Source organism: Puma concolor, chromosome E1, assembly GCF_028749965.1.
Source record: "Puma concolor isolate L17-30 chromosome E1, mPumCon1.1.hap2, whole genome shotgun sequence".
NCBI lineage: Eukaryota > Metazoa > Chordata > Mammalia > Carnivora > Felidae > Puma > Puma concolor.
This window is the reverse complement of record NC_141680.1, coordinates 61737112-62297540: the sequence shown is the minus strand read 5'-3', so window position 1 is coordinate 62297540 and position 560429 is coordinate 61737112. Positions and strand designations below refer to the sequence as shown.

At 58.3% G+C, this 560429-nt stretch overlaps 9 protein-coding genes and 2 long non-coding RNA genes across 41 annotated transcripts in view; 5 read left to right on the top strand and 6 right to left on the bottom strand.

Moving 5' to 3' along the window:
• The window catches only part of SLC38A10 (solute carrier family 38 member 10), a 45402-nt gene extending 43423 nt beyond the window's left edge, over positions 1-1979 (top strand). For all 5 annotated transcript variants that reach the window (XM_086685575.1, XM_086685578.1, XM_086685577.1 and 2 more), the window contains 2 exons: positions 135-296; positions 518-1979. In XM_086685575.1, coding sequence (XP_086541701.1) covers positions 135-296; positions 518-1572 — 1217 coding nt within the window. In that variant the 3' untranslated portion in view covers positions 1573-1979. The remainder of the gene's footprint in view (positions 1-134; positions 297-517) is intronic.
• A 2324-nt stretch (positions 1980-4303) lies between these two features.
• Positions 4304-7055, bottom strand: NDUFAF8 (NADH:ubiquinone oxidoreductase complex assembly factor 8). Of its 4 annotated transcripts, none has more exons than XM_086685597.1 (4): positions 6849-7055; positions 6620-6730; positions 5076-5132; positions 4304-4545 (listed from the first exon to the last, which is right to left on the bottom strand). In XM_086685597.1, exons 1-4 carry the CDS (start codon positions 6930-6932, stop codon positions 4516-4518), a joined length of 282 nt encoding a protein of 93 aa, XP_086541723.1. In that variant the 5' UTR covers positions 6933-7055; the 3' UTR covers positions 4304-4515. The 4 variants fall into 4 exon arrangements, with proteins under 4 accessions (XP_086541723.1, XP_086541722.1, XP_025783504.1 ...); XM_086685596.1 differs by having other exon boundaries at positions 6616-6730; positions 6849-7054; XM_025927719.2 differs by lacking the exon at positions 5076-5132 and having other exon boundaries at positions 6616-6730; positions 6849-7048.
• Positions 7056-7200: 145 nt separating this feature from the next.
• On the top strand, positions 7201-20104 carry TEPSIN (TEPSIN adaptor related protein complex 4 accessory protein). 2 transcript variants are annotated; one of them, XR_015243679.1, is made up of 14 exons: positions 7201-7339; positions 8394-8466; positions 8754-8845; positions 8983-9076; positions 10816-10883; positions 11046-11124; positions 11262-11333; positions 12067-12276; positions 13057-13234; positions 13321-13434; positions 13515-13593; positions 13842-13976; positions 14937-15721; positions 17402-20104. XR_015243679.1 is itself a non-coding variant. In XM_025927737.2 (13 exons), exons 1-13 carry the CDS (start codon positions 7292-7294, stop codon positions 15447-15449), a joined length of 1755 nt encoding a protein of 584 aa, XP_025783522.1. In that variant the 5' UTR covers positions 7201-7291; the 3' UTR covers positions 15450-16644. The 2 variants fall into 2 exon arrangements, 1 of the variants encoding a protein (XP_025783522.1); XM_025927737.2 differs by lacking the exon at positions 17402-20104 and having other exon boundaries at positions 14937-16644.
• Positions 20105-24660: 4556 nt separating this feature from the next.
• On the top strand, positions 24661-44274 carry CEP131 (centrosomal protein 131). Of its 9 annotated transcripts, XM_086685564.1 has the most exons (27): positions 24661-24871; positions 25013-25218; positions 27040-27241; positions 27855-27964; positions 28461-28575; positions 28774-28913; positions 32744-32857; positions 33707-33862; positions 35101-35218; positions 35550-35666; positions 35914-36079; positions 36556-36650; positions 37102-37398; positions 37539-37715; positions 37790-37909; positions 38068-38193; positions 38577-38693; positions 39500-39602; positions 40338-40539; positions 40724-40831; positions 40913-41030; positions 41424-41498; positions 42378-42520; positions 42598-42775; positions 42855-43018; positions 43888-43948; positions 44026-44274. In XM_086685564.1, the coding sequence occupies exons 3-27, from the start codon at positions 27056-27058 to the stop codon at positions 44098-44100; spliced, it is 3381 nt and encodes a 1126-aa protein (XP_086541690.1). In that variant the 5' UTR covers positions 24661-24871; positions 25013-25218; positions 27040-27055; the 3' UTR covers positions 44101-44274. The 9 variants fall into 9 exon arrangements, with proteins under 9 accessions (XP_086541690.1, XP_086541691.1, XP_086541693.1 ...); XM_086685565.1 differs by lacking the exon at positions 25013-25218; XM_086685567.1 differs by lacking the exons at positions 24661-24871; positions 25013-25218 and having other exon boundaries at positions 26548-27241; positions 27858-27964.
• Positions 44275-49153: 4879 nt separating this feature from the next.
• Positions 49154-51210, bottom strand: PVALEF (parvalbumin like EF-hand containing). Its single transcript, XM_025927757.2, has 4 exons — positions 51102-51210; positions 50736-50871; positions 50322-50437; positions 49154-49342 (listed from the first exon to the last, which is right to left on the bottom strand). Exons 1-4 carry the CDS (start codon positions 51205-51207, stop codon positions 49296-49298), a joined length of 405 nt encoding a protein of 134 aa, XP_025783542.1. The 5' UTR covers positions 51208-51210; the 3' UTR covers positions 49154-49295.
• Positions 51211-61664: 10454 nt separating this feature from the next.
• LMTK1 (lemur tail kinase 1) lies at positions 61665-94992 on the top strand. Of its 6 annotated transcripts, none has more exons than XM_086685556.1 (14): positions 61665-61881; positions 78409-78542; positions 81400-81547; positions 83853-83932; positions 84408-84526; positions 84650-84815; positions 85648-85781; positions 87515-87599; positions 87692-87813; positions 89087-89236; positions 89688-92295; positions 92437-92584; positions 92715-92900; positions 93897-94992. In XM_086685556.1, exons 1-14 carry the CDS (start codon positions 61800-61802, stop codon positions 93935-93937), a joined length of 4203 nt encoding a protein of 1400 aa, XP_086541682.1. In that variant the 5' UTR covers positions 61665-61799; the 3' UTR covers positions 93938-94992. The 6 variants fall into 6 exon arrangements, with proteins under 6 accessions (XP_086541682.1, XP_086541684.1, XP_086541681.1 ...); XM_086685555.1 differs by lacking the exon at positions 61665-61881 and adding an exon at positions 67217-67370 and having other exon boundaries at positions 84728-84815; XM_086685554.1 differs by lacking the exon at positions 61665-61881 and adding an exon at positions 67217-67370.
• Positions 63450-82948, bottom strand: LOC147574590 (uncharacterized). Of its 3 annotated transcripts, none has more exons than XR_015243686.1 (6): positions 82809-82948; positions 78156-78514; positions 76985-77081; positions 72195-75226; positions 64967-71748; positions 63450-64095 (listed from the first exon to the last, which is right to left on the bottom strand). It is a non-coding gene; the product is annotated as an uncharacterized LOC147574590 (long non-coding RNA). The 3 variants fall into 3 exon arrangements; XR_015243685.1 differs by lacking the exon at positions 82809-82948 and adding an exon at positions 80389-81415; XR_015243684.1 differs by lacking the exon at positions 82809-82948 and adding an exon at positions 79064-80380.
• A 1022-nt stretch (positions 94993-96014) lies between the features above and the next one.
• On the bottom strand, positions 96015-159066 carry BAIAP2 (BAR/IMD domain containing adaptor protein 2). 5 transcript variants are annotated; one of them, XR_015243680.1, is made up of 16 exons: positions 158904-159066; positions 144419-144494; positions 141707-141793; positions 120427-120488; positions 119578-119649; positions 118882-119019; positions 109560-109712; positions 106957-107172; positions 106613-106814; positions 105821-106022; positions 104773-104841; positions 104209-104371; positions 102524-102558; positions 99984-100031; positions 97169-98939; positions 96015-96362 (listed from the first exon to the last, which is right to left on the bottom strand). XR_015243680.1 is itself a non-coding variant. In XM_086685585.1 (15 exons), exons 1-14 carry the CDS (start codon positions 158955-158957, stop codon positions 100004-100006), a joined length of 1557 nt encoding a protein of 518 aa, XP_086541711.1. In that variant the 5' UTR covers positions 158958-159066; the 3' UTR covers positions 96015-96362; positions 99984-100003. The 5 variants fall into 5 exon arrangements, 4 of the variants coding, with proteins under 4 accessions (XP_086541711.1, XP_086541712.1, XP_086541709.1 ...); XM_086685585.1 differs by lacking the exon at positions 97169-98939; XM_086685586.1 differs by lacking the exon at positions 97169-98939 and having other exon boundaries at positions 99988-100031.
• Positions 159067-159270: 204 nt separating this feature from the next.
• LOC147574588 (uncharacterized) lies at positions 159271-162276 on the top strand. Its single transcript, XR_015243683.1, has 2 exons — positions 159271-159632; positions 160297-162276. It is a non-coding gene; the product is annotated as an uncharacterized LOC147574588 (long non-coding RNA).
• A 13722-nt stretch (positions 162277-175998) lies between these two features.
• Positions 175999-182946, bottom strand: CHMP6 (charged multivesicular body protein 6). Its single transcript, XM_086685593.1, has 8 exons — positions 182843-182946; positions 180351-180460; positions 180148-180235; positions 179973-180059; positions 179141-179206; positions 178838-178918; positions 177492-177546; positions 175999-176956 (listed from the first exon to the last, which is right to left on the bottom strand). The coding sequence occupies exons 1-8, from the start codon at positions 182903-182905 to the stop codon at positions 176901-176903; spliced, it is 606 nt and encodes a 201-aa protein (XP_086541719.1). The 5' UTR covers positions 182906-182946; the 3' UTR covers positions 175999-176900.
• Positions 182947-197075: 14129 nt separating this feature from the next.
• Positions 197076-532835, bottom strand: RPTOR (regulatory associated protein of MTOR complex 1). Of its 4 annotated transcripts, XM_086685560.1 has the most exons (34): positions 531810-532835; positions 459627-459729; positions 448055-448137; positions 393419-393577; positions 381406-381552; positions 366291-366466; positions 333112-333171; positions 305967-306067; positions 305272-305416; positions 297180-297255; positions 289829-289930; positions 283798-283881; positions 282412-282522; positions 259295-259369; positions 256380-256445; positions 255905-256096; positions 255619-255759; positions 250462-250579; positions 249524-249664; positions 249043-249201; positions 240221-240339; positions 234041-234144; positions 233418-233601; positions 231842-231952; positions 220605-220710; positions 218157-218271; positions 216261-216385; positions 213085-213189; positions 203813-203919; positions 202379-202506; positions 200966-201052; positions 200024-200140; positions 199555-199684; positions 197076-198873 (listed from the first exon to the last, which is right to left on the bottom strand). In XM_086685560.1, exons 1-34 carry the CDS (start codon positions 531969-531971, stop codon positions 198805-198807), a joined length of 4008 nt encoding a protein of 1335 aa, XP_086541686.1. In that variant the 5' UTR covers positions 531972-532835; the 3' UTR covers positions 197076-198804. The 4 variants fall into 4 exon arrangements, with proteins under 4 accessions (XP_086541686.1, XP_086541687.1, XP_086541689.1 ...); XM_086685561.1 differs by lacking the exon at positions 459627-459729 and having other exon boundaries at positions 531810-531904; XM_086685563.1 differs by lacking the exons at positions 448055-448137; positions 459627-459729; positions 531810-532835 and adding an exon at positions 444796-445111.
• Between the last annotated feature and the right edge of the window lie 27594 nt (positions 532836-560429).

Sequence of the window (560429 nt, the reverse complement as noted above, 5' to 3'; positions counted from 1 at the left end):
GGCACCGGTGCAGGGTGTGCTGGGGTGTGTCCCCGCAGGCGACCCGGTGGTGTGGCCGCACGTCTCGCACTCCCCTCCGGCCGGCACAGCCCCCGTGCAGCGGGGCCGGCTCTCACCGCGCCTTGTCCCAACAGAAGCTGGCCGGGCGGAGATGCTGGACCACGCCGTCCTGCTGCAGGTGATCAAGGAGCAGCAGGTGCAGCAGAAGCGGCTGCTGGACCAGCAGGAGAAGCTGCTGGCGGTGATCGAGGAGCAGCACAAGGAGATCCACCAGCAGAGGCAGGACGGCGAGGAGGGCAAGTCGGGGCCGGATCGGGAAGGGGGTGGTCCCTGGACGCAGGATGCCGGCAGTGTCTCCCGGCGTCCCCGTGTGGCTGGGTGCGTGGCTCCGGGGCCTAGAGTCCCCCTGGGGGCTTGTGTTTCTTAACACGGCTCCGCTGGCCAGTTCTCCTTTCCAGTCCCTTCGTCAGCAGCTTCTCACTTCTGTAGCCAAACCGGTGGCCTCCTTCATTTGCAGCTGAAGTGCCGCCCGAGCCTGGAGTGGCCGCGCCCAGGGGGAAGGAGCTGGAGGCCCCCGGCGAGGAGACCGTGGAGCACCCCCCCCAACAGCCTTGGGAAGCCGCGCTCGGGGCTCCGGGGCGCCCCCCCGCTCCGCCCCAGGGGCACGGCCGGCGCTCCGCGGAGGAGCCTGTGGGGGCCGCGGGCAGAGCTCCGGCCGGTCCTCCCGGCGCGGCCGACGCGGAGCCCCGGGCTGCCCCGGCTGAGCCGAGGGAGGGCCGGCCAGGCGTCGTGCCTGAGGCAGCGGGCGCCGGCATGCGGGAGCGGGTGCCTGTGCCGGGCCCTGCTGAGGCGCCCAGGAGCCCAGAGAAGCTCGTCGCCGGCGAGTTCCCGGAGCAGGGTCCGGACGTTTTTGGCGGAGGCTCCCGCGAAAGGAGGAAACCCAGAAAAGGGGTGGCAGCCACTGGTGCCGGGGTTCGGAAGGAGGCAGATGCGCTGGAGGCGAGGGAGATAAGGGACCCGCGTGTGAAGTCGCAGCCAGTCATCCGAGACCAGGGGCCTGCAGACCTGGCCAGCAAGCCTGGAGGAGCGGCCCCCCGGGCCCAGGCCGAGACCCGGCAGCTGGGGCACCGGGCTGTTTCCGCACTGGGTCAGGCTGGGCAGCAGGGCGGTCACCTGGAGGCCAGAAAGGAGGCCCCTGGCGGGGACCGTGTGCCTGCTCAGGGGGAGGACGCTGCCGTCCAAGAACCTGAGCAGAGGCCAGACCCAGATCTTGGGCCCAAACCAGCCATCCCCGGGGCCCAGAAGCCAGACTACGCCAAACCCAACCGAGACCTGAAAGTCCAGGCCGGTTCTGACCTTCGGAGGAGACGGCGGGATGTGGCTCCTGGGGCAGGGGGAGCCCCAGCCCCGAAGGACAGGGTCATCATCAGCTTTAACCCTCTCCCGGATGTGCAGGTCAACGATCTCCGGAGTGCCCTAGAGACCCAGCTCCGCCAGGCTGCAGGGGGTGCTTTGCGGGTGGTCCATGGTCGCCAGATTAAGCAGCTGGCTGAGGCCCTGGAGGATCCCTGAGCACCCCTGATGGCCACCGTCCTCCTGGCTGGTGTCACCCGGCCACACCGGGACCACGTGGGCGCGGAGTTCCAGAGTTCACACCCTGGGTGGGAGTCTGAAAGACCTCTCACTGTGGCCTCGTTTCCAGACAGCTTGTGCCTGTGCTATCCCGCCTGTTGTCCAAGTGACTGAGCTCGCTGCGGCCTCGAGGAGAAACAGCCACTCACCAAGACTCCGACGATGCAGCGTCCGGTTGGGGCCTCGAGAGAGGCCGGCCGGGGACCACAGCCCCGACAGGGGCTCGGGGAGAGCGAGAGTCCCCTGTCTTCCCGACTCCCAGTTGCTCTAACTGTTCATTGTTCACGCGATGTTCTGAGTGTTGTGGAAAACCCTAATACACACTGCCACCACCCGGCTGCTCAGTGGATGCTGCTTCGTGTCTGTGGGGCACCGGGCACGGGGCTGGGCTGCCCACGGGGTCAGAGAGCTGCCCAGGTGCACATCTGCCCCTGCCCCTTCGAGCTCTGCTCTGCGTGCTCCAGTCCCTGCGGTTTCCCAAACCAGAAAGTGGTTTTAAACATAACCAACGGCGCGATGTCTGGTTAGCGGGGCTGGCGTCGAGGAGCCCCTGTGGCCAGCGTAGAGCTGCAACAGGCGGCCGGAGAACCCCTGTTGACCAAACCTCACGGGTGACACGGAAACTGGACCCCACGCAGCCCCGGAAAGACCCTGTGAGCAGGCGGGGTGGTGTTTGGGGGAGACTTTCAGGGAACAGAAGCCCAAGGCTGCCCCCGGCTTTTCGGAGGCTGGTCAGGGGGCAGGTGTGACTGGCACGTGCGGTGGGCTGCCCACCTTCAAGCTCAGGCCTGTGCCAGCTCCGTCCCACGTGTATGCCCCACACCCCTTCCAAGGGCAGGGGCCCTGGGTGCGGCTGCTCCCTGACAGCTGGCCAGGGGTGCCTGGGCGGTGGAAGGACCACAGCTGCCCAGGCAGCTCCAGCCGTCGCTTCTGGCCTCCCCCGCACCTTTGAAATCGTGTAGTTTTTTCTGTCCTTGCACGGCCTGAGGACCAGAAATTAGTAATAAAAGGAGGGGAGGGAGAGGAGCACTGCTTCTTCAGAGGAAAGCCCCTGGTGAGGCCTGGGTGAGGAGGGGTCTTGGGTATTTCCTATCCTTTTTTAAGTAAAAATTCCAAACAAACCACGCTCAGTGGGAAGACACCTTTTGGATGTTTCCCTAGGATCCGAACTCTGTTTTTAGAGTGGGATTTTATTTCCAAACATATTTACCCACGTACTTTCTAGACCCGAGTTTTCGCGTCTTCCTGGAGGTCCTGCCATCCTGCAACTTCCTTCCAGGGCAGGGGCAGGGTCGTGCTGCCCTTGGATACTCTGGTCCTGGTCCCACCCACACTCTCCCTGCCTCCTGGCTCTCACCTCCACCTCCCCCCCTGTCCACAGCCCTCGGGGAAGAACCTGGGACCTCTGGGTGGGGCCACCTTGCCAGAACCGCAGAGAGCTGGGGTGGGGACTGACCGCTGGTGCCAAGCAGGTGCGACGGGTAGTCTGGCTGAAGCAGCAAAGCACGGCCGGCCGCGGGCGCCCCTCCTCGTGGGTAGCTGCCCTGAGCGAGTGGGGAAGGACCCTGCCTTCAAGGTTCCCATCTGAGCGCAGGGCCACCCGAGGGCTACCACCAGTGACCAGTACAGAGGCATACGAGGAATTGGGTGTGATGACAGCCGTATCCAGATGCCAGTTTCGTTGAATTTCCCTTCATAAACACAGTCTTAAAGATGGGGCGAATTTAGTGAAGCCAGAAAGCAAACACAAAGGCCAAGGAACTTGGAAGGGATCTTGGTGTGTGGCCCAAAGGGGAGGGACACATGGGAAGCACGAGACAGAACTGGGAGGCATGGGGGCAGGAGGGCACCTGGCAGGACAGTTCTGGAAGGGCCTGAGCCAGTGGCCAGCGGACACCCACACACTCCCCACGAGAGGCTGTCAGGACCTGGGACAGCGTGCAAGGGTCTAGAGCACACCCTCAAGGCTCCATGAGGAGCACTGTGATGGTGGTGGGGGTTGTGGTAAGGATCACTCGGGTCCCAGGCCCACCCCTTCCCCCTCAGGCCCCTGGGGTGTGTGTGGGGTCAGCAGAGGGTAGTCACCTGCCCTGCCCCCCCCATCAGCATGTGGATGCTGGGGACTCTTGAGATGCCAGGGGCTGTGTGGAGCCCAGGGGTAGCACAGCCGCCACACCCCTGGGAGGGGCTCTTGGAGCACAATCCCCAAGCGTCCAGCAGGTGGCACTCAGGACCCGTGGGATCCTCAGCCACAGGCACTGGGGGTCCTACTGGCTGTGTGTGCTGCACATAAGCACTGCAGGGTGGGGTCAAGAGAGCTTGGGCTCTGACCCCAGAGGAGGCCGCAGAAGGACAGACGCCCCACATGCTGTCACTGCTGCTGGGTTCCTAGGCCAGACCCTCTCTGGGCTGGCTGGTGCCTCACCCTCCCAGCCTCTAGAAGGGCAGCCCCTCCTTTTTTGCCTCTAAGTCCAGAAAAAGCACCTGAGTTTTCTTCCCTATGCCTGAATCTTTTCCTCATGGCGTTGACGTCCTTTGGTACGTCCTGTAAACTGGTAACTACATTTGGTGGCTGTTAGATTCCAATAACGCGTTTGGGGTGAAAATTCTTTGACAAGTGTACTCCCAGGGCCCATGCACACTCTGGATACAACAGAACAGAGACCCGGCGTGGTCTGCCACAGTCTGTATTGTTGCTTTGTCGCTTCTTACTCTAACCAGAAACCTTACATACACGAGGCAAGAAAACCAGATCCCCTGTCTGCCCACGTCTTGCCCTGATGAGCGTGCAGTCCTTTTAACTCTAAAAGCTCTAGATGTCTCAGGCGTCTGTCCCTCAAGGCTGTGGGCAGCAAACACAAATGTAATGCAGGCTTGTCCATCCTAAAGGCCTCCCCTTGGGGTCGTCTTGGCCTGGAAGAGAAAAGATTTGGTTTGAATGGGTTTGTTAGATGTGACCGCAAAGGGCAGAAGCCACCCCCCCCCCCCCCCAAATGCCATCTCCTAGCAAACACTTTGTGGGAGAGCCTGGTTGTGGATGCGTGGCAGAGGGCCCAGCTGCTCGGAGCTGCCACGGGCCAAGGGGCTCAATCTGCTGGTGACAGCGTGCTCCCAAAGCCAAGCCCACCCTGGACCAGGTGCTGTGCAGACCTTCCCCCCCCTCCAGCACACCACTTGGTCCTTGAAAGGCAGCGGGAACTTCTTACAGGAAACGCTGAGGCAGAGCTGCTGAAACACTGGCCCAGGGACAGGGCTCCCTGGGACGAAGCTGGTCTGGAGCCCAACGCCCCTTCGGCCTCCTGCAGCTCCACACAAGTGCCGGGGACGAGAGCAGGATGGGCGGAAACACACTCAGCAGTGCGCTGCCTCGTGGTGAGAGACACTCGAGCACCCTAGTCCCAAACTCCCAAGTGCCTGGGGCCCAGGGTCTGCAGGTAAGTCACCTTCTGTGAAGAATGGCACATTAAAATAGCAGAGGGTTCCTGAGGGCAGCACACGCACTGTGGGGACATCTCAAGTGACCAGGGTAGAAAAGCAAAAAAAAAAAAAAACAGTCACAGGTGATCAGATGCCTACAACAGACAACTCCTAACCACAAAAGGTGGGACAGAAAATCTGTGCATAACTAACACGTTTGATCTTCATCTTACACTTAAATTCTTCCCACCAGTAATCACACAGCGAAGCTTCATCCGGTCCCCTGGGGAGGCCTGTCAAACAAGGAAGCTGCTGAGAAGCAGGAAGCAAGTCCAAGGAACAGGTGCAACCTTGGATGAACAGCCCACATCAGATCTGAGGCTGCTGACAAGGGCAGGATGAGGCCAAAGGCTCTCGGCCATGATAATCACAAAGAGGTCCAAGGAGACCTGAGCCCTCTGGGAACACACGTGAACTCTCTCCTTGGAGAAGTGGCTAACCCACAGCTAGTCACTCTGCTCAAGACGGTCCCAGAACATCAGGAAACAGCCACGGGTCCCCTGAATCCTGCCGAGCTCACCCAACTGCACCAGCAGCTCCAGAGGACAGAGCTGATGGCTGGCATCATGGCCCAACCCAGCCCCACCCAATGGAGGCACCTTGGGTGGTGATGCCTTGGGCACCAGCCCAGGACCCTCATCACAAGCAGCCCTCTCCTCATGCTCTCTGGAACTCCCCATGGAGGTTCTCTGGGCACGGCTACGTCCTCTAACCCCACTTGTTCCATGTTTTTTACAGAAATGTGTAAATACAACACTAGTTTTTCGTTTTCGTGAAGCACTGGTGATATTCACGAGACTCCTGCTGCCTCAACACTTGATCTAACAGGGATCAGAAAAAAATGCCTCAGAAAGAGATGGGACTCGCTGTTGAGTGGTTACAGTCCAGAACCAAAAACACCCCGCAAACTGTTCCCAGCGGGGCCCACTTCCCAGCCAGTGAAAACCAGCCAGTGCAGCTAGGCTAGGGACTCACCAGCCTCTGGAAGCCTGTTCTGACAAACCCAGGACAGTGGCCTATAGATTCTCCTTCCACCCTCTGCAAAATGGGGTTGCTGTCTGGGGGAAGTCGGGGGTGCCTCTCAGTGTGTGCTGGGTGGCCCTATGGTTATAAATGCACGCGCGGTACACACGCGGGGTCCTAAACACCAAGGAAGCTAAGACAGCAGGTGCCCATTGGACTACTAGGCTGCGGTTCGTTTGGGCATTAGGCTCCAGCGACAGCACCAGTCACAGACAGTTTTCGCATACATGCCACCACCGCCACCAGCATCTTCACGACGAGGTTGGTGTTCCCCTCGCTCGACAGACGAGGGCACACAAGCTCCGCGGCGGCGGGATCCGGCGGGCAGGAGGTACGGCCTGGCACCGAACACGCGGGGCGGGGCGGGGAGGGGGGGCGGCCGACCAGCGGTCCGGCGCTGGGACGCCGGGGTCCCCGCCGCCCGGTGCCCCTCCCCAAGGCGGGGCTGGGGTTGGCAAGGGAAGAGGCCGGGGCGGCGCCCACCTACCGCGGCGGCGAAGCAGCTCCGCAGGGCCTCGAACTCCTGCACACAGAGGTCCTTCGTCAGGCGGCCGCCCGGGGCCGTGGACGCCTGCACACACCTGCCATAAGCCGCGGCCTGGGGGCGGACGGGGACGGGCGAGGGTCGCGGAGGGCGCCCCCCTCCCCCCCACGCCGGTCACCCAGGGCAGATCCCGCCCCCGCCCCCTCCCCCTCCCCGCCCGACACCTTCTCACCTCGGCCCTACAGGCCGCAAGGCGCTCGGGGAAGGCGCGGAGGCGGCCTCGCACGCGTCCCCACACCGCTCCGTTCCCCGACATGAGCGGCCCCTCCTGGCACCCATGGGCGCCGCCATCTTAGGCCCGTCCTTTTCCGGCGCCCAGCTTCTCGATAGGCGCGCCTTCCGCCCGTCGCCTTTCCTGCGCTTTCTGTTTGGCTAGGCTTCGGTTCCAGCCCCTGCTTCGCTTCCGGAACGGCGCCGGGCCTCTCCGAGCCCTGCAAGTGGCTCGTGAATTTGTCTGTCTTTGATCTGGGACTTCGGATTGGTTCAGGCTCAGGTTGTTTGCCGGCATAGACTGCAGGCCCCGCCCCGCGCGAGCGATTGGCCAGCTAGTCCAGGCCCGCGCGGTGATTGGAGGGGGTCCACGGCCGCGGGCGGGGCCGGAAGGTGGCCGGCATCATGGCGTCCACGCCGCCGCTGCGGGACCGCCTGAGCTTCCTGCACCGGGTGAGTGCGGGCGGCCGCGGCCCCCACCCCGGGCCAGAGCTGTTCCCCTTCCCGGCCCTGCTCGGCGCCCGCTGGGGCCTCCTCCCAGGCTCACAGACGCCTCCATCTCCCTCCGGCCCTCTCCGTGCCCGTCCTCCTCCTCGAGCCCCTCCGGCCGTTCTTGGGCCCCTGGTGTCCCCTCTGCCCCAGCATCTCGTTCCTGGGTCCCCTTCTCCGCTGTGGCCTCAGGGTCGGGGCCCGATCCCCGACGCCGTGTGGGCGGGGCACGCCACCTCTGCTTCACATCCCCTCCCGGACAGAACCCGAATTGGAAGAGACAGCTGGGGTCTCAGACGGCACAGCCGGACGCCCGCGCGGGCAGCCCCGGCCCCTTCCCATTTGTGGCAGGAGCACTGCAGTGTCCGTGCAACTCGGCAGCTGGCCGGCCCTTTCGGGACTTGGGGTCCTGCCCCCGTACAGGGCGTGCGAGACAGGCCCGGGCCTTCCTAGTGGTTGCGTTTCAAACCGGGGCCCTCAGGTCCTAGGGAAGGACGCCCCCGAGTTGTGGGAGACCCACGTCCACCATCGTCAGTTCATCGTGGCGAATGCTCCGAGAAGCGGAGGTCGGGGCCTGTTGTTGGTGTTGGCCAGAGCCAAAGCAGATGCAGCGGGCGGCCTTGAGCCTCGTCAGGCAGGTGTTCAGGGGCTGGGCCGACGGTGAAGCAGCCGGTCGGTTCGGTTGTGTTAGTGCAGAGACTCCCCTCTGGGCCCAGGCCTCCATGGCTCTGTAAGTCTGTCCAGCTCCCCTTTGGGCCTTGCTGGACAAATAAGGTGACTTTCAGGCCCGTGTTCTCGTGCTGTCAGGCCGCTGCCCTTCAAACTGTAGTCTGTGGTGAGCACCCAGCAGAGTCCACGCACTTGTCCCCGTGAGTGTCCCTGAGGTTCCCCGTCCTGTCTTTGCTCTGAGGCTCACGCTCCCCAGATGCCCAGACGCTGGGCCAAGTGGGAATGGGTGTTTGGGTTTATTTCCCTGTGATGCCCACTCATCATGCCAGGGGCTCGCGCTCCCTTTCAGCTCCCGGTTCTCCTGAAGGGAACGTCGGACGATGATGTCCCGTGTCCGGGCTACTTGTTTGAGGAGATCGCCAGTATCCTTCCTCGTCACCCACGTCCAGGGGCCTGTCCTTCGGAGGCCCCCCAACTCCTTTACTGTAGGGACCAAGTGTGGGTGGGTCCAAAAGCCACACGACTGATGACGCGGGGCCCAGGAGGCCGTAAGAGGCCCAACCTCCTGAAACCAGGGCCTCGGGTGGGTGTTTGCGGGGAAGACACGGGAGAAGTCTGGTGGCAGGAAGGCCTGGTTCTCTCCCCCGCCGGCGTGGCCTCGTGTGGCCTGGGGTCAGCTCGCTCCTTCCCTAACCTGAGCGCCTGCCAGAAATCTCACACGAGTCCCTGGGCAGCAGCCAGTGCCTCCTGGAGTACCTTCTGAACCGTCTGCACAGCGGCTCTGGCCGAGTGAAGCTGAAGGTGAGTCCCCGAGCGGCCCCCGCAGACCCTCCGCTGGGGGACGGGCCAGCGGGTGGCGAAGCACGAGGAGAGGGTCGCCGCGGGATGCGTGCGGGCTGCCCTCTGGGCCTGTGCTGCCCCCTGCGACTGTCCCCCAGGTGCTGAAGATCCTGCTCCACCTGTGTGGTCACGGCTCCTCCTCGTCCTTACTCATCCTCAAACGCAACCCTGCCTTCATCCAGGAAGCCGCAGGTATCCGGGCGCTGGGGCGGGGCGGCCAGGGCAGGCTGCACAGAGCCCCTCTGCTGGCCACCGCCCCCTCACAGAGACGCGCCTCCCACCAGCGGGACTCACCTCCCGTCTTCTCCCCAGCACCCCGCACCCCAGCCACCGCCTTCACTCTGTCACGGGCTTTCCCTTCCATCCGTCGCCGGGCCCGCCGCCGCACGGTGGCTCACTTCTGCCTGTGTGCCCTGCCTGGCCTGGGCAGCCCAGGCCCGTCCTGCCTGTTCCAGTGCCCGGCACACCAGAGGGGCTCTGTCTCCCCCCGCAGGACTGCTCCCCAGGGCCGAGACAGGGAGGTCTGTGGGAGGCCCCCGAGAGAGGCGGGGTTCTGGCCTGTCGAGGACTAGGTCTAGCACAGCTGGGTCTGGGGTGGGGTTCCATCTCTCACTCCCCAGGCGGGCCTGGGGCTGTCCCGTGTCTTTTTCCCTAACTGGGATTTGGGGGGACGGGGCCTGAGACCTTCCCCTCAGGTAAGGCAGGAGTCCTGGCCGCGGTGGGTCTCAGGGGCACAGCGTCAACAGACCCCGCCCTGAATGACACCGGAAGGGCTGGCCAGAGGCAAGAACCACGCCCACGGAGCCATCCCTGAGAGGGTCCCTGGGAGGGCAGCGCCGGGGAGGGGGACCCAGTTAGTTGCTCTTGGCCACCGCGTGCTCCTCGGGGATCCTGAGAATTTCCAGCATCCTGCCTGCCAGGTGCTGGCCTACCCCCACACCCCAAAACCGCGGCTGTCTCTTCACTGGAGGCCTCCGTCCTCCACCCCAGGGGCGCAGCTGAGGCAGCACGGGATGCGGCAGACAGCGGGTCCTTGTTGGCACCAGAGTCTCTGCTGGGCCGGTCCCAGTCCGTTGTACTCTGAGTGCCAACCCCGGGGGACCCTGCCACAGGCTGTCGGGGAGGTGGGGTAGCGAGAGGAGGTGGCTCTGGGGTGGGACGGCCCGCAGACGGCGGCCTCAGCTCAGGCACAAGGGGCCCGGGCGGGGGGCGGGGGGGCGGTTCCTGTGCGGCAGGAAGAGCAGGGAGGCTCACGCCCCACCCCCACCCCCACCCCGGTGGTTCCATTCCCAACTGGCCGATGGGCGTGCACCCTGGGCCACCTGCCAGGGCAGAAAGTGAGATGCATTTGTGACAAGAGACTGGGAACGGGGGTGTCACTCAATTCCTTCTAGGAAAAACTCATTTGTCACACCTGAAGCTGTTACGTAGAGGGAGGTGGTATCGTCAGGGCCGCGGGAGCCTCCGTGGGGCTTTGATTGCTCGCTTCGCTCCCGAGTGGAGAGTGGGTTGAGGGGGGTATAGCGAGGCAGCCAGTGCAGGGACCCCGGCAAGAGATGGCATGGGGCTCCGCTCTGTGGGCATGAGCAAGGGGGCAGCCGGGGTGCGGCCTCCATAGGCCCAGTGGGTGGTATATCTCTGAAAAGCAGTGTGGGGGCATTGGGTCCCAGATGAGGGGGATCTGGGGGCTCCCGGGCTTGGGGGTGCGGAAGGGTGGCTGCCACTATAGGGACTTTGACCTGGAAGGGGTGTCGCGTGGGGACTGGAGGTCAGACCCATGTTTCAGGAGGCCGCCCCTGACCCTCGGGGTGCCGGGGTCATCTGCCAGGGGTCCGGGGGGGTGCCCACCACGAGGGCCGGGGGGGCATTAAAGCCACACCTCTGAGTGTCAGTAGCTGCATCTCACCTGCGCATCTGCCTCCGTCCTGCAGTTTTCTCGGGGCCCCCAGATCCTCTCCACGGCAACAGCTTGTACCAGAAGGTGCGGGCGGCCGCCCAGGTGAGTCCGGCACTCGGGGCAGCCCGGGACAGACTGCCAGATGTTTGTTCCACCACCCGGGGCCCTGGCTCCGCCCTTGCTGTGGGACCCCCAAGAGAGCAGGGGGGCGGGGGGACAGAGCCGGACCACAGCGAGCCGAGTGCCCTCTGCGTCCTCGTCTAGGACTTGGGGAGCGCCTTGTTCTCGGACAACTTGTCGCCCCCGCCTCCCTCCCAGCCACCCAGGGCCCTGCCTCCGGCAGGTAGGCGACCGCCCATCCCCTTCGCTGGGTGTTCACCCTGGGGAGGGTTTGAGGTTCCCCCCCCCGCCCCGCTGTCCCAGGTACACAGGGTTGAGCATGAGCGGCCACACTGGCACTGACGTGGGTCCTGCTCACAGGCATGGGCTCCGAGTCCAGGCCCCAGGGCGCCCTCCAGGGCTTCGGCTACAGCAAGGAACGGGGCCCCACAGGTGAGTGCTGCGGGGGTGCGGGGCGCGGGCATAAGGGTCTGGCGGATCTGGCCTGGGAGGCGTGGCGGGTGGCACGGCTGGGGCCGGTGTTCTGCCACCGCGCTCTCCTCTGCTCGGGCCCGTGGGAGAACGAGGCAGGGCCAGTCTGCGAAACCAACAGGTGAGAAGCCGGGCGAAGGCTAGGTCTGTACGCGTGCACCCAGGCCCTGGTCCCTCAGAGGGGCGGAGGGCGGTGGCGTGGGGACGGTGCCCGTCGTGAGTGGACGCAGCCGGCCTGGGTGCTGCCGGTTCTGGTCTCGGCTCTCAGACCCCCGGTACCTCGGGAGCACTGATTCCTAAAGCAGGCCTGGCTCGCAGGCCTTGCCTGTTCCTGACTCAGGAGTGACGGTGGTTGGTCCCGTCAGGGCACTCACGCACCCCTGCACCCGTACTGGACGTGAGCTGCCGTGGGGACCAAGCTCTCTGACGATCCCCTTAGCTGTCCTGCTCCCACGTGGGGCCGGGGGACTTGGGGGCACGGCCATGCCGTAAGCTGGAGCGCCAGGCTCTGTCGGGCCTGGGAACGCACTGAAGCAGCATTCACTGGGGAAGCTTCCGGAAGGGCCTGGGTGCCCCACGTGGGCTCCACTGTGTCACTACGGCTCACGTGCTGGCCTCTTGAACTCCTCCGGGGGGGGGGTGGGGTGGCAGAACTGAAGAGGGCTGGCACCCTGTCCCTCTCCCTCCGGCGCAGGCTCTGCGGGAGAAGCCTTCCTCTCCACCATCCAGAAGGCCGCAGAGGTGGTGGCCAATGCTGTGCGCCCCGGGCCCGAGAGCCCCGGCACCCGGAGGCCCCTCCCGCGGGGTGACGCCTACCAGCCCGCCATGACGCCCACAGCCAGCCGTGGTTGCCCCAGTGCCGGGAAGCCGCTCCCCGGAGCTCTCCCAGGCGCCCGAGGAAGCGGTGAGACTCTCCTGGGGGTCCGGGTGAGCAGGCCCCTCCCCGTGGTGTGTTGGAGCGAGAGGGGGCCGCGGAGCCGCCGACAGGACCTTCCCGGCAAGGGGCACAGGCTCCTGGCTCAGAGGCCGGGGAAGGAGGCGGTGTGTCCTGGGGGGGCCGGGGGCCCACACAGCCTTTCGCCGGCTCCGTGGCTCTGTGCGCGCTCGCTGTGGCCTCCGTGCCGTACAAAGATCGCGCGGCGTCTGGATGCTGTTTTGCCAGGTTCTTGCCAGTTGCTTCGAGTAGGAGCTGGGGTGTATGGCGTTAAGGGGGGCGGGGGCTCCCGGAGGGCCCCACCGCCTCGGGTACAGGCCTGGGTCGTGAGCTGGGCCACAGCCCGGCTTTTGCCGGTCTAGCCGGGACGGCCGCGAGGCCAGGGCCCGGGGCCAGCCTCCACGCGCGTGCGTTCTAGTCGGGGGGATGTCGACACAGGGCCGTCCCCGAGCGAGGTGTGTGGTGAGAAGGGACCGCAGCGTCGCAGTGCTCTGACCCAAGCTCCTGGGAGTTGGCCTGGCCTGAAGGAGGACTGTCGGGACTCCCTGAGAGTTCTGTGCCTCGGGGTCCGGCACTGCCCCTGCTGCCATAGGCCGGCAGTCCCCGCCCTGACCATTCTGAGGGGTTCCCTGCTCTGTCCCGTGTCACCTCTTCCCTGGTGTTTCTTGGTCGAGGTGCCCCGGGGAGGGGTGTATGAGGCAAGTCAGAGCCCCCCGCCCCCGATCTCACCCACGGTCCTGTTTGTCACAGTCACGAGACCCCAGCCCGGGCAGGCAGGAGGGGGTTGGGACGAGCCAGACAGCGGCTCCAGCTCCCAGAATTCATCCCGGGGGAGCGGTGACCCAGGCAAGGTCTCAGACTCAGGCAGTCGGTCGGGCAGCGACAGCCCCTCAGCGGCTAGCCAGGCACCCAGCGACCTGGCAGAGCGGTGAGGTCCTTTTCTGGGGTCCCACCCTGGGTTGGGGCCTGACCCGGAGGAGTCTCTCTCTACCCTGACCGCTGTGCCCCTGGTAGGGTGGAGGCTGTGACCCTGAGCGACTGCCAGCAGGAGCAGAGCCTGGTCCAGACTGTGACACGGGGGCCGCGTGCCTTTCTGAGCCGAGAGGAGGCTCAGTGCTTCATCAAAGAGTGAGTCCCCCCACCGGCTCCCCGCTCCCGGCCCCAGCCCCGGACCCCCGCCCCCACCTCCTGCTTGTGCCTTCCTGCAGGTGTGGGCTGCTTAACTGTGAGGCGGTCCTGGAACTGCTGACCCGCCGTCTGGACGGGACCAGCGAGTGTGTACAGATGGTGAGGGCTGGCCGGAGGCTGGGGGCGCCTGGGGGCGCCTGGGGGCATGGGTGTGGGCAGGTGAGGGTTGCGGGCGGGGTTGGCCGGGGACCGCCTCACCCGGGGCCTGCCCTGGGGGTGGGGGGGCAGTGGGCCCACCCCCGGGGCTCCCCCACCTTGGGGCTGTAGTCGGGCCGAGAGGAGGACAGAGCTGTGAGAGGGGCCTCCCTCCGGGGGTGGACTGCGCTGACCTTCTGTCCGCCCGGCAGAGGGCCCTGGGCGCCATCGCGTCCCTGGGCTGCACCGACCTGCTCTCCCAGGAGCACATCCTGCTCCTCGCCCGGCCGCGGCTGCAGGAGCTCAGCGCGGGCAGCCCTGGACCCGTGACCAACAAGGCCACCAAGGTGGGCAGCAGCCGGGACCCGGAGGAGAAGTTGCACGCTGTTCCTCCAGCCGTTCCCAGATCGGCTTCCACATTCCTGCCCCTCGCCACCGGGCTGGTTCGGGCCGGGCCTTAGAACAGCCAGGGTCCTTGGCTTGTGGATCTTTCCAGCTCCTGGGACCTCTCCCCTGCCCTGCTGCTCAACAGCTCTGCTCTGCAGACAGCTCCCCATCCCGCCTGGCTCAGCCCACGGGTGGCCTCCTGCGGGAAGCCCTCCTTGCCTGCTCAGGTCCATTTATCCTTCTGCTGGCCACCTGGGGTCACAGTTCAGGAGTCCGTGCTCGACCCCTGGAGAGCAGAAGTGTTTTCTTTCACGCGAGTCCGTTTCCCAGTTATGCTCAAATTGTGTGCGGGCCGCCCGGCTCCCTCACTGGGGAGCCTCTGGGCAGCTCCCACAGGCTGCTGGCCTCTCCCCTCAGCCAGGCCCCAGCACGTCTTCCACCTGCCCACTGGCATCCCCGGCTTCTGCACTCCTCTGTGGCTGCTGAGAATTCGGACCCTCAGTGGCGTGTCTTTAAATTGTCCTTTGTCAAAGAATCGGTGACCCCGCCACAGCGAGGCCATCACGGTGTCTCTGAGGACGTGAAGGCTGGAGGAGGCCGTGTGTGCAGAGTTGGGAAGGACCGGAGGGTTTGAGGCATGTTCATTTCCTCAGCATCTGTGTCAGGCGCTGCTTGGCACCCGGCAAGGGACCCCCCCACCCCCACCCTGAGCTGGCTCGTCACGGGGCCGGGTTCGGGGACGGAGAACGCGTGCATTTGTAGAGCAGCGGGTTCACCGTGTCTGGGCGCACAGTGTGGCCGGTGGGGGGTGGCCGGAGGAGGAGGAGGTGGGACGAGCCACGTGCTCCTGGGGGGCTGTGTCTTCTGTGCTCCCGGGTGCACAGGGACCTTCAGCCGGTCCCCTCCGTTTCCTCCTCCAGATCCTGAGGCACTTTGAAGCCTCCTGCCGACAGCGGCCCCCCGCCCAGAGGCCCCCGGTCGAGCTGGGCCCTGTTGCCGGCCGCGGGGGCCCAGCCGACCTGCTGACCGACGCCGTGCCCTTCTCCGGGAGCCACGCCTTCCTGCAGCCGCTGAGTTCCGCCCTCTTCCCGCCCCAGGGCCCTGCGCACCCCCTTCCCCCCGATGGCTCCCCGCTCTCAGTCCCCAGGGAGGCCGAGGCCGGCCTGGTGGGTTCCAGAGAGGAGGGGGCCGGACCCGAGTGGAGCCCGCCGGGCACGGGCTCCCCAAAGGGAGCGCCGGAACTTTGCCCAGGGCCCGGGGGCTGCAGCTCCTTGTTTGCTGGCATGGAGCTGGTGGCCTGTCCCCGCCTGCTGGGGGCCGGGCCCGCCACAGAAGAGGCCCCCCAGGCCCCCTGGACGCCACCACAGAGGGCAGCAGCAGCAGGAGCCCCTCCCGGCCCGGAACCTTCTGCTTTCCCTTTCCTAAACTCGTGACCTTGCCAGCCTGGGCCACACGTGGAGTCACCGTGGCCCCGGCCTGTAAATCCCAGGATTCCGTGACTCTGTGCTGTCCCGTTTGCCCGCAGCCCCCACGTCCCACCGAGGAGTGGTTCCCCTCGGGTGTGTGTGGCCGGTCCGCCCTCCCTCCGGCGTTCCCCCCCCTCACTCACCGAGGACACGGTGCGGGCAGCTGACCAGAGCGAATACAACGGCCACTGATCAAGGCCCGGGTGATGTGCCACGGGTCCACGAGCCAGCAGAGCCAGGTGGCACCGTGCACGGGGGTCGGCTCCCAACCCGAAAGCGGGTTCCCCCGTTTCCTGTGGATGAGGCAGGACCTCCCTCGTGCACGGGCCCTTCCTGTGGGTGTGGTGGCCGGAGGGGCAGCCTGAGGCCTTGGGGGAGAAACCGGACCAGCGCCGAGCCGGGCCGGTTTCTGGGCAGGGTTAGGAACTGAGCTGCTTGTTCAGGGTGGTGGCTGGGGGCCCCGGACCCACTGCTGGGTCTCCTGCCCTGCAGCCGTCCGGGGGGCCCCATCCGCAGACACTGTCAGGCCGCTCTCCCCGCGGCCAGAAGGACTGCGAGGGGGACGGGGCAGAGGGTGTGGCACGGCCTGCCTGGAGGGGACAGGAGCAGAGGCCCGGCTCCTCACTTGGATCTGTCTGGGGCTCCCAGGGTCCTCACAGACACCATGGAGAAGGGCACACGGCCCCCTCTGTGGGGACGAGTCAGGAGGAGACAGTCCGGGCCGTGGCCCTTGCCACCCTGGGAGGAGGGCTCGGGGCTACCTCAGTTTCCCCTCCATGTCTCCCTTACCAGAGGCTAGCTGTCTGGACTTGGATTCCTGCAGCAGCGGGTCTGGGAAACGCTCACCTCAGGGGCCCCCTGGAGACCCGTGCCTGCCTCTCAGAAACAAGGGCTTTTTGTGTGGATTTGGAAGCACGGCTTGAGTATTTTGGGGCTCAGAGCGCTCCCTTCGCAGGGAGTCCCACATCGGCCAAGCGGCTTATCCACCTGGGGCGGGGGGCGGGCTGTTTCTGCTGCCAGATCCCGGTACGACCTGTGTCTGGTCCCTGCAGACTGTGCAGGGCTGGCCTCGGGGCAAGGGTTCTGGCGCCTCAGAGGGTCGCGGCTGCTCCAGGGGTCACAGCACCAGAGCTTCCAAAATAAACACGGTTGTTCCCGCAAAGCTGCACCGTTACTGTTTTTCTTTCCTGTGTATGTGTGTGTGTGCGTGCGTATGTGTGTGCGCGTGTGTGCTAATGAAGATAGCATTAATGAGGACACGCTTAGAAAACTTCTTTTCTAAAAGCAGGACAGGTGTTATTTCTTCCTTAAATGTTCGAAAGAACTCCCCAGTGGAAGTATCTGGTCCTTCAATATTCTTAATTGTAGGCTTTGAACTACAAAGTTTCTGAAGTAGGTATGGGGCTATTTGGGTTATCTCTTTCTTCCCAGGTGAGTTTCAGGAAGGTATTTTTCAAGAAATCGGTCCATTTCACAGAAGTTGAATATGACCATAGAATATTTTATGACATAATTTCATTATCCAATTTCTGTAGGGTCTATAATGATATTCCATCTTTCATTTCTGATGTTGATAACTTTCTCCCCTCTTTTTCTTGGTTAGTCTGATTAGAAGTTTGTTAATACTGGTTTTTTCAAAGAACTAAACCTCGGGGTTTCCTTTTTTCCTACCATTCTATGTTTTGTATTTCATTGCTGTCTGCTTTTTATTAGTTTCTTCCTACTGCTTTGGGTTTACTTTTCTTCTTTTTCTAGTTTCTTGAAGGTAGAAGCTTAGATTATTGACATGAGAGCTTTATTTTTCTAACAAAAATGTTAATGCTATCAGTTTTCCTCTAGACACTGCTTTGACTGCATCCCATGAACTTTGACAGTTTTGTTTTTATTCGGTTCAGAATGTTTTCTTCTTTTGGTCACAGGAGCAGAGCATGGGAACACATGTATATCTCAGGATGTCAGACCCAGGGGACCTTCCTAAAGGAAGGCACTAGCAGCATTCACAAAGGAAGCGAACAATGTTCACGGAGAAGCCACGAGCAGATTTGGAATTCTTGTCCAGTCAGAACCCACACCCTTCCCAGCCTGCAGAACCAAGAAGTGGCCGTGACCCTGGAGGTTTGGTTCCAGAATCAGAGAGCGAAACTCAGGAAAGCTGAATACAAGCATCCGCAGCAAAAACAAGAACCCAGACAACAGCAGTTAGCTGGGGGGAGTCAAGACCGGCTCTTCCTGGAGAAATACGCTCCTACCCTGCTTCCTCGGTTTACGCAGATCGCCCAATACCTTCCTTCCAACCCTGCACGTGCCCCAGTTTGAAGGCTCCCCCAGACCATTCTGTTGGCCACCAAACAGTCCACCTTGGCTGCCGCCAAGATCCTAACATCTCCCTTTGTCCCGTTTAGGGATCTCAGATTCTTCCCACCAGCTTCACTGCTAATTCCTTTGCTTCTGCATTGCCACCAAGAACCTTAGGAGAGAAGCTAGACACAAAAAGCCACATACCGTGATTTGCCATGATGCCAAACGGGGCTGATAGAAGATCTACACAACACGGATGCATTTCAAAGCATTCTGCTCTGCGAAAGAATAAAGACACGGAAGTGCCCATGTGGTGGAATTGAGCAGAAGGAGGCAGTAACGCTTCTTGGGATGGTGACGTTTCATGTCTTAATTAGGTTGGTGGTTACCCGGATGTACAAACTCATCGAAAGACACAGAACTCTAATACTATGTACACCACAAAGAAACAGCCATGTGATAGGATGGAGGCGTCAGCTAACGCCACGGCGGTAACCCTTTTGCATTCTATAAATATCAAATCAGCACCTTTGTGTACCCCTTAAACTCGCACAGGGTTATGTGGCAATTCACTCTATGCATCAAGTCAATCTCAGTAAACCTGGAGGGAATAAATGTTTTAATTATGTCTCAATAAAATATATATACATAGGTCATGAATTGGAAGAATAGATATTGTTAAAATGTCGATACTCCCCAAAGCAATCTACATAATCAATGCAATCCCTATCAAAATAACACCAGCATTCTTCACAGAGCTAGAACAATCCTAAAATTTGTATGGAACTAGAAAAGACCCCAAATAGCCAAAGCAATCCTGAAAAAGAAAACCAAAGCCGGAGGCGTCACAATTCTGGACTTCAAGATGTATTACAAAGCTGTAATAATCAAGATAGTATGGTACTGGCACAAAAACAGACACTCAGATCAATGGAACAGAACAGAGAACCCACAAACATGGCCAACTAATCTTTGACAAAGCAGGAAAGAATATCCAATGGAATAAAGACAGTCTCTTCAGCAAGTGGTACTGGGAAAACTGAACAGCGACGTGCAGAAAAATGAACCTGGACCACTTTCTTACACCAGACACAAAAAGAAACTCAAAATGGATGAAAGACCTAAACGTAAGAGAGGAAGCCATCAAAATCCTAGAGGAGAAAGCAGGCAAAAACCTCTTTGACTTTGGCCCCTGCAGCTTCTTACTCAACACGTCTCCGGAGGCAAGGGAAACAAAAGCAAAAATGAACTACTGGGACCTCATCAAAATAAAACCTTCTGCACAGAGAAGGAAACAATCAGCAAAACGAAAAGGCAACTGACAGAATGGGAGAAGATGTTTGCAAATGACGTATCAGATAAAGGGTTAGTATCCAAAATCTATAAAGAACTTATCAAACTCAACACCCAAAAAGCAAATAATCCAGTGAAGAAATGGGCAAAACACATGAACAGACACTTCTCCAGAGAAGACGTCCAGATGGCCAACAGACACATGAAAAAATGCTCAACATCACTCATCATCAGGGAAATACAAAAAACCACAATGAGATACCACCTCACACCTGTCAGAATGGCTAACCTTAACAACTCCGGCAGCAACAGATGTTGGCGAGGATGCGGAGAGAGAGGATCTCTTTTGCACTGCTGGTGGGAATGCAAACTGGTGCAGTTGGGAGGTTCCTCAAAAAATTAAAAATAGGACTACCCCACGACCCAGCAATTGCACTACTAGGCATTTATCCATGGGATACAGGTGTGCTGTTTGAAAGGGGCACATGCACCCCAATGTTTATAGCAGCACTATCGACAATAGCCAAAGTATGGAAAGAGCCCAAATGTCCATCGATGGATGAATGGATAGAGAAGATATGGTACATACATACAATGGGGTATTACTTGGCAATCAAAAAGAATGAAATCTTGCCATTCGCAACTACATGTATGGAACTAAAGGGTATTCTGCTAAGCAAAATTAGTCAGAGAAAGACCAATATCACATGACTTCACTCATGAGGAATTTAAGAGAAAACAGATGAACATAAGGGAAGGGAAGCAAAAATAATATAAAAACAGGGAGGAGGACAAAACATAAGAGACTCCTAAATACAGAGAACAAACTGAGGGTTGCTGGAGGGGTTGTGGGTGGGGGGGGATGGGCTAAATGGGCAAGGGGCATTAAGGAGGACACTTGTTGGGATGAGCACTGGATGTTCTACATAGGGGATGAATCACTGGAATCTACTCCTGAAATCATGATTGCACTCTCTGCTAACTAACTTGGATGTAAATTAAAAAATAAATTTTAAAAATTGTATATATAATGCGGGAAAAACAGTATTTTCTTCTTCTTTTTAAAAAATTTATCTTATTTTTAAGTAGGCTGCACACCCAACATGGGGCTAACTCATGACCTGGAGATCAAGAGTCACATGCTGTACTGGCTGAGCCAGCCAGGAGCCCCCAGAATATTTTCTAATATTTTCTAATTTCCCTTGCTACCACTGCCTTTTTGTCTAGTGGGTTAACATCTGAAAATCAATCATGTAATTCACCAAATTAACATATTTATGAAGAAAATCCTATTTTATGCAGAAAATGCAAGGGATCAAATTCAACATTTCATTCATGGAAACTTCCCAAGTGAGGAATATAAAAATTTCTTTCACCTGGTAGAAAGTAGCTGCAAAATCCCACAGCCAACATCATATTTAATGGTGTAGGACTGAATGCTTCCCCCACCCCCCCCCCCCAGACTGGGAACAGGGCAATGATATACATTCCAACCACTTCTCTTCAGTATTGTACAGAAAGCCCTGGCCAGTTCAATAAAACAGGAGGAGAAGGAGGCAAATACCTTGGAAAAGAAATTGTTATTATCCACAGACATTATTGTCTATGTGAAAACTCCCATAGAATCCACAAAAATCCCCAAGACTAATAAGTGAATTTAGCAAGGACACAGGATACAGGGTAAATTATACTACCAAATGTATTTTTGTATGCTAAAAATAATACTGTATGCTGAAAAATACAAAAGACTAGTGAAAGATATCAATGATTAGGCCTAAATGAGAGGTATACCATGGTTATGGATTGGAAAACAATATTGTTAAGACGTCATTCTTGCCAGACTGATCTGCAGATTTAACATACCCTCATCAAAATTCCAGCTGGATTTTTTTTTTTTTTTGTACATGGTGACAAGCTGATTCTAGATAGTATAGGAAGAGCCAAATAAATTGAATAGGTAATTTTGAAAAAGGGCAAAGAGGACTCCCACCACCCGATTCAAAGATTTACTGTGGAATAGCACTAATCAACACAGTGTGGTATTGGGGAAAGTTCAGACACAGATGAATAGGCCAGTGTAGACAGCTCAGAAATAGACCCACACAAATATGGTCACTTAAATTACACAAAAGTGTCAAGGTAATTCAATGAAGACAGGATAGCTTTTCAACGGGTGGTACCGGGATAATTCAACATCCATGTACAAAAAAGAAAAAGAATTTAAAAATGTCACCCTATACCTCACACCTTACACAAAATCTCAGCTGAACCACAGACCTAGATAGGAAACCTAACACTCTAAGTCTTCTAGAAGAAATAGGAGAAAATGTTCTGTCCTCGGGTCAGGCCGTGGCTTCTACAACATACAAAAAGCACCAACCACAAAGTTTAAGAACCTCTCTGAATGACACAGAGAACAGAAGGACAAGCCACAGACGGAGAAAATATTCGCAACCTACGTATCTTATGAAGGACTTATTATCAAGAACGTGTTGGGGCGCCTGGGTGGCGCAGTCGGCTGGGCGTCCGACTTCAGCCAGGTCACGATCTCGCGGTCCGTGAGTTCGAGCCCCGCGTCGGACTCTGGGCTGACTGCTCAGAGCCTGGAGCCTGTTTCCGATTCTGTGTCTCCCTCTCTCTCTGCCCCTCCCCCGTTCATGCTCTGTCTCTCTCTGTCCCAAAAATAAATAAACGTTGAAAAAAAAAATTAAAAAAAAAAAAAAAACGTGTAAAGAACGCTCAAAACTCCTAAGGCAAACAACTCAATTTACAAAGTGGGCAAAAGATTTGAACAAACATTTCACCAAAGAAGGTATATAAATATATGGCAAATAAGCCTAGGAATAGATTCTCGACATCAGTATAGGGACACGGGACACCCCTGCACACCTAAGGGATCAGTATTTAAATAATTAGAATCACTTTTTATTTTTTTTAATTTTTTTTTTTTTTTTTTTTTAGCATTTATTCATTCTTGAGAGTGAGAGAGACAGAGCATGAGCAGGGGAGGGGCAGAGAGAGAGGGAGGCACAGAATCTGAAACAGGATCCAGGCTCTGAGCTGTCAGCCCAGAGCGCGGCATGGGGCTTGAACTCACGGACTGTGACATTATGACCTGACCCGAAGTCGGACACTCAACCGACTGAGCCACCCAGGCACCCCTAGAATCACTTTTTTAAAATGAGAACACCAGGGGTGCCTGAGTGGCTGTTGGTTGAGCATCAGACTTCGGCTCAGGTCATGATCTCACAGTTCATTGGTTCAAGCCCCACGTCGGGCTCTGTGCTGACAGCTCAGAGCCTGCAGCTTGCTTCGGATTCTGTGTCTCCCTCTCTCTCTGCCCCTCCTCTGCTCGAGCTATGTCTGTCTGTCTCTCTCTCAAAAAATAAAATTTTAAATTAAAAAAAAAAAAGCCAAAATAAAAACATTTGAACAACCAAATGCTGAGGGTGATGGGGGGGCAGGGGGGCAAACTGAGCTCTCATAAACTGCTGGTATGAGCATAAAATGGTACAGCTTCTGTGGAAAATAGTCTAGAAGTTTCTTTCTTTTTTTTTTTTTTTTAATTTTTTTTTCAACATTTACTTATTTTTGGGACAGAGAGAGACAGAGCATGAACGGGGGAGGGGCAGAGAGAGAGGGAGACACAGAATCGGAAACAGGCTCCAGGCTCTGAGCCATCAGCCCAGAGCCCGACGCGGGGCTCGAACTCACGGACCGCAAGATCGTGACCTGGCTGAAGTCGGACGCTTAACCGACTGCGCCACCCAGGCGCCCCTAGAAGTTTCTTATAAAGTTGAACACATACCTACTCTCCCTCTCTCTCTCCCTCCCTCCCTCTCTCTCTCTCTATATATATGTATACACACACACACTCTCTACATATATATATATATATATATATATATATATATACACACACAATTATAAATACATACCTAAGTTTTTACCCAAGTGACACGAAAACTTATGTTCATATAAAAGCTTGAAAGTAAATGTTTACAGTAGTTTCATTCATAATTACCCCAAACTGGACACAATCCCCACGTCCCTCAATCGATGACCGATAAAGCGTGGTTCACCACCCGGTGGAATACTAGTCGCCAATGGATCGATCTCACAGTGCTGAGTAGAAGAAGCCAGACCCAAGGCTACATTCTGTAGGATTCCATCTCTGTGACATTCCGGGAAAGACAAAACAGTAGCGACAGAACACAGATTAGTGGTGGCCTAGGTAAGGGGGTGGCTGGCTTCAAAGAGGCAGCCCCTGGGTGTTTTGTCGAGAGATGTTCTGTACCTTGATGGTGGTGGTGACACAGCTACGTGCATCTGTCAAAACTCACAGAACTGCAGCCCCCAAAGTGTGAATTTCATCGTATGTAAATGTGTGTTTTTAAAAATAAAAAAGGACTTACTTTATAATAAGTGGCGTAAAGACCAGCCAACGTGCAGTGTTATAGTTTAAGGGGTAACTTTTATTGTAGAGGCCAGAGGCTTCATGGAGAGGGCGTCTGTGTTGGATGTTAGGGGATGCAGGATTGGGGCTTCCCGGGCGAAGGGAGCACAGACAGGTGAAGGGGCACGAGGTGCCTGTGGCTTCCACCTGCAGGGCAGGGAAGTCAGTGCAGTGCCCGCTTTGGGACACAGGACACTGAGGGAAGGGCCTGTGGTCTGGACTTGGGGTTACAGGTGGAAACAACTCCCAGGCAAAGACTAGTGGCGTTAGGGGTGGGGGTGACTAAAACTTTGGAGAAGGAGGCCAAAAACAAAAACAAAAACAAAAACCAAACAAAAAACCCTGAGTAAAAGAATGGAGTGGACAGTCAGAACAAAACATGTGCCACCCAGGAGTCTTGAGAGATGAAGGGAGGTGGGCCTTGGGTGCCAGGTTCAGTGACCAGGTCCTGGGGCAGGGCTGCAGGAGGAAGGGAGCCAGCGGGCCTCTGGGAGGTCTGGGCCCTAAGTGGAGTTTTTCAGGGAAGGGGCGCAGGGGGACCCACGTGTCCAGAGCAGCAGTGGGGAGAGAGCCAGGACCGCGTGGGAGCCCAGCAACGGAGTGGGAGCCCGGCCACGGCATGGAAGACCGGACTGCGTGGGAGCCCGAGGAGGACGTGAGAGCCTGGGGACAGCGTGGGAACTCGGGGACCGCGTGGGAACCGAGGAGGGCGGGGAGGACGTGAGAGCCCGGGGAGGACGTGGGAACCGGGACCGCGTGGGAGCCCAGGGCCGCTAGGATGCCAGCGCAGGCCGACCGGGTCGCTCAGAAAGAGGGGCCCGCAGCGCCACGCTGCCCGCCCCGCCTCGCCCTCGGTCCTCTCTCTTTCACTGCCTCTTCTCCCTGAGGCTCCGCCCAGGTCCCGCCCCATACCAGCAGAGATCCCGCCTCCTCTGACTGAGTCCAATCGGCGGCCCACTGCCACAAGCGGGGGGCGGGGAGATGCGCCGCTCCTCGAGGCTCCTCCCACGCCCGAACGTCCCGAAGGACAGCCAGGCGCCCAATGGGCTCTCGGGACGGCCGGAGCGGGCAGCCGGTCGGCCAATCCGGAGGCGGCGCGGGCAGGAAAGGCGGGCCTCGGTGACGGACAGGGGAGGAGGTGCCAGGCTGGTTGCTGGTTGCTAGCTGCCGCCGCTCACGCTACGGCCCGGTCGCTTCATTGTCACCTGGGCCTCGGAGCCAGGGCCAGGGTGCGAGGTCGTCAGCCTGAAGCCGGGGCCCCGGGCGTCCCACGCCGGAGGGCCTCGCACATCCCCCGCGGGCCGGCCTCGCAGGCTCCGCGCCCCAGGCCCGGCTCGTGCAGGTGAGGGGGTCCCCGCGCAGGTGACGGGCCCCAGCCCCTGTAGGTGAGGGCTGCCGCGCAGATGAGAGGGGCTCGCGCGGATGAGGGAGTCCGGGGCCCGCGCAGGTGAAGTCTTTCCCCCTTCTCCCCTACCCCGTGCAGGTGTGTCGGGGTGGGGGGCCTGCACCGGTGAGCGGAGTCCAATCAAAGGTCTCGGGTCCCACCACCTTGAGCCAGATCCTTGGGAGACTGGGAGCTGCCCGGTGGAGAAGCTGCCAGGGGTCCTGGGTCAGCCCATCTTGAGGAGTCTGGGCAGAGGCCCTGGACACCCACCGTGGGCTGCTGGGAGAGACATCTTTGTCTGCAAGGTGAGGTCTGGCCTGGAGGTTTCCACGGAGAGGCTGTGTTTACCATCCCGCGTGCTGCCGCTCCCGTGGCTGGGAAAGCTGGCCAGCCTGGGTCCAGCTGGGTGTGGCCAGTGCCCTGGGGAGAGGAGGGTGTTAAATTTCACCCACACGACCGGAAATGCATAACTGAGGACACCGACCTGGTGAATGGCAGGACAGCTCTGTGCTCCAGGCCGGAGAGGCAGGGGCACCTGGCCACGGGGCGCCCCACATGTGTGTGAGGGGGCTGGGGGGCTGAAGGAGGCCGCAGCACTGACCGTGGGTGGTAATGGCGTGTGCCTGTCGGCCCACCAGAGTCCTCGGTGGCAGGGAGGGCTGCCTCTTCTCTGTGGTACCGGCTCGTGCACTCGTCCACTCCTGTTGCTTGAGAGCTTGCCACGTGCCAGGGCCGTGTGGTCCCTGTCCTCACGGAGATAATGTTCTCCGTGAAGGGGAGGGGGTCAGACGTTGCAGACCGCCCATGAGGCAGGGTGAAAGAAAATAAAGCAGGACGAGGGAGCTAAGTGATGGCCCGGTGGCCCTCTGAATAAAGGGGGTGCCTCGTGACATCCCAGGGGAAGAGGCTCCCGGCAGAGGGACCCGCAGGATGGAAACAGTCCGGCCCAGTTTGAGGAGCTGCAGGAAGGCTGGTTTGGCTGAAGCAGAGCGAGGGGTGGCAGTGAGGAGGTCACAGAGAGAGCAGGGTCAGATCTGAGGGGTGTTGGGCATTTAGACTTTATTCTCTGTGCCAAGCGGACCCTCAGAAGGTTTTCAGCAGGGACACAGTGTGATCTGAGACCTGGTGGAGAAACATCAGCCCCGGCCGCCGTGCGGGGAGGGGTCGGGAAGGCGCGGTGCGCTTGTCCGGGTTCAGGGAGAGGGGGCTCAATCCGGGTTGTGGAGGGGAAGGATGTGTGGGGAGAGGGCACAGCTGGCTGGGTTGCTGAGGGAGCAGGTGTGGCGCTGAAGGGGAAGATGTCAGGATGAGGTCGAGGTCCTTGGCCTGAGCCAGTTACAAAGCATGACCCCTGGGGAGGGGGCAGCCAGAGGTGGGAGTCAGGGTTCTGTTTTGGTCTCTCTGGGGCTGAAGCGCCAAATGCACGGCTGGTCATGAGCCAGGAGTTAGGGAACCGAGGGGGCAGGAGCTGGCAGCCGCTGATTGGAGCCGGGAGGCCAGACGAGGTCCCCCAGGGGAGAGGGTGGGTGGAGGAGAGGCTGGGGTTGAGCCCCGGGGGCCCTCCGACTTCAGGGGTGGGAGTGGGGGGGGGGCAGCAAGGAAGGCTGTGAAGGGTGCCTGGTGCCGGGGGGGGGGGGGGGGGAACCTGGACACGAGAGGGCAGATGCCACATCGCAGAAGCTCATGGGTTTCTGGAGGTTCCGAGGAAACGGAAGGGGTTCCGTGGCCAGACAAGCTATGGCCCCTGGGTTGGGCAGCGTCAATCAGACCAAGTCCTGGTTTGAACGTGTTGAGTGTTCACGTAGCCGCCTTGTCCACACCTCAGGACGACCCCAGGAAGAGGCACTTTGTCAATATCCATTTTACAGATGAAGGAGGTGAGGCTCAGACAGATGGAGTGGCTGTCTTGGGGTGGGGGATGGGGTAAATGCTGCCTCAGGCCACCCTCAGGCAGGGTCCCTACGGAGAGGTGTCCCTGTGGCCCGGAGCCCTGCTCTGCCACGTGGCTTCTTTTCCCGACAAAGGAGCCCCACCGCCCAGTGAGGAGGGTGGCGGTGGTGTGGTGGTGTGCCGGGAGGCCTGGTTCCTCAGAAGGCATCCCCCTGCACCTCTTCTTGCCTGCTCAGGGCCCTTGCAGCCTCCATGAAGGGCTCCCGGGCCGCCAGCGCTCCCTCCGGCCCCCCCGAGGGCAGCCCAGAAGGTGTGAACCTGAGCCTGACGGGCCTCCCTCCGCCTGTGTCCTGGCGCCCCAACAGCGCCTCCGCCGCCAAGCCTATCGCCCGCTCCTTCTCCGCGGTCTCGGGCAGTGAGCCAAGGAGGAAGGCACTGGTGAGTGCTGGGGCCGGAGGTGTCCAGGGCCGGCGGGGGCTCCAGCTCACAGGTCGGAGCGATCTCCCCAAGAGGTCAAGGCCAGGGTCGGTCGCCGGTCTGAGGCAGAACCGAAATCACCAGCCTCTCGGCCCCTCTCGCTCCGCCAGCTTTAGGATTTGGGTCCTCAAGAAGCAGGGTGACCTTGGGAGGGTGGGGGAGATAAGCCCCCGGCGGCCTTGAGGAAAGCCCGGTGGGCAGGCGGGCGGCAGGCGCTGCGGCGGAAGCGAGCCCACCACGTTCCCTGGGTAGCCGGTGGTGGGGAGGACGAGGCCGGAGGACGAGGCCAGGCAGCCTCTGCCGAAGCCCCCATGCCAAGCCTCACGTACTTCCTCCCGGACCCTCACCAGCCAGGGGTGAAGGGTGCCCACTTCATCCAGGAAGACAGGGCTTCTAGAGGCTTCCCGCGGCCATGCCCGGGACCCTGCACTGCTCTCGTCCACGAGAGCCGGGAGACCCTTCTTGCCACGTCCACCCGCTCGCCCTGAATCTGTTCTTCCAGGCCTGGTGCGGCTCGGGGTGAACTGGTGAGTGTCTGAAACCCACGGGGACGGCTGTTTCTTCCTTTCTACAGGAGGCCACAGGGCCCGGAGGTTCCCGAACCATCAACAACCTTCGCAGATCTAACAGCACCACGCAGGTCCACCAGCCACCAGCCGGCCAGGCGTGGACCGGCCCCCTCAGGTGACCCCTGCCCCCTCTCAGGTGACCCCTCCCCCTCCCCCTCAGGTGACTCCCAGCACACTCCTCTCCTGCCTCTGTCAGCCCTTCTTCCAGCCCCACAGCTTGGCCACAGGCTGGGCAGCGGGGCCTGACGTGACCTGCACCCAGGCCAATGCTGCAATGGGCAGGCGGGCCGAGTCTTGACCCGTCTTATCTGCGAGTAGAGATGCGGACCCCAGGCCAGCACCCCCCATACCTGCTTCTTTCCCTTTGTCCCTGCTGCACTCTTCCCGTGGGTGTCGGGGTGGCCGCGGCCTAGGGTGTGAGCATCTCTCTCAGGCACGGTTGTCACATTATGGCTAAGAATCGACAGTTAAGCTGTTGGCTTGGGAACAGAATTCCCTTCCGGTGACCCGGCCCCTCCCGGCCCCTCGGAAGACGTGCCCGTCTGTGCTCCTGGAGCCGACCCGCCCAGACGGAGTGACTGTCCCTGCTTGGCATCCTGTCTCCGACACAGGCCAGCCGAGGACCCCCACTTCCTGACACTCTTTGAGGGCAGCCCTGGTGGGAAAAAGAGGCTGACCGGTCTAAGCAAGGCCCCCAGCGAGAGGGGAGCCACGTGGAATGTCCTGGTAAGGGCCAGGGGCTGAGTCTAAGTGTCCCTTCAAGACTGACACCCGGTTCTTTGCTGTGGCCGCACCTGTGGGAGGGGCCGGCAGCAGGGAGGGGGTCCGTGTTAGCTCCCCATCCGTGTGTGAGGCAGTGGGGGACCTGCCCGGGGCCTGGGGTCCGCGGCCTGTGCAGCACATCACGGTCTGAGGTGGCGTCAGTGTCCTCGACAGGATGACCACCCCAGGGCCTTCGACTCGCCACCCGACTCCGGGAGTCCTGGCACCCTCAGCGCGCCGGTGGGCCCACGGAGGAGAGAGTGCACCGTCCCCCTGGCCCCCAACTTCACTGCCAACAACAGGTGGGACCTGAGGCGGGTGCCACACAGGGACCCCAACCGCTGAAGCGCCTGGGGACTGAGTGTCTTATTTGTGGCCCTGTGCTTTGGAATGAATGACTGAGGGCACAAGTGACTGGTTTTCTCCACCCAGGGGCCCGGGGGGGCGGGGGGGAGGCCACGGGGTGGCACCTTGCACCCGGGGAAGGAAGCCATGGGGTGGCACCTTGCACCCGGGGGCTCTGCTGGCCCAGGGTTGCTCGCCCAGGGCTCCTGCAGGCCTCCATCCGCCCTCTCCTCTGTGGGGCGGCCTGTCTCCCCAGGACCCGAGACGCCCGGCTTAGCTCTTGAAGAGGTCGGAGTAAGGCTCAGGGGAGGTTCTTGGGCCTCCGGGAGGGGTGGAGCAGGCGGACTCGGGCGGGCCCTGCTCACTGGGTGCCGAGAGCTGGTTGGTGTGCAGGCCGCACCGCCCACGGCAGGACGGAAGCAAACACGTGCAGAGGGATGGCCACGACGCTGGGGTCTGCAGAGGGCTAGGCAAGCTGGCCTTGGTGGTGGGGCTGGTGGCCGGTGGTTGTCAGGGTGGGCAGGGGGCCTGGAGAAGCCGCCAAGGAATTCAGGGTCGGCACAGCCGCCCTCGGCTGCAGAGCCGGTCCCCCTCGCTCTTGGCCTCAGGGGGACCAGTGGGCAGAGGGACAAGGACATACATGTGCCTCAGCGCAAGAAAGAACTTCTTAACGCCCAGAACCATGCATCAGAGGAAGAGTCTTGGACCGTCTACCAGAGTCAGCACGGGAAGATTCTTCCTTTTGATGCAAGAATTTAAATTAACATTAATTTTGGAGGCACCTGGGTGGAATCAGCCGATTCTTGATTTGTGCTCAGATCACGATCTCATGGTCGTGGGATGGAGCCTGCTTGAAGTTGTCTCTCCCGCTGCCTCTCCCCCTGCCCCCCTCCCCTGCTCACACGCAGGCGCACTCCCTCTCTCTAAAAAAAACTTTTTAAATTTTAATTTCTGTCAGTGATGCATGCGCACAGCTAAATAGCAGAGCAGTGGGAGTGCCTGGAGGGCTCAGTCGGATAAGTGGCCGACTTCGGCTCAGGTCATGATCTCACGGTTCGTGGGTTCGAGCCCCACGTCGGCTTCTGTGCTGACAGCTCAGAGCCTGGAGCCCACTTTGGATTCTGTGTCTCCTTCTCTCTCTGATCCTCCCTGCTTGCTCTCTCTCTCTCAAAAATAAATAAAGATGAAAAAAAATGCTTTTAAAGCAGAGCAGCACCACACACTTAAAATAAAAGCAACAAACCCACTACCCCTTCCCCCAGAACTGAGTCCTGCTTCCCGGAACCAGCTTTCTTTCTTTCCTTTTTTTTTTTAACGTTTATTTATTTTTGAGAGACACAGAGAGACAGAGAATGAGCAGGGGAGGAACAGAGAGAGAGGGAGACACAGAATCCGAAGCAGGTTCCAGGCTCTGAGCTGTCAGCACAGAGCCTGATGCGGGCCTCGAACTCACGAACCGTGAGGTCATGACCTGAGTTGAAGTCAGTTGCTTAACTGACTGAGCCACCCAGGCGCCCCTCTTTCTTTTTTTTTTTAAAAAAAATGTTCATTTACTTTGAGAGAGAGAGTGAGCACACGTGCAGGGAGGGGCAGAGAGAGAGAATCCCAAGCAGTCTCCATGCCTTGGGGGCCGATCCCACGACCTTGGGATCATGACCTGAGCCGAAATCAAGAGTCAGACGCTTGACCGCCTGAACCTTCCAGGCGCTTCTGGAAGCAGCTACTTTCAAGCAGTTTCTTCTAGTATTTTCTAGAAAACAGTTATGAAAATGTGCTCGTGGTGTTCGTTGTTGACTGTTTTCGACCTTGGATGCATGCAATCCACGTGGCAGGCGGGCCTTTGCTCCCCTGTGGCCGCCTTGTGAGTCTTCCCCTGTCCTTCCACACTGGCAGAGCTGAGTCCGTCAGATCTGGGCCACGGGGCCACGCTGTCACGCAGGGGCTCTTCCCGGTCCGAGTTCTGAGTTCACAACTTTTTTTTTTTTTTTTTTTTGCTGTGGGACTTGGGAGCGCTGCTTAACCTCCCTGGGCCCCAGGATGCTCATTTATACTAAGGGGCCGCCGTTGTGTCTGCCCCACAGGGTCAGGAGGGTTTGAAGGGTGAGCCGGGAGCCTCTTAGAGCAGCGCAGTGCACCTGTCTTTCCCAGAGCTAGAAACGATCGCTCCTTTTTCCCTAGCTGCTTGTCTGTGTCTCGGCCGCCTGTCCCAGACTTGACAAGAGAAGGCTGAAACTGGCCTCTGCACCGGGAGCCCAGCAGGGTCCCCTCCTGTCCCAGGAGCCTGGCTTCTCCCGAGGTCCCAGCGGTCTGCCCCCCGTGCGACCTCCGCTTCCTCTGTCTTCTGTGAGCACATCCTCCGCCAGACTCCGGAGCCAGGGTGCTGGGCAGGGAGAGGTTTCAGGACTGTGCGCAGTCGTTCCCTTTCTTTGCGCCGCTGTTCCCGGGATTGGGGTTGCTGAGCGGATCCGACTACGGGCACCGCTCCCGTCTCCTCTGCCTTCCGCTCCGTCCCCGCGCAGCCCTCCGTTCCACGAGCGCCTCCTGCTCCCGAGGGCGTCTGCCTGCCTTCCGGCTCGGGGCGCGTGGTTTTCCTTCTCGCGTCTCTGACGACAGCGGGGAACAGTGGCTGGCAACCTGCACCAGCTGCGGCGGGGGGCGGGGGAGGGTGCTGGCTGGCTGTCCGTCCCTCCTCTGCGCGCAGGGACGTCTGAGGTCACCGTGCTGGGAATGTTGAAGGTGACAAACGTTGCAAGTCCGAGCTTTTCCTGCCGAACGGGCTGCTAACGCTTGTCTTTGCGGCCCGGCCCGGCCCGGCCATCAGCATGGATTCTTTGGGACACCCTCCCTCTGCTTACTGTTGTCTCCACCACATCCTGTTTGTTGGCCTCTAGCGTGCGGGTTGTTCCTCAAACGTCTGGAATACTGGCTCTGCCAGCATCTAAGAGGGGGCCCTAAAAGTTGCCTGGTGGCTCACTTGGGGGTGCCCGGGCAGGAACCCGGCTGGTGTCCTGGGGGTCCGCACGTATTAGTGTCTGGGCGGCTCAGCCTCTCTGGGTGCGGGGAGCGGGGGGGGGCGGTTCTCTGGTCGCCTGCCTCGGGGTTAGGTACCTGCCCGCCGCTGCTGTGGGCCCAGTGGGAGAGGGCATGGCGGTGTCCTGCTCAGTGCACAGACCTTGCTTCTCCTGCAAGGCCAGCCTGTTGTCTGGAGCGCAGGGTGGGCTTGGTGCCTGGGTGCGAGGGTGCAGGAGGGATCTGGGGTGCAGCGTTCCTTTGGAAGAGCCAGGCGCCCCCACTTCCGGCTCATGCCTGGGGCTCCAGGGGGGCAGACCAGCCGCTTCGGGGCCTCTCCCCCGTCCCTCCATGTGTCACTTACCACTGGCCCTTCCTCATCCTGCTAAAACTTAGCAGTCGTGTCTTGGCGGCAGCCTCCTCCCGCATTCCCTTGGTCCCTGTGTGTTTATACCGTGCGTGTTCCTTCCGGTGGGTGAGAGAGGGGCGGGGAGAGAGCGGTGTCTGCCTCCCCTCGTGTTTCCCGGGCACAGAGACGCCCATTCCCTGTTGACGGATGGCCTGACCTTCTCCCTGCAGCAGGTCTCTGCTGTTTGCAGACACCTCGGGGCCTGCTCCTTGGGAGTCCCTGGGTGGAGCTGTCCCGGGTCCCGAGAAGGCCCCTACTGTCGGTGTGGTGGCCGCGGTGGGGCCCCAGGGACGCCTGGACGGTGCCACGGTGAGACGACTCGGGCTGTGCCGCCTCCTGGAGCCTGACGCCACCCGTGTCTTCCGGCAGGAGCAACAAGGCTGCTGTGGGCAACCGCGTCACCACCATGCTGCACAACCGCTACAGCCCCTCGGAGAAGGCGCCGCCGCCCAAGAGCTCCAACCACACGGCTCCCTCCCTCAAGTAAGGCGGGCTCTGGCCTGGGGCAGGTCTGGGAGCTGATGCGCGGCGGGACCCTGGGCGCCCCTGGAGCTGCGGCCCTTGCCAGCCGGGAGCACCAGGGCAGAGAGACACCAGACCTGGGTGGGAGATCACCCCCGGCGAGGGGGTCCCTGCCGAGGAAGCCGTAGCCTCTCCCCGAGTCTCCGGCCCCCTGGCTGAGGCCAGAGCAGCCCGGACCCGTCACCCCCACCCCCCTGACCGGCACACCCGGAGTCAGGGATTGCCCGTCGGCTGTCGTGGGTCACCGTCTGGCTCTGGGATCTTGTGACTTTGAGACTTTTTCATTTTTTAATTATTTTTTTTTTGTTTATTTATTTTGAGAGAGAGCGACACACGTGGGCATGTGCTTGTGGGCATGTGCACATATGCACAGGGTTGGGGGAAGGAGCAGACAGAGAGAGAGAGAGAGAGAGAGAGAGAGGATCCCAAGCAGACTCCACACTATCAACAGAACCCGACACGAGGCTCAACCTCATGAACCATGAGATCGTGACCTGAGCCCAAGTCGAGAGTGGGATGCTTAACTGCCTGAGCTACCCAGATGCCCCAGACCTCTTTGCTTTTTGTAACGGAAAGAGCCCAGTAACCCACGACGTGGGCCCTGTGTGGGGGGCAGGTGGTCCTGGGGATCGACTAGCGTGTGGGAACCGGGGGCCGTGCCCACTCCCGATGTCCTGTGGGTGTGTCCTTCCAGGCCCAAGGCCCTGGGATGGGGCTGAGGCAGCCCCGCTTCTCGAAGGCAGAGCTGCCCACCGGGGCCGTGAGTGGGCCTGGGCCAGCGCAGCGAGCCCCTTTTTCTCTTCCCGTTAGCAATATCCTCAAGGCGGCCACCGGTGAGGGGGAGAGCGGCGGTTCCGGGAAGCCACACAAGAACTTTTCCAGCAGCAACCACGTGGCCCAGAACAACGCCGGGGCCACCCCGGGTCTGCTCAGACGGAAGGAGGTGACAGAGGAGGAGGCTGAGAGGTGACCGCGGGCGGGGGGCCGGGAGGGAGCCTGAAGCTCCCCTGATAGAAATTCCCACTTAAGAAAATGTCAGGAAGAGGCAAATCGGGAGAAGGCGGAAATAGAGCCACAGCTGCCTGGGGCCCGTGGCTGCAGAAGGGGGTCCTTCCGGGGGTGACAGAAATGCTCTAAATCTGGGTCACACTGCCAGTCGTACGACCCTGTAAATTTATGAAAAATCGCTGAACCGTATACTTGAAATGGATAGATTTTATGGTATCTAAATTGTACGTCACTAAAACTGTTAGTTAAGAAAGCATTACGTGGAAGGAAGACATAAAACTAAAAACACCCCAAATGGCCTTATGGCCCCGTCCCCTGAATCTCGCTCCAGGGGGGCAATGAGGGTGGGCTGCAGCCGGACCTTCCGCCGGGGCCCCCGGTCCAGGGTGTCGCTCCCGGTCAGGAACCTTGTGCTGGTCAGAGTGTGGGAGCCAACACCTGGTGGGTGGCCACCGCTGCTGTCCCGTGGGAGCCTGGGGACGGGGCGCTGGGGGTGGGCGCGTGGGAGGAGCTGGCAGCCAGGTGCTTCCCGCCTGGCTGTGCATCAGCGTACAGGCCCCTCTGTGCGCCTGTCCCGAAGCCGGCGACCATCCATGTCCTGGATGCTCCGTTAGGGCTTTTGCTGAGTAAATCGGCAGGGGGTCCTTAGAGCCGGGGTTAAGGCTTTTTAGAGTTTACTCAGCTTTACTGAGTCAAAGTGATTGATGTACGATAAAATGCACCCGTTTTAGATGTATTGCTGGCTGAGTTTGGGCGCGTGTATGCAGCTCTGTGGTCTGCAGGTACAGCCACCAAGACACAGGACGTCCGTCACCCCCAGAACCCCCGGAGGGCTTTTATCCAGCTCCAGACCCCACCCTGGCCACACCCATCTGTTCCCTTAGGGCTTTGCCTTTTCTAGAATAGTCTATGGCCCGAGTACTCAGCCTGTGGCCTATCATGCCCGGCCAGGTCTCTGGTTTGTTGCTTTTTGTCGGTGAATAGCATCCACCATCAGGACTGCAGCGCCCACCCACAGACCCACAGCCGGGTGTGCCGGGCACGGCGCTGGGCCTTTGGGTTATTTCTGGTGACTGCGCACAGAGCCTGCGAATGGGCGTTTTCACCTCCCCTGGGGAGTGCGGCCGTCACTCGCTCACCCGGGTCGGCGGCTGCCTGGGGCCCTGCCTCAGTCCTGCGCCCTCCTGCCCCCGCAGGTTTATCCACCAGGTGAACCGGGCTGCCGTCACCATCCAGCGCTGGTACCGCCAGCAGGTGCAGAGGCGCCAGGCCAGAGCCGCCCGTCGGGAGCACCTGCTCGCGTCGAAGCAAGAGGTCAGCGGGGGGTGTGTGAGCTGTGCCCCGAGGAAGCAGGCGGGAATCCCAGGGGACCCGGCTGCATACAGTGGGGTTTCTGGGACCAGCGGGATTGAAACGTGGAATTGCCCCATGGGCCCACACCCCATGTGGGGGCTCCCTTCCTCCCTGCCCTGAGTCAGGGCCCCTGCTCCGAGATGCAGAGCTGTCTCCCCACTCGAAGGAGCCGCTGGCCACCCGCAGGGAGGCAGGCTGGGGGACCGGGGGCGGATGGGGGGGTGGTCCCGTGGAAACCCAGGTCTGGACGAGCACCCCCACCTTCGCCATCAAACCAGCTGTGGTTCCACAGGAACAGCGGCAGCAGCTGGGAGACAGGAACGTGCCGGACCTGCAGCAACAGAAGGAGGCGGCCAGGAGGAAGGTCCGGGAGGAGAAGGCGCGCCAGGCCAGGCGATTGGCCGTTCAGGTGCCTGGGGTGCCCTGAGCAGGAAGCCCAGGGCGGAGTCAGCAGACAACTGCTGGGTACACCCCCTGTGCCTGAGAGCGAGACTGTGCTCCTGGGGGACCCCTGCCTGCTGCCTTCCCTGAGCCCTCCTGCCCCCAGCCCCTGGACGCTGGGCCTCGGGGCAGCTTGGTGGGGGGAGGGGGGACGGGAAGGGCAGGGCAGCCGGCTTGTGCTGGGCGAGGCTGCTCAGAGGGGCCCCTCACGGCAGGAGCTCCAGCAGCAGAAGCGAGCCCAGAAGTCAGGCGATCCTGAGCCTGGGCTGCAGAAGGAAGCGCGAGAGACCGAGAAGCCCCAGCCCGCTCAAGAGTCCGCCCTGAGGCCGGGCAGCACCGCTCGGGCCCACCGGACCCACAAGGCCAATAACACCAGCGCGGGTGAGCCCGACAGAGGCCTGCTCCACCTCTGCCTCCCAGCTCTAGGCACTCTCAAGGTCATGGCCCTGCCCCATGCCCCGCCCCTTCCCTCTGGGAGGGCAGTGGCCAGGAAGGAGGCGTGGCCTCTGCTGCCGTCCCTTGGCTCCGCCTGCTTCCGCCCTGGAGGAGGGGCCTCGGCTGTGCAGACCCCTCCCGCTTCTCCACCGTCGCCCCTCTTGTTCTGAAGCTGGACACGATGACCCTAACGACCAGTGAGGCCGAGGGTTCTGGGGTGGTTGCACCAGTTTCCCTGACCTTTCACCCCAGAAGGTCAGGGTTCCGGAATGTTCCCTCTGCTCCGCATGCAGTCTGCCGTGGTCCCCGCTGCCACGTGCTCCCCCTCCCGTGCGTGTGGTCTCTTCTCAAGGGCCCCTCCAGATTTGCTGCCCCCAGGTGGGGCGATGCCCCCGTGACCAACGCTCTGCTCTGTCGTGCAGGAGCTGGCTTCCGTTCCGCAGGCACAGAGGACCCCTGCCAGCCGGCCTCCAACTCCTACCCAGAGCCCCGGCAGTTTCCAGAGAACAAGCCTCAGGTGTCCATACAGCCCTTTCTGTCCACCCTCCCCCTCAGCCTGGGTGGCCCGAGCCCGCCCCTGCGTGGCTGTGGGGTCACTCAGACTGGGAAAGGCTGCCGGGAATGGGTCTTGTTGCCCTAAGGTGGGGCGGGGGGCAGTGTCTCACGATTGCCCTGGAATCCGTCTGGGCTCTCACAGATGCCCTGGGGTGGGGCCCGAAGTCCGTGCCCACAGAAGAGCGCAGGAAGCTCAGAGGTAGGGTGTGGGCCGAAGCCGCCGGGCCGAGGGGCGAGGAGGCCCGGCCACCCTTCTCCTTTTCCTGGAGGTGGGTCGGGGTGCACCTGATCCATGTGGCTGAGTGGCCGTGGGCCGGTGCAGAGGAGGCCTTCCTCTCCCTGCCTGCACAGATCTCTGGGGGTCTTGGCCTCTAATGGCCTCAGCGGTTGTCCCTCCTGCCTGTCCGCTGCAGGATGCCGGCTCCCAGGACGTGGCCAGTGAGGATCTGGCGGTGGTGGGCCCCGCCAAGGGCAAGGCCCAGTCCAGGGCGACCCTGGATGAGCTGCTGGCTACGCTAAGGCTGCTGGAGGAGGAGCCCGAGCCGCTGCCCAACCCCAGGGCCTATCACAAGGACAAATACTCCTGGACCGACGAGGTGACCGCGGGCTGCCCAGGAGTGGGGAACGGGTGCCGCCTCTCCGCCAGCGTGCCCCTGGGCGATGCCCTGCAAGCATCCGGGCAGGCTGAGAGGCCCTTCCTTCCAGACCAGGTCCGGCCGCCTTCCCCAGCCGTCCCTGCACTCGCTCCACCCCTGCCTCCCACCCGGGGGTCCCTGAGGAGCTCCCGGAGGGCCAGCCCAGTGTCCTCGGCCTCCCCTCAGCCCCTGATGCCGTGCCCCCTCCCCTGTAGGAGGACGATGCCAGCTCCCTGACGGCAGACAACCTGGAGAGGTTTGGGAGGCTGGGCACGTGTGCCAGTCCCCCCGAAGACGGGGCTCTGCTCTCAGAGGCCAAGCTGCAGAGTATCATGAGCTTTCTGCACGAGATGGAGAAGTCGGGCCAGGACCGGCCGGCCTCAGCCCCTCAGGTGCGGAGGGTCCCCGGGGAGGGCGCCAGGTCATCACCTGCCTGGCCGTCACCTGACTCACACCGCCTTCCCAGGGGCTGGTGCCGGACGAGGGGCACCTGGAGCCCACGTCCACGGTGAGCTCGTCTGTGATGCGGCTGAAGCTGGAGGTGGAAGAGAAGAAGCAGGCAGTGGGGCTGCTGCAGAAAGCGCTGGTAATGTCCCGCCGGTTCCCCGTCCCGTCCCCATCCCTGTCCCCGTCCTGGGCCGTCGCCGCGTCACCACCCTGGCAAATCCTCACACACGCTGCAGGGCCATTACTGCTTTGCCCCTGGTCCCCAGTGTCCCACCTCTCCTCCCCCCACCCCCACAGGTGCAGCAGCGGGACCTCACCGTCAGGCGGGTCAAGGAGACTGAGAAGGAGCTGGGCCGGCAGCTGCGGCAGCAGAGGGACCACTACGAGGCCACCATCCAGCGGCATCTGTCCTTCATTGACCAGGTGCCACCGCCTAGGCAGCCGGGCACCGGGGAAGAGGGGCCGGGACCTGCTGGGCCCAGGGGGTCGTTGGGTTCCAGACTGGCTTGGGCTGCACGGACACTTCTAGACCCACGGGGCTTCCTGGCAGGCCTGCTGCTCCCTTGTGTAGAAACCGCAGCATCTTCCGTGTGGGAGCTGCTTGACGGGCCAGCCCAGGGCGTCAGTGGGTGGGTGCTCTCCCTGAGGCCACGTCCCCCGGCCACGCCCCTTGTCCACAAGCGCTCGCTCCTGCAGTCTCGGCCCCAGGGGAGCCCGGGACGGGAGGGGAGGGGAGGTCAGTGGTCACAGGGGCAGGGCCCCATCTCAGGGCAGCCACCTGAGCCCCGGCCCTTGACCCGCCACAGCTGATTGAAGACAAGAAGGCCCTGGCAGAGAGGTGCGAGGCTGTGGTGGCGGAGCTGAAGCAGGGGGACCAGAGGCGCAGGGACAGGGAGGCCCAGGTGCAGGAACAGCATGAGCTGGTGAGCCCCTCGGGTGGGTGGCCGCGGCTGGAGTGGCGGCTCTGCAGCTCCAGCGCTCTCGGGCCCTGTGGGCGGTGGGGGTTGGGGGGACAGCCTCAGAGCAGGGGAGTCATGGGGGGTTTGAGAGCAAGATCACTGGGCCCACCGTGGAGGCTCGGGCCCGTGCCCCACACCCGGGACGAGGTGCCGCCCCAGCCCAGTCTCGTCCCTCTCTGGGCTGGAGCTGCGCTGGGTGCTAGACCCTGGGGCGGAGCCGGTTACCCCTCCCGTGTCACATACAAGGAGGCGGGGCTGGGAGGAGCCACCACCTGCCCTCAGTGCTGGCTGAGTGGGAGCCTGAACTGCCCCAGCTCTGGGCCCCTGGGCGGAGGGACCTCCCCTAGCTTTCCTGGCTTTGCCGCCGAGGCCAGGGCCCTGCCTCATCGGGCTTTACTGGCAGCACCAGCCTTCTCCCCTGCCCAGCTTCACTTCCCACGGTGTGGGCGACGATGGCCCCCAGGCCGAGAGCTGGCTCTGGGGGGGGGGGGGGGGCACCAGCATTGTTAAGCCCCCTCCCCCACAGCGACCGCAGGGGACAGCCAGGGTTGGGGGGCCTTCCGTCACGCAGAAGTGGGGACTCGGGGTACCCCAGTAGGGCCTCTGCAGGCCGATTACTTTCCCCCATCTCAAGCCTCCAGACTGGATCCTGCCTCCACCTCCAGGGAGGGCAGAATAGGACCACTGGCGAGTGCAGGGCCCCCGGGGCGGGGGTGGGGGGTGGCTGAGGGGCCGGGGTCTCTGTCGACTTCCTGTCTCCTTGCTGGCAGGAGATTAAGAAACTCAAAGAACTAATGAGTGCCACTGAGAAAGTCCGCAGAGAGAAGTGGATCAATGAGAAAACCCGAAAAATCAAGGAAATTACAGTCCGAGGTGGGGACGGGCCACACCTCGCTGGTCAGATGCTGACAGGCCACACGGCCCAGGGGGAGGCATGGGGGCCTTTGAGCAGGAACAGCAGTTTCGGCTATGCCTGCAGTAGAGACGGCCTTCCAGGGCAGCTACGGGGCCTCAGGTGCTGCCGTCCAGCCAGCTTCAGGCCCGGAGGAGGCAGGGAGGGGGCTGGCCACACGGGCCAAGGACCTGGGACGGAGGGTGGGTCCAAGAGGAAGGGCGTGGCCTTCCCTCTGCGGCCTGAACTCTTTCACCTTCCGGGGGTGCCAGCCAGGTGGGAGCATGGGGGACACACGGGGTTCCCTGCCACCTGGTCAGAGAGTAGGTCTGAGGGCTGACAAGGCTGCACCCACCACGCCTGGCCTGCGCCCGGCCCTCCTGCTCTAGGACGCTCTCTTCCCCAGTGACGGTCGCCTCCAAGGGGAGACCCCTTGGGCCAGAGCTCCACGGAGGCTGCAGGGCCGCCCAGAGGGAGAGGGATGGTCGTGGGCCCAGGTGGACTCAGCCTCGCCTCCACTGGAGCCTGGGGGGGGAGGGGGGAAGGGGATCCCCTGGGGGGGAAATCTCCTGGCTGGATTGCAGTTCTGGTGTCACGGTGGGCGAGAATGGGGGGTCCCCTACAGCACTGGGGGCAAGGGTCAGGGCTGTAGGCAGCAGAGTGGGCAGAGGTCAGGGGTCCTCTGCGGCCCCTGCACAGCGGCGCCCTCCCTCCAGGCCTGGAGCCCGAGATCCAGAAGCTGATCGCCAAGCATAAGCAGGAGCTGAAGAAGCTCAAGGGCCTGCACGAGGCGGAGCTGCTGCAGGCGGACACGCGCGCGGCGCAGCGCTACGGCCGCCAGGTGGAGGAGCTGCGGGAGCACCTCGAGCGCGAGAAGGAGGCGCTGGGCCAGCAGGAGCGGGAGCGCGCCCAGCAGCGGTGCGTGGGCCCCGGGGACGGGAGGATGCGGAGCGGAGCAGGGGAGGGCGGGGGACGCGGAGGCTGGCGCCGGGGGCGTGGCCTCCCTGCAAACCCCTTGAAGACGGCGGCGGCGTCCCCGGGCCTCCGGGGCGGGCCGGCCACAGTGGCAGTCGCCCCCAGCTGAGGCTCTCTCGTCCCTCAGCTTCGAGCAGCACGTGGAGCAGGAGCAGCGGGCCCTGCAGCAGCAGCGACGGCGGCTCTACGGCGAGGTGGCCGAGGAAAAGGAGCGGCTGGGCCAGCAGGCAGCCAGGTGCCACCGGGAGGGGCCCGGGCGCCGAAGGCCGCCACCACTCCCCCACCCAGCTGACCTCTCACCTCCCCCTCCCCCCAGGCAGCGGGCAGAGCTGGAGGAGCTGAGGCAGCAGCTGGAGGAGAGCAGCGCTGCCGAGGGCCGGGCCCTCAGGGCCGAATTTGAGAAGGGGAGAGAGGAACAGGAGCGCAGGCACCAGGTGGGCAAGCCCGCGACCCACCGCGCCCCGCCTCGCACCTTTGCCCTGGCGCTCCCCCTCCCCCGTCCCCCTGCGTCTCCTGCGTCCCCGTGCACCCTTCCACGTTCCCCCGTCGCCCCCTCGTCCCTCCCCTCTTCCCTGCGTTCCGCAGCCCCCGCCCCCGCGCTCCGGCGCCGCATCGCCACCCCGTCAGCCGCTGCAGGGCCGTGGGGGCACCGTGTCAGGGTCACTATCCGTGACTGATCCCACCTGCCAGAATGGCGGCCACTTGGAGAGCTGGGCAGATCCTGCAGACCGTCTCCCCTGCTCCCCTGCACACCCTCAGCCCAGCTGGCCCTGGGGGGGCGGGGCTTCAATGCCTGTTCTCACGGTGTCGCCCACCCCCCCCCCCAGATGGAGATGAAGGCCCTGAAGGACCAGCTGGAGGTGGAGCGACAGATGTGGGAGGCCAGTTGTGCCAAGAAGGAGGTGGGGAGCGGGAAGCCGCGGTGTTTCTTCCTGCCCCGCACCCCGGACACCAGAGCAGGCGGCATGGGGTTCCATGCTTCCGTGGCCTCGCCGAGGGCAGGGTTGTCACGGTGTCACAGTCGGTCAGCTCAGGGGTCGGTGGCATTGTGCTAGTGTGTGTGTGCAACACCTGAGTGCGTCGCCAGGAGGCGGGAGAGGTGGGGGGGGGGGCAGACCCGGCTGACGTCAGAGGAGGCTGTTCCTCGCCCCTGCCCTCCAGCTGGCTGCTCTCAGGGTTAACACTCAGCCAGCGAGCAAAAGGGGAACACTTAGGAGGCGGTCTCCCCCCTTATCTTCCAGTGCCTTCCACAGGCACGGACTGTGCCACCAGGCTCACTCGTCCCGGAAGGAGGCTGTGGTGGACAGGTGCACAGGGCCACACATGAGGCGATGGCCCGTCGGCCTAGTGACAAGGCCTCAGCAGTGGCCAAGCAGCCTCCCTGCGTGCCCCGTAGCTGTGCACAGCGGCCACTGTATTTGTGGGATGTGTTTGCAGATGTGGGCAGCTGGGTCAGAGGCCGCGTGGTGTGAAACCTGACCTGAGTTTCCAAATTGCCTTCCAAAGGCCTGCCCCGTCTGGGCCTTCGCTCGCCAGGCCTGGAGGTGTCCCTTCCTGTTCTCAGAACCAGGATCTGGTCCCTCCTTTGACCCTGGCGGGTCTGGGTCTGGCAGCAGACTCTGGCTGCACCGCTAATGTTCCCACGTGTGCCCCTGCTCTGTCCCGTCCTGGGTCGCCCTGGGTCCGAAGATCCACCGTGTGAGCTGCCGAGTGGGGGGGGGGGGGGGGGGCTGGACCTGGGGGGACGTGGCCAGCCCCACCAAGCCCCATGCGCCCCCCAGGAGGCGTGGCTGCTGACCCGGGAACGGGAGCTGAGGGAAGAAATCCGGAGAGGCCGGGATGAGGAGATCGAGCTGGTCATCCGCCGGCTGGAGGCAGACATGACGCGCGCCAGGGAGGAGAGCGAGCGGGCCGCCGAGAGCCGGTGAGGCCTTCTCCCGGCGGCCCCGGCGCGGCCCCGCGGCCCCGGAGCCCCCTGACCCTGCCCTGCCGGCCCCCCAGCGTCAGGCGCATCCGGGACAAGTACGAGACGGAGCTCTCGGAGCTGGAGCAGTCGGAGCGGAAGCTGCAGGAACGGTGTGCGGAGCTGAAGGGGCGCCTTGGGGAGGCCGAGGGGGAGAACTTGCGTCTGCAGGGCCTGGTGCGGCAGAAGGAGAGGGAGCTGGCCGACGCGGCGGCGGTGAGCGGGGCGGGCAGGGGCGGGCGGGCGGCCCCAGCGCATCCGGGTCCCCGCTCACACCCGCCCTGTGCCGGCCCAGGTGAACGAGCAGCTGGTCAGCGAGCGGAGCGGACTGGCCGAGGTGCTCCGCCAGGAGTTCGCCGACCGCCTGGCAGCCTCCGAGGAGGAGACCCGGCAGGCCAGGGCCCAGCTGGAGCAGCTGACCCGGGAGAAGCAGGCGGAGCTGGAGGAGGTGCACGGGAGGTGGGCCGTGGGCTGGAGCGGGGGGGGGGGGGGGGGGGGGGGGGGGGAGGTCCCTGAAGGGCACGGGGGAGGGGGAAGGGGGGGACACAGTCTGGAGCCGGGATCCTTGGGGAGCAGAGGGGGGAGAGGTGGGCCGTGGGCTGGAGCCGGGGTCCCTGGGGGGCACGGGGAAGGGGAAGGGGGGAACACAGGCTGGAGCCGGGGTCCCTGGGGAGCACGGGGGAGGGGGAAGGGGGGAACACAGGCTGGAGCTGGGGTCCCTGGGGGGCACGGGGGAGGGGAGAGGGGGGCAGGGTCCCGCAGCTGCAAATGACAGGACCCTCGGCCTGAGAAAGGGGAGCCTCCTTGCGGCTGAGGCAGAATGGGGCCCGTCAGCAGCTGCTGTGGTCTCCCTGTGAGGCGCGGCCCCAGGGCCCGGCCGTCCCAGCGGGACTAGGGTCTCCCCTCCTGCCCCAGGAGCGCGGCCTCCAGAGAGGCCTGGGCGAAGCAGCAGCAGCTCACCTGTGGGAGGAGTCCCAAGGTGGGGGCGGGGGTAGCAGCGGGCAGCGCCCCCAGCCCCGCAGGCCCCTCAGTCCTTCCAGAGAGGCGGGGCTGGGGGCGGGGCCTTTTGTCCTCAGGGCCGCAGGGAGCGGTCCTGGTGCCAGGGTTTCCTCTCTGGGCTCTGGCCCGCCGAGGCCTGTTCTGCGGGCAGCGGCCCGAGGCCAGCCATGGGGGTCACAGCGCCAGGCGTCAACCCCTCCAGGCGGCCCGGTGCCCTCGGGCGGCAGGGCTGGGGTGGGGTGGGCAGCAGAACTGCCCCTCCTGCTCTTCGGGGGACGGAGGCTCCGCCCTGCCACCCTCAGCTGCCCGGGTCCGTGTTCGCCCCGCAGGGTGAAGGTGGCCCTGGCAAAGAAGGAGGAGGCGGTGCGCGGCCTCCGGAAGCAGCACGAGGTGGGTCCCCGAGGCCGGGGCCGGGGGCGGGGGCGGGGGCGACTGGGGCCTGACTGCAGGTGGCCCGCGTGTTGCAGGCCGCCGTGAAGCGGGCCGACCAGCTGGAGGAGCTGTTGGAGCAGCGCAGGCGGCCGTTTCCGAGCGCCAAGTGACCGAGAGCAGCCCAGACGGCGGGGACTGCAGGGCTGAAGGCGCTCGGTGGGGCGTGGCCCCCGTCAGGCCCTGGCCTTCCCTCCCCCTTCCCTCCCTCCGCCCCGGGCTCAGGTTATCCTGAGGCTAGAGCGCCGGGGCTGCATTTTAACAGTAAAGAGGTGTTTTTAGTACTGGTGTGATTCTGCCTGATCTCTCTCTCTGCTGGGCAGGGTCCCCAGCTCTGTTCTCAGTCCTACTGCCTGTGCTCCCGGCCTGGCCCGGTCCCCCCCCCCACCCCCCCAGCCCCTGGGGTTGAGTCCCAGCCCCCGAGCACAGGGAATGTCTGTCTGTTCCAGCCCGGGCTCTCCCGGGCTCCCTAGCTGGCTGGCCCTGCCCTCCGAAGGAGCTTGGAGGCTCTTCCCCTGCCCTCTTCGGATGCCCCAGCTGTGGTTGTGCTCCCCCTGTGGCAGAGACCCTCTTATTCCTCCCCCCCCCCCGCTTGGGGACACCCCCTGGAAGTGTGCAGCCTGGAGCCCTTGAGAGGTGGGCACTGGGCAGGCTGTGCCCAAGAGGAGGGTGAGGCCGCCCCGAAGTCAGGGTGGGGGTGGTGAGAGGCCCACGGACAGGGTGCTCCTTCTCCAGGACACGCCTCGCCTCCCTCTGCCAGGCGCACTGGGGAGCGTGTGCTGGCCAGGAAGTCCCTCCAGCTCGCACAGGGTGACCTCCTGCACGTGGGTTGTGGCAGGGCCGCCCCGGGGGAGGGCTGAGGCAGCTCGCAGGGCGCTCACTTGCAGGACGGACGGTCCCCTGTCGCTGCTGTTCTCTTCCTTGGGGTGTGTCCAGCCTCAGTTCCCTCGTCTGCACAGGAGAGTCTTTCTCCTCTTTGGCGCCAGAGCGGGACGCAGCACGGAGACTCACAGGCCCACTCTGGCCCGACCCCTGCCCGGGGCGGGGGCATCTGCTCGGGGCCGTCCACGTCCCCTCCTCATGGGGCCGTCTCGTCCTGTGAGATGCTGGATGGGAAGAAGTGGCCGTCTGGCGTGTGTGACTGGGGCGCCCTGTCTGGGGCTTGAGGGGCAGAGGGGCTGCAGGCCCACTTCCTCCCCGCGGGGCCAGTGTTGCCCCGGAGCCCAGCCCCTCTACGTGCAGTTCTAAGAGTCAGGCTGACCTTCTGACGCGTCCTCTCGAGTCCCGAGAAGGAGGGATGGCTGGGCCCCAGGGGTGGGGGCTCCTTGAGGGGAGGGGCGGCAGGCACCAGCTCAGACCCCTCCCTGGGCTACAGCTGCAGCCAGAAGGAGCCGGCCACTCGCTGCCCTCGGGCCGGCTCCCAGGGGCAGGGTGGGGGCCACACGGGGGAAGAATGGTCGGATCTCCCCCTGTCTCCTGTAAAAGGTATTTTTGTCTGAAGCTGTCATTGGGAGTTGCCAGGGGGAAGCCGCTGTAAATTACTAAGCTATGTATTTTTGCAAGTAAGGTGTTCAGCAGGTGGGAAGACAGACAGGGTGGGGGCCAGAGACGGGGGTAGGCAGGAAACCTGTGCAGACGGGCAGAGGTGCTGCTCCAACCTGGGGCAGCCTGACTTCCCAGCCCAGGCAGGACTGGGCACCACCCGGCCGGAGCTCCTCGAAGCCCCCTGTGGGCAGGATGGCGGGGACACCCTGAGTTTCTGACACAGTCCCTTCCCCGACTGGCTGTGGCTTATAGGGACAGCTTGGAGGGGGAGATCTCTGGCCCCACCCCACTCAGACCCTGTCCCAAGGCCCACGGCACTTGTGGCCCTCTGACCGTGTGCCTTTTTGGAGACAAGTGACAGCACAAACGAATCCTCGAAGTTCCTGTTGGATCAGTGCCAGGCAGAACCATGAGCAAAACAAACCAACAGCCTGCCCTGTGGGGTGTGCGCTGGGGGCAGGGGCCTTGGCCTTTCAGAATTCCTCTACTTCCCTTCCTCTCCTTTAAATTTGATCTTCTTTTCTTTCTCTGACTTCTCAAGAAGTGTTCTTAGATTGCCGATGGTCAGCCTTTCCCTTCCGAGCCCACGCAGCAAACACTCTATTTTCCTCCAAGCAACACGAGACTTGGGTTTATTGTAGTTTCATTATTCTTAGGTTCAAAATATTTTTTCTGTGAATTGTGGGTTGTTTAGCGCCGCATTACTTTTCATTTTGGGTTTGCTTTCTCACTTGACTTACCCATGGTCAGAAAACGTGTTCTATGTTATTTCAATTCTCTGACTCCATTGAGACTTGCTTTATGGCCAGCGTTTGGTCAATTTTGGTAAACGCTCTATCGGTTGACGTAAAGAGAATGCAGTTGTTGGATGCAGAGTTGATCTTTATCGTTTGGGTTGAGTTCACTCTTTGTGTTTCTAGTCTTCCATATCCTTACTGCTTTCTTTGCTCCTCACTCTATCAGTCCCCAAGAGGAACGGTAAAATCTGCCCCTGTGGTCATGCATCACCTCTTTATCATCTTAGTTGGCTCATTTTTGCTTTAGGAATTCCAAGGCTGTGTTAGTGGGCGCATACACATTTAGAGCTGTGTGTTCTCCTAGCAGACTGACCCTTCACTTTTATGAAATGGCCTCTTTGTCTAGCAGTGCTCTTGCCTACGGTCTCTGTCATCGGACAGTGGTGACTGTACCAGCTTTCTCACCATACTGTCTGCGTGGTGTCTCTCTGCGATTCTTCGTACTTCCAGGCTTTCCGTGCCCTTCCAGTTAAAAACAGCTTGAAACCAGCCACAAATAATATGCAAATTAACGGGCATGGCCAGGGCTGGCCTGTACGGAGCTGCATTTTGCCCCTGGTCCAGAGGGATTTCTTCTGCTCTGAGGGGGACTGAGGGGAGGGACTGGGCTAGCTGAGGCTGGTCTCCAGTCTCTGTGAGGACTGGCTTGGTTCTCCTGTCCTCACTCCTCACTTCCAGCCCCTTAGGGCCCTAAGCAAAACTCCTCCTCCTCCCTGGAAGATACCAAACACTCAGGAGGCCACCAGATGCCCTCCTCAGCTGCCCAGCCTCTTGGCCACCGTTATTAACTGGCAGATGCCTGGCAGGGAACCTGTGCCAACATGAAGCTCAAAGCCGTCCTTCCCTGGGATCTCAGACCCCACGTCCTTGGTGCTTTTTTTCCTCACAATGAACATAGTAAGTGAATGTTGTAGTGTATTAGGGGATGGTGAGTGCTACGGGGAAAGATAACAGGGCAAGGAGACGAGGAAGGCATGGGGAGGGCATGTGTGATGTACAACAGGGGAGTAAGGATTGGCTTCTTTGGGATGTGACATTTGAGGAAACACTGAAGGAGGCAACAGAGTTAGTCACACAGATCTAAATCTAGGGAAGAGCATGCCAGGCCCAAGAGCGGCTGTGCAGAGGGAGCAGTGAGGAGGCCAGTGTGGCTGAAGTGGGGGCTGGCGTCTGACGTCAGAGAGAGCGTGGGGAGCCAGACACGTGGGCATTCCAAGGACTTGGCTTGACAGGGGAGCTTCTAGAGGGTTCTGAGTGGGGCAATGGATCTAACTTCCTTTTTTTTTTTTTTTTTTTTTAAGTAAGCTCTATGCCCAATGCAGGGCTTGAACTCACAACCCCGAGATCAAGAGTCTCCTGCTCTATCGACTGAGCCAGCTGGGAGCCCCAGATCTGACTTGTATTTTTTTTTTATTAAAAAAAAAATTTTTTTTTAACGTTTATTTATTTTTGAGACAGAGAGAGACAGAGCATGAACGGGGGAGGGTCAGAGAGAGGGAGACACAGAATCTGAAACAGGCTCCAGACTCTGAGCTGTCAGCGCAGAGCCCGACGCGGGGCTCGAACTCACGGACCGCGAAATCATGACCTGAGCCGTAGTCGGCCGATTAACCAACTGAGCCATCCAGGCGCCCCTGACTTGTATTTTTAAAGGCTCTCCCCACTGCTGTGCTGAGAACCGATTGTCAGGCGGCAGGTGGGAATCTTATTTGGGGGCTGTGGTAATTGTCTGGGCTTTCTGAGGGCAGAGCCAGTGGGACCCCCACAAGGGTGGGTAAGGGGAGGAGTGCAAGATGATATGTGAGTCAGGCCCTCCCTCGCTCCTGCCACAGCCCAGTGAGGGTGCTCCGGAGGGGCGCCTTCACTTCCAGGGTGGTCCACCCACCTTTGGCCCCTCCTTCCCGGAGGGTGGGGAGTCCCATGGAGACTGGCAGAGAGAACCCACTTCCTGTAAACCTCACCATAAGCCACACATGCCCCTGTGTTCACCCTCCACACGTGGCCAGGGGAGGCTGGGAAGGGGGCCCAGTGCTCTCCCCGGGACCAGCCCCAGGATGGAGGGGGAGGGCAGCCGTTACCCTCTGTGTGCACATCTCAAAACTCCTGAACTGAGCAGCCCCGGGAATGAGGCAGCACAAACAGGAAGGTGCAGGTGGAGAGTCTTTGGGAAAGGCGAATCGGAGCTCAGCCCCGGGCTCTAAGCTTGAGATGCCCTGTTCCCATGAAACGGGGCGTTGGGAAGCCAAAATGGACACAGGAGTCAGGGCACAGGAAGAGGTGGGATATGGGAGTCCTGGCCACCAGGTGGTACTTAAACTGCAGGACAGGGGCACCCGCCCTTCCCAGAGGACAAGCATGGGGGGGGGGACGGGGTGGCAAGGCCCCAAGGGGGAGGGGCTTCTCTTCTGCAGGAAGAGGCTGGGGAGAAGGGTCATCGAGAAGAGGAAGGAGAGAGCCAGGAGACAACGCAGGACGCAGGCCAGGGCCCCCTTGGGACCCTGGGGTCTCAGGTGTCCCCGCTCTGTGTTCACGTGGCTGCTGCGTGAACCCAGGGCAGCCTAGCAGAGTGCAGCTGGGGCTGGGGAAGGGGGTCCTACAGGGGTCTGGGCCCAGCGAAAGCTGGCCATGGAACCCCTCTGCAGGTGTCCCCAGGGTTGTGGGGACAAGGAGGAGGCAGAAGGGGCAGGGGCTGGATGCACCCACCAGCCCAGCCTCCTGTCTTCCCCCCTACACCCCATACGCCTGTCCCACCCCCCCCCCCAGCTCTCCCCTAGACCCATGATCCTCTCCCAGCTCACTCACTGCCCCCCAAGAAACACTCGGGCTGCATTGTTCATTTAATGACATTTTTCTTCCATTTCCCTGGCGCGTGCTGTGTCCACCCCCATGGCCTCCTTGATCGGGCACACAAACACCCCGCGATGCCCCATGGGGTAGCTTCCTCTGGCCCAGGGCTGGGTGTGGCACTACTTCTTCTTTGGAACTTTCTCCTTTTTGATCAAGTCAGAAAATTCTAGAATAGGAGACAGATTTCTGGTGAACAATCCCTTGCCTTGTGCCCCTCAAGTCCTGCAGACCCAACGGGAAGACACGCCCCCTTTTGGGGAGGAGGGTCTCACAAGGGAGGGGACCCTGCATCCAGCCCTCCTGAGCCCTGGGGAGCAGGATTGACCCCCACAGTTGCTGTGTGCCTTGCGTCCCCACCCAGGGCCTGCTTGGTGGAGGTGAGCCAGCCCCCTTTGGGGGTTTAGGATGGACTGGGGACCCTCGGTCCCCTTTGTGGTGACCCTCAGGAATTCCCCTTAGAGTTCCTGAGATCATCCTGCCTTTCTCAGGCAGGGAGGCTGGGGCACTGAGTCCGAAGCGAACCCTTTGGCCAGGCTGCCCCTCTGTTAATTCTAGGGGCTACCCCGTCAGTCAGGGTTTGCAAGCCCAGAGAGGTGAGACGGGCTCACAGCTGGCAGTGGGGTCTGGAGGTCCGTCTGTCTGAGGCTCTGAGCTTTGCTCGACTCTTCTCAGGGTCACCTTGCCGCCCTCTGCCCTCGGGCCCCGGGGCCAGCAACTTGGGGGTGGGGGGGTGGGCGGGGCTGCAAGATAACCAGACCCCAGGGTAGCCATGGAGAGCCCGAGGCCCCCGTCCCTATCTTCGAACCTCCCTGCCCATCTCAGACCACCGCGCTCCGTCCCCTGCACCACGGACCGCTGCTGCGCCCTGGCTGACCTTGCCCACAGCCACCTCAGCCCACCTCTCCCCCACCGGCTCCCCTCCGTCCAGTGAGCGCCCCACCCGCTCAGCCTCCCTGACGCTCAGCTTCCCATCTGTGGTGGGTGACGGTGCCCCCTAAGGAGGAGGCTGTATGCTTGGTGCCTGGGGGTGGGCGGCCCTACTCAGCGTCGCCCCGAGCTGGGTGCCTCGCGACGTGGGGTCCGGGAGCGGCCGGCCAGGAAGGTCCCGAGAGACACCTCTGCCCCCTCTGTCTGTGCCGACCCACCTTCGAAGTCGATCCTGCCGTCCCCGTCCGTGTCTGCCACCTGGATCATGGCTTCTGCCTCCTCGTCCGTCAGCGGGGCGGTGGGCGTGCTGCTGGGGGCGATGGACAGGATGTACCTGGAGCCAGGGGTGGGCTCGGGTCAGAGCCGAGGGGGTGTCTGGCCGGTGCCCGATGGTTTGCAAGGTGCTCACTCCCCACTTTACAGGTGGGGAAACTGAGGCCCGGCTGGAGAGTCGTCTCTGGGCCTGGCCCCAGTGCTGTGGACCTGGGCTGTTTCCGGCCGCCCCACCTCCCACGAGGCCAGCTGGGGCCCGACGGGGGGTGCCAGGTCTCGTGCCGGGGTGGATGCGGTGGCCGTGGACTGGGCACGGGGCCCGAGGCTCGGTACCCCTCTCCCCAGCCACTGGCCATTACTTGATCTCGTTCCACTCGATGAAGCCACTCTTGTCCTTGTCCAGAGTCTGGAAGGCCTGGCGGATGGCGCTCTCCAGCTGCCCCGAGGCCTGGAACTTCTGCATGTACTCCAAGAACTTGAGGTAGTTGAAGGAGCCTGGGACAGCCAGGCGCAGGTCACGGGGAGCCCAGAGGGAGGCTTCTGCCCTGGGGGTGGGGACTGCCGTGTCCTGCACTTCCCCTCCCCCCACCCCTGTGTGCGCGAGGCTGCCCAGCCCGGGGAAGGGGGAGCTCCCAGATGAACTCCTGTGTCCACCGCTTCCTTGGCCGTGGCCGGGCCAGGCCCGGGGTCGGGACACAGTGCTGGGGACGAGGGGTGTGCTGTACCATGATGCCTCATGTCCGTGGGCAGCAACTCTATGTCCTTGTCTGACAGGGACGTGCCCATGGCCAAGGCCATCTTCTTCATCTGAGAGGAGAAGTCCTCGTCCATCCTGGCCCTGTGGTGGACAGGGAGCCGGCTCGGTGGGTGCACACGGGTTGGGTGCGGGGCGCTCTGCTCAGACCAGAGCAGACCCCTCCCCTGCCTGGTGCCAGCGCCCGCCTCCCGAGCAGGGTCCCCAGGGGCCTGGACCAGGCCCCCGGCTGCCCTTGACCACAGAGACTCCCGGGTCCGGGGCCCTGGGGGAAGGTGTGCCTGAGACCTGCCTCACGCCAGCTGGCCCCCTTGAGGTACCGCACCCATTTCGCAGAAGAGGCTGAGGCCTGCGTCCGGTAAGTAACGATCACAAGGTCCTTCACTCCGCTCAGAAGGTGGGGTGGCTGCCATCCGACCCCTCAGCGCCGTCAGGGAACTTCCCTCGCTCCTTCCCATCTCAAAGCCGCCTCCTCTAGGAAGCCTTCGTGGTTACCTAAAGCCCCACCTCTTTCCATCAGGACTCAGGACTCGGGGCCCACAGCCCCGGCCTCGCTCCCCAGACCCCAGACGGGCAGGGATTGGTCTTTCTGGCCGGCACCTGACCACCCGCAGTGAGGTGTGCCGAGCGCAGGCCGGTCTCAGGCTGGTTGTGGATTGAGCCTAGGTGTTCTGAGCAGGGAGGACCACGGCCCGTGGCGGAACGCATGTCACTGTCCTCCGTTCGCAGAGAGCCCGTGTCAAGCAGGAGCCACCGAGGCAGGCCAGGACTCCAGCCAGGCGGGTGGGGGTCTGGTCACAGGCCGAGGGGCCAGCAGGTGGGGACCAGGCTGTCCTTTGGTCAGGGCGGTGCCTTGTGACCCGCCGGGCTCTCGGGTTGCCGTCCCTGGGGGGGGTTGGGTTCTGGAGCTTGTGGCAAAACAGCTATTTCAGAGGCTCCTTGGCCCTCTTGAAAGTTCATGGGGTGACAGAACTTTCTGGAACATACTCCCATGGCCAGGAAGGGCAGCCAGTGGCCCGTGTGTCCTGAGTGGGGCTGGGCAGTGACTGGAGGAGTCTCTACCTTCTTCCCCAATAGAGAAGCCACAGGTCAAAGGTTGCACCTCGACCCTGGCAGCCCCGGGGGGGCAGGGAGTGCTGGACACAGCCCCCTAGCCACATCTTCCTTCCTGATCCTGGGCATGCCTCACAGCTGATCCGGGCCTCGGGCTCCTCATCTGTGAAACGGGGTGACCCCTGCCCGCCCTGCCCCTTCTCACGGTCGTGTGAGGAACCAGGAGGGAAGGGAGACACCGGGGAAAGGGCTTTGGGCCCTGGAGCAGGCCTGGAGCTGAGCCCCCAAGCGTCAACCCTAACAGCCAACTTCTGCGGCTGGCCCGGGGGGGGGGGGGGGGCGGTGGTCAGCTGCGGTCAGGGGCAGGCCTGGGCCACAGAGTCGCACAAGACAGGCCCCACCACCCCACATCCTGGGCTGAGACTCCGATTCCCCCTCCGCCACCCTGGAGTCTCAGAACTCCATTCTGGAGGGAGGGGGTGCCCTGCCTTCCACTTGGGGCCCCGCCGGAGCCAGGGTCACCCGCTTTACAGAGGACGGCCTCAGCCAAATTCCAGGCCAGGTCTGGCTGAGCCCGGGGTGGCGTCCCATCTCCGGAGCCTGGTGGGCGCCCTGGGCTGTGTCCGTTCACCCGCTCCACCCCACTGCTCTGAGGGTACCCCCCACAGGAAGGCAGGGAAGCCCGAGATCAGAGCCGGAGGGGGGACAGGGCCTGGGGCCTCAGGCTGCTGGTGGTGTATTTATAGCCCTGACCCAAGGCCTGGGATGGAGTCTCACTCACCCCCGGAAGGAGGCTGATGTGTCCCGCTAGAGCTGGGGGGTGGGAGCTGTGGGGCACCACACAGAGCCAGCCCTTTGGTGCCGTGGGCCCCCTGCCCAGCCTCCCGGGCTGCTCCCAGTGCCTGGAAAGGCACCCGCTTCGTCCTTGTCCTCCAACAGGACCCTCCCTCCCTCCCACCTCACTGACTTCCCCCGCCAAAGCAGGATTGGAGCTTTAAAGCCTGGCTAAGACCCCCGCATGTCCCCAGCATTGCTATGTCCTGAACGTCCTCTCAAGGCTGGCAGGGACCTCCCCCCATACCCCAGACCTCTGTGGACCACCCGCGGAGCCCCCCCCCCCCCCCCCCCCCCGGGGGCTGTCCTGCCTCTGGCACTTGCCAGTGAGTCACCAGGTTCAGATGCTGACATGAAAAAAAATGCTGCATGGGCTGGGGGGAGGGGGAGGGTAATTGAGGCAGGGGGTCGCCTCAGACAGGGACTGGGTCCCAGGGAGGGCTGGGGGTGGGGGTGATGGAAGTAGGGGCCCCACTGGATGGGGACTGGGTCCCAGGGGATCCAGAGCTGGCTTAGCGTGCCTGCCAGAGTCAGTGGGTCTGTTGGCCTTGGACCCTCCCCGCCCCCAGGCTCCCTGACCCCCCCCTCAGCACCTGGGGCCCTGAGGTGAGTGAGTGGGTCTCAGCCTCCCCACACTGCTCCCCAACAATAGCACTTTCTCGGAGGCCACACCAGCGTGAGTGTGCACACGTGCCCGCCCAGGCACACGCAGCTGCCTTTGGACTGGGGCTCCCTTGGGGCTGCCCCTCCCCTTCCTCCTCCTTTTCCTCCCTCCCCCCGGACCTCCCTGCAGTCTCCTCAGCCCCCTGGGCCTCCCCCTGTCCTACGGATGAAGATGAGGCCCCCAGCTTCTGCCAGACGCTCTGGCTGGGCCCAGAGCCCATGCCCCCCTCCCCGGGCAAGGCTCACCTCCGCCTGGCTTCCTTTGAGGGTTCTGGGTGGCAGGTCAGGCTGGGGGTGCTGAGAGTCTGCTTTTATACCTGCAACCCCTGGGCCTGTTTACGGCTTGGGTTGCACCTGTCCCCCGTCCCTGCCCCTCCCGGGCACTCCAGCCTGGCGCTGGCCTCCCCCAGGGGCTCGCTGGCACCTGGCACGTCCATACTGGGCTGGGCAGACTGGACTTGTCGGCGGCGCCTGGTCTCCCCAAGCCGCGGTGGGGGCGGGGAGAGTGGACAGCAAGTGTCTGTTGTATTAGGTCCCACCCTGCCTGCTGGCTTCATAGGGCTGAGGGGAGTGGAGAGGTCCAGGAGATGGCTGGTCGGGCCTGCCAGGGTCACCCAGGGCGTGCAGGCTGGCCAGCATGTCGGAGAAGCCACCAGAAGCCACTGGACAACGATGGGACCTCCTCTAGTGAGCATCCAGGCCGGGCGGCTGTCCTGTGTGCATGGGTCACTGTAGGGGGCCAGGGAGCCATGTCAGGGCTGGCCGTAAAGGTGAGGCAGGGTCAGGGAAGTAGTCTCTGTCAGGCCACGCGGCCTCCCACCAGGGCTGTGGGACCCCAGGCAGGGCTGGCCTCTCTCTCTGGGTAGGGCCCTCCTCGCAGGACAGTCACCAGGTTGAGAGCAGGGAGACCAGAGACAGCTGCACCCCGGGAACCCTTCCCGGCTGTGGTCTGCCTGGAGACACCTTATGTCCGTTGGCTTTCTGGGCCCGTGTGCTTCACCAACAGAGCCGGACCCCAATAACGCCCGTGCGGAACAGCCCCTTCCCAGCCCCAAATCCAGCTTTCCTCTGCGTGGGTTTCCCTGGTGATCGTGCACAGCGCGGACACAGCTCTGAGACCCGTCGTCTCTGTGTGAGTCGCTCACACATGTTACTTTGTGTAACCACTTCATGTGAGGCCTGCAAGCTAAGGATGTTCCAGAAACTTCTCTCCCTGGCCACTGCTGCTGGACCCTGGACAGATCCCAGCATTTTTGTCACAGAGATGCTATTTCAATGCGTGTCTCTGTCCAGGGGAGTGTCTCCTCCTTGGCTATGGTCACAAGAGCAGGATGATTGGGACAAACTGTGGACGGTTCCACGTTCTTGCCCTAAACATTCCCGGCACGCCCGTCTGCTCCGTCTGCACGTGCACGCGGACCCCGAGGTCTCGTCCCCAGCAGGCAGTGCTGACACTCCCTCAATGTACACTGTTCAGCACAAAAGGAATGAAACGCTGGACGAACCCTCACACTCATGAGGGACAGGAGCCGGTCACAGAGGACCACGGAGCGTGTGATTCCATTTATCTAGAATATCCAGAATTGGCAAATCCGTAGAGACAGACAGCAGGCTGGGGGTTGCTGAGGGATGGAAGGGTGGGAAGTGAGGAATTAAAATAGAACAGGCTTTTATTTTGGAGTGGGGAGAACGTTCTAGAACTGGTTGCACAACATTATGAATGGGCTAGATGCCACTGACTGGTTCATGTTAAAATGGTTTGTTTTATGTTACACAAATTTTACCTCGATAAGAAAAAGGAAATATTTGGGGCGCCTGGGTGGCTCAGTTGGATAAGTGTCCGACTTCGGCTCAGGTCATGATCTCGCGGTTTGTGAATTCGAGACCCCCGTCGGGCTCTGTGCTGACAGCTCAGGGCCTGGAGCCTGCTTGGGATTCTGTGTCTCCCTCTCTCTCTGCCCCTCCCCTTCTCATGCTCTGTCTCTTTGTCTCTGTGAAAAATAAACATAAAAAAAAATTTTTTTAATGTAGAATGGGAAACAATGCTTTTTTACAAAAAGATTGATTTATTTATTTTGAGGGAGTGAGACCGTGAGATCACAAGCTAAGCCGAAATCAAGAGTCGGATGCTTAACCGACTGAGCCACCCAGGCGCCCCGAAACAATGCTTTTATTTTTTATTTTTATTTTTTTTCAACATTTTTAATTTTATTTTTGGGACAGAGAGAGACAGAGCATGAATAGGGGAGGGGCAGAGAGAGAGGGAGACACAGAATCGGAAATAGGCTCCAGGCTCCGAGCCATCAGCCCAGAGCCTGACGCGGGGCTCGAACTCATGGACCGCGAGATCGTGACCTGGCTGAAGTCGGATGCTTAACCGACTGCGCCACCCAGGAGCCCCAAAACAATGCTTTTAATGAAGCATAAATCAAAGAGAAAACCTAAAAAATAAGCACCAGTGAAGGGTCTCGCAGTGTGACTGGCCCAGTGCTGAGTCCCGCTCCGTCTGCCCCTGCATATTCCAGAAGGCCGAGTCTGTGTCCACTTCTGCCTAGGTTGCAGGTGAGGGGTGGGAAGCCTGGGGTGAGTTCCCGGGATGGAGAGCGGATGGACGGGCCCCTGGAACCAGCACCTGCCCTGAGCGGACAGATAGCTGGCTTCTGGAAGGCCCCTCTGCTTTCATTTCTGTCCAGAGTCAGGCCGCACCCCCTCACCTGCGGCCCTGGGCCCGCTCTCTGGGCTGAGCTGGCCTGGATGGGTCATGGGGGCCACCTCACAGCTCTGGGCACAGTGTTGTCCCCATGCACGGGCACGCAGGCACTGCCCTCTCCTGCCTGGAACCACTGCTGGGGGAGAGGGGCGGGCCTGGTCTCCACACCCCCTCTCCTGCCCCCTGCAGAGCCCTCAGCAGCCCAGCCCTGCCCCAAGGCCCAGCAAATATGAGGGGAATTAGCCCTTCTTTCCCAGGAAGCCGTTTTTACATAAGGACAAGGCTGGTGCAAGCCTCAGACTCCTCCCAGGTCAGGGCCTGTCCCCCTGGGGGTGCTGTGGGGGCCAGGCTGGCTTGGAACTCTGGCACTCTCGGTGACTGCGTCCTGCCTCTTTGGCAAATGCCAGAACCCCTTCTGTCATCCCCCTGCCAAGCACAACAGTGGGAGGCAGGCTCCTGTAGGAGAGTTCTTCTGGGTCTGGGGCAAGTTCAGGGGGAGGGAGACAGGCCTTTCCCTTTGCAGCTGCCCCTGCCCACCACACACACAGGCAGGGACAGGCACCTGTCCCCCTCCTCCCACCCCCAGGCTGTGGCCACATTCCTGGTGCAGCAGGAAGGGGTGGGCCAGGGGAGCGGGTCGGGGGCTGTGGGTGCCGTGAGTCTCCTGGGGGTGAAACCCCTGCAGGCAGGGTGTCCCTGGGGCCCTGCAATGCCCACTGTGGTGCCTGTCCCCACACGGGCAACCTAGTGTGCAGAAATGCCAATGTGTCTCATTATTACAGGAGAGACTCTACAGATGCTGTCCCTGTGCCCTTGGCCCTGCCCCGTCTCCACTTCTGTAGTGGGATGAGGGGGCCTCCCAAGAGGTGTGTCCACACCCGGATCCTGGTACCCGTCAATGGGATCTTGTTTGGAAACAGAGTCTTTGCCAATGTGCCCAGTTACGATGGCATCATTCTAGATTGGGATGGGCCCTAAAGCCACTGACGGGTTCCTTATGAGAACAAGAGACACCCAGAGGAGGGGAGAAGGCCACAGGATGATGGAGGCAGAGATTGGAGTGACATGGCCACGGGTCGAGGGACCCCTGGGGCCACCAGGAGCTGGACGAGGACAGAGACGCTTCTCCTAGACCTTCAGGGGATGTGCCTTCCGACCGTCAGTTTCCCTCCTCGCCCCGGAGTTGTACGAGAGCACACTTCTGCTGTTTTGAGCCCCCCGGCTCGTGGTCATTTGTCAGGGCAGCCCCAGGACACTTAACAAGCCCCCTCCCCTTGACCCCCTCCTGCTCTCTCTCCCACCCCAGGCCTGTCCCCCACTGTGACACTGTCCCCAAGCCTCAGGTGCGGACCCAGCTAGAATGGAGAGCAGGCCCCCTCCCTTTATTAGGGGCCTAAAAGGGGGCCTGCGTGTTCCCAAGGGGCACAAAGGAGGCTGCTACCCCCCAGGCTGGCCAGACCAGGGGCTCATCTGGGGTGTGGACTGAAGGGGTGCCAGGCTGACGGGCAGACATCCCTTTGTCTCAGGCCCCCGACGGCTCTGTTCCTGCTCCTGTGAATCAAGATCGGGGTATGTTGCTCATTGTGGATTTCCTCATTGATTTTGACCCTTTAAGGTATTGCATTAAAATATCAGTTACCCACGGGGCGCCCGGGGGGGCTCAGTCGGTTGAGCGTCCAACTTCAGCTCAGGTCATGATATCACGGCTTGTGAGTTCAAGCCCCGCGTCGGGCCCTGTGCTGACGGCTCAGAGCCTGGAGCCTGCTTCAGATTCTGTGCCTCCTTCTCTCTTTCTGCCCCTTCCGCCACTTGTGCTCTGTCTCTCAAAAAAATAAGTAAGTGTAAAAAAATTTTCAAAATATCAGTTACCTGATTACTAAGTGCGACAGCTTTACTGAGAAATAATTCACACACCACAGAGGTCACTGTTTAGAACGCACAATTCTGGGTTTTGCAGGTGTACGAGCATCACGGGACACTTCAGTCACCCCAAAAGAGGCCACGCACCCCTTCAGCGGTCACTTCACTGGGCACCTGGCCCACCGGCTGCGTCCTATCTCTGTGGCTGGGAGCGGCATGGGCCCCTCACACGGGGGGCGGGGGGGCGCCCACAGCCTCTGTCCTGGTGCATTGGGGCTTCCCTCGCTGAGCATGCCTCCGGGGCCGGCCTGTGTCCCCACAGGTGTCACGCCTCATCCCTTTCCTGCACGGGACGTGGGCCTGCTCACCTGCTGAGGGACAGAGCGGCCTCACTCCGTCACCCCGCCCGGCCCCACACTGCTCCTGCACATGCTGCCGAAGCCTCGGGCTTTCCCGCGTCTCCTCTAGGCCCAAACTCCCTCTGTAGACACCATTCCTGGCGAGGCCCGGCCCCCTTGGATCCTTCCGGGGACAGGTGCCCTCCCCTCACCACCCCAAGCACCGGGGAGGCAGGAACAGTGTTTCACACCATCTGCCCGAGATGCCTCTGTGACCCCATGCTGTAGGCCCAGAGGCTCCTGCCCGTGACCTCGATCCCTGTGGCCTAGGACTTCCTGTGGGTCCTGTGGCGAAGCCAGGGAAACAGCACCTGCCGGCCTGGCCTTTACGGGTGACAAGCCAGCCCCTTGGGCAGCAGTCGCCCAGGTGTGTGGCACCCTAACCCCCACCTTTATTAGGCCCAGCTCTGGCTGTGGAGGGCTCTGGGGCTCCGGCCTCCCCCCAGGTCAGGGGAAGTGGGGGCATGTCTTCAGGGACCTCCCCCCACCCCGGGATTGGTATAAGCCAGACCTGCGGGAGCCCTGGGCCATCCCTGCCTGCCCTCTATGCTGGGACCTGTCTCTTTGTCTTGCTGCCCCCACCCCTGACACTGGGCAAGCAAGTGCCCCAGGGCACAAGGTGTTGTATTTGCTGCTGGTGCTCGGATCCTTTGTCTTCCCTGTGTTTTCTCAGAGGTCAGGGGGCTGGACCTCAGCCCAGAGGCCAGGGAAAGAGTCCCAGGCAGCCTGGCCAGCCCGAGCAGCTCAGCTCTGCCCTCCACAGGGCTGCGGCACCCTGTTCTGCCCAGTGGGCCTCATCATGCCGGCAGAGGGTCAGGCTTGTGCCGACCGGGGGGCCTTGGGCTCAGAAGACCCCGGCAGGATAGCGGTTCTGGCTCTGACTCCGGGGAGCATCCAGACAGACCCTCCCCTAAATTCCGATGCCAGGCTTCCTACCCCACACTGTGGTGACGGTGATGCTTGCCGGCTGGCCCCACGTGGGAAGTACCAGCCCAAGGGACGGAAGAACGCTGGGGGCAGGGGATCTAGAATGCCTCGAGTTCGATGGTTACCATGCCTGGGACACAGCAGGGCTCCAGGAAAACCTCGGAAGACCCTGCTGCCTGGGGTGGGCGGGGGAGGGGCATCACTGTGGTCAAGTGCGGTGGGAGTGTTGCAGCTGGAGCCCTGGGGCTTTCCCTGCCCTGCCTGGACCCCAGAGGAAGGTCCGTAACCCCAAAGCTCCAAGATCTACCCACCCTCTGCATGAGGCTTCTGCTATGGGTGACCCCTGCGTTTGAGTGTGTGCCCACATGTGTGTTCACAGGCAAACTGTGTCACAGGGAACTGTCTTCTGACCCTGGTCACTGAGGCCAGCCACAGTGGTGCAGAGGGTCTGGACAGAGATGGCCACCGCTCATCTCCCCTGCCTGTCCCCCAAGGAGCTTCCCCGGGGTCCAGGTATCCGGGGCACCTTCCTGGGTGGGCAGAGGCAGGACCCTCCATATGGGGGCCGGGCAGTGCTGGGCCTACCTCCTGGGTGGGGAGGGGAGGTCCTGGACTGTGGATCCAGCCCCTTTTCCTGGGTACACTCTGAGATCACAGCCCTCAGTCACCTTCACCACTGGTGGCCTCTGACCCTGCTCACCCCCGGGATCTGAGCACCTGTCCCCACCAGGCCCCTTACTGGCTGTTCCACCTGTGGCTCCTTTATCTCAACAGCGGCCTGCGGGGCAAAGCTGCTTAGAGCAGCCTCCACACAATCAGGGTGGGTCAGAAGGTTCTGGATACCCTGTTCACTCCCACAGGCCTGTGGTGGGTCGGGACTGTTCATAGCAGGGGACCCTTAAGGTCTGAAGGGAAAGGAGGGGACCATTCCTTCACCCATTCCTTCACCCCTTGGTGGGGCACTTTCTACACAAGGGGACCCCTTAGAAGAAGAAGGCCACCTTCTGGCACCCTCTTCCTAAGGGGCTGACTCCTCAGCGGGAGCCTGCGTCCTTGCTCTCCCCAAAGCCTTCGCAGGCCCTGAGGGCAGTAGGTGCCCCCTCCTGCCTCCCACAACACCCCTGCCCTCCAGCGGGGCCCTGCCAAGGGGTTTTGCTCATCGGCCGGGGAATGAATGGATGGATGAACCAGCGTGACCCAGGTTACATAAAACCCAGATCCCGACTACACCGTAACTCCCCCGGCTCCCACAGGGGGAGGGGCGTTGATCTCAGCACCCGCCCCCCGCCCTCCCCCAACCCCGGCCGCCCGCGCCCCACGGGCCCCCTGCAGCGGGCGCCGCAGCGGTGCAAGATGGCGCGGCGTGGGGGGTGGGGGTGGAGGGGACCGTCCCTCGGTGCCCGGCGCCGCCGCCGCGCCCGCCCCAAACGCCCGGCGCTGTGCACTCCCGGGCGGGGGCGGCCGCCTCCTCCTCCACGGTCGTCGCGGCGTGGCACAGGCGAGGGTGGCCAGTGCAAAAATAACCCCCCGCCATAGCGGGCGCCGCCCCAAGGGCGCGGGGCCGGACCCGAGCCGCCTCCGAAACCTGCGTGTGCGGGCCGCGTGCCAGGCCCCGAGCCCCGCGCGCGTGGCCCCCCGCGCGCCTCCGGGCCCCCCTGCGCGCGCTTTCGTGTTCCTCCTGCGCGCCACGGTGCCCACCCCCGCGTGTGCCGCCGTGCCCTCTCCCGCGTCTCCGTGCCCCCTCCTGCCTCCGTGCCCACCCCCCCCCCCCCCCCCCGCCTCCGTGCCTCCCCCGCGTCTCCGGGTCTCCCACCCTGCGTCTCTCCGTCCCCTCTGCCAGCGCCTCCTCCCCACGCCCCGTCCCGGTGCCCCCCCCCAGCCTCCGGGTCCCCCCTCCGCGCGGCTCCGTGCCCCCCCCCGCCCCGCCGGGGAGGGAGCCCCCCCCCCCCCCCCCCCCCCCCCCGCTCCCGCGCGCGCGCCCGCCAGTGTTTTCGGACTGCACCAGCCCCGGAGCCCCGCGGCGCCGCGGCCGGCCGGGCGGAGGCTCCTCGTCTGCCGCCGCCGCCCCGCGCCCGCACCGCACCCGCCCCGGCCCCGCGGCTGCGGCGGTGGGCGCTCGGCGGGCCGGCGGGCAGGGCGCGCTCCGCACCTGCGGCGGCCGCTCGGGCGATGGCGCGGCGCGGCCCGGGGCCCCGGGCGTCCTGAGCGCAGCGTCAGCCCGGGGATGCCCGCCGCGCTGCTAGCCCTGGCCATGTCGTCGTCCTTCTTCAACCCCAGCTTCGCCTTCAGCTCGCACTTCGACCCCGGTGAGTCCGCTGGCCGCGCCCCTGGGCCAGCCCTCTGCCCGCTGCGGCTGCCCCCAACCTGCCGGTCCAGCCCGCCAACCCCCCCACCCCCCACCTCCAGTCCCCCCCCTCCCCCCCACTGCGGACATGATGCTTCCTGAGCCGCGGTTTCCTCTCTTGCATGGAAATTAACCCTTTCCCCACCCTGAGTAGAGCCCGCGGGAGGAACTGCTCTGGGAAGGACCCCCTAGGGGCCTGATGGTGGAGGTGGGCAGGCCGTGGTGCCGGCACTGGCACAGCTGAAGCCTCTGGCAGGGGGGTAGGCCGCGGAGGCTCAGGTAACTGGGGCAGGAGGCCTGCATTGGCCCCAGGTGTCCAGGGGAGGAAGTGGCCAGGACCAGGGCCCCCTGGGAGCTGTGGGAGTGTTGCTTTGGGTCCCAGGCCACCATGGCCCCTTGCCCGCCCATGGTCTTGGTGTGGGAGGCCCCTGTCGGTGCTGGGGGCAGGTTCTAGGGAGCCCTGCCTGGCTGACCAGAAGCCTGCATAGGGAGTTGGGAGCAGCGGCCACCCACAGGACGGCCCACTGGGCAGAGGCTCAGGAGAGATGGGCTTCGGTGGGTGTCCGGGCCCCCTGGACAGTGTGGGGGAAGCCAAGGCAGCACCATCTAGCTGGCTGCAGGGGCCCTGGGGCCCAGCCTCTTCTGCCAGCCTGGTGGCACCACATTTACCCGTGGCTGCCTGGCCTCCTGGCGGCGGTGGGCAGGTTCAGTGGGCCCAGCAGCGGGGGGGGGGGGGGGGGGGGGGGGGGGGGGCAGCTGGAGGCCCGCATCCGTCACCAGGAGGTGGTAGGCTTTCTTCCCTCCATCCCTCCCAGCTTCGGGCCTCCTCCACCAGCCTGAGAGATAAATCCCTGCCCTGGAGCCATGGCCCAGGGGCCCGAGTCCCACCCACATGTCACTGGAGCTTTGGCACAGGCTAATCCAGCCAAAACAAAGCCAGGCGCACATGTGACAGGCTCTCCTGGGTCTCCCTCCCTGGAGCAGGGCCCGGTGTGTGCAGCCACGCGCGGGGTCCCCTGGGCACGGCCCCATCCGAAGGCATTTTGCTCCTGGGAGAAGGGAGCTGACGTGAAGTCTGTCTGTTGGGTTTAGGGTGTGGGTGTCAGTCCCTCAGAAAAGACTTCCCAGGCAACCAACTCCCAGGGCTTGGAGAAGGCGCAGTCATCAGCAGATGGCCCGGAGGGCGGACAGCAGCAGCCCTGTGCCCGGGCAGCCTTTAGGGACAGGCATCCGGGCCCCTCCAGGCCAGTGCTCCAGGCAGCGTGCCCTCTGGGAGGCGGGGGTCCAGCTTCAGGAAGTGCCGGCCTTGGAACTGGTAGCAGGGTCGTTTGTGCTTGTGTGTGTGTGTGCACACGCCAGGACTGACCCTGGGATGGAAGCCCTCCCCCCACCCGCCCTCTTGCACAATTTGTGGAGCCCAGACTTGCCCTGTGTGGGGTTCGCTTACCCCCTCCCTACACTCGGGTGTGGGCACAGACCCTTCCCCCACTTTAGAGAAACAACAGTGCAAACAGCTGTGATCAGTGTAATTACAATGTGTCAGTTTAATGACTTACAGGGAAAAAAGTTGTCGGGAGGCTGAGGGGAGGTCTCCTCTGCAAGGTCAGTGAAGGGCAGAGCTGTGTCCTCGGGTAGAGGGGCTGCCCTGAACGGCGGCGGTGGGTAAACGGGCAGGGGTGCAGGGTGTTGGCCCCACGGGAGCGTTGGGGAGGAGGAAAGGTGGGGTCCCCTGGCCTCCCGCTAAGCGCCCGGCGTTCAGAGCCCAGTTCTCACCCGCTGGGGTCTCTCTGCCCAAACCCGCCTCTCTGGGGCTGGTTTCTCATCTGTAAAATGGGATAACAGTGCTTACCCCCAGGCCCTCGTGGAGGTTAAGTGCCTGGGGAAAACTTGGGGCTTAGTGAACAGAGATGCTATTTTAGAGGTGGCTCCATGGCGCCACCCAAGAGTGGAGAGAGGTGCCTCTTTTTGAGGGCTGCATGTGTTGGGGGGTGCGGGGGACCATGCTGGGGGCATGGTCCGGAGGGCAGGGAAGACCCGAGTTCTTGGCCGTCTTGAAGTTTGTGTCTGTGGTTGCCCAGCAGTCAGGGGTGGACAGAGAGGCCAGGCCCGTGCAGGGAGTCCCTCATAAAGTCACCAGGCCAGGCCATGTGGCTTTCTTGGGATTCCGTGGTGGTCCCTATGGGCGGGAGGCAGTGACGGTGGCAGTTATATTGAAGAGGGGACTGGGGCATTAAGGAATCTGCTCCTGAAATCGTTGTTGCACTACATGCTAACTAATTTGGATGTAAGTTTAAAAAATAAAATTAAAAAAAAAATACTAACCAAAAAAAGAAAAAAACAAAGAAAAGGGGACTGAGTTTGAGGCTGAGGCTGTATCTGCTCAAGTGTGACCTGGGGACCCCACCTAAACCAGTGCCTGCCTGGGCCACCACCAGCTCTCAGGTATGGGCAGGGCCAGGTGCCATGGGGGGGGGGGGCAGGTGTGCATGTGTGGTCTTGGGGCACCTTGGGCCTGTGCAGGCTGCCACTTCTGGGGTCCTCTTTCCCAGGATACGGGTGAGGGTGCGGGATTTCTTGGTAGACGTAGCCGTGTGACTTCAGTGCCGTGTGGCCTTGGGCCGAACGAACACTCGACCTCTCTTGAGGTTCAGTCCCAAGTACGTGAAATCTCACCCTGGAGAGACCAGGTGGGAGGCGCGAACTGAGGGATGATGGGTGTGTCACAGGGAGGGTCAGGAGCAGTTGGGCGGGGCCGGGAGGGACAGGATGGTGTGGCCATGAGAGAGTGAGGGTCCCCTCTCCTGTAGGAGTGTCCCGAGGCAGGACCCGGCCGGATGAGGCCTGAGGGACCTCAGTAGGTGTCTGGCAGGTGCCGGCCTTGGTCACCGTGCTGCGTTTCTGGGCAGGGCTATGAGTCCCTGATCCCGGGGGGCCTGGGGCTGTCTGAGGGGCCGACTCCAGGTTCTGGCTTCTCCCCGAGAGCTCCCCTCCCTGACCACGTGGCCCTCTCTGTGCCACCTCAGTTTCCTAAGCTGTAAGGTGCCCACCTCTGGGGGTCACGTGAGGGTTCACGGGGTCGGTGGCGTGAAAGCAGGTGTTGGCCACGCCGGTCGAGGCTGACCCGGGGCAGGGGTCCTGTGCACTGGCTGGTGGGACTGGGGGTGTGGGAAAGCTCCTGGAAGACAAGGCAGCCCCGGCCCGTTCCCCCCGCCTCTCAGCTCATGTCGTGCCCCTGGTGGATCCTCACCCCGAGCCTGGCCCACGGGGAGCTCACTCCCAGCACAGGGTTGGGTGCAGCCGGGGCCTTAGGGTGACGCCTCAGTGGGGGGGGGGGGGGTCTGAGGGGACGAAAGGAGGGGTGTACCTAGGGGAGCTGAGGACCCCGGGGGCGCCCGGGGAACTGGCAGCGGTTTGCAAGCCCGGCTGCCCTGAGGCCTGGCCGGAGCCGGAGGCAGGAGCTCCCAGGCCCCTCTGGGACCACACAGGCAAGCGCCCTTCTTGTGCTCTCCGGGGTGAGTCCGCGGGGTGTGGGCCAGCAGGAGGAGCCACGTCCCTCCGGGCACAGGGGGAGGGGAGCCGGTTTCTTTGCTTCCCGCACGTTCTCCGGGAAGCCAGGCTCTGCCCTTCCCTCAGTGGGGCTGTTTCTCCCCCACAGGGCCCCGCACCCACGCAAAGAGGCTCACACACACTCGTACACGCGTGAACGCTCACGGATGCACACATGCCCTCCCGTGAGTGAAAGTGATACACACACCCACGCACGTGCTCACGCAGACTCCTGTGCGCACACATATAACCTCACACACACCCCCCCTCATGTGCACTCGCACACATACGTGCTCATACACACTTGTACGCACACATATAAACCTCGCACACACCTGCACTCGTGTGCACACACACGCACGTGCGTTCTCACCCACCTGTGCACACACCCGCACTCCTGTGCGCACACACACACGTGCTCACACGCATGTGGTCACACACTGTGCACACATATAAGCCGTCGCACACGCCTACACTCCTCGTGTGCACACGCACGTACAGGTGCACGCCTGCACACGTGCCCCTTCACACCGATGAACACACACGTGCACCTCGTGCGGACATGCCAGGGCAGAGCCTGCCCGTTAATAACATGTGTGGTCACCTGCTGGGGCTGGAGAGTGTCCCTTGGGCGCAGTTAGCCCTGAGTGTGGCCTTCTGACCCGCCGGCTGCCCGTCCGTGCTGCCCCGGCCTGCCCCTGACCTGAACTTGGGGCTGGCCTGGACCTGATCCCTCCGAGGCCAGACCATCTCCCCGGCCTTGGGTGACCTTGGGCCGGGCATATTACTGCCTCTGGCTTCTGTGCACGGACTTTGCCACCACCTTGTCCTTGGGGGTCCCGGCCAATGAGGCCCCCGCCAGGGCCGTGACCTCCTGGTTGTCGCACCCACAGCCCCGTTCTGCTGTTGATTTCCACTGGCCTGGGTGGGTACTAGGGCATCCTGGGTGGGGTCATGGCTGAGGGGAGAACCAGATCCCGCCTCCCCCTCGGCCCCCAGCTCCATCACTGCTCTCCTTGAAGTCATGGGGGCAGGGATGTCTGTGCCCGAAGCAGGTGGCCTGGGGCTCCGGGGTCCAGAGCTCTCTGTCCCGGTGGCTGGCCCTCAAAGGCTGCCTCTGCTGTCCCCCGGCCACGGAGCCTTTCCCAAGGGTGGGCCCATCGACCCACAGTCCTTCCTGGGGGCGCGTGCCTCTCCTTTATCTGGGAAACTCCCCCACGTACCCCATCTTCCCTGCCACAGTGGGCTCCTGGGGGGAATAGTGTCCCCCGCCGAAGTTCCTGTCCATCTGGAGCCTCAGGATGGGAGTCTTCGTAGGTGTTCAGGGTGGGCCTAAGTCCCGTGGCTGAGGTCCTTGCGGTAAAGTGGGAGGCCTCCTGGCACCCCCAGAAACTGGGAAAGGCCGGCAGGACCCGGAGGGAGCATGGCCCTGACCGAGGACTTCTGGCTCCCAGCGCTGTTGTGCCCCGTCCCCGCTGGTGATGTGCCGTCCGGCAGCCCCTGGTGGCTCCGAGCCTGCCTCCGCCACCTGTGCAGACGGGGCGGCCGTCCCCACCTGGTGGAGCCTTGGGAAGAAAGTGAGGCGACCACGCGCAGGCATCCTCAGGACCTGCCTGTCGCACGGGAAGGGGCGCCAGCGGGACGGCGGCCCGAGGCCTCCCCGCCCCCCGCAGAGGAAGCAGCAGAGGAAGCGAGGGCAGGGGACGCAGGGCCGGAGGCCAGTTCCCAGGCGGCCTGTCTGGGCCGTGTCCATGCCAAGCCCCCCCCACCCCCGGGCTTCCTCGGGCAGTGGCAGGGCCGAGGCGGGGCGCCTGGGGGCCCCGAGTAGGGTCAGGGGTCTCCGGAGAGTCACTCTGGGGTTAGACCAGCGGTCGGAGCCACGTGGGAGCGGCCGCCCGGAGCCGGGTAAGTGGGGGTTTCTGGGAGGACAGGGGCCGCTCTCCACCGTCGGGCCCCGGGGGACGGGGGCTTGTGGTCGCGAGGCCCCAGCCCCTGCTCTGGGGAGGAGGAAGTGGCAGTACAGGAGTGGGCAGGGCCAGTGCGGTGGCTGGGCGGCCTAGGGGTCGGCGCGTGTGCGTGAGGCAGTGGGATCCTGGCGACGGGGTCACCTCCCACGGTGGGGTGTGGCCGGACCTGGCCTTGCTCAGCCCCGGCGAGGGTGCGGTGGTGCCCCTCCCCATGAGGGGTGTGCCCACCTGCCGGTCAGGGTGCCCTGGCCGCTGGCCTTGGGCTGGCCGGGGAGACAAGCTGTCCGTCCGTGGGATCCAGGCCGGGAGCAGGGGAGCCCGGGTCCCACCTCTGGACTCCGCCGAGGCCTCCCCTGTGCTGAGGCCGGCGTGGGAGCCCGGCAGCAGGATGGTTCTGAGGACGCCGTCTTGGGGACTTGGGGAGTCCTCGTCGGGGTCTGGCTCCGGGGAGGGTCCCACAGGCTTCGTGCCGTGTTAAAATTCTTAATGATTTTGAACAAGGGGCTGCGGGGCCGCCTGTGGTCCCCAGCAGGTGTGGGGGCTCCGACCCCCCGAGTAGGAGGACCCAGGGCCTCCAGTGGCTGTTGCTTGGCCTCAGGCCAGGCGGGTGGGTTGTTTGTCGGGTGTCCGTCCCACTCACGCCGATGGCACTGTTCCTCCAGTGACCTGGTGTGGACAGCCATTGCCTTCTGTCCCCGACTTCCCTATGACAGCTTTGTTGAGATATAATTCACATTCCAAGGGACTCACCCCGCCCCTGGCTTTTTCTTTAATTTCTGAGAGGGGGAGGGGCGGGGGGGGGGGGGACAGAGGCTCTAAGCAGGCTCCATGTGGACAGCAGCGAACCCGATGGATGCGGGGCTCGAACTCAGGAACTGCGTGATCATGACCTGAGCTGGTCACATGCTCAACCGACTGAGCCGCCCAGGCGCCCCGCACTCACCTCCTTGGAAGCGCGTACTCTGGTGGTGTTTACTGCATTCACGGAGTCGTGCAACCATCCGAGCGGCGGGGTTAGGAACGCTGGTGTCCCCGTGCTGACCGCCAGGCCCTCCCCACTCCCTGCCCCCCACTGGCACTGCGTGTGCCTCCAGGGGCTGGCCTCACGTGCACATTTCGTGTCCACAAGTCGCGCAGTGCGGGGTCTCCCTTGTCCCCCCCCCCCGCCCCCCCGTCGGGGCCCTGCTGGGAGAGGGGCTGGAGCCGCTCGGGGTGGGGGCAGCCGCAGTGGACGCCGTGGGCTGCCCAGCGCGTGGTGGCCGCCAACCCGGGGTGCCCCGTGGCAGCCTCACCTGCCTTTTTCCGCCACCTGGCGCCTTCGAGGCCTTTCCGGGGCCTTGTTGCCCGTTTGCACGTCTCTTCTGTGAACGCCCGTTACAGCCTTTCCCTCATTGGTCGGGCATGGTGTGGACGCGTCCTGGGCCAAGCTCCTGGCCAGACACAGGTGTCATGGCGCTCGCGCTTCTGAGCGGGCTGTGCACCCCCCCAAGAGGCAGCTTCCAGCGCCCGTGGATGATCCACCCAAAGGAACGGTCTTGCTCAGATCAAAGCCGCGTAGCCTTGGAAGAGGCTGTCCTGGTCCTCGGTGGGGCCTGGGCTCCTTCTGCTAGGCCCATGGGCGCATTCCTGCTCGTGGCCGAGGCTGCCCCTGGCCTGGGCGACGTCCCTGCCTTCCCCCTTCCCTAGCCGGCCTCACCCCAACTCTGCCCTGCATGGGGTCCAGGCAGAAACTTGGAGGCAAGGATGTCAGGAGATCTGGGCTGGGGCGAGCCTGAGCCTGGTGGCCCCTTGGCCTCTACCAAGCTGCTGTCCCCCAGCAGCCCCCGCCCCGCCGGGCTCAAGAGAAAGCACTCATCTATCCAGCTCCGGCCCCTCGGGGCGGCCTCGTGCCGGGCGTGTGTCAGAACGGGGTCCCCAGGTGAACAGAACAGTCGGCCTGCTTTCCCGGGGTGTCACCCACAGGCCCCCAGGGGGAGTGCGGGCCTTGGACGTGCTGCATGTCTCAGAAGGACAGGAGGACGAGGCCGGGGACCAAGTGGGAGGAGCATTTGTGCAGAGGGGACCGTGTGTCAGCCAGAGGGGAGCATAGAGGCAGGCCGCGGCACCCATGTTAGCGGTCCTCACCCAGACCCCCAGGCCCCCTCCTCAGGACCAGCTGTGAGAGTGCACCCATGGTGCAGGAGGGGGCTCTGATGTGGATGGTGGCCAGGCCTGGGCTTTCTCATGTGTCACTGGACAGCGTGCAGATTGCAGAACTTCCTTCCGTCCCTGTGTTTGTGACAAGCTGGCCTGATGTGGGGCGGAGCCGGCCGGCTGCTCATCTGGCCCTGGGGTTCGGTCCCGGGGCGGAACCTGGAGGGAGCCCCCAGGGGTGTGCCCCCCCCAAACCGCCAGTGTGCGCTCCAGAGCACGCGCGTGATGGCAGGGAGTGCGTGTGTGTGCAGGTGTGAGCGTGCAAGTGTGTGTGCACGTATCTGGGAGCAGACACGTGCGTGTGCATGTGAGGGCCTGGAGGTGTGCGTGGGTGTGCGTGGGTGGGAGACTGAACACATGAAAGCGTGTGAGCGTAGGACCAAGTGTGTATGTACTTGAGTGTGTGTGTGTGTGCACACGTGCGTGTGAGTGCCCGTGTGTGAGGACGTGGGGACCTGTGTGCTGTCCCTCCCCCCTTCTCCGGAAGGAAGGCCCCGGGCCCCCCGCGGAGGTATCCTGCCCCTGGGGAGCTGGAACCCAGGCTTCCCCCTCTTAGGCTCTGGGTGAGGTTCTAGGTCCCGACCCACAGCGACAGCAGGAAGGGGCTGATACTGGCCACGCCAGCTGCCGGGCCGCCCTCCGTGGATCTGTGGTCGGGGGCTCCGGAAAGAGCCCTCTCGGGTAAGCGGTTGCCGTGACCCCACTTGGCCCCTGGCCACAGCCGCCCGGGCAGGCCGTCTGCACCTGCAGGGCTTTGAGACGTGACCGCCGGCTCCAGGCCTGTCGCTCTAGGTGGACACTTGTCTCTCTTGGAGGGGGCGTGCCTTCACCTCACGGCCCCACCTCTGTCTTTGGGGTGCACGACTGTTCAGATCACCTGCTCACCGTCCAGCCGTGTGTGCACGTCCCCCGCCCCCTGTCCTGCACAGAGCAGGAGACCGGGACTCGGGGGTGAGAGGTTTGGAAGGTTCTGGGGTGGGGGCAGTGGGCCACAGCCTCCCCACCCAGACGCACCTGCGGGGGGCGGAGGCTGGGCAGCTGCGACCCTGCCCAGAGTCGGGTTCTGAGGTGGGGAGGACGTGGTCAGGTGAGCCTCGGGGCCGTGCGTGACGGTTCTGGATGCAGTCCCGACTCTTGTGGGGTGTCTCCTGCAGGTGTGGCTTTCGTCCCGGGGGGCCCGCGTGTGTCTCTGGTTGCCACTCCCACCCCGGCAGCCTGCAGCCCCCCTTACAGACAAGTGGGGGCTCTGGTTTCAGTCCCCGGTCCGTCCTGTCATCGTTCCCGCTGATCTCTGAGATCTGGGGGAAGAAGGGAGGAAACACACGAGCCTGGGTCCCCCTGGGAGGCGCCCGGCCACACGAGGGCCCAGACCTGGTGGAGGGCGCCCGTGTCCCCGCTCCAGAATTCCGCTCCTCTAGGGAAAACTTCCACGTCTGGGCCCACAGACCAACCTTCGTGGAGAACCTCTGCCCCCTCCGCCCCCAGCACTGGCTCTGCTCCCAGGACGGCTGGTGGGGGTGGGGACCTCTCCTGCCGGCCACCCCCCCGCCCCGGGAACCCCAGAATCCTGCTGACTCCTGCTTGCTTCGGCAGGGGGCTGGGAGATGGGGGTGTCAGGGGCAGACGATGGGGTCAGTGGGGCCTCCCTGGGACGTTGGCCCCTGACACCCTGGGCACGCAAACTGCCACCCTTAACACTGTTCACTTGCCTCATCCTGTTAACTCAGCAGAACGCCCTCCTGGCTGTGGTTCCTTCCTGTGCAGGACCCCGTTTGCGTCACCGGGCATGGGGGCAGGGGGACTGGTGCCAGGATGTCCTCAGACGCCCGGCCGAGGCCCCGCCCCGGGCCTGCGGCTGATCCCCGCGCTGGAGTCCCCGTGGGCTGGGCAGCCTGGGCAGGCCACGTGAGGAGCCCGGGGCGCACTGGGCTGGGCTGGGGACCCCTCGGCTGCTCTTGCTGGGGAGTGAGCTCTCCGTGGTGCGAGCAGCAGAGGGCATCAGGCCTCGATGGACAGTACTCTCTGTTGTGGACGTGACCCTTGACCTGGCCTCCACGGGCGTCTGAGTGCTCTCTGGACACTTTGAAATCGAGGTGAAGCTCACGTAACGTAAAGGGGACCGTCTGGAAGTGAGCGATGCAGGGTATTTAGTGCCCAGTGTCGTGCACCCACCCCTCCGGTTCCAGAACATTCTCCTCACCCCATAACGACACAACGAGCCACCAGCAGCCACTCCCCGTCGCACGGCCCCTGGCAAACACCCCGTTTTCTGCTGCTCTGGAGACTCCACACCTGTGGGGCCTCACGACGCTTACTTCCCGTTAAAAAATCATGGCATCGGGGAACCTGGGGGGCTCAGCTGGCTGAGCATCTGCCCCTGGGTCAGGTTACGATCTCATGGGTTGAGAGTTCGAGACCCATGTCGGGCTCTGCGCTGTCCCCCTTGCTCTGCCCCTCCCCCACGAGTTCTCTCTCTCTCTCTCTCTCTCTCTCTCTCCCCCCCTCAGAATAAAATATATAAAAATTAAACAAAAATCATGGCATCTTAGTGGTCAGACTGCTCACTTACCCTTCAGAGCAGATGCCAGGTGGACAGCAGGGGGTGGCCTCTCCAGAGGAGACTGGGGAAACCGAGGCACGTGGCTTCGAGGTTGGAGGGTTGACGGGCCCCGCCCTCGCTCCTTCAGCATGGCGCCCGAGTACTGCCTGTGTCTCAGGCCCCCAGGGACGTCCCCTCACGCCAAGCCCGCGGGCAAGTGGGGCTCAGCGTGGCTGGCTCAGAGGGGCCATCGGTGGGTGGTGCTTTTGAAGATGGCGCCCGCCTGGGTGAGGAATGGCCTGGAAGCTTCAGACCCCAGAAGGTTGGACAGGGTGTGGGGGGCCGAGCCCAGGACTCGGTGACGCCGGGGCCCTGTTCTGCGTGCTCTGCGGCCGTGGGGGTCTTTCCAGACGGAACGATGGGTTGTGAGTGAGAATTACAGGAGATGACACACACTAGATTCTAGAGACCGCGTGCTCGGCAGCGGCCATATGGAATGTGCCAGCACCGAGCAGGCGGTAAGCGGCTTCTGCCGCCCCAGACGGGCACCGCTCACGGTTTGAGAGATTTTCTTCCAGGTGAATTTTTTTTTTTTTCTAACACAACGGTGACCTGGATTTAGGAGCAGTCCTGCCTCTTGCTTTCCACCTTATCGACGTGTGACTGACATAGACTCAACCACGCCCGTTGACGGTTGGCCCTCGGGAGACCTCGCGCGTGGTTTGGGGGGCCCCCCGACCCCTTGGCCGCACAGTCACGTGACGGACACTTGCCCGGCGCCCAAACGTGTCCTCGTGTGTCTTCCTTCTCCTGAGTAGCGTCACATTGAGATTTCCACTTTGAAAACTTCTTCAGCTCACTTTCTCTGGCTCCTTTGCAGATACACCGTTTCGTTCAATCCTTCCTTACGGGTGGACTCTTCCTTACTGGTCCTTCTTAGAACCGTCACCGTAGCGAATGCGTGGGACGTGTGTCTGTCTTCGGAGTTAGCGCTCTCATTCCTCCGTTCATTTATTCAGGACTTGTGCACCCTCCGGGTTAGTCTCTTGGTTGAAATTCCCAGACAAGGTGGGGGCGCCTGGGTGGCTCAGTCGGTTGAGCGTCTGACTTCAGCTCAGGTCCTGATCTCTCGGTTCGTGAGCTCGAGCCCCGCACGGGGCTCTGTGCTGACAGTGCGGAGCCTGCTTGGGATCTTCTGTCCCCCTCTCTCTGTCTGCCCCTCCCACCCAAATAAATCAACGTTAAAAAATAAATAAATTCCCAGACAAGGAATCACTTGGCCAACGAGAAGCTCGGTCCCCAAGGAGCTGCACCCACATCTCTGAACCGCTTTCCAGTTGATTCTCCGATTCTCGCACGGGGAGCCTGGCGGCTGCTTCTGGTGCCCTGGCTTCAGCCACGACGGGGGGGGGGTTCTGGGAACTCGCTCAGGCCGGAAGCGGACTTCGTGTTTCGAGTTGCGCCTCTTTGATTACGGCCGAGGCTGATCGTTTCCTTGCGGGCTTTGCTTAGTCTGTTTGTTTGTGTTATGGGGTCTTAACGTATTTTTTTTTTTTTTTAATTTTCGCTGATGGTGGGCCCTGTAGAGTAATGCTACCAGTCTTGTGATAGGTGTTCTGTAAATCGTTTTTCCGGGTTTGCCATGCGCCTTCAATTGGGGGCTTTTATGGAACATACGTTTTTATGGAGCGAAACCCATCGATATTTTGTGATTCCCTCTGTTGCTTTTAGCTTAAAAATTCTTTTCCACGAAGAAGCCTGGTGTCTCCGTCTTTTCTTCTCCGGTGCTGTGACTTGACTTCCAGACGTCAGTTTGAAGTTACTGCGGTGTGTGGGGACGTGGCTCTTCCCCTGCACGGTCCCTCCATCCCGCCACCGCCTGTGTTCTGTGTGGGGTCTTCTGGCCGGCCGGCCTGGCTCCGGGCTGTCCCTTCAGGCCCTGGCTCCCCACATGTCCCGCAGCAGCACGTGCGTGCTGGTAACAATCACCACTTTTCCATGTGTGATCAGCCACAGACACACGGCCACCCCCCTCTGCTTGTTGTAGCTTCTGTCACCAGGTTAGAGTTTCATCCCCCTTAGGGTCACAGGACTCGCTGACAGACGACTGGTGGTGGGGGCGGTGATCTAGGTCATGTGACAGTCCCGCCCAGACACCTGTCCCCACCTGATGGCAGAAACAAGTCACATTTTCCTTTTACGGGAAGCCCAGCCCGGCACCTGGTTCTGTTCTGACCTGTGCCTTGTCCTTCTCCCGCCCAGGTCCCCAGAAATGCTCTGTCCCCTCCGCAACCTGGAAGGGAGACCTCGGTACACAGCAGGTGCCCCATAAATGTGAGGCACTGCTCCTAAACGTGGCCGTACAGTTTTCCAGAACGCGGTGCCTCCTGTGGGAAAGACCCGGCCGCGTTGGACCGTGGTGCCCGGGCCACCAGGCCATCGAGGAGGCGTCCCGTTCGGGGCAGGGTGGAGGCTGACCTGTGGACGGTGACAGGACCTGGGGTCTCTGCCTCACTTTCTGTGTTGCTTCTGCAGTGGATGGAAGTGTTTTCTTAAATGTAACTGGCGGGGTGCCTGAGTGGCTCATTTGGTTGAGCGTCTGACTCCGGCTCAGGTCATGGTCTCGCGGTTCGTGGGTTCGAGCCCCGCGTCGGGCTCTGGGCTGACAGCTCGGGGCCTGGAGCCCGCTTCGGATTCTGTGTCTCCCTCTGTCTGCCCCTCCGCTGCTTGCACTCTGTCTCTCGCGTTATCTCAAAAATAAACAAACATTAAAAAAAAATGTAACTGGCAAAAGACGGTCCAGTGCCATAAACGGCCCCTGCAGGAGGGCATGTGCAGAGGCGGGACCGGGGACAGGGTGGCTGGGATGCTGGCTGGTTCTGGTCGGCAGAGCCAGCGCCCGCGATGACACGGTGCCTGCTGTGTGCGCGGTAGCTTTTGTTGTCCCTTCTCACGGGCGTTTCCATTTCCTGAACGTGTTGGCTTTGGCGTCTCGTGTCTTCACGTGAAGGAGCCGTACTCTGTGGTCCCTTCTGTGTGGGTTCACGTGCTTACAGCAGAACCTTAATGACAACAGAAAAGCCCCTTTTATGCCCCAACTGTGACCCGCCCAGCCCGCGGGGCACTGAAGGTGGCAGGGAGGGCCCTAGCTGCTGCTTTTAGGAGGCCCCCCTGGGGTTTTCCTCTAGAACCACCCCCGCCCCCACCCACCCCCACCTCCTACAGCTGCCCCCAGGCTGTAGCCGCCCCTCAAGGGGTTTGGTTCGACCTGTGCTTCCGGCCACCCACAGGCCCTGCAGTGTTCCAACCCTGTTTTCAGTGAACTTGCTCCCTGCCCCCAGTTCTGCACACGGAGAGGAGGCTGAGGATGGAGGCTGGGGGTGGAGGCTAAAGGTGGAGGCTGAAGGTGGAGGCTGAGGGTGGAGGCTGAGGGTGGAGGCTGAGGGTGGAGGCTAAAGGTGGAGGCTGAAGGTGGAGGCTGAGCGTGGAGGCTGAGGGTGGAGGCTGAGCGTGGAGGCTAAAGGTGGAGGCTGAGCGTGGAGGCTGAGGGTGGAGGCTGAAGGTGGAGGCTGAGGGTGGAGGCTAAGGGTGGAGGCTGAAGGTGGAGGCTGAGCGTGGAGGCTGAGGGTGGAGGCTGAGCGTGGAGGCTAAAGGTGGAGACTGAGCGTGGAGGCTGAGGGTGGAGGCTAAAGGTGGAGGCTGAGGGTGGAGGCTAAGGGTGGAGGCTGAAGGTGGAGGCTGAGGGTGGAGGCTAAGGGTGGAGGCTGAGGGTGGAGGCTGAGCGTGGAGGCTAAAGGTGGAGGCTGAGCGTGGAGGCTGAGGGTGGAGGCTGAAGGTGGAGGCTGAGGGTGGAGGCTGAGGGTGGAGGCTAAAGGTGGAGGCTGAGCGTGGAGGCTGAGGGTGGAGGCTGAGCGTGGAGGCTGAGGGTGGAGGCTAAAGGTGGAGGCTGAGGGTGGAGGCTGAGCGTGGAGGCTGAGGGTGGAGGCTAAAGGTGGAGGCTGAGGGTGGAGGCTGAAGGTGGAGGCTGAAGGTGGAGGCTGAGGGTGGAGGCTGAGCGTGGAGGCTGAGGGTGGAGGCTAAAGGTGGAGGCTGAGGGTGGAGGCTGAAGGTGGAGGCTGAGCGTGGAGGCTGAGGGTGGAGGCTGAGCGTGGAGGCTAAAGGTGGAGGCTGAGCGTGGAGGCTGAGGGTGGAGGCTGAAGGTGGAGGCTGAGGGTGGAGGCTGAGGGTGGAGGCTGAAGCTGGGCCTCCTGAGGTAGTTGTGCCCCGCAGCAGCCTGTGCAGCCCTGCCGGGTGGGTGGCTGTTGGACCACGGTGCCTGCTGTCTTCCTCAAGGACCCAGCGGGCCGGAAGCCCTGCCCCAAGCTGCAGGAGCAGCCAGGAGAGGGAGGTGCAGGATTGCGTGTGCAGGTGGGGGCATCTGGAGAGGAGCGTGCTGGGTGCCCAGTGGGTCCCCATGGCAGTGGAGCGGCCTTGAGGGCTCTGGCTGCTCCCTGGGGGTGCGGGGATCTCCAGCCCTGGGAGGAAACGCCACGGGCCAGCGCCTGTGGGCGTGTGCTATCAGGTGTTGGAGCCCAGGGCACGACTTTCAACACACACACTCGAGTTGGCCTGCAGAGGCCCTGGGAGGGTGTCCGCTTTGGACCCCTGGGGCACCGGGACGCGGCCTGTGGCTGCCCTCCACGCAGGTTTCCTCCTGGTGCAGGCCCGGCCGGTTTCCCCTGCCCCGGTGGCCCCGTCCTCCTGGCTCTCTGGCCCTGCCCGGCCCTTGCTACCTGGGCCCTTCCATCTTCCGTGTGGGTGTGGGGAATGAGCTTGGAGACCTGAGCGGGAGTCCAGGCTGTGTTCGCCATCTTTCCAGGCTCTCGGGCTCACACTGCCTCCAGGCGGCCCTCCCAGATGCCACGTTAGCTTGGGTTCCTATGTCGGCACAGAAGGCATGGGGACAGGGGCACGTCAGTCGGAGGTCAGCTCTGCCACCCTAGGCAGGCTCCTCACTTTCATGGAGCCTTCATTTCTTCCTGTCCATCGGGGTCAGGCCTGAGGGCCACCTCAGTGACCATTTGGGACCCCCGAGGCCCTGCTGAGACTGGGTCTGTCCTGAACTGATGGGCTCGGGATGCCAGGTGTGCTGGGCTGGGTGGCGGGTTGGGGGATCGGCCACTGGGGGCTGAGGGGTGGGGATGCTTGGTGTGTGCAGAGGAATTGGGGGCAGAAAGCCTCCAGGGGCCAAATCGGGGATGGACAGACAGAGGTCTTTGGGGGAAGGGGGTGCAGTGTGACAGGACAGGAGGGGCAGGCCTGCCGTGCCCGCCTCTGTCTGGGGGACGCCCGGGCTGGCCCTGCGTGCTGGCCCGTGGACACCAGATGAGCAGAGCTGGGGGGGGGGGGGATGGGGGCAGCTCAGAGCCCTGGCTTGGGGGCCACCTGTATGTGTTGGGGGGGTGCCACGTGATGCTATCCTGGCACGTCAGGTTCCCCATCTGGTGAGGGCTAGCCATGAGGGGGCCCTTGTGGACCAGTGCTGCAGAACGAGCGGTCGCTGCTGTTCCCAGGACAGAAACCGGGCGCTTCAGCAAGTGGGTGACTTGGAAAGGCCAAGCCACACGGGGGGACTCTGCTGCCCTGTGGCTGTAGCGCCACCTTCTCGGGGCAGTGGGGTCCCTGTGCCTCAGAGGCCAGACGGGCCTGGCTCATGGCTCTGGCCCCCAGCGGCACAGAGCCTGGCACGCGGCTGCCCCCACACCTCTCCCGCACAGCGCGCCCTGAGGGTCCCTCCCCGCCCTTGGGGTCCCGCAGTGTTGGCGGGTGCTGTCCTCGTAGCTTTGGGGGCATGACAGCCCCTGGCGCAGGCTCCGGAGAGGGGAGGTGGGGTGACCAAAGTCTGGAAGAGACGTGGAGGGCAGTTTCCCACAGCCCCGAGACCCTGGCCTCATGGAGGGGCGTCCGTGAACCCCCACAGCTGGGACCTGGGAAAGGCTCCAGCCGCTTTACCGGCTCCGTGTTCTCTGAGTGAGGCCGCAGCGGCACCCAGTGGCCGTCCGGGGAACTGCAGGCTCCGGGCCACGGCGGCCGCTCTGCCCTGAGCCCCGCAGCTGTGCCTGTGGGTGGCAGGTCTCAGAGCGAGGGTCAGGGCGGGCTGGGGAGGCAGGGGCTTGGCTGGGCCCTGGGTGCACCTGGAGGGAGAGGGTGAGCCTGGGGGGCCGGAGCCTTGGAGGCTGCCCCGTGACCCCCTCTTCCTCGGCAGACGGCGCCCCCCTCAGTGAGCTCTCCTGGTCGTCCTCCCTGGCTGTGGTGGCCGTGTCCTTCTCCGGGCTCTTCACTGTCATTGCCCTCATGCTGGCCTGTCTGTGCTGTAAGAAGGGTGGCATCGGGTTCAAGGTGAGGGCCGGGGGCCCAAGGGGATGCGGACGGGATCCCAAGGGTTGGGCTCTCTTGTGCCCACTCGGCACTGAGCCTCCCTCCCCTGGGGGGCTGCCTACAGGAGGGCCGTGGAGGCCAGCCCACTGTCTCCCCCATTTTGGACCCCCTCTGTGTGGGCATGTCCCAGCTCAGGGCCAGGCCACTCAGTGCCGCGCATGGGTTGGGCACTCTGGGACAGTGAGGATGGGCCTTGCAAGGGCTCACGGGGGGGCTCCTGAGCCGGTGTGGGAGGGGGCTCGCTTCCCCAGACGCCCCTGACTCCCCCGTGGAGGAGGAGGGCTCTTGGCCCAGCGGTCCTCAAGTTCCTGCTCATTCGAACCGACAACAGGAAACCAAAGCCACCCAGACACGCTTTCCCTGCACCAAAACCACCTTGCCAGCCGGACCTGGGGCATCTTCTGCCCCACAAGGTGGGGATCGTGTGCCGGAGCCAGAAATCAGGGTGACTGTGCGCAGCGGTAGTGGTCATTGCTACTCACGGAGCATCAGCTAAATGCACAGCCCCGTCTTCACTACGGCCGCTCCCCAGAGTTACATTCCCAAGGGTCCTGGGCTGAATTCTGGGGGCCCCTCCTGAGGATGATGACCGAGGGGTACCCCCTGGAGAGCTGTCCCCCCCACCCTGCCATGTCTGGTTGCAGCTCTGAGCGGGGAGGACCAGGGGGAGAAGCTGGCAGTTGAGAACCCCAAGCAGAGGCTCCCTGCTGCCCCCGCCCCCCCTCCCACATGGGTCGAGTTCCTGCCAACTTAGCAAATAGCGGGCTGGGCTGTGGTCATTCACCCCCTGCCCTGGGCTGGAGGTCGGATTCCTGGGCCTGGCGAGTTGGGGAGGGGAGGGGCCGTCCTGTGGCACCCATCAGTGTCCACACCAAGTGGCCCACACCCCGTTTTAGAAAAATAGCGCCCCCCCCCGGTATGGCATGTCACGGAGTGGGGGCCCGCAGGAGCTGCCCACCTGCCTGGTGAGGACGAGGAACTTGCCTGTTACAGAGGCCACCCTACCAGGCCCCTCAGTGCCTCCGTGGCAGGGCTGTGGCTCCTTGCACCCTGCCCTGGCTGGACTGTCTCCCTGACCTGCGGGCACCCAGCATCTGGGCCAGGCAGGATGCTGGGGCCAGAGCCGTGAGGTCATGGTGGGTGGGGGGCGGGGGAGCCTTGTATAGGTCAGCCCCTCCTCAGGGTACTGTGAGAACAAGGCCCCAAACAAGGACGAGCCTCGGCCCCTCCTACCCTTGCCCTCCTCACCTCCTGGAGAACATGGTGCCCAGAACATTCCAGCCCCAGTACGTGTTGGTGGGAGGGCCTGCCTACACCGGGGGCTCCTGCCTGGTCTCTGGGGGCCCAGGGCTGGGCACCCCCGGGAGCTTGCTGGGAGAAGGGGCTGGGCAGCGATGCTCACACTGTCCTACTTGATTGCCCGCTGTGCCGGAATCATCCAGCGGGCTGTCGGGCAGCACCATCAGGTATGGGCTGGGCCAGGCCCCGGTGGGGTGTGTGGGCCTACAGCTGCAGCATCCCAGGGCCCCGAGGGTGGTCTTGAGGGCCCTGGGCAGGGGGGTCGTCGCAGGCACCAGCCCCTTCCCCCTGCCCCCAATGTTCTGTCCTCTCTGGGCCAGGACAGGGACTGGCCCACAGGGACACCAGCAGGGGGTCCCCAGTCACCCCTGGAAGCTGAGAACACAGAGACCAGGGGAAAAGAGGGTCCTGGTGTCACGCAGCACTGAGAGAGAAACCTAGGCCCCCTGGCTCCCAGTCCAGCTGCCTGTCCATATGGGTGGGGCCCTCCAGGCCTCAGTTTCCCCACCTGGGCAGTCCGGTTGTGGGCTCCAGGGAGGAGAGCTGCTATTGTTTGAGTAGGAGTTGTTTTGCATCAGGCTCTGGATTTCTGAGACTTTGGCTCTCCTCTGGAATGTGCTCTGGACCTGGGGGAAGGGGTCTTCCCCACAGAGAGGTGCAGCAGCGGCCAGGTGGGGCCCAGCCCCGGGCTGCCCAGGCCAGGCTCTTAAGGAGCCCTGGGAGCGGGTAAAGGCCCACCTGGGTCAAGGTCCAGGGGGACGGCTGTGGAAGGTGGCAGGGTGCCTGGCCTGGGGGTGGAGGTGGGGGTGGGCTCCCTGCTCTGGGCACTCAGGAAGGCTCTTTGTCTGGAAGGGGTAGGGGCACTTAGATGCCCCTCCACTGGGGCGGGGGGGGGGTGGTGAGGTCCCCACCATCCCCATCCTGTCCCCACTCTCCAGCCCTAACCTTGAGGTTGAGTTCACAGGCTGGGCGGGGCTCGGGCGGCAGCGGGGAGGGGTGGCAGACGGAGGAGTCGGGGGCTGACTGGACGGGCAGGGGCAGCTGGCCTCGGCCTCTCGGTCTCCTGTCTCTGGCCCCACCGCCGCCCCCGCTGGCCGCTGGCCGCTGGTCGGGGTGGACCGGGCTGGGCCAGGCGCTGCTGCCCTGGGGCTCATGGCCCCCCAGGCTTGAGACTCTGGCCTTGGGAGGCTGGTTTTCCTCACAGCCAACCAACCGACACAAACAGCAGCCCTCTGGCTCTCTGGGCAGCTGGTGTCCCTGGTCCCCTGGAGGGGGAGGGGCTCGGAGGGCCGCGTGTCCTCTGCCCCGAGGAGCGAGAGGAGGGTTCAAGGAGCAGCCGGCGGGTGCCCCAACTCTAGGTCAGGCCCCCCAGCCCGCTCCACCCCCAGGTCCAGAAGAGGTGATAGCTCGGTCCTTTCTGAGCCTGTCCTGGACCCTGTGACCGTCCCCTCCCCTGCCCTGCCCTCGTCCCCGGAGTCCTGGCGCTCCCCGTGAGCCTGGCACCCACCTACCGCTGCAGGAGTTTGAGAATGCCGAGGGGGAAGAGTACGCAGCAGGCTTCTCGGCACAGGGCTCCCCTGCCTCAGGGGCTCCGAACGGGCCAGACGTGTATGTCCTGCCACTCACCGAGGTCTCCCTGCCCATGGCCAAGCAGCCGGGGCGCTCAGGTGAGTGAGCCCCCCCCAGTAGGCCCAGCTGGTGTGCAGAAGGTGCGACTCGGGCCTCAGTAGCCGGTTGCCCCCCCGGGCGGGGGTGGCAAAGGGCTGGCGTGTGCCCCCTTCTGCTGGGACCGGGGGCGCCGCGGGCAGGCCTGGGTCAGCCTGCCCGCCAGCTCCCCCACCTGGGGGCTGCTGTGCGAAGGGGTGGCCACGGGGGCGAGGGACCTGTTGCCCTGGTCCTGGGATGGGCTGCCCGTGTGCGGGGAGGAGGGGCTCCTCTGCTGTCCCTGGACGCTTGACCCCAGACCACCCCCTCAGCTCCGGCTGGCCACGCCGGCACATGGGCCCCATTGTGCCCAGTGGGTGGGGCCCACCCACTCGGGGAGGAGGGGCTCTTTGGGGCTCCCTCTGTGGGCGGGGCTGTGAATGGGCCTTTTACTCAGGCCTTGGGGGTGGGGCAGGTGCAGGCAGGGGCCTCCTCCCATAGTAGCTTCCTTGCCTGGCCTCCTGTTTGTTCCCCACCCTGGGGTCTCCCCACCAGGGTGACCACCCACAGGGCCGATGTGGGCCCGAGCTTGCGAGGTTATAGGTCAGCATCCAAGCTGGGCTTTGAACCTGCCTGCTGGAGGCCGTCCCTGTGGAAGCCCCTAGGTGTGTCTGGAGCCTGGGGTGGGAGACGGTCCCTGGCTTCATTCGGTTCCATGGCAGCCTGATCTCAAGTCGTCTCCCTGGAGCCTCCTAGGCAAGGCCGGTGCCCACTCCAGCTCCTCCAGGAGCACCTTGGGAAGGCTGTCAGGCCCCGGGGTGGGGGTGGGGGGGGAAGGGGACAGCCTGTTGCTGTGGTCATGAGCTGGCCCACCCCACCCGCTCTGTTCCACACCTTCCCAGGCCCGTGACCCTGAAGCCCAGACTTCATCAAGGGCTGCGGGCCCCCAAGGCACTGGTCTGGGTCCTCAGCCCGAGGGCCCAGGGTTCCATGGGTATCACCATCCCCACCCCCCGAGCCAGCGTCAGGCAGGAGCCAGGGCCTGGGGCTCAAAGGCATGTGCACGTCTGTTGACTGGCCCGAATCAACACCCCATAAAACCCTGAAGGTAGACACCCTGCTGTAGGAGGCCCCCCTGACCTTCCTGGGTGACCGTGGGGCTCTCTGAGCCTGTGCTGACCCTGGACACTGTAACTGGTGGGGGAGCCAAGGGTCATCCCAGGGGACACTCCCTTCCCCCCCCCCCCCATGCCCCCCCCCCCCCCGCCAGCCTGGGCCTGTCACCTGCCAGCAGTGTCGGGGACCTTGAAGAATCTTTGAGACTTGGCTTCTCCCACCCCTCAGGGGACTGTCCCTGAGGGTGGGGGGTCGGGGCGTAGGAGCGAGCGGCCGCCGCCGGCTTTCTCCATTTCTGTAGCTCACGTGTAGTTCTGTAGGGTTCCCCATCTCTGGGGACGGGAGAGACTTTAGGTGATGCCGGGGTCAAGGGCTAAAACCCTGAGTAACAAGTATCACCTGGACCTGGAGAATGTGGAGGAGTCCGCAGCCTGGGGCCCAGGGACGGGAGCCCCGAGACTCAGGGCCTGTGCAACCCCCATCCTAAGTTCTGCTCAGCATCAAGGTCAATGTTCTCTGGGAGCAGCCCCCCACCCCCGAGGCTCTCCTGGCATCCCAGGCCCAGCCCTGTCCCCTGGGCCCTCAGGACAGTTGGCGTGGGAGCAGAATTCGGGGAATCCCTTGGGGCACAGGGCACGAGTGGGTTCAGCAGCCCTGGCCCTTCCCCTGGGGCCCCCACTGACCCTTCCTCCCTACTGACCTCACCCAGCACAGCCTGTAGGAGAATGCGCCCTGTGTGCTCCGTACAGGGCTGTGCCAAGCAGACCCCAACAAAGGAGCCTTTGCTGTGCCTGGTGCTGGAATGCCAGCCTGTGGCAGGGGTGAGGGGACGGGCTGCTCCGGGGCCCTCCTCCCCACGGGCTGGGCCCCGGCCACACTGCCTGCCTGGCATTGCCTGTGCGCCCGTCCTGGCTCCAGGCCCTGCTGTCTTCAGCCTGGCTCGTCCTGGTGGCCTGGGGCACAGCCTTTGCAGACCCAGGAGAAAGATGCCCGGACGTGACTTGGAGGTCTGCAGCTCCCCTGGGAGGCAGGCACCCTGTTCTTGGTGGTGGCCCCCAGCTGCAGCCCCGGCTCTGGGGGTCTCAGGGCAGCTCCCCAGAAAAGGCCAAGTGGACAACCCCTGAAGGGGCCGCCGGGTGAGGGAAGATCGGGGCAGTGACAGCCTGAGCTGGGCTCCCTGAGCCCCCCACCCCCACCCCCACCTTGTTATAGTGCAGCTGCTCAAGTCCACAGACCTGGGCCGTCACAGCCTCTTGTACCTGGAGGAGGTTGGCCACGGCTGGTTCGGGAAGGTGAGTTGCTGACCCTGGGGTGGGGTGGGGGAGAGGGGTTGACCCCGTGGGCCCCTCTCTCCCCTGGCAGGAAGAGGGGCAGGGTGGAGGCCTGCTTCTCCTGGGAGCCACCCCAGCCCTGGGGTCCCCTCCTGGGGGGGGAGCCCTGCTGTCAGATGCCGGGAGGTACTTCTGAGAGGCGGGGGTGGGGGGGCAGCGTCTCAGTCCTGGCTTCTCCCTGATCCCCAGCCCGGGTGGGGCAGCAACAGGTCCCTCTTCCTCCCTGCAGACCCCCAGAGAGCTGAGGACAGCTGGGGGGCTTGGGGTGACCACCGAAGAGCAAATGTTTCAGCTGGGAGGGTCCACCCAGGAGGGGCCCAGAAGCCCTTTTGCAGATGAGCGTAACGAGGCTTCCGGGCTCGGGTTCAAGGGGAGAGAGGAAGAGCAGGGACTGGAGGCGGAGCCCGGGGGGCTGTGGTGACGCCCGCCCCCACAGGTGTTCCTGGGGGAGGTGAACTCGGGCATCAGCAGCACCCAGGTGGTGGTGAAGGAGTTGAAGGCCAGTGCCAGCGTGCAGGAGCAGACGCAGTTCCTGGAGGAGGCTCAGCCCTACAGGTGGGCGGCCCCCGGGGCCGGCTGGGGCGGGGGGGGGGGAGGGGGGGCTGGGGGCGCGGGGCGCCGGGCCCCGTGGACAAAGCCGAGCTCTGTGCTGTCCCTGCTCCTCCCCCACCCCTGCAGAGCCAGCCCCCTTCCCCGCCCGCCCGCCCCCTCCTGCCCTGAGTTCGAGTCAGGGGGGCAGCCTGTTGGCTCCCGCAGGGCCCTGCAGCACAGCAATCTGCTTCAGTGCCTGGCGCAGTGCGCGGAGGTGACCCCCTACCTGCTGGTGATGGAGTTCTGCCCCATGGTGAGTCCCCGCTGCCTGGCCCTCCAGCCCCTCTGCCCCGAGCTTCTGTCCAGGATGTTTAGAAGGAGGGCTCAGCCTCCCCACAGAGGAGCCTTTGCTGAGCTGGGGACCCCTCCTCACCCTCCCATGGGCCGTATGTTCCCCCGGAGGTGGGCTCTCCGGGGCAGAGGCACCTGCAGGGGGGAGGGGGGCTCCAGGTCACTAGGAGGGTGGCTGCTGGGTCTGGGGCGGGTCCGGCCGCCTGTCCTGCTGAGTTGAGCCAGTTTCCTGAGACCCGCTTACCTCATCGGCGTGTTCTCCCGCCCGTGACTGCCTGCACGATGCCCCCAGGGCCCCTTCCCCCCCAGACAGCTCTGCACCTGCTCTGAGCGGCCCTCGGCAGACATGGGTCCCTGCAGCGTGCAGGCCCCCACTGTCTGGTTTCTGGACCCCTGGCGGTAGCTGTGACCCCCTGGGGCTCCCCCAGCACGGCTGGGCCCTCCTCAGGGATCTGCCAGCTGACCCTCCGGTCGCCTGCCCTGTGTTCCCACGCGGCTGGGCGTCAGTGCTCAGATGGCCTGTCTGCCGCTTGCCAGCAGTGAGGTGGCGAGCCTATGGGCCCTGATAGTCTGCACAAGGGACGTGGTCCTCCCGGCCCCGCAGGGTTGCCTGGGTCTGCAGGGACAGTGAGGAAAGCGCCCTCTGACTGTGGAGTTGTCCTACTGAGAGCCGGCCACTAGGGGGCGGATTTGGTGGCTCCTCTGGGTAGCTGCACCCCCACGTTGCCCGCAGGCCCTGGGCGGGAGGGGCTGGGCGGAGGGCTGGGCGGTAACAGTGCTGCCCCTCTTGGCAGGGGGACCTCAAGGGCTACCTGCGAAGCTGCCGGCTGGCGGAGTCCATGGCGCCCGATCCCCTGACCCTGCAGCGCATGGCCTGTGAGGTGGCCTGTGGCGTCCTGCACCTGCATCGCAACAACTATGTGCACAGGTGAGGGGGTGCGGGGCTGGCGGCTCTCCGGGGGGTCCCCGTGAGCTCTCTGTGCGGCCTCTGCCCCTGCCTCGGGGCTTGTGTGGGGGTTAGCTGGCTTTATTTATTCAGCCTCTAGGGACCATTGTGCCAAGGAATCTGGTTAAAGAAAAACCACCAGAGAGGGTGGATGCTTGCTTCTGCAGGGGGGCCGGCTGGCCTGGGCAGCACCCGGGGGGGCCCAAGGCCCATCCTCTGTCTCCAGGGGGTCAGAGCCACCACACTGGCCCTGCTGGCCTCTGTCTCCCTTAGACCCCGGGGGGGAACGGGGGAGGGATGGCTCTGTCCTGCTTCCCTCCCTGGCCCTGGAAGTCGGAGGGGTGGACCAGGGTGCCCAGTGTAGGAGGATGTGCCCAGAAGAAGTGGTAACAGTCAAGCGGCAACCCCCAGCCCCGGAATCTGCCCAGGCCGCCCTCCCCAACAATGTCTCGGTGCTCCCGGACTCCGCACGGGCCGCCCTCCCCAACAATATGGTGGTGCTCCCGGACTCTGCCCAGGCCGTCCTCCCCAACAATATCCTGGTGCTCCCGGACTCTGCCCAGGCCGTCCTCCCCAACAATGTGCTGGTGCTCCCGGACTCTGCCCGGGCCATCCTCCCCAACAATGTGCTGGTGCTCCCAGACTCTGCCCAGGCCGTCCTCCCCAACAATATCCCGGTGCTCCCGGACTCTGCCCAGGCCGCCCTCCCCAACAATGTCCCGGTGCTCCCGGACTCCGCACGGGCCACCCTCCCCTACAATGTCCCGATGCTCCCGGACTCTGCACGGGCCACCCTCCCCTACAATGTGCTGGTGCTCCCGGACTCTGCCCGGGCCGTCCTCCCCAACAATATCCTGGTGCTCCCGGACTCTTCCCAGGCCGTCCTCCCCAACAATATCCTGGTGCTGAGTGATGACACATACAACTCCAGCATCAGTGATTTTGTTGAAGAGGGCAGCTGCCAGCCTCCTGACCTGCCCGCCGGGCCCGCCCAGCCCCAGGCCCCCGCACACCTGACGGGCGCAGGCCCGTCTGTGGCCCTGGTGGACGTGCGCTGGCCCCATGCTTGCCCCGGTGCCTTGTGCCCCCAGACCCCCTGTGGCCACCCAGCGGGCAGGGCAGAAGCCCGCAGCCCAAGGCCACCCGGTGGGGGTACCGACGGTGCCGCAGGCGGTCACTCCCTGCACCCACCTTGCCCTGGGCCGGAAACGGTGCCCAGCCCTGTGCGAGCAGGGCAGGGGCAGGATCCCCTGGGACACTCGGGACCTCAGTTTCCCTGCCGCTGCCCGCCTCCTGGGGAGCTGAGGGTGAGGGCGTAGTGGGCGGGAAGGAAGCCTGCAGTGGCCCTGGCTGGCTCGTGCCCGGGACGGGTCAGCAGACGTTGAACCGCTGGGGTCAGGAGAGGGGTCCGGTAATGGCGGGGCAGTGCCTTCACGAGGGCCCTGTGGCCTGCCCTGGCCCCTTTCTGGGCCTCGCTTTCCTTGTCTGCATTGTGAGATTCGAGGCCCTGTCCACGTGGACGCCCCGGGGAGCCCCGTGCTGGGTGAGGGACCCGGGGCTCGGGGCAGCGGGTGGATGGGCCGCCTCTCAGACGCCCCTTCCCACCGGCTCGCGGCGATGCCCTTGGCCACAAGCGGGCTGGCCCCTCAGCGCCCCGAGTGCCCCCAGCCCGGCACCGCCGCTGACCCCCGCCCTCCTGCCCTCCCGCCCTCCAGTGACTTGGCCCTCAGGAACTGCCTGCTCGCGGCCGACCTGACGGTGAAAATTGGCGACTACGGCCTGTCCCACGGCAAATACAGAGTAAGCGGGCGGGGCCGCGTGGGGGGTGGGGGTGGGGGGGTCAGGGCCAGCCGCCCAGCACCCTGGGGTGACCCTGGGTCCCACGCCTGCAGGAAGACTACTTTGTGACTGCCGACCAGCTGTGGGTACCGCTGCGCTGGATCGCGCCTGAGCTGGTGGACGAGGTGCACTGTAACCTGCTGGTGGTGGACCAGACCAAGGCCAGCAACGTGTGGTGAGCGGGGGTCCAGGGGGCGCGGCCAGGGTGTGCCCCCCCGCACTCAGTGCCTGCCCTTGTTCTGTCCCCCGCCATCACAGCTCACGGCTGCCAGGCCAGGGCCCAGGGCCCGCAGGCTCGAGCGGGTCGAGTCCTCTCCCGCCCCATGCTGGAGGGGGTGAGGGCCAGGAGAGCCACACGTGCGGTGACATGCTTCTCTGTCCCATTTCGTCACCCTGTAGGAGGTGGGGCTGCTGGGCCACCTGTCGCTTCCCAGTGCCAGTGGCCCATGGCCCCGCCCCACCCCAGGACCTGCTGACACCCACAGACATCAGGGTTAGAGCGAGTGTGCAGGTTGGAAGGCCCGCTGGGAGCGGCAGCAGGTGCCGAGTGCCCTCCGTGGAGGGGCCGGTGATCTCCCATGACCGCCGTGTGGAGGCACCGCCCATCCTCAGCACCTGCACCAAGTGGGGCACAGACTCAGTCCTGCAGCCTCCAGAGGCTCCGCTGCGGGGGTCCCTGTGCCTGACCAGCCCCTCCCCCAACCCCCACTCCCCGGGCCTGCCTGTCCTCCCTCTGCTCCTAGCGAGCCCTCAGAGCCTGGATCCACGGACCCACCCTCCCTCCTGAGCACCCCTGAGTCGCTTAACTGCAGCCCATCAGCCACTCCGTTCCGTCACCGATCTCCCCAACCTGCCTACCCTGCTGCGTGCTGACTGGGGTCTCTTAGATGGTTCTGGGCCGGTCCCCCTGACTCCTCTGTTGCCAGATTTGTTCTGTTCCTCACGTTCCCAGTCTCCCGGGACGGCCTGGGGCCCCAAAGAGCTGGGGGAAGTATACCAGAAGGAACCCAGTCGCCTTCTCGCAGCCCTGCCTGTTCCCCGGGCCCACTCCTGCCGGGCTGGGGCTCACCTAGACTCGCCCCTCCCTCGTTCTAGCCCCCAGTGGGACCCAAGGGCTGGGAGCTTCTCCAGGCCCCCACCCCCACCCCCAGAACAGTGTCTGGCCTTCACCGCAGCAAGGGAACGCGCACACAAAGGAACAGACCTGAGTTTGTGGAAAAGCCAGTGTGGTTTTTATTTGCCCAGGTGCCCTGGACACAGGCTTGGGCCTGGCCGGGTGGCACATCCTGCCAGTTTACTGAAGGAAAGTGCTGTCCTTTGGGAGGGGCGTCCCTAGGACACTGGTGTGGTGACAGGAGCTGCCCTGTGGTGCCCACGGCTCTGAGATCCCACGCAGCCATGCCGTGGCCAGCCACGCCGGCCCCCTCTGATGGCCCTTGCCTCTGTAGGTCCCTGGGCGTGACCATCTGGGAGCTCTTTGAGCTGGGCGCACAGCCCTACCCCCACCACTCCGACCGGCAGGTGCTGGCCTACGCAGTCCGGGAGCAGCAGCTGAAGCTCCCCAAGCCCCAGCTGCAGCTGACGCTGTCTGACCGCTGGTGAGGACCCTGTGACGCCAGGCTCGGCAGAGTGTCCCCAGTAGGAAGGTCAAGACCACGGAGGGTGCTCTGAGTGTGAGCGCCTGGGTTTCTAGCCCCCGCTGGCTCTCCCCTCCAGGCCCCATCCTGAACCCACAAAGAAAGGAGCCTTTTCAACCAAAACTCAAACTCACCTGCAGCCGGGGCGGGGGGGGGGGGGTGCACTCACAGAAAAGTGCTTCGGCCCCCAAACCTCTGGGCCCACCTTGGGAGAGCTGGGGCTCCTGTAATGAACTTGGAAGTTCTCTTCAATGTCCTTGGAGAACTCTGAGTATGAGGAGAGGCCCCCAGACCGTGCGGAGGGCCGGTCTGCTCTTCTGCAGGAAGTGGGGTCCTGGCAGGGCGGTGCCCCGGGTGCGGGGTGGGCAGGGACCCCTGGGCAGGGGCTGAGCCCAGGCCTCCCTGCCCGCAGGTACGAGGTGATGCAGTTCTGCTGGCTGCAGCCTGAACAGCGGCCCACGGCCGAGGAGGTGCACCTGCTGCTGTCCTACCTCTGTGCCAAGGGCGCCACTGAGGCGGAGGAAGAATTTGAGCGGCGCTGGCGCTCGCTGCGGCCGGGCGGGGGTGGCGCAGGCCCTGGGCTGGCAGGCCTGGCTCTGGGGGGCGCGGGCGAGCTGGCCTCCGCCTCGTCCTTCCCGCTGCTGGAGCAGTTCGCAGGCGACGGCTTCCACGCGGACGGGGACGACGTGCTGACGGTGACCGAGACGAGTCGCGGCCTCAACTTCGAGTACAAGTGGGAAGCGGGCCGCGGCGCCGAGGCCTTCCCACCCCCCGGGGCTGCAGCGAGCCCTAGCCGCACCGCTTGCCTGCAGGAGCTGTGTGCCGCTGACGGTGCGCCCCCGGGCGTGGTGCCTGTGCTCAGCGCGCACAGCCCCTCGGTGGGCAGCGAGTACTTCATCCGGCTGGAGGAGCCGACGCCCGCCGCCGGCCACGACCCTGACTGCGCCGGCTGCACCCTCAGCCCCCATGCCGTGGACCTGCTCCCCGATGGTGGTGACCAGGACGATGACTCGGAGGGCAGCGCGGCCACCTCGCTGGCCATGGAGCCCCTGCTGGGCCATGTGCCACCCCCCGAGGGGTCCTGGGGCCGCTGTGACTACCTGCATGGGAGCTGTGCCCGAGAACCGTCCTGTCCTCTGAGCTCGCCTTCACCCGGGACCCTCGTGCTGGCGGAGCCCAGGGAGGAGGACGCCGACTGGGGCACGGCTGCCTTCTGCCCACCCTTCTTGGAGGACCCAGTGGGCACGTCCCCCTCGGGCGGGGAGGAGATGGGGGCCACCGAGGCCTGCAGGGCCGCCCAGCCCAGACACTGGAGCTCCAACGTGTCCGCCAACAACAACAGTGGCAGCCGAGCACCAGGCTCCTGGGACCTGGGACACATGGCTGGCTGCATGGACTGCTGCCCTGGCCCAGAGCACACTTTACGGGCTGCCCCGGAGCTAGGCGGTCCCCTGGCCCTAGAGGACCCCACAGAGCCTCTCCTTGGGTCAAAGGGGGCCTCCTCTGGCCAGGAGCTAGGCCGCTGCTTTGGCCTTCCTCATCTGTGTCCTGCTGAGGGCCTGGCACCGGCCATCTGCCTGGTGACATCCTCCCGGACAGAGGCAGCCATTAGCCAGGCTAACAGCCCCCAGACAGAGCCCAGGCTTGCTGAGGAAGCTGAGGGCTCTGCCAGACCTCAGCTACCCCTTCCCTCTGTCCCAGCCCCATCCCAAGAGGGAGCCCTGCTTCCTGCCGAGGCGGCCAGTGCCCTTGACACCCTGCCCGCCTTGCCCACGCCTGCTGGCAGCTGGGAGACTGCCACTGAGGCAGCCCAGACCCCAGACAGCTACAGGGTTTCCCCTGAGCCGGGGGCGCCCGTCAGTGAGGATGAGGACATGACAGAGGCCACTTCTGGTGTCTTCGCTGATTTGTCCAGCGATGGCCCACTGGCCGAGAAGCCAGACGTGACTCTGGCCTTCCGCTCTTTGCAGAAGCAGGCGGGGACCCCCGACTCTGGGGACTCCCTGGATATCCCACCTTCAGCCGGTGACGGTGGTGGCTGCGAGGTCTTCAGCCCATCAGGTATCGGCACTCCCGGCGGGCAGCCCCGAGCCCTGGACAGTGGCTATGACACAGAGAACTACGAGTCCCCTGAGTTTGTGCTCAAGGAGGCACACGAGCCATGTGAGCCTGAGGCCTGTGGGGAGCTGGTCTCCGAGGAGGACAGCCCTGGGCCCGAGACTCAGCTCTCCACCTCTCTTGGTGGCCTTGGCCAGAAGAACCCCTACCGTGACTCAGCCTACTTTTCGGACCTGGATACAGAGCCTGACTGCACTTCGGGCCCCCAGGAGAAGGGAGGAGGTGACTTGACTTCCAGGCTAGAGCTGGACCTGGAGAGCTCTGGGCTGCAGGCCGCACAGCCCTCCCCTGAGTCTGGTGTGGCTGGGGGGACGCGAGGCACTGGTCCCAGAGAGGTGCTGCCCCTGCTGCCTGAGGACTTTTCTCCAGGGCCAAGTACATGCCCAGAGGGCCCCAGACCGGACCCTCCCTGGCCCCAGGGCCCTGCCCAAGGGCCTCCAGTGCCCAGCCCCGGGGGTTCCAAGATTTTCCTGCTGACCCCAGTCCCGCTGAGCTCAGAGAGCCACCTCCCTGAGCTCCAGGAGGCCCCAGTACTGCCGTCCGGACCTGCCCAGCGGGAACGGACAGGTAGCCCGGGTGCCCCCAGGACCCCACTCTGCCTGGCCCTGCCGGGACTGCCCGCAGCCCCGGAGGGCCGGTCGGAGGAGGAAGAGGAGGACAGCGAGGAGAGCGATGAGTCGGATGAAGAGCTCCGCTGCTACAGCATCCAGGAGCCCAGCGAGGAGAGCGAGGAGGAGGCGCCTCCCGTGCCCGTGGTGGTGGCCGAGAGCCAGAGCGCGCGCAACCTGCGCAGTCTGCTCAAGATACCCAGCCTGTTGTCGGAGGCCTTCTGCGAGGACCTGGAGCGTAAGAAGAAAGCCGTGTCCTTCTTCGACGACGTCACCGTCTACCTCTTCGACCAGGTGCGCGGCCGGCCCCGGGCTCTGCGCTGGGGTGAAGGGTTCCCCCCCCCCCCCCCCCCCCCCCCCCCGCGCGGGACGGGAGGCCGTGGGCATGGCCGCTGCTGGCGCCGGAGCCACGTGCTGCTCTGCTCCTCCATCCAGGAAAGCCCCACCCGGGAGCTCGGGGAACCCTTCCCTGGAGCCAAGGAGTCGCCCCCCGCGTTCCTGGCGGGCGGCCCCCGCTCCCCCAGCGCCCCCGGCCGGCCGCGGCAGGCAGACCGCTCCCCCGACGGCTCCGCGGCGGAAGAGGGTGAGCGGGGCGTTGGGAGCGGCGGGGGCGGGGCCGCCGGGTGGGCCGTGACGTCAGGGTGGGTGGGTCTGCGTGACGTAGCGGGTGGGCGGGACCACGCCACGCGAGTGACCGGGCGGCCGGCCTGCAGGTGGAGGGCTCGCGTGGGACGATGGCTTCCCGCCGACGCCGGCCCCGGAGGCCGCCCGGCCCGCTCCCGCCGCGCCTCCCAAGCAGACCACACCCGGCCCCTTCTCGCGCTTCACCGTGTCGCCTGCGCCCGCGTCCCGCTTCTCCATTACGCACGTCTCCGACTCGGACGCCGGGTCTGTGGGAGGTGAGGCTGCGGCGGGGCTGGTGGGAGGGGGGACACGGAGTCGGGACAGTGGAGAGGGCGTCCGGGAGGTTACCTGCTAGGGGCCGAGGCTCTGGACAAGCTCAGTTTTCAGACGGGGAAACTGAGGCTGGGAGAGGCGGGGTCACGCCCAGGCCTGTCTGTCCTGGCCACCTTGGCCTCGGCCTCGCCTCTCTGCCTTCTGGGGAGATGCAGTGCCCCGCACCCGGCTGGCCCAGCACCTTTCTGGGTGCCTAGATGGGATGCCACCTGGCCCTTGGGCCTCGCCCTCTTCTCCCTTCTCTGGAGGCACCAGGCTGGACACTGAGCGCCCCCCACTTCGCCCTCTGCCTGATCCTAGCCCTCCAAACCGGCAGCAGCCTCTCCCATCACGACCTTCCCAGCCCCTTCCGCCCCCACCCCCCATGATGTGCTTCATCCACTGCCTGCCCCTCTCCCCCTGACCTGGCACATATCAGACCCGATGGCTCTTGTCTGGAGACACAAATGACTGTGGCTAATGTGCCCAGATCACCCCTCCCTCCAGCCTCCATTCCTCGGTCAGCCTCCGACCAGGAGGGCTCGTCCCTGCCAGGTTGACCCCCGCCATGTGCCTGACAAGTTCTTTTGCATTCCTGCCAGCTTTCCCTGAAAGCCCACCCAGGAAATGAGATCTCTCTGTCCCCAGGCAGGCTCCGTCCGTCTGGGGAAGAGCCGGGGCATTTCCTTTGTTGGATGAGCTTTGTTGGGCCTGAGCCCTGGTGAGGTGGTGGAAAGAGAAAGGGTCCGGCCCCCACCTAGACGGATAGGCAGACCCATTGCGGTGAAGGGGCCCGAGGGGGGCAGCCCCAGTGGTCATTGATCCCTAGGCCAAGGGTGGAGGTCAGGGGGGAGTGCTGGGGCAGGGGACTCTGTCGGCTGTCCCCAGAGAGCAGGGCCCTCTCAGGCATCTCTGTCCCCGCTGTCTCTCCAAACACTCATGTGACACCTGTTTGCCAGGCCCTGTAGCAGGTGCCGGGGGCAACTGTAAAGAGGCTTGAGGCCCAGGCGGGCACCCTTGGAGCTCCTGCCAGTCCTGCTCCAGGCAGCAGCGAAGATGGTGACCGAGAGTGGAGACCTCGGTGTTGGTGGTCGTCAGCAGCTTCCAGAGCCTCGGTGCCCCATGCAGCGCCCCGGAGCAGGGCGGGACAAGAGGCCTCCTTCGGCCGTGTGCGCCAGTCCTGGGCTGCCGGAGGGGCAGGACTTCTCCTGGACACGGTTTTGTTGCTAGCTGCTGAGGATGCCCTCTAGCCTCAGGCCTGAGCAGGTCCCCTCCGTACAGCTGCCCCTCCGCCGTGACTCTGCTAGCGGGCTGCTTGGCTTCTGAGGCCAGGGGACCGGCTCTTGGCTGGCAGCGGGGGGGGGGGGGGGGGGGGGGGGGGGGGGAGGGGACTTTGCACGCCCTGCCCACTAGTTCCTGTGGTGAATGACACAGGCCCGCTGGGACGGCCTCTCTCTGCCCCCTTCTCCCCTTCTGCCTGGTTCTGGGTTTGCAAGAAGAGGACCCTGGGCTTGTGTGTCCCCAGCCACCCTTACCTCAGAGTCTGTGGCTGTATTTCCCTTCGGTGACTCAGCTGGACCCGCAAACCCTCCCTCCCCGTCTGGGCCAGCTCCCATCTGAGTCCACGGCTGGAGCCTGGGCAGGTGGGGCAAGGCGGGCGGCCCAAAAGATAGGGGCTTCCGGCCACACCTGTTCTAGAGGTGCCCGCGGCTGGCCAGCCTGGCCCGGTGGCAGCCCCCACAATCCGCGTCAGGGGCCCTGCCTGCAGGGGTGGGGGTGCGGGTGGGAGGGGAGTGGGGGGCTGGGCAGCACAGGGAGTATTTTTGTAACTGCTGTTGTCTGAGCAAATGGAAGCGGGGTGATTTTAAGTTATTGTTGCCAAAGAGATGTCAGATTTACTGTTGCTTTGGGGGTGGGGGTGGGGGAATTGTTTTGGGTTTGTGGTTTTTGTTTTCATTAGTCTGAGGCTTCGGATGCTGGTGCCATGATTTCCTTGTTCCTTTTTTGTTTGTTTTTTAAAAGAAATCAAGCTAAGAAAACAAGCCTTCGTGCTAAGCGTGTGTTTTCTTTTGGGGTTTGCGCATAAATCCCTGGGCGGGGGTGGGGAGGCGGGGTGGTGCTGGGGTGGTGCCTGGCTGCCAGCTCTGCCTGGGAGGGCACAGTAGTCCCTTCTGCCCAATGCCAGTGGGGTGCGGGAGGGTGCTACCTACCCACCTGCCCCCCCCCGCCCCCCCCCCCACCCCCGCCCCACACCTGCCCCGGGCCGTCCTGGCTGCACCCTGGTGGAGGGGGACAGTGACTTGGGCCCCACCTCTCCTCCGGTGGAGGTCTGCACAGAGCAGGGGAGGGGACTGACCCCAACAGCCCTCCCTTCTTGTTCTGTAGTTGATGCTGACTAGGTAAGAACGAGGTGGGGGGCCTGCAGGCCCCTTCCCCCACGGGAAGCTCCTTCGAAGGCCTTTCCAGAGCACGGGGTGGGGGCAGGGTAAGGGTGAGGTAAGAGGGTTTCTGAGGAGCCAGGGCTTCTGTGCTTCTCCACCCCAAACATGGGCCCTACGACCCCACTGGGCCCGTCTCCAGCTTCTGCGGGGCCAGAGGCCTGTGTCCCACCCATGACCCGTTTTGTTTCTGGTACAGGGGTAGGGACAGGCTTTGGGCAGAGCAGGGCTCCAGGGCCCTCCCTCCTTCAAGGGCCGGGGAGGGGTGACTGCTGCCTGGAACTTGTCAGCTGGGGGTGCCTGGCCCCAAGGCCAGTCACTGCGCTGTAGTTCAGCCACAGATATAAACGACGTGGATCTCTGCACAAAGCAGCTGGGGCGCAGACGGCGTCCCCGGCCATGCGGCCTGCTGTTCACTCCAGGGACAGGGAAGAGAGCTGGGGGCCAGCAGCCAGCTCTGGACGGGAGTGCAGGGGGCATGGAGGGGTCCCCCAGCACTGCCAGTGGGAGCGGGGCCCAGGAGAGCCACAGTCGAGGGCTCAGAATAAATCTGTGCCGCGAAGATGGTGGTGGCCTCTCCCACGTCCTCTGTCCCAGGCCTCCCACCCCCTGGGGCTGACAGAGCATGAGCGGGCACACGTGGGGCAGCCTGTTTATTGACCAGACACGTGGGGCTGGTGGAGCGTCCCTCCCTGCACGAGCGGGGGCCACTGTCGGCCCCACTCTCCTCAGCCATGGCCCAGGGGCCACCTCCGAAGACAGCCGGGGTCCAGCCCAGGCCAGACTCCAGTGGGGGCAGAGCCAGGCAGGTGAAGGAGAAAATTCTCTAAATGGGGACCACGCAGATTGTTACAAAAGAGGTTCTGTGCGTGGGCAGGGCAGGAGGGTCCTGGCGGGCAGCGGTGGGGACTTGGCCATCAGCTGAGGAGGGGGGCGGACCTGTCGTTGGTCACTGTCGGCTTCAGCTGGACGTTAGCGAAGGGATTCCTGAAAAAGAGAAGAGGGGTTTTAGTGTGGGAGGGGCACTGTGAGGGCGCAGTGCCGTCCTGGGCTGCCCTACGCCCGGGGGGCCCCCAGCCCTGCGGATGGCACCGGCCTGGACCCCGATGGCCCAGCCTCTGAGCTCAGAGCAGGTGGACAATGGAGGCCGCTCGGGGGAGCCCGGGAAGGGTGCTCGCTGGCCGCCAGTGCGCCCCATCTGCGGCCGTCAACCCTCATGGGGCGGGTGGGGGCCGTGGGGCCACCGAGCCACAGGATGGTTCCTTCTCTGCAACCTGAGACAGCCCTGAATGGGCCTGCATCCAGGTTTCATGAGCCGCCCCACAAGGCCAAGGAGACGCCTCCCATTGGCCCGAGGGCAGTGGCGGACCCATTTTTAAAGACACGCCATCGACAGACACAGACAGTTCAGCGCACACAAACCCGGCCCATGCGTCCCGGGCTCCCAGAAGGTGGCCGGGTGCAGACCCGCCCCACGCCAAGACGACACACGGGGGTGCACGCACACTGGCAGCAAGGAGGCCAGCAGGGGCTGACGAGGGCTCGGCCACCTGTCACCCGGGGGGTGACCCCCGAGGCCACAGCTGACGGACAGATGGACGTGCCAGACAAGAGGTGGAGATGGGACGAGATGAGCACAGCGGACGCCGGCACCCGGCCCGGAGGACCCGCCTGGGCAGGGACAGCACGGGACAGCGGGCTGGGAGTGACGGCACAGATGGCACGTGGGACACGGAGGGCCGGCACGGACAGGACCGCACTCCCGGCGAAGCGCTCGGCTCTGCAGCCGTTACCTGGGGCCGGAGTCGCCTCTGGCGCAGCTGGGCTGGTGTCCACGGGGCGGGCGGGCGCTCTGTTCAGTGCCCAGGGAGAGCGCGTGGGGCGGGGGCACCTCCCTGTGTTTTCTAAAAAACTGAGACACTTGGAACTGAACTTTTAAGAGGAGCAGCCGCAGACACTAGCTAACTTCTTGGCGAATGAGGTCCCCGTCTCCGTCTCCGGATGATGGCTGAGAGTCCTGTGTGGGCACACTGCTTACGACTGTCCTCTGAGTCATCGACCCCTGGCTTCGAGGCCGCTTGCAGCCCCACGTGGGGCCTCAGGCTCCTCCACGCGCTCTGGCGCTCTGTTCCGCTGATGCGTACAGACGAGTTTCAGCTTTTTGGCCGCCTGGAAGCTCCCAAGGCCAAGTCTCCTGTGACCAGTGACATCAGCCCCCAGGACAGGGCGGTGGCCCGTGCCCTGACTGCCACCTTGCCTAGACTCTGGTTCTGAAGGAAGGCTCTGGGCCTTGGCTGTTCCCAGCCCGGGTCAAGGCAGATGCCCTGGGGGGCTGGAACTCGGCCCATCTTGTTCATCTGGAGTTGGGGACAGAGCCGAGGACGGAGCTCAGGCCCTAAGCCCGGGGAGGGAGGCCAGCTCCTGTGCTGGCTGGAGCCAGTACAGAGGGCTCAGGCCAGGTGGGTCAGGGCAGCAGCACAGCCAGACAGGCCTCCCCGCAAGACGGTGTCTGGCCTCTGAGCCCCACTTTCTTCATCTTCCCCCAAACAGGGTGAGCGGGGAGCACGCACCATCAACACTGTGGGCTGAAGACGCCCCCGGCCTCCCCCTGCAGCCGCGCCCAGCCCAGCCCCGACCAGAGGCCCCTGGGTGGGGCCGTCTAGGGTGCCTCCCACCTTCTGTGAAGAACGGGAGGGTGTCGGTGCGACCCTGGGCGGGTCAACACCAAGACAGCAAAACCGGACTAAGTTCAGAGCCTGGCCCCGGGGACATTTGTCCCCGCTTGGGGTGCTTGCCAGGGGTGGACGCCCGGCGGCAAACCACCAAGACGGACGGAACCGAGCAGAGGCCACAGGAGCCGTCCAGGCTCCTCCCGCAGGCAGGGCAGGCTGAAGCCCCCGGCGGGTCCGGCGCTGCATTCAAGGGGCAGCCTTTGGGGGCATCGTGGGGTCCTGAGCCCACAGCCCCCGCCTACAAACCCTGCAGCCCAAGGAGGGCCGAGCGCCTTTCCGTTCCAATCTCGAGGGAAGCACTATGCCGAGGGTTTAGGGAGTCGCCTGTAATTGTTCCGAATCCACCAACTGAGTGAGAACCGGGTCAGCTGGGAACAGCCGCGTCTCCTTACAGGGTACGGTTTCCGTCCTTCGGTGATCCTGGAGCAGAGTGAGGGAGCGGCCGGGGTGCATTTCCACTTCCTCCTGAACTTCCTCCTCTGAGACCAGAGTGGTTGCCATGCCTTCAGGACTTCAGCCCTTCTGGGATTGGATCCTTGTTGTTCGGTTCCCCCAAGGCCACACCTCAGGCAGGCTTGGTCAGGGTGCTTTGACCGACCCAGGGGGCTTTTGGGACCCCGCCCCCAGTCGAATCTTGGAGCCAGGCTGATTCTGCGGCTGGAAAGCTGGCTGGTGGCGCTGTGCTGATGCCCACCGTGCCCCCAGGGCCCCGTCCTACACCAGGGGACGTGGTCCCAGGCAGAGGCCAGGCCTGCAGCTCAGAGCGATGGGGGCGGCAGGGGCAGAGGTGGGGCGTCGGGCGGGGTGGTGGAAATGGAAGCCTCTCTGCATCCTGGAAGAAGGGGAGCCTAGAGGCAGCGAAGGCATTTTCACCCTGCCCGTCCTCAAATTCCAGGAGCACTGGTCTCCAGAATCTTCCAGAAACTCCTCACACTGTAGCTCAGACACAGTGAAAGGAGAGGGAATCCAGGACCCGTTGGGAGCAGCCACTGCCCTTGGAGGGGCCACGTCACTGGTGCCCAGTGGGGTCCAGTGAGCACCATCTGCTACAAAGGACGCAGGTGAGTGTCCCGGGGTGGCGGGGGCAGAGACAGATGGGCGGCACCGCCACCCTGACCGAGGCCCGGGGCCCAGGGTGCTGGCTGTCCCAGGGCGGAGAGGAAGGGGCCGTCACAGGATTGGCTGTAGCAGGCCCACAAGGGCACCCACACGCGGTGGTGCAGGCCCGATCTAGAAAGCCTGGCGCAGCCTCCTGGCGCCCCTTGGGGCACATGTGAGTCCGGGCAGAGCGGGCACCAGGGCCACCGTATATCCACCTGCCCCAGCGGCCCAGGCACGTGCTCCTGCTCCGGCGTGCCTGAGGCCCTCATGCGGGCACGAGCCATGGCACCGTCCCCGAGGCCCACCCAGATCTCCCCAGCCCCCGAGGGGCTGCAGGGCTCACCAACCAGGGAGCCGGCCAGGCCGGGCTCACACCCACACCCACAGGCGCGGCCTGAGGGGACGCTCAGCCAAAGGAGCCCAGAGCTGGCCTCACAGCCGATCACCGGGCTTCACCCTGATTGTGGCCGAAGCGCCCCGTAGAGAGAAACCGAGGCAGAGGGCTGGGGCCGGACCAGGCCAGCGGTGCAGGGAGGTGCCGTGGGCGCTGGGGTGCAGCGGGGGCAGCCAGTCAGGCCCACAAGCTTCCAGACAGAGGCAGCAAGTCCCAGAGCCCGAGGAGCGATCCAAGGGGAAGCGAAAGCCCAGAGCCCAGAGCAGAGGCAGGCTCGGCAGACCTCCGCGCCCCGTCCCCGCCCGCCAGGGCCGAGGCCGCGGGGTCTGCAGAGCCGCTGGGAAGGCAGACCGGCCAGCGTGAGAAAGCCGGGCAACTTACTAACTCTAGTCAGGGGCGGCTCAGAACCTGGCCACTTCCACATCGGCGCTGCAAGGAAACACAAGGGCTCAGTTGGGGCAGGTGGGTGCGGAAAAGGGGTCTGCGTCCCCCGAGGGGGACGTGGGGAGACACCTGGGGCCAGAGGACCCGCCAGGAGTGCGAGACCCGGCCGCGGGGGACAGCGCTGTCCCGTGGCTGCCGGGAAGAGAGGGGCGAGCCGGCGGGCAGGTGCGCCCCCCCCCCCACCCCCGACCCGACCACGCGGCCCAGGACCCGAGAGGGGCGCGCCTCGGTCGCTCTGTGGAGGCCGGCCGGCCGAGGCGGCCGGGCCCCGCGCGCGGCCCCGATCCCACGCGGTGGACCCGGAAGGAGGTGCCACACCAAGCTCAATGCAATAAATAAAACTTTTATTCAAACGACTGCGGTACAGGGCACAATTCAGAGTTTAAAAAAAAAAAAAGAGGAAAGAAAACAGGAAAAATATTTTCAGCACTTTACATGTTCATACAAGTTTTGCAGTGTTGTGTCTACATTCATCCATTGAGCATGGAATCCCCTGGATTTGAGAGCTGTGAGCAAGACGAGAACACCAACACGGAAGGCTGTTCACACGGGTCCATGTTCTGGCTTTGTTTTTTTCCTCAAATAGAAAACGGGTCCGTCTGTGTCTCGAGCGGCTTCTCTCACAAACACTAGTCCACACGAGAGCGGCCGGAGGGTTTTGTTAAATCACATCAGAAAAAGGAGCGTCCACAGCTTCACAGGGGCTCCCTCGGCGGAAGGGCCAAGCGGGGCCGTGCCCTCGCTCACTTCCCAGACTCGGGGTGTGAAGAGGCCACTGAGCCCAGCGTGTCTGTTTCTGGTCAGCAAGACACACAAAAAGACGAGAGTGTTCGGGGAGGTGGGGGGGGGGGGGCGGGGACCGCCCGCTTCCCCCAGGCGGCGGGTGCGGGTGGGCGGGGGGGGGGGGGGGGGGGGGGGGGGGGGCCCAAAGCCGCCCTCCCCGGGGCCAGCCCCGCACCCTGCCCGGTGCAGCCTGGGGGCCGAGACTCCCTCACGAGGCTGTGAAGCGGTTTCCAGGACACGTGGGGGTGGGGGTGGTCTCTGGAGGTCTTTGGAATGTCCGAGTGTGGCCGGGCGGCACCTGCTCCCGACCCCCCCGCCCCGCCAGTGCGCCGGGGGAGGCCACACGCCCTCGCTCTGGACTCTGTACACCCTCCGACGGTGGCCGAGGAGAAGGAAGCGCTCAGGGGCCCGGCCTGCTGGGCCGGGTGGGGGCCGGGGGCCGTGGCCTCCCTCACAGGAGCGGCCAGCTTCCTCAGGAGGCCCCCCGAGCCGGGCACGAGCCCCTCCGTGGGTGCGCGCGGCCCTCGGGAGGGCGCCCGCGGGGCCGCGACCTCCGGGAGCTCCCGGCACCTTCCCTTTCCTGGCAGATGCCAGCGTCCGCTGGGGGAGTCAGATACAGAATAACAGTACGTACAGCGGAGTCCATGCATATGTTTTTGTGGTTCAGGAAAGAAGAGTCCTTTTCCGGTTTTTCTTTGCTTTTTTTCTTTTTTTTCTTTTTTTTCTTGTCTTTTCTTTTTTTTTTTTTTTTTTTTTTAGATTTTTCTTTTTCTTCAAACTTTAGACTTGGCTCGTGGTGAGCCTTCAAAAGGGGACAGTGCATCGTGAACACGGCAGACGCGGAGCAGAGGCAAGGACGCCCTGCCCCCGCTGCCCCGCCGGCAGCTCCTGCCCGGCGGGCACACGGGGGCGGGGGCGTGTAAACACGGGGAGCAGAGGTGGGGCAGCACCATGGACCCTGGGGGATCTCAGAGTCTGGGGTCACCAACCAAAAGGCGGGGAGAGGGCAGGTGGGAAAGAAAAACAACCCGAGAACAAACCAACGAGAGCAGAGGAGGGAACCGATGGAGACCACACAGATGGGGGGGACTCTTCCGAGCGGCGGCCGCCCGTGGTCAGCGTCCTCACACTGTGGACACCAGCGTGCCGCTGCCGCTGTGGGACAAAGCACAGGACACTGCCAGGCCGCACACCTCTCTTGCCGCGGCTCTGCCCACGGTTTGGGGTCGGCCGGCTGCCCGGCCCTGGAGGAAAGGCGGGACGCGGGCCGAGCCCAGGCCGGCGGGGGGGGGGGGGACAGGACAGCCTGGGCTGGTTCTGGGGAGATGAGCCCAGGGGCGGGCTGCACCCCGCTGGCCGACACAGGCCTGGCCACCAGGAAGGAAGAGGGGGGCGCGACAGAACCCGGCTGAGGGGCTTCCTGGAAGGCCGGGAGCTCAGGGGCCGTGGTGGGCACAGAAGCAGGTAGGCTCCCGCGGTGGAGGGCCCGCTCCTACCGACCCAGGGGTGAGAGCATGAAGGCGACCTCCCAGGACCGTGCGCGACTGCCCCGCGACCCCCGTGGCTCAGAGAGGCCCCGGAGAGGGGCCTCCACAGTCTGCAGCCCGATCTCGCGGAGCTGGCCCCGGAGGGCCTGTGAGAGGGGCCAGTTCCCCCCACGCCAGCGCCCCAGGACACACGTGAAAGCCCCTTACCTGCTCACAGCCCGCGCTCCGTAGTCGTCTAGACCCTGGGGAGAAACAGCAACACAGGTCAGCCTGGGGGTTCTGGGGGTGAAGTGGGGTCTGCAGGGCAAGGCGCTGCCCGTAGCCGAGGGCACGGAGGGCCCCTCCTACGTGCACAGCGGGGACCTCCCAAGTGCGTTGGGGGCATCTCCTCATCTGGCCAGCGGCAGATCACGGGATCACATGAGCTCACGCTCACGGGCACACACAGACAGTCCGGGTGCTGGCCCCTCCCACACGCGACTCCCGAGGTCGAGGTGGGTGGGCTGGGGCCCCAGGACACCTGCAGGTTACCTAATAGGAGCACCAAGGCAGGTGAGGCTGGGGCTGCGTGGAAGCCTCTGGGCAGGTAGCGGGGCCGCGCCAGGGACGGAACCGGTGCCACTTGCGGGGAGGGGTGATGGCTGGGCAGGAAGGCGAGCCTGGCAAGGCCGAGCAGGCTCCTGCAGCCCCAGACACCGGCTGTGGCTTCTGGCCTCGGGGGTGTGGGGCTGAGGGACGGGGGGCTGATCAGCCACCACATCTCTGCGGCCTGGCCTAGGGCCGTCGAGGGGTGTTAGCGGTCTCAGGGCCAAAACCACACCCAGAGAGCAGGAGGTGGGAGGAGCAGGGCCACACCCCCCTGGGCCCAGCTGTGGGGGGGGGGGGGGGGGCGCCCAGGTGGGGCCGCATGGGGCAGGCTGGCCTGGTGACTCCGGGGTGCCGCGCCTCTCCCAGGCCGGATCGGCCTCTCCCGGAGCGCCAGCCCCAGTCTCACCTTCTCTGGAAGGTTCCATCCAAGGGCCTTAGCCACACCTCCCCAGTCTGGCACTTCCCACCACCTAATCTCAAACTACACGTTCTCGTTCTCGCTGTGCGACAGTGAGCTTCTCGAGGGCAACAACCCCCCTCACAGGGGCGAGGCTGCTCTGGACGGGGCTGCGCGTGGCCCTTCTTGGGCCCCGCCCACCCGTGACACCGCTCACCACAGCCTCCGTCAACCCAGATCCTTGGTTTTCACTCATGCTGCCCAGATCTTAGAAAAACTTTTCTTCTCCTCCCTGCTGCTGCCCGGGGCGAGGGGGGTGGGAGCGCGCCGACCCTTAAGCTGGGGCTCAATCCTGGACATCGGGACCCAGGACGCATTGCTGGCCCCTGTTCCCACCACAGCCACAGCAAATGTTCTAGAAGCCTTGGGCTCCTCCAACCCCGTGAGCCTCCCCAGACAGAGCGGTGGGGGTCCCAGCAGTACCCTCCACAGCCACACCCCAGTCCCACCTGGGCTTTGAGACCAACATCACGCCCTCCACGTGAGACCAACATGCCCTCCTGCCTCTGGCCTGGGTGGCCTGGGCATGAGTGCCTGGTCCTGTCTCCAGAGACCCAGACGCACACGGAAAGGTTCCGGCCACAGCACAGGTCTCAAGTGCAGGTGCTCACATCCACACGGACCCACGACCGCCGAAGCCCGACAGCCTCGAAGAGGGGGCTCCTCGCCGACACCCAGGCTCCTCCCGAGAGTTGGGGTCCGGGGCAGCGTCATGGCCGCCACCACCGCCCCGGCGGAGGGAAGGGCAGGCAGAGGGGCCGCCGTGCCTTCATCAGAGCCCCGCGTCTGTAGAGGGTGCCTGCCGGTCGCCCCTTCGGGCCCCCCTCCACCCTGCTGTGGCGCTCACCTGGGAGAAGGCAGGCACAGCCACGCTGTAGGGCCTCTGCTTGAAGGTGCCGGCCGTCTGGGCAGGGAAGGCACGCGAGGACGTGCCGTAGTCGGGCGGTGGCAGTGCCAGCTCCTCCTTGTCCAGGAGGTTGCCCGTGCTGCTGCTCTTTCCCTGCTGCAGGCTGTGGGGGGAGGGGGGGTGGTGCTTAGGGGCCCGGCCGCCCCGGCCCCCCTCTGGCCCTCCACCTCCCCCGCCTCCCTTGGGCCCCCTACGGAGGCCTCGGCCTCCCTGAGCCGGTGGACGGGGCCCGGAGGGGCGGCGGGAGGGACGTCCCGCAGCCCGTGAGCCCCTCGGCGACCCCCGCCCCACCCAGCGCCGGGTGACCCCCGGGGCCCGCAGACCCTCCTCACAGAGCACCCTGCACCCACACACCCCAGGAGCCTCAAACGCTTCCGTGCGGGCCGTGGGGGCAGCACCGCGAGCAGAGAGCGGGGGCCGCCCGCAGAGGTGCCCCCGCAGTGCCCTGCTCTCACGGCAGCCTCTGTGGAGCGAGGGGCCAGCGGCCGGGGCCGGCACACTCACCTCATGTGCAACCTGTCGCTGCCGTCGCTGTCCAGAACCCGGGTGTAGGAGAACGGAAACCAGCCCCGCCTGGAAGACAAGGCCGGGTGAGAGGGCTCCAGGGCCGGGCTGCCAGCATGGGGGCGGGGGGGGGGGGGGGGGGCTGGGGGGGGCGAGGGGTTCCGGCCCCCAGGATCCCTGCCGGGCTGCGACCGTCTGCAGAGGGAGCTCATACGAGCCACTGGACGGGAGGCTGGGGACCCCTGGGCAGGGCTGGTCTCTGGCCGCACAGCCACAGGCAGCCACGCTGAGTGGGGGCGCCGACACCCGAGAAGCTGTCTGGCGGGGGGAGACGGGTACCGTGTCCGGGACTGAGGCTCCCTACCGATTTCCCTGTTCCTCATTGCCCCCTCCCAAGATGGCGTGGCTGCCTGGGGGCCGACGAAACGTCAGGGCTGCCTCTGCTCCGGGATGGGAGCCTCCCACGCCACCAACAGCCGCATCCAGAAACATCTGGATGACAGTGGGGGTGGGGGGGTGGGGAAGGGGCAGCACCCGGCCAGGCGGTCCTGAGGCGCAGTGAATGCGAGATGCTGGTGCAGCCTCTGCACGATGTGCTCAGTGAGGCCGTGAGGACGCAGCTCCCAAAACGTGACCGTGTGGCTTCTAGAACCCCAGCACAAAGGCTGATCGAAACGGACTTGGGGACAGCAGAAGGCTTTGGGGCTGACGGCCAACTGGGAAGCCGTACACCCAACAGCAGGGAAGGCGCCAGACGGGCCGCGGTGTGCGTGTACGGGGCCCCGGGCCAAGTGGGTGACGTGGGCAGTGAGGGTGACGGGCTGGCAAGAGACAGGAGGCTGTGGTTCTGAGGTGCGGTCACGTCTGTGCCACAAAGATTTTCCGAATGAAGGCCCATGGCGGGATAATCAGGCTGGGAAGGAGCCAGAGCCACCAGGACCTCTGGAGGCTGCAGGGTCAGGAGGGGGTGTCCCTGAGCTCATCGGAGTCCCGGCGGCCCGAGAGGCCCCGACGGCTGGCGGGGAGGGCCCGGCCTATGGACACTTACATTTTTGTCTTCTCGCTCTCCCCGTAGTGCCAGCCGTCACGGGCCTCGGGCACTAGCAGGGTGATGAGGTCGCCCTCCTTGAAGCTCAGCAGGGTGCTGTTGTCCCCGGCCGCGTGGGAGAAGATGGCTTTCACTCGCATGCGGCCGTTGCGCTCCAGGCCGGCTGCCATGGAGCTGGAGCGGGGCAGGGTCTTGGTCTCAGCTGCGGGACGACAGGGCAGGAGTGAGGGGACTGACCGCACGCCTGTCGGCTCGGCCGCCTGGTGGCGAGATGCTAGAAGGCCCCAGGTGGGCCTGGAGGGGACGCTCGCCAGCCTCCAGGGCCATTTGGACAGAGACTCAGGAAGGATCCAGCCACGGACCGCCGCCCATCAGCTGCAGGGATTCCGGGCCGGAGCCTGGCCTCAGCTCTCCCATCCGTCATCGGGAGGCGCTCACGGGCTGGGGGAAGGGGCGGGCTGCTGGCCACAGGATGGGGAGGCACAGTCCAGGGACCCGGGCAGTAGCAGGGGTGGGGGCATCCCACTGTCCGTCACAGCCCGGTCGGACATCACCCGCATGCTGCCATCACAGGCTGAGCCGATGGCGTCCTGGCACGGCCCCACCTATCGCGGTCACGGCCTGCGGCTTGCCAGAGACAACGAGGAGGGCCGGGCGAAGCCCGAGGGCCCAGGACGGTATCTCCAAGCGGGCCCAGGGGTGCTGCACAGGAGCACATGTGCCCGGGGTTCTGGAGACCTTCCCCACCTCCCCGCGGGTGCGGTACAACCAGGGACACGTCCGAGCCCTTACTGGCAGCGTAGCTGTTTTTCGGAGTCACGCTCTTGCGCACGGGGAGCGTGTTGGAGTAGGAGTCGCTCAGCTTGCTCTGTGACTGTGGTGGGGACGAGGCCTTAGGCTGGGCGGCCTTGCGGTCGGCCCAGGGGCTGTAGTCCTCGCCATCAGGGCCTGAGACGCCATTCATGACGGGCGCGCTCTCCTGGGCGGACAGCCGCTGTTGAGAAGGGGGGGGGGGGCGGCGTCACGGGAGGGCCCGGTCAGGTGAGGCCGGCGTGGAGACCCCTCACCCTGGTGAGGGCGCCCCAGGTGCAAGGGGTGGGGGCCGTCTTCTCACACCCAGGAAGCTGTGGACTCACCCCCACAAACGGGGCCAGCTCAGGGGGCACCGGCAGAGGCTTGGCCCCCGGAATGGGGTCTGAGATGACCAGGCTGGACTTGGAGGCCGACAAGGCGCTGGGGAGGACAGAGCCGTTGCTGCTGGCCATCAGCTGCACCGCACGCTCCGGGATCTTGTTGGGGTCGGCGCAGGCCTGTTGCCACAGCGGCAGCTTCTGTGCCAGCAGCTCCTTGCCCTGGAGCAGAGGAAGCAGGGAGGGACGGTCAGGGCCGGCCGCAGGCTTGTGGCTGGGCACACGCGGGGGCAGGGCGGGGGGGGGGGGGGGCGCCCCGCCGGGCCGCGCTCACCTTGGACGCGGCCCCCTGGAGACGCGTCCCACCCCAGGTGGGGTCACCTGTCTAAGGCTAAGGGCTGCTCTTCACCAGGTGGTGACTCACAGCCAGATGGGCCACCTGTGAGTCCCTGACCCCGACCCGGGAGAGAGGCTGGTACGCTGCAGTGAGCCGTGCACTGAAGGGGCCACTGGGGCTGAGATGAAACCGAGGTCCAACCGGGGCAGGGACCCCCAAAGAAAGAAAGAGGGACAGTGGCTCACACTCAGGCACGAAATGGGCAGAGCCTCCACGGGCAGCCGTGAAGTCCCGGGAAGAGCGTCACCCCGGGGCACCCCAGGGCCAGAAACCAGATGGCAAAGGGACAGAGCACCCAGGGCCTAGCTGCAGTCACGCCAGGCCACGGGGAGGATGCGGAAGGCAGGGTCCCGTCCGGCGGCACTTGGGAGACGCAGGGTGCTAGGTGTTCCTGCCCCCGCACCCAGGGGCCCAAGAGCCCAGATGTCCCTTTGGTGTGCACCGGGGTGCGCCCGGGGCCCAGCCAGCCCCACAAATGCAGGGCCCTAACAAAGGATGGAGTAGTGAGGAGTAGTGAGGACGGTGTAGTGAGGAGTCCCAGCATGGGAGGGACAGCCAGCAGCCTGTGGCTCCCTGTAGCCCATCTGGGGCCTTGTGCCTAATACACGGGCAGGTCCAGGGCCGGGGGGCCACCGTGGCCGCTATGGGCCACCTGACCCGCAGCCGACGCCATAACCTGAGTCCCATACAGAGCCCGGAGCTCCTGGGGGCAGTGCTCCTCAGCTCAGGGCAACGGCTGTCTCGGAGACCTACGAAGCAGCTGTCGTCACTGCCTCTCCCCACTCGCCCTCCCACTTCTGACCTGTGTCTGGGAGGGAGGGGGCGTCTGTGGGGTGAGCTGGAGGAAGCTGGAAAATGGCCCCTGTGAGCAGATCCTGCCCTCCACCGCCTGTTGGTTTGAACCAGGGACCCGCGGGCCAAGGCCTGAGGGCTGGCCGGGTGTTTCACAAATAAAGTTTGACTGAACATGGCTGTCTGTTGGCTCACACATCTGGGGCTGCTGCTGTGTGGGACCACCACAAGCCCAAAGTGCTTCTGGGCCCCGGCTGACATAAACGGGTGACAGCTCTGGGTGGCGGTGACAAGGCGGGCCAACAGGGGCCTGGCACCAATGGGGGCAACCCCAGGCTCAGCGTGTGACCCTCAGAAGGGCTCCACAGCTAAGGTGGCTGGCCAGCTGGGGCTCCCAACCGGTGACCACAGCTCTGTCTGTAGGAGGCGCCCGGTGGCCTGCTACTGGGAAGCGCCTGGGAGGTCCTGCCCTGGTACCCCAACCTCTGTGCCTCTCTAAACCCGCTAGGGAGGGCTGGGTCCAGCTCCCCGGGGACCATGGCTTTCCTGCCCTCCGTCCCCGTGCTCTCCCTGACCTGCCATACTGCCAGACCGCCACCAGAGGGCGCACACGTCCGCCACAACGCAGCCTGGAGTGAGGCCGGGGTGCCCCCCCCTGCTCTGGAAAGCCTGCTGGCGAGGCTGCCCCGGGGAGCCTTCCCAGCTCCCACAGGGGACGCGGCTCTCTTCGCCAGCTCTCTTCGCCATACTTGCCTTGCACCTGCGCACAGGCCCTCGCGTAGGCCCGGGCAGGCAGAGGGGGGCGTCTACCTCCTCCCTGCCCAGGCTGCGGGGACCAGAGGGCAGGTCTTAGATGTGGCACACGTGTGTGAATGTGCATTTACCCTGCTGCCCCACAGGCACCTTTGTGGGAAAAGGATGTGAACTGGGGTTTCTCACCACACCGGTTGAGCTCTTGGAATGCTCTGGAATGTTCCAGTGGACAGATATGTTCCCACCCCGGCTCTGAATTAAGGACTATGAACGGGGGCTCCTCTGAATCTGCCTGTTCCTGGGGGGGGGGGGGGGCAGGGGGCGGGGGGGGGGGCTGTGGCCTCTGGGGCTCGCCAGCCTCCAGCGCAATGCTGGCCTGCAAGTTCCCCACACCGTAGCCCTCCCCGAGGACCTAGCCCTCCTCAGAGGAGACCCTTTGGTGCCACCGTCCCTAAAAGAGCAGCTGGCAGTTTCTGAGAAAGGCCTCAAAACGTCTGCAGCGTTTACCCTGGGGATTTTCTGACCAGAACGCTGTCCCTGGGGACAGCCTCAATGCACAGAATTACTGTCATCACAGCTCTCGGGCGGACAGGCCCCCGATGTCTGCCAGGGAGCCGGTCCACTTGAGCCCACGAGGACCCTGCCCCTGCGCCGCGAGCAGCCCCACCTTGGAGTGGTAGGCGGCGGAGTTCTTGGCCACGGCACACTGCTTCTCCACCAGGAAGCAGAACCTCCTTCTCTCCTCGGTGAGCGCGGTCTTGTAGCCGTCCGACACGTAGTTCTCCAGCTCGCCCTGCTTGTTGCTGATGGCGTCAATGTACTGGGGGGCAGGAGAGAGCGTGGGGGGACGGCACAGGGTCAGGCTCAGCTAGGGGTGGAGGCACCTCCCACCGGCCCACTGCTGGGGTTTGGCCACAGCTCACTCGAGCCAAGAGGGTGAGGACAGAAGTGACACCAGGGCCGCCCCCCAGCCCACTGCACCTCTGTCCCCCAGGAGCTTGCGTCTCGCCGACCCGTCCCCTCAGTGCCCCAGCGGCCATACACGTGGGGACCGTGCTGGCGGGTCACACGGTGGGACCCGGTGGCAGCGTGGCACCTCCTGTGGGTGCTGACTCCGAGCATCTAAAGCCACCCCGACAGTGGAGCGGGAAAGCGCACCGGGCACTGTGTGCACAAGAATGACTAATCCACACCCAACCCCGCAGAGGTGGGCAGTGAGCGCAGGAGACACCCAGGCCCTGCGGGGGTAGGCAGGGGACGCAGGAGACACTGCTTGATGCTGGGGCGCACGGGAACATTCCGATTTTGCTGGAAACTTCCAGAAACAAAGCACCCTCAGGACTGCAGGCAGCCGTCACAGGGAGGCAGGAGCACCCAGACGCACACCGCCAGGGTTCGCAGCGCCCTCTCCAGGGCGTCCGTGCGTTGGGGTCTCTGGGGTCTGGGCTCTTTCCGAAGGGAGCCCCTTCTCGGCTGCAGAAGTCCCTTCCAGCTCCCTTCCTCTGCTCCCAGGGGGCGGGGGAGGGGGGGCACGGCCACGCTGCTGCCCTGCAGGGGTCTCTGTAGCCCCCGGGGGTCTTTCCTGGAGCAGCCCCACCTCTGGCAGGGGCCAGCCCGGCCTCCAGGGGCGCCTCCCCCGCCCGGCTCTGACTCAGAGAGGGTAGGCGGTGCTGAGCTGACGTGGGCGACCGGAGGAGGTGAGCAGAACAGGCTGTTCCCGCCGCCGCCTCCCTTCCCAGCCTCGCTCAGCTGGAGGGGTGGGGGGTGTGGGGGGGGGCAAGGACCGGCCTGTGGGCGTGGCTCGGCCAGCGTGAGGGAGCCACGACGCCCCACGACAAGGCCTGCCCGTCCGGGCCACCAAAACCCAGGGGCCTGTTCCCTCTGCCCCGCAGACCGCCTACCTCCCCACGCCGAGGGCAGCTTAAATGGGCCTCAAAATGGGCAGCCCGTCGCCCCCAGCCCCACGGAGGCCACAGCCCTGAGGAGTAGGCCTCAGCCCTCCAAATGGCCACGGGGCCCTGCAGCCCATGGGACTGAGGGAACCCGGGATGGCTCTTGCCAGAGGTGGGGCTGCTCCAGAAAGACCCCCGGGCTACAGAGACCCCTGCAGGGTGGCAGCGTGGCCGCCCCCCCCCCCTGCCCCCCCGGGAGCACAGAAGCAGAGGAAGGGAGCTGGGAGGGACTTCTGCAGCCGAGAAGGGGCTCCCTTCGGAAAGGGGAGGGGACCGGGATGGCAAACCCCTGCCAGCCTGGGAAAAAAGTCTCAACACAGGTAAGAGGCCCCCCTGGCGGGCTTGCTGCTCTGCTCCCGGAGCCCTGCTGCCTCCTCCCCCTTCTCCCCTCCTCCACCCTGTTCCTCAGGGCTGCCCCAGGACGACTCCTCCGGTTCTGGAACGTGCTCCCCGCGGGACCTCCCCTGCATGGCGGCTCTTCCGGGAGGCTTCCAGGTGTGCGGCGCCCCTGGGGGTGGGGGACACGGCGGCCGAGGCTCCCCTGCACCATTCCTCAGATGCCACCCGGCTACTGCGGGAAGAGGGTGCCTGCCAAGGGGACTGCTCACACCCGCACCCACTTCTAGGGGCCCCGGGAGGTGCCTGTGAGGGAGGGGCGGCGGGGGGTGGGGGCAGAGGCCCAGGAGACAACACCCGATGGATGGAAGGGGCTGGAAGGGCGTGTGCACCAGGAGGGGAGGGGAGGGGAGGCGCCCGTCCCCCTGCACCCAGTGCTCATGTCGCCTGGAAGGTCCCATGCACACTCCCCCAGGGCCTGTCAGGGACGCTGCCGTGACCCTACCGGCTTCCACTAGCCCACAACCCCTTCCTCGACTCCACACACAGGGACTCAGTCCAGTGCCCGAGAGCTGCATCAGGGGGCAGCCTCAGGAGAAGTTTCTGCAAGGTTCCAGGAGGAGATCAGGGTTTAACCCCCAGGAAAACCCCCAATCCACCTCCCTCGTGCCCCCAGCTCCTGCTCTCCCTGGGGCCGCTGTAGCGTCCCCACCGACTCAGCAGCGGCCAGGCCTTCAAGGCCGGCGGGCTGGGGGTGAGCCAGGCACGTGGAGGCCCACGCCTGGTGACAGCTAGTGCACGGAGTTCGGCACGCAGCCTCGTGAAGGGAGGCCCAAGGGGAGGCTGCCCAGAGCGCCGGCCTCCATGCCAGCTGTCATCTAGCGGGGACTCTGAAGAAAAAGAGGGGCCACCGTGAACGGTTAGCACAGGACAGCGCGGAAACCGGGACGCGGGGCCCCCTGGGTCTGCTCGCCCTGAGCACGCAGCTGAGGACAGCTCCTTCCGACCGCGGCCCCTTGAGCCAGCTGTCCCACCTGCAGATGGTTTCTGGGTTTTTAGGCTGTGGTACCTCTTTCACAGCAGTGTTCTCCACGAGCGCCGGGCCTGTGCGGTGCAGGGCGCTGGCCCCATTATCGGGGTCTGGTGGCCTCCCATGGGGGGAGGGAGTGGGGGGTTATTTTTAAGATTTCCATTTATTCCATCAAGCCCCGTGAACAGCCAGGGGCAGCGTAGGCCTCAGGGGGAGTGGGACTGAGGTGGAGAGCACTGCCCCAGGAGGCGCCATCACCCCCAGGGACCAAGCGTCCTGGGGAGCAGGCGGGACAGCCTCCTGAGCTACACCACCGAGGGGCCCCTGGGCTGTCCGGCTGCCCCAGGGCAGATCCCTCGTCAGTGGGGACGCGGGACTGCGTCTCCATTCCCAGGATGCTGCCCCTTGCGGAGAGAGACCACAACTCCCCGGGGGGCAGACCCTGGAAATCTGGGCAAGTAAGGGCCTTCCCCTCCCCCTCCCCGCCACCCCAGGGGTGGGGGAAGAGCAGAGGGCGCCCCACCCACAGGGTCCAGGCCGCTCTGGCTCTGCCGGTGGAGGACAGAACTCGGCCTGGCCCCACACTTCTGACGACTTAGCAACGGGCTGCTGGAAATGGCCCTGAGCCTGTCCCTGCCGTGGGCAGGCGGGCAGGTGGGTGCTGTGGCCGGCTCTCTACTGCCGCCTCTCCTGCTCCCGGCTTGGCGGTGCTATGGTGACAGTGCTATAGAAACACCCAGCTGAAAGCATTTAAGACCGCAGAATGCTCCCACTTAGTCACCCTGGGCTGAACAGCCCTGTAATCCGAGAAGACAGAAGTGATCAGAACATATGTCTCCTCTCCAAAGCGGGCAGTGACTCAGAGGTGGGGGAGGGGCACTCAAGAACAGACGGCTCCCTTTACCTCCTCCGACATGGCCGCGCTGTGGCTTTCCCACGTTTCTCAAACACCTGACTCTGCCCCTGTCGGTCCCCACGGCTCATGAATGAGAGTGGAATTCTTGGCCCTCAGCTGTCACTGCCGGCAACTACTACTCGCAGGAGACCAGAAGGAACCCGATCGGCCGTGATATTCAGGGAAGGGACAGCAAAAATCGGAAGCCCGCGTTGCGTTCAGTGATGGGGAACCCGCTGGCCACAGCCAGCGGTGCCCTGGGGCTCGCCGAGCTGGCCCGCGCCCCTTCTCCAGGCTGATGGACGTGGCGCCACAGGCCAGCGGACAAAGCCTCAACCAGCCTCAATCTGCTGGGCCACGGCTGGACCCTTAACGTTTCATTTCGACAAGAGAGCTCAGAGCGAGACTCAGGGCTGAGGCCACCACAGGCCTGTGGGGGGAAGGACTCCCTGAGCCCCAGGGGTTCCCGTTTTCTGGCAAAAGGGCTCACTGCTGTCATCAGACCCCAGCTGCTCGTGCCTGCCCCAGCACATGGCATAGCCCACGGCACCCCCATGCCCAGCGTCCCGTGTGCCCAGAGGCCCAGGAAGGAGCGTGGGGCCACTTATGTCCACACCAGTAGGCCAGATGCTCTGACAAAGGCTTAGGGGCCCACAGATCAGCCTGTCCCGGAGACCCAAGGGGACGGGTCTCGGCAAACCCGAGCCATGGCCTTGTGTGGCCAGCCCTCAGGGACCCACACCCTCCAGGTCTGGGGGGAGCTCTGCCCGCGGGCCTGCAGGTTGGACTGGGCTACGGCACCGGCTCCACTGGGTCACCCTATTCGGCTGCAAAGCCCTCTGGGTCCTGGCTTCCCCACGTGGGAAGCAAAGGGGCCGAACCCCGTCACTCCTGTTGGCACTTCCCAACAGGGGAGCCCTTGCCTCCTGCAGCCACCTAGGCTCTACAGCTCAAAGTCCACACCCGAGTTCACGGACTCAACAGGAAAAGGACGTGACGTACCTCACCAACGTTTCCCGCAGCGATGACACGTCGAAGTGACGTGCTATGTACGTTCAAACAGAGCGTGTTGTTTGAAGATTATTAAGAATTTATTACAATGCACGTCATTAAGACCAAAGCTCCCTGCTGTTCACGTTCTGAACACAGACATTCCGGGGTGTGAAATGGCAGGGGCATGTGCCCAACACTATTCTCCAAGGTGCCCTCCAGCTCTGACGGCTGCAGGTGCTCCAAATCACTCCCGGTGCCATCGAGGCCATAGCCCCTGCGCGGCTCCATCGGGAGAACTGGGGGTGAGTGGGCAGCCAAGGGAGAGGTGTGGGGCCTGAAGTGGCCCAACAAGTTCAAAGGAACAGACTGTCCTTCCCCAGCTGGCCTGTCCCGGGGACCCTGAGCCCCTGCACCTCTGGACATGTAAGCCCTGACAGGGGAACACGGTCTCTGTTTCCCACACTGGTTTTTCCCCCGGCGAGGGCCCCCGATTTACCTCCAAGGAAGGAAAACGCCTGCACCGCGGCGGCCAGCGGTTTCGTCCACAGGCTGCCTTTGGTGTCGAAGAGCTTTTTAAAAGTGAGAGCAAGAGACCCATAAAGGCCCTGAACCACCAGCAGGGCGTCAAACGCCACATCTTAACGGACCAGTCTCTGCCATTATCTTTTTTGAAGATCTAAATTATGGTTATTTTGTTTTCGCTTTGTTAATTACGGATCCCTTTAAATAGAACCAATCTCCCCCTTCCCAGACTGAGATCTAGACGTGTGTGCCTCCCAGAACACGCGAACCCAGCGAGCGGGGGAGCAAAGTGACCGGGGGCCCCAAGGAAAGCCTGCCCCACGGGCTCCCGAGGTAGGCCTGCTCTCCTCCAGCACAACCGGCCAGCCGGGCCTCAGCCACTGCTCCTCCCACAGCCACATCGCACAGGAGGGGGATCCGGCCGGCGCTCCCTGCAGCCCCCAGCCCCTTCTGCCCTCCTCAAAAGCCGGACGCTGCCCAATCAGGGGGTCCAAGGACGAGGCTGCCCATGGCCCCCTGTGCTCCGGCCGCAGCTCTGGCCCACACGCGGGTGACCCTGCGCAGGGGTCCGCCACTCTGTCTCCAGTTCTCTCTTCCCGGCCGCTCACCTCTGCTTTGGGGGCCATGACACTGCCTGGGGTCTTGGCAGCCCGTCCCTCCGAGCGCGGAGCCCGCATACAGGTTGGGAAGGACACACTGCTTGTCTGTGGCCCCCAGCCCACCACACACGCGTCCCCGGATTTTCTACCAGTCACGACACCCCTTGGAGGGTGTTCAGTCACGTTCTAGTCAGAGCAGGGCTGCGGCTAGAGACAAATGGTAGAAACAGGAGAGATCTTGACCCTGGCCCTACGGGGTTTGCAGGGACGGAAGTACGACATTTCATACTAGCCTCCCAGACCCTCACTCAGAAGCCCTTGGGACCACCAGACGGCCAGCGGGACTGGCTGTCCTTCAGAATCACCCAGAAGCTCTGAGGGCCCCGACACAGGCCATGGTGTAGCCACTCACACCTGCCTGCCTGGGAGGGGACACAGCAGCTGAGGCCCGAAGGCCAGAGGCTCAGGGTGGCTGCATGAGGCCTGCCGCCACAGCGCGCCCTTCGCCAGCCACGTGCCCTCCGGCCCCCTTCACACAGACGGGCACTTCCGCGGGTGCCAGGAGGTCTGGGCAGTGGCCTCGGCCGTGAGCACAGCACCAGCACACCTTCCCCGCTTCCAGATGGAGCCCTCGTCCTACTTAGTGCCCCAAATGTCTGCGAGCGCCTGTGGCCTGACCTATAATTAAATCAGTTCTCTTCGTGGAAATCCCAAAACACAGTCTCAATTACCAGCAGTTCCTGAAAAGTGCCGGCTCTGACCCAGTCCCACTCACAGGGAACCTGCCCCTGACAGACAGACGGACGCTCTCGGTCTTCCGCAACCCTACCTTCCCCCGCTCCACAGGCAGTGACCACCGCTCCTGCACGGCCTGTCATTGGTGCAGCTCGGGCCACCAGCCTGGCCACTGGCCCAGAAGCCTCGGGGTAGGACAGAGCGTGTGGGGGCCCTTCCTGGGCCAGTCGGCCTCCCTGGAGGGCACAGAACTGCCTGCCAAGGGCTCCGAGGGTCGGGCCCCTGCCTGGCGAGCAGCCTCACTGCTCTCCCTGGCCGAGGGTTCTGCAAACACGAAGCTCAAGTCGGGGAGGGAGGACGTGGGGGCTGGGGGTTCAGCGGCAGCCAGGGGATCCCAGCAATCAGGGCTCAGGACAGACCACCCCTCTCTCCACAGCACTGAGCAGACCCACACCTGCAATCACTCGCTGGAGCCCCCTGCTCTGCCGAGAGGAGCCTGTCAGGACAGGGGCTTTGGTGCAGCTTGAGGACCCCCAGGAGGGCCCCCCGTGTGAGTCCCGGGGTGCAGAACCTGCCTGCACCTGCACATGCTGTCCATCGGGCTGCATAGGGCCGGGCCTCCCGGTGCGGGGCCCTGCGGACAGGAGAGCCTCCTGGGAGCAAAACAGTCTCCAAAGGAGCGGGGAAAGAAAGGCCTCATCTGTGTTTGGAACCCAGGTCACCCCCCTTGCCTGGGGTCATTGCCCATCTCCTGTCAGCTCAAGGACGAAGGCCCAAGGGCCCAACAGGTCAGACTCCCACCCCCACACCTGCCTCTCCCAGCTCTTCCTTAGGGTTGGGGGTTGGGGACAATCTCTAAAGCCCCCCCCCCCCCCGCGAACTGTGAACACAAGAATTAAGCGCTTGTAAGTGAGTCTGTGGCCGTGACATCCCCCCAGGCAGAACTCCTGGTGTCCTGGTTGGGGGTGCTGTGAACGGCAGCTTGGCCTGACCATAGCACCCAGCCCCTTGAGCTGGTCCTCGGAACACAGGGTGCGTGGGGCAGGCACCCTGGAAAACGGAGGCAGAGACAGCAGAAGTGGGGAGGGGGTCTCACTCTTCCTGGTGGGAAAAGTCATGGGCCCTTTCCCTGTGTGGGCCAGGACCTCAGCCCCCAGGCAAAAACCAACCCAAACAGGCTCAGCGCACAGCCGGGTTCCTCCCCAGGGAGGGGAGGGAGGGGGTGGTCGGTGCCCCCAGGCTCCCTGTGGAGGAGGCGTAACCCACCCCCCTCCCCCCCTTCCCCCCCACCACCCAGGCGCTGACACACCCTCCCTCTACCCTCGTGCTGCAGACCCTTGGAGGATCTCCGGGGCTCAGAGCCTCCATGAGGGCCGGACAGGGGAGTGCAGCACAGGCCACAGCACGGACGGGCTCCGACAGCCTTGCGTCGACCGCAAGAGGCCACGTGCAGAAAGCCACCCCCGGGTGACCCCGTTCCCGCGAGACGCCCAGACCTGACTGCTGGCTGTCTGGGGGAGGGGACAACTGCTGACGGGCAGGGCTTCGTTTCTGGGGTGCCGGAAATGCTCTAAAACGGGGGGTGGGGACGGCTGTACGGATACGCTCAACACCGCCTCACCGTCCACGTGCGGCGGTGGCTCCGCGCGTGAATCACTTCTCAACTAACTCAAAAGGAAAAAGGGCCGCGAGGAGAGGGGCGCGCAGGCTCCCGGTCCCCCCGCCCCCGCCCCCGGCCAGATGGCCTCAGGCTTTCTCTACCCCTCAGCCTCATACTGGCCCCCGACAGGGCTGGGCTGCGAGGGACCCAGCCAGACGGTCTCCGGTGGCAGCCCTACAGGTCAGTGACGGGCTATGGGCAAGCCTGAGACGGGAAAGGCGGGAAAGGCGTGCCGAGAGCAGCAGGAGGGCTGTCCCCGCCGCTGCCCTGCGACAGGGGCCTCCCCTCCCTCACGGGGCTGAGCCGCTTTGCACACAGGGCGACGGCTCTGCCCCGCTGTTGCCCGGTCCGTGCTCCCCGCCAGGCGGGACTGCATCGGGGAGCAGGTGGGCCTCTCATCGGCACCATGCGCAGGGAGGGTGCGTGCTCCGCGTGCCCCACGGCCCACCAGTCAGTTCCCGCCTGTGGCCAAGGCCCCGTGGGCAGTGGGACCCGGACACGCGCGCGTGCACACACGGCCCGGCACCCCAGCACGCGCGTGCGCACACAGGAGCCCCAGAGCAGGGGCGCGCGGCGCACCTCAGGGGTGCCGATTTGACGGCTGACACGAAGGGTGGGGCCCCGGGAGGTGAGGGGTTCACGCCCGTCCCCGCGGTGCTTCCCCTGAAGCAGCTGGGACAGGTTCTCCTGAGGCTTCCTTTGGACACGACGGCGTCCTGTTTTGTCTCCTCCTTATCCGAGTCGTGTGACCTCGGGGGTTGGGTATTCTGGGCCTGATCTGTGTCAACCGGCCGGGGGGTTCCGGCCAATCAGGTGTATTGGGCCCGTGCCCGTCACGGGCCGCGCTGTCCTAAATCCTAGCCCTGCTCAGGACATCATGCCTGCCGGGCCGCGCACGACAGTGAGGGAAGCCGCACCAGCGCCGGCCCCTCCCGTGCCATCTGCCTCTCGCGGCGGGGCTGCTGAGACGCTTGACTGGCCAGCGTCTGCCCGTGAGGGCTCTGGGCCCAGTCCTGGGGCCGGGCGGCCACAGGCCGATTAGACTGTCAGTCTGGGGTCTGCCTCCGAGGCGGAGTCCAGAGGAACAGGGCAGGAAGCTGTCCCCGGGGTCTCTGCTCCTTTGGTGGCAAGCCTTCCGGTGCCCCACGGAGGAGGCGGGAGCAGGGCGGGGGCCGCAGGGCCACACCGGCCGCGCGCCAGCTCCAGGACAGGCGGTGCTCGCTGCCCCGAACCCACAGAGGCCACCGCGGCACCGGCAGGGCCCTACCTGCAGCTCCTTGTCCGAGTACTTCTGCGGGTTCTTGCTGCCTTGGCTCTTCTTGCGAAGCTTCTTCAGCTCGGCCTGGCACTTGTCCAGCGCATCGCCCCTGCTCCTTTGCTCCGTCTGGTATTTCTTCAACGCGGCCTGCGGTTCAAGCACACGACACAGAGCAGGGACCCATGAGTGGCCGGCCCTTCCCGCTCTCCACAGGGCGGCCGCCACCCCAGCACCGAGGGACGGCGGGCCGAGAGGGGAGGGCGAGGCCAGGGCCTCGGGGGCCCTCTGCTCCCAGAGATGAAAACCGGGTCTCGCCTCCTCCCCTCCTGTGCCACCGAGAGCCAGAGCGTGAAGTCCTGTCACACACCCACCAGAGCCCGGCACATAATGCCCCGCAGCCGCGGCGGAGGGTGACGGCAGCACAGGCACCCTCGGGGGGGACGACGGTGAAATTACGGCAGGTCAGGGAGTCTGTGCAGGCTCTGCGGGTGGCAACACCGTGCCACTGTTGTTCCCCAAAGCAGTGAGCTGCGGGGGGCCAGCAGGACAGGCAGGTGTCCGCCCCCCACCCACCCCCTGCCCACCGGGCCACGGAGGCCCGCGGGGACCCTGCCAGAAGGCCGGCCCCCAGCAAGCCGACAGCCCGTGCACGGGGGCGGGGGGACCAGCACGGGTGACCCGACAGGTGTGGGCAGAGCTACTTACACTCAGGTACCTGGAGTCCAGCTCTACCTTCTGCTCCAGCTGTGTGAGCAGCTCGTTGTGGAAAGACTTCAGCTGCGGACGGACAGAACACACGGCCATCAGCACCACGCGAGGCGCGGGCCGGGGCAGGAGGCAGGCAGGGAAGGGGGCAGGGAGCCCGGGAGAGGCGGACGGCCACCACAGCACCCGGGACACTGGCCACCCCGAGGGGAAAGGGGCCTGTCTCATCCCTCAGCCGGTGACCCTGCACAGACAGGTGGGCCCAGAGGAGCCGGGAGGCTCCAGGACTGACAGCCAAACAGCGGTCAGGATGTCAGACCATTCTGGTCTTTGATGGCCTCGGGACTCTGCTCCCAGTGGGGGGGTGGGGGGGACAGAAACAGCTCCCTGTTGTCCCTGCCCGCCCTGGGGACTTACTCGCGCTGACGTGAGCCACGGGCTTGAATGCAAACTGGGAAAGGCCTGAGTGACCCCTCGCTTTAGACCCGCTGGATCCTGGCTGGGCCTGTACGACCTGGGAGCATGTTGCTCCCCAGGCCCATCATGCATTGTGTCCCCACCTGGCCCCTGTGGGATCCTGTCTGACTTGGGCCCTGTGCCCCCGTGTCCTTCCGTATGTTCTTGGTCCCCACAGTGAGCGCCTCCTCCCCAGCATGTGACTTCCTGTCCTGGGCCTAAAGCACGTCCACACCTTTCTGAGCGCGGCCACTATGCAATGTCCCCAGGTGGACGTGTGGCCATGGTGCACAGCCGGCTCTCCCCTTCACCTGTGACCAGCCTGCGTGCCTGCCCTTGCCCGTCTGCCCACCTGCCCGCCTGCCCTTGACCCTCCCACCCTGGGGGTCTCACCATTTCTTCCAACTGATTTTGAATCTGCCTGTGGACTTCAGCCATCTGAAAGAGAACGTCTCCTGGAAAGGCAGGAGGGCAGAGAAGAGAGCAAAGTTAAGCACTCTGCGTGACAGGCCCTCCGCCCTGCACCCCTCTTGTGGCAGGGGACCAGGGTGCTGGAGGCGGGCGCAGGCGCCTGGGCCCACAGGCAGAAGCGTGCCAGGGGCAGGAGAGAGGGCACCGTGTCTCCTGATGGCGCCAGCGAAGTGAGACAGAAGATTCTAGAATGACAAGGGAGGCCAGGCCTCGAGCACACAATCACCAGGTGACTTTGAGGGGTCCCAGTCCCCAAGCGTCGGCACTGAGCCCAGGTTCACGACAGAGAAACAGGCCGCCTCAAGCCCACGAGCGAGCCCGAGCACACGCGCCTCTCTTCCCGCATCTCGCTCTCACGCACAGCCCCCAACAACTGCCCCCCCCGCCCACTCTGGGCCCAGCTGCCACCAGGGCCAACAAACGTCTGCGTTACTTGGGGCAAACACGAGACCTGGCTGCGGGCCCCAGAGGTGAGGGTGCCCGAGGAGGCATGCGAGGTGCACAGGCCTGGCTGACCTCACGAGGGCCTCTGGGGAAAATCGGAGCGTGTGACACAGCTCTCCAAACACCTTTTCTGGAGCAGCGACGCTTCAGGGACACTGACGTGTCCTGGGCCCGTCTCCAGAGACACACGAGGAAACCGAACGTGGCAGCACAAAGGCGCAGGCCGTCACCCAGAGGCTGTTTCCAGCCTGCATGTCAAGGACACGGCTCACTTCACCTGCAGGCAGGGCACATGCCGGGGCTCTGCAGGTTTCTGGGTGACCTGATATTAGCCCATACCCCAAACTCTCTCTCTCTCTCGGTAGCAGACAATCGGCCGCGAGGCGCCTCCAACACCCCACTCGGCCCACACAGCTCCACGAAGGGGAAGGAGATAGGCCTCTGGGGACAGGGAGCTCAGCCGAGCACTTCCTTCTCCCAAAGCTCCTGCAGGTTCCACACAGCTCCATCCTGAGGCGTGGTCACTGTGACCGACAGGTGCACAACCCTGAGCGTTCCAGGCTGTGGCCATGGAGGGAGGGACGCCGTGCAGCTCAAGACACAACCAGGGTCAACAGAGCCCCCAAACCCGCCCCCAAGTCAGTGCCCACAGGACACAAGCTCTAGGCCGGAGACCACTCACTGGCACCTCCCTCCCAAGACCCTCAGGGCTGCCCAGCTGCCCCCCAGCACCGGCACGAAGGACCCCCACCCAGGGCGGAGGGGAGAGCTGGAACGGGCAGCCAGGCTGCATTCACCTGAGCGGCCGGTTCTCCCCTGGAGGCCACTCGTGGAGCAAATACCGTCCCCGTGCTGTGGACACGATGGAGCAGGGGGCCCGCTCTGCCCTCGAGGGTGGGCACTTCCGACAAACCCCGTCCCTGAGGTGCCTGCCGCCCACACCAGCGAGCCCTCTGTACTTGTGCCTGAGACCCTTGGGGTCACGTGACCCAGAGGATCCTTTCGGGGGGCAGTCACGAGGGGAACCCTGGCCCCCAGCAAGGCCGGCCAGAAGAGGAAAGCAGTTCCCGTGGCCTCAGTGAGAAGCCTCAAAGGGGTCGTGCCGCCCACTGGATGCACGGATGGCCTCACCGGGGTTGCCTTCCCTCCCAGAAGCACAGCGGGGTTCCAGGGAGACCCGCTTCTCCTGCTCACTGGCTGCTCCATGGGCTGCTGACACCATCCTGGCCCGAGGGCCACAGGGCACGCTGAGCACTGGCTGGGAGGAGGAGCCGTACAGACAGACCCGCTGTTCAGCACAGACTGCCAGGCTCGGCTTGAGCAAGTGGGACCCCACCCTGCGGGGCCCTGAGCCTCGGCCGGAGCTCATTCACCCCGATGCTCAGGGCCACTGGATGCGTCCCCAGATGCCTGCTTGGCCCCAGACACGCAGACTTCTGCTGACTGACTCATCCGGCAGCCGGGACCCCGCTGTCCCACCACAGGCCCTGCAAGGCTGACCCAGCCCTCTTCCTCACCCAACCCTGAGCCCAACGGGTGCAGAGACCCCCTCATGCCTGCCAGCCTGGGGCCTGGCCTGTGGGAGGCCTGGGACGGAGGAGGGGCACCCTTGCCCCCGGAAGGGCCACTGCCACGGCCCTGGCGTGTGTGTGCCAGTGAGAGAGGGTGTGTGTGAGCCTGGGCCTCAGACCTGCATGCTGCCACGGCCCCACGGACAAAGGAATCTCAGTGGCTGGGCTGTGAGCACATGGTCCCCATACCAGAGCTGTGTCCCACTGGGTCGTCTCTAGGACCCACAAGCTGGGAGGCAATGGAGGCAGACCCCAGAAGCTCCCAGCGCGCAAACCACCTAATTCGACGCGACAAGTGCCACGGCGTGCCGGCACCACCACAGACGCCAGCACCAGAGCCACGGCATGGGCCATGCCCGGCAGGACCCAGAGGTCCTCAAATTACTCCCATTCCTGGTCTGACCTTGGGCCTGAATGTGCTGTGGGACGTGGCAGGACAGGGAGGGGCGGCCCTGGGGAGAAGGCCCTGCCTCCACCGAGGCTTCCTGTGGTCAGGTCGGAGCTGTGACCCCACGCGGCCAGTGGCTGACCACGTGCCAAGGGGCTGAGCTGACTCACCCCTGCAGGAGAGGTCGAGACGCTACTCCTACCCAATCCTGACCCTGGGAGTCTGACGTGCTAGGGAACAGGCCAAGAGCCACAGGAGACGGAAGGTGACGTGAAGGCCCGGGTCCCCAGCGCTGGCTGGAGGGAAGCCACTGGGATGAACAGGAGCGCACGGCACGGGCCGCAGCCAGGGCAGCCCCGCGGAGGTGGCCAGGCTGCCGCCACCTGTCTAGTGCAGACCCGCGGCCCCACTGGCACCTGGGCATCGCCCTCCGTCCGTGCACAGCCGATCTGCTGTGTGTGGCGGGGACGTGTCCCAAACCCAGATCCACGGGCCCGGCCCCTGGGTGCTCAGAAGCAGTCCAGGGCCCCAGAGGGGCAGCCCCACATTCGTTCCGCTTCTTTGTGCCTTACATCCTTCTGGAAGTTTCCCAGAACGCCCCTCCCCCAAAGATCAGGAAGACATCTAGGATTTTCTTTGTGACGCAGGGGTCTTCCCGCGTTGGGGGCCTCGGACACACCTTTGGGCTCTCTGGCTGCGGGCATCTGGGACTTGGTTAAACGGAGGCCAAGGGCCGCAGCACCCACACAGCACGAGGTCTGGGGGGCATGGGGAGAGCCCCAGACCCAGCCTGCGGGCACCGCCCTCACCCACACCCCTCTGCCCCCACAGCCCCCCGGAGGGGCATCAAGTCCGGAAGGAAGACACGTGGCAAGCAGCCTGTCCACGTTCTCACGTGGTCCAGCAAAGTCTCCTGCCTAGGGCGGCGCCCACGGCATCGGCCAAGCTCTAGACCCCGGAATCAGAAGTCAACGTCAAGGTCACGTTGAAAGCACGTATTTCCCGGAGAGCCTGCGCACCAGCTCACGAACAACTGACAGCAGTAAGCACCACGGTGAACGCCCGAGGCCGAGAACACCTGCAGCCCTTGGGGGGCTCCTGCTGTGCGCCCTGCTGCAGACACGCTCAGAGGCGCCCCAGGGCCCGTGGCCGAGCTGCCAGTGCACACGCTGGGGAACACGCAGCCAGTGCACACACGGCTCTGAGCTGCAGGCCCGTGGCTGCACAAACCAGCCCACACAGTCAATTTTTAAACTGCATTGTACACACAGCTGCAGGAACGGGGCGGGGGCGGGGGGGGGGTTGGTGAACAGCCCCACCAGCCACTGGGCCCCTGGGGCGCTGCCGGCCCTGAGGTGGCTGCAGGGCAGCCTCACCCCTGCCAGGAGGAGCCCAAACCTGAGGTGTCAGCACTAATGCTCACCTGTCCCCTTACCAGGTCCCAGAAGGCAAGCTGGTGCAGGTCCCTAGAGCCCCCCTCGCAGGAGCTGGGTCTGATTTTGGGGTTCCGCGACTCCCTCCACGCCATCTCTCACGCGCGAAGGACAGCATGGAGTGGGGACACCCTTCCGGGACCCGCTGCCCAGGAAAGAGGCGGCTGCAGACCTTCCCCGTGGAGTCCTCTGAGTGTAGGTGCATGGGGCCCTGGGAATCCATGTCCTGGGTTCACGGCACAGGTGAGTCCCAAACTCGAAAAACCGGGTTTAAAATAGCAGCTCCGACCCAACCTTGCCAGAGCAAACAATGGAAGAGTGGGACAGCTCAGCACCGAGCACCACTGCCTGATGAACCGCCAGGGCTCCAAAGCGTCAACAGAAGGGGTGGCAGGCGGCAGGTGCCCACGCCCGAGGCGCAACGGGAGGGGGGAGGGCGGCCGGGCCGCACCCGGGGCCAGTGAGTCAGCAAAGCCTGGAGCCTGGTGGCCGGCTTGGAGCGGAGGGGCCACATTGGCTCAAGGAGTCCCAGGTGGGGAGGAGGGTCTGGAGCGAGGAAGGGGCGAGGGCCTTTAGGAGCAAGGACAAGAGAAGGGGCGAGCCACACACGGGGGCCACGCTTCATGCGGGACCAAAGGTGTCTAAAGCGCAGGCGTCTGAGGGGAAGCCACGCCCTCTGCAGCCCTCACACCAAGGGTTTGCCTTGCTGGTCACACAGCCAGCTGAGCAGTGAGTCGCCTGTGGCTGAACCCCCTCGGCTCAGAGTTCGAACACGTCAAGTCTTTTCAGGGACCTCAAACGTCTTCAGGTGAAGAGTGGAGCTCGGTACCCACAGCAACGCCCCTCCCCCAGGGGGACAGCCAGCACATGCACACATGTGCGTGCGTGCACAGGAAAACATGCGTGCACAGGCACGTGCACACGCAAGGCACACACAAACACACAGGTGCACGCACACGGGCCAGCAGAGCCCACCGTGGGGGGGGGTGGGACGTGCAGGGGATGTTTGGCTGGACTCAAGCTGGTTTTGTCTCCTGTCGCTAACTCTCGTGTGGATGGCGGCGGGACAGGCGTGACCGACCGTGACCCGGGAGCCTGGGCATCTTGTAGGCAGGTCCATGTGCCACCGAAGACGGGCTGGGGGCCCTGGAACCGCAGGGTGCTGGCCCAGCCCTGGGGTGACAGGGACACAAGAGACTCTCCAGCCCTGCAGTGGGGACCCGGCCCCCAATAAGGACACTGGGCCAGGGCCCCGAGCCCCCGGGACCCGGCCCCCAACGAGGACACGGTGCAGGAGCCCGGGCCTGTGAGCCCCCGAGAGGCAGCCGCGTTAAGTATATTCGCTGCGTTGAGTGACCATCACCCCGAACTCCAGAACAGACCATCACCGGCACGTAAGAGGAGTCGGACGCGTGGACGCCGCCCCTGTGGCTTCTTCGCTGAGCTTCATCCAGCTGCGGCCTGTCAACCCCTCAGGCCTCTCGCGGAGGAACCCTGCCCCAGCGCGGGGATCGAAGGCTTGTTGTTCCTCAGGCCGGGCACGTGGAGGCCACCGCCCGGGGCAGGTGCCGCCCTCGCCCCGACAGCCCCGAACTCCGCCGACACACCACTGGCGTTCACGACACACGCTGAGGTTTTCCCATCTGCGGTAGCACGACAGCGTCCCGACCGGCGGAGACAAGCAGAGCCGGGTTCCAGCAGCCAGAGCCACCACTTGTGGGGGCCGGGGGGCTCGGGACCCCAGAGGGAGCCCGCGTCGGCGGCCCTGCTCCGGACTGGCGCCAGCCGCTGGGAACGTGAAGCAGGGACGCTACCGACGAAGCCGCGCATCCTAACAGGAGCTGAGCCTCCAGCACGTCAGAGCCGCGCGGGAGGGCAGGGGAGGGCGGAGGCTGTCCTTGGGGAAGGCCCTGCCACCGCCGGCCGCCCAGCAGGATGGCGAGCGCAGGGAACGCCAGAACCCAGTCGCTGCTGTTACCACGCGTTTCCCCCCGCGCTCCAGAACTTCTGCCGGACCTCCACGACTCTGCACGGGCCCCGGCAAGAACCTCGGCGCCGGGGGCCTGGGCGGCCCCACACAGTGTCAGGTGCCAGCCACCAAGGAGAGAAAAAGGCAGGAGCGACAGGCTGCAGCAGCCCAGGGGGAGCCCAGAGGGACCCAGCAGCGCGCGGCTGAACACGCGGGAGGTCCAGCTGACGGGCCCTCACCAGGGAGGACAGCCAGGCGGGGCAGATGTGCAGCACGAGAGCAGGACTACAGCTCCCGAGAGGGCCCTGGCACTCGAGGTGAGGACAGGACACGGGAAGGAGTGCCCTGCTGGTGCGCGGCCGTGTCCCGCGAGCAGATGACAGAAGAATCAGCCTCCCAGGACGCTCTCGGAACCTCCAGAGCGACAGCATGGAGGGGTGGGCCGCCCAAACCACACCGAGCGGGACTCGGCCAGCGGCTTCATACACATCCGGGGACACAGGACCACACCGGTGACATCGCGGAACCCGGGAAACCTTCAAAGGTTTCCCCAAGCGGGGCTCTTTGGGAAAAGAGAAAAGATTCCAAAAAAGTAAGAAAATTACATGTACCCGAGTTTTTAAAAGTACGAACTCTACAAGTTGCAGGCTGGTATGCTGACATGAGAACCATCACCCGGTGGAGGAGGCCGCTCCCAGCCTGGGGCCGCTGCTCACACCTTCATCCTCTGCGGCCAGGGCCCCATGACTGCAGTGAGCACCTGCTCCAGGTGAGACAACTAACAGAGGCCCTCGGTGTGGCACCTGTGCCCCCTCCCGGAGGCCGCCAGGACGGCGGGGCTGCTTGGCACGCTCACAGAAGGCCAAGAAAGTCAGCGGGGCTGGCAGCAGACAGGGACCCGGCCTCGGGGTTCCAAGGATCCTGGTGGCCACCACGTGGCACAGAGGCCACAGCCAGGGCTGGCAGCCGGCAGCAGGGACACCTGTCCCACAGCTTCTCGGACCCCAGGACCAGCACAGGCGCAGAGCCGCCTCCTGTGGGAAGCGGCGGCACCGGCCAGGCCCCTACAGCAGCGATGGCCGGCACCCAGGACTCCTCTGTGGGCCGGGAGGAGGCCCGGGGGCACGTCAGAGGCCGGTTCTACAGCCGCACCCAGAAGTTTCCCCTGACGGCCCTGGGTAAACACAGTGGGAGCCGCTGGTAGATCAAAAGAGCCGCGAGCCACGGCTTCGGAGTCCCTTCTTCCGTGGCTTAGAGCACAACACACGCTCCCTCAGCCGGATCTCCCAGACCTTCAGAAGACTGCAAGAGTAACAATGCAAATACCAGTTCGCCCCCTCCTAGGTCCCCGCGTCCTCGACGTTTGGCCGTGGTTGCTTTAACTCTCTGCTCCTGACGCATACGCACACGCATGCACGCACGCACCTACCCCTTCTGCAGAACCGCTTGGGAGTCAGCAGCAAGCGTCGGGACGTGGCCCCAGCCTGCATGCTGAGAACAGAGCCCGGTGCCACGGCGGCACGCCCCTGCCCCCACGAGGAAAGCCACCACCGACACAGACTCTCCACAGGACAGCGCGCAGAGTGCATCCAGAACTTCTCCCCACCTGCGACCGCACGCTAAGCTCTGGCTGGCTCTGGTTTCTCTCGGGGACTCAGCGCTCTGTGTATCCAAAGGCTGCTTCAAGCACTCGGAACCCAGTGTCCTAACCGGGCTTGGAGACAGGTTCCAGGAAGGAGCGTGGAGCGGTGCCCAGACTTGCGCCTTCCTCCTTGGGCACTGGGGTCTTTGGATCCACGGGGAGCCCCCCACGCGTTCACGACACGGACGTTTGTAAAGATTCAGGCTGGGTTTTTGTTTCTTTTGTTTTTTGCGGAAGATACGAAGTGTTCTTATAATCCTCAAATGACAAGGAGCTGAGCGGCAGCGTGAATCTGGCAGATTGCAACAAACACAGGCCGGGGAGGGGGCCCGGGGCTCGCTCATGCATGCAAGGCTGGGGCGGGCGCCAGAGTCCGCTGAGAGCCCCTCCGGGGCCCTCCCACCGGTTCCTAATCCCCAAGGAGTGAGGACGCCATTTCACAAGGATGAGTTAACACCCCATTGAGGCTTAAAAAAGAACAATTTCTGCCAGCGCTCCACAGGCCCGAGGAGGCGGCTGGGGGACGGCTCCCGCAAGGCCAGACAGTGGCCCGTGCCGACCCCACGGTGAAAGGGAGCAAGCCTGCCACCAGGGGACAGGGCTGGGTGCCCCGTGGAGGGCCAGGTGAGCATCACCTCCAAACTGACAGGTCTGGAGGTGGGGACGCTCGTAAAACCTGACCCAAGAAACGGGGAGGAAGCTGGGGACCTCCGGTGGAGATGGCCCAGGAGGGCAGTTTCTGTCTTTATCTTAATCCTACTCGGTTATCACCCAGCGTGACAGCTTCAGGCGTACCATACGGTGACGCAATTCCCTCCGCTGCTCGCCATGACAGGTGCGCCCCTCACCACCCATCACCGGTCCCCCCCCCCCCCCCCCCCCCCCCCGGTCTGCCACCTCCCTGGTAACCATCAGTGTGCTCTCTGCAGTTAAGAGTCTGGCTCCTGATTTGTCTCTTTTTTCCCCTTTGTTCATCTGTTTTTTGTTAAATTCCACGTATCAGTGAAACCACATGGTATCTGTCTTTCTCCGACTGGCTTATTTCACTCAGTATCATGCTCTCTAGCTCCATCCACGCCGTTGCAAATGGCAGGATCTCATTCTTCTTTATGGCTGAGTAATATCCCATTGTATATACACGTTTTCTTCATCTGTTCGTCTATCGACGGACACTGGGGCTTCTCCCATAGCCTGGCTATCGCTGATAATGCATTTAACACCGAGTACATGAATCCCTTTGAATTAGTGTTTCTTGTATTCTTTGGGTAGATATCCAGCGGTGTGATTACTGGATCGTTAAGACAGTTCCATTTTTAACTTTCTGAGGAAACTCAAGGAAGGCAGCTTCAATCTCTGAGGCACAGGCTGGCTGCGGCCTGACTTGGGGGAGGGGGAGAGGATCAGACACCCACCGGGCCTCTAAAACCCACTGCCACACACAGTGGGACTGAGCCCCAGGGGCAGAGACCAGCTTCTGCTGTGTGGCCTGTCTACAGAGCAGGGGGTGCTCACCAGGGAGGGCCACCTACGGGGTGACCGACCCTCACAGAGAAGGAGTCTGTGGGGGAAGGGCTCCAGGACAGCCTTTCCCGGGCTGAACTAATTTTCTCACGGTTAACAAGCACGGATGTGTGTACCTGGTGTTGTGATTAAATCAGTAGGGCTGTGCATCTCACGATCAGGGGGACCGGGCTGGGCAATTGATGGACTCTGTCAGCAACAGCGACAATGACCATGAGGAACGTGGGCACAGCACTGCCTCGATACCAGCAGCCCCTCCACACACACCCCTCCCTGCTTAGGCAGGATGGTGGTGGTTGAAACAGTTAAGGAAATAGGGGCAGAGACGGGGAAAAGCCCCAGCAGGGGGACAACACTCAGTCTCCCTGTGGAACCACGCCTTCGCCTGCGGGAAGCCGCCACCCCCTCAGGGTCAAGGGGTGGGCACCACAGGCGCCCCCTAACCTCCCACCCCTGCCACCCTTCCCCCTCAGTGACGCAGTCAGGCCTGGCTGGGGGTCCCGAGCACCAGACAGCTTCCTTGCCGGCCTGCCTGCGCCTTTCCCACAGTGGGGACTGGCCGCCGGTCTGGTCTCCGGTCTCTGATCCCGGCTGCTACAAACTTCACAGGGCCCTGTGGACGCGAGGAGCTGTGCGAGGGGCAGCCACCCACAAAGGAGTGGTGTCGGCAGGAGCCAGGGGAGCTGACGCCAAAAGACAGGGGTTGTCTTCAGCAGTGCTGTGACTGGGTGGGGACGATGACGAGACCAGGTGCCTGGCCCACTGGCCCTTAGGGAAGATCAGCACTCAGACCAGGCTGGGTGCTCACAGGAAGCACGCAGCTTCTAGGAGGGGGGCATCCCGTGGTGAAGGGTCCTCACATATGAGCCCTGGGTCACCGGGGGCCCGAGTCGGGCCCCATCTCCTCTGAGAGTCTCCTGTGGCTGTCCCAAGCCCTCTATTCAAATCCCATACCTGCTAACCTGCACCAGGGAACAGTCAAGCCCGTGACACCAGCCCCAGCTAGACGAAGCCCAGACAGAGCCCCAGGAGCAGCCAGGACTGGTGCTGGGGAGGGTCCTGCACACACTCACCACCCCCTCCCAGGGTACAGGAGGCTGGTCAGACAAGGTCTGGGAGCAGACGTGTGCCACCCACCCGGCCCTTCCCCCACCCCAAGCTCAAGTGGTTGATGTTCCTCCCTCCCAGCAGTTAAGTCCTGTTGGGGGGGTAGGGGAGGTGGGGGGGGGGCACCACGCCCTGGCAGAGCTGGATGTGACCATGTTGCAAAGGCAGGAAGGCCCCAGGGCTATAGGCTGTGCCCTCAGAGCCAAGGCCCTTCCAGGACCCTAGGGACACAGCCACCAGGACTCTTCAAGGCAGGGGTCGGGGTGGCCCAGGTAGGATCTGGAGCAGAATGTGGTGCCATCCGAGGCCATGCAGATGAGCACAGGTGTCATGTGAAGCCAGAGGGACCCCGAGACATGACTGTAGGAGCACACGCTCTGATCAGGAGAGGTCTGGTCAGGCCAGAGCCACCAGGGTCTCACTGGAGGGGCCTGAGGGAGCCTGAGGCCAGGGAGGGGTGAGGGCAAGGGCTGTGGTGCGCCCTCAGGGTGGGAGCCCTCGGGAGAAGGGAGTGTTTGTTATTCGACCGGCACGCCAGTGGAACCCTGTGGAACCTGTGATTCAGCCAGTCTCTCTTGGGGGTCTGGGACCCAGAGCCCAGGGGAAGACCACGGCAGCCACAGGCCTGCCAGGAGCCCCAACCCTGCTGGGGCTCTGCTACTCGGCATCCAGCCCTGGAGGAGCAGAGCAGAGACCCACCCGGCGAGGACTCCGCAGCCTGGGGCGCTGTGCGCACCGTGGTGGAGCGGGATTCGGGATTCACCAATGCTCTCTGCCTCCTCCCGGCAGAGCCCCGCACCAGGAGAGTCCTCAGAGCCCCAGACAGTGCCAGAGGATACACAGGAGGGACGTGAGCTCCTTCTGGTTTTTCTGGAGCTGGACGGACCTGGTGGGAGGGCTGCTCCGGTGCTGCTCGGAGATCACGGCATCCCCTGTGGTCACTAGTGGCCACCAAGGACACCGAGAGCTCATGTCTCTGGTGTCTGTCATTTCAGGAGGGGCCCAGAGCCAAAGGGTCAGCTGCTCAAACTTGGCTGTGAACGCACACCACCTTCTGGAACCTTCTGAAGCAAATATCCATAATGCTCAATTATTCTGGTGGCTTCCAGAGCGGAAGGCGCCTCCAAGAGCTAATTAGCATATGCCTGAACAAGGCACAAATATAGAGCTCTCTTAAGGGGAAGACAGCACAGGGGCTGAGGGGGCGTTGCACCGTCAGGGCCACCGGACGCGGCGCTCAGACGTCGCCAAGGGGACCCTGCCCCCGGGAGGAGCTGCCAACACCACCCTCTCCACTGACCTCGAAGCCACCAGCTCCTCCCTGGGAGAAGCGGGTTCTTCTCCCGCCCACAAAAAAGGCAGAAATGGAAAGCGGCTGATTTGAGGGGTGGGGGGGAACCAGGAGAAAAATCGATGGCTGTGTTGCCATGGCGATGCCAGCAGCCGGTGATCCTCACCGATGCGCTCTTCTGAGGCACAGTGAGAGCGCGGGGCCCTGTCGTGTTGATGCCGCGTCAACCGTCCACGCCTGGGCACCGGCCCTTCACGGCAGAGGCAGAGGTGAGGCCAACCACACTCGGCCCCTGCCCTACGCGCCCCCAACCGGACCAGTTCCGGGTCAGATCCTGGGCTGGCATCAGCCGCACCTGGGAGTCTGTTGGGATCTTAGAGTCTCACGCCCGCCCCCGGCCTCCTGCTGCCAAATAAATCTGTGCTCGGACACGGTCCTCAGGTGTGTCCCACGGGCACACGGTGGGCACCGGGGTCCCTAGGACATCTGTCCAGGATGGCAGGGGTGCTGCCTCAAGGTGCCTGCCGAGACCGGAGCACACGAGCGTGTGAACCCTGGGTGGCACGGAGCTGGGCACAGGGCTTGGCAGGGGCACCGACTCCATCTGACCCCTTCTCGAGACCCGGGGACCCCATGGTGTGAGCACAGGGAGACGCAGCCCCTGCGGGGAGGCAGAGGGGACAGTATCCCCGCACACTCCCCTCCCCCCACCTCACGCGTCCACCAGGGCGCATCTCCGGCAGGCTCACCGCCCGCCAGCCTCGTCTTTCACTCTGCCTGGTATGACTTTGCCAGGAGACACTCGGTGTGAACACAGCGGGGGTTTCTGCCTACGTTTCTACCCAAAGGAGACGCCAGTGACCAAAGTCACGGAGGGAGCAAACCCCGACACTGGGCGACAGGGGGCCACCTGGACCTCGTCAGGAGTAGGCAGAGCGGGGCCCAGCAGCCACCCAGGCCCCGGCCCGGAGCAACGTGAGTCTGTGCCCCCAGCTGCGGGGAGGCGCTGCTGCTCGGCTCCTTCCCAAGCGCCACCGAGGACCCTCCACCGGGCGCGACTTTCCAGGAACCTGCCCATCGCGCTCCCTGGCTAACTGTCCAAGTGGACATCGGCTCTGCCGGGACAGGCTCCTCAGCACCAACTTGCTCGAACTCTCGCAAGACAGAAGCAGGGACAGAGGTCACTTGGAGAGGACCGGTCACTGGAGTACCATGTCGCCACGGTCAGAGCGTCACACTGCCCGTGACATGCCTACCCTCCCCCTGCGCCAGCCCTGGGCCGCCACGTGGACACCGGCCGCCGCTCGAGGGAAAGGGAGGGGCTGCTGTCCTCGGACGCTCTCAGCGGGGCACTGCCACCATACCAGGCACAGTGCAGTCTGCCTGCCGCGCCTCGATTCGGGGGTGACAAGGGTGGGGTCACGGGCCGGGGACCTTGCAGCCACGCTGGCCATAGTGGGGAAGCTCTGGGCCCCAGGGCCGGCCTGGGCGTGCCACCGCAGGGGAGGGTGGGGTGTACCGGGCCCTGGCAAGCCTCCTGCCAAATGCCGGGATGCGGGACAGGTCAGACGCTCCCTCTCAGAGCAGGAACAAGCTGCCAGCAGAGGCCCCGGGCCAGGTCCCGACAGGCTGTGCCCAGCCCCACGTCAGCGCAGAAGTCCGGCCGCAGGCTCCACTTCCCGCCTTCCAAGCAGGGACCCTGGAAACCAGGCGACAGGCCCGGCGGTCCCCAGCCCGTCCTCAGGACGAGATCCAGCTGAGACTGCCGTCCCCTGTTGGCCTTCCTGCCCCAGGGGACACGGCAGGTCCAGCTAACATTTACCGACGTCTCCTGATGAGGGCTGATCTGGCCCACACCGCTCCCGTGAGGGCGGGCTAAGCTGCTACTCTAGAGGCCCTGGCAGGAGAGCTGCTTAGTTGGCCCAGGGGCCCTGAGGGGGGCCCCACACCTGCTGTGTTCAGTCCCGAGGCCCCGGCTGCCACACTGGGCCGAGCGGACGCAACCCACGACAGCTCCCGGGCTGGCTTCAAGTCTTAGTGACCACGGGCAGGACAGGGAGTCCACAGAGATCTGTGTGTCAAGCCCTGGCAGGTCCACTCGGCCAAGGAAGAGCGGGAAAGAGAGGCCTTATCTTTGGGGTCCAGCGACTGCCTCTGTCTAGGGGCGCCCCCACCTCCACGTGCTGTTGGGGGAGCCTTAGTGTCACCGGCTGGGAAGGGGTCCTATTCCAGGCTGGGACGGGTGGCGTGGGGGCTTGGAGTCAGGCCCCTTGGGTGTGAGATGGGTCTGGCTGAGGCCTGCAAGTGGTGGGAGGGTTTAGCAAGGGCACTTTCTATTGTCGGGGTCTGACAGCAGGTGGCACGTCAGACTGAGCGCAGTCATGTGCCCGAGAGAGGCCCTCCTTGGACAGGTGCAGGGGCTGCGGGGGGGGCGGCGATGCTCACCGAGAGAACAGGAGCCCGCGCAGGTGGGCGGCCCAGGGCAGCGTCTCAGAATGACCTCTGCCAGCAGAAGCCCTCCAGCCATAGTCTCCAAGTCCCCGGGGTCACAGAGTCAAGGGCATTCCCCTCTGCTGGGCCCTGCATTCCAGCCACACCGCACTCCACCCGTGTCTCTGGGCCCTCTGAGCCTGAGGCCAAGCCAGACAAAAGCCGGCTGTGCGGGCGGGGCCGAGAAGCAGCACCAAAGCCCACAGCGGGGTCTCCAGAGGCGGGCATGGGGAAGCTGGCCCAAGCGGTTCACTCTGCGGCCACGCGTGGAGCGCAGCCAAACGGCAGGGGAGTGCTCAGGTCGCACCTCCCTTAATCCAGTGACTCAGGGGCCAAAGCAGGCCGGGTTTCAGGCCGCCACCCAGCAGCAAGCATCCCGCCGCCAGGCCGCGCCCAGCACAGAGCTCCCGCTGCCCTTGGGCGGGTTCGGTGTGGGCAGACGGGCCCTGCAAGAACACACACGCCCGGATCACAAACAAGCGGCCTCTTCAAAGGCAGAGAACAGAGAGAGAACGGCCGTTCACACGGATGAGGCCCCAGAGGAGGCCGTGGACGGGGCGGGGCGGGCTCGGCACGAAGCCTGGCCTCGCGCTGGGGAAACGGAGGCTCAGCAGAGGCTGTGCCCCGCGCCCCATGACTGCTGCCTCCCTTTAAGTAGTGCCACCTTCCAGAAAAGTCTAGAACCCTCCAGAAAACCAGGGAAGGCCGAGGGCAGGCGACGTGACCATCTTCTGCCTGAGTGATTGCAGCACAAAAGGCCTGAGTCACCGCACACATGTACCAGGAGCCCGGGCACACTGGGACTCCGTCCCCCATGTCCCACTCCCTACCTGGGCTCAGCCCGGCCCCTGCCACACCGTGGCCCTGGAGAGAAGAGCCAGGGGTGTGCCTGCGGCCTCGTCCAAGTACACAGCACCCAGGCACTGCTGTCAGTGAGCCGACTGGACAGCACCCTCCCCTGCACAGAAACCCAGGGCAGCGGCTGGCACCCCAGGAGCCAACGCTGCAGAGGACAGCACGCACAACTGCACACTGTGACCCAGGGCCGAAGCCCACTCTCTAGTGGCCATGACAGCGGCACAGAAGGCCCAGGAGCCAGCCGCTCCACGCCTGGGCAGGGGACACGTGTGCTATGAGCCCCATGCATGTGCCTGTGGCATACAGGGAGGCGGGCAGACAGGAGAAACGAGGTAAAGTCAGAGACGACCGGGCAGAGTGGCCTCAGGGCAGACGAGACGGCCCCCGGGGTTCCTTCCACTGACCTTCCCGCTTTTCTGCGAACGGAAACGTCCAGTCACTTAAAGCTTAAAACAGTGGAGAGTGTGGAAGGGCCCCGGCCACTGCCTGAGTCCCCTGGGCTCAGTCCTGCTCAGGGCTGGCACTTGAGTGGAGCCAGCACCCGCTCAGCCGTGAAACCACTGTCCTCACTTAGAGCAAGGCGAACCTGACCCACCACAGAGCCCACATGGGAGTTCTGGAAATGCCCACAGCTCGGTGCCATGCTCCCACGCCAAGCTGATGTCACTTCTGACGGCTCGAGGTCAGGAGGGGTCAGGGAGGCTGTTCCAAGGGGCTTAGACGGACAGGGACACAGGCGGAAGGGCGGCAGTCATGCTGGGTTCCAGCAGGTTCCCGGGACAAGCACGCGGTCGGGTTGCCCTTCCGTGGGCCACACACTGGGACGGGCTTGCAGCCTCGGGCCCAGGCTGGACACGCCGTCGCCCTGAGCAAGCACAGCAGCCGTGAGGGCGGAGGCGCAGAGCCGGGTGTGGGAAGAGCCGCCCCTCCCCCAGGCACACGCAGACCAAAGGCGCCCCCGTGAGCGCCCTGTGGTGGGGCGGGACGTGGCACTGGGGCCTGCCTCAGCAGAGACGTGGGGGCCCTGCACACGGCCAGGCGCAGGCGGCTGCTGGCGAGCAGCTTAGAAGGGCAGTCCCCGTGCTCCCCAGCCGCTTGCTGTATCAAAGCGAAGCCCTGCAAGTCTCTTCCCTGCAGGGCAGGGGAAAGGTCAGTGCAGAACAGAGAGGGTCCCCTCCGTGAGGCCTGGACCTCGCGGCACAGGGACCGGCAGGACCAAAGCAGAGAGGCCGCCCGCCTCCTGCACACGGAGAGAGGAGGGCCCAGGGGCAGCCTGGCCGCGGGCAGTGCCTCCAGAGAGCACAGGGGACCGCCACGGGGCCGCGGCTCCCGCTCAGGAGGGGAAAACCACACACGGGAAGCCTCTCGGCCCTCACGACTTCTGGTTCAGCCCGGAACAGCACCGTGGGGCTAACGTGTAGGCGTGTGCTGCTCAAGACCCTCACGCCGGGCGGGAAGCAGGTGCAGGGCTCTGCGGGGGACGGCAGGGCCATCAGGACGCAAAAGGGAGCGGCCGGGGTCTCTGCCTCTGTGCACCTGGCCATGCCTGACCCTACAGCTCCCAGGGGCCACGGCAGCAGACCCGGGCAGGGAGGCAGCAGCCAGAGGACAGGCGACGCCCCACTGTGCTGGGGCGTCTGGACGATGTGTCTGCAAACCACCTCTGGTCAAAAGGCGGTGGCAGCCTTCCCAGCACCTGGGCTGGAGCGCCACGGGGCACTTGCCCCCCGAGGCCGGTTCCTTCCCAGGACAGAGGCTCACACCTCTTCCCTCCCATCCTGGGGGGGGGGGGAAAGGTCTGCTGGGAGGAAATGATCGCAAAACAGCAAGCCCCCAGGGGCTACAGACGGAAGAGGAGCAGGAAATCAATCTCCACACCAAACAAAGGGACAGAGAAGGCCACCACGTGGTGACAAGGTTCGGCTCCTCAGGAAGACGTGACAGCACAGCGTGCAGCTTAGACACTCACGGACACACTGCGCGACCACAGAAAGCCAGAACCAGGTGGAGACACCCACAGCCCATTGTCCTTGGGCCACGGTGCACGGCTCCTCTGTTTACTGATCAGTCGAGGGAACCATCAAGACCAGGAGCCCCGCGCCTGGAATGGGACAAGGAACCCCATGTCTGGAATCAGGGAACAGGTGTTCTCCTCAAACGCGCACGCACACGCGCACATACACTCACACACGGCCACATGCACCACAGAACAGCTTGGACTCGGGACCAGCCGGGAATACATGTGGGCCCCTCACATGGGGGTCCTGACCAGCCTGCAGGGAGGGGTGCGGAGCCCATACAGATGACCCCCCCCCCGAGGGGCTGGCAGGCTTATGGGACCGAGGAACTGAGGCACCGTTGCCTCGGCCAGTGACCTCAACACCTAAAACCCCAATGACAGGGTTCCACAGGAGCAGTGGCCAAAATAAGCCACCGAACTCTTGTCCCTGCACACTTGGCCACGAGCAAAGGACTCCAACTGTGACATTTCTGCCACGCAGAACAGACGCAAGGTGCTCAGAAGGGCCCAGAAGACCTCCCCTTTTTCAGCAAGTCGCTGCGTGGGACAGGTCCAGGCCGGGCATCCCCCTGGGCTGCATCACCTGCCCCTGGCACGCAGGCCCCTTGGACACCACAAGTCATACCAAGATGGAAATGGTCGCCTGTTGGCCTCCTTGGGGCTGTGACTTGCCCCTCCCCCACCCAAGAGCCAGGTTGGCCAAGCTGGCCAGTGGCTGCGGCTTCTGGCCCAGGGGTTGGGGCGGCCTTGCAGGGCTCCTGCCCACATGGAAGGTGGCCTGGGAGCCTCACTCACATGGGATCCCCACCAAAACTCTCAGAAGCCTCACAAGCCAGGCGTGAGCCACCTACTTACTCCTGTCCCCAAGGAAGACCACAGGTTGGCAGGGAGACCCCGCGGCCACCTGCAGAGCAGCCCTGGCACCACGTCAGAGGCGCCACCGTGGAGGTCACCATGCGGCAGGGCTCAGCATCACGGTCCTGTGGACGTTACACGTCCAGAGCAGCAAAACCCACGGGGAATAACCCTACTGCCGATGGGGAGAATGGAGAAATCCATGGAATGTTCTCCAGTAGTGACAGCAAACGCACCAGCTGTGGGGACGGCAGGGATAGATGCTCACAAGGCACAAGCCCGTCCCGCAGCACCAGGCCCCGCCCCCAGCAGCCTCGCCACCTCCCCCCCAGCACACCGTAGCCCCTCGCGTCTGTCCTCGGGCCCTGCCAGGGCCCCCTCCGTTCCTCCACATCTGGTCACGGCCTCAACACTGGCCCGTGGCCACCCCGCTCGTGGCCCCGGAGGCCGACACCTAGCCCGTGATGGGGGATGCTCAGCTCTCCAGCCCTGCCTGGGCCCTCCACGTGCACACAGACGTTGGTATGAGATCTGCCACCACACGCAAACATCTTAAAAGCTTCCGGGAGGAGAAAAACAAAAAAATTCACGCACAGCTAAAAATCAGCATCCGAGCAGCATGGAAGAAGGCAACACTGGGGTCAGAGGACGGTGGGCGGGGCCTCCTGACCCTGAGGGAAAGTCGGGAAGACCGAATCCCACCCAGAACTCCAGGTCAGCCAGGCCTTCTGCCAAGTGGAGGGACAGCTGCAGACAGACAAAGCGTCAGGTATTTTCCCACTTAACGTGCTAAGGAAGCATTTTTATAAAAGGACAACGTGCTGACCCAGGGAGAAACAGGACCCAGTCCCGGGGATGGAAAGGGGACGCCTTGGGGTGCCTGGGTGGCTTAGTCAGTTGGGCGTCTGACTATGGCTCAGGTCATGATCTCGCGGTTTGTGGGCTCGAGCCCCACGTCGGGCTCTGTGCTGACAGCTCAGAGCCTGGACCTGCCTCAGATTCTGTGTCTCCCTCTCTCTCTACCCCTCCTCTGCTCACGCTCTGTCTCTCTCTGTCTCAAAAATAAACATTAAAAAAAATTTTCGTAATTAAAAAAATAAAATTTTTTTTTAAGTGTACTCATTTATTTTTGGAAGAAAGATGAAGTGAAGGAGGGGGCAGAGAGATGACAAAGGAGAGAGAGAATTCCAAGCAGACTCTGCACCATCAGCACAGAGCCTGACACAGGGCTCGAGCTCATGTACTGTGAGATCACGACCTGCTGAAACCAAGAGTCAGACGCTCAAAGCACTGAGCCCCCCAGGCGCCCCAGAAGTGGCTGAGGAGTCTGGAGCAGCGTCTGGGGGACTGGGAACAAACCAGCACGAGCACCCTGAGAATAGAGCAAATGGAAAAACAAAGCCGTCAAAATAAAAATCACCACCAGAGTCACAATAACGGTAAGAAAAATCCATAAGCCGTCTGGTTCAAGGAAAACAAGCAACCGGTTGGACTTCATTAAAATGAAACGCTGCTGGGGTGCGTGGGGGGCTCAGTCGGTTAAACGTCCGACTCTTGATTTCGGCTCAGGTCACGATCTCACGGTCTGTGGGATCGAGCCCCACGTTGGGCTCTGCGATGACAGCGTGGAGGTTCGCAGCCCCTCTCTGTCCCTCCCCGGCTTGTTCTCTCTCTTTCTCAAAGGAAACAAACTTGAAAACGAGCTCCCGTTCTTCGACAAACAGTATCACAGAACCGACAGGTGAACGAGATGGCGAGAAAACACGTGCAAGACGGTGCCCAACACGGCTCGTCCAGAGTACGCGGAGAATTTGTACGACACGATTACAGGACAGAAACTTGACGAAGAGACAGGAAGCCGTGAACGCACACTTGGCCAAGGAAGAGAAGCGAGCACGTGAGAAGGTGCTCGAGACGCTGGCTGGTCAGGAAGATGCCCGAATGTGGGTCACCAGGAGGCTGCAGGGCCGTCCTCCCCTGACCTGCTCCTGCCTCGGGGCCCAGCTCCGCCGCACAAGGCCGCCCAGCTGCTCAGCGGGCCTGTGGTAGGGCAGCGCCCAGGACCTGGCCAGCAGGGAGTTCTGGACCGTCGCTGCAGTTTCGCGCAAGCCCACCCCTCGCCCTGGGGCCACACACGTGGTTTCCCGCGGGCAGACATCTGCCCTTCTGTGAGTGTGACCACAGACAGTAAACACACCGGGGCCCCCAGCACACGTGTCCCCAGGGCCGCCGCGTGACTACCTATAACAATAAAATGTCCCCGTCGCAGGCAGGAGCCTGCGCACAAACACACGTGGCTCACGCACGACACAGACGTCCCAGGGGGTCGGGGGCCCAGATGGTGGCTGTAGGAGCTGCAGCCTGGAGACCCGGCAGCGCCAGGCAGGCCCACGTGTGGCCTCTGGGCCCACGAGCACAGAGGCGTCATCGCAGGGGCGTCCGGGCCTCCCCTGCCGGGTGTCCTGCACACTGAGCAGCAAGGCCCCACCTGCAGGCCTGACCCCCTGAGCACCTCTCAGTCCCTGCACGCTCCCCCAGGCCTGCAGGGGCAGGTCGGCCCTATGCCCACGGAGGCCAGACAGCTTCCCTCCGGGGCTGGGAGCAGCTCAGCTTCTCAGATGCGGACGAAGGCCCGCCAGCGTGAGGGGTCTGGCCCCGGTCAGCACGCATTCCACCCGGCATGTCGCCCCCTGCCCCTGCTCCCCCCACCCCCAGCCCTGGAAAGTGCCATAGCTCTGAGCTGTGTCTGTCGACACACAGCTGCGCTTTCACACTGGCTTCGTGGAAAATCTGGGCACCGGGCGCTCCTGGCAGGCCTACGGGGGACCCGGCCAGCTGGGCACAGGCCTCCGTTTCCTCCAACACAGGAGTGCCAGAGGCCCCTGCAAAGCACCACAGCGGACAGGCCCGGCGTGTGGCACGAGACAGTGTGAGAGTGGGAGCGAGATGGCTCCGCGACCCGTGACCGCAGACGCGGACGGCCAGCGCCCCGCACCTGCCAGCGAACCAGGGTCTCCCGGCCTGTGAGGGACACCGGCACTCTCCACCCTTCATTGTGTGTTGCCTGGATTACGAGGCCGGAACGGGCTCCCGCTAGAGAACTTGCAAAACGCGAAACCACAAACAAAAGAACCCGTCCCCGGAGCTCCGTCTGCTACGCATCTGGGGTCTTTCCCTGTTTACCGTGTGATAGGCATGCCCGTGCGCACTTTTACAAAACCGGGTCACCCTGCGCGATGGGCTGGCGTCCCTTCCCACTGTCACACCGGGAAGGCTTGCTGTCACCTCAGTCCAGTCTCCGCATGGCTCCCCACGTCAGCCACGCGCTTCTGCACCTGTCCTCACCACCAGCTGCACTTGTTCGGCGGGGACCGGCCCACCTGCGTGCACTCTGAGGGGCACCCCAAAGCCGCCCAGCACACCCTGCTTGTGGCTGGACGTGTAAGTCACAGCCCTCGCCAGCTCTGAGGGTCACGGTCATCTCAGAAAAGTTCCTTGTTTGACAAGGAAAACCTGATCCGAGTGCAAGAAGGACCAGTCACAGGACAGGACCCCAGACCCACCGGGGCACATGCGAGGAATCTGGGGGTCTCCACTGAGCCGGGGGTCTTACCGAGTTCTTTGGAGCCCTGGCTCTCGCTGGCCAGCTCGCCCATCTTCACGAGGGCATCAAAATAGCCCTTAGCAGCGTAGGTCACACCTGAGAGAGGAGAGAAGGGCGTGGTTACTGCCCTCGCGGGGGACGGACCGGACCCTCAGCACCAATGCGGTGACCGCGGTGCACGCCAGCCTCCCGCGCTCCAAGGCGCTCCTCCCGCACTGATCTCACCCCATTTCTGGCTGAAATTCTCTCGTTGCGACCGTTAGGGTTCCTCTTCTTTGCGAGAACACGGCGCCCCAGTCAGGCCCAGAGCTACCCCAGTCACTCTGCTGGGTGCCGTCCCCACCACCCCGTATCTGGCAAGGGGCGGCAGGGGGTGCCGAGCGCAGACCCCGCCAGGCAGGAGGCCACGTGCTCAGAGATCCCCAGCAAGGTGTGCAGACGGCGCTCCTCAGCTCTCCCGGCAGGCCGAAGCCACACCGTGGGGCTCATGCTGCGCCCTGCGGCTCCGGCCACCGTCGGAAGCGGACCCGGCGTCCCAGGGAAGGCCTCAGGGCCCCCCGCCCACAGGTGGGCCCGCAAACCCCTCGTCTGAGAAGGGGCCCTGCCAGCAGGAGGGCGGACAGGGCGCGGGGGCAGCGGCAGCAGCGTGAGGACATCTACTCCTCCGTTCTCTAGGGGACCCGTTTAGGGGCGCCGAACGGGCACCTGGTCACCTTCCATTTAGGTGGCCTTCAATGAAGGGCCGTTTGTCCCGCGGCCCCGCCGGCTGACATGCGCCTGCTTCCAGGAGAGGTGGGCAGCTCCATACTGATGAAAGAAAGGCCAAAGGTGCCACAAGTCTAGGGCAGGGGAGGCTGAGAGCATGGAGGAGACGGAGGTGACGTGCCCGCAGAGCTCTGTCCTATGGGACAGTCCAGGAAGGAGCCCTCAGAAGCTCCACACGCGGTCCCCTGGAGAGCCTCATGGGGACCCCCAGTGGGGGCGGAAAGACCCAAAAGGACACCTGGCCTCATCACAGAGGAGACCGCGGCGTGGCTTTGATCAGGACTGGAGTGGAATGGTGTCGCCCCACGAGGAGGCTGGGTGAGGGTGACAAGTGTCCCACAGACGGTGGCTCCACTGAAGTGAACCGTCAGCCGCATCCACAGAGCACAGGGAAGATCGTCCACAGCCAGGAAGAGATGAAAGTCTGGGCCTCTCCCACGGGCACGGCAGGGCCCCTGCTCGGAGCCCCTGCGGTAATGGAACACACCAGGCCTGTGCCCTGTAAGCTCGCCTGTGCCCTGCCCTCCTGCCTCCTCTGTCCTCCGGCTTTGCAGACAGGACACAGACTCAGCTCCCACACGACCCGCCACAGCCTGTCTTGCGTGCAGAGCCCTACGGGGGGCAGCAGACCCGATGTGGGAGGTCTGCACAGAGGCCAAGCCAGCCCCTAACCCCTGGCAGGCACAGAGGTACCCGCCATAGCCTGGGACCTGCCATCGTCACGGAGATCCTACAGCCCGGGTTCCAGCTCAAGGAAGGGACGGAACCTGTGTTCAATGAGCAGGTGCACCTCCTTTCTTGCTGGGGCAGTGGCCCTGTGCTCAGGGCCGGGCAGCTCAGGAGAGCCCGGCAGGGTGCAGAACACTAGTGTGCCCCCCAAACAGAGGGCGGTGCAAGGCCCACACGGAAACAGGGAGATGGCCAGCGGCTGCTGGTCAACGCCGCCGGTCCATGCACAGCAGCCACACGAGAACCTGCGTTCTTGGCTCCGTTGGTGTGTGACATCAAGGCCCCGGTCCCCCAAAAATGTCTGCAGCAGCGTCCGCTAGAGGGAAGGACCAGGGCCGAGGTGGAGGGCCAGGGTGCAGGCCACCTGCCGGGCTGCTGCATGACGAGAGGTCCTCTGCCCCCTGGACACAGCGAGGGCAGGACCGTGGCCAGACACCTTCCCCTGGAGACCACCCAGGCCACTGTCCGGGAGCAAGCCAGTTCTGCTGGGTGCTCTGCTCCCAGGTGACCACAGGAACAGAAAGAAACAGGAGCTGCTGCCACCAGAGGTCCCCCCACCAGGCCCCCATGGGGCCGCGGACACCCCAGGGCAGCCGGCTGGGGCTAGTGCACGCTCTGCAGACACAAGGTCCCTGTTAGGGGTGGGGGCTCTGCTCACAAGGACACCACAGTTAGAGCGACACTGACACCGAGCCCAGAGAGACACAGTCGAGGGTCGGGAGACGGGCAGTCGGTCCCCCCAGGCGTCCCGGACCACGGCGTGAGTCAGCCGGCCCCCACTGGGACTGAAGAGCCCAGACCCTGGCACCAACGTCCCCTCCCTGGTGGAGACTGAGTGCCCTGCCCCCAGCGCCCCCGCCCCAGGTCTCTGGGAGGTACAGGGTGCTCACCAGCCAGGGAGACGGTGTGGCCCCAAGCCCAGACCCCAGTCCTACAGCTTCGAGACGACTGCGCAGGACAGACACCCGCACCTGCGTCTTTACGTGCTGTGGACTAAAACAGAAGCCAGACCCCGTGCTTTCGCCACAGCCTAGGACAGGGCTGGGGACATGGCTGTCCCTACAACAGTGGGCGTAGATTCCAGGGCTCACAGGCCTCCAGGGTGCGGCCCCACACCCTCCCTCTGGCGAGTTTGTTTCTGGAACAAAGCATCTCCTTCCGCCTCTCATCTGGCTCCACGAGCCGTCCACCTGCTGGGAGGCCGTGGCCCCCACCCCGCGGCCTCACCTGCCAGGGCTTTCTCGTAGTTCTTCCCCATGGCGATGAAGTTCCGAAGGCTGGGGTTGAACTGCTCCATGATGGTCTGAGGAAAGCAACGAGAAAAAAGGCATGAGTGGCCCAGGTGACGTGGTGGCTCTAGGAGGGTCCCAACGGGAGGAGAAAACCCAGAGGGTCGAGACCATGAAGCCACATTCAGGCTTCTGGAGTCAAAACCCCAGCCCTGCCCTTGAGTGGACCGGACCCTCTGAGCCTCAGTTTTCACGTCTGTACGATGGGGGTAAGGACAGACCTTGGTGCATTGAGGCTTTGTGGGTCAAACGGACAGGTAAACACAGAGCGCGCGTGGCGGTGCCTGGCATACAATCGGTGCTCAGAAGTGTTGCGGCCAAGGTGCCATTACCCCGTCTGGCGGGGCTGAGTCAGCCGAGGAAAGCCCTCCTGCCGGCCACGCACAAACGGCTCAGCGCCGCCCAGCGCCCCCTCCCACTAAAATCTTCACTCAACACATCAATTACCAAACATCAGCTCTGATTAGAGGGACCCACAGCCTGATCTGCAAATACCACGCTATGAATAATCCAACAGACTCTGGCTCCGTTTGCCCAACGGACTGCTGTTCTTAGACGGAAGAAATTAGATTTTCACCGTGAAGGCCAAATAAATGTTTTAATTACGAGGCGTAAAAACAGGCACACGCGAACCACGGCCAAATGTGAGCTCCACCGGGTAACAGGCACTGGGAGCCGGCCCAGCCAGCGAGCACGCGGCACAGGACTTCCAAAGAAAACCCGTCTCGGCCACATCCGATGTCTTCAGATCCGTTATCACAATGGGCGTCTGTCTGAGGACAGTCTGACGAGGATGAGAGAACGGACGCCCCGGGGGGAGAAACCGCCTGATCCTACCACAGAGCACGCAGGCCCCAGAGGCTTCTGTGTGAGCAGAGGCCGGGCGCCCCCGCCCTCCCCTGACATCTGTGCTGCAGCCCCAGCCCCAGGTGACAGCCTTCCTCGGCCGGCGTCGAGGGCCGTGGGGTCTGGTGCCGGAAAAGTGGGTACTGGTGCCATGCTGCCATCCGCCCGCCCTGGGGCGCGGTGCACAGGAACAGAGACCCGTGTCCACAGGACAAGGCCCTGCATCCAGGCTACTGCCTAGGCACACACGGGGCCGGGCCCGAGGTGTGACGAGGGAGAGCCCGGCAGGCAGCCTGGTCCACAGGCAGGCAGGGGACCTGCTACAGCTGCACTAGAACTAAGGTGTGCAGGGGATGCCGCAGGGACCCTGCCCAACTCCCACCCCCATGGGGCCGGCACCCCACGAGGGAAGGCGCGCCCACACCACACCGGACCGTGAGGACCCTGTGCGGGCCGAGAACACGACAGCAGGACCCAGCTCACACAGGTAGGAGAGCCGGGGAGTGGGGTCGACAGGGAGGCGGCCCAGGGACCAGCCACGGCATGCTCGGGGACGGCAGGGCGGCACCCAGGCTGAAACGTCGGCGGGGAGGTAAGAAGTAGCCAGCCCGCCGCCTCACAGCCCGCATGGGAAGGCCCTGCTCTGCCTGGCCGGAGAGGAAGCCCAGGGGGTTCTGAGCAGAGCCATGCAATCCGACTACCATTCCAAAGGGACCCCTCGCTGCTCAGGGGAGACCAGGATGCAGCCAAGGGCGCCAGCCCACGCGAGGACCCTGTTGGAGCTGCTCCGGGATCCAAGAAGGGGAGGCCCTCAGGAGGAGAGAGGGCCGGCCCCACCCGTCCATACACACGACACCGCGACGTGGGGACAGCAGGTGGCATGCAGCCTGCTGGTCTGGGGACCCAGGAATCTGGACACCTCAAATCCAGGGAGCGCCTGGGAGTCGGAAGAGTGATGCCAGAGCAGACGGGTGGGCACCGGGGAGGGTTCTGAGCAGGAAGCCGGGTCTGGGGTTCACCAGCGAGGGGTGACTGCAGGGCCCGTGGGAGCTCTGAGGCTCCCGCTGCCTGGGCCTCAGGGCAGAAGAGCGCCACATGGTCCCTGTGCGTCTGTTCTGCAAAGGACAGAAGGGTGTTAACCCACTCAGGGCGGCTTGGGTCCCTGAGCCTGGTGTCCCGGGGTCCCAGGGTGCCCGCAGATCGTGTGAGACCGTGTGCTCGTGCGCATGCTCCCACGTGTGCGTGTGAACGTGATGGTAAAACACATCTCACATCCCCAGGACCACTGCCACCTGGCTCCCGGGTGACACCCCCAGGCTCCTGGTCATAAGAGGACACTCCGTCCAAGCTCATCGTTTGATCCCCATTAACATTCTGAGTGACAGCAGAAAACAGGCCAGGAGCCGCCCAGGCCAAGCGAGGGGATCACCGTGGCAGCCTGCCCACACTCTCCCAATGACACACGGGGACAGCCGCCAGGTTTCACTTCCTCGGCACCGCGGCTGAGCTCACGCATGAGGAATGCAAGAGTGAGGGGGCAGGGCACGGCCTCTGCTCCACTCTGCCGCGAAGGGGCAGGTGGCCAGGACACCAGGCCTGGTCACACAGGTGCCGGGGTTTCAACTGGAGGCGATGGCAAAGGCAGAAGTGTCCTCGTGGCTCCGCACAGATGCCCGCTCCCCGGCCTGAAGGCAGGCCTCTTGGCCAACAGTCACCCACCTGCCTTCACGTCACTGGATCTCTGCAAAGCCTGGCAGCCATAGGCCAGCCAGGACCACCTTGCAGGCCTGGCATGGGGTTCCTCCACCCCACCCCTCGGCACCCTCTACACCGGCCCCACCACCGGCTCCCCTAACCAGGCCCTGGGTGGGGGTGGGGCAGAGCCGATGGAGGCGGGGGCAGCAGGGCCTTCTATCAGTTATCACAAGGAGGCGACTCAGGGGACTGACGCTGGACACCTTTTCTAGCAAGTGACGGAGTAACTGTCTTCACAGCTCTTCTGCAGGGAGTGCAGATCCCGGCACCCAACCCCTCCAGCAGGGGCCCGCCTCCTTTGAGAGGAGAGGGAATTAACCCACCTGTGGTGCTGAAAACAGGAGCGAGGCCGGGGACACCCTGCCCACCGTCTTTGGGCCACGGGCAGCCAGGGCCATGCGCTGCTGGCCTCACATTTGCCCCATGACCCCACACTCCAGGACCGCCCCCCCCCCCCCCCCCCCCGGCCAGGACACCATGCCACAACGTGAGCAACATCCAGTGTTTTCTTCCAGCTCTGACATGTGCACTATGCAAATGCATCCCAAATGGGCTCAGACTCGATGTCGTATGTGGAGGCTGTGCGTTTACTCCTCGGGCAGATTTGGGGGCTAAGAACCACTCCCCTGACCCTTAAACAACACAGAACTCTGCGGGCCCACGTCTGTGGGGGTTTTATCAGCAGACTCATGCAGCACCGTAAATGTACTTTCCAATGGTCTCCTTGATGGCAATTCCCCTCCTGTGCCTTACTTTGTCCTGATAACACAGCACGTGACACACGTCCCATACAAAGCGTAACCGACCGCTCACATGACCGGGAAGGCTTCCAGCCAACAGTAGTCTATTGGGGGGGGGGGGGGGTGTCAAAAGTCACACATAGATTTTCACCTGGATGGGAGGTCGGCGCCCCTAAGCCCCCCGACATTCAAGCATCGACTGTAGTTAGCACTAGTATTCTTCCACTTATCCGTTGGTTCAGCCAATATTTATCTCCAAACGGCCTCCAGTTACCAGGTGGCCTGCCAGGGTCTCTGCAAGGGGGTCCTGGACACCCCACAAGATACACACGATGAAAGGGTGAGAGAGAGGAGGGGTCTCTGCCAGACACACTCACAAGTGAGGGGTGAACCCAGGGCATGATGGGAAGTCACCCCCTTGCCAGGACAGCCCAAAGCTGGCCGCTCCTGCCGGCCCTGGGGTCGCAGCCATCCGGGCCTAACCGAACCCCTACCTCAGGGCTGCCCTACCCTGACCCCAGGGACACGGCCGCGCGTTTCCGTGAGAGCAGTGAGGAGGGGAGCCGCGGTGCACAGGCGGCTGTCGCAGGACCCCACCAAGCCGAGCGCGCTGGGAGCCTTCCTGCCCGGATGCCCCGGGACACTCCCAGCCTCCGGCACACTGGTGGGCACTTAGATTTACTCTGCGGTCACAGTCTGCCCGGCCAGTGAGGAGAATGGGCAGCGGGACACCCTTGGGAACGAGGAGAGGGGTCGACACGTTTCTAGAAGGGAGTTCTGCCCAAGGACTTTGCCCCAGCCTGCTCCCGTGCCCGTGCCCGGGTCTGCTGCTCAGCGGCTCAGGAATCCTGTTTATTCCCTAGTTCTGGCTCCAGCGATGGCCCCCCTCCAGCACCTTCCTGGCAGGGCAGTCACAGAGAGCAAAGTCCCTCTGCTGACAGAGGGAAGTGACAAGCCTCTGCTTCCCCTCCAGCCCCTCGTGTGCGGCAAAGGAAGGACAGGGTGGGCACACAGGCACGTGCTGAGTGGCCAAGCCAGGCCACCTTTCCCTCTACGCAGCCGACACCTGCGAGGACGAGACGGCACAGGGACCCCCCGGCCTTCCACCCCCACATCCTGCACCCTCACCTGACCGACCCGTGCGTGCCTGTGCCCATTTTACAGACGCACTGGGAGAGGCTGAGGGAGTCAAGAGCCTGCCCACCGGCTCCGGCCACACAGCCGAGCTCACCCCTCGCTGCACACGGGCCTCGGTGCTGTCCCGAGGCCCGTCAAGGCTGGACCAGCTGCTCCCTCGAGCCCGTCCAGCAACACCAGAACTAGGGGGGTGCTGAGGTGACACACACCTGCGGGAGGGCTGATGCCAGGGGGCCTGCCCCCCCTGCCAACCCGGGATACACGACGTCCAGCCACCGAGGGGCCCGGTGCCTGCTGCCCTGCCACTTGCACTGCCCTCCCCCTCGGGGGGAGGCGGGCGCAAGGCCTACCCGCTGCAGACCCAAAGAGAGCACTGATACACTGGCGCCCTGGACGGAGGGCCCGGCTCACGCGCGAGGGGCAGGGGATGGGGGGTGGGAAGGACCATCAGGCCAAACCAGGAAGCTTGGCTTCGCAGGGCAGCTCTGCTTGACTCCCGCCTGGGGGTGGGGGCAGGTGGAAGGTTTCCCCTCTAAAGATGGGGACACCTATCCTGGGGACCCTTTTTTTAAATTTTTTTTTTTTTTAATTTTTTTTTTTTTCAACATTTATTTATTTTTGGGACAGAGAGAGACAGAGCATGAACGGGGGAGGGGCAGAGAGAGAGGGAGACACAGAATTGGAAACAGGCTCCAGGCTCTGAGCCATCAGCCCAGAGCCCGACGCGGGGCTCGAACTCACGGAGCGCGAGATCGTGACCTGGCTGAAGTCGGACGCTTAACCGACTGCGCCACCCAGGCGCCCCCCTGGGGACCCTTTTTGAAGGAATAAACCAACTTGGGGAGTTCAGTGAGTGCTGGGGGGCTTCCTGGAGGAGGCAAATCTTGAGCTGGATCTCACTAGGTTACAACCAGAGAGAAAATAAGAACGTGTTCATGCGTGTTCAGAAAATGACTGCATACAAGGAAGCTTCCAGAACAAAACAGCTCATGGGGGGATGGTGGGAGAGTGAAGGCCAGCAGGGGAAGCAGAAAAAGCCCCCTTGGAAACAGGGACAAGCCACGCAGCACTCCACACAGACCAATTACACTTTAACAGCACCGGGTTCCCCTTCCCACACCCCCATGGGCCACGACACCCCCCCCCCCACCACCGACAGCCCACCAGCTCCCCTCAGGCCACACTCCACCACCATGGCACTCATGGCCTCTGCCCCACAGCCGCCAGCAGAAACGAGGGCCACACGGGGCCACGGAGAGGCCGACCTGGCCACAGCCCCCCAAGGATAGAGCGCCAAAAAGCAACGTGACCTGGCAGCAGCAAACAAGGCACCAGACTGTTCTAGAATAGACAGAGCCGGAGTTCCTGACCCCCAAGGGAGGGCGGCCACAGTGGGCCTCGCCCAGGGGTCAGAGAGGCTGAGAAGCAGCTCCGTGGTGAGGCAGTCGTTCCTGCCTCCGGCAGCTCTCGGACAGCCGCCAACTTACAATAAAGTAACAACTCGGTCTCTGCCACAGCCCCCAGAGGGGTCAGGGGCCCCGAGGCCCCAGGAACCACTGGCAGAGCAACGCAGGGACGGAAGACAATGCTCTGGCCCACTTGGTGGTCCTGGCTCGAGCCCACACGAGAACAGGGAGCCACAGGCCCCCCGCTCCCCACTCGGGGGGCACCACAATTTCCCTACGCCTTGACACCCTTCCCCGACCCCAGGAACCAGGCAATCCCTGCAGCAGGGTCCAAACACGGGCCCCACAGCCCGCCCTCTCCTCCCCTGTCTGAGACACACTCTCTACCCATCTTGACTTCAGCGGGCACGGCCCGAAGGGCCCCCGCCACACACACCTTCCAGTGCCCACGCCCCTGCCCCCGCCCCCTGCTCGGCCCTGTGCCAACGGGACCCTGCACCCACACTGCTTTCTGTCTGTGCTTAGCACTAAGCTGCAGCCCACACTCCTGCCGACCACTTCCGTGACGAAATCACAGCGTGCTCCCGTGGAAATCTTAGTGTCGTAATCACCACTGCCGTTTGATTGAGGTTGGACAGAAAACCATCGCGAGCCCACAATACGACCCGCCTGGAAACCCGTCACCCCGATTCAGAGAGACGGCACGCAGGCCCCCTGCCACCTGTATGAGCCCACTGCACCCTGGGGAGAGGGCCCAATGGCACGTTGGTGTCCCCTAAATCCATACATTGAAATTCCAGCCCCCAGCCCCTCAGAACGTGGCTGTCCTTGGAGACGGTCCTGACAGAAGACATCAGGTTGCACGAGGTCATCAGGGTGGGCCCTAACCCGATGGCGCCAGTGTCCTTCTCAGAAGAGATCGGACATAGACACACACAGAGGACAACTATGTGACGACACGGGCAGAAGGTGGCTGTCTGGGAGCCCAGGGGAGAGGCCTCAGGAGAACCCAGCCCTGCCCATGCCGGATCTCGGGCTCCCAGCCCCTGAGCTGTCAGGAGTAAGCCTCCCATCGAGGCTGCCCTGTGTTAGCAGGGCCAGAGCGCTCGGAGACACTGGGACAACCCCCACTCGCAGCGAGAAGGCCCAACACTGACAGCAAAACTAAGTCTGGTTCCTGCTTGCCCAGTTAGAACATTCCAAGGCCACTGACCCGTCCTTGTCCCCGGGAAGACTCTGACCGGAGTTTCACAGGGCTGGGCTCCAGTGAGAAACTACCTATGAGCAAGCAGGGATGCAGCCTTGGAATGTTCTGGAACCGCCCCCTCCCGCTGCCCTCATATAAGGTAGGATGTGCCTGCCAGGAGGCGGTCACGCTGATGGGAACACAGGCCACGCAGCACTCAGGAAGTCAGCCTCTGCCTGGGCCTGCCCACTCTGCCGCTGACCTCCTGCTACCTCAAGAACTCTCACAGCCACCACCCGCCCAGCACCTTCCATACGCTAGGAAGTACTCCACGGGCCCGTTTACTCGTCAAGGAGAAAAAACTTGCCTGAGATCTGCGGGACCCTTGAATGGAAAAACAGCCGGCTCCAGGCCTCAACAGGCCCGGGTCCAGCCCCGGCTCAGCCCCTGACCAGCTGACGGCTAGACCACACTGCTTCACCTCACAGAGGCCACTCTGCCCGCCGGGGCCAGCCAGGGTCCCCTTGAGCAGCGGGCTGAGGGATAAGCAAGGTCAGGTGCACGGCTCTCAGCACACAGTGCCTGGCCCATGGCTGTCAAAGTTACTCACGACTAACAGCAGGCTGGAAAGCCCAGGTGACCCACGGCCTGCCCCCCGCTGCCGAGGCAGAGCCAGAGACAGAGTGTGAGACACCTAACTTCACAGCCCTCTCCCCAGGTGGGGCCTGAAATCATGACTCCGGCTGCTGGCTTGACCCCAGCCCCCAGCACACGGGTGCATCCAAGCCACTCCAGCCTGGGGCCAGCAAGGCCCTGGATTCCCAAGGGCAAGACAGGCCACGGCCTGAGCTCCGCTCTGGACTGCAAAAGACTTCCGTAGGAGTGGCAGAGAGAATGGAAGGAGGGACAGACAACAGGCCTCTTTCACCAGAGAGTCTCCCAGGGCAGAGAGGGCTTGACCAGACCCATGGGAGGCTCACACGGGTGCAGAGAGGCCCTCTGCACCTTGGGCAGCGGCCCTTCTGCCCCAAGCTCTTCTTTTAAAAGTCCCACCAGAAATGGCAAGTCCACTCTGCCTCCGTGTGTGGCCCCGGGTGATGGCTGTGCCCTGCTGGACAGTATTCTAGCTCTAGGATGGGGGGCCCCCACCCCGTTCTCACCGCCAACTCCAACATCAAGACATCAATTTGTTTCCCAGCACAAACACCTATGACATCTTGGTTACAGGTGCCATGGCTTTGTGATCTATTACACGCGTCGTCACCTGGCACACGCCGACCCATGACTGTCCCTGGTATGGCTGGCCACAGGCAAACGTGGACGTCACATCCACAAACCATTACCAACTCTGAAGGAACAGGGGTCCTGGCTGTTGTCTGGAAACCTTCAATCAGAGAAACAAGGCAACAAAGAAGGCAGGATGGGTCTCAAGGCTTGGAACAAAACACCAAAGCCTCGCTCAGGAAACACCGACACCCGATGGCCCCGGGGGAGGGGGTGGCGGAGGGGGACACCGTGACACTGGGCTGTGAGCCAGAACAAAACTCAGGAGGGCCTGACTCTGAACATGAAGCAGTTTCACACAAACCCTACCGATTTATTTCACGCGTGTTTAACACAGGACTTTCTAAAAATCGTCCAATGGTTCTAAAAAACTACTTCCGTAAGTAAATCGTTAAAATCCCAACCACAAAGAAAGCACTGTGTTCTGATCGGCGGCCTTGTTTCCTCCTGGTGGCCCTCACCGGCCCCCGGCATCTCAGTTCGGGGTGTGAGTCCAGGGACGCGCGTCCAGACATCTCCTGTGCTCCGCCCCCCACGGCAGTGCCCTCGGACGCCCATCTCGTAGCCGAAGACCTCAAGACAGGCTCCACCAGACCCCAGACGGGCCCTGAAGTGGGAAGGGGTGCCTGCAGGGACCTGGGACCATCCTGGACACCGGGTGCCTGCAGAAGGACTGATCCCACTGGGTCGCAGAGCCAGGGCAGGGACAGGCCAGGTGAGCCTCCACCCTGCTGGCCTGCAGGAACCCAGGGGCCAGACGGGGGCTCCTGCGGTGCACGTCGGCAGGAGGAGCTGGAGACAGGAGAAGGCTCCTGTGGACAGTGTGGGCACGGATCCCCTGGCCCGTCCCCAAGGTCACCTCTTAGAGACGGGCCCAGTGTGGTTCCGGGCCCCCCCTCCCCACCCAGTCCCTCTCTTCACAGGCCCGTGGGCCCCTGCTGTGGGGACCAATGCCAAGGCCCGGGATGCTGCAGGACCGACCGCTTCCCAGGCAGCACCCGGCATGCCTCGGGCCCTGAGAGAGACGGACACGTTGTGCTTGGGGCCACAGACCTGCCACAGCCTCTAGGACCCATGAGACACCGAGCTGCTGCTCTGGGAGCAGCCGGAAGGGCAGACCTGGAGGGGCGCCCCAGAACCTGGCCTGTTCCTCCAAGCACTGTGCTCACGTGCAGGCCCCAGTCAGGGCTCCACGCTGGTCCTGAGTCAGCACACCTGGGTCTCAGGGGAAGGCTGGCCTTACTGGGGAGCATGTTACTTGGAGACAAAAGGTTCTCCTCTTTAGGAGAAGCCTAGGCACCCACCTCCCCTCAGGCCACTGTCTGGAGCCACCTGTGCCCACTGGGGCGGGGCCCCTCGAGCCCCCACCCCCATCCCGGCAACGCAGCACAGTCAGGGCCGGGAGTGGATCAGAGCCAGGGAGGCGGGTGCTGGCTCAGTCCGTGCCGTCCGTCACCACTACAGCTGCCATCGGACAGCAGCCTGGCACCGACCGCCCCCCCAAAGGCGCCCCAGTGTTGTGTGTCCGGGGGACACAGTCTGCTCTATAATGGGGACACCTGCCCCACCCCGAGGCCCAAGTAGAGGGGCCAAGAAGGCAACGCGGGGCAGGCCCTGGCTCAGTACACACAGGAGGGAGGAAAGAGGCCAGGAGCCAGCCAGGCCAGCGGCCCAGGGCGCCCCATGCTGGACCGACGGCTCAGGTGCCCTGACTGGAGGGTGACAGCACACAGCCCATGTCCAGGGTGCCATGCCAGGCTGAACGGGGACGAGTGGGCAGCAAGGCCAGCCGGGTCCGTGGCCCCCCAGTCCCACGGTAACATCGCAGGGATCTCCTGAGCAGGACTCAGACCTGCAAACTCAGGAGGAGTGCGGCCCTCCTCCCCGAGCCCGGGAGCAGGGGACAAGGCCCTCTCTCTCAGCACCCAATCCTCCCACGAAAGGCAGCCTGTCCCAGGCAGCCCAGCCAGCACATCCATGCCAGGGGGGATGGCCCCGAGGGAGCGGCATCCAGAACCGCACGGCACCTGCGAGCGCCTCTCCCTGCTGATGGCACCCGAAAGCCCAGGGCCAGCGCCAGCCACCATTCCGACCTGAAGCCCCCGGCGCACAGCGGTCAGTCCCATGAGCCAAGCCAACCTCCCGGACACAGGACATGTGCTGGACGCCAGACCTACAGGGACAGCCCAGACAAGACACACTCCTGAGCCAGCTCGGGACTCCACAGAACCCCAGCGCTGGGCCCCAGTGCCTCCAGGCCACCCCATTGTGTTCAGCGGCCGTGCACCAGGCATCCAGCCAACGAGGAGCCTGTGCAGAGCCGACAGTCTCTGGGACGTGACTTAGGCACAAGAAGCTGCCACAGCCAGGCAGCTCCGAGGTCAGCACAACAGAGAACCTGCCCCTCAGCACCCGGCTACTCCAGACAGGGCGCGGGACGGTGGCAGGCCAGGACGTGCACCCCGCAGCACACCGGAGAGCAGTGATGGCCGGCGCTGCCACCCCCCAGAAGACACCCCCCGACGGGGCACCCCCGGGAGTGCCTCTAAAGCAAACACACGCCATACGCATACACACGCGTCCTCACGTTCACACACGCGCGCAGGCAAGCACACACAAGCACACGCAAGCACATACAGCAGGCACTTCCATTGCCAGGGAAGCTGCCTATCAGAGCCCAGCGGGCCTTCTCTGGCCGAGGGTCCACTGAGCTCTGTCCACGCCAGACCCCAGGCTTCTGATGGCAGCAATCACTCCAGCGTGATTGTCCAGCTGTGCGTGAGGGAAAGCGGGCCCGGGGTCAGCGGCACAAGGCTTCCCGGGGCTCCCCCGGGCACCCACCTGGAGGAGAACGTGGGACACAGCAGAGGGTAATGGGCAGGGCCCGGGCAGCCAGGCCTCAATGGGAAAAGCCAGCCGCGGGCTCTCACCTGCCCAGGTCAGCTCCCTCCCACGAGCACCCAACGCCCACCACCTTGCACCAGCCTTACCAACGGCACCAGCAGCAGCCAACCTGCCTGACTCCGGCTCCGGGAGCCCCGGGCTCACCCACCACCTTCATGAGGCAACTGCGGCCGGGCCGGCTTCCCCACAACAGCTACAGGGTGGGGACGACCAGACAGCCTCTAGTGACCGGCCTGGTCGTGTGGACCAAAGCCCAGAAGCCTCAACACCATAAACAATCACATCCACGGCTTTCCTGGGAACTCGTGCTTCTCAGGCTGTCTCCCACCTTCCCACGTCCTCAGGACAAGCCACGGATGCCCCTATTCCTGGAGATGCTGCACAGCCGCTCCCCTCCAGGGTCACAGGGTCACCTGAGAGCCACGGCTGCTCCCGGTCTACTGGACCACGAGAACACCAACCTGCCAGTCGCTCCCCAGAATCCCCAGGAACAGAGGCCAGCTGCTACAGAAGCCCCTTTCCCTACATCGAGTCATCAGAGGTCTCTCCCGAGAGGGCTGTAGTTGGGGCTTCGTTCTGAGCACTTCGTGCTGGCCCCTGCCCCACTCCGTCCCTCACTCCAGGCAACCCCCCAGGACTGCCCCCTTGGCCAGGTCTTGGACTCTGGGGTCTGCTGCCTGCACCCCCATCCCCTGAAGGACCCGGCCCAGTGCCTGTCGCCCTGCCCAGCCCCGAGGGTGAGTTCTCAGGGGACATCAGGAAGGCATTCTGCTGCTCTCCCCTTCAGCTTCCGTGAAATTCCCCGAGGACGTGGCTCCCGCAGAAGCCGGGCCACAGAGAAAAAGCTGAAAGTCTATGTTGCTGGTTCTTCCAGGGAGGAGTGCGGTCTATTCTCACATTTTTAATCAGCGAGGCCAAGGACGAGTGTCCCCGCCGCTCCTGCCTCTGCCAAGGCAAACAGCACTCAGAGCTGGAGCTGAAAGGATGCAGGGCCAAAGCAAACAGCCGCGCTGCAGCGCAGGGGACACAGAGAGGGGCCACATCCCGGCCACCCTTCCGCAAGCCACCGACCCAGGAACGGAGGCAGCGCGGCCCCCGGCCGAAACAGAGGGCCAGCCGGGTCCACACGGGTGGCTCCAGCTGTGTCTCCGTGTGGGCTGCTGTCTGCCTGGCCGCCGTGCTCCCGCCGCCCCACCTGTACCGGCTCTGCTGCGGAGCCCCGAGCTCCCCAGCGACAGAACACAAAAGGGTAGCACAGCACCGGCACTCGAGACTTGGCAGTCGGGCCACAGAGCGTCGGGAAGAGCACCGCCTACAACCCAACCCGCCCGGCCTGCGTTGCAGCGCGGGCCTGCTGTGAGGCCGGGAGCGGTCGCGGTGGGGGCACAGCCCTGCTCTCACCAAAGCCGGCTGCGTCCAGCCCTGCAGATCCTGGGTCTCTCTCTGCCGCGCTTGCCCACGGGAGCTCATTAGTGAACTGAGCGACAGCACACGCCACAGACTTGCCTGTTGAATGTGCACCCCAACCCTCCAGGCTGCTTCCAGGGGTTCACAGCCCTTGCCGTCATGCTGCCTGCAGATCTCCAGGTAAATCACAGCTCCGCCTAGAAGCCGCTCGGTGGTGACTGCACGCCTCACCGCCCAGGCTGTGAGAGTTTTAGTGCGGATGATCGTGGGTTCCCCAGAGCGAAGCCAGGCCGTGCAACCCCTCCCGATCCTCGCCATGGAAGTTCCTGTTTAATGGTTTCGTTGCAGAAGCAAGGAAAATAGGAAAGAGACCCTCTGCCCAGCACTTCCCTCCCCCCCTTCGAGAACGAGCACATGGTTACGGAACTAATGACTAATGACTTAATGAAGCTCCCTTCCCCGACAGCGTTTGCAGAGCAACACGACCAGAAACGTATGCCACACACTCTGTGACACCAAACACAAAACCCCAGAGGCTGTTCCTTTTCCGTGCCGGGTCCTCAGCCGTCTTTGACTCATGTTTACCAGCAGCTCCAACATGGCTCCAGAGCCGACTTACTCAATCCCAACCCGGCTTCAGAATTCCTGCCATGGCCCAGCTCTAACTTGAAACCCTACGTGAGAAGCCGCGTTACCGGACAGTCTGCCACCCGAAACCCAGCTGAAAGAAAAGGGGGCCACCTGGGAGGTCTCCCTCTGGCTGGCCACAGCCTGAGCCAGCCTAAGGGGGAGGGCCTCACAGGCCACTGGCTAAGGAGGCACAGCCACAATCGTTAACACAATTGGGGGCCCTGCAATCCCATTTAGTGGCCGTGAACCAGCAGCCACGGCGTAAACACCTGAATCTCCCAGCCCACCACTTAACCTTCAGATACAGTTCTGAAATAAGCAGCCTTTGTAAGAGGATTGCTGTGGACGCCCGGGGCCGATTCTCCCTCTGGAGAAAATGCCCGCCTGGGACTGCACTGGGCCCTGAGCCCCTGGGAGCCTGGGTCTGTTTTACTGGGGGTGAGGGTCTAAACCGAGAAAACAGACGCTGGAGAAACAGAAACCCAAGGGCCTGTAAACCTCGACAAGGCACAAAATGACCAGGAAGGGGGCCTCCGAGGGATCTTCCCGCGGGGCTCCGCGGGCTCAGACGTGACAGCGACAGTGTGCAGAGGAGGACGCGAACCCCACTCTCCACACACATCAGAGGCAGGCGCGCCAGCCTCCTACACAATTAGTCTTCTCCTCCGCGGTTACATAAGATGATGGATTATCTGTCCACCCCTCCAACCTGCCCGCGCGCGACCTCCCACCTGGGGCCCCGTCCATCACTGCCCGAGAAGGAGTTGCGGAAGGGGAGAGCCTGTTGAGGAGAAAGTGCCCAAAGGCTTGCGTAACCTGGCTGGAGGGGCCGCCACGGGGCCATCACGCCGTCCGGGGTGCAGGGCGACGCGCGGCGCGGCCCCTGGACCCCCGGCGGCCCCCGCCCCGCTCCACTCCGGTCCGAGAGCCCCGTCCCCCGGGCGCCGGCGCGGACGCGCGCGGAAGGGGCGCGCGGGGGCGACGCAGGGCTGCCGGGGCGGGGGGCTCCTGAGCCCACCTGCGAACGAGCGGCTGGCGCCGGGTCCCCGCTGCCGCTCCGAGAAGACCCCCCAAGGGCCCAGGGGCCGCCCCGGTCGGGCCCGGGCGCGCGGACGGCGCGGGGCTCACCTTGTAGACATTTTCCGTGAGCCGGTGCATCTCCTCCGTGCGCGACAGCGACATGGTGCTGGTCCGGCGGCACCGCGGAGCGGAGCGGGGGCACGGGCGACGGCGGCGACGGAGGCGGGCGCGGCAGGAACGGGCGGGCAGCGCGCGAAGCCGGACCAGAAACGCGGCACCCCGCCGGCGGCCGCCTTTATAACCACCCAGGCCCCGCCCCCCGCAGGCTCCGCCCCCCGAACCCGGATCACCGCCCCCGGCCGCCCGCCCCCGCCCTGCCGCGCCGCTGCCAGGCAACCGGCAGGCCCCGCCCCCGCACCGCCCTTCCCATTGGTAGGTTCCGGAGATGGAAGAGGAGGCGGGGCCCGCGGGCCGGCTGAGGGCAGCAATTGGCCGGTAGCGCTGTCGATCGCGGGGGAGGAGGCGGAGGCGCGGCGCGGGCTTCGGCCCTGGGAACAGCCTGGGGGCCGGGCGACAGCCGGGCTGGGGGCGGGGCGGCGTGGGCCGGTGGCGCTGGAGGCGGAGAGCGGAAGGTGGGCGAGAGCGCGTGGGGGCGGCTCTTCGCTGAGTCGCGAGTCGGGGCGGCCCCTGGGCGCCGCTCCCTGCTAGTGGCGGGGGGCGCGGGCTCGCGCAGGGCTGGGGAGAGTCCCTGGGCAGCCGGCCGCGCGGGCGGAGTGAATGATGGGGAGAGGCCGGCACGCAGCCGCCCGGTCCGGCCCGGACCCGGAGTTTTGGGAGGTAAGTCTGCGAGACGGCGGAGACTCGGGCCACGGGGAGGATGGGCCCTGGGGAGGATCCTGAGACGGAAGGATACTGGGGGGGGGGGGGTGGTGGTACCTAACGGGGGTGGACTCTGGGCAGGACGCTGGGAAGGCTGGACCTTGGGAGGGGGTGGTGCTCTGCGGGAAGACCCTGGGAGGGGAGGACCCTGGAAGGGGTGAGCATGGGGGTGGGGTAGGCCCTGAGGAAAACCCTGGGGAGGAGAACTTGCCAGGAAGATGGTCGAGGGGGCGGATGGGGGGTGGGGAGAGGACCCTGTGGAGAGGACGGCGGGGGACCCCCAGGGAAGGAGAGGACCCTGTGATGGCAGACGACCCTTGCTGGGGGCAGTTTCTTTGGGGAGGGAGGACCCTGTGGGTGGAGGAGAGCCTTCCTTGAAGGATCAAGGGGCCAGAGCTGCCTGGTTTTCCAGGGAGGTTCCAACCGGGGAAGCTGACCAAGCTGGCACACAGGGATCCCAGTACAATTCCTTTGAAAAAATATTTACATAAATGAGAGTTGCATTTGGAGGAATTATTTGCCTTACGTTGTGAAACACCAGATCTGAGTGTTTCCCTATAACAGAGCCCTGACGTTGTGCCAGCGTCCCATCCAGGATGGTCACTTGTACTTTCCCTTCAAGCCCAGGTGCCCAGGGAGACATAGCCCCACAAGACATCAGTCCGACAGACCGGGACTAAGGCAAGTCCCGAAGTCACAGCCAGTCTACCAGGACCCAGGTGGACCGCATTCTGCTTCGTAGGATCATCCCGAAGAAGGGACAGCAACGTGCAGGACGAGGTCGCCTGCCCTCCTGTCTGCAAGCCTTCCGTCACAGGCAGATTCTTTTTGGTTGAATTTCCTTCCTGAAACCAGCTTCCTCTTCTTTATTTGTTGTTTGCAGTTTTAAAGTAGACTCCTGCGTTTATAGGTTTTGGGATTCTTTTGGTTGTAAGTGACAGAAAGCAGTTCAAACCGGCTCTGACGACTCGGATATTTATCTGCTTGTGTGGCTGTGAAGTTACGGTTGTCCCTTTCCCCTTCGTTCTCTTTCCTTCCCGGCCACCATGGTGTGGTGCACGCTTGCATCCCGCCGACCCTAGGACCAGCGTCTGTTGAACTGACCGGGGACAGGGGCTGAGGTGGAGCTGGGTGGGGGCGGGGTAGAGCTGGCTGCTGCTTGCCCAAAGGGAAGTGAGGTGGTTGGGGTCAGAAGAATGACAGGTGGAAGCCAGCAGGAAAACCGGGGAGGGGGTGGGGAGGGGTATAGTCTGGAGAGTCCTGGGCTGGCTGCTCCCCTCGGTCTCAAGACAGTGGAGGGAGGAGAGAGTCCTCTCCTGAGAAGCATCTGTAGTCCTAAGCACCGCTCCACTCTCTGGAAGGTTCTGCCCTTGACTACCGTTCTCCTGCCCAAGGGCATGCTCCCCTTTGGTAGCAGCTGAGGTAGGGGAGCCACTCCGAGCCTGGCCTGCCTTCCAGCAGCCATCCTGGGCCTCTCCCTCTCCCTGGCAGCTGGGCAGGAGGTGAGCGGTGGGGGAGGGGCGCTGTCAGCACCCTGCCTCAAGTGGAACTGAGCGAGCCTCTCGTGGAGTGTCACCCAGAAAGCGAGCGGGGCTGATGGCAGGCACAGAGTGAGACGCGGGCGAGGCTGTCCTATCAAGATCTGGAGACCTGGACCCGGCCTGGCGGCCTCTCCGAGCCACCAGACTCCAGAAAGGTCTCCAGCATAGGCGTGCTCAGTCCTTCAGCTGTGAGGAGGGGTCTTAGCCCCCCTCCCCCACCCCGCCAGGAGACCACCAGTGTTCTCTGGGGGTTTTCTTACTTGTGTGGAAGCTCTTTCACGTGGTGATGGTGTCTGGGGCCGGGGCTGAGGACCAAGGGTAAGGTCTTAGGGCCTGAGTGGTGGACGAGACGAGATGGTGGGCGGGGTACTGACAGGTCAGCAGCAGCACCAGCTCCCAGGACTTAGGGGGCCACCCTTGTCTTGGCACCTCTTTCTTTTGGAAGTGTTCAGGGCCCTTTATAAGCCCCACCTTGTTCCTTCTCCTTAACTCAGAGTGTGTTGGGGGCCGTGGGATCCAGCCCCTGGCCCGGGGGTTGGCACTCGGGGCAGCTGGGAAATCATCACCCCGACTTGGGGTCTGGCCCACCCCCTCCAACACCGGCCAGAGCAAGGCATTGTCACGATGGAGAAGTCCGAGAGGACCAGCGCCAGCCAAGATGGGCGGTCCCAGCACCCCCGGAACAGGGTGGTGGTCTTCCTGCACTTGGGGCAGGGCTGAGGGGCAGCTGGTGTCCCCGAGGAAGCAGGTGCACTGGCACTCTGTTTCCCTGTCACTTCTGATCATTGGTCCTCACCTCTGCGGTCTGCGCCACCAGGGAGGCGTGTAGCCATGGGGATCTTCAGCACGTAGCTCTGAACCAGAGGGCCCTCCCCCCGCCCCAGCCCCGCACACCGGCACCGGGCCCCCGTGCATGCAGGGTGCCGGGCTGCAGTCAGAGGCGAGAACCTGACCGTGTGGTGCTGTGGACGCCGACTCCGGCTCAGCAGACCCCAGCCTGGGCGGCCCAGGAGACAAGGCTGCAGGCAGGGAGAATAAAAGTGCGTCTCTTCATCAGCTTATTTTTAGGCGTGTTATATAAGTGGTTCCATCTCAGCGTCGCGTAGGGAGGGGGGTCTCAGATTTAATTACAGGATGACAGCCTTTGCTTTTCAAGCAAGCTGTCCTCCTGGCAGGGAGGCACAAGGATTTGTGAATTTTTGCTAAACAGAAGGCGCCCTTTCTGAGGTGGCCGCCCAGCAAAACTTTGAAGGGTTTTCGCCACATCTCTCCGTCCAGCCTAACCTGGTTTTGGCTGGGCTTGGCCTACGGGGTGGCCATTTGTCTCGGATCACAGGGACATCTGTGCTTGGCAAGGGGGCTGTTTCTCTCTCCCTCCGCCTCCCCCTTCCACCCCGCTCTCAGAGAAGGAGCCACCCAATCCAGACTTCTCTTCCTTTTTTTCCTTCCTGGATTCAAGCACTTGTAATCAGTAACCAGAAAGTTCCAGAGCAGGAAGGACGGGCATCCCTAGCAGGACCTCATCTTTCCTGTCTGCCCTGGCCTACACCACTGACATCCCCCCCACGCCCCTCCAGCCTCCCGTCCGTGCCAGGTGCCCCTGGTGATTGGCCTGGGCCATGTCACCGGCACAACTGTCCGAATTGTGTCCAGAGGACTGTTTTCTGGTTCCTGGCCAGGCCCACACGCTTTGTGACTGTCAGCAGTATCAGCAAGAAAGCCGGAGCCGCCCGGGGCGGGAAGCTCACAGGCTCGGGGGAGTCCTGCCTGCCGCCAGCAGGAAGGTCACCTCAGCGGCCTCCGGCACACCGTGGCTTTGTCCGGCACAAAAGGAGAGCCGTGTTTCCTGCCACTGGGTGAGGCCTGACCTCTCCCAGCTGGGTGTGCTGTTGAGGGAGGGAGTGGACGCAGAGGACAGGAAGAGTCGGTACCGGGAGCCAATCACTGAGACAGCCCGGCGGGGCTTGGGCACTGCCATAGCCTCTTCCGGCCCCACCTGGGTGGAGGTGGGCCGTGGCAGCTGCCGCAGAACATGGGGATGATTCAGGGTGCAGACAGCAGGAAAGCACCAAGGGGCGCCTGGGTGGCTCAGTCGGTTAAGCGCCCGACTTCGGCTCAGGTCGTGATCTCATGGCTCATGAGTTCGAGCCCCAAGTGGGCTCTGTGCTGACAGCTTAGAGTCTGGAGCCTGCTTCGGATTCTGTGTGTCCTTCTTGATCTGCCCCTCCCCTGCTCATGTTCTGTCTCTGTCTGTCTCTCTCAAAACTAAATAAAAACATTAAAAAAAAAAAAAGAGGAAGAGGAAGAAGGAAAGCACTGAGAACTGTGTCTGGCATGTGGCAAGCCCTTAAACGGTCTAGAGATTATCGTTGTTAGCCCTTAGACGGACATTTCTAGAAAGCACCAGATGCCATGTAGAAAGGCACATGAGAAGCTGTCTCAAGAAGTCTCCCCGGCCCTTGAGTGTGTGCTGTGCAGGGCCACCTCCCTCTCGAGAGCACAGGAGGAGGGAGAAAGAAGGAGCTTTACCGGGAGACAGACAGGCGGGCCAGGTCGCAGCTGCAGTTGGGCATCGCGGTGATCACGCGTGGCCCTTCAGCTCTGTGGTCTACCTCCCGGAACCCTGTCACCCCCGTGTAACCTCCAGACACATCCCAACGGAGGGATGGCCCCAGCAGCCTCAGAACTGCCCGGCCACGGGAAACCAGGGACATGAGACACGGCTCAGCCCAGAGGCCCCAGGGGAGACGTGACGATGGGGCAACAGGAAAACCAAGGACACCTGAGCAGAGTATGGACTTTGGTTGACAGCAGCGAACCCATAGGAGTTTGTGATTATTGACACACTCCGTGTGCCGACGGGAGGTGTTGGCGGGAAACAGGCGAACGGGGAGGGGGGGGGGGGGACAGGATCTTTGCAGTAATTATATAAATTGAAAACTGTCCGGAAATTAAAAGTTTCTTAAAAGGGGGGGTGCACCAGCCCCTACCTGGCCTGTATCTCACCTGAGACCCCTGCCTCTGTGGGAACAGCAGGTGGAGCCGTCGTCCCTCCCCTCCCCTCCCCTCCCCTCCCTGGAGCCCGGTCTGTGGACAGCAGCTCGTGCAGGAGGCCGGCGCAGGGCCCCAGTGTGCGGCCCTGCATGGCCAGGACAGGCCAGGGCCAAGGCCAGGAAGGGGTGAGCCTGGGCTGACCTGCCACTCCAGGTGAGGGCTCTCCCCTCCTCCCCCCCAGGTGGTTACCTAGATTTGTTCTTGCCCCCAAACCTGCTCATCTTGGCCTGCACACAGTTTAAAGGCTTTCTTCTCTGTAACTAAAATATTGCCCCTGGACAGGACAGATTCCTCGTGGGCCTGCAGGGATCTGTGCCGTTACCTTGTCTGTCCCGGGAGGGAGCACGGGGTACGTGCCCTTGAGGGAGGTGTGAGTGAGCTGGGCTCTCTCCAGGCTGCCCGGCACAGACGGAGCACAGACGGAGCACAGACGGAGACGGAGGAGGGCAGGACAGGCTCAGGTGTGGCTTCAGGCCCCTCCTGGCCCCCTAGAAAGGCAGCCTAGAATGTTCTCCGTTCTCCGCTTCCCCCAGCTTCCCTCCTGGCCAGACCTGGAGGGGCTGGAGGGGGCTCCCTGCGTGTGGGGGAGCCAGGAGGTGCCGGCCCTGAGGCAGGGCTGGGTGGGAGAGGTTCCCCAGCAACCGGCGGCCCCTTTACATAATCACTGCGCCTCGGCGTGACTCCAGGGGCCGTGGGAGGCAGCGCGGGGGTGAGTGCCGGGGCGCGAAGAGGCTCAGAGTTTCTCTGGGGGCTCCTCCCCCCTGCAGCTTAGCGTCATTTCGCGTCTGCCAGCTCAGTCACCCACCTGCCGATTAGAATACGTTAACTGACAATGCAGATTTAAATAGCCCAGGCAGGTGATGCGGGCGCCCCCATACCTGGGCCTCCCCAGGCCAGGTGAGGCCGGAGGGCGGGGGGGGGGGGGGGGGGGGGGGGGTGTCCTGAGCTGACGAAGGGACGGGGGCAGGGAGACCCACGCCCATCGGGCACACCCAGCTTTGGTGCGGCCCTCCAGCCGGTGAGCGGGACCCTGAGGTTCCCGCGCCTCGGTCACAAGGAGATTAGCGGTGAGGAGGCCCCGGGCACACACGGCCATGGCTGGTCACTCCGCTGCCCCGGGGGCACAGGGAAGACGCTGGCGTCACACGCGCTTGCTGCCTCTCTGTCCGGAGACACAATCTTGGTGTTCCTCTCTCTGCTTCTCAACGGACTTACGCCGGCCGGACAGTGATCTGGAAGGTGTTTTGGAGCAGAGAGGAGGGGACGTGTTCTCTGGAGTCTGGACTTGGAGGACGGCCTGGAAAGCGGGGCCTTGCCTGTCCCCAGCCCCCCGGCGCCGCCAGGAGACTGCAGACGGCGCTGCCTGGCGCACAGATGGCCCCCCGCCCAGGGCGGCCGCTTCTAATTTCGGCTGCCGGAGGCTCCGAGCACTCTTTTTTTATTCCGTGTTTATTTAAAGCCGGATTTTAAAATGCTGCCTTCAGCCCTGAAATCTGACTTTTTCTTCTCACTGCAGATCCTAAACCCACCCGGGGGCGGGGGGTGCGTTAAAGCCCACTCGGGCTGGGCCTGCAGGTCTCCCTGACGGCGTGCGCACAGGCGTCTGCTCCACTGGCCGGGGTCGAGTCCCTGATGCCCGACTCCAGCCGCCCTCCAGACTCCCTGCCTGGGGTGGCTCCTCCCCTGGGCCAGGCGTGTCCCCCTGGAGGTGGCACAGGGACCAGGTGGGTGGCTTCGACGCTGCTCTTCCTGGCGGTCAGGCCAGCCCCCTTCTCACATGGTTGGGAACCCAGGACGTCCAGGGGGCGAACCCGCTGTGTCCCCACACTGCTGGGCCGTGTGCATGTGCTGGACAGCGGGACAGCTTTGTGGCACCGGCAGGGTGACCCACAGGCCCAACCGGAGGGGGGTGACGGGCACGCAAGAGATATGAAATCCTGTCCTCCTGGGTAGCACATAAGAACCGTTACCTCTTCCTGTAGCTTGCCCTAGAATGTGCTAGAATAAGTGTGATAGAACCAGACAGGCAGAAGGTAGAGCTGGCCGAGGGGTGTGCGGGTGGACACCTGTGTGGGACATGGTGTTCGGAAGCCGCAGAAGCACCTGGCCCCTGGCCAGGGCTCGGTGGGCAGCCGGCTGGGGACGCTGGACCAGTCCCTTCAGCAGTTCGGCCAGGACACAGGCTGGAGTTGGTGCGGGGGCAGCTGGGGCCCCCGAGGGGCTCCTCTTGCAGCCAGAGTTGGGCACTTGTGGGAACAGCTGAAAACCGCTGCCAGCTTTCATATCCCAAGGAAGTGTGGAGGGTTTCAGAATTGCTTCCCTGGCAGGTCTGGCCAGAAAGTAATGTGATTTTGAGAAAAATTATTTTAGTGTCAAGCTTGAGAATATTATCTATCCCATCAGGCTTTTTTCTGTTTTTCTCTCCCAAGTTGGAAGAAACATATTATCTCTACAGAGGGTCCTGGAAAACTTGGCTCCGCGTGACATTTAACCCCCGGTCCAGCCTTGTGACTTTTGCCGGGTGTCACTGTCAGTTCACACCCGGGTTTGGGGGTTTTCTCTGCGCCCCGGGATCCAGCAGCCCTTTGCACAGCCTCGGGCCCCGGTTCTCCGAGCCCCTGGGGCCGGCGGTGGTGCATTTAGTTGCAATTTTCCTTCATGGTTCGCTTCTGCATGAGGAGAGTGAGGGCCGAGACTTGCAGACGGGACACAGGCTCCATCAGAGGCACGTCGCTGGGACGCGGAGCTGGTAACGTGCAGGCGGCCCGGACGGGAGCGTCAGCCTCAGGGCAGCCCCGCGGTATTCTCTGGACAGGCACCCGCGTGTCCGCTGAGGTAGGCGCAGAGGGCTGAGGGTGCAGGCGCGGGGCAGCCTGTGTTGAGCTCTGGCTGCGGGAGCTGGGCCCCTGGGCTGCGGCGGGGCGTCGGGGCCGGGACTCCACATCGAGGAGCCTTCGCTGCCACCTGGTGGTCAGTCCAGAAAGTGATGCTGACGCTGGGCCGGGCCCGGCAGGGTGTGGCCGGGTGGGTGGGGCGGGGCCGGGTAGGACCGTGCAGGGCGGGCCGAGTGGATGGGGCGTGGCCGGGTAGGGCGTGGCAGGGCGGGGCCGGGTGGGTGGGGCGCAGCCGGGCGGGGCGGGGCCAGACCGTGCAGAGGGTCCTCGGGGACAGCCGGGGCGGGGGGCGGGTACGGGCTGCAGGGCGTGGACAGGACGGGGTCAGGGACGGGGCGGTCGCCGCAGGCTCAGGCGGTGGCTGCAGGGCTCCGGTCTGAGGCCCGGCCAAGCCACAAACCTCCCTGGAGTGCCCCCCCGCCCCGTGGCCCAGCGAGGAAGGAGAGGTCACGCGTTTGAGAGAGGCCGCTCAGTGTGGCGCAGACGCTGCCTGGAGCCTGCGGAGGGGACGCGTGGTGGGTGGTGTGGTCTCCCTGGCAAGTTAGGCTGTGCCACGAAAATTGCTCGCTGTAACCTGTGCTGTCCAAGAGCCCTGTGACATCTCGTTTCAAGATTGAGGTAGAAGTCACATGACAAAATAAATTCGCTTAAGGTACACAATGCAGTCCACGTTAGAGGCACGTAGGGCATTCACAGTGCTGTGCAAACCACCACCTCGATCCAGTTCCGAGCATCTCGTCAGCCCAGTGGGAGCCCCATCCCCACCCGCGGTCCGTCCCTGCTCCTCTGGCCAGCGTCCGGCATCTGCGTCTGTGTTTGCCTGTCCTGGACACCTCCTATCCCTGGAATCCCGTGGCGTGCGTGTGGCTTATGGCTCGGAGGTCCATCCGTGTCGCGGCAGGTGTCCGCTCTCACCCCTTTCCACAAACGGCTGAGCCCTCTTCCACCGCGTTTTGCTTCTCCCTGGGCCAGGGGTGCGTCGTTGATGGTTTCCACCTTCGGGGGGCTGTGACCATGCATGCGTGTGCAGGTTTTCAGTTCCGTGGTGTGTGAATCTAGGGCTGGAACTGCTGGTGATTTTTTGTTTAGCTTTTTGAGGAACCACCGGGCTGTTTTTCCCAGTGACTCGCGATCTCGCAGCCCCGATCTCTCCGATCTCTCCGATCTCTCAGCGTCCTCGTCCTCGGCAACTCTCGTTATTTGTTCTTTGATGCTGGCCCCTGTGGTGGACGTGAAGCGGCGTCCCGCTGTGGCTTTGATTTGCATTTGCCTGATGCCTCATGACATTGAGCATCTTTTCATGTGTCTAGCACCTTTCTTAAAGGAACCAGACTTCTCCAGAGTTCCGTGGCTTCACTTCAGAACCCCATCAGGGAGGCGACCATCGGAGGCCAGCCAGCTCCTCTCAGGGGCTTTTGACCAAATCTCGGTTCCCCCAGCTCACTAGGGCCCGGTCAGGTGAGCTCCCAGCCCAGGCTGGGTCCCAGAAGCAGCAGGGACCACGGGCCCCTCTATGAGCTGAGCACTTCCTGTGTGCCATCAAGATGAAGCCCCTCGGCCTGATGAGGGTGGTGTGTGTGAGCTGACGGTCCCGGGCCGTCCTGGTACCTGAGATGTTTGTGAGGCCCTGCGGACCTTCTGCCCAGCACTCTGAGTGCGGAAATAGGGCAGCTGCTCTCAGACATGCAGAGTGAATGGAGTCCTGACCTGTTGCCTGCAGACGCCTTGGGTGGGAGCCCAGACCATCTGCGGCCCTGGCAGGACCGTGCTGCCAGGTGGTGGCCGGGAGCCAGGGAGCCGGGCTCGAGCCACGCACCCGAGGCATCTGACCACCAGCCCACAGGACAGGTGGGGTGGGACCAGCCTTCAGCCCTGTCACACTGAGGCCCGCACCCCGGAGTGGCTTTCCCGGGGCCATGAGACCTTCCCCACCAGGGCACTGGGATGCCGCACCTGTCAGTCCTGGCGGTCAAGAGCCTCAGACTTGGGGAGAAATGGGCCTTGTCCAAAGGTCAGGTGGGTGACGGGGTCCCCGGGAGACCCGGAGAGAGAACGCTGGCAGTGGCCACCCGGTCCATCAAACAGTGGCCCAGTGCTGGGAATGCGCCCCTGACCCAAGGTCACTGCTGAGCTGTGCCGCGGCCCCCCCCTGCCTCCCAGACTGCTCCCGTCCGAGGCTCAGCCTCCCCGTCCTCTGGCACGCCATCTGGCCCGGCTCCCCACGGTGACGGACCCAACCCGGGAAGGGGACCTGACGCCCGTGGTGCCAGCTGCCGACGCCTGGACCCCTCTCCCGTCCGCTCTCTGGGCACCACACACGGGCCAAAAGATCACACTTGGGGACGTGTGTGTGCACTTGTTGTTAAACTGTGGAAACCATCAGAAGCCCTTTTCTTCCTCAGTGCGGCCAGCCCTTCGAAGTCTGTGTGTCAGAGGGGGGCCCGCCTGAAGGTCCCTCACCTGCCCCCATAAAGAGCTGCCAATACCAGAAGGCCTGTGCATCGGGTTAATTTCGCAAAGCGGGCACAGGCAAGGTCTCCAGACGGGTGCCCGGAGAGGCCCCCTCTGACAGGATGAGAGCGGGGTTTTGTCGTTCGTCCTGTTCTCAGCGCGGGAGTGGCCTGCCACATCCCCCTGGGCAGTGGAAGTCTCTTTCCCACGTTTAAAGTTTCAATCTCGGCCGCCAGGTGTTCATGGCTCGTGAATGGAAATAGACATGTCGCCACAACTAGAAAGTTTCCTTTCTTCCCTCCTAGCACGTGTGCGTTTTGTTTCTCTCTTGATGATACTGATTAGGACCCTCAACGTGATGTCGAACAGAAGCGGTCAGAGAAGTCCCCTTGCCTGGCTCCTGATCTTATGGGGGAATAGCATTCAGCCCTTTGCCATTAAGCCTGCTGTTAGCTGCAGGATGTCGCAGATGCCTGTTGCAGAGAGAGAGGGAGACACAGAACCTGAAGGAGGTTCCAGGCTCCGAGCTGTCGGCACAGAGCCCGACGCGGGGCTCGAACTCATGAGCCGTGAGATTGTGACCTGAGCCGAAGTAGGACGCTCAACCGACTGAGCCACCCGGGCACCCCTAATGTTTATTTATTTTTGAGAGAGAGACAGAGACAGAGACAGAGACAGAGACAGAGTATGAGTGGGGGAGGGGCTGAGAGAGAGGGAGACACAGAATCCGAAGCAGGCTCCACGCTCCGAGCTGTCGGCACAGAACCTGACCCAGGGCTCGAACTCACGAGCCGTGAGATCGTGACCTGAGCCGAAGTTGGACACTCAACTGACTGAGCCACCCAGGCACCCCTAATGTTTATTTATTTTTGAGAGAGAAAGAGAGACAGAGCATGAACGGGGGAGGGGCAGAGAGAGAGGGAGACACAGGATCCGAAGCAGCCTCCAGGCTCTGAGCTGTCAGCACAGAGCCTGACTCAGGGCTCAAATTCACGAACCGCCAGACCATGACCTGAGCCGAAGTCGGACGCTTAACCAACTGAGCCACCCAGGCGCCCCTGCAGATGCCTTTTATAAAGAAATTCCCTTTTTTCCTAGTTGGCTGGTTTTTAAAAAAATCATAGGTGTTGAATTTTGTCAAATGCTTTTCCTGCATCTACCGAGATGTCGTCAGATTTTCTTCTTTAGTCTGTTGACATTGTGAATTACAGTGATTGATATTTATGTGCTGCACCTACCGTACATTTCCAGGATAAACCACATTGGATCTGTCCCAGAATAAACAGGTTACTCCAGGATAAAGACCCCTTCTTACACATTCCTGGATTCAGTTTGCTAATATTCTGCTGAGCACATTGGGAAGCCCCCGTCGCCTGCTTTCCCCAAGTCTGTGCAGAATTGCTATGATGTCTTCCTTTCGTATCTGGCAGGACCTAATTTCCTCAGTAGATAGGACTGTGTGGTCCCTCAGTGTGGCCTTGAGTGCACCGGGCAGCGTGTGGCTTTCCAGGGATTGGCCCGTTTCTTCTAGATTGATAAATTTACAGGCACAAAATCGTAATATTTCTTTAATGTCCTTCTAATGTTTCTAGGGTCTAAAGTGATGTTCCCTTTCATTCCTGATGTTGTCACTTGGGTCTCCTTTGTCCTGGTCAGTCTGGCTCAGGGTTTATCAAACTGACTGAGCTTTCATAATAACCGCTTTTTGCTGTCAGTGATTCTTCTTTAATGTTTTTGTTTTCCTTGATGTCTGCTATCATTTCCTTTGTTCTGATTACTTTGGATTTAATTTGCTTTTTTCCTAATTAATTTAAGTAAAAGTTTAGCTCATTGATTAGAAACCTTTCCTTAAAGGAATTTTTTTTTTACGTTTACTTATTTTTGAGAGAGACAGAGCGTGAGAGGGGGAGGGGCAGAGAGAGGAAGACACAGAATCGGAAGCAACTCCAGGTTCTGAGCTGTCAGCACAGAGCCCGACGCGGGGCTCGAACCCACAAACTGTGAGAGCATGACTAGCGCCAACGTCAGATGCTTAGTCAACTGAGACATGCAGGTGCCTTAGAAACTTTCCTTTTTGTTTTAATTTATTTATTGTGTGAGAGAGAGAGGGAGAGAGAGAGAGAGAGAGAGAGAGCGAGCACATGCACACACAGAGCCCAATGAAGGGCTTGATCTCAGGGACCGTGAGATCATGCCCTGAGCTGATATCAAGAGTCGGACGCTTAGCTGACTGAGCCACCCAGGCGCCCCAAAACTTTTCTCTTCTTAAAAAAGATATAAGCGTTTAGTATTGTGAATTTCCCTTAGAGGAAAGCACTGCTTTAGCTACAACCCATAAACGTTAATGTCTTCACTTTCGTTCGATTCAAAATACTTTCTCATTCCCCTTGTGAATTCCTCTCTAACCCATTCGTTATTTAATATCTGTGGGTCTTCCCGAGATGTGTCACTGGTTTCCAGTCATTACGTCGTGGTCTGGGAGCATGCTGTGTAGGATTTCAATTTTTTTTTAAGTTTATTTGGGTTTTACTGCCGGGCACAGAGCGTGGCGGTGCTGGCGGGCGTCCGCGTGCACTTGACCAGTGCGCTCTGCTGCTGGCGGCTCCAGCCCGGCCGGGGTCTGGCCTGGAGGACCGTGTCTCCTCACAGGATGGGCGCCTACCCTCCAAGGGACTGTCGGCGCTTCAGTTCTGCCAGGCTTTGCTTCTCATGCGCTGAGGCTGCCGTTCCCTGGGTACTCATTTGGGATCCTTAGGCCTTCTTTGATCACGTAACCTTCCCCCTCCCCCGCCCCGTCTCCTTCTGAAATACACACTGTCGGTGACCTAACCATTCTACCTTCCCTTGGATTGGCGCTTCCCAGGTGCACTTCCCTTTTCTCACCCGCCTTTATATGTAAAGTGGGCTTCTCACAGCAGAGCCAGGCACTTTGTTGTTGCTCTTAATTCCAGTTTGTCAGTCTGTCTGCAATCGGTGTGTTTGCACTGATGTTTAATGGAGTTAAGAACTGAATTTAGATTCCCCGCTTTATTGTTGTGTTGGCCCCTAGGTCCTCCCCTCTCCTGCCTCCTGTCGGATTATTTGAAAACCTTAGTATCCCACTTTACCTCCTGACTCTGGGGCTGGATCTCTGCACTTTGGCTGCACTAGAGATTTCCACATACCTGCCACCCCTCCCACAGCCGATTTGGGCTGCACTGTGGAGGCCTCACCCCCACCCTCGTGGCACGGTTGTCCTGCATTCACGGGGGCTGAAAAATCCCACCTGCGTTATAAGTTTTGCTTTCAACGGTCACATGTATCTTCGAAAACGTCAAAGGGAAAATTATCTTTTATGTTAGCTATCGACCATTTCTGTTGTTTTTCCTCCATCCCTGAAGACACACGTCTCCAGCTGGCATCCCTGCCCGGCAGCCTGGACACGGTCTCCAGGATTTCCTTTAGGTCAGGTCTGCACGACCGGCTCTTACTTTCCCTTCGCCTAAGAGTGTCTTCATATTCCCTTCCCTCCCACAGCACGAACTCTAGGCCGACTGTTCTTGTTTTCTGGCACTTTCAAGATCCCGTTTCCCCATCTCCCGGCCTCCGTGGTTTCTGATCAGAAGCCCGTGGTCATTCAGATTGTCACTCCTCCATTCAGGCTTCATTACTACCCATCAACTTCCAGATTTCTTTCTTTGCCTTTAGCAATTTAATTATGACCTGTCCAGACATGGGTTTCTTTGGATTTTCCCTGTTTGGGGGTCGCTGCATTTCCTGAATCTGGACATTAGTCTTTCCCTAAACGTGAGAAATTTTCAGCCCGTCTTTCTTCAAAACGTTGTCTTCCCTGCCCTGTTTCTTCTCTCTCTCTTGGGGTCTAACACAATGTTGGACTTTCTGATCTTGTCACACATGTCCCCGAGGGGCAGGCTTGCCCCCAAACTTGTGTCTCTTCTCCAGACTGGATGGTTTCTGTTGGCCCATCTTCTGGCCCCATCTTCCCTCGGATGCCTCCTATCTGCTCTAGGGGCTGTTGAGTAATTGTTTAGATTTCTCGGTTCTGAAATTTGCATTTTGTTCTTTTGTATACTCCCTGCTCCTCAGCTGAGATCTTTCCATCTGTTTCCAGCGTGTTCAACTTTACCTTCTGTGACATAGTTATGATAATTGCTTTCACACGTTCTTCTGATAATTCCACCACCTGGATTTCAGAGCTGGCATCTGTTGATTGTCCTTCCCTTGGAAAGTGCTCACGTTCCCATAATTCTTTGTACATAGAGTGACTTGGGGTTGTAAACGCTGCACCTTGGCTGCCATGTTGTGTAGACTCCAGGTCAGTCCTCTGGGGAATGTGGAGCTTTGTTTTAGCAGCCTGTTAACCTGGCTGGTTCAGACCACAGGTCCTGCCGGCCTCCAGCGGCCAGTGCTCCCAGGGTTCTTGCGCATGCAAACATGGGGCGGCAAGGTCTCCGTCCTGAGTTTGGGGCGCAGCTGATGAGTGACGACAGACAGGAGCTGGCACCACCAGAAGCCCGTGTTGTCGCGATGCCTGACCCTCTGCCCAATGTCCCCAAACTCTCCCTGTGGGATGGGCAGGGTTGCAGGGAGACCCTACGGGGTGGCCATAGGTGGGGATGAGGCGAATGCCTCCCCAGGGCAGGGCACACAGCCGGGCCAGGGTGCCCTCATCCATCCCAGGCACCCCCCATCCCACACTGGAGGCCCCCACCCCAGCCCCCCATTCTCTGCTTTTATCTACTCCCCCTGCTGCCTGTACTGGGGACAAACGCGCATCCAATTGAGGTGGTCCCAGTGCCTGGTCCTTTCCTCCCTGCCCACCCATTCTTATCCCAGGCACATGCCAGCTGCCCAGGCAGTCTTCTCTGGCCAGATGGCACCCTGTCCTGTCCCCCATAAGCCTCTCCCACCTGTTTTCCCAGCGCCCACTGATCTTGGGTAGGAAACCAGCTCGGCCACCAGGGCTGGAACTCAACATTGTAACATTCGGGGGTCCTATGTCCTTAGATTAGAACGGAGTTGGGTCAGGCTCACGGGGCTGGTGTTTTAGGACCAGGGCAGGATCAATGTGGGTCTCATCCTATCAAGGGGGGGCCACCCTCGACCCTTATATGCACACACACAGGGGGCTGGCAACCTCCGAGGCCAGAGCCCAGGAGGCAGCTCAAGGTCAGTGGGGTTTGGGGGCAAAACCTCCCTTGGTGAACAAGATAAACGTGTAAAAAGAAAGGGTGATTGAGTGGTAGGCAGGATGGAACTTCTCAGACAGTGAGAGAGGACAAGGTCCCTCCTCTCCGATTTCTAGCTTGTTGTTTCAGGAGAGGAAGGTGCCCCTTGCCCGCGCTGCTGTGGGACGGTGGCTGTGTTCCATCCCAGGGAGCAGGGGGTGCCCGGGCAGGGGGGCCAGCAGACCTGGGCAGGCTGTCCAGGCGTTCGCCAGGAGGGCAGTCAGAGCCCTGACATCCCACTAGGCAGCTCCAGTGGTGAGACCATCAGGGAGGCCAGTCCGTGCACTGGAAAGGTCAGGCTTCACAGACAAGCCCGAGCTCTGGGGTCCTGGAGAGCAGAGGGAAAGGAAAGGGGTCCACCCCGCTGGTGGGAGTCTGTGTCTCCCCCCAACCAGGCCATCCGTTCCCTCCACGCCCTCAGACTGGCAGCTGCAGTGGGACAGGCTCGCCGGATGGAAAGGCAGCCTGCTCCTCCTTGTCTATCAGAACTGCCCTCAGGACCCTTGTGCAGTCTTGGGGACAGGTGGCCGTGTCACCAAAAACAAATGGGTGGGGCCCTGCAGCCAGACTGGGAATGGCAATGCCAGTTTCCTGCCAAATCCCCCCAATTGGCAGAGAGCCCCCTCCTGGCTGAGGCGTGCATTACACCTGAAACTCCTGCCAACCCCCTGGCGACTTGCCTGCATCCCATCACTGAGCCCTCTGTGAAGGGCAGGGAAGCCCCTTACGTGGGACACCCCCATCTATTCCTTGCCGTTGCCTGCTGGCTCCCTGGGGCCTGTGGCTTCCCACCTGGGTACCGGGACTCTAAACCAGCCCCCTCCTGGAGCTGCCCAACCGACCGCCCTCCCTCACTTTGAGGGGCCTGAGCTTGGCCCTGGGGAATGAGGCCGCCAGTGTCCCTTCTACAGGCAGCTGCCCGGAGGTGGTGGCCGGAGCACAGGGCACCCCCAGTGCTGGAGCCCCGGCCTGCCTTCTGCCCACAGCCTGGCACAGTGAAGGCCTCCACCTGTCCCTGTGTCCCCAGCCCCCAGGCAGGTGCTCTCGAGTGAATCCCTGTGAGGGTCAGGGGGCCGTGTTCCAGGGACCCTAGAGGAGAGGAGCCACACTTTAACCCACCCAGGTACCCCCACAGACCCCACTCCATGAGGCCAGAGACCATGCAGGCATCAATTTTAATATGGGGCTGACCCGTTTGGGGCTCCCTCCTTGTTCGGAGTGAAACGTCGTCAGGATTGTCCGATACCAAAACGAACCGTTAACTAGGGAAGCTGTTTCCAGCTTCCAAGTGCGTGCCCGGCGGCTGACGGCTCAGGGGTGGCGGGTTGCAGAGCCCCGGGTCTCTGGCAGGTTCCTGAGCCCAAGCTGCGAGGAGTCCCAGACAATGGGGGCCACACCCACCAGAGCAGGCCCGTCAGCACCTCCGGGAACATCCCTTTGCAGCGGGCCGAGCCTCTGCACACAGGCCCCCAGGTGAAGAAGCTCGGTCGGGGCTCCTGCAGCCGTCAGTCCAGCAGGGATGCGCCCCTTCCGGTCCAACACCCCCAAACGCCGACACAGAAGAGGGGAGCTTTCCGCCCCCGAACCGACACGGAAACTGGGCAGGTCAGGAAGCTGCCCGCCAGCTGGCAGGAGCAGCAGGAAGTGAAAAAGGGAAGGGAAAGAAGCTAGGTTTGACGCGCCTTCCAAAGAGAGGGAGCTGGGGAGAATGTGGCCGGTGGAGCCTCGAGGGGCCGGGGACGGGAGTGTGGCCAGCACCAGGAGCGACGGGCCTGCCTGTGGCCGCGTGGGAACCACAGCCTCAGAAGCTGTTTGGCCGGAGGGTGTGAATGTTGCCACTGAATCCAGAGAGGAGAGCAAGCCTGTGGCGCCGGGGAAATGCTCTGCGGAGTCAGCCTGGCGTCTGGCCCTGTGCGCGCCACACTCTGCTTCGTCAGCACCCGACCGGCCTGGCCTGGCGCCGGCCTCCTGGGAGCCCGTCAGGTCGGGCCGCGCACCAAACTCTGTGGGCCCCAGTCTCTGGGGAGTCCCCGCCAGTCCCAGGCCAAGGAGGCCACGTTATGAGGCTGCAACCATGTCCACCTGCTGGGGCCTGGCCTTGGTGGGGGCTTTTTCTGTAGAGGAAAGAAAGAAGTGTTTGTCGGGTGCAGAAGACCCCACGGGCAGAAACTCCCAGAGGAGAAGGAAGGCGGCAAGCAGCCAGGTCTCAGGGCTGTGTGCGGGGCTGAGGGTGGGGACCTCGACCGCAGCAGCCCGTCGAAAGCACTCAGGAGCCCTGCGAGGAGGAGGGACGGGGAGGGGCAGAAAGAAACGCGGAGGGCCCACCAGCCACCGGGGCCCCGGCGGGGCGCAGGGGCGCAGGGCCACAGGGCTGTGCTACGTAGAGGGTGGCTGGTTCTGGGGTGGACCCGGCCTTTCCCCAGCTCTGCCTGCGGGACATGCCTCTCTGAAGGGGTTCGCCCTTTTCAAGGCTCCCCCCCTCCCCGCCAGAAACCGGGCCCGACCCCCAAGCAGGCCTGTGCCCCTCACCCACCCAGCTGGGGAGGCAGGAACCAACTTCCACCAAGCGGAAGGGCGGGACCCTGCGGCCGGGGCATTTCACTTCGTTCTAGAACACAGGTCCTCCACGGGACAGAACAAGAAGCGTACCTGGTTTCTTCTCGGGGAGAGGCTCTGAAGGAACCTCGGGGAGGTCCAGCTGCTCCTGCAAGAGGCAGAGGGAGAGGCGGTGAGACCATCCAAACAAGAGCCCGGCTGTGGAAAGCTCCAGAGCGCCTCCTCCTCGGTCTCCGGCATCTGAGACTTGACTCACTTGGGGCTTCCCTAGAGATCCCGGGTCACACTCTGGCCATGCGGGGCCGGGGGCTTTGAACCCTGTGCCCACCCGGGTGGAAGGGGCGGCTCTGTGGCAGCGTGGCCGGCCCAGGGGCGCTGGGCTGCCTCTCGGACAACACATGGCAGTTCACCTCCCAGCTGGCTTCCCTGGCTGCTTAGGGGGCACCTGGGTCCTCGGAAGGACGTCAGGAGGCAGGTGCACGTGGGACACCAGAGGGCAGAGAGCAGGGACACTAACTCATCCCGCAGGTGCAGGGAGTGGCAGGCTGGTGGGCACAGGCTGGGGGCATCCCGAAGCCATGGCCCAGCGACGGAGGCGTCCCCATCGGGGAGCAGACACACACCACGGGGCCTGCGCGTGGCAAGGCCGCCTGGTAGAGGGAGGCGGGCCCGGGGCTCCGCAGGGAGGGACCTGGCCACGGCGGGTGAGAGGTGCCATACAGGCACTGCCTGCTCAGCCGCCTGCAACACTCTCGGGGGGGACAACCCGGGGAATGTTCTCTCCAGGCCGGGCTCTCCCTGCTGTCACCGGGCAGATAAGAACCACCTCAGTTTAGGGGCGCCTGGGTGGCGCAGTCGGTTAAGCGTCCGACTTCAGCCAGGTCACGATCTCACGGTCCGTGAGTTCGAGCCCCGCGTCGGGCTCTGGGCTGATGGCTCAGAGCCTGGAGCCTGTTTCCGATTCTGTGTCTCCCTCTCTCTCTGCCCCTCCCCTGTTCATGCTCTGTCTCTCTCTGTCCCAAAAATAAATAAACGTTGAAAAAAAAAATTAAAAAAAAAAAAAAAAAAAAAGAACCACCTCAGTTTAACACAAATTTGACTTATTTTAGGAGGGAACACCACTTGCAAAGCCAGGATTGTGTGCTCCTGTAAAGCCCAATAAAGGTGCCTGTCCAAGGCCAACGATCACACGGGGCAGAGGCCTTCTGCGAGTCCTGTCACCAGAGAGATCGTGCTCAGTCCTGGGGGTCCTGTCACCTGAGTGATCATGCTCGGTCCTGGGGGTCCTGTCACCTGAGTGATCATGCTCGGTCCTGGGGGTCCTGTCACCTGAGTGACTGCGCTCAGTCCCGGGACTCCTCTCACCTGGGTGATTATGCTCAGTCCTGGGGTGTTCTATCACCTGGGAGACCGTGCTCAGTGCGGGGGGGTCCTCTCACCTGGGTGATTGCGTTCAGCTCCTCCAGGATGGTGTCTTCATCCTCCTGAGTGAAGCTTCCTGACAGCAGCTCATCTATTTGCTGTAAAGGGAGGAGGGGAGGTGAGGACCGTGGCCAGGCTGGGGCAGAGGGTGCAGCGGCCCCTTGTGGAGGAAGGAGACAGCCCGTCGCTCCAGGCCCCCCTCACTTGAGAGGAGGTGAGCACCAGAAGCACAGAAGTCATGGCTCTGGAGGGTGGCTGGGGGTTCATGCAGGTGGTGGGTGCAGGAGGAAGGTGGTCCCCGCTGGCCCAGCAACACCTACCCGCTGGTACTCCACAGCCTCCTGGGTCTCCTCCAGTATCCGCTCCACTTCTTCTAAGGACATCACCTAGTCGGTCGGGACTCTGGTCAGCAAGGCGTGTAACAGCCCCTTGCGTCACGGCCACCTGGAGCGGCAGGGCGCAAGCCCGGCCGAGCCGACGCCACGTGGCTGTGGTCATTTCTGCCGTAGGCTGGGCCCGCCCACGGGGGCTCCGGGGCCATTGGACCTGTCTTTTCAGAAGCCCTGACTGCACCGCCCAGACTTCCGCCGGCCCGTTGCCCCAGACCCTCGGGCTCCCCAACCAACCCGCGCAGGTTCAGGTAAAAATAAGTAAAACTTGACTCGATTCCTTCTGGGTTCGAAGCAGCACGCTGACTTGTGGGGCAGGGACACGCCATGGACAGCCGGGCAGCTGCAGAGCCATCCGCCGGTCACCTCTCCGGTGGCCCAGGGTCTCTCCGGGCCTCACCTCTTCTTTGGCCACCCACCCCTGGGCCGCTTCCTGTGGTGAGGCTGTGTTAACCTCCTCCGGGAAGCCCTCCAGTTAGTTCACACACCCCTCACGCACCCTCACCGGACCCTCACCTGAGCGCGTGGACCCACTTTGTTGTCGGTGCCCGTCACCCCGTTCTCGGGTCAACACCCCGAGCTGGTCTTGCCACCGGCACAGGCGCCCTCTCCCGAGAGCCACGGGCTCGCCCACGCTCCCGGCCAGCACAGACGCCTCTTCGCCAATGGCCCGGGCACAGGCGTGGCCTCAGGACCGAGCCCCGCCTCCCTCGTCCCGCGCACGCGCGCGGAGCTCTGTTCTCTCTGCCGCCCAGGACCTTACCTGGTGCATCTTCTTCAGACACTCGTTTCCAATCTGCAGCCCTTCGACCACCTTCATCTCAATCTGGGCGAACTCAATGTTCTGGACCTGGGGCGGACGCCGAACGGACCGGGCGGTCAGGGGGCCTGCCTTCCCCACCCCTTCCCCCCAGCTCCCTGCCACCCGCGCGGCCTACCATGGTTTCCAGGCTGGTGATTTGGTTTTCGGTCTTGTCCAGAAGCTGCTCCTGGTACCGCTTCTTCTTGAGCAGCAGCTTGGCACGTCTGCAGAGGGCACCCGGGCGGTGACCCGGCCGCCGGGCCCCGACCGCCCCCCCCCCCCCAGGCCAACGGGGGGCGGCCGCCCCCTGTCGCGCGGCCTGCCCTGGGCCCCACTCACTCCTTCCTCCCGTCCCGCAGGAGCTGCCTGGCGACCTCCCGCTCCCTCTCCAGCTGTTGGGTGATCCTCTTCTGGTACTGCTTCAGCTTATCCCGCTGCTGCTTCAGTTGCTGCGGAAGAGCAGGCCTGGGTCCACACGGTGCCCGTGCTGGCACCTGGCTGGGCCGGCCTGGAAGCCGCCCCCCCCCCCCCCACCCCCCGAAACACAGTCCTCTGTGGGGACAAGTCTGCCCCCTTGGCACATCTGGAGACACCTGCGGCTGTCGCAACTGGGGGGTGCTGCTGCTGGCGTCAGTGGGTAGAGGCCAGGGACACCGCTTACATCCTGCCGTGCCCAGGGTGGCCCCGGCACAGACAGTGAACCACCCCCCCCCCCCCCACGTGTCCGCAGCGCCAAGGTGGAGTGTCCGCTCTCAGAGTGACATCACTCAAAGTGATGGCAGCAGCCATCACTGTGCCTGCCCTGGGGCAGGTCGGAGAGTGTCACCAGTGCCTCAGAGGTTCAGAGACGACACAGAAGTGCACCAGAGAGCCACCGTCCCACCCAGCCACAGCGAGGGTTGGGGGCCTCCCCTCCCGGCCTCAGACGCGTCCTTAATGTGTCCAGCTGCCCTGCTCGTCACTTATCACCGTGTCCGAGTGGACACACAGACGGCCTGTTTGGGTGAAGTGTTTGCTTGACCTGGCCAAGCACCCGGGACCCCCACGTACTGTCCTGGAGAGGAAGCACGGCCGTTTACGCGTCAGGTAATTCTGCCTTTTCTCAGGCCTTTCCCATTTCTTCCAAATTTCACCTGAAATGATGACGCTATGGCGAGCGCCTGCAGGACAGGGCGTTTCTCATACGTGCGATTCTATCTTTAGGATCCGCTGCTGTGACTGAACTACGGCAAGGGGCAGGCACACCTTTAAGACTCAGTATAGTGAGGGGCGCCTGGGTGGCGCAGTCGGTTAAGCGTCCGACTTCAGCCAGGTCACGATCTCGCGGTCCGTGAGTTCGAGCCCCGCGTCAGGCTCTGGGCTGATGGCTCGGAGCCTGGAGCCTGTTTCCGATGCTGTGTCTCCCTCTCTCTCTGCCCCTCCCCCGTTCATGCTCTGTCTCTCTCTGTCCCAAAAATAAAATAAACGTTGAAAAAAAAAAAAATTTAAAAAAAAAAAAGACTCAGTATAGTGAGACGTCATCCCCTAGTGTAGACGCGTCTGCAGGGACCTCTCACGGCCCCTCCACAGCACGTTCTCTCTAGCGCCTGCCCGGTGCACCGGGTGGCCAGTGGGGCAGGCTGGGTGATGGCTGCACGCCTCCTCCTGGCTGCAGTGCAAGGCACCCACTATCCTGCTCCCACGGCTCAGACACACCGGGGCCAGCCTGCGCGCCCAGTCTTCTCAGCCCTGGCCGCTGTTCCTCCCCGGGAGCTGAGCCCCCGCCCCGCCCCTGCCCTTCGGGCCATTATCCAAGCTGGTTGAGTACAAAGTGTGGAAGACAGCTAAACGCAGCAGGTGTGGCCAGGCTGCCCCCTTTGTAAACTTCCTAAGGGGTATCCGTGGAGGGTCACAGGACGGACAGCACACTGGGGCATGGGGTTTCTCAGCTCAGCTTTTCATCCTAGGAACACACCAGGCAGTAATTTGTTTTATTGTGTGCAAACCGCGTTGTTACAGTGTGGACCCACCAAACGATCCCTGGCAAGTAGAAAAGCCTGGAAGAGAAACCCAAAGGCGACTCCTTGAAGAGAATCACCTTGGGGGCTTCAGCTCTCCGCCAGGGCCTGACCCCTGCCTCCCTAGAGCCCGTGCCCCTCTTCTCATTCAGCACCCAACGCCGCTCACATTTTCCCTAGTGGCAAACGTGCCTGTTTCCTCTCCACGTGGGGAACTTCAGTTAAGAACCGTTTATAACACGGTTTCTGAAGCCAAGGGGTGGGGGGAATCTGTCATTTGAATTTGTTTCTCTCTTAGCACAAATTAATGCATTTTTGCTGCAGAAATTTTTGCAAAGCAAGCAAAGGTAAACTCTGCTCAAATTTTGGACCACCTCCTTCCTGGCACGTTTTTCTCCTTGCAAAACTGGATTCCTCTGGACGTGCCTTTCCCCTTAACGTATCATACAATTCTTTCCACGCAAACGAGCTTTCTCCCGGAGCTCCCCGGAAACAGCGGCGTGGGGCGGTGGCAGACGAGCCCATTACCCTCGCTCGGCGCCCCGGCGCCGGCCACACGGCGGGGCGGCCCGGAACGTGGGACTCGGGACCTGCCACCTGCGAGCGCGCGCTCGCCGGGACACCAGGTGTGACCACGACTCAGCGCGACACTCGGCGCCGCCCCCCGAAACCGCGGCCCGGTCTAGTCCCCGCGCCGGTCGCCGGCAGCCTGCGGTCCGGCGCAGCGACGCGGCTGCAAGAAGCCCGTCCGGCGGGGGGAGGCGGGGGCAGACCCTCCCGGGGCCGCAGCCCTGCCTCAGTCTCCCCGCCGTCGCCGGGGGGCCGGGTTCTCACCAGGACGGCCTTGTCTTGCTCTGTGACCCGGCTCTGCTTCTTGCGGCCGAACAGGTTGCCCATGGCGCCCCGGCCCGCGGCCCCGCCCGCCGCCGCCCTCCGGGCCTCCGTACTCCGGCCCCGCCCCCTACGGCGGCCGCGCAGGGCCAGGCGCCGCAGACGGCGAAACGTGTGTGGGCGAGCTGAAGGCGGGCCCCGGGTTCGAATCCGCCCCCGCACGCCTTGGCGACGATGGCACGGTGACACTGCTGGCAGAGCCTCGGCAGCCCTAAATGATGCATTTCACGTGCACTTCCAGAATGTCCCCCAGCATTGCAAACGAAGACTGAAAGTTCCAGTCTCGGGTTAGGTGGGATCCTTCCCGGTAACCGGTGGACAGTCTCCCTCCGCCCCCTGGCTGGTGCCGACCACAAAATGCTGCGGTTAGTGATGTTATGTACAACCTGTGGGCTTACAGGTGTCCATGGAGACGCTACCTGGGCAGCACATGTCCACGCGGCCCCGCGACCGGTGGCTCTTGCCCAACACGGCTGTCTCAACTCCTGGTTCTGTGTCCCCCCACCCTGCAGAAGCCTCCGGCCGTTGGGGGTAAACCCCATGAAGAGGATTTGCAGGGGGAGCCACTGACCCCTGCATCCCTGGTTCCCACCTGCGTCTTTCCGGCGTTCACAGGGTACACGGGGTCTCATAGGACAGCACCCAGCCCCGATCAGTCTCCCCGGATGATGCTGATGAGGGAGCATAAGGCACGCTGAGGGCCAGGTCCCAGCTAGCATTACCCCCCCCCCTCCCCCCCCCCCCCCCCAAGGTGGGATGAGTGTGATTATTTCCCAGGCACTCCTGGCTGCCCAAGGACAAAGGAAAGGACAGAGACAGAAAACAAATGGTTAACCTGTTAAGGGTCTCCATCAGTTTACAAACATCTTAATACAATCACACAAAAAAGGGCAATCTTCTAAAGTCCAGAACTCCCTACTGTGTGAAGTGAATACTTTGCTACAGGGAAAAACCACCTTAGCTTGTCAGTAGCTAGGCCTCCAGTGATCAGTGCGTCTTTAGCATATGAAAGTCTCTTTGGAAGCTTCCCTTTTGACTTCACCTCCCCCAAGTCCATAGTATATAAACCAGTCACTCTTCACAACCCCAGCACAGCTCCTTCTATCCACGGGCCCTGTCCCCGTGTACTTCACTAAATTCACTTTTTTTTTGCGCCAGAGACGTCTTCAAGGATTCTTTCTTGGCTGTCAGCTCTGAACCCATCACCCCAAAACTTCATCAGTCCTGTACCCGAGTCTGCAATGGGCCAGCCCAGTGGCTCGTGGGCAGTGGGCACCTAAGTAAGATGAGCAATCCCACAGCACGGGCCTCACTTCCTTCTGTGAAATGACTTCCTGGGTCACAAGCAGGTGCTGTGCGGGCACCGTGATGGCCAGCCTCCAAGTGCACACTGGCGCTGCTCTGGCCAAAGCGCTACAGGCGGGAAGGCAGATCCATATCCAGAGGAAGTGTCCATTCCAGTGGGGACAAGTCCCTGCCTCGTGATGGAAGGGGTCCTGATTAGCCAACCCGCTGTCAGGTGGCTGGATGGTACCCCCAGGGAGTGGTGCTATTTGGGGGTTCAGTGCTACTGACCGGCTGGGCACTCAGAGGTTGTGGTGGGCAAGTGAGCCCCAGCCTCTCTCCCTGCCGCCGTGGCCACTTTGTTCATGGGCCCACTGGGCACTGGGGGGCAGGGGAAAGCCCTTCACTGTGGTGAGTCATGTCAGGTTTTGGTCACCTGTTACATGAGGCAGGTGCCAGTCCAGGTGGCTGCCCGTCTCTTTCGTTCTGGACACCCTGATTAGCCAGAGACGCCTGTGGTCGGGCACTCTGAGCATCTGTGTGTCCCAGCCGCCTGTTAGAGTAAGTCCCAGCCTTGGCTGGAGAGGGTTGTGGGACCACGCAGCCTGCCTGGGGCAAAGAGAGCTTCCAGAGGCTGAGAGCCAGAGTTGGTCAGCAGGAGAGCCCCCACCAACTGGCCAGGAAGCTCACTAGGGGGTAGAGGGGAGCCCAGAAACTGCCCACCGGAGCTGAGAATCTTGCTGGATATGGGACAGGCTGGAGGAGGTCGGCCAGAAGCAGCCACAGGTCGGGGAGAAACTCACTGAAGAGCCTCCCGCATGCTGCCCCCTGGCAGCCATAGGAAGAGCGAAGCAGCTGGGACAGAAAGGGAGCCCCTTCCTCTGCCTGGCCCAGCGATGTCGCTCCAGCGCTCTGCTGCTGAAGTCCCCAACGGGCTAGCGGGCAAAGGTGAAACGCCGGCAGGTGGGCCAAAGAAAGCGAGTCCCCGATAAGCCTTTACACGTGGCTCTAGAGATGCTCCATGACTGACACGGCCAGTGTGTCTTGGGATGCTCACTCGTGGAACTCGGCCACCAAGTCCGAGGGGCCTGGCCTGCGGGGAGAGGAGCTGCCACTCAGCATCCCTCGCCAGACACGTGGGTGCGCTGTGGTCTCGGAAAGGCAGGTTTCTGTCCCCGCGGGGCTGGGCCTCGCCAGCTGAGCCTTCTCTGTGGACTCCACCTACACAGGTTTAAGAGCCAGAAAACGGTGGTCGTTCGAGCCGTTGAGTTTTGGGGTGGTTTGTTCCGCAGTGACAGTTAACGGGTACACCGGAGTGGGCACCTCGGGAAGGTGGGGGATTTGCAGCACGTACTTAGAATCCTTCACGGTGGAGCCCGCTCGCCCCTCTGGGCCTGGCTCAGGCAGGGCACAGGCCAGGGGTATGACTCTCCCTCGGGACGTCGCGTCAGATCTCTCTTCTCCCGATGTGGATCATCTGCGTAGCGATCGGCGTGAGCTCTCCCAGGCTGTGCATTGTTCTCGGACCAGGGGCACCTGACCAGCTGGACGGTGGCAGAGATATCCCTCATGACTGCTACTCAGCTGACCTCTGGGCCTTGCCCTTCCGGCTCCCAGGGGAAATCCCGGTCCCAGGGGACCGGTTTTGATGGCAGTGCCTCTACTGTCATTCCTGGCCCGCAGAGAGCTCTTCAAGGGCCTGAGGTCCTCCCCAAGGGCTTCTCAGGGCCCCTGTCAAGGCAGTGTGCTTCGGGGACACCTGAGAGACTCAGGCCAAGTCCTTATCTGCCCTTGCCCTTGGGGTGTTTCCTGTGTGTTAAATACCAAGCCTCTTCCGGCAGCTCAGCTGTGCTAAAGTCCAAGTTTCCAGCAACAAAGGAGCAAACCGTCAAGGAAGGCCCGTCACAGATGAGATCAAGTGGTGTGACCCAGAGTGTGTGGAGAGCGGCCGGTGGGGGCCGGGCTCACGCAGAGCTGGCCGCCACACTCACCTGTACGGGCCCCTGTGGCCTCCGGCTGGCGTCGGCAGAATCTTGGTATTCTTGGGGGACGGTCTTGAGGAGACCCGGCCTCCCCTTAGCAGGTAACTGCCCGGGTGCTGTCCCGGTGGCCTCCGATGGGGAGGAGGGTCGCCTCTGCTGCAGGCCGGGCTTCCCGGGGGCGGGGCGATCCGCACCCCCTCCTCTCCAGGCTCTGACCTGGTGGGTGGACAGTTCAGTGTGTGTTGTGATTCCACCAGCCAGGGATGAAGCCTGGGGAGTGATTTCCCGTCCTGCCGCAAGAAATACGGTCTCCTTTTATAGTAGTCCTCTAATATTGTCCGATTTTCTGATTCTGCCTTGAAACTGAGGAAGCACCTTGCCTGCCGTTTTAAACACATAATCGGCCCAGGCGGCCAGAAATCAGCAGCCGCCCCGTGGTTCCCCCGCGACACCGCTCTCCAGCTGCCTCTGGGGCTCCAGAACCCGGCTGTCAGGAAACACCTCCGTGTTTTGTCACCGCACACCTCGCTGCCCACACCCTGACTGTGTTCGGCTGCTCCGGCGGCCGTGACAAACCGCCACAGACCTGGCGGCTGACACAACAGAAACTTACCGCCCCACAGTCCAAGGCGGGAAGTCTAGGTGTGGGCAGGGCCAGCTCCTTCTGAGGCTTGGGTGGGGTGGGGGTGTAGGGGTGGGGTGTGGGGGGGTGTCTGCTCCAGGCCCGTCTCCCAGCTGCTGGTGGTCTGCTGGCCTCTTTGGCTTTAGGCGCATCACCAGGGTCCCTGCCTCCGTGGGCATGCGGCCTTGCTGCGCGCGTGTCCGTGTCCAGATTTTCCCTTTTCATAGGGTACGAGTCGTACTGGGTTAGGGCCCACTCCAATGACTTCACTGTGTCTTCGTTACCTCTGTAAAGACCCTGTTTTCCAATTAGATCGCATTCACAGGTACTGGGGGGTAGGAATGCAATCTATGAATTTGGGGGGGGTCACAGTTCAACCCATAGTGCACTAAGGAGCTTATCACTTCCTACCACACATTCTGGGTTCCTGCCTTCGAGGGTCTCCCCTGGAATGACTGATACAAACCGACGCATTGCTCACCTTCGCTCGGGCACCTGTCTGGGCATCTCAGGCTGAAGGTGTGTGACACGGAGGTTCGTGCTTCTAAACCACTGAGGGGTTGCAGGGATGAGGTGGGGTCCGATCACTGGATCTCCGGGGCACAGCGACTCCGCAGTTTGCCGGAAGCGCCTGGCGTCAGTGACCGCTGCCTCCAGCCCCCGGCGAGTGCACCCGTGAACTTCACCTGCTGAAGCCCCGTGGCGGGCCTGCCGCTGCCAGAGGGCGACCACACAGACGGGAGGGCTGGGGGGGAGGGGGGGGATACTCTCATGGGTGGAAAGCAGCCCGGAATCCCGATGTGGCTTCCGGGCAAGGTTCCAACAGGGAGGTGGCATTTGGGGTGGCCGTTCCACGACGCGCAGACCCAGGGGACGCCAGTGTGAAAACGTGGTTTTCATGGCGAACCACCATCCACAGGGTCGCTGGCGGCCCCCATGGAGTGACCCCAGGCCTTCCGGTGCAGGTGACATAAGCTGAACTTGAGCCAGCTGGGGCTGAGGGGCGGCCCGCCGCGTGGGGCCAGCGTGGGGAGACGTGGAGACTGAGGCCGCCCCCTCTGCGCACCTGGTCCGGGTCCTCCGGAACCTGCTCCCCGACAAGCGCTCTGATTGGCTTCTCTCCCTGGGCCGGGGAGGCTGATTGGCTGGGCCTGGATGCCCTGCCGTGGCTGAGCCAATCTGCAGAGGGGAAGGGAGGGGAGAGTGGGGCCCCGGGAGGCGGAGGCGTCTGTCCACGTGCACTGAGAAGAGGGAATGTCTTCTCCTGGCCCCAGGACACCTGCTGCCCCCGGCAGAGCCTGTGTGGGAGCTGTGGGTCATGCCGAAGCCCGACCCGGGCCAGGACACCCCGGTGGAGGCCGAGTTGGGGGTAGGTGCAGCTCTGACACGGGGCCATACGCGTGTTAAGAGTTTTCAGGGGTCCTGGTCAGGAGTCCTTGGGGGTCAGACTAAGGAGGCAGTGACAGAAATAGAAGAGAATGTGAGAGGAGCAAAGGAACATTCTGGAAGAAGTCGAAAGAATCTGGGCAAATTCCCAGGGATTGGGTGTGAGTCCAGGGAATGGTGTTGAAGATACAGGTGAGGGTGTTGGCTTGACCCACTGTGGACACTACGGTGGACTCTGGTGGCTCTGGGCAGCCCGGGGTTGGAGGTGAGCCTGCGGGAGACCCCAGGGCGGGCATCCTTGGGAGGGCTGGGGAAGGGAGGCAACTCAGAGAGGTCGGGACTGCAGCGGGGAGGCAGGCCCAGGAGGGGCTGCGGGGGGCAGGCGCGGGGGAGGCCCAGGAAGGGGGGCTGCAGGGGGGAGGCCCAGGAGGGGCTGCAGGGGGGAGGCCCGGAGGAGGCCCAGGAAGGGGGCCTGCAGGGGGGAGGCCCAGAGGAGGCCCAGGAGGGGCTGCAGGGGGCAGGCCCGGGGGAGGCCCAGGAAGGGGGCCTGCAGGGGGGAGGCCCAGGAGGGGCTGCAGGGGGGAGGCCCAGGGGAGGCCCAGGAAGGGGGGCTGCAGGGGGGAGGCCCAGAGGAGGCCCAGGAGGGGCCCTTGAGGGAGAGGAGACACCCGGCCGCAGAGGGGTCAAGTGTTGAGACACGTCTTTTAGAGGGCTTGAGAACGGAATAGACGCGGGGAGAGGCCGCGGGGGGCCGCAGGGGTGTCCACCTTCTTCCTGGGAGCCTCCCGCGGGACTTTGGGTCCGGCGGCAGGCGGGCAGCTGTGAGCCCCGCGGTGGCCACGCGGTGGCGCTGCAGGACAGCCTGGTGGCCGCGAGGCAACATGGAGGCCTGGACACGGCCGGCCGGCCACCAGGAGAGACCACCCCCGCGCGCCCCCGCTCCGCACCAGGCACCTGCACCCTGGTGTCACCACACGCAGTGTCCCGGAACCTAAACCCGCGGCACTGCACACCCCGGCACCTGGCACCCAGCAGTCAGTGGTCCCTGGGGGTCCTTGTAGGCAGGTGGGTCTGAGAAGCCCTCTGTAGGTGGAGGCTGGACTGGGACTTTGCCCTGGGTCTGCCGAGCTGGCGGGTGTCACCCGCCTGTCCATTCATCACTCATGTGCCCATTTGCTCATTCGTGCATGCATGCGTGCATTCATTCGTTCATTTATCACCCATTCACGAACTCATTCATTCATCCATGTATCCATCTGTCCACTCATTTAGTGGCTACCAGGTGCAGGCAGGCCCTGCTCTGGCTGCCGACACGGGTTTGCCTATGGCATGGGGTGGCAGGATGGCACGGTGTTCTTGATGGGGCTGGAGAACTTCCGGTTGATGGTCAGGAAGGCCTTCCTGGAGGAGGTGGCGTCCCCCCAGACAGGGGGGATGGTGCGGGGGGGGGGGCGGTGTGGGAACGGGGACAGGGCCCCTGGCTTGTCTGATTCTGGTTTTCTGCTAGTCACGAGTCGGAGGCTCCTGGCCCTGGCTGGGGAGGGGCTGATCTAACCTGGATTGTTAACCCAGGGGGAGAGCATGGTGGGAAGTGGCCCTGGAGACCATAAGGGGCCGTCCTGGTGAGCACAGGTGGAGGGGGTGGTGGTCATGAGACAGGGGGCATCACGGGCCGGCAGCTGGGTGGATGGCAGTAATCACCGCAGACACACACCCGTCTACACCGCTCCCTGTGAGGGGGACACGGGGGACAGGCACCGAGGGGCTTGTCACCTGCCTGAGGTGGAGTGGGGCTTTGAACCCCCAGCCCCAGTGGGACAAGGGACGGGAGGGGCCTATGCTGCTGTAGTGGCCGCCCGGGGAGGGATGGCGGCCTGAACGGGCATGGGGAGCAGACAGGGGAGCACGTGTGAGCAGGTGGGGTGCCCCGGGGGGGTGCCGATCCGCCCTGGTCCTGCTGCACCGGGTCTCGGGGCCAGGAAGGGGGACTGCGAGTGGAAAGCAGAGAAGGGGCCTGCAGGGCAAACCGGCTCCGGAAGAGCCCTTGGGTGGTCCCCTCCCACGCGGTGCCTGCGCTGCTCCGGGGGACCGGGGGATGCCCGGCACTTCTGACACTGGGTCCTGTAGGACACAGGGGCCTCTGTGCTGGCCGGCGGCTCGACAGCAACCTCCTGTAGGAAGCCCGGAGCCGAGCCGGAACCCCCCGCGGCGGCTCAGCCCCTGATGCTCAGACACCGGGATAGCGGTGGGCTTGCTGTAGGCTGCTGACTTGGACCCCTTTGTCCCACAGCAGTGGATAACGGACGCACTGTAACGACCTGCCCCTAAACCCAGCGCTCAGAAGCCGCTTAGCTGCCCGCCAGGGCTCTTGGGACCCCCCTCCCAAGCTGGTCTCTGATGTCGGCGGGAGGGCTCCCCGCAGGGCTGCCCGATCACCATGTGGATGTTCCTCTCGAGCCAGTGACCCGAGGGCCTGGTGCCGGGGCTGTGGGCTTCAAGCCTCTACGGTGGCAGGGCCCTGGGGCTGCCCGGTCTGGGCAGGTCCTCCTCCGAGATGCCTCCGGGCCCTTCGTGTCCCCAGAGTCCTGGCCTTACTGGCCCTGCCACGCCCCTGCAGCCGGGCCCTCCCTCTTGATCCGCGTGGTCTTAGGAGAGTTTCCATTTCCTGCAAGCAAAGCCCCGATTCAAACCTGGGTCAACCCAAAGCCCCGCTCCCGAGCCACGTTTTCTCCCACCACTTTGTCTTGTCATTTATTTTGTCTTGTTTATTGCGGTGAAATTCACATAGCATACAATTCATCTTTTAACGTTTATTTATTTTTGGGACAGAGAGAGACAGAGCATGAACGGGGGAGGGGCAGAGAGAGAGGGAGACACAGAATCGGAAACAGGCTCCAGGCTCCGAGCCATCAGCCCAGAGCCCGACGCGGGGCTCGAACTCACGGACCTCGAGATCGTGACCTGAGCTGAAGTCGGAGGCTTAACCGGCTGCGCCACCCAGGCGCCCCCAATTCATCTTTTAAAGTGAACAATTCAGGGGCACTTGGGTGGCTCAGTTGGTTGAGCATCTGACGCTTTTATTTTTTTTTTTTTTTGATGTTTATTTTTGAGAGAGAGAGAGAGAGAGCATGAACAGGGGAGGGGCAGAGAGAGAGGGAGACACAGAATCCAAAGCAGGCTCCAGGCTCTGAGTTGTCAGCACAGAGCCCAACACGGGGCTTAAATTCATGAACCTTGAGATCATGACCTGAGCTGAAGTCACACACTTAACTGACCGAGCCACTCAGGTGCCCCATGAGCATCTAACTCTTGATGTCGGCTCAGGTTGTGATCTCACATTTTTGTGGGTGTGAGCCACACATGGGGCACTGCGCACTGATGGCTCACCGCCTGCTCAGGATTCTCCCTCTCCCCCTCTCTCTATGCCCCTCCCTCACATGTGCTCTGTCTCTCTCAAAATAAATAAACTTAAAAGAAATATGAAGTGAACAATTTAGTGCATTCACAATGTTGTGCAACCACTACCTCTATGTAGTTCTAGAACATTCTCCCCACCCCAGAAAAGCACTCCACACCCATTCAGTAGTCACTGCCCAGTCCCCCTCCCCCAGCCCCTGGTAACTGCTGATCTGTTTCTGTGGATTTGCAGATTCTGGATATTTCATAAAAGACGAATTCCAGGGGCACCTGGGGGGCTCAGTGGGTTAAGCGTCCAACTTGATTTCGGCTCAGGTCATGATCTCATGGGATCGAGCCATGCGTTGGACTCTGTGCTGACAGCATGGAGCCTGCTTGGGATTCATTCTCTCTCCCTCTCTCGGTGCCCCCTCCCCACTCGCGTGTGTGTGCTCCTTCTGACTCTCAAAACAAATAAATAAACATTAAAAAAAGAGGAATTCTGCACTACATGGCCTTCTGCATCTGTCCTCTTTCACTCAGCAAGCTTTCCACGTCCGTCCACTGGGCAGCCTGTGTGAGCACTTCCTTTTCAGAGCTGAGTCTAATTTCATTGTGTGGAGACACCGCTTTTGTTTATCTGTTCAAACCTCTGGGTTGATTCTACCTTTTGGCTGTGGTGAGTAGCACTGCCCAGAGCACGTGCCTATGTGGACACATGTTTTCATTTCTCTGGGGTGTATATCTAGGAGTAGAATCCCCGAGTGACACGGTAACTCCAGGTTCCCGAGAAGCACCGGGATTTTCCGCAGCAGCCGCAAAGTTTTGTGTCCCTCTGGCCGTGGACCAGGGCTCCGCTCTCTCCACATCCCGGACGGCACTGGCTGCATCCTGTGTTTCTAGTTCTGGCTGGTCCAGGGGGTGTGGAGTGGTATCTCACTGGGGTTTTGATTTGTATTTTCCTAACAATTAACGACGCTGAGCATCTTTCTGTGTGCTTGCTGGCCATCCGTGTACCTCCTTTGGGAGAATGCCTATTCGAGGTCTTTGCCCATTTTTGAATCAGGTTGTCTGTCTTTCAGCTGTTGAGTTGTGAGAGCTTTTTTACGTGTTCTGGATATTAAACCCTTATCAGGTATATGTGATCTGCAAACATTTTCTCCAGAAACTTTTTCTGTGGGTTCTCTTTTTTTAACATACTTGGTAATGTCTTTGATGCACAAACTTTGTTGTTTCATTTATTTATTAAAATTTAAAAACGTTTATTTATTTTTGAGAGAGACAGAGAGAATGGGGGAGGGGCAGAGAGAGAGGGAGACACGGAATCTCAAGCAGCCTCCAGGCTCTGAGCTGTCAGTATAGAGCCTGATGCGGGTTTTGAACTCACGGACTGTGGGATCGTGACCTGAGCCAAAGTCAGACTGAGCCACCCAGGTGGCGTCTCCGCGCCATTTGTTGAAAGACCGTTTTCCCCACGAGGTGGTTCCGTCGCCCTGTTGAAAGGCAGTTGCCGTAGATGTTCGAGTCCGCTTCCGGGCTCTCCGTCCCATGGTCTGGAAGCCCGCAGTTTGGATCACTGGAGCTTTGTGGTGAGTTTTGAGAAGGGAATACCGATCCTCCACCTTGTCAGTTTTCATGATCGTCCTGGCTCTTTGGGGCCCCTCGCGATTCTACGCGCATTTGAGGGTTGGTCTTCCCGGCTGGGCAAAAAGGCGACTGGGACTTGGATAGGGATCGCCCCGAATCCAGATCGCCGTGGGGGGGGGGTGGTGGTGGTGGTGTTGCCGCCTCCCCACGCGGGGCCTTCGTACCCTTGGGCGCAGAGCGACTCTGTTGCGGTCACCTCTGCCTCCAGCGATGTGCTGTGGTCCTCGGCGTATGAGCCTTCTAGCTCCTCGGTCAGATTTATTGCAGGAGATCTCCTATCTCCTATCTTCTATCCTCCTATTGCAGGGGTTCCGTTCTGGACGCCACCGGGTTGGCTTTTTCACTCCTTTCCCGGCTGCTCCTTAGTTGCTGTGTCATTTGCTCCTCCCTCAGCCCAAAAAAGTGCTGGGAAATGGCAAAAAGGAAAAACAAATCCACATGGGTTCTGCTCTGCCTTCAGGTGTAGTTGTTGCTGGCCTCTGCCCTCTTCCCCCCCCTCCCCTTCCGGGGGGGGGGGGAAGGGGGGCGGGGCCGAGGTCTCAGGGACCAGGGGGCCTGTGCATGGCTGGGCCTCCCGGGTGGCTGGAAGGACCTGGTCTGGGCCCTCCAGGGAGGGGAAAGGCCCCAGGGTGTCTGTCCTGATGGCAGGGTCACAGCACGGTGCTGGGGACAAGCTCTGGGCCTGGCCCTTCCGTGTCACACCCCCAGCCCCTTCCCACCACGGTGGGGGGCCGCTCTGGGAAGCCCCTGCCTAGACTGGGGCTTGGTGGGGGGAGTGTCTCAGGGGCAGCCCTTCCCCAGGATGTTCTGGCTGGAGAGGTGGGTGGGGATCGCAGGGCATGTCTTGGAGACACAAAGCCCACCCCTCACCAGCGGGTGAAGGCCCAGCCCCGCCAAAGGGGCTGGAATTGATTTCCAAGGGGCTTTTTCTCTCCTTGCTGCTGCTGCTGCGGACACGGTGACAGAATGCCCCAGGCCCCGGAAACAGATCAGCTCAGGGACGGACAGCAGGCAGTAATTTAAAGTCTCTTCACAGCTCTATCCTAACCCCCGGAGCCGGGCCACCTGCCTGGCGGGACAGGGCTGGCGAGGGGTCTGCCCCCCACTTTAGGAGAAGGGGCTGATGGCTCTGTGTGGGGGGGGGGGGGGCGGTCCCCCTGCTCGCTGTGGACGGTCCACGGGACGGGCCGTCGCCAGCCCTGGCCTGTAATGAATCCCCCAGACCAGCTCTTCCCACACGCTTCCTGCAGGGCCGGTCATCGCGAGACCGGAATCGCCGAGGCACGTGGGGATGCACGCACGTACGCACGCACGCGCAGGCAGACCTGCACGCACACGTATGCACTCATGTCATGGCCCCACAGGGACATGTGGCAGCCAGGCGCGACAGCGGGCGAGCCCATGTCTTTGCACCACCTGCTCGCCCGTGTGCATCGTCAGCACCGAGGTGAGCACAGCCTCGGGGAGGCTCCTCAGATGGCCCTGCGCAGAAAACTCCTGACCCAGGACAGACCTTAGGGCCCATAGCTGCCCTGCATGGTGGCTCCAGGTGACCCTGGAGCAGAGCCTGGCCCAGCAGGACGACCTCACGAGATGTCACTCCCCCAGGAAGCTCTTGTCCCCTCTCCCGGGCTCCAGGGTGCTGCGGGACTGGGCCTGGGGGGCGAGTCACCTGTAGCGTCCTGGCGCACCTCTCTCCCCCTCCCCCCCCCCCCCCCCATGGCCATCTCCCACCCCGCGCGTCCATCTTTCATTTTTATGGGCACTCGGTTTGCATTCAAGTCCCAGAGACGGAAATACTGATGTTGATAGGAAAATATTACTTTCCCTGCGGAAGCACAGGCGCAGGAAGGCTGGGTATCCTTCTTGTTTAAAACAAACGTCACCCGGTTGGTTCAGGAACTGCATTGCTCAGACCCCCGGGTTTCCATGGTGACGGCTGCCCTCCCCACCTGCAGCAGGCTGGCGAGCAGGCGCTGCGCTCTGGGTCCAGCCTCCGCCAGCCGGTACAGAGGGGCGCAGCCACGCCTGGGGGTCCTGGGGGCAGGCTCGGGGCTCAATGCACCTTTCCACCCCTTCCCCCCACCGAGAGCAGGGCAGACGTCTCCCTTCCCATCCCAGCGGCCACCTTGGCTGAGGACCCCTTGTATTTCGGGGGGCTCTGCCTGGTGGGGGTCTTTGCCCCGAGTCTTGTAGAAAGAGGGAGTGGTCAGCAGATCAAAGCCCCTTAAGGATGTCCGTGTCCTACTCTGGGAGCCGTGACTCCAGGCCATGGCGGCCAAAGGGATGTTGCAGATCGCGGTGAGGCCGGGCAGCAGTCGCCTGTGACCTGGGGGGACTGTCACCCAGGGCCCTTAAAAGTGGAAGAGGGGACAGAGTCGGCGTCAGAGCCATGTGACCCAAGAAGTTTCTTGAGCCAGGGGCCCAGGCAGATCCCGGAAGCTGGGAAAGGCGGGGAAAATGGAACGTCCCCAGGGTCCTCCGGAAGGAGCCTTGCTCACCCCTTGGTTTTAGCCCCGGGAGGGGCCTGGGCCCCCCCAGACCCAAGCAGTGCTTGCGCTTCCGGCGGCACAGGGGTGGTGGTCTGCTGCAGCAGCCACAGGGGGCCAGCACAGGGGTGTCACCAATCTGGGGACCCACAGTACTGTTTCAAGACCTGGCCCCTTCCTTTCCCATGTGCCCCTTGCGGCAGGCCACCTCGGCTGCCCCGAGGACCCTGCCCGGAGCCTCCTGAGCCCACTCCTGCCTTCGCTGGTGCCGGGGCCCCTGCGCTGCTATGGTGCGGACGTTCCTTCCAGAACAGGGACCCACACAGAACCCCCCGGAGCCCCTCACCTCGGCAGAACCAACCAGTGCTTAGCGGGCGGTGACTTCTCCAGGAAGACCCTCAGCGGGCAGTGATGGTGATCTTGCGTCTCGGGAGTCACGCGGCCCCTTGTCCGTGCGGGCCACAGCAGGGCTGGTGGCTCTGCCAGCCGCGGGGGTGACGTGAGTGCACAGGCACGTCCCTCGCTGCACCCCGCGCATCCATCGTCCCCATCGTTCCCCCTTTCGGGGCTGGTGCGCGAAGCTCACTAGGACCTTAGATGCACCCCAGCCCCACGCAGCCCCGCCCCCTTGGTGGAGTGAAGGTCAAGAGGCCTTGGGGTCAGGATGCCTGAGTTGGGTCCTTCCTCAGTTCCTGCCCCCACCCAATGGGCGTGGCTTTGGTGAGTTACTTAATTCTTGGGCCCCCACTTGCTGTCCCCAGGGGGTGACAAGAGCCTGTCCCTAACTGGTGTCCAGGAGGCCAGACCCGTGAGGTGTGAGGTAGATTGAGTGTCGGGAACCACTTGCTCCCACTTGCTCTGTGGCCCTGCTGACTCGCTTCTTCAGGGACACCCGCCCCCAGGATCCAGGCCCCCACGTGGTGGGCCGTGCCATCGCGGGGGGGGCGCGCAGGCCCAGGCCCGGGGAAGGACAAACTGTGTCCGCCTCCGGCCGCAGGGCGGCGAGTTGTGTCGTTTAACCACGGCGGCAGGAAGGGGCAGCGGGGGCCCCTGTGGGCCTGGGCTCGTCCCCCTCCGAGCAGAGTGGCTCTTCCCGCGCGCAGGCGGGAGCCCACTCGCGGGGCCGCTCTGAGAGGCGCTGAGGCACGGGCGGGGCCGAACCAAGGGGGAGAGGCCCCGCCCCACCGCGCAGACCCCACCCCCGCCCCGACAGCCCGCCGCAGGCCCCGCCCCCTTCCGAGACAGCCCGCCCCAACCCCGCAGGCCCCGCCCCCTCCCGAGACAGCCCACCCCGCCCCCGCAGGCCCCAGACGGCCGGCCCCAGCCCCGCCCCCCCCCCCCCCCCCCCACAAGCCACAAGGCCGCAGCAGTCACCTCTGCACTTGTTTATTGTCATGAACAGTTGTTTGCTCTTTCACTCCGCAATTCTCATTTGGTAAAATAAATAGAGATAAACGAACTTTCAGGGCGTGCTCCGTGGAGCCCCGGTTAACTCCATGATTGGATTTTCGCTTCAGACCCGGGATGGCCCAGCGGGCCGCGGCGCGGCGGTTCTGAGAGGGGGCACAGGAGGCCCCGCCCGGCGGCGTGCAGTCCCCTGCACCACATCCACCCGGGGGTCAGCTGCCGGGCGCGGACCCTGTCCCGGAGCCGGCTCCCGGGGCACACCGGCATCCCGCGGCCGCAGAGCCCGGGCAGCGCCGTCCCCGGAAGGCGCCCCTCGGTAGGGCACTAAACTTCCGTCACCGCTGGGACGCACATTCCCGTTATGGCCTCTTATTGGCAGAATTAGTTAAGCCAGCTCACTGCTCTATCTGAATAATCTTGATTCCCAAGGAAAAATGGAAAAAATGCTTTTCAGAATATCATCATTGTGGTTTTGTTTTACAAGCGCTGTTTGTAATCGCTTAGCACGTTCCCTGTTGTCCTTCTTGGGGCTAAACCGTCCCCGTGGCTCCGAGGTGGTGCCCGGATACGGGCAGACACACGCGCACACCTGTGTGCGGACATGCGCAGATGCCCTGCCACGTGCTAACGCAATCACCAAGCAACTTTTCTGCTTTACTCACTGCAAGACATGAACTTCGCTCGCACCAGCAAGTGGCGGCAAAGGCGGTCCACCGTTCACCCACAGGCACCGGGGCCCCAGCTGCCTCCGCCCCCGGGCAGGCACGTGCTGCGCCGGGCGAGGAGGCCGCGGGGCCACACAAGTGCATACTCTGTGTTGGTTCCAGTGTGGAGACCACGGGCCCTGCACATGCATGTACACCCGTATGGGGAGGCCACAGGCCTGAGCGGCTGTCACTGCCCCTGCCCCTGCCCCTGCCTGGGGAGCAGCAGCACTTGAGAGAGGCAGGCCCTGCGGCCTAAGGGTGGTGGCCAAATCCCCACGGACTGGCCACACATGTCGAAAGCCACAGGCCCCTCCTGCTAGCGGGTCTGCGGCGATTGGGGCTTGTGCAGGGAAGGTGGGCTGTGTGGGGGAGGGGCAGCGCCGGCCCTCCTACGGTCTGGCCACGAAGGGCCCCCGTGGGCAAGGACTGGCGGTTGGCAGGAGGCTTGGGCTGTCTCCTTCTGTGCATGTGGGCTCCGTCTCTTGAATCTCCCGCCTCTCCCAGCCCGCTTGGAAACCCCCCAGGAGCGCGTGTGCAGAAAACGGGCCAGCTAGCTTGCAGCCAGGGGAATGCGGCCCAGGCTGGCTCACGGCCAGGCAGCAACCCAGAGACCTACGTGAGCCCCAGCGCTGGCCCGTCCGCCAGGGTGGCTGAGCCCTGGGGAACGGCTTCTGTCTCGGAGCTTTCGTGGAGCCAGTGCTCGGGTCCCTCGCCAAGTAGACCGAGTGTGTTTCCCCCTTTAAAAATCTCAGAAGCAAAACAGGACGGGAAGGGTGCTGGGACGTTTGCGGCTGTCCCCGGGCTGTCACACGGCAGGACTCTACCAGAGCCCCCTTCCCTGGGCTCCTGGGCGTGACAGCGACCACAGACGCACAGACAGACAGCGAGGGGCCTCCTGGAGCCCTCGGCAGCAGGTCAGGACCAGTGTGGAGGGTGGCGCGGCGGGTCCACTATGTACATGGAGGCCTGGCAGGAGGGGCGCCCGCTATCTGGCCCGCTTCTCCACCGAGTACACGGAGATGTAGTAGTCGTTGCTGCCCACGGCCAGGTGAGGCTGTGGAGGAGAGCAGGGCAGGTGAGCGAGCGGGCGGGCGCCATGGGCCTTCTTCATCCCCACCCCACCGCGGCTCTCGGCATGGGCCCCGCAACCCGAAGCAGGGACTCTCGGGCTCCCCACGGCTCCCCGCGGGGATGGTTCCGGGGACCAGAGCCCCACACCTCATGAGGGCTGTTGGCAGAAACCACAGACTAGGGGAACGATCTGGGCTGCTCCTCCCTGAGGAGCACAGGCTGGGCAGGGTGCCCCGGCCCCCCCTCACTGCAAGGTTTCTCCAGGGCTGGTGTCAGTGCAGGGGCCAAAGGTGATGATGGGAAGGGCAGGGCGGTTTCCTGTGCGTGTAGCCCACGATTCCCTGCTTGATGGGGGAACCCGGTGCTGCTTCTGGAGGCAGTTTGGGGGCCATGACCCCCCGAGACCCTAGGACCCAAGAAGATCTGGTTTCGTGCCATTCTCAGACACGGGGAGGGGGAGGCCTGGGGCGCCCTGCGGGCTGACTGTGGGGCGGGGCCAGGCTGTAGCCCCACCTGCCTGTCCCGAGTTCCCCCGTCCCTCCCGTGTAGCCTCCAGTCCCCATGCCCCCCCTGCTATTCCTGCAGGACCCTCCATATTGCCCTGTGTCCCTGCGTCCCCCTGACCCCTCCCACGGCGCCCCCGGCCCTGTGTGCAGATACAGACCCAGTGCGGGTGGAAGGCCAGGCAGCTGATGGCCCCGACGCGCTGGCCCATAAACCCGTCGTAGTATTTGATGTTGTTGATGAGCTCCCCGTTCCCGCTGTAGATGGCCGTGAACTGGTTCATGGAGCCGCTGCACACAAGAAGGTCTGGCGTTAGCCTTCCGGCTAGGGTGGTGGCCCAGAGGCGAGGCAGAGGCGGGGCTCGGTGCGGGTGGGGAGGCAGACGCGGCCACAGGGGAGGTGGCCCTCTCTCTTCCTACATCAGCCCCGTCCCAGACACGGGGGCTGACCTGCCCGCCATCACCCAGGCACGAAGGGCCCCACAATTATGTGGCTCCGGCGTGCTCTCCTTCCCAGGCAAGAGGGGGCATAGCGCCTGCTGTTTACACGGAGGCCCAAGACTGACTTTGGGTGCTCTGAGATGGTCTGGGCAGGAAAGGGCCCTCATTTTCTCTTAGCTTGGCACCTACCAGGCGATAAGGTTTGCCTGGGGGTGGATGTCGAGGGCCGTGAGCCCCTTCACGATCTGAAGGACATTCACAGACTCAGGCATCCGAGGATCGAAGAAGCGCACATCTCCGTTGACACTGTTGGGAAAGGGTCACTGCCAGTGAGGCCGGGGTGGGCCAGCCCCCGAGGCAGAGCACAGGCCCACCCCACCCCACTGGCCTTCACGACCAGGACTGGCGCCAAGCCCCGCCCCCCCCCCCCCCCCCCCCCCCCCGACTCCTCTCCGCGGCCACAAAGGGCTCTGCCTCTAAGGCAGGAAGTAGCAGTAAGTGAAGACACGGGGGAGGATGTGAGTTATTGGTTTCATTTCTAGTCCCGGAGATTAGATTCTGTGCAGCCAGGGATGCGGTTACAGGACGGGGAGGGGGGGAGGCCGGGAGGCCGCACGTCACCCCTGGAGGCCACCTTTCCTGCCCTTGGTCTCTGGTGGGCGTCGTTCTAAGAGCTATGTTCTGTTTTTATATTACAAACAAGGGAAACAGCATCTCTTTGAAGAAATGGTGTCTTTGTAGCAGTAAATTACATTTTGTTGTCCCTTAACAGGCAAATAAATATTCGCTGCTCTCAGTACAGGACTTAGCGGGCGGCAGAAACGGATTTATGGGTAGCCGATGACTCGATGCGGATATCCCACAGCCAAGGGCTGGCAGGTGCCCGCCCCTCTCCCTCGCACACCCCGCAAGCCTCCACCGAGCAAGCCTCCCGCTGCCAGTGGGAGGGACCCGTGTGTCCCTGCCCTCCCGCTGCCCCTGACCTTTCTGGCCAGTCCCAGAGTGGAGGTTAATTACTGCCCTGCCATGCCATCCTTTCCCGGCTGTTTAAATACCATGGACATATTTTAAATGGAGGAGAAAATAATGTTTTCACAGCAGAATGTCTCATAAATATTCCCTGCTCATTACCTCACGCTCATGATGTGGCCCTCGGGGTGCTTCTGGAGGTAGGCCTTCACCACCCAGGCCGTGTGCTCCCGGTACGTCATGACGCGGCTGGAGGGAGGACGATGGGGTCAGAGCCCGGGGGGCCGCCTAGGCCGGGGAGGGGGCTGCCGGCAGGGGTGGGGAGGGGGGCAGCGGTGCCCGTTCACTGCCCACTGCAGGACAGGAGCGGGAGCTGAGAAGCCAAGGGCGCGACTTCATTTTGAGCAGAGAGAAACCGCGGGTTTATTCACGGCTGTCAGGATCTGCCGTGCGCCGCGGTCAGTCGCCCCACCCACCATTCACCGTGATGTCGGGACGCGGTCGGGGCCTCCCCTCCGGGGACCATGGCACGGCTGCCCCGGAGCTCCCCGGACAGGGCACCACGCTGAGCACTGGCCGCCCCGAGACTCTGGGGGTCGGGAATGAGGACCCCAACTGAGAAGCTATCGAAACACAGCCCTGGTGGGCAGGACGCACAGGGCTCACAGCGAGCCCCAGGTCACAGGTGTGGTGCACGGACGGCCCTGGGTCACCGGCCTCAGCGGCAGGGCCACTCCACGACCCTCGGCTCTTTTGAGGCCAATTTGCCAGTTTAGTGCCTGCCCGGTAGCTGTTTAACACGACGGCCTGACGGAGGTGTGACTCACGTGCCCCCTTCGAAAGCGCACAGTTAGTGGGTTCGGGGTGGTCACTTCGGCCGCCCCCCCCCCCCCCACGATGGCTGCTTCCTGCAGTGGTGCCCGTTCTCCGGGGGACCCTCTGCAGAGGTGCCGCTGAGCCTTGGGTCTGTGCTGGGAGGCCCCACCTGACGTGGCCCGGCTTGCCCCAGTACCCGCCTCTGCGGCAAACGGCCCGCCTGGTGGCTGGTCTCACGGGGCTCCCCTGGCCCCAGGGCCACGCACCTGCCCACCTGCCGCCACTCCGTCACCCCTGGAGGCCGGCCCAGGTTCTGGGGGCAAGGTGGGTGTGAATAAGCACATCGTGCCAGGGTCCCCAGGAGACTGTGCTGCCGTTTGCCAGCGTGGGGCTCGGGCGAGTGACTGCCGCCTGTACCTCAGCTCCTGCCCACCAGCCCGGCCCGACCTGGCCCTCGGCCTGGGACTGAGTGGCGGTCCCTGGGGCAGTCACGGCCACGCAGGTGGCTCAGTGCTGCACGGTGCCCTTGTGGACGTTCCCTGACAGTCTCCCTGGCCACGCACCTCACGCAGGAGGAAGACCGAGCTCACGGAGGACAGGGCCTTGCCAGGCCCACTCCCCGCTGATTTCCTACTCCGTGTGCCATCGAATGTGGCCCTGTGGGCTTGGGGTGGGGGGGGCTCGTTCCGGGCCCAGAAAGGCGGCAGCAGTGTGCCCACGTCTGGGGGTGCTGGTGAGGGGGGGTGGGGGCCGGATTACCATTCACTGAGTGCCATCCTCCGGTCATAAACGCGGATGGAGCCGTCGCCGAGGCCAGCCACGATGAGGGAGCGGTGGGAGTCACAGGACAGGCTTGTCACGCAGCTGTCAGCGCCCGTGGGGATGTCCTGGAGCCAAGCACAGGGCCTGCGGTGAGCCCACCTGCGGCAGCCCGGCACGCCATGTCCTCCCGGGGTCAGGGACCCCCGCCACCTCCTCCAGCGGGGAAGCCAGCGAAGGCCCACGGAGCCCGAGGGACTGGTGGGGGACCCGGACTGAGTCAGGCCCACACCCACCCGAGAGCCGGTCCCCAGCCGCACACATCTCCGGGAACGGCTCTCGGGGCCAAGCTTTCGAGTGTCTCCCTCTTTCCTAGAGCGGAAGCACGTTTTGGTAGAAAAGGATCCTCCGAATTCGTTCGGGAAAGGGCCCAGGGATCTCTGCCTCTTCGCCTCTCCTCCCGGCAGCTGTAAATGCTAGAAAAGGCCAGGGGGTGACGAATGCTCGGCAGGAAAGAGAGGGAGACAAAAGGCCGCACAAGAGGGAAAGTGCTCTCCCGTTGTTGGAGGTCTGCTGCCAGTGGGCACACGGGAAGGAAATCCAACATGTACGGGACTGGAATCTGATCCGCTTACAAGGCAACAAGACACCGGATGAGACACACCCAGGTGGCTGAGCTGAAGGCGTGTTCTGGGGGCACAGACTCCTGAGTAAGGGTTGTGAGCATGGGTGGGGGGGCGGTGAGGGGGTCCACGCTGCAACAGGAGGGCCACAGGGGCCCCGGGAAGTAAGTGTGACAAAAGCCAACTGTGCCATCGCAGGACCCGGGCACCGGACAGACAGAGGTCATCTCTACCGGGGGGCCCCCTGGCAGGGACCAATGATGTGGCAGGGCCTCACGGCGGCTCTCTGTCCTTAGCCCGCCCTCCGAGGGCTTGGCGGGAGGCCCAGGGCCGGGCCGGGGAGGCCGGGAGGACAGAGCTCTGGGCCTCAAGCCACAGCCAGCACCGCTGCCCAAAGTATCAGTGGCCCTGAGCTGTTTGCGGCCCTTTGCCCCCTGGCCTCTCCGCCAGGATGTCTCGGTCAAAACCAATTCACTACTCGCTCTGTTGATTAAAACGGGAAATAAAAGATGCCTTAAGAAGCACACAGTGGAATGATTCATCGTTCCAATTTAAAATGCTTTCCCCCTGCTGCTTTCTGATATTCCCTAATTTGCATGGATAAAATAATATTTGGAAGTAATTAGGACCAGCAGAGGCTTAATCATGCTGCCAGGCAGGGTCGGGGTGTCACAGTGGACGTGCATCAAGAGGCAATTAGCCCCTGAAGGCTTGGAGGCGGGCCGCACTCCCTCCCCGCTGGGACCCCTGTTCCTGCCTCTCTGTGAGGAGGGGCCTGTCTGGGGGGGGCGGGGCGGGGGGCTGGGGTCACCTGTACTTTCATCTCGCGGTCCGTGTCCCAGATTCGGACGATCCGCACGTCCCCCGAGCTCATGAGGAGGCCAGTCTCCTGCTCCCAGTCTACCACCATCCCGGCTCCTGGAGAGACAGAATGTTCCGGTGTCACCGCGGGAGCCTGTCCCAGGCGGCCACCTGGCACCAAGGACAGCCACGGCCGGGTCCCCGACCCCACGAGAACTCCAGGCCCCGAGTCTGGGTCGGGCAGCAGTTTGGAGCCCTCTCCAGATCCCCGCTGGGCCCAGGCATCTGCCTGAGGGACAGCACGGTCCGAGGACCGTTTGTCTAAGCTGTCCCAAAGCTTCAGAGCGGGCGCGGAGGCGCTTCTCTCGACCCCGTCAAAGCTCACGGACGCAGCTTCTTGGGGTCGAGCAGACCGGGCCGTGTGTGAGGCCCACGCTGGGACTGCAGTGTTCCTAAAGTTGGCACCTAAACGTCACGGGGGGGACCCCAGTTAAAACAAGGTTACATTTTAAACATACAGAAGAGAACACGACAGAAATCTCTGACCCACCCCCCAGATCTAGTGGTTGAGGTGCTCTGCCGTTTTCGCCCTTTTGAAAAGAAGTATAGATGAGAGAGTATAAAAGGAAGCATAAATAAGTAAGATTTTAGACACAGTGCGAGCCTCACTCGCCCACTCTGATGCTGAACTGTCCCAGGTCGAGGGCATCTCCCCGAGCCGGGCTCCGTGCGACCCCCACCCAGGTGCACCTGTCCACGAACTAGGACAGCTTCCATCAACACCACCAACTTCACAAGGGGTATGTTTCCTAGCGACCTCGCTTTCCTGTAATGTTGTCTGTAGAGGACTTATCCCACCCTGTATGTAGGGGTCTGGTTAACTCGTTTAACGGTTTTTCGCTCTTCCCTGATTCTGGAGACCACGGCTCGAGTGACGACGTCTTCCGCACCCGTGTGCGCTCGGGAGGGTGGCACCCAGGCAGGGGTGCGGCTCCCGTCCTGGGGTTCACTGCCCCCAGCCAAGGCCACATCTGCAGCGTCCGTGGACACCGAGGTTGCCCCACATCCCGCGGTCGCTGGTGTTGGCGGTATTCCTTCTCACTGGACCGCGTGTGCTGTGATGACACATATCGTGACGCCAGTGTCTTGTTCTGTCACTTACGAGGTAACTTTGTGTTCTTTTGCTCACACGGGAGTCTGACGTCACATTTGTCAAACTCATTTCCGTGGCGCTGTGGCCCCTTCCTCCCCCGGAATCCCCGTTCTCCCCACTCTCAGGCTGGACGACCTAACTCCTCATTCCTTTCTGCTGCGTCTGTTTAGGGTGGCGGACCTCCCGCCAGGCCCTGATGACCCTTTCAAACCCCAACCCTGCTGTGTGCGCACAGGGCTCCCCACCAGGTACCCACCCCCCCCCCCCAAGCAGTGCTGGGAGGGGGAGCCGTGCCCAGACCTTGGACAGACTTATAACCACAGACAATGTGGCTCAGCTGTGGAAATCTTGTAAGTGCCATGGGCTTGTGAAAGAATCTGCAGGGAGAGATGGAATTTGTGGGCACGGAGTTTCCTTCTGGGGGGGTGAGAATGTTCTGGAACTAGATGGATGGTGGTTGCACATCATGACTGCACTAAATGCCACAGAGTTGAACACTTCAAAATGGTTAATTTTCTGTTATGTGAATTTCATCTAAATAATAATTTTAGAAAAGGAAACAAAAAGAAGAAAAAAAGAAAAGGCAAGCGGGACGCCCCCACCCGGCTCCAGCTTTTGCTCTCCTTGACCAGACGGTCACCTGTCTGTACGCGGAGGCAGGGCCCCTGGGCCCTCCTGCCGGGGGTGGTCCACATGCATCATTACTCAAACTCGGCTGTAACCATTCAGGAACCAGTTCAGAGGTCCTGAGAGGGGCTGTGGGCCAGCACCCACTGGGACTCCAGGCGGCCCTGGGAGGGCCAATGGTGGCCGACCGACGTGGCCTGCCTCACCAGTGTCCCAGGAACCGTTCCCGCCACGGGCCAGGGTGGGGAGGGAAACGGACCCTGTCCACCTGTGGGCCTTCTCTCTGGAGTCCCTCACATAATGGGGACCGGATGTCCTCATCCAGTGGAGACGCCAGCCTCACGTGATGAAGGTCGGATGGCCGTGCACAACAGGGAGGGACGGCCGGGCAGCAGATAACTTCGCACGGAGGGAGATGGACGAAACAGGATTCAAAAGGAAGCTGGTTCATGGCCCTGAAGACCCAAGTCTAAATGCGACTGGACAGTCAGGTGTGGTGTGAGAGAGTGGAGAGGTTGGACGGGCACAAATGGGTCACAGGAGGGAAGGTCTGCCTGTCTTCATCCAATAGACAACAACACGCCTTCACGCAGCAAGCCTCTGCACGTCCCTGGGACCGACGAGCTGGCAGACCCAGCAATCACACGACGTGGACGCAGCCTTTCAGTGGGAGACACGGAGATGGGGCAGGAGGGCCGGCCCGGGGGAGGCCACGTGACGGGTTCTCCCAGCGGCGGCTCTTCTGACCCAGGCCAATTTGACGCCCACTCCTTTCCTGTGATTCTGAGCTCACTGGCATGGGGGCCCCTGGCCGCCGCCGTCCCCACATGGGAGGGACACTGCCACACTGATGGACAGCTGCGTCGCGCCTCAGTGACGAGCTGTCAGTGCCAACGACAGGGCAGTCGGTCTGGGGACCATCCTCGGAAGGGGCCAACCCCCAGAAGGGATCACCCTTGGAAGGGAGAACCCTCAACCCTCAGAAGGGACCAACTTCTGGAGGGCACTGCCCTGGGGAGGGACCACCCTGGGGGGGACTATTCTCTGGACGAGACCCACTGGGCGTCACACCGCACTGACAGGCACATTTTCTTCTCACGACACAAGGATCATCTGCACTCCTGGCCGCACCTGGGCCATTCCAGGACAAAATCCACGGACCAGGCGGCTTGAACAAGACGCTGATTTCTCCAAATCCTGGAGGCTGGACTTCTGAGGTCAGGGCGCGGGCAGGGTCGGGTCTGGCTGGCAGACAGCAACATTCTCGCATGTCCTCATGTGGCAAGAAGAAAGATGGGGTGTCTCTTCTTACAAGAGCACTGACCCCATCATGGCCCAACCACTGTGACCTCATCAAGCCCCGATCACTCCCAAAGGCCCCCTTCTCATCCCATCATGTTGGGGATTAGGGCTTCAGGAAGTGGATTTTAGAGGCCATGCACATTTCTGAGGACAACGACTTCCCCTGGTTTGATCGGCGGTAACACTGAGCCATGTGTACGAGCCCACACGCCCCTAGAACCCTTTGTTGCATGGCCGGAGCGGGAGGTGATGTAGGGGTGACGTCAGCCAGCACAGGTGTGTGTGACCGCCCCTCCTGGGGAGTCCGCACCTGAGGGCACCCAGAACTGGCCCCATGCACACCTACACTCAGGCCCCCAGGTCGACGTAGGCCCCGGGTTTTCTGCAACGGCTCCAGCTTTAAGAAGCATTCTTTGTAAAATTTGGAAAATGAAAAGTAACTTGCTTTGTATAGACTCTGTAAGGCTTTTTAAAGAATACACAAATTCACACGTCCAAAAGTGCATCGGTCGGACCACAAGCCCTGGGCCTTTAGCCGGTAGGCCGTGGCCTTCGGGGAGGGGCGGGGGGAGCACGAGCTGGGTTTGTGTCCCGCCGCCTCTGTGCCCACCTGAAAGCCCAGCTCCCGGCCTCTACCAATGACAGAGCTTAGAGAGTCTGATTACTAGGTTTCCCTCCTGACAGGGAACACGCATCTGGCCGTGTCACAGCCGCGGAGGCTCACGGGCTCCCTGATCCGTGGACCCGCGGGGTGGCCGCTGCTGTGACAGAGAGCACACTGCCTGTGCTTGCAGACGTCCTTGGCCGTCCACCCAGTGCTCTGTGCCAGCCCCGCCGGGCACTGAGAAGCAGTGTAATGAGTGTGTAGGCCAGATGGCATCTGGAACATGGTGCCTGTGCCTCAGCACCATGATCTGGGGCCACGTGGACGGGCGGAGAGGGTCTGCGGTGGGGTGGGCGAACCCAAGGACTGGAGGCCAGAGTCGCAGCTCCCTGCACGGGGAGAGAGAAACGGGCTTGCTCTGTGTCGTTCTGGACGCAGGCCCGGGCTCGAGTGAGGGGGCAGCGGGCAGCTTGCTTCCCGGGCACGTTCTTCCTGGTGGACCCCACGAGTCTGAAGATCTTGCTCTGACTCAGCTGCCTCTCCCAAGACGCCCTCAGATACAGTCGCCTGGGTGCCGACACCACGGGCCTCGCGTTTCCGTCTGGCCCGGCGGCTCCGGGCGGGGCGTCCGCTCGGCCACCCGAGGGCTCTCACCGCGAGGAGAGGATGTGGATCTCGTGAGCTCTGGCTCCTGTTAAACTCTAGCCTCTGTGAAGGCCAAGCACGTTCCGGTTGAAAGTAGCTGGGAGCACGTGGGGCAGCCAGCGGACTAGAAACCCGCGCGCGTGCTGCAGACGGCGGGGTTTTCCCGAGCGCCGGGCACCGCGTCCGGCAGGCAGATCCTTGCGTGTGCAGACGAATCTGACCTCGGGTAGGATGTACAAGTGCCCGGAAGGTGGGAACAGTCATATTCTCTGAACCTGTGACCCTGAGACGCATTTCACAGAGGGACAGCCCTGGATGCGGAGCTCCCACTGCCGAGAAAGCCACCGCCCCTCCTCAACGCGGGTTTCCTGACCTGAAAACCAGGCACCAGGCAGTCCTGCTCCAGAGGCGCCAGACAGGGTAACGACGGGACAGGTGCACAGGGTGCCTTGTACGCGGGTGCCCGGGGACCCCGGCCAGCCTGCAGGGGGCGTCCCCGTGGGGCCCGGACACCCCGGCCAGCCTGCAGGGGGCACATCTTTCCACCCTCCTGGCTGTGGTGAAGGACCTAAGCTCAGGTTGGTTTGGTAACTTTCACAGAGCAAACGACGGGAGCGAGGCAGAGTAAGGACCCCCAGCGAGGCCCACCCTGTATTACGGTCTGGTTCTTTCTGCGCTGCCAGGCTGACCCTGATGGACACCAGGGAAACAGAAAAAGGCTTATCTGACAACTCAGTTATTTCCTCTCTTTTAAACGGACAGAGCGTCATCGAAATTGGCCTCTGAGACACGGAAAACGGCCAAGCCTCTTGCTGCACATCCAGCTTGCCCCAAGGACGCTTCCTGAGCACTGGCCAGGCGGGGCCCTGGACCCCAGGCGCGGCACACTCCGGTCCCATAAAAGGGGGAACAGCCCGGGAGAGGGCGCCTGGCCACCGTGTGGAGTGACAGGATGCCTCACCCGTGCGGGTTGAGGGCGGAGCCCAGCCCAGGACCAGCAGCTGCGCGAGGGCTCTGGGGCCCTCAAGGCTTCTCTCAAGGCCGGGACAAAGCAGGTGCATCAGCATGCCGGCCAGAGAGACCTCTGTGGTGGGTTTTGCACAAAAACAAAACCCAAAAGGATAGGTGTGCAGAGCCCCCAGGGCAAGGGGCCAGTCCTCCGGGCACAGGCGAGAAGCACAGCCCTGTGGCAAGGGGGTCCCCACTCTCCCCGTGGGACACAGGTGCAGAGCCCCCCTCTGGGGTCAGGCCCCCTCTATGGCCCCACGAGCACCTCTTAGACATCGCCGGGTTCAGAGACGCGGGTCGGGCAGCAGAAAACTGGGCTCAGGAAACACTGCTCAGGAGCAAATGATTTCACCTAAACTTACGTTTCTGATCTGGAAAGTGGGCCAAGACCACGTGAGAGCTGCTCTAGGGCTGGGAGAAGATGGGGACATGTTCCCCATTGGTCAGGCTGGCAAGCCACCCTGTCTGAGAAGGGAGCGGGGGCCTCCAGGCCGATGCGCCCTCCAGCCCGCACAGCCTCACGCACAGTGGGGCTGTCACCGGCCCCCTCACGTCTGCCTCCTGCACCGAGGGGGCTGCCCTTCCGGATTCTAGATCCGCCTGTGGTTTCTGGAGGAACAGGGGCCGCCATCAGCGCCCGTTCCCGCACACGCCGAGCGCAGGCTGGCCAGCAGCTCCGGAAGCGGCCGGCGCAAGGCTGCTCTGCCGGCACCGTCCTGGCTTTCGTGGTCCTCGCCCTGCTTGCTTCCTGGCCGCTCCCAGCGGGTGAATGTTAAGAGCGAACCAAAGGCCCAGGGCTGGTGTCAGCGTTCACACATGCCAGGCTGGACGGCGTGTTCTTGGCTCTCTGGGGCTGCCGAGGTACAGACAAGCCCGGGCCCTGTCCTGTCCCAGGCTCCGTCCCGCGGCACCGACCCTGACTGACAGCCAAGCAGCTGGACACGACCAGACCAGGTGCCGTCCGGCCCCTCGTCTGCCCCCAGCCCCCAGCCGTGGAAGGCGGTCCTGAGGCTTTCAGAGAAAGCGACCCTGCAGTTTTCCTGAGAAGCTCGAGTACTCTTTCCCAAAGAGCAGAAGCCTGTCTCCTGCTCCGGTTTTTCCTTTCCGGATCTTACACGCAGGGAACGTGTTACCAAAACAGCTCTTCACAGAACACTGAACTGTAAGTCCGTTAGATCTGAAGGGACTTCTTATTCTTAGCGCCTCAGGCCCCAGCGGCCCCAGACCCACGGCCTCGTCTGTCCTCCTGCGGAGGACGGCACCAGACCTTGCAAAGGGCTTCCGGGCACAGGCCGGGAGGCAGGCTCCTTTCCGCCTGACTCTGTAAATCACAGGTCTGGAATCTGCGCTGCCCGGACTCCCGAGGCCCCGTCTCCTCACAAGGCTCCCAAACGGTCAAATTAAGAGAGAAAAATGACTCGTTTAGAGCGTTACACATTTTATGTTTGCTAACCCAGTTTTACAGTTGTGTATCCAAGGGCAGCTGCGTGTGGGTGTTTTGGTAACCATTAAACTTATATGTGGATTTTTCAGATGGAAATAGATGCTATAACAAACTTGTATTAAATTCCGGAAATGATTACTTTTCAAAAGTTTACGTGGAAAAACCAATCTTGATCTGGAACGACTTCTCTGATCTCATGAAATGTCCTTAAATAAAGCCCACAGGATGGAGTCCCTGCCTTCGGGGTCAGGGGGCCCAGGAGGTGAAACCATGAGGCCTCGGATCCGAGGGAGATTTCCTCTCAATGGCTTTCCTTAAGATTTGGTCCCAGAGCCTTATGCAGCTACCTGACTCGACCCATGACCTCTGAGTGCTCGCTGGCTGGTGTTCTTTTGCTCGGGAGAGGATGCGTGGACAGGACAGATAAGCCCTAGCCCTAGCCCTCTCCTGGCCCCAAAGAGCGCCAGGGGCCAGACAACAAATGCCACCACGCGGACCACAGGGGCCAGGCGCCCGCCCCCAGCCAGGGCGGTCACAGGCAAGAGTGAAGGCACTCACCTTCCTGCTTTGGCAGTCAAGATAGACTGGGGCCTTTCGGGCCAGACCTTCCAGGAGGCGAGGATGATGGGTTTGGAGTGAGGGTTAGTTGGCCAGCCAGAGCAGTCGACAGAGCCAAACCATCCAAAAGGTTTGGAAGAACACTCAAGTAGAAAGAAGCAGGAAGGGTGACAGGTGGGAGTGGCCAAGGCCAAGCGTGCCACGGTCTGGAGAAAAAGGGCTGACCTCAACCAAAACGTGACCTGACAAGCGGGAAAACACAATTGCCAGGGTTTTTGGCCCCCCAAAAAGTCTCTCTCGAGGTGGAGAATCGGAAGGAGCTGAGGCACACCGTGAAACCGGGCCGAACGAGCTACTGGAACCTCCAAGTGCCTGAGTGCTTGTAAACGCCGCCGTGACGTCCACCGCGGCCGGGCCAGGAGGGCTCCCGGTGTGGGGAAGGTGCTGTCGGTAGGGCAGGGATGGGGCCGCGGGGAGCACGGAAGGGAGAGCCCGTCCCCGACTCTACGCCAGAACATGTGCATACGTGTGTGCACGCGTGAGCCAGAGGTGCCGTGAAGCTGACGGCGCGCTGACCCTGCGCCTATCTCACAAGACTTTCCATCCTTAGTCACAGACTGAGGAACCAGACGGTGACCTGGCCGCGGGATTCCAGCTGCGGACAGCTGCGTGAGGGACTTCCCGGCCAGCAGCTCTCCGGGCACCTGGTCACACCAAGTCTCCTGGGCCTGTGGGCAAGTGCCCCTCCTGTGCCCCACGTGCACGTGTGCTCAGAGGACGGGCCTCGCCCACCCGCTCCGGGGCGGACGCGGCGGGCCGGCACACCTCCTCCTGAACAGACAGCTTGCAGGGCCAGCGGGAGAACCACACGGGGTGGGCACACAGCTTTGAGAGCCGGGGAGAGGGGTTCGGGCCCCTGCCTGGACGGCCCCTGCAGGCCACAGCCAGAACTCTGAAGGGCCCTGCCTGGCGCTGCTGGGGGTGTCCCGGGTGCGCAAGAGTGACTCTTGGCGTCCCCATCCCTTCTCTCCCTTCTCTCCCTGGGGTCTCTGCCCCGGGAGCTCCCGGGTGGCTGCGGGCGGGAGACAAGCTTTTGCTCTAATCCGGGAACACCGAGGCAGAAGCGAGAGGCCCGGTGACACACAAGTGGCCGTGTTGGGCCTTGGCGGTGGTGGGGGGTGGGGGGTGATAGGATGACTGTTTTATTCCTCAGATAATTAAAACTCAGCGACGTTTTAAAGCAGTCCACAAGGAGACGTCCGCCCTGGAGCTGGCGCTGGGCGGCCCCTCCCTCACGACGTCACCTCCCTGGGAAGCAACTCGCCAGGACGGGCGCTCTCACAGAGGGGAGGGGAGCCACACAGATGACCGGCCGTGAAGAGAACGGCCACACGACAACCGGACACAGACGGGGCCACGTGGGAGCGGACACAGTCGCAGCCAGGCCGGACCGGGAGCACAGGGCAGGGGACTAAGCTGCTTTCACTGTCAGCTGAGCAGAGAGACCGTGGCCCCCGCGGCTTGGCGTCTCTGGAACCCAGCCGTGCCAGATGGTCCACGTGCCACGGCAGCACGGTGAGCCCCCGAGGGACCGGTGTGCGGCGGCAGCTGTGTCCCCCCACCCGGGCGAGCGTCCGCGGCCTCCGCCGTCCGGACAGACGTGCCCGCGTGCCACGGCGCTCGCCCCCCGAAGGGAGCTCGCCTGGGCACGGGGCACGGCCCCCAGGCCTTTCCCGCAGCGCCGGCTGCAAGCCCGGGACGAGGGTGCGGGCAGGTGCGCCCACAGCCAGGGAGCCCTTCGGGGGGCCGCGTCTCCTGCTCCAGGGCAGCCGGGGGAGAGCGGCGGCTCACAGTTGAGGCGGCCGGTGGGGAGCCACCGCCAGGGGGAGGCGGGCGGGCAGGCGGGCAGTGAGGGGCCACGCCGCTCCCGGGAGCACCCACCTCTGGTGGTGGGCAGCATGTCCGAGAGCCCCTGCCAAGCGGTCACCATCTCTGGGTTCTTCTCCAAATCCGCAAAGTTCTTCCAGACTCTGATGGCGCCGTCATCTTGGGGAGAGAAGGGGGGGAGGTGAAAACGCAGGCCTGGCCTCCGGCACGCGGGAGGGAGCGCCCCCCCCGGGTGGCAGGAGACCACACGGTCCCCCTCGAGGCGGCCTGACGCAGGAGCAGCGGGCCGGTCGCGCGTCTCCACCCTCAGACTCCTGTCTGGGCGCAGGGGGACCCGCCACTACTTTCGACTCTGGCCCCAGGTGGCTCCCTTCCTCGCAGTGACTCACCCGCACCACAAAGTCAGACCTCCGGCCGAGCCCCCAGCTTGTGACCCCAGGGGCTCCCTGCGTCAGGAGGCGGGCTGGCCGCCCCTCCCTGCCCTGGACACTCAGCACAGGGTTCTGCGAGCCTGAGTGGCGTAAGCGTGAGGCTCCACCCGTGTCCCTACGCCCCACGTGGGCCGCGCTCTCCGGACTCGCCGGCCCCTCACGCGTCGCCTCAGAGGTGGCTCCCGCCTGGAGGATGACCGCACGGGATGCCCGCTGACCCGTCCCCTCCCGCACCCACCCGTCGGCTCGTCCCGGCCCCGGTCTCCTTGACAGTGAACTTACCCTGCTCTGGAACCCAAGCCCTCGTGCTGCTTCTCTGCTGGAACCCCCTACTCCTGGGGACCCTCCCCGGTGCCCGCCGTGCTGGGGATCACTCCCTCCTCCTCCTCCGCGGTGCTCAGAGGTGCTCAGTACGCCCCGTCCTGCAGCTTCCCGCACCACCGCCCCGCCCTTGTCCACCCCTTCACCCTGATGCCTGCGGCTGAGGGAATGGCTCTGGATGGTGGCTCAACTTTGTCTGGTCCTGAGGTGGCACTGCCTGGGGAGAGGCTGCCAGCGGGACCCTTCCCCGTGGGTACATCATTCACATTGGGGCCCAGGAACCCTCTGAAGGGAAGGGGGTTCCCAGTGCAGTCAGCTCAGCTACGTTGATGGCTCAGAAGCTCAGGCCCAACACAGGCCGGGCCAGAATGGGGACATGCCCAGGATAGCACAGGACAGGGCAGGCCCAAGCTCAGAGCAGAGAGAGACAAGACAAGAGTAGGCCCAGGACAAGACAGGGACAGGCCCAGGACAGGGATAGGACAGGATAGGATGGGGACAGACCCAGGACAGGACGGGGACAGACCCAGGACAGGACGGGGATAGGCCCAGGACAGGGATAGGACAGAATAGGACGGGGACAGACCCAGGACAGGACGGGGACAGACCCAGGACAGGACAGGGACAGGCCCAGGACAGGGATAGGACAGGATAGGATGGGGACAGACCCAGGACAGGACGGGGACAGACCCAGGACAGGACGGGGACAGGATAGGATGGGAACAGACCCAGGACAGGACGGGGACAGACCCAGGACAGGATGGGGACAGACCCAGGACAGGACGGGGATAGGGCCAGGACAGAGATAGGACAGAATAGGACGGGGACAGACCCAGGACAGGACAGGCCCGGGACAGGATGGGGACAGACCCAGGACAGGACGGGGACAGGCTCAGGACAGGGAAAGACCTAAGATAGGACAGGATAGGATGGGGACAGACCCAGGACAGGGACAGGCCCGGGACAGGATGGGGACAGGCCCAGGACAGGACGGGGACAGACCCAGGACAGCACGGGGACAGACCCAGGACAGGATGGAGATAGGCCCAGGACAGAGAAAGACCAAGGATAGGACAGGACAGGACGGGGACAGATCTAGGGCAGGACAGGATGGGACAGGCCCAGGACAGGACGGGGACAGACCCAGGACAGGACAGGGATAGGCCCAGGACAGGGATAGGACAGAATAGGACGGGGACAGACCCAGGACAGGATGGGGACAGACCCAGGACAGGGACAGGCCCAGGACAGGGATAGGACAGGATAGGATGGGGACAGACCCAGGACAGGACGGGGACAGGATAGGATGGGAACAGACCCAAGACAGGACGGGGACAGACCCAGGACAGGATGGGGACAGACCCAGGACAGGACGGGGATAGGGCCAGGACAGAGATAGGACAGAATAGGACGGGGACAGACCCAGGATAGGACAGGCCCGGGACAGGATGGGGACAGACCCAGGACAGGAAGGGGACAGGCTCAGGACAGGGAAAGACCTAAGATAGGACAGGATAGGATGGGGACAGACCCAGGACAGGGACAGGCCCGGGACAGGATGGGGACAGGCCCAGGACAGGACGGGGACAGACCCAGGACAGGACGGAGATAGGCCCAGAACAGAGAAAGACCAAGGATAGGACAGGACAGGACGGGGACAGATCTAGGGCAGGACAGGATGGGACAGGCCCAGGACAGGGACAGGATGGGGACAGGCCCAGGACAGATAAAGACCAAGGACAGGACAGGACAGGACGGGACAGGCCCAGGACAGGGACGGGATTGGGACAGGCCCAGGACAGGGAAAGACCTAGGATAGGACACGACAGGACGGGGACAGACCCAGGACAGGATGGGGACAGGACAGGGACAGGCCCAGGCCAGGCTGAGGACAGGACGGGGACAGACCGAGGTCAGGACTGGGGTAATGTGGGAAATAAGCCTGCATGTCGACCTTGGCCCCCTCTCGTGTGCCCCTTCTCCCTGCCCGCCTGTCCCATCCTGGTCTGTCACCCCTGAAGAAGCACAGTTAGATCAACAGTGACTCTCAATACCCAGAGACAGCGGAGTCCTGTCTTTAAACCGCTAAAGCAGACGCCTGTGGCCCAGGGTGGCGTCCTGGGAAGCCTGTTCCAGAGTGATGTGAAGTGACCCATTTCAGACCCCTCCACCTCAACTCTGAGGGCATCACGGGGGCCAGGGGGCCGGAGGCAGACAGCGCCTTTCCCGGTCAGGGGAGGTCCTGCCCAGAGCAGGAGACGGTCCTGGGACACCCCCGGCACTGGTCACCCTGCTTCCCCTGTTTGTGGGCGAAGCCCGTTCCCTCCAAAACCTCCCACGTCCTCGGTGAAGGTGGCTGTTCCTGTGAGCAGTGCCCCCTTGGCAGAAGAACGATCAGGATCCAAAAAGGCCGTCTATGAATATGTGCTGGGGTCTCCACGCTGGGTGTGGGGACCCGGCCCCACAAAGCCCACTCACCTGTGGCCGTGAGCAGCAGCGAGCAGTCCTGGCCATTCAGGTACTCCATGGCGGTGACCCTGGTATACCGAGGGTTTCCGTTGTGGAAGTAATCCAGCTTCTCCCCTTTCTCCCAGTCCCAAAAACTTCGGGGAAGGAGAGAGGAAGAAGGTTAGTCGTCAGGGAGACGCAAACAAAATGCACAGGGCGATCGCCCCCCACCTGCCAGGGTGGCCACGACCAAAGCCATGAGAGCCACAAGCTCTGGCAGGGTGTGGACAAGCAGCCCTAGCGCACGGCTGCCGGGGGCTGGCTCGGGGCGGGCGTGGGGGCGCCCCGGGGCCTGGGGTCCCTCTGCTGGCCGTCCACCGAGAGGTCTGCCCACCCCTGTTCACGACCGCCAGTGGGGGAAAGAAGCCGTGACAATGGGATGGACACAAGTCGACACAGAGGACTTGGCCGTGTGCCCGTAGACACAGAGCATCAGAACAACGGTGCCTATTGCTATCAGAGCCTTAATTATTAGGAGCACACGACTGTCTACAGAGTCTTTAACATTCTGCTTCTACTTTACGGAACTCTTAAAAACAAAATTAAAAAAAAAAAAAAAAAGGGGCGCCTGGGTGGCGCAGTCGGTTGAGCGTCCGACTTCCGCCAGGTCACGATCTCGCGGTCCGGGAGTTCGAGCCCCGCGTCGGGCTCTGGGCTGATGGCTCAGAGCCTGGAGCCTGTTTCCGATGCTGTGTCTCCCTCTCTCTCTGCCCCTCCCCCGTTCATGCTCTGTCTCTCTCTGTCCCAAAAATAAATAAACGTTGAAAAAAAAAATTAAAAAAAAAACAAAAAACAAAAAAACAAAACATAAACGTACGGGTGGCTCGCAGTCATTTAGAATCTGAGGTCAAATTCAGCTCCTTCGGTGTCAGATATAAGCTGTTCCAGGACAGGTATCGAAAGATACCTGTCTCCCTTGTTATTTACTTTGTCGCTTCCTTTCATAACAAAATTAAACCCAACGAACCATCCAGGTGGACTTAATCTTACGGTTTTGTCCTCCTCCAAGCTGTGTTGAAAGTAAACATATTTTTAAGAAATGAAAAAGAGAACCTGCCCTTAAGGACATATTGAAAAAAAAAACCCCAAAACTCGGGAAATGACCTGAGCGTCCCTTGCTGCATGGGGGATACAGCTGGCTCAGCCACACACCGGGTATCACCCGGCCTGGACAAGGAGGGACGCTCTGACACCTGCCATAGTGTGGACAGCCCCAGGGCACAGGGCTCAGTGGAAGGACCAGACCCGGGACAGGTGAGGTCCCTGGGGTCTCAAATCCAGAGACAGACAGCGGGACGGTGGGCGCCGGGGGGAGTGGGAGGGGGAGTTAGAGTCTAACGGGGGCGGAGTTTCAGATTTTCGAGACGGAAAGAGTTCTGGAGGCGGACGGCGGCAGTGGCCGCGCTGTGTGAACGCGCTTGGTGGCCCTGAATTGGGCACTTAAACCCGGTTAGGATGCTGAACTGTGCTGTGTGTATTTTACCACAATAAAGAAAAGGGGAAAAACAGAGGGAACAACACCCTGACCTCGCCCCCCACGAAGCGCGTACGTTCTCTGCGACACAAGTGCACACTCACAGTAAATCGGGGCTGGCGTCTTGCGATCACGCGTCTCCGCAGGCGGTACCGAGAGCGAACCCCTTGTGCGTCCCCGTCACACCGTGGCTCTGAGGAGCCCACGTGTGCTCTGGTGCCGGCACAAGAGGCTCCCGCCAGCCCGCACACCTCTCTCTCCCCCCGTGTTCTCGAGCCCCGCCGCCCGCAGCACCCCAGAGGGCTCGCGGCTCCCGCGCCGGGAACACGGCACCGTCACCGGGGGGCCGGCCGTTACCGGCTGAGACACACGACCGCCTGTGCCCTGCGTACCAGATGCTGTCTTTATCAGCCACGGCCACACACGGCGTGAAGGGGTGGAACTTGACCACGGAGGGGACACCGGGGTTCCTGTTCAGGAATATCTGGTCGTCCAGTCTTGCGATACCTGCCCAAAGAGACACACAGCGATGGGCCTCGACGTGCAGAACCCGGGGGTCGTGGCGCCTCCTGTCTGGGGACCTGGGGAGGCACAAGGGACACACAGGGCAAGCAGGGGTCGGACGAGGGCCTGGCTCCCTGACCGCAGGGTCCCCCCAGCACGAGCCTGCAGTCGGTGCTCGTCAGTTCGTGCGTGCAACGACGCCGTGCTCAGAGATGTGCAAGTTGGTGGTTTTCGAAGAAAGCAGGAAGGCCACCGTTTGTAACTCAGTTCCAGGTCGAAGCATCGGGCACACGGGCCACGGTCTTGGTGGCCTCTCAGGGGGGTGGTCCCTACGGAACTACCCGGTTGAGGGACAGATCACCACAGACGACAGGGAGGTGAACAAAGATGTCTGCACCGGGCCCCCAAAACCAGAACCAGGAAAGAAGCCGTCAGGAAGGGGCTTTGAAGGAGTCTCGGGAAAACAGTAAAAAGAGGCTAAAAGGACAAGAGGTCAAGACAGGTTTAGGTGGGATTTTGGTGACTAATACGAGGCCAACTCAGCGCAGCCAGGGACGTGGGGTCCCTGCAGCGTCGTCGGGCACCGGCCTGGCCCCTGGGGAACCCGGGGGGGCCATTAGTGCTGGCTTCACCCTGCCCCCCGTCTCTCCCCCCGCACCCCCCCCCGTTATAGCGGCAAAAACGGAAAACCAGCCGGTGACAAGGACGGGGCGAAGGGACACACGCCAGAAGGTCCCAGGGGCTCTGTCTGTGGCAGCAGTGTTACCCGCAGGGGCCCCGACCGCGGGTGGCCGGGAGACACCGGGAACACCGACTCCCGGGTCAGGGTGCATTGTGCGTTTGTGACGACACTGGTCCTGCCGGCCGAGGTCACTGGGGGAGGCCGGGCACAGGCGTTGGGGGAACCACCTCATTAAGCTGCAGGCACCCCCTCTCTCAGGGGGGCACAGCCGCCTCTCAGAAGGGGCACTTTCCACTGGCGGCAGCCTCTGTGCGGGCACGCGAGTGGGGTCGCCCGTGTCCCTGTCTCTGGTGGCCGGGTCCACCGCAAGGACCTCTCAGGGGCTGACGTGCCCGGCGACTGCGTCCGGGAGCCCCCCTCAGCTGTGTCTAACAAGGAGGTCTCCTCTTCCCAAAAAGACCAGGAGAACCCGACCCGGGTTACAAAGACAGTCTTTTGTGTTCGTCAGGAAAGCCCGGCTCTTTCTCCAGAGCCCCTGGCCCTGTGTGTGACTTCCCCATTGGGGCCAGTCTGCCTTCCGATGCCTAACTGCGGGAGGCAGACGCGGGGTCCAGGGAGTCCACTGTCCTGTAGAACGGGGCCCCTGCAGGACCGCAGACCTTCGAGAAAACAGCCTCTGATGCTGTAATTCCCAGAGCGCCGACGCGCCGGTGGCTGTTCTGTCCTCAGGAAGAAAGCCGTGGGGTGTGGGCCGGCCTGGCTGCACACGTCCGAGCGGTGACTGCCAGGCCAGCAGACGCCGAGGCCTGAACACTAGGCTGCTTTACATCCAGCCGCCGCCAGCCCCTCACGGAGGCAGCCTTACGAGGCGACTATGGCCCCAAGGAGTTTTACGGAGAACGCTGCACACAGAGGTGGCCGCACGCCACAGTGGCTTCTGGAGCGGCCGCGTGTGCTCAGGGACACGCGTGTCTGCGGGGACAGCCTGTCTCGTGGGCCCCACCCCCGGCTGTAAAGAGCGACCCTTGGCAACTGCCACCATTTTACAGGACGGAAAGGCAAGGCGGGATCAGTCCGTCAACAGAAGGGCTGACAGCCCGCGACGTCCCACTCTGTGCGGAGCCTGGGCAGCTGGTCGGCCCGGCCAGCCCAGTGACTGGGGCCACGCTGGCTTCGCAGTAGAAGATGGAGGTGCACCCCACCTCTCTGTGCCCCCAAAGCCGCGGGGCTGGGAGAGCGGGAGGGAGGGGGTGGGGGTGGGGGAGGGGAGGGAGGCTGCCCGTCTAGCACCGGTGAGGCTGGGGGCCCGCAAACGGGGCCTGTCTCGGCAAGTCTGGTAAAAGGGTCGGTAAAGTGGGACTCAGATACAGCGCCGGTTGACAGTGGGATTATTCTGGGACAGGAGGGGCCAGCTGGGCACAAGCAGCGCCTTGCGTGTGGCCTGTGCCCCAGACAGAGCTCGGGGCTCCTTCCGCCCTGGGAGTGGCAGGGCGCACAAGGCTCGCTCGTGCGAGAGGCCGGCGGGGGCTTCTCTTGGGAGAGAGTGGCCGAGCGCTCTGGGGGCTCCTGGGGGCCAGCCTGGAGGAGGGCCTGCACCCCGCCAGCCCCGCCACGGGCCCTCGGAGGCGCCCCCCTCGGGAGGCGGGCGGCTTACCCTTCTGGATGAGCTGCCGCGCCTGCTGCCTGACGTGGGTGTTGCGGAGAAATCGCCACTCGCGCTCCTTGCGGATCTGACTCTCCAGGTCGTGTTCCTCCGGGATCTTGAACGATAATAACACCAAGTGAGGTTCGCGAGTAAGTCACAGGCATCCTGTTTGCGCCTCACGGACCCCGCGTGGCTCACAGACGGGAGGTTCGCGGCCACCCCGCGGCCAGCACGCCTTCCCAGCTGCCTCTGCTCACCTCCCGGGTCTCGGCACATCTCGGCGACTTTCACGGTACCTCACGCTTTTCATCACTGGTACGTTTGTTACGGTGATCTGTGGTTGGTGCTGACGCCTCTGACGGCCCAGGTGACGGTCAGCATGTTTTAGTAGTTAGGTATTGTCTTAAATGTTTTTATCTGTTTATTTATTAGCATTATTTTTAATGTGTTTTTATTTTTGAGAGCATGCGGACGCACATGAGCAGGGGAGGGGCAGACAGAGGGAGACAGAGGATCAGAAGTGGGCTGTGAGCTGTCAGCACAGAGCCTGATATGGGGCTCGAGCTCACCAATTGTGAGATCATGACCTGAACCGAAGTCAGATGTTCAACTGAGCCACCCAGGCGCTCGTTTTTATTTATTTTTGAGAGAAAGAGACAGAGAGAGAGAGAGAGCGAGAGAGCGAGCGAGCGCGCATGTGAGTAGGGAGGGGGCAGAGAGAGAGGAAGAGAGAGAATCCCAGTGAGGCTCTGAGCCGTCAGTACAAAGCCTGACGCGGGGCTTGAACTCGCGAACCACGAGATCATGACCTGAGCCGTAAACTGAGTTCACTGAGCCACTCGGGCATCCCTGAAGTATTTTTGAATTCAGGTCTCTACGCGGTTTCCTCAGACACGGTGCTCTCGCACGCCCGGCGGACTGCAGCGTAGGGCAGTGACTTACGCGCTCTGGGGAACCAAAACGTGCGTGGACTCACTTTACTGTGGCTCTGGACCCAAACCTGCAGTGTGTCCGAGGTCATGACCAGAAAGAAAGGACCCTGTTCCCGAACGAGGAAACTGGGTTCTGCAGCCTGGCCAGGGCGCCCCAGTCCAGCTGGCTGGCACAAGAGGGTGGCAGACAGGAGTGCCTGGCCTCCCCTGCTGAGGGGGAGCTGCCCGCTCCGCAGGCCGCTGGGTCTAGAGGATGAGAGGGCCCCCTGGGGAGGGCAGGGAGTGGCACACACTCAGGGGACACCTCAACCCCTGAGGCCATGTGCCGTCCTGCTCCTAGGAGCCCCTGACATGGGGCAGCGGGGCAGCCTCTGCCAAAGCAGGCAAGGAGCTTCAGGGACAAGGAGCTGGCGGGATTCAGCCTGAGCCGAGGGGGCCGGGGGCCGGAGGCCGATGCCGCACACACTGAAAAGGCAAAATCAGAAAAAGGTGGGCCGTGCCCAGGGACTTCTGCCTTTATCCCTCCTCTTGTGCCAGAGAACTGGGGCGTCGCACTTGACCAGAAAGGGGCTTATGACAGCAACAGAGGGGCCCCGGTGGGGGGCGGGGGGGCGGCTGTGCGGCCTGAGCTGACTGAGCACAAGGTGAGGCATCAGGAAACGGCCGGACTGTGGACCCGGTCAGCTTCAAACAGCTCCCAAGAACCCTGTACCCTCCCCACCGAGCCACGGTGTCAGAGACTGAGCTCAGTTCCCCCGAAATACATGCGTGCCCCACAAACCGCCCTGTTCTCTGTTCCTTGGGCAGGGGTCCTTCCTGCTTCGTGGCCCGTGTGTGCGCACTCGTGTGCCTGTGCACGGACGGTTGTGTAAAACCAGCGTCCGCAAGAGGCCCGCCCCCCGCCAAGAGGAAGCCGGGATTTAAGTTGGCTTTTTAAGAAACGTGGATTTCCTTAATCCTCTCGTGTCATCAAGTAAACTGGATTGGGCCTGGGTCCCTGCTTGAACACCTAGAATCGTCGAGTGCCAAAATACAGAAGAGCTTAATCACACAAGAGAAAACCCTACCTGGTCTCGGCTGAGCCGAGAAGCCGGGCCTACCTTAAGCTGCCCGTGGTCAGCGCGGTAACACCACACGGTACCAGACAGCCCACGCTCGGATGTAAAGATCGTTTTCTCTGCTGGGGAAAGCACGGGGCGGGGAGCAGGGACGGTGGCCACAAGCGCGTTCGTAGGCGCCAGCATGGCTAAGAAACAGCACGCGTCTGCACGGACAGGAGCCCAGACCACGGCACATTTCACGTGTCCACGCTGGATGCTCCGTGTTCTGATTACAAAACAGAAACACACACCCACCCTCCCCGGCCTCACTGCTGGAGCCCGCGGGTCCCTGCTGCGAGCTGTTTCCTTGCTCTGCTGCTTCTTTTTTTCTGCAGAATCACAACCCCACACCGAACAAGACAGCAACAGCCACAACAGACATCCACACGTGGAGGCGACAAGGAGAAATGGTGTCAGCCGCCTCCACAGAACGTTTGTTTAGTGGTTTGGAAATAACCCGGGGGGGAGACGGGGCAGATCACGGGCTGGTAACAGTTGGTCTCACTTTGTGACAACCCAGAGCTTGTTCCAAAAGACACGGCAAGTGGTCAGTAACGCCAACCACAAAAACACTGAAAGCGTGGGCGGGGCGAGGATATCGCCCTTTGATGGAATCCGGTTTCCGTGGGAACACATCACAGGAAGAGGGAGAGGCGCTCCGAGCAGGAGGGCAGGACGGGCACTGGGTTCCTGGACGCACGTGCCCCAGGGCCCGGGTGCCCCCTTGCGCAGGCAGGGACCGGGCCCAGGGACGGACCTGGGGCTCCAAAGGACACAAGATGGCGGCTGCAAGGACAGGAAGGAAGGCGCGTGGACGTGCGGGGCCCCTGGCAGGCCCGTCGATGGAGGTGCCCCTCCCCCCCCCCAGGTGTGCTCATCCAAGGAGACGGTCAGAGCTGGGCCGCACACGGCTCTGCGAACGCCGCTGGCATCCACCTGGGGACGGTCTGCCCAGAGCCATCAGGACGAGCCAGCAGGACGGAGGACCACAGGTGCGGGTGGCTGCGGGGCAGTGCTGTGTGACTGCGGCCGTGACCCCTTGGTCCCAGCACCCATTCCCGCCCTTCAGCCTCCCGGAGACGCGGGGGCTGGGGCCTCAGGCCTGGCCTGTCCCGGGGCAACCAAGGGTGAGGGTCAGAGGGTCCCCCAAAGGCAAAAGGAGAGACGGGCCTTGGGGAAGGCTCGTTAACTCCGCGCCAAGTGCTCAGACCCCGAGCTCCGTTTCCACCCAGAAACGAGGCCTGTTCTGACGACACAACCGAGTGCCCCTGGGCCTGTTTTCACCTTGACACTCGCTGTGACTTTTCCTGTTGTGTGAGAAGCCACCCCTTCCCCCTTCCCCCGCCACAAACGAGGACGTCACTCTGGCGGAGAGAGGTGGCGGATGCCGGTGGCAGGTGCGCTAGTGACGGCCGCTCCTGACCTGGCCAGGCCGGCTCTGTGCACACGCCCTGTGGCCCTGACGGGAGAAGCTCTGAGGGGAGGGGAGGGGAGGGGAGGGGAGGGGAGAGGAGGGTGTCCTGCGTGCACGGAGGCCCAGACACGGGCACCTTCGCCCCGCGACCACGGTTCCTGCGAAGCATCAGGTTGACAGAGGCGGGGTCCCCCTCCAGGACGCTCCCCCTCTCGGGGGCTTGGTCACAAGCCCACCGCCTGGTGGGGAACGGACCTGGCCCTGCCCCGTGCCCCCGTGCGGTCGGCCTCCCCCGGCCCCAGGCCCGGCCCCACCCACTTCCTGCGTGTCTGGCTTCCCTTGCTGAGCGAGCCGCACCTGACTCCTCGTGTCGTGTGTATATCGGTTTATCGGGGCGACTTTTCTCAGGGGATCGGTATTCGTCCCAGCACTGTTTCTCCACCGGGTGAAACGTCTGGGTTCCGTCCGGTTTCCGGCGATCGTGAACAAAGCCTCCATAAACGTGCACATGTAGCTTTTGTCACTTCTCCCGGGGAACGTCCGGCAGGGTTGCCGGGATGCACGGTAAGTATAGGCTCAGTCGCGCGGGAAACGGCCACACGTTTCCAGGGCGCCTGGCACCGCGAGGGGCGAGAGTCTGGGCTGCTCTGCTTCCTCTGCCAGTGCTCGGGACTGAGCGATCTAAAATGTCGGCCGTCGTACGGAAGCGAGCTGCTGCCCCCTGCGGCAGCTCGCGGCCCCGGCGACCCCCGCCTCCCTGTCTCACACCTTCTCAGGGCTCCTTTGCTGTGTGCACGCCTTTTCGGTAAAGGGTCTGTGCAAACCTTTTGCCCGTTAGTTTTAATGGTGTTGCGTCCTTCCATGTGGGATTTTGGGAGTTCTTTACGTACGTGGGATAAAAGGCTTTTATTAGGAGTTTTACGATATTTTTCTCCAGTCTGTGGCGTGTGTTGTCATGTCAACGGTGATACGCAAAAAGCAGTCAACATGACGAAACTCCATATACCATTTTTCTTCTGGGTTTCGTGACTTCTCAAAGAACCATCGCCCAACAGGCCAGAAGGGGCTTCTAGAAGTTTCGCGGCTGCGGGATTCACAGTAGGGCAAGAAGAGGCTCCTTGAGTTAGTTTCTGAATAAGGTGTGGGGCATGGAGTGACGTTCGTCTCGTGGGCAAATGGATGTCCAGCCGCGGTGGTTCCGCTTGCTGGAAAGACCATCCTCTGTCCACTGAAATGAGCCGTCCTGCAGCTTTGTGGGAAATCGGTGGCATGCACCGTGGCTCCGCCTCTGGGCCCCGTTCCGCCCCACTGGCCCCCCCCCCCCCCCCCCCCCCCCCCCCCCGCCCCAGCCACCATTCCACTCCCGCCCTCAGGGGGACTCTTGAAATCAGTGTGAGTCCTCCAACTTCGCCTTCTGCCTACATTTCTTCGGTTAAGTTTCTTTGCGTCGCCCCATAAATTTTAGAATCGGCTTGCTGATTAAAACAAAACCTGCTGGGATGTTGAATGAGATGGCATCGGCCCATACGCCAGGTTAGGGACACCTGACACCTGACCCACGAGCACACCTTCAGTGGATTAGGTCTTCTAAAATTTCTTTCATCGTGTTTTGTATTTTTCAGCATTTGAGTCTTGCTTGTATTAAAAAAATATATAGCTAATTTAATTACAGCTCATGTTTTGGGGGTTAAGTGGCTTAATTCCAATTTCCAGTGCTTAGTATAGAAATACCATCGGTTTTTGTGTAACGTCGGGTATTCAGCGATCTTATCTCACCTGTTCTGGCGACATCATGCAGGTTGTTTAGGATTTTCTACATACACAATGATTCCGTGTGAGCAGTTTTATTTCACTTTCCACCTTTGCTTGCCTTCCTGGACACCTAGGGCCTCTGGTAGGTTGTTGAAAAGGAGCCGGGAGATCAGACACCCTTACCTAGGTCCTGGTTTTAGAGACAAGACATCCAGTCCCTCCCTGGTGAGAAAGGGAGTCGCGGGTTTTGTAGGTGCCCTGCGTGAGGGTGAGGAAGTTTACTTCTGGTCCTGGTTTGTGGAGAGTGTTATGACGACTATTTGCTGAATTCTGTCAAATCCTTTTTCTGCAGCTATTGGGATGAACAGGTAGCTTTTCTTGAGTCGACTGATACATTCAATTACATTCAATTTCATGATTAATTGAAACTGCGGATTCAACTTTGCATTCTTGAGATGTAATCCACTCGGTCAGTTGCCCAGTTGGTGTGTTGCCCCTTTCAAAGTTTGCCATGTTGGATCTGTTGATATTGCGTTGAAGGTTTTGAGGCCATGTTCATGGAGGACACTGGTTTCTGGTTTTTTATTCTTGTGAAGTCTTTGGTTTTGGGATCAGAGTGATGCCGCCTTCCTCAAACGAACTGGGACGTGCTCACTCCTTTTGTTTCCTGTAACAGACTGCGGAGGACTGGTATTATTCTGGTAGAATTTTCCAGTGAAACTCTGCTGGTTCTGGAGCTATCTTCTCTTTGTTGGACAGTTTTAGCTTCAAACTCATTTCCCTTAACAGATGTGGGACTATCTGGGTTTTCTACTTCGTATGGGGTGAGTTTTGGTAGTTCGTGTCTTTCAAAGAATGTGTGCATTTCCTCCAAGTTGTTGGGTCTGTGGGTGTAAAGTCTTGATGTCAGAGGTACTTCCGGACTCTCTCATTCGAAACCGGTCTGCACGTCTCTCCTTAAGTCGGTGCCACGCTGTCTGCATCCCTGAAATCATGCAGCAAGGTTTGCGATCGGGGAGCGCGAGTTGTTTTTTTTTTGTTTGCCCTGGACAGCATCTTTAGTTTGCCCTGGACAGCCCTGGACCCAGAATAGGTCTCTTGCATTTCCATCTGAATTTTAGTCTCAGCTTGTCAGTTTCCACACACAAAAAAGGCAACTGGGATTCTCGCCGGCATCACGTGGACTCTGGGTCTCTCTGGGGCCCTGCCGTATTAAGTCCTGTGACCCGTGAACACATATCTTCCCGTTTACGCAGGCCTTTGTTAATCTTTCAACACTGTTTAGTTTAAAGAACGTTTTAGAGAGAACACAGCTGACAATCCACGATCCCTCGGCCCCTGATGGTTTACAATTCAGCAGTGATTTACAAGGCACAAGGGCGCCGGCACCAGGCCAGCATGTCAGAAGACGGGCAGAAGGGCAGAAGCGGTCCCCCAGTTGGCAGCGAGCGGGAGCACGCAGTCCTCCCGGCGTGGCCACGTGGAAACGTGGAGTGCTGGTTGAGCCTCCCTGCTGCCCACACACTTCCATCACAAAGCAAACGCTCCTCCCATCCTCGTGTTCCTGGAGGGGAATCAACACGTCTGTTTGTTTTCCAGCTGAACGTTCCACAAAGAGCCAGGGCATACGTTTTAGGAACGGGACACAGTACGGCACCACCTGACCTCCTGACGTAGTTAAATCTCACAGCAAACTAAACTGTGGGCAATAATCTGACGGTGTGACCGAGTCTGGTTCTTGGGCTGTGTCGGCCTGGAGGTTTATGTACAAGAAAGGAAAAAGCAGAAGCCATTTTTTGTGGAACATTTGGAGACATGAGAAAACGTCCAACGTTTATAACTGCGTAAGTGAAAAAGCAGGAAACAAAGGGGTACCCGTGGCGTGAGCGCAATGGCAGTGCGTGTGGGGTGGGCGGGGAGAGAATTCTGGGTGGTTTCACTTTTATTTTACTTTTTCATTTTCTGAGTTAAAACAATAGCTTAGGGCACTTCAAACAACAGCTCCGTCGACGTGCAGGTTTAACGCAGTGCAGAGCGCGTTCTGTGACCAGCCCAGAGACGCTTGCACCCCATCCTGCGTGTGGGTCAGTGCCGCACCCGTGCCCTCCGCCCCGAGTAAACCTTCTCTTAGCTCTAGCTGACGTTCACTGTGCACGTGATGCCTTAAAACAATCTGATTGATTCTTTCCAGGCTCTTTTTGTAAATAAACACTACAGTTTAATCTAAGTTACCATGCTGATAATTGGGTTTTCTACAAAGTTCACACAATCTACGAGTGCACACTGGAGGAAGGACAGTCCCTCTCCCCGACTTCAACCCCACCCTCTAGGAGTGACACTGGTGACGGCATGAACAGCCTGACACGTAACCTGCGGGCTCCCCCCCACCCCGCCCCCACGCGCACACCTGGACAGCACGGCACTTGTGCAAGCACGTGGGACCATGGGATTATGTGGCCTGTGCCATCAAGGATATCCACGCGTGTCCTCGGGCAGACGGGGCTCACTCCCTGTGGGGGCCGCGAAGGGCTCTATCGCGTGGACGCATCATTAACTCACACTCCCCCTAATTAAGAATACGTTTTTGGCTTTCAACTTTACGTGTTCAGAAATAACGTAACGGGCAGCTCTGGACACGTATCATCACAAACGCACACGTATAGCAGTGGTTTTAGGGTCTATTTCTCAGAGTGGGATCGTCGGTTTCTAGGGTGTGGCCCCTTCCCGTTTCAATAAGCTATTGCCGAACTGCTCTAGACCAAGCCTGCATTTCACCACCAACAGTGGCTCAGACTTTCTTCTTCCCCGTGCTCTGGAAAGCCTACTTCCGGGAAAATCACTCTCAACTTTGTGAACCAGAAAGAAAAAACCGTATTACCTTTGTAACTAGAACAGGTTTCGATAGATCTTTTGTTTTTTTTAAGCACCTGACGGACCGTTTTTAACATTCTTTCTGAAGCAGATGTGAGCTCTGTAAACCAGCACGGGCAAGAGAGGGGGCTGTGAGAGCCCCGGAATACAGTTCTCTTTGGCCACACAGACCTGTAAAAAGCCAGACTATAAATCGACAAAAAGCCGGCAAATCTGTCCTCACAGCCATGTTGTGGGGAAGCAGGTCCCCTGGGCACGGGCTGCACTGTGGTCGTGCACCGTGATGCTGGGGTCAGTTCACTTATCCGGTGAGTATCTCAGTTTCTTATCCTGACCTTTGAGGAGGGTTAGGGCTCTGACCTTTCTGGGGTATGATCCCAGCTTTGAGCTATTCTTAGTTTATGTGTGAAGCAGGCGAATAAAAAAAGTTCCTAACACGTTTTATTGCACACGCGTCATTAGATGACGAATTAAATGAATAAAAGAACACCTTCGTGAATAGAAGCTGGAGAAAGTAGGAAAACAATTGTTAAAAAATTACAACGAGATAAAACACATTCTCTTCTCAAGTCTAGAAAGGGTCTCTAATTAACGTAAGAGAAAAATCAGTCACATCCTCCCTCTCCCTGACATCTCAGCCGCCATCAGGAGCCACGGGCAAAACCCATCACTGCAGGGACGTGACGCCCGGAGCCCGTCATTCAGGCTACAGCCTGTGGGAGCTTGTCAGAGGGAGACGGCGCTTGCTTATTCAACTGTTTCCTGGCTGCCCCCCGTGGGCTCAGCGTGGAGAGCAAGAGTGGCACCTCGGAGGACCCTCCTTCCCCAGCCCACTGCAGCGTCGGTGCTCTGGGTGCGGACGCATCAGGCCGGGCCGCTGGGCCCGCAGCCTCTGCCTCCCCGCTGCTGGCAGCACGCCACACCCTTCCAGGTGCACAGAGAGAAGGACACAAGGGCGGGGGGTCTGCTGCCGCTGCACGGGAAAAGGGGAGGGTGCTGGCTTTGGGGGTGCACGTGGTCACACAGGATAAAACCCCAGGCCCGGGCTCAGGAAGCTGCCTAAGTACCTGTGCCAAGGACAGGAAACCGGACCCTGGGAGGACCGAGCTCATCTAAGAGAAAGGAGCCTGGGGTGCCTGTGCCCCCTTTCCCTGCCGGCAACGTGGACGGCCGAACAGGCAGTTCTCAGACATTAAAAAAAAGCCACTCGCTGGGGCATCTGGGTGGCTCAGTCGGTTAAGCGTCTGACTCTTCATCTCAGCTTAGGTCACAATCTCATAGTTTGTGGGTTCAAGTCCCACATCGGGCTTTGTGTTGACAGTGGAGGCTGCTTAGGATTCTCTCTTTCCCTCTCTCTCTGCTCCTCCCCTGTGCGCGCACACACGCACTCTCTCAGAATAAACTTTAAAAAAAAAAGAAAAGAAAAGCCGTTCATCACCACACCAAGCAACTGCCATTTCAGCAAGAGGCAGCCCGCCCAGGGCTCCAACCTGCTCGACGCGCTCTCCTGGAGCGGGAGACTTTCCAGGAGACTGGACTTCTGCTGATACTGAGCAAAGCCCCGTGTCACCTGTCACCTCTAAGCTATCAAAGGATAGTTCGCCACCCACAGCAGCGGCCCCCGTGTCCTGGGGCAAATTCCAGCGCTGGCTCGCTGGCTCCTTTCTCCACGACGGGCCCAGCGGCAGGAAGGCGCTCGCGGGCTGGCCGAGGGCCGCGCACCGGAGCCCCGAGGGTGAGCACGGGCCTCAGCCGCCCCTTGCGTTTGCTGCTTTCAAACTTCTTTCCTGACTGTAAAGACGCTTGTGCTTAGTGTGGAAAGAGCAGGGGACAGACAGAAATGGATAAAACAAACTGGGGCCTCACCGCCACGTTGCCCGAGACCCGCTGTCGGGCCGGCTGTTCAGGCTGTTTTCTGTGCACAGATGTCCGTGTGGTGTTGCCAATGAGGACCACCGTGTAGCCCGTTTATGTCCTTTTTAAAAGTTTTAGCATGAGCACTTAAGATATTAATTTTAAAGCTCAATTTCTTAATAACGATAAACGTTGTATCAAGTATTCCATAATTGCTAAGCCCTTAAGCCTATGTTGGGCGTTCGGCTGGATCCCAGGTTTTGCTACCGTAAATACAGGATCATCCGTGACTCCGATTATTTCCCTGAGTTGATATCGTAGTAAACGAATTAATTACCAGGTCGAAGGGAATGGCTGCTCAAGGCTTCTGATGCTTACTGCCAAACTGCTTTCTGGGAGTCGGGTTCAGTTGAAAAACGAAGAGAGATATCTCTTTTCAGCAAAGGGGCTCAATAAACTGCAACTCTGTCATCTGCCTCGGGTACGGACAATGACTCCTTTGTCCTTTGCTGACAAAAGTCAGTATCATCATGGGGAAAAGGGAAAGCAGGAAAAGTTGTGATACAGGGTCTAACCACTCATGGAAATTACCTCGATGTGGAGCCTGACGTACAATTAAGAATAAGCTGCGATTTTCAATGGTCTGTATGAGGGAAGAAGGTTTCCTGAGAATGTGCTTCACGGGAAAGTCTATGCACAAGGCCCTGTGGCGTTCCCGGGGAAAGAGGCCAGGGAGAAAGTGTCGCCTGTCCCATGCTGTCCCCTGGACGTGTGGCTCGAATCTGCAGTGACCGGACGCATCTCCCGCAACCAGCCAGAACGCACTAGAATTAGCCCAGTGGGCAGGTCTCCAAAAGAGCCTGCTTCTCGGTGCGGCCACCCAGAGCCCAGGCCTCAGACAGTCCTCCGGAGGACGGCCTCAGAAGGCCACTGAGTGGGACAAAGCAGTGCAGACGGCCTGGTAGCTCGGAGGGGAGGCGGGTCTGGCTTCTTTTGACAAGACGGGAAGGTGAGTGACGTCTGTTCCTTTCACTGCTTCAACCGTTCACACCAGCTACTGTGACGGCAGTATGGGGTCGCCGTTGAGCAGCCGCAAACGTGATGGGACAGGAGCCCCAAAGGGTCAGTGGCTGGGCCGGCAGGAGCCCCGGTGGGTGACCAGTTGGGGTCCGCCGTCGGCTCGGAGCAGAGGGCTCAGACGGCCCAGGCCAGGGGCCGGGGTTCTCGGGGAAGGAAGAAGGGGCAGGAGGAAGCCAAGGGCAGGGCTCTGCTTGAGGACACCGACGGGAGGCCCACTTTGCACCCGGGGGATGTGCACACTACCTTCATGACGGGCTGGGCAAAGTACCGGGCACTCCAGTCGCAGAAGCCCGTCTGCGTCGTGGCTGAGACGAAGCTTCTGTGTCCAGCAGCGTCATCTGCATCGTCTGTGGTCTTCAGGGCGTTTGGGGACAAAGGGGGGGAGGAAAGAGAAGGAACAGTTAGTCGCGTACCCGGCATGTCTCTTTGCGGGCTTGACAGGGTTCAAAAGGAGACAGAAGGCAGCGGTCTGGCTGCTGAGAACGTTCTTCTGCTGGCCTCACCCTGCGTCCCGGTGGTAGGGACCCTGAATGTGGGGCCAGGGCCCAGGGAACCTGTATTAGGGAGGCGACTGAATCTGCACTCAGGGGACTGTGTCCCCCCCGAGGCCGGCCACGGTGGCTCGGGCCGCAGAGTCTGTCGCTCTCGCACAGGCCAGCGCTGTGAGGTCAGCAATCCCCCAGGGCCTCTGCGGCAGGGGCTGCCGGCGACCTGGCACCCGACTGTGCCAAGCGGCTGTGGGTGGGGCGCGAGACCAGTTGGGACATGTGGGTATTGAGACATAAACCACTTGAAGCTGTCCCCCTGGACCACACGTTCATTTCCCACAGCAAGGCCTATGGCGGCCGACGTGGTCAGAGTAGGGCTCGCGTCACCGCACAAGGCTGGGCACGGGGGAGCAGGACTGAAGGCATCCCCCAGAGAGGAGTCCCTCTCGAGGCTCGCCAGGTGGAAAGTCCCACAGCTGGGGCACAGTGATAGGGTCTCCTCTCCTGCCTGCTGTAGGAACCTGTGCCACTCTGCTGGATCGGGGCCCTGGCTTGCGGCCCCGAAGACAGTGAGTGTCCCCTGCGCCCAGATGCTGCTGTCTGGCCGGCCCACGTCAGGGTCCAGCCAGGAGGATGAACCTCGCCCTGGGTGTTCGAGGGGAAAGACAACACACATCACCCAGCAGGCAGCTGTGAACTTCTTAAGACCACTGCTTACAGAGCTGGGTCACGTGGCTGACGTGGCATCCATGGCAGCCCGCCCCCTTAGTGCATCCTGAACGGCCCCTCCAGACTGCGTCCTTGACCGACAGAGCGGCAAACAGTCTGGGCAAGACAGCCAAGGCCCCAGCTTATGTGTTCACATCACATCGCCCAGGCCGACGAAGACGCCAATCCCTCCTGCGCCTGAAATTTCTTTTTCAGCTTAAAGGCAGAGACCGTGGCTCCTTATGTGGCAAATGAAACGTTCGTGGAAAATGCAAACAATCCACTGAGAACAGGTGCTTGTACGTGGCAGCTGCCACAGCCAGCGGAGGAAGACGCTACTCACCCAAGAAGGGAGAAAGCAAGTTAGCTCCGGGCGCTTATGTAGCCACATGGGAGGTGCCAGGACAGTGAGCCCGTGAGGAAGGTGCCAGAACAGAGAGGCCACGTGGAAGGTGCCAGAACAGAGAGCCATGGCAAGGGGCCACAGGAGCCAGGGCCCCGTGACACTGCAAGGTGGTGCCGGTACAAACCGTGCAGCACAGCGGGGGGCGGAGGGCAGGGTGGGGCCCGCGTCCCGGGCTGCAGGGTCTCTGCTCACACCGAGGGCGCACAGTCGAGCGTACCTGGTCTGGGCCCTTGTCGAACATCTTCCGCGTGCGGGGGAACTGCTGGGAGTGGGGCGTGTACTGCACCCCCGCGGGGCCAGGGGCGCCGGGGCGGCCCGTGGGCAGGTCTCTGCCGACTGGCTGCTTGGCCACGTCGTTGGTCAGGCTGGAGCTGCTGGCGCTGGACGTCGGGGGGGAGCCCCTGCCGTTGGGGGAGGAAGGAACGTTGCATTTTACCCAAAGACAAAGCCCCTCGTCCTCACCCGCCCGCCCGGGCACTGCCAACCGACCCGGGTCGGGAGCCCACACATCGCCACCCGCCCGGCACACGCACGTGCCTCCAGAACCAGCCGCCACGGCTGCAGCGACGGCCCTTGGGGCCCCGCCCGCAGGCTCTGGGAGCGGTGCCCCTGGAAAGCGAGGGCGGCCCCGGCGGGCACGTCCGCTCGCCGCCTCCCGCCTGCGGATGCTGACGTAAGAGGGGCTCTCCCTGCCCGCAGCTGGCCAGCAGGAGCCAGACCCCGGCTGGTCAAACTCGGAGAGGCTGCACAAGTCAGGCTCCCGGGCGGTTCCTGCTGTGGCACCTCGTGCAGAGGGAGGCGGTGCAGAAGGGACCCGCATGACAGACACGGGCCACTTACCCTGCCTGGTGGATGTGGATGCCCTTGTTGGTGGGGCTGGCGGGCGCCGACTGGGTGAGTGAGGACGTGGTGAGGATACGCTGGGGCCGGGCATTCACCGTGGCCTGAAAGAGCAAAGGGGCAGGTGGTGTGGACGGCCAGCTGCTGGCGACCTCTGCGGCCGTGAGACAGCAGCCCAGGGCGGTGGCTGCTTTCGATGGCTTCAAGATCGCGCAAAGGGCCTCCTGGCCCAGGAAATCAAGCACGCGTGTGGGACGGCCCCGGTGGAGCCCCTCCCCAGTGTCCCCCTGCAGATAAAACCACGTTCGTTTGTTGGGGCGCCTGGGTGGCTCTGTCGGTTGAGCGTCCGACTTGGGCTCGGGTCATGATCTCGCGGTTCGCGGGTTCGAGCCCCGCGTCGGGCTCCGTGCTGACGGCTCAGCACTTAGAGCCCGCTTCGGATTCTGTGTCTCCCTCTCTCTGACCCTCCCCCGTTCGTGCTCTGTCTTTGTCTCAAAAATAAATAAACGTTAAAAACAAAAAACAAACAAAAAACCACGTTCGTTTGCTTTCCGGGAAGTCATCTGCTGGGGTCCGGCGGGGCCCCAGGGTCGGCCCTGCCTGACGCGCAGCCGCGAGACTCTGCCAGTGTTAACGCTAGACTCCAGCCCCCCCCCGCCCGCCCTGGCCTCTGCTCGGTGGCACTCTGTGGATGGAAACAAGGCAGGCTGCTGTCAATGTCCTTCCACAGACGTGCGCACATCTGCCGTTTCACCACAGACAATTCATGCCCGCTTGAGACGACTGTTGAGGAGGGAAATAGTTTCGATATTTTGAAGTGGGGCTTTGTGTCGGTGGAGAAACCGGATGGCTGCTGGGGGTGCACGTGACGGGGAGGCAGGAGGCAGACGGGGCTGTCCCCGCCCATCGGATGCAAGCCCACCGTCCGCCAAGTGCTTCCTGGGATGTTCTGCTCTGGGGGCACGGGGCGGCTGGGCAGGCCCTGCCAGCTCTGGACACCCCCAGGAGAGGGCTCCAGGGCAGACGCTGCTGCCCCAGCGGCACTCGGGACAGGAGGCAGTCAAAGCAGCCGTCTGGGCTCCCCTGAGTGCGGCTGGTGCCAGACTGGGTCTCGAAGTCGGCCGCCACTCAGGGAAACAGAACCTCGAACTCCGTGGGGGACGTTCTGGGGCAGCCGGGCTCAGGGGACCCTCAGGTGTTCTGACCCCTCCCTCAGCAGTCAGGACGCTGTACTTCCTACGTGCAGCCAACAGGCAGAGAATTGCAGAAAACTAAACCACCAAAAAACTGTTCGTTTACAGAATATCGATGCTTCCCTGATAATTTACCACTTTGAAACAAGAATAACAAGAAAACTGAACTGTAATCAAGCTTTACAAAACATTAAGAAAAACATTTCTTTAATTACGTAAAGTATATTGTTTGTGAACTTGCTTTTGCTTCCTATTTAAATGACCTGGCCAGCTCGCCTCCATCAAAACCCGAGAGCCAAGCGCCATCCAAGCGCCCCCCGGCGTGGTCTGGGGAGAGTACAGGATCGGAGCTGAGAAGCTACAAACTTCCACGAGTCTCCTCAAAACGTCCAGAGATGGGGGAGGCGACAGGAAAGACAACACTTTTGTGGCTGAAACTCAGACTTCGGCAGAACCCACCCCTTTCCCACATGTCCCCCGAGACCCTCCCACCCTGCCTCTCCCGTGCTCGCTGCCCACCGCCCCTCAGGGAGGCTCCGCCGACCGGGCTCTGTTCCCTCTGCTGGGCCCGGGCGGCCGGGGTGAGGTATCTGCAGCCCCTCGCCCACACCCTTCACACCCGCGGCCGCCACACGGCTCTCTTTCCAAGTCCGTTTTAGAAATCCTGAGGAGTGGGCACGCCGGCAGCTTTCACACTGGCGATCACAAGGCTTCAGGCTTCGAGGAAGCTTTCTCGAGCCCAACGGCTCCCATCTGTTCGACGAGCGTTGCCTCGGCCTTGGTCTCACACTTGGTGCGAGCCTGCAGGGGTGAGTGTGAGCAGAGGCGGGCGAGTGGACCCCGCCTGTCTGCAGACTTGGGGTGGGAACACAGGGCAGGGGGCGGGGCAGGGTGGCGAGCCCGGGGCCAGAGGGGCTCCTTCCCTCGCTGGTCCCGGCAGCCGTTTCACAGACAGCACACGGCCAGAGAAGGGCAGCAGAGAGGCAGCAGTGTTTTCGAGGCTCTGAACTGAGGACTGGGCCCAGCTGTGAGCCCCCTGCCCACCCCGTGCCTGTGCCTGTCCTCGCCGCCAGGATTCTATGTTGCTCTCTGCTCGGGGACGCGGCCCTGAAGCCACTCCCTGGACAGGTGGCGGGGCCCAGACGAGCAAGGGCAGCAGGGAAGGGGGATGGTCACGGCTGCGGGTGAAGCTCTGGGAGCCCGGCCTACTTTACTTCGTTATAAGCCGAATTCTCCCCTCAGGCGTATTCTCTTGGCCCGATGCAAACACAGACGTGGTTCGCGGGGACACATTTGCTCCCTGCCCTGTGCAGCTAACAGGGGCGTCTGGAGCAGGAGCCTGGACGGCAGCGACCCGTCCCCCCCCCCCCCCCCCACGCCCCCCTTTCCAGCTCGTGGGAAGTTCTCTTTACTCTCTGGTTCTTTGCCTGGAACACGTCACTTTGCGAAGGCGCGGGAAGTCGGATCCAGCGTGGAGAAAAGTACCCCAGAGCAGCACGGGGGACGCGGACGGTGGATTTCCCGACGGGATCAGAGTCAGGGTCTGGGACTCCAGCCCAGGCGTCTGCTGCTCTTTCCCGGGCGAGTGCATGACTGCAGGATCGTACTGTTAACCGCATGTCGAGAATCTGGATCCCCAGGACTGTCCCGAGGTGACTGTCCTGGGGCTAAGTATGATGCAGAGCCTGCTGGCTGCTGGGCCACTGAGAAGACACCTACCAAGGCGCAGGATTCTGTTGATCTAAGAGAAAAGTTTTCTGGAAACTGCAGGTCCTAGACAGACAACACGAATTGCCCTTCTGGAGCGCTGAGTCCTGGGTACTGCTCATTTGCCACAGCAACAGGGACAGTGAGGCACTGCCCCGTGGCTGCCGATGGCCGTCGGGGAAGCCGCGGTCCTTGGCCCCCCAGGAAGTGAAGCCAGCACGGCCGAGGCCGGGGGGGGGGGTCTCACCTGCCCCCTTTGCAGGGTCTGTGCATTTTGGAGCAGTGGCAACAGAGAGCAGTGAGGACAGGGAGGAAGGAAGCAGACGTAAATATTTCCACTTTGCTTCTCAGGGTTACTGTGTTTACTCGCCACAGCAGGGCCCACAGGGAGCCCAACTCTGCAGACCAACTAGGACACAGGTAGTGGGCTGAAGGCTGGTGGCGTTTGACCAGGGCCCATGGGCCCGGAGAGCCACCCTCTACCTTCTGGCAGGGTGTTCACCAGGGCCCAGAGCACAGGCCCAGCGGCCACCCCAGAGCCACGGAGTCTGATCTCCAAGGGGACCAGCTCTCCTGGGGCCGTTTCTGCATCTGGCCCAGCAGGGCCTGTGACTCTCAGGAGGGGGCGGCGTCTACTTCTGTAAGCTACGCAACTCTGGGTGATGACGCCGTCACCTCTGGGTCTGCGGGGAGGTGAGAACGGACAGGCGCGTGACAAGTTGCGAACTATACACGGAGATGCCTCTCGGTCGTTAACAGTTCGCTAGGACTGCCCCGATTTCCGACAATTCTGGGAGGCCCTCCTGCTGGAGGCGGCGGCAGGCAGTGAGGCCGGGGAGGCCCCGGAGGGGGGCACACAGCACTGGCACACAGGCTCCTGTGTGTGGTGGTGGTGGGTGGGGGGCGGGCAGCGGAGGGTCCTCCCGGGAGGACCCCGCCTCTGGGAGAAGGAGGCCCTTTCGACCCGAGTGAGAAGAAATGAAAATGCTTCCATGGGCATCCACAGAGCCCACAGAGAGGTGGACGCAAAGGTGCTGCGCTGTGGGCTCACTGCACCCTTGCTGGCTGAACGCGGGTTTGGGGTGAGCGCGGCAGCTCCCTGGGCTCTAAGTGAGGTGCTAACTGGGAGGAGAGGGTCCCTGAATGGGGATAGGGCTTTAAAAGAAACCGACGTTATCAGCGCGGAGCCAGGATTTAATCAGTGTCCGTGGAACTTTTTTGAATTTGGTTTTTGGGGATCTCAACCTTCACTTTGTTTCTTGGTCACTTAGGCCTTTGGTTTATAAGGAAAGTGTTTGGCCTCGAACCTCACACGCTGGCTTGTGATCTCCATCGCACCTGGCTGCACGCGGCCCCCCGCAGACGTGGTGGCGGCCGACACTTGGGCTCCTTGGGTGTCGGGACGCTGGGGGACTATCTCTAGGTGAGTTTACGTGAGTACAGGTTTTCTCATAAATATTAAAAGTAGTGATAATCAGTGCGCGCGACCCTGACATCTGAACACCTGTCGCGTGAAATTTCCTTCTAAGTGTTGTCCCCAAAGCACAGATGGCAGGAGTGGCCGCCAGGGAGGCTGTCGGGGCCATCGTGGTTCCTGAGGTCGTCATGCTGTTCTTTGTATCTCTCTCCGTGGTTTGAAATTTTCCATAATAAAAACTATAAGCAAAACGCAAACCCCAAGCCTGTGTGGACAGGGGATATAAATACTTGAAATTAGGCCACAGTTCTCGAGCTATGTGAGTTCCCGAGCTGCCAGCAATTTCTATATTTGAATACGGAATTCTACGGGGTATTCCGGAGTAATAAGGCTGTTTTGACTCTGATGAATAAAAATTTGGTGTCACAGTTAAATATCAAAAATAGGTCCATTTCTCTGTGAACTGAAATGTAATCCCCTCGTTAGTTGCTAGAGTAGAAAGTAAGCCATTTTTAAAATTAAATTGAGGGCAAGAAAATATTTCCTTAATGTTTATGCTTCCAAAGCCTTCAGTGGCAAATGTTTACTCTTGAAAACTCACACACACAGACACACACCTGTATACATTTACACACAGACACACACATACAAGACACACACAGACACACTCTCACTCACACAGGCTGTGTTGCACCAGTACAAGGCTTCAGGAAGTATGGACTCTAGAGGAACCCACTCCAATCTCTGCCCTCTGGGTGCGCCCACCGTGTGCACACTGGGATGTGTGTGTGTCTGTCGAGATCAGCACGACAGGCAGAAAGCCACAAGCCACTTCTAAGGCTGTGTCAGGGAGCGCTGTTCTAAAGCCTCGAGAGGCTGTCTCGGTTGTTGTAACCTGCTGGTGTGGCTTTGCTGGGTAGGAGCGATCGCACACACGATGTTTAATTACCTCAAGTGGGCTGAAGAGGCACTTCCAGCTCGCAGCCACGCACCTTACACGTAACCCGAAAGGACACGGAGACACGGATTCCGTGCTTTACGCACGCGTAAGACGTTCCTCTGAGGAACGTATCTGACCATCTGAGCTCAGGTCTACTGTGATGAGTTTATAGTTGTGAAATTTCAAGATTAGGCATTGACGTATTTTTAAAGAGTTCAGGTTGATTTTCGATAAGGTTAAATACATAAAAGCCACTACAAAATAAACTTATACAGAATACCAGTTTCATCATGACCAAAATAACCAAGGGGGCGGGGAGTGACTGGAGCACCTGATGACCGTGCTGGCCCTGGCTGTGCTGGCCATGGCCGGGAGACCGGCCTACACCTCAGAGACAAAACAAGGCCTCGAGACACCTCTGTGCGTCACAAGCTTTCAGGCAAAGGTAATGACCTCAGCTTCTGTCTTAAGAAACTGGAATCTGAAGAGCAAGTTAGACTCAGGGTAAGCAGAAGGAAGAGGGTAATGAGGATGAAAAGAGCTGTCAATAAAATGGAAAATAAAAAGCAACAGACAAATAGGGACAAAACCAGAAGCTGGTCCCGTGAGGTTTCCTTCAGCCCGAGCGGTCGTGAGTGTGACCACGGGTACTGGGAATGAAAGGGGACATCACTACAGACCACACAGACGTGGATAGGATCACGAGGGTAACGAACGGGAGCCCGTACCTAACTTCCAGGCGCCCTGACACAGCTGAGTGGAGGCAGGGCAGTGCCCTGACTGAAGCTGCACACAAACAGAGGTCGGGTACACCGTGAGGCGCTTGTCCAAAGTCTCTCTAACCGCCTGGGGTTCCCGGCATGAATATCCGTAATGGGGGACCAGGCACTCGGGAGCTTTGCTGGGAACGCCGTCACACGTACCTTGTAGGCAATGCTGTTGAGCACCTTCATGGCCAAGTCGGAAACGTCTGGATAGGGATCCGCAGCCAGATGCAGTAACACTCTCCAAATCTGAGTGTAAACACTGTTAAAGGAGACTCCTAGGAGAGAGAAAGGGGATGTTTTAGCAACGGATAGCTGTCGCTGGTGTGCTTGGCCGGCTCCTGGAGACCTAGCTGCTGCCAGGAACGGGTGCTTTCCAGAGCTGGGGCTACGGAGCCTCATTTTTGTCATCTGGTTAGGGGCCCAGACACTCAGGGGTCCCAGCTCGTAACTAGGCTTGATGGCACGATTTCATCTTCTGAGGCTGGATATTCCTAGCAGGAAAGGTGAGTTAGGAAAGGCTGACCTTCCTTGAAGCCCTGGCTGACTGGACAGCACTATCTAGCTTCCAAGGACCGTTCAATCTCACACCTGGGTTTCTAGGGAGCCATCACGGTCTACGTGAGCTGCGCGTGTTGGATGGGAGTGCCGTGTTCAGGGAGTGCTCTGGGCTGTGACACACTGACTCTCTTGTCTACACACCACACGTGGCACCGTCCTGAGTTCCCAGGAAATCACAAAGGGTGTGTGTGACGTGACCTGAGCCCTCCAGGTCCTCCCCAGGCAGCCACCACATTTCCTGGGTGTGTTCCACACTTCAGGTCCCGTCTGCATGTCTGGACGCCATGGTGGAGGAGACAGGATGTTGACGCGGACGGGGTGCGTCACAGACACGAAGGAAAGGGAAGTCACGGAGGGCCTGACTCAGGAGTCCGCCCAGTCCTACTTGACCCTCACAGTCTCAGCCACAGGCGCCATCCCTGGGCATTACAGAGGGGCAGTGAGGCTGAACGCCCAGAGGATGAAGGATTCAAACGCACCCCCGTCGGACGTTCGGGCCAATGCCGCGTCCGCCACGCTGTGCTGCCGTGGCAGCTCCAGTAACGGGCAGACGATTCCTTCTGTCAGGGGTGGGGCTGGGAGGTGAGCCCGGAAGCCTTCATGGAGGAAGAGGCACGCAGTGGGCTTTGGAGGGGAGGCAGGACTGCTCTCCTGGCAAGAGCCTCGCTGGCGGGAAGTTGGCGGAGCAAACGACGGACCGGCACCGAGGTGATGGGAACACAGGGAGCATTTGCGGAAGTGGCGAGACAGAGACCCGCGTCGCAAACCAGAGAGGACAGTGGGGCGGCTTGGAGACCGAGGGGGCAGGGCGGGTGGGCCGGGTGCAGACCCCTGGGGGAGTGACCATGGAACCCGGTCAGCACCAGGCAGGGAAGGGGAAAGGCAGCCTTCCGAGAGGAGGCGGGTGAGCCAAGGCCGGGAGCGGGGGCGCGGGCGTGGATGCCGCACCCTCGCTAGGTGCTGGGGCGGACCTGGGGGCTGGGCACGGCACCGGCCCTGCTCCCGCGGATACGCCGAGACCCCAGGTCATCTGCCCGGCCAGCTCCGGGTGCAGCCCCTCCCACACTGGCGAGGGACTTCAAATCTCACGAATGCTGCCAGAGGACGGTTGTTCCTCCATCACGGAATGGGCTGCACCCAGGCATTCAAGTTTTTCTTTTCATGTTTATCTGTTTTTGAGAGAGAGCGAGCGAGCGAGCGAGAGAGTGAGCGAGTGCATGAGCAGGGGAGGGGCAGAGAGAGAGAGGGAGATACAGAATCCGAAGCGGCTCCAGGCCCTGAGCTGTCGGCACGGAGCCCGACGCGGGGCTCGAACCCACTGACCGCGAGATCGTGACCCGAGCTGAAATCGAGAGTCAGAGGCTTAGCCCCCCGGGCGCCCCTGCACCCAACCATTCAGATCAAAGGCTGATGGATGATGCGGAGGGTCACACGGCACAACCCACGGCCTGGCATCTGGAGGCAGAGGCGGCTCTTCTTCCCACCCGCAGTCGTGGGGACAGTGACCCCGTGGCCACAGGGACGGAGGAAGCCCCGCCTCCCTGCAGGTCAGGGTGCAGAAGGTGCTGCTGTGTTGCCCAGGAGGGGAGGTGGCGTCCCTCGTGTGCTCGCTTGGAAGGACGTGCGAGCTCTGGGGCCTGCTGTGTGCGGCAGCTCACACAGGCTTTGTGGCCCTGGGGAGTCCGGCAGGGGCCCCCGTGGGGACTGGGGTTCCGTACAGATCTGGACTTGGGTCGGTGAGATGTCAGCTGAACACACTTTCGCTTGGAGGGGAGCTTGCGTCAGGGCGAGTGATGCACACGGAGATGCGTGCGGTTTCCCTGCGCGTTTAATTCAGAGACGGAAGCAGAGCAAACACCTTCGGCCCTCAGGGTCCACAGCCATGGGACCGCCGTCCAGGTTGATGGCCAGGGTCTCTGGGGACATTTCCTAAAACCTACTTCCTGTGGTGGCAGAGTACCCACCAGCAGGAGCTACGCCCGGTGCTGTGTGTGCACCGTTTCCACAAAGGCGGGGAAGGCGGTGGGAAGCGTGGCTCCATAGGTGCCCACGCCAGGGTCACGGCTGCGCCACGCCAGCACCACCAAAGGCGGGGCGAGCCACGCATAGAGGGAACGTGGAATTCAGAAGCTGTTACTTGCAGAAGATTTTGACTCTGACATAACCCCGTTTGTGATTTGGTAGAGAATAAAAAAGTTCTAATTTTCGCCAGGGTGTTTGGCCACAGTGAATGGGTCACTGTCTGCCAGTAAAAACCTTGACCCTGGGACAGAGAGGTGCTACGTTCGCTCACCTCCCCCCTGGGTTTGGCCGCCACGCGATCTGACACACGGACCGCCCCGTCGTCAAACCTGCCGCCAGCCACACGGAAGGCTGTGAGGGCCCCGCAGAGGCGGAGCCCCCGCGGGAGCCCGGACGCCCAGGACGCCCCAGCAGGCCCTCCGGGGCCCGGGAGGCTTCCGGGCTGTTAACTGCTCAGAAAGGGCGCTGTGTCTGGCCCTCACCCAACTCCCTCCTCACAAGCTCTGAAACCTGTTTCCATGTCTAGACTAAAAGTAATAAAGGATCATAACTAATGGCTTTAGATTTATTTTTCAGGGCAACGGCCACAACTTTCTGAATGGCGTGAGAGGTAGGAAAATTTGCTCGGAGCTCCTGGCCAGCTCTGGATCCCAGAAGTCCCTGGAACGCAGCCCAGGGTGAAGCCGGGTCTCAGGGTCGCTCACTCTGACGCCCTAAGAGCTCACCTGCGCTGTCCAGCAACCGGCGCCCAAGACCCGGGGCCTCGGCACTCGCCCCTTTGTGCCGCGCCCCTCCCCCGGTCGCTGCCCCCCTCCCCCCCCCCCCCCCTGCAGGTGACGGAGCCCCTTGAGGAGCCCCTGACTCGCTCCCTCCTCGGCCTGCCCTGCGGGAGGCCTGAGCAGTCCAGGCCCCGAAGAGGCCGCGGCACCACCCGGACCAGGCGGCCACCGCATCTGCATGCTCCTGTCAGCGATGTTCCTCAGGGTCCCTACACGACACACTTAATGGTGGCCTTTAATCAAGGATCTTGGCCATAAAATCATAACTGATGCGGTGGCATCGGAAAAACAACGCCGTTCGCTTTCTCGCCGCCGTTTCCCGGCGGTAAGAAATCAAACTAACGGGCTGTAACGCCTTCGCTGGGATCGTGTGAGGTTCCTCTGGAGCGACCCGCTCCTCCTTTCTTTCTCCTTTCTCGCAGTCCCTCTGCTCCTCCTGCTCGGAGCTCGAGGCTGTGGGGTCTCCCGGGCCGCTGGGGGCTTGCAGAGGCCTCCCGTCAGGACTCCTTGAGGCCGTGGGGAGACCAGGGGAGAGGGGAAGATGCCACTTCCGGGGCCGGTGACGGTGCCGCAGGGGACAAGCGGCTGTGCGCCCGGGGGGAAGGCAGCTCTGCTCCAGGGCCTCCTCCTCCGGTGGTATGGGCAGTGCCCGTGTCTCTGCCCCGTCCCTCGGCTCCCCTCTGTTCCCCGAGGGCGGTGGCCCTGACTCCCGGGGGCTGGCGCTCAGATCAGCAGCGTGACTAAGTGGCTGTTGTGGGTGAGGCCCGGGGACAGGGACAGAGGCCCGGGGGATCTCTGTGTGTTGTGGGGGGCCCCTGACGTCTGCACACGCACCAGGCAGGCGTCTCTCCCGACCTTCCCACTCCCACCTCCTGGCGCTTGGATGGGGTGGGGCTCAGGGCGGGAGGGGGACGGAGGGCAGGCCCGGCCGCCAGTGGCACACGTGAGCGGGAGACAGCAGCTTTGTTGAAACTGAGTGATGAAGGTGGCGACTTCCCTCCTGGTGGGTCAGGGAACCCCCCGCCCCACGGGATGCAGAATGTCGGTGGCAGGGAGGGCCAGGCACTGCTGGGTCGGAGGGGCCACGCAGAAACGGCCAGGGAAGGTTGTCCGGGCCTCGCTCAGGGGCCAGCATCCAGCCTGGGGAGGGGGGACGGTGGTGGGCGAGGTGAGACGGGCTGACGACGAAGGTGGGGGTGTCTGCGGGAGGAGGGCCCTGAGTAGGGAGCTGACGGCAAGTGCTTGTTGACTGAAGACTTCTGAGTGAAGCTGTCGTTGGACAAGCCTGGCTGGCGGTCTGTGACGTGCTGGCAAGGTCTGAGGGGGTCCCGGCACGCGGGGAGACAGGCTGGATGGCAGGGGGGCCGATGGGGGATCCGCGCGGGAGTCAGGCCAGATGGCTGGCGAGCCAGAGACACGTGGGCTTCCAGAGGTGAGGGGATACGGGGACTGGCTCCCAGTGCAGCCCGACACCCTTCAGGCTGGCCCAGTTCAGGTGCGGGAGGCCCAGGCAGAGTCAGCTCCTCCCAGTGGGGGGCAGCAGACATGAGGCACAGCAGGCGAGACCACGAGGCAGGGTGAGGGGTAGGAGGGGACCCAGAGGGGCTGGCGTTGTGGGACAGGTGGGAATGAAGGGACGTCCCAGGTTGCCATGGTTTTGAAAACCTCTTCTGCAACATTCAGGGAGAGGCCAGAGACTGCAGTCCTTGGCTGAAATTCGAGAAGAAACTGGCTTTAGGCGGGCGAGAGCCGCAAGCAGTGGGACTCTGGCCGACGCGTCCCGAGTACGCGGTAGGCGGGGCGCTATCTCATGGAATATTCACGAGCCGGCTCCCTCAACTCCAGCTCGCTTAGAACTTCTCAGTCAAGTTTCCAAGGACGTGAACGATGCACAGATAACACTCGGCTTTCTGCAGGAGTCCGACTTTGTGAGCGGCCAGGTAGGGGTGACGAGGCTGCCGGCTCCAGGGAGACGGACGGGGGCAGGGCGGAGGCGGGAGGTACCGGCCTCTCCGTCTGGCGTGGCCTCCGGTGAAATGCCGGTCTTCGCCCCTCACGCAGCCGAGGCCCGCGCGGAGGACAAGATGATGCTCCTCCTCAGGGCCCAGCGCAACGTCTGGGTGGGAGCCCGGCCTGGGGCACGTCCAGGCGCGTCTCAGACATGCAGCACGAAGCCCGCGCTCGCCCAGGGAAGCGGCCACAACCCCACGGCCTGAACCCGCCGGGGCCTCCACCGGCACACGCGGTTTTCGAGACCCTGCCCGGGGGGACCTGCCGTGGACGACGGAGACCTTCTGACAAAAGGTCTCAAAGGTCCCCTGGCGACTCAGGACTTCAGTCCGTCAGGCTTCACTTCCACCAGGCCTCAGGAGCCAGGTGTGGCGGCTTCAAACGTTTCTCCTCCTGGTGGCCGGCCACGCGTGTGAGCTCATGCCCTCGGAACACGGGCGGGGCCGCACAGCGTGACCACGGGACCCAGACGCAGTCAGGACAAGACCCCGAGGAAGGCACCAGGGGGCACAGGGAGACCAGTCGGGAGGGCTCTACGGGAGCCAGCGCAGGGCCGGGGGGATGCTGGCCTGGGTGGCGAGGCTGCACGGGGGGGGATGGGGGCACACGGTCTGCAGGCGCCCAGGGCTGGGGTGCAGGGGTGAGGGGCAAAGAGAAGTCACAGGGGCGCCCGGATCCACCCCGGTGCCCTCGACTGAGGCGGACGGCGGTGGGGATGGCTGGGGTGGAGACCAGCTTCCATGTCCGCGGTGTTTCTACGGTCACTTCCTCCAGGGCTGTGCTCCCGAAGCCCCAAACGCCGCCCACACTTAGAAAACCCTGTTGAATGAAGGAACCTCCACGTCCTGGGAAGGAGCAGGAGACCTCCCCGTTCATCTCACCGGGACGTCGGGGGACACCGCGGGGGCAGGAAGGGCGTGCCCTCCGGGCAAATGACGGCCTGGCCGGCTCAGCTGGCTGCTTGTTTTCGTGGGGCTTGCCAACTCAAAATACTTTCCGTACATTTTAAGCAGTTGGAAAAGAAATTGAAAAAAACAATAATGCTTTGCGATGTGACTATTTTCTGAAATTTGAATTCCAGTTGGTAAGTTTTTTAAAAATCAAAAGAAATGTTAATTAATTTTCTTTTTTGACAGAGAAACCGCACACGTGTGCGGGAGGGGCAGCTGGAGAGAGAAGGAGAATCCCAAGCGGGCTCCACACTCAGCACAGAGCCCGATGCAGGGCCGGATCCCACGACCCTGGGATCGCGACCGGAGTCAAAATCGGGCGTCAGACACCCAACAGACTGAGCCACCCAGGCGCCCCCGCAAATGGTTTTATTAGAACGTGGCCGGGCTCGCTTGCCCACGTGACACCTCAGGCTACTTCTGTGCCACCTGCCACGCTGGAGGTGGACACTCTCTGGTCTGGGGCAGAGAACATCTGCCGGCCCCTGACCCTGGCGGCAGGGGGCGGGGGGCGGTGCGCGGCGGCCAGGCCCCCCGCACCCCCGGCTGGTGGGTCAGGTGCGCTTACAGGAGCCGCGCGGGCTCCCGGAGAAGAGGCAGTGACGGAAACACAGCTCCGCGCGGGTCCGTTCCTCTCAGCTTTCCCTGTCACCTCGTGTTCCTCCACCATAGGTTTACACAGAAACACTCACTTAGATTCACTCGCTTAGACCCAGGTTTTAAAGGACTCCTGTGGGGCCAGACCGGGAACTTAGTCACTACGTACAACGTTAATTGTACTGAAGGCCACGATCTGGTCCACGACAAACACCCTGCAAGGGACACTCAGAACACGCCTTGCTGGTGAGTTACCAGAACCTGTGTTCATGCCGAGCGCCAACCCCGCGCCTTCTGGGCACAACCCAGATGCACACATCTGCGATGTTGTTTCTGTTGAGACGGACCGCTTAAGCCGGTTATTTCTGAGCCCCGTTCTTGGTGGTGGGTGGGTGTGTTCGGCAAATAGATCCCTTTCTGGCTCCTGTCGACCTGGGGGGCGCAGTGGCCACGTCTGGGCCGCAACGGGAAGCCACATGGACTCGACCCGACTCTTGTTCTAGCAGAGGAGTGGACTCGTGTGGTCAACACAGGAACCACGGCCCTGCCCCTTTCGGATCATGGCGGAAAGTCAGAGATGCCACGGTCATCACGCGACGCGGACAGTGCAAGTGCGAGGGCGCTGGGCTCGCCACGGAAATAAGCCGACGACTCAGAACCAACCGCCGACGAGAGCAGTCCTGGCCCCACGTGAGGGGCCGGGGAGGGGCAGACAGGAAATCACAGATGCACATGCTGATGCCAGAAGGCAGGAAACCCGGCAAGTGCACGGGCTATTTCTATCCTCAGCTCCAGAAACGAAAACTAACTCGGTAAAGCTCAAGAAAAGAGAGGGGAATAAAGATACGAAGTTACCGGAATGAAACAGTAAGATACAATAATGAAAAAAAGCAACAAAGCCCAAATTGGGACTTGAAAACAGTGAAGAAATTAACAAACGTGTTGTAGGGTTTTCCGGGATCAACCCTACAGGCAAAAGTAAACAAGCAGCAGTAGGAGTAAAAGGGGAGGCTCCGCGGACACAGCAGTGGCTACAATGTCAAGAGAGCACTCTGCAGACGTTCCCGGAGAGACGAGAACACGTGCCTGAAACGGACATCTCTGCGCGAAGGCAACAAGCGAAGGAACAGCGCGAATGCTCGTGCTGCGGTTGGAGACCGGGACGCGGAGTAGAGCCCGCCTCTGACGGAGGAGGCGTAATTCAGCCGCCGTGGACCGACGAAAGGGGCAGGAGGAGAGCGGCGCGCACAGGGGGCAGAAAGCAGCGGGCAGGAGCCACCCCGCGAGGACGCGAGCCATAGGACACGGGTCACACGTAATCTGGAGCCCGTACGAGGCGCCGTGAGCGCTTTGGGGGTTTGCGGACAGTAAAAGAGCCAGGACACGGGTGGACGGGCTCTGGGGCTGCAGCTCTGTCTGTGATTCCTTAAGTCGGGAGTGAAACGCGCGTGGTGGGGTGTTATGTTAACGTCCCCAAGTTTTTACGTGTAAAGCGTTTCTCAACATGAAATAAAGCTCCAGCCAAGGCCTGGGAAGCCATCCTGGGCATCGCAGCAGGGGCGGGAGAGGCCCACCAAGCAGGTGCGGCCCTTGCTGCCAGCGCCCCGAAGACTGACAGTCGCACAGGAGGAACGAGGTGGATGCCCACGACCCCGTGAGGAGGGAAGACCTCTGGGGGGGGGGCGTGTGGGTGGGACCGTCACTCTGCCTGGTAGAGGTGTGGAGGCCCCTGCTCTGCCCTGGCCGCGACAGACAAGATGACTCCCGGGGTGAAATCAGCGAGGGGACGGCGAATGGGCCGTAGCGCTGGGCGTGGCAACAGACGGAAGGTTCTGGCAGCCTCCCCACACAACGAGCCCAGAACGGCCCGTCGGCCATCGTTAGAGCATGGCGAAGGTGACAGAAACTTCCGGCTGCCCAGCACATGCCGCTCACCCCCACACCCTGGCTGACCCTTCTTCTCCGGCCGAGACGGTCCTGGCGTCCGCCATCTGGCGAGCACCGGGGGCGAGACCTGGTGCCGCGGGGGTGGGTGGGGGCAGGGCCAAGGCGCCGCACTCACCGATGAGGGAGTTGAGGGCGGAGTAGGAGCTGACTCGGCGCATCTTGTCGATGGTCTCGAAGGACAGGATGTACTCCTCGTTCTCGGGGCTGCCCAGGGTGCTGCTGGCGCTGCTGCTGGTGCTCAAGTTTCCGGGGGAGAAAGCCACCGAGCTGCCCGCTGGCCACGGAGGGCGGTGGGGGGGGGGGGCGGTCAGCTGGGGCTCCCGGGACGTGCGCCGCCCACGCGGCCCCACCGGTCTCCTCTAGCCGCGCCCGCGCCCCCGGCGACACCCGGGCTCCTGGCAGCCAGGGGCACATGGGCCGCAGGGACACCTGTGCCAGGCTGCCTGCGGGTGTGCGGGCCCCGCTGGCCAGCCAGCCGATGGCACAGCGGGCGCGGGCTCACGGCAGAGAGAGGGACGGGGCGCCCGCGCACGGGAAGTTTCAGAAAACCAAACCCACCCCCGCCCCGGCCCAGGGGCCCAATTCCAGCATCTTACACTCTTCTGTCAAGCTCAGGTTCTGCAGAGATTTGTTCAAGCTTCTGGCGGTGGTGACGGCGCGAATGTTTCCGTAGGAGCTCACGGAGCGGAGTCTGGGGGTGCACGGGCTGTCCCGCACCGGGGTCAAGCTCCCCCCCTCTAGGAGAAAGAAGAAGAAGGAGTCAGTGGTGGGCCTCAGGGCACATCGCGCCCCCTTGGCCAGTGGCCACAGCAGCAGGTGACAGGAGCTACCGCCACTCAGTGAGGGCCTCTGACACACGTGTCAGGGTCGGCTGGACGCCGGGTGGGGAGGGGAGGCACGACCAGGACCGACACCAGACATCCAGGGCACCACTGGCCACGGGGCCGCCCTGAGGGCAGCAGCAGGCGCCCTGTGGCTCAGCCGCGGGCCGCTGCCCTACAGGCGACTACAGGGTGGCGGCCAGTCGCCCTGCAGGACCCCCCCCCCCCCCACCTCTGGGCCCTCCTCCAGTGCACCAGCTGTTTCCACTGAGCAAGTTCATTTTCATTTCCCTTCCCTGATGTTCTAAAAGCAGTAACGCTTCTGTTATTGATCACGAGCCTCTTTCCTGCAGAAAAGGCTGCGTTTGTGGCGGGGGGAGGGCAGCCCAATATGATGAAATATAAATCCAGCAAAAAGGACAAATGGGAGAACAGGAGCTGCCTAACGTGACTCACGGAACAGGAAACCAACAGCTCATCACGGGAGGAGGTGACGTGCTTTTCCATGAGCCCCCCCCCCCGCACGCGTTTTGCTATCCTTCGAGATTCTCATGAATTTGATTCCCAAAAATGGTAGGGAAAAAGAAGAGTCAGAGGGTCAGTGTGGCCCCTCCTGCCGCCCTTTCTATTCTGCTAAGTGGCTGGGATGGCGGGAGTCATGGGGCCCTGCCACAGGGTCCCCGGCCGGCCGCTCAGGCATTATGCCGCCGTACCTGTGGTCGCTGGAGAAGGCAACGGGTAATTCTTCTCCTCCTCCATGAACTGCAAGGCCACGGTGCAGAAATTGCTTTCGTACTGGACGACAAGATGACTCAGAGCCACCACCAGTTCCTGCCGAGAGGGACAAGGACAACGACGCTTACCGGTGGCGGCAGAGGACTGCGGAACGGCAGTGAGGCTGAAAGTTCACGCCGAGTGCTCAAGCCACCAGAGAAAAAAGAAAGGTTAAAACACTTTGCACTCAGCGTTGGCAGGAGGGACTGGCCCTTCGGGGATGCGCTCGCGAGTGTCCAAGGGGAGCAGGAGCCCCGGACAGGCAGTGTGGGCGGGATCTCGAGACGTGAACGTGGGCACGGACACGGGCGTGAATGACACCCTCCAGGGGCAAGGCGGACGGGTCACAGGAGCCGGGCTGAGGTACGTGTTGATCAGACCCTGCCGCTGGGTGAGCCATCTGAATTCCGGGCACGTTAAAGCAGAGCACATCCGACAGGCCAGAGCACGCCTCTTGCTAAACGCAAAACTTGCAAAGAAAAATTAGTGTCCCGTCCCTGAAAGGCAGGGAAATTCTCCAGGATCCTCAGGCCCAACTGTTTGACGGAAGGAGCACAGGGGCCTCTGCTGCGTGAGCTCCTGGGGGCCCCCAGCTCGCAGGGAATACCTGTGGCCCATGCCGCGGGCCTTCCGCACAGGTGCCCAGCTGCACACGGCCCGGGACCCTTAGCGGCTGCGCCCTGTTCGCTCCCTCTCCTGCCTGGACCCCACAAAGTCCTTCGCCTCCTCCTGTCATGTTTGTGCACTGCTCCCAAACCCACACCCGTGTCCCCTCCACCCCCTTCGAGCTCCCGGCCGGCCTTCCCAGTGCCGGCCAAGCGTCTCGGCCTGAGTGCCCCCGCGACCCCGATCTCGGCAGCCCACGGTGTGCTGGCTCCAGCCCTCTTAGTCGGCTCCCGCGATGGACTCCTCGGTTCACGCCCACGGCACTACGGACCCCTGACCCACCTCCCGCCCGATCCGCCCGAGGCGGACTGCACTGAGCCCCCCACAAGCCTGCTCATGTCCACTGCCCGACACCCCATCTGGCCCTTATCTGCGGTGCCTACATCCCTGCCACCCGCCCCCCACCCCGCAAACCGGAGCGCAGCCTCTGTGCAACGGAGAACAAGCCACGCAGGGGTCACCCGCCGGGCCCCTCCCGGCAAACACACGGCCTGTGCCTTCTGCGGAGATACTCTCCCCTCCGCTCTGACGTCGGGTGAGAAAAGCTCACGGTGGGCCCTGTAGCAGGAGCTCGCAGCCAGGTCCCAGACCCTCTGACGCAGGAAAGGCTATCGAAGGCCAGACACCGAGCTGGCCGCCCCCGCCCGGTGGCTGTGGATCAAGTACGTCCTGCTGGGGCGGAGGACGCGTGAGGCGGCTGCTGCCGGCCACGGGCTCCTGGAGCGCGTCTGACCACAAAACACAAACGTGCGGGCAGTTCTGGCCGGGCCGCGCAGCCCAGCTGTGCCCTAGACTTTTGGAAGCAGTTCCCCACATGCACGCCCGCACGCGGAGATCAGCGCCCCAGCCCCTCCGGCCAGCGGCGTCGGTCCGCCCCACCTTCCTCCCGACCTCCAGCCTTCTGGTCACACGTGCAGCGAAACGAGGCCTTGCCCACCTGGCTCTCCGCCCCGCCATCTAGCACGGACCCTTGAGGGAGCCAGCACTCCCGCGCCGGGCCGGCGCACTCGACACCGTCCCCGAGCGTCCCCAGTTCACCCCGCGATCCCTTCAGGCCTCCCGCTCGGATGCCTCTCTGGGCACCCCACCTTCACTCGGGGCTCGCCTCCAGGCCCACCCACCTTCACCCCGCTTCACCTCCCTCAGGGCACGACCGCCACCTGCTAGGTCACACCCGCGTCTGTCCAGCCTCCAGCCCACCCGCCTTCAAAGTGCAGGCTGTTCAGGCGGGTTCAGTTCTGCGCTCGATCGTCGAGGCCCGGGGACCCAGGGCACAGCAGGTGCTAAGCCTTTCCCTTCAGACACGTTACCATCTCCATCACGCGGCTCACCTCACGAAGGGCTCAGGGACATCGTGCCCGGGCTCCTGCACTGTCCCAAGGGGAACCCGCTAACGCTCTCCCTCGGTTGCGCGGGAGGTCAGACTGCGCGTCTTCCTGGCGTCCCCCCGCGGCCCCCGTGTGCTCTGGCGGCCACCTCCTTGTTTCCTCCCCTGAGGACTGCCCCCCACTGCGTGCGTCCAGTGGCACATTACAGGCTGCCACCGGTGGCCTGGAGATTCGCACGCGTCCCCATGACCGTGGCGAGACGGCAGTGTCCGTGGGAGCACGTCTGCTCCGACGTGACCACCCTCAGGCCCTCCCGGGCAGCTCGGCCCCACCAAGTCCACCAGGGACCTGACAGCCTCTGATGCTTCTCTCACTGCCGCTGAGTCAGACACGCCGGGAAGGCAGGTGGACATCACACTGCTCCTCCGTGGTCCGCGGTCACCACGTACAAATAAACGAGACTCACAGCTGTGGAGGTGGATGGTGGCGGGGAAGCTGGGGGTGAGGATGTGGCTGGGTGGTGACCCACCCCCGCCCCTCGCCTGGCCCTTCTGGGGGGGGGGCAGCTGGCTTCCGGGGGGCTGGGCACCCTGGATTTGATACTTCATGGACAAGTTCACGTCCACAGAGGTTTGGGAGGCCGATGTGAATCTACCGACTCTGATGTTATCAAGTGAGCTCACTGAGTAAGTCACCCTCTGCCCTCGCATCGCCTCGTCTAGGAAAGGGTACCGTCACCATACAAAGTAAACGCACGTGATCTTTTCCATACTGAATATGTGCGACTTTATGAAAATCCCAGCATACGTCCCCATTTCTCTCCTCTGCCCCAAACAGGGGCACAACAGCGGCTGGTTGCACTTATCATCGGCGCCTCGGCTGCGGGTCAGAGCCGGCGACTCTGACCGGAGCGGCAAGGGGCAGGTGAGCTCGCGGAGCTCGATGCCCAAGCCCGAGCCGTGCTCCGGACCCTCGGGGCCCTGGAGCTGGGTCTCCCAGACCAGCAGGCTGGGCCCGAGCTCCCGACGGTCCTGCCACATGGCTCTGGACGAGGAGGAGACGAGTGCCAGCGGCGTCAGGGTTCTGCCGACGCTGCAGGGTCCGGTCTCTGAGCAGGCAGCACCTCTCTGCGCGGCTTTCCCCGCCCACCCCGCTCAGGCCGCGTCCTCTCTGCAGCTGCCGCCCTCCTCCCCAAGCCTCTGTGCCCCACGTTCCCACGCAGACATGGCCTCATTGTCTCGGGGTCGAGCGCAGCCACCCCAGGCCTCCCCCAGCACCCAAGCACTTGCGGGAAGAATGAGGAACTCAGCACGGCGAGAGCAGGTGCGCTCCTGACACGTAGGGCCCGGCGCCGAGCCGCCGTCCTCCCCTCCCCCTCCCTGCCCCTCCTGCTTTCTGCTCCAGCCATCCGAACGGCGGGCAGCCCCTGGGCATACCATGGTCCTCACACCCCTGGGCCTTTGCACACACTCCGCCCGCCCTACCTGCTCTGCTTGCCCCTCACCTCCCTGGCTCCTGGCTGCTCAGCCCTCCTAACCCAGGGGTGAGCTCCCACCTCCGGAAGCCTTCCTGACTCCTCTTCCCCGACGAGGCAGGGCAGGCATCACGCTGACGCGCTCCAGAGAGAGCTCCGGGCCCCCCTCTGCGGCCCTGCTCATCAATGAGGTCTCTAGAATGACTGCTGCTTCCCACGTCTGCCCCTTGGAGGCAGGCTCGTCTCCCGCTCTGTGCTCCGAGGCCTCGGACGCACAGCCTGCATGCTGAGCCCAGGACGGAGGAGCAAGTCCCCTGCCTCCAGATGAGGCACTCCTTAGCGGGGTGGGCTCTGATGTGCAGCCGCGCCCCTGGGACGCAGCCACAGCGGGGAGCCCCCCAGGCAAGGCGGTCAGCAAGGCACCTTCAGGAGAGACGTGGCTACACCTGGTCATTCTCGTATCCAGAAAAAAGGGACACCGAGTGGACTTCAGGCAAGAACGGGACCCCAGGGCCCACACTGGGGCCGTGCTCGAGAACACGGCAGTCCCAGGTGCGTGCTGGCCAGTCTCCAGATACTGGAAGCTCACGGGGACGTTGTTTTAATTTTTATTAACGTTCCTTTTCACATTTCAGATTTCTGGAAAGAAGAAAGCAAGCTTTCCTTCTTTAGGAGGGATCTCAGTGGACAATGAAAGAAACCACTAATTTGCCACTCTGATCAGCGGTGTCCAAGGGGAGGCAATCTGCTGTAGGAGCAAGGAGGCTGGCAGGGCTGCGGGAAGCGTGCCTCCGATCGAGAGAGCGCGGGCAGCGAAACAGGGCCCGCCGCCAGGGTCTCAGGGAGCCCGTCCTTCCGTGTCTCCAGTCTGGCGGAAGTAAGCTTGCCCAGACTGCGTCCCTCCCGAGAAAATCAGGGGGTCCGCGTGCGCGGACAGCCCCAAGCCACACCCTGTCCTGAAAGGCGCCCGGCCTCCCTCCTGCCGTTCCGCGACCTCAGCCACACCGGGTGCCGGGTGGACACACGATGCCCGGGAAGACCGCCCGTGCCGAGGGGACAGTCTTCTCCAGGCCACCAGCCGCCGTGCGGGTACCCGGTGGCGCCTCCGCCGGCGGGGAGTGGGGGGGGACCTCGGGCTGTGCCGGGCCAGCTTCCGACAGAGGCGCGAGGTCTCCGGAGGAAACCCGAGGCATTCGCGCACGTGCGCAGACAAGTCAGAGCCGCCCCGTCGCGAACGTGTTCCGTTCCGCCGCTGACAAACACGGGGGCGGGGAGGGGGACACACTCCACAAACCTTTCCGTCTGTCTGTGGGTGTCTACTGCTCTTTTAGTGGCCATGATGTGTGTATGTGATGCTCCCAGGCAGGAAGGAGCCTATCTTACAAGCTGCCAGGAGGCGCAGCCTGTTAAGTGCCTTTAAATGAAGCAAACACACGAGTATCTGGTGAAGAAACGTATTTTGCAGAGAATTAAACAAGCATTTAAAGGTCCGCTCTCTAAAGGACGTGCGCCCCTGGGGACGGAGGGCTCACAGCTGCGGCCGAGGCCACGGGCTCCGATCCCTGAGCGCCGCGGGACGCTGGTCGCGAGGCGCTTTGCCGCTGCCTGCGGACCCGGGGGCCACGCACCTTGCGGACCACGGGGCTCCCGTCGTTGATCAGCTGGGCCAGCATCATGGCCACGTTGTGGTCGATGGTGGTCGAGTGGTCGGTCCTCTCCGCCGAGTTGCCCACAAACGTGCCGAGAGCGAAGACCGCCGCGCAGCGCACCTGCGGGCCGGGCCGGGTCACGGTCACGTCACAGAGGGCGGCTGCGGTCTGACCCCCACCCGGCCCCTTCCTTCATGTGCAGCGCCCGGCGGGCAGCCGGCACCCTGGCCTCGGCTGGCCTGGGCACGGGCCGCGGCGGGCTCACCTCAGGGATGGGGTCGGAGAGGAGGCTGTAGAGCTTCTCGTGCGCGCTGTCCCTCACGCCGCACCACCTGGCCGAGTCAAAGTTCTGCCAGATGCGCCCCAGGCAGATGGCCACCCACTGGCGCAGCAGCGGGTGGGGGTCGTTGAGCTGCTCCAGGCAGATGGCGATCAGATTTCCCTGCAAGCAGGCTTCCTGCGAGAAGGCACACGACCCGTGTTCACCCGCGGCCCAGGGCAGGGGGAGGGGCCGGCCACGGCCACAAGCCCGTTCCCTGGGGAAACTCTCACACCGCCACATTTGCCCAGGTTTCCTTGCTCCAAACCCACCACCTTCAACGTGCCCTGCGGACGGCCGGCTGGGGAAAGGAAGGGCCCCGCGTCCCGTGGTGCCCCCTTCTGGGGGGACCGGTTCAGCAGCCGCTCAGACCAGCATCCCCGCTCCCAAACAGGGCAGCTCCGGGGGCTGCGACACTTACCTGTCCTGTGTTGTAACTGTTCACGATCACAGCCAGGATGAAAGCCGTCATGGTCCGATGCTCAGCCTGGAAAACACAGGTTGGCCTGGGTTTGCGTGTCCCCGTGGCGCAGCAGGGCTCTCTCTGTCCTGAACCTTAGTGACAAGCTTGGTGCTCCAGGTCAAGACCCAGTGCTGCTGACTTCTGACCAGAGTCCACGGGACAGAAAACCCCGCAAGAGGGTCTGAGGGCTCAGGGCTGGCCGCTTAGCATGGCTGTTCCCCAACAGGGGCAGGACGGGGCGGGACGGGCCTGCTGGGACCCTCTGCGTCCCGCTCACCCTGTACCCCGTCCGAGCCTGTGGAGGCGCGATGCCCACCACCGCCCAGTGCGCTGGCAGAAAACGCGCGACTCCAGCACCCTGACTCGGTTCCCGGCTTCCTTCTTTCTGTCGCGTGGGTCTGTCCTCATCCTTCCCTTGTGCCTCTGCTAGCTGGGGAACCAGTCTGCTGTCCGTAACAGAGTCGTGGTGCCTGATGTTGTTAACATGCACCTGGGGCAGAGTCTGAGGTCGATCTTTCTCGCTCTCGCCCTTGCATTAGTCAAGGCTGCCGATTCCAACCTTCCTCCTCCGGTCTTAACCCCTCGAACTCGCGACTACGGCCTGTGTTCACGGCTGGTGCTTATGTAGATGGCCGCACGCTAGCCCATTCCTTAGCCCCGTGCTGTGTTCTGCGCCCCCGTGGGCTCGGTATCTTCCTGAAGCACGGGCTCCATAAGCCCTTCACTGGGCGTCCGAATGCGACCAATTGTGCGTCTGTGACCACGGGCTGGCTTCACCGAGTCCCGGATGGTGCGTGAGGAGGTGGGGGGTTCCGGGGTGACAGTCGCTTTCCTCCAGCGTCCGTGTCTGTCAGTCCTCCTCGTGGTACTCTCAGCTCCTGTGCAAAGCCCTCTTCTCGTTCTGCTTACTTTTAAGATTTTCCCCTTTTGCCTTTGATATTTTCTACCTCTGTTAGGTCGGGCCTTTGTGTGGATTTGTTTTTATTTAGTCTTCTCAAGACTCACAGTGCTTTCACTGAGAACTCATTCCTTTCTTCAAACTGGGAAAATTCTCAGCCGTGATCTGTTCACGTCCTGCTTCTCTCCATGTCCCGAGTGCACACTCTGGCCTCAGGGTGGCAGCAGTGAGACCCCCCCCCCCCCCCCCCCCCCCCTTGCAGGCCTCTGAGTCCTCTTCATGTGCTTCATTCCAGGTGATTCCTCCAGGAATTCTCTCACTGACTGTGCCATTCTACCGTTCGATTCATCCACAGAGCTTTGGACGGCAATGTCTGCGTCTTCCGCTTACAAGACCCCCGCAAAAAACTGCCTATTGATTAAAAGAATCTAGTCGGTCCTTTTTGAGGACGAGTAAAAAGGAAAAAATAGATTATTTCCTTATAGCTGATGCAGAAGTACTTCTGAAGAAACAACCCAGTGGTGTATTTCTGGACCGAATTAAAGCAACAAATTGTTTCACTGAATCGTCTAAAACATACTTACCCTTATGGATTTTATAGTCTTTTCCAGAGAACTCTATTACGTTCAGTTCTTGGCTGCTAATTTCCTGTTTGCTGACTCCGCTCAGTGCTCCGTCCTGCGGGTCAGGAGCCGGCTTGTGCCTCTGGCCTGAGTCTCGCGGGCTCCGGGCCGTGCAAGCGCCTTGCAGGGTTTTGGTTCTGCTTCTTCCAGGGCCCCAGAGACCTCGGCCCAGACGTGGAGAGACAAACGGGGCCCTTTGCTGAGCCCTTCCCATGGGGGGTGAGAGGTGGGGGGTGGGGGGGGCAGCCTCGAATGCTCCCGTATCCACAGGGGTCCGTTACGGTGCTGCGGCTCGGCCCGTCCTGGGTGCAGACCAGGGTCCGTGTGCACAGGGAACCCCAGGGTCAGCGCCCCCTTCCCGCTGTGGTTCCCCTCAGACTTCTCACTTCAGTTTTTGGCATGGTGGCAATGTTCTTTCTTTCGAATGTCACTATGGGTTCAAAGCATCAACGTGTTTGCAGCCAAAGAAGCGGGGCCCACGTGTGCCGGCTCGGCTCACCGCTTGGCCACGATCACCGCTTGGGTGTCCTTGTCCCTTTGGTCGACTGGATTCTTGCCCGAAAAGCAGGGACACGGCTGTTTCCAGGCCTCACATGAAGTGTCAGCTTGCACCAGCAAGGATGAGGCTGTTCCCACACTTGAGTTGAGACACACGTGCATTACCTGCCTTTTCTGTAATGATCCAGCCTTTAACGTCTCCTGATTTTTCTTGTAACCAGCATTCAGCTTAGAAAAGCCGTGGGGATGAGCGCTGACACTCGGAACACGCCCACGAGATGAAGCGACATCGAGGAGGGGACTTGGGACGTCTCCGGTTCCCTCCGCCGTGCTGGGGGCTACAGGGACGGAGCCCAGAAGTCGGGGACGGTGCAGCCGTGGGGTGCCGTGTACGCACGTCCCTACCGTTAAGCGTCTCACGGAATAAGCTAACCTGGAACGTCAACGTTCACACTCTTCTTTCCTCCCCTGCCTGCCTTCCTGATTCATAAGGCGCATCTGCCTCTCGTCGTGTTCCAGAACCTTCACGAGGCACACGAGCTGTCATATCTACTCATTAATCTAACGCGGCTGACAGGGTGCGAGGGAGAGTGGCTCCTGCTGTGCTGAGAAGACGCGCCAGGGGGGCAGAGGAGCGGAAACAACCAGGCCAGGCCGCGCGTCTCTCCTACGCGGACGCACCGAGGGAGCGGCTCTGACATCAGGTGCACGCCGCCCGCCCCCGCCCCGACATGCCCCCCCCCCACCCCCGCCCGCAGGGAGCAGCCCCGGCCACGGCCACCCCAGAGCGTGACACGCCGGCGAGACAGACGACACGGACCCCGAGGGTGTCCCGGGAGGGGACGAAGCCTTACTGGCATGTACGGGTCCGCCAGGACCGACAGGAAGTATTTGTGACCGTTGTCCTTCACCAGGTCAGCTTGGCACGACTGGGGAGAGAAAGAGACAGGGAGAGACCGTGAGTGCGCGTGCCAGCAAGGGCCCTCTCGCTCCCTGTCACGGGCGAATGACGGACGTGCGGTCAGGGTCGGCTGCCTTAGGAGTTTTCTCCTCCCGCGACCAACGTCCGCTCGGCAAAGGAGCCGGAATGGTGCCCGCAGACGTACCTCACGCTCCCTCGCACCCGCGGCCGCTCCAACGGGAGGGGGCGCTGGAGGCCGCCCTCGCCTCTGCGCCCCTGCCCACCCCCTCCCTTCCCGCGTTCTCCTCCTCCCGCCTTCCGAGAGGGGGGCGCCCGGCGCTCGAAACCCTCCGGTGTCGCCGCAGACCCCAGCCCCTGCTGAAGCTTCCCTGGGGATTTTGGGAAAATGATCCCTGGGAGTCACTCGTGTCACATGCTCCTACTTCAGCCCGCGCTTCCCAGAGCAGAGGCCCAGTCCTCACGCCACAGGAAGAGCGCTGAGGCAGTGCCGTGGAGTCAGGGGTAAGCGCACGGTCAGGGGCGCGGCTCCCCCGGCTCTTCGGGCCGCGCCGCACCCACAAGCACCTGCACGGCTGCGGGTTCACGTGCTCAGCACACGTCCGAGGACCCGCTGGTGCCGGGCGCTGCTTTGGTCCCGGACGCAGAGACGTGACGCGCACCCCGCTCCCGGTTTCTGGAGGAGACCACCGTGTGCGTGTGACGGCCGGGAGACACTGGGGACTTGGGGGCTCAGGGGAAGGAGGGGGCGCCTAAGCCGAGGGGCAGCTGGGATCTTCTGCAGAGTCGTTACGGAGGCGAAGGCGAGCCTATCCCTCGGGATGTGGGACGCAGACGGCACGGGGCTTCGGATGCCGCGCGGGGACCCCGAGGAGGCCTGAGGGGCCTGGGAGGGTCAAGGTGGCGGGTCTGCAGGTTGGCGTCTTGAGGGAACCACAATGGAGAGTGAGCTGGACCCGAAGGAGAGGCGCCCGCAGCAAGGGCAGAGGGGGTGGAGATGGGGGCGACCCCGGACACGGGAGGAGGAGGCTGTTCCCCTGGGATCTGGGCAGGAGGGGCCAGGGGACCCACCCGCCCGGCAAGATCGAAGAGGCGGGTGCCGGTGGACAGGTCTGCTAGGAGGAGGAGCTCAGTCTGGGGGCCACTGCATTTGAGGCGCCTCTGAGACCAGCAGAGCCGTCGAGAGGCAGGAGCACGTAGCCAAAGGGCAGGGCGCGGGGTCCAAGCTGACCTTCTAGGTCGGAAGTCACACCCGTGTTGGGTAGGAAGACCACAGAGGTGGAGGGTGCTCGGGCCACGGAGGACGGGGCCCCGGAGGACACGGAAGACGGGTGCCCGGGAGCAAGGGGCTTGCAAGTGACGCCCGGGGCTGAGGACTTGGAATCCTGGAGGAGGGAGCCTGGCTCAGAGGCGGCATCAGTGTTCCCACGAGCACGGATTTCACACCAGGCTGGCGGGCTTGGGGGCATTTTGTACGTGCTGGCTGGTCAAGGGGCTCAGATGATCGAGCCCCAGACACTCGGGTAGAGGATAACATCTGCACGGCTTCGGGTGAAAGCCTGAAGGTGGGACAAAGTTCCTGTTTGCACGTAGGAGAGGAAAGGGCAGAACGGGAGGCAAGGACCTAGGTCTCATGCCAGGATGCCCTCTCGCCAGCTGGGGGACCCCACCTTAGAAACCCGCACTCGACTACTGGAGTGGCCAAGGAAACACACAACACATCCAGCGGCATCCGCGAGCGGGAGAGACACACAGATCACGGACGCCCCCATCCTTGGAGACGGTGACCCTCGGAACGTGGCCGCGACACCGAACAGGCTCCTGGATCGATTCCAGAAAAACTGATCTGGGGTAACACGTGCACAGAGACATGGCACGCTCCATCCGGAGGTGAAAGGCCATCACAGAAGAGTGAGGACAGAATTTCTGACGTGTGCTCCCCCCAGCTGTGTGCCCCTCACCCCCGGCCGTGTGCAGCCCCCTCCCAGCTCTGTAGACGTCACGCCCGGCCCTGCGTCCCCTCCACACCGCCCGCTTCTGGGGGCTCTGATGATCAGGTGTTTCTGCCTCTCTGTACTAAACCCATCAGGCGGCCGCTGGACTCCCGTTACGTGGGAGCTGAGCAGGTAGGCGTCGGCGGTCAGGAGGCAGGGGCACCCCGGACTCAGGTCAGCAGGCTAACTCCTGAAGAGCCAGGGAAGCCAGGGAAGCTGAGGGGCCCGCCGCTCTGAATGAAGTTTGTGACAGAAGAAGGAGAAAGGCATCAACACCCTGTCCTCTCTGCAGACACTCAGTGCAGAGGGCCTGGGGGAGGGCAGCTCTTTCACAGCCGCCCAGCGGCACCGGCGTCCCTGGGGGCAGCGGTCGGGTGCCCGGGTCTGAGAACAAAGGCCCCTTCTGTTTCTAAACCAGGCGCTCGACAAGTCAGATCAAGGCCTACGCGTCTGCAGGGGAAGCTCCCTCAACCTGTCTCATCAGAGAGGAACACGAGGCCACTGGTTCACATCCCACTCATTCGGGAGGGAGGCCAGTGTCGCAGCGCCACACTTCCGTGCACCTGCTCTGATGGGGCGGGTCCCCCAGGGGGAACCGCCAACAAGGCCACCTGCCTGTTCGCTCCTTGGCAGGAGACGCCTACCGACCGGCTCTGAGCTCGCTCGGACTTTCACCGGCTTCGCTGTCCCAGTCCCGCCCTCCGTCCACACCGCAGGCAGGGAGCCGGGACACCCGTTCCCTGGCCAAGCACCTCGCTAGAAGAAGGAACACAGGCCTCTCAAATGCAACGGACGGCCCCGCAGCAGCTGCCTCCCTAACCTTGTATCATCTGACTCCCTCCCACCCCCCCCCCCGCCATCAAGCCGCAAGTGTGACATATCAAGGCGGGAGAGGAAAGGGCATGGATACGAAATGGTTTTTCCTAAGCCAGCCCCTGCCCGCCACACGCAAAACCCACCCCGATGTGCTTTTAACTCTTGTCGCAGTTCTGCTTCTTCCCTCTCAGCACTTCAGGGAAACGTATGTTACACACACATTTTTTGAGAGAGCAAGCGAGCGAGCGAGCGCGTGAGCACAGCAGGGGAGGGGCAGAGAGAGGGAGAGGGAGAATCCCAAGCAGGCTCCGCACTGTCAGCGCAGAGCCCGACGCGGGGCTCGATACGACGGCCCTGGGATCAAGACCGGAGCCGAAATCCAGTCGGATGCTCAACCCACCGAGCCACCCAGGCGCCCCTAGGGAATTACATTTTTGAAACGAGGGCCAGGGCGGGGAGGAAGAGAAGCAGAGCAGCAGAGAAGGACGTGAGCACGCACCTCACGTGAGACGCGGAGACGCGGTCTGCGGACAGGGACGGGACAGAGCAGAGAACAGGAAGGCTGGGGTCTGCGAGGGTGAGTGTAAGAGGCGAGGCAGCTGTTCCTTGTGGGCACCCTCTGGCAGAGCCGGCCTCCTCCTCCTCTACGAAGACTACAGTCTGTCCTTCGGCACAACCGAACACAGATGGACAGACTACTGTAGGCAGGACAGTCCTGAGCACCGGTGGGCGCGGCGACTCATGACCCGCCGTGCCCTTGGAGAAACTCACACGTTTTGTAAACGTACTTTAAGAGTTCAAAACTCGGGGCGCCTGGGTGGCTCGGTCTGTTAAGCGTCCGACTTTAGCTCAGGTCATGATCTCACGGTTCACGGGTTCGAGCCCCACGTCGGGCTCTGTGCTGACAGCTCAGAACCTGGAGTTGCTTCCGATTCTGTGTCTCCCTCTCTCTCTCTGCCCCTCCCCTGTTCATCCTCTGTCTCTGTCTCAAGAATAAACATTAAAAAAAATAATAATAAAAAATAAATAAAAGTTCAAAACTCAAAATGCTGCAGAAAGGCATAGACGGGGAAGTCCGCTTCCATGCTGGGTCCCTGCAGGGACTGGCATGATGTTTGGACGTAACACGAAAATAAACGTTAAACGCGATGCGAGTTGAAGCCTCCCCTCCGCGCTGCGGTAACTGCCACGTTGGCTTATTTCTTCTGGTGCTTCTCTGTGTAAGCGCAAGAAATCCGAGGACCGTGGAGACGGAGCTAGCCCTTCCTTCGACACGGGGACCACCGTCTGTGCCCTGCACCTTGCGCTTCTTCACGTGCCGCAGCCCTGCCACACGGAGAGTTCTGTCTTCACGGCGAATGTGGAACAGCCCTTTGGAGAGCGTGGCTCATTCATGCACGCACAGGCCAGGCTGTGGGTTCCCAGAAGCAACACGGCCCATCACAGGGTAGGTGTGTGTGCAGTTTCGGCACGCTTTCCTCACAGCTCAGCCATAAAGCACCTGAGTGCTGGCCCATCTGAGACGTGGAAAAACCCATATTCAGAGCAGCCCTACTGTGCACTTTCCTCATCGTGGAGAAACCTGAGCCTGTCCCGTGTAAGTAAGGGCCATTTGTATGGGAACTGTGGGTTCACGTTCATTCTTTGACTGTTTCTCTACTGGACTGTTGAGAGTTTTTCTTGATTTCTAGGAGCTCTTTATATATTATGAAGGCTAGCCTTTCACCTGGAAGAGGAGTTTTAAGTATCTGCGACCCACCAATGATGCCTGTTTGAAAATTTGCTCGTGTTTTTTTCTCCCCCCATGTAAATGTTTTATTTTCATGCAACCAAATCTATTAATTTTCAGAGATAGCTACATTTTAAGTTATAGCTGGACAGGCTTTCATCACTCCAAGGTTAAGCTAGAATCTGCCTGGGTTTTCTTCTAGTGCTCTTGTGGTGTCATTCTTTATATTTAAATAATTTACCTCTTTAAAGTCAATTCTGGTGTTCAGGATGTGCAGACAGTGAGCTCCCCTAGTGCCAAAAATTCAGGAATGCATCATCTTTTTTTTTTTATTATATTTTTTAAGTTTTATTTATTTTGAGAGACACAGAGGCAGTGTGAGAAGGGGAGGGGCAGAGAAAGAGGGAGAGAGAGAATCTCAAGCAGGCTCCGCACTGTCAGTGCAGAGCCCGATGCGGGGCTCGAACTCATGAAACCATGAGATCATGACCTGAGCTGAAACTGAGAGCCGGACGCTTAACCGACTGAGCCACCCAGGAGCCCCCGGGAACGCATCGTCTTTACCGCTGAGCTGAGATGCTGACTTGACCATGCACTATGCCTTGTGTGCGCTGAGGTCCATTTCTGTTGTGCCCGTTTGTCAGCCTGTCTGTCCATAATCCAGCCCCACAACCCTCTTTATTACTGGGGCTTCATCGTTAGTTTTGGCATCGGGGACGATTAGATCCTTGCCGTTCTTCTTCCTAGTCAAAGTTTCCCTGGTGAGTGCTATTTATTTCTCCGTAGGAAGTATGTCTGTCTAGTTCCAGAAAAGAGAGAGGGGGGAAAAAAAGCTTGCTGGTAGTTTTATTGGGATCGTCTTACAGTTTAAATCAACTCAGGGAACCCTGACATACTGACGATAACAACCCTTCTGTAATTAAACTGCCTATGTCTTCATTTGTGCGCGTTGAATTCTGTGCTCTTCAGGAATGTTTTCCAGTTTCCTTCATGGGGGTTTCTCATGCTTCGGGTCGGGCTTATTCCCAGATTTAGGGCTCTCTTGCAAACAGGGCGCACGTATCTTCCGCCGGTTGTAACCCGTGGTTTCTGCGTATTAATCTGAAGTCTCCTGTCTCATAAATTCTCTCATTAGCGGGATCTCACGGACGCCTCTGGGTTTTTCAGGCATACGGTCCTAGCTGTGTGCGGACCGTGGTGGTTTGCCTCTACTTTTCTAATTTTTGTGCCTTTAATTCCAGCCTCTGACTGTGTTAGCTGACAGTGACAGTGACATCTTCCTCTGCTCACTTTTGCTTTTGCGTTTCCCCATTAGTATGCTGCTGGCTTCTGGGCTGACAGGAAACCAGTCTGAATGTTAGAGAAGCAGCCACTGGTGCCGTTACTGAGCGGTTTTCTTCCTTCGTGAGATCGACCCCCGCCTTCTTGTACTGGTTAGCGTTATTACTGTAACGGCTCAGCTTTTTAAAGGTGGACGCTGAGCCAAGCCTTCACCCGGGGAAGGACCCACTGGGCAGCGCTGTGCAGCCTTTCTGTGCTCTCCCGACTTATTTCCAAACGCTCACAAGTATGGACGTAATGTGCTTTGCTTGTTTTGTGTGAGCCTTTTAGTGTTCTTTGTGTGTGCAGACATGTGTAAAACATAAAATTTACCAGTTTACCCACATTTATTATTATTATTATTTTAACGTTTACTTATTTTTGAGAAAGACAGAGAGGCAGAGTGTGAGCAGGGGAGGGGCAGAGAGAGAGGGAGGCACAGAATCCGAAGCAGGCTCCAGGCCCCGAGCTGTCGGCACAGAGCCCGATGTGGGGCTCAAACTCGTGAACCATGAGATCATGACCTGAGCCAAAGTTGGAAGCTTAACCGACTGAGCCGCCCAGGTGCCCCCATTTTACCCACATTTAAAATATGCGCTTTGCTTGGGGCGCCTGGGTGGCTCAGTCGGTTGAACGTCCGACTTCAGCTCAGGTCACGATCTCGCGGTCCGTGAGTTCGAGCCCCGCGTCGGGCTGTGGGCTGATGGCTCGGAGCCTGGAGCCTGTTTCCGATTCTGTGTCTCCCTCTGTCTCTGCCCCTCCCCCATTCATGCTCTCTCTCTGTCTCAAAAATAAATAAACATTAAAAAAAAAAATTAAAGAAAAAAAATAAAGTATGCGCTTTGGTGGCCCTGAGCACAGTCACAACGCTGTACACTGTAGGTGCCTACATCAATGTCACGCTGGCTCCATAAACAGCTGCAAGGTGTCCCTTCACCTCCACTCGGGAGAGATTCTCTGCCCGGAACGACGGGGCGTGGCAGGACCTTCGTAGCACCCTCTTGTTACTCCTTCTGCGGAGACGGTCTGCTCGAGCTTTTTACTCCTCAAATCAGTTTGAGAAGTTCTATCTTCCTAGAAATAGAAGCCTGCGGTATTCAAGCATTACTGCACTTGCAGAGATGTGCACAGTCTCAGGACCACACCTGTCCTCCCTCCCACAGTGTTTCCTGCCTGGTCACTTCTAGATTGTACTTGGCCCCCTTAATTAGGTGAGCAGATCCTTCCCCCCACAAGGAAGCCACTTCTTATCTATGGTTTCATTTTCATATTTTTGTTTGCAAACTCAGAGAAAGCCCTCTCTTTTATCTTTGTCAAACTGCTTTCTTCTGCTCGTCTATAGTCCCTTTCGTGTCACCGTGCCATCCATCTAGCTGGCCGCTTGCTCTGCTGTGACTCTGTTAGGACGGTGCGGGGACTTACGACTGTGAAGTCTTCTCTGAACGTGGCTTTAGCTGTGTCCTGGGGGTCCGATGCCCGTTATTTTCATCTTCTGTGCTTTTGGAAACTATAATTTTGTTTTGTATTTTTCCTTTGACCCAAGATCGAAGATAATTGCTTTTAAAAAAAGTAAATTCCTAGTTGTGCGGCCTGTTCTGTTTTCTGACACTGTTATTCATTTCTGGTCCTGCCATGCACATTGTCTGCACTATTCCTGCTTTTTGGAAATTCTTAAGGTTTCTTTTGTGGCCTAATACACGTGGTCAGATCTCACGAACAGATATTTAACGGAAGAAATAGTCTTTATAATCAAGACACAGGTTCAATATGTGTTCTCCAGGCTGCACTTGTGAGTCTGCGTCACTCTTCACGAAAGCAGCAGCGACGGTCATGCCTGACTGTGCCTGGGCTGTTATGAGCTCTGTGGCCACGGACACGGATTCCACCACCGCCTCGACAGGAAGTTGTTTAAGTCCCGTTTATACGCAGTGAGCTGCCCGAGGGCCGTCCGCAGAGCCGGAACCAAAACCGAGGCCGGTCCAAATCACAGTGCCTTCCTCACTCAGCACCAAGGCGTTTACCTCCACCTTCTCCATTCTGTGGGGGGACAGGGGACACGCGGGTCCCAGCGTGTTACTCAGCTCTCTCCTCGACGGGAGACGCCTGCCCTGGCACAGCTCCGCGGCTCAGGTGCACGCGCCAGGAGGCAGTGGTTCCACTGGTTCCGCTCTGGGTGCGGAAGGCCGGGACCCTTCTCCCCGCCGTGCTCCTTGGGGTTTCTCTACGTGCAAATCAGATCAACACACAGAGCGAGAAAGGGCAACACGACAGCACCGGCTGGTCCGTTCCTCCCACCCGCGTCCGGCTCCCCAAGGGCGGCCCACCGCCATTCTTTTGGACGGGTTTTCAAGAATTTACCTCCAGATTTCGAAACAATGGCCGTGTCTTTATTTAGCCACTTCCACTATAGGATATGAGGATTTCGTTCTTTTGTGCTTCCGACTTTTGTTTTCCACCTACTTTCCCAGATGATTTCACCGAAGCTTTCGGTCAATTCGACACTCGGCGTTTACGTTACATTCAGGCAAAAATCTTCACTGAGGAGGCGAGCTGTGTACTCCGATGGCATTTCCTCACTATAACCCTTTTGTTTCACTCGCTTCTCCGGCTGACAGACAACCCCTCACTCGTTTCTGCACCTGCTCACCCACCAGAGAGCGGTCAGTTCCTGTGTCTCTGTCCGCCGGGCCCAGGGGACCTCTGCTCTGCCTGGGTGGATTCTGGCCTAGGCCGGAGAGCGGCCCTCACCCCGGCGCCGGTCCTTCTGCTGGACTGGGACCCGCGGTTCCTGGCGCTCATCTGAGATCCCTGGACTCATGTGAACTGTTCATTTCTGTAGCGCAGCCCTACTTTCCCAGCCAGGCCCTGAAACTGTCCCTGAGGGTCACGCCGAGCCATGCCGCATGGGGTTCTCCCCCACTTGGTGTCAATTACCCAGGGGCAGAACGGGCAGCGGTGACGGAGAAATGCTTCTGAACAAAGAGACCCCCCCGCCCTTAGCCTCCTCCCCCTCCGAGTGAGATGCTTGCACTCACACCTTGTTTGACATGATGTATCTCCGTGCATCCGTGTCTTGGCTCCTGGCCTGTCGTCCCCACCGCGGGCACCCGAGCACCCTCTGGGCACAGCCTCTCAGGTCAGCCCAGCCACTCTCGAGACCTTCTTTTTGCTCTTACTGTGGCTGGACTCCCCGAGTGGCTGCCTTCAGGTGAGCTCGTTACTCTGGTCCCTGCTCTGCTACACTCTCAGCTCTTTGAGGACAAAACCCTGATTATTACTCTCCGTGGTCCCGGAATGTCGCGCAGCCTGGTTCCCATCAGAGGGCCACTAAGCGTTTGCTGAGCAAATAAAAAAGCCGACGTGTACATGGAGAAGCATGATGCAATCCGGGATGTTAATCACACCCAGTAACTGCTTCCAGTGTGGACGAGTCAGTCCAGAGGCCCGTGGAAGCAGGAGGGATGGGCTTTCCTGGGTCCAGAGCTGCTGAGCCGCAGGGCCAGGATGTCGAGGCCCGGCCTCTCCCTGCCGCGCACTGTGGGCTTCTACCCAGACCCTGGACCCGGGTCGCCGCCAGGTGCAGCCTCACGGTCCCGGGTGGGAAAGGTGACTCAGCTGGCGGCCCCGGACCGTACCCCAACCCAGCCTCGACTTCAGGCTCCGCACACCAGAACTGTGGTCGCCCTTTTCATAAGACATGTAAGAGTCGGGTCCTGCTGGGCTGCGCTCGCACGCTGACCCGCACCCCCGTCCTCGTCCTCGCTCTCCTCGTGGGCTGACCTACGCCCCCGTCCTCGTCCTTGCTCTGATCAGTGCCGTAGAGCCAGTGAGCGATTCAGCCCAGCCTGACGATGAATCACAGGGCCTGAGTCATCACCCAAAAAGACGGCCTGTCTTGATTGCCCTCAGCAGCAGGCTGACGCTTCAGTTCCTCTCACCAGGAAGTCCCCTGCAGCCTGAGTCACTGTGCCCATTCATGCTACAATGGGCCCGACGACCTGACAGCGGTGGTGACAACCTCCTGCTTCCTCCCTTGGCTTCTCATTTCACTCCTGGAAATCCAGAGGCATCTGGAAACGACGGTCTCCCTTCTGCCAGGGACAGACACGCTCAGCAGCAACCTGGCCTTTTACCAAAGTGCGAGTCTGGCCGGGCCTGGCCTCTTCCCGGGCAGGTGTGGGAAGGGGCAGCCCCCGGCTCCTGCGACGTACTCTCCGGGTCCACAGTTCTCCAGGGGCCCCGCGGGGGTGGATCTGAATCTCCTCCGGGGCGAAACCCACTCCGAGGGCCTCTGAAACGCAGCCGCCTCACGTAACTGGGATGACGGCTACGAAGGGACGCGTGGCAGCTGTAGTTCACCAAACAATACAAACGGCACCTCACATCCACCGAAACGGCACATCCTTGCGGACGACAGCTTCGTGAGACATGCAGACTTGTGCTCCCCGATGCTAAGATTTAGTTTATTTTCTGCACTTTATAACCCATAGTTTGGAAATTAAATGGACCATCAAAGCAATTTAATTATTGATGTCAAAATGAGCAGGCGGGAAGGGTAACATTCATCAAGCGCCTACGGCAAGCCGGACACGGGGCCGGGGCTCTCCTGGGGACTCGGGCCTGGCTGTGGCCCCCCGGCTCCTTCACTGCCCGCTGCCCGAGCACCTGCTGGGGCCGGGCGGTGGGGCAGGAAGGCTGGCCGGGAAGGGAACTGAGGGAATACACAAAACCCTGGGAATGCAAACACGAAAGAAAACAGCTTCGACACCAAACCTTATAAAATAAGGCTAACCCAGTGACAAGGGCGAGAGATGAAAAGAACCATCTTCAGATTTAAAAAAAACAATGAAGGATAGTAAAGGAACCGTGTTCGACCTCAGACATAAAGCCGGCCACGTAACAAAAATCCCAGCGCACCACGGTGACCTCCTTGTAGAGAGAAAACGGTGGAAGCGGGGTTTGGGGCGGGGGGGACACGTGGAGACACCCGGAAACACACCTCAGCCAGGTAGTCCAGGTCCCGTCTGTGGCGACACATCATGTTGACGGCACGGACCCCTGACATGAAGAGAAGGGCCCTCTGCCTCTGCGGTCTTCCTCCCCGAGCCCATCACCCGACATCAGACACACCCCAACGGAGGGACGGCCCCAGCACTCCCAGAACTTCCGGGCCACCCGAAACCAGGGACGACGTGAGAGACGGCTCAGCCCGGAGACGCCTGGGGAGACGTGACGAATGGAGTGGAAAGGGGACGACAGGAAAACCAAGGACACTCGAACGCAGTGGGGACTTTGGCTAGTGGCAATGTCATTCCTTAAGATGTTAACAATGGCGGAAAGTGGGTGTGGGGCACACGGGAACTTTATTTCCTGTTCTAGGTTTTCTGTAAATGTAACCTGTCCTAAAAGTGGTTTATTAACATAAAACCTGTAGGAACAAGGCAGTCAGAGACAGAGAGATACACAAGCTGCCAGCACAGGAGTAAGGTCTGCCCCAGGGCCTGAGCGGGCCAGCCCCTCGCAGGGGCCGGGCCACCGGGACGGCAGGCTCTGGACTGAGAAGTCTCCGGCCCTCCTGGGCACACTTGGGTCTGGGGGACCCGAGTCCTCACAGGATGGGAGAGGAGACTATACCCACTCATTTTCTCCACTGAGCTTTTCTGTGTGAGCCTGGAGGGGGCGGCGGGACGGGTGCAGGTGCAGGAAGAGAAGCTGGTGACATCAGAGCCGGTGGGGGGGGGTGGTGGTGATGGGATTATTCTGTAGGGAAATCAGCACATGTTCTGGGACCGGGGAGGGGAGCCAGCATAGGTGTGAGGGCACAGAAATAAAATTCATCCGCTTTTACTCACAGAGTATGTTCTTTCTGGTCCCACAACTGCCTCACACATGGCGAAGCTCTGTGTATCCGCACATTTGGATTGACGTCATGAATGCGACACAGAGCGTTTTTCCAAATTCGCAGACAGCGTGCCCTCGGTGCCCTGGTGGCACTCTGATAAACCTTTACTGAGTGGAACTTGGGAAAGCCTGCCCGAACTGCATATTAACGGTGCCTACGGATAAACCCCAGACAACCGCAGCCCGGCTTGCAGGGCTCTTTGCCCGTCTCCCCTCCCTCAGTCTGGTTAATTAGCAGAAAGAAAAGGATAATAAGGGGTCTGAGGGTCACCAGCCAGCACCACCCTCCCGGAGCACGGCCCTCGGAGACTGCAGGTTTGGCCACGTTTCGTACACTTTCTCATCCTCCTGGGACACTGCACTTGACCTGCGACCCCATCACACGACCTCGAGGACAATTTAAATATTCTGCACCATGTGTGCTCTCCCCCTCGCTTCCCCTGTGCTTGTCTGCACTTTTTCAAAGTTGCGGATGGCGTGAGGCTTTGCCTGGAAACTTTCCTGAGAAAAAGGACGACGTTCTCTTGCATAACCACAAACCCCTGTCACTCAAGACATTCAGCATCGATGCCTCGATGCCACGCTATTAGCCAATATCTAGTCTCCATTCAAATTTCTCTCGATGGTCAAACAACGTCTCTTACAGCTTTTGGTTCCGGGTCCAGGATCTAGACCGGCACTTACTGGTTGCACATTATGAGTCTTTGTCTAGAACAACTGCCCCACGTTTTGTTGTCTTTGTCGAATTGAAAATCTAGAAGGGACCGTACAGTTGTGCGTAGACTGTTCTGCAATTTGAAATTTAAAAAATAACTTTTTTAACATTTATTTATTTTTGAGAGACGGAGTGCAAGTGGGGGAGAGGCAGAGAGAGAGGGAGACACAGAATCCGAAGCAGGCTCCAGGCTCCAAGCTGTCAGCATAGAGCCTGATGTGGGGCTCGAACTCACAAACCGTGAGACCATGACCTGAGCTGAAGTTGGACGCTTAATGGACTGAGCCACCCAGATGCCCCTGTTTTATTTATTTTTGAGAGAGAAAGAGGGAGAGAGAGCAAGCAGGGGAGAGGCAGAGAGAGGGGAAGGGAGACACAGAATCCAAAGCAGGCTCCAGGTTCTGAGCTGTCAGCACAGAGCCCAACGCAGGGCTTGGACCCGTGAACCATGAGATCGTGACCTGAGCCAAAGTTGGACACTGAACCGACTGAGCCACCCAGGTGCCCCCACCATTTGAAATTCTTAACAGCTCTGAGGTTGAAGCAATATACAAAAAACCGCACATCTAAAAATACAGATTTCAGTAATTTTGGACATATGTACACACCCATGAAGCCATGCCCACAATCAAGGTAAGCAACCTCTGCCCTCAAAACTTTCCTTGTGCCCCTTCCGAACCGCCCCCCCCCCCCCCCCCGCCAACCGGCAGCCATCTGTTCTCTGTGAGTACGGTTTACATTTTCTAGAATTTTATATAAATGGAACTACATAGTGAATACCGTTCTTTTACTGGCTTCTTTCCCTCAGCTATTTTGGGGCCAGTATATCCTTTTTTATTGCCTAGCAGTACTGCCCCGTGTGGATAAATCACTGTTTGCTTATTCACGCCCGTTGATGGTCTTTTGGGCTACTTCTGTTGTTTGGCTATTACAAATAAAGCCACTATAAACATCGTGTATCACTTCTGAACAGACGTGTGCCTTCGGGTGGGTGTGCCACGTGCGTTTCTCGAAATCTGCGCCTGGGCTGGACAGTGTTTGGATTTTGGACATGCTAGCAGCCGCGTGCCGGTATCGGACTGGTTTCATTTGTGTTCTCCAAGGACAAATGGCAAGCGGCAACTTTTCGGGTGCTCTTCTGTCAGCATCCTACTTCCTCCGTGAAGTGACTATTCAAACCCTTTGCCCGTTTTTTGGTTTGTGTGTCTGTTTTCACGTTGAGCTTTGAGAGTTCCCTATGGGATCTAAGAGTTTGTATTAGGTAAATGATGTGCAAATATGTCCCCGCTTTGAGTGAACTTTTTCATGCGGTATGAGGTGTAGACTCATTTGTTTGCATCTGGATGTCCAACTGTCCCAATGCCACGTGGCGAAAAGACGCTCCTTTCTGTGGGGCTGAACTATTTGCATCTTTGTTGCAGGTCAGTTGACCACACACACGTGGGTGCAGCTCCTGACTTCTCATTTGGTTCCACTGCTTGCTCTCATGCCACTTGCAGTGCTGACTGTCACAGATACGGGTAAGTCTTGACACCAGGTAGTATTAATCCCTTAACGTTGTTCTTTTTTTTTTTAATTTTTTTTTTCAACGTTTATTTATTTTTGGGACAGAGAGAGACCGAGCATGAACAGGGGAGGGGCAGAGAGAGAGGAAGACACAGAATCGGAAACAGGCTCCAGGCTCTGAGCCGTCAGCCCAGAGCCCGACGCGGGGCTCGAACTCCCGGACCGCGAGATTGTGACCTGGCTGAAGTCAGACGCTTCACCGACTGCGCCACCCAGGCGCCCCCGTTGTTCTTTTTTTAAAAAAGAAAGTTGTTTTGTTTATTCTTAGGTCCTTTGCATTTTCATACATGGATTTGTAGTCAGGGCCCATGTTGATGGGATCTCTCCATTTATCTAGATTTTCTGTAATTTCTCTTGCCAATGGATTGTAGTTTCAAGTACAGAAGTCTTGCACATGTGTTGCTGAATTCGTCCCCAAGTATTTTATATTTTTGATACTGTTGTAAATGTTTTTTACTTTGATTTCAACTTCCCATGGTTGATCAACAGTATATACAAACAAAATAGACTGTCTTATAACCTACAACCTTAACTAAGTTCACTCAGTGGTAGTAGGTTGTGGGTCTGTTTGTTTTTTTAATAGATTCAATTAGCTTTTCTACAAAGAGAATCATGCTGATTGAAAACAGAGACAGTTAAACGTTTTCCTTTCCAACCTGGATGCCTTTATTTTTCTTGTACTCCCCAGGGCTTCGAGTACAGCACTGGAGAGAAATGATGAGGGCAGACACCCCGTCTTGTTTCTCATTCTAGTGTTGAGACTTTTCACCATTAAGTGTGATGTTGGCTGTAACGGTTTTTATAGATGCTGTTCGTCATGCGGAGGAAGTTCCCTTCTGTTGACTGGTTTGCCAAGAGCTTTTTTTTTTTGTTTTGTTTTTTTTTTTAAAGTCTGAAATAGATTTTAGATTTGGTCAAATGCTTTCTTTGTGTCTACTGAGAATGATAATACGGTTTTTGTGACTGTTAATATGGTAAACTACATGATTTTTTTTTTAATTAAACAATCTCGCATTCCTGAAATAAATTCCACTAGGTCATGAGTTTTTAGCCTTTTTATATGCCGCCAAATTTGATTTACTGAAGCTTTTTAAATTTAAATTTTTTAAATATTTTAAGTTTATTCAGTTTGAGAGAGAAAGTGAGTGAGCATGCACGCATGTGAGTGGGGAAGGGGGGAGGGGCAGAGAGAGAGAGAGAGAGGGAGAGAGAGGGAGAGAGAAAGAGAAAGAGAGAGAGTCCCAAGACCGGTCCCAAGACCGATGTGGGCTCGGTCTCACAAACCGTGGGATCATGACCTGAGTCGATACCAAGAGTTGGACGCTCAGCTGCCTGAGCCCCTCAGGTGCCCCTGATTTACTAAAGTCTTATTTGGAGCGTTTGATCTTTACAAAGGATGCCGGTCTGTGTGATGTGTCGTCTGGATCTGGCACCGGGCACTTCCTGCCGGCAGTGGAATGACACGGCCGAGTGCTTGTTTGTACCCATTCCCTCAGTGACGCTCGCTAGAACTTGCCAGTGAAGCCGCTGGACCTGGAGTTTTCTTTGCAGGAACGTTTCAAAATACAAATCCAATTTCTTAACAGACACGGTACTATTCTGACTCACTTCTCAAGTGAGAAACTCGTGTCATTCCAGGAATGTGTCTTTTTCATCAAATTTACCGAGTGTTCTGGCATGGAGTTGTTCATACTATTCACATATTATTCCCTTAATGTTTCTAGAACCTTCCGCGATGCCACCTCTCATTCCTGATTTGGGAATTGGCGTCTGTTTTTCTCTCTGCCACTCTGGGAACAGTATAGAGGTTCCTCAAAAACCTAAAAATAGAACCGCCCTACGATGCAGCAATAACACTAATGGGTGTCTAACCAGAGGAAATGAGATCAGTATCTGGGTAGCTGTTTACTCATTGATCTGCTCTAAGAACCAGCTTCTGCTTGAACAGATTTTCTTTATTGCTTTTCTGTTTTCTTCTGCATTGATTTCCACTGTGATCTTTATTTCCTTTCTCCTACTTCCTTCGGGTTAAACCTGCTTTTCTTTCACTAATATCTTAGGGCTGAAGCGGAGGTCAATGATTTAAAACCTTCCATTTCCCAACGGATGCCCTGTAGTGGTGCCAATTTCCCTCTCAGCGCTGCCGAGCTGTGCCCCCACTTGTCCTCATGTGCTGGGTTTTCGCTGGCATTCAGTTCAAGGTATTTTTTACTTCCCCTCAGACCTTTTTGAAAAATATCATTCAACAAGTTTTATTTCACTGACTTTATATTTTCATATAAATGATATAATTATAATAAACTTTATCAGTAAAAGTTGTATGTTGTATAAATCATACATATTTTTTCTAGCTTTACTGAGGCATAACTGACAAACGGAAATACATACAATTTTCGTATATTCAGCGTAAGGGTTTGATACACGCATCCGCCGTGAAATGATCGCGCGATCAGGTTAATGAACGCATCCACGAACTCACAGTTATTTTGTTTGGTGTGATGAGAACACTTAAGGTTTACCATCTTAGCGGCTTTTGAGTGCACATACGGAACTGTCACTGCGGTCATGGGGCCGCACGTCACAGCCCGGCTCCACGTAGAACCGGAGGTGTGTGCTTTTCCACACGCACCTCCCCGTGTCCGCCACTGGCAGCCCCCCCTCAACCACCGTCTCTCTCTCTCTCTCTCTGGTTCTGGAAGTTCGACTTTTTTAGATTCCACAAGTGGATGGGATCAGGTGGTATCTGTCCTTCTCTGTGTGGCTTACCTCACTTCGCACAGTGCCCTCCAGGTTCAACCATCTCGTCACAGACAGGAGGATTTTCTTCTTTTCTCCGGTGTGCGTATGTGTGTGCGTGTGTGTGCGTGCGACCCTTCCGTATCCATTCATCTGCTCAGGGTCGTCTCTGTGCTTGGCTGTGGAGAAGGCTGCAGTGAACACGGGGCTGTGGGCGTCTCTGCGGGGCCGGGTTGCATTCCCTCTGGTGCTACGCCCACTGGTGGGAACGGACAGAGGTTCCATTTTGAATTTCCTGAGGACCCTCCACGCTGCTCTCCCCAGTGGCCGCACCAGTTTACGCTCCCACCGACAGTGCCTGTTTTGTTCTGTTCTCTCCATGGCCTCGCCTACACGCGGCAACTCCGTGTTTTTGAGGACAGCCAACCTGACGGGCGTGAGGTGATGTCTCAGTGTGGTTTCTATCGCGTTTCCTCGTGATGAGTGATGTGGAGCGTCTTTCCGCAGACCTGCTGGTCCTCTGTGTGTCTTCTTTGGAAAAAGGTCTACTCAGGTCCTCTACTCAGGTCCTCTGTCCATTGTTTAACGGGATCGTTTGGGTTTTTGCTATGAAGTTATATGAGTCCTTGTATATTTTGGGTATTAACCCCTTGTCAGATAGTTCGAAAATACCGTCTCCAGTTCCACAGGCTGCCTTTTCGGCTCTTTAGTCTGATGTACTCCCATCCGTGTATTTTACATATAAATATTTAAAACTACACATATCATCTTATATAAATATTTATGTCACGTATATAACATTTATATGTTTTAAATATTTCATGCATCTTATACTTACATTGCTTGTTAAAATTTCATCTTATAATTTAAACATTTGAACACTTACTTATTTAAAAGCGTGCTTCGTTTCCACGTGTTTGGAAGTCTTCCTGTCGTGCGGGGCTGCGCTGCGGCCCGCGGTGCCGTGTGCTCCTGGCACGTGGACGGGAGGGGTGTTCCCCGCGGATTTCCCTTCTCCTCGCCGTGCCATCTTCTCCAGGAGCCCCGGCTTCTCCGGGTTCGGTGGTGGCAGCTCCCGGGCTCCTCTTGCGCAAGTCCTTTCCCGCCAGAGACACCGGCTGCCCGGAAACACGGGCGTTTCCGCGCTGCTGTTAACACGGGCGTCCGGCCTTCTTCGCTTGACGGTCGCGCCGAGTACCTCCCACCTCCAGGCTAGTCGTGTCCTTACACCGGAGGCGCATTTCCCACGAGCAGCTCACGGTCTGCTCTCGCTCCCTAGATCCATCCGGCCACCTCTGCCTCCCAGCCGGGCCGTCGCGCTGCTTACACGGTCACCACCGACACGGTTACGCCCAAATCCACGCACCTGCCATCTTCTGTAGGCGCCATCTAGTCCCCGTCCCCCTCTCCTTACCTTCTTTTTTGTGTTCACGGCCTCAGGGGACCTCTTCTGCTGGCGAGGGGGCTCTCCCTGTAAAAGGATGGCAGTGATGGCCTCGACGTGCACGGGCTGCCTCTTCCTCGCGGTCCACCTCCAGGCGGTAGCACATCACACGAAGTGCGAGAAGCTGACCGGAGCCTTTCTTCAATTTCTGCCCCGCCCCCACGTCCCTGCTGTGACCGCACGCGTCGCTTGTGTGCACGCCACCAACCCCCAGCGCACGGCGATTACTGTCCGTTCCAGCAGATGATCTTCGACAGATTCAAGGCGCAGGAAGTCAGACTTATTCGTGGGGCTCCCGTGCCTGCGTGTGCACCGCGTGCCTTTCTGCCTGGGGACCCTCACTAACGTTCCTCGTGGTGTGGGTCCGCCGGGCTGCCACCCTCCGGTGTCGACTGTCTTACGAAGTCCTCACTCTGCCGCCACCTGTAGAGAGCCTCCCGCTGCGCACAGAAGGCCAGGCCGGCGGCTTTTCTTCGGTGACGTTAGGGCGCCAGCCCGCCGTCCCCCTGCTGGTGCGGCCCCCGGCTGGCAGCCCGCTGTCTTCCTTCTCCTTGCCCCTCTGTTCTCTTTTATCGGCTGCTTCTGGTTCTTATATTGATCATGTTTTTAAGCAATTAGGTTAGGACTCGGGTGTTTTTCACGTTCCCTGCGCGTGGGGTTCCTGGAGCTTCCCGGGCCTGTGGGCTCGTAGTTTTCGTCAAATTGGAAAATTTGGACATTTCTGAGCCCGTTTCTTGGGCGGTTTTTCCCGCTGGCCCGTCAGCGGCTCCGAGTACACACGTCAGGCCACCTGCAGGTGTCCCACGACTCAGAGATGCTCCTTCGGTTTCGAAAGAGCCTGGCTGTGCTCCCTGTGCCCGTGTGCACAGACTGCGCTGCTGAAGCTCTTCTGCGGCGTGCAGCCAGCGGTCGGGCTGTCGATCCTGCCCGGCACGTTTCTCATGGCACGCTGCGGCTTCCCTCTGCGAGAGGCTCAGCCGGCCCTCTGAGGGCTTCGGGTTCCAGTGGAGCTTTTTATGCGGAGCAGATTTCTAGCAATGGTTTCCACGTCCTTCTCAGCTAGTTCTCACACCTGCGAGGGGTCAGGTGGGTGTCGGCGGGTCTTTCTCCTCATTGTGGATCACGGATCCCCGCTTCCTCACACTCCTGGTCGTTTCGCTCAGTAGTAGAGGTGGGCGCAGACCCACACGGTGCACAGGTGATCTGGGGAGAGACCCTCCTGGGACTGGTTCCGTGGGGACAACAGGAAAGGCTTTCCTGTGCCACCTGTCCCCACAGCGTGTGCCGCCCCTCGGTCAAATGGCACCGGACCGTCGGCCCTGCTCCTCCTCCCAGACGCGGCTGAAGCGCTTCTGGCCTCCCCCCACCTGCCCCCCTCCCCCCCGTGATGGCCCATGGTGTGTGCTCAGCACATTCCTGTGGCCTAAGAAGAGGCCCTGAACTTGCCCCTCAGCTGGGGTCCGCCCTGCGTGGGCCACCCCACCCTCCACCCTCAGGAAGTGCCCTGTGTTTCGCGCAGACGTTCATCCTAGCGTGGCCATCCCTGACCCTCCCAGTGGCCACTCAATGACCTGGTGAGCTCTGCCACAGCACGAGAGCCCGTGGAGGCCGGCGGGGACCCAGTGTGACTTCTGGCCAGATGCAAATGAGGGAAGGTAAGGGAACCACCAACCCCCCCCCCCCCCCCCCCCAAAGCACATGGAACTGTCATCTCCGGGAAGCCATCCGAGTGATCATGAAAAGGAAGGTGGAGGTGAACGGCACTCAGACTCAGCTGGAAATATTTCAAAAGGTCTCTCAGTAGGATGACGGCCTTTGAATAAACAGGTGCCACGGGCTGGTTAAGAACGAGTTCACAGAAAGGTCCCTGGCGCCCGCGGGCAGGTACAGCGACACTGAAGGCCCGGACACTTCCAGCTGGCCGCAGCGTCATTAAATGTGTAAGTCCTTCAGCGCGAGCCCTGAGACTCCCTCGAGCAGGGGGGCGGGGGAGCTGTAGCAGGTGCGCTCACGGGGGGCCCCCGCATCCAGCACATGCAGGAGACACGCAGGCCCCCCGAGACAGATGTGCCGGGAGGCGGTTTTTGGCGTGCAGAAGTACGATGACCACCCAGATCCCGCGAGAATGCAGTGGCGAGGTGCAGGCACGAGGGCCGTCCTTTTCACACACACAGCAAAGACTGAAGCAGAAACAGACACTCCCAGGACTAAACGCACACACAGTCTGGTTCTAGGCACTGACAGGCAGCAGAGGTTCCGCGGGGACGGGGAGGGAACCCTCTCCTCCCACGGGCTGCGGTCTGAGCTGGGCGCCCTACGCACCCAGGAACCTCGACACGTGCTCTGCTCGGCCCAGGACCGGGTAACGGGATCAGTACATTTTCAGATGTGCCGTTGAGAAAACAGAGACATTGAAGGACAAGGGAAGTTCCAGAACGACCTCCCTGGAAGAGCCCTTCTGTCCTCCTGTTCCCAGAGCACGGCTCTTGGTGAGACGTGAGCGGCAAAAGAGAACTGACCGAAAGGTACAGTTTCCTTGCCCACAACACCAGGCTTTCCGATCGGCCAGAGAGGGTTTCTGTGTACGGGACACCAGCCGGGCAGACGCGAGACTTACACCGTGATTCCTTTTATTCTAAAAGTTCCAGGTCACGGCTGTCATCTTCGTACCGCGCCGCTGGAAGCTCAGAGGGGCGGGGGATGGGAAATGAAAGCGGCTCGCTGGAGAAAATGAGGGAGGCAGGGCCCAAATTCAGATTTTTAACTCTTTAGTCTAGCAAAGTTTTGGCCAATCTTCCAGAGAAGTCATTGCTCGTCTGAAGTTAGTTCCACAGATAGGAAGGTAAATATTTTGTCAAAACCTCTAACGTTCTAGTCATCATCACGGAGCAGACAAGCAACGGAACATTCTGCGGACACAGCTATGCGCAGGGCACTGGGCCCAAGGAGGGTCAAGGCTGACCTGAGGTCAAGGTTAGCCTTGGGTGCAGTGAGCAGGAGGGAGGCTGTTTCCAGCACCGAGAGGACCATGGGGACCAGGAACACCGAGGTGAGTGGACCCTGCGTCTGGTCAACAACGTTCTGGTCGGTACCAGGGGAACCAGGGAAAGGACTGAGGCCGACAGACGGGGACTGAGCCACCCCCCGGGACTTGTCTGCGGCTGCTATGAGCAGCTGTGCAGAAAGGCCAGGAGAACCTCCCAGGCAACGGTCAGAACTGCAGGGCTCAGCAAGGCCGCCACACAGGCGAGCAAACAAAATCGTCAACCACGGAGTACAACGTCATCCAAGACAGCGTCGCCCAGATGCACCTGTGCTGTCACGTGTTCCTGGGAATGCCTGGGACACCCGCGTCCTCCGGCAGCCATCACCCCTTGCTCGGGCCCCACGGCACAGCTCCGGCGGCCTCAAGGTGCGCGGGTAGCCTCGGCGTCCAGGTGAGGGAGGACTGGGTCCGGCAGCAGCCTGGAGCTGCAGGGGCTCGTTCACAGGACGGCGGAGGGTGTGGGGAGCAGGGAGCAGCATGCAGAGTGGGGGCGAGCCGGGGAAGGTCTGCTGGAACGCGGAGGCAGCGGTGGGGCCCTGGCCACCTACCAGGTGCGGCTGGGGAGGGGGCAGGCCGGTTGAGGCTCTGGTGCCCGGCAGGAGGGGCGACAAGGGAGAAGCCCACTCCCCTCCCCGCCCACCAAACCCCTCAAGCAAGCGACCACGTGATCACCGCGTTTCCTCCCCTCTCCACATCTACGGTTCTTCTGAAGCTGAGTGCCGCGCACGGGGGCCTCTTCTGGGGGGTGTCCGCTCCCGGCCGGTGCTCACCCCCACTCTGGAACCCCTCTGTGTCCTGTGAGTCACGCCTCCCGCCTCGTCAATCCTGCTTTGCCTTCCTTCCGTGGCTCTTCCTCCTCCACACACCCAGCCCCGGGGCTCACCGCACCCCTCAGGCACAGGTCCTCCCCACCTGGGGTCTCCCCAACCATCACCCCATCACACCCACTCTCCCAGCCCCTCCTCAGCTAACCTACAACCTCTACACCGAGGCCACGAGTTAAAAACCACAGCTTGGATCTTGTCCCATTGCGGACTCTTTACCGGTTCCTCTTGGCTGAAGAGTGGGGTGCCCTCCACTTAGAGGAGGCCCCGCATGTGCCTCCAGCCCCTCTAGGCCCTCACCCTCACGGCACAGCCCCTCAGACACGGGGCTTCCCCCCTGCAGCGGAGGGCTCTGACCCACTGGACGGAGCCTGTCTCCAGTCTCCAGCATAGCCCGAAGGGTGGGGCTCCACGGAGTGGATGTGAGTCTGCGGCCCGGGAGGCCTGAGGACAGGGAGGGGCAGAGACTGGAGAGCAGAGCTGGAGGAGATGGTCCCCAAGGTCCCCAAGATCAGGGTGGGGAGGAAAAAGCACGGGTGGGACACAGTAGGTCTGGTGCGGGTCTGGGTGAGGCAGGGTAGAGTTTAAAGAAGGAAGCAGTCAGGGTCACTTCCTGCTGGAGGACTGCAGGGGGCGGGGAGGGGGCGGCCTGCGGCACGTGAGGGACACGAATGGCGTGGCTGCAGCCCAGGTGACCAGGACTGGGCCCCAAGGAGACGTACCTCCCTTATTGTGGAAGGGGGGTGCCAGCCGTGCCTGGAGAGGGAGGGAGGAGCTGGCCCTGAAGGCAGAGGCTTGGGTGAAGCAGGACAAGAAACGCGGGGTCATCGCAGGGGGACAGAGGACACGGCGTCACAGCGGGCAAACCAGCTGCGCTCAGCACCTCTGCAGCAGCCGCCGCCCGGGCCGCCTGACGCACGGAGCCCGCCTCGTGCCTGCGGGGACAACGCGGACTACTCACACTGTCCACGGCCAGGATCTTGGCCCAGATGAAAACCAGGAGGGGCCGCAGCTCTCGGGCGGAGCTCTGCAGCAGCTTCAGCACGTAGGGGAAGATGCCCACAGACAAGGCCTGGGAGAGAGAAGAGAGAGTGAGCGCTAGCACCGGCTCCCGGGCAGCCGAGTGGCGCCGGGGGCAGATGGCGCGGCTCGGGACAGGGTGTGCGCAGCCTTTGGCGCGGTGGGAATGCTGTGGGGGTGGACGCGCCTCACGCAGAGCAAGCGGCTTCCTCTGGCCTCCTCACCCCCGCACTCCCAGATGCCGCGGGACTTCTCCCGTCCTGCCACGTCCAGAGACCAAGGCTCGCCTCACGAGGGACGGGTGGCTTCCCGTCTGGAACCCGCCGTCCCCACCCTCGGAGGGCCTTGTCTGCTCTCAGCAGCAAAGCGCAAGGCCCCTTAACAGTGGTTCTCGTGCTTCGAACCACAAGGCGTCTGCCGCCTTGGGATGGGCCAGTCTGCTGGTTAAGACGGGGAGCAGCCGTGGGGGCTCCTGTGCCCAGATCCGGATGGGGCATCATCCCGGGGGGTCGTCTCTGCTCTTGGCAGGGCAGCGACAGAGAAGCGGGCTATCTCGGCACAAAGGACACCTGGGCAGAGCCCGGTTTTGTCCATCACCTCAGCGTCTCCCTCGAAGACAGACAGAGGGGGACACCCAGGGCAGAGTCTGAGGACGGGGTCTGTGTCCTTTCCTCATTAAAGGCTGTGTGTACCACAAATTAGATAATTTCTAATTATCATGAATATTGCTTTTTCAGACTGTAATTCTAAACTGTTGTTTGCACACAGAACCAAGAAGGTCCGTGTTTGCAGCTGGTGACAGGTCTCCTGAACCTCCTCTAATTGGCAGGTCCCCTAACGATACCCCCTTCCTTCTGATGTAGTTGTTGAAAAACAAGTCGCTTTTTGATCTGATTTTTGTCAGTGTTTTCTGTTTTCAATGGCCGTTTCTACTCTTCTGCGGAATGAGAAATCAGAGAAGGGTTTCCAGATTGTGCTGGGCACCGGAGTGTGAAGTCGGTGGACGGGTGTGTGCGGGCACTCTGCGGGCTCAGGGGCACCTGCAGGGGCGAGCCACTCCCGAACGGGGGCGGGCCGGCCACACTTTCTGCCTGCAAAGGCGAAGCCCTGTGGCAGATGGGAGAAGGGGGCAGAGCAAAACCAAACCGCCAGAGGCTGTAGTGACGGAGGCCGCGAGGCAGCACGTGTGTGCACCTCTAGGGCCCCTCGGGCTGACCGCCCCCCCTCCCCTGCCCCCAATCGCTCCCAGCCTGTGAGACAGTCCTTGGACGCACCACGGAGTCTCCGGGGCTCCACCCTCCCCCGGCTCAGTGCGGGAAGCACGCACCAGGCTCACCGCCCAGGGGCCCAGGTCCAAGAAGCGCCCCAGCAGATCCAGGGCTCGCAGCCGGTGCACCTGACTCAACAGCACCTGAGAAAGGAAGAAGGAGAGGGCGTCACCGTGGAACCGTGCGATTCTGGACGCGGGGGTGCACTCACACCTGCCCCCGGCTGCATTCATTCATTTACCTACAGCAGGTGCTCCTTTCTCTGTATAAAATAGGGGCTCCGCAGAAAGTATTAGAACAAATACTTTTTAATTGCATGTAAAAACACACCGAGGACACTGTGGTGTATAAACCTCCAGACAGCGTTCCTTTAATTACTCTAAACTAGATAATCTATTATTGCGTTTCTCACCTCTTCTGTAAACGAAATAAAATACTGTGGCTTTGACTCCCCGTCGCTGGGCACGTCTGGCCGTATCATTCCCGGTGCCCGGTTCATTTAAACAACCTCCCCACTGCAACCTTTTTAAACTATTATCAGGTTTTTGCTATTACAAACGATGCTATGACAAATATCCCAACAGGCACATTTCCGCCCATTCACATGGTTTTTCCCGAGGATAAATCCGAGGGTAGGAGCAGTACGAGTTTACTACCGAATTACCTGCCAGTGAACTACCCTGAACTTCCAACAGTCCACGCATGGGTGCCCCCCACCGCCCCGTGGTCCCTCCCCGCCGTGGGTGCTCCCTCCCTCCCGTGGGCCTTTGCTCATCACAGTGCACAGGACGAGGGTTTGCTGCTGTGTTCTCTGGTTATGGGACCTTGGGCCAATCACTTCACTTCCCTGACCCTTAATTTCTTAATTTATAAAAAAGGAGAAACACAAAACCAAATCCCAAAGGTTTAATTAAACAACAAATTAAGAATTCCGGGACAACACAGCCCACGACCCACTATTATTTACCAATATGATAGATAAAAATAAAATATCCTTTTAATCTGAATTCGTTACAAGTGAAGTTGATTGTCTTTTTTCCACAGGTTAATCGTCTATTTCTGTAGTAAACTGGCCACGTGTGTCCTTGTTTTCCCACTTAGATGTCTGCCTTTTTGTCTCATTGACACGGAAAAGTTTATACGTTAAAAAGAACAATCTTTGCCACGTGTTTTTCTCTTGTTTTCTTTGTTACATCAGAGTTTAAAATTTCTAATGCGGTCATTTGTAGTGACTTCTCTTCGTGGTATTTACGCTCAAGGCCGTGGGTACGGAGCCCCCGGAAGGCACTCTTCTGTCCACTGCCGGCCACCCAGCGCGTGTTCGTGGGCGCTTGCTGCGTGCGGATGCTGCGCTGGGGCGCGACTGGGGGCAGCAGGGAGCCCCCCTCCCACCATCAGTCGCTGCAGAGACAGGCAGACGGCCACGTTGTCACAATCCGCGGTGACGGCAGGCAGTGCTGCGAATCATGTGCGCCTCTGCCCTCCTTGGGAGGGTCCTGAAGGTCCCCCTTCCTAGCGGGCAGCCAGGTCCCAGAGGGGAGGCAGTGCGTGGGGCCCCCAGGTAGCAGGCAGAGGGGATGGGGAAGCTTGGGGTGTCTGAGGACGGGTCCCACAGACCAGGCTGAGGGTTTCCCCAGAGAAGCAGCAGCCAGCGTCCAATGTGGTCGCTTGGGGATAGACCGGCGGTGGCCATTTGGAGGGGGGGACAGAGTGGACCTGACCCTGAGTGATGGGGAGGAAAGCGATCCAAGACAGCAGGGGCCGTGCCCGTGGCGGAGGAGAGGCTGGGTGGAGGGGACCGGTGGTGTCGCCTGCTCCCGGAGGTCTGCGGCAGGAGCCGCGAGGACAACACGCTGGGTGCAGGGTGTGGATCCTGTCAGGTCGTGGGGAGGAGGCAGAGGGGAGTGGAACGCGACGGGGGGCAGAGGTTTCGGGGGCTCCCTGTGAGGGGCAAACACGGGCTGGAGGGACAGGTGGGGAGGGGTCTGGACAGCACCAGGTCCCCAGCAGGAGCGGCGGCCCGGGGGCGGGGCGGGCGAGGAGGAGGAGCCGGGGCTGGCCCAGCCCCCGGAATGCCACGTGCCCCCTCCCCCTCCCCACCCCCGCACTGCATCCGGGCCATTCCCACACCTCCGTCCCCAGGCACGTGTGGGCGTCTGGAGGTGTCGAGCCTCTGACAAGAGTCGGGGCGAAGGCGTGGGACCCGATTCCACGCTGGACTTGCGGCCACCACGTGTGCCTGAAGCGGGGGTCCGCAGGGCAAGGTCGGCGGGAAAGCGCGGGCCTGCCTTCCTTCCTGCGTCCTCGGCGGGAGCGGCGGAGGCGGCGACAGTCTGACCCCGGACTTGGGCGCATTTTCAAAACCCAGTGGCGCGAGGTCCGCGGAAGCACCTGGCCCGGGCCGTCCACCACGGGGCGCGTCCGGCACGCCGACCCCACGGCGTCGGCACGCAGTGCAGGACGTCCCCTCGGCGACTCGCCGGCTGCCCTCGTCGTACCGGAAACAGAGCCGCCTCAGGGGCCGGTTTCCCGCCGACCCCGGGTGCGTGAGCGCGGCCGCAGTCGGTCGGAGACCAGAGACCCCTCCGCGGGACGCTGCGCGCCGCTCCCGTCACAGCAAACGCGGCAAACGCGAACGGAGCGCCGCGTTTCGGGCAGGCGGTGCAGCGATCTGCAGGGGAGGAAGCGGCCGCGAGGCTGGCTCCGGCTCCGCGTGCCCCGGCCGCCACCGGGTACGTTGCTCTCACGGCGGCGCCGGGCCCGGAGCCTCGTTCACAAGGACGACCGTGGCACCACCGCTTCCCGCCGCCGCGTCCACACTGGCGGGACACGCGGCGCAGCCTCCGCAGACGGCCCCGCGAGCCTGGCGCGGGGCTCTGCGCTGTGATTATTAACGTCCGATTGGAAAAGGTCAAGTGTTGGCTTTTTAAAACATGACATCGTCGTTCGGATTCCTTCTGTTGATTCATATTTAGGAAAAATGGAAGCCTAGCGGAAATGAAAGTTACTTTAAAATAAGGACTGGCTTTTGGTTGTACACTTTTTTATTCCTATTATTCCCGTTTCAGACTGGCCCAGGATCTGTGGAAATTACAGGGACAGATGGCGAACGGCACGAGCGACTGGGTCTTGCGCGTCAGTGGCGGCGTGCACGCCCGCATCAACGCGGGGCTTGCCGCGGCGGCCACGCTTCACCCGCCTCGTGCAGCCACGGCGCTCGGGCTCCTGGGCCGAGACTCCTGGCGGGGAGGGGCGGGGGTGCACTTCCTACAAAAACAGATTCTGCAGCTCGGGCCTGGCGGACCTCAGTGGGTCCCGCCGGCCTGGCGCCCAGGAACCTGATGCCCACCGACATAGGTAACACGTGTCACAGTAACACGCAGTTACTTTCCTGCGTGGACTGAGAGCAACCTTGCACTTTCAGACCAAAAATTCTGTTTATAAATAAAACGATGCAGCAAAAGCAAACAGTTTCCCGATGAAATGCCCGGACTGCCTCGCGAGGTCTGTGGAGGTCCTAACACCGTCCTATGACATCCCCTCTTCTCTCTCCTTCCTGCAGCTCGTGGGTTCTCCCCTCTCGGTCTGGGGCTTCCTTGCACACCGGCCGCCCGAGGGGCCACGGACAGCGACGTCTCATCCACCGCAAGACCGTGTGCACCTTGTGGCGGCTCGGGGTTTGAGGGACTTCCTTCCGATTCCTCCTGCTTACACTTCTAAAAGGCAAGAAAAGCCCCGGGGGCTGGTCAGGGAAGGTTATTGCCAAGCTCACCCTCGCAGGACGGGCTGCAAATCAGCTGGCCCGAGAAGACATTTCGTCTGACACCGAAGGTCATCCGCTAATGCCTCTGAGTCTTGAGGCACAGAAAATCCTCTCTGGCGTGCGGAGAAAGTGGCAGGGATCGGAAGAGCCACAAAGTCTGTATTAAAATTCTCTTTCCCTTAGGCAGTACTTTCTGACTTGCTGAGGCCCCAGAGGAAAACTTATGGGTGACAAGGTCCAGGCTTTGGCAAAAATACAGTTCCTTAAGATAAAGCAGTGTGAAGTTAACCAGGCTAACGAGAAAGAGGCTGACCCCGTGGGCCACGCCGAATGAAGCCGGGGCGCCTCTGCATCGTGTCCCCGTCCTTTCTCGTTAAGTACAGGTTCACGTACTGACCCGGGCTGGGCACAACCCAGGAGACGGCCCTCCAGGATGATGGAGAGCCTGCTGCTTGTGGCTATTTGCAAGATCGCACGGAAAACGTCTCCCCGCTTTCCCTTCGGTTATTTTCCCTTTCTTCGGCATTACGACGCTGGCTCTGTTAGGCCCTCTTTCCCCGAGGGAGTGTGGATTGTAAATGGAACATTAGGAAAAACGTCAATAGAAGGCCATTTACAGCAGGACTGTTTGCCAGACCCGGAAGACTTGATTTCGAATGCTTGTCACCCCACACCTGTGCTTTGCAAAGGATGAATTTCACTCCACTGCACCATCGAAAACACCGGAAGGTCGGTGGTAGGGCCACAGGCTCCGCGAGTGAATGTTCCGGCAAGCCAGGAGGAGCTACAGAGCACAGCACGTCCGCCCTGCGCCACGGCCGTCCCCGCACGTCCTGTCCACTTACAGCCGGCCAGCGTGTGTGCTCCCTCAAGGGACGGCCCGCTGTGTTTCCTCCTTTTTACTGCTTTTCTTCAAACCCAGGACAGTCTTCAACTGATCTGGAGGCTAACAAGCTCTGTGGGCTATTCACGATGTCGGTCACTGTACACACGGCGCCCAGACACATCCCGGGAGTGGCCGCGGCGGCCGCTGCTCTGGGGCGAGGACAGGCCGTGGCGTTTCTACCACGTCTCCAGTGCCCTCGTCCCAAGTCCCCTGTGCTGTCTGAGGTCCCGCACACAGTCCCGAGCCAGGCGAAGCCTCGGTGCTGGGGCCGGCGGACGGTCCTCAATGTCGGCTGTGTGACGGACCCAGGGGAAGCTGACCACCCCCCGCCCGCCGAAGGAGGGACGCCCAGCTCTGGTGGCGACACAGAGAAACCATCCGCCCATTTCCCAAACGGCCCTGGGCAGCAGGAGCCGCTCGCGGGGGCTCTGTCATGACGTGGTCAGCAGCCCGTGTAAGAAGGTGCCGGCCCTTCCACGGGCCTGGCGTCCCTCGCACAGGCGGGTGACGAGGCCCCTGCTCCCACTTCACAGGAAGGTGCCGGTGGCAGCCAGCTGGCTCTCAGGACCTGAGACCCTGAACCGGGAGGCAGCGCGCCTGTGAGCACCCGCCCCTCTCTGCCCACGGCGTCTGCCGGGCCACCGCACCCTGACCGCAGAGCCTGTGTTCCAGGTCCTAAAGTGAGTTATTAGACCTCGGTGTCTACACTGACTAGAGGTCTACACACCTTTCCCGCAAATACACATTAACTGACACAAAAGTTCTGGGAACATTTTCTCATCTTCCCCCCTGTGAAGAATTTTGGTAACCTGCCACCCACCTCACCTGATCATATCAGCTAAAAAAAACTAGCCCAATGAGACCCACGAAACCAAGCTTCCAACCCACTGGCGGGGCGCGGTCTTCGCGCGAGCACTGACAGGGGCCACGTGAGGGCCGGCGCTCGACCGCCACCACGCACGCGCCCTCCACAGAAGGGAAGGCAGGGCTTTGGTTCCGGGCTGCCTGCCGCCCAGGCAGTCCCTGCAGTCGGCAGGCGCCTGGCGAGGAGCCGCGAGGGCCGTCTGCGATGCGCTCACGGCTCCCCTCCTGTCCCCCCGGTGGCTCGGAGCTCACATCCTTCCGAACAGAAGGGCCCGATGCCACGAGCACATGCACGGTGGCGTTCCGCGGGTGCCCGGAAGGGCGGCCGACTGCGACCCAAATGAGGGGCTCGGTGAGGGTGGGGGGGGACTCTGGCGCCCCCAGGACGGGCTTCCCAACTGAGTGCGACGGGAGCCGGTGACTTCGAGGGTCTGATCCCCCTGACCCCTGGGCACCCGGCCTGCGCATGGCCACGGGGGCGTCACTCACACACACGCACGCACGCACTCTGCCCTCTGCTGGCAGCGGTCTTCCCCGGAGCCCGCTCAGCCCGTCCGGAGGGTCCAAAGACACTCACCTGCAGAACAATGGGAAGTTGCTCGGGCGGGCTCCTGTTCTCCACGCCCATGGTGAGCCACACCTGGAACGCGGTCAGCTGCTCAGCAAAGAACGGACTGTGCTGTGGGACAGGCAGGGGCGTTAGTGAGGGACCTCGCCCTGACCCCACGCGGCCCCCACGGCTGCCTGGGTCCGGCTGAGGGAGGGCAGGGCGCAGCCGGGGAGGCGGCAGGAGTGACACGGCGCAGCTGGCGGCCTGGCCTGCGCGAGCAGACCGGACGAGGGCGGGAGGAGAGGGTGTCCCCGGGCTGAGCTGGGAAGACTGCAAGGAGCGTGTCTGGGGACAGCGTGGGGAATCCCACCAGGACGAGTGGAGACGCCTACAGGACACGGAGTGGGGACATCGAGTGGGAACCGTGCTGCGCCTGCAGTTGGCGGGGGGGGGGGGGGGGGGGGGGGCCCGGCGCTGGAGGTGCAAACTCAAAGGGAGGCGGGAAAGAGCAGGGCTGAGCCCGGAGGCCAAGGGCGGTGGCGCAGGAGGAGGAGGGGTGGTGGGCGGGCAGGACGCAGCCTGGTTCCCCCGAGACGGGCTGAGCAGCGCCGAGTCCCCGGAGACCGAGGTGCAGCGGGCAGAGGCGCGGCAGAGTGCACTCAACACAGGCGGGAATTTGGAGACTCCAGTGTGGACGGCTCTGAGAAGGGATCTGGGTGCAAAGGGGAAGGACAGGAATGGAGGGGGTGGCGGGAGGGGAGTGGAGGGAGGCCACCCGGTGCAGAACTCTGGTTTCCCTGTGCGGGGGCGAGGGTGTATCTGGAAGCGGCTGGTGCCATGCGGGCAGGGAGGCGGGCTCTCGGGTGGGGCCGTGCACCGCCGGCAGCCCGGGTGGCCCTCCGGGAACGGGAGTCGGGGAGGCAGACGGGCCCGGATGCGGGGACGTGGGCGGACATTGCAGCACTTGCAGGGGACTCTCTATCACTTCTATTTCTCAGTGACACGGAGAGGGAGGACACAGCCGAGCAGAGCGGCACGGGAAGGAAATAACCAGAGTTGTGATTTACTCCAGGACCCTAGAGTGGGGGGCAGGGGGCAGAGAGTATGTGAGGCCACCCTGGGGTCAGTGGAGGACCCAGGCACCGAGGTCACAGTGATGGGGGGGGGCGTGGAGTTGATCTGTCCTTCTTGGACTGGCAGAGGGGACGCCTTTCCCGGCAGTGACAGGGACCAGGCAGAGGACAGAGGGAGCAGCTCAGGGAGGAGGGAGGACCTGGCCGCCGGAAGGTCCGGGAACCGAGAAGCCAGGCTAGCGGGAAGGCTGGGTTTTTTGGTCTGACAGATCATTTTCACCTAACACACGGTTCTGCTTCCCCAAACCCTGAACCAAAAGAATCCCAAGTTACAAATCTCTGCCTCCCAACCCTGTCCTCCTGCCCAAGGGGAAGGTGGTGGCTGCGTTTCAGAGTATCTGTGTGTAAGGAAGGGGGCCGGGAAGGTGGGACTGTGGCACGTGTAGACAGCGTGGACCCGCGTGTGTTTGCACGACTCAGGTCTGTAAGCCCCACCCCAGGCCTGCTCACCCCACACCGTCCACGGAGGAGCCTGGTGGGCAGAGCCACAGTGTCCCCTCAAAACAGTCCATCGCGTGGAAAGTGTGCGGAGAGCAAGCACCACCCAGGAGTCCACGTTCCCGCAAAGTCGGCGTGGGCCAGGGGCACCAAATCTGGAGGGCAACCTGGGAGCTGGGATGGAGCCCCCAAACTGGCTTTCCTGTTTTCAAGTGTGAATTTTTCCTGAACTGGTTAAAAACAGTAACCTCTGTTAAGCTCTCCGTCCCCACACGTGGGAGATCTTTGGTCTCTGAGGGGAGCTCGGGTAATTCAGATCATTCCATCTCTTTCCCCCTCCTTCTAAGTCCGGATCTGAATGAAGGGTGCTCCCGTGTTGCTCACTGCCGGAGAAACCGTTCCACACCGCCAGGACAAGCATTCCACGTCTTTTCACCCAAAGCTCACAGAAAGGGCAAGTCTCTGCCGCTGAGGTACGTGGCGAGGGCTGTCGCGCCCCTCATGGCGTGGGCAGCCCCCCAACACAAGCAGGCTCGGCATTCCAAATAACGCGCCCCAAAGCGCCTCGAGAGCTGCCCCCGTGTGCACCTAAGGATGAGGGAGAGCAGGGATTCTGGGCCGGGTCTCCAAGATTACGGCTGTAGCATCAGAGCTGCTGTGCAGAGGCTCTGAGTCATGGCGCCGCGTGTCCAGGCCTCCCAGGGCAATTCTGAGGCCAGGCGGGCTGCTCTGTGGTCAGCCCACGTGTCAGATGGCCCCGGGGCCTGAAAAGAGGCGCGAGCGGAAAAGGACAGAAAGCGGGAAGGCCAGATGGGCACAAAGAGCCCCCTGACCCCTGGGGGATTCGGGCACAGAGGAAGTGATCTCAACACACCTCCTCCTCCTCTTCTCGCTTACCATCCCCGGTCCAGACACGGCTACACTGCCTGGTGTCTGTCCTCACGTGCAGTGACACTCACTACTCACGATGACCTCACCACTTACAAGAGGAGACAACAGAAAACTGCCCAGTGGCCAAGAGCGTTCAAATTCCATAGCCTGTCAGAGCTCAGCCTGCAGACGGGCTTTCTTCAAGTCCTTCAAGAAACTCCATGCTTCCCAGCGCGAGCAACCACTCCCCCCTTCTCCCGACATCGGGAAATGCCAAATCTGATCAGGCTTCTTTCTGTCGTTAATTAAAATCTGTCCTCCCAACTACTGACCTTGGACAAGTGACCAACATGCTGGGCTCTGTTTTGGTATATTTGACAACGAGGTTTTAAAATAAGGCCAGGGGTGCCTGGGTGGCTCAGTGAGTTGAGCATCTGACTCTTGATTTCGGCTCAGGTCATGATCTCACGGTTTGTGAGTTCAAGCCCCGTGTCAGGATCTGTGCTGACAGCATGGGTCCTGCTTGGGATTCTCTCTCTCTCTCTCTCTCTCTCTCTCTCTCTTCCAATCTCTAAATAAACAAACATTTAAAAAATAAGAAAATAAAAAAAAATGAAGGCCAGTAATTTATAGGAAAATTATTAGAACCAAATAGTGAGTTTAGTAATGCTACCGCAAAAAATCTCTTATAAACAATGTATATACGAAGAAAGGGAAAACAGAAAATTTTAGAAAGACACTATTTGCAGTCATGATGACGGATGGGAAGACGCAACACTGTGGAGATACTGCCTGCCCTGTGTCCGTCTACAGATCCATGCAATCCCTATAAAAATTGCTTTCATAATCAAGGCTGCTCAGTACTGTGCAAGGACACAGTGGCCCGAAGGGCAGAGCTGAGAACCCAGGAGCAGCCCATGCAGACGGTCGCCTGGTTCGATGTGAATAACACTGGGTAAGCTCAACCTCCACGTGTGGGAAAGCGTATCTTGACCCCTATCTCACACCGTCCGTACTAGTAAATCCCAGAGGGGCTGCGAGTCTAAGGGTAAGAGTAAAACGATCAGGCTTTCAGAAGAAAAAGAACACCTTCTCAAGGGTGTTCATCTCAAGTAAACATTTCTTAAACAGGATACCAAAGGTCTTTAAGCAAATGAGAAAAAAACTGATAAACTGGATGTTAAAAGAAGAAACTTCTGTTCTAGGAAAAAAAAACATAAAAAAAATGAAAATAAAGTCCACAGAGATAAAAAAAGAAAGAAAAAGAAAAAGATATTCACAATGGATTTGTATTCAGATTATATGCACAACCACTACAAATCGATAGGAAACAGATGACATAAAAGAAAAACCAAAAGACTTGATGAGGCAACTTACAAAGGAGGATATTCAAATGGCAAATGAAAATACAAACTAGTGCTCAACACTACGAACCATCAGAGAAATACAAGATAAAATCTCAGTGAAACACCTCTTCACACTGAACCACAATAGCCAAATAAAGGGAAAAGGGTAGAAAGTATCAAGCGTTTATGAGGATACAGGGCAACTGAAACTCTCATAAGCTGTGTAGAGGTGCAAGTTGATTCGATCACAGGAAAACCGCCTGGCAGCGTCTACTAAAACCGACCACACGTGTGCCTGGTAACCAGCAATTTCACTCCCAGTGTGCACCCCCGACACAAACGCGCCAAAGCCACATAAAAAATTAGCAGCACCCGCAAAACTTAAGGGGGCACCAGAAAATTCAGTAATTGAAATAAAAGAATACATTAATGCGAGATTTAAAAAGAACAGATGTGAAAATCCATAACGAACGAAACATCAAAATTTCAAGTAAAGACAGGCTCAGCGTTACTGATTTCTCCTTCCTGTCAGGCTCTGACGGCTCGGCCTGGCACTGGCCAGCACTATTCGTGGGGGGTGCTACCTGTAAACTCCAAATGCCTACCGGCCGGACGATGCGCACACGACCCTTGGAGCGTCCCCCATGGTGACAAGAGCCCCGACCGCGGGAGCAGATGTAACGTTGAGTGAAAGCAGGCACGACGGCGACGTGCCGTAGGACCCCGCTGATCCAAGCACGCAAAACCAGGCGGGATGGTGGCTGCGCTCGGGAAAGCAGACTGAAGGCAGCAGGAAGGGGCGTCTGGGGGGTTCTAACAGGTGGCCGCTCGATCTGGGTGCCGGTTACTGGAGTGTGTTCCTTTTATAAAAACTCCTCAAGCCGCACATTTGTGATGTGCAATTTTCTCTACGTCCGTTCTGCTCCCGAAAAAGTGAAAACAAAATAAAAAAACCTAGCGGGCGGTCTACGTCAGTTACCCCTCCCTATCACAATTTGGGGGAAATTATTCCCAGATGCAGAACGCGGATTCCAGCAGATTAGGAATGAAGCGCTGAGATCCGCTCAAGTGTGCCTGGCAGTGGAGCGGAAGGGCAATCATGCAGAGGCTGTGTTGTTTTGCATACGAGTAGAGAGTTCTGATCCCCTAAGGGTACAACGTAAAACCACACCCGGTCAAGAAAGCCGGAACCGTAGGAGGTTTTCTAAACACGTGTTTGTGGCGACGGGGCCGTTGCCTCCCTGGGCGAGCTGAGGCACTCGGGAGGGCCTCCAGCTGCAGTGGACGGGGCCTGGGCCGTCCCCACGGAGTTCCGTGACTGCACGAGCCCGGTCCCTGCCTCAGTCCTCTGCCTGCGGAGAGCCGAGCGCAGGCCCTGCCAGCTCTCCCTTCAGGGTGGAAAACAAGGTGGCTTGCGATTTAACTTGCGAGAGCGTTAAGAGCAGGCGGGCGGAGAGAGGGGTGGATGTGCTCTAGCAAGTGGCAGGTGTTCACGGCAGGACGGCGGGCACGCAGGTGCTCCCTGAACTACTCTTCCAACCTTGTGGAGGCTTGAACGCTTTCGCACTAAAACGTGAAGGTTTTCAAGCACTAAAGAGGAGCAGATAGGACGTAAACAAGAGAGGAAGGCCTCCCAGCCCATCGCCCCCGCCACAGGGGCGTCAGACCATCTGGGGAATTACACCCCGCAGAGACACGCGCCTGCACGGACACGCACACACGGACGCGCACGTGCACCGATCGCGTGCGCACACACACGTGCACAGGGACACGGACACACAACGCAGCGACACGGATGAGCACGTATGTACACACACACGCACCGACATCCGCCCCACACATGTACACACGCACCCAGATGCGGACACCTCCCACACCCGCCCTGCAGATACACTCAGCGCGCACATGTACATCTGTGCACACGGGTACATGAACGCACACGTACATGGACACACACCCACACATACGCAGACACGTACACACACACACACCCGTCCACACGGGTATGCACTTATGTACACACACGTGCACACACGCATACACACACCCTACAGACATACAAACACGCACCACACCCCACGTGCACAAGCACACACCCCACACAGAAACACACACGTATACACACATGTGCACACACGTATAGAGACGCACATACCCAGGTATGCACAGTGAACACATGTACATACACACTCTCATGTACACGGACACACCTCACATAGATAACACACCCACCCACGTATACAACAGATATACACCCCACACAGATACGCACAAAGCACACGTGGACACACGTTGCACACAGACACGCACAAATGTACATGCACACACATCCCCACGTGTATGTAGGCATACCCCAGATACATACACATGCACACACGTGTACACGGATACATCCCCACACACACTTGCACAGACACACCAGAGAGACACACGTACATGTGCACACGTGTACATGGAGACCCACATACAGATACGTACAAACACACATGTAGATACACTCTACACACATACACATGTATACACGTGTGCACACATACCTCACACACGCGCACACATACACACACCCCCCCTGTAGATAAACATACACGTACCCCACACGTGCACTCACACGCCCCTACAGATATGCACACGCATACACGTACCCCCACGAGTACTCGTACTCCACAGATACGCACACCTATGTACACCCCCACCCCCACCCCGATCCACATGTGCACATACACACACACCCACGCTCAACCTGAGCACTCGGCCCGTGTGAACTCCTTCAGTCCTCCCGAGCCCCTTCAATGGATACCGCCCCGATTCTCCTGTAAAACGAAGAAACCGAGGCCCAGGGGAGCGGGCTTGCCCACCGGCGTCTTGGGTTGGGCCAGAGACGACAGTGTGGGTACAGAAGGCTAGGGGCTCTGACCACCTGGCCCCACCCCCCGACTCACCTGGGTCTCAGATGGCCTGGAGGCGCCCACTACCCCCTGCTGTCCGGCTCCTCCCAGACCCAAAAGTCTCCCCGTCCTGTGGGGGTCAGAGGGCACACACGTGCTCCCCACACCCTCCGCCTGTTCCTAGCCGTGCTCTAACTCGACGGGTGTGACCCCCCACCCCTTTCTCAGGGTTGTCCAGGGAGGGGCCGGGTCTTCTGCAGGTGCACTCAGGCTTGCACAGTAAGCACTCGACAGGTCCCGAATGAAGCCAAGGAGGCCGTGCAGCAGCGGGGGCGAGGAGGGCTGGTGGCGAGGGGCCGTGAGACCCTCCGTGTCAGGCCCCCGGGCGGCCTGGGGACCAGCTAACCCCTCAGGGCCGAACTTGACACCCTCCGAGGGTTCCAGTCAGGAGTCTCGGGAAACCAGAACCCATTCCAGGTAAAAGGTAGAGCGTGGAACACGGCTCGGGGAGCGCACGCTAAGGACAGCATTTTAAGAGAAGACGTTTCTGGAGAGCTTGCCGGCTCAAAATCCTTAACCCCCCGGCGGATGCGATCTTCCAAACTTTGCTGACTGCACGGTTTCCCAGGAGGGTGAACAAAGTCCAACAACCCAGTGCCCTGCGTGCCGCCCCAGTGGACCCCACGGACGCCCTTGTGGGACTCACCCGAAACGCCGTGCCTTCCTCAATGATGGTGGGCAGCTGAGAGAGGCAGATGTCGACGGCCAGGTCCCAGGCTTGCCTGCGGAGAGAGCAGAGGGGCGCCCACAGGGCCTTACTGACCGCTTCTCTGGGCGGGGCCCTGGCCACGGCCGGGCCACAGGAGAAGGAGGAAGGCATCTGGCTGCACACTGAAGCCGTCTTGTTAACGTGGTTTCTCTTTAAATTTAAATGAGAAAAGAGCTTGGGAGAGATAAAGGGACGGTCTCACTTTCTGCCACAGCTTCTCCCCTGACTTGGTGCCACAGCCTGTCCACGGCCCTGAAGCAGCCGTGGCACCATGGTTTCCGGACCGTGGCAGTGTCGCACGCAAACGCCCCACGGTGCTTCATCAGAAACGGCCGGCGTGGGGCCAGGAGGCGGCTCTGTCTAGGCCCCCCGTCCTGAGCGGCCCCTCATCCCGCCCTGAATCAGGACTGGCCCCACACCGCCCGCTGCCTGGGCCTGTCCCCGAAGGAGCCACTCAGGATGAGGTGTCCCTGTCCTCGTTTGAGAGGACGGCAAGTCACTGATGTGTGGCCCTGGCCACCTCTCCACCGGTTTCGCACAGCATCGGGACCTAGCTCAAAACACACACAAGACGGCCAGAGTGCGCCCGACGGCCTGGCGAGTGTGGCTCCACCTCCCTGGCATCAGTTTTCCCGTCGTGCCTGCTCGGAGGGTCCTCGGGAGACCCTGGGAGGGCAGGTGCCTTCGCGGGGGCGCCGAGGAATGAGGGCCGCTCGTGGCATCCGGCGTTGGCTCTGAACTGACACAGACGATCACCTCACTTCCTCTATGGCCACAGATGGGAAGCGTGGATGCCGTGGATACAAGGTTCCTTCGTCCCTGCTCTCCCTTCCCTTTCCCGTGGAGACAAGGTGGGGCCCAGCGTGCGGATCTGGTTTCCAGCAAGGCCACCCCTTCTCCCAAGACACTTCCTGAGAGGCAGGATTCCACCTGCCGTTTATTAGACTCATGGCCCCACATGATCGTGGGGAACGGGGTACCGTTGCTCCACGTCCCCAGGGAGGACCAAATCAGGAACGAAAAATGTAAACAGCCAGAACACGGGAAACACGTAAGACAAACAACAGCCTGGAGGCTCTCTGTCATTATTCAAACACACGAAATATATTCCAGTTTTCCCAGACCGGCCCCCGCCGAACAAGCACACCCTTCCCCCACCAATCTAATTAAGAGGCAATCAGCACATAATCAAAAGTGCCTCAAAGAACAAGCAATAAATAGTTCCCATATGCTCAATAAGTGGCCAGGCTGCAGGCAGAATGGTTCTTCAGCGGCGTTGAGGGAGAGATTTACTCTTTGTTAGACAGAAACAAAGTCAATTACTGCAATTCCGTGCTATAAAAATTCCTTGAATTTAACCTAATAAAAACTTTGAACTTGAGGAGTTGCGAGCGTGTACAAGCTGGGGGCAGGTAAAGGTGTGGGTGTAGGGCGGCTGGAACCACGCTTGCGTGGAGCAGGCGACACGCCCTTCTCGGCCCCTCTCACCAAGATCACGAGGCAAGGACAGGCCTCCCGTGAAAACGCCGCCACAGCTGTCCTCAGTCCTGGCGGGGGTGTCCTGGATTATCAGCGGAACCAGGCCACACTGGGACAGGCCACCCTGCGGTCTCATGGCTGGCACCCACTGGGTCCCTCCAAAGAGTGAAAGCCTCACGGAGCTGCACCGGGGCCAGAGGGCGACAGTCCTTCTGAGAGCCACGTGGTCACTGGCTGGCCAGGCGGCTCCTGAGTGTCGGCCCCTCCCTCGGGGACTGGGTCCTCAAGCAGCCCCAGAATGTGCTTTCATGTGTGCACAGGGGCGGGGGGGGGGGGGCGCTGTGGACATGACAGGGGGCCCTGGAGCAGGGGAGCCCCGGAGCTCCTGGGAGTGAGGAAGGGAGGCTGCTCAGGGCCGTGGACAGAGGGGCACGGCCGTCGGGGGGACAGAGGAAAGGGACTGGCCCACGGCGTTGAAGACGGTGGCATGTGTGCAGCTGCGGCAGGCCTGGTGACCCTCTCCAGGCCTCTGGCTGCTGGTGCTTGCAAGGGGAAAGGGTCGGCTCGGGGACCTGAGCTCCCACGAAAGCCCGGCAGCTCGAGAGTGGCGCTCTCTCCGGAGCATCTCACTGGTTGGTTGAAACCGGCTGCATTTTCTAGGCTAAGATCAAAATGAACTTGGCGTCTTAATTTGGATTCTCGCTCGGGGAGAGTGGGACTGTGAGTCCTGGGAAGTCTGAGGCCGTGGCGAGGGGCCAACCCGGGAGGTGTCTGCGTTCGCACTTCCCACGGCCCGCGAAGCGGCCACACTGCGGCGGGAGGGGGCGCCGCGACAGCCTGGCCAGCCGAGCGGATCCCCACGGCGTGGGGCAGAGGCAGCTCGATGAGTCACTGCCCGGGAAAACGTGCCGTGCCGGCAGGAGCTTGGGTTTTCAGGAAACGGGCCTGTGATGGCAGACGCCCAGGGAGTGGGCCGGGAGGGGAGCCTTCCAAGAGCGCGCGGCCTCCATCTGTAGCGACCGCGCAGCGGGCGAGGCGCCCTCGACGGAGACGGAAGGCACAGGTTACTACCGTGGAGAGAGGCGAGGTTTCACGGCCTGCAGAAATCGAAAGTGAAGGAGAACGAGCCCCTGGCGGCTTCACATCAGAGATTAAACAGGAGCCGAGCCGAGCGCCCGTCGTCGTTAGCGCCCCTCCCGAAGCCAAGTGCAAGTGCAGACTGCGTTGTGTTTTAACCCCGGTTTCTGTTGGGCTTTGTTCCCTCCCTCCCCTGCTCAAAATTCAACCTCCCCATCACCACCCAAGCACTGTAGTAACTAGACGGCACATCATTTATTCCAGACGCTCTTTCGGAAGCCGCGGCTGGCCGTGTGCTCCCTGGGGACGCAGCAGCTCCGGTCTGTTTCTGAGGAGGGACGGAAGGAGCAAGGGGCCTTGTTCTAATGCGCCCGTCACCGAACCAGCTCCGCCGCAAGCCCACGCCAGCACGGAGCACCCAGGCAACGCGGCAGAACTGAGCCCAGCGCAGCGCGACCACCTTGGCGTCCGGGCCTCACGTCCTCCCCACTCTGCGCCCGACACCACAGCCTGGTCCCTCACGGCTGCTCTCCCGCCTCCCGCACGGAGGGGGTGTGAGCGGCACGCCGGCCACCTGGGACCTGCCGCGTTCCCAGCCCCCCCCCCCCCCCCCCGGATGAGGCGCATGAGACACAGGAACGAGAGCAGGAACAAGCTGGGCCCCCGGGGCTGGCCACTGCGGGGCGGCGGGAAGCCTGGGTCCCCGCGGCTGACGCTTAGGCCACATAGAACGAGCGACAGACTCTCCTTCGTGAAGCCAGCAGACCCTGCGTTGCCAACTACCCTGTATTTCCACCGCTGCTTCTAACCACCCCCAGGGGAGGAGGCCTCCCACTGCAGCCGGGTCGGTCCGCCCGCAGGGGCCTGACCTGGTACTGACACCCAGTGTTTCTGACCTCTGACTTAGAAACAATTCTGAGCGATTTTATAAAGAAATAAAGACCCCCCACTGTCTCCAGGTGGTCCCTTCCTCCCCAGATCTACAACACGGTAGCCGGGCCAACCCGGCCAACCCTACAGCTGCAGCCCTGTGTCACTCTGGGAAGCACGGCTGACCCTCTGCGAGCATCTCCTTAGAAACCATCTTAGCAAACGCAGGAGCCGGAGCCAAAGCCGGGGTGGGGCCCAGGAAAACGCAAGTGCAAATGAGCATTTCCCTAAAGCCCGGGAGAGAGTGGAAACCTACAAGCATCACCTTCACACTCTCTTCCCGCCTTGACACTATTTGTTTAGGTGTGCGGGACCAAGACTTTGTCACTGTGGACACTCCCCTAGGAAGCACAGACCGTCCGTGTGGGTCTTCTAGACGCCCCTGGGTGTGAACAGGAAGCAAGGCTCATCCAAGGCGGCCCCGCAGGCCAGCAGCAGCTGGAGGGAAGCCAGTCCACGCAAGGGGACTAGGACTTAGGTCACTTTTGACGAGGAACTTGGGAACAGCATTTAAAAAACCGTGATCACGGGGCACCTGGGTGGCTCAGTCAGTTAAGTGGCCAACTTCGGCTCAGGTCATGACCACATGGTTTTGGGAGTTCAAACCCCATGTTGGGCTCTGTGCTGACAGTGCAGGGCCTGCTTGGGACTCTCTCTCCCTCTCTCTCTGCCCCCTGCCCTGCTCACGCACATGGCACACGCTCTAACTAAATAAACTTAAAACACATTGTGGCCACTCCTAATTTGGGTGTGCGTGGGGGGGTGTATTTACCACTAAACGAGTCCCCTTGAATCTTCTGTGTGCTCAGTGAACTCTCGCACTGGCCGGAAACGCCCGTGTCTCCATGTGCTGTGGTGGCCATTGCTGCTTGAATATGTTTCTACGAGCATTTTCTACTTGAAATCTAAAGGCTGCTTTCACATCCAAGTCCTGATCAAAGTAGGTTAATGGCATAATTTTCAACATTTAATGGGATTGACTAATGTTTACTCTTTGGCTATACCTCATGCCGGCACCGTCATTAGGAAAACCCTATCTGGAGGAAACGTGTGCTGTACGCATATGATTTCCTCCCTGGAAATCGCATCACCGCTGATTCCTGCAAGAGAACCCTGTAGATTCACTTGCGTGGCCTTTCTCAGCATATAAAGATAGAAGGCCATGATATCAAGCCTTTCCAAAAAAGATCCCAATTGGAGAGGACCTTCGAGGCCAACGGTGAAGCAGGGTGGGCTCACGAAAGGAGAGCCCGGGCCACCACCGATGCCTCCCCACCTGCATGGCTACCAGGCTTCAGGGGCCCCGGGGGCACCAAGGTGCAGAACCCCCTGCTTCCACTCCCTGGGGCACCCGTGGTCCCGGACTCATGCAGAGTCCCCAGCAGGCTGCATCTAGCCCCCTATTGGTTGCGTTTGGCCCTCAGAAAGTTTTTTTAAAAATACCGTATTGGTGGGGCTCCTGGGTGGCTCGGTCGGTTGAGCGCCCGACTTCGGCTCAGGTCATGATCTCACAGTTTGTGGGTTTGAGCCCCACGTCAGGCTCTGTGCTGACAGCTCAGAGCCTGGAGGCTGCTTTGGATTCTGTGTCCCCCTCTCTTTGCCCCTCCCCACTCTGTCTCTCAGAAAGAAACATTAAAAAAAAAAAATACTACATTGGCTATCAACATTTTGAAATAAGAAAATTGGAAATGAAAATATGAATTTATGACTACTCTTAAAAATTTACCGTGGGCCCAAACTGCCCCCTGGAGCTGAGTGTCAACGATGCGGGCTTGCGGTCAACACCTGGCCCTCTGCCCCTCGCCCCACACTGCTCCCTCTTGGATGCTCCCACAGGACCGGCGGACATGGGGGCAGACAAGGTACAAAGAGACTCCTGCCAACTGAAGCCCTCCCAGGCCCACCACCTCTAAATTCTGCCCAAACGGAGAACGCGCTTTTGGGAGTTGGGCCATACGACACCCGCTGCACGTTTTCTGAAAAGCCGCCCTTTTCAGGTCCACGACCCTGACAGTGGTCTCCTCCCGTAACAGCAGCTGGCACAGCACCGGGACCCCAGGCGGTCCGAACGCAGGCCCGGCCAGGCCAGCGTCTGTACGTGCTGATGACGCGAGGGGCCCTGGTGCGAGGGCCTGGCGTGAAGCCGGGAAGGCCGGGCCCGTTTCTCTACCTGGCCCCTTTGGGTGGCTCACCCACGACCCCTACAACCTGTCCTGCCCCTATGCATAGCTCTGGGCACATCCCCGGACAGCTGTGCCTGCGCTGCGGCATCCTGGCCCGCCACGTTCACTCACGGGCGAGCACGGGGCCTTGGAGCCCAGGTCCGGCTCCAGCACATGAGGCTGCTTCCCACGGAGCCCCAGCTGCAAAGACTGGATCCCACGTACAGGGAGCAAGGGAGGGCAGCAGGCCGGATGGCGCTCCGCGCAATGGGGGCCGTGAAGGCCGAGACCGGACGAGACCCCACGTCCAGGGTACGTTCCAGCCACAGAGGGGCCCTGACGTGCTCAGGGAGGCCAGGCCAGGGGAGGGGGACGGCCCGGGGGCACACATACGGCCGCTAGCCACTCTGCCTGCCTCGGATCCCGTGAGGCTCTCCCCGCGTTCCCCTGGGCCCCCGTGGACCTCTGTATGGTTCGTGTTTCTGGGACAAACGCAGATGTGCTTTGTGAGATTCGGGGGTGCTGACCGTGCGGAAGAGAGGGCCACATTCCTAGCCTTCGGCGCTGGCAAGAAAGCCATCCTTAACGGTGACGGTGGGATCACGCGGGGCTGCCGTCACGTCTGGGCTTTGGACCTTATCTTAAGCCGTTCTTACAAACTCAGAAACGTTCTAGGAGGCCAATCCTGGGAAAGCAGCCCGGGAGGACAAGAGGAGGGGGGCGTTTGCACCTGCTTCCTTCCCCGGGTGCCCGGCTCCGCCTGGCTTTGCCATCTTCTCCGCGCAGCCCGCAGCCTTCCCCCCATGCGGCTGAGCCAGCTCACGGGAGGCATTTCTACAGCCAGAGAGGTGCGCGTTCACTGGAAAATGCACTCGAGGAGCGTGCTGGGGTGTCGGGAGGACGCGGGCCGCCTCTCTCTGACAGGCGGTGCCCCGCACCCCGGGGAGCCTGCTCGGCCAGCGGCGCCGGCGGCCCGGGAGGCCCTCCGCTCCGCGCAGCTGGTGTGACGCCCGTTCCCTGTGGCTTCAGCAGTTTTCCTGCCAAGACCAGCCGTGGCACTGACCTCACGCAGCCTTTCCACCGTTTTCTTCCCTTTTTTATAATACGTGTTTTATAAAAACCTGGTTCGGGAGAAATAGGACTTAGGACATCACTTTTCTTCCTAGGCAGTTTTGAGGAGCCACTCTTCCAGACACATCCATCTTCACTCTAATTATTCACTCTGAGTACCATAAAGGCCTTCAAACACCCTCCCAGTTGCAGCGTGGCGGGGCCACTCTGCACACGTGACCCGCCTGCCACATGGGGACTGTGGTGGCCCCGCCGCCTGGGGTCCCCATGGCAGCATTCTGTTTTACCCTGTAAATACCGGACGCGGGTATGGACACGCACAGAATCGTTTAGCAGCCAACACGGCACGTCCCCGTTTCCCTCACAGAGGAGAATCTTACTTCCTGATTTCCCAAGTGGATGAGGGCAGTACGTCTACGAACCCATCCCTGGCTCTCCACGTTTTCAGCACCACGGGAAAGTGGTCATGCACGTATTTAAAAAAATAAATCGCCAGCTGGAATAAACCTGACCATGGAGATACACCTTGAGTGAATGGCTGGTTTTAACTATCTGTATTAGAGTTTCTCCCACGGAAAGACACCTTTGCTATCGCCCCGTTTTAGCACTGCCTCAAATTCCGCTTGTGTTACAGAAGCAAGGGGACGGGAAGAAACCAAATGCCATCATTGGGAGGCCCGAGTAGAAGACACGTCACACGAGTACCGTTGTTACTCCTGTTACTGGCAGTGTAAGTAGCAACCGTCCGATGTGGGGGGAAACTATAAGCGAGAGTCATAGGGATCTCACTCATGTGCGGTGTGAGCACGTACGTGTGTGTGCGACTGTGTATGTGTGTCTGGACACACACACGTGCGTGTGCTTGTGTGAAGTAACCATACAATTAATTGCTCGCGAATCCAACAGCTTTAATCCGATGGAACAGTGTGGGACACACTTCCTAAGCCCAGCTGGCATTTTCTTTTCTTGATACCGGTCTCTGCGGAGTCAGAAGCCTGTGTGCGGGCCTCTCCTGCCCTGAGTGGCCGGATCGTAAGGCCCCTGGAGCCGCTGGTCCCGCTCAGTCGTGAGAGACACCCCAAGGCGCCTGCACCTCCGAACTCTGAGGGGACCCACGTGTCCTGTGCGCGGGGAGCTTTAGGCAGGACTTTGCCAGCTGTTAGCACTGCCTGGGTCTCCGAGCTTGGTGGCAAGTCTTCCTATTTTGTCTCACGTGATTCCATTAAACTTGTCCCACGGCAGAAATGGACAGAAACCAAGCCACTGAGAGAACGTCACACTGTCTGGCCCTGTTGGCCGGGGACACTTACCACATCGCGTGCATGTACGTGGGGGGCAGGCGTGGGCTGCTGACGGGAGTGCAGTTGTAGGACCTCATGATCCTTTCTGCCAGTAGAAAATTTCGAAACAGACTCGCCACCAACAGGTCCTGTCTGAAGAGTTTTTGGAAGAGATCTGGGGGCAGATAAAACATACAAAGGTACCTTTGGTGACTCACGTCCAGCACTGAAAGCCAAAGACACAGATTTACTTCTAGAAGAATTTTTTACGAGCAAGCTGGGACTCATACGCACATTTCCTGTTGGCAATATGCACACACAGATATACTCACACAGATGCAAACGCCAAACCCTAGAGAGTCAGTACAGAACACTTCTGGTTTTAAGAACCAGAACACTTATCAGAACACTTCTGGTTTTAGGAAATACGGGCCGTGCCAATTTTTACGAAGAAAGGTGAGCCCTGAGTCTGCCTAGAAGGTAGCGTGGTAACGTCGGAGCGAGCACTCACGTGGAGCTCGCTGTCCGCCACGGGTCTTGGTGCCTGATGCGCCGTGGCTCACGGAAACCCCCAGAGGCTCTCCCTGCCCCCCTCGCCCCCCAGCTTTCCTCCCCAACAAGATCTCGCTGCTTCCGCCTCGCTTCCCTTGTTCCACGGGCCAGTGTCTCCCACCGGGCGGCGGCCCGGCCCGGCCGCCTCCCTGCCCGGCCCCACGCCGCCTCACCCCGAGGCAGCACGTTCCAGGCGATGGTGTCTGTGATGGCTGTGAAGATCCAGTTCAGCTCCCCCAGAGGGGTCCTCCGGTCATTCAGCCGGCCGGGGATCCTAGGAGACACGGGGTGCTTGCATTAGTGACTACCCAGAGAGTCCTGGCTCCCGAAGAGGGGCGCGGGGAGGAGATGTGGGGAGAAGGCGGGAGGCGCCACACTGCGGGCAGAGGCGGGGGAGGCCGGCCCCGCCCGTGACGCGGAGACCCGCGCACTCCGGCCTCCGTCTTCACTGTCCTCCCCTCCGCGGCCACACAAAGCAGCCCCTTGGGGTCCCCCGGCGCGTGGGCCGGACCCAGCGGCTACGCACACCAGTCTCGTGGTTTCCTTGGCCACCTCCTGCCTCCACAGGGCAGCCTGGGCATCTGCTACGGGGGAGCTCGTGCCCCGTGCTTCCTTTCTGCACCTCCCTGTGCCCCGGAGCCCCGTGGCTCCAGGCCGTGGAAGTGCACTTTCGACCCGAGGGCTGGGGGAGAAAGCCCGTCTTCCGAGGTCAGCTTCCCTTCCGTTCGCCCGTCACATATCTGAGCGCCTGCTTTGGGGCCAGGTGCCGGTCTAGCACCCTGCTGTCTAGGACCCGCGGACACGCCGCGGCTGAAGTGTGCAAGGAACGGGCACTTGAGGAAGTAGCAAGCTTGGATGTCTTGCCACGGGTTCGCTCTTTCGAACGCACTCAGAGTTCTCCAAACTGCAAGGTGAGAGGGCACGTCCCCAGGACGGCCCTCACCTCCGACACGTCGGACGCCAGCCGCAAGTTCCAAGGGTCCCTGAACCACTCAGTTTGGAGGACTCACCAGGAGGAGTCGCGCGAGTCAGTGAACGCGGTCACACTTGCGGTTCCGTTTATTAGAAAGAAACACAGAGACTCAAGTCAGTCGAGGGACGGCGGGGGCAGAGTCCAGGAGAAGTGCCAAACGCGGGGCCTCCGTGCCGCCTCCTGGCATCCACATGTGACAACGTGCACAGAGCTCTGCCAGCCGGGGGGCCCTGGGGCCTTGGTGTCCACCTGGGAGCACTGCTTGGCCAACCGCGGCCCATGAGCTTGACCTCAGCCTCCAGGTGGATGGACACCACGCTCAAACCCCAGCCCAAATCACGTGGTTGCCCTCTGGGGACGGAGGGGGTGCCTCCCCCCTCCCCGCCCCTGCTGAGAGGACTGGGTGTGGCTGGCACCCGCCCCAAGCAGTGATGCTCCTGTCTGAAATGGCACCGGCCCTCTCCTTGCGCAAGGCCTGGTTCTTCACCACACAAACATCCGCCTGTTTAACGTCCACAACAAGCCTATTCGGGCCGAGACTTCAGATTTTTGGATTCATACGTTGTCTTGGGCGCAGTGCCTTCACGAGACTAAAACCCCACAGGTGCGTCCGTCGGAGGCCAGGCTGGGTCACGCGCACAGGCCTTCCAGCAAGGTGGCCGAGGGGCGTGTTGCCTGCCTTAACCCCCTTTGAAGGACGGGAAGAAAATACCCGACCTGGATGGCAGGAACCAGGCACGCACCAGCCGGCACAGGCCGCCCTGGGGGTGGAGCCGGCACCGCCCGTCGGGAAAGGACAGACCTGAGAAGGCGGGGGACGCCTGCATCCTTCACATCGGCGAGTCTGCTTCCAGAAAGCAACCCTAAACTGGACACGAGGCATGGGGACACACGACACGCGGCGTATGTACAGGGGCGAAAAGTCAGAACCGAGGCACGTCACCAGAACAGGAGGAACGAGTCGGTTAGGGAACAACCCCGTGGAATTACTTCAAGCCCTTAGACTGCCACTTATGAATATTTCAACGATTTGGGAAAAGGCACGCTTTCTAACACCGAGTGAGGGAGACAGATTCTGTGCAGCCGTCACCACCCAGGACGCGCCGCGGGCGGGACCAGAAGACACGGCCTCGAGGCAGGACCGTGGGGATGCCGCTGTCATCTCACGTGGGCGCGCAGTTGGCATCTGCTGCACGGGGCGTACCCCGCTAGAGCGATGGGGAGCAAACCAAGCCCCGGTTCCTTCGTCTCCCCACCCCCCGCCCAAGCCCCTGGTGGCCGTGCTGGAGGACGGGCGGCTGCCGGGCGACAGGAAGGCACTCTTGGAAGAGTCTGACCAAGGTCTGTTTGCAAACCTGGACCCGGCACGTCAGGGACACGAGCCAGGCCGTCTTGAATCAGGCGAGGCAGCACAGAGGTCCGATCCCCTGGGTAAAGGGACACCGCACCCCAGGAGCACGGACCTGCTGAGATTTCGGCCATGGTGGGTGCATGGCTAGGCCGCTGGGATGACAGAGGCCAACCCTTGTCAGGCTATGGTCAGTGTGTATTTGGGGGCTTAAAAAATCCTCATCTTGTGACAATCACCAGCAGATAAATGCAAAAGCAGCCTCCCGCTACCGTCTGGAAACTCCATGGGTCCTGTTCACTAAGCTCATCGTGAAGCCAGAGACAAAGCCGCCTGCCGACCAACGGAGACAGACCCACGCATCATTCAAATTGACCCACCCGCCCATCGGTCCCAGACGCCTCTGCACACGGCAGGCTGGGATGGGTACTGGGGAGGGCAGAGCGGAACGAACCAACTTCCCCCACTTGTCGGGTCACTTCAGGGGGTCTGGTGGCTCAGTCGGTTGGGCATCCAGCTTCAGCTCAGGTCATGGTCTCATGGTTCCCGAGTTCGAGCCCCGCGTCGGGCTTGCTGCTGTCAGCCCAGAGCTCAGTTTGGATCCTCTGTCTCCCACCCTCTCTCTCTCTCAAAAACTTAACAAACGTTAAAAAGAATTAAATCGCTTCAGAAACCTTTTGTCTCTGTTTTCCTTTCCGTATCAGGGCCTAAAGAACGTCAGAGCCCAGCGTATGTGGGAGGCCGCCTGGACCCCAGACGGCTCACACGGGGCCACAGAAGGGACGGAGCAGCACGGAAGGTCAAACCCAAGACCACACTTCATTACAGAGCTCCTCCAAACCCCCAAAGGGTTTCATTGACAATCAAGGTAGTTCTTTCAAAATTTTTTTTAACATTTTCTTTTTTTTCAACGTTTATTTATTTTTGGGACAGAGAGAGACAGAGCATGAACGGGGGAGGGGCAGAGAGAGAGGGAGACACAGAATCGGAAACAGGCTCCAGGCTCTGAGCTGTCAGCATACAGCCCGACGCAGGGCTCGAACTCACGAACTGCGAGATCATGACCTGAGCCGAAGTCGGACGCTTAACTGACTGAGCCACCCAGGCGCCCCTAGTTCTTTCAAAATTTAAATCCACAGTGTTAATCAAGGCTAGCTTTCGTGAGAAAAGCACAAAAAGTTGCAGTTTAGGAACAGATCATCGAGTTGGGAGAAGAGAAAGCCCAGATCCGAGTCCCAGCTGGGCTGCATCGGGGTAACTTCTGGCCTCTGTGTCTCCGCTTGGAGTCACTGAGGCTGACCTTACGCGCAAACCGGAGTCTAGAGTCAGATGGGCAGCACCTGAGAGGAAGACGCGGCAGACGGCCACAGTGATGGCCCTGAAGAGTGCGGGCCACTGCCCCAAACCCTTCGTTACCGCCACTGCTGTCGCCAGATACCCTGATCTCCCCCAATATCTGGGATCACCTGCAGCTTTCCGATCCTTGACCTCAATACCCAGGCCATCACTGGCGACCTCCAGCCCCAGCCCTGGCAATACAGTAGCTGCTCGTCAGGATCCACACCCCCATTCTTATGAGGGACGAGAGGGTCTTCCCTCCTGGACCACACTCTCCCTCACTGACGCCTGTCTGCTACCCTCTGCCATCTCTGCGATCGGTACAACGGTCCCCGCACGGGGAGCACGTCACTTAGCCTCTGACACGGCCCCGTCCTAGGCGTCATCTTCTGGCCCACCCAGACCCCGGACCTGGTAGAGACGGTGTGGGCCGTGTTCCCATGCGGCCCCGGCTGCCCCGATGACGAGGAAAGCGTCCAAGTCCATGCAGTCCTGCTGAGGAGGTGGGCTCCCGGCGTGCACCGTGACACCTCCCCGCCCCTGTCCTTCCCTGTCCCCTGGCCTCCGCTCCCAGTGGCCTGCGCCGAACACCGGAAGGCTCCTTCTGTTGTCCAGAGGAGAACAAAATAACATAGAAGTTCACGCCCCACGAGACCCACCAATCGGGCAGGGCACTCTGTCCTGGTCTGTGTCTGTCCGTCTGCCTCCTTCCCTAACCTTTGCTCACCTGTCTTCACGGCTCACCTCCAGGACTACCGCCATCTCTCCCCGTGTCGTGTCCCCACGTCGGGGCCCACGCAAATGCTTTCACCAAAGGTCAAAACCTCAGAGGCACAGCTCACCTGCTCTCCAACCGCTCGTGTCTCTGAGCTTCTGCAAGACACTGCTTTTGTCTGCCTTTTGCCGCTGAACCGCTTTGCTGGACCTCGGCTCTCCCGCTGCAGTTCACGCCACGCAGGGCGATGGCCCGTGGCGTGTCTTTGTCGATGACTCTGTGGCTACTCTGCTCCAACAGACCTCACGGGGAACGCGGGAGGGCACCGCCCCCCTGGTGGCGCGGGTGGGGCTGGCGGCTCCCGGCCTCCTGGCTGTCCCCGCCTCCCGAGACAGATGGCCTCCGTGAGGCCGCCGGCAAGCGAGGGCAAGAGCACGGCCCTGTGCAGTCAGGTGGAACGCTCCCACGTGGCTTCAGAACCACCCATGGTCGCCACCTTGACACACTGAACTTTGAACTAGCTCCCAGTCCCTTCTGCCCCCACCCTGCTCGGCAGGTCCATTACCTCGAAGTCTGAAAAAACACGGAGCTCTTTCTGTTCACCTGCTCAGCCTGCCCCCCCCCCCCCCCCCCCCGCCCCCGAACGGCCTCCCTGTCCTCTGGGCACCAGGTCCCGGTTCCATCTTTACAAGCAGAGCTCCACCGTCACTGTCCATGGTGACGCTCCTGTCCCGACGGCCTCGGCTGAGCCCCTCTGTGGCTGCCCTCCTGTTTCTGTCGTTTGCTAGTGACTCCCCCTTTTCATCTATTCCCCACTGCTCAGTGCGTGCTCCTTACAAGCAGATGATAAATTCCCTTCCCTCGATACAAATCAATCACCTGACGGCCGCTGGCGGAGTGCCAGCATGACCCCGATGGCCCACGACTGTGACTTACGTTACCTCCCCCTTTGTAAAAGGACCCCGCCCACAGCGGCGGCTCGGAGAAGCCCTCGCGGACGCGAGGAAGCCTGGCTGCTGGGCAGAGAGGAGGGCGGCACCCGGCACCCAGGGCCCATGTGGGCTGTCGGGATGGGGTCTCCCAGCTGAGGGCTGAGTGCGGCGGGGGTACAGGGCCCGCTCTTCCCCGGTCCTCGGCGCCTCCACGGGGCGACCTGTGCCCTACCGCTCGGTGTGGGGCCGGCAGAGACCCCACCCGGTGGGCACACGGCCGGCCTCCTTCCCCACCCCGCCCCCCGCCCCTCCCCCCAGACTGTGCCCCCTGTTGTAGTGTCTGCACCCCACAACCAAGCAGCGTGGGGCGTGGGGGAGATTTTGTGTCTCGCTTGTATATTTACTCTTCTCAGGCTGCTTTCTGTTTCTCTCAAGCTTTCTCCTTCACTAAACAGGCCACAGTCCAGCTACATGGAACTTGCCGTTTTCAAAGAGTCCATGTGCCCCCAAACCTGTGCAGACCACCCTCACGCAGTCCTTAAGCCCGTCTGCTCACGGAGGACATCCCGGGGGCCCCTCCCGTCCTGGGGCTCCCCCGAGGCCCACTGGTTGCTGCCGCGACCCCACAGACACCTCCGCTGGACACGGGGGCTGCAGCCCAGCCTGTCCTCACCCAGCGCTGAGCACAGACGGCTGATCTCTACCAGGTGCCCCTTGCATATCTGACGAGCGAAGGAATGAATCCTCCTGAGGGATCACAAGCCCTGTGTAAGTAAAATGTTGAGCGAACAACTACAGTTTTCAAGAGAACGAAGCAAACTCACCGAAAACAGTCCGGCGATACGCAGATAACACAAATCCTTCCTAATCCCGTCGTGGAGGGACCACAGGATACACATTCCTGTCTTTACGCACAAGATCAAGTAATTTTAAAGACGCTGAAATAACACTACATAAAGGGATGCTCCGTTTTTGTTAAAAACACCCACAGAAACACCTAGAAAGTAAGTCTGGAAGGGCAGGCGTGCACCAGGGTAGTAACAGTGACTATCTTGGTATGGTGAGGGTTATAAATGACTCAAGTTCTCCTGCTTCTCTGTATTTAACAATATATCTATGCTGAAAACATACTACTGCATAATAAGGAAAAACCAAACCTTTTTTTTTCTTTAGTAAGAGAAAGGCCACAGCAAGTCTTCCTGAAAAGGGAGGTATTTGAAAACCGCATTATTTACTGACTTTATATCATTTCATATTCAACTAAAATATAGCAAGACACACCTTTCCTTCATCTACTTTAAACGCCTTCATGGAAATGATAGTGTAAAGAAAAAAAAAGGAAAAAAGGAAGACGAGGGGTCCCCACTGGCCCCTACACAGTGACCTCCAAGCATCTGTCTCTGACTTCTTCATTGTAAGACGTATCTGCTTGTAAAACACACCCTCAGAGAAGCCCCTTGAATCACTATGACCAGGCTACTCAAAAGAGAACTTCACTCTGTACTGTATTTATCACAACCAGAGATGTTTGATGCCATCTGCTGAATTCATGGGATGAAAATAAAAAAGCAAGAAACAACAACAAACTACACGGCATTGGGAAGTCAATTTTAAAAGGCTTAAACAAACGGGGAGGTATACTATGCTCATGGATCAGAAGCCTCAGGGTAGTGCAGACGGTGTTTCTTGCATTGATGTGCACATTTGGTGCAATCACAGTAACAGTCTCAGCAGGCTGGCTGGAAACTGATGAGCTGTTTCTAAAATTTACATGGAAATGCAAGGAGTTAGAACAGCAAAACCATTTAGAAAAGGAACAGATTTACCATAAAGCTACAAGAATCATGGCACTGGCATAAATATCAATGTAACAGGACAGGGCAAAAGATACTCCACAATTACAGTCGAATGCTTTTTGTCAAAGGCATTTTTTCAATGGGGAAAAGACAGCCTTTCTACAACGGTGCCGAAACAACTAGAACCGGAAATCCATATGGAAAAAAATGACCCTTGACTCTCACTGCTCACCACGTGCAAAAATTAACTTGAAATGGACCACAAACTTAGACATAAAAGTTAAAACCATAGGGGCGCCTGGCTGGCTCAGTTCAGGTGGAGCGTGCAATTCTTGATCTCAGGATTTTCAGTTTGAGCCCCATGCCGGGTGTGGAGATTACGATAAAAAACAAAAAAACAAAGCCTGTTTTGTTTTTTTAAAGTTAAAACTGTAGGGGCGCCTGGGTGGCGCAGTCGGTTAAGCGTCCGACTTCAGCCAGGTCACGATCTCGCGGTCCGTGAGTTCGAGCCCCGCGTCGGGCTCTGGGCTGATGGCTCGGAGCCTGGAGCCTGTTTCCGATTCTGTGTCTCCCTCTCTCTCTGCCCCTCCCCCGTTCATGCTCTGTCTCTCTCTGTCCCAAAAATAAATAAACGTTGAAAAAAAAATTAAAAAAAGAATAAATAAAGTTAAAACTGTAAAAGTTTTAGAAAAAAAATAGGAGAAAATCGTCACGACCCTGGGCCAGGCACAGTTTTGTTAGGCGCGACACAGAAAGTATAAATCGTAAAAGAAAAAAATTATTAGCTCAGATTTCATCAAAATGAAATGTTTCTGGTCTCAGAAGACTGTTGTGAAAATGGAAACCCAAGTCAGATGGACCAAAGACAGAAACCTGACGATGACTCATCTAACACATATAAAGGGCTCTTGAAGATAAACAACACAATTAAAAAATGGGAGACATAAACATATGTTTTATTAAACAATATAAATTAACGGCCACAGCGCGTGTTCGGCTTCATTAGGCAAATGCAGATTAAAATCATGAGGACACAGTGCCACACATCCAGCAGAACATCTAAAGTTGAGAGACGAGGTTGGTTCACAACCAAGTGTTGTTCTGAACGTAGAGCGGCTGGCACACTCACACGTTACTGGTGGGAACGAGAGCACTGTGGAAAACGGCTGAGAAGTTTCTGATTCAGGCCAAACGTACACCTGCCAGACGACCCAGCCATTCTACCCTTCTGCCCTTGTCCCGGGGAAGCGAACACATAGTGACACACACACTAGTACGTGAGTATCTCTGGCAGGTCTGCTCATCGCCACCAACGGGGAGAAACCCAGATTTCCATCAACCGGAGAACGGATCGAGACTGTGATACGCGCAGTGGAGTACTACTCGCAACAAGAAGGGAGTGAACTGCTGATTCGCTTGGCACGGGTAAATCTCAAAGGCACCACACTGAGAGGAAGAGGCCAGACACAAAAGAATACGTTACAATTTTCTATTTACACGACGCTCTAGGAAAGACAAACCTAAGGAACGACACGACAAAGCCGATCAGTGTTTGCCTGGGTTTGGGAGTGGGGTGGGGATTCACCGGAACGACGTACAAGGGAAATTCTGGGCTATGTTTTGAGCGAAGGGGGTTGCACAGGTGTATAAACCTGCCAAAACGCATCAAACTGTACAAAGTGAGTTCGCCTTATTGAATGTAAGCTGCCGTTCAACAATGATGATTTTAAAGTGAAAAATCAAATGAAGGGGGAAACTAGGGCATTTTCAAACAATAAGAACAGCATTTGTCACCCGCAAACCTGCTGTAAAGGGAGTTCTTTCGGGAAAGAGAAGTGATCTCAGAACGACGCTCCGAGACGCGGGAAGGAGTGGAGGCCAACGGGAGGTGTACGCACAGCTGAGCATTAACTACTGAATATTAGGATGGAGATACTTACGGAGGTAAGAACGTACAGAGAAAATACGTGACGACACCTGTGCCCGTGTAAGTGGACTTAATGTGCTCTCATGTCCTTGTGTTGTCTGGGAGCTGGTAGAAGCACTAAGCAACGTTCAACTTTAATAAGCTGGGGGCCCCCAAGGCTACGGTCTGAGGCCAAATGCAGCCAGTAACCCGTTTTTTTGCTTTTGTTTTTGTTTTGCTCTGGCCCATGGACTGATAACGTTCTTCGCGATTTCAAGTTGACACTAAGAATACCAGACAGACACTTTGCGTCTTGCGAAGCCTGACGTGTGTATTATTTGGCCCCTTACAGAAAACACGCCGAGGCCACTGCTCTGGAAAGGAAAAGAACGTAGAGTCAATAAGGTGATAGAAGGGGAGAAAGGAGCAGTAAAATCCAAAAGAGGACAAGAGAGGAGGAGAAAGGAAGATAGAAAAAGAAGGAATGGAAAAGAGCGTGCGGGTAGTTCAGCCGGTTGAGCATCTGACTCTTGATTTCGGCTCAGGTCGCGACCTTAGGGTTGTGAGACGGAGCCCCACACTGGGTTCTGCAGCTGGCAGCGTGAAGCCTGCTTGGGATTCTCTCCCTCTCTCTCTCTGCCCTCCCCCTGCCCACACTCATGCACACACTCTCTCTCTCAAAAAAAAAAAAAAAAAATGGAGGAAAACAAAATGAACAGATTTCAATTCAAACATGTCAATTATTACACTAACTATAAAAAGACTAGATACTTCAATTGAAGTCAATGATTTCCAGACTGGATTTAAAAACAAAAGTCAGCTATGTCCTAAAAAAGTGTGTGTGGGGGGGGGGGAATACACACCTTAAATAAATATATATAAACATTCAGAAACACATATATTAGGATACCTGCTTAAATATAGATACGGATGAGGGGCACCTGGGTGGCTCAGTCGGTTAAGCGGCCGATTTCAGCTCAGGTCATGATCTCGCGGTCCGTGAGTTCGAGCCCCGCGTCGGGCTCTGTGCTGACAGCCCGGAGCCTGGAGCCTGTTTCAGATTCTGTGTCTCCCTCTCTCTGACCCCCACCCCCGTTCATGCTCTGTCTCTCTCTATCTCAAAAATAAATAAGACGATAAAAAATTTTTTTTAAATATAGATACGGATGAAAAACATACACTCCTGCAAACATGAATCAACTATCCCGCAAAGTGGACTTTATGGCAGAGGCATTATTGGAGATGGAGAGACGTTTTTCAACGATAAAAGTTTCAATTCATTCCACCAGGAAGGGGGAGTCAGTTACGGCTAATTTGTCCTTCTGCAGTTCTGAAGGGCAAAGCATGCGGTCAAAAGGGGGAACAGGCTTTAAATTTAGAGTAAAATGGCCATGAATTGTCAAAATTAGTTTTTGAAGGAGAGGAGGGAGTTGAGTTGCATGTATCAGCAACTTCTCTAGGAACGCAGCAGGTTATAGGGAACCCTAACAGTGTCAGGGAATGGCAGAGGAAGGCTGTGGGACTACAGACAGAAAGGGACGACCTCGGTAGCACTAAGGACAACCCAAAAGCTGGACAAGTAGAGACCACTGTGTCAAGTCTCCAGTGAACACGACAGACTTCCAGACTTGCACGCACGACCCCCAGTAAGAAATGCGTTATGCACGGTGACGCCACGTGCACTCATAGACAACCACGGGTAAATGTACACACTCAATACAACCAAAGAACATTCGTGTCACTAGGAAAACACTGATATCTTCTCTCCATTTCTCTTTTTAACAGAGGCTGTGGCCCACCAGACTGGTTTCACCACTAATAAACCATGACCCGCGGTTTTAAAAAACACTGACTTCATGAAGCTCTTGTTAATTTCTCCAGGAGGGCATTGGCTCAGGGTTATCAAAAATGTTGATGGCCAACATAGCTCTCGAGGGACGTCAGAGATTAGAAAACCACATGGTTCTACCTCTAAATAGCTGGCTGATTTTTTTTTTTTTAACCCACACAGGCAGCTTGTTTTCTCATGATTTTTCAAACTCTGTACTGAGTCTCCAAATCAGATCATTTATGCACGCAGTGCTGCTATCCTCGGCCCCCTTTCGTTCTGCACTTAATAGCTCCCACAGATTAGAAAACTGCTAATCTTTACTTGGGAAGCAACTGGCATTGATGAAAAATGTATTTTCAGATTCCAGAGGAAAAGGAGTGATGTTTTCCGTGGCGCAGTGCTGAGCAGGAGTTAATACAACACTGGAGATGATCTACCTTTCACTGAATTTATTACAGAATGATAAACTACCGCCCATCCCTGGAGCAGCCAACAACAGCACCAAGTACTGGGACGCGTCCCTCTGGAGGCTGCAGACAAAAATCAAAGGGAGACATGGGATCAAAGAGAGGAAAAAAGCAGTTTCCCATTTGCTTATTCAACATGTTTATCTCACACAATGAAAACAGATTGTTTTTTATTAAGTAGTGCAGATCCAAAACCCGTAAGAAATAAACCTGAGCCTAAGTTTATTTTTGAAGCTCTTCTGGAAAAGCTGATTTTCTTTGGACTTCCCACTGCCAAGACTGATCTTCAGAGGAACTCTTTCCTGAGAGCTACAGACGCGGGACCAGTGTCTAAGCTGAGTTCTCTGGGAAGCTGCTAAGAAGACTGTCGTGCTCGGGAAAAGCAGCCTTTTTTTTTTTTTTTTTAAATTAAGGTTTTCTTTATTTATTTTGAGAGAGAGAAAATATGAGTACAAGCAGGGGAGGGGCAGAGAGCAGGGGTGGGGGAGGGGAGAGAATCCCAAGCAGGCTCCATGCTGTCAGTGCAGAGCCTGATCTGATGCGGGGCTTGAACCTGTAACTGTGACTTCATGACCTGACCCGAAATCAAGAGTAGGACGCTTAACTGACTGAGCCACCCGAGTGCCCCAGGAAAGGCGGCTTCTAAACTGACAGAATTCAGGGGACAGAATTCACACAAATTCCCTCCTGATCCAGACAAATCCTAAGGAACACTTGCCTCTGAGCCAGATGAATCCTGGGGAACCCTTCCTCCCTGATCCTAATGAATCCCAGGGAGCACTTCCCTCCTGATCCAAATGAAATCCAGGGAACGCACGCCCCTGATCCAGATGGATCCTGGGGGGCACTCTCCCCTTGAGGCACTCAGTCACTTGGTCTCTCCAGATGTCTCTTCCGGAACATGCTGAGGCATCCTCACCGGTGAGCTTCTTTGTAAAAATCTGGTCTACAGGTCTACAGAAGGGGAAAGAGAGGCGATGGGTGTGGGGTGGAGGGGTGGGCCTTGCCTCCTCAGCATGTAACACATCTGCTGTTTAACAGAGATTGCTACCAGCCTCCCCCGGTGGGTCCTTAGCTGGCCAGAACCTTTCCAGTCCACGTGGGGACCGAAACGCCAAGGTTGCTCCAAGCTGGTGCTCGGAAGGACTACCGGGTGGCTCGGTCAGTTGAGCGTCTGGCTCTTGGTTTCGGCTCAGGTCATGGTCTCACAGTTTGTGGGTTCAAGCCCCACATGGGGCTCTGCAGCTGGCAGTGTGGAGCCTGCTTGGGATTCTCCCTCTCTCCTTCTCTCCCTCTCTCTCTTTCCCTGTCTCTCTCTGTCCCTGCCCGGCTCAAGCTGTCTCTGTCTCTCTCAAAATAAATAAATGTAAAAAAAAAAAAAAGAATTTTTTTTTTTTTTTAAATTCTGTCTCTTTCTGTTTGTTAAACAAATAAAAGTCTCCAACACACAAACCAGTTGTGTTTGTTGTTCTTGGAACTTCTAGGCCGTTTTCCTCTCAGGTTTCCTGGCAGAGGTGTTCCAGCTCCTCCCCCTCCCCCTTCCCCTCCCCCTTCCAGGAACCTGTGCCCCGGCCGAGCTGACCGGTCACTTCTTCCACACGACAGACATCCCCTCATTTCATTTTGACCATGTCTAATCTGCCCTCGGAGACCAGAAACCTTGACACATACAACTCATGCCACCTCCTTAGTAAGACCTTTCCTGATATGTCCCTAACCAAACCGAACCTTTCCTGCCTCTGAAACACCTGCGCATGAACCTGTGGGACATTAGGCAATTCTTCAACATCACGCGCAGTCCAGAGACAAGGGACAGACCTGGGTGTATTCGTCAGGCTCTGCCACTTGTAGCTGTGTGACTGCCGGCTGGTTACTTGACCTCCCTGAGACTCTGTCTCCTGCTCTATACCGCCTACCTCTACGGCGAGACGGAAAAGTGGAATGAATTAACACATGACAAGTTAGCACAGACCCTGGAACACAGCAAGTGCCCAGGAAATACAGCTGCTCCCTATATCTTTATCACAAAAAATCCCAGAAGTTTTAAAGTAAATTAAATCCAAGATGTTGGAACTGCCCCAATAAACTGAACTCCTAAGATTAATATAAAAAACCACGGTAATTTTACGAACGTGCCACATGTTCATGTTTGGGACTTAAAGGTGGCCTCAGAGAGAATATGTGCACTTCCTGTATCTGAGAAGAGCTTACACGTGAGGCCTACGTGCGACGAGGAGACAAAGACCCAGAGAAAGCACAGGGGAAAGGCTCTGACAGGACTCTGGGGAGGCACACAGTGGCCAGTGGGCACAGGAGACGATGCTCGCCGTGACGAGCCCCCAGTGAGACACCTGTCACAACCACCGCGTCACGCCCACGACCATGGCGACGGTCGCGGGCCAATGGCGATGAACGCGGCGGGGACAGTCGTGTGCTGATGGGGACGCAGGTGGTACAGCCGCTCCGGGAGACGGCGTGGCAATTTCTCAGAAGTTAAACACGAAGGCACCGCGCGCCCCGACCAACACGCATGTGCACACGAAGGCTGGCACCGGGCGCTCGCAGCAAGCCCGTCCCCCGCGGCCAGTGAATGACGACGGGGACGCAGACGGACAGGCCAGTAATGGGGGGGGGGGCTACTCAGCAATGAAGAGAGCAGCACGGAAGCACCCCACAACACGAATGAACTTTGGAAACATGCTAAGCGGGGAGAACAAGAAAAAAAAAACCCCGCCGGACCCAAAAGACCACGTTGTAGGATTCCATTCCTAGCAAATGTCCGGAAGAGACGAATCCACAGGGACAGAAGGACTCGTGGTGTCGGGAGCGGGGGCAGGGGTGGAATTAGCCGTGGGCGGCACGAGGGGTGTCACGAGAGCGACGGGAATCCAGCTACTGTGGTGACGGTGGCTCGGGTTGGCGGACTTACTGGAGCCCATCGAACACGTAGATGGGTCTGTAAATAACACCCAGTAAAGCTGCAAACAGAGAAGGAGCAACCCTCCAAAGCCTTCCTTGGTTATATAAACGATGCTACAGAAAACACCACTGCTCGCGTTTTCCTTCCCTTGTGAAACGTCATGCTTTCTGCACGGACTCGATGCAGAGGCAGGAGGGGACCGAACCGTTTACTGTCGTGTGTCTTCGTCCTGAATCAAACTAAATTAAAATTCTACCTTTTGGATGCAGAATTCTCTCCCTTCCCCTTCCCCTTTCGCTCCCCTAATAAATCAATGAGTTTTTTCCACTGGGAAAGCCAGTGATTTCTCGCTTCTCCCCACGTGACGGAGTGCTGTGTGGGCGGGAGGTGCGTCGTGAGCCTCGCTTCCCGTGGCCCGGCTCCCAGGGGGGCGGCTCTGACCCCGAGGGCCACTTCACTGCGCTAAGACCGCCGTCTCTGAAGCTTCCGCCGGTGGCCCTGGGGCTGGCACCTGGCACCCTGCAGAAACGTGTCACACGCAGCGGCAATGTCACGACTCCCGAACGATCTGAAGACACTCACGTGTCGTCCAGAGTCTCCTCCCCTGCGGGTCCCCGAAGGTGCCCCTCGCCCGATGCGCCATTCTGCGCCCTGCCGCATCCCCGAGGCATCCCTCCTCTGGGACCCTTCTGGTTCGGGAGCAGTTACTCGGAAGAGCTGACGCAAATCAAGCTCAGTTTGCTACAACCCTGACTGTCCCCACACGGGCTGGCGTTCTGTCGAGTCTCCCCAATTCCGCGCTCGTACGTGTGAGTTCTTCGGACACCGTGAGGTTAATACACGGAGTTCTGTGTTCTGGTATTGGGTCCACGAGCAAATTCTCTCACTACCTCACATGACAGTGTTGCTTTTGTCTACCCGAGTTTCCGAAGGCTTCTCCGTCGTTTTCCCGTACTTTCTGCAGTTGCTAGGGCGGGAGCACAGTGCTGTCACGAAGACGGGGGGGGGGGTCACAGCGGTGGCTGGCGTCACAGGCCGCACAGGCTCCTGCTACCTGTGGGAGGAGGAGGAGCCTCCCAGAAGCCCCAGGTGTCCCTGCAGAAGGCCGGGCTGACCGCCTTCCTCAGGGAAAAGCAGCGACAGCCCTCCCCGCGGCTCTGTGCCACCGGCTCCCTCTGCCGGACGCTGCGGTGAAGGCAGACTCAGGAGCCCGCGTCACCTGTGCTCCTCGCCCAGACCCAGCGGCCCCTCCCCTCGGAAGCCAGCCCGGCTCCTGCTCCTCCTGCTCCACCGGGTGGGCCCAGGTCTCCAGATCGCGAGGGCCCCCCCCCCGCTCACCGAACCACCACCCGCTCACGGGCGTCCACTGACTGCCCACGGCACGCTGGCCTCGCAGGGGAGGAGGCCGACCTCTAGCCGGGCGTCCGACCCTCGGCTCCGAGTACGCGACCCGCGGGCTGGTGAGCCCAGGCCGTCCTTGTGAACGGTTCCACAGACGGTGCCCGGAGCTGCCCGGTCGCACGGTGACCTCTCGTGTCGAGCTGCCAGCCGGCACGGGGCAGGAGGCATCTCCTCGCAGCCACGCGGCACCCCGGAAGTGAGGCCGGGGCAATCCGGGCCCACCGCCACGCCTCGGTCGCATCTGACACAGCGATCTGGGCCCGGCTCGGAGAGGCGGCTCGAGCGGGGCGGGTACATTCTGAGCACTGACCCTGTGAAACCCTCTTTCCGAGCTCAGATCGTCCGGTGCAGCTCTGAGGCTGGTGTCCTCGGGTCAGGGAGGGCAGGCACGTCCTCCACGCAGGCAACAGGGGGCAGGGACCCCAGGACTCAGGGCGGATGTGGGCTCTGCCACCCGCGAGTGACCCCCAGCGAGTCCCCTGTCCACCCGCCAGTGACCCTAAGTCCCCTGTCCATCTGCGAGTGACCCCCAGTAAGTCCCCATATCCCTTACTCTCGGCGTCCAGTGTCTGACCCCGTGGACTACACCCGCCAGGGCGTCTCACACGTCCAGGCAGAGCAAGGCCCGCGGAGGTGTCGCTGGTTCCCAGCGGGCTGGCCGTGTGGTGCCCAGTCCTGTGTCAGGGGCGCACCTCCGGGAGAGCTGCTTAGCGTCACTGCGCCCCCCTCTGCCCGATGCCACGGCGCCAGCGGCTGCGAGAGTGGGGCCTCGAGCGGCCAGCCCTCAGAGGAAGGCTGACGGGAAGATCGGGCGAGGGAAGGACGGGAGTGTGCCCGCCCGGACACGGGCAGAAACGGCCCGGGAGCTGGCTCGGGCACGTTGGGCAGAAGCCCACGCCTCCCCTTCCATGCCCTCCGGCCCCACGCGGCCGTGGCGACCGGTCAGGTCACCTGCCCGGCCCGCCGTGGCCCTGGACCTCGGCCGCGAGGGCCTCCGTTAGGCACGGGCGCATGTTTTGTTCAGGACGCTGGAGGGCACAGAGGCACAGGTGGGCGGGAGGGCCTTGAAAGGCGCCACGCTGTTTTGTCCGTTTTGATGACGAGGCCAGGGCGCTGGTGCCAGAGAGAAGGAAATGAGGCCCTGAGTGGCCAGTGCAGGTGCCCCAGGGAGGCCTGGGGCACTGCTCACGCTCCCCCCTTGGTGGCTCGGCACAAACTCATCCCAGGGCCCGGCCTCCGTCGGGCCGGCCAATCCCAACAGACAGGGAGGCGTGACGGGGTGTGCCCGCACACAGGGGACCCGGCGTCCCCGCTTCCCCTTACTGGCCTCAGAGGGCTCTGAGCGGGAGGCCCCAGCGGCGGTGCTCCGGGGCGCGGCTGACTCACGATGCTCCGGTGGGGGCGCGGGGGGCCTGCTGCTCTCTTAGCTCACAGTGTCCCCGCGTCCCCGCCAGCGACCCCCGCTCCGCCTCCAGATTAGCTTCCAGTGAGTCATTCCTCATCCCGCCCGTGACTGGCAGGCGTTCGTGAGTTACTGATTTTCCACCTCCACCAGCCGGCACGATATATTCACGTTGGAAAGAACGGTACTTTGTGAATGAAGACTGGTGTCTTTCGGTCGCTTTCCTTCCAGACACCATATACGTGCACGATTGCGACCTGATGGCCGAGAAAACTCTAATCGCGACCACCGAGCCCGCGCAGTGACCCTGCAGACCCTCTGCCCGTGGGGGCCTCGGAGGACGCTGGCTTGCAGGGTGACGGCATGGCTCGGCGCACGGGCTCCAGGCAGCCTGCCTGGCAAACCCCTGCTCCCACCCACCCCTGCGGAGAGACCCTGAGCAGATGACGTGCCCACCCTGTGCCTCAGTTTCCCCTCCTTAGAGCGTGGGCAGCACCAGCGACTCCTTTAGAGGGTTCTAGCAAGGACTGTGAGAGTCGACACACAGAGAGCCCTTGATATGGCACCTGGCACACAGCAAGTGCTCAATAAATGTTCCCTGCTATCCTTCCCGACTCTCAGCCAGAAGGACCACGGTTGCCTTGTGTTCCCAAGCAACAGCTCACGACATCCTCTTACACCCTCCACCCCCTGCCCCCCCACAGGGCGCGGCCAAGACCGGGGCTCTTACACATGGAGATTGCAGCAAAGCTGACAAATCGCTCAAGGGGTCAGAGCAGAACCGCCCCCTGGATCCAGGCTTTGGCCTCAGCCTGGCGTCCCTGGGCTCGGCAGCGGCCACACGGCTGCACGTGCCCCAGGGGGGAGCGGGGCACGACAGCTCATTGTACCCTAGACACAGGGCTGTTAGCTCCCGAAAATATGCTGCTGACACAATAGATGTTAATTATGAATAATTTTCAGTGCGCTCTGTGCCTGCAGTGATCAGAATGCTAACTCACAGCCCCGCGGGTGAGGCTCACCGTCTCCCGGGCTCCCCCGTGCTTCCTGAGCGCCCTAACATTTCCAGTGTCGTTTAAGCGTTTCATTACTTGATCTCAGGGCTGAAAAATGTCCCTGAGTTTCCAGGCATGGATCTCATTGCCGCTCTCTCCGAGGACTCGGAATATAAATACGTGCCCCAGCGGCAGCGTGCTTATTTATCAGGCTGCCGGGTTCACGTAGATAATTAGAAACTGGGGGTGCTCAAGGAAGGTTCGCTCTAATTTACTTCCCGACACGGCAGCTTAATCAGAAAACAAATTCCTTCCCCAGCTTTAAAGATTGCTAAGTAATTATAAGACACACACACCGCCTGTATCCTCTCTCCGCTCTTGTGTTGAGACCCCCAACAACACATGTTCTGCACACCTGACAAAGGTGGCAGGGGCTGGGAAGGGTTAACCCTCGCTATCCAAGGGAGGCGTGTGCGGAGGAGGAGTCACGGTGGCAGCTGCTTGAAACAAACCACGTTTGTTACAGAATTACCATGCAGCAATTTGGCGACACCTGTCCATCTCCCCAGGGATGGCAAAGAGGACCACGACACGACGACACAACAGGGTTCAGGCCGGGTTTCTGACTCGCGGCGGCAGGGGAAGGCGCTGCCCCCGCCCCCAGGAAGGTGCTAGCAAGGTGAGGCTCACCGCCCCCACCAGCCTCCACGCCCGCCGCCTGGGGGCCTGTGACATGGGAGTCACCCGCCGTCCAGCTTATTATCAGGAGGGAAGAATTAATCCTCTGATTATAGAGAGGAAAATCTTAAATTTCAAATTTAGTGGCAGGGCAGGACATCGGCTGAGCTCAGAGCCTAATAAGCTGTGGCCCTGGAGACCTCCCCTCACTCAGAGCCACCCACGGAGGAAGGACAGCTTCCAGGGGACGGCAGGCGAGGGCGTGTGGGCGTGGGACACGTACGTCAGGCGTGGCCGCTCACCGGACCTGTGTCAGGAAGATCCTTCAGAGCAAGGGCACCGGGAGGGAAGCAGGGGGCAGAGACGGATGCTATTCTTATTTTTTGTAGGTCATTAAACTAAGGAAATAAAAACCCAGTAACTCAGGCCCGTTTTCTCCATTTCACCTCTGTGTCACGACGTGTCACTCTCGTCGGAGGGGTGTAGTGACCAGGGTCACGGTCACACTCCGAGGTGACAGGTTCTCGAGTACAGGCACTGCCCCGCGGCGAGGGGAAACGAGAGAGTAAGACCGGACGCACAACGAAAGGGCTCAGAATCCTTAAAAAGCAAGATCGATGCCAAGCTCCGGCCCGGCGGACCTCATGTCTGCGTGTGGCCAGGAGTTCCACGGCCACGGCACGGTCCACGTGGCTCATGCCGTCTGCCACAACACTCTGCAGAGCCTACGACTTTGTTCAGAACGCGCTGCCGACGAGTGACCGAAACGGCACCAAGGGGCTGAGAAACAGCCGACTCCTGGTTGCTGGTACGAGGGTCACGAAAAGAAGTCGTCTCACCGACTGACCGGGGCCGTGATCGGGTCACCCGGCGAGCTGCACTGGACGCCCACGCTGAGGGCCTCACAGCGAGGCGGGTGACGGCCACACACGTCCCACGCGGGGGCGACGGGGACGGGGTCGGCTACGTAACCACCCCAGGGAGCCCCAGCGACGGATACCCCCCGCCAGCTTGCGCGCGGACGTGACCCCGGGGCCCCGGAGCCCCACGGTCTCGGGGGGAGAGCCGGCCACGGGAAGTGCCGCCCAGCCGGCCGCCCGGCTCTCCGAGGTCTCGCCAGCCACCACCCCACCAGCGTCGGCAACAGTGTGTAACCGTCTTATTACGGTTTCTCACACTCCTCGGAACTCATGTGTCTTGGGAGGCCCGGGTGGTTCAGGCAGTCAAGCGTCCAGCTCTCGATTTCGGCTCAGGTCACGATCTCGTGGTTTATGAGGGCTCAAGCCCTGCCTCCGGCCCTGCGCTGGCTACGCGGGGCCTGCCTGGGATTCTCTCTCTCTCTCTCTCTCTCTCTGTCAAAGTAAAGAAACTTCAAAGAAACTTAAAAAATTAAAATCTGTATGTTTGAAACATTCCGTGTCTTCTCCAAATACAAGCTACTTATAAGTGAAAACAACACACTGACTTCGGGTCCCAGCCGAGGTTGAGGCTGGTGCACAGACGGTGTCCGTGTCCCCACGCTGCTTGGTCATGTGGTCGGGAAGGCTCACGTGGGGTGGACGTATGTCACAGGATGCCTCCCGACGGCCCTCGACCCCCAGACTGTCTGAGGCAGGGGGTCCACACCCAACCCAGAGTTGGATCGATGTCTGTGAGCCGACCCGCTGACCCACCCAGGCGAGTAGGAGCGGTGAATTCACCGTCCGCTACTCCATTTTAGGAAGGTTTTGAAAAATATGACAGCCCCACCCCCCCAAATCAGCTGTCGCCCCAGGAGCATGGGGTTTTCATGCCTGGAACGCTGGAAAGAAGGAACGTGGCTGTAGGTCTCGCCCTTAGAGACCAATCTCTGGGCTTCTGTGTCAGGGTGGTGACAACAACGCTCACCCCGGGCATACTGGTGACAACTTCGCCCTAGAATGTGATGGGGAGAGCTCGTCCTCAGGCACAGTGGCCCTGTGGCACATCGAGGCCGGCGGGAACGGCGCACGGGGGCCCGGCTGGGCTGCGGCTTCCGGAATGACCAGACTGGCCAGGGGCCTGCCCAGCCTCTGTCTGCACCGCCAGGCCTGCCACAGGAGAGGCAGCCCCACGTGTGCGTGTTCGGAAATGCCCATCTTCTGTCCGCTCCAAGACCCGGTTCTGTTTTCTGTAGTCTCTCACATCTCGATGAAAGGATTTCACCTCGTACTTGAATTAAAACACAACACAACAAAACAGAAGCTCGCTCTGAATCTGGACTGGTTTTCAGCTGTATGACCGCAGACCACGTCTCTTCACGTCCTAAGGGCTCCGGGGTGGAGAGTGGAGACAGGCAGACTGCGCGAGAAAAGGCGCTCTGGCAGGAGAGCACCACATGGGGCGTGATGAGGCACTTGGCACGTCGAGGGTGAGCTCCAGGTCAAGCGTCCCATGACGGTGGGACTCGCGCACAGGAAGGGCCTCCGAATGGCCGAAGGGCACCTGACGTGTCAGAAAGTGGCGACCACGCCAGCGCGTGGCCCACGCAGTGAACAGAGGGTAGCGCAGGTGTCTCTCGCCTGGCCCGGCCGCAGCACGGACCATTCGTGTTCAGCATCCCACATCGCATGCTCGGTTCTAAGCCACACACAGGACAGCCATGGGCACGGACATGTCCCGCTGACGTGTGGTCGATGCCGCCTCGGGTCAGCAGCCCCGCCGGCCCCCGGCCAGGGCAGTGGCGGGAGACGGACACAGCCCCAGAGGGGGAGAGCCATATGGCCCCTGTAACCAAGAGCTACGATTCATGAGAAAAACCGGAGACGCTTTTCCAGGAACATTCTCTGAATGTAGAATCCAGTCCAGGGACCTGGACGGCCCCATCAAACATAAACGTGCCACATTTCTGCCTAGGCTGGGAGCTGCAAACTCAAATCTGCTTATTGAAAATGCTTCTGATAGACTAAGCACCACTGGGGGGAAAAAAATCTAAAAATTAAAACAACAGGTTAACAGCATTTTCTTGTAAACGGAGAAACCTCTGAGGCAAAGCTGCAGAAGCTAAAAACCCGTTATTTCCTCGGAAATAGGTCCGGCGGCTGTGTCTCCTGGAGCCTCACGTCCAGGTATTTCCCCGGCGCTGCGGAATCCCGAAGTCTGGAACCCGTCCTGGCACAGCATAAACACAGCCCAACACTCACACGCAGCCTCGCCGTGGCCAGGTGACCACGGGGCGCAGCGTCTCAGGCGGGGAGAGGCCCGGTGCGCCTCCGCTCAACCACGCGGGGTTGTGTCCGGAGGGCAGTGACTCAGGCCCAAGCCCACGCACCACGAACAGTTGCTGCAGTGGAGGCCTGGTCTGCCCTCTCCCGTCCCCGCCACGACCCCCAAACGAAGCCCCGTCCTTGATGCCCCGGGGAAAAGTGAGGTTCGCTCTGGACGCACGCAGCCTGTCCCGGTCACTCCGGACATTGAGCTTGTCCGAAACCGGGATCACCTCTCCTCCATTGCACAGAGCTCCCCCAGTGTCACCAGCGGTAGCCACTGATCGTGACCAGGGTAGCCGCGTGAGAACACTCTCCTCCTGCAGGCTTTACCCGAAACCCAGATGATATCCAGAAACGCCGTGGCTCCCGGAAGGCGGGGCGAGGACCCGTGTTCGAGGGGCTGGGTTGGCGCCCAGGGAGAGCCGCCGTGGAGGCCGGAGGGCCATCCTGTGAGCCTCGCCCTCAGAGCCGCGGCCGACCGCTCCGGGTCCACGTTCCTTCTACCGCCCCCGGAGGCGCTCAGGAAGCAGCGTGGAAGGTGCTGCTGGCGACACTGACGATGCTTTTCTCCTTAAATTAAAAGAAAAAGAAAAACCACACATCCAGCCTGCCCACACTTAACCGACCGTGGAGCACCCCTCGGCACAGTAGGATGGGGAGGAGAGGGGAGCACGGTGCGTGCTGGCCTCCGGAAGCACGCCCACAGCGCGGGACGGATGTAAAACTAAGGCTTTCCATGGGGTGCCTGGGTGGCGCAGTCGGTTAAGCGTCCGACTTCAGCCAGGTCACGATCCATGAGTTCGAGCCCCGCGTCGGGCTCTGGGCTGATGGCTCAGAGCCTGGAGCCTGTTTCCGATTCTGTGTCTCCCTCTCTCTCTCTGCCCCTCCCCCGTTCATGCTCTGTCTCTCTCTGTCCCAAAAATAAATAAACATTGAAAAAAAAAATTAAAAAAAAAAACTAAGGCTTTCCGGGAAGGACGCTGGCGGTCACAAACCCTGACACCATGACTTCGGAAAATAACGCTCGACGAAAAATACCCAAATCTTCATGATTAAGGGTGTTCGCTTCCACTTTTCAACCCTCATTAGCCAGCCTGCATGAAGCGAGTGAAGCCTCCTTCCCAGGGAACAGCAGGCACGTCTCACAGAAGAAAAGCCACTTCTCTGAGTCCTGGTCTCAGATCCTTCTGCCCCGGCTCCTCCAGCCGGGCCGTGCCTGCCGGGCCTTCCCTGAGTCACCCCGACCTGTGCTCCCCTATGGAGTTCTGACTTCCCCACGTGACATGTCAATTTTATTAACCGTACTGTCGTAGAGTAAGCTGGCTTTTGTGGGCGTGCAGATCTGAGCGGCCACCCCCACAATCAGGGACGCCCAACATCCCATCACCCCACATTCCCTCACACTCCTAACCCTACAACCAGCGACCCGTTCTCCGACCCGATCGTTTTGTCTTTTCCAGATGGTCACGTGAATGGAATTAGACCAGGTGTCGCCCCCCCCCCCCGCCCCCGAGCTGCTGTTTGTGACCCCACAGTGCTTCTGGGGCCACCATGTGTCACGTATGAAATGTCCCCCCATTTCCTGCTGGCTGCGCCTGCTAGACGATGCACATTCTGCTCATTCCTTCACCCCCGAGGACGTCTGGTTGTTATCAGTTTGGGGCGATGACGGTAAGTCGCACAGATACTGGCATACGGGTTCCGTGCGGACAGTTTCGTTCCTACGGGACGGATTTCCGGGAGTGGGGCCCCGGACCCCGTGGGAGGCCCACCTACCGCACAGCGGCACCACCTCGCCTCCCGGAAGGGCACGTGGGATTTCCGGTCGTCCCGCACCCCCGCCAGCACCGCGTGTCGTCAGCCTTTTGTTTAACTAACCCTGTGGTTTCAATGTGTGTCTCCCTAACGGTTAACGGTTTCGAGCATCTTTGTGCGGGCTTCCTGGCCGTCCTTCAATTCTCTTTGGCAAAGTCTCTTTTCAGGTCCTTTGTCCAGTTTTGAGGTTTTTTTTTTTCTTACTTTTGTTTTGAGAGATCTTCATATACTCCGGATACAAGTCCCTTGTTGGCTGTGTGATTTGCAAACATTCTCCCCGAGTCGGCGGCTTGTCTCTCCACGGCCTGAGCTGTGTCTTCCAGGGAGTAAACATTTTAAATTTTTATGAGGTTGAGTTCAACAATTGTTTTCTTTTGTGGGTCGTCGCGGAGGGTGTCAAGCTGCCGCACACATTTTACGTCTGGGAGAGTGACAGGACGGGAGCTGGCTGTCCCGACGCAGTCTGGGTACAGGGAGGCCTGCCTGGAGGAAAAGCGTCCCTCCAGGGCCCAGTTGCCCCGCCGGCCGTGCCACGGGCTGGAAGACGCCAGCCAGGAGGCAGAGCTGAACTGAACGCCAGCTTCCTCCCGGTAAAAAAAAAAAGAGGTTCAACCCAGTAACTTAAGAAATTTGTATTTTTACTTTAGCGTTGGTAGCTCCTCTCCTCTGGAGAACTCAGAACATGCGATGCCCTTGCGTCCACGTGACTCATCTCGAGCGGAGTTTGCTCAAGAGCAGCCACGACCGTGCCGGGCGACGGGGACGGGACAGGGCGGTGCGCACGGGGCTCCCCGGCCGGAGGGCGCACGGGACACTGGCCACCACACAGAGACGTTGGGCGGCTGCCTCCCGCCCTGCCTGAGGGAGAGGAGCGCACGAGTCTGCCCCAGGCACAGGGGGGCAGGGAGGGAAACCAGCTCAGGAAAGCGTAAGCCGAGACCTCTCTGAACAGGCCACCGGAAGCAACCAACCCGTGATAAAACGTGACTGCTGAGAACTTGCCGGAAGCGGTCTGCATGTGGCAGCACGAGCTCGGGTACCGGCCCGCACCGCCCAGCCCACGTGTGCCACGGTGCGGCCCTCGCTTCCCGACCACGAGTGCGGGAGAGCCGGCAGGGACCGCACGGCACAGACTGGGAGAGGGGAGTGCACCGAGCAGACGAGCCGGCCCCGAGCACCATCACGACAGCCGGACATCACCGCCTCCCGCCAGGCTGCAGCCCTGCGCATGCGGGGAGAGCGGGTGCACTGAGCAGCTGTGACGGGACGACAGACACCGGCGCGCCCGTGTGCACAGCACTGTGCACGAGGCCCAGCCGCTCGCGCCCTCGCTGACCCCTGCGAACCGATGGCACCCTTCTGCGGTCCCCGCTCCGGGACCCTGTCCTGCCCGACGACGGGACACGTTTGGCTCTCCCACCTGTGGCCGCACCCCTGGTTCTCCTGCTCCGGTGACTCCAGCTCGCCCTCACCCTGCGCCCCTGCCGTGGCATCCCTAACGGAGGCTTCTGGGTCGCTGTCAGCCGTGGGCTGGTTTCGCAATAACCAAGACCTGCTCTTCAGCAGAACAGCTGCAGACCTTCCCGTCCGCCCTGATGGCGCCGAGCGGTGTTCCGCCGCCCCTGCCGCCATGATGGTCCTGCTCACTCACCCCTGCCGCCATGACCGTCCCGCTCGCTCACCCCTGACGCCATCACCGTCCTGCTCATTCACCCCTGCCCCCATGACCGTCCTGCTCACTCACCCCTGCCCCCATCACCGTCCTGCTCACTCACCCCTGCCCCCATCACCGTCCTGCTCACTCACCCCTGCCCCTATCACCGTCCTGCTCACTCACCCCTGCCTCCATCACCGTCCTGCTGACTCACTCCTGACGCCATCACCGTCCTGCTCACTCCCCCTGCCGCCATGACCGTGCTGCTCACTCACCCCTGCCCCCATCACCGTCCTGCTCACTCACCCCTGCCCCCATCACCGTCCTGCTCACTCACCCCTGACGCCATCACTGTTCTGCTCACTCACCCCTGCCCCCATCACCGTCCTGCTCACTCACCCCTGCCCCCATCACCGTCCTGCTGACTCACCCCTGACGCCATCACCTGTCCTGCTCACTCACCCCTGTCCCCAACACCGTCCTGCTCACTCACCTCTGCCGCCATCACTGTCCTGCTCACTTCCCCCTGCCGCCATCACCGTCCTGCTCACTCACCCCTTGCCGCCATCACCGTCCTGCTCACTCCCCCCTGCCGCCATCACCGTCCTGCTCACTTCCCCCTGCCGCCATCACCGTCCTGCTCACTCACCCCTTGCCGCCATCACCGTCCTGCTCACTCCCCCCTGCCGCCATCACCGTCCTGCTCACTCCCCCCTGCCGCCATGACCGTCCTGCTCACTCACCCTGCCCCCATCACCGTCCTGTTCGTGAACAAAGTTCCCAAAGGGAAGCAGGCCAGTCACATGCCCTTAGACACTCACTCAAAACCTACGAGGAGTAATTATATTCACTGAATTGTTTGCGGGCGTCCTAATTCTTCTCCACTTATGTTTATGTGCATCCTGCGTAGAAAATTCAGACGATGGGCAGGAAGCCACGCCCGCCCGCACAGCTGCTCCCCCAGACCCCGCACGGTGAGGGACTGTCTTACCTGGACTCCCGCCTGCAGACGGACATGCGGTCGTGAAAACGCCCTCAGCAGCCTCCTGTGCACACTGCTCACTTGCTTTTCTGCCCACAGAGCTGGGCACACTGTGCCGGTTCGAGTGGCACTGCCGTGGCCTTTCTGCTGCCACAGAGTGCCCGCGATCCCCGGCAGGACCGCGCCCTTCGTGTCCCTGACGTGGACGTTTACACCTAACACTCCTGTCTGTTTCCCCTGACACGCAGGCAAGTAGTTTTCCAGGAGAAAAACCCAGAGGTATATTTGCCTTTCCTGCCTGACTTAATTAAACTCAGGCCCTCGCCGTTCTCGCACACGCTTTTCTCTATCAGGACTCAGAGAACTATTATCTTGTAGTTAATTCTGGAAGAAACGGTGTCCAGAGTGGAAGGTTTCAGCACAACCAGTAGGTGAATCAGGACGAGCCAAGGTGAGTCGACACACACACGCACGCGCAGAGCAGACACAAGAGTGTCCACGACAGGAGGCAGACGGGCCGCCGTCGACCGGGAAGGGCAGGGAGAGGCCACACGACCGGGGCGCGCCCGCCTGGACCTCGGCCTTTCCCGAGACAGCACACAGGATGGGGGCGCCGGAGTTCAGCACGTGAAAGGGGGGCTGAGGGACAGGGGGTCAGCGCTAGGCCATGACCTCACTAACCCACTTGGGGAGCAGAGAGACCTCTGGGAGCAGCCTCTGCTTTGGCGTTGTGTTGGGAGTATCCGCAAGTGTTCACGTGGATTCCGCTTTTCTTCCGTGGCGGCCCCACACTTAGTCGTGTGCTACGCCGACCACCAGTGCCACCGTCGGCACACGGCCCTCCCCGAGGGACAGACGTCCGCACCCGCAGGCTGACAGCAAGCACCTCCGAGAACCCCGCGGGCCCCAGAGCCGCACAGCGCCAATATCTTACTTACTTTTCTATTAAATCCAGTGTGACCCCGGGCACCAGACTCACGCACTTCTGCATGCAAAACCTGCAGAGAGAGGAGAGACAGTCAGTCACAGCGCAGGGACAGAGGACACGGAGTCCCATCACGGGGACATTTAACGAGAAGTACCATGGGCCCCCAATAAGCACGGGGATAAAGGGGGAGGCTGAAAATATAAACCCGGATTTTCTTAATTCTGGACCTTTCAGATTTACGAAGAAATCCTCACTGCCCCCTCCCCCACCATCAGCGGAAGGAGAGAAACAGGATGCGGGGGCCAGGTGAGACAGGAAAGGAGGCATCCACCCAAATAGTGGACAGACCGGGTTCCCCTTCCTTTTCTCCTTGGTAAGAAAGCAAGCTGGGGAGAGTGCCGGAAGGAGTGCGAGTGATCTCCGGACACCCCAGAGAAAAACGTGGGAGGAGACACAGAAAAGCGAATTCAATCATATCACTTTGTTGCCATGAACTCGAGCGTCACAGTGAGACTGGACCCCGCAGGCCCCGTCTGCCGTGCGTGCACCAACGGTGGGGGGGGGGGGGGCAGGGGGCAGGGAGCCACCCTTCCTGCCTCCTGTCCCGGCCACTGGCACCCAGCAGGGCAGAAGCAACACTGAGTAACAAGGGCAACCCTTGCAGCGCTTAGTGGGAGACACGGGAAACGCCTGTTTTACAAGTTAAGCTCAAATGGGCCCCCAACAAGCCGAGCAGACAAATGGCAAACACACACAGCTCCAAGAAGCATTTCTGTGCATCACTAGCTGCACACGAGACGTGGGGGAAGGTCGGAGAGCAGTGGGCCCACGGGGAGGGACGGGCCCCAGGGCCAGGCAGACGAGGCCTGACACGTCCGAGGTGGCCGGGTGGGAAGGGCGAGAGGGAGACAGGGAGGGTCGGAGAGCAGCAGGGACGGAGGCTGGGAGGACACACGGCTCCCGAGGGCGGCGTCCAGGGTGGGGGCATGTGCAGTCGGCTGCCGGGGACCCCTGGGCACCTCTGGGGGCCGAGCCTCGCCCGCCAGCATTCAGGAAGTCGTTCTCCTGGTAGTGGCTGTCGTAGCCGGTGTTGTCCCGTTCAGAGGGAAGCAGCACAAGTGAGGGTCTCTGCCTGGCGGCGAGGGCGGCCCCTCCCACGGGCACAAAGGGCTCGCGGCCCAGATGCTCCATCCGCCGGCCAGTTCCATTCCACGCAAATCCTGTTTCCTCGGCTTCCGATGGCTCTGCCCGCACCCCCAGGCACCACCGCCCCCGCTGGCAGGTTCAGAGCAGTCAGGATCTCTCGTCGTGGGACAGAAAGGATCTTCGGGAAAGACGTCTTCGTTCTCATCCTGGGTCCTATGCAAACCGTGCCAATCTGTTGTTTGTCTTTTTACCTACAATGTACTTATTGATTGGCACTTCTGGATTCCGGTGATGACAGAATAATTTGTATCCCGCTAGTCCTTTTATCAATAATGGTAGTCAGTTCTGGACAAAATGCAAAACACAGCCACGTAAAGGCACCAAGAAGCGAACAGATACAGACAGAAAGGGAAGGGATGTGACCCTCGACGGAGCAAGTCTGGGTGAGTCTGCTCCACCCGGAGAGCCCCGCGGGCACAGCCCAAGCCACGCAGCACGCGGGGGCCACGCTCAGGGGAGAAGCAGCCGCCTCGGCTGAGCAGTGTCTCGGAGCCCCTGGCTGACCCCTGCCCCAGACACGCGTGGGGCGGGACTCCAAGGGGCCCCGGGGGGACAGCGGTCGAAAGGACAGACGGAGATTTCGACAGCGCCCGCCGGCGTGCACACAGGCAGGGAGCGCCGGCACGCCACATGAAAGGGCCGGCTTCACACCTGGACTTCCCACAGGACTCCCGGGGAGGCGATCATGTTCCAGGATTCAGAGCCACATCCCAGCACCAAGAGCAAAGCCAAAGGAGACCAGTCCTACCACCAAGAGACCACAGGATCACGCAAACGGCCCGCGAGCAGAGAGCCAGATGCTCCTCAGAGGTTCCTAACCGTGGCGCCCACGACGGAGTATCCTACCTAGAATTTGGAGAAAAAACAGGCCACAGAACCAGACTCACGGTTGGCCAGCTTCTGGAGTTAGCACACAAAGACTTTGAAATTGTAAAAAACAACTTAAGCGTCGTCTGGGAAGCATTTTAATACACCTGCTGAAAACACGAAGTTCTACTAAGCAGAAAATTAAGCACAGGGACACCACGCCTGAAAAGGTTCACGCTGTGGTTCTTCGTGGGAGCGCGGCGTGGACGGATCCGTCACGGAGGCGCCACGAGTGTTACCTTGGCCAATGACACCGAGGCCCTTTGCGCCAGAACCGTCGACCACTTGCTTCTTTTTCACACTGTTCTCTCCTGCCCTGTGTGGTACTGTTGCTGGCCCACGGAAGGCCAAAGAGCAGGCAAAATCAGGGGCGGTGACGATGGTCAGAAGCCCTAAGGTCAGACGCCAGTGATTCTAAAACACAGCCGGTGGTGCCGTTCAGTGCGCGACGGAGCTCAGAAACGGGCTCGGGCCATTTGTGACGCCTCTTTGTCAGGCGCGCCAATCCCAGACCGTCGGCGAGTCCTGTCTGCTCTGCTAGTTGCACAGCACCTGACCCGACCCCTGCTCACCTCCTACCCTCTGACCTCCCAGGCCAGGGTGTCCGGCCAGGCACTAGGACGCTTGGGGCCGGATCATTCTTTGTCAGCAGGCGGCGTCCTCACCACGGCCCACGAGATGCCAGCAGCACCCGGGCCCCAACCGTGACAACTGAAGACGTCTCCCACTGTTGCCGAATGGGCCCTGGGGGGCAGAACCACCACGGCTGGGGGCCACAGCCCCAGGCCAGGCACCCGTATCTCACACATTTTCCAGACCAGTCTCTCTGCGTCTACTCTTGCCTGCCCTCCCCACCCCTCTACCCAGCAGCCCGAGCAAGCCTTCTAGGAGGGAACGTGAAGAAGAAACGTTGAAGTAAGTCGTTTCACCTGCTTCACAGCCCTCCAGAGGCTTCCTGCCCCTCAGAATAAAAGGCAAAGTCCTCACAGAGACCCACCGAGGAAGGTCCCACGGGACGCGGCTCCCGGCCACTGCTCTGACTTGAGCTCCCCGCGCTCACCCTTGCTCACCCGGCTCCATTCACCCTGACATGTCCTGTTCCTCCAACACACCAGGCAGAGACCCGCCTCAGGGCCTTTGCACTCGTGGTTCCCAAGGCCTGCCGCATGCTTGGCCCGGAAAACTGTGAGATTTACTCCTTTTTTTATCTAGATCTTGACCTCCGCTCTCTACCCCTTCACTCTGCTTTTTAACACCGGTATTTCTCACTCCCTGATGTTGTATTAGATAGCTGTTTACAGCTCACCTTTACTGCAGAAGGTAAGTTTGGGGAGTAAAAGGACTTGTGTCACCCTGTTCATCAGTACGTCCCAGTGCTTGATGGTGCCCAACACGTAGTTCTGATAACCGACAAATACACGTGAGCACCTGAACACGGCAGGAGACTGATTTGGTGGTTTTCATGGATTTCTAGCATTTCACCGATATTCTGCTCTTCCTGTCACTCGTGAAAGCAGGTAGCCTCCAGAGTCTATGCAGAACAAATTCATTAATATTAAAAAAGAAATAAAGACAAAACCTAGTTCTGTAACCTCAAGAAGTATCGTGTAAGTGCTTGGTGTTGTTTCTGAGAATGGGAACACAGTAAATATTTTTCTAACTAAAATAAAAACCAACAAAAGAGAACGTGTATTTGCCATAAAAAAAAAAAAAACATAAAAATACAGCAAATTGCAAGTGAAAATTACCCCAAATCCTAAGGTAATTGCTAACATTTTCACTTTTGCCTTTTGCAAAAAATCGAATCCTGATTTAGTTCGTCGTAGGACGACAGGAAATCACGGTCACTGTGAAGTCCCAAACAGCGCAGACGTGCGTGACGGGCGTGCGAAGCCTGTGGTCCGGCCCCCACCCTCCTGCACAGACGTGGCCACCGTTAACACTGGTTCCACCCTGCTCTTCCAGACCGTGCCCAGCCTGTGCACGCAACCGGTGTCTACGACTGGGCTCGTTTCCTTCTAGCAGAGAATATTGTCATACACATGACAGCTATTAAAAACATTTGTCCCCTAATATTCTCAAACCTTCAGCAAAGTTGGAAGAATCTGCCAGGAAGTGCCTGGGGTCCAGCATTAGCGTCTGATGTCATCACATCTCTGTCTCTCCCTCGGTTGATTCACTTTACTTTCGGGGCAGGCACCGCACCCCTCCCCCCTCTGCACTCTTCGGCACGCACGCCTAAATCCCCAGATCTGCTCGGTGCTTTCGCCGCTGATGCTAATGTAAGATCACACACGATGAGAGCACACCTCTTACTGCACATTCACGGAATTTTGACAAAGGCATACACCTGCGTTTTTTCAGTAAATACGGTAAGTCCTGTAAATCTCAACGATCTTCATAATAACGTTTTCTCTTCTCTAGTTCTATTGTAAGAATACCACATATAGTACACACACAAAATATGTTTTGATGAGCTGTTATCGGGAAGGTCTCCTACGGAGACCACTACCAACATCCCAGAAACTTCCCTCCGGCCTTCCCGGGCAATTCCCACTTCTTCCCACTGCCCACAGAGACAAACCTTGCTCGGATTCTCCCAGTGACTTACTCACAAGCGTCCGGTGTGTACTTTTATACCAGGCCCTTTTCAGCCAGCGTGACTTTGAGGTTTATCCGTGGTCTTGTCTGGATCATGAGTTTATTCTGCTTTGCCGCTAACTGGTGTCCCATCATCCCATCACTGGAATAGACCGCAGGTTACCAGGCTGTTCCCTAACCTGCCCTTGTGTGTCTTGGGACGGTATGAAAGCCGACACGTAGAACATCACCTTCTTCAACGTCTGAATGAACCCTGTTTGTATGAACACTGAGTCTGTTGTCCTCAGGACGCATTCTTAGAAGCAAACCTGCCTGATGAATGGGTGCACTTGTGCTGAATTACTCCCCATTGTGTGAAGGCTTTCCAGACAGGAAGACTCATTTACTGTCATATCAAGGCTGAACGTGCTCAGTTTCTCACTTCCTGCGAATACAGGGTTTATCACCATAAAAAACAAAACACACGTCTGCCCAACTGATAAGTGACAGATCATGCCAATGTCTTTGATTAATATTGAGGTTTAATGCCGGTTAATAATTTTTTAATTGTTTTTCTTTTGCTTGTTGCCTGTTCATGCCCTTTGCACTTTTGTATCGAGGTACTCATCATTTTACTGATCTTTGTGTTTCCTACATTAAAAGAATCAACCTTTTGTTATACGCTGCACAATCTTCCCTCATTTATAAACGTACAGTTGACCCAAAACCAACACAGGGGCGAGGGGCACCACCTCTCCCGTAGACAAAAATCCACGTGGAACCTTGGACTCCCTGAAACTTAGCTACTAATTTAGCCTGCTGCTGACTGGACGCCTTACCGATAACAGTTAACTGAAACATATTTTGTACGCGTATCACATATGGCATTCTTACAATAAAGCAAACTAGAGACGAGAAAATGTTGTTATGAAAATCGCAAGAAAAAGTGCATTTACAGCACGTACTGTATTTATCGAAAACAGTCTGCATGTAAGTGGACCCGTGCAGTTCATACCCGAGTCGCTCAAAGGCCGACCGTATTTTGAATTTTGTTTTCTTTGCCATACAAAACTTAAGATTTGTGTTTGATAAAATCTATCACTCCCTTTATGGCTTTTTAATTCTCCCAGCTGATATTCTTCCTAGCACTTTTTTGAGTTTTCTTTTTCACATTTAAATCTTCATTATGTTTGGAATTTTTTTATTAAGAAAGGGGGATTAAAGATTTTCAAATGGTAAGCCACGTGCCCCGGATACTAGATGCTGAGTGATTTATTCTTTTTCTAAATTACAAATTCCGACACATACAGATTCTGTTTCTGGAGCTCTCTATTCTGTCCCACTGACTCGAATGTCCACTCTTATTCTGACTGTACCTTGAAGTGGCACTGATAACTGGTAGGATGAGGTTTCTTTCAGAAATCTGTTTTCTTCTCTTTTTTAAAAAATTTCACGGCTATTCTCAAACATTTATTCTTCCAGCTGACCTTTAAAATCAATTTGTCAACACTGTGCTAAATTTATGGTTTAATTTATGGAGAATTTATGTCCTTAATTTACTGGGTCTCACCCTGTAATGGTGTGGCCACCTCCTCCCTTTATCAAACTGTGTTTCGTTTCGATCAGTCAAGTTTTATGGGATTTTCTATACACACATGCGGTGTTCTGGGCCAGCTCATTCTTGTCATTGTCTGTTGCTGTCACTGCCGTGAATCAGATTTCCTTTCCTTCCCAGGATTTCCTTGCTGGCTATATTTTTAATATATAAAAAAGGTAACACGTTGCAAACAATTATCGTGAAGTCTATCATATGTGAAAAGCATGAGACACAGAAGTGAGTTTAAGCAATAATAATGTAAATGCAACCACTGCCCAGGTAAAGAAATGGTGCAGCCCCACACCCACAGGACCGTGGGGACCCCAGGCACCTGCCGCGCCCCCTCAGAGTCAGGGCTTGCCCGTGGTGCTTGGCCAGCGGCCGGCCACTGCTAATCGTTTTCCAAAGCATTTTTTTTTTTTTTTTGCAAAGCTGAAATTCAGATCACACGTAAATAATGCAAATGTGCCTTCTCTTTAGAAGACGTACACCTTTCATTTTGATTTCTCATCTGATTGCGATATAGAGTAGCACTTCCGGAACGGTTTGTTGAATGAATTAGAGTCAGCACAACACACCCTTCTCCTGGTGCTACTCACACTGATGGAGACGCGGAGTGACGGTGGCAGCTGGTGTGGAAGAGATTTCTCTCATGTGAAGGAAGCAGCCTTCTACTTTTATTACAAGTTTTTATTAAAATTCATTTTTAATTTGATCAAATAACTTTCCTACTTGCACCTATTAAGATGATGAATTATATTAATAGGTGGCCTAATAGAAAGCAATCAGAGCAGTCCCGGGATGGAGCTCACGTGGCCAAACTTTATTGTTCTCTTACTGTCTGTAGGCTCCTAGTTGCTAATGGTTTATTTTGAACTCAACTGTAGCAGCTCTGAGTGTGTGCGTGTGTGTGCGTGTGCGCGTGTGCATGCCTGCCTGTGTCTCTGTATTGCTCTGTGTCTCTGTGCGTGCACAGGGAGTCGTGGTAACCTCTGGAAAAGCGCGTGCCGTGGTGAAGTGCACAGTGAGCTCACACTCCACTGTATTAAGATCTCTCTCCCGGGTTTCTAGAATCATCATCTGTATGCTGAATCTTCATTCTCTTATTTGTTGTGCTTCTCATTTTTTATTGCTTTCCATTTCCTGGAACACCTACTCACTGGTAACGGATTTTAAGGTCACTTAAATTTTGGAATTAAATTTTATTTCTTAAATCTCTTCCTTCTCTTTGCTGGTTCTCTTTTATTTTGTCATCTTAATATTTATCTCTTTTTTTTTTTAATTTTTTCTACTGAGACTGTTTTTACATCATTTCACCGCAGGCACAAAGCAGCTGCTGTGTCCTCTGCCCAGGCACAGGAGAGCCTCTGCTTATTCACAAGGACCCTTCTGGCCACAGCCGAGGCTACGCTGACAAGGGGACTCAGGGGGGGGGGCCGCTCACCAGAAAGAGCAAACACTGGACAGAAGGTGGGCACCTTCAGCACTCCGGGAGGCGGGCAGGGGGCTGGAGACCGAGCTCGGTAAAACCTCTTGAACCAGGAGGTGTGGAGAGCTTCCCAGTTCAGGAAGACACCGGCACTGCCTGGAGGGGGCGCACCTCCCCCCTCCAACGCCCCCAGGCGGGAGCCCCTCTAGAAGCCGCTCCTATGCCTGGTGGCAGCTGGGGGACAGAGGACGGCCCTGGCAGGCTGCTACTCAAGTCTCACTTGCACTATGTTCCCACCGAGGTTGTGCTCGGCAAGAGAGACCGGCTGGGAGCTCTCTTCCACAGGCGGCACCGGGCGCCTCCCGGAGCCCACGAATGACATGCCCAGAAGCTTCCCCAGACCGGACTGTGTTCACGGAGGCCTCCCCAGCGTGAAGCGCTCCCAGAAGACGTCGGCTTGGAATACTCCCTTCTTAAAAGGAACTTGGGGAGACAACTCAAAGGGGCGATAAACACACTTCAAGTAAAACAAGGAAATTCTTTGGCATTTCATTTACTCCAGCAGGTTTCAAAAAACAAACCCCCACTTGAAACCAGTGTGTCAATTACCTGGAATTTGTAACTAAATTAAAAGCCTGCGGTTTGGTATCGTTAGGTCCTAATTTGCTAACTTTAAATAGCTGCCCCTTCTAACGATGCCTCGCAGCATACTCTCCGGAGGGGCGTCCAGCCCGGAATGAGGACACGACTCAAGGGCTCAGGAGCTCGCTATTTCGGGGCCGCCCCGCCTCAGGAGCCAGCCAGCTCAAAGAAAAGCCGATGATCCCATCGGTCAGAGGAGGACAGACACCCCTTCATCTGCGCTTTCTTCCGTGCGAGGCAGCGAGCTGACCCCGTCTGTCTCCGGGCCACAGCCCCAGGGCCGGGCGCTGGCGGGTGTCCCTGGGGCCCCAATAGCACCTGCCTGGAGCGTGAGCCTGGACACCTGTGGACAGGTTTTTCAAGGGAATGGTGTGAGCTTCGTGACAGTTCTGTCCTTTTAGTTCAGAAGAGATTAAAATGTCTTTTAAAAAATGCATGTTGAAGTATCGGGGGGTTAATATCAGAATGTCTATAATTTACTTAAATTAGGCATATAAACAACACAACGAAGCAAACAGATGTAAAAGAGGGGTGATGAGTACACAGGGGTTCATCTTACTACTCTCTCAACCGTTTGTTAGAACGGCTGGAAACATCCCACGATAAAGAGTAAACAGGGACGAAGAGACAGACGGACTCGGTCCAGACGTTCCTGTGTTGATGAGCCAATGTCAGGAAAACATTTAAGGGAAATATGTACGTTTTTCAAACGTCAGTCGTCTGTTTCCACTTTTGAAGACTGTCGACACTTCCAGGGAGGCCCCAGCCTCTCCCACCACTGCGCTAATGTGCTCTTTCCTACAAAGCAAGCCTCTTCCTTCAGGTGGCTCTCATGGCCCACAGCCAACGAAGGAGGCCTCGAACACCTGGCCAGCCCTGCCGGCCTGTTCCCACAGAGGCCGCCTGGTAAAGTAGGATCCGGCTTGTTCGAGGCCACTTCAGACTCTCCAGCCTCCTCGGCCCGGTGCAGACCCTGGCTGAGAAGGGAAAAGAACACGGCCTCCTGCCAGGGAGGAGAGGTGAGCAAACCCCAACCCTCCCCGAGGAAGCCCAGCCGGGTCAGGAAGGCGCAGCTTTGCAGGGCGGGGACTCCTCCTGTGACAGGCGCGTGGCGCTCCGGCCTGCTCACCCAGGACCCCGCGAGAGCCCCCCCTGCAGTCTGACTTAGCAGGCTTCTTCCGGCACCATTAAAAATCAGCCAGTGGTGGGGCGCCTGGGTGGCTCAGTCGGTTAAGCGTCCGACTTTGGCTCAGGTCATGATCTCACGGTCCCTGAGTTCGAGCCCCGCGTCGGGCTCTGTGCTGACAGCTCGGAGCCTGGAGCCTGCTTCGGATTCTGGGTCTCCCTCTCTCTCTGACCCTCCCCTGTTCATGCTCTGTCTCTCTCTGTCTCAAAAATAAATAAACATTAAAAAAATTTTTTTTTTTTTTTAATCAGCCAGTGGTGCAGAGAAAGGGGGCAGGGGGCAGTGGCTGAGGCTGTGACCCCAAGGGAGCCCCGGCGCTCGAGCACCAGGACAAAGTGGTGCTCAGGGGCAGAGAGGGAAGGCTCACCCCTAAATATACACCTGTTTATACTCACAGGTGGCAGCCGGCCTCCATCCGTCTTTGTCTAGGACACAAGGTGGCCTTGGGGCAGATGCATGAAGTTAAATTTAGGTAAAAATTAAGTGGTTCTTTCAAATGGAAGGACCACACACTCGGATTATAAGTGTCTGCCACGGTCATGCTTTTACTTCTCTCGGGCCCTCTGACGTGCTCTTTTAAGAAGCTTCGCCCTTGACCCCGGTCTGTGCTCTGCATCGCGGAGTTTGGTCTCGGATGCGTGTGGCCTGTGTCCATAGGCAGGAGGCGCCGGCCACCCGGCCTCGGAGCCTGAGGAGGACGGTGCTGCGTAGCGCCCGATGCCTTCCCACTTACTCAAATGACAGCGTCAGGAGAGCTGACCCCGCCTGACCCCGCAGCCTCTGAGGTGCTGAGATGGGCAGAGCTCGCGAGCTGCTTCCGCACGGACCGCTTCAGAGCAGTCAGTCCCCGGCATAGCGAACCGAAACCGATGTCCCCGCACGACTCCACGACTGCCGTGCGTCCGTCCGGCGGCCCCGAGCCAGGCCGGGTTCTACTCCACAGAACACGTGGGAGAAGAAACGGGCCGGCAGGAATCTGAAACAGGACTGGAGACCAACACAAGACACGCGAGACCTCAGCTCCTTCCGCAGCCGAGGCCAGCGGAAGCCCTCAGAGCATTACAGAGGCCCGACTGGGGTCACGTGCATGTGACCTTCTCCTTGTTCCCTGGGGCCAAAACTCCCGTCCCTGTAAAGAAGGCGGGGAGTCGGGCCAGGAGTCCCGTCCACTGGGCTGTGCGGGCCCGGGCGGCCTGGAGCGTGCTGCAGACATCGGCCGCAGGCCAGGCTGCTCTGTGTCTCGGAGGGAAGGCCGAACTTCCAAACTCCTCCGGCAGTGCCGCCCTCCCGCCTGAGCCCGCACGGGCTGAGTTCACTCTTCACACACCCACGAGTAGGAGTCTCCTTGGAGCAGGTCCTCCCTCTCTCACATGTGGCAGCCGGGCCTCCGTCCATCTTTGTCTAGGATAAAAGGTGGCCTTGGGGCGGACGCATGAAGTTAAACTTAGGTAAAAATTAAGTGATTAAACCTGCGTAGTCCTTCCTATTTAAAAAACCTGACTACGTTCCAGCAGCACCAGGTTGACTCCCGGAGAGGGGTGCGCGGTGTGGGGACGCGACTCCACGTGGAGAGCGGCGGTGGTTCCCCAGTGGCAGCCGCGAGCTGATCCGCGGTGACACGACCACAGACAACCCGGGATGTGCTCTCCTGGCCACCGCACCTGCCCAGGACCACAGGAGGCCGGGGGCTGCGGCCACACCACCTCCTACACGTCCCCTGCGGCCTATTTACACGCCTGCTGTTATCATCCTATCTCGCGGGGGGAGAAGGCTGAGGTTCGGGAGGTCCTGAAACTACCCAGCCAGCCCGCCCGCCCGCCGATTGCAGTGCCCTCCTCTGGACCCACATGCCACGTGTGCCCACGTGGGGCCAAGGTGATCAGACCCAAACTCAGAAAGAGCACCCGCCGATTTCTCTTGGCAGTCATAGAACGTGTCCAATGTGTCACCCCAGACCCGACCCGGGAAAGCAGGGGAAATGAGGAAAGAGGGAGGGTGGCAGCTTATGAGCAAGGACCCCCCGCTGCACGAGGGAGGCCCAGGGGCCAGGAGCCCCCAGACCCGAGGCGGCGTGACCAGGAGAGACACGGAAAGTGCGCTCAACCCGTTCGTCTTTGCCAGGAGCCTTGCAGGACTCTCCATCCCAGTCTCCTTGTGGCCTGGGCCACGGCTGACGTGTCGCCTGGCCAACAGCGGTGCGCTGGGCCGCACACCCTCGTCCACTCGCCTTCCTCGGGACTGAAGTCTCAGTGGTTTTCACGCCTGGTGTTCCCGGCGAACCCACTGCCGAGCCCCGCGGCCCCCGACACCAAGCTCTCCCTGCGTGCTTTCCCTCCACTCACACCTCCGGTTACGCTTCGGGAAGCCAGAACGCCCAGGGTATGTCTCCAAACGTTAATAGCAGCAACATGATTTTAATTTCTTGCAAGTGAAACATTTATCAATTAAGTGGACCGGTAAGTACCAGATATCTCAGCTGCTTTATGAACCGTGAGTCTGTGCCTGTTAACTTAATAGAAGCAGATGGACGTGACGGTAACATCGCCGGGGATTTCGGGGGGGGGGGGGGTGGATCAGCCAGAGGCACGCGGAGCTTACACGAGACAGCGAGTTTTCCACAGCGGACGAGAACTGCACAGACAGCAGGCGGAGCCGGGGAAATGAAGTCCAGACGCCCCACCCGCTTCTCTGTGCTGGCGACCAGCGCAGCCACCAGGAAGCGGTCCCCGAGGGCCGGGGCGGGAAGAGCGCGACTGGGAGACTGGGCTCCTTGCCGGCGTGCTGGTGGCGACCGGGTGGGTTCACGTCGATCTGCGGCGTCCGCTGTGTTCCTTAACATGCACGGCACACGTTCTGTCCTCAAGCCCTGGGGCTCCTTTTTTTTTTTTTTTTTTTAATTTTTTTTTTTTCAACGTTTATTTATTTTATTTTTGGGACAGAGAGAGACAGAGCATGAACAGGGGAGGGGCAGAGAGAGAGGGAGACACAGAATCGGAAACAGGCTCCAGGCTCTGAGCCATCAGCCCAGAGCCTGACGCGGGGCTCGAACTCCCGGACCGCGAGATCGTGACCTGGCTGAAGTCGGACGCTTAACCGACTGCGCCACCCAGGCGCCCCTAATTTTGGCATTTTTATAGGAAGAAATTTACATCCACAAATGGAAAGCCAGTCCACTGTGACACACACACACACACACAAGACTCCAAGTGCTTTGCCTGGTCCTGTGTGGTCACTCAGGCCGTGATCCGTGCAGGGCTGGCGGTGGCCGTGGGGATGCAATGTGTCCCCGCATAAACCCATGGCCCTGCTTCTCCGGAGACGACGGGGACAGAGCGGAAAGCTTATTTCCATGCTGAGGGACGAGAACGTGGCCCAAGGCATAGACGGCAGCCCATCCAAGGCTGGCTCACCACCGTCTGGCTTGTCCCCAAGATGAGGAAGAGAAGCACGTCCACCCGCCTCACGAGCTGCACACGCTGCAGGTGCGCATTCTCCTCCCCTCAAGTCCGAATCCTGAAGGAACGTTCTTTCCATCCTTTGCAGTACGTGGAAGGATGTGATGGACAAAGAAAAAAACCCACAGTAACACTAAAATGGAGAAAAGGAAGCATTAAAAAGGTGGCATCGTCTCAATGTTTCTAACTGCTACTTTCTGGCGAGCCGGGCGGGTCACGACCCCCAGGAGGCAGCAGGCGCACGGGGACCCGTGACCCTCCTCCTCCACACGTCTACATCACGCGGTTTGCCCAGGAAGAACCTTCCCGTCACCTAAAGAAGGCTGGTTTCCTGACACCAATTTTCACCTGCCAGCAAAAAACAAGACCCCAATAGCTACTAGCGATATAAACCTCAGAGAAGTGGCTGGCCCTGACATCCTGTGACACAGAAAAAGTGTGATTCTGTGTGGTTTTGAAAGCACGTTGGCAATTTGATTAATCCAGACGAGAAGAAATATTTTCCAGAGTTGTTATATAACCATCGTACTAACAGTGCAAACACTGACGGAGGAGGTACGAATGGCATCAGGCTCTGTCCTTTCCCAGCGTGATAAGCTGCATAATGAATTAACACTTTACGTTCCTACAGAATAAGCTACCCCACGGTCTATCAAGGGATGCCCTCCGCAGAACCACGCAAAACAAAGAGCTCTTCAGCCTGCAGAAGGTAACTTTTCTTTACACGGTTCCCAAGCCGTTTCGGTGACGCACCTGCTATCCTGTGAGGCTGCTCTCGATGCACAAAACAGGCTCAGGGTCCAAGGCACGCTTCTTCAAGACGTCACCAACCCGTCTACAAAAACCTACTCAAGATCAATCAAAGACCTAAATGTACAAGCAAAAATGATAAAACTATAAAACTCTTAGAAGGAAACACAGGCGTATAAACCTTCATGACTCTGGAACATGACATCAAAAATATAAGCAACGAGAGAAGAAAAGCAGGTGAGGTGGAGAACTTTCCTGTGTCAAGGGACACTTTCAACAAGTAGAAAGATCACCCACAGACGGGAAGAAAATATTTGCAAATCCTACGTACGTCTGATATGGGTCTAGGATCTAGAATAAAGAAGGACCTCCTACGACCCAACAAGAAAAAAGACAACACGATTAAAAAACAAGCAAAAGATGTGAGTAGATAGGTAATAAAAGAGACCTCAAGGCCACAGGCAAACAGGATTTGTGCTAAGGGTGTGAAACGGCTCAGCTGCCGTGGAAGAGTCTGGCAGCCCATCAAGAATTAAACATAGTTACCACGTGACGAGAGTATCTGTGCAAAGCAAGGATCGTGTTCTCTCTGGAAATCACAGAAGACTGCGCTGAAAGGGCACTTCCGGGTAGATGAGATTTGGGGCGGCCTATTGGTACAGAAGTTTGGCAACTGGCATCCCAAGCTACACGCTTCGACCTACTGACCCCGTTCCCGGAAATGTGTTCTGAGAGCGTGTCCAAGCGAGGCGAGAGCTCGGTGACGCCCTGTGAGGACAAACAGGGGGCAAAGACACCTGCAAATACTTGAATTTTATGACTATAGGGAAATGCTTTAAATGGTATGTCTATAAATGAGATGGAATATTAAATTTGAGAATGAAATACTGGCTAACACTATAGAATGATAACCTTCAACTTAAAAAATAAAATACAAAACACATAACTCTGGTTAAGCATGATTATGTGCCCGTGAACAGATCAGCCGGGCGGAATTCCGGGTGACTGTTGTCGCCCCCTCCCTCCACTGCGCACGTTACGACACTGCCCGCGAGGGGGCCCGGGACGACCAAGGCCCACCGGAGCCCCCACGACGACTGGCATCTCCGGGCCCTGCGGTCCGAAGGGCCAACACAGGGGGAGTGTGCCGATTTCACCTCCGAACCCAGCGATCCCGCCCTGGCGACCGGTCAGCGCCGAGGCTGACATTCTCTCTCGGGTTGAGAGCGAACGTGTTCTGTGCCGTTGTGGCTGCACGTGAGCTGCTCTCCACATTCGCAGCTCCCCCTGGAGAGGCGGAGAAGAAGGAGACAACGCCAGGGGCCCTAACTGAGGTAAAGAAAACAGGAGACTGAGAACAAGCGGAAAGGACTCAAAACAAGAAAGAGTCTACAGCCCAACAGAGGACAATGGCTGAAAACGGACATAGAAGGTTTGCACACAGGCGATCTCGTCTCCTCCTCTGCCGAGGACACCTCCCAGTTTGGGACCGGCGCCCGTGGCGGGGTGTCACCATGCCTGGGCGTGGCGGGTGGCGGGGCACGGGTTCCAGGGAGGGCGGGGCACAGGCATGCCGCTGGCACATGGGCACCACAGGGGCGCAGGTGGCGAGACAGCGACAGACAGGTGGACGCTGGGTCCGTGAGCCAGTGTGAGGACGGCCACAGAGAGGGACAGCGCACCAGAGGGTCTGGTCAAGGAGAGCGAATCTGAAAGGACACAACCTACGAGCCCTTGAGCTTCTCATGGTGGGGGGGTCGAGGGGGGAGGGGGCTTCTAGACGCCCTGGGGACATGACGTCTGGGCCCCTGTTGACTTCTCCGGGGCGCCGTATGTCCCCTGCAACCAAACACGTGCCACACAGCTTCCCACGGGCTACACGCCGTTCTGCCAGGTACTGGGCAGTCTGCAACGCCCGTGGCAGAAAGCTGGTTCCCAGGAGACTACAGAACAGTGTGGGTCAAAATGACACCGTCTGGCATAAAGCAGGCGGTGCGGGGCAGCGGCTAGACCCCCGGGCTGGGGTCTGAAGATCTGTGTTTCCGTTTGGTCCGCTGCAACCGAAGCGGTCAGCCTGGGCAGCCACAGGCCGCGCGTCTGGTTCCCTGCCCGCGGCACAGCCATGTTCAGGCAGTGTCGGCTCTCCTGGCCCCCGGGCCTTTAGCACGAGCCGAGGTGAAGCCATATGGGAAAGCACCTGTGGTTGGAAACCGTTCTACAGTCAGTATCATAGAGCTCACGCTTACGGCACAGAGCACTGGCCACGGGCGTGCTTGTCACTCCGCAACGAGGGACGGAGAACACAGCCACCACACGCTGGTGTTTCGGAACACAGAGACTCAGGGACACGGGGCTGGCCAACAGGAGGGGACGGGGCCAGAGGGCTTTCAGGGTCCCGGAGCGCCTGGTTCTTCAGGATATCCTGTGTCCTCCATCTATAGCAACAGGATCAAAGCCCTTCTAAAACCCGCGGTGTTTCCAACGAGCATGACCTCAGCGCTCCGGTGGGCGGACAGGCAGACCCCCCCCGGGAAGTCCTGTGTCCCCACACAGTGCTGGCCTCTTTGCCTCCCGCCACAGCTGTGTGGAGGGGTCCGGCCAGGCCCAACCGTCTGAAGGCAGGACCAGTGAACAACAGCTCAGGACAGGCAACAGGCTGCCACGCGTCTGTCTTCCAGGAAGAACAAGTTACGGGCAGCCCCACGTTGACCACGTGTCCCCGATGGGCGGCACATCCATCCTGTCTGCTCAGAGCCCCCAGGGGGAAGGGTAGCCGAGCCGGGCCTCACTGACTTCCAACGACGTCCTCGGTGCACAAAGTGCCCCCCGGCGCAGGCCTCCAGCAAAGCACCGGCATAAATCACAGTAACGGGAGGCCCTTTCCAACAGGCTTCGCACTCAACAACCGGCCAGGGAGCTCCTGTTCTTGAGAAAGAACAAGAAAAACTGGCCCATAAAAAGGAGAGACATTTGCAATGACTGTTCCTCCCGCATGCGCAGAAAATGCTGCCTCCACGACCAGCCCACACGCTGGACCCCACGCCCCACAGTCACCGTGTGCGACCCGGCCGCCGCCGCAGGGCCAGAAACACCTTCCGGTCTCGGTGTGGGCGGAACCCCCGCGGGCCACGTCTCTCACACGCCCTGGGGTTTGGGCGGCAGCACGCAGGCCACCTGTCCGGCCCCCCCTCCGCGCCCACGCCCAGGACGGGGGTGTCCTACCAAGAAGGCGCTACCAAGAAATGCTTTCAGGCCCTGCATTTCTGAGGCCGCTGCAGGGTCATCGCGGCAGGAGACGGGAATAAAGAACAGCCTCGGACAGAGTGCCTGGGCCTGTCTGCCGTGTGGCCGCCGTGCCCGTCGGGCCGAGGTCCAACTCCCCCGTCCCTAGTTATCTTCACGCGCCAGACGAGGACGACACCCCACTCCCGACGGCGCCCCTGCCGCGAACGAGCTGCCGCCTCCCCGCCCTCCGCCCTGCTCTTCTGTTGTCTTGTGGGGGTGGGGGGACCGAACGTAACGGCACAGGTGGTGAGGAGTGTTTCCCGGCTTGGTGCCGCGGCTGAGGCCCGTCGGCGCTCATCCCGTAAGGGAAGCGTGCAAATACGCCCGCGTGTGCAACGTCGTCGTCCTGCGGGCTCCAGGCCTCTGTGTGTGGGACTGACCAGAGAGGCTGCGTTCGCAAGTGATGATGTGTCATCTCCTGAATCCTTCATCTTGTAATTCATTTCGGCAAAAACCTAGGTTTGCACCAGAACGTCCACCGGTAAGGGGTTACAGAGGGGCGTGAGGACGCTAAGAGACTCAGGGCAGCGCGTACTTGATGGCACGGCCTCCTGGCCTCAGCCACAGGGCAGTTCTGTTCACCCCCCGGGGGACGCAGGGCCTCCCGGGTTGGGCCAGCCCAGCGGTGGCTCCTTCAGCCTGTCTCTGGCTGGGGAAGGCGGGGCCCGTGGCCTCGACGGCCTGCTTCTCTGGAAGCTTCCACGGGCACCTTAGGGTGGCCACTCCATCCCTGGGCCCGGCACCAGCCAGGGCAGTGCTCCCCCTCCCCCCGCCCCCGTGTGTGCCGCCTGCCCCTCAAGGCCTCCTGTGACGTGCCGGCTGCTCCCCAAACCCCCGGGACCTGCGCCCTCAGCGCGGCCGACGCTCCAGGAGCAGGACGTGGGGTCGATGATCTCGACTTCCCAGTCTCACTTCTAACACAAGTTTTCATTTTAAACGATAATCTCCTCGCTTGAGCCCATGCCAGCCCATCAGGCTACTGTGCTCTGCTCATCTTTCCTCCCCACGCCCGCGACGCCCCGACTCTACAGTCTGGCTCGCCTGCCTCCCCTCCATCCAGCGCCCGCCATCCTCCTCCCCAGACTCAACACCCACATTGAACGCCTACCTCCCCGGACTCCTTCCGGTGCCCCAAACCCTCACAAGGCAGCCACATCCCCCCTGGACCCTCTCCCTCCTCGACTAGCTCTCCCACGCCCCCCATCCCTGTCTTCCGTCCCTGGTTCTCGGGCTTTTGAACTGGTCCCCCTCGGCCGGTGTCTCCCGGCCCAGTTCAGTCCAGAAGCCCCTCAAACACTCCCACTACACTCTGCCCCCGTCCACAATGTCCTTCTCCTCTGACAGGCCGCCACCCACAGAGCGACCCAAATACCTGGGTTTCAGTGGTTTGGGTTCTTATCCTACCTGTGTGTCACTGCCGTGACGTGTGTGACTTGGCCGACTGGCTTCCCTCCCCCCGGCCCCGTGCCCACCTCAGCAGAGGGTCTGGCGTCCCGGGCTGGTGCCGCCTGCCGCGTCCTGCTAAGAGGGACGATGCGTGGCTCCCGAATCTGGGGTGCGGGTGAACGCTTGAGTGCTTCCCCCGACAGGATACCGACCCCCCATCCACAAATGCATGGAAAGAGCCAACAAACCACACAACCACCTTCCTTCAGTGTCGCCTCTTCCCTCACGGACAGCAGCCGACGGTCTCCCTTTCCCACTCAGCTTGCGTTAACGCGGCCCTTCCTGTCGACGGCGGCTCCGACAGGCCCTCTGCAAGTGGCACAGGTGACCACTGACTCCCTCCCTGTCAGCTACGGTGGCCTCTCAAGTGCTCAAGCTGAGCGCCCTCTCGTACCTGAGCGGGCGTGTGGCATCTCCGGGCTCCCGGTCCCCGGCTGCCTCCCTTCCTGCCCTCGGGATGTGCTCCTGCCCTCTTCTCCGCTCGCGGCCCTCTCTGCCATCATCCCAGCCCGGCGAAGCCGCGGTAACGCATCCCACTTCGGGCCCTCCCTCTCCCGAGCCCCTCCCTCGTGTCGAACACACCTGCACAGCTCGTGTGCCTGAAAGAAAACAACAGACGACCAGCGGCCCACGTGATCTGGTAAGTCGTGCGTGCACCGTTCCTTTCCTTCCTCCGGAGTGAGCTAAGAGTCTGTGTCAAAGGCCTGCCCCACCTCCCACTGGGCTCAGGCCTCCTGTGTCGGGACCCCCTTCCCGCCGGGGCCCGGGGCGCGGTCTTCTCCGGACCGGGAGAGTCTTGCCTCACACCTGCAAAGCACACCCTGTACTGACTGTGGGCGGGGCTGCGGAGGGCCGGCCGGGAGCCCCCGCGGGCCATCAGGGCCACCGCTGAGGCCACTCGGCGCTGTGTCCGCACCGGGACGCTGCCCCGTGCCCACGCCCGTGCTCGTTCCCAGCAGGGCCTGAGCCGCCCTACTGTGGATCCGTGGGCACGTCTTCTGAACGGGACCCCGGGTGGCACAGAACAGACGCTGCCTGCAGAATGAGAGCCGCTCCTGAGCCTCACCTCCGCGGACCTCGCCCTCTTTCTGGGCTCGGGGTCACCGTCCCTTCCCTCAGACTGCGGGGTCTTGCCGTGCCGGACTACGCACAACGGGCCAAACCCAGGTTCGAGCCTAGGGCCCGGACAGCATCGTCTGCTCAGAATGCCGTGGCCACCTTCTCGCTGATAGAACTGACGACACACAGCCAACACGATGCCGCCCGCTCCGAAGCAGGCAGAGGGACGCTGGTCCTTCTCTCCGCGCCAAGAGCGGCACGGATAAGGGAGCTGTCCCCCTGCAGACTCTCTCCGGCTGGCGGGCAGGGACTCCGTCTCCCAAACCTGTGCAATGCAAGGACTTCTACGGCCCCCTGGAACCGAACAGGCATTCCAAAGACGCTGTTACTTCAACCGCAGAGCACACAAGCGTCGGGCTGTTCCAACGACCGGCTGACAGTGCTGGACACCCGTGCCCGATGCCTGGCCTCGCGGCCACTTTAACGGGCCCTCTGTCTCTGGTTCAAACTGTTCCATGTCAAGTATATGCACACCAGGGGCACAAGTGACAAGGAGCAAGAAAACCAAAGAGGCTGACGTCCTGCGGCTTAATTCACACCGTTGTAAATCCACACGCACGGGTTGCACATGGTCCCATGATTCTGGAATTCAAAAGACGCTAGTCAGGAGGGACCAGGAATCCCATCTAAGCACAAGAATAAGAAATGGCTTCTGCAGGAAACCAAGTGACCGCTGCTCCGTGCCCACGGGAGTCGCGAGCGTCCACTATAAAATGTGCAGCCATACACATTAGCGCCTTTGAAAGCGACGCGGCTTCGTATCCCCGATTACACACGGAGACATGTGCACACTTGGCCGCACATACCAGATAAGAAGTCAAAGCACCATTACAATGGCCAGAGGTTTAGTAAGAAGATACAAACAGGCAAATAAATAGTTAACAGGTCATTGTTCTCTCAAACGTGATGTTAATTTCAGTTGCTCTGCAGGTAGGATGTCAAACAGGGATGAAAACTGATTTGGAACATAGTGACGATGGCATCTGAACATCAGAGGACAAAGGACTTTCCTCCCATTGGCCAAGGATGACCAGGAGGGCGTGGAGGGGTGGGGAGCGAGGCTGGCGGGGCAAATGCTGTTTTAGAAGTATCATTTCAGCCCAAGCTGACTTCCTGGAACCACGTTGATGACTCTGTGGCACAGTGCGCTGAACTGCACATAATCTTTGTTATCTTCTGTACGTTCCTGTTCTGTTAAAAGAACACGCCGTTCGTGCCTGCTATGCCACGTCCTCCATCCACGCTCCACGCCGGCGCATCAAACTCTCACCAGACTCCTGGACTCACAGAGCTGCCTGGGGATCCCGCCTGAGACAACGCATCCCCTGGTTCTCTCGTTAGACAAACGCTGGAGGAGAAGACAGGATGTGAGCCAACAGTCAATTGCCGTGAGCTAAATAAGCTCCGACATGAACCAAAATGAAAAAGGCAACCGCCCTTTAAAACAGAATTCGTTCCAGAAAACACTCCTCTCCAGGAAAGAAGCCGATTTTCCAAATTTGGTCAAATAGGTCAATACTTAGGCAGTAGCTCTGAAAACATTATGTCTTAGCTTGTAGCATGATGGATCTCACTGAGCCTTGGGACAGTACTTGAGTGTGGTCAGCTGATACTGAGGAGCGATCGAAGGAGACACGATTTGAATGCAGGTATTTCACAAAGGGCCGTCCAGCCAGCGTGGGTCACATGCGTGACCCTGTGAAGTGTCCTGAGGAACTGTTCAGAGCCCACGACTCGGGGAACGTGCTGTCGCTGGCGTGTACCTTCTCTTCTATTTTTCTCCCCTTCACCCCCAACCCTTCTCAACACCCCCCAGGCACCCATGTCTATTAAATGTACGTCCTTCCATATTTTTATTTAAGCATATGTGTAAACGTACGTTCATATCTCTATTTTGCATTTAATTCACCAAAGAGTACCATGGCATAAATCTAAGCCTGTTTCTTATTTCTGCACTCCACACTATGCACTTAAAACCACTTAAATCAACTCACTGCGATGCAATTTGCATACAAGTGAGATGCACCCATTTTCAGATCATGGTCTGAAGCAGCAGACAGATGTGTCTCACCTGCCATCACCCCGGCCCTGAATCTGCCCCAGCGAGCCCCACCCGCTTTATCTCGCTGTGGTCGGCCTTTCTGGGAATGTCTCCGAATCATGAACTGGGCACTCCCCCTGTTCATCCGCCAGCCATTACAAGGTTTCTGAGATTCACTCATTCTGTCTGTTATCAATAGCTTGTAACATTGCATGGACGGACAGCAATTTGATTATCTGTTCAGCTGCTGATGGACATTTGGGTATTTTCAGTTTCTGGGTATCATCAACGGAGCTGCTAGGAACATTCACGTGCACGCCTTTCTGCGGACACAGGTTTTCTTCCTCTCGGGTCACTGCGTAGGCATGGAACTGATGGGCTGTACATGTAACGTTATTAGAAACGGCCAAACGGATCTCCGAAGTGGCTGTACTGTTTTGCGTTCCCGTTGGCAACACATACCACGCATCCTTCCTGTGTCCGTCAGCCATTCCCGTATCTTCTTTGTGGAACATCCATCCCAATCATTTGGCCATTTGTTTAAAATTTGGGTTGTTTTCTTGAGTTTTTAAAGGTCTTCCTATATTCTCTATGCAGGTCTCTGTCAGACAACGTATTGTAAATCTTTCCAACGAGGTGTCTTAACAGTGTCTATCAAACAGCACAAGGTTTTAATTTTAATGAGCTTCAACTGATCGATTTTTTTAATGGTCTGTGTTGTTCGGGTCACGTCTAGAAAATCGTCAATTTCTCCTATGTTTTCATCTACAAGTTTTATAGTTTCACCTTGTGTAAGATCAGAAGTTAATTGCTTTGTATAATGGAAAATAAGGTTGGGGATTTTGTTTTTCCTGAATGAACAGCCAATTATTCCAGTAGCATTTGTTACAAAGACCATCCTTTCCCCATCAGGCTACCTCAGTATCCTTGTCCCAACTCAACTGATCATATACGTGTGGGTCTACCTCTGCACTCTGTGGTCTGTTCCGTTGGTTTATGTGGCCGTCCGTAAGCCAATGCCACAGTCGTGATGACTGCGGCTTGATACGAAGTCCTGAAATAAACCAACGTGCCTCCTTTTCAAAACTGTTTTGGCTACACCCTTTGCATTCTACATAGAATTTAAAATCAACTTGTCGGGGTGCTCGGGTGGCCCAGTTGGTTGAGCATCTGACCCTCGAATTGTTGGCTCAGGTCATAATCCCACGGCTGTGGGACTGAGCCCCGAGTCAGGCTCCATGCTGAACGTGGAGCCTGCGTTAAGACTCGCTCACTCTCTCTCTTTCCCCCCCTGCCACTCCCCCCTTCTCCCCTCCCCGCTCACGCTCGCTCGCTCTCTCTAAAAGAAGCAAAACAGGAACTGTTAAAAATAAATAATGATAAAACCAAGTTGTCAATTTCTTTAAGAAACAGGATTCTAACTGGGATTGAACTGGATATACAGATCAAGTTGAGCAGATTTAAAACACTCGTTGTTTTATTCTCTAAGCATAGTGTAATCCTCCACGTATGCTGCGGTCAATCTCTGTGACGCTCCGTGGCTTCGGGCGCACGGGTCTGGCACGTGGTTTGTTACCTTCATCCTCAAGTCATTTCAGAACTTTGATGACACCGCAAATCATCTTTAAATTTCAATTTCCAAGCGTTTGTCAACAGTACACAGAAAGGCAACTGATGTGGGGTGGGGTATCCATCTGATGCCCAGAACCATGCTAAAATGAATGAGTTCCAGCCACGTCTTTGTAGGCCACTCCTGAGTTTCTAGGTAGACAATCATGTTGTCTGTGAGTAAGCAGCTCTATCTCCTCGCCCATCTGTATGCCCTTTTATATTCTTCTGGCTTCGCTGCCCCGACTAGAACGTCTTCTAGCCCGATAATAAACAGTAGTGGTGAGAGTGAACATCTCTGTCTTGTTTGCAACCTTCTGGGGAAAACATTTAACCTTTCACCATTAAGTACAATGTTAGCTACAGGCTCTCCTGAGATGCCTTTTATAAGCTTAAGAGCGTTCACCTCCGTTGCTGGTTTGCTGAACTGGTTTGTTATGAATGGGTGTCAAATTCTGTCAAATGCTTTTATGCGTCTATTGAGATGATCATATGGTTTTTCTCTTTAACTCTGGAAAAGGAGAATGAATACATTTATAGTAAGTTGTACCTTACAGTGGATGGCATGGAGTGATATGCATATGGTAAATAAACAAACAAACCCTGTATGCCTGAGATCAACCTTACTGGATTCTTTCTGTATATTGACAGACTTCATTTGCTAATATTTTGTTAAGGATTTATTTATTTGGGAGAGAAAGAGAGAGAGATAGAGCATGGGTGGGGGAGGAGCAGAGAGAGAGGGAGACACAGAATCAGAAGCAGGCTCCAGGCCACGAGCTGTCAGCACAGAGCCGAACGCGGGGCTCAAGCCCACAAACTGCGAGATCATGACCTGAGCTGAAGTCGGACTCCCAACCGACTGAGCCGCCCAGGCGCCTCTTTGTTAAGGATTTTTATATCTGTGTTAATGAGGAATCTTGGTCTGTAAGTCCTCCTCCCCTCAGCCCCCGCTTTGTACAGTCTTTGTCTGACTCTGATCTTGGGGGTCAAGTTAGCCTCTGGAACGAGACAGGAGACGTTCCACTTCCTCTACTTTCTGAAAGCGTTCATAGAAGAATTGGTGTTATTTCTTTCTTAAACATTTAAGAATTTATCGGTAATGATATCTGGGCCTGGAGTTTTCTTCGTGAGGCTTTTATCTGTAATTCAATTTCTTTATGACATATAAACTCTCCAGATTTTCATTTCCTTCTGTGTCAGATTCAGTAATTTGTGTCTTTCACGGAACTCACCCACTTCATTTAAGATGTAGAATTTACTGGAATAAAGTCCTTCCTACTTAAAAGGATCCCCTTATAGCCCTTTTAATGCCTGTGGTGATGTTCCCTTTTCTACTTCTGATGTAGGTAATCTGTGCCTCTTTTCTGGTTTTCTCGACCATCCAAAGAGAGTTTCAACAATTTTATCGAGCTTTTCAAATTTATCAGGAATTCTAGATTGTTTCTGGAGTGTTTTCTGTTCATTATTACTCTTCTTTTTAAAAATTTCTTTTCTTCTACTTGTGGTTAAATGTGCTTCTCTTTCTCTGGTCTTACAGAGAAAGACCGTACGTTGTATACTTTTCCCATTAAAATCTACAAACGTTGTTATGATTTTGAGGTCAGTAATTGCTGGTGTATCTAAACTAGTTCACTAACTACTTGCAGCTTGCCTGATGTTTTACCCACGATTCCCGAGTGCTGAACCTTCACTTAGTTTATCTCACAAGCTGTGCAACAAGAAAGGCCCAGTGCACGTCTCTAAGCGGACTTCGGTAGGCATTTCCATGTACCGCTAAGAAGAAACGGCGCTGCAAATTAAAGGGGCATGTAATTTACCACGAGATTGGGGGGGGGGGTGGTCTCAGATACGTTCGGGGGCGAAAATGTGCATCCCCCAATCAATGAAGTATGACAGATGACCCATACCGTACGGGGATGATTACGCAGTTTTGTGTTTTTCCACTACTTATTTATCCGGCCTTCCTGGCGGCCAGGGCTCCGAGGCCTGCAGGAGTGCCGGAGAGAGTCCTCGCCCGCTCCCGGCCTCGACGGGGAGCTGTCTCAAGTTTCTGCGCCAAGCATGGCGTCTGCCGAAGAGCCTGGGGCAGCCCTTCCCCAGTTAAGTGCGGCCCGAGGACCTTTGCTGAAACACGGATCTCCACTCCTTCCGTCACGGCCATCGAAGTGAAAGAGAAGCGGCCAGCACGAGCACCGGGGAGAGAATCAGAGCAGAGGAGAGAGACGGGCAGGCGCCAGGCAGGCGGGCGGAGCACGCGGCAGCCTGCAGCGCCCGTTGGGGTTTGACGCCCGGCTCTCTCGTCCCCGTCCCTGCCCAGGGCCCGCTGCGAGGGCCGACGGAGACGGTTCCTGCGGTGGCCCGGATGCCGTGCCGCACCGCTGGCTGCTCTGGCCACCGCGATGCTGACGTTCCAGCCAAACGTAAGGAAGAAACGGACGAGTCGCAGCGACTCAGCAGAGGAGAGAGGGCGGACCCCTCAACCCCGGATGGAGAAAAGCCAAAGAGAAGTCAGCCGACCCGTGGCGCAGAATTTCGGGACGCAGAGAGGCCCAGGCGCCGGGGCCGGAGCTGAAAATGAGAGTACTGGTCCGACTTTGTATGGAGGCGGGGGGAGCCCCAAGACGCCCCCTCCTGTCGTAGAATTCTGGGGCGTTAACCAGACGTGCTGGGGACGCGGAGACGCTATGACAGGCACCGGCTGCCTCCTCTCTGCAGACTGTGGCCTCTCCCCCGGCTCTATAAGGGGGATGTTTGTTTTTCCTTAGATTTAATCTTCGTTTTCTGACTGTATGTACTACATCTGAGCCTGCTTTAGCTGTACCCCACGGGCAGGAAAGGCTCTGCTAAACCGTCACTCAGCTTTGAGTATTTCACAATATTCTTTACGTCATATCCTCTTTAATCTAACGGTTTTAAGAATAAGATTTTTTAGCTTTCAGGACTTTTTTCCCATCTATTTTTCCATTACTGAGCCCCAACCGCGCTGCACAGTGGTCTGAGAACAGAGTGTACACGGTGTGGACTCTCCGGGGTTATTAAAGCTTCCTCTGTGGCCCAGCACACGGTTGTTTTTGTGACTTGCCCACACGTGCTAAAACGGTGTATCCTGCGTTTGCCTCTGTTACACCCAGTTAATCAATCCTGTCACTGAAATCTTATCTATCTGGCTTACTTTCCAACTCCTGGGCGCCTCAGCCCCTTTATTCCTGAGCTGCTGCTTCCGTCCGTGGTTCTTTCCGTCCTCGTCGTACACGGCTCGGGGCCACACTGTCGGGTGGGTGCAGAGTCCCATCCGCGTGTCTCGTCGTCGCCTGCGCTTTCCCGCCATGAAACACTGCTCTTTGTCCCTTTCGACGCGTCTCATCTCGGGCTCTGCCCTGACTTTACTAAAGCTGCCACTTCAGCTTTTGCTCGGCTCACACTTCTCCTTTCATCCTGTGGTTTTCAGCCTTTCAGATGTTGTGTTTTAAACACATGTCCTGTGGACGAGGGGCTGCTTTCCCGTGTCACGGGGAACGTTACGGGGCACAGAACCGCTATCCTTTGAGAGACACAGCTCACTCAGAGCACTGCTTTGAGCGCAAGACTTATTGTGGCCGCTTTATCTCACACTTTCTGTTCGCCGGGCTTTTCTTTTCTCTTTCTTCTACCTTCCTTTAGAGGGAAGAAATGGTCTCTCCTTGTGTGAAAATGACACCTTCCATTTTCATTATTCTGGTGGTTCTGTCTCCCATGTCAGACCAATCGCACGTGCAGTTTCCATGACCGATACCGTAGCCGTCTTCGATTTCCAACTCGCACTCTGACCTTCTGGGCTCTCCCTCTTCCTCTGTGTCTGGGGTGGGCCCAGCCCTCGCTGTCCTCCGCCGCGCCCGCCGTGCTGCTGGTCAGCACACCTGCTACCTTCTTTAGCCCATCGGTTACACTCTGCACGCCCCATATCTCCGCCTGAGCTGTTTCCCTCACCGCCTGCTTCCTCCTCACGTTCCCGGTGTCACCTTCGCTCTGAATTCTTCCTCTGCCTTCTACAGGTGCAGGCTACTCCCCAGAGGACAGCTGGTCACCTGTCCTTCCCTCCCTCCCTCCTTCTGTGCCCATGAGGGACGGTGTGGGGAGGAGCCACCGCACGGCCGGAACGCCTGCCCTCAGACTGCCCTCGCCTGCGCCCTCCCGTCCTCACCTACCCCGCCGTGTCCACCCGGCCTCCCGTCTCCTCTCCCAGTGGTCTCTGCCGTCCCCAAGGGTCCCCACGTTTCTGGCTCGTTGCCGAATGGACTCCCCACGGGACCCATCAGTGTTGGCCTCCGTGGCAGCCCAAGGACTAGGTCTAGGGTCGGAGCCAGGGACGGGTCGGAGGGGCCGGGGGTCAGCAGCCCTGCCGTTCCCTCCCGTTCCGCCGTCTCTCCTAGCAGCATTCGCCAGGTTTCTGCGTGTGGAGCTCTGTGACAACGCATTATGGCACTCACATTCACGAGCACGGCACCGGACCGCAACGGTGAGAATACGTGGTCCAGTCTGGAGGTGGGCACGGGACCAATCACGTGACCTGACGGTTTCTGGAAGCTCCCGTGGGGCTTATGCAGCAGGACCAGAGTGTGGCTGAGGCCGTCCTGTGAAGGCCTCCCGAGAAGAAAACCATTTCAACTAAACTTACCTACTACTAAGGCCCAACACACAGAGCGAGGCGTTTTACTCCCTGATGTGTCTCCGTGGCCTCACCCTCTGGGAGGGGCTCTGACTGTCTCCGCCTTCAGACACGAGAAGTAAGGCAGAGCCATCGTATCCAGTTTTCTAAAAGGAACTAAAGACCTGATAACACACGAGCACTGAATGCTCAGGCAGGAAGTTTGTTCTCCAGCAAAGAAGCTGTATTTTAGAAAATTCTAGAGAGAACCGTTAACCCCCTCATCAAAAACCAGCAAGGATTTCTGTCTGTAAAGGTAACTCTGACTGAGTCTTGGCCGAGTCTTTAAGAAAGATACAAAGCAAACGTCACAGGCAGGGTCTGCGATGGGACAGGCACTGCCCTCTGCTCAGCCCGGCCGGACACACAACGGGGGCCTTGAGCCTGGGCCTCCCTGCGTCCCGAAATTCTGCTCCGTGAGTCAGCTGACTTGTCTTTGGCTTTTCTCCATCCTGGGGCTGAGGTGTCAGCCCTCTCTCCTCTGCTGAGTCATCACGACTTGTCCAACTCTTTCTTACGTTTGGTTGGAACGTCACCATCACGGTGGCGAGAGCAGCTAGCGTGACGGCACGGCGTCCGGGCCACCGCAAACTGCCGCGTGCTGAGCTCCGCCCGCCTGCCTGGGGCCTGCCTGTCTCCTCTGCCTCCCTCGCTGGGTAAACACAGGAGGGCAAGACTTCCCATGCGGAGGAATACACATTAATCCGGTGTCATTAACATTTAAACTCCCTGAAATTCCTCAATTTAATTGAAAGGAGAGAAACACGTTCCTTGACCTCTATTCAAACCAAAATAACGTCTATCATTTTCTTTAATAAACAATACGATTACATGCTGCACAATGCAATAGGCATCAATCTAGTTTATAGCAAATTAAGTGCCACTGGGTTATAATTTTCAGTAGTACACAAATATAGCCACAATAAATTTAAAATGGAATTCTGCCACCAAAGACGCAGAAAAAGCCAAAAGAAAACCTGTATTTTAGACTCTTGTACTACGTTGATATACATGCTGAGTAAGGTGATCACTTATATAGGGAATGATGTACTGGCTCGTTTCAGAATTACTGACATTATCAATTTCTGAAAATAAGAAATACTGAAGCAAAACACGAAAAGAAAATCCAAAAACCAGGTTTCCCAACGACTTCATCATCAAATAAGATTCACAAATACACTTGCCACCAAATACGACCACACACACGTTTCGCACGTACAAAGCAAGGCTGTGGTACGTTCATAAAGCACACGGTATTCTTCTCCACTTGTGCCTTACATAACGAGTGAGTGCTGCTAAAAACCATCGTCCTACTCACACAAGAAGGAAGGAGGGAGGGAGGGTATTTCCTGACCAGTAGATGAGGACAGTGGTCTAACGCACACTAAGATTCTGGTTCCATTTTCAAAAGCACGAGCTGGCTAAGTAGGGCCCAGTAGCTGTTTTCACAGAACAGTTTTCCGGGAACACAGCTCCTCTCATCTGTCCACATCCGTACGGCTCCCCCACACTACCAGCAGAGCTGGGGTCTCGGGCACCCAAGGCCTCAACTATTCACTATCTGGCCCTTTGCAGAAAAGCGTGGCAGACCCCTATCCTTGGGTTACTGTAAGCTCTCCTACCTTTGCTGACTAGCATCCTAAATCCCAAAGCCCTAGGCTTTGGTTAAATAAAACAGGGAACGTAAATAAAGTGAAATCTTATGCAGTCATGACAAATGGTGTTTACTAACAGTTTCTAATAGTCTAGGGTAAATTTATTATAATGCTAAAGATTAAGTAGCAGAAACTGCAAATTTTAGCCTCATTACATCCGTGCAGAAATGTACATGCATAGAAGTAGAGACTAACAGGCAATACAGCAAACAGGCAACACTGAATGTGTCAAAGTTGGTAAAATCTTGAATAATCATTCTCTTCTTTTTGCATTTTTTAGAAACGTGTTTACTTCTTTTGAGAGAGAGTGAGCGAGCACACACGCGCCTGCATGAGCAGGGGAGGCAGAGGGTGGGGGGCAGGGCGGGGGAGACAATCCCAAGAAGGCTCTGTGCTGTGAGCGCAGAGCCTGACGCAGGGCCGGATCCCACGGACCGTGACGGCATGAGCTGAGCCAGTCAGGTGCCCTTCTTTTTACTTTTTGTAAGTTTTCTGCAAGGAATGTACACCCTACTTTAAGTTGGAAAATACTGACTTTGCAAATGAAAAACCAAACCTTAACCCTGGAAATACAAATGAGCACTACCTACCAGGCTGTTTTCCTTCCTCCATTTAAGACAAGCTGGTGGTTTTTGACCGGTTGTTACAAACGAGCACACATTTCACCTGACGAGTCTTCCAAGGATCGTGGTCTGTCGCCGTCGCAGGCTGAGGACCGCGCAGTCACAATCTGATTCATCCGTTAGGCAGAGAGCGGCTTACCGCGAAGACAGACCCGCCGGGCAGTGCCCGACTGTTCCAGACGCACCCTTCCGATGACCACCGCCTGCAACTCTGGCGCGCTGATTCCGAAGCCCCCCTGACGGGAACCACGTTAGTTGGAGCTGCTTCTCACTGTGTTTCCCACCAGACGCTTACTTTTACAAGCTTTCGTTACATCCTCACTCCCGACAGGATTTCAGGCAGCTCCTGAGACAACGCGTCCTGTCGCGGCGGAGTGAAGCCCGCTCCCCGATCAGAGGGCGGGCTCGACGGCACCCAGCTGTGAGTGAGGGGCGCCAAGTCCTCCCCGACCAGGGTGGAAGGGAGCATGTCGGGGACACGGGCGAGGACATCCGCCTGCTGTGGGGGCGGCGACATGGGCAGGTGTGGGGGCCAAGGGTTCCCGCTCAGGCCCTTGTTGCCTTCTTTTCCTTCCTCCCTCCCTGCATGCATCTCCACTCGCCCACCCGAAAACCCGCACAAATGCCCCGTGCCAGGCCCAGCAAACAGCCCCGGCCCAGGGCGGGCGGAGGCCTGGGCACACCTGGCTCCTGGCGTCATTCGGGATCAGCGCGCAGAGGCAGCAAGGGCAGGAGACCCCGGGGGGGGGAGAGGCGGGACAGAGAGTGGAAACGAGGCCCGCCCCCGGGAGGGTCCAGGCGCACGTGTGGGGGCTACTGCCCGCAGACCTCGGCCTTCCCGCTTTCGCCTTGGAGCGGACGGGGACCGGATCGGGCTGGGAGAGTAGCTGCCTCGGCACTCTTATCAAGTCACGTTCCCACGCAAACACCCCCCGGCCTCTCCCCCTCAGTCCTCCGCGTCAAGGTCACGGGCTTGGCATTCAAAGCAACCCACGTCCGACGCCGGTCCACCCCTGACCTCACCTACACCTCTTCAGCTTCCTGGGCCGACGACCTGCTCTTCTCAGAGGCGCGCGTCACCCCTGGAGCCGGCGGGGCTGTGAGCCGCCTGTCTGCGACGCCCCTCTGCTCCTCTTCAAACCCGGCCCCCTGCGGGGACCCCCATCGGGCTGCGTCTCCCCCAGGACGCTTTCCCTCGTCCCCTTGGCCCTCAGAGATTCTCTGTCCCCTGGGCACACGAGAGCCCCGGCCACACTTGTCCGCGACACTCGGGCGCCCTCGGCAGCTTGTGTCCTCGGCCAGACTGTAAATCTGGGAGGACAGCTTCGCGTCTCCTATGGCGCTTAGTGCGGGTTTTCAGGACACAGCGGAGCTCAGTTAACTATTTCCTGGATGATGAACAGAATCGCGTTAAGCGGCCCTTCCTCCTCTCCTGGCGACCGCCAAACAGCACCGACACTTGCGGAGGGAAGCTCAGGACCGGCCTCGTGAATAAAAAGCCACGTTGAGAGAGTCGCGCCCGCAGGGGGGTGGGTGACGGTGCAGAGCCCCGCGTGTCCTCCTGGCCCGAGCTTCCGCTCCTTTCCACGTTTGGAGAACGTGTCCGTGTCACCCTCAGGAAGCGGCACCTCTGCCGACCTCTCCCTGCACACGGGAGCGCCCGTTTCTCTCTGTGTCGCCTGCCCTCTCTGTTCCCTCCTGCGGCCGCCCTTCCAGCTGATGCGGGCTGCGGCCCCCTCTCCTGCCACGGATCCACCTGCCGTGTTCCTCCTTCCAAACATCATCGTTTTTCTACCTCTGCCCCCACCGGGCTCTTCCTTAGATTCCCGCTTCGCAGTCCTGCCTCCTGCTTCCAGCGTCTTCCTTCCTTCAGCCCCGTCACGTGCACACAACTTGCTTGGGGCCGTTCCACAGCTCTGTCCCGCGCTGGCCGTGCCCCTCAGGGTCGACCTCTGCTTCTCGGGGCGCAGCGGGGGACCTGTCAGCTGGCGGTTGAGCTGGGCGGCTAGGAGCCCCTCTGGGCAGCTCCCCCTCCCTGCTGACTCCTCACGGGGAAGTCAGCCTGCAGGAGGCTCTCCCTGGGGCAACCCCCAGCCCTGGGATGCGGGGGGGGGGCGGGGTTCGGGGGGGGGCAGAGGGGAGCTGCTCCGCCAGCCCAGCATTGTGCACCTCACCGGGGGGCCTGGGCGGACTGGGAACACTGCTCTAGCTTCTGTCCAACCAAGCAGCTCCGGCCCTCAGGGGTCTCCCCAGGGGCCTGTTGCTGAGCTATTATATTAGCCCCCAGGGTCCACACGTGTCTCAGCCGCTTCTCTGCGCTCGTGGGAAGGACCGGAGGGGGGTGGGGTCTGTGGGTTCGTGTGCCGGGCCGCCCTCAGAGAAAGCCCTGGAAAGGGCCCACCCGGCAGACAGTGAACACCACCCACCAGCTGTGTGCTTCCCCTATGCCTCCCGGACGTGTGTCCCTCTCCCGGCTAGACAGCAGCTAGACAAGCTTCTCCGCAAAACATAAACGGAAAATGGAAAAAGAGCAACGGGACGGCCGGCAGCAGAAAACTGGAAAACTGGGTCTGGGGGCCAGAGCACCCGCGTCCCGTGGCAGGTCCCGCGTCACCGGCGGGACCTAAGTGCAGGTTCCACCGTTTGGAAGGCCCCCCCATTTCCTCAGTCGTGCTCTGGAAAGTTCTGGACTTCTACAAAGACCAGAGGCAGGAAAGAATTTGGATTTCCTGAATCAACTGAAAGACTAGGCTCCGACTCTAGCCTGGGGCGAAATGGCTCCTCTCGTCACGACGGCCTTCCCTGCGTTCAAACGCAAGCCTGTGTTCCAGAGCGACCGGCGTGCAAAGCTCACTCCCTCGGGTGTCGGGTGTGGAGAGGGCGCACCCGGAAACCACGGAGCGGCCAGCCGCACGCGCAACCCGCCCGACGCTTCAGCCTCGGGAGGCTGAGTTCACACCCGTCTCGGGATCCCCATGGGAACCCCAGGACGCGGCGGGAGCCACTTACTTACCAGCGCAGGGCGATTTTGATGGGGGTGGTGAGGCAGGACGTGAACAGGTCGGCCGGGAGGTCGGGGATCATGGGCAGGAGCTCGTTGGCCTCACAGGCTGCCAGCTGAATGCAGTTTTTCATGGACGGGGGCAGGGGCATCTGCGCGAGCGGGTGGTTCGGGTTAATGGCAGCAACCTGCAGGGGGAACATTAAAGGCAAAGAGCGGCTTAGGGGTCGTGGATAAGTGCAGGCTCAGCTGGAAATGTGGCCCCAGACGAGACGCGAGGCAGGCTGCACACCCTGGGTGTTCCTGAGGCCCTGCAGAGAGGCCGCCGTGGAGTCCCCTGGGGCGGTGAGGCCTCGCGCTCGTTACCAAGGTCCCTCCCCCGACACCGCGAGGCCGGGTCCCTGGCACATCAGTTGTTTACGGTTTTCCGTGCGCAGGTCCTTCCTTACTCTGATCATACCAACGTCCAAGCATGGTTCCCTCCAGGGCTCTTTCAGTGTCTTGTCTGTTTTAAAACTCAGTCTCTTGTCCGGCATCACTTACTTTGGTGTGTTTACTGACACGGGGTGACGTCCAGCCTACGGGGTGAGCACCGCCACCACCCAAGTGCAGAGGGCGAATGGGAGCGCGGCGGACCCACTGACCCGGCACAGCCGGACGCCTGGGGAGCACACGGCTCCTCGCCCGGCAGTGGGCCGGCTGGTCTCACGCTCCCCTAGCCTCATGTGACATCTCAAAGTCCTTCTAACAGGCGTGTTAACTCTGCAGTCAGGGAAGAGGGTTTTTCTGTTTTGTTTTGTTTCGTTTTTTTTTTCAACGTTTTGTTTTTTTTGTTTTTTGTTTTTTTTTTTTGGGACAGAGAGAGACAGAGCATGAACGGGGGAGGGGCAGAGAGAGAGGGAGACACAGAATTGGAAACAGGCTCCAGGCTCTGAGCCATCAGCCCAGAGCCTGACGCGGGGCTCGAACTCACGGACCGCGAGATCGTGACCTGGCTGAAGTCGGACGCTTAACCGACTGCGCCACCCAGGCGCCCCGTTTTGTTTCGTTTTAATGCAGAATTTAATTTCTCTTTAGGGCAGGGAAAGTAATATCTGCTTGATATTTCCTTCGATGAGGTTCTGGAAGGCAGGGGCACCGGAAGAGGGGCCTCCAGCGCACTGAAGTTTCAGGAAGAAAGGCTCCACGCTAATTACTGCCGATGGTGAGGGTGCACACATTTCACTTTTGACTAAATGAAATCTAATTAAAAGTGTCAATCTAAAATGATGTAACGCAGTAAAAAGTGTTCTTAAAAATCACACACAAGACCATCAGACGTGAGGCCTCCGCGCACCCTCATGAAAAGCAGCAGAACTCACCGACGTCTGGGACCCTCACTCAACCGAACCCGCTCCCTCCGCCACGGCCTGGGAGACCCTTCCCGGCCGCACCTCTGTGCGGCCCGCTCACCCACCACGGGTCCTGCTGCCATTTTCAGGGACGCGGCCGGCCAAATGCGCGAGGGCTCCCACGGCTCACCGCGTGGAGCCGGGGCACGGAAGCAGAGGGCGGCCCTCCCTGGGGCTGGGCGCAGGGGACAAGGAAGGTGTGGACAAAACATGCCCACTCAGGGCCGCTGGAGGGGCTTCACGTCTCCCGGGCTTCAGCGGCCCTGAGTGATGATGTGGGCCCAAAATGCCGGTTCCGTGGGCCAGCACAACGTCCAGTACCTGGACACTCACTCACCAACAGCCCCGACCTGCGCGGAATGAAAGCTATTTACCGCGGGTCATAACCCAGCCTGTCTGCAATCCAGGAAGTGAAGCGGGGTGACAGCTCCCAGGCGCCTTCTGACCCCGCCCCGCCGTGAGGACTGGGAGCACGCGGGCCCCGCGGCCTCCTGCCACCTGCGGGGGTCCTTGGGTGACCACCCCAGAGCGGCAGGACTCCTTCCTGTCCCCGCAGACCACAGCTGTGCGTCGTGCCTTGCTCGGATGGGCTGAGCGTGAATCTCAGCGTTTGCTCCTGGCGGCTGCACAGTCGTTGACCCTTCTCAAGGCTCTGTCACGTTCACTATTTCATTTGCTTTTTGAAACGCCCCCCATGAGGTAAGCCGTATTTCCATTTTTAGAGATCTTCCGCGATGAGGACACGGTGCCCCCAAGGACTCGGTCAGCGCCTGGGTCGCATAAGCACGAGGCTGCTCCCGGTCCCCGTGCTGCGTTGGCCCCCCCGGGACCCTGTGGAACCCCCAACCCCGGGGCACAGACGGGGCGCCCCGCAGGCTTTGCCCACCAGCCCCCACGCACTCAGATCCCACACCCGTGAAGCCGCGCTCACTCACTGGTACGCGGCAGTGCCGAGGACGTGGGCCGTCGTGATTGCTGCTGGCCAAACCTTGTTTCTAATCTCAACGTTTCTCAGATGGGAGGTGGTGAAGGTTGTGGTTTCATCAACAACCCAGTCCACAACAGGAGCATTAAGCCCAGAATCCGTAGAAATTCTACTAGACCTCATGATAAGTGCAATTAAAAATTTTTAATTAAAATACAACTTTCAGAAACATGGGTTTTTTTCCTTAATTATCGTAAGACACAGATAACATGAAATCGACCACTTTAACCATTTTGAGCTCGTGGTTCAGCAGCACCAAGTACCTGTCACCAGGCTGCAGCCACCAGGCACTGGGTTTTTAAAGCGAACGTGGCCGAGTCGGCAGACCCACGCCCCAAATCCTCTCCTTGGCTCCCGCTCTCAGCTCAGCGCGACGGGGCACCTGCTTCCCAGGGGAGACGGGCTCCCCGGGGCCGCTGTGACAACCCCGCCCGGAAGGGCGACGGGTCCGGGTGCCAGGTGGGTCGGCAGCCCCTCAGGCCCGAGTCTTGGGGAAACGTCAGAGGCTGGGGCAGGGACGTGGGGACGCTCTGGGCCTCGGCACTGGGTGCGAGCGCCCCCTCCCCGGTCCCGGAACCGGGTGGCCAGGCTCAGGCGGGCCGGGCAAACCTCCGTGGAGTCCGGCGCGGAGAAGGGCGAGCACAGCGGAACTTCGGTGGGAAGATGCAGCTGTTACGTACAAACTAGATTCCACACTCTTATTTTCCTTTGCAGAGAGCTGTCCATTTTCACAGCGGAGACGCTGGAGGTCCGCGGGTTTGAGCTTTCTGGTTCACGATCTGATTCCCCGTTAAGCTTCCTCTCTACCGGTGCTGGGAATGGACGCGCAGGCCCTTCAGCCGCAAGTGCGGACACCGGGGCTCTCCCACGCTTGCTTTTCCGTTGAGCACCTGATCTAATGCCTCTCGGGAGGGGAGCACTTAGTCACGCCAACGCCACCCACAGGGAGCTCAGGAGGTGGGTGTGCGCATGCCGGCAGCCGTGGCGGAGCTCGGTGGGCTTTGCGAGGCCTCCGCGAGGTGTGCAGAAGTCTGTTCGGTCTGGTCCACAGGCGGTGCTCCCACCTCGCTTCCGGGTGGCGAGGCAGAGCAGGGCCTCCGTGCGACGCTGTTCGGTCTGCACCTCGTGCCACCCCGCACCCCCCAGCATTTGGCTCAAAGCCCGGAAAGTCCTGAGGCTCAGGAGGCGCTCCGTGGACGCCAAAGATGGACGGGAGGCAGGGACACAGAGAAACGTCTTTATCCCAAGTACATCTACTAGAAATGAAATTTCCCAATTAAAAATGGGCATTGATAGAAAGCCCGACCCCTTCACAGGCCCCGTGCAGCGTGGTGTAAACGGGGACCATGTGGCAGGTCTAGCCGCTGATGGTCTCAAGCAACCTGTCACAGCTGTTCAGCGGGAATCCAGCGGGAAGTGCGCCGTCACGGCCCCTTCCTTCCCACCACGCCGCCGGGCGCACAGAAGGCACATGAAAGCTCTACTTTGGGGATAATTAGGATCTGAAACATTTTTTAAATGACACTCAAGGCAAAGGATTCCACCAACAAATCATCATTTCTCAGGCTCGCTGACCTATCTTAGTGCAGGGGTCATTTCCCACACATCGTGTTGCTTTTGTATTTATCCAAGATGGTGACCTTTTAATCGAACTTAGTCTTTGCAAACAGCCCGCGTGCAAGGGAACGAGTCCCGCAGAGAACCCGAAGAGCTGCCCAGGCGTGGACGCGAACAGCGCCAGCTGGGAGCCGGCGCTCACCGAAGGGCACGCCCGACACGCACCTTTACCCAAAGGGGTTTCTCCTGGGGAACCTAGAGACTCGAACACAAGAAAAATCTTCGACTTTCAGAGCTCACTGGAGCCTTCTGGAGGATTTGGGAAGGGTCCAGAAAAGTCCTCGGATGGGATGTACGGCAAGCAGACCCAGCAGAGGCATCTGCTGACTGTTCCGCACGTGTGGGTCGCCTGGCGCCCGGGAGGGCCGGGAACCATTCCCTCTGCTCGCTGCGGCTGCTGGGGGCCGCGGGGGGGGGGGGGGTGGCGGGAGGAAGGGGCTTCTCTCGTTTTCTAAATAAAACTCTGACATCGTGCAGCTTCTCTCCCCACATACAGATACTCACACGAGACAGGAGTGAGCGCACTGGTAATTCCTGGCCTCTAACAAGGGAAGTTCCGAGAATAACATCTACCCGGCGACAACGCCGTTTCTGGCTCGCGGCACTTCTCTTCTCAACTCAGCGACGCCCACTTCCTAGGGACGCGCAGGGTTCAGAGAGAGACAGATCTCTAGAGGACTCCGTGTGCTGCTGGCCCAGCTCCCTGCAGACAGGAACGGGGCCTCTATCACGGGACAGACACTGCACCGAAGACGGCAGGGAAAAGTAGCGGCCGTCACTTTCTAGAAGTGACTTACGGGAGTTTACGCGTAGCAGGCGGTAAGTAATAACTTCACAACCAACTTCATAACAGGTGGCTGCGGGCTACCTGTTCCCCAGAACGGGAGTCACTTTCACCGGAGGAAGGCCACGGAGGAGCCCTCGGGGCCGCCCTTCAAAGGGCAGAGGAAGAGCCCCTTTACGGCAGGCTTCTCACAGCTGCCCCGAGAGCTCGCCCGAACGAACCACCAGAGCTTGAGGCCATTTAGCTGTTAGCCACCGAACAGTTTTGAAGGTGCTCCGGAGCCATTCTATGCCTCAGTGAGGATGCTTCATCAGAACGAAAAACCAAATTCTACTCGCAGAGAGTCAGCAACCAAAGAAAAGGAGATACTGAGAAATTCCGCACCCTTCCACTTCAAGAAGAGAACTTCTGTTTTTTGGCTTTATGAACACTGCCTGTGTGAACATATGTTTTCAGTTCTCTTGGGTACGAGCCTGCAGGGGAATCACTGGGTCACACAGCGGCTCTAAGTTTAACATCCGAGGAGCCGCCAGGCTGTCGTCCAAAGTGGCTGTGTCAGCGCACGTTCCCGCCAGCAGCGTGCGGGCTCCCGGTCCGCCACCTCCTTGCCAGCACTTAGAATTACCCACCTTTGTTCTAGCCGGCGTGGTAGATGTGAAGCACGCCTCGCTGTGGTTTGGACCTCGTCTCCCTGGCGGGTGTCGGCGTCCCTGTCCTGCCTTCTGGTGAAGTGAGGACAGAGGGAGCGGACACCCCACCCAGCCCAGCTTCTCCTCCTGGCGGGGAAACAGTCTCCTGCCAGAAGTATGATGACAGCGGCCGGTTCATCACAGACGCTCTTTAGCCAGCTGAAGACGTTCCCCTCCAATCCTGGTTTGCTAAGAGGTTTTCCTTTTTTAACATAAAAGCGTGCTGGATTCTGTCAAGTACTTTTTTTTTTTTTTTGCATCAATTGATCTGACCATACAGCTTTTCTTCTCCGGTCTGCCGGTGCGCCAGATCACGTTAATTGATTTTTTTTAACTATTAAGCCAGGCTTGCACAGCTGGAATGAATCCCCCCAATCCCCCAGTCGTCGAGTGTAGCTTTTTATAGATTGCTAGAGCCGATCTGCTATTATTTGCTGGAGGCTTTCTGTATCTAAGTGTGTAAGAGATAGGGTTTAAGTGTTTTGTTTTTGTTTTTTTTCCATTTGTACTGAGTGTCCCTTTCGACATCAGGGAAATAAAATGCCCTCCCCTTTCCACCTTCTGGATGAGCTCTGTAGACAACTGGTGTGAATGCTTCTTTATAAACGTTTGGCAGAACTCTCCAGTGAAACTACCTGGACCCGGAGACTTCCTTCTCAGGAACTTTTAAATTACAAGGTCAACGTCTTCAGTGGTTATTGGACTATTCACATTATCTACTTCATCTTGGTCGGGCGTGGGGATTTAGAGGAAACGGCCCACGGCTCGAAGTCGTCAGACTTATGAGTGTAGCGTTGCCCACGTATTCCCTTATTATTCTTTTAATGGCGGCAGGGTCCCGACTCCGCTCTCCTTCCCTGTTCGTCGGCCTGGCTGTAGGTTACTGATGATTCCTGAGAAGCAGCCTTTTGCTTCGTGGATTTTCGCTGTTTTCACTTTCCATCATTTCTGCTCCTACGGCCGTTATTTTCTTTCTCCTGGTTACCTTGGGTTTATTTGGTTCTCCTTTGATAGCTTCTTGAGGTAGTGCTGCGGTCTGAATGTGTGTGCTCCCCCAAAATGCTGCCGAAATCCTAACCCAGAGTGATGGCGCTAGCAGGTGAGGCCTCGGGAGGGGGACACGTGCCTGAGTCAGGGAAGCCCCTTCCACCGCCTGAGGACACAGCGAGGGGCCCCCGCCAGCCCACGCCGGACCCCTTGTCTTGGGCTCCGGCCTCCAGAGCTATGAGGAACGCACTGCTGTTGTTCACAAGCCCTTCCGGAGTCCCGATGGACTAACACAGGTAGGAACTTCTGACCCGTTGTTAATTTTTCTCCGACGTGTTTCTGTTGTGTTTCTATCACTGACTTCTGGTTGATTCTACTCTGGTCAAACAACGTACTGTCTGATTTCAATTACTTCACGTTTGTCGAGGCCTGTTTTACGACCCAGGACATGCTACACCCTGAGGAATGCTCCCCGGACGCTTGAAAAGGATGTGTATTTGCTGCCGCTGGGTGCGGGGCTCAGTAAGTGGCAATTCGATCCTTACGACTGACACTGCAACACAGACAATCGTTTTGTCTCCAAAAGGAGACGGTTTAATTTTCTCTTCTGCAGTCGCACGCCTCCTGTGTCTTCCCTGTGCTGTGCTGCACACATCGGGCTACCATACACAGCCGGAGAGGAACAGGGACGGTGACCTGGCCTCTGGCCTGCGTGTGAAGAGACCACCGGTCTGCTCGCCCCCCAACCCCCGGGTGGGCCGGCAGCCTCCCACCTGCCCTTCTCCTCCAGCACGGCTCTGTGCTCAGACTGTTTAATGCAGCCATTTTTCCGGCCGCCAGAGAAGGCCCACTGCCCCGGGCCGCCGAGGTCTCTGCGAGAGATGCCTGGCCATTACCTGGGTTCCTCGGGCTCCAGCCCAGTGGGTGGTGGGGAGATCCCGGGGGAGGGAGCAGCTCAGGAACAGGGTCCTGCACCGCATCCCAGGGTGCCGGCCGGGAGCTGAAAGGATTAAACTCTAGATTTACCTTCGGAGAAGCTCCCAGTTTTATGATGGCTGCAAATAGTATATTATATTCATGAATCTGGATTATCATTTGGTTTTTTTTGTTTCATGCATGCCATTCCAAGACCAAGCATATCTGATGAATCATGAACGTATCAAAAGAAAATAACTAAAGGGAGTTTATTCAGATGTATGTTTACTTACGAGGCCACATCTGTAAATATTTCCTGAACATCTACCTCAAACGAGGCAACCCTGACAGGTTTACATAATAGATGTAACTTACAGCCGACAACGCCAACAGAAGAGACACTGCAAAATGACATATAATTAATTGTCAGATTATCCGTGTAACACAGTGCTGCATGCAGTCAGGCCTGGGGAGCGTCCAGGCCAGTGGGTGGGGAGTGTGCAGACCTGGGGGCCACCTAGGTTGGGGGAGCATCCAGACGTGGGGAGCATCCAGATCCAGGGGAGCATCCAGGCTGGGGGAGCATCCAGACCCGGGGAGTGTCCAGGCCAGGGGAGCGTCCAGACCCGGGGAGCGTCCAGGCCCGGGGAGCATCCAGATCCCGGGGAGCGTCCAGACCCGGGGAGTGTCCAGACCCGGGGAGCGTCCAGACCCGGGGAGCATCCAGGCTGGGGGAACATCCAGACCCGGGGAACGTCCAGGCCAGGGGAGCGTCCAGACCCGGGGAGTGTCCAGACCCGGGGAGCGTCCAGGCTGGGGGAACATCCAGACCCGGGGAACGTCCAGGCCAGGGGAGCGTCCAGATCCCGGGGAGCGTCCAGACCTGGGGAGCGTCCAGGCCAGGGGAGCGTCCAGGCCAGGGGAGTGCCCACGAGGGAAGCAGAACTGGAGCTGCACCCTGGAAGGTGAGTGACCACAGACACACTCGCTCGCCCAGGGGGAGGCCCGACACCCTCAGCCGTGAGGGCTCCGAAACTCTTCGCGCAGAGAAATCACTTCCCTTTTTCCCCAGACCTTCACATCACGGGTGAGGAACGGAAAAGCTGCCGAGTGAGAAGTCCACCTTCCCACACACCGCACAGGAGGGACGGGGCATGGGTCCCAGCCCCGGGGAGCTCCTCCTGCCACACAGGCTGTCGATAGGATGGCATACAAAACACTCTGCAAACGGCACACGTGGCACGAGCGAACGGGAGCCGTATCCGCCGGCCAGCAACCGCGGCCTCGGCACGGGGAGCCCAGCTCTGCTCAGCGCCTCCCCAGACAGCCCTCCCCACCCTACACGGCCCCTCGTTTCCCGGGCCTGCTGGCAGCGACCGTCCGATGCCCTTGAGGCTGCCTTCCCACGAGCCTTCCCCCCTTCGGGGCAGCCCCCCAGAGCCAGAGGGCCGGCCCGCCCCACTGGGTCCTTTATGTCCATAATGGAGGGCACTCGTCTCCCCAGCCAGGTGAGAATCCCAATTAGAGGGGCTTCTGCTGGATTTCTTTTTAGATGAGCCCCTCCTCACCCTCCTATAAACCGTTGAAACGGCAGAATTTCTTTTTAAGTTACAAGTGAAATTCTCTTCTGTTCTGTGTGTGAGAGCGAATACCGGGTATATGTACGTTTCTTTAACACCTTGTTTTGAAAACCTTTGCTGCTGTGAATTCTCACTGCTTACCGTGCATGAAGTACAAGGCACAGAGGAGAGGGGTGAACCTGGCCAGCTGTCACGAGGAAAAGGGCATGAAACCGACCAGACTGTGTGCAGAGACGCAGAGGGGAAGGGGGATCACCGGCCACAGCCTCGCATGGCGTGGGCTGGAGATGCGGGCTCACCGGAACACCTGTCATCGGGACAGCCCGGGGCTCAGCTGTGTGCTGAGCAGCCGCACCGGCCCCCCACAGAAAGCGCTGGCACCTTTTTCGCTAGGCAGAGCTACCGGCGAGTCCGGGGCGAAGCAGGGCAGAGCCGCGAGTGTGGCCCACGGCAGCCCGGGAATGTAACGCCCCCGCACGGTGACCTCGCCCCGCGGACAGCCCAGCCCCCGCCGCGTCCCCTGACGATTTCCGCCCACGAACACGAACACGAACACGCGGGGGTTTCTCTCCATTCTTCCTGGCAGAGGGCACAGAGTCCTGTCAAGCCTGTAGCATCGAACACAACACTCCACGTAAACCTAAGAGAAAAGCTGGTACCCGGGGAAACGGAGGCAACTGAGAAAAGAAGTGGATGCCATTTACAAACCCACAAATCAGCACCATTTTAAGCCTAAAGGACAACGTTGACGCAGTTACCAGGCAACCGCCGTCTGGTTCCTCTGCAGCCGGACTGGGGGCGACGGGGGCGACCGGAGCCTTGCAGCCGGACGCGCCCCGAGCCACGCAGAAGCTACGTGGCGGGGCCGTATCCCGAAGCGCCCGGCGTGCCCGTGGCAAGTGCCTGCAGAGCAGATTCCAGGCAGCGAATGGCAGTCACGACACGTGCCTCTCCCCAGGCAGGCTGGGAACTAACCTGTGGTTTTGGGGGTCACCCGCGGGCGCCCCGAGTATGACCCTGGCACGGACCACAGACTTGGCCGGGGAGGCCACGGGCGTCCACACAATGTCTGTCTCCGGCAGCGGCAAAGGAACCGTGAGACCTCGGGACAGGATGCGTTGGTTGTGCGGATGCACACGTAACTAACGTGTCCTGAGGAGACGTGAAGATTCTGACGTCAGTCGCTTTTCGTCAGAACCACTTAGTTTAGCTGCCTGACGTGAGGTTTAGCCGCAGCGATGGATACGTGAGGATGATGTTCCCACGCGGGGTTTCGAACGGAAAATCGTCGGGCGGTTCCATCACCGTGGAGTCGGTGACGCTGCAGGAGCAAGTCTGTTCCTCGCCACGAACACGAGCGTCCGTGCGGCAGGCTCCGCCGGAGGCACGGGTCGCACAGACGGTGGGGAGAACGGAGGGCAGAATCAGGGTTTACTCGGAGGCGTCGCGGGAAGAGGCTCGCAGGGCGCTGGCGAGCGGGAAGACAAGACGCGGCGCCGCCGAACGCCACACCGAGCGGTGCGGGAAGCGTCCCGGCGCGTGGCCGCTGCTCCCGGGGGAACGCTCGCAGCCCCCACCACGGCGCCACCTAGAACCACCCGAGCAGCGGTCCAACGCCGAGGAGGACAGGCGGTCGGGACCGAGGCGGGCACGCGGCTCAGCCCCACCCGTCCCCGGGAGAAGGGGCGCTGCGGCTCCCGCCACCGGACGCCCGTGCACTCACCTGCCTCCCAGGCGTCTTCCGGGCCGAGCGGGAACAGGCCTCCCGCACACGACAGCGCTGCAGGCGCTCGTCCCCCACTCCGTTCCCACCCACCGCCCCCAACTACGGCGGGGGCCGGGCACCCAGCGCCAGCCACAGACAGAAGGGAGGTCCGCTGGGCAGGGGTGCCCCGCCTCTTCCCGCCTCACGCACCGCACGCCGCAACCGTCAGGAGAAAACACCACTGGCCGAGGGTGCCAGAGCGGAGGGTGAGAGCGGCCCGGGCCCCCGACCGCACGTGAGTAACGATGTTGCGGGCCTCCTGGGCCCTCCCAACGATGACCAAGCGCTACGTGTTTGCAAACCAACAGTGAGCTGCTTTTGCCTTCCCGCCGGAAGCATCCAGACGCGGACACCGAAGGGCTGGGAAAGCTCACCCCACGCATCCTTCCTCAGGTCGTGACCTGAGAGTCGGCCCTACCAGAAGGAAGGAGAAAAACCAAGGAAGAGGCAGCGGAGGGGTCTGCAAAACAGTGGCTGCTCCCAATGAAGGGAGGCCCAGGACGGCGGCTCCGGGAGGCGCCTTCGAGGGGGGGGGGGGCCCCGGGGAGGAAGACCCTCCGGGCAAGGCACATTCCGAGACACGACGCAATCCCAGCCAATCTGGGAACCCGGGAAACACTAAAGAGCTAAGTCAAGAAGAAAAGAGAAAGTCTCCAGGAAGATCCAAGAAGCAAACAAAAACCGTTACACAAACGGAAACCACAGCACCCGATTTAGCCCCCGAATGAGGTGTTTACGTGGATGCGATCAAGGAGTCAAGGCTTGACGTCGGTCACGTTTTAGAAGTGGCCGACACACAAAGCCCGGGGCTCTGCCACAGGCAGGGAACGGAGGGCTGCCGTAAAAGTCAACGTTGCAGAGCTACGAAACCATAGATGTGACTGATTCCTGATGAAATCAGAAGCAAAAACATACAGCTGTTGTTTCAATCTGCAAAGGCTACGAAGCACAGAAAACCCCAAACCGGGACATAACGCGAGGGCCGTGGGGAGACGGCCGGGGGCAGGGGGTGGTGGTGGTGGTGGTGGTTGGTGGTCCACCTCCTGCTGGCGTTCTTTAGAACTCACTCATGCACGCAGCAAACGGGGCTTAGAGCTACCACGCGTCTTTGCCACCAAAACTCAACATAATTTCTCCACTTCTTTAAATAGAAGTGACGGCAGCTCTGTTTTGGTTTGTATGATAGCAGAAAGCCCACAGATAACCTCAAATCTGTGAATCAAGCAGTGCCAGCACAAGCATACCGTCTGCATCGACAGAGATGCTCGCTGGAGGAACCAGAAGGCCACGGGCGCAAGGTCCTGGCCGGGAGGTGTGGCGCCAGGCTCGGTGCCCCCACCACTGGCCTCTGGACTGTCTGGTCTTTCAAGTCCTGCCATATGCTAATCTGGCAATCCTAAAAATACTTCTCGTGAAGAGACATTGAAAGGAGAGGGGTTTGAAGACTTTCTCTGACTTTCAAGTCACAAAGCAACGTGACCCAATGACACGTGCGGAAGATGCCTGAGTGACGGAGGGTGCGTCCTCCCGGCTACGACCAGCCTCCGGCTCTGAGCCGTGCTGGTGCTGTGCTCTCCCGGGAGGTGCCGCCCCCTGCACCTGCCGCACTCCTCGGGGGGGGTCTCCCGGTCCTGCCACGAGATGGGGCCACGGCCAGCGTGAGAGCCGACGACCGCCCTCCCCCCCCACGCGTGCCCTCCCCCCGGCACCACTGCGTGCACCGCCGAGGCGCCCCGGCCCGAGCTGCCATCTCCCTGCCTTCTGTGTGATCGTCTGACCCTCTGCCTTTTCAACACTGGCACAAACCACTTTACCTGCAACGTCTCTTAGCTCACACATCACCATCTACCCACTAAAACGCCTGCCGCGTGCTTACTGTAAGTTGACGGCACTTGACCCACGGAAGAGAAGGTAAGAATTTCTCAGAAGAATAAAGCGAAGCATCTACAGAGGACTTCTGTTTGTCCAGCATCCGATGAAACGGCTAAAACAAACATTAAGATATGAGGTGGGAGCAATTTTATCATTTTACTTTCTGCTGTTTACGTGAGAGGCCAGCTGGACAGCGGCCAGCTGTAGTAGGTGTGGCAGCAACACACGAGGCTCAGCACGCGGTCGTTAGAGGAGAGAATACACATAAGAGAGCTGATTGCAGACACGCGGCGCGACTTGGTGCTGCCACGGATCCAGCACCTCAGACAGCGTATTTCTCGTTTGCTCTCCCCCGGGAGGAGTGAGTCAATTAAACACTTTTTCCCCCAAAAAAGATGCGTGGAAATCTTTTTTGTCGCGCTCAACCAGATGAACGGTTTCTGAGGCTGCGTGAGCCGTGGCGACACGCAGAGAACACGACAGAACTGGCAGAGGGGACCCGCACGGTGAGGCGAGGTCCGCGCCCAGGCTGCGCCCGCCACGCCGCGATGGGCTGAGGCCGGCGGTCCGTCCCTCCTTAACCACCCTGAAGCTCGTGAGTTGGGATAAAAATCGGGCAGCATTCTCTGGCATTTTTACTTACATATGTTAAATGTAAAAAGAAAACCTTTTATTGCCATATTCATTACCTGACGAGACTTTAGCGCTCACGGGAGAAGCCATCCCTTGGGTAGATGTGGGTGAAAGGCCTAAACACAAGGTAACGATCAGACAACACGAGACGCGGTCTCCCCCGCTCTTATCGCAGAATGCAAGTTCAGGACTTGAGGGGCGGGACTCTACCTTCGAGGTCAAAGGGCACTGCATTTACCAGTCTCTCTTATGCGATGCCCTGCACAGGGACTCGATTTATAAATGTAAAATATTCAAGTGTGTGACATGTTCATTTTAAATCCTACCACGCAGAATTTCAGATGTTACTGCTGATTATTTCTGCCACATCCTCTGATAAAGCACGAAAAGCACAACAATACATTAAAATTGAATCGACCCAAAAAGGCTGGAGGAAACATGTACTCAGGACCATTTTTGCTCGGAACTGAGAATTTCCTGCACCGCAACCAATCAGAATTCATGACCCCCTCGAGGCTGCAGAATATTCTATTCCTACACTTGCATGCAGGCCAGGGGATGAAGGTCTCTTAATTGAAAATGCCTCCACAATTTCCCTTCAGAATTCGCTGTTTGGTTCCAACATCAAATATTAACTAAAACAACCAAGTGAAATGTCTGCTCGTGAGCAGAGCGCTGTACTGGCTCTCCCAGCTCCTCTGCGCGTGCACACACACACACACACACACGTGCGCGCACACACACACGCACACGTGCGCGCGCACACACGCACACGTGCACACAAACACAACATGCACACACGCACATGCGCGCACAAACACAGCATGCACACACGCGTGCGCATAAACACAACATGCACACTGTGCACACAAACACAATATGCACACATGTGCACACACACAGCCATGCACACATGCAAACAACCCCACACAAACACAACCACGAACAAGCATGCATAAACATGCACATGCGTGCACAAACGTGTGCACAATGCAACCACAACTGTGCATGCACAAACATGCACACACACACATGTGCGTGCGCACACACACACGACACACGCGCACAAACACAACATGCACACGCGCGCGCACAAACACAACATGCACACTGTGCACACACACAAACACAATATGCACACATGTGCACACACACAGCCATGCACACACGCAAACAACCCCTCACAAACACAACCACGAACAAGCATGCATAAACATGCACATGCGTGCACAAACGTGTGCACACATGCAACCACAACTGTGCATGCACAAACATGCACACACACACACACACACACACAACAGGGACAATAACAAAGATGTAGAACTGATGGCTATGCCCAGATATGGGGCCGTTTCTCCTAAAATCTGCTTTATTTTAACATTTATCCCAGAGGCAGAGGCCACTGGAGCACAAACCAGCTCTAGTAATGTCAGCACTTAACTAATGGTCACATTCGAAATGACACTAAGCAGGGTGCCTGGGTGGCTCAGTCGGTTGAGCGTCCGTCCGACTTCGGCTCAGCTCATGACCTCACGATTCGGGAGTTCGAGCCCTGCATCCGGCTCTGTGCTGACAGCTCGGGGCCTGGAGCCTGCTTTGGACTCTGTGTCTCCCTCTCTCTCTGCCCCTCCCCTGCTCACTCTGTCTCTGTCTCTCTCTCAAAAATAAAATAAACATTAAAAAAAAATTTTTAAATGACACCAAGTAAAACGAGATGTTAAAAATACGCCCGTAAGTTTGTGCCGAGTACCTCCCGAGCTCCGTCATCGAATGTCCCACGTTGCCCGGAGCGCTGGGACAGCCCTCCCAGTGGGAGAACGAGGGGAGCCCTGCGGAGAGTCCGGCCCCCACCCCCACAGGCGCCCCGGCCTGCAGCGGACACCCGTCGGGGGCGCGAGGGCCTCACCTCCAGCTCCTGCTCCCTCTGCAGGGCGAACTGTTTGAAGGACTTGACGATCAAGCCGGCGTTGGAGCAGTCGTAGACGAATATTGACGGGCTGCCCATCCACGTCTGCAGGTCATAGATAGACAGAGGGATGTACTGCGTGTAGTTCTGGAAAACAAAACACGGGGCGCGTGGGAGTTAGGCCTCCTGGGCTGGACCGCCAACCCACACCCGCGCCACGAGGAAGGGGGACACGTGGGGCCTGGCGGTTGGGGCGGTCTCGAGCGGCTGCTCCTACACGCTGCAAGTAACAGCCGCCCGCCACCTGCCCGGGGGCGCGAGTGCGGGGCGGCCGTCACGGTCTAGGGCCCCGCCCCAGAGCTCCCCTGCAGGTGCCAGCGGCTGGCCGTGTCCTGGGAACGCGAGCCCCTCCCCGCAGCGGGACTCCCCTGCACGTGTCCTACCACACCGGCTCCAGCGTTTACCTTCTGCTCCCACCCCTGGGACCCAAACCGCAGCCTCCTCTTGCAAACTCAAAGGATGTGCGTGCACACCAGTTGCCTCTGTGGCTTCCGGGTGTGCTTATGGAACTGCTGCGCGCCCCGCCTGTCAGGGGGATGAGCTCTGGGGAGCTGCCGAGGCCCCTCCGATGTGCGTGTTTTCCCCACGGCACCTTCTACTTCAGAGACACCCATAAGCGCTTAAACCTCCAGATGATTTAAAAAATCACACTGAGGGGATACGAGTGGATTCGGCCCTCTGATTTTGCAAAATCACACAACAGTAATTTATTAACATGAATCCACTAAGAGCAATATTTTTCTGGACAGCCTGTCCCGCTCGGTACTCGAAAACACTCCAGTGATTACTGGTAAACGCAGACAAGGACGTTCCTCGTCTTTAGAGAGACGGTCACAAGTCTCACTCAAAGGCAACCCGTTTAAGCAATTCTTCTGCACGGAACACCTTCGCCTATTCGCCCTTCCTCGGCACGGACAGGTGAGTGGTGACGCCGGCAGGAATCAACTCTGCACGCTGACAGTGAAGGCGGCCGTGTTTCCTACAGTGGAGCCACAAACGTGGCCTCTGGCAGCGCCAAGAGGATTGTTTAAACGCAACAGGAAAACAGGACGGAGGACAGAAAACCAAAGAGGCCCAAGGGAAGTCTGTCACGAGGGTGGCCGGCGGAGGCTCTCTCGACGCACACAGCGCAGCACCAGATCCGTCGATCGCAGGATGAGGCCACGTCCGGGGACACGGGTGCGTGCACGCGAGGGAGCAGACACCTGTACCCCGGGAGGGGCACACACATCCTGTGCCACGTCGCCTCGCCACCCCGCCCTCCTCTGCTGGCCTGCCGGTCGTCACTGCACTACGTGAGAGAACGCGGGAAACGCTGTCTCTAAATACTCTCACCGGAGGATGCTATGATGTCAGTGCTTCCCTAATGAATCTATGCAGTGAGTGCATGCCCGACCAGAACACCAGCGGGAGTGTTCCTTGATGGAATTTGACAAGCTGGTTCTAAAGTTAGTGCAGAAGAGAAATGCACAAGAATAGCGCAAAAAAAAAAAAAAACCCAAAAAACCCACCATTTTTAAAGGAAGAATGATGAGTAGGGACTCGCACTGGCAGATATTAAATATGCTATAAATCTATGGTAATTACAGGATGGTATTAGGGAGGATGAGAAAAACAAATCAACAGAGAAAAGTCCAGAAATAGACCCGCATATATAATTATAACGAAGGTGGCATTTTAACTCCGTGAAGAATGAACGATTCAGTACGCGATACTGTAAAATCTAACTAGCCATTCAATATTGCTGAGATTCTATGTACAAAAGAAATCTAGATATATTTTTCTTTTTTTCTAATGTTTATTTATTTTTGAGAGAGAGAGAGCGTGAGTGGGGGGAGAGGCAGAGAGAGAGGGAGACACAGAATCCGAAGCAGGCTCCAGGCTCTGAGCCCAACATGGGGCTCGAACTCACGAGCCACGAGGTCATGACCAGAGCCGAAGTCGGACACCCAACTGACTGAGCCACCCAGGCACCCCTAGATAGATTTTAAAACTAAACATAAAAACAGAATAAAAGGTTTTTATTTATTTTGGTGCAAGAAAGTCCTCTTAATTCACAAAACTTAGAAGACTTAAAGAGAAATACAATAAGATAAAAATTACATAAATCTGATAAGCCACACACCAATGACAAGCAACTCGAGAACACAGTGGGCACCGCGCACGTGACAGGATGTTTGGAGGGCGCGTGTGTGTGAGCTTCTGCTCGGACCAGTGAAGATGAAACAAGGAACACGCAAACAGGCAAAGGATACAAACGTGCAACCCGCAGAAGCGGCGGGTATGATGGAGGATTGGGGAGAGAGCTTCACGCTCTGGATGGATTGTGGAAACACAGATTACAACGAGAACCATCTATCTGCCTCTGCGTTTGTCTTCATCCAGCAGAGCGGAAAGAAATGTAAAAGATGAACAGATCAGCATGTGTTCCACAGGGCATCGGTTTATTGTTGGCAGGCGTGTAAATAAGGAAGCTTTTTCAGAAAGCCGTTCGCTAGCACGTGCAGGTTTCAAACGTACAAGCCTTTGACTCGCACGTGTCCATCCCACAGGAAAAGTTGCATCCGCACGGAGAAATGTACGTGCGAGGACGTACGGGACTCTTGCTGGTAAAAACCTGCCAGCTATCTAAATGCCAGCAGGGAGGAGGCGGCTGGCCTAAGCTCTGTCTCCTCCTCCTCCTCACCAGGTAAGCGCAGGAGTGACCCACATACATCCACATTGTGGCACGCGGCACTTCAAGCCACGCGGCGCTTGGAGACTGAGCTGGCTGGTGGGTGCTGACGTGGAGAGACACCCCAGGCTTGCCATGATTTCGAAGGTGCAAGTCTTAGAACATCGCATAGACGACAGTCCCATCTTGTGGGAAGAAAAGGAAAGGGCTGTGTGTGTGACACACAAACGGCTAGCACCTGAGTGCTGCCCCACCCACGAGAAGTCCGTGTCCGTGGGACGGGCGGCCCAGATCAGTGGCACCGACAGGACAGCACTGAACCACGAAGGGTGGTCTTCTCGGGCCGGGCGGTGCAGGTGTGCGTTTAGGGACAGAGCTGTGTTACTCCTGCTCCTTTGGTACCTGTGTGCTCTTGGAATCTTTCACAACAGAAATTACTTGTGTTTTCTGAGAAGACAAGACGCACTCAAACTGTTAAGAGGAAGGAAAAGGGTCATCTCCAGGGTTTACGATAATACACTCCCACATCCTTCTAATATTTATAACCAGCAGGCATCACGCGCCACCTGCAGAAGAAGGCTTCCGCAAGCTCTCCGACAGGCAGAGCGGAAAGGGCGTAAGGGCCTCCGGGGACGGTGGGGAAGAGAGACCCTCTCTGCGCCCACTCCCCAGCACCCACCCTGCCCCTGCTGACGTGCAGCCCCCGCTGCTGGGGTGGGGGGAGAAGGGCAAAGAGAACCCTTTAACTGGGCAGGGACATCCCCACACCCCTGGGAATTCATCGCGTTTTTACCCGCTGGCAACACGCTGTGTGCCGTTTATTTGCCGCCCACAATGTCCTCGGCTCAGCGGGGAGCGGCCAAATACAGCTGGCCGGGTCCTGACCGCACTGCCGTCACCACTTCATCCGCCTGACCGTCGGGGAAGTGCCTTCCGGGGACAGGCCGACAAGGCCCCAACACAGCACAGAGGCGTGACGTAAAATATATTTCAGCAGACTGTGTTCTCAGGCCTTGCCTTCTGAGCTAAAATCTAAACTTTATATTTCTCCCAAGTCAAAAGTTTCTTAAAAAATGTTTGAGATACAAAGTTAATTAATGGCAATTCGCTAAAATACTGTAGCTCTAACGTACTAGGAAATCATGATTTTTCCTTCCACTCCCTGTGACCGCCGGCCGCCAATGACAGGCTTCTAGTGGGTCCTCGGCCACCCAGTCCCTCTGGGGGCCAGAACCTTCCCCATCTTCTGATGCTCACCCGAGGGGGGCAGCGTGGCGAGAAACCTCGGACTCTCCAAACTGTTTCCACTTCACAACTGTTACTTACGGAGGGACTCTCATCGGAGACAGACCACGGGGACGCCCACCGCCGAGGGAGGCTTGCACGTGGCACATGCACCCACGCTGCCTCTGAGGAGGAGCCGGCTCCTACGCGTTAGCTGTGTGTGCAGCAACGTGGGAAGTGTGGACCCACCGGGAAGTAAGAAAATCAACGCTGTTCGATCACATTGAGGAAAACGGCCTTTGAGAACCAAGTCTTATTAGTTCGTGAGCATGTAGATCTCATTCCCATCTCAGAAAGACCCCGGGCGGCTGGTCAAGCTTCAGGCCAGAGCTCCCGCCCTGCAAACCCCCAAAGGGCGGCCTGCACCATCGCAGACACAGCTGTGGAAGAACAGCATCCAGAGCACAACCGTTTCTCTGGTCCCACGGCACGTTCCCACGTCGTCTCGGTGGAACCACCCTGGACGGGCTGCACAAGTGCAAGGCTCCCCCCCGTGCACAGAGGGCGCCCGGAGCACCCCGAGGCTTTCAGGCAGGGGCTTGGCTCTCCACCCCCCCATCAAAGCCACAAGCAGTGAGAATTCCTCACCAGAGCCTCTCTTCTTTCTCTTGAAAAAACGTATTCGAGGCCATGTTTTCATTTCAAACAAAGAAATACAAATAGGGTTCGGACAATTTATTCATTACAATCCATTTTATCTGTCAGGTTATATTAAACATTAAAAAAAAAAAAAGCCCCCTTGCTTCATCAGACTGTCTTCTCAGGTGAGTCAGTGGCAGAGGCAGCAGCAGAACAAGGGCCAGGAGAGAAGGGCGCGGGGTTTCCGGGGACAGCAGCGCGCCTCCAGAGAAGCCGTCCCCGTTTCGGAGAAGACGCTCGGTGCACCTTCTGCCAAAGTCTCCAAGTGTGGGTCAGAAGTCCCAGCCACACTGACGTGGCCTCCTCCTGCGGGCCTTCCAGGATTGCTGCCGGGGCCGCACTTCCCCGTGAGCCCAGAGATAGAGCCGCGGCTGCATCTGGACGGTCATCCCGCGTCCCCACCCTGTGGGGTAATGCGTGCGGCTGTCCTCTGAGGACAGGACTTCTTTCCAGAGGCCGCCCAGGAGCGGGAGGGGCCGGCCCGGGCGCGGCAGGGGTCGAAGAACAGGGCTTGACCACCGGGTGCGGCGGTCGGCGGTGCGGCCTGAGCCACGAGCAAACTTCCCGTCCCTCAGAATCCTTAAGGCCGAAGCCGCGGTGGCTTTGTTGCCACTTCCTCTGCCTTTCCTTGATTACAGTTAAATAACCGATCGCTCCCCGAGTAATTCTAAATAAGTATTGTTTAAATAATAGAAGTCACTGGTTTTTGAACCTGCAAGTCTCCATCAAACAGTGACATTCTGATCCTGCCTTACGTACAGTTCGTTACCGATCCTGCTGAGAAATGGACCACAAAGGCCTTTCAATGCATAATTATCAAAAACACACACTTGTAATTTGTAAAGAGAAACATTTGTGCCAGGTCCCCTGTAGCATTTGTTTTGTTACTTTATCCATATTGAGAGCAGCAAAGAAAAAAGAAAAAGAAAAAAACAAAGGTGTTAATTTCATCGTAAGCTTGACTTGTCTTTTCTGAGGATTTCTGGCGCTTTCTGTTTGTCTGCAATAGTTGAAGGAAGACTGTCAGTAAAAATTCTGTTTCTTCAGAAGTGCTGGAAGACTTTGGACTATTTCTTTATAAGAGCTTGAAGGTTTAAAAAAAAAATACGTGATTCCCTTGGTGTTAAGAGATATAAAATCTTAACTGATTTCTCTGCTGCCCTGTACCATTTGAAAACCAGATTTATGGAGCGTGTGGGGCCGATCGCCGGTATTTCTCCTAAGTTCCAAGGCCCGGCTGCTGCTGCTGCTGTGGGTCCGCGACCCGCACCTCAGGGTCCCCGGCGTAGGCAGCGCGGGCACGCGGTACAGACACAGGGCACCCGCTCCTCAGTTCTGGCGCCACCCATACACCTCACGCTTCACGAATCAGGAAACATTTTGCTAGTAAGATGATACTGAAAGAAAAATATCCAGGGGCACCTGGGTGGCTCCGTCGGTTAAGCGTCCGACTTCGGCTCAGGTCATGATCTCGCGGTCCGTGAGTTCAAGCCCCGCATCGGGCTCTGTGCTGACAGCTCAGAGCCTGGAGTCTGTTTCAGATTCTGTGTCTCCCTCTCTCTCTGCTCCTCCCCTGTTCATGCTATGTCTCTGTCTCAAAAATAAATAAACGTTAAAAAAAAAAAAAAAAGAAGAAAAATATCCATTCATCCAGGAGTCAATCTGTAAGTAGAATTTCAACTACAAATTCAATTTCTTTGATCGATACAGGGCTATTCAGGCTTTCTAGTCCATTCTGGGATTTTTGGGTTTTTTTGAGACAGAGAGCACGTACGTACCTGTGCACGTGCACGAGTGGGGGAGGCGCAGAGACAGAGAGACGGAGATGTGGGGGCAGAGCTGACGCGGGGTTCCATCTCACAACTGCGACACCACCGCCCGAGCTGAAATCAAGAGTAACCGACTGGCCACCCGGGTGCCCCTGGGTCACTTTTGACAAGTCGCATTTTGTAAGGCATGTCCCATCCAATTCGTCGTTTAACGGTATAAAATGTTAATATGTCCTCGTGTATTTGACATCTGTAGGATATGTGGGGACGTCTGCTCTTTCATTTCTAAGTGTGGATGGTGTCCTCTCTGTTCTCTTCATCTGTTTGCTGGAGACGTGTCGGTTTAAAAAAAAAAAAGTGAGCTACATTAGCTCTCTCTGCTGCTTGTTCTCTATTTTACTGATTTGTCTTCTACTTGCTGTGAGTTTAGTGTGTTCATCGTTTTCTAGTCTCTTAAAGGAGAGACTGAGATTTTAACTTTACGCCTTTCTGCCTTTCTGCAAAAAGATTTAAGGGCATACGTCTCCATGCGTGCACTGCGTTAACCGCATCCCGCAAATTCTGGCAAGTCTTATTTTCGTTATTCTTCCATTTGGACTCTCCTTTCCTTTGTCATATCTTTTTTTGACACGAGTCATTCAGTTTCCAAATGTTTGAGGATTTTCCAGATATGCTACGAGGCCAGCTTCTGTAGTCACAGAATAGATTCTGTATGATTTCAGTCCTTCAGACCTCATGGAGACATGCCATTCTCGGAGGACACCCCCCTGCCCCTGACATGTGCACCGCGCAGCCATTGGGCACAGGCGTTATATTCACCGATTCACAGCGACTGACAGTACTGTTCCAGTCTTTTCTATCAGTAACTGATTTCTTCTCCACCAGAAAAAATACATTATGTCTGGAGTTTTCTTTGTGAGAAAACTATTAATCATCAATCTTAGTTTTAACCTACCAATTACTGACAGACGGTTATCCAAAGCCCCAACCGGAATTATGGGTTGGTTGCTTCCTCTCTTTGCTCCTGGCAATCTTGCTGTATGTATTTTGAACTCTCCTATCAAGCACATACATATCCAGGACGGTTTACGTCTTTCTGATGATCTAACCATTTGTCATTGTGAAATGTCCCTCTTCACCTCTGGCAACACTCGTGTCTCAAAATCTGTTTCCTGATTAGTACTTTGGCCCCCTCAGTGCTCTTACGACTAGTTATTTGCACGACACACAAAGTTTGGTCTTGCTTTCAATCCAGCGTGATATAAACTTATGAAAAAAGCCAGATTAAACTAGAATGTGGGACACTGTAGAGAAAACGGGTCTGGGTTCACGGAAAACACAACATGCACTGTTGAGTGAATGGAAACAGGAGTCGGTCACAGAGGGGGAGGAAGTCTTTACAAAACACACATCTGATAAAGGACCTGCATCCAAACTGCAACACGAATTCTAAAAAGTGACTAAGAAAACAGCCCTGTTGAAAAGTGGGCCATAGATGCGGGTAAAGAAGGCTACAGATGGCCCCTAAGCACCTGGGAAGACTCCACACCAGGTCATTAAGCAAAGGCAAGTTGAAACAACAACGAGATAGCACCGCTGAGCTAGCAGCTGATAGCACATTGACAGCAATGAGATAGCACCTGATGAGAAGGGCCGACATCCAACCACTGGCAACAACACGCTGGAGGTGGGATGGGGAGGGCCAGGAACTCTCTTTCGTTGCTGCTGGGAAGGCGAACTGATGGAACCCCTCCGGAGGACAATTTGGCCATTTCTTAGAAAGCCACACAGACCATCTGATCCAGCAATGGCACTCCTAGGTATTTACTCGAATTAGCATAAACCTTACATCTACGCAAAGACCCGCACACACAGGTTTATAACAGCATTATTCACAACAGCCAAGAAAAATGAGAAGCGAGCAAGATGTCCCTCAATAGTGGTCCATCCAGATAATGAAGCGTTACTCAGTGGTAAAGAGAAATGAGCTATCAAGCCACAGAAACACACTCCTTGTTGGAAACAGCCAATCTTAGAAGGCTACACACTGTATGATCCCAACTAAATGTCACTCTGGAAAAGGTAAACCTACAGAGACAGTGGACGGCCGTGGTTGCCGGGGCGGGGAGGGAGGCAGGAGGGGCGAACAGTAGAGCACGGGATTCTTAGGGCAGTCAGACTACCCTGCAGGCACCGTAATGGTGAGTGCGTGCCGTGACGTATCCGGCAAAACCCAGAGCACGTACGACGCAGAGTGATCTAACGTGAACTATGGACGTTAGCGAATGACACCGGATCAATGCTGCATTGGAAGCTAGTTAATGACACTGGACCAACACTGGATCACGAATTGCGGCAAACGTCCCACATCAAAGCCAGACCTTAATGATGGAAACTGAGGGCGGGGGAGGCAGGGAGAGTGCAGGCAAAGTCTCCTTCTCAATTCCTCTATAAAACTAAACCTGCTCCAAAAACTGAAGTCTATTAGTAATAATAATTTATTAAAAGACCAATGTGTAACTATAGTAACCCACTACAAAAAGACGATAATAAAATAATTTCACTTGGAAAAAATGCAAAGAAGGACCTATATCCGCGGAGGCAGTGTGTGAACCTGGACTGGATCCTGGATCCCAAACAAAACCAACAAACAAACACTGCTTATTAAAACACAGCTTTGAGGGGCGTCTGGGTGGCTCAGTCAGTTAAGCGTCCGACTTCAGCTCAGGTCACGATCCCACGGTCCGTGAGTTCGAGCCTCGCGTCGGGCTCTGGGCTGACGGCTGAGAGCCTGGAGCCTGCTTCCGATTCTGTCTCCCTCTCTCTCTGCCCCTCCCCCATTCATGCTCTGTCTCTCTCTGTCTCAAAAATAAATAAACGTTAAAAAAAACCAAAAAACAAAAAAACCACAGCTTTGAGATGGTCGGAAGCACGTGGACATGCTCTCTGTAGTAAATGATGCTACAGAATCGATGCTAAGTTTCTTGTTATTTGTTATTTTATACCCACCAAATATCTACTAAGAAAACAAAAAAGTGTGTACAGATAAATTATAAGGAACAGTAAGAGAAGAGCAAAACTGATAAACATAAAATTAATGTACAAAAATCAACAGCCTTTCCATACTCCTTGGCAAAAACTTACAGAACACAGGTTTTACAGTAAACATTTATAACATCAAAAATATACAGAATCGGGGTGCCTGGGTGGCAGTCGGTTGAGCGTCCGACTTTGGCTCGGGTCATGATCTCACAGTCCGTGAGTTTGAGCCCTGTGTCGGGCTCTGTGCTGACAGCTTGGAGCCTGGAGTCTGCTTTGGATTCTGTGTCTCCCTCTCTCTCTGCCCCTCCCCTGCTAATGCTCTGTCTCTCTCTGTCTCAAAAATAAATAAAAACATTAAAAAAAAATTTTTTTTAATATACAGAATCTAGGAATATATCTAACAAATGATGCAAACTTGTATGAAATTATGAAATACCACTGAAAGACACCTAAAAAAGAACACAGTTTGGTAGACTCAACGTTGTAAAGACGCTGAGTCTCCCCCATCATTAATCCACTGATTTACAAGTTGGTTCAACAGTCTCCTGGATGATCAAAGCACCAAGGACAGCCAAGACGCGACTGAAGAGGAACAAAGAGGAGGAATTCGCTTTCCCAAACACCAGGAATCACTGGAAACCTATGCTCATTAAAATAGTTTCCTGGCACAGAGGCAGGACCCATGGAGCAGAACAGAGCTCAGAAACACGCCCACACACTATGGAAACTCGATTTCGTTCAAAGACGACATTAAATAGTAACGGAACAGGTAGGTATCCACTGGAGGGGGGAAAAGAATATGAACTCCTACATAACAGTATGTACAAAATCAGTTTCAGGTAGATTAGAGACCTAAATGTAATGGACGAAAATACAACCCTTGTGGAAGAACACAGAGAATACTTTTGGGGACGACTGGGGGCTCGGGCAGGTGAGCGACCGACTCTTGATTTTGGCTCAGGTCATGGTGTCGCGGTTTTGTGAGTTCGAGCCCCATGCTGGGATCTGTGTGAACTCTGCAGAGCCTACTTGGGATATTCTCTCTCTCTCTCTCTCTGTCACTCTGCCCCTCCCCATTTTGCACTCTGTCTCTCTCAAAATAAATAAAAAATGAAAACTTAAAAAAAAAAAAGATTACTTTTTAAATCTTGGCATGAGGAAACTCTTCTTAAAGACACAAAACGTCCGCACCGTAGTGAAAGACTGACCAAGCTGACCACTTGGACGTAAAGAGCTCCTGTCCGTTAAGGGACACCAAGCCATACTTCGGGGAGGACGTTCGCAATTCCTAACAGTGATAAAGGGCTGCTGTCCAGAAGACAAGGGATTCCTTCAAATCAGTGAGAAGAGGACGCAGCAACCCCAGTGACACATGGAGGAGCTGGCACTTCGAGCAGAGGAAGCCTCCACGGCCGGCACGCACGGCAGAGGGCGCTCGAGGGCACGGCCACCGGGGAGACCCGCGCTGGCCCCCACACCGAGCAGAAAGGACAAACCCTGACCACAGTCTGGGGAAGAAGGTGGGGAACGGAAGACATTTGGGCAGTGTGCGACAGGAAGACGACAGAGCCACTCAGAAGCTTGTCTGCACAGAAGGCACCAAGCAGGTCCCGGGACGTCCCCACAGCCAGCGGCAGGGGACTGGGGGAAGGGGGAAGGGACAGCAGGGACCGGTCTTCAGAGCGTGACACAGAGCGAGAGGGGCAGGCACAGAAGGATCCCAGTCTCGTCAACCAGAACGCACCCAACAACACGCCTGGACAGCCACACAAGAGTGGGGACACTGTAAAGGAAAGCGCGGTCGCGGTAAACTCGAGGTCCACTGGGATCCTGGCGGGGACAAGGGAGGCTGCACTTGAGGAGGGCACAGGGGCTCTGAAGGCGCGTCTTCTGAACCGGCGGTGGCCACGTGGCGTCGAACCCTGCACCCTTCCAGGCGCGGCCTTTCACACCGCGTGAGCCGAGAGGACGCAGCCGCCGCCCCACCACAGGGTGGGCGCGACACTCGCCGCTCGCGGCCAGGAAGATGGCGGAAGGGGTGTCGCCTTGGAGGAGCTGGAGGCGGGAGCACCGCCCTGGGGAGGGCAGAGCAGAGGCCGCGTCCACAGGTGTCGCGGTGGGCGCTCTCTGGAACCCGTGCACCGTTTTGTTTCGTCAGGAAATCGCGGGTTCTCTAAGGAAGACTCCGCCTGACCTGAGAAACCGTGTCGACCGTGCGAGTCCTGCCTCCTGCGGGGAGAGCGCATCCGAGGGCCACACCGGACAGCGTGGCCCAGACGGTGCCGCGCCACGCGGGCACGAGAGCCAGCACCTCGAGCCTGCTGCCCAGGCCTCGCCGCTGACACGGAGATGATCCCACGGGTCCCCGCCACACGGCGGGCCCGCCGCCCTGTCCAGCCCGACCACATCCGGGTCCGCAGAGGCAGGGTCTAGACGGCGGCAGAGCCACGGGCGGACGGGACCCATGGCCGAGCTCCCACGCGGAAACGTTCTGTGGCAGAGAGACACGGGCGGGGCTCCCAAGGACCTCGGACGGAGCTCCTACCTTGTTGAAGACCCAGATCTCCCCGTTCACGGTGGGCCTGGGCACCCCGTGGCCGTTGTAGTGGAAGAGGACCCGCTCCTCCTTGGCGTTTCGGCGTAAAGACGTGCAGAGCTTTTTCACCTCATCCACGGTCGGGTCGAGGCTCTGCTTGTACCGGGCCTGTTGCGGGAGAAGAAATCGAGAAACTCACCGTGGATTCGCGGGAGCACCCGGGACGCACCCCCCATTCCTGCTCTGAGCGGCGCGTGACCCCGCACACGCGAGCCCGAACTTCTCCGCCCCTGAAAGCGGGCGATGGCTCTTTCAGAGGCTGCCGGGCACGTGCCCCCACCCGACAGATGCTCCTTGGGAGCCACCGTGACGGTCCCCCGGGATGGAGAGGCCTGCCGCACGGCCACGCTGAGCAAAACGTACCGCCGCCGGGATGCCAGGTATTTCTCAGAAACACTCAATCCTTCCGGAAGAATTCTCTGCGGGAGGCTGCAGCATAAGGCAGCAAGAGAACCGCAGACAGAAAAGGAAGACGGAGGAAGGACCCCGACGGCCCCTCCCCCTCGCCACCTCGGCCCGGCTCAGCCCCCACCTGCTCCTGCCTGGACCCTCACCCATCGAGGCCAAGGGCCCCCCCGAATCAGCAGGGCCTAAGATGAACATCAACAGCCCTTATACACACAACAGTGAACAGTTACAGGACGTAAACGTACGGAACGCCCATTTCTAAATTTTTTTTTTTTTCAACGTTTTTTATTTATTTTTGGGACAGAGAGAGACAGAGCATGAACGGGGGAGGGGCAGAGAGAGAGGGAGACACAGAATCGGAAACAGGCTCCAGGCTCCGAGCCATCAGCCCAGAGCCCGACGCGGGGCTCGAACTCACGGACCGCGAGATCGTGACCTGGCTGAAGTCGGACGCTTAACCGACTGCGCCACCCAGGCGCCCCCGGAACGCCCATTTCTAAAGCAGAAAAGCAGATTGAGCACACAGAAGTAAACGACGTGAAACATAAAAAAAACCAGATGAGGAAATTTTTAAAAATTCTCCTGGAAAATATGAAGGAGGCTTGAAACACGGAAAAACGTTCCCACTTAGGTAGATACACCAACAGTCTTTTCTTATCGTTTTTTTAAGCAAGTTCTACGTGCGACACGGCACCGAACTCATGACCCCGAGACCAAGAGTGGCACACTTACCGAGCTGGCCGGGCGCCCTGGCACCAACATTCTTAGTATATCTGTTCTCCCTGAGTTTACCGCCAAATCCAATGCGTTTCGCATAAATATAACAGGCTATTTACTGCTTCCAAGAAACTGCCACTGACATTCTCATGGAGACACGACCACACAAGAAGGGCCAGGAACACAGAGAAACGGAAACCACGAGGGTCCAGCCCTCCCACGCCCCCAGACACCCTCCACGATCTGTCTGATTGGAATGGGGAGGCCGGAGGGTGGGGGGGCTATCCCACAAAGCCCACAGTCATACCCAGACACACATCTCCTGGATTTCTGATTTTATTTCATCAAAACCAGTTCTAATGCCCAGCCGACCTAAGCGCAGAAACGAAGCCATGTGGTGATGCTGAAGCTGGGAGACGGGCATGTGGGGCTCACCCGAGGGGCCTACTTCATATCTATTCGGTGGTGAATTCCCAGTGAAGACAGACTGAGTAAATCTAGAACCACACCGGAAGACGGAGGGGACGTGATGTGCATGGAATCTCTAACGCCACACGAGGACGTCAAAACCATGCCCCAAATTGTAAGTCAATAAAGAGCAGCGTAAGAATGCCCCATAAAAAGACGGCCGTATCTCCTGGAAAAACACAGCTAAAAGGGTTTGCTGCTAGGTAGGGATTACGCGCCAACTTCTAAAAATAACGTGTATGTTTATTACTTGGATGAACTTTTAAAACTTTACTTGAAAAGCTAAATAGAAAGTAACACAGTGACGTCACCTGAAGAAAGCAGCGGTCGGAACGCGGAGCACACAGTGCCGGGGCCGGGCCGGTGCCACCCGTGCCCGCACGGCACTCCGCGCACCTGCTGCCGGGGAAGCATCCCCGTTGTGTGCGAAGAGCAGCGGGGAGAGAGCAGCAGAGACAGGAAGCAGCTAGAAGGCCTGAGGACCGCATGCGGCTTCCAAGGACAAGAGGATTCCTGATCCTTCAAAGGAAAATGAGGCATCGATGTGAAGAAACCAGCAGTGACACGTGGCCCGTTGCACACGGGAGTAGTCTGTAATCAACCACACGAGACCCTTGGAGACAGGCTGTATCTCGCAGTCCCAAAGTGATCACCGGATGCATAAATATGAAAGCTTCGGGATGGTGAAATTCACAACACAAGTTTTTCCAGATTGTCCACACTTCCCACGCCTGTAAGCAAACTAACCCAAGGGGAGCGCCCCTGTTCTTCCGCAGACAGTTTGAGAACCCTGTGCTGAGGCGCAGGTCAGGGTCCAGCCACGTGGCCTTCCCCTCCCATGTCTCCTCCATACGGGCCAGGATGCTCCTCATAAAGTAAGGGTGTCACAGAGGAGGCTCGAGACAAGGCTCACATGTACGCGAGGTTTCCAAGTTCACTTTCACCACCAAGGCAGCGTGAACTAATCTGACGCTGACAGAGGCTGTGGGTCCCCTGTGTGGGGGCTCTGAAGGGCTGGCCCGCACGGAGATGGTCCATGTGGGAGCAGGGGCTCGGGACGCAGAGGGCAGCATCCTCACCCACGTGTTCTGGAAGCACCCAGCTCTTGTGCACGACTCCTGCCGGGACCCTCGGGGCAGGGGCGCCTGTGTCTTCTTTCTCTGGCTCACACACACCGTTTGTTACACGTCCGTGTGTGACCGTGTGGTTCCCACCGGGACCGTGAGGCCAGGCAGCATGGGACTCTGTCTTTACGTCCCTCCCACGGCTGCACACAACACACTCAGTTATTAGGGACTGATGTGACGGACACTGACTTCTATCGTTAGTAATGAAACAAGGAAAATGGAGAGTCCTTCCTGCTACTGATATGACACGAGTGAATCCCAGCGAACTGCTAGGAAGTCCGTATGTAGACGTCTTTGGGCGCTTACCTGTTCGCCTTAATTCCTGCTACTCTGCTATTTGGAATCTGCATGTTTAACAGTGAAGAAAATAATAAACGTCAACGTTCCTGGTTTGTCATCGGTGAACCGTGGATTTGTGCTCAGAGTGAGACAGAGCCAGGGTCCTGGGTCCTAACACTCTAATCAGCTGAATTTTCGTTGGCCCCATAAAACAAGATGAGGGTAACCGATAAATGGAAATCCAGTTCTGGGGCAGACAGGGAACATCTTATCGAGATAACTTGGACACATCCCCCAAAACCACATCCGCACAAGCACGCCGTGCCATTGGAAAGTGAGTTACAGGCAGAACTATCTAGAAGTTCAGTCTGCAAACGAACAGGATAAAAACAACCGCAGACCAGGTAGGAATGGGGTCAATCTGTGGAGCCTACTTTCAAATCCCCCAAATCCCCACCCCCAGAAGAAACCCCCAACGGAGCACAGGACCCCGGTGAACACCCAAGTCACTGTGACGCGACCAGCGTGGCCCCGAGTTTGGACCATCCAGTGACTGAGGGCTGCTGTGACGACCACACTGGGCAGCAAACCCCTCCCCGTCTTGGTAGACGCTTTGATCTGGGCCTTTTCATAAATTAAATACCCGTGCGTCCTGGCCGGATAGGCAGAAGTAGCTAGAGGTATTCCGACCATTTCTGCTCCAGGAGCCACAGCGGCGGCGGGCCTGCGGGCTGAAGGGGAGGGAGCGGCCTTGGGCGGGAGCTGACCTCACGGAGTCCCGCTCCGGGCCGTGTTTTTCCTATTTCCAGGAAGGCTTCTGGGCGGCTCATGTAGGGAAGAGTAAAGATGGGAGGCTGAGTCACAAAACAACTGAAAACATTTCCATTCACTACCGAGAGCAGTAACGGGGCATCGCCCTGGAGGGAAGCCCAGTCGTGTGTGCACAGAGCCACCCCCCTGGGGGCCGGGGCCGTGCATGCCGCAGGGGCGCTGCCTTTAGATGCAAGGGACCCTGTCCCCAGCAGCAGCATTTCCACAACTGGGGTGAGGAAACAGCTGTCGGATCGAACCGAAGGCAGAGTTCCCAAATTTGCAGGAGGCTGTGCGCGGGGACAGACGTCCTCTCCGACCACAGCGAGGACCAGGTGCCAGTGGTGGGGAGCTTCCGGGGAACGCAGGGTCTGCTGGGAGAGCAAGGGCAGGGGGGCGGTGGTGGGCGCCGTACCCCTCTCACGCCGCCCCTTCTGCCGGGCTACGTTACGAGGACACTGACCGAGATTGCGGTGGCTTTATTAGACGATGTGAACAAAACAGGAAATCAATCTCACCGCACGTACGTCTATCCCCCCGACCCACGGGCACTTCTCTCCTGAGGCCTCCTGCCACCACACGCGGAACAGTAAACCCCGCTGCCGACCATCACGCCCTCCGAGGACACCTCTGCCCCCACTTCGAACTGTCACAGGCGCACGGCGACGGCAGCACACGCACAGCCCCGACGGGCCCCCAACAGGCTTCCTGAGCACCGTCCCGCCAGAGAGCCGAGCCTCGCGGAGCCGCAGGCAGAAGGGGGAGAGGGTGGGATGCCTCGTGCCCACAGCCCAGGCGGGCGGGTCCCCGGAGGTCACGCTCACACGCGCCGTGCGCCCCCTGGTTCAGGAGCGCGGCTCGCCACCCTGGACGCCTGACTCTGCTCACGCGCATCAAAGCCACTGACCCTTAAAGAGAACAGGACAGGCTGCAGGGTCAGAAAGGCTTCTGAAGTCGCGGCCGCGGGCGCAAGAGCACGGCACTGACCAGGCAGCCGGCCCGTGCGAGGCAGAGACAACCAGAGGGGCAGGGCCCACACTAAACCCCAGGTATCGGGGAGCCTCCAAATTTGTGAATTCTTCCCCAGTGGCTCCCTCGCTCCTCGGGCTACAGAAAGCCCCACGCGCAGAGGTGAAGAGTTGCTCAAAGACAAGGCACCCCAACACAGGACCAGGCCACACCCGGAGACCTCACACCAGGTCCCAGGAGCAGCAGGCTGCCGGCTCTGTGGGGCCTGCGCCCGCTTCACACCCCCGGGCCACTGGGCACCTTCGGAGGGGACGGGACAAGTGCTTCCCGCTGCAGCCCCCGCGTCACTCCTGCTGCCACAGCATGCAGCCTTCCTCACTCTGCCCTCCCCCACGCGGCGACCGAACCAGGGTTCGGCTCCAGGGCAGGACCACCCACCCCTCCCGACATCAGTTCCACGGGGCAGTGCTGTTCTCCCAAGCCACGCACGAGGCCACGGCTGACGTTCCTCAGAGACGTCCATAGAATCAGGGACTCGTTATCGCTGACCTTGGCTCCACCAAGGTCTTCTCCTGCGGGGTCGCAAACAGATGATTTAGCCTCGCTTTCCACCTAGGCACAAAAAGGACCATTAACAGACGAGCATGAAAGGCACCACAAAGATGAATAATATGCCTCCTGGGGTTTTATGCGAATTAGTATTTTTAAGGGCTCTGAAATGAGAAGCACTAAATTAAATGTCACCACGCCATAGCGCGGTGGCAAAACCACAATGCCTGGATCCCGGCCACAGGGTCTGAGGGCAGGAGCGGCAGAGAAAGCATCGAGTCACACACGAGGTGACACGCAGTCCCTGCAACGCGGCCCGCGGTGGCCGGCATCCTGGCTCCAAGCCCAACCCTCCGGACGCAGCCAGGCACGTGTGTGGAACTTCTGCGGGAGGCGGGCGAGGAAGAGAAAAGAAAGGCTGCCCTGTGGCCGGACGAAGGAGAGCGTGGCCCCGAACCCCTCGCCCCCACGCCGTCCGCCTGCCCCTCGGTGACACCGGGCAGCCGCCTGTGCTACGGAGGCCTGAGCGGGGCGTGTGCCGCGTGCCCGCCTTCTCGTCAGGCTCCTCCTTGCGCAAGGACAGACCCCGGGGGGTCACCAGTGTGCCTGGAGCATGGGGGGTCGGGGGCTGCACTTGAGGGTCCCGTCCCCTGATAGATCCCGCAGCAAGGAGGCCCCGGGCAGCGCCAGCACCGCCCTCTCCTCTCCGGGGTGTCGAGCAGAGACCACGCGGCCTCGCCCGGCCAGGCGTGAGGGTATCAGCGATGTTTCCGCTCTCCCATCCTTCCTCGGCAGCAGAGAAGGAAGGGGTGAGCGAACATAATGTTAGAATTTGGGCCGGTTTCGTCCCTGGTCTGGGGTCTTGAAAATGTCTCACCCTCCACCCCTTTCCAAGTAGGAAGCACGGACTTCCGGGAAATGCTGGGCAGGAGGAAGGTCAGGTCTGCTCACAGGACAGCTGTCCTAGGCGGTAGCCCCACACGGAAGGCTCCAGGCCCTGGCAGTTCAGGGACTTTGTGCTCCTGCCTCTCAAAAAGCACTGCTTGCTGCTACAGCCCCTTCTGTTCGCACTAACCCGACCTAAGCCAAGCCACCGCACGTACGGTCACCACCATCACGGTCACCGCCACCCTCACCCTCATCCTAACCACCCCCAGTATCATCACCACCGTCCTCAATGCCGCTGCCAACAACACCACCGTCAGCCACAACCGTCACCGTCATCAATTTCTTACGTGACAACTTCCTGAGGAACCTGCCAGGCTCGTTTGGCTTGATCCAAATCCATTCCTCAAAACTCGGTATGTCTCACTTGCTGAAAACCCTTTGATGGCTTCCCACGGACCCCAAAAACTCTTCAGAACGGCCCTTCAGTCCCTGCAAAACCTCGTCTGCAGAGCCTCTGAGAGTCTACGCTCCGGGCACAAGGAAGTATCTTTCAAGTCTTATGTTCTTACCCACCTCCTAGCCCTTGTCCGGACCCTCTTCCTACTTTTCCTCGACCCCCAATTCCAAGTCTTGCCTGGGCATTTCCTCTTCCTTCTTACATCAAGTTAAATGTGAATTCTCGAGAACTCACTCTCAGGTACTCCCAGAAACGGGTTAGGTTCCCCGTGCCAAACGCTCCCATAGCACACGTAGGTCCCTGACCGCAGCACGTATGACCCTTGACTCCACCTGCTTCTTACCCCTCTGTCTGCTCTCCCTCCACCTTCTTCCTGCCCCGATTGGTAAAAGTCCTATGAAGGCAGGGACCAGCACTTCCCTGGTCAATACCTGGCATGTGGTTGGCACTTAATAAATGTTTGTGTATGAACAAATGATAAAGACTCACTGCTAGAGTTCGCAAAGCCCAGCGAGCTCCTCCCAAAAGAGCTGTTCTGTTGGAGTACTGGAGTATCCCAATTGCTTAGGATTTCAAAACCTCCAGTTCTGCTGGGACGGAGGACGGCGGTGAAGCCGGTGCCTGCGCCACAGAACCCAGGCCCCGTGGCAGATGATGTCCCGCCTTCGCAGGCTGGCCTGCCGCCCCAAACAAGCTCAGAGCGGACGCTGGAGGGAACGTGAGCGCCCGCGGACGCGCCCAGCTAATGCAGCACGGCGAGACGCGGCTGGCACTTTCTATAAGCAGGCACTCCTGGGTGGACAGGTGACCCTCCCGAGAGCCACGCCGTCTGTCTGGTGTGAAAAGCCAGGAGTGCTGTCCGCGAGCAGAGACAGAAGGAGAGAAGATTTACTTTGTCACTGGCAAATGTACACGTCTTCCAAGGTTTATAACGGCATGAAAAGTAACGAAAAGACCTCTCCCTTGTCCGGACAGCTCCGTGGAGATGAGAGGACAGAGGAGCAGCGGGACACCGAGACAGACACCTGACTGCAGGCTGCAGGGGGGCCTCCCTAAGGCAAAGACAAAGCAGACAAGAGCAAACGCAGGAAATTAGATGGCAGCGGGGCAGGAGTGGGGCGGACGGCTGACTGGGTGATCCCACTCCTCCGCCTTGGCTGCAGGACCAGCGTGAGGAACGGCACGGCGTCCGCAGGGGCAGGAGTGCACACGTGGTCATGACCTCGGCACGGATGACCTCTCCTCTTCGAGCCATTCCGACGCATCGCTGCTGTACTTAGACCGTCCTGTAGAGTCATGAGGCCTTCGCGGCCAAGTGCTCTGAGGCTCCCGTCGCCAGCCAGGTCCCCAGCGTCCAACGAGGCTCCTCACTCCCCCAAGGGTCAATCTCCACCCTGCGTTCCGTGGCTCTCCTCCCCAGCCTCCTCCCTCCAACCCCGGGCGTGGCTGTAACTCAGCCTCCCTTGTCTCACACCACAAGCTCCCCGTGGGTGCAGCACAAACCTACGATGGAAGAATCCCTTGCCTTGCTCCTCGCGGGCCCACGCCCCCGGGCTCCCCACCTGAATCGCTGGCGTCAGCCGGTTCTGAGTCACTGAGACCACGCACCTCGATCCCGTCCCTCCCTCCGCTCTCCCCCTCACACCCCCTTCGTCCGGGGCTCCCCAGGCCTGGCTCAGTGTGCCCGGGGCATGTCCCTCACACACGGCTGTCCTGCCTCTGCTTCATCGGGGGTCAAAGGCCCCCGACTGTCCTCAGGCCTCCTGGCCAGCCTCTCTCCACGTCCTTCCAGTCTGGCAGAACTTTCCTTCCCAAGCACACCATCAGGCCACTCGCGTCCTAAAAGCGGATCCTTGGTGGTGGGGCCCACTGCACTGTCCCCACGGGAGCACCGCCACGCCCGGGCATGGAGCACAGCTCCGTCAGCCACCTGCCCCCACCGGCCCTCCCCGGGTCTGGCTGCGCTGGGCCCCTTGGCCGCCCTGGCCGGGCCTGAGCAAGCCCTTGCCTCCTCCCGAGGCTCCTTGCAGCTCTGGGCCCACAGGGGCCACCTCTCACTTCTCTGTGAGAACGACGTGGTACGCCTCGCCTTCCGACACCAAGCTGGTGAGGACAGGACCCTGTGAAGTTCCCCAAGTCCCCGTCTCTGGACACACAACAGTCATACAGGGAAACTGCAGGGCACGAATTCACAGGTGTCTGAGCAACGCTGACTTTACTGACCTATCGTTTACCTGAAATTAACCACAGCACAACTGCATTATCCCGACGGAACTTTGCTCATCCCAACATGGACCTCGGAGCCAATCCGTGCAGTACAAATTCAATCTCCCGCTCGATTTGCACATTTTCTTTCCTCTTCCAGTGTTTCCGTTATCTCCTAGTAAGATGCTATCTGTCTCATTTTTTCTTGATGGTATTGTGACACTGGGCTTTGCCCCCAATCCCTAAATTTAAAAAACAAAAACAAAACAAGCTACCACTTCTCTTATGACTTTAAATGGAGCACCTGAGTAGTTGAAGTATAAGCAGGAGGTGGGAAGCGATGTTTCAGTCAATAACCCTCCTTGAGAATCTCTGCTGACCCAAAGGACTCACCCCCCCCCCCCCCCAAGGGCTCAGGCTGACGGCGGACGCAGCGCTGGCTCCCAGCACCACACACACACGGCTGTGGTCTGCATCTAACACGGAACTGGTGTCCTTGCAAACTCGCCATGGAAAGACGGATCTTAAACAAATTAAAACCGCCTCACAAACAAACAAACCAACCCCCAAAACCACACAAGCAGCCACAGCCCGTGGCAGGGCGGAAGGCGGAAGGCGGAGGCGTCCCGAACCGGCCCGGCCGCTCAGGCAGCGGCCACGCCCGGTCCTTCACGCCCTCGAGTTGCACCTGTGCAAGCTGAGTTCTGGTCACCTGCGGGCACAACCGAGGTCACTTGGTTTCAGAAGCCGAAGGAGCAAACTTCAGAAGAAGTCTAGAGACACAGAAGTCATCGACCACCTTCTGGCAATTTCTAGTACCCTTTCATATTATTCTAGAATTTTCGCTAATGGAAACGGAACGCATAAGGTCGCCCCCTCTGTGTCATTGTAAATGACCTCTCGGGGGGACCTGGCTCTGCGAATGGCCAACAGTAATGGGCATCTCCACCTGTAGGGGACATCGTTCGGGTAAAAGGCCGTTCAGCTTCAGGCCTCGCTGCCCTGCATCTGCCCAGAGAGCTGACTGGACTTGGATTCACGTTTGGTCCGACAACCCAGGGCTCCCTTCTACTAAGCAACGGGTTACCTCTAAGATGTATTTTTGCTTTTTCACAGACTCTCCCCTCCACTCACGGCGCACGGTCAAAGCCCCAGCACATCCTGTGCCAGCAGTCGGCCCCGCCTACCTCAGGGGTCAGCTCAGTAGCCGACGGGCACATTTTCAGGTGTCCCGCCCCACAAGCCCCACCCCGACTGGCCAAGGGCAGGGCCGTCTCCGAGGAGGCTCACTGGCGCGAGACGCGGGTCTGCACCACCCGCCCCAGACGTAAGATCCGGGTGACTTTCGGGGGCCGACGTGGGCTGCTCGCCCTGAACCCCACGTCGCACCTCTGGACAGGCTGCAAACAAACCGAGTGCCAGCGAGGCCTCTCTGGGGGGTCTCCCGCTCCTCCTCCTCTGCACCCCGGGGGCCAGCTCTGCTAGGGGTTCCTCACCCCTTGGGCACAGTCTCTGTCGGGGCTCCCAGCCCTCGCCGCCCGATGCCGGACGGGAGCTGCCGAGGGGAGGCTCTGCTGTGCCCACTGGAGAGTCCCGCCCCTCTGCCAGAGTTAGGGTCCCCGAGACGGAAGACCTGGGATCCGGCCACGCATCGGTGACTTATTTATCAGCATTCCACCCGGGACCATCTGGGAACCACCCCGAACCTCCACTCCCTCCTGAAATAACTAGAACGGTCCTGCCTCTGCCCACTTCACAGGCTGTGAGGACGACGTGAGCAAACGCACGGCGGGGTGCCTGGAAAACACAGCCAGTGAGGAGAGGAGGGCAGAGGACGCGCCAGCTACCGTCCCGAGCCCTCACTTACGCCCGCTCGCCCACCCGCACGAGCACCACGCCAGCCAGGCATCAGGAGCGCCCCCGCTTTACAGACAGGGAGCTGAGACACAGAGAGGTGCAGTAACCACCACAGGTCACACAGCTGGCGTGTGGCAGGGCCCGTTTCAAGTCAGGCAGCCCGGCTCCGGACTCCCGGGTTTTACCACTCAGTCAGCGGAGCCCCGGGAGACTGACGGAGAGCCTTCCCACGTGTTGGCAAACTGGGGACAAGCAGGAGACAGGAAGACATAAGGGACAGGTCTGCTATCCTAACGTGATGGTCCTGCCTTGGTTCCGCGGCCTCTGGGCTCCAGCACGGCAGCACCCCCCACCCCCCCACCCTCTCCAGCCCCCCCAACTCCCACCCCCGCCGCCCCGAGAGGGGCCGGAACCCCTGCAGATCCTGAGGGCTGAGCCAGCCACACGCAGGCCAGCCGGGCTCTCACGGAGCCCCGGGACCCAGCAGCCGAAGCCTCTCACGGCTACTGAGTTTTGCCCACGTCCACACACCACATTAGCACTGAAAACACTGCTCCCTCCTAACATTAACGCCCGACGACCCCCAAGCAAGATCGATACCTGCTGGTTACCTGGAACACTTAGTGTTTACCAACCTGCCTGGTGGGGAGACAAAGAGAATCCAGAATTTCATAAGCTGTGCGGGGTGGATGGGAGAGGGCGGGGGTAGGGGCAGAGGAGACTGGACTCCGGGCCCCGGGGCTACAGCATCCAGTGGACGCAGGGACACGGGCGTTCCACATCTGCAACCTTGTTCTGGCCACTGATGCGGCTGGCGGAGCGCTTCTGAACAGGGCGCTCTCTCTACCACAGGACGTGTTCTCTCTGACAGTAACAAGACGAGGAAGGAAACAAATCGACACCGAGAGGCCTCACGCCGAGGAGGAAACAGGTACTTGTTAAATGGCTGCCAAACCGGGCCAGCCAAGCGGTGGGCTAAGGCCGCGCCCCCAGGCGAGCCCGTCACCCGGAAGCTGGCTCCGTGCATCCAAAGAAACAGCCACCAAAGTGATTCGTGACAAAGTGATGCCCGACGCCTCTCACCAGCCAAGTCTGTTCTGAGCAAGGCCCCAAGCAGGGCTGCCCGTGGGCCCAGCAGCAGCCACAGGAGAGCCAGACTGTCGGAGTCCCTGGTCCTAAGGTACAGCCGTAAACGTCTCAGAAGCATGCTCGCTGGTCCCAATTATTTACTTTTCAAAGGAAGTTCTGATTTCGTGTTCGGTTCCTGATGTTCGTGATGACGCTCTCTGTCGGGCTAATCCGATTTCCATGCGGAGGGAGCATCGGAGACCCGGGAGAGACACGCGGGAGCGAGCTGGGAGCCCCGCGGGAGGTGTCGAGGCCCCGGTGACCTCCCACCGGCCCCCTGCCTCCGCCTCTGCGCTCCATGTTTGCGGAGTCTGCCTTCCGGGCTCAGGCTCGTCCGCTCCGCCCTTGGTTTCGAGGGCGCTACTGGGGACGGTTTCGCCGGCCCTTGACGGGACGCCCTGGCTCCTTCCCGCGGCTGGGCCCGCGAGCGCACGCGTGGCAGGGAACCAAAAGCCCTCGGGGAAGGGCCCCGGCACAAGCTCCCCGTCTGTGAACCCCTGTTCGAGGCCAAAGGAACTCCTCAGGTTTCCGACACACATCTTCCCAGCGTGAGCAGTTTCACACAGACTTGGGAACATCCTTGCCTCTCTCTACTTTGCGCCTTAGCCAGTGACAACCCTTCCTTCCTTCCTGAATGTGCTAAGGAGGCGGGAGAGAACCACGACAGCTGGCTTTCCTGTCAAAATCCACAAAGTCGAGGCTTCTCGACGGGGTCCAAATCCACTTCTGAAACAGGGGCTCACCTGGTGTGAACAGACCTGCCCAGAACACGCCATCCTCCCATGCTCGGTGAGGCCCGGGGACAGGCTCGGCGGCCACGGGTGCGGAGGGGGCTCCTGGCATCTGACCGGTAGACGCCAGGGAAGCTGTCCTCACACGTGTGGGGACGCCTACGGCCACAAAGACGGACCATCCGGCCCTGAGGTGAGCACTGCCACTTTGGGAAACGCTGCTTTCAGGGGAAGAACGAAGGTCTGATTCCAACGAGGACCTCCGGATTCTAACCCAGCAAGACGGAAACAAGCACGGTGCAGAGAGATGCACACAGTGTATGGCCAGTCTTACCTAATGTGTGTGTGTGAGTACACACGTGTTCACAGACACGCCCGTCATGAGAACGTTCACGCGGCTGCTGCAGACGGAAGGACGCAGGGTGAAGAGGCAGGAAGAGAAACCAGATTTTTTTTAAATGTTTTATTATTCATCTTCGAGAAAGAGACAGAGACACAGACAGAACCCCAAGCAGGCTCCAGGCTCCGAGCTGTCAGCACAGAGAGGGGCTCGAACTCACGAGCGAGATCATGCCCTGAGCTGAAGTTGGACGCTTAACCGACTGAGCCCCCCAGGCACCCCTAAAAGCCAGACTTCTCGTTTTGTGTACGTGACTTGGGATCCACTAAATATTTTACGTAACTGTAAAGCAGAATTAAAATTTTTAAAAAGCTTTTCTTAAACATCTTAAGCAAAAGGACACCAACGAACACAACTGTGCACCTGGCTGGCTGTACTGCTGGACGGGGAGGAACGCATCCACGTGACTTTAAAACAGGGTGACCTGGGGCACCTGGGTGGCTCGGTCGGTTGAGCATCTGGCCCCTAATTTGGGTTAGGGTCGTGATCTCAGTATCGTGGGATGGAGCCCCACTTTGGGCTTCATGCTCAGCATGGAGCCTGCTTGGGACTCTCTCTCTCTCTCTCTCTCTCTCTCTCTCTCAAATTTATAAAATAAAGAAAAAACAAAAAGAAAAACAGGGTAACCTCACTCTCTATCTGTGGCCTGGTGCCAGAGAGAACCGCAAATGCCTGGTGAACAGTTTTTGGTAAAAGAACACTGGTGCTATGTTGGTTGTTGCTTTCTGAACGTGCTGATGTGATGTGGCATGCAAGAAATGAGTGACTGTGTTGGTGCCCATGAAAAATCTCAATGGTCGGTGTGGGAGAAGGCAGATCCGTGGGATTAAATAAAAACCTTGCAGTTCCGAAACCTAATCAGTAAGCACTCATAATACATTCTACCTTCATTTACTTATTTATTTTTTTGAGACAGGGAAAGTGCTCATGCCTGTGTGAGCAGCCAAGGGGCAGAAGGAGAGAGAATCCCAAGCAGGCTCCACACTGTCAGCACAGAGCCCAACGCGGGGCTCAGTCTCAAGACCCTGGGATCGTGACCTGAGCCAAAATCAAGAGTCGGACACTCAACTGACTGAGCCACCTGGGTGTCCCTTATAACGCATTCTACCATTAAAACAGAGAGGCAGCGGGGAGAGAAAAGTCTGAGTGTGGGCAATGGGCACCCCCGGGACCCAGATTAAGCTCTCTAAATCCCATTCCCACTCAGCTGACTGAAGACCTGGGCAGAAAACGTACAAAATGAGAACGGAGCATCCTGCCTGGTCACACCAGCTAGGAAAGAAGTGATCACAAGCTACCAGGCCCATATCAGACGGACTCGGGAGCCAAATCACAGAGCCCCCCGCCCCCCGCCCCCACCGGCCAAAGAGGAAACAAGGCCAAGGAGGAAACAACGTGCACGCCAACGTTTAACAAGTGTTACGTTTAACAAGTGTTACGGTTACGCTTTTTTTAAATTTTTTTTTTTCAACGTTTATTTATTTTTGGGACAGAGAGAGACAGAGCATGAACGGGCGAGGGGCAGAGAGACAGGGAGACACAGAATCGGAAACAGGCTCCAGGCTCTGAGCCATCAGCCCAGAGCCCGACGCGGGGCTCGAACTCACGGACCGCGAGATCGTGACCTGGCTGAAGTCGGACGCTTAACCGACTGCGCCACCCAGGCGCCCCGGGTTACGCTTTTAATGCACGCTGACTGGGACAAACACACACCCTGCAGGTTACCTTAGGAGACGCCCAGTCATTATTCTGAAATCTGCTAAACAAAGGAAAGTAAGTATTGGTATTGGCTTTCCTACATGAACTCTACCTTGAGATACCCAAATAATCGGTGAGAGGTAGTTTCTTTTTACGGCAATCAATATCCCAGTTAACAGGCAAGGGGGGGGGTGACAGAATTACATCATCACCATTTTACAAATTCTAATCGATGGATCCAGGTATGAACATCAATGTCTGCTAACCTCACTGAGAGAACACAACCAGTCATCACACACATCCTAGGGGAAGTACCCACCACCGCCTATGGAACGCCATGCCCCCCGAGCACCCCTCCGATTCGACCGAATCTGCCGAAGCCTCCAGATTGACCTATCACGTAGAGGACAGTCAAGGGCAGGTGAGTGTGGCTTACCTAGAGCCAGGCGGGGAGAAGCAACGCGCAAAGTCCAGACAGCAAGGACCTCTACAGGAGCACATGGCCCGGTGTCTTCAACCAATAAATGGCAGGAAGAGACAGACACACGGAGCAGGATGGGGGCAGGGTTCTGACTTGCAGAGATTCTATGGATTAAGAGGGCACATCAACCAACCACAATGTATTCACCTTACTTGAACCCTGATTCGAATAAATTCCACGTGTGTGTTTTTTTTAAGTCATGATTATCTTTATTATTTATTTATTTATTTATTTATTTATTTATTTATTTAATTTTGAGCCAGAGAGGGTGTGCGGGGGGGGGGGGGGGGGGGGAGGGTGGGCTGGGAGCAGAGAAAGGGAGAGAGAGGATCCTAAGCAGAGTGGGGCTCAATGTCATAAACCACAAAGTCATGGACCTGAGGCGAAATCAAGAGTCAGCCGCTCAACCGACTGAGCCACCCAGGTACCCCAAGTCATGCTTACCTTTAGAACTACACTGAAGTATTTACAGATAGAATTATATGTGTCTGGAGTTTGCTTTAAAGTGAGCGGGGTGGGGGGGGGGGCGCCTGGGTGGCTCAGTCGGTTGGGTGGCCGACTTCGGCTCAGGTCATGATCTCGCGGTCCGTGAGTTCGAGCTCCGCGTCGGGCTCTGGGCTGATGGCTCAGAGCCTGGAGCCTGCTTCCGATTCTGTGTCTCCCTCTCTCTCTGACCCTCCCCCATTCATGCTCTGTCTCTCTCTGTCTCAAAAATAAATAAATGTTAAAAAAAATAAAAAATAAAAAAATAAAAAAAAAATAAAGTGAGCGGGGGGAGTGGGTGAGAGAGGGGAGTGGGGGCAGCAGAGATGAAAAAAGGCTGGGAACAGGTTGATAACTATCGAAGACAGATGACAGCAGATGTGGACTATTTCCATGATAAAAAGTTTAAAAATTAACACGAATAGGCCACAGAAAACAAATGAAGAGACAAACAAGCAAACGGTATCTCCAAGTGTTCCCACGATGAACACGAACTCCCCTAGAGTCACTTGTACACATAGCGATAAAGTCAACATTGGCCATCTTTTATTAAAATTGGCTTACACGAAGCCATTTGTTCATGGCTCAGCCAGGCATTTTACGGTGTCCAGACAGATGAAAGTCTGAAATGTGCTGTAAGCACAGGTAAGACATATGTGCCAATGGCGTGAGAGATTGGCACATCTGGACATAACCTGCTTCACGAACGTAACACAAGTCCTGTAAACAAAAGAAAGAGTAACGATAGAGTGAGGTCTTCGGCTCAGCCCTAACTGGGAAACGCGTCCGCGAGTAAGCGTGCCGCTTCCCCACGGGGCTCACTGCCCTTCCCGGGCTGAACGGATGCCAGCTCCTCCTGACGGGGCCATCTCTGCGCCTCAGTCAGTGCTCTGGCCACACCGTCTTCTCTGACCGGCAGTCCTGCACCAGAGGCCAGATTCCCGCCAGGGAGGCCTCGGGGAGGGGCCCCGGCCCGGCCTTGGGTGACACAAAACAGTGGGGCACGGGGTCCTCTGCTTGTGCTCCTGGCGCGCCAGGCTGCTCCGTGGTTTCCGGGAGGAAATACGTGATTTATCGAGCAGACCGGGAGACGCGTCAACTTCTCTAAGACTAACGCTGCCGTGGGGAACGTGGACATCGACGTGTGCGTCCGCTCACCGGCCTCTGCCGTCTGGAGGCCCCCAGAGTGTCGGCCAGCCTCAGAAGGCAATCCTGCTCGTGGGTGAGACTCCAAAAGGTGAAATGATCTGATAAAAGTTTAGAAACGCTTGAAGCAACATTTCGAGGCAAAGTCCTACCCAAATCGGAAATGCCACCTTCCAGTACTTGATTTCTTGCAATCCCTCAGAACTGCAACAGGCCGGCCGCTGTTTTGCTTAAAAGGCCACCCCAGGGCCACCTCCGTCCCTCAAGGCGCGGTTTCGGGGCCGTTTTTGTCAATTAGGGTCGTGTCAGTTAGGCGGCCCACTCACCCGCCAGGGCTCGAGGCTGGGGACAGAGGCTGCACTTCGTCCCTGTGTGCCCTGGGCAGGAGGCGGCCCGAGGGTGGCAAGCCCACGGTGCGTTCCTGCCTCTGCTCTGGAGAGACATCTAGTCTCAGTAACAGAGATGGCAAAGCTAATAAAAAAGGGGGGGCGCCTCCCACACCCTTCACCCCTGCAGCAGAGCTCTCCTCGTCCTGGAGGAGACGTCCTCGTCCCACGAGAGCTGCCCCTCGTGCTGGAGGGGCAGAGGGTCTCCCGGCAGCAAGCTGAGCAGACAGGCTGGAGGGAAGGCAGCCAGAAGCTCCGGGACATCGTTCTCCTTGACGAGAGAGCGGTTGTCCCTCCTTTCTCTCTCTGAGCACAACTCTACGGTTTGGGCCTGCAGCGGCTACTTTGCCATCATGAGAGCAGAGTCCAGAAAACAGAGACTCATCCAGAATCCTGACAGTACTGAGCCACGTTCATAACCAGTCCCGGAACCACGTACCGTCAGTCCACCGTGAGCTGGAGAGGCGGCCCGGTGTGACGGCTGAGAGCCAGAGCTCCGGGCGGACGGGGCCCAGCCCATCCCAGCCCTGCGGTCCTGGCAGAGTGCTGGCCTCCCCAGCGCTCCACTCCCTCGGCTGTGAGTCGGAGGGGCCGGGGGGGGGGGGGGCACCTCAGTTTTTGTGCAGCGTGAATGACCCAACACGAGAAAGCGCTCAGGACAGGGCCCGGCACACGGCGCCCGCCACGTGATGGTGACCAGCGGCATCGGGTAGGCGGCCGACAGGACCGTCCCCGGCGCGGGGCCGGCCCTCAGCGCGCAGCCCTCTGTACGTGCTCAGTCCCCGAGACCACTGCTCCCACGGTGCCCCTCCCACTTTCCCGTGGCTGTCTCTAACCAGAGGCCACCGGCCCACCTCTCCTCCCCGTCATCCGCACGCCATCCGCACGGCCCTAATCCCACGCGACCGCACCCCCCCGACTGCCCCACCTGTTTGCGCTTATGGTGTGGACCACGCGGACGCACACACCCTAAACGGCCACTTACTGTGAACATGCGTAAATGGGTGAGTACTGCGGGCTGCACATACGTCAGTAACATCCTACAACGTCTGCTCATCTTCCTCAAGGTTACAACTTTCCGACAGGCAACGTTTAGGACCAGAGTGTAACGAAGAACCGAAACAGTGCATCTGACCCAGACGACCGGTCCCTGCGACGCAGTCAGTCCCTACGGACCTCGGCTTGAGCTCCGGGCCCTGACTGCGCCCCAGGGTGGGCACGGGCTGCCAAGTCGGGCAGCGAGTGTGCAGAATCCGAAGCAAACGGCACCGACGGTGAAGCCGGGCACACCTGTCAGGCGGCCAGGCCCTCCCAGGCCATGAGCTGCGACGGATGCTGGGGACGGGAGAGGGTGCCTGCCTCCCATCTCTGGGCTTCCTAGAACCCGCTGTTCACTCACGTGCTTCCTGTCACGCGGTGAAGCCGCTCCTTTGTTCCAGGGAAGGGATGTGCTCAAACAGGACTCAGGACTCAGCCACATGAGCCACGTGGCCTGTCCTCATTCCCCTCTTCCTAAACCGCTGACAGCCTGGTGGCTCCACTGTGGGCGCTCGTCCGCACGATTCTCACACACGCACAGACACCGGGCACTGAGTGTCCCCCAGGTGCACAGTCCCGCGTGCACAGGGCCACGGGGTCGGGCCCCCGTTGCGGTGGGCCCTGCGTGTGCTGGGGCGCCGGTTCCAGAAGATGCAGACAGGCAGGTCGGCTCCCTGGGTACTGACATGACAAAACGGGAGTTGGCCATCGGCTTCAACTAGAACGGATCTGAATCGATCGCCATGTGATTTGAACCCTCACAGTCTCCACTTTTAAGGCTCCCATTAAAACAAATCTCACTCGAGATTTAAAGCAAGACAGATCTAAGAGCCCAAAGTAGAATGGCCCAACTCCGAACCGCGGGAGACAGGGATCACCTGGCTTGGCGGGGGTGGGGGGGGTGGGGGGGGTGGGGGGGTGGTTAGCATCTGATTTCATAGAAGCCAGACAAGTATCTCCAGAGGAGAGCACTCCAGACAGCGTCCTCATTAGCGGAAAATCGTGGTCCCCAGCCTTCCCAGGAGGAGCACTTTCCAGGAGACTGATTCACTGCAGAGAAACTGAATCATGTAAATGATTCCGGAAAGAAGCCTGGGGAGCTGAGTCTCTTCAATTCTTGTTGCTGCAAGCACTGGGGGGGGGGGGGGCAGACCCACACTAGGTAAGGAGGCATGCAGGCTGTCTCCAGGCTGTCTCCTGATCCTGGGGGGGGCCTCAAGCCTGGGCCCAAGCTGTCCATGACCACCATGCCACCATCCAGCCACCCACTTCTTTATCTCAGAGACACAGGACCTCAGGAATAAGCAGTGGGGACAGTTCAGGTGGCCCGACAGAGCCCAGAGGTTTGAGTCTTCCCATGATACCCCAACAAACAGTGTCCAGGACGACCCTGCTGGTCTACCTTCCCTTGCTAGAAGGGGTCTGGCGGCCAAAGGCAGCTGGGAGTTTACAGAGCATAGCAGCTATCACCCAGGAACTTAAAACATTACGGAAATAAAACATATTCTATGAGAAAAATGGGCTGAAGACTTGAACAGACAATTCACAGCCAAAGATTTGGAGATGGCCCTGAAGGATACAAAACTGCTCGAGTTGACTTAAATGACACGGACAAAAGCAGCCCGAGACAGCATCTCCCACCTACCAGACCACACACACCGACGAACATCAAAAAAGCCCACCGGGCACTCTGAGGTCAAGTGCTTCACGTGTTGCCAGTTGGGACAGAACATGGGACCCGAACCCCATGCAGGGGAATTTGCCAACGACCAGGAAAAGGCTCCCCAGGCACTTGTTTGATCCAGAGACACTATTACTAGGAATCTGCCTTGAAGACACATCTTTAACAACACAAAACACATCTGAACAATGCTATTCAATGCAGCGGGGGTGGGAGTGGGCACTTGGCTCCCACATAGCACTCCCAGCAGGGGGCAGCAGCCCCCTGGGGATGCGGGTCATACCAGGGCTCGCCAGGGAAGGAAGGAAGCGGGATACAAGCAGGGTACGAGCAGAGGCTGGAAGGGCCACCAGCAGCCAAACCTGGGCGACAGAATACTCGCCAGAGCAGAGCATCCTCGGAATGAAGGAAGAGCTTTCTGCTTTATGATGGTGTAAAAGGGTGCACGAGGGCGAAGAGAAAGGTTTTCTGACAGTAGAATCCCAGTAAATACAGAAGGAACCGCGGAATCAGAAAGTCTGCATCTGTCACCGTCACAGCAGCGACCGACTCGGGCAGGGATTGTCAGTGGAAGCAACACCGGTACAAGGAACAGGGTATTTCCACAGCCCCAAGTGCCCCCCACAAGGAGAGAAGTACTAACTAGACTCTCACTGCAGGAAGCTGCAGGCAGTGTCATCACCAGCAGCGGGACGAGGGGCAGAAGCGCCTGGGGCGGTGCCTGAGCGCATGGGCCCGTCTGCGGCACAAATGCTCGGCCCAGCTCCAGCCGTAAGGAAGCGACGGGGAGGTGCAGACGGAGCGCGCGACGAGGACGTCCGGACGTGAAAGACGACGTGAGAGGAGTGAGTGGTGGCAGAAGGCGATGTGTGAGCCTGGGCCGGAGCCCAGACGGGGAGACGTTCCTGGAACAACCAGGAGGTCCGGTTACGAAACCAAGGAGATCATAGTATGGGGTTTCGTTACATGTGCAGTCCTTATGTAAGCAGTCCTTGTTCTGGAAAACTACACACTGAAGTATTTATGGATAACGCGATGTTTGCAAATTTCAATTGGTTCAAGAAAAAAAAATATACATATACACATATATATAGGAGAGCACGAAAGCTAAAGAAAACAGGCGAGTACCACAGTTTGAAGCCCTCTTTACCTCCTCCCAGTGCAGCACACAAGGAAGCCGATGGATCCCAGCCCCGGGAGCGCCTGGCACACAGCAGGTGGGCAGGCCTGTTTGTTTATGTGCAAATAACGAAGATATATGAACAGAGAAAATGCGCATCTCCAGCAGGGCGACCCAGTTCCCACACTTGAGTGGAGCAGTGCGCCGGGCCGTGGGAGGGCGGGTGCCATACAGGGTGCCGGGAGGTCCCGGGTGCCGTGTGCGTGGCCCGGGGAGAGGCCAGACCATGGGACCCAGCGGACAGACGAGAGACTTAGGAGCGGAACCCACAGGAGCGGCAGGCGTGGGAGCGGGCACGGCAGCCAAGGGCGACCCCTGGGCTCCAGGCACGGGCTGGATTCCTGCTCGTCACCTGCACTAAGCACACAGGGGAAGGGTCGGCCTGCCCGACCTCCACGGTCTCAGGTGTGAGGGCAACACAGCCAGCAGTGTGGAGAGCGAGTCATTAGGTCTACCCTGAGAACACACAGGTCTCCAGAACTCCGTTTCCCTCCACAGGCCTCAAAGGAGCCAGCGGCGGTGTCACGGGGAGGGGAGCCGCACCGAAACCGAGCTCTCAGCATCTCTGCAGCCTCGTTCACCGGCCGCGACGACGAGCAGGAAGCAATCCCTCTTCCCAGCCCGCGTACGTCAGTTTCCTTTGGCTGCGGCAACAGATCACCGCGCGCTTAGTGGTTCCAGCTAACAGACACCCATCCTCTCGTAGTTGCGGGGGCCGCAGATGCAAAACCCGTATGTCCGCGGGGCCACACCCCTGAGGCTCTGGGGACGAATCCTCTCCTTGCCTCTTCCGGCTCCTGGAGGCGGATGGCGTGCCTGGGCATTCCTCGGCCCGTGGCCACCTCGCTCCACGTCTGGCTCCGTGTTCACACGTCCTTCTCTGCGGGGTCTGTCGCCAGGCGCCCGGCAGGATAAGGATCCACATTCCAGTGAAGGCCGCCCAGGCGAGCCAGAGTAAGTTCTTCCCCTCGTGATCCTTAACTTTTGCCATCGAAGGTGACGCTCGCAGGGTCTGGGCATTAGGACGTGGGCGAAAATCTTTTAGGGACCAACCAGCCTACCACACGTTGTAAATGCCTGGTGTAATTATGTCACGGTAGCCACAGGAAGATCTCACATCATTTACCGATATTTTAACACCCTGACACGACGATAAAAAAAATGATAAAAATAGTAATAATAGATAATAAAAAGTTCATTCTTTACTACTGTTTGTGTAACACGGGAAAAAAAGACCCAAACACAAGAAATTTTTGGTCATCTTACTATTTGGCCACGTATTTCAAGCAAAGGAGGAGGTAAAGTCTAAGCACATACGATACACGCACTCGGCACGACGGCGTGAGAAACCACACGGAGTCTGCGCTGGGCAGCACGAAGCCTGCAGACCCGGCCGAGAAATGGTGGGTGTTTGCACACGCACACTCACTGTGACACAAGTCTCCCGGGTGTTCTTTCCCTAGAAAGACGTGGACCTGAGTCCAGTCACGAGAGCAGTCACTCTGCGGCTAGCATTTGGAGACCACGTGTCCCGGGTGACGTCACCTGGCCTTGCATGGAGTCCACGCTCCCGCGGGCCGCGATCTGCGGTGAGGCGCTCACCCGGCTTGCCCACATGTGCACCCGCACCTGGCGAGCAGGGCTCCGCCTGGTACTCTTCCTGTTTGGCCGTGTCTGAACGGGAAATCGTGGCACAAAGCAAGTGAACATGGGAAAACCAGACTTCTCACCCCACTCGTCGAGTTTAGAACGCCGCTGCTCTCCCACAGAGGTATGACGTGGGACCTCGACGTGGACCTTCAGATCCAAGACTATTCCCAGGGGAGGCGAGTTGTTGCCGCATCACCAACCAAAGCCCAGCAGGCGGCACAAAGTGGGAACGACCTCGACCGCTGAGCGAGCCAACGACTCAGCCGGCAGACTCTGTGACTCCCGGTAGTTTACGGGCATCGTTCGGAGTATCTTCAAGTAACAGCACCATCGTATCCTTCCCTGGCATGGTCAGAGTACGTCTACAGATGCGGCCCGGGCGCCTGGAGGTGCCCGACACTGTGCCGAGCAAGGGTTCACACGTCAAAAACCGGCTCGGCCACTGCCTTCCAGTCTCGCCAGGGCCACGTGACAAGGGCAGACGGCGGGGGCTCTATTTTGACAGCAGTCAGAGGAGGGGTGCCATGGGCCCTTGTGCCACGGGGTGAGCTGGGACCCGCGTTGTTCACACGGAGCTCCATCGGGAATAACTGTGGGACCCGGGGAAACGCGAACCGCTTCTCACGAGGGAAAGGTCAGGGACCCCTGTGCAGTCAGGACAAGAAATGAAGACCGAGCCTCGGCAAAGGGCGGGGATTCCCAGGAGAGGGAGAAAGAAGGCTGAGAAATGGGGGCTGAAAGGCAAAGCTGCGAACTCAACTCAGAAGTCCCTACGCGGGAGGGCAGCCCGCACCCCTCAGGCGGTGGCGCCCCCGGCAGGAAGACATCACGGGGCGAGACACATGCCACAGCGCAGCAGGGTGTGGCGTCTGGCCTGGAAGCGGAGATGGCCCGCGATGCCGGCCAGCACCCCAAGGCGGGGCACAGGGCCCGCCGGGAGACAGGGCCCCTCCTGGGCACTGGGCGTCTTTCCAAGAATAACTGCAGGTCTCTAACTTGAGGACGGTGGCCATTTTACCCCCTGGTCTCTGGAGTTTGGGGAAAACAACCAGGACAGACCGGCCAAGCTTTCTTGCTCCCTGTCCCGATAACTTCAGGGCTAACCTCTCCTCCCAACAGGCGGGAGAGGGAGGAAGAGGGAGATCTATGCGTGCCTGGCGTGCAACACTGAGCTCCAAAAAGTCAACATTAATCCTGAAGACACTTTAATTCCTAATAAACTACTCTGCCTTTTTCAAAACAGTTAATAAATAAGTTATTTTCACCACAGCGAAAATTAACAACTTGCAGACTCAGAAATGAGGCTAAGAGAAACAAAAGGGAGAAGGAGAGAAATCTTTATTGTAAAAGCATGCAGCGGGTCTGTAAAGGCATCTTAATATTCCTCGGCCCTAAACTGAGGGAAAAGGAAATATAAACATAATAACATCATTAGCCACTACCCAGCCCCCGCAAAATCTTAAGTCCGGTGGAAAAACAAAACAAAACAAAACATCAAGGCAGGAAAATCATGACGCTGGGTGGGCCTAGGGTCAGCCGTGACTTCGTCTGGGAAGCACGTCCCCTGGATATCTTTGCCAGCGTCAGCTCCGGAGACCTCAAGCCCTCATCTGGGGCAAAGAGACAGGGAAGAGGAGTGATCGGCAGGGGACACGGTGAATAGTCAGAAGGAGCGGAGGCCACTTCCCAGGAAGTGAGAGAGAAATGTGCTGGCGGATGAACAAAGCCTCGGCGGCAGAGAAGCGATCCGAGGAAATCGCCCACCAAAGTGGCAATAAAACCACGGACTGTGAGCAGGTGAGCAGAGGGCTGCAACGACACGCACGGACAGAAAATGTCTCTGGAAGGTTCCGGCCCATCCAGAGGGAGGGCTCGCTGCACCTCGCGACGCTGGAGGTCCACAGGGACTCCCACCTGCAATTCCGGCTCCCCGCCCGTTACTCGTGCAACCCTCTCTGTGCGTTTTTTAAGTGCACGTATCCTGGGGCAGAAAACACGAATCTGCTGTGTGTCAGACACGGTGCAAAGCACAGCTACACACAGGCACGATTCTTGCTTTCTTTCCCTTTGTTTTTGTTTTGTTTTGTTTTGTTTTGTTTTCTTTTTATTTTGAAATCACTGTAAACACTCAGAAACTGAAAAACTAGCCCAGAACTCCCCACTGGCCTTCACGCAGCCTCCCAAGGTTGGTATCGCGCACAAGGGCTGTGCAGTCCCTGAAATCAGGAATGTGGGCTGGGTCTGCAGCGCCAGCGTGGGCACCGGCCCCCCTCGAATTCCGGCGGTCAGGCCCGTGGCCCCCTCCCGCCTGGGAACCCACACGGGGTCCCATGTGGTGTCTGGCCCTTACCCCTTATCTCCCCCGAGCTGTGACAGGTCCTGGGTCTTTCTCCCACGTGAACGTCACGGTTTTGAGTAACACTGGGCAGTTGCCTTGTAGAATGTGCCCCAGCTCGGGGCTCTCTAGTGGTCAGTCATCACCAGATCGACAGGACATATGTTTACGAAGAACAGGACAGAAGCAAGAGCGTCCTCCTCGGGTGCCTCGTGAGGCAGGCCAGTATATTTGCTTACCGGCGATGACCATCTCCAACCGTCGCTTAAGGTCAAGTGGGCCAGGTTTCTATACTGTAAAGTTGCTGCTTTCCCCTTCGCCATTAACCTTCTGGGGAGAGACCCCAAGACTGTTCGGCTCTCCTGCTTACCGACGTCCCTCCCAGGACTGATTCCAGCATCTGTCAGCGAGGCCGCCTGTGCCCAGCGGGCTGCCCTCCGTGACCTCGCGCACGTGTGTGTCCTCTGCAGCTGTATCTTCGGGGCCAGCTCCCGGAAGCAGTCCACAGGCCCCGGGTGCGTGCCTGTCTAACCTCACCCACGGGGAGAGGCCAGTTTGCACCCCGCCAGCAACAGAGAGGGCCGGTCCCCCCGCAGCCTTGGTGGCAGGCGGTGTCACCCCTTCGACTCCCGCTGCCTGAGAAGTGGGTGACTTCCTGGGCTGGCTGACTCTGCACTTCCCCCGTTCTCCTGATCTAAGCCCCGCCGTCCCAGCCTCGGGGGGGTAGACTACCCGCCCGCGGCACTCCCCTGCCCCCGACCCTGGTCCGCATCGCCCGCTGGGTGTCCGTGCTCTGAGCGCTCTCCGCCAGCTGGCAGTCCGAAAGCCTTCCCTACACGGAGATGGGGGGACTTCACGCGGCTTTCTTTCCAGTGTTCGTACAGTTTCACCTTTCACATTTGGATCCCTGATCCGCTTGTAGCTTACTCTCCTATGCATGTGAGGTACGGTTCGAATTTCATCTCGGTCCAGATGGTGACCAGCTGTCCCAGCGCCACTTATGTAAAAGTCCGTCCTGTCTCCGCTGACCTGTCATATTTAGGATAGACCGTACCTCCACGGGCACTTGGGTCCACCTTCCGGGATCTGCGTTCTACTAAGACCTGGTCTACTTGTCTCTCTGGGAGCCAGTGGCACGCTCTGTTCTCCTCGCCGCGCTTCCTGTTTGTTCCCCCACAGAAACTTTAATATCAACTTGTGTAACTCTGGTTTGTTTTTTTTTTTGTTGTTTTTTTTTTTTCCGAAAACGCTGGTATTTTTGCTGGATTGCACAGAACGTGTTGACGGACGGAGGGAGAACGGGAGCCTGTCTAAAGCCGAGTCACGCTCACCAAGAACAGGGGAAGCCCCTCTGTGGGCTCAGGTCAGCGTCCCCGGTTTTCAGGGGTGTGTTCAAGTCTACCTCATAGAGTTCTGCGCGTTTCTCGTCAACTTTCTTCCTACGGCTCTGTCGTAGCACAAAACAATCACAGACAACATTTAAAGAGATGGGTGTGGCCGAGTTCCAACAAAACTTTACTTGCAAGAAAGTGACAGGCTCAGGGGCCTTTGTCTGGCGACCACCACTTCCACGAATGGTTTGGGTGGTGAGACTTAGTTATGTGCCCTCAAATTCGGGGGTTCTCTTTCACTTCCAAGACCCTACGTCTTTCCCTTCTGCTTCTGTTCCACTCACTGTGCAAATGCCAAATCCCCCCGTCCTGTCTCTTCTGCAGATTCTCACTAACACCCACTAAGCCCACCACCTGCACAGCCCATCCTCTGCTCTGCTGGGACTCGTTTCTGTATTTTCACACGCGGGCTGGACCTGGTCTTCCTGCCGTGGTTTCAGATAAGCCACAGGCCCCGTCACTTGCTCCTTTCTCACGTCCCCGTGGTCCTCTTGGCCTGCCTTTGCAGAGCCGTGCAGTGGGGCAGGAATGGGGAGGGAATATCGGAGACCACATGGAGGGACTTGGGTCTTTCCTTATTTTCAAGTTTGGGCACATTGTGTCTTTTATGCTAATGGCGTGGTTTTTATATAGTTTAATTTCCCCCTCTTATTCTGTACTGTTTTGGGGGGATATGTTTGGAGACAGACAAGTAAGAAACCACCACTGGCAACAGCTACCTGGAAGTCCTCATCGCTTTCTTGAAGCCTAGAGACCAGAGAGCAACACTGACATCGAGATGATAAGGCTAAGAAATCTCACGATGCAGAACATCGTGGAGCCAGAAGAGCATCCCGTGGGAGAACAAAGGAGCCGGCGCCTTCCTAGGATTTGCTTATTTTCTAAGGTGGTAAGGACAAGGTGTCTGGGTGGCTCAGTCGGGTGAGCGTCTGACTCTGGGTTTCGCTTCAGGTCACGATCTCACGGTTTGTGAATTCGAGCCAACAGCGTAGAGCCTTCTTGGGATTCTCTGTCCCTCTCTCTCTGCCCTTCCCCTGCCCCAAAATAAAGTAATTAATTTTTTTTTAACGTTTATTTATTTTTGAGACAGAGAGAGACAGAGCATGAACAGGGGAGGGGCAGAGAGAGAGGGAGACACAGAAGCTGAAACAGGCTCCAGGCTCTGAGCGGTCAGCACAGAGCCCGATGCGGGACTCGAACCCACGGACCGTGAGATCATGACCTGAGCCGAAGTCGGACGCTGAACCGACCGAGCCACCCAGGCGCCCCAAAAGTAATTAATTTTTAAAAATTAAGGTGGTAAGGATTAAGGGTTCAGGGATGGTGCCAAAGAAAATGTCATCAAAGAGGAGACCTGAAGCGTGAACAGAGTCTAACGGGCAGAGACAGAAAACCCCAGCCGGCAGAAGGCGGGAGGGAAGTTCGGGCGCACTGAGGCACCGAGGCCCCGAGGTCGGGCTGTGGCCGCTGCACAGGGCAGGGGCGAGACCAAGAGCCCCTTGTCGGCCCAGCTGAAGAGCTCGCACTTTGTACAGGGGCCACGAAAAGCCGTCACGATGCTTTGAGCCAAGGTCCCTCTGAAACGAAACCCACGATGTGTCCAGAGTGGAGAGTAGGTGCCAAGAGTGGGAGTCAGCGTGCAGCATTAGGGTTATGCTTCCTTCCTCGCACGTCACAATCACAAGTTGTGATAGTTTGAAAAGCACAGGATTTCTAAGTATCTCTAAGGGCACGAAGTAAAAAGCAAACGTTCAGGTGACCTGAGGCATGTCTGCTGCTCATCTTCTTAGCACAGTAAGAGCTTCTCACGGCAAGGCCTCGTCACGCAAACACACATGTGGCAACTTGCTCCCTAGGGCTGGGTGAGCAGCCTCGGACGGGCCGGCCCTGTGACCTGAGAGGGTGCCTGGGGGGCTGTCCCCTAGCGCCGCCGTCTGTCCGCTAGTCTGGTGTTCAAGATCGGCCTTAAACCCGTTATTGGATAAAAGCCTTCCCTGCAGTGTTGACTTTAACCACATAACAGAAGGTGTCGTGATGTAAAGACCCCCGACGACGGTAAACAAGGACGCCCGGTCCTGGCTCTGCCCCTGCACCTCGTGGGCCTCCAGTCTTCCTAAGACCTGGAGGGGACCAAGCCAGAGGCCCCAGCGGCCCATCCGGCCGTGCCGCTCTGGGGCCCCTCACTCCAGCAGCCGAGTAGGCACCCACCGGAGGCCCCCCACCCCCACCCCCACCCCCTGCTTCCACACGTTCTCGCGCACTTAACCAGCTACTGCTCTGCCCCCAGATGCGGCTCTACTGAAACCTCCCCCCCCACCCTGCTGATCTCCCACTCGTCACGCCTAGCCCGGCACAGGGGCGCACAGCCCAGAAGGCAGCGCCTAAGGCGGCTGTCTCGCTGCCCTCCTGACGCTTCGATTCAATGGCCGGGGGTCTCGCTCCCCAGAAACCCTACGGGTGCCCGGGCTTGTTCCCACAGAACTGGAGAGCTGCCGGGTCCCCCACCGGCCACCTTCTCTTTCGTCCGACACCGTCTCCTACCATCTACATCGACGCTGGAGGCGAGGCCATCTCCACAGGACTCACTGCCCTCAGAAATACTTCCATCTCATCCAATTCCACTCACCACTCACCTGTACGTAGCACTCATCCTGCTGGAACCTTCCGTCAACAAGCAGAAGCAGGACACCGCAAGGTTTGCACAGACACAGCACAAACCGCCTTGCCTCTCACCAACACAAGCCCCACTGACCCGTAAATTTCCAGAATTACCTTCAATTCTTGGGTGAACTTAAGACCATCCACCTACCGTGTATAGTAGTTTATCACTGAAAATGCCTACACTTGATGTTAGGGGCTCGGCTACATTTTCTATTTCTTTCAGAACTGTCAGGCTGCGCCATTCAGACCCGGTGATTTAGTGCAATTCACATTCTCGAAAGTATTTCATCGTACCACTCAATTTTAAGATCAGGTGCCGGCACTGTTATACGCCTTGAAGAAACACGAAGGGACATCGTGTCTGCAGTGCTGGAAAGGCCACAGGTGATGCCCTGCGGGCCTGGGCCCCGGGCCCCGCTGCTGCGCAAGGGCGCCTTTTTTTGTTTTTTTTAATGTTTGTTTATTTTTGAGAGAGAGAGAGACAGAGCGTGAGCAGGGGAGGGGCAGAGAGTGAGGGAGACACAGAATCGGAAGCAGGCCCCAGGCTCCGAGCGGTCCGCACAGAGCCCGACATGGGTCTCGAACTCATGAACCGCGAGATCATGACCTGAGCCGAAGTCGGACGCTCAACCGACTGAGCCACCCAGGGGCCCCAAGTAGGGCACCTTCTTAACGACAACGACGGGGCGGGGGGGGGTGGTGGCGGTGCCTGGGTGGCTCAGTCGGTTGAGCGTCCGACTTCGGCTCAGGTCATGATCTCGTGGTTTGTGACCTAGAGCCCCGCGTCAGGCTCTGTGCGGACAGCTCGGAGCCTGGAGCCTGCTTCGGATTCTGTGTCTCCCTCACTCTCTGCCCCTCCCCTGCTCACGCTCTGTCTCTCTCCGTCTCTCAAAAATAAATAAAACATTAAAAAAAAATTTTAAGACAAGGACAAGTGGGCGTAAAAGAATGCTCAGTCTGTACACTACAGTCAGGAGCTGACACACGTGGACAGAAGGCAGCCAGATTTCATCTGAACAGCAGCAGCCAAGCCCTGAACAGACACACCGGGCTGGAGGGGCAGGGGACAAGGCCCAAGGCCAGGTGGGGGGTCCAAGAGAAGGTGCCCCTTCAGAAACGTCCCTTCCCCAGGCTGCAGAAGCCTGGGACTCATGGTAAGCTTTACCCCAAAAGTAAAACCACCTGCCAGGGACTGCCAAGAAACCCACTCGTCTCTAACCCTGACACAGGAAGTGGAGAGAGGGAAAAGCTGGACTTGACAAGGGCTTGCTAAGTCATACTGCTTGGATGGGACATAAAAACTTCAAGCCAGGATTTTAAATAACCTTGACCAGCAGGGCCCCTAAGTGCTGGACATAAGCAAACCCAAACAACTTGAAAAGAAAAGAAAAGAAAAGAAAAGAAAAGAAAAGAAAAGAAAAGAAAAGAAAAGAAAAGAAAAGAAAAGAAAAGAAAAGAAAAGAAAGCAACTTCGTCTCAAGCTTCAAAGATTTTACATAGTTAAATTTCAAAGGGAAATCGTTCATTGTCAAAAATTTTAAGGTACATTGGGAAACAGGCACCAAGACAGAAAGTCAACTAAAAAACAGCTGAAGCACAAAGATTTCAGATACCAAAATCATTAGAAATAAAATAAAGTAGCTTTGTTTAAAGCTCTTTGAGAAACAGAATTGAAAATATGGCCCAAGGACTAACAGATACGACGAATAACCACAAGGACTTTTTGTCCTATTAGAATGTAAAGTAGAAACGGAAAGGCTTCTGGACACAAGACTGGACAGACACAAACACGGAGGTGTGAACGGGACAGACCCGAGACTCAGCACAGAGCCGACAGAATGGAGCGTAGAATGGGAGAGGGTCGGTGGGGAAAGCATGCAGAGTGAGGAGTCCCGGGATCTGTAAACAAGAGGGGTCGGGACTTGGGGCTCAGGCAGTTTCTGAGCAGAGAACGGCTGAGAAACTACCAGAACTTACAAAGATGCAAACACCTGAGTTTTGGAAGGCCACTGAATATGGACAAGAATGGACAAAATGATATATTTACATTGTGCACACATCAATAAATCTACAAAGCCCTAAGGAAAGGGAAGCCCCCCAAAGCAGACAGGTTGGACAAGAGACAGACCACCTGAAAAGAGAGGCACTCAGACTGGCTGCTGGTGCCTCGAAAGCAATGCTAGAATCGAAAAGATGTACAGAGAGAGCGTCAAGGTCAGACAACTCTATCCCCGGTAAAAATACCTGCCTAAAACAAATATATTGAGATCACTGAAACTGAGAAAGTATACCCCAAAAAGAGAGAATATAAACAAGGAAACTCTAAAGGACAAGCTTCAAAGGGGAGGGGGACCACAGCCAAAGGAGTGAGATGCGGAGGAGCTGATGAGTGTGTGGGGGCGGGGGGGGGGGGTTGTCACCACGCAGGTGCAACCGCTCAACTCCAGCCGTACCTTCCAAAAAGGCCGAGAAAGCGTCACCATGCAATAACAATAAAGACCCAGGCTCCGAGCGTACAGGCTCCACAGTCAGATTTCTCACTGGAGGAAACAGAAACTCACTGGAAAAATGGCTTTTTCCAGGTCTGGGACGTGCAATGTGCAGGATGGGCCCGGATCACCTCGCCAAGGCAGAGCTCAGCCAATCAAAAGAAGCCCCTCCAGCTAACAATGGGACACTTCAAGCTTCAATAACAACGATACCTTGACGCCTTCCTGCATCCCCGTCCTGTGTGCACCCTGGCCTTGGCCATGTGACTTGCAAGTGCGATACAAACAGAGGCATGCTAATAAGCACTTGCACGGGGCTCATCCCCCCAGAACACGCCCTCCTCCACGCCCGGGCCACCAGGTACACACAGAGACACCCAGCTACCTGCTGCAGAGAACAGCTGGAGGGCTGGAGAGGGGGCGATGGACGCCCATGTGCAGCGTCCCAGCCGTCTCAGCTGGTGCACCAGGCACAGAAGTGATGCCACCGTGGATTTCCAGCCCAGCCAAGCCTCCAGATGTCGGCAGCCACCCCAAAGACCTCAGGAGAAACCAGCAGAACTGTCCAGCTGGGCCCAGCCCCGCTGCGCAACTGTAAGCAAATGAACCTTTATGGCTTTAAGCCACCACGTTCTGGGGCACTCAATTATGCAGCCGTGGTAAAGGGGAACAAATGCCTTCGGAATTCTTTACCCAAAGACAACAAGTAATTCTTAGCATTTGTACGGAGCCAAGTCAGCAGAATCAGCAAATAACAGAAAACTCTTAAAACACAACTTTCTGCTCCCGGCAATGGCGGTCTCCCGGCTCCCAGGAAAAAGGCTGGGGTGCCTGGGTGGCTCAGTCTGTGAGGCGGCCGACTCTTGGTCTAGGCTCAGGTCATAATCTCACAGTTTCCTGGGATCGAGCCCCGCGCTGGGCTCTGTGCTGACAGTGCGGAACCCGCTTGGGATTCTCTCTCCCCCTCGCTCTCTGCCCCTCTCCCGCTTGTTCTCCCCCTGCCCCCAACCAGAATAAATAAACTTTAAAAGAAGTAAAAAAGAAAACAAGGTGAGGAGTATCCTATGTATATTGTTTGTTATCTGGAACTGATTGTCCAAAGAATGCGGTTGGGCTTCCCTGGCATTTGCCAAGAGTCAAAGGCGCTATTCGAAGGTGCTCAACAGTCTCCAAAGTGTTTGCCTTACCTACGCCTCACCATTGGGAACCCCGGTATTCAACCCGAAGTTCAACAGAAAATTCCACAGAGAGATTATAAACTACAGGCATATGAAGAGGAAAAAGAAAAACAAGCAGAAATTCTAAAACCATTTCCTTAGTAAATCATGCTCCTTTCAAGTTTTAAACAAATGAGTCCCAGAACTACAAGTACATCCACAGCAGTAAGAAAATCCGGGACAGAACCTGACAAAGCCTAAAGCAAACAAGCAAACCCTGTAACACAAATCTGAAAATCTAAAAAGAAGTAAAAAAATAAAAAGACCACCAGGACAGAAGTGAGGCTTCACCCTCCTTTCCCCAAATGGAGAAGGAAGCGATGGTGTGAGATGCCTTGCTAACCGCCATGGGACTGCCTGCCTGGGCACAGAGCTGTGCCAGGCCACTCTGCTGGACACCCCAAGAGGCTGGGTCGCTCCCGGAGCCGCAGCGGGGCGGGAACCCTCACCCGTCGGGCACGGGGCCACAGCCTCTTATCCTCAACCCTGGGGCCAGACCTGGTCTAGAATTCCACATTTGTATTTTATGATTTTTCTTAACGTTGATTCATTTATTTTTGAGAAAGACAGCATGAGCGGGGGAGGCACAGAGAGAGAGAGAGAGAGAGAGAGAGAGAGAGACAGAATCCAAAGCAGACTCCAGGCTCCGAGCTCTCGGCACACAGCCCAACGCGGGGCTTGAACCCATGATCTGGGAGATCATGACCTGAGCCAGTCAGACACTTAACCAACTGAGCCACCCAGGTGACCCTGTATCCTGTATTTTTTTTTAAGTCTGTTTATTATTTTGAGAGAGAGAAAGGGAGAGAGAGAGAGAGAGGGAACCAGCGGGGGAGGGGTAGAGGAGGGAGAACGGAGCATCTGAAGCGGGCTCTGTGCTGACAACAGAGAGCCCAACACGGGGCTTGAAGTCAACATCCATGAGATCGTGACCTGAGCCAAAGTCGGATGCTGAACCGACTGAGCCACCCAGGCGCCCCCCCAAATGTCTGTGTTTTAGACGGATGGTAATAGTGAATGAACAGACAACGATTTCTGCTGACAAACCTGTAAATGGCCATGTGAATGGGCTCTTTTCCCCTTTGCCGCCATAAACTGGTCCGTATCTCTCAGGTCTGGCTTGCTGCTAAGTAAGCCTTGGGACCAAATATGGGAAAAGTTTACATTCTCAGGACTTCCAAATTTCTGAATTTCCAAAGTGGAAAGTTACTGTGACCTAAGCCTCAATTTTACTGTTTTACAGGTTGGTTTTTTTTTTTAATCCCTGGGAAAACCTAAGCAAATATTAATGCAAAGGATTACTAGCTCTTACACACGAAGAGCACAAGTCAAGACATTAAGAGCTGACATCTGATGAATGTGCTCTGCGCACACGACGTCGGCAATGTCTGCGTCACCGCCTCTGTTATTGGCCTCATTTACAGATGCGTAAACTGGGGTACGATGAGGAAACACACCGCGCGGGGCCCCGTCGCAGGTGAGCCGCGGGGTCACCCGGAGGGAAGTCTTTCTACCACGGGAGGGACCGTCAGCGCCACTCCTGACCCGTCACCCCGGAGGGTGCAGGCTGTGCGCCCCCAGCCGGGAGCATCCCGGTGGCCGCTGGCAGTCTCCTCCCCTCCTGGAGGAGTCCTCGCAGAAACGAAGTCAGGCCAAGGCTTAGGGTAACTTTCCCAAGTTTGCACTATGATACAAAACGTCTACAAGCAACAAATAATCTTGCGGGGACCTAAATCAGAAACACTAACGTCCCCTCAGCAGCGAAGAGTGCTTTTGAGCGTGGCCCCCAGTTCCACGCTGTGCCGGCGATCACCACGAGCCGCCCCCAAACTCCCACACCTCTCCCGTGTGGCTTCCCTGCCACAGCCAGGGTGTGGGGTCCTCACACACAGCCAGCCGGTCACCAGGTCGTTCCCCCTCCCGGTTCCCAGGCACTTGCCACCAGGATAATTCATCCTCCTGTTCCGTGGCACATTTGATGGTGGTTGAGACAGTTTGCGCTCAGAACCGACCCAGAGGGACTAACCAACACCCGGAGCCAAATCACGCTCTTCCTGGCGTGTTAAGCGGCGGCCAGGATGGTGCTTATGCCAGGCACCACAAGTTTTCCCCGATATCCGTCCCACCTTTCTCTGAATAATAGAAACCCCATTTTTATGTGGCACAGGGCCACCCAGATGGTAATTCCCAGTCTCCCCATGAAAATGCTAAGTGTAACTTTTAAGAAACATCCTTAAAGGTAAAGAGGGGGGCCTCCCTCCCTACCTCTTCCGGTCTGCAAGGTAAAATGCAGATGTAATAGCCGGAACCCCAGCAGCCGTATTGGACAATGAGGTGACCCAAAAGCCTAGAATCCTTGCTAGGACCCAGGGCCCCTGGTATTCCGGAGCACCTCACAGCCCTGAAGGACTACTTCTGAATAGTCTTCTGTGAGTGAACAAATGTCAACTTTATTACAATACCGTTTCTTTCATGCCCTGGAATTCTTAGTCGAACCGAATCCTAAAACAATGAGCCTAAGGAGACGGTAACGTGGCAGCCGGCAGTCGTGGGGGGAGCACCTGGGGCCACCACTCTTCTGACTCAGAACAGATTTCTTAAGTCAAGTAAGGGTCTGCTCAGACACCTATTTTGTGACATCAGCCCTTTTACAGACAAGATAAACCCCTCTACCAACCCTGGCGTTTTAAACCCAGAAGCAGTGGGTTCAAGGCGCAGCGGGAGGAACTGCTGGAATGGAACGAGGGAAGAGGGGGTCACGGCGGCTACTCTGGAATTAAGCCTGCAGGTGAGCGCTAAGCAGCGACCGTTCCCTCCTCCTCCGTAAGTCACTGTCACCGCTGTGCGCAGTGCGCCCTGCACAGGACAGTGCCTTCCTCGTTTACACCGTCTTCCAAGCAGAGGAGGTGGGTTCCGTGGCCAAGTGGAATGACTAATGACAAAAAGAAGACCACGGATAAGCCTGGAAAGCAAATTAAAACCGTAAACGGAGAGCCTGAGACAACGCCAGCCACACGGGCGCCACAGTCACCCAAACACGCGGCGCTAGCCTCCTACCACTGTTTTCAGGGGCCGGAAGTCACCCCCCCTCATCGTCCAGCCGGACCCTCCCCACCCCTTTCTTAACGCCTTCTCTAACGCTGTCCTAATCATTCGAAGTCACTGTGAACCGCTCCACCCCGCAACATGCACAGCACAGGCAGGACGGGGGGCAGCTGGACCTGGAGGGAACTGTGGGGTCACCGGACGCCTCACAGGGGACGCACGCCCACACCCACACTCGCTCCCACACACGCACAGCTGGACACGCCCACACCGCCGCAGTCTCCCACAGGCGGACGCACGGACCACACTCACAGCCTCACACAGACGTGATCCCACACACGCAGTCACATACGTTCAACACACACGATCCCACAATCACACGCACAGTCACACACTCACACACTCTCACCCCGCAAATGTGACCCTCACGGAGCCTGGGTACGGAGGAAGCCTAGGCAGTGGGGGAGGGGAGGGGAGGGAGAGCGGGGAGGGACTCGGTCCCACGGAGAGAGAGGAGGAGGGCAAGGGCCAAGAGCTGGGCCCCACAGCGTCTGGGGGAGGACAGCGCCTGGGCAGGGCTCACAGCGTGCGCCCCCAACAGAGGAGCCCCTCGCGGCCACGCAGGGGGTTGTGCTCAGGGGCAACGGAAGGCACGAGCAGGGGGCGAGGCCAGACCACGCAGGCTAAGAGCCGGGCCGTGGGCGCAGCAAAGCCAACGAGGACGGATGGGCATGTCCTGCATGCCAGGCCCTGTGCCAGGCGCCGGGCACACCAGTGCCAAAGCAGAGAGACCCCGCCGCCCCGGAGCCCGTGCCCGGCGGACCCGCGGCCCTCTCTCCCAAAATAAATGAGGAAGGGGGCCATGAAATTTATCATAAGCCTCTGAAACAGGGCACCCTCACCGCGCAAACGACACGCACAGCGCGAGTCAAGTTCAAAGACGTGAGGCACTCAATGGAGAGCCGAGGGGCCCGCGAACACGGCCCCCTTGTGAGTCCCTTCCCCCGCAGTGCGCCAGGACGCCCCTGCGGGCTCCGTCCAGGAGAACGAGCACGTGCCGTGGGTGACCGCCCGCCTGGGCACCGTCCCCGGTCGTGCCCGCACGCCTACGGCCGCCTCCGCTCCGCGCCCTGCCGGCAAAACCTCACAGTCGGCTCTACGGACTCAGGGTGTTCAGGAAGTGGCCTCGGGGCTTACGCAAATGACAGCAATTTGCCTCTGAGCTCACAAAGGCCAGCGGCTGGTGAAGCAGGGCAGGGGAGCACCCCGGAAGGCGTCGGTGCAGCCGAGCCCAGCCTGCCCGACGGGCCGCGGTCCCGGCCCCGCCTCCCCAGACCAGACCTGCATCACAGGCAAGTGCGGGAACGGCTCCTACTCCCGTGCCGGAAAGCTGCGTTCGAGGACAGCCCCAGGTTCGAGCACCCATTTGAAAACCACACGTTTCTGCTGCGTGGTTTCCACACTGCGCTGACAGTAAAGCTCCCTCGGTTCCAGATTCCCGTCTAGGGTCACTCTGCCCGAGGCATGCAAGCTGCTGGCAAAACGGCAGATCCTCCGGGATTCTCCCATTAAATCGGTGTCACGAGAAGGTTCTCTTGTCTCAGAATATCGGGTCCCTGGCGGGAATCAAACAAACAAGGCTACTGGCGGAGCGGAGCCACACGATGACACTTCTGTCCCCGGTTCTGTCTCTGACACCCGCCGGGTCCTGTGATCTCGTGCTGCCCCGTGAAGGGTGCAGAGCCAATCGAGGGGCCCCGTGTTTCACCACGAAGCCAGAGAGAGTATTAGCACCGTCTGCAGCTGTCAACAACCTGCTGTCCCCGGAGATAAGGGTGACAAGCTTGTGAAGGACACCGTACAGACGAACAAGTCAGGCACAGAACTGCCACAGAACGTCCCTGAAATGGGAGAATGCGTTCTCCCACGCTGGCAGTTACCTCTGCGCACCTTGGTCAGAAGGGCTAAGAGGAAAACCTTCGGAAGCAGCAGAAGCTGGAGAAGACTGGGACGGCGGCCTCGTCCTTCTCTGCTGCCTCTCCCAGGACCTGGGGCTGCTCCGGGGACACAGGAACCACAGGCTGGGAGGGAGCGCCCTGCCTGCACCGCAGCCACCTGGCCACGTCTGGGTCCCCGGCTCCCCAGATCCCGGGCTCCGAGCCCAGACGCCGCGGACTCCGCGGGGTTTCCCTCAGTTGCCCGTCTCCCTGCCCCTGGAGGACAAGTAACCCCTCCAAGTCGGGGTGGCCCCACACCCCCTGCACACACTGGAGGCACCACGACAGGTATGGAGAGGTCAGTGGGCGCCTAGGGAGGAACTGGGCAGAATGTTCTCCGGGCAGGCAGCCTGGTAAAGGTAAATGCGGATGGTCACCCCCATCTTCCGGGTTCCTGTGAACGTCACGCCCCAACCAGTCGGTGCCCTGGCAACACAGAGGGCGCTGGGCAAGTGGCAGGCACCGCCCCTCCCGAGTCTGGCTGCGCACAGCAACGGGGAGGTGCTGCCCGCCTCGGATCCCTCCTTTGGGACACGGCGGGGAGCACTCTGGCCCGGCAAGCACTCCGCCAGCAACACAACGTGCATGCCGTGTGACTTCCGGTCAGGACAGCCCTCAGCCACGTGCACAGAACGTACTCCTCGTTTCGGGCACTTCTCGCGGTCTGCTGCTGTCTGTCCCTCGGAAGGACTGCGTGACTGCTCCCCGGTTCCCCCACGACACTCCACGCTCCACGACGGCAGGAACCATACCTGGTTTTGCTCAGAATCTGAGCCAAGCGTAATCCCGACGGATGAACGCATGAATCAATGAATTAATGGCTACTTTCCCTACAAGGCTTGGAGCTCTTGGCCAGGAGGAAGCGTCTTATTTTCACACCCACAGCAACTAGCAAAGCGCCCCATATATGGCACACACTCCAGAAAATTTTCCTGCACCGACTCGAGCAGGCATGATTCATGCTCTTGCCTCTCCCGTACCTTGACCAGTGTGGTGATCCGATTCCGGATCACTCACATTTGCTACGAGCCTACGCCTTCTCATTTATCCTGAAGACGCCAGCAATCTGTCCTAGGACCTCCTCTACCGTCCATCTTTTTTGTCCCCAGGAGGCTGCGTGCGGGGGAGGGAAGAGTCCTCAAATTCGTACTAGGGAGAAGGAGAAAATAATGGAAATACTCTATTTTTGAGAGCCCAATTTGGAGAAAGGCAATTTTTAGGTAACGCCAGAGAGCCACGTTTCTAATATGTCTTCCTGAAGGAGGCAGAAAACACAGTTCTTCTCTGGAGAGAACCACCAAAAATAAACCCTCGCCTGCCCGCGATCCCCACGAATGGGACGGTCACGGCGTCACAACAGACACAGGATTCACAGAGACAGGCCGGGGAGGGAGACAAGGAGCGGTCTGGGGGCCAGCAGACGAGCAAGACACCCTCTCGACTTCCCATGAAGATCTTCCTCGCGTTCCTGGCGCTTACACCACTTTCACAGGGAAAGTCCTCAGAAGAAGTGACAGCAGTGGTCAGGATGCACGGCAGTAATTAGGCAGTGTCTTCAAGTGGCTTCCGGGCCGTGGAGGTTCTCCTACACGGGAGACCTGGGGGTCTCGGACGGGGAGCAGCCGGCACACGGCTAACTGGGGTGACGAGGAGGAACCCCAAAGGCAGGCCGGGCTCCCACAGGAGCGTGCACCCCCACGGCCAACAGCAGCCAACGTACTTCAGAGATTTCCTTCCAAGTACTTTAACTGGCAGAGAAAATGAGGGAACACAAGGGGAGAAATGAGGAAAAGCAGCAAGAACTAAAAGGAGGAAAAACCAAGAAGGTCTCCATAGCTCCGAAAAAAGACAAAACTTCATTCCTTTTGAGGAGTAATGCAGACTAAAACCGTATCAATATTCCGGACATAACATGTATAAAACCGTATTTCTCCTTGTCAAAAAAACTCTAGGTCTTTCCGAAGGAAATGAACGCTATAAATTGATCTCAGGCAGTTTACAGTTATCACAGCCCACGCTGTTAGGAATGTTCCCTCTTCTAATCGAGCGGCTCTGAAAAGGCAAGGACTTGGGCTCTTTCTTTCTTACCTCTTCGTTAAGGGCACTTCCCCAGCCTGCCGGTCAAGGATTGTGATGCCGCTAAGTGCTCCTTCGAAGACCAGAGGGGAGGAGAAGGGAGAGATGGGGCAGAGGGGAGAGGAGGGAAGGGGAGAGGAGAAGAGAAAGAAAGGGAGGGGAGAGAGGAGAGGGGAGGGGAGGGAGGGGAGGGGAGATGAGGTAGAAGGGACAGTAGGGAAGCAGGGGAAGGGGGAGGGGGGAGGGAGGGGAGGGGAGGGGAGGAGGGGAAGATAGGGCACAGGGGTGAGTAGAGAAGGGTGAGTAGAGAAGAGGAGAGGAAGGAGAGGAGAGGAGGGGGAAATGGGGCAGAGGGCAGAGTAGGGAAGGGGGACAAGGGGAGGGAAGAAGGCAGGGGAGAGGAGGGCAGATAAAGAGAGGGGAGGAGGGGCGCCTGGGTGGCTCAGCCAGTTGGGCGTCCGACTTCAGCTCAGGTCACGATCTCGCGGTTCGTGGGTTCGAGCCCCGCGTTGGGCTCCATGCTGACAGTTGGGAGCCTGGAGCCTGCTTCAGATTCTGTGTCTCCCTCTCTCTCTGCCCCTCCCCCACTCATGCTCTGCCTCTCTCATTCTCAAAAATGAATAAATGTTAAAAAATATATTAAGAAAAAAGAGAGAGGGGAGGAGAGGGGAAAGGAAGGGGGAGAGGAGGAAAACAGTGGGGCCCGTTCTCCTGGGTGGACTGTTTGTGACAACCCAGATTTCCACTCTGTTGTTCGCAGAACAGGCAGAGCAGTGGGGTCCTGACAACCAAAGCGGCCCAGTGAGGCACCAAAGCAGCGCTGAGTGAAGGAGCACACAGGTGTCAGGAAGGGCCGGCTGACCGGGGTCCCCTCGGGGTCTTGCTGGCCCGCACCCACCTGCGCGGGCAACCCCGGAGAGAACTAAGGGAAAGCACGGCACGGTGGGGACAGAGTCACCCCTGCAAGAGGAGGGGCTGCCGAGGGCTCACCTTCTCTTTCCAAGCCCAGCAACAGGCGAAGCAGTTCACCTGACTCTCCTCTGAACCTGGCCGTGTTTCTCAGCACACGCGGCCCGCTCATGCCCCACCGCCGGGGACGGGTACTGCGGGAGCGGACGAGAACGTCCGCGACCTGAGCACTGCTTCAGAGCCAGCCGTCTCCTTAGCTCACGTGTGCGCATGGAGTCAACTGCGAGTAAGAGCCCCCCGCAGACCGCCTGGCTCTGCACGGAGACGGGTGACCTCTGTCATCTTGCCAACTGAGAGCCGCTCGCAAAATAGAACAGCAAACATGCAAGGACCCCACGGCCCGCAAGCCCATTCCCAGTCACCCGAGGGAAATGAAAACACGGGCCCACGCAAACATTTTTACGCCCACACTCACGGCGGCCTCCTTCACCAAGGCCACAACTGGAAATTACCCAACCGCACACCAGCGGGCGAACGGATCGCGTCGTGGCCCAGACACACGGTGAGACACGCCTGGGCCACGGAGGGAATGAGCCACAGGCACGCACAGCAACACGACCGCATCTCAGAAACCGCGTCGTGTGAGAGGAGGCAGGATGACCCAGCGTGAGTCCTGCGTGTCAGGGTCGGGCAAAACCAATGCGGGGGGCGGACGGAAACGGACGGGGATGGTGAGGGACCTTCCTGGGTCACCGACACCCCCACCTCCGGTTCGTCCTGAAGGGGGCGCACCGTTCGCACAGCTCACCAGCCCCAAGACTGGATCTGGCCGTGCACCTGACTTCGCTAAACGACGTCCAAAATGACTTGTAAAAATCGTCTGCGCAATGGCATGAAGAGAAAAGGATGTTCTAAATTTTTAAAGATTTAAAGAGGGGCGCCTGGGTGGCGCAGTCGGTTAAGCGTCCGACTTCAGCCAGGTCACGATCTCGCGGTCCATGAGTTCGAGCCCCGCGTCGGGCTCTGGGCTGATGGCTCGGAGCCTGGAGCCTGTTTCCGATTCTGTGTCTCCCTCTCTCTCTGCCCCTCCCCCGTTCATGCTCTGTCTCTCTCTGTCCCCAAAAAAATAAATAAACGTTGGAAAAAAAAAATTAAAAAAAAAAAAGATTTAAAGAGACGTGAAATCTATAGAACTGAAACCAGAACAGACCCTCCTGCACCGCCGCAAGTTTGTGCGCGGGACCGGACACCGGCGGCCCGGGCCGGCAGGCGGCCAGTCTCCGGCGGGGCCGAGTGCCGGTCCTGGCGCCCCAAGGCTGCACGGCGCCACCACATCGCCGCCTCGGCCCGCCCCAGGGCCGCCACGGCACCGTCACATCCCGTCACAGCCCGCGCAGGGCCGCAGAGTAAGGTGTCTGGGGACAGCGTAACGAACAACAGGCAGCAGGAAGCCCTGTTCTAAAAGCCCACTAGGGACCGCAGGGAAAAGGCCTCTTTCACAACGGCCACAGAAAGCCGTGAGAACCTTGACAGACAAGTCAGATCTCTGCGAGGAGCGTCTCGGGCCCTGAGGCCCAGGAAGAGAGCGCGGAGTGAAGAGGAAAGCCGGAGCTGTGGCTGCAGACGCCCAGCTCCTCCCAAGCTGAAGGATGCACTCAGCACAGCGGTGGTGAGGAAGCAGACATGAGGGGCCGTGCCGGGAGCAGGCTGGGCCCTGGGGCTCCCGCTGGGGTCCAACTCCGCCTCCCAGACGCCACCTTGCGTGTGGCCCTCGCCGTCTCCCTCGTGCGGTAAGGCGGAACGGCCGTGCCCTCTCGGTCTGCCCCACGGAAGACCCCAGCATCCACACTGACTCTGACACGTCACTTCCAATCGCCTCGAAGCTTAACCTAGGCCAGGCGGGCCACCCCCAGTGCCTAACGGGCAAGCCCACCTTCTACGCCCCCTTCCCTGGAAGTGGAAAGGAGGGGACGCATCTGAGATGGTCCCGGGGCGGCCGCATCCAGGATTTCAGGGTGACAGGACACTAACTCCCATCTCCCGTCACTTACTAGGAGAGGGGCAAATACAGACCAGTCACCGACCGCCTCTGTCTCCGTGTACTCGGTCCCTGCAAGCCCCTTGCCGAGGGAGATCAGGACAGAGACCAAATGGGAAGGGGTGGGGGGCCACGGGGTGGGGAATGGGATTCTCTGCCTTATTAAACTCCGAGGAGGATCGTTCTGTCCCCAGCTCTGCTCCTCAAGAAGTATGGCTATGATCTGTATAGAATAGATGCTATTTACTTCCTAAAATCCAAGATCCAAGGACCGTAAGATGCATTATTGCACCATGTGTCACCAAGGAAAACAACGCTGCCAACTAAGCTCTGACACGGTGCTTTCTCACCGGCTGGAATTTTTATCTGATACTTGGTAACAGACCATCGTCAGCCCAATCAGACAAGTTCGTCACTCGACACGCTCTGGCCTAGGTGCCCCAGCACCTCCTCCGCACGCTCGGAGGTCCTCTCGGAGTCGACTTTACGGGCTCACTCAGCGTCGCCCCGCAGGCCCGGAGGGTGGGTGGTGTTCTTCCGGGCCACAGACCCCGTGCACAGACGCTTCACAATCACGACTGACACCCGCTCCCCGACTGGCAGACCGAAACACTGACCGTGCCCAGTCACACCACGGAGTTCGCTCCCGTGCACACAGGGCAACTCCAGCAATACACACAGCAGTCAGCGTGGTCAGAAACACGCCTCCCGGTCTCGGAGACGTTGTGTCAGAAGAACGGGCATCCTAGTGCCGAAAGCCCATGTGTTCAGGATCATACATAACAAGATGGAGATTTCCCCCAGAGACCGGCAATCAACAGAGAGCCTAATGGAAATGATGGAACGGAAAAACACAACGAAAGAAAAAAAATGGTAGGTCGGCTAAACAGAAGATTGGCCACTACAGCAGAAGAGGGTTTGTGAGCTGCACAGCAGTCCCGGGAAAACATCCAGACAAAAGCACGGAAAGAAAAAACACAACGCCGAACAGAAGGTAAGACGTACTGGGGACACGAGGTCTCACATCCTCGAATCGGAGGGAACACACGGAGCAGGGTCTGTGGTGATGCTGATGAAAACCATCAGGCCCCACGCGACAGAGCACCAAACAGGATAAACACAACGTAAACCACACCTACGAGCATCTCGGCGAGTGAGGAGAAGAGCTTTAAATCAGCCAGAGGGGGAAAACGGGGCACCTTGAAAAGACAAATATGAAGACTCACGGCCAACTTTCCAACAGGACAGACGCCCGGAGATGAGACAAACACACTTTTCAACTGCTTTAAATGGTGGGGGCGGGGGGGACCTTAAACTGAAAAGAAAAAAAATCGCTATAAAATTGCACACCCAGCAAAACGATCTTTCAAAAACGAAACGAAGGAAGAATAAAAACATTTTCAGACAAAAACTAAATAATGTGTTGCCTGAAGATTCACACTAAAAGAAATATTTTAAAACTTCCAGACTGAAGGAAAACGATCCCAGAAGGGGCAGAAATGCAGGAAGGAGTAAAGAGGGCAAAAGAACAACAACACAGCCTTGCACGCGGAGCAGAGCCGCTGGTGGGACCGCAGGGGAGGGCAGGGCAAGTACACGCTGAGGCGTATGCTGCCCGGCGTGACCTCAGCTGAAGGACAGTGCACAGGACGCGCACACAGGCACCTGCGGGGTCACCCCGCACCAGCACACGGCACTAACACAAGGGGACGTGCAAAAATGTTCTGAAACCTGGTTAACATAAAAGGCAAGGGAAAAGGCAGTAGAAACAGACGAGACGAAACTAAGATATAAAAGAAGCCAGACATACACCCAGATGCGTCCACCGTCACGTGAACGGAAGCCCCCGGAGCCCGTAGCTCAGGGCCTCCTCTGGCACCTGTGCTCCTGGCCGTGCCCCGGACGGGCGAGCAGGGCGGCCTCAGGTCACCCAGTACACCAAGAGCCCTTCTCATCCTCTGTGCTTCATCTGAGCCCCTCCTCGGTGCTCTGGGGGAACAGAGGCGAGGCGGCCGACCACCCTGGCGACCAAAGCCAGACCCGACAGACAGTGGGGAGCCCAGGGGTGGAACGTGCGGTCCTAAGACCTGGAAACTCTGGCTGGCCCTCCCCGCCAGGCAGCCGCCCCCGCCGGGGGCCGACGTCCACGCGGCAAAGCTGGAGCCCGCTCTTGGCTGAGCCTGCCCCTGCCGGCAAAGCAGCCCCCGGCCCTGGGTGAGCCCACCAGCCCGAAGCCCCCCGGACAGGTGTCCCAGGACCCGCGGAGCTCCCAAGGCCCCAGTACACCATGCCCTGTTCCCCTCAACTTAAAAGGTGAAGGACTCTCGTCCGCGGGGCACGTAGAAACATAAGCACGTTAAAAGGAGCGGCAGAGCTGCGAAACGGAGACCCCTCTGATTTTCACAATGATAAACACACAGAGAGGACCCCCCCACCCCCACCATGATCGCCATCTCCCGAGTCCTGTGCCCTGGGCACAGCAGACCCGTGCTGTCCAAACTGCTCACCTCCGAGAGGATGACCTGGCTTTACAGTCTAGCTCAAGTACATTCTGGAGATTTCCCCAGGGTCACAGGTCTCCCTGCTCCCAGACGAACGCGGCCATCAAGTGCACTAGTGAAAGGACAGTGTTTGTGAAACAAATTTCTTTAGGGTTATTAAGGCACAGAAAACCCTCTGGCCATACCTAACTATCCCAGACCGCTCCCTCCTAAGTCCCCTGTGCTCTTACCGGAGACTCTTAATAAAAATTTCATACGTGGGACAAATCAAACTGGCCGAAGACTATTTAGGACCTAAATGTTATTATGAGGTAATGTTATATATGTTGTGTGTTATGTTATATATGTTGTAATGTTATTATAACGTTATTATAAGATACCACATACATTATTTAGAAAGGACACAAGTCCTCATGGCTAAAGTTATGGCTTACTTGATTTAAAAATCTCCATTATGGGGGCGCCTGGGTGGCTCAGCTGGTTAAGCATCCAACTTTGGCTCAGGTCATGATCTCACTGCTCGTGGGTTCAAGCCCCATGTCGGGCTCGGTGCTGACAGCTCAGAGCCTGGAGCCTGTTTCACATTCTGTCTCTCCTCTCTCTACCCCTCCCCTGCTCACTTGCTCTCTGTCTCTCTCTCTCTCAAAAATAATCATTAAAAAAAATTTTAAATGTCCATTATGAACACTTACAACCCAACAATAAAGAAAAATAACCCAAGTAAAGAATGGTATAGGGTTTGAAGAGACATTTTCCCAAAGATGTGCAAATAAATGGCCAATAAGTACATGAAAAGATGCTCAACATCCTTCGTTATTAGGGAAATGCTAACCAAAACCGGCATGGCCGTCATCGTAATAATTTTAAAACAAAACACACAGAAAAAAACAAGTGTTGGTGAGGACGGGGAGAAACTGAAGTCAAATGTCGCCAGTAGGATGGAAAACGACTGGGGAAATCCTCCAAAAGGCAAACACAGAGGGGCGTCTGGGGGGGCTCAGTCAGTGAAGCATCTGACTTTGGCTCAGGTCATGATCTCACAGTCGTGAGTCTGAGTCCCACGTCAGGCTGACAGCTCAGAGCCTACTTGGGATTCTCTGTCCCTCCCTCTCTCGGCCCCGCCCTCACATGTGGGCGCACATGCGCGCTGTCTCTCTCTCTCAAAAATAAACAGACATTAAAAAAGAAAAGGTAAACACAGAGTTACATACGAGCCAGCAATTCCTCCCCTAGGCATGTACCCAAAAGAACTGAAAACGTATGTCCGTGCAAGAACCCGTACACGAATGTCCACAGCAGCATCGTTCGTAACAGCCACAAGGTGGAAACAGGCCAAACATCCACCCACAGATGGACAAACACGACGCGGAGCGTCTGTCCAGCGGCGTTTACTCAGCCGTGAAAAGCCCCAGACGCCGATCCATGCCACAACACGCACGCACACGAACGAGTCTCGGAAACGCGGTGCCGGGTGACGGCAGTCAGTCAGACACAGGCCAGGCGCTGCGCGGTTCCCGTCGTAATATCATGCTATGTGAATTTCATTTCACCTTTTCACAGCTCCGTGACATGCCACACCTACAGCAAACCCCTGACATTTAAGACAGGGGCACCCAGAAGCTGTCATGAACCCCCGATTCACAACTACCCCTGTGACAGATGCTTTCCTGGCGGAATGAAGTCAAGCTGAGCAGACGGGGCCCCTCCCCTCCAGTCTGTTACCATCGCCCTGGAGCCGCACTTTCTCCTCCGGCTGGAACCGGATTTGACAGCCCTTCGCAGTTGCGTATGGCGAGCATACGGTGGGCTCCTCACGGCCACCCCCAATCCCGAGTCCCCTGCTTCAGGCTCTGTATCCTCTACTTTCCCAGCACTTCCTCAGACACCTTCGCTCCCGCCCCCGGCACCCTCCCCCCTCCCCCGACCAGAGCCCGGTGGTGCACAAGGCTAGGCATCGGGGCCTCCAGGTTAACCGGGGCCGCACCGGCGGTCTGGGCGCATCAGACATCGGAGCTACAGCTGCAGTCCTCACAGAAGGTGACCGGTCCTCATTTGCCATGTGTCACACACGCGGCTGAGACCAGATCCCGGGTGGGCTTGTTAAGGACACGGTCCAGCCCTGTTTCGCTATTAAACACGATCCTTCGAGCAAGTCATGCGCGGGGACGGGCGGGAGCGGGGTCCCAGCAGGAGGAGCACGGAGCTCTGTGCCAGGGGCTCGGGCCTCCCCACCACCGGCTCCACCGCATCCCCCCCCCCCCGCCCGCCATTGAGCCTACATTTCACCTCGTTTTCTCCTCCCCGTGAACCCTCCTGTGGTGCTTACAGACCCTACAAGTTCAGCGTAAACTCTCAACGTTCACGTCTAGGAAGCAAAACGACAGTTCACGTCTAGGCAAAGCGACAGTTCACGTCGAAGTTCTTCCCACGGCCCCCAGGCCATGGCCTCGCCCCCCCACCCCCCACCCCCCACCGGTGCAGTGGCAGCGAGGAGGCGGCCACCTGCTGGGCCCTCCCAGCCCAGGCCCACCTGCCAGCGGCCCATGGGGTGGGGGGCAGGGGTGCGAGGGGCCATGCTGGGGGGCACGGGGGGATCACAGCCACATAGACATGAGGGGCTACAGTGGAGACACCTCCCTGGCAGTGGCCCGAAATCCACGCTCTCCGGTGTACCGCTCAAAGCCGCGTGGACCCAAATCCCAGGACTCTCCCGCGCCCACGCCAGCCGCCCTGTGACCGCAGAGGCAGGGGTCACCACGGGGGCCGCACGGCGGTGGCACCACACGAGGCGATGCACACACACCGCCCCAGACGGCCGGGACGTGTGGCCGGGGACGGGCTGCTCACCCCTCCGCGTGGCCTGCAGGGTCACCCCCTCCCCCTGCTTCAACGTGCTTGTCGTCTTCTGCCAACAATCTATCGGCGGCCGCCTCTCTGCTCTGCTGGACGCGGTGGCAGGCGGGCTCGGCAGGAAGAGCCAGGTAGAAACGGGTTTTCTGGGGACGGGGGTGGTGCGCGGGCCGGGCTGCACGACCGGAACTGTCCATGAACGCTGTGCGTGGAGAGGCGGTTGGGCGAGCAGGGAGAGGACAGGGTGAAGGGGGGTGCGGGACAGAAGGCTTTGTCCACACCATCGTGCAAACGTCATGAGCACCTGATGCGAAGTGCTTCCCGCCGGGGGGAGTTGTATCGAGTGGGGGCCATCTCCCCAGCTCTCCCTTTGCTCGTGTGCCCTCACTGGCAATGTGTCACAGAAACACTGGCAAGGGGGACAGAGCCCAGCCTTGGGACCGACAGAAAAGGAAGCCGGCTGCTGCAGGAAGAGGGAGGGGGGAGGTGGCTGGCCTGGGGGACAACAGGACGGGATGATGGTGTGACAGTGGCATCACGGATGACTCGTGGGGCATCTTCACTGCTGAGCCACCATGTCAGTTTGAGACTAAGCTCAAGCGTGACCGGCCCAACAGGAGTCACTACAAATGCCTCAGAGCACCCCCAGGCCGGGGCGCACAGTCCCACGGCATGGCTGGGCCCTCCCTCGAGAGTCCACATCGGACGCTGAAAATGCCACAACGAGGCAGAACCCACCCACTCACGAGTCTTGACCGCATCCCTGTAGGAACTTCATTCCGGAACACCCGAGGGAGTCGGGGGGAGAGCTGTCAACGCGGACATATGCTGCTCCGCCCCTACTCCACCCCCAGCGAGGGACGAGCCACAGCCCGTGGGTCTCAAGCGCCGCGACCCGCCCCAGGAAGGAAACCACAGGCCAGGGGGGCAGGTCACCCAGCAGTGCAGTGGGCTTGGAGCCCGTCCCAGCAACCGGGCGGGCAGAGCCGCTTCCCTAGCACCCCCAGCACGAGGGCCAAGCCGTCAGCCCCGCTGCAGGGAGGAGGCAAGGACACGGCCTCACCACAGCCCACCAGAACAGCATCGCACCGGAGCGCTGGGCTGGCAAACACCTGTGCCTCACACCTACAGGACAAGCCTGTGGGCCCCAAGGAGGAACGAAGCTGTCCACTGCCCTTAGGCCCCGTTCCCCCCAGACGCCCCCTCCCACCATACGGTACGGCGACGAGCCACGTTGGTCCAAGCACGCGCTCAGTGGCGTGCAGGCAACCCTGTGACCAACGGCAAAGTCGCTTCGGTTCAAGTGCAGCAGTGACTCCTACTCGGCCGATGACCAGGCGGTGGGGCCTCGCTCTGTCCCAGACAGACTTCCCGCCCGCACGCACCCCGCCGGGCGGGCAGCACTGTAAGAACGTGCCAGGCCACTCGCCCACCACCAACAACCTGAGGAGCACGGTCAACTGAAGGGCGGGATGGAATTCAAGCCCGCGGAACGGAGTGCACACCATGTCGTAAGCACTGTCCCGTGTGGCCCGAGATGTACCTGCAGGGCCCTCGGCCACACACAGGCGGGCCACCCCTGCACACCCTGACCTGGCTCCAGAAGGAGCTCCTACACGCCAGGGGCGCTCCGGCGAGGCCCCAAAGGGCATTCTGCAAACTGGAACGTTCCCGGGACAAAATGGGACTCAGTCAGGGGTCAATGCAGATACCGCCCAGGTGGAAACCTTCAAGTCCCTTCCCCTTAGTGAGTTATAAACATGCCAGCATCAGGTGGCTTTCGGGTCCCCCCCACCGGTAACAGAGGAGAGGGAGAGGGGCCGTGGCCCGCAGCGCTCTGGGGAAAGCACGACAGGAAGGGACCCCCGTTTGCCGCCCCCCCATCGGCTCGGGCCGTTACACCTGTGCCAGAAGCCCCCCCACTTGTTAGAAAAAGGCTGAGAACGACGAACTCTTCACGGGATACGCGGTGCTTTGGATCCCCCAGTCCTGTCGCCCAGTTGTACGCTCAGCTGGGGCCCGACGAGGGGGCAGCGAGGCCTGGCAGGACCAGCAGCCGGCGGCAGCCGCGACAGCAGCTGGCACCCCTCCTTCCATCTCCCGCAGAACACAGATTTATGAATCCACGAGGTAGTAAGGCACAGCCTTAAATTTAATCAAAAGAAATGTCTCACCAGTGGCAAACTGATAAATTATTTAGACAAGGGTTCAGTCGGCCTGGAAAGGAAATCTGGGCCTGAGAGGTCTGGCCACCTCAGAAAAAAAAAAAAAAAAAAAAAAAAAAGCACCGTCCTGACTTCTCTAAATTCCTTCCTGAGCCCAAATCACCTTTATCAAGATGTTTTATCTTGAACAGTTAAAGCTAGAAAAACAAGGAGGAAAGAACACGAGGAAGGACATCAACTCTCCAAGACGCGAGGTGGACAGGTTTGCCGTGGTCAGTTCTCTGCTGCTCCCGTGTGGCGTTGGGGTCGCGCGATCCCCCAGCCCGTCCCGCCCACGGCAACGCGGAGGCACGAATACACTAATGAACACGACCTTATGTCCCCCACCTTTCTGAGTCTCGCAGTCCGGGGCACGGACAAAGAGAAAACCAGATCTATGGGCATCCACACCAAAGGTCTAGAAATTTAATAATGCTCCCATTGTTTTATTGCGGACGGCACATCGACCTCTATTACGGCACAACACTCGAGGGCCCTGTAGAATGCAATAACGTGCTGTGTGTTTAGCTTTGCAATGTTTCAAAGGACCCTGATTTACAGTTAGGAACAGGCACCTTGTACACAAACATCGGAGCCTGGTAATTGCCTCATGTTTTGTGCAAACTCGATGAGGCGGCGCGAGGCGGGCCTCCCTCCCTCTCCGGTGACCCACGGGAGGTTACAAAGAGCAGAGCAGCACCGCTCGCTCCGGGGCACGTACCATCATCACCCAGTGCACACGGCACAGCCCCACGGCCGACAGCAGCGAGCCCGTCAGGTCTCCTGCTGCCTCCATTACCTGAGGCTCGTTTCTGAAACAGAGGAAGCCACCAACAGATGGAAGCAGCAAAATTTTAAACATTTTTATGGTACTTACAAATGAACGCAATCATCTTGACATTCAGAAAAGAAAACGCTAAGTATTCGCTGCTGTGGTTGTGCGTCCCGATTGCAGGCAAACCATCGCACTCCGTCGGCGCGGACTGCGTCTTTCCGGGGGTCGCTGGCCCGCATCCCAAGCCCACTCCATAACCCCGCCCCGACGGGGGTCCCGCCTGCACCGGTCCACGGGCGCTTTTCCTAAGTACCCTATGATCTAGAAACATCCTCCCTCGTCAGCCTTGTGAACTGAATCTCTCCTTCCAAACACTACCTTGCAGATCCGTTCTGGAAACCCCGCTCACTTCAAGCACGTTTCTCAGACTAACAACCGTCCACCCGGAGGACTCACCCCCCCCACCCCCCGCCCTCGCGGCTGGCCCTCCCGCCACCACGAGAAGGGAACTTCTCAACCCTACACTGATTCTATCGTCATTTCTGGATCTGTGATCATTTCCTTATATATAAATGCTGCCTGCCTTACATGGTAATGCCTCTTCCAGATGCCATGGGAGAGATCTGCTCTTAGAAATTCAGATTAAAAACAATAATAGATCCTACTTTCGAAGATTCCATGTACTGCCAGCTAGCGTGAACTAGCCCATGCCTACCAAGCTAAACTAGTAAGAAAGCTGGCCGCAAATCCGCTTAGGACTCCAAAAAAAAACCAACACAAAACTGCAAATCATAGCAAATGGAGTACACGTTACAATACAATATCTTGGAATATCAGACACGCGTTCTGAAGCCCGTATCTTCTCATGTGGTATTTCTTTAACAGTTAATTAAAATGGCGGAGCCCCTCCTGTGAAGGACGCGGCTGGCAGACCTGAATTCAAGGGGCTGCGCTCTCCTGGAGGTAAGTGCCCCCCGGGACAGGGTCAGGGGTAGGCAAGTCAGAAAGGCATTCTCTTACATCCAAACACTGTGGTTCTCCACCTTCTAGATGCCGGTGGCGTGCTCCGTATGTGCGGTCACATGCGGCCTGAAAGCCTGTCTGCACCACGCGCGCACCCTTGGGCGCCTGGGTGTCGTCGCTGAGGTCCCGGAGGGCCTTCCGAGTCCCCAAGGAAGCTACTTCCTAGTGGTAACAGCAGGCATCTCAGCTGTTTTCAAAGGGACGCACCATCCAAACCTCTCCTGAAGGCATCACGTTCTCAAGAGAAAGGCTCCTGGGTTTTTGTAGACCATCAAGAGGAGACAGCAAAGCCCTCAGGCACAGAACAAAACCACCCCTAAGAAACCGCCTTCTGAAGAATGAGAGTCTGTGGCTACTGAGTCGACAAGTCAGAAAGGGGGCACCGAGACGAGACGCACCCCCAGACACAGAGACAGTCACTACCGCTCAGCTATCCCAGGACTACGGGCGGCAGCGGAAGCCACCGAGGGCACAGTCGCAGGCACCAACAGACTCACTCTGGCTGTTCTCTTAGAATGTGAATGCAATGCAAAGACTCCCTAAACTCCGGATCACGCAAGGGGTCCACGGACAAAGACCCCAAGCAGGCAGGCCTCGCCGGGGGCCCTAAGCCACTTGCTTCCATGAAGCAGAGGCTCACAACGGAGGACCAAGGATGGCAAAGCGTCTGGGGAGGAGCCCGCAAGGCCACGGGCCCCCCACCTTCCCCGTCAGGCCCTTTAGAGAATTCCAGAGCCCGCTACACAAAGCTGAACACAAAGGCACCTCCACAAACACCCCAAATTTCTAATCTTCTACTAAAACCATTAAATCTTCAAACCAGCTAAAGAGAAAGGCCAAAGGAAACGGGTCTCGGGGTGGCTTACGAATAACTTAAGATCTTAAAAGCGCCTTGTCACAGTCACCGCATCCCACGCCACTTTCCTTCAAAACAACAAAACCCCCAAACTGTAAGACACAAGCAGCGGAAGGCACGGTAAGTGGGAGTGGCTCCCTACGAACAACCTTACCTTCTGAATCAAAGACCAAGCATATAATAGGTCATCTTTTGAGTGTGGAGTGTTTTTCTCGACTGTCTGAAAACTGAAGAAGGGCTCTGACTAGCTGGGGCTGCAGAAAAGTTACCGAAAATGCATTTCCTGTGCAAAAGAAAAGCCATGATTTAAGAGTACCATGAAAAACGCTTTTCATTTGCTAAAGACTGTGGGGGAAACTCAGGCAAGAGAACGAATTGGAGGGCGCGTGGCCCGGACCACCTGCACACACGGGGTGGGGGGGTGGGGCATGGGCGGCAGCGAGGGGTGTCCAGTCCCCCAGGGACGAGCGCGCAGGGCTGTAAGGAGCCCTCACCTGGAAGGCTATGTGAACCCTGGAGGCGGTGCCCCCGTCAGGAGGAGAGAGGAGGGAGAGGAGAGAGGAGGGAGACGAGGGAGGAGGGAGACGAGGGAGGAGGGGGAGGAGGGAGGAGGGAGAGGAGAGAGGAGGGAGACGAGGGAGGAGGGAGACGAGGGAGGAGGGGGAGGAGGGAGGAGGGAGAGGAGGGAGAGGAGAGAGGAGGGAGACGAGGGAGGAGGGGGGGAGGAGGGAGAGGGGGGAGGAGGGGGAGGGGGGAGGAGGGAGGAGGGAGAGGAGGGAGGAGGGGGAGGAGTGAGGAAGGGGAGGAGGGGGAGGGGGGAGGAGGGAGAGGGGGGAGGAGGGAGAGGGGGGAGGAGGGGGAGGAGGGGGAGGAGGGAGAGGAGGGAGGAGGGGGAGGAGGGAGGAAGGGGAGGAGGGGGAGGGGTGGGGGGAGGGGGGAGGGGGAGGAGGGGGAGGAGGGAGGAGGGGAGTAGGGGGAGGAGGGAGAGGAGGGAGGAGGGGGAGGAGTGAGGAAGGGGAGGAGGAGGAGGAGGGAGGAGGGGGGAGGAGGGAGGGGGGGAGGAGGGAGAGGGGGGAGGTGGGGGAGGTGGGGGAGGAGGGAGAGGAGGGAGGAAGGGGAGGAGGGGGAGGGGGGAGGGGGGAGGGGGGAGGGGGAGGGGGAGGAGGGGGAGGGAGGAGGGGGAGGGGGAAGGGGAGGAAGGGGAGGGGGGAGAGGAGGGAGGAGGGAGGAGGGGGAGGAGGGAGATGACGGAGGAGGGGGAGGAGGGAGGAGGGGGAGGAGGGAGGAGGGGAGGAGGGAGGAGGGGAGGAGGAGGAGGAGAGAGGAGGGAGACGAGGGAGGAGGGAGAGGAGGGAGGAGGGAGAGGAGGGAGAGGAGAGAGGAGGGAGAGGGGGGAGGAGGGGGAGGAGGGGGAGGAGGGAGGAGGGAGGAGGGGGAGGAGGGAGGAGGGAGAGGAGAGGAGAGCGTAGGAAACGCGCTTACCCGTGGCTGCCAGTTCTCGTACTGCTTCTGTAAATTTGCACCGATGGTTTCCAGAGCTTTCTGAGGCCCCATCGACAGAGGATCTGAAGAAGCAATAAAAAGGGGAAAGTTCATTATCCGTGCATCTCCTCGCCGCCAGGCCTGCCTCTCGCTGCGTCCTCCACCATCACTCACTTCACGGCCACCTCGGACCCAAGACACAACTGGGGTTTTCTGCCATCACCAGACCTAGGGAGCTGCTACACCCCCAAACAGGCCAGAACGCACACCGTTCTAGAGAACAGCGCCTTCACCGGATCCACCGGCCCTGTGTCTTCCCGTCCCTGTGCTCACCATGCAGCCTCACGGTCTCCCTGCACCCCCACTGCCTCACCCCCACACTGCCCGCAGGCTGTGCAAAGGAGGGGCCGCAGGGAGGGCCACGCGGCAGTCCCCTCACCTTCTAACGACAGCCCTCACGCAACAGGACGGGGAGGACAGAACGACCATGGTGACGCGTTCGTCTGCGAACTTTCGCCTACGCGCAAAAACCAGTTTCACAAGCACACCCGTGTGTTAGTGGCTCACCCGCCTGTTTCAGGAGTGGATTCTAGTGCAAATAACTCTAACCAGCAACTCCTCAAACTTACTTGGTCTCGGGACTCCTGTGCACCCTTGAAAATTATGCAGAACCCCAAACAATGTTTAAGCGGCGGTATCTATTGATTGGTATTGGCTGTATTCAAAATCAAACGAGAAATTTTAAACAGAGTTCTTCATTCATTCGTTTAAAAGTAATAACAACTCATTACATTTGAACATAGATACTTATGAAAAATGACTGTTTTGCAAAAGAAAAAAAAAAGGAATCAAGGAAAAGAGCAGGACTGCCTTACAATTTTTAGAAATTTTCTTTAGTATCTGGTTTAACACATGACAGCTGGACTGCACTACCTGCTTCTGCGCTCATCTGTCACAAAATGTGGTCCTCGCCGACACAGAGGAGGAAAACCCCACCTCACGCACGGACACACAGACGCTGCCGGGAAGGAGAGGCTGGTTTAAATAGCCTTTGTAGGGGCGCCCCGGTGACTCAGTCGGGTGAGCGTCCCACTTCGGCTCAGGTCGTGATCTCGCGGTTCGTGAGTTTGGGCCCCGCGTCGGGCTCGGTGCTGACAGCTCAGCCTGGAACCTGCTTCGGATTCTGTGCCTCCCTCCCTCTCTCTCTCTCTCTCTCTCTCTCTCTCTCTCTCTGCCCCTCCCCCACTCACACTCTCTCTCGAAAATAAACAAACATTAAGAAAATAACAAAAGAAGTAAAGAAATAAACAACCTTTGCAGACAGTCGTGGCTATCTTCTTGGATGCTATACGACCCCACCGCGGCAGTTTCTTTAAGACTGCGTGACGTGGAGTCTGAAAGCACAGCGATGGCCCTGGATCTACGGCACTGAACCCGCTAGTCTGCTGTGCGCTTTGAACGGACCCTCTACCGACGGATGACGTGTCGTCATCACTGGTCACTTGTAAAACCCTGGCTCACCGAGCCACGTGGATCTTCGGCATTTCGTTCCCTAATAGCTCAAATTTTACCACCGGCAACAAATACTTCCATGTCTACCTAAAGTGACGGCTCACTCTGTTCACCTTCCAGAAAACGCCTGCCAAATGCCCCAGGTCCGTCAGTCGCTTCTCCAGGCAAAGAGGATCTCCCACGAGAAAAGCCACTAGTGTAGCTCAGGACTCACCCACCGTGTGAAGCCTTTCCTCCCTGCGACCAGGACCCGCCACCCGGCAGCCCCCGCCGTCACACAGCCTTACAGGTGTGCTGTAAGACTGTTCACTGCTGAGCCACAGTCCCCAACACAACACCTTTCCTGAACTGTTTGCAGTCTCCTCGTTTTCCGTGTATTAACGCTAAGTCTGCCCCAACGCCCCCAAGCATCCGTCTCAAATACCGTCTTGCACACAGTTGAGATGGCAGCTAATCTCCCTCGACACCCCGGCCGCCCCCCGTGCAACCTCAGCTTGGCAAGAACCTAACACTCCTCCCTGCAGAAGTGGGAATGGCTCCCAAGGACACAGCCTCACGGGACCGGGGACGACAGCACACACGTGACCGGAGTCTCACAGGGAAGAGAAAATTAAGTGCAGAACTCAAAGAGCAGTTGAAGACACAATGAGGGACAACTTCCCACATCTGGCAGGAGACATAAACTTACAGGTTCGAGAAGCTCAGTGAACCTCCAACAGGATTAACCCGAGAAAACCCATACCCAGACACATCACAATCAAATCGCCAAAAACAAAAGACTGAAAATAAAAGTCCTTGGAGAAGAATCCGTTCACAAAGGATCAGGAATGAGACGGTCTCTGGGTTTCCCAGCGACAACGAAAGCTGGACAGACAGAGCAACACCTCCACGTCCGTCGTGAAGACAACGTCAGCCTGATGTTCAAGGCTGAGGATAAAACAGAGGTCTTTTCAGACACGCAAACACTCACAAAATCTGTCCCGTGGTCTCCTCTTGAGAAATACAGCACCAAACAGGGCCATGAAGGATCCAGGAAAAGAAAGAGAGACCACAAGACGCCCACGAGCCAGCTCAAAGGATGAAACGGTTCAACAGGAGAGGGGTAGTTTTTAAAAAAAACGACCAGATTATCTGAGCACTGGAATGAGTCCTGATAGCGCCTGACAGATCTACTGGAGTGTATGCAAAAAAATGAAGTCACAAGTTCACAGAAAATTTAGCAAATAAAAGTAACTGGCAGATTTGTAACTACTACAGGGAACAAATCGCTTACACAGACAAGAAAGGAATCAGAGTAGCCCCTCTGGGAAAGGCAGAGAGAAGAGACAGCTCCCTCTTAATATACTTTCTAGTATGGTGTGGCTGTAAAACTTGTATGCATGTACTACTTTGATTTTTAAATAAAAAAGAATTATAAAATTAAGTAACGGGACTTCAGGATTGGCAAGGACCTTCAGCATCGGTGCGTCAAAGTCATCGAGGACTTTCTAAAACAGAGACGCCGGGCTCTACCCTGGAGACTCCAATTCAACAGCTTCAGAAGAGCCCAGTCAGCTAACGAGCACATTCTGGCTGAGCGGAACCTAATGAAAATTGGGTCATAATTAACTTACCTGGAAGAACTATGGTAAATTCGTTTCCATCTGTAACTAAAGACATTAGACGTTCATTTTCATCTCTCTGTCCTGGTAGGAACCGAGTGCTGAGGTCTCGAAGGAATTACGACGACCCCAGTCAACTCTGCTATAATCTGAATCACAAGACTGGCAAAGGGCCAGAATAAATCGGGATCGGAAAAATAAAAACTCAGGGCCACCGAAGAGCAAAGGGGAGCTGAAAACAGCATCAGCAGATAGAAACCGCTCAAACGGCCAGGCCTGGGACAGGAGACCAGGGGTAGATACAAGAGCCAGCGTGAACCTTCCAGCCCGTGTGGCACCCGTGTGCCCGGTGCTCCGGCTGGAGTCCACGGGCAAGAGAAGGACACGGTTTCCTCTGGACAAAGAGGAGAGGCCCAGCCGGGTGCCACGTGATCAGAGGCAGGTCGTACACGTGCCCTCTGCGAACCCCGAACCCCGTCGAAGGGAGGAAGGGAGGGAGTGCAGGAGGTGAAGGTACTCATGTCGGGGGAAGGGCCAGAGCTGGCCCTCCCCCCTGGACTTCTCCCCTTGGAAAGCCCAGGCCCTCCCGCCCCACACGGTCCTCTCCCATGTCCCCAGAGAGGGCCTGCCGCCCGTCTGCCAGAGCTGGAGGGCCTCTGCCCGCAGGCAGGCCGGCAGACCCCTCGCGGTCGTGGCCTTCCTCCTTCCCTGGTCTGGCTCAAAATTCCTGCCTTCCCGAGGGAGGGGCCGCGATCAACCAAGGCCGCCTGTCACATCCTCTGTACTGGGAACCCCGTGGCCAATTAACTGCATGGTTTCCTCCCAAGGGTGTGACAGTGGGGGGAGGCGCATGGGGGGAGGGAAAGACGAGGACAAGGAAAACGATGCTTTTACTACAATAAACCAAGTCGCTGTGTCAGCGAAACTAAGTTCCTGGTGGACAGTGTGGACAGTGTGGAAGTGTGGGCGCATCTCTCCTCTCCTGCCCTCACGGGTTCCTGTTCAGTGAACAAAGTGGGCGGGCAGGTGGGTGGAAGGGAGAGGGCGTAACTGGCATTTGTATAAAACGTGAGCTTTGCATCGACGTTCCTGCAAGGCCTTCAGGCTAAGCCCCGTACCTCGTATGCGCAGACCTTCAGGTCGGCAGGAACTGCCGTCAGCCTACGCCCCGACACAGGGGAGAAGCTGGAGTTCTGGGTGGTCAAAAAACTGGGCCAAGGTCACAGAGGTCGGCGATGGGGCTGGCAGTCACCCAGCCTGGAAAACCTCCTGTTCTGTCCACTCTTCCTTCGGGGGAGCCCGTGCACCATCAACTACCAACGTGCTGGTCCCAACCCCAGCACCTGGTGCCGGCACCATGGCCGCTCTCCCTCCTCCTGGGAGGTTCTGGAAGGTCCTGAGAAGGGCAGGAGCCCAGGGAGCACGGCTCTGCTGACCCGGAGAGGAGCACTGGGGGCCTTCTCCTGTGACATCACTCCTCCCCGGAAAAGCCTGCAGTGCCTCCAGCATGCTCCCTTTTGGGTAAGGTGAACGCGAGCACGACTAACTTAAGGGGCCGGGCTGGCTGGAAGGTGACGAGAGACCGGGCCGGACTTCGGGGCCGCTGCCTACACTGTTCCTTGATCTGTGTTGGGTCAGTCTGGGAAAAGCTGCCAAACTATATGCTGGGATCAGCCCACCTTCAGAACAGACTGAAAATTTAAAAAGCACACAGAGCTCGCTGCTCAAAGAACGTCTGTAGTCCTCTGTAGCTTGTATTTAAGTGGACGTTTCATAGGTATTTGTTAATTGACATATTAACTGAGTACTGCCTATTAGATCAAGTGCAAATTTCTCTGTGTGGCGTTCGAGGACTCTGCCACTAATTAGCTGTGTAACCTCGAGCAGCTAATTTTCATTGAGAAATAATAATGGCAAAGGGGCCACTTTGAAGTCAGAGATAGTTTTCAACGGCTCTGCGCCATCGGCCATGATGTCACCCACATATATGTTCTCATTAGAAGCATATACAGTGGGAGGCATTTCATCCTACTGAGTCTAGGACAGAGCAGGACACAGCCTGGCATCAAGGCTCTGGCCACTGGCCGGACGTGGCCCTCCCGCGGCCTGAGGGTCCCGGGAAGGGAGCCATCATCCTGCAGGAGCCTTGTCTACACTGCAGCTGGGCCCAACCCTCAGTCTCACCGCCACTTAGCCACAAAATAGATGAGGTCCTGGTGCCGTCTCCCATCCCCCGCCCCGTGCAGGCACCAGGAGCTGTGGCCGGGATGCCCTTTTGTAAAGTGCAAACCCTGTCGCTCGCGCAAGGCACTCTGCTCATGGGGATGGAGGCTCCACACAATTTACACTAACGCCTCCTTCAGGGGACACGGAGATACTGCCGGGAGAGGCCAGTGTGACCGGACAGAGAAAAGAGGGCCTCACCCGGGAGCCCCCGAGAACAAGGGCTTCCACCGCAGGCCCAGTGGTGCTCCAGGCTCACGGCAGTGGGTGCCCCCTACACCCCACACCCGGGGGGCTCAGCCCCCACGGCTGGGCCCCTTCTCTTCCTCGCGGTCTTGGCTCTCACCTCCCCTGCAAAACCCCCTCCCTCCACACGGCCTGCCCCGAGTCCTCTACCCACAGCACCTTCTGAGCTCCTGGGCCCTTCAGGGTGGACCCACGTCACTAAAGGTGCAAAGATGACCACTCTATTCTTAGCTCACCTGCACAGGGCCTCTCGGTGCCCACGTGCATGGAGGGAAAAAGAAAAGGCCTGTGTCTGAGGAGTAAGAGAAAAACACAGGTGAGTGCCTCCTCGATATTTCCTTAGGACACCAGAATTTCCAAGCCCCTGACAAACCTTCAGCTCTCCTACCTCTTACGATACACGGCTACCATTAACGAGCACATAAAAAAATCTCCCGGCAAAATTATACTTCCTCCTGTTCAGCAGTCAACTCATCTGCACCCTGCTTTCAAACACAGACACCTCTCCAAGAGGGATGGGCACTCACCATCCTTCAGTGGGGATGCTTTTAGTATCGCTGCTGTAGCATTTAATGTCAGGCCATAAAACAAGACAGCCTCTCCCCTGCTTCTCTGAGAAGAGCTGAGTGTCACTTCTATGAAATAAAACAGCATCTTATTATCTGGCGGAGTGGGGGGGCAGGGGCGGGGAAAGACGCGTTGAAAGCCGTGAGGGAGCGCGGGAGGGCCTGTGAGCCCCCCGAGTCCGCACCTTCCCCACGAGCCGCAAGGGCCTGTGCGCCCAAGCCTTCCCTCCCTGCCTTCCCTGCGTCAGGGAGGCCGCGCACTGGCTTCAGAGCAGCACGCTGAGGCTCTACCTGTTTATTCTGGCAACGACGTCCCTGTCACATCAGAAAGCCTAAAGGGCCGCTTCACGGACGAGGACAGGCCCGTTCTCCGAGCCTCCGGAAGCAGCGCTCTCTCCTACGCGGTGCTGGCAGCACATGCCCGGGGACAGCAACACGGACGGAGAAGTAAGAGTCGCCCACGTATCTCACCACTCAGAGCCCTCGGCCCCGAGGGCAGAGCGGCTCCAACCTGCACCGACCACCTCCCCTGGCCTGAGGTGGGTCTGTGGCCCAAAAGCAACCCACCTGCAATCGCTCCACCCCTGCACAGAGACCCCACACTCACGGGCACACCGGAAAGCAAAGCAGTGGGGCTCTGGTCATCACCTGGCACGGCTAACGTCTACTTTGTAAAACAAAATGAGAAACGCGCAGCACTTCGCTATCAAACATCTGCCGGAGGCCCCCAGAGCACGGAGCCGCTGTCCCACTGGGCTGGGGTGCACGACACACGCTCCGTTCTCCTCTCTCCGTGAGCACGCGGGGGCAGAAGAGAAGTGGACGCAGGAGGCGCCTGGGTCCCCACTCAGCGCTGTGGCAGGCGGGGGGTCCAGGTGGCAGGCGAACAGGCAGCGGGGGCCGCTCCTTGACGCAGGCAGTCTGCACTGAGCCGCGTTCCCCCTCTCAGGAGGGAGGCGCCCTCACTGCTCCATTTTACAGATGAGGAAGGAAACTAAGGCCCCGGTAATGGGTGATTTGCTGAAGGGAACAGCAGAGCCCTCTGACTTCCGGAGACACAGCGCAGACCCCGAAGACCAGACACAGTGGGCAGACTGGCTGCCTTCCACACGGGAGGGCCCCGTGGGCTGTGTGGCTGCACCCGCCCCTGCAGGGGGCCGTCCCGGCAACGCCCTCCCCTCCCCAACCCCGCCACGACCCTGTCTGGACGTCCGCATCCTGAAAGAGGCAGGACCAACCCTCCTCGGGCCTGGGTGTCCTTGCCCCGCCAGCCCAGCCGCTCCTCGGCCCTCACCACCTGACCCCCTCGTCCGATGCTACTGCTCATCCCCAGCAGCTCCCCTCCCCACTGACTCAGGACCCTGGCTCTGCTCCTCTTCCCCCGGTCACTGCTCGCCCCGGGCGGGTGACCTCCCCACCCCCTTGTCCACCAGCCAGGTCTTCCCAGCCGTCCGCGGACGCTGTAGTGCTCCAAATGCCCAGAAGCACTGGCCTTTCACACATCTCCAAGGCTGGGCCCCAACTCTCGGTCCCGGCCGCCACTATCGTCACACCTGACACCGGCAAATGCCTGCACGAGCCAGCCTGGGGCCACTGGCTGGGGCTGGGCAAGGCTGGCAGCCCTCCGGGGTGGGGGCTCTCGGGGAGCTGTCCGCCCCGTCAGGGGCTCGGAGGCCGCACAGGCGAGGGGAAGACAGTGTTCCCGGGGAGGGCTGGGGACCTGGCAGGGAGGAGCAGACACCCGTGTGGGGAGGGGCAGACAGCAGGGACGAGACGCTGGGTCACACAGGGCAAGAGACACCGAGAAAATACATCAAGGCTGTTGGAGGAGGGAATCACGAATACGGAAAATCCCACTGGGTTGGAGACGAGGCACAATGCATGGTTCTTAACGTGTACACACAGCACGGAAATACAGATGTGAACGTGTACACAGGAAACACACCTGTGCACACGCGTGTGTCCCCTGCTCTGGCAAGGGGAGACGAGTGGCAAGACACTGCTTCTCATGACAACACCGGCACCGGGGTCTCCGTTTCTAAATTCGGATGCCGCCGACAGCACCTGGGCTCGCAGGCGGTGTGGCCCATCGGGGGAAGGGCCGAAAGAACAAGCCGGAAGTAAGGAGGCACTCAACAGTGGCGCCAGACGAGGGCCACGTCAGCCGGTGGGAACAGGGCCGGCTGGCTAACCCGGAAACAAGCAGAGCATCAACACAGTCAACGGCGACCCTGGACCGTGACCCACTGGGTTCACACCGGAGACACAGTCTGATGAGGAGCACGCACTCAGCCAGCGCGCCTCCCCCCAGAACTGTCATTACTGACACAGCGGAGAGGGGGCACTCGCAGCCTCGAGTTCCGGCGGCACCCACCCCGTCGCGCCATAAGCGAGTCGTAAGCGGTAACGGGACACGTCAAAATCACGTGCCACCTGACAGATGCCGTGGGAGGAAGGCACATCTCTTCCGCGACACTCCCGAAGAGGCACTGCCAAAACTCGGTCCTGAGGAAACACGGGGACGGTGTCCTAAACACAGCCTGGAATCCTCTGGGCGTCAGGTCACGAGTGCCGAGCGAAGACTGGGGACCTGGTCCGGTTTGGATGAGATTAAATTAACGGCCACGCACGATGCAGAGTCAGGCCCTTGTGCCACAAACGGCATCCGAGACAGGTGGAGACCCACACACAGTCGAAGCCGACAAGGCAGCAGAGTGCCCACGTCCATCCCGATGGCGACGGCCGCGCTGGGCCACGCTCCTGGGAACTGTGCACTGAAACTCCCAGGCAGTGGTCAGCAGATCAACAGCTTACTCTCGTGTGAAGCACAAAAAAAGCCTTCTAGTTCCGTGTGCTTGCAACTTGGGGACTTTTTTCTCCTTTCTTTCCCCCAAAATAAAATCTTAACACGCACTGCTCGTGCCCCTGCAAGTTTGCTGAATCAAATCTCCAGGATTCTGCTTTCTCTTAGGCCATATTGATACAATCACCATCAGAAGGGCCAACCCTACCCAAGTTTAAATAAAGGTCAATGCAAAGTTTTTAGCTTAGAAAAGGCAAACAAGTCCCCTTGGGAGGAGCACTGGGTGTTATATGTAAGTGCTGAATCACCAGGTTCTATTCCTGAAATCGTTATTACACTGTATGTTAACTAACTTGGATTTAAACTTTTAAAAATAACAATAATAAATAAAAATAATAATATTAAAAAACGGCAAATGCCCTTCTGAACTGAAAATCCACCGAAATTAGTACAGAGTAGATTACATTTCCTGAATCGCAGAAAAATTTTAAAAGCTCAATATAAAACATCTATTTATTTGTTGGACTTTTCATGGCAAGAAGGAAGCAAGGAATTATTTTCTTTTCCACTGACATTGTCTCATAAACACCCATCAAAGAGACTGTGCGAGGTAGGAAGGAGGGGCTCTTTTGGTTTCCTTCTTTGGGTGGGGGGAGCCTCCCAGGGAATCTAATAAAAGCCAAGGGTCCTCTCCTGGAAGGTGCATTTCTCTACTCAGACACCATCACCCACACAGTCCCGGGGAGTCCACCATCCCTGGGAGCTCACGGCGGGACCCAGGTTGAGAAGCTTTGCTTTAAAAGCCTAATGTGCGCCTGGGTGGCGCAGTCGGTTAAGCGTCCGACTTCAGCCAGGTCACGATCTCGCGGTCCGTGAGTTCGAGCCCCGCGTCAGGCTCTGGGCTGATGGCTCAGAGCCTGGAGCCTGTTTCCGATTCTTTGTCCCCCTCTCTCTCTGCCCCTCCCCCGTTCATGCTCTGTCTCTCTCTGTCCCAAAAATAAATAAACGTTGAAAAAAAAATTAAAAAAATAAATAAATAAATAAAATAAAAGCCTAACGTAAGAGCAGTTAAAGAGGGAGAAAATAGAACACAACTGGCGAAATCCCACTCTGAGAAGGGGTAAGTGAAGGAAACAGTCAGTGGCGGCTTCTTATTAGAAGTCAATTTCAGCGGCACAAGCACCAGGACGTGGCAGAGAGCCAAGAAGGCCTCTAGGGAAATCAGCTACGGAAACCGCAACTCTGTCCCTGAGCGTGGGGGACAAGAGGCCTGGGCCGCACGCGGGGAGGCTCTGAGACAAAGACAGTGAGACAGGCAAGTAAAGTGGGAAAAACAACTCCTTTTTCAATTCAGAATAGAATCTAGATCTCCCCGGCTACCGGAAGGTAGGACACCTCTCATCAGCCAAGGGGGGGGGGGGGGGGGCTTTCCATTAGCAAAAACAGGCACTAAGAGAGACCTTTTGTCAAATCCAAGCGGCACAAAGCCAGCTTTCAAGTAGCAGAGGAAACCTGTCATTTGTAATTTCTGTTATTTAAAGTAGATGAAGACAATTTCTGCTCTTGCTGAGGGATGCAGAAAGCTGGGGGAGGGGGGTGCTGCCCCCAATCTTATCAAAAAGAGAAAGCCAAACACTCAAAGTGGAAACAAAGAAAAACCCACACTTCGCTGTTAAATTATGCCAAAATTTAGAGAAGAAATAATACCCAATTCACTACCAGCTCTTCTGTAAAACAGGAAAGACGGGACTATTTCTCAACGCATTTATGGCACCGGCTTCATCTTGCTACCAAAACCGTGCAAGTGTGTTGCAAGAAAAGAAAACCAGGAACCAGTATCACTCATGAACACAGATGCAAAATTCCTCAACAGCAGCAATCGAATCCACCAATATATAAAAAAGATAACACAAGTGGGGTTTATTCCAGGAATTCAAGGTTGGCTCAACAACCAAAATTCCATCAACGCAACTCACCATATCAACAAACCAAAAAAGAAAAGCCTGGTGATTATCTCAAAAGATGTCAGGAGAGCATTTTGTAAGATTCAGCATTGACTGTTGACAGAAACTCTGAGCAAACCAAGAAGGAGTATGCGGAGTAGTGAGAGCCCACTGTTCTCTGCCCGCGAGGAGAGTGCGTGAAGGCCGCGGGGCTCCCATCTCCCTTCCACACTGAGCCACGCGGCTCTGGCCACGCCTTCCGTCCTCGCCTAGATCTGCACACAGATCACAGTCACTCCATTCTTTTAAAAGTGTACGTAGCCACTATCATGTGCCAGATATGGGCAAATTCAAGGGCGCCTGGGGGGCTCAGTCAGTTAAGCTCTGTGCTGACGGCTCAGAGCCTGGAGCCTGCTTCAGGTTCCATGTCTCCCTCGCTCTCTGCCCCTCCCCTGCTCGCGCTCTGTCTCTCTCTCTCTCTCTGTGTCAAAGATAAATAAACATTAAATTTTTTTTTGTTTGTTTTAAAAGAAAGAAATGAAATGAAACCCTCAGATTCACACAAACCAGTGCCAGCCTTCCAGGGACCTGACCGGTGGAAGGCAAGGCCAGCCCAGCCCAGAGCCCCTACAGGGACCTTACCCGCGGGCCAGGAAGGAGGGTGAGGGGCACACTTACCGATCCAGCATTCTAAACGAGCACAAGGGGTGGTCTTCACCACGTCTGGAGGGTCCACACCGACATTCAGGCACAAAACTAAGGCAACACTGACTGTCTTCATCTAAAAACACAATAGAAACAACAAATATTTCAAAATGAGTGCCCTTGATGCACTTTTCCAGGCTTCAGAAATGTTCCCAGAACACATGAAGCCCTGTCCCCACCACTGGCCTCTCCAGCCATCTTTCCATTCACCTACAACCTGTGCTGCCCCGGGGGTGCTGCAGGAGTAACTGCCTTCTTCCAGAAGCTTCAGAGTAAAGTGGGCACTGGGCACAGAGTAAAGTGGGCACAGAGTAAAGTGGGGGGGGGGGGGGCGGGTTGCAGCGGGAGAGGCTTCCACAGGCCTCCCTCCTTATGCTACATTTCCAGAAACAGAATTAGTTCACTAAAAAGTATTAAGGCATTTGATACATTCTGCCAAGATCCGTTCCAAAACTCTGCACAAATTTATGCTGCGACCAGGTTACGCTATTCCCATTACTTGAAATCATTAATCATTTGATGAGAGAAAAATCATCACACTGATTCAGTGAGCATTCTTTCAGTATTTGTAACACTATTTCAAAGGTGTATTCATTATTTGTATCTTTTATCTTTTGTAGATTTTCTTCTCACGTTTACACTACTATACCGTCATTAGGCAACCGTTTCTGATTGATTTCATGTGCTCTTTCCATATTAAAGACCACATCCACATTATTTGTTGCAAATACTTCTCTAGTCTGGCGTTTACCCTCTGATTCATTCTCTGCTTCTTGACATGCAAAACCTTGGGTCTATCCTCTGATACAGCTTCCTGCACACCTGCTCCTTCTCCAGCAGCCCAGTATTGGAAACACCCCGCCCACCCAGCTGCTCAAGCCAGAAACCCAGAACTTGCCCTTCAAACATTTACTGAGCACCTGCTAGGTGCCGATCGCTATTTGTAGGTGGTGAGGATCCATCAGGAAACACAAATCCCAGCAGGGGCGGTGGGGTATCGTTTCAAAGAGGTGAGAGGGCTCCGAGTGGGGTCACCAGCCTTGACCCCCAGTGCTGAGCACCAGAGCCCACCCTCGACTCATCCTGCCTCCTAAGTGCCTCCTGCACCTGCTTCTCCACCAGCCCCGCTCCCAGCCACAGCTTCCCCGGCCTGGAAGGCGGCCCTTCCCGCTCCACCAACTCTGACTCCCCCTTGCTGTCTCAGTGCCCACAGACGGCCATTTCTCGGGGAGGTTTGCCCCCACATCCCAGCAGGGCAGCACCACCATGCACGGCGTTTCCTGCTGGCAGAGCTCTCTGACGAGGCTCCCCAACCCAAGAGGAGTGTGCCCGCACCTGGCCCAGACCTGGGGCTCAGGAACTCCCTGCTCACTGAGGGCCTACATGGATTTCTTCCAGTGTTTTACTGTGTTTTACATTTAACCCTTCAAGCCATCTGGACGTTACTGTAGTATATGATACAAGACGAGGATTAATTTTCTTCTCAAAACACTAGCCGATCATACCAATTCTCTCTGTTAAATAATGTCCCCCAGGAGCGCCCGGGTGGCTCTGTTGGTTAAGTGTCTGACTTAGGCGCACGTCATGATCTCACAGTTCATGGGTTCGAGCCCCACGTCAGGCTGTCAGCCGGTCAGCACAGAGCCCGCTGCGGATCCTCTGTCCCCCTCTCTCTGCCCCTCCCCAACTCACACTCTCTCCCTCTCTCAAAAACAAATAAACATTTTGGGACACCTGGACAGCTCGGTCAGTTAAGCATCTGACTTCGGCTCAGGTCATGATCTCACGGTTCGTGAATTTGAGCCCCAAGTCAAGCTCTGTGCTGACTGCTCAGAGCCTGGAGCTGCTTCGGATTCTGTGTCTCCCTCTCTTTCTGCCCCTCCCCTGCTCACGCTCTGTCTCTCTCTGTCTCTCAAAAATAAATAAATGTAAAAAAAGGTTTTTTTAATAAATAAACATCTTTAAAATAATAAATAAATAAATAAAAACAAGAATGTCTCCCAGACTCACAGGTTTGTATGATTCCCTTAGCATATATAAATTTCCAGACAGACCAAACCCTACTGCAGGCTAGCTAACTGAATTTATTCCCTTATCCCATCAATCAATACTTCTAGTACACTGATTTAAATAATTTATCTTTGCAGCACTTTACGATACTTGGAAGGGCTAGGTTTCCTTCCTCACAATTTTTTTTAAACTTTTACTTAGTTATTACATCTATATTCATCGCTTTTCCCCCCCAAATTAAACAGTTATTCAATTTTTCAATCCCATAGATACTTTGATTAAAGTTGCATTAAACTGCATATTGGTAACATTGAGTATTTTAAATTGTCTTCTTTGATCCAATAACTCCACATGAGAATTTGTCATAGAAAATACAAAAAAGGATAATAAAGGGGAAATCTCTATGTGTAAAGATCTTCTTCACAGCATTTCTTATCACGGAGAACACGTGGTGGATAGGACCTAAATTTTAAGCAAATAAGGGAATGTTTCAGCACACCATCATATTCTCCTAACAGAATGACTCTTAAATTCTTATAATGTTAAATGAACAAACATTGATTCAAGATGCCACAGGCGCCAGGGTGGCTCAGTTGGTTAAGCGTCCGACTTCTCGGCTCAGGTCACGATCTCGCAGTCTGTGAGTTTGAGCCCCGCGTTGGGCTCTGTGCTGACAGCTCAGAGCCTAGAGCCTGCTTCGGATTCTGTCTGCCTTTCTCTCTGCCCCTGCCCCCCTCACACTCTGTCTCTCTCAAAATTAAATAGATATTAAAAAAAATTTTAATAAAAACAAAATGCCAAAAAAAAATCACGTTAAACATATAAATTAAATTTGGCAAGTGGCAACCTCCCCAAGGGTCCATTTTTCTATACAGGAACACAGTGTGTTTCTCCATTTAATTGAATCTCTTTTTAACGTTTCTCAGTACTGTTTTTTTTTTTTTCTTTTTTAGTTTTCTTCACCAATCAGTCCTACACATTTCTTTTAGGATTTTTCCTAGACATGTCATGGATGTTTGGGGGACACGTGCTTCTATCCGTGTATTTTCCCCATTGTGGTCTCGTGGTGGCCGTGGACACCTTCCCTCATCACATTATTAAATTCCTAATTAAATGTAACTGCCTCTTGGTGATCCTTGACCCGCATTGTAGGTTTACAAATATGCCGTCTACATATTTGTAGAGTCTGTCTCGTCCTTTCCAACGGATTGTTCCTCTTTTCCTGTTTCGGGTCTCGGGCACTGCCCACAACCTCCAAAACAGAACTGCCAGCGACCAGGGAACATGGCAGTGGTGACCGTCACGCTGGTTTTAACACGATGCATGAATGGTTTATCATGAAGACCACGGCGGCAACTCACGTGGAACACGTGTCACCTGCTTCCGGGCGACGGGACTTCGCCGTTACCAAAGGCCTCCCAGCAGAAGCAGTAAGACACCTGTTTCCACAACCCAAAAAATCCAAAGAGGACTTCTGCCTTTTATGAAAAAAGCAGGAAGCGCAAGTGAGTCTGGAGTCGGACCTGCAGCAGGCCAGGCGGCGGTGGGAGACACACGCGGCGTCTCGGGGCGGCCGGCCGGAGCTGGGAGCTGTGTCTGTGCGTGTCTGGGCTTCTCCCCCATTCAGTCTGCATCGTTAGCAGCACGTGTCCCTAAGGTGGCAGAGAAGCCTAAGAGGGGTCACCGGGGGGGGGGGGGGGCTGCGGGGGTCTGGGAATGCCCAAAGTTGTTTTCCGCAGGAATCGATGGTAACTGCTTCCCCGCTTCGCACCATTTCGGCTTAGAAAAGGTTTCGTGGGGGCGCACTATTTTCGGGTAGCAAGGAAACCCATAGGATCTTTATTTATCGCATCAAGAGAAGATCCCTGTGTTCAAACAGAATTTAAAGTGTGTGTGGGGGGGGGGGGTAGTATTTAGTCTTAAAAAAAAAAGTACTTATTAATGACAAATCACTTTCTCTTTTTTAATTTTTTTTCAACATTTATTTATTTTTGAGACAGAGAGAGACAGAGCATGAACGGGGGAGGGGCAGAGAGAGAGGGAGACACAGAATCCGAAGCAGGCTCCAGGCTCCGAGCTGTCAGCACAGAGCCGGACGAGGGGCTCGAACTCACAGACTGCGAGATCATGATCTGAGCCGAAGTCGGACATTTAACCGACTGAGCCACCCAGGTGCCCCGACAAATCACTTTTTAAAGAGACTGTACCCCTGCCTCCAGAGAGAGACATACTGAAGAGAGCAGTGTCTTCCTGGAGACACAGGCCAGAGAATCTTCTTGTTATGAACCTTAAAAAAAAAAAAAAAAGGTCCCTTTGTCTGTTGTCAGGAGAAAGGGCAGAAAATCAATCAGACAGTAACAATATTGTTTTTGTTAGTCATTTTCCAATATGTAAGTGATCAGCTTCAACAATCCCATACAGTTGATCAATTATCTTCTAGCAAACTCAGCCTTTGAGGACAAGCCACTTAGAACCAGAAGTTCCACGGAGACATCAGTGTGGCCTTCCTGCGGCCACAGTGACTCACACTAACGGCCGCCCCACAGTATCTTTAAACCCAGGGGCTCCCCCGTGCTCCCAGGGCCCGGCAAGGTGGGGACTCACACCCTGCAGCGAGTTCCCAGCTGCTTCGCTCAGTCAGCCCCGGGCCCGGCGGGAGGGAAGCCCTCCTCGCAGAAAACCATCTACCTCCACGGATCGGGTCCCTCTAACTTTCAGAAAGACTGTCTGCCCCACTGTGGCAGCCCAGCTGGTCCCCACAGTCTTATGCTGTCCTCAGTCTGCAAAGGGCACACACTCCTCAACCGTTAGTCCCTTTCACGAAGCCCAGCTGAGGGAATGACACTCCGTGGGCTGCTTTAAGGGACAGCCAGCCCCGGGTGGGCACCCCTGGCAGCGGGCCTGCAGCCTTCCCCCCGCCCCTGGCCTCACGCCCCAGGAGGGCAGGGGAGAGCCCCTCTCGGGACATGTGAGCCCGCACGCCTCCCTCGCACGGCAGGGACTCCGGGCAGGCCTCAGGCTCGGACACTTCTGACCATTTCTGAACGAGAGCTGCCTCCACTTACTCACGCTCACCCCCTAACAGGCCGCATCCAGTAGCCTGAGCTCTCTGGCCACCCTGATCCTCTCCTAAAGGGCCCTGCGCTGGGTGCTCCTGTCCCCACCGGTCTTCCCGCTGGATCTCCCTGGGGGTCAGGAAGGGAGTGCAGGATGAGGCGGGGGATTCATGCGGCACCCAAACATCCCCGATCGCAGCCCACCTCTTCCTCCAGCTGACCCTTGGGACACATTACATCCCCTCAACCTCTACACCTGCATTTAATGAGTTTCAAAACACAATTCTCGGTAAAATAATTGGACTTAATTATGAAATTATTACATCTGAAGCTCTCCAAGTGCTTATGCAGAAATACTAGCGTAAGCCCAATCAATGGTCACCTTTTAGTCCCACGAGACACTAAAAGGGCCCCCACGTCCCCGTGCCTGCCACCAAGTACAGGCTTCATTAGTGACCAGACGCCATTTCAAGCGACAACTTCCGTGAGGTCGCTTTACAGGTGACAGTGTGAAATTAATGAAGACACAGAAAGAAAGAACATGATTTGTCCTTGCACACCCAACCCTACATCCTGAGCTATGCCTTTTTAAGAAAATAAGAAAGAAAGGTCCCAAAAATATATTGACACGAATTAGAAAAACGTTTTTGACCTAACCGATTTAATTCCACAAGTGGGCACAAGACATTAGCAGTAAGTATCCTTAAGGCAATCAAATGTGTCTTCTGCTCCCCTGCAAATCTTAATAGTGTTCGCCTGATTCCAAATGTGGTTAAGTTCTAAGTTCTTAGCTATACCCCAAAGTGCCTTTTAGGTATTGTATTTCCATTTCCCATTCCAAAAGTTCCAGATTGATGTTTTTTAATAATACAGTTATAGCATTAAGAGAACGTAAGGGCTATTACATTTAATGTGCCAAAACTTGCATAACGGTATATAAAATAACCATGTTGAACTTTGAAACATTTCTTCTCCAATGCAATATAACTGAAGATGACACTTCTATCCCCGGAGGCTAATTCTGAATTTGAAAAGTTATCCTTCTGAGAAGCTGTAAAACATTAAGTGATCGTTGAAAGTGTGTGACCGCTGTTCATTCCAACCTGTCCTGAGCAACACCCTCACCCTTGCAGGGAGAGGTGGGTACGGACGAGCTCGTAGGCCCGAGGACTTCTCCAGTCCTCAAGCTGCACTCCAGGACGAAGCTCGCCAGCCGTACAGAAGCACCCCTACAGGCACGGAGCAAGCTGCCGTATGATTCAGGGCCCAGCCCAAGGGCCTCGAGCACACCCTGGAAGTGAGGTGGGAGAGGCTGGGGACTCCCCGGCGATGGGGAGCAGCACCCGGCACCACCTGTAAGGCCCGGGCAGTGCCCGTGCAGTCCTCTGGTGCCAGGTTTGTTTGGAACTTCAAAATTTCTCAGACTTACGAAAGAATAATATGGTACACAGCTCCCGTCTCACGTAGCACACCCAGAAGGGTCTAGAACAACACTCAGTATCCAAACCATTAAAATTTCTGCAGCGAAACGCCCAAATATCCACTATCTGTGCAATAAAGACTACCGACGACCTCACACTAGGTCACATCCGCTTTGCCACAAGATGAGCTGTGAAAACCTTTGTGCTCAGAGCCTGCTGGATTCAGAAGCTCAGATAAGCGCCTGTGGACCCTGACACCACCCCTGCTTGAAAGCCCCCGGTACACCCAAGGGCCTGTCACCTCACCGATTAAAAATACATGACTGCCTGCCACCACCCAAAGAACTCAAAACAAAATCACACGGGTTCCTTTATCTGTTTCCTCCTACTGAACTAACTCGATAAACCACATGTAATTTAAAAGATTCAGTGGATGCAGTGGTACGATCAAACCTGAACGTGGGTTCGCGGGCTCACGTGCAAGGACACCCAAGCTGTCCTGCAGAATGAAGAAAGCACGTCATGCTCCACTGGCCAATCCTGCTTTCCGCTCCCCATACTGACAGCTGTGACTCACTGGTCCCCCCCACCCCCCAACCGGGCCCAATGGAAAACAAACAGGAAGCAAGACTGGGGTTTGCCACAACATTCACTATCCCCTGCTCGTCTGAGGCAAAGCCACCCAATCCCCAGCAGTGCTCGTTAAGCTTCAGAGCATCAAGGAAAACTTTGAGCAGGGCTGAAGCCGCACAAATTCATAATTTATAAAGGAAGTCAGTCAGAAACTGGAACGTAACGGCAAACAGAGCAGATACACCACGGGGCTGGGGGTGGGGGGGAGCACACAAAGCAGATACACCACAGGGCTGGGGGGTGGGGGGTGTCAAGTTGTTGAAAAAAAAGGAAAACAGGTTTGGCTCCTGACTCCCGTCTGGAAGGACCGCTAGAAAGAAGGAAGGGCCAACCTGGCAAGAAGCACATCAAATGGACTTTCCGCAGCCCAAACCTGCAATACAGCACAAGAATACCCCCCCCCCCCCCCCCCCCCCGCCCAGCAGCAACCAGGAACCTGGGGGCCCCCCCGGCTGCATCCTCCTGTTTCAGCAGGAACCCGAGCCAGGGCGGCTCCTGAACTCAAGAGTCCGCTCGCTGCCCTCCTCCAGAAGCCTAATTGAGGCTTCAGCTCTCTCGTGTGAGGCTAAATTCTGTCCGAGTCTCCCTGCTTTTTAAAGTCTGCGTCCACCACTACAGAGCAGGCTAATGCAAGGGGAAGAGACAACAGGTAGCTTTCCAACAGGGAACATCAGAAAGTCGTGTCCGTACCCACCACCCCCCCCCACCCCCCCCCACCCCCCCCCCCCCGGACCCCGAGCGCCAGAGCTCTCCCTCCCGGCCCCTCCCACCCCTGCAGACCGCCCACCCAGGGTTCTGGGAGCAAGCAGCCTCCCCACATCACAGGCCTCTACAAATCAGATAAGAGATCTGCACACAAAATAGATTTGCTGCAGAGATCTTAACGGCTTTAAACAAACTAGAGATGTTCACGTGACTCCTTCGTGAACAAGTGGGCTTCCTGGTACCACCTCGGCCGCCACCGGGGACACCTGCATGTGGGTCTATGGGCGACACACCCCGACCTAGTCTGGGAAGCCAACTTCAGGCACGAGGGAGCCAAGGGAGCGACAAGGACTTCCTGGCCTTTCTTGTAACCCTGCCCGGGGTGAAATTTTAAAAAGAAAATCCAATTAACTACCCAGTCTCCTTATCTAAGAAGTGAAAACAAAAACACTCCGTCACAGAGATTTACCATGAAGACATATACGCTTACACATTAACTCCAAGTAATTCAACAGTGTAAAGTCTAAGTATGCCAAACTTAAGTCTATTGAAGCCCACGGGTCTGGCTTGAAGGGCATAATTAAAAGGCGCGTGTTACAGGATGCCATCTGTTACACGGTGGAACAGGACAATGCCTTTAAAAACGTATTTTCAGGTTGCACGACTCCGTTAGTGGGAAACGCTGGGGTTCGGAGCCAACGGCTAACAAAAATTTCTAGAGAATTCGGTGCAAAAGGGTGGTTTTACTAAAGCATGGGGACAGGACCTGTGGGCAGAAAAGGCTGCAGTGGGGCTGTGAGGAGTGACTGATTATACAACTTCAGGCTGGGAGAGGGTTAGGGACAGTCTCTAAGGTTATTTTGGAAGCAAGGTTCCCAGGACCTTGAGGGGCTAGCTGCTGTTAGGAAAAGGTCATTTATTACTGTTTGATAAACCTCAGCATGAGACGCTGTAGATGTATGTCAGGGGGCCATATGCTCGGAGGATGATTGCCAACATGTATCTTGGAGGTGGAGATAAAGGAAGTCTCGAAAGGAATTTTTATGTTAAAGGAGACTTATAGGATCTTGGGGAGGGTCAGGCTAATGTTAAGCTAAAATTGCCTTTTGCCCTGAGCAAATACTAACAGGAAGGCAGCTGAGCTCCTGGAGGGAGGTCACTCTGCCCGGCTCAGGGACTTGTCAATGGGGTGTGAGTTGTGAGGAAATGTCGTTTTTTCTTTTGCCTTTCTTTGTCTCCCACATCAGACTCCGTGGGTAAGAGGGTAAACTCTGTAGTGCGTGAATTATATTTCAATAAAGCTATTAAAAAAGACGCATTTTCAGGGCACCTGGGTGGCTCAGTCGGCTAAGCATCCGACTTCACCTCAGGTCATGATCTCTCATTTCGTGGGTTCGAGCCCTGCGTCGGGCTCTGTGCTGACAACTCAGAGCCTGGAGCTGGCTTTGGATTCCGTGTCTCCCTCTCTCTCTCTGTCCCTCTCCTGCTCGTGCTCTGTCTCTGCCTCTCAAAAATGAATAAATGTTAAAAAAAAAAAAAAAAGACCTATTTTCAAGGACCAGTAAGTGGCACGGGAGGCACCCAAACATAACTTCAGCAAAAAGAGGAAGGCACAAAACAATGTCCATAATTACTGTTTGAAATGTGTATAATCCACAGACGCAAAGGACACAGAATGAAACATAAGATGTCACAGGCGGTTTTGATCTCCGAGGAGTACAAAGTGGATGATTCCTCTTTTCTTCTCTGTGCCTGGCCCTTCTGTGTGTGTATTTCCAAATTTTCCATAAACACATTATTTCTATAAGCAGGGGGACAGTTATAACAATGATTTAATACAATAGTCAAGGACTCTGTGTGTGTGTGTGTGTGTGCGTGTGTGCAATTTTCATTACATTCTGAAGACAGACAGAATAGCTTGCTCGGCCAGCTGAAGCTTAGACTAGTATCCAAGGCAACGAGCATGCTGGGATCTCGAGGGGAAATGCAAGGCAGGTGACAGGCGCTGAGCTCACGGAGATCCACGTTCTCAGTCTCGAGCATTCTTTTTTTGTTGTTTTTTGGGTTTTTTTTTTTTTTTTTTTTTTGAGCAGCAGGCAAAGTTTATTAGAGCATAAGATTAGAAAGCAGAAAGCAAGAATAGTATGAAAGCTCTTCACAGAGAGGGGACATTCCAAAGTGAATGCCCCCCCCCCCCCCCGGCATCCTAACCGAACCGAACACAGCCTCATAATCAACGAACACCTGCCCCACCGAGTAAGGGCAGCAACGGCTCCCATCCATCTGTCTCTCTGTCTCCACGTCTTCCCGGTTTAGGACACAAGATAAAGCTCACTGCTAAAATTTCTTTCTTGAGAATGAGACTGTCCTTTAATAAGTGGATTGATTTCAAGGCGATTTGGAGATTTCTTTTGTTTGACCAGACACGGGGTCACGGCCCTTCTCCTCCCAACGTAAACTAAAAGCGGCAGCATCCCCGTGGGAGCGAGCCGTTCGTTCAGGACAGACTCTGCTCCGGCTCTTCCTTATCCGGCACTTCCTAAAAACAATCCCGAGGCAAACTACACAGAGCCCCCACCCTGGCTGGGGACACACCCATGGTGGGCACACCTCGACAACAGGCATTTCACAACAGCCATGGACGCGCGTGGGGCCGTTTTCTGCCACTCCCATCCCGCTCACGGGCCCCGCAGCTCCCGGTGGAGGGCAGGGTGCACCTCGACGACAGGGGCCGGGGAGAGGGTCGCAACCCCGTGAACGCTGTCGGGCGGAACACAGCTCCTCGGGGCTCCCAGGAAGGCTACTCGCGTCGATGGCCAGCGCTGACTTGAGAAGAAAGGGAGGTCAGCCGGGAAGCTGCCGCCATAAAAGAAGGCGGCCCGCCCTGGGCACAGCACGAAGGAACCACAAAGGAAAGAAACACCGATGTCAACAGGGGCTAGCGTGTGCTGCTGAGGGGTACCAGAGAGGCACAGGTCAATCAAAGGTCCTGCACGCAGACACTGCATACATGGAGTCACGCCTACAGGGAGGGGCACCTGGGTGGCTTGAGCGTCCGGATCTTGGTTTCGGCTCAGGTCAAGATGCCAGGATTGTGGGACTGAGCCCTGCGTCGGTGCTAAGCAAGGAGCCTGCTTGGGATTCTGTCTCTCTCCCTCCCTCCCCCGCTCACACCCTCTCTCAAAGTAAATAAATAGGGGCGCCTGGGGGGCTCAGTCAGTTGAGCGCCTGACTTCGCTCAGGTCATGATCTCGCGGCCCATGGGTTCGAGCCCCGCGTCGGGCTCTGTGCCGACAGCTCAGAGCCTGGAGCCTGCTTCCGATTCTGTGTCTCCCTCTCTCTCTGGCCCTAACCCACTCACATTCTGTCTCTGTCTCTCTCAGAAATAAATAAACATTAAAAAAAAATTTTTTTAATAAACTTAAAAAAAAAGACACTCCCACAGGGAAAGAATGCGGCAGGCATCTGCTATCTGTGGTTCCCCATAATCTTTTTTTTTTTAGTTTATTTATTTATTGAAGAGGGGGAGAGAGAGTGTGTACAAGCAGGAGACAGAATCCCAAGGAGAATCTGCACTGTCAGAGCGGAGCCCTGGCTTCGCAAACCTCACCTTCAGAAAGCAACGTCGGAACTTCCTCCATGACCCAATGATTCAAAGGAATTCTAAGTGAGAAATGACCACAGGGCAGGGCCACCGGTGGAGAGCATCTAAACAGAGGGGTGCCTGGGTGGCCTCCAAGCCTCGATTTTGGCTCAGGTCACGATCTCATCACGGTTCGTGGATCTGAGCGCCGTGTCGGGTTCCACGATGGCAGCATGGAGCCTGCTTGGGGTTCTCTCTCTCCCTCTGTCCGTCCCTTCCCTGCTCGCTCCCTCTCTTTCTCTCTCTCAAAATCAAAATAAACTTAAAAAAAATCATAAACATGAAGTAACAATTATCAACATCGCAACTTGTCTCCAAGTCCTGCTGGTAGAGCGCGGCACGAACGTCCTCGGGACCGCCGGTGCTCAGCCAGCTGACAGCCAGCCCGGCGTGCGGCCAGGCCCACGGGCCGGGACCGCAAACCATGGACGCACGGCGCCACCCCTCCACCCGCTGCCCGAAAGCAGGTGCAGGGACCTGAGCGGTGAGGCGTCTGCCACAGCCTGCCGTTCTCTGTCTACATTCCTCCTCGACACTCCTGCAACTCCGCCTAAGATGTTTTGTCTCCAACATCCTCTGTCTGCTCTGCTCTGCTCTCAGAAACCGTCGCAGAAACACGCAACGCGCCCCAGCACCGAAGGGCCACGTCTCACCACCTCGGTGCCTATGGGAACAACGCAAAGCCTCACCTACAATGTGTCTGCAAATGCGGTGGGTTTTCTGCTGACAGCCAAGCCTAAGGGTCTGTCCTGAAGGAGTCATGAAAATCATTCATGATCCCAATAAAATTTATTATTTAGAAGCCAAGGAAGGCGCCTGGGGGGCTCAGTCGGTTGAGCGTCCGACTCTTGGTCTCAGCTCAGGTCATGATCTCACAGTTCATGGGTTCCAGCCCTGAGTTCGGCTCTGCACTGACAGCTTGGAGCCTGCTTGGGACTTTCTCTCTCTCCCTCCTTCTCCGGCCCAACCCCACTTGTGCACACACATGCCTGCTTGCACACATGCACACATACACACACACTCTCTCTAAATAAATAAATAAACATAAAAAAAAAAACATTAAGCAAAAACAATTTCAAAAAGGAATGTTATCTTTCAGGGAACATTTCAAACATGAATCACAGCAAAGCCTCTGAGCCACTGAAGGCCAGTCCCTTCCCCAGGGAGGCCACCTCGCCGTCCCCCTGCCGACCGACCGGGCCACTCAGACCGCAGCACCGGGCTCACGAGCATTGACTCGTGGGTGGCCCCTCTGGACCGTGGGTGCGTCCACCTCACCTGGTCACCTTTGAAGCCCGGGCCCTGGGCCCCCTGCTGACAAGAGGAAGGCCCTGGGTGAACACGGGAAAGAGAGAGGGAGTGGGAGGCTGTTTCGGAAGCCAGACGGCAATCGCGGCCCACGCAGGACCCCAGCAGTGCCCCCGCGGACCCTCCATCAGCACCGGGAAGAGAGTCAACGATCTCCTCAAGTCCTGGGACAGGAAATCCAGCTAGCACAGCCAGCCCTGGGGACAGACGAGCGTGGGGACGGACACCTCATCTCCTTCGCAGCCGCCGACACAGATCGCAGGGCCCCCCTGAAATCTTCCCGCCATTCCAAGAATGCTTCCCAGTGTGAAACCACAGAGAATCACCTGGATCCAATCGTTGTCGGAAGCGTCCGCGCAGAGATGCTATCGCGTATTAAACGTAAGCACAAAAGGGAAGGCATGAGAGGCTGGAGTCTAAATATTCATTTCAAACGTCCTCCTCAAACATCTGGGGCATCAGAGGTAGTCAGGGGTCCAGGGGATGCCACAGGATAGGGCTTAGCCCTCGCCCTGTCTCACAGAAACAGAGACTTCAAAGAAATGGAGACAGTCAGCCTGAGTCTGGACAGACAATTCACAGGCCAGCTGACATGCCAGGCAGCGCAGGGTCACAGGAGCAGAGGAGGGGAGACGCACGGGCTCCCCGGGGGGACAGAGCCCAGGCTAGCTGAGTGCCATACCGAGGGGGTGTGCTTCACTGCAAGAGTGGGGTACACAGGCAATCCCTGGCCCTGGGGTGCTGTCGTGAGGTTTCTGAGCTGTGAAATTTGAGGTGCTTTTAGTTCCTTTTATAAATACACATATGCACTAATATACATTGTTTTGCCCTTAAAACTTCCACCCACATTTTGCAGCATTACATCTTTGACAATGATTTTCAAATCAGTTTAAAAAAAATTTTTTTTTAAATGTTTATTTTATTTTTTGAGACAGAGAGAGACACAGCATGAGCAGGGAAGGGGCAGAGAGAGAGGGAGACACAGAATGTGAAGCAGGCTCCAGGTTCTGAGCTGTCAGCACAGAGCCCGACGCAGGGCTCGAACTCACGAACTGTGAGATCGTGACCTGAGCCGAAGTCGGATGCTTAACCGACTGAGCCACCCAGGCGCCCCTAAAAAAATTTTTTTAATGTTTATTTATTTTTGAGAGAGAGAGAGAGAGAGAGAGAGAGAGAGAGAGAGAGTGCGTTGGTGGGGGAGGGGCAGAGAGAGAGGGAGACACAGAATCCGAAGCAGGCTCCAGGCTCCAAGATGTCAGCACAGGGCCCGACGCGGGGCTCGAACTCACGAACTGTGAGATCACGACCTGAGCCAAAGTCGGACGCTCAACCGACTGAGCCACCCAGGCGCCCCAATCAGTTTAAATTAAAAGTTCAAAGAAAAGCACTCCTATCATAACAGGACACGGGCTTCAGAGAAAAACAATCAGTCACAAAGAGAAAGCTGGGAATCAGAATGGCTTCAGAAATCTCAAGTGGGAGGAGAGCAAACCAGATTTCCAACCTAGAGTTTCGTAACTAGACAGTCGATTAAGTGTGATGACAGAATACAATTAAGACTCTCATAAACAACCCGCGCTCTTTTTAAATGATAGAGAATTGTGTACTAAGTTAAAAATGGACTCACTAATGCAATGGGATGTGAGCAACAGCATCCTGGCATCCCGCCAGACGACAGGCTTGACCCAAACATAACCGTGGTTCACTGTTGGATGCCTGGCTCCCGTGAAACGCAGGAGACAGAGAAGCAAGTGAAACGACGCCACGAAGAGACAATCAGCAAAACCTAAATGGGAGACATTCTCCAGCACAACGCCTGGACCCTTCTGCAAAATGTCAGCGTTGTTCTAAAGAAAAAAGGTTCTTGATTTGAAAAGATAAAGGAGCCACAAACCCTTGTAACAGGTCACAAAGCGGCTGGAGGAACGTGGGCACAGAGCAGGCACCCGACGACAAAGAGGACGCCGCACGGCGCACAGGAGTGACCACAGGGGCAGGGTGGGGCGGGAGGATGTACGCGAAGAAGGGTGCCGAGTTCAGGAGGAAAGAGTCGTCGTGTGTCTGCTTTCAAATGACTCAAAACACACAACAGTGTGAGGGAAAACAGCCAACACGGCAAACTGGAAAGGACGGCTGGATCTAAGCGGAGGACACGGAGCCGTGCGTCACCCCGTTCTTTCGACTCTCCCGGCTGGATGACAGCCTTTCGGAAGAAAGGCCTGGAGAAAACAAGGAGGATCGCAAGAACCCAAGCAAAAATACACTCTGTTGTTTGATCCTCGTGTCCACGAAGGGACAGTTTCCAGACCGTTACGATGCCCAGACTGTGCACACTTCCGTGCCACGCCAGACCTCAGCAGGAAGAGCAGAGGGGCCACAGCACCCCAACACCAGGAGTGTTTTCCGCCTTTCTTGCTAGCCTGGGTCGTTGGCATGCTGGCACCTTCCGTCCAAAACCAAGCCTGTGTCCAAGAACCTTCTGGGTTTTCCTTCAGGAGTGAATTCTAACATGTCGACGAGGCAGTGCTCCCTCTGGCCTCCTCTTTATCAGGGATACAGGATGCTCCTTCCGGGCGGTTCTGTCACTGGCCCGGTGACCCCCTCGGGAAGGTCCACCTCGGGCTCAGCCCTGTCAGTGACAGCTGCCAACAAGGACCCCCCAGGGGTGCAGCCCTGAGACCACCACCTGCCACCCTCTCCCCAGAGGCTTCCTGGCAGGCACCTGTTCCCTCCCCGCACCATCACCTGGCCACGCGGCCCACGGGGCAGCCGGCACTGCAGCCTCGCCACTTTTTCATTACTAGTCAAGTAAATGAAGCCCACCGAACCCTTCTTACTCACAACGACAGACACGCTTGCTCACTTTAATGAGCCACGGTTACTGACTACAATGGGAACATTCTACATCACAGGAACAGAATTCAGAAATGTTTTCTGTCTATACATCATTATGTTGTATAATTGAGCTTTTGCTGCACGTACCAGGAATAGTAAATGTTTTACATTTTGCTGAGCTGACTGTATAATGAAAGTAGTAAAACTGAACAGATACGTGGTGGGGAGCAGGAGGTGGGGAGCGGAGAAGGGTTGGAGGAAGGGGAGAAGGGGGAGGAGTGGGGAAGGAGAAGGGAAGGAGGAAGTGGGGGAGGAGGAGGAGGAAGAGAAGGTGGAAGAGGAGAAGGGGGAGGGAGAAGGGGGAGGGAGAAGGGGGAGGGGCAGGGGAGGAGGGGGAGGAGCAGAAAGGGGGGGGGAGGAGGAGGGGAAAGCGGGGAAGAGGAGAAGGGGGAGGGAGAAGGGGGAGGGGCAGGGGAGGAGGGGGAGGAGCAGAAAGGGGAGGGGGGAGGAGCAGAAAGGGGAGGGGGGAGGAGGAGGGGAAAGCGGGGGTGGGGAAGGTGAAAGAGGGGGAGGAGCAGGGAGGAGCACAAAGGGGCGAAGGGGAGGGGAGGCCACTTCCCCCTCACAGTGTCTCCTCCTGCCCTGCAGCCCTCGGGACTGTCTCTGTGCCATCCTCCCCTCCCCGCACCCACCCCAAATGCGTCCTATGTGCATCACCCCTGCGCCAGCAAAAGGCACTGCTGATCACTCAGCTCTGAGACCTGGAGGCTTCACCCCAAGTCCCGCACGTTGACCGCCAAACTGACGTCCACTTTGCACTTTCTTCACCCCCCCGTTGAGGCCTCAGCCTGTCCCTCCTCCAGGACAGCAGCGCATCAGCGACTGCCCCCCTCCAACCCGGCCTCCTCAGCCGTCTCCGCACGAACGCCACCCGTGCCCCGAACGGGGACGTCTCCGGAGGAACCCTCGCGGTGGCCTCCAGCCAGCGTGGTGTGGCCCTGCCCGATCTGTCACCCACAGGCGCCGCCGACCATCCCCACCGCCTGGAACGCCCTTCGCTCCGCCGTCTGTGCCACTAACTCCTGAAAACCTCCGCACAGCCCGGCGACAGCTCTCGTCTGTCCTCCCGAAGCCCCCGACGCTGTGGGAGCCCCACGTTGGATTCCACGTGGAGCACCGCGTGCCCCACTAGAGCACGGGGGGCAGGGCACCTGCTGGAGACAGGGACTCTTTACAAAGGACACGCGAGAACCACTCTCTGGGCATGATGACGTCACAGCACGGGAGCCTCCGCGGCCATCAAGAGCACACACCGCAGATGCTAAGTGTGTGCCAGAGACAGAAGTTTGAGAATCGCTGGCAAGGCCAGGGCCCGGGCCCCATGGTGGAGAAGAGCTACCCGGGCCCGGGGCTGCACGTCTGGGCACTCTGCACACAGAGCAGGCCCGTCCCAGGCTAGTTAGCATGACAACCGCGTCCCAGCTACCAACAGGGTAACGAGGGGTGGTTTCACAATTGTGTCCCATCTACTCCAAGACCCTATGCGTTTTAGAAAATTATGAACATCAAAAAAATAAATAAATAAATAAATAAATAAAATTATGAACATCAGGGGCTCCTGGGGGGCTCAGCTGGTAAATGTCCGACTTCGGCTCAGGCCACGATCTCACAGTTCGTGAGTTCGAGCGCCGCGTCGGGCTCTGTGCTGACAGCTCGGAGCCCGGAGTCTGTTTTGGATTCTGCGTCTCCCTCTCTCTCTGCCCCTCCCCCTCTCAAAAATAAATAAACATTAAAAAAAATTTTTTTAAGAAAATTATGAACCCTAGAAATACCCACAGGTGTGTGAGAAATTGGTGTGCATGACAGAGGTGGCAAGATAAGGCCAAGGGGGTGGGGGATGCTCAACAGGCCAGAAGGGTCTACAGTCACACAAAGGGTACAGGAGGGAAACATGATGAGGTCGAGCACATCGACCCGTGAATCTCTCTCTCTCTCTCTCTCTCTCTCTCTCTCTCTCTCTCTCTCTCTCTCACACACACACACACACACACACACACACACACACGTACACAGACACATGTACACACCCTGAATGCAGGTTTAGGGGAAATGTCCACCCAAAGTACTAGCGTCAATTCTGGGGTTAAAAGAGAGAAGAAATACTAAGAAACAAGACGAAAATACGAAAAAGAACTACGATTTCCAACAGAAAAAACTTGGACGGCCAACACACACTCACACCAAGAAATGCGGGACCTCCTCATTTCTCAGGGAAATCCACATCATGGGCCGGGAAGACCAGCCGCAAGTCCGAGAACACACAGTGTTAGCAAGGTTGTGGTCAGACGGGAGCCCTCGGACACTCCGGGACGCGGCGCGTCAGAGATCTTCCTCTCTGGAGAGAGTTCTGGCAACAGGACCCACCTGGGGAACGCACACGCCCTACGACTCAGTCCCACATTCAGGTAGACAGCCTAGACAAACCCTCTCACCTAGCTTTAAGTCCGACCTATTTAAGCAGCGTGATAAAAAAAAACTGTTTTCTTCCGGCAAACAAGGGTTTAACTGAGGGATGAATACGGGGGGCACTCGGACGTGAGGCACACGGACACACAGCAAGCAGCACCCACGCGGGGCCGCGTCTCCGAGGGACCCAGACCCGTCCCGAGACTGGTGCCAGGGGACAAAATGTTCCCCAGTTCCTGTAAACAAGCAAAGCCAAAACAAATTTAACTTTATATACGTGTGTGTGTGTGTATATATAAATGCACGTTGTGTGTATGGATGGATATATATACGTGTGCACACACACACACGCTCCACAAGAAACTTCAGGAAACCGATGGGCAAACCACTGGTTTTGAAGTCAAGCATACTGAGTTTGAATCCTGATTCAACCATTAGAAAGCAGGAAAGGGCACAAAAATAATAATCAACCAGTAAACTAAAATACACAGCAATTAAAAAACACTTTGAGGGGCACCTGGGTGGCTCAGTCACTAAGCATCCGACTTCGGCTCAGGTCATGATCTAGCGGTTTGTGAGTTTGAGCCCCGCGTCAGGCTCTGTGCTGACAGCTCAGAGCCTGGAGCCTGCTTCGGATTCTGTGTCTCCCTCTCTCTGACCCTCCCCCGTTCATGCTCTGTCTCTCTCTGTCTCAGAAGTAAATAAACGTTAAAAAAAAAAAAATTAAAAAAAAAAAACAACACTTTGATTTCTATGTCTCCCTCTCTCTCTGCCCCTCCCCTGCTCATGCTCTGTCTCTCTCTCTCTCTCAAAAATAAACATTAAATTTTTTTTTAAAAAAACACTATTGATACATGAGATTAGAACCATTAAAATATTTTTTACACATTATTAAAACTCTAGTTTGGGATCCAAAATTGCCTCCACATATAACTAAAATGTGATCGTGTCAACAGCCACACAGTAATAAAGTTTTCACACCGTTTTCACTCAGTAGGGAGTTGGAGAAAGCCCCAGGACTGTGCACACACTCCCTCACTGTGCACACGCACCACACTCGGCTGCTAATACGGAATCTACGGCCACCTTTCACTCACTTCATCGATAAGGTCTTTTCCTCACTGGAGAATGAATGAACGTGGAATCTGAGTAGCTCCCTCTAGAATTCCAGAGTGGGGTCTCATCAGAGGAGGGCCCTCCTGACCGCTACGAGGTACACACACACAACAGACCTTGGAATGAACGCATGAATGCACGAATGGGCAGGCAGGTATGTGGGTAGGTAAATAGGTGTGCAGACAAGGAGATCACGAGTGAACACGTGGACAGGTGGACAGGAAGTACACAGAGAGACACTTAGTGAGCAAATGGGCGGGCAGGCAGAACGTATAGTAGAAAGACTGATTGATTGATTGATTGATTGATTATGAGTGAATGAACTGTTAGGTAAATAGTTAAGGCAAAAGGAAACGGGTGGGCGGGCAGACAGAGAGACAGAAGCCTGAAGTCTGCCTCAGGGGAAGAATTTCCCACAGTGTCCCCTCTAAAAGAAAATCAGACAAATACAAGCGAAATGGCCAGGTGGCCCCAACCAGGACGGCAGCCCAGCCCCGTGAGCCCTGCAGCCGCACACCCTGAGAGCGGAGACTTAAGGGGTGCCATCCAGGCAGGAGCGTCCACTCCAGCCGTCGCGCGAGGGCCCTGCCCGGGGCTCTCAGGCGCCACAGCCACATGACGCGTCCTCTTGAAGCTCAGGAAGGGTTTCATGTGCCCTGTCGTCTCCCACCTCCCCACCCCAAGCTGTCAGTAATTGGACTCTGGCACCTGGGGGGGGGGGGGGGCCTCAGGCGGCTGAGCGGCCAACTCTGGATCTCAGCTCAGGTCATGATCTCACAGTTCTTGGGACTGAGCCCGGGATCAGGCTCTGTGCTGACAACACAGAGCCTGCTTGGGATTCTCTCTCTCTCTCTCTCTCTCTCTCTCTCCTCTCTCTCTCTCTTCTCTCTCTCTCTCTCTCTGCCCCTACCACTCTCGAACTTTTTTTCTCCGTCAAACTGAATAAACTCTAAAAAAAAAAAAAAAAAAAAAAAGTGCTCAGTCTTTCTTTCCTCTTTGCCTGGCTACAAGCTTAATCTTGAGATTCAGCAAAACCTTCCCTTAAACCTCTAGCCCCAGGGCCAAGGGAGGGTGTTGTGGGCTAGGACCAAGCCTCAAGACCTGCGTTTTAAACCCTATTTAGCCATATTTTCCTTGAATCCCAAAGAAAGGAAGTCCACCAAAATCACGATTCTCTAGACCCGACACCAAGAGTGCGTCCACTTCGGCACAGACAGGGGAGCGGGGAGCGGGGAGCAGGGAGCGGGGCAGAAGAGGCTCACAGGAGTCTGGCCGGGCCAGCCCCGCCCCCACCCCAGGGCGTCCTCCGCAGGGAAGCCTGTGGCACCCCGGCCTCCACCTTCTGCGCCAACAGGCCCCTGGAGCAGCGCTCTCTACTTCCCTTCCATCCGCACACCAGCTCGTTACTCTGTCCGATGACAGTCCTGCATTTACAAAGATGGAGGAAATCACATTAAACACTTTGGTAATGCAATATATTTTATAGGTAGTTAATATTTAGTTACAATTCAGTGCTGTTCTCACAAAAGCAACTCTCTGCCAGTATTCAGCACTTGCACAGAAGAGCAGCTCAGGAAAGTTCCATTTTCATCCAATACTTAACATGAAATTCTAAAAATCTAAGTCTCGTCGTCTCCCAACATACCTGCAACTTCCCTTCTGTGGCTACGATTACATTTCAGAGCTCAGCTGAAAATGGCCTCGTTGGAACACCGCTTTTGCTTCTGGGAGTCGGAAGTTTTGTGCCAAGCACGGGTTGCCTACGTGGCCAGCCCCCAGTAGAAACCCCGGTGCTGAATCCTTACTGGGCTTCCCTGGTGGCCACATTCCACGTGCGCTGTCCTCACCCACTGCCAGGGGAGCCACGCGTGTCCGGGCACTCCCCCGGGAGAGCACGCTTGGAAGCCTGTGCCCACCCGCTAGACTCTGCCCTGTGCGCCTCTTCCCTTTGTGGCTTTGCTGTCTCACTGCAGTCACTGTGGCCATGAACACTAGGGGCTGAGTCCCACCGTCCCCCCAGGGAGCCATCGAAGGAGGCGGTGGCCTTGGGGACCTCTGACCATATGCACCCTATTTGCACAACATCAGAAGGTGTCCTGTTCCCCAGTCCCCTCGCTTTACTGCCTATCGGTACTTGATTACAAATCAGACCTTCAGTTAGATCTTAAGCTCTGAAAAGCAATCACCATTTGTGCCGCATCCTCCTCATCCCGTGCCGTCACTGCTTTAACAGCTTCTCGATACGTGTCTCTCGGCGTGACGGCAGAACGGTTAGATTAAAATCATTTTCGATCGACTCAACAGAGGCCCCAGGTGGATCGCCTGGGTAAAAGTGAGACTCTTCTTATTAGGAGACGTGCTTTCTGCAACAAAAATAAATGGCATGACGGGCGACCCCGCGCTCGTCCCTACCGTCACCGGGCATCAGGAAGAAACCCAGGAACATACGAACACGGAAAAGCACAAGGCGCGAGGCCTCCGTGGGTGCTGATACAAATGGGCCCCCGGAAGAGTCAGCGGTCTCCACCGACGGCAGGAGAACTGGGGACGAGGCGCCAGACGAGGGAGAGCACGCGGGAGGGCACCACAGACACGGCGACGCTCCCCAGCCCGGCGGCCACCCCCACGGCACACACGGGCGCCTGCCACGACGCGGGGACGGGACGGTGGGCTCGACAAACTGCCCCACAGGGGGTGGGGGTGGGGGAGCTGCGGGTCAGGAATCCAGAAAGGGGCAGAGGGGACAGTTAGTTGGTCTCTGCTCTACAACGTCTGGGGCCTCGGCTGGCAAGACGCAAAGGCTGCTGACTTGCGCTCGGAACCACCCAGAAGCTTCTTCTCTGACGTGTCGACGACAGGAACGCCGGTGCATGGCCTCCCCATGTGGGCTCCCCAGGGGGGCCGGACCAAGCCTCCTCACGGCTGGTGGCTTGGGCCCAAGCACGGGTGTCCCTAAGAGAACCTGACAGAAGCCGTGCTGTCTGCTGTCCCCAAGACACAGAGCATCATTTCTACCATGGCCACGGTGGCCCAGACCCAAGGCGAGAGAAAAGGGACGTGGTCTCTCAATGGCAAGAGTGTCCCAGCGACACCACAGGGATGGCACATGGGGTGGGAGTCGCCGAGCGGTCCTCTCCGGAAAACACAACCCGCCAGGCCACCCCACGGCACACGCCACACATTTCCACGTGCACAAGGCACTGGACACCTGCCCCGGGCCCCACGGCCCACGGGATCACCACCCCAGCCCGGAGCCCAGGGTCCCCGGGCCCACATCACGTGCAGAGTGGGATGAGGCCCCTCACACGGCCCCTCCGGCTAGAGACCACGGCCACACGGGCCGCCCGGAGGCCCCGATGGAGATGCTCCGTTTGCCCCAGAAAGCAGCGGTGTTCGCATCTAGGTGCGTTTCTCGGCCTGCCTCCTCCCCTCGGGAGCTCGGGGGGCCAGGCCTCTCACTGTGCGCCGTGTCCCTGCCTCCCCGTCCAGACACACGCAGCATTTCTTTACACACTTTGTGCACTTTGGGGGCATCCATCGATAACCCTTGCCACCCCACTCCCGGGGACAGGCGGAGGACAGGGCCTGGGGACCGGGCCTGGGGAGCGTCGGGCGGGCCACGAGCCCCTGGAGGCCCCTGTCCCCAAGGAGGCCGCGCCCCTTCATGTGAGGACCCTCTGCGTGGAGACCGGGCTGGGAATGAGGAGGGGGTTCATGCTTGAGCCCGGCAAGCCCTGTCTCCTCGTCCAAAGGCCAGCGCCACAGGCTTTAGGATTTCAACGTGGCAACACCAGCTTCCAGCTTCCAAAACGTGTCCCAGTTATGTACTGCTGTCCCACAGGCTCCCCTGCCAAGTGGTGTCAGTCAGCCACGTTGCCACGTTCGGAGTCCGCCTGCCTCCACTCCGCACGTCTGGGGCCTGAGGTGAGCATCGGCCGGGGGCAGCAAGGTGGCCGCTCCAGCAACGAGAAGCCCAGCGGACCCGAGGGAAGGCCATCCCGGACCCAGTCTCTGAGATGCCGCGGCCCCCGGTCACAGCGGCAGATCTACGAGGCGGGAACAGAGACCCCACCCCGCCTTTCGGCAGAAGTGTCAACATCGCTGGCTGTCTGGGGACAGCACGGTCCGCCAGAAGCAGGCCCCACACTTCTCTCGCCTCCCCGTCCACCTCCAAGTGCGGCCCCGGAGCAAGAGACCGGCCTGCATCACCACACCATGCCGGTTCCCAGTGACCACTCCACAAAAACAGCCTGTAAACCCAGCGTAGGGGCGGAAGTGCGAGGAGCTTCTTCCGACGTCCGACCGCCTCCCGGTGAGACCGCGCGCGGAACGGCTCTTCCGGGTTTCTGCTGCGGCCGCGCCAGCCCCTCGGCCGGTCCCTCCCCGCAGTCCCGTCCTCTGCTCCATGCCAGCGGTGCACGAATCCCAGATGCAGAAAGGTCTCATTCTGTCAGCATGATCACCCAGCTCAAAGCGTAAAAGGACCTCCAGAATTCGGGACTACCAAGATACGGGAGAGCCACCCTCGGAAAAGATGAGCAATCACTGAGTCAGCACCCCTAGACGCCCTGATGCAAAAGGGTCCCCGAGGACTCTGTCACCCAACACACACAACAGCCTTAGAGTTCTTCAATTCCCTCCCCGCTCCCAGCAGGAAACAAGGACCACGGAACAGCACAATATCCAAAACAGTTCAGCCCAGAAGTCTGAGTTTCTTTTTCTCCCACTCACTGCCTTGGCCTCCCCCACACCCCATCGCTTCTACCGAATAAGCTGTCAAAGGCTCTGGTTTCGTCCAAAGGCCTCCCTACCTTAATCTCCTCACCTCGATCCCCACTTCTGATCCTCTGTTGTCAAAGGGCCACCATCCGGGGCCCACCGGCACCCAGCAAGCGCCGGCCGATAGCACCCACCGGCCCCACGGATCTCCACACGCCCGGCTCAGATTGATCTTTAGGAAACACGGCTTCTGCCGGCTCAAAAATCCCCACTGCCCCCCACTGCCTTTACGAGACCAGGCCCGAATTCCTCCACCTGGCCCTGGGGAAGCCTCAGGCTGGCCCTGCTCTACAACCCGTGTGACCCACACCCAGCCACGTGGAACCTCAGCTGTCCCACAAAAAAGCCATGCCCTGTCTCCTCTGGGAATCACATCAACATCCTCCCTGCAACCAGAACCGGTCCCCCTGGGCCCCAGCCGAATGCATCACCCGGCCTTCCGCTCTGCCCCTCCTGCTGGGCACCTGGGCCCCGCGTCCGCGGCAGACTCCAGGGCTCCGCCCAAACAGTATGCCATGCGTCTGCTGGTTTGGATCCGAAGGTCACAAAACTACGTTTTAACCTCCTTTCAAACCCCCTCCAGCGTCAACCCACATAGGGCCAAAAAGAAGTTAGCAATCGGTAGCTATCTGCTGATGCAGCCTGTGGCTGTGGCTACGTGAGCATCCTCACAAGGAACCAGGGATACTGAGGCCTCCGGGCCCCAAACCAGAGCTGCTCGTCTCCTGTAGGAGCAATCTGCAGTGGGCTCCGAAAACAAGCTCAGTGAACCTGGGACGCGGCGGCCAGGCTCCACACCACTCCAGTGTGCACACTCCGCCTCCGCAAGAGTTCCATCGGCTCACGCCGGCAGAATTGAAACCGCATCCAAATGCCCTCTCGACAGGAGTTCCTAAACACAACACCATCATCAAGGATAAAGGAATAAAGCCAAAAAGTTACACAATCTAAGAAATGAGCTAAACAAAATATAAGCCCCCCCCCCCCCCCCAGAGAAGCACCATGGATGGTTCCGTGACAACCAGTAAACCCAGGGTACCACATGTCCCTCCCAAAGACCACAAATGTGCCAGCCCACAAGTGGGCTCACAGCTGCTAAGGCAAAACAAACAGTTGGAGCCTAATAGTGGCTGCCAGCCTTTGAAGAATTAAGGGAAGAGAGGGAAAAGGGGAATTCAAGAAAACTTTATAACTAATTAGCCAAAAAGATAAATATACTTCTTTTTCACTTTTTTTTTTTTTCCCAAACCTTTAGAAAGTACAGATAGGTCAGTCTTCTATTATTGATTCCAATCCCAGCTAGGAAGGTGGGAGACCAAGGACACAGTGGGAATAATCAGATTTCCTTAAAATGAAATGCAAATAAGGGGCGCCTGGGTGGCGCAGTCGGTTAAGCGTCCGACTTCAGCCAGGTCACGATCTCGCAGTCCGTGAGTTCGAGCCCCGCGTCGGGCTCTGGGCTGATGGCTCAGAGCCTGGAGCCTGTTTCCGATTCTGTGTCTCCTCCTCTCTCTCTGCCCCCTCCCCTGTTCATGCTCTGTCTCTCTCTGTCCCAAAAATAAATACACGTTGAAAAAAAAAAATTAAAAAAAATAAAATAAAAAAATAAAAAAAAAAATGAAATGCAAATACTTATGATACAAAATGTGAACAAAATAGCTGCCCCACAAAACTGCATCTGGGAGGGGCACCTGGGTGGCTCCGTCGGTTGGGCGTCTGACTTCAGCTCAGGTCATGATCTCCCAGTTCGTGGGTTTGAGCCCCGCATCAGGCTCTGTGCTGACAGCTCAGAGCCTGGAGCCTATTTCGGATTCTGTGTCTCCCTCTCTCTCTGCCCCTCCCCTGCTCCTGCTCTGTCTCTCTCTCTCTCTCTCTCTCTCAAAAATAAGTAAACATTAAAAAAAAAAAAAAATTGCATCTGGGAGACCACGGTCTCCAGCGTGCTTTCCTTCACGGCACACATCCAGGCTAATAAACCCTTTCCAACCTGAGACCGCGTGAACGTTCAAACCAGCCTCTCCGGCCTTGATTTTAAACGGTAATAAAATGAAAACTATAACAACCGTAGACATGGTTATCAAGACATAAGCTTATGTCAGCCCAAAAGATAAGCAAATATTTTAGTTATATTTTAGTAAAGTTCCCAGCAAAATCTCCCAAAACGTGGCATCCCTACACAGCAGGGCAGCGGGCTGATGGCCAAAACCCTCATGAGAAAAGTCCAAATAGCTCGGTGATACTGGTAAAAACACGGAAGCCGAAACCACGTCCCATACACCTTATCACCAGGGGCTGCCCGCGCTCACAAACGCTTCCCCCAGGACGCTGCTGCTCGCCGCGGCACCCCACCGCACCCCCACGCAGGAGCCACTGGCCACGGCACTCCACGTCCTCCTGGCGGACATCGGGACTGTTACTGCAGGTGCGCAGGCTCCCACTTGTCCTCTTTGCTTTTTTCCCGAGCTCATAAACTAGATGTTTAAGAAAAAGTTGGGGGCTGGTGTCAGGGTCAGTTTCTTTTTATAGAATCAGAAAATCCAACTGAATCCCACTGCTGCACTGCAGTCAAAACCCCAAATCAGCCCATTAAGTTTTTAAAAATTTTAAAATTCTAGCATCCTTCCCCTAATCCGAGTCATTTTTAGCGTAAAATAACTACAAAAGCAGAAAAACCAGGCCATACACACACACACACACACACACACACACACACACACACACACACACGAACAGGAAAACAAAGAATCATGACGGTGAACCCTTTTGCCCATTCCAACAGAACAATTCTGGGGGGAAACGGTCACGTTCTCAGAGGCAGAACGGTAGGTACAGAAAGGAGTGCTTCTGCACACCTGGGCGCCTCTCACACCCAGACAGCAGGTCAACCCATCAGTTCAGCCAGGTGAAAAACCAAGCGTACAGAAATGTCTAGCAGCGAATTCACGCCTACTCGGGTATTTTCTCTCTCTCTCTGACTCCGAGGCCCACACCGGCACGGCAGGCGTTTACCGAGCTCTCCCCTCAGTTCTCACAGCCTCCCGGCTCTAACTTCTGAAATGCGCTTCAGCCAACACTGAAAAGGGACAGTTGTCACAAGACCAGATGCTGCAGACTTTTATCTATGAGTGTTTCATGGGAAGAAATCCCACTCGCCAACTGGCAATCCACCGCGGCACCAAGCGCAACCCTGCTTATTAATGTTCACCACACTTGAGAAATAAAGGAAGAGAGGAGCCACCCTGTGATGGATATTTTTAATTAAAATGCTCAGTTTTCAGTAATGGCTGGTTCTCTGCTGATTTTTAAAGGTTTCGTTCTTGTACTGTGCTCACAGCCCTCAGACAAGCTCTTTCACACACACAGAGGGCATAATACTTTTCTGATTTAGGCAGCAGAAGGAAAAATACTGCAAAGCATTGCTCCCGTGCTGGGTTTCCATGGCCAAGGAGCACAGTTTTGCCCAAACGCGAGCACTGCATGAAAAACATGATGCTGCAAGAACATTAACACCGAGAGCTGTCTCCTCTGATGGCAGGAAATGCTAGTGTCAAACTGAGAAGCCCAAGTTCACCTCCTACATTCAGAAAGCCGAAAGATCGTGAAATACATACCATTTTTGTTTATTTTTATTTTTTTTTTAATGTTTATTTATTTTTGAGACAGACAGAGACAGAACGCAAGTGGGTTAGGGGCAGAGAGAGAGGGAGACACAGAATCCGAAGCAGGCTCCGGGCTCTGAGCCATCAGCACGGAGCCCGATGTGGGGCTCGAACCCACAGAGCTGTGAGATCATGACCTGAGCCAGGCGCTCAACCGACTGAGCCACCCAGGCGCCCCCCATTTTTGTTTCTTTACACCAGCAATTCTCAAACGTTTTGGTCTCAGAACCCCTTCATACTCCTAAAAATCAGAGAGGACCTCAAAAGCTTCTGCCGATTAGAACTACCGAGTGACGCGTCACGTCGCAAGTTAAAAGTGATGGTTTTTTCACCTTTGTTAATTCATTTAAAATTGATTATTGCAAGCTGATTACATATTAAAATAAATGACGTATTTTTATTTAAAATACACTGTCCTTCCAACAAAGAAACTTGAATGAGAAGAGCGGCAATGTTTATTTTCGTAAATCATTTCAGCATCTCTCTTACTAGGCAGGATTCTCCATCTGCTCGTGTATTCAGTCTGTCGCAACATGTTCTTTGGATTTTAGTATATGAAGAAAACCCAGCCTCACGCAAGTATGTGTTGCACATCTACAAGTAATCTTCAAATAACTGTCAACTTCCTTTGATATTACACCAAAACTCAACAAGTAAGTGGTAATTTCTCAAAAGCTATTTGCAGTGTAGTATCTGAAACTGTTCCAAGACTCTTTCCATACCCGCACGTTAAAATCTGAGGTTCCATCTTGTACTTTAAGTGGCTCTTGGGCATTTGGTGACACTGCACCCTGGTCATCAAGAAGAAAAGACTGGGTTATGCAGACCTTGCAAATGCTGATGCATTTAATGCTGCAAGAGCAAACAGCCACACGCATTAATGTCACCACTAGTGTCATCGGAAATTGCTGTAGGCAGTGAGAACAGGTTCAAATAACCACTATCAAGAGTAAAAAAGCAAGCTCTACATACACTGAAAAGACAGGACAATTTGAGCACGTCAGGTCACTAAATTTTTTAACTTATTAGATAAAACGTCAAATTCCTAGAAAAATACAGCTCTCCAAAACCATGAAGGCATGGAAAACAGGAAAATTTCCATAACCACTTAAAAAAAAGTCACAATCAAAAACTTTTTCACAGAGATAACTCTAGACTCTGATGAACAGCTAGAAAGTTCTATAAATCTTACTGAATGCCAGAGAATAAAAAAAACAGAAAACATTCCCAAGCTCTTATTTTTTATATTAGCATAACCTTGGTCTTAAAACTCAACAACAAAAAAAAGTAGAAGAAAACAAACACAGATCATTCTCATTAACAACACAGATTTTAAAAAATCACTAGTAAACCACAAACCTAGCAATGCATAAAAAGCGTAAGACATGATGCCCACATTGGATTTTACCTGAAACATAAGATAAGTTTCACCATTAAAAACACAGTGTCGGGGGGGCACCTGGGTGGCTCAGTCGGTTGAGCGTCCGACTTCGGCTCAGGTCATGATCTCACGGTCTGTGGGTGTGAGCCCTGCATCGGGCTCTGTGCTGACAGCTCAGAGCCTGGAGCCTGTTTCAGATTCTGTGTCTCCCTCTTTCTCTGACCCCTCCCTGTTCATGCTCTCTCTCTCTGTCTCAAAAATAAATAAATGTTAAAAAACAAAACAAAACAAAACACAGTGTGGGGGCACCTGGGTGGCTCAGTCAGTTAAGCATCTGACTTCAGCTCAGGTCATGAACTCGTAGTTGGTGGTTCGAGCCCCATGTCGGGCTCTGTGCTGACAGCTCACAGCTTGGAGCCTGCTTCCGATTCTGTGTCTCCCTCTCTCTCTGCCCCTCCCCTGCTTGTGCTCTGTCTTGTCTGTCTGTCTCTCTCTCAAAAATAAATAAACGTTAAAAAAAACAAAAACAAAAACCCATGATTGTGTGTGTGTGTGCACGCGCACGTGTGCACTTCACCACATTAACAAAGAAGAAAAAACATAATCATGTCAAAAGATGCAGAATAATTATTTAGTAAAATTCAATAGCCATTCATTATAAAAATAACTCTTATAGCAAGAAAAGGAAATTTCCTTAGTCCTATCAAAAATTATGGCAAAAATCATATTTAATAGCTAAAGGTTGAAAGCTCTCCCTTTGAGATGAGAAGCAAACTAAGAATGCCCCACGTCTGCACAACGCCAGTCCTAGTCAATGGAAAACAGTTAAAAACAGAAAAGGAAGGGGCGCCTGGGTGGCTCAGTCAGTTGACCGTCTGAGTCTCGATCTCGGCGGGGTCACGCCCTGTGTTCATGCTGACAGTGCAGAGCCTGCTTTGGATTCTCTCTCTCCCTCCCTGTCTGCCCCTCCCCCAGTTGTGGGCGCACACATGCTTTCTCTGCCTCTCTCAAAAAAATAAATAAATAAACTTAAAAACATTTTTTTTAAAACAGAAAAGGAAAACTATAAGGATTGGAACAGAAAAAAAACACTGTCATTACTTGCAGAAGACTATGACTATGTTTACAGAAATCCAAAAGAATATGTGGATAAATGTTCAATAAGAGTGCTCAGCAAGGTGGCTGGGTACTAAATCAATATATAAAATCAACTGCAAACACTATAAAATGTGCATACTAGAACAAACAATACAAAATGTCTAAGGCAGCATCAAAATAGCATTTAAAAATTCAAGCATCTGGGGTGCCGGAGTGGTTCAGCTGGTTGAGTGTCTGACTCTTGATTTTGGGTCAGGTCCTGATCTCACAGTTCATGGAATCGAGCCCTATATCGGGCTCTGCGCTGACAACATGGAGCCTGCTAGGGATTCTCTCTCCCCCCCTCTCTGTCCCTCCCCAGTTCACACATACACACATATGGATTCTCTCTCTCTCTCTCTCAAAAATAAATGAATAAACTTTAAAAAAATTGAAGTATCTAGGAATTCAACAAAAGTCACAAAAGACTTCTACATGGACAATTAGAAAACTTAATGTTGAAATATATACATCAATCCTCTGTTCAAATGATCGATTGACCTATAGATTTGATTAAACCACAATCAAAATCTCAACAGGTCCTTTTGCCCCCTCTATGGAATTTGACCAACTGATTCTAAAATTTATATGGAAACGTAAAGGGACAAGACAAGACAAGATGCTCTTGAGGAGGGTCAAGATGGGACCGTTTGCTTTTTCAGATTACACGAAGCCACAGAGAGTGATGCTGGCACAAAGACAAACCAATTCCCCCAGAACAGCACGGAGGGGTCAGAATCAGACCCAAGCACATACCCCACAAAGACAGCACCACAGAGAAGTAATGAGAGCCCTTGGCAATACAAAGTGCCGGACCTCTTCACATATTCATACAGAACAAAACGAAAGCGAGCCCCTACCTCACACCACATGCAAGAACCAATGCGAGGTAGGCAAAACAGTCTGATCGTACAGTATAACTGATCATCCAAGCTGCACACTTTACAAAGTGAAAAAGGACACTATGAATAATTATGCCAGACAGCAGGTATAAACCTGAAGTTCCCTCCGCACTCTGGGACTTAGATCACTTTGGTTGTAGATCTAAATATAAACAACAAAACTATAAAGCTTTAGGATATGTTATAGGACAAAGTCGTGACCTCAGGGTAGAAAAAGACTTGAACACAAGCATGAACCACAGGAGAAGGGGTTACACGTTCAACTACAATATAATTATCCAGAGAGTCCATAAAAAGATTGAGAAGTCACATCACAGAGTAGGAAAAGAAATGTGTCATACCTCAAACATATTAAGAAAGGACTTAATCTACAATACAAAGGACACCTACAAACCAATGAGAAACAACCGAACAGAGAAATGGCCAAAAACCCGGGACAGCCATCTCACACAGAGGCTAACCAAACGGCCAGTAAGTCTACGGAAAGGGGCTCGATTCCACTAGTCGCGGAGGAAGTGAAAATGAAAATCACAATGTAATACAAGCCAACAAAAACGTCTCCGTGAAAACAAGTGCTGGCCAGAACACGGCGCAGCCAGATCGCACGCACACCGATGGAAGAATGGAACGACTCCTGTGAAAAGCCATCTGGCAGAATCTTCTAGAAATGACCATTTGCATGCCCGTGGCCTGTAATTCACCCCTAGGCATCTGCCTCCCCCCGAAGGAAGTCCACATATCTGCTAACTGAAAGACGTGCACAGACAACGTCCATAGCAGCGCCGATCTGGACACACAAACTGCAGCCGCCTGCATGTCCCCACAGCTGGGGGTGAGCGAGCAAGCTGCAGTCCGTCAGCGGTGCGCGCACCCGGCAACACCACTGACGGGCTCCTGCCACACGACGCGTGGGGCTCCGGCGCACGGCCGGCACACAGCACCAGGGTCGCGTCCTGGGTGCTCATCTCCCTCTGTATCTGTCTTGTGTAGCTTTCTGTATCGAGAGCACATCTGGAAAACTCAGAAAGGTTAAGAAAAACACTCACGAAGGGCTGCAGGACCGGCTCGTGTTTCCACCCCCGAGAAAACATTTTCTGAAGGCCAGGTACGACGCATTCTGTTCACGGACGGGGGAAGGAAGGAGGGCTTCCTCGCCATCGAGAATGTTCTGTATCCAGCGAGGGGAGGTGAACAACTACAACACACGGCAGACTGGTGAGGACGGAGGGAAACGTGAACCTCAGCCAGGGAAAAGTCCGACACTTGAGCCTGGGGCAGACCTTCCCGCTATTCCCGGGGCCTGGTCTGTGTGACGGAGGGACAGAAGTCACCAAGGGGCTGCCCTCCTGTATCCGCCCGGGAGCCTGAAGGCTAATGGTGACAGTGAGGGCTCACAAAGCAGACACAGCAGTTTGATCACAGTGACCGACCGACTCTCCGGAAACAAAAGGAGGGCCCCGTAGGCTGCACCTGCCCAAACGTTTGGAAGGTTCTTTCTCCTTCTGATTCTTTAATTCTCACTTTCTCAAAAAGGAAACTTGAGGGCAGGATTTTGGCCACAAAGAAAGTGGAATGAAAGCAGACATCCGCGTCCTGGAAGGCAACTCCTCCCACTCTGCCAGCTGGGACCGCGACGTGGCTATCCCAGGAGGGAGCGCCAGGGCAGGTGAGACGGCAGCCGGCCGGTCCCAGGAGTCTCAGTTTAGCCAAATCTATGACAACCCAGGCACGGATTGCTGTCTCCCAGGCTCGATTTCAGAGAAATATAGGCCTGTGGAAAGCCAGCATCTGTGGCACAGATCAGGACAGGTTGAAGCAGAACTTAACGTATGACTTCCCAGTCGAACCAAACAATCAAAGCTGTGCCAGGACCCGAGGACTGATCCCCCTCACAGGTTCTCAGCATCTTGCCTCTCGGCCCCTCCATCTGCCCAGCCGCTCGGCACCTCTGACAAACTGCAGACAACATTATGATGTGCGCTGGGGACGCTGGTTCACAACCACGACTGACGACGGGGGACCCTGACACTTCAGAGCAGTACCGAATACGCCGGGCTGAAGGATTCTGGGCAGACCGCGTGTATGGCTGGATCGTAAAAGGAGGCAGATTTAGAACGCATGGCATTCATAAATACTGCAGTGTCTGAACTCCTAGTCACTGAAGGATTGGTGTAACAGGCATCCAAATATTTTAAAACCCAATCCAAAAATAACTTCCAGATTAAGTAAATCTCTAGTTCCTCTTCACAAGTATATATCACAAAATGTCTCATTTCTACACTATATGCAAATAGTCCTAAATAAAATTCACTTTGAAACACCACCGTCCGAAGCCAAATAATGCTTCAGGGCGCACAGACTTGGGTGTCATTAGCCACGGGAACAGATGACGGCAAGGGTGCCCGCAGAGACGTGCCGCCGTGCTGGCCCTTCGGCTCTGGGCGCTTCAGAACGCAAAGGAAAAAAAATAAGACGCTAGAGCCCTGGAACAATAACAAGACATCATAGAACTAAGAACAGTCTTACGTAATTTGGGTTTAATTCAGTTTCCAATTGACCCCCTTACCCAGCTTTCTATAATTATTCGCGCAAAAGCAAATTCTCTTTCTCTTTTGGGTTTGACGCTTTGTAAAGGAGCTGGGAGAAAGAACACAAAATCCAGCGGAGCCAGCCCGTGCTCCTTCTGTATTTTACGGGTTGGTATAAATAATGTGTGGCTCATTTTAAATGCCTGAACTTTGGAAGCATCTTGTCAGTAAATACCCAACACATCTGTGATCGTTTATTTTAATAAAGTGTCATGACTCACCAGCTACCAAAGATCTGATTTAATTCAAAGTTCAAAACATAATTCCCATCTTCCCACGGTAAAAAATGTTCCCAGATAAATAACAGATCGAAGTAGCACCACAGTGAAGCACTTACGTCCCGGTACCCGGCGGTCAGCGGGCCCTCGGGAAGAGGGGAGTCACGAGGAGGTGGAGGAGGGGGGACGGGGAGAAACGCAAGCTGCCTCTGTCACGTCTGTCGCCGCGGCAAGTACAGGAACACCTGGGACACGCGCTCTTGCCGGACTCAGGCTGCCTGCGAGGTCAGCCGGGGTCCCGCGGGGGCGGGGGGGGGGCCCTTGGTTCCGTGTGGGCAGGAGAACCCCTCGGTGCTCTTGCCACAGGGACCCCAATCCTCTTGGAAGGCAGTCATTTATGAGTCACCCTACAAAGTCTGAATGTTTACGCTTTTACACATCTTTCCTTCTACTTCCCGCGAGTTCTGACCTTAAAAGCTCAAAGAAAACTTCAGCACTCCAGAAGGCTTCTCTGAACCCCCAGGTGAGTAGCTTCTCTGCGGCTCTCGGTAAAATCCCAACCAACAAAACGTAAGGTTCATTTAAGTGCAATTCAGGATGCTAATTTATTCCCCTTTAGAACTTGGAAAGAACACTGCATTCAGGACAAAAAGAAAAGTAAAGGATATAAAAACGTGTGTCTGCCCGGATGCGACCCGGCAGCAGGTGCGCGGCCCCCAGGCAGCCTCCTCCCCAGGCCCAGCGGGTACAAGAACCGAACTCTCTGCGGGAAGACCCCCGTGGCGGTTAACGTCACGTGCCTCGTCGGCCGGGCCACGGCACCCAGACGTGCGGTCCCGCATCCCTCTGTGAGCCTGTTTCCAGGCCGGACGAACACCCAACGTGGTGGATCCTGAGGAAGGCAGACGGCGCTTCCGAGCGTGGTGGGCCTCGTCCGATCAGCCGAAGGCCTGCGGACAAGGAGGAACCTGCCTTGTCCGGCCCACCTCCGAACGAGCCAGGGCCGTGTTCCAGAGGCGTTCGGAGTCAAAGGCGGGGACCGCACTCCCGGCAGGCAGCCGTGCCCAGCCGTGAAGGCTGAAGAGGTCGGTGGAGGCAGGGAGCGTGAGCCGCCCGGGCCCGGAGCGGAGGAAACGTCCTCTCTGGCCGGTCCCTTCAATGAAACGGACACCCGGGCAAACATCCAAGGCCCCGCACGACAGGGACCAGACGGGACAAGTCCAACGTCCCCTGCTCGCCATGAGCGGCAACAAGCCGGAGCACGTGCGGGCGTCCACGTCCTCGGGGGGCCTTTCCTCTGAGGGACTCGAAGCTCCTTCCGGACGATGCCTGACTATCGCCCCGCTTCTCCTCCCTTCAGACCGAGGCGGCTGGTTTTACCACCGCGGTCACAGACCCAGGTTCTGAGGACAGGGTAGGGAAGCCACCTGGCCCCGCGGGCACAGCGACAGGGCCCCGCAGCGACAGGGCCCCGCGGGCTCCTCCCTGCGTACGAAGTGTGCCGGGCCCCAGAAAGGGGCAGTGGACCCGGCCAGTTCTCGCTGTTCCACGGACAGATGCTCTCACGTGCCCTGGAAGCGTACACGAAGCGAAAAATTCTGACAGATCTTCTAATAAAAAGGGCCCGCGTTCAAAACACCCCGTCTTCCCAGTCGCCGCGGGTGTCAGACGTGCGTACACACGCGTGCGCTCAGAGAGGCACAGGGTCGTGCAGTTCAGAGCCGCGGGATCGCCGGCCCCACACAGCCTCCAGGGAGGCACCAGCACGGCCTCTCCGGGGGCCTCGCATCAGTCGCCGGAAGCAGGTACCGGCACCCGGCTGGCTTGCGGGGACGCGATCCTCGGAGTGAGGGAAGAATCGATCGCTCTGAGTCAGCCTGAGTCAGCCGGCTGTGCTCCCAACTCAGCTCCACCTGGCGCCCCTTCTCCATGGGAAGCTTCCTCCCAGCAACAGGGCCACAGTCCAATGACTCCTGGAGCCGCCCAGCAGGAGCAGATGACAAGGCCCCCGGGGTCTGCTCCCTGGGGAGCCGCAGGCCAGTCCCTCCCTCGCAAATGCAAATGCCTTCTGGGTCCCCGCTCTTTCCAACTCTCCCTGAGGGGCCTCCGCTCCCAGAGACGGCTCAGGCTCTTAGCCACTAGCCTGCACCCACCCTGCATCTGGTCGGTTCTGTGAACGTCTCTCAAAATAGAGCATCCAGAATTAAATGAGATCCTCCAAATGTGGCCTCAAGTGCCGGGGTGAACGAGGCACGCGGGGCCCATGAATGGAAATCTATACAGCAGTCAAACATCCTTTGCACATGAATTGCTAAACATTTATCTGTGTTGGTACAATTAGTGGAAAAAACAGGAGTGGATAAAAAGAGGGGGAGGAAGGGAAGGCAGGGGGGAGAGCAGGAGGGAGGGGAGGGGAGGAGGGAAGGAGCCAAACGCAGGACTTGCAATGTGTCCCCGTTCCATTTGGCATCTTCTACCCGCATTTCATCCTCGCGAGATGGCGCTCAATCCTGATGCTGGCATCCACATGACCACCTGTCCTTCCCAATTCTGCATCATCAGTGACCTTGGAAAGCACACTTCCCAGATCTGTAGCCGAGGAGCTGACAGAAAGGTTTACAGGCCAGGGTCCATACCGGAGCACGGAGGGACACTTCCAAGGGGTCGTCCCCTAGGCTGCGAGAGTTACAAAACAGTCCTCAGAGTAAGCGTAGTGCAGAGTCACCCAGAACTGATGCCAGGCAGGCCACCTGTTCCACCGTCTTACTCCTACGTGGGCCAAGGGCGTAAACCATGGAAGAAGTAATGCAACCGACCCACCAATGTGAAAAAATGTTCAACTGTGCTAGTAATCACAAAAGTGCAATTGAAAAACAATGCTCAGGTATCTCCTCACCTGCAAGGATACGTTCAGTGGCAATGCCGAGGGTTAGCAAGGCTAGGAAAAAAGCACGCAGACCCGCCCACCCGTGAGTGTGTAGATTCAGAAAACCCTCGGGGACCACGTCTGTTCTGTTCTCCCTACTGTGATGCTTCCTCAAGGGCCCAGGGGTCAGCCGGTACACAACCACACAACCGCCTTTCCAATACGAACAGCCACAGGGCCTCCTTCACTGGCCTCCCACCTCAGGGGCCGCCATGGCCCTGCCCTGATCACAGGGGCCCAGGTACCTGACGAATCGGGGCGGCCCCTGAGCCCCACAGTCCGCGGACATGCAAACCAGCCAGTCCGAAAGCTGCTTACCCCGCCTGCCCGCCTCCCCCAGAAGAAACCCTAGTAAAAGCTCCCGCCCACCAATCCCCCACTCCTCTGACCTCTCCCCTGCCCCACCCCCAGAGCCCCCCCCACCCCCATCCCACGTGGCTCCCGCGGCAGGGCTTGCCCTCTTCTCTTGGGAACTGTGAGTAATAAAACTATCTTTTCAATGACAACTGTCTCCTGACCTGCTGGCCTGACCGCACCTTACATTTTCTACCAATACTATTTTAAAACACACTCCTGAACAGCAATTTTGCAAAATATGTCAGTATCATTTACTATGTTTGTATCTTGCATATACACATGACTTCTAGAAATCTGAACTAGAAAACAACCAGAAATCGGGACAAAGATTTACATGCAGAGATCCTTAGCATGACGTTACTCACAGTGTTGAAAGTCAGAAACAGCCCAAATACCTAACAGTAGAAAGGTGCTCATAAACAGTACAACTTCAAAGTCAAGTCTTCAAAGAATGTGTAAGTGGTAAGGGTAACACACACCAGCTGATGTTAAGTGGAAAAAGCAGAATACAAACAGTTTCCAGAATACGATCTCAATTCCTTTTTTTTTAATTTTTTAGGGTTTACTTATTTATTTTGAGAAAGAGAAACAGAGCGCACAAGCAGGGGAGGGGCAGAGACGGACGGAGAGAGAGAATCCCCAGCGGGCTCCATGCCATCAGCGCAGAGCCTGATACGGGGCTCGAACTCAGGAACCGTGAGATCATGACCTGAGCTGAAAATCAAGAATCGGACGCTTAACCGACTGAGCCCCCAGGAGCCCCTACGATCTCAATTCTTGTGCAAAAAGGGGTGGGGGAGGAAAACGTGTGCATGTGATTCCAGAGAAATTCTCCTGGAGAAGGAAACAATCAGGAAGCACGGCCTGCGGTAAGGACGCTATGTTCACACCGAGTGATCAATTCTTCTCTGAACATTTACAATTCAACTGCTTTAGAATCCCGGTTATCCCTCTAAAATAGAGAAAATATCCTTCTAAAATAGCCGATTACAGATGCACAGCGGTGGGCGCTCCTGCCGGGGGAGACTGAATCTTGGAATGAACAACCACGGACAGAAATAGCGTTAACAACCTGAGAACTTCAAACGCGAGGGTACGGAGATGCTCTAGATTCCGGCGGCGGGGTTTACAACAAGGCGGAAGCTGACGGCAGACCCATCCGCAAACAAGTCAGGGGCAAGGCTCACGCGGGGCGGGCCGCGACTCCCACCTCCTTGGGTGAAAAGGCTGCACTTCCTCCTCCGCACCACCCCGTCCACGGTGACCACGTGGTTCCCGGGCTCTGGTCACACCGATGGCGTGTCGGGGCGGTGATGTGAAGGGGCCCACGAAGTTCTGGAAGCTCCTCATCTGGGCAAGGCTGAGAGGCTCACGACAATTAAGCAAGATGCTACAGCGCCAGGACAGCTCAGGGTCACAACGCTACCCCTGAAGCTGCAGGGAGCGGGGACGAGCCGCTGCTTCCTGGCCTCGGCCTCAGGATGCGGATGCGGGCAGTGGGCCGCCAGCCCCACCTGTCCTTCCCCAGGGGGCTTTCTCGGGGCTCCACGGATGGGGACACTAGAGGGAGATGACAAGGTGACAGGAGCAAGCCCGGCTCCTCTTTCTGCTGGCACCTCAGTGCTGCCCGGCAGAGGGGCCGGCCTCCCCCCACCCCCCGCGTCCCCGCCTCAGTGGCCTGAACCCCAGCTCCCGGGGTCCTCCGCGAATCCTCTAGATTTTAGTGACTCCAACCCCTCCTCTCGGGTCCCCAGCCCCGGGGGGGGAGGGGGGGGCCTGCCTCCGGTAACAAATACCTCCAGGCTCCCCGTCTGCCCTCTCGGCTCCTCGGAAACCCATTCCCTACGGACCCTCCGTAGTAGCCAGGATATGCTGTTTTCTCTGCTGGACCCTGACTGATACGCCTTCATCTCAAAGAGAAAAGACGCACACACTCATATCAGAGCTACAGGAACCACGTGGAGTGCCCAAGTCTGTCCTGTCACCTGGATCAAAAACCCGGACTGGAGGACGCCCCTTTCCTCAGATCACCCCGCCGCTTGGGAGGCAGGCCTGGGCTCAGGAGACCTTGTGCAAATTACTTCACGTCTCCCACCCGCGACTCCCTGTTCTGTAAACTCGGGGTAAGAGCAGCGTCCACACCACACAAGACTGACGGCTATGAAAGCATCGCCCTGCCCCACTGTCCACAAAAGACCGTGCTCCAGGCCACACAGCTCAGCCCCCGACTGAACCTCCCCTGCTGACATCACCTTGACCCCCTCACAATCCTGGCCCAGCACCCTGGATAAATTCCAACTTGCGAGCGTTCCTTTTAAAGATAATGCTTACAAAACACACACACACACACACACACACACACACACAGCCGATAAACAGAAAAGACGATCCCCTCCCTCATTCTGCACATCACTCTCTATTAATGCAGCCATAAGATGACACATGAGCTTTGATTCGTTTGTCGCTGGCAGCACCTCACAGTGTTAAGTCCCGTTTTGCCTTAATAACGAAACGCCTAAACCTGTTTTCAGAGGCAAGAAAGGTGTTCAAATGGACGGTCTCTTCGTTACCCGCACACCCTCCTGGCGATGAATGACAATCCGCCCTGCCCCTCCTGGGAAGACGCTCCTCCAGGGCCCTCGTGAGGATGACGCCAGAGCCAGGAGGGACTCTGAAACCCAGGCCACGGGCGCACGCTGGCCCTGCCTCTGCAGCTGTGTGACCCAGAGCGAGTCCCCTCGCTGCTCCAGTCCTCTGTGCCTCATCTGCAAGCTGGGTCTCCACCTCGCCGGGCTACTGGGAGGAAAAAGCACTTAACCTACAGTTAGGTCCTGGCACACAGTTAAATGCACAGAAACGCCAGCTCTCCTAGAACCTAGAAAGAGAGCCACCAATGACCGTGCCACTTCCACCGACATTTGGACAAGTTTGCTCAAACGAAGCTGGTGGACAAAATTTTAAAATTGAGACAGGGTGCTGCACGATTCTACTGGAACCCAGAGGCCGGGGACGGACAGGAGGGAGCTCCAAGGGTGCAATTCCTGGCCTCCCCGGTCACATCCTACACTCTGTTCTTATCTGTCACCTGACACAAAGGTTCCGAATGTTGCTCATCCAATTCTTGGACGGCATCGCTGGAATGGGCTGTCAGCCGGCTAAAGGAATCAGAAAAACAGAAACATTTCAGACGGGGGCGCCTGGGTGACTCGGGCGGTGGAGCATCCGGTTCTCAGTTTCCACTCAGGTCATGACCTGGAGGTTCCAGTTCCAGGGGTTCCAGCCCCACATCTGGCGCTGCATCTGGTGGTGTGGAGCCTACCTGGGATTCTCTCTCTCTGCCCCTCCCTGGCTCATGCTGTCCTGTCTCTCTATAAATAATAAACTTAAAAAAAAAAAGAGTCTGATAACCTTAAAAAAAAAAAAAACAATAACAGATCAGACAAGGCAACCAAATCTAAGGGGGTAACACTGAGGATTCAATCCTTGGTTCTGCCCTAGTGGGAACCAGCCTTCAGAGCAGGGCTGTGACACTCCGGAAACCATGCTCAAGGAATCCTTTGATGGAGGACACATCATGAATCCACAGCAGGACGGACCTCCCAGGCAGGTGGCCTGTCTAGGGTCTGCTTCGGGAGAACCTTCTCCCGCCTGATCCGGGATGAAGGGGCCGACAGCACCTCGACATCCTCTTCGACCAACCAACCGACACCAGGAGCACGGCATTCAGTTCTGATCACTGTGTCCACAAATAAGTCTAAAATAATTCTGTAACCATGCTGGTCACAAAAGAAAAATCTTGTTTTCTCTACACCACATTACACAGGCAGGGTTTTTTAAATTTTTTTTAATGTTTACTTATTTTTGAGAGAGAGAGAGAGCACGAGCAGGGGAGGAGCAGAGAGAGAGGGAGACACAGACTCCGAAGCAGGCTCCAGGCTCCGAGCAGTCGACACAGAGCCCGACGCGGGGCTCGAACCCATGAACTGTGAGATCACGACCTGAGCAGAAGGCGGACGCCCAACGGGCTGAGCCCCAGGCGCCCCGACAGAGGTGGTTTTAGACCCAACTTTTCTCAGTCATCTGTGAGCATCTTCCTATGTCATTAAAAGTAAAACAAAATACTTTTTTTTAAACTGGGAAAACTTATTTTCACCTTACAACTAACCTTTCCAGGCACCAGTTACAGTAAGATGGTGATATGTAAATGTAATGCATATTAAAGAAAAATACACTATTCAATTTAGTGATTAAATGTAGAGTTTCTGGTGTGGGTTAGATTAACGTAAAAACTGTGCTTCCATTGGAAAAGCGTCTCAAATCTGACCAGTAAAAACCGAACCGATGCAGGGGGGTGTGACAAGGATGCGAAGGCCACCAAAGTGCCAGCCCACAGGCCCCCAGCCGCGCCCATGCACACACTGGCACACACAAACACACCCACACACACCCACGCACTGCTGAAGTGACACGAAACACATTCCTCCGGTTTGCTGTCTTCACCTCAGGACTTACGGCAAACGTACAAATCGGCTTTGCACACCACCCCTCTCCTAAAATACGCAACATCCACAGCAATGGTATACGGCTGCCAGTCTGTCCATTTCACAGATGAAAAAACTGAGGCTCAGGCAGCAGTTACATCACAGACGCAAGATGTGAGGCCGGCCCCCAGCCCAGGCCGCCGGGACTTCGTATCATGACGCCCCCCCCCCCCCCCCAACTTAGGAACAAAGCTGAGAGCAGAGCAAAGGGGACAAAAATGCCCACACCTCCGAACACTTCGTAAATATTCCCGCTAAGACCCAGCCAGAACCTTCCCCGGTAAAACCACGGGCGTGGATATCCGCCGACAAGCGAGCGAACCTACAAGCCCAGCAGTTCGGGGCTGACATGCACGGGGCTCCCACGCCGTGGTGTCCGCAGGGCGAGCGGGAAAGGACCGCTGTCTGCCCCCCCAGCCGCGAAGCCGCAGGGGACTCGGCCGGGGGACTCGGCAGGAAGCGGGAATCACAGCAGCTCGGCTGGCTGTCGTTCCACAGAGAAAACATTTACCCAAAAATGGAAGGATCAATACTTTTTCTCACTGCAAACTCGGACGGGGGTACCTTGTCACGAATCCATGGATTCTAGCCAAGTAAGGAGCCACCACCCTGAAAACAAATGTGGCAGAAAAAGAGTCCTGATGAGAACAGTGTGGCAGGCGAGGGCCCGGTCCGGGCCGACCAGGCAGGGGCAGCGGAAAACGAAGGCATGCACGTGGGGGCTGCGGACCCTCCACCCACTCTCGCACCCCCAGGAATCTGACCTTTGGGGTCTGCGGTAATGAAATGATTCATGAGATGGGGGTTAGGGACTCACGGAGGACAAAACCCAAATACCCAACAACAGGTGAATAAACTATATACTAACATATATACTAATAAACTATATAACTAACAAGTATACTATATACTAATAAACTATATATATAACACTAAAAATTAGTAAAAAGAATGCTTACCAATATGGAAAAAAGCAACATATGATAAGGTAAATACAATAAGGTAAAAAAATAAAACATAAGACGGTACGAATATCATTAAGGCAACAACGTAATCATAGATGCATATACCTTGAAAAATGACAGAAAAGGAAACTGGAATCCATTCAAGTAGTTGTTAGCATTCTTCCATGATTATTACTGATTTTTCAAATCTATGATGTTGCTTTCTTCTGTTAAGTTTTTTTTTTTTTAAGGTAAAAATTACAAAATAGCAAACTATGTTATGAAGGTAATTTATGCCGCAGGGCACAGAGAGGTACGAAATGCCGTGGGATCAGAGCGGGAGGCAGTGGAGACAAGGATTCAGTAAGAGGGTAGCATGTGAGACACCTGTGAACAGTGGCACGGCGTCCCCGGGGCTGGGAGGCAGGTCCTGTCCCTTCTGAGATCAAATCTGTACGTGCTTTACCATTTCAAAGGGTGTGTGTGTGTGTGTGTGTGTGTGTGTGTGTGTGTGTGTGTGTCTATGTCAACAGCCACTGACCCTAGGACCTTCTGTCACACAGGCTTATAAACCTGTGGAAATAACTGGAAAGCCTGGAATAAAAAAAGACTACAAACACACACAAAAAAATGCCATTTTAGAAAACTGTGACTATTTATATTCAAATTAATACAGTACAAATTTCGAACTCAATTATTTTGTTGACCGGCACGCCTGGGTGGCTCAGTCAGTTAAGCGTCCGACTTCAGCTCAGGTCATGATCTCCTGGTCTGAGAGTTCGAGCCCCGCGTCGGGCTCTGTGCTGACAGCTCAAGGCCTGGAACCTGCTTCGGATTCTGTGTCTCCCTCTCTTTCTGCCCTTCCCCTGCTAGCACTCTCTCTCAAAAATAATAAACATTAAAAAAAATTTTTTTAATATCTTACTGACTTCATTCTAATCCACTAACTCAGTAAATTTAGCTTGTTTATACTTCTAATTTAGCCAAAGTGCTATTTAATAGACTTTATTATTAGTGCCTAAGATCCTTCTCTCTCTTTTTATACATCTGTGTCTTGCCTTTACCGAACTATGTCTTTTCCTTTCCTGCCCTTACCAAAAATAAAAACAAGGAGTAATGAGCGATTCATAGAAACCTACACTTAACATATCTAAGCAAAAACTCTAGGAATGGGAATTGGGGAATTATGTTATCCACAATCATTACTGCAGTTGACCACTGAACAACACAGGTTTGAACTGGGTGGGTCCTCTTACGTGCAGACTCCTCTCAATAGGGGACTGTAAATACATTTTCTCTTCCTTATGATCCTCTTGATAACCTTTTTTCTAGCTGACTTCATTGGAATAATACAGTATATGATACATACAACACAAGAAATGTTTACCAGTAAGGCTTCTAGTCAAGGAAGCTATGGGTAATTGTGTTTTAGGGGAGCCAAAAGTTACACATGGATTTCTGACTGTGCTGGGGTGGACACCCCTAATCCCCGTGTTGTCCAATCATCTACAATTATTTTCCTCACTAAAAAATTCTAACAAACAAAGGTGATCAACTTGTCTCACACCCCTGCCCATTCTCTATCTCCCCAAATCAACTCAATTTCTAAAATTATTCTGGTGAAAATAAAATGCACGGGTTCAGAATTGTGTGGGTTACCTTTGACCCTTGGGGCCAACCGTCACCCCACGATCAAGACCCCCTGAGACTGCGGAACTAGTCTGTATCACTTGTTTGATTTAAAAACGACAGAGAAAGGGGCCCAAAAGCACTGGAGATATTTAATAGGAGTGCAGGAAACATGTGAGCAGAGGAAGACCCCCACCATCCATGACAAAAGCAAGGGTCCCCAGGCCTGGCCTTCAGATGCTGGGCAGCAAGGACAGCAGTATGTGAGGAGGAGGAGGAGGAGGAGGGGGAGGGGGTGAAGGAGGAGGAGGGGGAGGAGGGGGAGGGGGAGGAGGGGGAGGAGGGGGAGGAGGGGGAGGAGGGGAAGGAGGGGAGGAGGCGGAGGAGGAGGAAGACTGGGAGGAGGGGGACAAGGGGGACAAGGGGGACAAGGGGCAGGGGGGAGCAGGGGGAAGGGGACGAGGGGGAGGGGGAGGAGGAGGGGGAGGAGGCAGTGTTGCAACCCGGGTCAAGTGTTTTGCTTTCTTTTGATAAGCAATCTGAAACTGCAAGATCAAAATCTAAAGGGCAGTGGGGACCCCGAGACAGCAGCAGACCAGAGGGGATCTGCAAGTGGGGGGAAGGGGAGTCCAGGACCCCAGAGCAAGATGCAAAGCTCCCAGGTAAGCTGGGACCCCCACGGGCCGTACCCTCAGGGCAAGAAAAGTACACGAGGCACCACCCCTCCTCACCCACCCCTGCAAGCACCACTGAGCACTTGACAATGGCTGGAGGAGGAAAGGAACAAAGGGTGGCCCTGAGGACGCACAGCCACAGTGCCGTCATGCATTTCTCAAACAGCTTTACCGAGCTGTACTTTAGATATCAAAAAATCCACCCACTTTAGGTGTACAACTGAGGGGTAGAGCGTTTAGGGAGTTTTGCCACCATCACCACCATCTAATTTCAGAACATTTCCATCACCGAAAAGAACTGTCACACCCATCCCAAGTCAGTCTCCAACTCCCGCGCCCCACCCCAGCCTCATCTGGGCATTTTACACAGAATCAGACAAAACGTCATCTTCTGTGTCCTTCGTGTGACCTTGCAAGCTGGGCGCCCAGCCCTTGATGGCCCAGGGAAGCTCGATCCATGAACATGGCTTAAAATTATCCCAGACTGGGGACCAAGTGCCTAGAAACACAAACAAGAACGCACCCCAGAGGGAAGCACCTTCCTCCTGCACCCAATCCCCACAAATCACTTCCATGGCAGAAGCAGTAAATAACAAAGCATAACACAAAATGTAGCACACAAATAAACACATTAGTAGAGGCAATGGTTAACATAATCAACCAACAGAAGACCACCGGAATACCAGGCAAATAATAAAATGTTATACTGACACATTCGGGTGAACAATGAGGCAAATTAAAAATAACTGCAGAAGGGGCGCCTGGGTGGCGCAGTCGGTTAAGCGTCCGACTTCAGCCAGGTCACGATCTCGCGGTCCGTGAGTTCGAGCCCCGCGTCAGGCTCTGGGCTGATGGCTCAGAGCCTGGAGCCTGTTTCCGATTCTGTGTCTCCCTCTCTCTCTGCCCCTCCCCCGTTCATGCTCTGTCTCTCTCTGTCCCAAAAATGAATAAACGTTGAAAAAAAAAAAAAATAACTGCAGAAGAGGAAAGCTTTAAAGTGATCTAGTAATAAGCCGAATAAAGTTCTAAAACATGAAAATTACAAAAAACAAACAGTATTAAAAATTCAGTAGATTGAAAGAGTCGTTAAACAGAATACATAATGAGGGAAAATCCAGTGGATGACTGATAGCAGAGATGTAGCTTCAGAGAGACGGCGTGAACTTGATAAAAAAGAAAAGAAAAAAAAAAAGAAACTGCCCATAATGCAGCACAAAAGAACAAAATGGAAGGGAATGTGGAAGAGAAACACGGAAAAAAGAGAAGAGTATCTAATCAGCTTCAGGATGGAGGTGGGGGGGGGAGAGGGGAGCGGCAGCCGACTGCCCTGAACCACAATGGAAGCCAGAGGCGTTGGAACGATGCCCCCATCATGCCGCAGGAGACCCTCGACACCCCCCGCCCCCACCAGACTCCGTGCCCAGGGAAAGTGTCCCAGTAAGAATGAGGATTAAATAAAGATGTTTTCAGGTTAACAAAGGGAAGGTGGCATCAGCAGGCCCTTGTGACTGGAAATTCTAAAATCCTTCACCCAAAATAAAAGTGATCCCATACAAAAGGTCTGAGATACAAAAGGAATAAAGAACAAAGAGTCATAATTATGTGCACGAATGTGAAAGAACATTGACCGCGTAACGCAAGAATAATAGCAATCACGTGTGGCACTGAAAGAAAAGAAATCAGACACACAACAATACTGGCACATAAGAAACATACATGTTAAATGGATTGTCCAAAGTCAAGTTGTCCAGGAAGCAGATATAATGGCCTTGATTATACTGTTTTTGAGTATTATTATTATTATCGTTTCTAGGGAACTATTACAAGACAAAAAAATGGTAAATTACTTCAAAAATAGTAAAGACAAAGAAACTAACAAATATTTTCATCCATAAAAAAAGTATATTCAAAAAAAAAAAAAAGAAACAGTGCAGGAAAGGCAAAAAAAAAAAAACAAAACAACATGGCAAATTTAAGGCCAAATAAAAGTAAACAGACTAAATGCACCAATTAAAAGACAAAAGTTGTCAACTAGATTTGTTTTTACCCAATCTACAAGTTGTTTACAAGAAATATGAAAAATATAAGGATACAGAAAGCTTGACATAAATAAAGAGACAAAAAGATAATCAGTGCAAATACCAAACAGGAGAAAATGGTATGAGCATATTACTGAGACACAACAGACCCTACAGCAAAAAGTGTTACTGGGGACAGAGAGTGACTCTGTCACAACACAGCCTCCAACGCACTAGGAGACACAGTGTCGACCGTGTATGACGTAATGACATCGCCTCGTAATATAAACAAACCACAAACAGGCAGGGTCATAAACAGAATTCGACATATCTACAATCACGGTGTGAGGATTTGCTACACCTCTCAGTTCCTGACAGGAGTCAAAAAAGTCGGTAAAGATGAACCCCGGAAATGCACCCGAGTACTGCACGCACACAGACGACGGCACCACCCACCGCAGACAAACCTATGTCTGAGCACACAAGGAACACTTACAAGTACTGACCACGTACAAGTCTTTAAGGCAAAGCTCAACAAATCTCAAAGGACTAAAATTCAGAATACACACGCACAAGTGCGCAAACGCAGAGTTGTGCAAGTCACATGATCCACAACACCAGGGGGCGCCATTCACATCAGTCAGGGAAGTAAATGGCTTCCCTACACGTGTGCGGGGCACCTGTTACTTCCTTGATAACATCATACAGATGTTCTCTGATCAAAATGCAATTAGGCAAGAAATCAAACACCTATCCTAGGAAAATCCTCTATGCTTAAAAATCACAAAGCACACCTCTAAATAATTCCTAAATCAATGGAGCCAAATTGAAATTTAGAAAATAATTTGGACTGAACAATAATCAAAACAATACATACCAAATTCACTGAATGCAGCTAATAAACTTTTAACTTATACATTTACATAATTTACAATTTAAATTTTTATAATAACGTGCCTACATTAGAAAAGTCAAATGAGTGGGAATTAGTAAGTATCCACCTCAAGAACTTCCTCCTCAAAAACAGGGGAAAAGGCAATAAAGTAAATCTAAGGAAATAAGATTTAAAGATAAATGAATGAAACGTTAACAAGCGTGCTACAGCATATCAACAAAGCCAAGAAATGCTTATCTGAAAGACTAATAAAATGGACAATCCCTGGCAAAAATGGAGAGAAACAGTGGACGCACATACACTCCATGTCGGGAGTGTGAAGAGAGCATTACCACAATCTACAGACTTTAAAAGATCACAGGACGATACCATGAACAACTTCATGCCCGTAAACCTGAAACCTAGATGCAATGGGCAATGTCCTCTACAAAATGTGACTTCTCAAAACTGACTTAAAAAAATAAAATGCCATTTTAAAAACCTAAATCACAACCTTTAAAGACTCTTTTTACAAAGGAAACTTTAGGATTACGTGGCTTCATTGGCAGGTCCTACCAAGAGTTCCCGGAACAGACAGTTCCCACGTTGAGGGATCATTTTCTATGGCTCAGGAGTTTCCATGAAGCCTGAACTGTCCCCAGAGCCGTGGGGGAAGGGTAGCATAGTGGGGCTGACTCCTCAAAGCACCGGCCCCCTGGGTACAGGCAGAAAGCTGGTGCTCAGGGCTGGCCATGTGATCTGGGACAGCACCTGAAAGAGGACAGCCGTTCAGTGGCGCTGAGATGGGAACAGTACTGAGCCAGGAGGGAGCCAAGGCCCGGCTCCTCTGTGTCCTCCCCACTCCCCCTCCAGCTCACGCCCAGCAGCCGTACACGCGTGGTGTGGGGGGCGGGGAGGGGCAGCTGCGTGCCTGGGCCACGCCACGAAGGCTGCTTATAAAACAACACGCGAAAATAATTTATGGGCCTGTATACCAGCAAGAAGAAATTTTTAATATAGCTGAACACTTCAATTTTTAAAAGATGCTATTTAGGACAGCATCACAACAATATCAAGCACCTAAAAGAAATCCAACAAAAGACAGGCAACGCCCTACAGGGAGAAGTATGTAACTTTATTCGGGGGAAATTAAAGACCTACCTAAATAACAAAGGCACGCGCTGTTCAGGGACCGGAGCACTCAGTTTTGCAAGGACATCAAATCTCCCCAAACTGTAATACAGGCTCAATGCAATCTCCATCCACATCCAACAAATTTTCTTTCTCCAAACTTGCAAACGAATTCCTCGACTTCCATGAAGAGCAGAAGAACAAGAAACCAAGCGTGAGGACCCCCCTCACACGGCGTTCCATAAAGCCCAGTAATTAATTAGGCATTGACTAAGGAGAACCAACAGAAAGCCCCAGACAGACCTATACTGACACGGACGCCTGACGCATGACAGAGCCTGCAGCCAAGGGGAACGATGAGCTTCTCAGCAAAACTACCAAGGACAACTAGAAATCCAGGTGGAAAAATAAAGGAACCTGGGCCCCTGCCTCATATCACACACCACGTGTACAAAGGCCTATATGGGGGGCGCCTGGGCGGCTCAGTCAATTGGGCATCCGTCTGACTCTTGATTTCGGCTCAGGTCATGGTCCCAGGGTCGTGGGATCAAGCCCTGCGTTGGGTTTAAGATTCTCTCTCTCCCTCTGTCCTTCTCTCCCTGCTTGCAAACCTCTCTCTCTCTCTGAAAGAAAGAAAGAAAGAAAGAAAGAAAGAAAGAAAGAAAGAAAGAAAGAGAGAAAGAGAGAGAGAGAGAGAGAGAGAGAGAGAGAAAGAAAGAAAGAAAGAAAGAAAGAAAGAAAGAAAGAAAGAAAGAAAGAAAGAAAGAAAGAGAGAGAGAAAGGAAGGCAGGCAGGCAGGCCACCCAAAAAAGAACAATGTCTGAGTCTTGGAAGGAAGAAGGAATCGTGATGAGGGCAGGACACTCAAAGACCCCCGAGAGGTTTCCTGACCTGGGTAGGGGAAGCACAGATGTTGGCTTTTATAAATGATGATTAAACTGTAGATAGATATTTCATACACTTTATTACCTTATAAGTTTTTTTTTAAAGAAAGAAAATCAAATCAAACCAGATGAGAGAAAAACCTTAAATTAAACCGCTAAATGGAAAGAGCAGTTAGACAATTCCTTCCAGGGCTGTAATGATCATTAACACCGAAAGAGGATTTCTACAAGTAACTAAACGCTTAAGGTAGCAAGTCACATCCAGCACTCTAAGGCTGCATGATGAAGTGCCCAATTTAGATCCGTAACACCAAAACAGGAAAGGATTTTATTCTTAAATCCTCTTACATGTTAAACAATTATTTCCATTTCACCCGCTGACCTAGCTGGCTTTCTAAAGCCAAATGAAATGCACATGTTTCTATCAGGGAAAGGAGGAACTCTAAACGTGGCCCGAAAATTACCCGTCTGGGGACCTGCAAGCTGAACTCTTACAAACTTTGGTCTGTACTATTAATTTGATACACCAATGCAATCTTAAAATTTTAATGCCACATTTAAGCTGGAAAGTGAAATGCTACTGGGGGGGGGGGGTGTGGAAATCAGGTTCCGTGAAAGAACAATGCTAACACATAACAGTTTATTAATGGCAAAGGGTCAACTATCAACTAATCTATTTAATAAAAAGTGATCTAGTTGCGCCACATTCAAACTTCCTGTCTCCCGTGGCTCATGCGTGGCTCGTTCGTGTCACACCGAGGAAGATTTCCACCTCCAGGAAATAGGGACTAACTAGTACCAGACCAGTCCTCCCACCATACACAACCAGAAAACTGAACAAAACATATAAAACACTTCTTCGGACATCTAACAACATGCAGCACAAGAATGTGGTCCTGAGAGAAAGCAAATGAGGTGAGCCCCGAGATCACCAAGCTTCCTGTGTGGGCATTCAGGGCTCCAAGCAGAGCAGGGTAGGATCACTGAGCTGAGGAGGCAGAGAGGACAGTGCGTGGAGGCCGAGGCAGCTGGGCCAGATGGGCCAGAGTACCAAAGGGGGGACAGCTGCACAAAGGGGGAGCTCCGGAAATCTACATGGGGTCCCCCGCATTCTCGGCCAAGCACCTGCCCGAGCGGGCAGCCAGCAAGACGGCAGGAGGCCGCGCAAAGAACAGCCACTGGGTGAGGCTGGGCGTCCATGCTCCAACGAGTCAGAATGAAGAGCCCTCACTGAACGCCCCGAACATTCAGCAGAAAGCCCAGAAGGGCCACACCTTCGGCCCAGGACTAACCGAGACCCAGAGCAAAGCCTTCTCTAGACTGAGAACCATCCCACTTTTCCTGTGCAGAGCCAGTAGCAAATATTTCAGCCACGCGGTCTCTGTCTCGACCACTCAACTCTGCCGCTGCAGCACGAAAACAACACAGGCAATGATGCGGCCGTGTTCCCAAGGGCTCTATTTACAAAACCGAGCCATCGGCCAGAGAAGGCCTATGGGCCACAGCTTGCCAGCCCCTGATCTAGGCCCACTTTCACAAAGCTAGAAAAGAAGGCTTGAAAAAATGAAGCTGATCCCAGGTCCGTTAACTTCCTGACCAAACAAAACCCAGCACCGTGTAAATGAGGACAACAAGACCAGGGGTGCCGGGGTGGCTCAGTCACTTGGGCGTCCGACTTTGGCTCAGGTCACGACCTCACGGTTTGAGTTCAAGCCCCGCGTCGGGCTCTGGGCTGACCGCTCGGAGCCCGGGGCCTGCTTCCGATTCTGTGTCTCCCTCTCTCTCTGCCCCTCCCCTGCCCGCTCGCGCTCACTCTCTTTCTCTCTCTCTGTCACAAAAATAAACATTAAAAAAGTTAAAAAAAAATAATAAATGAAGACAACAATACCAGACACTCCCCAATGCAACATTCACCATATCCAGCATTCAACCGAAATTACTAGATGTGAGGAAAAGCAGGACACTGGAAACCACAAACAGAAGAAAAGCAGTTAATAGAAACAGACCCAGAAACGACAGTGATGATGGAAATAACAGGTAAGAGTGTTCAGAGGGTGTTACAAATTTGTGCAAGGATTTAAAGGAAAACGCGAATATAAAGGAGAGAGATATACACCACAAAAAGAACCAAGTAGAATTTCTCGAGACTGAAAATACAGTAGCTGACGCTGGCTGGGCGTGACAACATATGACCCGCTGCGGCAGAGGAAGTGAGAGAAGCTGAAGACGGCAACAGACACGATCCGCCCGGAACAAAGCGGGGAGGGAGCCTCCGTGGAGCCACAGCAAGCGCGTCAAACAGCTGTAACAGGAGCTCTAGCAGACTGAAGGCAGAAGGGGGAGGAATAGGAAGAAAAATCGAAACAGCGTGGCAGTACGCTTTCCAAAACTTGGGGGAAATCTATGATCCGGAGATCCAAGAATCTCCGTCGACCGCGAGCAGGCTCCCCACAGAGAAAACTGCACCGAGGTACGTCGTAACGAAATGGCTGAATCCCGATGAGACAGAAAAATCTTGTTATGTAGCCGGGGGAACAGAAGACACATGACCCGTAGAGGGGACAAAGCCAAGGCCGACGGCACACTTCCCACGAGGACGAGAGAAGCCTGAAGTGCCGAAGGGAAAAAGTCAAAGCAGGACTGCACACACAGGGAAAACAGCCCGCGGAAATGACACCGAGACGGACACTCCCGGACAGACAGAAGCTGAGGAAACGAGGAACCCGCTGCCGGCAGACCAGGGCGACGCGAAGAGACGATACCAGATTCAAACTCGGAGCCACACAAAGTGACGAACACCGGAAAGCGAAATATGTGGGTGGACAGGAAAGAGGGTTTTTCTTATTTTTTAAATGTCTTGAAAAGGTTGGTGGCTATTTTAAGAAATAATAGAGGGGCGCCTGGGTGGCGCAGTCGGTTAAGCGTCCGACTTCAGCCAGGTCACGATCTCGCGGTCCGTGAGTTCGAGCCCCGCGTCGGGCTCTGGGCTGATGGCTCAGAGCCTGGAGCCTGTTTCCGATTCTGCGTCTCCCTCTCTCTCTGCCCCTCCCCCGTTCATGCTCTGTCTCTCTCTGTCCCAAAAATAAACGTTGAAAAAAAAAAATTAAAAAAAAAAAAAAAAAGAAATAACAGCAATGGAGTGTGGGGTTTATAACACATAGCATTAGGGGCGCCTGGGTGGCTCCGTCGGTTAAGTGTCCGACCTCGGCTCAGGTCATGATCTCACGGTTCGTGAGTTCGAGCCCCGCGTCGGGCCCTGTGCTGACAGCTCAGAGCCTGGAGCCTGTTTCAGATTCTGTGTCTCCCTCTCTTTCTGACCCTCCCCCGTTCATGCTGTCTCTCCCTGTCTCAAAAATAAATAAACGTTAAAAAAAAAAACCACATAGAATTAAACGTACGACATCAACAACACAAGGATGGAGGGACAGGGTAGACCGCCGGGAGGGTCTCACACCACAGGTGACGTGGGCCAGTCAGTACCTGAAGGTACAACAGGAGAAGTCAAGGAAAGAATACTGCCTGAAAACAACCACCAAACCTCTGCCAACAGGGGTTTATCCTTAGATGTATCCTAAGGTAATCTTTTTTTTTTTATTAATATTAAAAAAAAAATCATGCAGAAGGTTTTAAAAATTAAGTACAGGAAAATAAAACGTTTTATAAAGATAACTCTACCGATGCCTACTTCCCATCCGTCCCATAAGCGCAGACCATCCCAGAAATGTTTAACACAGATAAGCACGTATGACAAGCACAGGTTAGCACAGATAAGTTATGCGTACATATAGCTTTTTAAGAGCACAGATAAGGCTGTGGCCATACAGTTTGTTCTATGCCTTCTTGTGGGATTTCACTTCAGTTTTGCTTTTTTTTTCAATTTAATAATATATCTTGGAAACCTTCCTGCAAAAGCACATGTAGAACGACTTCACTGTCTTTACTAAGCGTGCAAGTCCAATGCCCAATGCACCATAATGTAACCAATCCTCTGATGACGGGCACGAGGCCATTTGCAACCATTCAGAAGTACTCAGTGAATGAATGAGCGACTGCTGCCATGGATATTCTTACAGAACACTGGAATAATCTCAAAATGCCGGTTTTCCACATTTGCTTGGATTTATTCTTCCTGGATTTAAAACAGGCTCACAACTCTATAAAGACGATGATTCCTTAAAATCAGGCCATTTGTAAAAATATTAACATACTACTTTCAGAACACGTCTCTACATTCAAGCCATCAAACGAAGAATAAAAATAATCTACAGGATGAACCTTAATCTACTGAACATGAAATTCTTCTCAAGAAAAAAAGATATTGTCAGGCACAATCCGGCAACTACTTCTCAAATGTATTTATTTAAGTGAATATATGTTTAGTTAAGTGAAAACCATCAGTAATCTAATAAGGCAATAAAACATCGTAAGTTGAGATTCTCTGGCTACAGTTACGTGTAGTAACATAAGACGCTAACAACCAGCAAACGCATCGTCAACAAGCATGTCCTGGGAGAGCTTACAATAAGCGAGGGCAGAAAGGGCCTCCTGGCCAAGCCCCCGCCAAGGAGGACGGATGGGGGTCAGGGTGGGGAGCGGGAGCAGGAGCAGAGGGAATCAGGCAATCTCCAAGCCCACTGCAGGCATGCTGTTTGGCACCTGGGGTCCTGGACGGCATCCGAAGTCGACACAGCACACGGAGCCTGGCGCCGCCCAGGGGTCACTGCCGGACGCACTGGGCCTGCGGGACCCAGGCGGATCCGAGACCAGGGAGAGTCTTCGGGTACCCAAAACTGAAACTCAGCAGAATATGAAGCAAACCAGAACTCACGGAAGGAACTCAAGCTCTGGGATTCAGTAGCGGGTCCAGCCATTGTCAGGGCAGGGAGTCGCTGAACAGAAGAAGCAGGGGCCCGGTGACCAGCACCGGCAAACAAAGAAGCCAATCTAGGTCACGGAAATGTGGCTTCGGGCACAGTTCCAAAGTCCAGTGGTCAGCCCCCGCACCCCTTCTCCCGGCGGGGCCCCAGGAGAGCCGAAGGACCTCCCGCTTGGCCCAGGACAGCCCTAGGCTAGCGAGCCCACTGCGGGAAAGGAACACAGAGTAAGAGTCAGGGATGCTACCAGCAGCAGGAAGGAGCCCGCAGCGAGCTCACGTTCGGAGACTTCCCCGGATAGCGGCTCACAGACCAGGTCCTGCTGGAATAGAGCATTTCATCTCCAGAGCACTGTCACTAGAAAGAAGGGGACCGTGATGATCTCTCCTTCCCAGCCTGATCTGGTAGATGCCCAGAATTGTTTTGATGAAAATACTTGTTCTGAATGAAATGGATTTGATGTCTAAAAACCCTGTGAGAGCTATTATTGAACACCTAATGCTTGCCACGATGGCTTGCAAGGATCCATTCATTCTCGGTAATGTTCACAATGATTTACGGGAAGCATGCCGTAAGTCTAGTTTTTGATAAATCTGCAACATTTACCAGAACCTCACATAAACACACTTGGGTGGAGCGTGGATCCCAGGAGAGCCCACACCCTCGGAGGGAAAGAGGCCGGCATCGCTGTGAAGGGTTACAGGAAAAAGGAAGGCAGGCAGCTCAGCCTGCCCAGTGCGGCCCTCGGGGGCAGTCACCTCAACAACACCTGCCCCTTACCAACCGATGAAAACTGCAGGCACAGTGCGCTGTCTCGACAGGGGGCAATTTCCACTCTTTTCCCTCCAAATAGTTGATATTTAAGCCACCGCACAAAAATGGGACGGAGCTCATCAGGAGCTATGCCACGGGCGTGTGCGGAGGAGACGCGTAGGTGCCCGGTTCCCTAAGAAGAGCTGTCGCTCGCTGCGCCCACAACCTGGGCAGGCGACCTGGGCACGCGACCGCGCGTCAGCGGTCCCCAGGCTTCACAGACGTCGCCCTGGGCAATCGTCCCAACCACGCTCCCCTTCCAGATGCGAACAGCAGGGCTGAGGCCAAGGGCACAGCAGGGAAGGAACCAGCTCGGGCCGAGGTCAGTCTGACACCAGATAAAAAACACGGCTGCCTCTTCCATTTTTAGAAAAGGTCCGTCGGGATTTTCGGAGTCTCCGTAAGAAGGGACTTTAAACCAACAAGGAATCTCACCCTAGGCCACACCAAGAATGGACTAAGGAGAAGGTGGAAGCCGGGACCCCTGGGTCGTGTCAGATCAGGGCTCGGACCCCTGGCCCTGCTGCTGAGCCAACAACAAGCCTGCCGAACCGCCCAGATCTCCGGAAGCTGCGGTCCGGTCAAGGTATGGCCGAGGGCACTATGCTCAGTGAGAGCGAATGAGCACAGCGGCCGGGAGCAGGTGTCAGGAGGGTGGCTTCCCAGCAGGAGGGAGCCTGACAGGGCCTCGGCAGGACTGGTCCTGGCCGCCTTCTGTTTCTCGAGCCGGGTGCTGGTCACATGTCTGCTCACTTGGTGACAATGCACGGAGCGCTTAGGATGTGAACTTTTGCTCTGGGCTTTAGTGAAGTCTGCTAAAAATAAACCTGAAAACCTGAGTGTCACTTCTGTGAGCCTAAGCAACTATATTCTGTCCGGGTACCGAGCACAGGACCCAGAAGAAAGCAAAAGACCCTGAGCTCGGAAAGGGCCAGAACGGTGCCGGGCCCGACGGCAAGAGGACGCAGGCATGGTCCTCCACCACAGCCGTGACCCGGCCCTCGCTGCGCCTCCTGCCTCCCGTCCCCACACCCTATCCTGTCCTCGCAAACCGTGTTTACCCATAACTGAGGGCACACCGTGACCTCCTGTAGCCCAGACCTGACTCTGTTCCCACAGGCGTTTCCTAGTTCAAACTGCTACAGGAGAACGAGATGGGCCCAGCTCATCCTCTCTACAGTCAGCCCGCCCAGCCCTGGCCCGCCCAGCTGCAGCCGGGAAGGGGCCGGGCCGTGGGGTCCACCAAGCGCTGTGGCTTCAGGAGGGGCCAGGGTTAACAAGGGGACGAGGTTTCACTGCAAGGGGCTATGCGCCGGCAGATGCCAAGCAAGCACTTGCGAAACGTTATGGGTCAACCGCTTCCCAAACAAGCCTCTCTCCCTCGGCCTCTGTTAAGCCGCGCGATTCCCTTCTCCACTCTGACTGACCTCGCTCTTCGCCCTTCAAGAACTGCCATCTACCATCACCCCTATGGAGTCAGTTTCCAAAACTCTTTCTCCAAACTTGACTCATGCCTTCAAGTTTAAGGGCCCCTCAAACTCAACCTGTCTAAAACCAAGTTCGTTAGCTTTCCTCCAGAAGCACGCCTTTCTCTCAGTTCACTTTATGTTACTAATCTCTTGGTTCCAGATTTAAACACAACAAAAAACTTAACAAGCAAAACAGATCAGGGGCACCTGGGTGGCTCAGCTGGTTAAGCATCCAAATCTTGATTTCGGCCCAGGTCATGATCTCACGGTTCTCACGGTTCGTGAGTTCAAGCCCCGCATCGGGCTCTGTGCTGGTGGTGCACAGCCTGTTTGGGATTCTCTCTCCCTCTCTCTCAAAATAAATAAATATAAACCTAAAATAAATAAATAACATATTAAAAAAACAGGTTAGACTTGAAGACATCACCATAAATACATGTTTAGCTTAACACAGAGACAGTTACAGCAGGAAATATTTTTAGCCACATATAAATAAGGTGGGGGGGCGGGGGGGAGCGAGACAAGTAGAGACAACCAACAAACACGACCCCGTGATCGTGATCAAGGGCACATCCACAGTGACAAGTCATGTTGAGAGCAGCGATCCTGGATATGACAGGACGTGATAAGAAGGGCACTTTCCCTCCAAGTTCTTCCTCCCCAAACCCGATAACCCCTATCTTATCAAGTGAAAACCATCAGATGCACCCCAACAGAGGACCGGTCTACCACACCCCTGCCCAGGGCTCCTCCGAAACCAGGCTGAGAGACCACGCGTCACAACTAAATGTGGCCTGGTGTCCTGGGTGGGGCCCTGGGGCTGACGAAGGAGGACAGCTAAAAACAGGAAATCTGAATAAAGTGTGGGCTTTAGCTGTGACAAAGGCACCACCCTTACCATAAGATATTAGGAAGAGGGTAAAGTGGGTACAAAGTATACGGGAATTCTGTGTTCTCAATTTTTCTATAAATCTAGAACAATCCTAAAAAGAGTCCCTTCAGAAAAAAGAAAAGGATGAGAAACCACCACAGTTTTTCTTTCTCCAAATTACTCACCAAGCCTGTGACCCTCTCCTCCTCAGACCGTTACTACTCACTACTTCACAACCCACCCTGACTCAAAAACCTTCAAGATTGTTGCTTTCCAAATAAATGTCGTTTCTTGTTTTGAGAGAGAGGCGGGGGGCGGGGGGGGAAGAGTGCACTTGACGGGGGGGGGGGGGGGGGGTGCGGGGAGAGGGGCAGAGACAGAATCTTAAGCAGGCTCCAAGCTCAGTGCAAAGCCCGACACAGCGCTCGATCCCAGGACCCCGGGATCATGACCTGAGCTGGAATCAGGAGTTGGAAGCTCAGCCGACTGAGCCCCCCCCAGGCGCCCCCTGAACGTCCTCTCCCTACCCTACATTCAGGCCTTTAAAGACCTGGCTCCGGTGCCTCTGACACTCCAGGCGCTCCGCCGGCTTCCCTTCCCCACTCCACCCTGCCCCTCGGCTCCCAGGCTAAGATCCCCCTACGCACCCCACCCCGCCACTCTGGCTTCCACCTGACTCGCGGGTAGCAGCCAGGTGTGTGTCGCCCCCAGCTCCATTCTTCTGCGTCACCCGGCCTGTGAGCTGGTCCCCACCCCTCCCTAACTGGGAGAGAGGGCCAAGCCTTCCACCAGACACGCAAAGCGTGGCTAATGCGGTGGGACTGCCACAGCCACCCACACTACCCCCCACTGTGCTCTCAAAGGACCTTCCTTTCACGGGGACACAGGACGCCACCCACAGTCCTCCCTGGAGGGGCCTTCCCTCCACCTTCCGGCCAGCCAACCCCTCCCGGTCCCCACATCGGGCCCCACCCCCTCCGGGACATTTCCTCAAGCAGACTCCTTTCCGAACCCACCTCCAGCCGCCGGTCACACCCCTGCCTTCCACCAAGCGATAACACAGTCTGGGGCCACTAGTTAGACATCTCAGCATCATCGGTCTGACCCGCTAGGCTGGTCTGCCCACGCACCGATTTCACGGTGCTCCCAGAGTTCGGGACCGGGCCACACTCCCTCTTCATTCCCACCAAGAAACCGGCAGGGCAGAGGTGCTTCCTCGGTGGTCAGCAAACAGTGAGTGAGCAGTGGACGAGTGGCGGGGCCCCGGGCTCCAGAGCGGCCAGCACGGCACGGTGTCTGCCAGCTCCGGCCGCCAATGCCCACGTCCCCTGAGGGGCAGGAGAAGGCGACAGGCTGAGGCCAGATCCGGGCTCCACTGCTCACTGGCTACGTGACCTCCGGCGAATTATCTGACCTCTCTTGCCTCAGTCTCCTCAGCTGTAAATGGGTAAAACAGTACCTGCTCACAAGGCTGTTCAGTAATCAAAGGGGCCTCAACATGGACACCCGGCCTACAGGGAGTGCGACCCAGAACAGAGCAGTAAACATCCTCCTCAACTTGCGATGGGGGTACATGCCCACAGATTTGTCGTAAGTTGAAAACAGCGTAAGTCGAAAACGGACGCCACGCACCTGACCTACCGCCACAGCTCAGCCCAGCCTGGACGCGCTCAGGACACTCGCGTTAGCCTACAGCTGGGCGAAAGCATCCTGCACAAAGCCTATCTTACGATACGTGTGATTTGCTGAATGCCGCGCAGAAGGTGACAAACAGTGGCTCTGTGGGGACAGGATGGCTGTCACCGAACCGGCTGCCGACCCCAGTGATCACCGGCTCACCGGCGGCCGGGCTCCCTGCCCAGCATCACAACCGAGGACCGGACCACATGTCTGTCACCAGCCCAGGAGGAGATCCGAGTTCCAAATCCCGAGGAGGGTTTCGACTGAACGCGTGTGGCTTTCACACCCTCGAAAAGTCGAAAACTTGTAAGTCGAGCCGTCCTAGGGCCTATTGTTTTCCCAGAAGCAGAAAAGACATTAAAGCTGGGGGCTGGGACAGTGTTAATGGTGATGTAGCTCTTGGGTGTTGTGGGGGTTTCCCGAGTATCCATTTTATTATTATGCTTCAGATCCTACAAGGACAAGGGTATCAAATACGGGTAATTCCAGGAGTGCCTGGGTGATGCCGTCGGTGCACATCCGACTTCAGCTCAGATCATGAGTTCCTGGTTCGTGGGTTCAAGCCCCATGTCGGGCTCTGTGCTGACAGCTTGGAGCCTGGAACCCACTTCGGATTCTGTGTCTCCCTCTCTCTCTCTGCCCCTCCCCTGCTTGTGCTTTCTCTCTCTCTCTCTCAAATAAATAAATGAACTTTTTTTGAAATAATTCAAAATAACCCTTTAATGACACACAGTAAAATCTTGGCTGCAGGGAGGAAGAGGGAAGACAGAGAAGTAGGAAATACACCAAAATATTAACAGTGCCATAGTGGGATTTTATATAATTTTTATTCTCGTTCCATTTTTCCCTATTTTCTAAATATTTTACAACGACATGTGTTATTTGTGTAATCTGGAGGAAAACAAGCTTCCAAGGAACTCAGTTTCGTCAATAAAAATGGTAAGATATTTTTCAAGTACGAAGACCGCTCCCAGCATAGAGTTTTATTTAAAAGGCGAAACTCTTCTGGGCAAACCGTCCTGCCTGCTGACCAGGTAACGAGCTTTCTCAGGAGAAGCGCTGCGTGGGTGAAGTGAGGGACCGAGCGGTGGCTCTCCGGAGAGGGTCCTGAGCCGCACGGCAGGCGTGACCCGGGCTCTGCCACTGCCAGGCCAGGCCAGCCGCGGCCCGGCCCGGCCCAGGGCACTGCCGGTGCACGGTGAAGGGGAAGGACGAGGAAGGACACACGCCGGCGTATGCGGGACATCGGTACAGGAAAGAAACACAAGGCACCTGGTGTCTCCACAATGCTGCCGCCTCTACGGAAACTCAACCTGGACCCGAGCCAGGGCTCAGAGGCAGCACAGGAAAAGGAAATGCCTCATTTACACGTGACGGTGCTTGCATATTCGCGTACCTTTAAACTGATGGTCCGATCAACCCTTAAGGATAAGAGCAGCAGCCATCCAAGGGAACACCAGCGCCGGCCCATCAGCAGCGCCCACAGGCGCGAGGACGAGGGTGCAGCAGGGATGAACGAGGACAGACGCAGAGGGGACGGGGCCTGGGGACCATTTTAAGCAACACCTGCAACATTTCCCACTGAGACGCTCTTTAAAGAAAACTTTCTCCAGTCTCCAGAGTCAGACACATGCTCTTTCCCCTCCCAGGTGCCCACGGGAGCTCACCCCTCTCTCTGCTGCATCCAGCAGGGCCCCCGAGTCCTTCTGCCGGTGACCGAGGCCCACTGTCCTCTGTCCCAGGGGGCGCTCGGCCACCCGCACCTCCCCCGCACTGGCCCAGCTCCCCCCTCCTCAGTGCGCCCGGCCCACACCCCCTCCCTCACGCAGGTCCTCTCCCACACACCCACACACACACACCACACACGTCTCCCCCCATTCTCTCTCTTCCTCTCTCTGCGGCCAGTGCGATCTTGCCAAACTCCTGATTATGCCACTACCCTGCTTTCAGACGTTTCTTAATCATCCTTAAGACAAAACCCAAATTCCCAGGGCCCTGCGAAGCTTGCCGGGACTCGCCCCGTCCGCCTGTCCATCCTCATGGACTCTCCCTACTCCTCCAGCACGGTCCCCGCCCCGTTTACGTGACCACCGTCTACCGAGCACCTACTACCGAATGTCACCCGGTGAGAAGCTGGGGACGCAGCAGTGGACAGGACAGAGCCGTTCCGAGCGGGGCTGACAAACAAACGCGCAACCTGGTGTCCGGGTGGCAGAGGGAAATTTGGCAGGTGGGGTACGGGTGGCCGGCAGCTGTCTTAGGAAGGGGGGAAACCCTCTCGGGGACACCCGGCCTCCCTCTCCCTCTGGGGAGAAAGGCGGCTCCCCAGAGGCCGTGCTCTCCCTCCCAGTGTTTGCACACCTCGGGGCTTCGGCCAGCCCCCCTCCCCGCAGCCCCCCTCCTGCCCCACCCAACCTCTGCCTTCCCCCCAGCTAATTTCTGCTCCCTTCCAGTCCTGACGCAGTCTTCCAGGAGTCCCTCCCGCACTCCGTACGCGGCTGCCACCACCCCAGTGCCCTGCCTCCTGGGCTGAGTCAACCCATCTTCCCCAAAAAACCGGTAAACGCCTAAAAAGCGGGAGTTGTTCACCAATGAATCACCAACACTTAGCGCAGTGCCTGGCACAGAAAGGCGCTAGACAAGCATCGGCTCAACTACTGAATTCTATAAATCAGTTGGTTGTGACTTCACTGCCCTTTTCCCCACCCCCACCCCAGCACCGGACCTACGCACCGCACCCTCGCACCCTCTCCCTTGCCCTACCCACCCAGCTCAGCCGGAGCTCAGCGGAGCGCCTCAGGCATGCAGACACCGCAGGCACGTAGAATGCCCGAAATCACGGCCTTGTTACTCGAGTGCAGATACATAATTACCACATTGTGCTTTCACTCTGTAGAAGAATGTCATTTTCCTCACATCAGAAGCGGATCCCTCCAGGGCCACGCCAGTGTCCTGCGCTGCTTACACCCGATCCCAGGCTCTGTGCCATGAACCTAAGTGGTACTGAATGTTCATGAGAACCACTATTTCCACACAAACCATTGAGAAACCCTGAAACTCACTTTTCAAAATTTATTAGAGAGAAAGAGAGAAAAAAAAAAAAGAGAGAGCATGAGCAGGGAAGAGGGGCACAGGGGAGGGGGGGGAGAGAGGAGAGAGAGAATGAATCTCAAGCAGGTTCCACGCTCAGTGCAGAACCCAACGCAGGGGTGATCCCATGACTCTGGGACCATGACCTGAGCCAAAATCAAGAGTCAGACGTTCAACAAACTGAGCCACCCAGGCTCCCCACTTGAAACTCACTTTTAATTTTTTTTAATGTTTGTTTATTTTTGAGAGAGAGACAGAGTGTGAGTGGGGGAGGGCAGAGAGAGAGGGAGACGTGGGATCAGGCTCCAGGCTCCAAGCTGTCGGCACAGAGCAAGATGTGGATGCTTAAACTCACAGACCGCGAGATCGTGGCCTGAGCCAAAGTCGGACACTTAACCCACTAAGCCACCGGGGCGCCCCTGAAACCCTCTTCTTTTTTTTTTTAATTTTTTTTTTCAACGTTTATTTATTTTTGGGACAGAGAGAGACAGAGCATGAACGGGGGAGGGGCAGAGAGAGAGGGAGACACAGAATCGGAAGCAGGCTCCAGGCTCTGAGCCATCAGCCCAGAGCCTGACGCGGGGCTCGAACTCACGGACCGCGAGATCGTGACCTGGCTGAAGTCAGACGCTTAACCGACTGCGCCACCCAGGCGTGAAACCCTCTTCTGACAGCATATTCTCCCAGTTAGGATTTGGGCATCTCACTGCATGCAGAGTGTGCCTCAAACAACAATGTAAGGCAGTATTAACCTCTTAGTAGGTCTGCGTCCCCAAGTGCCGTGGGTTAGTAATTCAGACACCCCCCCCCCCCCCCCGCATCCTGGTCCGGGGCAAGTGACTCTGCCAGGGTAGTGGAGCCAAATCCTCGCCACCAAGAAGCAAGTGACGGGGGGGCTGCAAAGGGGACAGAGGAGAGCGTGCCCGGAGATAGTGACCAGCACTGGAGACCCCTCTGTGCACAGAAACCGATAAACACAGACTGAAACCCCACGTGTCCCCCCACCTCCACTGCTGAGGGGCCCACCGACGACACAACAGCAGCAGCAAGGAGCAAACCTAGTGCCCAGGTCTTGCTTCCAAAGCCCGTCCTCCACAAGGAGCCGGCGTCACGGAGGAATGGCTGACTCCAGGGCGAAGGCTGGGAAATCCGAGAAGAGCGGCAGCATCTGACTGTGCGGCAAAGTACAGAAGCGTTCAGAACCTCGCACGTCAAAGTGGCCACGACCTGCAGAGGCCCTATGAGCAGGAACACAAAGCAGGACGGGAGCGGATCCCACGACCCAAGACAACACTACTGGAAGGAAGCAGGACCACGTGCTTTCCGACCGGAGTCACTTCCACCGGGCTCCCGCCGGAGACGCCCGGGCCGAATCCGCGCGAGGGCGCCGTACACGGCAACTGCCCGGCACCAGCGCAAAGTATCAAGGCCAACAAATTCGCAGCCAGTAGACGCGGGGGGGGGAGGGAGGGGGGAGGGGGGGCTGGGGGCCGAGAGGGAGACGGGGGGGGGGGGGGTGCGGGCACAGAGACGATGCAGTTGTGGACGCGCACGGACAGAGGGGCCGCGCAGCAACGTGAACGCGCCTGAGCCGCCGAGCTGCGTTTGCGCTTAAGGGCCGGTCAAGTGGTAAACACGTTAGCTTATTTCACCACAATAAAAAAAATGCCAAGGTGAAGAAATTCCAAGGCCGAGAAGCTCCTCTTATTTAAGGAGGTCACGCGGACGGCACCGTTAAGGGCAATGAGGGATCCCGAGCGGGGGCGGGGAGGGCAAAAATCGCCAACAAGGCGGTGCTGCCGGGACAGGCGGCAACATTTCCATGCGAGCTGTGGATTAATAACAGTCACGTATCAAACATATACAAACACAGAGAGAATGATAAAGCAGGCGAGGGAAGACGTAAACAGGTAACGAACCCGGGTAAAGGTACAGGGGAGTTCGCTGAACTAGTCTTACAATTTTTCTGTAAGTTTGAAATTGTATCTAAACTAAGAAACAGAAAATAGTACCAGTCAGGGGCGCCTGGGAGGCTCAGTCAGTTGAGCATCTGACTTTTGATTTCATCTCAGGTCATGATCTCAGGGTTGTGAGAGCCAACCCCCATCTGGCTCTGTACTGACAGTACAAGCCTGCTTGGGATTCCCTCTCTCTCTCTCTCAAAATAAATAAATAAACTTGGGGGAAAAAAATACTACTAGTCAAGAACAAAAGCCACCTCTGAAAGCAAACTGACTTGGGGGTCAAATTATCACTTGTTCTCAGTGGTCACCTCTCCTCCAGCCCCCAGGGCACACCCCCCCCCCCCCCCAGAGCTGCACCTGTCTGACAAGTTCAGGCTCAACAACATGATTAAAGCATTAATTATCACGCCCAACATCTCCTGGGATAGCATTTTCTATATACTTAACTAAACTTACAAGAAGAAAAGAAAAGGTGTCAAACTTCAGCTCTACCGAAACAACAATGGTAGATGCCCCAAGGACTCTTTTAATGTCTTCTCAATAAAGGCAGGAAAGAGTCAGAAACCTGGAGAACACCGTCTATATATAATCCACATGCTATCTTGTTAAAACTCGAGCTTTAGAATTCTACAAGGTGATAATGAGGAGAAATGTTCTTATCCATTTCAGGACTACTTCCCCAGCACGTTGTTCAAAATGGAACACGGCACATTTTTTAAAGCAGGTTAAAAAAAAAAAAAAATCTATGTGGATGGTCCTTTGTGGCTCCTGAGCCTCCCATGACAAATGCCAAGGGCCAGTTCCCACGCTGGAAGCGCAGAGCGAGGGTGCCCGCGCTGGCCGCCCGCTGTTTCAGCCCCAAGGTCTGACCCACCTGTAGACCCCGGCCCCTGGACGGTCACCCTGCAGCTCGGGCTGCCTGGCTTTGGACATGGTGTCTCACTCGGATCCCCGCAACTCTAGCCCCATGCCTCCAAACCCTCCACTCCACCCCCGGCCAACAAGATCTCTCCAAACACAAATCTCTGCATGACTTTGCCCCACTTAAATCCACAAGCAGCTCCCCACCACCAACCACATCAACAGTCATTAGTTGCTGAGAGCTTCATGCTGGGTCCATGTAACTGATTTGTACGTGTCATAAACGCAGTTCAATGCAAATGATTTACCTATTTAACGTAAAGGCAAAGTTTTCCCCATAATCGTGCCATTCTCCCCTGTAAAACACACGTGATGGGGTATCGCAGTTTGGTGTTGATGCATCTGTCTGTCCTACTGGACGCTAGGGTCCCGGAGAGCACGGCACACTGTGAGCAAGAAACCCTTGCTGAACTACGGTAAAGGTCTCTGGCTGCCTGCCCCTGCCACACTTGGGTCGATGTTCCTCCACTCACAGGACAGGACACGGCTGGGTGGGCAGCAGAGCGAACCCCTCCAGGGTGCACGCCAGAAGTCTGGGTCAACGGGAGGCCCTGACAGTGGCTACGTGCTTCCATACAGGGCAACTGCCTTCACAACCCCACAGAGCTCTTCGAAAACACAAGCTCCAGAATGGAAAGGGCGTTAACAGGTCCCTTTTAGGTCTGCTCTTAAATTTCTGGTCCTCTCTGCTTGATATTTTTGGCCAACCACCTGATATCCTCAAGCCCTGCTTCCTAATTTAAGTCTGACACCCACTTTCTTTTTAACTACACTAACGAGTCTCAAACTTTTGAGGATAGAACACCTTTACACTCGAAGATTACTGAAGACTCCCAAAGAGCTCCTTTAAAAAAAAAAAAAAAAAAAACCACCTTTTTTTACATGTTTATTTATTTATTGAGAGAGAAAGAGAGAAGGAGAACGCTGGAGCAGGGGAGGGGCGGAGAGAGGGAGACAGAATCCCAAGCAGGTTCTGCACTGTCAGTGCAGAGCGGATGCGGGGCTTGAGCCCATGGACCATGAGACCATGAGACCATGAGACCATGAGACCATGACCTGAGCCAAAATCAAGAGTCAGATGCTCAACCGACTGAGCCACCCAGGTGCCCCTCAAAGAGCTTTTTCCAATATTTTCCATCTTAGAGGTCAAAAAAAAAAAGAAGTTTTAAAAAAAAAAGGTTTAAAAAAAAAAGAAGAAGAAGAATGTATTTCCAGGTGCACCTCTCCCCTGCTCACACGTGTGCACGTGCTCTCTCTCTCTCCCTAAAATAAATTAATTAATGTAAACAGTCCTCTATCCTTTTTTAAAAAAATGTTTAAAGGCATGTATTTATTAACGGATTTAAAATTATAAATTCGTTATATATTTCAATAAATATTTCTGCGACAAAGACATTTTCTTTTTTTTTTTTTTTAATTTTTTTTTTTCAATGTTTATTTATTTTTGGGACAGAGAGAGACAGAGCATGAACAGGGGAGGGGCAGAGAGAGAGGGAGACACAGAATCGGAAACAGGCTCCAGGCTCTGAGCCATCAGCCCAGAGCCCGACGCGGGGCTCGAACTCGCGGACCGCGAGATCGTGACCTGGCTGAAGTCGGACGCTTAACCGACTGCGCCACCCAGGCGCCCCAGACAAAGACATTTTCAAAAAACCATTGCAAATCTCTCTAAGGTCTGCCTTATCAGAAGCCCACTGGACTCCATCCCGTCTTCCAACCTGCTGTGACGTGTCTCTTTGGTTGAAGCGGATGGAGAAACTCTGGCCCCACAAAGATTCACAGGTGAAAAGGGCAAGAACATCAGCACGTCCAAGTAACTGAGAACGTGCTTCTCTGACATCACATCGAAACTCGGCAAATTGTAGTTTCTTAAAGGTTAGAAGCAACCTATGCACACAGAGCACTAAACGGCCTACCCGATCTATCGGAAGCACAACCCCTTACTACATTAAAGCGCACCGGCCTCCCTTTGAGCGGATCTCTTGCCCACGGAGGATTCGGCAAGAGTGCGGATTGGCCCTCTGGAAACACAGGCTCACTGAATTATGCAGACGTTCCAGATGAGGGCACACTGCACTCCACGTTTCGTATCCAAAAAATCCTGTCCACTCTACCATCATCTCGTCGGAAGAGTGGGAAGCTGGGCAGCTCTCAGGGGCAGACACAGGTTTTCCAAAACTCTTCATTTTCACCTGAAAGCTCAGATTTTATCCCGGCCACGCATCCTGTCAGTCTTCTTCCTTGAAGTGACAGCTCATCGTTTGTTCTGGAGGAAACGTCTGCCGGAGACGCCAGCCTGAGCACCCAGAGTCGCCGTTAGCCTCCTTTCGGGTCCAGCGCGGGCGCCCCGCGAGCAGCAGGTGGCCCAGCCGGGGCCCCGCAGGGCTCTTCCCAGGGCCACCCGCCACGTGGTAGGGGACGGCGGGCGCCAAGGAGGCGAGATCGGACACAGCCCATACTTGTTACGGTGTCACCAGGGGCATCGTCAAGTGGGGTGGAGCTGTTCGCCGTGACGGCACAGCGCAGGGGAACAGCAGCCCAGCACCGGCTGGGCGTGACTCACACCCTCGCCACTCCCCTCGCCGCTTCTGCACCATCCGCTCAGATCCCAACGCAGAGACCAGGAAAGGCCACTGCCACCTTGCACTGCTATCATTAGGTCATCTCCGCACCCACTGCGGGGCCCAAACTCACGACCCTGAGATCCAGAGTCGCACGCTGCACTTGTATTGTTATCAAAATAGGGGAGGGGGAGCCCGGAGCCCACCGCCCACCGCGGGAACAGCTGAGCCGCTCCCTTGGCACAGTTCTCTGCTTTTATATCCCCGCCACCGCCCCGGCCGTCTTCCCTACACATTTGGTTTTAGACGCGGGGGCCTCACAATGTGAATTTTCAGTCACTGTGATACCATTGTCTTTGTTTCAACTAGGCTTTGTTTCTCAAGTTCAACTTCCCTCATCGCGAGCCCCGTAACTCAGGCCCCTTGGCAAGCCGTTTATTTAACTCAAGCCTCAGTTTCCTCAACCACCACACGGAGATAATAATCCCCAGCCAGTGTAAAGAACACACCCTGTGCAGAAGCCCCTCCCCCCTCCAGTCACTTTGTCCTTGGTACATGTCCACCATGTACCAAGCACCATCCCGTGTGCTAGCAGCGACAAGGTCTCAGCCTTACGACAAAACTTCCGTTCTGGGGGTGGGGATGTAGTGGAAAATACCAGAGAAAGAGAGAGCGATCATGAGCGGCTGGGGAGCTGCTTTCGAGGAGGTGATGGGAGAAGGCCTCTCAGTGGCTGACTGTAGAGGTCACGGGGAGCCAGTTACCAAGAGCAGAGGGGTGTCCCAGGCCTTTCCATCAAGGAAGCAGAAAAGACAGGGCCAGACCACAAAGTGAACCGGGGTGAGGAATCTGCACTGAGCTCCAAGCACTCGGGAAGCCAGGAGCGGTCCCTCCGGGTCAGAACAACTGTGGCGGAGACCAGTCAGGACGCAAGCACAGCCTTCCAGGTGAAACACGGTAGCTGGCTGGGCCAGGCTCGCGACAGGCAGAGACAAAATGAGGCGATCCCATGTAAGATGCACTTCGGAGGCCAAGTCGACAGGCTCTACTCATGAGCTGGACAGGGCCACGAGGAGAAGGAGAGAATGAAGGGTACATTCTGGATTCACAGCTTGAACACCCGAGTGGGGGTTGAGGCAAAGCAGACATTCATCGTTCTCTACCTACTCCTCCGGCACACTTGTAGGCACCGTGTGTGTGGCAGTGGTTTTCCTTCAGGTTTCTGATTCCGTCCCACAGGTGCAAGGCAAAAATCTAACTGAGACCAACTGTCCCCACTCGCTCCCTTTCCAGGGGACAAATGAACTCTGATCGCCATAAAGCATCACGGTAAAACACAAACGGGAACATACGTACACATCGGCGTCAGCCATAGGCCCGCGAATTTTGAACCGCGAATCATTTACGTAAGTCTAATTATTTGAAAATGATAAGGCAAAACTGCTATTGATGCATATACGTTTCAATTCACTAAAAGCAACAGAATTAACCAAACAACAAACTAATTTGATAATAACAGTATTAAACAGTAACTTAGTAACTAAAATGCAATAATAGTGGCATTTCAAAGGCAGCGCGGATTCCCCCCCCCCCCCCAAAAATGTGGGAATCCCAACTGAGAGTGGGCAAGGGCTGTGGCTCTGTCGGGATGCCAAACGTTGAGTGGCAGAAAACTTTTTACAGATGTCAGTCAACTTAGCAAAGATGTCAACTTTAGGGATCCTTAACAGCTTCACTAAATAGGACACCAAGAGGGAACCAGAAATACATACACAAAAGTATATGGAATTGCGTCTCGGTCACAGGGAGCAGCAAAGGCCAAGTCTGCGTTCAGGGCACTTCCCGGCCCACCAGGGCAAGTGGGACGCGTAGGGCCTGCTCCGGGACAAGCAGGCCCACACATGTCGCCTTACCACAGGCTGCTCCATCAGACTGCTGGAGACAGCCTGGCCTGGACGCCTGTGTGCTCAAGATTCCTAGAATCAGAGCAGCTGCCTGGCGTGGCAGTCACGGAGCACAAGTCACAAGTCACACCCAGGGAACACGCGGGCCAGAACCAGCCCCACAAACCAGGTTTGTTCGGCCCGCAGCGTCGGTTGGACTCCTTCATGTCTTGTAACATCTGAAAGAGTGCCAACATTTTTAAATTGGAAGCCTTCACGTTAAAAAAAAAAAAAAAAAAAAAAAGTCTTCTGGATTCTCAAAGAAAAAAGACAGAGAGATAGAAAGGAAGAGAGATCTGGCTGAGGCCCAGCTGCCCCTTCAGCTGCTGTGGCCTGTGCTCTCCAGAGCCCACCTTCCAGAAAAATCAGACACGAGTCACATGTCGGCTGCCATTTATCTCCGGCCCTGTGCCATTCTTCTTATACCTGGCCTGTTTCCTTCACTCATGCTTCCTTCTAGTTCTTAGCATCATTTGGATTTGCAACTCTGTCCCGGCAGGGGTGCTGAGAGGTCTCGTTGGGGCTGAGGCAGAGGAAGAGACTACAAGGGCAGTTAGACGCCAAGCTCCCACACGCTGAACTGAAAATGTTATCTGCTGATTTTCTTCTTCATTAAACACCTTGCAAAAAGGTCAGACACGGCAAACGTTTCTCCCCTGGCTCTTTTCTAAGAAGTAATCTCAGTAATTACTCAGACTCAGAACTTTTCTTTCTCTTAATAACCTATGACAAGCTTATCAGAAAATGTTACCATTCACAAACTAATGTTTTAAGCAAAAGGTCAAAAATATATCCATTCATCAGCTTGAACAGTTTGAGCACGGGTTTAGGGTAGCAGAGGGAACCACATTTCACAAGGAAAAACATAAAAAATAAAAGTCTTCCAGATAGAATAGGGGAAAAAAATTATTAGACAGTTACTTTAAAACAAGTTCCTTTTCATGTATGCATAACAACCACACAAAAAATGTGAACTATATAATTAGTACCAAAGAAGTCCCTAAGACAGACTTTGTACAATCTCTTCCAAAGACCGTTTCTTTTACTCCTTAAGCTGCTTTTGGATGAAATGAATTGTCCTAACCCAAATCAATCACCAAAGGACTGGTTACTAGGGACTGACCAAGCACAATTGCCGTAATGGTGATCTTCCATAGTTCAACATCATACATGAAAATATATGTAAGCCCAGAGCAATCACACCGTACTATAACAACCACCTCTCTTTTACCACTACGATGCTTAAATTTAAAAAAGGCAATCTTGAAGGAGAAAACAAATCACAAAAAGACAAATTTTAACTGTGCGTAGATGGGAAGTTAACTGTGCGTAGATGGGTCTCTGCTTGCTCCGGAGACCAGGAGGTAGACAGCGGTTAGTTAAGGGCAGGTTCACCAAGATTGGCTGTTTTCTTTCCTACTGGCCATTTGTAAGTCACTGTTCACACTCCAACACCATGGAGACCCCCTCAAACCTGGACCCAAGTTCCAACCCATCACCCTCTAACTCCACCGTGGGAGAAATTCTGTCTCCAAGCTACAGCAACGTGACACCACATATATGGAGGGAAAGTCTGGATCCAAGACCAGCTGTTTACAAGGCGGTATGATGAAGTTCATTGTAACTTTAAAACAACCCTGCATGAATTTGTTACTAGCTAAACATTTGCCAGTAATCTTGTTTCCCAGCATAGCATTTAACCTGGCTTGGACAATTAGGAAAAAAAAAAAAAAAAAAGCAAACTAACCACAGAAGTAGGCTCCCAACGTGGGTACAAGTCCTCTCTCTCCCAAGGCATCTTTCCGTCCTGTTAATAACAGCACTGAGTATACCAAAGAGTGTGTAAGCACTCGCAGTGCTGCACTTTCCAACACGGTTACCTTTTACTGTCCGAATTCGAACTCAGTTTGACTTAAATTAACACTGGCCGGTGCATAACTACTAACCAGAACAGACTTTTTCCATTTCCGACCCAACGCTGGAGTCTGAAATGGCTTGTGCTCTTTAAGTTGACTTGCAACGTGTGGCTGGGGGAAAATGACCGCTGCTTCCCCCGAGGGCACTCGAGTGGCTCTGAACTTTCTGTGGAAGAATCTACCAGGGCCCAAGGGGGCGCGGTGGGAAAATCCACTTACCCGATCCTTCATCCTCCAGCTCTGAGCTAAGGATTTGGAGCCTTCGATTTTCTCACAGTGCCTCTTTTTCATAAAAGCCAAGGGCAGGTTCCAGTCTGTGAGGTCGGCCTCATCTTCCTCCCCGAGTCCCAGAAGAGGGGACTGCAGCATCTCGGACTCCATCGGGGGGGGAGGGGGTGGGGGAGTCCTTGGCAGCAAGCGCTCGAGAACCTCCAGCCTTAAAAACTAGCGTGTACCGGAGCGGTACATATAAGAAATAAGAAACAGGGAAGGGGGAGAGTGGAAAAAGAAACGAACGGGAAGTGTGCGGAGACCCCTACTCGGGCAAAAAGTCTGACACCCTTCTCTCTAACTCTGCGCGGGAAGGCGGAGTGGGTAGGAAGAGCCGGGCGGCGTGGGGGGGGGGGGGGGGGGGGAGACCGGGCGGACCAAGGAGCTCGGCGCGCACACACACGCACGCCCCCAGGCCCCACGCCACGGGCTGCTTCGGGGGCTGCACGTCCCAGGAGGGGCTGCGAGCGGGGCTGTCAGAGGCGTGGGAGACTTCAGGCCTCACGATGACCCTGCTCTCGGCCTCCAACGCCTCGGCCGATCCGAGGACAGGAAGGCCGCCCGCTCTCGGTGCCGGTTCGCCGACCGGGCGGAGGTCTCCGGCCGAGGGGGGGAAGAGGTTCAGAGCTCGTGGGGTTTCCCGCAGCCACTCTCAGCCCTGCGGGTCCCGCACTCGCCGGAGCTGCTGCAACCAGAGCCAGGACCGGCCCATCGTGCTCGCCCGCAGCCGGCTCCTCGGCCCCGGATCCGCGCGGCCTGGACGGCCCCGGCCTTCGGCCCCGTGCCTCTCTCCTGCCTGAGAACGAGTCCTGAGGAGAGGGCGACGCGGAGGCGCGAAGAAGACAGGGACTGTGGGCTTATTGGGTTTGGAGAGTTCTGCCCTCTGGTTTGAAGCTACAGTGAAACTCCTCTCATCAGCACATCAAGGAGGACGCCATGTTGCCAAGCCCCAGCATGCATCGCGACCTACGGTGTGACCAACAGGCCAAACTTCCTCAGAACGTTCTGGCCGCGCTTCCCAGAATGCGAGGAGAGAAATTCGCACACCCACCCCCCGCTTTGTTACTATGGTTACCACAATTCAGCTTTCCAGAGTTTATAGCGTTCATTCAATAGATGCGCGATATCAAAGTCAATCCTATAAACGAAACTATGTCAATTTAGTTAATTTTGAAAAAAGCTTTTTATTGGTACAAACGGATCTACATGCTCCCGAAATTTAAGGAATTCACCCCCTTGTTGTTTCTTCCAGATTTTGAAAAGGCAGCAAAAGCAAGAACTATTGATAATATTACAAAAGAAGATGCTTGGGGGGGTGGGGGTTGCACGTAGTATCCTCCACAATATCAATCAGATTTTCTCCCCCCCACCCCCACCCCCCAGGGGAAAAACTAATTTCAACGATTACAATTTTTTTTGTTATTGAATCCATCCTATTTTCTGAGCAGCTTATCCTTCTTTTGATACAGCTTCATGTGCAAACAACTAAAAGCTACAGGTTTCTTTGCGTGGAGGCACGCCCCCTGCTTTATTCCTCTACTCAGAAAACATTGTTTATTTACAGTGTGTGCGGAACTCTGACCTCCTCTACTAGGAGGGAATAGAGAGCCGAATGCAGCATGTGGTGCCTGCCTTCAATAAAAACAGTGTTAGTGAGCCACACATGTTCCCAGTATATACTGCTTGGCAGGGAGCAAACAGACTGGTCTTCCCGTCTGCATGGGGCTTTGGCGCCTGGATCCCGATGTTGGCTGAATCACTCTCCACCTCTGTAACCTTGGTCAATTGCTTAACTATTTCAGCTTCAGTTTCCTCATGTATAAAACTGGGATAGGGCCTCCTGGGTGGCTCGGTGGGCTAAGCGTCTGACTTCAGCTCAGGTCGTGATCTTGCGGTCGGTCTGTGAGTTCAAGCCCCACATAGGGCTCTGCGCTGACAGCTCAGAGCCTGGAGCCCGCTTGGGATTCTGTGTCTCCCTCTCTCTCTGCCCCTGCCCTGCCCACGCTCTCTCTCTCTCTCTCTCTCTCTCTCTCTCTCTCTCTTTCTTAAAATTAAATAAACATTTTAAAAATTTCAAAGAAAAAACTGGGATAATGCCCACCTTGAAGGATACAATTAACCCGTGAAGGTGCCTAGTAATAGAACGCTGAATAGAATACTAACAATTAACTTCCCATAGCTAGAGTGAAACCTAGCAACACTGCCTGCTTTATTAATCTAAAACCTCCGACTGGACACGACAAGATACCTTGTTTCTCTGTGGTTGCCCAGGGCTTGGACACAAAGCGGGGATCCGTATCAAAATCCTGACATTTGTGTTCCTTTCAACATTGGAATGAATAGTGCAATTCCAGATCTTTCACACCTGGCACGTAGTGCATGTTCCAAGCATTCGTTGCATTACTGCATCCCACTGAGACTGATTCAACCTTTAAAACTCAGGGTAAATTCACCAAAAAACAGATGGAGGCTAAAACCTTCCTTTTCCCGGCTCCCTGGGTTGGCAAACTATCCCCACAAGCACCAGCAGAGGCTTTGGGACTGCAGCAGCGTTAAACCCCTTTATTCCTAACTACTCGGTGACTTGGGAAAACCCACTTAATCTGTGTGAGACTCAGCGTCTTCACCCACAAAGTGCGTGTCACCTTGGGAAATCATCACTCACCTTGTCCGATATTCTAAATGAAGATGGTAAAGGTGCTGATGGAACCCTAATCTGGCAGGCCTTCAGAATCACCAGGGAAGCTATTCAAAAATAAAGATACCCGGGTCCCGCTCCAGGCCTACTGAATCACGGGGAGGGGAAGACAGGGATTCAGGACTATATTTTGTAATCAGGGAATCCTGATGAGAGTTCAAATCAGTCTAGTTTGAGGATACTGGAAAACACTCTCTCTAAAGACATTAGACAACATTTTCCTCTAATGATTCCATCCCAGCCACATGGTGGGCCCTCAATAAAAATTTGTATCAGGGCTGCCTGGGTGGCTCAGTCGGTTAAGCATCTGACTTTGGCTCAGGTCATGACCTCACTGTTCCCGAGTTCGAGTCCTGCATCAGGCTCTGTGCTGACAGTTCAGAGCCTGAAGTCTGCTTTGGATCCTGTGTCTCCCTCTCTCTCTGCGCCTCTCCCATTCACACGCTGTCTCTATGTCTCTCTCAAAAAATAAACATTAAAAAATTGTTTAATTGTATCAAATAATGCTATGAAGAAATTATCCAATATTCCATCTAATAAATCAGAACAAGACTCACCCTCTCCCCCAAACTACAGAACAAACCACACCCACCATTGTTTTACAAACGTGACCCCAGGACCAAGAAACCATTTGGGGTCCACGTCCTAGGCCGAAGGTCAGGGTACACGCGTTCCGTCCCCCAGTCCGGCACTGATTTCCGCAGACCCCCCCAAAGCCTGTGACCTCCTCTGCCCTCAGTCTCCACATCTGTGACACGAGACACTTGAAGAAGGTGAATCTCTAGGATATTTCGGGTTCAAAACTCTGTGATTCATGTACAAACCAGAAAGGGGCTGGTGACAGCCCAGCTCCCAACCTGAAGTCTCAAGAACGGACTTGAATCATTTCATAGCATCCTGACATTTAAAAGAAACCTCGTCCCAGTGTGTTATGGATGACTCTATTCAAGTCCCAGATAAGCACTTGGAACTGTGGCTCCAGGCTTCTGGAAGGCGGTGAGCGTCGATGACTAATGACGAGCTGGAAATCCAAGGCCGACAATTTCTCACCTGGGTGATCTCATCACCACGGTGTGTGATCTGCTGGCCACCTGGGCCCGCCGTTCTGATCTCCAGTGTCCAATTCTTCACAAGCAAGGACATCTCATGCTTCCCACAAAACTTCTACATAAGATACTTTAATCTTGAAAACAGTTTTATGAATCTCAAAAAAATGCACGAAACCTGGTCTGATCGTCCGGCTACAAAAATGTTGATAACGTGCCGCTGGGGGTGAACATCCGGCTCGGGACTGGGAAAGGAGGAGGTTTTAGGCCCAGCTCTCATCTGCAACAGCGGAATCACCTGTCACCTGCTTGTACGCAGAGAGGGGGGCCTCTTCCTGGAACGTGAAGGTAGACCAGATGACCTCTTCCAGCCCTAAAACTTGGGCTCTTTGGCAGCCAGAAGTCAGAGACACAGCAAAGTGAGCACAAGATCAAATATTAAAAAACCTGGACGTGTGGGTCCAATACAGTGGAAGTCAGGAGTAAATATGGGAGGAAAAAAGGGAGGGGGCCTGAAAAATTGCCACAGTACAGGACATGTTGCCCAGCGAGAACGGGGAAGCTAGATTTTCACAGCCTTCAAGCTCAGCCGTCGGCCCCGCACAACCGACCGAATCTCTTCTCAAAACACAAGCCCGTCCAAGGCAGGAGTCCCATCCTCCAATATTGCAGCTTCTCCACCAAATCAATCAAGGGCAAGGAATGTGTTTTGTCATCAAGAATCGGGAGCGAGTCTGGAGGTCAAGAAAACTGGTGCTTCGCTGAGCTATATGGTTTTCCACGCAGGGAGACCGGCCAGCGCCTGTCCTTTCCAGACGAATCTGTGCTTAGCTTAAACCAAAATAGACACCAAGTACTTCGCTTTTGTCGGAGCATCATTACTCCGTTGTTAGCAAAATCCCAGCCACCCGCCCTGGCCAGGTCAGATGCGTTGTTGACGAAGTGAGAAGAGAAGGGAGCAGAAAGTGACAGCCTCAGCATCTCCTTCGGAAACGCAGGCCGCGAGACGCCAAATGTGCCTGTCTCGTTCTCCCCCCTTTTCCTCCGTCTAAAAATACGGTGATATTTACGTACGTGAGCTTCCTCCCCTCTCGCACACCTCTCTGTTTCATGTTCTTGTTTTTGTACGCTGAGTATGCGTGGTTTGGGGAAGCAGAAACAACGGTCCGTTTAAAAAAGGAGGTGACCCCCGAGGAGCCTGGGGAACTACGGTAAAACGTGCTTCTTCTTGAACAAACTTTACCCACCCTGGGCATTTCTTCTTTCCGAAATGAGAGGCTTTGCAGCAGCAGCCTTTTTTTTTTTTTTTTTTTTTTTTTAATTTTTTTTTTTCAACGTTTTTTATTTATTTTTGGGACAGAGAGAGACAGAGCATGAACGGGGGAGGGGCAGAGAGAGAGGGAGATACAGAATCAGAAACAGGCTCCAGGCTCCGAGCCATCAGCCCAGAGCCCGACGCGGGGCTCGAACTCACAGACCGCGAGATCGTGACCTGGCTGAAGTCGGACGCTTAACCGACTGCGCCACCCAGGCGCCCCGCAGCAGCAGCCTTAAGGATCCAGCCACAAGGCAGAGCCGAGGGGTAGAGAAAACAGGGAGAGAAAACAAGTGGACCCTTAACAGAAATGTGACCTTCACCCCCGCCCCCACCCTTTCCTTCCCACTCTGGGGGCTGTTTTGTGTAGGGCAATGAAGAGCTTGCGTGGGGTACCTAGAATCTGGGGGCAAAGTGAGGCACAAAGCGGCTGGAAGCCAGTGTGCCCCGGGGCCCCTCCCCACTGGCACCGTGGCCCGCCAGTCTGGATAGCCTGGTGCACCCAGCTCCAAGCCTTTACAGGATCACACGCCGCTGGGAATTCTTTATGGAGAAGGAGGACAGACGAAGGCCAGTGTCTTTCTTCCCCAGCTCCCAAGCTCCATCCATGGGTGCACTCTCCTTCCTCCCACAGGACCCCGGAGGTCGTCGAATGGCAGGGATATGGTCTATGCCCAGTACAGAGTGTTTGACAAGAAAAAATATATATATAAAGGAAAGCTTTTCTGATAGAGACTGTACTGAGAAAACTTGTTATCCAATAAAAAATATACAAACTGAATTTTATAACCTTTTATTTTAATAGAATTGCCTGCAATGAGATTCCACCTTTATGAAAATACAAATAATACAACCAACTGTCTCTTTTTAAACTCTCCATTTGTTATTTTATGTAATATTCACCTCTCATCAGCGATTCTCAGATTCTCGGCACGCACAAGACCCTGGGGGAGCAAGGCTAGCCTGACCACGCCTCTGCCTTTAATAGGGGGGATTAGGGAAAATGCCTGTAGCTAAAATATTATAATCCTGGTAGTGAGTGAGTGTTTGTGATGAGCCAAGCCCTTTTCATGAGAATTAACTCATTTAATCCTCCTCATAGGCTCACGTAAAGGCTCCTGTTTTAGATCCGTCTTACCAGGAAGAAAATTGAGACACAGAACAATTAAATATCCTTCTCAAGATCTCTCTGCTGGCCAGGGCCTGGCGAGGGTCCAACCGGGGCCGCCAAAGGCCAGGCCCCGGCTCAAACACCTCCTCAGGACCCCAGGCTCAAATCCTTTCTCCTGCCCTTCTGTGCCCAGGACCCCAGGGAAGGCACTCCATGCACCTCCGTCCCAATTTCACGTATGAACCACGAAACTAAGAGTTTCAACGTCTAGACGTTGTTAGTATTAAATGAGCTAATGCCCGGCGCACAGTAAGCACTCAATAAAGGCTAACTGTTATTAACAAAGTGCTGTATGGGGCGCCTGGGTGGCGCAGTCGGTTAAGCGTCCGACTTCAGCCAGGTCACGATCTTGCGGTCCGTGAGTTCGAGCCCCGCATCGGGCTCTGGGCTGATGGCTCAGAGCCTGGAGCCTGTTTCCGATTCTGTGTCTCCCTCTCTCTCTGCCCCTCCCCCGTTCATGCTCTGTCTCTCTCTGTCCCAAAAATAAATAAAAACGTTGAAAAAAAAAAATTTAAATGAGCTAATGCCCGGCGCACAGTAAGCACTCAATAAAGTCTAACTGTTATTAACAAAGTGCTGTAAGAAATAAATTCCATCCAGGTTGATTAAAAAGGCTTCCTGCAACACACAGCACGTGTGCCTGAACCTGAAAAATGGATTCCTTTTTTGGAATACGTTGAATTGTTTTTCTGAAGGAGAGTCTCACACGTGGGGTGGGAGGGAGATTTTTCACGGAGGTCAGTGGATCAGACCGTAAACTGATTTTTTAAAAGCGAAGAAAGGCACTGTAAACATGCAATGGCCGAATGCTGAGTTGGGTGTGAGTAGAATCAGCCCAACACATGTGGCCCACTGCTCCCGGAGGTGAGGGGTGATTTGGGGGTGGGAAACGCTTTCAACCTGCATTTAATCCCAGAAGTGCTATTTGGCATTTTAAACAGTATCATATAGTACTTTTGCAATTCTTCTTAAATTTAAAATATAAAAGTAATAAATACTTGCTGGAGGAAACTGGAAAATGTCAAAGAAAAAAAGAAAAAAACCCGACTGTTTCCATTTTGTGTATTTTCTTTTTGCCTTTTCTTTCTGGCTTTTATGTATATATTTAAAACCTATTTGTTTTTTACATTGCAAAATAACATTATTCTGAGGGTGCCCAGGGGGCTTTGTCAGTTAAGCATCCAACTGCGGGTCAGGTCATGATCTTGCGATTTGTGAGTTCGAGCCCTGCATCGGGCTCTGTGCTGATGGCTCGGAGCCTGGAGCCTGCTTCAGATTCTGTGTCTCCCTCTCTCTCTGCCCCTCCCCCACTCGACACTGTCCTCTCTCTCTCAAAAATAAATAAACGTTAAAAATTTTTCAAAAATAAATAACATTCTGAAACATTATTTTCAAAATAAAGACTAGAACAAAAAAAGTGCTTAATTCCCCTGCCCGGATATAGCTGCCACTAATATTTCTACGTACAGCCTTTTGTGTATATTATAAACATGTATGGTAAGCAGACATACTTATTTGTACAGTTTTTGCAAAAAAGAATCGTTCGATTTTATATAAACAACGCTGTTTAACAGCACATCTCGTGTCGCGACTTGTCTTTCTCACTGGGAGTATGTTCTCCCAGCTCAGCTGGTAACTGGGAAATGCGGAGGGGTGATCCACAGAGAAGAGTACAGCCTTCGGGGTCATGCTGCAGGAAGCCGTGACCTTCACGTGGCCTAAACGAAACTCAACAGGCCGGACTTTTGGTTACAAAGACATAAGGCAAACAGTGTTCCGTGCCTTTCCCAAAACATCCTGAGGGATGTCAACCCTGCACGCACAGCTGTGGGGAGGGTAAGTGTTCAGTTTAGTACTAATAAAAATTATTATTATTATCCTGTAATAGCAGTGGCCAACCTTACAGTGCACGAAGTTCCCATTGTCCCCATTTCACAGATAAGGAAAAGCTGAGGCAAGGGTAGATTAAGGAACTTGCCCCAGGTCACACAGTGAATAATCTCTGGAACCAGGATTCCAACCAGCAGGATGACCCCAGGGCTGAGGCTCCCACATGTTCCTGTATATCAGAACTGCCTTTAAAGGCCCCACGTCCGGGCTGCACCTTCACCAGTGGAAAGAACGTCAGGTGACGGCAGCCCGGGATCCCCAGACGCTCCAATGTCAGGGATGTGCGGGACCCATAGTCTCGAGGCCCGTTCTCTTAACCACTGTGTTGATCACATGCGGGGCATTTGTGTCCAGCCGGCTGTGTCAGCAGTGACACGGCTTCCTGGAAAGTGAGGTTCCGCCGGGGCTTGGACAAATGTGTGGTTGTGGTGTCCCATCCAGGCTATATGGTCTACCCTCAGCTGTCGGTGAAGACTGGGTTCCAAGTTGGTGTAGCTGACCCAGCCACCCAGGCGCCCCGACTGGGTTCCAAGTTGGGAGCCAGCTAGTCAGAGAGGGTTCATGAGGGCTACGTTTAGGTCTTTCCCAGGTGACCACGTGTCCTGGTTTCCTGGGGCAGTCCCAGTTTTCACCGGCTGCCCCGACACAGTTATCGATAATGCCTTCTTACGTTCTCGAAATTGTCCTAGTTTGGGTGATAAATCACTCCACCTCTTACCCACTGAGACCTATACTCTCTACTCATTGCGGATATCACTGTTCTAAACAATGTTTGTTTTCACGTCCCTTCCCCCAACTAGATAGAGGCTCCGTAAAGACAAGGACCATACGTTCTCTTTCCCCGATTTACGCCCTGCAGAGAGCGCCGAGCCGGTGCGGCGGTGGGCACACAGTGTGTGTTGAAGGACTCGGGTGAGAAGAACCCCAAGAAGCCCATTCTGGAAGCAGCAACGAAGGGCAGCCTGGACAACTCAGACTGACCTGCTCAGGGGAACATCGGGACCCAAGGCACAGTGATCACACGTTAGGGTCACATGCTGAGGACCAGCAGGGGCAGACCTGGGAACTCTATAGGAGCCCCCCCCCCAAGAAGAATGGCCTGCCCAAAGATTTGAAGCAGAGGGGGCCTCTGGGTAGCTCAGCCCATTTTGGCTCCAGCCGTGATCTCGAGGCTCGTGGGTTCGAGCCCCGTGTCGGGCTCTGTGCAGACAGCTCTGAGCCTGGAGCCTGCTTCAGATTCTGTGTCTCCCTCTCTCTCTCTGCCCCTCCCCTGCTCTCTCTCTCTCTCTCTCTCAAAAATAAATAAATGTGAAAAAAAATTTTTTTAAAGACTCGGGGCCACTGACATGGGATGAAAAGACAGCAACTTCATCTGAAACCCCAACTGAGCAGAACAGGCCATGAGAACATCCTCGAACACGGATCTTTGCTTTTACCCCTCTCATTGCTTCCTTGTATCAGTCAAGCTATGCTAAGTGCTGGCACCCTCCTGTCTCAATAGAAGGTCAATGCTCCTTCACACAGCCCTTCAATACAGGTGTCTGGGGTAACCCGGGGGCACAGACCCTTTCCATGTCAGGGTCCCCACCATCCCCAGGGCTTCTGGGCACACTGCTGGATGTCTGCTCCCAGCCAGGGGGCTTGCACAGGGGCTGAGGCTTCTATTGGCCAGGCCTGAGGCTTACATCATCTCGCCTGCATTCTATTGGCCAAAGGTGGTCACATGCCACAGCTAACTGCAAGGGAGAGTGGGAAATGTAGTCCATGTACCCAGAAGGACCTGGGAAAAAATTCGGTAAATAAGGAGCTACAAGATTTCTTCCTAGAAAGTCAAAAGTCAAAAAGCTCTATTCATCTACTAGAACTGCCATAACGAAGCGTCACAAACGGGTGGCGTCGAACGGCAAACATTAACCCTTTCACAGCGTGGAGGCCGGGTCTCAATTAAGGTGTGAGCAGGGCAGCGCTCCCTCTGAAAGCGCTAATAGAAAATCTTTTCTGTGCCTTCCTGTTACTGTCTGGTGTCGTCTGGCACCCGCTGGCACGTCTTGGCTCACGGCTCCGAACACCAGCCTCTGCCTCCTCCAACACGTGGTGCTCTCCTTGTATGTCTCTGGGTCTCCCTCTTCTCTCTCTCTCTTTTTAAGTCTCTTTATCTATTTCGAGGGTGGGAGAGAGCCAGAGAGAGAGAGGGAGAGAGAGAGAATCCCAAGGAGGCTCCACGCCGTCAACGCAGAGCCCTACGCGGGGCTTGATCCCACGAACCATGAGACCACGACCTGAGCCTCCCTCTTCTCATAAGGACACCGACCACACTGGATCGCGGGCGTCCACATCATCTGCAAAGACCTTATTTCTAAGTGAGCCCACATTTGCTGGCACCAGGGCTTGGGACTTGAATATACGTCTCTGGCAACGCAAGTCAACCCAGAAGAAACAAAGGGCACGAACTTTTTAATGTGTATTTATTTTTGACAGAGAGAGAGAGACAGAGCATGAGCGGGGGAGGGGCAGAGAGAGAGGGAGACACAGAATCCGAAGCAGGTTCCAGGCTCTGAGCGGTCAGCACAGAGCCCGACACGGGGCTCGAACCCACAGACCGCGAGATCATGACCTGAGCTGAAGTCGGACGCTCCACCGACTGAGCCCCCCAGGCGCCCCAAGGGCATGAACTCTTTAAAGGTGTTTGCTCTCACACCGCTTCCAAAAAATACTCTGCACACAAACCAGCAGCAGCAGAGAGCATAGGTGTCCTCCCACCGTCCCCCAACCCAGGAACAGTGTTTTGATTTTCTTCCTTGTTTTCGCCGTCTTGATTTTTGGAAATTCGTTAAGTGAACAACAGCGTCTAGTTTCCGTTTTGATAGGCCCCCCTCAGGGAAGACCCAGAAAGTGGGAGAGGGCCCAGGAATCACGTCGTCCAGGCTCAGGGAGCGGAGGGTGTTTGCTGGGCAGCGGGCCGGCCGTCCCAGGGCACAACGCAGGCAGGGACTTGGGAACATTTCACTGGCGGTAGTGAAATGCTGAAATCGTTTTCTCTGCCTGCAGAAAGCCAATGTCAGAAGGCAGGAAGGACAAAACTTTCCATTTATCCATCCGAGATTAATGTTTCCAGCCAGGAGGGCTGCAGACAGCCAGCTGCCGGGGCTGCGAGTCCTGTCTGGTTTGCGTGTCACCGTGGCAAGTGCGGGCTCGCGGTTTGCCAGGAATGAGTGAGGCAGCGACACTCCGAGCAAGCAGTCCACAGAGCGGCTCCCGGGCTCCTTGGATGCCATCACCCATCAGAACACTCTGTGCTTGGTCCAGAGCTATCCCGCACCCGTGAATTATTCATACCAGCCACCTTGTGATATGTGATCACATTCTGGGCAGAATGTCAGCCAGGGAGAAATGGGTAAATGTAATTTGCAGTCTCAATTTCTGTCATAGTTTCAGTCATTATTTTTCTCTCATAACTCTCCATCTCCCTGCCGTATTTTCCCTTCTCGGGTTTTTAATCAGAGGGATATGTCAAGAGCGAATCTGAAAGCCTCTTCCTTCCTTCTGCCTGTGCTCTCCCGCGACGAAGAGGTAATATGTTTACGATACGTATTTTATTACCTTTGAGCGCAAGTAATTGCTATGGTTATTTCTGTTGGCCTTAAAAAACAAAAAAAGCCAGCTCTTTGGCCAGCAAAGGAAGTTTATGGAGGACTAGAAGAGGAATCGCAACCCGGACACGGGAGTTCGGGTGAGCAGGGGGTGAGCGTGGAGAGCAGCGCAGAGGGGCTGGCTTTTATAGGCGAGGGTGATGGGCGGGGCCCCTTTGCTGAGCTCTCATTGGCTGGACTGTTGCCAGGCGAGGGGAAGTTCTGCCTTCCACCTTCAGGTAGTGAAGTAGGTTCCCCCCGTTGGCCGCCTGATGGCAGTGCGACAGAGCGCCCCCTTCAGGGCTTTCCCACTCCGTTTTAAAGGAGAGTTCCTCTACCATCACATCTTTTTTTTTTTTTTTAATTTTATTTTTAATTTTTTTTAATTTACATCCAAATTAGTTAGCATATAGTGCAACAATGATTTCAGGAGTAGATTCTTTAGTGCCCCATTTTTTTTTTAACGTGTGTTTATTTTCGAGAGACAGATTCAGAGCGTGCGTGGGGGAGGGGCAGAGAGAGAGGGAGACCCAGAATCCCAAGCAGGCTCCAGGCTCAGAGCTGTCAGCACAGAGCCCGACGCGGGGCTCGAACTCACGAACCGCGAGATCATGACCAGAGCCGAAGCCGGACGTCCATCCGGCTGAGCCACCCAGGTACCCTTCACATCTTCTTGGACACGTATTTTCCTGTCCTTTATTTTGAGCATGGTTTGAATTTAATGCACCTTTCAACCTGTGCTCCCAAAGGAAGTGGGATGGGGAACCCACTTCTCACCTCGCAGCACACCTGTCACTTTCGTGGCGTCACCTTCTCTGAGAAGGGGAACGATCTCCCTCTCTGCTCCGTGGGTGAGTCGAGAATCCCTTCCACCACCCGGTAAGCCCGAAAATGCTAGCTGTGATGACCAAGGCAGGGAGGTTGATGGAATGAAATGGAGGTGGAAAAAAAAAATCATGGAACTGCCAAGCTGATCTCAGTGAATGAAAGGTTTGGGGGATTAGAGATTCAAGGTGAGCTCCAGGTAGACTCAGAAACCCAGTCCCAGAGGCTGCATCACTGACCTAAAGTCCTTAAGGTTGACAACATACCCAAGGCTTGAACCCCCCTAAATTGGGTCCAAGTCTGTGGCTCAAAGGGTCTGTCTGTCTACCTGTGATTCGCTCTTCCCTCAGCCTTTCGACACAGATGGAACCACTGTGTGATTTCCCCCCGAGCACAGGGTTAGATCTCACAGGTAATGGGATCCGATGAGAAAACTGGATTTCTCTGAGCCCATTTGCTTTCCCAAGTGACAGGTTGGACCTCACAGCCGTTCACGTTGACCCCAACACCATCCAGCCCATTGGCCTGCAGAAGGCCGTGGGAGCGTGCACATCGCAGCCCAGCCTGCCGCGGGGCCTTGGGCCTAAGACAGAGCCAGACTCCAGCAAAGCTCCGCTCTGCACTCTGGGAAGCCACTTAACCTCTCCGAACCTCGCTTTTGTCATCTGCAGAATGGGGAAGAGATGAGATTACCCAAGGGCACTGAGTCATGAGGAGGCAATGGAGCTTTGGCAAAGTGAGCCTTTTAAAGCTTAGAGGCGAGATTGGGAAACATCCAGGATTCAAAAGGCTCCGAGAGCCCTAACTCCCTCCGGACATATCCAGTGTCTACCCTCACTCCCAAAGCTGTATGGGATCTGACCCATCTACCTCTCTGACTGCACGTTGGTCGTGACCTCTATGCTCCTCCCGGGACACCCAAAAACTAGCCACTCTCACCTCCAGGCTCTGCACTGGCTGCCCCGCTGCCTGGAACATATTTACCCAGATGCCTTCATGCTTCCTGCGCTCCCTTTCTCGGGGTCCCCACTGACATCACCACTCAGAGGAGCCTCCCGACCACCCATGCCCTTTAGTCCCCTCGTCCGGCTCTTTCTCTCTCCATAGCCCCCGGCACCACCTGACCCATTTTGCATTCACTTTATCTATTCATTGCCTGCTAACCCCTCTGGAAGGTAAGCCCGGTAGGGGCAGGAATGCAAGTCTGTCTTCGATGGTCCCAAACCTGGTGTCTGCCATGTCACAGGCAGGGGTCTGGGGCTACTTGGGAGTTAGGCTGGTGGCCTGTTGCTCAACTGGCTAGAGTTCGGGGAGAGGGGGACTCAGAGCACTCCCACATTTCTGGTTCAGTAAGTCTGGGGCCCAGGGCACATGGGCCATGAGGCGACCTAGCTTCGAGATGCTCCCCACCCCTGGTCTCTGTGCTCCCCAGCCATGCACAGGAGCCTCCGTTTGAAACTAAGAAGGGAAGAGTCTGATTTGGGGCTGCGGGGGAGGTAAAGATGATGGAGGGGTGGCATATGCTCTTAGCTGTTTGGAATGGAGCTAAGCCCAAACACTTACATGGGGGAAGGTACCAGCTGGAGAAGCGGGAACTGGGAGGGACTGTGCGGATTCTGGGCATTAGTGGGGCCGCTTGGAACCAGATGACACAGTGTGGCATGGCATTGGGGGCTCATTCTCCAAGAAGGCAGCCTCGGTGTGTCCAGGGGGAACATGGGCACAGACACTGGCTCTCACTTGAGGGTCCCTGACAGCGGAGGCTGTCCCTTTGAGGGTCTTGAGGGTGGGCAACATCAAATCACAACGGGACGGCTGGGAGGGACAGGGGTCCTCCCGGGTCACCACCCAGATTGCACACCAGCCTGAAGTTCCTTGGGGATGTAGGGCTACCCTAGTGTACTTTGGAACGGGGACTGGGGGTCCGGCGGGTCCTGGTGCAGTAGAAGGAAGGACTGGGCAATTGCTGTTCTATAAGTTGTGACATTTGATGACACACGCGTGTAGTGGCTGTGCTTTCCCTGCACGGCCATAGCTACTCACGCTACTCGTGTGAGCAGAGTGTCACATGCAGCCACTTACGCCAGGTTTTCTCAGCCTCCACACTACTGACATTTGGGGCAAAGTAGTCTCTTTTTTGTTTGTTTGGCTTGCAATGTAGCATTGTTACAAATTGTGTAAACGTACACGACGAAACGCTGTTTTAACCACATTTACGTGACCCGTTCGGTGACATTCTCGCTGTTGTGCAGCCATCACCACTGTCCCCACCTCCAGACTCTTTTCATCTTGCAAAACTGAAACTCTGTCCCCATTAAAGCTAACTGCCCTTCCCCCTTTACCCAGCCCCCCCAGACCCCCACCACCTACTTTTCGTGTCCATGAATGTGACTCCTCTAGGGGCCTCTCATAAGTGCAATCCCACAATGTTTGTTGTCTGGTGACTGGCTCATTTCGCTTGGCATAACGTCCTCAAGATTCATCCATGTTGTGTCATATGTCACGATTTCCTCCCTCTTTAAAGCGGAATATTATTCTGGGCAAATGGTTCTCTGTTGCAGAACCATCCAGTAGGAAGATCGCCAGCGGCCGTGGCCTCTGCCCACTAGATGCTAGAAACACTTCCTTCCTCCCAATCATGGCAATCAAAAATGGCTCCAGACTTTCCCCAACGTGTCCGGGGACTAGGTGCACTCACCTCTGACAACTTGCGTCTCCCCTGCATGTACCGAATGCCCCAAAGAGCAGCTGTACCCCTGCAAAGGGGCAGGGGCACCTCGGGAATGTGCACCCCACACCCGGCTGCAGCTCAGATCCCAAATCCCATCTGCAAGTAACATCCGCACACATTTCATGTCAGAATCACTTAATAACATTAGGGCAGATTTTCACAACATCAATCTCTAATAGCAGTAATAATAATAAAACCCCTCTCTTTTCTTAAATCCACATCAAGCATATGGCAAGTCATGTGCTGGCTGCATTGCCTCCTGCAGACCGAATGCTGGCCTCTTGTTTTTAACCTTCCGTCTGGGGAGACACAAATGCTACTTAGAGTCAAACCCCAGGAGGTGCGTGAAGCATGTAGGAGTCAAAGATAAACAGGCTTGCTTTGCCCTTGGACACATAAGCTGGATTTTCTTTAGTAATCCAGTCTCTTCACGGAAACAGCCAAGAGCCGGGAAACTTTACAGCACAATCCATAGCGCGCACACACACAGACACGCACACACACACACACACACACACACACACACACCAAAAAGAGTGAGTCTGGCAGACCAGGCGGCTGACAGCCACAACTTGGGCAGTGTTTCAGCCCGCTCACTCCCTCCTCCCAGACCCCGCCAACAGAGCTCCGTTTTGATCCGCACAAATTCTGCGTTTCCACGCGAGCCCCACATAGCTCTGCTAATGCACATCGGCCCTCAGACAAAATCTCTTATTTCCCAGTAAGCCTGGAATAAAAAAGATGAATTTGCAGGGGCTTTGGGGACGAAAGAGAGACACTGGAGCCCCTCAGGATTATCTTGGCAGAGAATGAATTTCGTTTGCTCGTGTGTGGTTCATCAGGCATTGATTAAGAGTCATAGAATTTGGGGATTGGAATCAAAGCACCTGAAGGGGGGGACAAATAAACCTCCCTTCCGGGGCCAGAAGGGACAGAGGAGCCGGGGTCATCCAGCTTTTGTTGGAACATCCCAGACAGGTGGCAGATTTGCCCCAGTTCGTCGGCCCTCCAGTGCCACCCACCCCCCCACCCGCCCCATGCTCTATCATGTGACTTGTGGCTCTTCCCACAGAGACTGTGCCTCCCCTGACCCTTGACTTTGGGCTTGGCCTGAAGGCTTGTTTTGGCCAATGAGACGGCAGGAGTGGCAAAAGCAGGGGGCCGGGAGGGTGCTGAGGGGTTGCCCCTTTCTCCAGAGGGAGAAGCACCTCCCCCCCCCCCCCCCGCCCCAGCCAGCCCACAGATCCAGGCTAAGCTGCTACACTAAGCCGTGAGGTGGGGCCGGCTCGTTGTGCATCGTTGCTGGGCCGATAGCTGTCCCATTCAGACACGGGCCAGCTCACGCTCTCGCGTGGGCCTCCGAGGTCTGTCACTGCTCTTACGAAGAACCTACAGGTGAGGAAAGCACAGCTTCACGAGGCAGACCTCGCCTTTGTCAACGTCGTCCATTATCAAACGGTGACTTTTCTGTCGTGCCGACTCCACCTGCCTCCACCGGGCCCTGCGTGGGCCCGGCCACTGAAACGGCCCACACAAGGGTGATCAGTTCTGGATTCGGTGGCCTGCCCGCTATTTTGTGACAGCTCTCGACTCTTCCCTCCATTTCCCTCCCTCCTCGGGATGCCGGAGGAGATGGCTGTGGAGGAGTCTTGCTCCTGGCCCACAGGGTCTATACAGCAACCGAGCATTTCCTAGAGAGTGAGAGACGGTCAAGCCAGAGGCGGGTCACGTTATGGAGAAGACAGAGCCCTCCATGGCACCCTGGCAGCTCTGACCCTTCTCTCCGGCCCTGTCCCCTTCTTGGCTCTCATCACCAGTGCCCTGCCCTGAACAGATGCTTGCACGCCTGTGTTCACAGCAGCATTAACTCACGAAGGCCAAAAGGCGGGAACGACCCAAGTGTCAGTCGACGGATGGAAAACAAAACGCAGCCCGTCCACACTGTGGAATATTATTTAGCCTTAAAAAGGAAGCAAGTTCTGACACCTGCTACCCCATGGATGGACGTTGTGGACACTCAGTGAGGACAAATCCTGTAGGATTCCACTTACATGAGGTTTCTAGAGTCCTCGTTTACAGAGAGACAGAGACTTGAACAGAGAGCACCAGGGGCTGGGGAGGGGAATGGGAAGCTGGCGTGTAATGGGGACAGAGTTTCTGTTTGGGACGATGACAATGTTCTGGAGACAGACGGTGGCACAACCACATGAATGTACTTAATGCCCCTGGACGTGCACTCAAAAGGGGTTAAAATGGTAAACTGTACATTATGCATATCTCACCACAATTTTGCAAACACGACCTGTCCTATTTCCCGGTTCCTTGAGGACCGGCTCCCAGCCGGCTGGCAGACAGCAAGGCCCTCCGCTAAGAGAGCCGCAGGCCAGGCGTGCCCGGGGAGGAGGCATTGGTGCCACTCGCGCCTGTCTTCCCTGCTGTCAGTGGGGTCTGCGGCATCCTCTCGACTTTAACTCACGGTCATGGCCGACGGGGACCACCCAGGTATGGGGGGCCAGTAGGGAGGTACCGGGGACAGAGAGAGAGTCCCCCCCATGGTCCTCTGACTCCACACGGGATGGCAGGCGGCCCTGCCGTGGCAATTCTGTGCAGGGCATGCTTAGTGCCCACTCTCAGTGGAAGGGGGGCTGTCTGTGGCTGGTGTCCAGCTGGAAGGTTAGGACATGGGTGGGTAGATGGGAAAGTAGGTGGGAATGGCCAGGGCAAAACCAAGTGAGCAAAGACGGTGGGGCAGTGCGGGGAAGGCCTAGGGGCCTGACGTCCCGGGCTCATGTTCCAGCTCTGTCACTTGCTGGCTGCGTGAGCCTCAGCGGGCCACCCGACCTCCCTGAGGCACAGTGTCCTCGTCTATAAGGTGGGCGTAAAAACAGGACCTGTGCCTGGCAGGCTTTTGTGCAAACTAATATACTGTGATGCTTAGTGCCGCGTCACACGGTGAGGGCTTCGTTAGTATCGGTCCCTCTGGCCCTGCCCCCAGCGGTCCCCACTCCTGTTAGCCTGCCTCTACGTGACCCCCTCCCCTGGAGTGGGGGCCGACCCGGGGCCTCGCTTCTGAAAACAGACTGCAGCAAAGGTAACGGGGCATCGTGTCCACGATTCAGCAGCCAATGGCGGAGACTTCCACCCTGCTGACACCCTTGCTGGTCCTCCCTCCCACCCTCCTGCTTGGTCGCTCGGATAAAACGAGTCGCCATGTTATGAGATGCTCCACGGAGAGGCCCACGTGGCCAGGAACTGTGAGAGGCTTCAGCCCAACAGCCCGCGAGGAACAGCCTCCGCCAGCAACCACTTCAGCAAGCAAGGGAGTGCGTCCTTCCTGGTGGCGCCCTGAGATGGGCCTGAAGCCCAAGGGACCAGAGACAAGGAGCCAGCCGCCATGCCAGGTTCCTGCCCCCCAAAACCACGTGATGACTTCCTTGAGCTAACTTGTTACACAGCGTAGCTAGCTAACAGCCAGCTCTCCTGGACTCCAACTAATTCTGTCACTTGTGACTTGTTCTCCCAGAATCTGCCCCCCAGCCCCCAACCCCATTCCTCAGTCTCTCCCACATTGTGCCTCCAACACCGCACATGCCACACACCACACACACACACACACACACACACACACACACACACACACATACACCACACCTTATCTAATACATGTTGGCTGAGACTGATTCAGTGGCAGAATTCAGGTCTCTGGGGAGTGAGTGTTGGGGAGCCCACAAGCTCTAGAGGCTCCCAGAGGACAAGGGTGTGTTCGTTTGTCCGGCACCAGCAGGAGAGGGGCCTCTGACCCTCTGTTCTTTACGCAGAAGTATCTCCAGGAGCATCTCACCGCCTGGCTGCAAATGTCTCCTGAGAATATCCAGCTCCCTTGTTTCTGGCTCTGTCTTCACTCCCACGGCCAGAGGCTGGCATTCGTCTGGCTGCCGGATGCAGAAATAAACCCATCTTCTCTGTTTGTTTTCTTGGATGTCCAGGAATTACATGTGTTTGCCTGACACACACAATTTTTTTCCGGTCTATAATTTGGTCTCCACGGAAAACACGTTGACATCTAAGTTTGGGCCCTTGAGGGCAAGGCTGTGGGGGGCCACTGTGCCCGGTGGAGAAGACAGAAGGCAGGGAAGGAGCCCCAGACTTGAGTTCAAGCTCAGCTCTGCCCTGACAAACTGCGCCACTTTGGAGGTGTTCCTGTCCATTAACGGGCCTCCATCTTACCCCCTCAGGGGTCTGCTGTGCGGGTAATGTGTGTGGAGGCTTCTCTTCTGGCTTGGCTTCAGGAGAGACGAGCCACTGCTGGCCAGAGGCCCCGCTGTGGGGCTGCAAGCCTCTCCCTCCCTTCCATGGGGAGAGGCACACTGCCACTTAATTTACCATTCAGTCTCTTGTGACTTCGGTTATCAGGAGTCAATTCCTGACAGCCCGAGCTCTAAAAAGCTACTCCTGGCCCCGTGAGGTGGGGGCTGTCCCCCCTAGTTGATCCTCTGCCCAGATGCTGAGCATGTCAAGGCTCGTCCTTCGCGATGTCCTTCTTGTATTGTCACAGTGCCCTCCTCTCATAAAAGAACGGCCTTTGCTTGACCCTGCTGCCCGAGAACTTGTCTCTGAGAATCTTCTGGGCTATGAAGGGGACACTAGAAGGTAAGCTATAAATCAAAGTGCTCATGACATTAGAGCCATTAATCCATCACAAGAAGATTTGCTCCCTCTTAGTGTCTAGAGAGAGACCAGAAATCCCGTCATACAAACGCTCACACGGAGGCTCAAGCACAGTTAATCCTACTCAGCACTTTGCATCAGGATCTTCAGGATCTCATGGGGTGTCAGCGCTCTGCCCTGCGCCTTACCACACACGGTCGCGTCAACACGGGAAATCCAGCCAAAGCAGTCTGTTACAGGTGACTCTGCCTGTCCCCAGACTGTGCACGAGGAACAAAGCTAATCCTGCAATAATGAGACTATAAACCACCGCTGTTACCTACTGGATCCAAACAACTTCCAGACTGGGAGTTCTTTGAAAGCTATCTTCAGGGGCACCTAGGTGGCTCAGTCAGTTACACTTCCGACTTTGGCTCAGGTCATGATCTCACAGTTTGTGAGTTCAAGCCCTGCATCGGGCTATCTGCTGTCAGCACAGAGCCTGCTTTGGATCCTCTGCCCCACTCTCTCTCTGCCCCTTCCCTGCTCTCCCTCTCTCTCAAAAATAAATAAACATTAAAAAAAAAAAAAAGCTATATTTAGCACTTAGTCCTGGGCCTGGCGATGCATGGATGACTGGGTGGATGGGTGGGTGAATGGATAGATGGATGTATTCTTAGGTGGATAGGTGGATGGATGGATGGATGGATGGTTGGATTCTTGGGTGGATGGGATGGGTGGGTGGGTGGGTAGGTGAATGGATGGGTGGTTGAGTGGATAGGTGGGTGGGTGGATGGATGGATGGATGGATGGATGGATGGATGGTTGGATTCTTGGGTGGATGGGTGGATGGGTGGGTGGGTGGGTGGATGGATGGAGTGGATGGGTGGGTGGGTAGGTGGGTGGGTGGATGGATGGCTGCTTGGGTGGATGGGTGGGTGGATGAATGGATAGATGGATGGATTCTTGGGTGGATGGGTGGTTGGGTGGATAGATGGGTGCTTAGGTGGATGGGTGGATGGATGAGTGGTTGGGTGGATGGCTGTTCTGGTGGGTGGATAAGTGAGTGAAAAGATGGATGGATGGATTCTTGGGTGGATAGGTGGGTGGGTGGATGGGAGGGTGGATGGACGGATGGATGAATGAATAGATGGATGGATTCTTGGGTGGATGGGTGGGTGGGTGGATGGATGGATGGGTGAATGAATAAATGGATCTTTGGCCAAGGAATACAAGTTCTTGCCCAGAATCCATCACTCAACAGCTTTGTAACTTCCCTCATTTATAAAATGGAGTGAGGGGAGTTCTTTTTCTGCCCATCCCATAAGGTTGCTGTGGGAATGAAATCAATGACTTAGATCTTCTTGGGAAAAACAGCCCTTTATGAGTTCGTCAGAGGTGGGATTCAGAGCAGCAGATGCTTGGTAGACGAGCTGTCTCATCTTGGACAGGTTACACCTGTATGTCCCACAAGAGTGTGAGCTTGTAGAGAACAGGTGCTGTGTCTTAGACCTTCAATCCTCCTTGTCAGTAAAAATGAGTAACTATAGGCACTTAAATACCTATTGCAATGATTTCAGTAAAATAACCATAGTAGTAAAAAAAAAAAAAAAAGTATAACTTTACAAAAAGACCACAATGCAGAGACACTAGAGTGAAGTGCCACGTGTGAACCACGTCCTTGTACCATCATGTCCTGTTACAACCTGGAGTCTGACATTCAATGTGGCTTTTTTCCCACAGAAAAATGCTCGATCCATGGCAGCTTATTATGGTCATGGTGACTTGGGGTCCAGACCGCTGCTGTGTCCCTTGCCAGTGTGGCCCTAGATCCTTTGTCTTCTTTCCCTGTCTTGCTTCTCCTCTGGGTGGGGGGGAAGGTGGTGAGGGTGGTGGTCCGGGTCAGAGCGGGATGGGAGCATTGCAGCCAAGCAGGGGGAGCTGAAACCCCTGCACACTCCCCCATCCCCTCTTCCTCCTCGCTCCGGGCACTGAGCAGCCAGACCCCCAACCACCAGTGCTGGAGCATTTGCTTTTCCCGGGTGTGCGCGAGGGTGCGGGACTGCCCCCGGACTTGGTCTGGGGCTCTGGACCAAGAAAGTCACGCTGGGCTGGGAAAGACAGTGGGAGCGACGGTCATCAGCATGCATGGGCTTGTCCTCGGAGCACCCCCAATGTGCTGGCAGGCCGCCTGCTGCGGGGCTCACTGGGGGACAGGAGTGAGGGAACACAGTGGCAGTTTTTATGCATGACAGCTCTGTGAAAAGGGCATAGCATTTACTTTAGCAAATTTGGGACTGAGGACTGGTGAACTGACCGGAGTTGGTAAATATCAAGGGTTAAACAACAGGCACCCCATTATCAACCCTGGCACCAAGTGGCAGACATCATGCCTTCCAAAGGACAGGAGCTGGGGGTCAGGATGGACTGCGCATTAGAATTTCTAATCACAGTTCACACTAGGGGACGAAATGAAACAGCTCTATTTTACCACGTGCCTTCCCCAAGAGCTGGACCTCAAATGATCCCTAATTATTACAGAAATCTCTGATTTCTGGGCCAGCGTCCAAGGCCGCTATTGTGGCCGTTCGGCAGAGGCACCCACAGCCAGGGGCCTGGACTGATGGCCAGAGAAGTCACATGTAGGGCAGTGGGAAGTCACATGAGGCCCACGGCAGGGTCAGGACCTAGTCTGCGTTTGGAGGACATGACGAGGAGGCATTCGCTTAGCCTCAAGACGTCCAACCACCCCAGTTGAGTAGAGAAGGTAGATGGGGCCAGGAGCCGGGAGCCGGCGCCCAGAGCACTGGCCTGAGGGTCCAGGTAGCTTCGGGCTCTCTGACCACCTTCCCGACTGACGCCTTCTCCTGATTCAGGAGCTTCCCCCTCCCCCCCACTTCCCTCCTCCCAAGGGCTGATTCGGAAGCAGAGGGGAGAGGACGTGTCTTTGGTGGTCACCTCTCTGCAGCATCCCAGGGTTGCCAAACGTCCCTCGATGCACACGCACAGCACCACCGCGATGCCCAATTTTCTGTGTCGACTTGGCTGGGCCACGGTGCCCAGTTGTTTGCTTGGGCACCAGTCTAGGTGTTTCTGTGAAGATGTTTCAGATGAGAGTGACACTAAACTCTGGAGACGTTGAGTAAAGGAGATGGCCCTCCCCAAGGTGGGAGAGCCTCATCCAGTCAGGGGAAGGTTTTCAGCGGAAAGACTGAGCTCCCCTGAGGAGGAAGGAACTCAACCTCAGACGCCCGTGGGCTCAGGATGCAACCACAACTCCTGTTGGAAGTTCCAACCAGCTGGACGGGCACAGCCAACTTCAGATGGCCTCCCGATCTCGTGAGCCAGTTCCTTAAAACCTCTGTCTCTGCCTCCCTCCCTATCTATCCTATTGGTCTGTTTGTCTGGAGAGCTGTGACTGATACAGCCACCCTGCCCCAAATGCCACCAGGCCCCCCAGAAGCCACCCAATGGCCTGGATCAGTCCCACACAGACACCCTGTTTCCTACCTGTAAAACGTAGGGTCGGGAAAGACCACCCTGTGTGAAATTCTGTGACTCGACGCTAAGGGTGAACCCCACGGGCAGCCTGCGGGAAAGCGCCTGATGGGTAGAAGACACAGTGTTCCAGACCAGGGACTGAGGTCCTCGAAGCTGGCCTGTGAGCCTGTCCACTTGCCCTCAAATATCAGCAGCCACTTTGCAAATCACCGCAGCCCATAGCCCTGTCCCCCTGTCCCCAGACACATGGAGGCTCCGATCTCTGGGTAACTGGCGAGACTGGATTGTTCAAGACAACAGCGACAGCAGAGGTATGTGGTGTGACGGTCCTGCGGCGGATTTCTGGCCTGCGTTCTCCAGTCAAATTGTCCTGGAGGGTCTGTTTGTTCTCGAGCCTCAAGGCACAGCCTTGCCTAGGAGGGCAGCGGCAGGGGCACAGGGACAGCCAGGGCAGGAAGGCTGGCACCGAGGAGCAGGGATGTCTGTGTTTCTTCATCCAGAGTTGTCAGTTCATGAGGCTGACCACGCCGGACCTGGGTCACGGGTCCCCTTGAGAGAGCTTTACCTGCTGGCCTGAGTGTTTAGAAAGCCCGGCTCTCCTTGGGTGGTTCCAGCTTTGACGGCCAGAGAAAGTTAATGTTCTTAATTAAATAGTTTGCTGGGGTTTTTTTTCCCATTGTAAGAGCAATACCCACTTATCCATGGGACAGAAATGGAGTCCGCGCCGTGGTAGGTGCTGGGGACACCAGGGTCACACCTGGGTGACACAGTCCCCAAGTTCAAGGAATTTAAACCAAGTCGCTGCTTATTATAGGACATTTGGAATTTTTTAAGTAGAAGGGGAGGGGAAAGAAATCACCCGTGCTTCTCCACACCGTACGCATTTTGGTAAACTTCTTTTTTTTTCAATTTTTTTAAATGTTTGTTTATTTTTGAGAGAGAGACAGAGCATGAACAGGGGAGGGGCAGAGAGAGAGGGAGACACGGAATCCGAAGCAGGCTCCGGGCTCCGAGCTGTCCGCCCAGAGCCCGACGCGGGGCTGGAACCCACGGACCGTGAGATCATGACCTGAGCCGGAGTCAGACGCTTACCGACTGCGCCACCCAGGCGCCCCCGTAAACTCCTTTTTTGCTACGCATGAAATATTACTTTCATTGTACATCTGGCATGGACATGTTCCTATGATGGTTACAGCCTGGCACCCTTTTATTTCACATACATGTTTTCAAATTATTTAAATTTAGGGGGGGTACCTGGCTGGCTCAGTCGGTGGAGCGTGTAACTCTTGATCTTGGGGTCATGAGTTCGAGCCCCACGTTGGGCATCGAGTTGACTAAAATAAAATAAAATAAAATAAATGTTCATAAAGAACGCACGTGTTTAGTGGCAACTGGTGTTCCAATACCTAGCCATTCTACCACTTAATCAGTTATTCCCTTATCGCTGGGTGTTTAAGATTTCCTTTCTCGTTTTGTGACTGTTATAAATAACTGCATTGTGAATATCTTGGTCCTTAAAGCTTTTTCAATATTTCTCTTCCTTTGGGACACATTGCTGGGAATGGAATTACAAGACAAAGGATCTTATTTTTTCTTTCTCTTTCTTTCTTTAGTAAGTGGCTTGAAACAACAAACATTTAGTATCCCCTTCTAATTCCTGCAGGCGAGGAATCCAGGCCTGGCCCAGCTGGGTCCTCTGGCCCGGGGTCTCTCAACAGGCTTCAACTGAGCCATCGGCCAGGGCCACATTCTCTTCTGAAGGCTCGACCGGGGGAGAATTTGCTTCCAAGCTCACTCCCGGGCTGTGGGCCAGACAAAGTACCTCACAGGCTATGGGACGGAGGGCCTCGCTTCTCTGCGAGCTGTTGGCCAAAGGCTTCCTGCAGCTCCTTGCCGAACGGACCTCCCCGTCGGGTCCACAAACATGGCAGCTGGCTTCCCTCGGAGCGAGTGAGAAGCCACAGGGACAGCAGTCAGTCTCCATCGGGGTGGCCCCGTCTGCCCTTAGCGCGAGTGTGATGGCAGTGGACTCACTGCCCGGAACCAGCCATGACCCGACCCAAGAACGAGCTGAAGTCAGCCTTTCCTATGCTCAGACCCTCTCAAACCGGGAACATGAGCTTTTGGGGTGGGGGAGGGTCTGTTCCCTGGCCCAACTCAGGGATAGAGTTCTGGGGTGGGGGGCACAGCTTTGCTTCTCTGGCCAGCACACACCTTCTCCAGCGAGGGCACAGAGGACGCACCCTGCCTCGCTCGTGGTGGAGAACCAGAGTGGCCCGGAGCGCCCCATGCAGAGGCAGGAACTGCCTGAGCGCCTCCGGCCCCAGCTGTCCACCGAATGTTGCCCCGCGGGTCTGACAGAGTGAAATTCCATCTTGAAGAGGGGCCAGTGCAGCCAGAGAACGAGCGAGCTGGGCGAGGCCTGTGGTTGCGCACTGAGGGTTGCCCGGGTCCTGGGCCTGGGCCTCGAGCACCACCTTCTAGCTGGTTGGTGTCCTCAACTGTCCCCCGGGTCCCCAGGCCCATTCTCCATCCTGAGCCAGAACAGTCTCCCAGAAAACTCAGATCTGGCCATGTCCCTCTCCTGCTCTAAACCCTCCCTGTTGTCTTCAGGATGGGGTCCAAGCAACGTGGCCTAGATTAAGGGTCCCAGTGTGACTGGTCCCTGCTTCCTCTCCTGCCAAGCCTGTGCCCCCTTACCCTCAACTCCACACTCAGTCCCCAGGCTCCTGGCCTCTTACGCACACGGTAGACGGAGCCCCCACTTCCCTCGTCACCCTGCCAGCTCCTGCTTACCTGCTTGGGTCTCACCCAGGCATGGCCTCTCAACTGTCCCTCGGCCTGTTCCCCCCCACCCCCCGCCAACCTGCAATGCTGGCGCAGTTGCCTCACCTCCTCCCACAGACTGAATGCTCCCTGGAGGAAGGAGCCTTGCCCTCCTGGGGGGAGGGGGGGGCAGGAGGGTGCTCTGCCCGGGTGCTACCAAGCACCCCTTGGGGCATGCACGGGGAGAAAGCAAGCGTCAAAGTCATCTCCATCTATGTCCCCGTCAGGGTTTGCAGGGGGAGGACACAGAGCTGAGCGGATCAAGAAAGACCTTTGTTCTCCGTGGAGCTGTTTAGACTTGAAGGAGGGTCGTGGAAGGAAGAATGAGTCCCAGACTTGGCCCCGGCCTCCCAAGGCGCTCCCAGGTGCCCTCGGGCAAGCCCATCAGCCTTCTATGCCGTGGTTTGCCTTCTCTGCGAGGGAGATTATGATCCCTGCCCTGCCCACCGGAGGGACCATCAAGACCACGTATGTGCACACACGTGAGCGTGAAAGTGCTTTGGACGGCAGAGGTACAAGTGCAGACAGGACCCTGGGCAGGTGAGGGCTGTGCGGACCTCAGAGCGACAGCTCAGAGCAGGGGAGCTGGGCACAGGAGCCTCGATTCTTGACTCAAGAGGACCTGGCTTCCAGATTCTGGCCACGGCTCTGCTGTGTGACCTTGGACAAGCCACTTCACCCCTGGGTCTCAGCCTCCCCTCTGGAAGTGAAGGCCTCGAGGCCTAGGGGCGCTGGTGGCCCCCAGGGAGCCATCACGACCCTGGCTCAGCCTGCCAGACCTCAGAGATCACGCCATGCCCGCTGCCCACCGTCTTGCTGGCCTCCCTTGCGAAGAGACAGCACGCCTCCCAAGGCTGGACAAAAGCCTCAGCACGAACAAACAAGAAAGTCCAAGATACCAGAGTGACACAGTGGCTGCATAGCAGAGCCCAAGACGCAGTGGCAGAAAGAGGTGACCAAAACCTGGGATAACGGGGGTCTGGGCCAGGAGGCATGGCTCAAGAGCCTTGAGGACAAGGGTGGGCGGAGTCCAAGCACAACCAGAGGGTAACAGGGATGAGAGGGGGTCAAGGCAGGCCCTCCCCCCCGCCCCGCCCCATCATAAAGGGAAGGAAAAAGCCAACAAGATGCAGGAGGAGAGGCGTGCCCGTCGGAGGCCCCGCCCACCCTCAAGGGAGCGAACGAGGAGGGATTCTGCCCTCGGTGGAGGCCAAGAGCCCAGGTGAGCCCTCCAGGCATGCGGTCCTGCAAGCCGTCCAGGGCCTCGGAACCTAGAGAAGGACGCGGGGCTGAGGCACCTGCCCAGGGGCCACACGGACACGCTCTGGAAGGGAGAGCATCACTCCGCAGCCAAAGCACCAAGCCAGTGGCTGCCACAGGACAGCCAAGGCCGACCAGCCTGGCAGTGTGGGACTGGGCAGAGCTGCAGAAGCCGGGAGGACAGAGGCTGCAGCCGGGTCCACGCAGAGACCGGGCTCGCAAGGTGCCAGCCGGGGGCCCGCAGGGGCCTCATGCTGACGGAGGTGGGCGCCCCCGCGTCACCGGGCTGAGCCTTGTCAGCGCGGCGGGAACTGAATAGATGGTCTGTAAAGCGGGGGGATCAAGAAATGGTCCACGAGCGAGTTACGTAGACTCCCAGAGGTGACGGCCTAATAATTAACAACGGAAGCAGTTACAGGTGGCTGCCGTGGGGCGGGTAAGGAGGAGAAGGGGGGGGTCTCTGGGACCCGCTCTGCGCTGTCTGACGCACACACGTGGACTCCTCCAAGGAGGGAAGGACCCGCGTTCCTAGCACGGCAGGCCTGAGGCCCCTTTGGCAGCCGCTGAGTGCGTGGGACCCTCCGTGCGAGGCGTGCCCCCTCGCTTCCCCCACCCGGGGCCTCCCCCGGGCCTGCCCCGCCGCCCCCGAGGAGGCCTGGCTGGCCCACTTGGAATGGAGCCGCCTCCAGACGGGACAGGGCAGGGCGGCCGCAGGAGATACAGATCAGCCGTGGGAAAGCACACTCCACGCCGTAAGCTCTGCGCGAGGGAGGCTCACATCCCTGTTCACAGCGTCTTGGAAAGCGTTCTCAGCGTCCTCTGTGATCTCTGGACTCGGATCCAGGCCTGGCTCTGCCCTCCCCTTCTTTATTCCGCCATCTAGCGATGATGCTGTCCAGGAGCCCGGCTGCACCCGCTACGACCAGGCGGGAGCAAATCCCAGGGCTGCCCCTCAGGAGCTCTGGCCTGGGCACGTCTTTGAGGGTCACCTTCCCAAAGAGCCGCCTCCGAAAAGGCTGGCTTCAACTCC

What these genes read in the sequence shown, in the direction of transcription:
- RPTOR (XM_086685560.1), bottom strand. Translation starts at nt 531,971, where the DNA reads ATGGAGTCCGAGATGCTGCAGTCCCCTCTTCTGGGACTCGGGGAGGAA. An exon ending in ATCAAAATCGCCCTGCGCTG is followed by an intron (nt 333,172 to 366,290) that starts GTAAGTAAGTGG and finishes CTCTCTCTGCAG; the next exon opens with GTTTTGCATGCAGAAGTGCG. An exon ending in TCTCCGACCCCATCCCTGAG is followed by an intron (nt 255,760 to 255,904) that starts GTGAGCCCGCCG and finishes CCCGGCCCGCAG; the next exon opens with GTGCGCTGCGCGGCGGTCTT.
- BAIAP2 (XM_086685583.1), bottom strand. Translation starts at nt 158,957, where the DNA reads ATGTCGCTGTCGCGCACGGAGGAGATGCACCGGCTCACGGAAAATGTC. An exon ending in TGGACTCCAGGTACCTGAGT is followed by an intron (nt 119,020 to 119,577) that starts GTAAGTAGCTCT and finishes CTTGAACCGCAG; the next exon opens with GCCGCGTTGAAGAAATACCA. An exon ending in GGAGCGCGGGCTGTGAGCAG is followed by an intron (nt 96,363 to 102,523) that starts GTAAGGGGCTTT and finishes TCTCTTTTTCAG; the next exon opens with GAATCCCTTCGCTAACGTCC.
- CHMP6 (XM_086685593.1), bottom strand. Translation starts at nt 182,905, where the DNA reads ATGGGCAACCTGTTCGGCCGCAAGAAGCAGAGCCGGGTCACAGAGCAA. An exon ending in CTGCGGGACGGGAGGAAGGA is followed by an intron (nt 180,236 to 180,350) that starts GTGAGTGGGGCC and finishes TGCCCTCTGCAG; the next exon opens with ACGTGCCAAGCTGCTGCTCA. An exon ending in GTCTGAAGAAGATGCACCAG is followed by an intron (nt 179,207 to 179,972) that starts GTAAGGTCCTGG and finishes CCGACCGACTAG; the next exon opens with GTGATGTCCTTAGAAGAAGT.
- PVALEF (XM_025927757.2), bottom strand. Translation starts at nt 51,207, where the DNA reads ATGGACGAGGACTTCTCCTCTCAGATGAAGAAGATGGCCTTGGCCATG. An exon ending in CACGGACATGAGGCATCATG is followed by an intron (nt 50,872 to 51,101) that starts GTACAGCACACC and finishes TGGCTGTCCCAG; the next exon opens with GCTCCTTCAACTACCTCAAG. An exon ending in CGGCAGGATCGACTTCGAAG is followed by an intron (nt 49,343 to 50,321) that starts GTGGGTCGGCAC and finishes CTCCTATTCTAG; the next exon opens with AATTTTCTGACTTGATCAAA.
- TEPSIN (XM_025927737.2), top strand. Translation starts at nt 7,292, where the DNA reads ATGGCGTCCACGCCGCCGCTGCGGGACCGCCTGAGCTTCCTGCACCGG. An exon ending in CTTCATCCAGGAAGCCGCAG is followed by an intron (nt 9,077 to 10,815) that starts GTATCCGGGCGC and finishes TCCGTCCTGCAG; the next exon opens with TTTTCTCGGGGCCCCCAGAT. An exon ending in CAGGGCCCTGCCTCCGGCAG is followed by an intron (nt 11,125 to 11,261) that starts GTAGGCGACCGC and finishes TCCTGCTCACAG; the next exon opens with GCATGGGCTCCGAGTCCAGG.
- CEP131 (XM_086685565.1), top strand. Translation starts at nt 27,056, where the DNA reads ATGAAGGGCTCCCGGGCCGCCAGCGCTCCCTCCGGCCCCCCCGAGGGC. An exon ending in TGCAGGAACAGCATGAGCTG is followed by an intron (nt 38,694 to 39,499) that starts GTGAGCCCCTCG and finishes CCTTGCTGGCAG; the next exon opens with GAGATTAAGAAACTCAAAGA. An exon ending in AACAGGAGCGCAGGCACCAG is followed by an intron (nt 41,031 to 41,423) that starts GTGGGCAAGCCC and finishes CCCCCCCCCCAG; the next exon opens with ATGGAGATGAAGGCCCTGAA.
- NDUFAF8 (XM_086685596.1), bottom strand. Translation starts at nt 6,932, where the DNA reads ATGTCGGGGAACGGAGCGGTGTGGGGACGCGTGCGAGGCCGCCTCCGC. An exon ending in CTGCTTCGCCGCCGCGGTAG is followed by an intron (nt 5,133 to 6,615) that starts GTGGGCGCCGCC and finishes ATGTCCCCACAG; the next exon opens with TGCGTGTGCTGCCCTCAGGA. An exon ending in TGTGCCATTCTTCACAGAAG is followed by an intron (nt 4,546 to 5,075) that starts GTGACTTACCTG and finishes TTTCTCTTCCAG; the next exon opens with GCCAAGACGACCCCAAGGGG.
- LMTK1 (XM_086685554.1), top strand. Translation starts at nt 67,217, where the DNA reads ATGCCAAGCCCCCCCCACCCCCGGGCTTCCTCGGGCAGTGGCAGGGCC. An exon ending in GCCACGGCTGGTTCGGGAAG is followed by an intron (nt 83,933 to 84,407) that starts GTGAGTTGCTGA and finishes CCGCCCCCACAG; the next exon opens with GTGTTCCTGGGGGAGGTGAA. An exon ending in TGTCCCACGGCAAATACAGA is followed by an intron (nt 87,600 to 87,691) that starts GTAAGCGGGCGG and finishes CCACGCCTGCAG; the next exon opens with GAAGACTACTTTGTGACTGC.